Here is a 560,599-nt window from a genome sequence, read left to right on the forward strand (position 1 = left end):
AGACTCGGCTCGTTCAAAGGGAGTAAACTCAGGTTTAAAAATTTCGGTAGATCAAAACAAGGGTTGTCGATCTTGAATCGAATTATATCGATTCCATATCTAAGAAAAAAAATACCTACAACGAGCCGGCCCGCGGCATAACATACGCCGCTATTTAGTTGTTTCTAATTTTCAATAATTCATAATTTGTGAATTCGACAGTACCAACGCTGACACTGAAAATATATTTCTTTAAAACACTATAAGTAGCTCGTTAAGGACCATAACCCCCCCCCCTTCCTTCCCCCCCCCCCCCCCCCCCTACGTTTAAAATCGTTGGCTCTGCTTGTAAACATTTAGAGTGAACACAGCTCACTAAAACCATGTAGGGGTGGGGAGGTAGGGAGAGCGTTTGCAGCTTGTTTTCTAACGGCTCGAAGAGGAGAATTATATATATAGATATGTAAGAAATAGAATATTTAACTAGTTCTTAGAGTAGCTTCAACCCTAACTCCAAACATAAGACATTGCTGCGGTGTTTGGTGAAAAAAAACACGGTACATTGCAGAATGCTAGACTAAATCAAAATTAAAGGTTAAAATAAAAATAAAAAAAATTCTTGCTAAATCTGACCACCTCTTCCCCACCCCCACCAGCTAGGTTGTGACGAGCCACAGGACACACAGACAGACAGCGGTGACACAGCACTACCGAGCAGCGTCACAGCATCACAGGAAACATGCCCAAGAAAAATCCGGTTGAAGAAAAGGAGCCGATCTTAACCGAGGAGAAGAAGATCGCTTTCACGGCCATAGAACAACAGTTGGACGAGCTTAATAATATTGGTACACTTTCTGTTTCGTACACTTTCTATTTGGTACACTTTCTGTTTGGTACACTTTCTAGTTGGTACACTTTCTAGTTGGTACACTTTCTAGTTGGTACACTTTGGTACACTTTCTAGTTGGTACACTTTCTATTTGGTACACTTTCTAGTTGGTACACTTTCTAGTTGGTACACTTTCTATTTGGTACACTTTCTATTTGGTACACTTTCTATTTGGTACACTTTGGTACACTTTCTATTTGGTACACTTTCTATTTGGTACACTTTCTAGTTGGTACACTTTCTAGTTGGTACACTTTCTAGTTGGTACACTTTCTAGTTGGTACACTTTCTAGTTGGTACACTTTGGTACACTTTCTAGTTGGTACACTTTCTAGTTGGTACACTTTCTAGTTGGTACACTTTCTAGTTGGTACACTTTCTAGTTGGTACACTTTCTAGTTGGTACACTTTCTAGTTGGTACACTTTCTAGTTGGTACTGGTACACTTTCTAGTTGGTACATTTTCTAGTTGGTACACTCTCTATTTGGTACTTTTTTCTAGTTGGTACACATTCTGTTTGGTACACTTTCTATTTGGTACACTCGGTGGTTGATACGCTTTCTATTTGGTACACTTTGGTACACTTTCTAGTTGGTACACTTTCAATTTGGTACACTTTCTATTTGGTACACTATTGTCACTTTCTATTTGGTACACCTTCTAGTTGGTACACTTTGTAGTTGGTAAACTTTCTAGTTGGTACACTTTCTATTTGGTGCACTTTCTCTTTGGCACTCTTTTTAATTTATCGTCATCGTCTTTTGGGCCGGGACCCCAACTCGAGACTTTCGGGCTAGCAGATACTTTTCATTTGATATTCTTTTTATTTGATATTATTTTTATTTGGTATTTGAAAAATGTGGTCCTGGAGTCTTCCATCCTATGTTTTAGGCAAGGGGTAGACAGTAGAATAGTAAAACATTGGGCTGTATGAATGTAACGATAATGTAACGATAATGTAACGATAATGTAACGATAATGTAACGATGGCTTTTGTTGATTGCAGGAAAAGACATCTGGCGACAGCGGGAAAAGCCAGGAAAAGAATTCAAGTGTCACGATCGTATCGTCCGGTTCCTAAAGAGGAAAGGGTTCAAGGTCATTGAGAAATACAAAGGGTTCAAGTCGGCCTTCAGGTGAGGTGGTCACGAGTGCAGGATCTTGCATGATTGTGTTTGTAGCTGAGATGGATGGTCAGGTATGCAGGATCTTGTATGATTGTGTTTATAGCTGCAGTGGATGGTCAGGTGTTGTGTGATTGTGTTTATAGCTGCAGGGGATGGTCACGTGATTTTTCTATTTTAATCCTTGATGAATACTGAAGTTTGTGAAATCTGATTGTCTTATGTTGAACATGCTAGTTTTATATGTAATGCATTTACGTTTGATAGAAGATGGGATACATGGTATTCTGATGTTAAAAATGATAGTTTGATGTGGTACACGTTTGGTACATGACAATGTGCTATGAATTATAAAATTTTGTTTGACACATGATACACACCCTACACACTGCTGTGATGTAATACATTCCAGTTTGACGCGAAAGTTTCCAACCTTCTCCTGTTTCTATCCCAGAGCCGAGTTTGGGGAGGGTGAAGTAGGTGGAGTAGAGCACCCCAACATTGGCTTCCTGTGCCAGTACGATGCTGACGAGGCCACGGGTCACTCTCGAGGTCACAACCTGGTCACAGTGGTAGCACTGACCGCCGCTCTTGGACTCCAGACTGTCATCAAGTTCGCCACGGAACCGATAGGGATGGTACTGTCATTTTGTAGGGATGGTACTGTCATTTTGTAGGGATAGTACTTTGTAGGGATGGTACTGTCATTTTGTAGGGATGGTACTGTCATTTTTTATGGGATGGTACTGTCATTTTGTAGGGATGGTACTGTCATTTTGTAGGGATGGTACTGTCATTTTGTAGGGATGGTACTGTCATTTTGTAGGGATGGTACTCTCATTTTGTAGGGATGGTACTGTCATTTTGTAAGGATGGTACTGTCATTTTGTAGGGATGGTACTGTCATTTTGTAGGGATGGTACTTTGTAGGGATGGTACTGTCATTTTGTAGGGATGGTACTGTCATTTTGTAGGGATGGTACTTTGTAGGGATGGTACTGTCATTTTTTATGGGATGGTACTGTCATTTTGTAGGGATGGTACTTTCATTTTGTAGGGATGGTACTGTCATTTTGTAGGGATGGTACTGTCATTTTTTATGGGATGGTACTGTCATTTTGTAGGGATGGTACTGTCATTTTGTAGGGATGGTACTGTCATTTTGTAGGGATGGTACTGTCATTTTGTAGGGATGGTACTGTCATTTTGTAGGGATGGTACTGTCATTTTGTAGGGATGGTACTGTCATTTTGTAGGGATGGTACTTTGTAGGGATGGTACTGTCATTTTGTAGGGATGGTACTGTCATTTTGTAGGGATGGTACTGTCATTTTGTAGGGATGGTACTGTCATTTTGTAGGGATGGTACTGTCATTTTGTAGGGATGGTACTGTCATTTTGTAGGGATGGTACTGTCATTTTATAGGGATGGTACTGTCATTTTGTAGGGATGGTACTGTCATTTTGTAGGGATGGTACTGTCATTTTGTAGGGATGGTACTGCCATTTTGTAGGGATGGTACTTTGTAGGGATGGTACTGTCATTTTGTAGGGATGGTACTGTCATTTTGTAGGGATGGTACTGTCATTTTGTAGGGATGGTACTGTCATTTTGTAGCGATGGTACTGTCATTTTGTAGGGATGGTACTTTGTAGGGATGGTACTGTCATTTTGTAGGGATGGTACTGTCGATTTGTAGGGATGGTACTGCCATTTTGTAGGGATGGTACTGCCATTTTGTAGGGATGGTACTGCCATTTTGTAGGGATGGTACTGTCATTTTGTAGGGATGGTACTGTCATTTTGTAGGGATGGTACTGTCATTTTGTAGGGATGGTACTGTCATTTTGTAGGGATGGTACTGTCATTTTGTAGGGATGGTACTGTCATTTTGTAGGGATGGTACTGTCATTTTGTAGGGATGGTACTGTCATTTTGTAGGGATGGTACTTTGTAGGGATGGTACTGTCATTTTGTAGGGATGGTACTGTCATTTTGTAGGGATGGTACTGTCATTTTGTAGGGATGGTACTGTCATTTTGTAGGGATGGTACTGTCATTTTGTAGGGATGGTACTGTCATTTTGTAAGGATGGTACTGTCATTTTGTAGGGATGGTACTGTCATTTTGTAGGGATGGTACTGTCATTTTGTAGGGATGGTACTGTCATTTTATAGGGATGGTACTGTCATTTTGTAGGGATGGTACTGTCATTTTGTAGGGATGGTACTGTCATTTTGTAGGGATGGTATTGTCATTTTGTAGGGATGGTACTTTGTAGGGATGGTACTGTCATTTTGTAGGGATGGTACTGTCATTTTGTAGGGATGGTACTGTCATTTTGTAGGGATGGTACTGTCATTTTGTAGGGATGGTACTGTCATTTTGTAGGGATGGTACTTTCATTTTGTAGGGATGGTACTGTCATTTTGTAGGGATGGTACTGTCATTTTTTATGGGATGGTACTGTCATTTTGTAGGGATGGTACTGTCATTTTGTAGGGATGGTACTGTCATTTTGTAGGGATGGTACTGTCATTTTGTAGGGATGGTACTCTCATTTTGTAGGGATGGTACTGTCATTTTGTAAGGATGGTACTGTCATTTTGTAGGGATGGTACTGTCATTTTGTAGGGATGGTACTTTGTAGGGATGGTACTGTCATTTTGTAGGGATAGTACTGTCATTTTGTAGGGATGGTACTTTGTAGGGATGGTACTGTCATTTTTTATGGGATGGTACTGTCATTTTGTAGGGATGGTACTTTCATTTTGTAGGGATGGTACTGTCATTTTGTAGGGATGGTACTGTCATTTTTTATGGGATGGTACTGTCATTTTGTAGGGATGGTACTGTCATTTTGTAGGGATGGTACTGTCATTTTGTAGGGATGGTACTGTCATTTTGTAGGGATGGTACTGTCATTTTGTAGGGATGGTACTGTCATTTTGTAGGGATGGTACTGTCATTTTGTAGGGATGGTACTTTGTAGGGATGGTACTGTCATTTTGTAGGGATGGTACTGTCATTTTGTAGGGATGGTACTGTCATTTTGTAGGGATGGTACTGTCATTTTGTAGGGATGGTACTGTCATTTTATAGGGATGGTACTGTCATTTTATAGGGATGGTACTGTCATTTTGTAGGGATGGTACTGTCATTTTGTAGGGATGGTACTGTCATTTTGTAGGGATGGTACTGCCATTTTGTAGGGATGGTACTTTGTAGGGATGGTACTGTCATTTTGTAGGGATGGTACTGTCGATTTGTAGGGATGGTACTGCCATTTTGTAGGGATGGTACTGCCATTTTGTAGGGATGGTACTGCCATTTTGTAGGGATGGTACTGTCATTTTGTAGGGATGGTACTGTCATTTTGTAGGGATGGTACTGTCATTTTGTAGGGATGGTACTGTCATTTTGTAGGGATGGTACTGTCATTTTGTAGGGATGGTACTGTCATTTTATAGGGATGGTACTGTCATTTTGTAGGGATGGTACTGTCATTTTGTAGGGATGGTACTGTCATTTTGTAGGGATGGTACTGCCATTTTGTAGGGATGGTACTTTGTAGGGATGGTACTGTCATTTTGTAGGGATGGTACTGTCATTTTGTAGGGATGGTACTGTCATTTTGTAGGGATGGTACTGTCATTTTGTAGCGATGGTACTGTCATTTTGTAGGGATGGTACTTTGTAGGGATGGTACTGTCATTTTGTAGGGATGGTACTGTCGATTTGTAGGGATGGTACTGCCATTTTGTAGGGATGGTACTGCCATTTTGTAGGGATGGTACTGCCATTTTGTAGGGATGGTACTGTCATTTTGTAGGGATGGTACTGTCATTTTGTAGGGATGGTACTGTCATTTTGTAGGGATGGTACTGTCATTTTGTAGGGATGGTACTGTCATTTTGTAGGGATGGTACTGTCATTTTGTAGGGATGGTACTGTCATTTTGTAGGGATGGTACTGTCATTTTGTAGGGATGGTACTTTGTAGGGATGGTACTGTCATTTTGTAGGGATGGTACTGTCATTTTGTAGGGATGGTACTGTCATTTTGTAGGGATGGTACTGTCATTTTGTAGGGATGGTACTGTCATTTTGTAGGGATGGTACTGTCATTTTGTAAGGATGGTACTGTCATTTTGTAGGGATGGTACTGTCATTTTGTAGGGATGGTACTGTCATTTTGTAGGGATGGTACTGTCATTTTATAGGGATGGTACTGTCATTTTGTAGGGATGGTACTGTCATTTTGTAGGGATGGTACTGTCATTTTGTAGGGATGGTATTGTCATTTTGTAGGGATGGTACTTTGTAGGGATGGTACTGTCATTTTGTAGGGATGGTACTGTCATTTTGTAGGGATGGTACTGTCATTTTGTAGGGATGGTACTGTCATTTTGTAGGGATGGTACTCTCATTTTGTAGGGATGGTACTGTCATTTTGTAGGGATGGTACTTTCATTTTGTAGGGATGGTACTGTCATTTTGTAGGGATGGTACTGTCATTTTTTATGGGATGGTACTGTCATTTTGTAGGGATGGTACTGTCATTTTGTAGGGATGGTACTGTCATTTTGTAGGGATGGTACTGTCATTTTGTAGGGATGGTACTCTCATTTTGTAGGGATGGTACTGTCATTTTGTAAGGATGGTACTGTCATTTTGTAGGGATGGTACTGTCATTTTGTAGGGATGGTACTTTGTAGGGATGGTACTGTCATTTTGTAGGGATGGTACTGTCATTTTGTAGGGATGGTACTTTGTAGGGATGGTACTGTCATTTTTTATGGGATGGTACTGTCATTTTGTAGGGATGGTACTTTCATTTTGTAGGGATGGTACTGTCATTTTGTAGGGATGGTACTGTCATTTTTTATGGGATGGTACTGTCATTTTGTAGGGATGGTACTGTCATTTTGTAGGGATGGTACTGTCATTTTGTAGGGATGGTACTGTCATTTTGTAGGGATGGTACTGTCATTTTGTAGGGATGGTACTGTCATTTTGTAGGGATGGTACTTTGTAGGGATGGTACTGTCATTTTGTAGGGATGGTACTGTCATTTTGTAGGGATGGTACTGTCATTTTGTAGGGATGGTACTGTCATTTTGTAGGGATGGTACTGTCATTTTATAGGGATGGTACTGTCATTTTATAGGGATGGTACTGTCATTTTGTAGGGATGGTACTGTCATTTTGTAGGGATGGTACTGTCATTTTGTAGGGATGGTACTGTCATTTTGTAGGGATGGTACTGCCATTTTGTAGGGATGGTACTTTGTAGGGATGGTACTGTCATTTTGTAGGGATGGTACTGTCATTTTGTAGGGATGGTACTGTCATTTTGTAGGGATGGTACTGTCATTTTGTAGCGATGGTACTGTCATTTTGTAGGGATGGTACTTTGTAGGGATGGTACTGTCATTTTGTAGGGATGGTACTGTCGATTTGTAGGGATGGTACTGCCATTTTGTAGGGATGGTACTGCCATTTTGTAGGGATGGTACTGCCATTTTGTAGGGATGGTACTGTCATTTTGTAGGGATGGTACTGTCATTTTGTAGGGATGGTACTGTCATTTTGTAGGGATGGTACTGTCATTTTGTAGGGATGGTACTGTCATTTTGTAGGGATGGTACTGTCATTTTGTAGGGATGGTACTGTCATTTTGTAGGGATGGTACTGTCATTTTGTAGGGATGGTACTTTGTAGGGATGGTACTGTCATTTTGTAGGGATGGTACTGTCATTTTGTAGGGATGGTACTGTCATTTTGTAGGGATGGTACTGTCATTTTGTAGGGATGGTACTGTCATTTTGTAGGGATGGTACTGTCATTTTGTAAGGATGGTACTGTCATTTTGTAGGGATGGTACTGTCATTTTGTAGGGATGGTACTGTCATTTTGTAGGGATGGTACTGTCATTTTATAGGGATGGTACTGTCATTTTGTAGGGATGGTACTGTCATTTTGTAGGGATGGTACTGTCATTTTGTAGGGATGGTATTGTCATTTTGTAGGGATGGTACTTTGTAGGGATGGTACTGTCATTTTGTAGAGATGGTACTGTCATTTTGTAGGGATGGTACTGTCATTTTGTAGGGATGGTACTGTCATTTTGTAGGGATGGTACTGTCATTTTGTAGGGATGGTACTGTCATTTTGTAGGGATGGTACTGTCATTTTGTAGGGATGGTACTTTGTAGGGATGGTACTGTCATTTTGTAGGGATGGTACTGTCATTTTGTAGGGATGGTACTGTCATTTTGTAGGGATGGTACTGTCATTTTGTAGGGATGGTACTGTCATTTTGTAGGGATGGTACTGTCATTTTATAGGGATGGTACTGTCATTTTGTAGGGATGGTACTGTCATTTTGTAGGGATGGTACTGTCATTTTGTAGGGATGGTACTGCCATTTTGTAGGGATGGTACTTTGTAGGGATGGTACTGTCATTTTGTAGGGATGGTACTGTCATTTTGTAGGGATGGTACTGTCATTTTGTAGGGATGGTACTGTCATTTTGTAGCGATGGTACTGTCATTTTGTAGGGATGGTACTTTGTAGGGATGGTACTGTCATTTTGTAGGGATGGTACTGTCGATTTGTAGGGATGGTACTGCCATTTTGTAGGGATGGTACTGCCATTTTGTAGGGATGGTACTGCCATTTTGTAGGGATGGTACTGTCATTTTGTAGGGATGGTACTGTCATTTTGTAGGGATGGTACTGTCATTTTGTAGGGATGGTACTGTCATTTTGTAGGGATGGTACTGTCATTTTGTAGGGATGGTACTGTCATTTTGTAGGGATGGTACTGTCATTTTGTAGGGATGGTACTGTCATTTTGTAGGGATGGTACTTTGTAGGGATGGTACTGTCATTTTGTAGGGATGGTACTGTCATTTTGTAGGGATGGTACTGTCATTTTGTAGGGATGGTACTGTCATTTTGTAGGGATGGTACTGTCATTTTGTAGGGATGGTACTTTCATTTTGTAGGGATGGTACTGTCATTTTGTAGGGATGGTACTGTCATTTTGTAGGGATGGTACTGTCATTTTGTAGGGATGGTACTGTCATTTTGTAGGGATGGTACTGTCATTTTGTAGGGATGGTACTGTCATTTTGTAGGGATGGTACTGTCATTTTGTAGGGATGGTACTTTCATTTTGTAGGGATGGTACTGTCATTTTGTAGGGATGGTACTGTCATTTTGTAGGGATGGTACTGTCATTTTGTAGCGATGGTACTGTCATTTTGTAGGGATGGTACTTTGTAGGGATTGTGCTGTCATTTTGTAGGGATGGTACTCTCGTTTTGTAGGGATGGTACTGCCATTTTGTAGGGATGGTACTGCCATTTTGTAGGGATGGTACTGTCATTTTGTAGGGATGGTACTTTGTAGGGATGGTACTGTCATTTTGTAGGGATGGTACTGTCATTTTGTAGGGATGGTACTGTCATTTTGTAGGGATGGTACTGTCATTTTGTAGGGATGGTACTGTCATTTTGTAGGGATGGTACTGTCATTTTGTAGGGACGGTACTGTCATTTTGTAGGGATGGTACTGTCGTTTTGTAGGGATGGTAGTGTCATTTTGTAGGGACGGTAGTGTAATTTTGTAGGGATGGTAGTGTTATTTTGTAGGGATGGTACTGTCATTTTGTAGGGATGGTACTGTTATTTATAGGGATGGTACTGTCATTTTGTAGGGATGGTACTGTCATTTTATTAGAGATAGTACTGTCATTTTGTAGGGATGGTACTGTCATTTTGTAGGGATGGTACTGTCATTACTCTTTACAAAGATCGAACTGAAATAGCACACCCCTGTCGATAGCCAAAAAAATCATAATCAGACTAAACAACCTGTCCCTATCCTCTCCACACGAAAGTGATAATCAACACCCATTGAAAATAAACACTGCATTTTTTAATAGACCAGTAGCTCACCCCTACCCTCACATTACCCCCCCCCCCCCCCTTTGGGCAAACGGCATTCGGGCAAGTGTGTTTGGGGAAAACGTCCGGCTTTCCCCACTACCTACCCCTCCACAAAAGTTGTGTAAACATTTTTTAGCATAATCCATGTGAAGCTAAATGCAAAAGCTTAAGCATTCTGACAAGAGGTTAAAACATCACACTTTAATAAGCAATTTTATTAAACAAGTTGAAGTATGTTTCAAAACCTTATTTTTATGTTATTTAATTTTAAGTATCATTTTGTAACCTTGGTAAGCTTATCACATGTGCTAAAAAACCACCTATCCCCTCACCCCCCCATCACACCCCCCCCCCCCTTAGGTGACAGTGATTGGCTGTCCGGGCCACCCAGACAACACTGGGAAGATCGCCATGTTTGATGAGGGCTGTTTTAAAGGGATAGACTTCCTGCTGTCTGCCTACCCCAGTCATTACACCAACGTCAAGCCTCACTTTATCGGTGCTCAGATGTAAGTAGCCCGACTACCCCAGTCATTACACAGATGTTAGTAGCCCTCCTACCCCAGTCATTACACAGATGTAAGTAGCCCGCCTACCCCAGTCATTACACAGATGTTAGTAGCCCTCCTACCCCAGTCATTACACAGATGTAAGTAGCCCGCCTACCCCAGTCATTACACATATGTAAGTAATCCTCCTACCCCAGTCATTACACAGATGTAAGTAGCCCGCCTACTCCAGTCATTACACAGATGTAAGTAGCTCGCCTACCCCAGTCATTACACAGATGTAAGTAGCCCGTCTACCCATGTAACATCACACATGTAAGAGCTAGCAACTACCTACTCCCCCCCTACTGACACCCTGGTTTGTCTCCCACCCCAGGAAAAAAGTTGTATTCCGTGGGCGGAGTCGTGCAGAGGGTGACCGCCCATGGGAGGTGGCAAACCCCGTCAATGCGGCAGTGCTGGCTTATCAAAACGTGGCGGCCATACGACAACAGTTCAAGGACGACTGGATAGTCAAAGGTCAGTGTGGGGAGGGGGGGGGGTCATTGACCAGTAGCAGTAGAAGATATACTGCTTCATGGTCCTTTGGCTAGAAGTAGCAATATCTGACTTCCATATTACCAAGGTGTAACTGGTCAACTTGCATACTATCAGGTGTAATTGTTTCCTTAACGTATACCCAGGTGTAATTTGTCACCCTAATTACACCCTGGTTACTTTAAATAAACCCAGGTGTAAATGTTTACCTTACATACCCCCAGGTTTAATTGTTAACCTTACATACACCCAGGTGTAATCGCTTACCTTACATACCCCCATGTGTAATTGCCTACCTTACATACCCCAGGTGTAATTGCCTACCTTACATACCCCCAGGTGTAATTGTTTACCTTACATCAACAAAGGTGTAATTGCCTGCCTTACATACCCCCAGGTGTAATTGTTTACCTTACATCAACAAAGGTGTAATTGCCTGCCTTACATACCCCCAGGTGTAATTGCCTACCTTACATACCCCCATGTGTAATTGCCTACCTTACATACCCCCAGGTGTAATTGCCTACCTTACATACCCCCAGGTGTAATTGTTTACCTTACATCAACAAAGGTGTAATTGCCTACCTTACATACCCCCAGGTGTAATTGCCTACCTTACATACCCCCAGGTGTAATTGCCTACCTTGCATACCCCCAGGTGTAATTGCTTACCTTACATCAACAAAGGTGTAGTTGCCTACCTTACATACCCCCAGGTGTAATTGCCTACCTTACATACCCCCAGGTGTAATTGCCTACCTTGCATACCCCCAGGTGTAATTGCTTACCTTACATACCCCCAGGTGTAATTGTTTACCTTACATCAACAAAGGTGTAATTGCCTACCTTACATACCCCCATTTGTAATTACTAACCTTACATACCCCCAGGTGTAATTGTTTACCTTACATCAACAAAGGTGTAATTGCCTACCTTACATACCCCCAGGTGTAATTGCTTACCTTACATACCCCTAGGTGTAATTACTTACCTTACATACCCCAGGTGTAATCGCTTACCTTACATACCCCCAGGTGTGATCTCTGACGGTGGTACCAGAGCCGATGTAATGCCAGAGTACGCCTGTATGGAGTTCATGACGAAGGCGCCCAAACCTATAGAGATGAAGATAGTGGGGGAGATGATACAGCGATGTTTTGAGGCGGCTGCCATTGCCAGCGGCTGTCGGGTGGGTACTCACAGTGACGTCATCAGTCCAGACCCTCACGTAGTCACACAGCAACCTGTTGTAGCTGAGGCAGTGATGAGGGCAGGGTTAGAGAAGACACACGTGTCCAGGCCTAGATAGGTGTCGTTAGTTCACATTTTGAACTCTTAGGTTTGAGTTCAAATGAACTTCCACTGAATTAAAAAACTGGGGCTAAAATTTGAAATGCATTTTAGTTAGAAACGTTAAGTTTAAAACGGTTAGGCTAAAGGTTAAAATTGTCCCCAGTTTGAAACGGTTAGGCTATAGGTTAAAATTGTCCCCAATTCGAAACGGTTAGGTTAGGCTAAAGGTTAAAATTGTCCCCAGTTTGAAACGGTTAGGCTAAAGGTTAAAATTGTCCACAGTTTGAAACGGTTAGGCTATAGGTTAAAATTGTCTCCAATTCGAAACGGTTAGGTTAGGCTAAAGGTTAAAATTGTCCCCAGTTTGAAACGGTTAGGCTAAAGGTTAAAATTGTCCACAGTTTGAAACGGTTAGGCTATAGGTTAAAATTGTCCCCAATTCGAAACGGTTAGGTTAGGCTAAAGGTTAAAATTGTCCCCAGTTTGAAACGGTTAGGCTTAAGGTTAAAATTGTCCCCAATTCGAAACGGTTAGGCTAAAGGTTAAAATTGTCCCCAGTTTCAAACGGTTAGGCTAAAGGTTAAAATTGTCCCCAATTCGAAACGGTTAGGCTAAAGGTTAAAATTGTCCCCAGTTTGAGACCGAGGTGACAGTGAAAGAGTTCCTGTGTAACGTCACGTGCAACCGACTGGTGGAACTTTACAAACACAACGCCGCCCTCATGGGCTTCACGTTCCACAACAAGAGGAAAGCCATAGAGGTAGGCATGGGCTTTTCATGGCTTTCATGCCAAGTTTGTTTTGTACCATAAAAGTTTGGGAGACTAACTTGATTTCGCCTATTGTCTTGTTTGCAAACCCAGTTAGTTCTGTAAATAGAAAAGATTTTGTAGGCAGCCAGCACAATGCACTGGGTCAATATTTAAATAGTTCAATCAATGTGCTCAAGTGACTTCAGACTTTTGTGTCCGTCTTTCTCTCCCCCCCCCCCCCCCCCCAGAGTCCAGATGATATCGCCAACGTGAGCACGTCGATACCAACACTGAAGGTGTTCTACTACGCTGGTACATCCGTGGAGATTGGTACTGATGAGTTCAGCAGGTATGCAGGTGAGTTGTGCAGGTATGCAGGTGAGTTGTGCAGATATGCAGGTGAGTTGTGCAGGTATGCAGGTGAGTTGTGCAGATATGCAGGTGATTTGTGCAAGTATGCAGGTGAGTTGTGCAGGTATGCAGGTGAGTTGTGCAGGTATGCAGATGAGTTGTGCAGGTATGCAGGTGAGTTGTTCAGGTATTCAGGTGAGTTGTGCAGGTATGCAGGTGAGTTGTGCAGGTTTGTAGGTGAGTTGTGCAGGTGAGTTGTGCAGGTGAGTTGTGCAGGTGAGTTGTGCAGGTATGCAGGTGAGTTGTGCAGGTGAGTTGTGCAGGTGAGTTGTGCAGGTATGCAGGTGAGTTGTGCAGGTATGCAGGTGAGCTGTGCATGTATGCAGGTGAGTTGTGCAGGTATGCAGGTGAGTGTTGCAGGTATGCAGGTGAGTTGTGCAGGTATGCAGGTGAGTGTTGCAGGTATGCAGGTGAGTTGTGCAGGTATGCAGGTGAGTGTTGCAGGTATGCAGGTGAGTTGTGCAGGTATGCAGGTGAGTGTTGCATGTATGAAGGTGAGTTGTGCAGGTATGCAGGTGAGTTGTGCAGGTATGCAGGCGAGTTCTGCAGGTATGCAGGTGAGTTGTGCAGGTTTGTAGGTGAGTTGTGCAGGTATGCAGGTGAGTTGTGCAAATATGCAGGTGAGTTGTGCAGGTATGCAGGTGAGTTGTGCAGATATGCAGGTGAGTTGTGCAGGTATGCAGGTGAGTTGTGCAGGTATGCAGGTGAGTTGTTCAGGTATGCAGGTGAGTTGTGCAGGTATGCAGGTGAGTTGTGCAGGTTTGTAGGTGAGTTGTGCAGGTGAGTTGTGCAGGTATGCAGGTGAGTTGTGCAGGTATGCAGGTGAGCTGTGCATGTATGCAGGTGAGTTGTGCAGGTATGCAGGTGAGTGTTGCAGGTATGCAGGTGAGTTGTGCAGGTATGCAGGTGAGTGTTGCAGGTATGCAGGTGAGTTGTGCAGGTATGCAGGTGAGTGTTGCAGGTATGCAGGTGAGTTGTGCAGGTATGCAGGTGAGCTGTGCATGTATGCAGGTGAGTTGTGCAGGTATGCAGGTGAGTGTTGCAGGTATGCAGGTGAGTTGTGCAGGTATGCAGGCGAGTTGTGCAGGTATGCAGGTGAGTTGTGCAGGTTTGTAGGTGAGTTGTGCAGGTTTGTAGGTGAGTTGTGCAGGTATGCAGGTGAGTTGTGCAGGTTTGTAGATGAGTTGTGCAGGTATGCAGGTGAGTTGTGCAGGTATTCAGGTGAGTTGTGCAGGTTTGTAGGTGAGTTGTGCAGGTTTGTAGGTGAGTTGTGCAGGTTTGTAGGTGAGTTGTGCAGGTATGCAGGTGAGTTGTGCAGGTTTGTAGGTGAGTTGTGCAGGTATGCAGGTGAGTTGTACAGGTTTGTAGGTGAGTTGTGCAGGTATGCAGGTGAGTTGTGCAGGTTTGTAGGTGAGTTGTGCAGGTATGCAGGTGAGTCGTGCAGGTGAGTTATGCAGGTGTGCATTTGAGTTATGCAGGTATGCAGGTGAGTTGTGCAGGTGAGTTATGCTGGCGTGCAGGTGAGTTGTGCAGGTATGCAGGTAAGATGTGCAGGTTTGTAGGTGAGTTGTGCAGGTATGCAGGTGTGTTGTGCAGGTGAGTTGTGTAGGTATGCAGGTGAGTCGTGCAGGTGAGTTATGCAGGTGTGCAGGTGAGTTGTGCAGGTATGCAGATGAGTTGTGCAGGGGAGTTGTGCAGGTATGCAGCTGAGTTGTGCAGGTATGCAGGTGAGTTGTGCAGGTGAGTTATGCAGGTGTGCAGGTGAGTTGTGCAGGTATGCAGATGAGTTGTGCAGGTGAGTTGTGCAGGTATACAGCTGAGTTGTGCAGGTATGCAGGTGAGTTGTGCAGGTGAGTTATGCAGGTGTGCAGGTGAGTTGTGCAGGTGTGCAGGTGAGTTGTGCAGGTATGCAGGTGAGTTGTGCAGGTATGCAGGTGAGTTCAACAGATATGCAAAATCGCGAGATTAATAGAATCGTTACTTCACTGAATATAATATTTTTGTCGACATTGAATATACAACAGTCATTCGTTCTTATATGCATGATTTATATATTGATTATACAGACCAATGTCGCAAAACATCATTTTATACATTATTCAGATAATGTAGGCCTTGTCCTTTTCACTTAAATTTTGAAAGTTTTCAGACGATTTTTCTCAGTTGTTTTTATCTAGTTACATGTCTGTAACTGTATCTAGTTTTGTGGTCTCACAATAATATGTCTAAAACAGTTTTGTATGCGTACATTATCTCACGAGTACACCCCCCCATGCTGTGCCCACAGGGTCCAAAGAATGTGAGTTTATGAGCATCGTCCAGGGCAAGGCTCTGGCCATGATGGCCATTGATCTGATGATCTCCGAGGAGAACATGAAGGAGGTCTTTGAGGAGCACCAGGCGGAGCTGGTCAAGTTGTACGAGTCAGCCGGCATCATGACGGTAGAGGCCAGCCAGCAGTGACCTCAGCTAGAACTACACATTCAGCAATGACCTCAGCTAGAACTACACATTCAGCAATAAGCCAGCCATGACCTCAGCTAGAACTACCCATTCAGCAATAAGCCAGCAGTGACCTCAGCTAGAACTACACATTCAATAAGCCAGCCAGCAGTGACCTCAGCTAGAACTACACATTCAGCAATAAGCCAGCCATGACCTCAGCTAGAACTACCCATTCAGCAATGACCTCAGCTAGAACTACACATTCAACAATAAGCCAGCTATGACCTCAGCTAGAACTACACATTCAACAATAAGCCAGCCATGACCTCAGCTAGAACTACACATTCAGCTATAAGCCAGCCATGACCTCAGCTAGAACTACACATTCAATAAGCCAGCCAGCAGTGACCTCAGCTAGAACTACACATTCAGCAATAAGCCAGCCATGACCTCAGATAGAAGCTACCCATTCAGCAATAAGCCAGCCATGACCTCAGATAGAAGCTACCCATTCAGCAATAAGCCAGCCATGACCTCAGATAGAAGCTACCCATTCAGCAATAAGCCAGCCATGACCTCAGATAGAAGCTACCCATTCAACTATAAGAAAACGTTATTGTCAGTCCATTCCCCCTAGAACAGCAAAAACCTGCATTATTAGCCACCCTCCCCCTTCAACTACAAACAATTATCATAACTGTTATACACCCCCACCCATTTATCCCACCCTATCTGATACCAGCCATGCCACCTCCCCTCCCCATCCCACCCCTGTTGCTAGCCTAGTCTGATCATGTCTACAACGTGTCTACTAGCTACCATTCTCCAGCAATGTACCAATGTTTGACAATAGATGGAAAAAGTAAATAAACGAAAAAAAATCAAATATGCATAAAAATAGAACTAAGTAGTAAAACTATTAGCTAATAAATATTCCAAGTGTATAAGTCTAAGGAGTTTTTATTGAATCATTGTCGTCACTGTGTTGTCTATGTGTATGTGAGTAATTTATTATTAGTAACTTGAATTCGTAGCAGCCTGATGCATAGGAAGTGATGATCAGTGAAGTTGGAAAATTTATTTGTTTAAAGGGAAGTAATAATGAGAGTATATTTTTTAAATGAATAATCTCGATTATTCTTCTTGGATACAAAAACCTTTAATCAAACAAACTGAGTTTTAATATTTTGAGTTTGAGAAAAATTAGTAGAGCATACGATTAATATCAGAATTAAGATTTTAAAAAAAATCAAAATATAAGACCCTAAAAATTAGCCGAAGTGTATTTTCTTGTGTATGTAATATTTACGGCGATTATAATTATGTTGTTAATTATAAGTCAGGTATCCATGGGAAATTGAGTTGACCAACGCCCTTGACCTTAACATAGGAAAGATTGTTTCATCAGCACTATGCCAAGATAGCTTAACTGACCATGTAGGCAAGAATTAAGAACCGAACTGGAGCTATACTGTAAGTGGTCTTGTGTTCTACCACTCAACCACGACCGTTCCAATCTTCACTCTGCGATCTTTATATATTTACATATAAAATATTGAGCCTTGATAAACCCAAAAGTTAATATATTGGATTCGCGAGACACATCTTTAGCCTGTATGTATTTGGTGAGCATGGTTGCTATAATCATAGTCAATAACTGGCTCAGAGAGTAAAGCGGAGAAATACAACTGGGGTCCTAATGATCTCTTCTAATTTGCTCTCTACATCAGGGTCTAGAACCATCTTTAGCTGACCCCTACACGGGTCAACGCCTGCTGACGTGGCATCATTTACCAGACGACAGCCAGAATCTCCTGAAGTGAACTTCCGTGACCTTTAATAGATTGATCGTAAATTAGTTTCAAACGCCCAAGTAAACGTGTAATTTATGGCAGCGATCGTCTGCTAGCTCAGAGTGGCCTGACCCCACCGTTATCTCCCCTCAATGGAGGTGTTGAGGACTGAGGTATTCTAATAACGCCGGTGGAGGGTTAACCCCCGTCCGTCTTGGTGGGAACTAGGGGGTTAATTAAATATCACACAGTTTACAGCGTGGTGCTGTTCGCGGGGAACGGTAGGGGCTGGGGTCGGTACTGGTGGAGAGGGATGGGAACCTAGGCCCGGACTGGTTGTGATAATTAGTTTAATTAAGTACACATGCCTTGTGAATTTTTATAATTAAACACTTTAAAATCGTCAGTAAAACTGATTAAAAAAGACACACACACATACACATACACATACACACGCACACAAACACACACACACACACACACACACACACACACACACACACACACACACATATATATATATATATATGTATGTATATATATATATATATATATATATATATATATATATATATATATATATATATATATATATATATATATTTATATTCAAAAGCAAAAATCTAACTAGAAACTAGAAATGATCCATGTTATCTGTTGTATGTTGTCACCTTGTTACTCGCAGGATAAATTATAAAAACGGTAAGAATTAAGTAGGCCTACCGCCTTACAATAACTAGCGTTGATTTGACTAAAGAAAATAGAATGAAACTAGCCGTCCCGGCCAGGCCCTGCTCTGGCTTCGGTGAAAAACCTTTCTGTTAAAGACCATCACCTGTGTGTTTAGTAATCATCATAAACCCGGCATTGCCCACCCAAACCACAACCAACCAAAACAACAAAACGCAAACATAACGCTAACACAATTACAAATACAAACGAAAACAAAAACCTAACAACAAACCCAACCACAACCACAAACACCAATACGAACACAAAGAAAACAAACAAACGAAAAAGCAAACGAAAACAATCCAAATCCAAACGCAAAACCAATCACAAACACAAATACAAACACAAACCCAAAGAAAAAAACACAAACGAAAAAAGAAAGAACAAAAACGAACCAAATCAAAACGAAATCACTAACGCGAACATAAACGCAAAGAGCTCACAGTCTAGCCCGTTTCAGCTTAATAATCGACTATAGTACCCCAACTTATTCATAGTCTTTTGCACTCACTTAAACGAACGTAGGTGCCAAACAAAATGAACAATTATAATACTCCAAGCTTATTCGTAAAATACCTACAACATTTGCACTTGATCAATCCCCGCTAATTATGTAATTATTTTTTTTCCCAACACCAAAACAAAGTAATAAAAAGTAAATTCTTTTCCACTAATGCGATGTTTTATAAAGGAAAGTAATTGTGTTTTCCTAATTTATCAAAGGGAAGTAAGTGCTAAAGGACTAAATATAAATAATTTTCAGACATAATTAGAAATTTTGCTATTTTTTTAAAATTGTGTTTAATGAACATGCCGACAATTATTACTATCAGTTTGGAAAATGAAAATTATTTCCCAACACTTTCAATAGTAATTTTTTAACTCATAAATTTAGAGTATGAGCACGATAATAGTCTAACACTTAAATCCATCCAAGTATGTCAACGACAAATTTATTACATACAGACTTTGGCTTTATATATTAGATACTTATGTTGGATGTGTGTACAGTTGGGCAGGTTTTAGCAAGCGTGAGCTGCGTCAAAAGACCAATTACAAGATTTGAAGAAAATATCATAAAAAACGGTTTAATAACACGCTTTTATGTAATAATGCACTAAAATGTAAAAGAATAAATAATTTTCTTAAAAATTGTAGGTAAACACTACCGATATGACTGTTGACTGTCTTGCTTGTTTTTACACCTAAAATAAAAATAAAATTCACTTCGGGTATTTTCTTTGCTTTTGTAATGCACTACTATTTAAATGTCTATCAAGAAAAGCATGAAACTTTTGTTTGACGTTCTACAGCCGTCTGGTCCGGTAGATATTTGTGAAAGGGTTGTTTGATCAAGAAGTTTGGTCAGCTTGGTGCAGAAGATACGGTCTTGTGTTGCAGACAGTTCTGACAGTAAAGGGGTCAGAATTTAAATAGTAATCTTTCAATAAATTTAAAATCTTCAAACCTTTAGAGTCTTTATAAATGTACAAAAATATATTCTTTTTGGATATTTTCTTTTTGAATATTTTCTAAACCACAAATGAAAGAATAGTACATTTTTTATTTATTCTGCGGTATTGTGAAACACCGCTGACGTCACACGGGTAGCAGACGACCCAGTTGATAAGTTGCCGTCAGCCGTTGGCGGCTGTTAGCGCCGACAGGGGGAGGTAATCTGGAAATACATCTCGGAATTGTGTCCACTTCTTAATTGCTGTTACCCAGTTGATTTGCTCGCACTAAGGGAAGTAAGTTAGCGGAGTAATGGGGGAAAATTGCTTCGGGAAAAGATAACTCAAAGAATTTTAAAGCGAACTTCTGAGAAACTAATACGCCTTCAAATATAACGTCTACTGAAATATGGACAGTTATTTAGGCTGGGCAATTATTTTTAATGAGTAAAGAGACATTATATTAATTGTTTCTGTTAAATATTTTTAAAAGGATCACCTTCTTATAACAGACATTAAATTAAATTAAAATCAATTAGCATCAGGCCAATTTTTTTCGTTACCTAATTCAAAATTTCAACCACCCACATCTAAGGTTAGTCGCAGTCGTTCTTTGGTGGGTTATATAGATGGTAGTTCATGATCGTAGATATGGATGTGGTAGTGGTAATGTGCTTGGTGATTGTGAAGGTTTGTGGTTATGTTGTGTGGTGAAGGTTGGTTGTGATGGTGATGTTGTGTGGTGATGGTAGATGTTGTGTGGTGATCTTTTACCCACAATCACGTGACCTGAACCTAACCCTACAACCCCGTGATTTGAACCCCCAGTCATAACCATGTGACCTGAACCACCCCCCACCTTCACGTTACACGTCCCCCCCCTCCCCGACACTACTATACACGAGGAAAGACAACACGCACTTGCTAGCGGTGAACACAATCGAGATATTTCGCACGCGGTAATTAGCCGTTACACAAACGCGTCCCCCTCAGCCGATGATAAACACGGCATCGGAGCAAACAAGCCCTCAGATTACTGGGGTGATAACTAGCAAGACAATGGGTGCTTCTGGAACTGATACCCCCGGGCACCCTCGCACCCCTCGGGCGGTATGTAGGTAAACACACCCGAGATGACTGTTGACTGTCTTGCTTGTTTTTACACCTAAAATAAAAATAAAATTCACTTCGGGTATTTTCTTAGCTTTTCTGTTAATTATAATTGATAATACGAGAACAATGCAAAGCTGAGGCTAGACCTTGTCAAAACCACTTAAAGTTTTAAACTGTTGACATAGTTATCTTAGAGAACAGGACCTGAGGTTTCAGCATTATGGAATGTCTAGATGATCGTACTCCGGTACTTAAGGTCTTCGCGCTGTTCAAATTCGCGTGCGGTCTCCGGTGTTGCCACCTCTAAACTTGTGTCGGGTGTAAATCATAGAAACGAGGTGTTGACGGGATCTACGCGACGGAAGTCTTGGGTAGGCATGCGCACTTATTAGGTGCGGGACTTCCTGAAGGGAGAGACGCGCAAATAAAAGATTCGTTTTTAAGCCGGGCGACGAGGGCTTTCGTGCCTGGCCGAGTGATGCGGTAGAACAGGGGCCGCGGGCTGGAATGATGGGATGCCGAGATGGGTTTCGTTAGGGGTTCCAGGCCATTCTGGAATTTGGAAATATTGGTTTTAGCTTAAAGTCAAGGCTAGGTAGGGGCGGTAATTATGTAACGAATGTGGCTGGCGTTTAGTGAATTGGAGGGGGGGGGTGTAAAAAGAAATATGCGTAACGTCAAGCTCAGTCCTCGTATATTTCATGTACGAATCCTATTCAAGCTATGTCGTATATTGCATCTTTCACGAAACTCGTTATTGTAACGTTTATACAACCTGGTGGTAGAGATAACATACTAGACAATTAAAGTAAAAAAATTTAGCGGTAGAAACTATCCTGTTTAATTTTTTTTCTCACCACATAATTACATTTTTTATTGCTTATCTTTTTCCTATTTGTGCAACTGCATAAATCGACTTTGGTCATATGCTATTCCAAGTGTTTAAAACTTGGTCATATGCTATTCCATGTATTTAAAATTGGTCATATGCTATTCCAAGTCTTTAAAACTTGGTCATATGCTATTCCAAGTATTTAAAACTTAGTCATATGCTATTCCAAGTATTTAAAATTGGTCATATGCTATTCCAAGTCTTTAAAAATTAGTCATATGTTATTCCAAGTCTTTAAAACTTGGTCATATGTTATTCCCAGTCTTTAAAAATTAGTCATATGTTATTCCAAGTCTTTAAAAATTAGTCATATGCTATTCCAAGTCTTTAAAACTTTTTTCCCAGCGTTGAACAGCTTATGAAGGGAATACCTTAATCGCTGACATGTAATTTAAAGAACTTGAATCACATTTGACATAACACATACATGTTTTCTTTAATATATCGATTCCAAGTAAACTCTAGCGAGGTGTGGGTATGGGTTGGGTGTGTTGGGGGGGGGGGGGGGGTAAGACGAGAAATGAAATCTATTTTTAGATTTCTGTTGATATTTTACGACGTTCCTGTCTGCTGGGATGCAGGCCCAGAGAGTTGCACTCGCGGTCTCTCGGAGACGGCAGATTTTAATGATACCCCGTTAACGGCCGCTGGGGCTCAAAGACTCCCGGCTTCCGTTCTGCACGAGCTGTGACGTATGGGCTCATCAAAACTGTGCAGACGCAGGAAAACACCGCAAATCACCGAAATTAGCCCCCACTTGATGGCTTCATTCCCGGCAAGCGCCGCGGTTTATGACGTAGCGCGGGGTGATGGCGTGACGTAGCCTCGATCTAGAACCCGTTTGGGGTTCATGTGTTTGTGTTTCAAAGTTCAATCAAGGGGAGAGCATGCACACACAAACATGGGATGATATTTAACTAGAGGTGAAGACAGTTCAACAGTTTACAGACCGAGTTTTCCTGCTTCATGCCAATGAAAAACAAATCTAGAAATCGTTTTCATAATACACTGATACAATGGGAAATCTCAGGTCTGTTGAATGTGGGAGATGTATGTTAGGTGTGTATGTTGAAGGTGGGAGATGTATGTTAGGTGTGTATGTTGAAGGTGGGAGATGTTAGGTGTGTATGTTGAAGGTGGGAGATGTATGTTAGGTGTGTATGTTGAAGGTGGGAGATGTATGTTAGGTGTGTATGTTGAAGGTGGGAGATGTATGTTAGGTGTGTATGTTGAAGGTGGGAGATGAATGTTAGGTGTGTATGTTTATCATGGATACGACGCATTGTAAGTGACAATATAGTGATGCGTCTTGTTTTATTAATGACGTATCTACACACGTTTGTTACAAATTATTGCTCCAGGAAGTAACAAATAATTACATGATTACATGAGGAAGTAACACAATATTGAACTAACACATTATTAATTAATTGATGTTTCAAGCAACGTCTACTCTGAATTCTTTATTACGAACATCAGTTTAATTTTACACTCTCTAGTTTTATTTAAATATATCCAGCGATCTGTCATATAGATGTATCATCATCTTTTTCCGTTCGTGCCCAAGACACATAGGGACAGATGAATCAGAGCTCATCTGTTTTAGTGACCTCGACTTTCGAAGGGATAATGTGATCAGCGCTATGCCCAGCTGACTTTGTTTCCATAATGGGAGTCAGCTATCCATCAGAGCTGGGCGGACTCAGTGAAATTATAAAGACTCGAACACGGGATCCGAACTATCTCAGCCGTAAGCTCTACAATTCGACCACGCCTTAATCTGATCTATACTTAATGTTGTGTAAGTCCGTTCATGCTAGATCTATTGACTTATAGAGACCAGAGACTCAGGCATGTAATTAAAATTCAACAGATCACGTGACACAAACATTAGTCTGATTCTGATCTCAAGTCAACGTCCGTGTCATTCCGTCTAAAGCGCTGGGAAACGTCTGGAAACTTCTTCGGCTTTTGCGGAGTGCACACAATCATAGCCATGAAAGCATTTCTAAATTTAGAACTAGTGTTTAGGTAAATGATGAAAGTTGTGCAGGAGTAGACAGTCTCCAGGAACTCGCCGGAAAACACCAAGCCGAGCAGCACGTCTTTGTACTGGCCGTCTAGACGGAACTCGGGACTCAGCAGCGTGCAGACAAAGGACACGGTGCCAGGCGAGAAGCAGACGATAAAAGCCGTGGATACCAACGTCACCATCTTCGTCACGGTTCGATCTCTCGTCGATATCGATTGCGTCTGATTGGCCGGCGCGGATTTTTGGCGCCATTTTGACATCCGGTTGAGTTGAACGACCAGGACTGACGTGGCGAGGATGATGATCACGAACGTGACCAGTCCGTAGAAGCTGTTGAGTGCGTAAAGCAGGCTGGCCACGTGATCTCTGGAATCTTCGAACCTGAGACCCAGGATTGTGCGGTTTGTGAGGGGGGATGACCTCCACACGAATGACGTCACGGGGAAGATGGGAAGAACGCTGGCGATCATGAAGAGGTAAATGAACACGTTGACGCAGAACGTTCTGGAAGGGGTGAGGATGTGTTTGACTTGAAGTGGCAGGGCGATGCAGACGCAGCGCTCTATGGTGAAATAGGCTGTGACGAAACCGGTGACCCGGATGAAACAAATGCGAGGCCAACTTCCGGTGATGTTCTCGATCTCGCGAGAGTCGAACGGGAGGTCGGAGGTGAAGAACGGGGGGTAGTAGCAGAGCATCATCCACTGCAGGGTCAGCAGCGAGCCGATGTCTGAGACGGTCAGTGCCAGGAGGCTGATGTTGATGGCGTCACGGAACCCCAGCTTGCAGAAGACGATCAGGTTCAGGACGTTACCCACAATCCCCAGCGTACAGAACACGGTGAGGAGGAGAGAGTAGTTCTCGGGCAGGGTGAAGATCAGCACGTTGGAGGTTTGGTTCAACAAGGCGGCGTCTGTCACGCTTTCCAACAGCTCCGTCTGTCGTCTGTCACCCGTCGTGGTATCCCACATGTTTTCAATATTAATGTCGTCTGTCGTGTTATTGTAATCTTAAATCCGTGCTTCCAACATCACGTGACAGATATTTTTAGTTAGTCATGTGACCATCCCCCAATGCTGATGTTGCGATGTCTGGCTATGGGAGGATGGTGTACACACAGCGGACTCTAATGGACACAAAAACAATTTATTTCACCAAATGACAAAATGTTTTACTCGGCATTTTAGCTCTTGCTAATTCATGCGACACTGCTAAGTTTTGATGTCACCCCAACCATGCTCTGATGTCTACACAAACAACAGCAATAACGGTGTGTATTTCTGCAGCTATTTTATCAACATTTAAGCCACCAGGGAACAAAAAAAATTAGCTTAGATAATCAATCGCTCAATCGTCCAATTATATACTAATTACCAGTTAACTATCAGTTTACAATTAAAACCCAGAGAAACGAATAAGTACAGAGATTACAGGAAAAAAAGCCAAGTCAACGTGTAATTTATTCCAGAAATTCTTGATAACCACCCTAGTTTAGATGTGTAATTAAGAGAATCGATTTTAGCCGGTCGATAGACACAAATATATGGAGTAAATATCATAACATGTCAAGTATCGTTATTAAATGGTTGTGGTGGGTGGGTATATAATCACACAGCGATGTATTATTTGAACATCGACATGAAATTATTTTAAAATAATTTAATCTCAGCATTAACTACTGCGATTTCGTTCATTATAGAGTGTAGAACTTTTCACTGAAGTAAAATAACTAGTTGTATTATTCAGTCCATGAAAGAAAAAAAAAGCTGTCTTGTCGTTTATTTGTGTAAACTAATGTTTAGGAATCTTGAGTGTGCTTCTTTTCACAGTGATATGAAACGGATAGCTGCATGTTTTATAGTTACTTTATCCACGGGTTGAAAGAGGTGTTACCTGTTAGATTGATGGGCTATTTTATCGGCGATTTGAACAAGTTTGATGGGCGAATACATGAAGCAGATAGATTAAAGGATTTGAAGCAAGTAACTTTTATGACAACTATTTGAAGCGCAGTTCAACACGACGCACCAAACCAAACCTTTCAAGATGGCCTACTACACACTTAATATTTTGACACACAAAATGGCCACTTCTCTTAATTTTGCGACCAATTAGTTACACAGGACAACTAACCATGTCATTGACAGACCAAGTCACTATGTCACTGACAGACTCACTGTGTCACTGACAGACTCACTGTGTCACTGACAGACCAAGTCACTATGTCACAGACAGACTCACTGTGTCACTGACAGACTCACTGTGTCACTGACAGACTCACTATGTCACGGACAGATTCACTGACTATGTCACTGACAACTATGCACTAAACAAAACCTACTGCCGTAAGGACAACCCACACTAACCCCGATCAAACCATTACGCTATACTTATTACAGATGTTGCGCACATCTAGATCACAATACGGATTACATCGTGTAAGACTGTGTCCAAATATGTTTAGCCTTAAGTCATGTCTTTATACACCTGATCACGTGATCATTTGAATGCTGGAGTACATCTGCTGATCAAATACTTCAGTCTAATGTTTGTGAATATTTATTTTTATTTGTCATCATTCGAATGTTTGCGAACATCTATTGCCCATAATCGTTCAAAATTTGGTAAACATCTGTAGATACACGTCATCATTCAAATGTTCACGGACATCTATAAGTACACGTCATCATTCAAATGTTCATGGACATCTATAAGTACACGTCATCATTTAAATGTTTGCAAACATTGATTACCCGTTATTATATAAACAGAGAACATCTATAAGTCCACGTCATCATTCAAATGTTTGCAAACATCTAAAAGTACACGTCATCATTCAAATGTTCACGGACATCTATAAGTACACGTCGTCATTCAAATGTTTGCAAATATCTATAAGTACACGTCATCATTCAAATGTTTGCAAACATCTAAAAGTACACGTCATCATTCAAATGTTCACGGACATCTATAAGTACACGTCATCACTCAAATGTTTGCAAACAGCTGTAAGTACACGTCATCATTAAAATGTTTGCAAACATCTAAAAGTACACGTCATCATTCAAATGTTCACGGACATCTATAAGTACACGTCATCATTAAATATTCATGGACATCTATAAGTACACGTCATCATTCAAATATTTGCAAACAGCTGTAAGTACACGTCATCATTCAAATGTTCGCGAAAATTCTTTACACTCACAAAACATAGCTCTATAAAATTTATACCATAGATCATCCTCAGCGAATATTTAAAGACAATGCGTAGAAAAAAGAATATATATATATATACATATATATATATAATTCTCTACATGCGGGACACCACCACTTAAGCACGCCTCGCTTCCCCCTCCCTTGCTTTCCGGCGTATATATATATATATATATATATATATATATATATATATATATATATATATATATATATATATATATATATATATGTATATATATATATATATATGTGTGTATGCGTATATATATGTATATGTATGTTTATTTATTTATGTATGTAACGTATATGAATGTATGTTATCGTGAACCTTGAGCACATACTTCGTACAAACACAGCCACATCTCGTAGATTAGAATCGTTATGACTCATTGATCCCCCTAGTACTCCCATTAAAAAAAAATAACGGCCGTATATAAATGGTCAGACGTCTGCTAACGTGGTTGCCTGCTAGACTGTAACAGATCAAACACAATGGCTAACTTTGTGATGGTCGCCTTGATGGTAAGTTGAACCACTCATCTTTAAAGTGCTTTTGTGAGTTGTTGAGTTTTGATTTGCGTCGTATGTTGCAACATTTCAGGATATTTAATGTGAAGTTGATTGTAAGAGTGATCTTGGACTTAAACAAACTTGCAGATCTACTATTTCTGAAACGTATTGGATCTCATGTTCTCTGAATTGAACAATGTTGAAGTTACATATAGAGAGAGTAGGATGAATACTTGTTTCTATATTTTAAGTCCTTGTAGTTTTACGATCGAAGCTGTTAAATTACCAATAAAACTATACTAGCCATCGTTTGCCGTTACACGTAAATTATAGGCCTATATATTTTTAATATTCTTTCAAATTTTTTTATCCCAAATTAGCCAATTCTATAGCTAAGCAAACAAATATTTCTATAAAATAATTAAGGCTGAATTGTTTAATATAGAAATTTATTATTTGAATAGATTCTAGAGTAGATAAAGTCTAAATCTAGAATCTAGATCTAGATCTAGCGTCTGCGTCTAGTTTTTGCGTAGATCTAGAATTTAGATCTAGTCTAGATCTAGATCTAGAATTTAGAATCTCTAGATCTAGATCTAGAATCCAAATATATAATGTTAATGTTATAAGTTTAGGCCGAGAAAATTGTATTGTATAGATCTAGATTTCATAGCGTAGGCTTACGTTGATCTAGATCTAAATCAAAGTTGAATGAAATGGTTTCTTTCTTTATATTCTGAAATCGGAGGATGACGTCATTAGTTTCGTGCTCATCTCTAGTATAAACATTAAGTGACGTCATTGTTAAATTCGTTCTTGTCCCAACTATAAACATTTTTCCGATTCTAGTCGGAATAAGATACGCATGCGATACGCATGCGCAATGGAGAGAAACTACGACTTGCCTTAGCGGCGATGTTTTCGATGGTACTGCGCATGCGTGTGTTTACAACCGCAGCACCCTAATACCAACCCTAATCCTATCCTTAACCCTATCCCTAATCCTATCCCTAACCCTAGCCCTAATCCTAACCCTAACCCTAGCCCTAGCCCTAATCCTATCCCTAACCCTAGCCCTAATCCTATCCCTAACCCTATCCCTAATCCTACCCCTAACCCTCATTCTAGCCCTAACCCTAGCCATAGGTCACTGAGCATGCGCAGAACTATCTTTTGCCGAAACTTCTTATTCCGAGTAGACACTTCGTAATTAAAATTGTTTTTCTACTTTTGAATATGCCTTAATTTTTTATTTTCTTCTTTAAATAAAATTGTGTTTATACATTTAAAACATTTACCATATTATTTTCAATTTAAGTGCGTATCAAGTTCTTCATATATCGCTGCAGATTCTGATGTGATATCAGGCGAAAATATTTTGCGGACAGAGAGAGAAGTTCGCACATGGTCTTTTATATATTAAGATGATTTCAGTCTTGAAATGTTTTGTTCACACATCTTCTGTAAAAAAAAAAGAAACGATTCTGTAAGAATAGTCTTGAAATAAAATATTCATCTTATAAGCCATATTTAAAAATAAATTATGTTAGTTTTCATAGTCGATCTTCAGGATTTCACACTCACTCCCCTCCTCCTCCTTTTTGAAAAGAGATGTCCCCTCTTTATTCCTCCCACCGTTATATCAGCCCTACAATGGTTTTACCACGCACAAAAAAAGGGTTTCGTTGATTCACATTCCACAAGCCCAATCTATTTATTTTAGTAGCGGTAAGGATTACCACGTGACCACTGCTGATGTCCAGGCCTTGGAGCGAATGAGGTAAAGATACGACACACCTCTGCTCGGTTTTATTTGGTTGGAGCAGAAGTATATCATCAGACGATGAGAAAAGTTAGGTTTGAGATACGTATGTAAATAGAAAGGGATATTTTAACGCCCAGGGTAGACAGAGGTACAGAATATAGTCCGAGTAAAGACAGAGCAGTTTTAACCCAAACGGATCCGAACCTTCCAGGCATCAAGTCAGATGTGTAACCACCTCAGTCAATCAGCTCTAATGGAGCTTTCATGGCTGACCACTATCACAGCTTGAGCGCGGAAAACGCGGGCAGGCTTGAACTCTGACCCCGAAGGATACCAACTGACCGCTGGCCTCATAAACACAACACGGACTATTATTCGACCGCACACAGGACACACAAGTATAAGGAAGATGATACAGACAAATAGTAGCTTCCTTAAATGGGCATACACGTTTGAGATACGTGCACTTTTAAAAAATCTGTGATCAGATAATTTTCCCCTTGTAGATAAACGCTCACTTCACTCACTGGTGTGTTTCCTCTCGTCTCTAGCACCACCACGGTGGTTTTTTTTTTACTTTCTCGTATACAGTAGAGAAAGTATTGTTACTGTGAACACAAATCAAATGAGATTTTGACGGTTTATAACACCTCCCTGCTTAATCGTATACATAGTATATAGGACTAGTTGTTTTCCAAGAAAGCTAAATCGAGATTTTTATAAACCTCGACGTTTATACATCCCTGAGTCGGAAAAAAAATAATTTTGCAATCGTGTCCGTCTGTCATGTTAACATGATGTTTTATGTACAGTTTCAGTTATGTTGACGAAATTTCATATATAAGTATTGTAACAAATGTTTAGTTTACTATCAACTTATGAGCGCATTACGATAACCGATAATATACTCTACTTCTTGTATTTTGATAACGTGAGAAATGTTTAAGTTAGGTGGACGAAATTTCTTATAAAAGTATGCGCATGTTTCTATAAACTTTTGAACGATTTGCGTTCAGCTTACGTGATACTTTATTGTTTTAATTAGGTAGACGAAATTTCTTATATAAGTGTAAGATGTAAAAGTTGGATTTATGTTAATTTTTTTAGTGACTTCAGATATTATCATTCCTTGAGTTTTATTTCTGGTTTCTAAAATACGTATAACTAGAGTACAGTTTCACTTCTTATATATGTATAACATCTTATTCACTAGTTTCTTAAAAATGATTGATTTTCGTTGACTGGATGCAGGAATTTATGTTATTTCCCATTTATATTAAAAAATACAACAACATGAGAATTTTATATATAGTACATTTTAAAGTAGTATATTATAAGCACTCGAAAAACTATCAGTTTTGTCACACCCATATATACTTCTTTAGCTCAATTAACCCTTACTGTTGTATTAGAATATACGAGAAAGTCTAAGGGAGATCGCTCCCGCATTATTTTGGTATATATAAAATTTTGTGATTTTTATTGCTTTTTCGGTAAAGTATTCAAACTAGACAGTGGTCATTTAACATTTACAACAAACAAATGATAACGTGATTAAGCACTTACTTAAAAAATATTAAGCTGTACAGTGCAATTTGAACGTATTTCGCGGTTTTATGTATTTTCAGTGGTAAAAAAACCCCCAAAAAACTCAACATTTGAAGTTTTGAATTTATTCCAACAACGCCACAGTGAAAGATTAAAACAAGTAATTAAAAAAAGTCTAGTGACAATTTTAGCGCAATTTCCTTGTGTTATCTAAAAATAGCTCTGTCGTAGCGTAAATCAAGAGCAGGGTTAGTAAAACCACTGGTTAGTTATTAAAACGTTTTTTTACTTTCTCGTATATACGAAGTATAGAGAAAGTATTGTAATCGTGCACAAAAATCACTTGAAATTTTAACAATTTTCACCGTATTACACCTCAGTCCTTCATCACATCCGAAGTATAGAGGACTTATTTTAATCGGGCAAAAATTATCAATCCAGATTTATCAAAATTAAGAGGTTTTATGCGTAATCCAGTCTGAAAAACTGGGCTTTGCAATTCTGTCCGTATGTCTGTGTGTCTGTGTGTGTGTCCGTGTGTAAACACGATTACTTGAGTACCGTTATAGCTAGGTTGATGAAATTTCATATATAAGTATTTTATCAAAATCGTAGATCCGTATCAACTTTTGAGCGATTTCCGATAACCGGAAGTGGTACTTTTCCTACTTTGAATTTTTCAAAAGCCTATAACTTGAGTACTATTTCAGATAGATAAATGAAATTTCACATGTAAGTAAAAGATCTAATTCTCTACCTTCTGTTAAATTTTGAGTAATTTCCGTTGACCGGAAGTAGTAATTTACGCTACTTCCGATTTCTCAAAAAACTAATGTAAATTTTTAAAGTACTAATAATATTGCGCGCTATTGTGCACTTTTTTATTTGGCGTTCACTAGTTCACTTGGCGTGCAATTATTTTGTCTACGAGATTTTATTCTATTTTTAAAACTTTAAGTATTTAAAATGGATTAAAAATCATGTCAATAGCCCGAGTTCCCATCCCCTGTTGTTTTATATAAGAATATTCGAGAAAGTTTAGGGGAGATCACTCCCGGTTTATTATTAATTTTTTTTTCAGTATTTTACATGTTTTATTTACAATAGAGTAACATGACTAAAAACCATTGCGCGCCCAGCTACCGATCGTGACGTCGCAGCCATTGAACGTGATGGCGCAGCTATCGAACGTGATGACGCGTGTGGTGAGATTGCATAAAATGCCTACTAATTTGGTCCAAATTTTAATGGAGGCGAGCGAGTTGATGAGATTCCTTCCATAATGTTGTTGTCATGGAATAAAAACGTGTTTTTTTTTTAGATTTAGACCGTAAAAAAAAATAAAAAATAAAAACTTAAGCCTAAAATTAATTTAGAAATTTTATATTCTTAGAATAAATGCTATAAAAGTTGCAAATCCAGAGAACTTGAAAATAATTTGTTGAGTTTAAGGCTACATTTCTATTTATTTTCATCAAACCTAAGTTATAACCGGATGTTTCACTTTCGTAAGACAAATATTGATTGGCTGTACAGTAACTTAGTGATCGATAACTATTTGTTTACAAAACTTTGCAGATCAAGTTTTTAAATAACAATGCAAATTTAAAACCCCATGACCTAGTTTTCTATTTTTAGCTTACAATGTGTACAATAAAATCTATGGCAGCCTATCCAATAGCAGGATGCCATGTTTATGTCGCCATTACACGTGAAAACCAAATTGTTTTTGCTTTTTTTTTTAATTTTTATTTAGTTACCGAAAATATTATAAACATCAAATACATCCAATCTTTAGTAAAGTCCGAAAAAAACCAGACAGGCAGGATTTTATAACCATATTAATTGTAAATACGCTGTGCATGATTTTTAATGAATTTATACACCTCTCAAATACCTTTGAGACTTTTCTCGCTGGTGTCCATTAATTTAAAAAATTTTTTGTGACCAAACGAAAGGATATTTTTGAAAACTTTCTTCGGCAATATTGTTCTAAATTATGGCAGGAATCAATTGGTACATGTTTCAAGTCGCTAAGTGGTCTGGTTGCCGAGATATGGGCAAAAAACTGCATTTTTTCGAGTTTTTTTTTGGCTTTTCCGGGAAATCCATGAAAGAAACCCGGAATTTTTATAGCTTATGTTCATCCTCGTAACTTGCTTAACATAATTGCTTTTGGAACTAGTCCTCGATATTGCTTCGTTGAGGAGGAGATACGACTTAAAGCTGCGGACACACATACATCCATCCATCCATTCCCAGAAAAGACGAGTTAATAAACGCAATTCTCCAGAATGGAAATTGCGCTAAAAATACAAGGACTGAAAACAGTGTACACATTTACATGTCGACCTTGTTTTTTTTTAACAAAATGTTAACCCTTTATGACATGACATCAACCATATCTTTTAACAGATTATCCCAGTGGCTGCCCAAAATATGAACCCTATGGCTTCCCTAAACATGAACCCTATGGCTGCCCAGAACATGAACCCCATGTACGACCAGTCCTACCCCGGGCCGTGCTCGGACATCACGTGTAGGAGTGACCAGTGCTGTATCGAGACCCACAGGTCATCGACGTGTGTCGGTCTGTTGCTCAACGTCACCTCAGGACAAAGTAAGTAATAGAGGACAAAGTAAGGTCTACAGGACATAGTCAGTTCTTCAGGACAAAGTAAGTCCTACAGGACATAGTATTTTCTACAGGACAAGGTAAATCATAGAGGACAGAGTAAGTCCTACAGGACAAAGTAAGTCCTTAAGAATAAGTCCTACAAATCGAAGTAAGTCCAACAGTATAAAGTAAGCTCTTCACTACAAAATAATCCCTGGACTAAAAAATAAGTTGTACAGAACAAAGTTAGTTTCCCCATGTGAAAACCACCACGAGATAAATTCAGTTCGCCATCGGATGTAATGTCCAATCAACTAAATTACATGATTTAAATCCTGACCATCTATTTATAGAAATAAATAGCATTTAACTAATTTTGTAATCTCAGTATCAGGTATGTAAATATGTAATGGCTTATTTCGCTCAAATATCACAATTGTTACATCATATTTTATGTAGCAATCATCTATTGAATTTAGTCATTACAAACGTAGAAGTTCTGATGAACTTATGAAGCTTCTCTACCTACATGTCGGCAGGCTACTGTGTACGTCTAAAGAAGTGTAAGTCCAACGAGGACTGCCCCAAGGGCACCTGCTGTGTGTGGGCCATCGACACCACGGCCGGGCAGAGCTGCCCCAAACAAAACCTATACGACCCCTACAACCGCCAGTACAAAGGTCAAAACTACAACCAGGTCAGGCAGGTGGAGGGGTACTGTAAGGCTGGGGTTCTCAGCGGTTCGGGTACGTTGTACTTTCACTATATAGAACTAAAACGTCAGAAATTTGTCATTCTAAATGAAACTTTTTTTGTGGCATATTATTCCTTTTTTATTGTAATTAGTACTATAACATACGCAGATTTAAAAAAAAAAAGACAATTGACAAAGTGAACTTAATGTTTGTGTTATCAATAAGAACTTTTCTATAGACAGCCTTGATGGGCTCATTGTATGTAGGACAAAAAAGTTACCTAGGTCACAGTTTGGTGATTAGGTGCAGTGGCGTGCCTAGTTGGGGTATCACCCCATCCACCTCCAGCAATTTAGAACTTTCAATCGATTAAATATTATACGTATTTAGTAATGAGATATTTTGTCTGAGATCATTTGTCATGATATATTATGTCTGAGATATTTTGTCTGAGATATTTTGTCATCTCGTCCTCAATAAAAACAGTATCTAAGTTTCAACTGACAGACTTCATTCAAAATTAGTATTAATTAAAAACCAGTGATTGGCTTAACGTATGTTAGGTCTAGATGTTCAATAAAAACTAAAGCTGGACAGTATGACGGACACACAGACCACATTCAACCGATGTTTTACATCCCCTACGTCACTAGTCCAACACTTTGTGAACAGTGGACGCAGGTATTTTAACTGTGAACAAAATGCTGACAACACTGAACTTTTCACTGGACTGATTTCAGTCTAACCCCCCCCCCCCCCGGGCTTCATCCTCATCGGTATACACTAATGCGAAACGTATTCAACCCACCCATCTCGCTCACCCATCTCCCCCACCCATCTCCCCCACCCATCTTCCCCACCCATCTCCCCCACCCATCTCCCCGACCCATCTTCCCCACCCATCTCCCCCACCCATCCTCTACCAGTAACTCTGTCCCCAGCTTTCTACTTACCCATCCCACCCATCTCCCCGACCCATCTTCCCCACCCATCTCCCCCACCCATCTCCCCCACCCATCTCCCCCACCCATCTCCCCCACCCATCTCCCCCACCCATCTCCCCCACCCATCTCCCCCACCCATCTCCCCCACCCATCTCCCCTACCCATCCCCCCACCCATCTCCCCCACCAATCCCCACCCATCCCAACCATCTCCCCCGCCCATCCCACCCATCTCCCCCACCCATCTCCCCCACCCATCTCCCCCACCCATCCCACCCATCCCCCCAACCATCCCCCCCCACCCATCCTCTACCATTAACTATGTCCCCAGCTTGTTACGTGCCCATCCCAGGGATGAGCCGACCAGGGTGTCCGTGCCTCAACACAGCTGAGCGATGTGTGTCTGTCCTGGATCCGTTCCCAATCGGTAAGTGGTGTAACGCGGTAAGTGGTGTAACGCGGTAAGTGGTGTAATGCGGTACGTGGTGTAAAACGGTAAGTGGTGTAAAGCGGTAAGTGGTGTAACGCGGTAAGTGGTGTAACGCGGTAAGTGGTGTAACGCGTTAAGTGGTGTAAAGCGGTAAGTGGTGTAATGCGGTACGTGGTGTAAAACGGTAAGTGGTGTAAAGCGGTAAGTGGTGTAAAGCGGTAAGTGGTGTAATGCGGTACGTGGTGTAAAACGGTAAGTGGTGTAAAGCGGTAAGTGGTGTAACGCGGTAAGTGGTGTAAAGCGGTAAGTGGTGTAAAGCGGTAAGTGGTGTAAAGCGGTAAGTGGTGTAACGCGGTAAGTGGTGTAAAGCGGTAAGTGATGTAAAGCGGTAAGTGGTGTAAAGCGGTAAGTGGTGTAACGCGGTAAGTGGTGTAAAGCGGTAAGTGGTGTAAAGCGGTAAGTGGTGTAAAGCGGTAAGTGGTGTAACGCGGTAAGGGGTGTAAAGCGGTAAGTGGTGTAAAGCGGTAAGTGGTGTAAAGCGGTACGTCGTGTAAAGCGAGAATCTGGTTTGAATTTTTTTTATGCTATTTCAAATGATTTACGTAATTCTTTTTTCCAGAATATTTGAGGTCATCAATACTTAATATATTCTATTTAAAATATTTAGAACCAAATATATTATACTTATGATAAATAAAACTCAAGATATTCCAACATATCAAAATAGGAAAAAAACATGTAAGCTTCTATCAAACGCATTTATATTTTTAATTGCGTTTCTTTACAGGATTTAGTGCTACCTAATAAAATATTGAACAAGTTTTAAAATTTTCAATTACATTTATTATTTTTATTATATTATGTTATAACTTTAAACGTAATATCTAGATTCTACAACGGTATCTAAATTTTTCCTTTAAAAAATGTCTTTTTTTCTTTTTTGTTTGCTATAGTTCTAAATTATTTTGTTTCCTAATTAGCATCACTTGCAAGTATTGGAATCTTCTAAAATAAATAAAAAAATTATATGTACCAAAATTTATTTTAAAAAGACGCATTCATATATATAGAAATGCACTAACATAATATGTAACAATTACACGTACCAGTAGAATATTTTTTAGAAAAACTAGTCCCGATTTTCTTCCCTAGGGATTTGCCGAGCACCTCAACTCTAGAACTGCTGAAGGGAATGCTGAAGGGAATGTAGGGAATCGAACTCTCTGGTAGCGAAGTGGCTCAGTGCCAATGCTGTGGATCAATGAATAAAGTGTGTATTAAATAAAGATGGTTAAACCCGCATGAAAATGTTCAACTGTATTTACCGCATTGCTCACATGTGTTTAACTCTATTGCTGCTGATTGTGAGTGGTTAACTGTATCGCTGCTGTTTGTATGTGGTTAGCTGTATCGCTGCTGTTTGTATGTGGTTAGCTGTATCGCTGCTGTTTGTATGTGGTTAGCTGTATCGCTGCTGTTTGTATGTAGTAAGCTTTATCGCTGCTGTTTGTATGTGGTAAGCTGTATCGCTGCTGTTTGTATGTGGTTAGCTGTATCGCTGCTAACTGTTGGGGTGGTTAGCTGTATCGCTGCTAATGTTCATATGCCTTTAATAAGTTCCCTGTACCTAAGTTGGCTGTAAACATCTGTGTGTTCGACTCCAATGGTCACGCTGGTCTCACAAAATATTTTCAGAAGGGGCTTCTCACGTTCATTGCGCTCACCGACTTGCGGCGAAACGATGTGGTCATCTTAATACAAAGTTATTTTTATCTTGTTCGGCTTTGGTTTTTAGTGTCATCAGGATTTCATGTAAGTTAGTGACAGTGTAAAGATAATGTATTGAACCCTCTAGATCTACTCAGACAGCTCATAGTCGGAAAAATATGAACTCCCACCCCACATCCCCTGATAGATGCGTGACGTCAACTACTGACCAGTCCCTAATAATCCCCTATTTGTTGTGTGACCTTCCAGTGACCTTAACCTACGCAACATGTGTTTTAACTTGTATGACATGCTGTCACAAATATTTTAATCCGTTTGTTTTCTCCCAAGCCAACTTTACGAACAGCGGAAAATATCGCACACTTATAGACCACCGCCAGCTGTTTGTGACCGATCGTTGAGGACTTGAAACAAATTTTTCCGTGGATAAGTCGCAGACATCCTTTTGTTGTCCGTGCCGGTTAGCAAGGAGCTGACAGCAAGACCGGCTGCCGGCACCAAGGACAACCACTGCCGGATCTGTGCCGGCCTCCAGCCATAATGGATGATGCCGGCTGTCCGGCCAGACTTTTGATCTTGCCGATGCGGCTCCGTGATGCGTGTAATTTGTTTCTAGCGCCTCGTTATCAGTATGACCTTCACGGCACCGGCTTGACCTTCGGGGCAACGGCATGGAAGTCTTCACGGTACCGGCTGATAATAATAATCAAACGGCTTCAAATCTCTAACAGAGTTGATGGCTTCAGCTAGTTTCATAGATTTCGTATAAAGAAAAGCGATAATCTCTTTATATTTTTTTTTTAAACCAATAGTCTTGTACTACATTTGTAGATATAAGTCAAACAGCTAAATGCATAAGCAACTGAATATTTAATTCTTTTTTAGATTTTAAAATAATTAACTCTTTTTTTTAAATCAATATAAAAAAAAATCTTTCAATTTTTGTCAATCGGCATTCGGGGAAAATGCCATTCAGATAAACATGCCCTACAATTATTTACAAAAACTTTTCTAAGATACCAAAACTGGTAATTTAAGGATTTATGCTTGCTTTATAAAATAAAATAAAATAAAATAGCTTCAAAGTAATTTCTTTAAAACAAATTTTTTTATGTATGGACACAATCGTGGACGTGTCCGTAACATTGCGTTGGTTTAAAAAAAAATAAAATAATATATTTTTTTATCCCCTACGTAGATGTATTTTTTGTTCTTTGAGTCGAACATTTTTTAGCCAGTGAAACGTCAAGTTGTTACCAGCTGACAAACACCACGGGATGGTGAATGGTGTCTTGACAAGGTGGCGTGAGACGGATGGGAAGAACAAAGGGCTGAGTCGAGGTTTGAGCTGTCACGATTCTGCTGGCGGCTGTCATAGTTTGGTGCCTGACCTGACCAGCGCATGACCGATCGCCGCTGGACATGGGAACGTATTTCTTGGCTCCCCCCCCCCCCCCAGCACTAGGCATGAGAATGTTCTCGAATGCTTGTTTTATCAGCGCCTTTCGAAAGGCCGTTGATATATTTAAAAATCGTGTACTATGTTATTAAAATAAATAGTTAAAATAATTTGAACTTTTTGTGTTTTTTATTATTTTATTTTTTTATTTGATTTACTAAAGATTGGAAGTAATTGATTTTTTTAGTATTTTCGGTAAACAAAAAAAAAAAAAAACAACAAAAAAAAAAGAAAAAACAATTTGGTTGTTTACATTTTGTCACTAAAAATCAACATAAACATGGCGTAACTAGAGCATGCGGGTTTAAAATATAATTTTATCAAACAGTTTACTGGATGAGGGATGAGGGAGTTTCTAGTCAGCCAATCAATGTTTGTATTACGAAAGTGAAATTTCAGGTTATAATTTAGGCTTGATGAAAATAAATAGAAATGTAGCATTAAACACACAAATATTTTCAAGTTCTCTACAATTGACACTTTTCCATCAATTATTCTTAAAATATAAGATAAAAATAAAAGTTCTAGCTTAGCTTTTTTTAACGGCCCCCATGAAGACAAAATTGACAAAAACACAATTTTTACTATTGTCAACTCTGCTTTGATTTTAGACTAATTTTTTGCGTTTTTGTGTCGTTGCCTATAAAATCTGTAGTCGAATAAAATTAACGTTTTTATTTTCAATTTTCCGGAAATAATTTTTATTATAAATTTTTTACAATCTGGTATTGGACTCTTAAGGTTGATGATATCGTACACAAATGCGCTAGGTTTAAAGGTATTATCAAGAATTGTTGCAGTGCAGCATTGTGAAGACCCGCCCCTACTTAGTGCAGTATTGTGTAGACCCGCCACTACTGTAGTATTGTGTAGACCCGCCCCTACTTAGTGCAGTATTGTGTAGACCCACCCCTACTGCAGTATTGTGTAGACCCGCCCCTACTGTAGTATTGTGTAGACCCGCCCCTACTTAGTGCAGTATTGTGTAGACCCGCCCCTACTGTAGTATTGTGTAGAACCACCCCTACTTAGTGCAGTATTGTGTAGACCCGCCCCTACTGCAGTATTGTGTAGAACCACCCCTACTTAGTGCAGTATTGTGTAGACCCACCCCTACTGCAGTATTGTGTAGAACCACCCCTACTGCAGTATTGTGTAGAACCACCCCTACTTAGTGCAGTATTGTGAAGACCCACCCCTACTGCAGTATTGTGTAGAACCACCCCTACTGTAGTATTGTGTAGAACCACCCCTACTTAGTGCAGTATTGTGAAGACCCACCCCTACTGCAGTATTGTGTAGAACCACCCCTACTGTAGTATTGTGTAGAACCACCCCTACTTAGTGCAGTATTGTGAAGACCCACCCCTACTGCAGTATTGTGTAGAACCACCCCTACTGTAGTATTGTGTAGAACCACCCCTAATGCAGCATTGTGTAGACCCACCCCTAATGCAGCATTGTGTAGACCCACCCCTACTTAGTGCAGCATTGTGTAGACCCACCCCTACTGCAGTATTGTGTAGAACCACCCCTACTGTAGTATTGTGTAGAACCACCCCTACTTAGTGCAGTATTGTGAAGACCCACCCCTACTGCAGTATTGTGTAGAACCACCCCTAATGCAGCATTGTGTAGACCCACCCCTACTGCAGTATTGTGTAGAACCACCCCTACTGTAGTATTGTGTAGAACCACCCATAATGCAGCATTGTGTAGACCCACCCCTACTGCAGTATTGTGTAGAACCACCCCTACTGTAGTATTGTGTAGAACCACCCCTACTTAGTGCAGTATTGTGAAGACCCACCCCTACTGCAGTATTGTGTAGACCCACCCCTACTTAGTGCAGTATTGTGAAGACCCACCCCTAATGCAGCATTGTGTAGACCCACCCCTACTTAGTGCAGTATTGTGTAGACCCACCCCTACTGCAGTATTGTGTAGACCCGCCCCTACTGTAGTATTGTGTAGAACCACCCCTACTTAGTGCAGTATTGTGAAGACCCACCCCTAATGCAGCATTGTGTAGACCCACCCCTACTTAGTGCGGTATTGTGTAGACCCACCCCTAATGCAGCATTGTGTAGACCCACCCCTACTTAGTGCAGTATTGTGAAGACCCACCCCTAATGCAGCATTGTGTAGACCCACCCCTACTTAGTGCAGTATTGTGTAGACCCACCCCTACTTAGTGCGGTAGTGTGTAGACCCACCCCTACTTAGTGCGGTAGTGTGTAGACCCACCCCTACTTAGTGCGGTATTGTGTAGACCCACCCCTAATGCAGCATTGTGTAGACCCACCCTTACTTAGTGCGGTATTGTGTAGACCCACCCCTACTTACTGCAGCATTGTGTAGACCCACCCCTACTGCAGCATTGTGTAGACCCACCCCAACTTAGTGCGGTATTGTGTAGACCCACCCCTAATGCAGCATTGTGTAGACCCACCCCTACTTAGTGCAGTATTGTGTAGACCCACCCCTAATGCAGTATTGTGTAGACCCACCCCTACTTAGTGCAGTATTGTGTAGACCCACCTCTACTGCAGCATTGTGTAGACCCACCCCTACTTAGTGCAGTATCGTGTAGACCCACCCCTACTGCAGCATTGTGTAGACCCACCCCTACTGCAGTATTGTGTAGACCCACCCCTACTTAGTGCAGTATTGTGTGACCCACCCCTACTGCAGCATTGTGTAGACCCACCCCCACTGCAGTATTGTGTAGACCCATCCCTACTTAGTGCAGCATTGTGTAGACCCACCCCTACTTAACGCAGTATTGTGTAGACCCACCCCTACTTAGTGCAGCATTGTGTAGACCCACCCCTACTTAACGCAGTATTGTGTAGACCCACCCCTACTTAGTGCAGCATTGTGTAGACCCACCCCTACATAGTGCAGCATTGTGTAGACCCACCCCTACTGCAGTATTGTGTAGACCCACCCCTACTAAGTGCAGCATTGTGTAGACCCACCCCTACTGCAGCATTGTGTAGACCCACCCCTACTTAGTGCAGTATTGTGTAGACCCACCCCTACTTAGTGCAGTATTGTGTAGATCGCTGCCCGAGGATGGGAGAGATGGCATCTCTGGGGAGGGGGCGCTGCTCGTAGATTATGTTCCAAGAGCCGCCCGGCCGCCCACGGGCCGGTGCTAGCCGACCAGTCCCGGACAAATTGATGTAATTGGCATATCCCTGACGTTAATGGCTGCTAGTAGCGTGCCAGAGAGTTCGCCATTCCACAACCGGTATCACGTGATCATATCTAGAGGTGATCTGATCCATAGACTTTCTGGAACTTGCCTCTCTGTGTCTTTAGAAGTAAAGTGAGGTTCGCTTAAAGGCACACTCTAAGACTGTTACATGTTGGTACCGTTGTAACTGTTGTACAGGGTTCATCGACCTTCAGATGGTAACTGACATTTCAGAAGACAAGTTGAGAGTTAGACAGCTGCACATTTAAATAATAGCTTGATTGTTGTTTTTTATTGTTTTATTTTTTAAAACTAATATTAAAATAAAGCCTTGAGTTTCTGTGTAGGCATAAAAGCAGATTACATCATGTAATCGAGCAAAGTCAAAATGTCTTCTTTTCTCTGTGGCGTTGCTAGGCTTTGGTGTTTGTAAACAGTGGTCAGTGTGTGGGTGGGGTGGCGATTAAACAAAAAAAACAACAACGTTTTTTTCCCCTTTAATATGTTAGCATCTCGACGCTACTACAATAACCATCGCCCTTACATTAATGTGTGATAACCTGTAGAGGTTGGAGCACACATTTCTCATGTAATCTTGGAGCTGGACTAAACAACGAAAGGCTACCTGCTGCCAACAACGAAAGAAGTCGTGAAATCAGAAACAGCTTTGGTCAACTGGCGGCCATGTCTGTTTATCAGGTCCATGTCAATTAATCCTGACCTAATCCTAACACTAGTCCTCACCTCAATACAGAGCTAATCATTAGTTTTTGCAAGTGCTAGACAGCCAGACTAGAAGCATCAAATGCCAGCAGTTGCCGCTAGATGCCCTCAAACGGATGGGAGGGCGTGGTCAAAGAATAGATCGTATGGCTGCTAGCCCTAAAGTCTCGAGTCCGTTCTGGATTTGGACTGTAATACAGTTACACCCATGAGTCTATCCAGCTCTGATATGTACCTGACTTTGTTGGGGAAAGTAAAGGCGGCTAGGCATAGTGCTGACCACACTATCCGTTCATATACGACGTCAAGAGACATTAACTCTACTCCAACTGCCCAACGAATCACTAGGTCTAAAGGCAAAATTACTTTACCACCCTCTACCTGCATTGTACTTCTGTTCTCATCTTTTAAAACTGTGAAGATATTAAAATGAAAACGGATTATTCTTTCAATCATTTATAAATGAAGGTAATATCGTAGACTCGTCTAAAACTATTAACTGCCAAAAGCAGCCTTATTTAGATGTAATATTAAACGCCAGAGAGACACGTCAAGTGTGAGTATCACGTTTGGATACAAGTTGCGAAGGCCGTCGTGGTGCATTAATCAACTACTCTGGGAGCCGATTCTCTCTTTATACCAGACCCCCACCACTGTCCGCTTACAGCGTTACCCTAACAGCACGCCACGCCTACACGCTGTTAACCCTATCTCACCATTGGTTCCAGACTTCACGACGCTCCACCCCAACACCAGCTCTCATTGGTTATGCGAGGCTACCTGCTGCCAAGAAACTCCCGCCTCCTGCAGGATTCATCGACTTTCCGCGACTTCTGCGATTCCAGAAATCGCTTTTCCCTATTTACTATTTTTTCCCAAACCCAGAACATTTGAGTAGTCGGCCTTGGCTCAGCTCTCACGGATTACGCTCGAGCTTTATATGAGAGCTTCCAGAGCTTAAAGCTATTTCAACTTTGTGTGTGCAATTAATTCTGTTTAGCTCCCCTGCTAGGATTGTTTAACTCCCTGCCTGAGTTAAGCCAGCAAGTACTGAGATCACGGCGTCGGGTGAGCTTGTTTTGGTTTTCAATTTTTTTTTCCCCAGCCAACGAAAACGCAGGCGGGGAGGCGAGGCTGATTTGGCACCCGTGGGAGGAAAATTAAGTCAGGATCGTCTCTCATTAACTCGTGCTTCTCGCTGGCACTCGATTCCTGGCTTCACACGGACAGGGGCTCGGTGGAAGATTTTTGGTTCCTGCGTCTCGACGCGCTGGACCGTGACTTTGTTTGGACGTGGTGTACTCACGCTTAAAGCACGCAACATCAGCAACGTTACACACTACAGCAGCAAAGTTACTCACTACAGCAGCAAAGTTACACACTAAAGCAGCAAAGTTACACACTATAGCAGCAAGGTTACGCACTATAGCTACAGCAGCAACGTTACACACTATAGCTACAGCAGCAAGGTTACAGCATAGAATTATACCACCAAGGCTACATTCTGAGGCTACATATGCAATGCTATAAATCACAGTAACACCAACACGACTCTCAGCATCAATGTAGACGTCTACAGCTCTAGAATCACCAGCCAATACATTCTCAATCACGAGTTAAAAAAAAATTGTTTTGAAATCTCAACTCCAGAAAAAACAACAAGCTATCACAGAGGAGAATCTGATATCTCCACCGGTGGCCGAGAGTTGTCGTGGTTTATCGTTCTTGATGCCATCGAGAGATTCAATAAAGCTGGATTTATACGAATTCACTTTTCAATAAGGTGGGTTGAAAAAAAAATCAAAATCACTTTATACATTTTTTTAGTTCTCTGATAAATAAACTTTTTTAGGTAATTTAAGTAAAGAAAATAACTATATTTATATTTTTGCCAGTATTCTTATGTAGAAACTTTTAAAGTGTAAGCGAAATAATAATCGAAAATAAAATTACGTTTTTGACCACAGTATATAAATATAAATATATAAATAAATTTTAAAAAATAAAATAAATACATACATACATATATATATATATATATATATATATATATATATATATATATATATATATATATATATATATATATATATATATATATATATATATATATATATATATGCGTGTGTGTGTGTATTTTCTTCAAAAACGTCTTAAAATTCACTATGCCAAAATTTCACAAGAAACAGAAATCCCCGAAACACAAAATAACATTGTAATAAAATTATCACATTAAACTAATTAATTATACCTACGGTGTAAAAACTATAATATGAACTGAATAATTAGGTTAATCCAGCCAAACTCCGACAGCAGACGACACATATCGTCTGTTTACTCAGCAGCCGATTGAACGTTCAAGGACATCAGTTATCATATTTGACCACAACTTGGGCTACTAATTTAGAAAATATACTGGTCATGATATAAACTACCATAACACCACTGATCTATATAGGGGCACACAGGGAAGCTGTTACATTAGAAACTACATTAACCACTGTAGATTAACTATTTCTACAACTATTTTAGCTTCTTTTTACGGGACTTTTTTCGCTTTATTAATGCTATAAATTTTACCCACTATTTCTGTGACTATTTTAGCCAATATTTATGCGACTTTTTTAGACACTATTGATGCGACTATTTTCACCCTATCTTAAAGTTCTTCACACTTGACACCATACATTTTACTCCTTTCAATTCTTCTGGCGGTCGTCAAGACCAAAAGTTTCAAGAATTTTTTCTCCAGATACTTCAAGTTTTAAAAATTGTTTTAATGTGTTTTGTTAGGTTGTAAATTCAAACATCCGTAGTTCACATGTTGATTTTTGCTGGTTTTATTGCACATTCCACTCTTTTTATCACATCATTTGAGATGTAGATCGATAAAAGATCAATAAGCCCTTAGGGTCGTGATGTATGTATATGCAGATTAGCCTAAGATACAATATGTTATAAACAGATATATTATTGTATGGTAGTTTCAAATCGCAAAACGTCCTGAGGCTGGGTTAGCTGCAATATTTGATCCTAACTATTAAGACATACGTATGGTTTTAGAACATGTAATAAAACAGATTAAACACACTTCTAGTACATACGTGTAGTTTTAGACCATGTAATAAAACATATACACACTGCTAACACATACGTGTAGTTTTAGATCCTGTTATAAAACGTATACACACTTCTAGTACAAGCGCCTTTGAGTATATTATAATAGCTCTTGTGTTAGGGTTAGTATTAGAGTTTTCATTAGTATTTATTTTAATTACAGTTAAAATTGGATTTTTTAAAATGTTTATTAATGGAATCTGTATAAGCTAACAAAGTTAGAGACTTGATTTAGTTAGCATTAGAGGCTGTATTGAAGTTTGTATAAGATAATGGATTAGAGTGATGTCAATATATCACTGGCTAACTGGTTAATACGAAATGAACACTTCGGGAAATAAATTATTTTCAAAAGTATTTTTTTAAAAGAAAAGGAAAAAACTTTTTTAAAATAGTTTGTCAAGAACTCTTCAGGAAAGGGGTCAGGGAAATCCAGATAAAAATAACTGCTTCCGGCAGGATTAGAGTTGATGAGCAAACATCAGGCATACAACATGCCTGTGGCTTAACTACGGGCATCACGTGATTGGGGAGAGTAAAATGTCAGACATGGTCAGTTTAAGCAGAATTTAATCTCGTAAACTTAGGAGGCAACATTTGACAAGATGATCCAAACTTTAAAGATTGCAACACAGTTCAACGCATCTAAATTTAAATGTGTCACTATTAATTCAAATAAATAAAGGCAACAGAATCAATTTAAAATATACGAATGTAACCTACTATGCCCTCATAACTTTATATACAAAGGTATGCAACAAAATGAGTGTCGAATCGTCCACTGAGAAATTTTAGACAAACTTGCCCCAGGTACAGGAGATACTAAATTGGTGATGGGCGTTTTATTGTTATGTTGTATTGTATGTTAAAGTGGGTTGTAAAGAGACATCTAGAAAGCACAAGCTTTGATTTAATTTATTTGTAAAGTGTGTGTTTTGATAAATATGGTAAACAAAAAAAGCCAACATTTTTGCTAACACAATAAAGTAATAACAACTAATTTTAATGAATAAGTGTAGCAACCGATTTGTCCCTGATCTGATCTAATTGTCATACACATTAACTTTGTTAATTACCCAGTGCTTGGACTATCGAACTGTTTTGTCTTTGAAAAGGGGGGGGGGGATCTAAGAATATTATATAATATAGAAGTGATGGTGTATGAAAATATTATATAACAGTTCTTAGTTACTATACAACCACTCGCCTTAAGCCGATGATGTCCACCCCTCAATGTGATGTATTCACAATAACATCACTGCTTAAAGAAGTAATATCGAAGTACATTGTTAAACTAAGCTATATCAATCGCCTACAATCCCTACATGAACCGTGTTGGTACGCCATATACAATCTTTAGTTGTTTAAAAAAAAAAATTAAAACTCATGTCGCAAACTTTTGGTAAACACAACACAAAACACATTTAGTTTCTAACTTCTGTGTTCAATATTTAATATCATATCACCAAATTGTGCTAACCGTTGAACCACAGTTATGGGGTTTAGAATAAAAAGGATTGTAAAGCTCAAGATAGAATTAATTAATTATAATTAATTAATTCGGTTCTGTTGTACTAGTGTTTGTTTAAATAAATAAAACAACCAAACCTATAATGGTTATATGTGTGGACCAATTTCTTGTCCTACATGTCCTATCGTGTGGGCCCATTTCTTGTCCTACATGTCCTATCGTGTGGGCCCATTTCTTGTCCTACATGTCCTATCGTGTGGGCCCATTTCTTGTCCTACATGTCCTATCGTGTGGGCCCATTTCTTGTCCTACATGTCCTATCGTGTGGGCCCATTTCTTGTCTTTCAATCATACTGTTAAAAGGAAGATTTATTAAACAATAATTATCATGCTTTAAGTGTATGGTCATGATATAAATGTAGGCGTAAGATAAAACGGGTAATTTACATGTACAGGAGTTACAATTAGGATTTATCGTACCTAGTCGTTAGAGTTAAGATGGGGTTATGTTTGGGTTTAAGTCCAAGTTAGGTTTATGTTAGGTTTAAGATTGGCGATACTGATAATTGCTGATTTTAGAGCTATCGGGAGCTACCATTTATGTTACGGCTAACTCAGAAGTATCTGAAAACCTACCCTGCCTGGTGAGAAGATGTAATTAATAACCAGCTGTTAAACCGTTAAACTTTCTTTGTTAAACTTTATTGTTTAGATATTCAGGAGAGATAACACGCACATAAATCTATGTAAGCACGAGCACGGAATTATCATTTAAACCTAATAAATATTAATTCATTAATTTAATTAGCGCTTTAAAAATACAGCTTATATAAATCAACCTATGTAAATAACTTTTGTTATTGTAAACAAAACTACGTGAACTTAATACAAATAAACGTAAACAAAAATATATTGTTGATTTACTGGTCAAATAGACGTCACACATAATTAAAACAAATTTCTCATGGACGTCAAATGGACGTCACACGTACTTTACTCACAATTAACTAAAACGTCATACAGATGTTATACATACAGAAGACACACTTCATTAAGACGTCATTTACACGTTATACATAGTTAACACAAAACTCACTAAGAAGTTGTATACATGTCACATATATTTAACACACAATTCACTAAGACGTCACACAGACGTCATACATACTCAACACATATTCCACTCAGACTTCATACAGACGTCAATTAAAATCAACACATACTTCACTCATACGCCATATAGATGTCACATATTTTAAATAAACCGGGAGTGATCTCCCCTAAACTTTCTCGAATATTCTTATATAAAATAACAGGGGATGGGAACTCGGGCTATAGACATGATTTTTAATCCATTTTAAATACTTAAAGTTTTAAAAATAGAATAAAATCTCGTAGACAAATTAATTGCACACCAAGTGAAAGCCAAATAAAAAAGCGCATAATAGTGCGCAATATTATTAGTACTTTTAAAATTTACATTAGTTTTTTGAGAAATCGGAAGTAGCGTAAAGTACTACTTCCAGTCAACGGAAATTACTCAAACTTTAACAGAAGGTAGAGAATTAGATCTTTTACTTACATGTGAAATTTCATTTATCTATCTGAAATAGTACTCAAGTTATAGGCTTTTGAAAAATTCAAAGCAGGAAAAGTACCACTTTCGGTTATGGGAAATCGCTCAAAAGTTGATGCGGATCTACGATTTTGATAAAATACTTATATATGAAATTTCATCAAACTAGCTGTAACGGTACTCAAGTTATCGTGTTTACACACAGACACACAGACAGACACACAGACATACGGACAAGATTGCAAAATTATGTTTTTCCGTATCAGTGCGGTGTAAAACGTCGAGATTTGTAAAAATCTCGATTTTTTTTTTTGCACGATTACAAGACTTTCTCTATACTTCGTATATACGAGAAAGTGAAAAAGACATCACATCAAGTTCACACACTCTCCATAATTTTCACATAAAATTCACACAATAACCTTAACATTAACAATCTAAAACACATACTTCACAAAACATGTTGTAATAGGCCGACTCAGTTAACAACACAAAAAAGCGAAATCGTGACCAAAAAAAATCTGGCGGGGGTTGAGGCTAACAAGGAAATATTTTACTCACTGCTAGTGAATTTTTTTTTTCAAAACGTCACACGCTCAGTAGTAGCCTACTCAGCTATTTGATGTCATGCATTGGCCATCTAAATAATTTAGACCTATCTTTTACACACACAATTATATCGGCAATATTAGAATACTACAACAGCAAGATTATAGAAGGCTGGGTACACTAAGACTATAATTAATAAAAAATACAATCAACTTAGGTAAGTGGAAGAACTGTAGTAAATTAAAGTTTAGTAGCCTGATGTTTTTATAGAAGATTTGTGTTTTGACGGCATGTTCTGTAGTTGTAGACTAACAATGTTCTTTGATTGTAGACTAACAATGTTCTATGATTGTAGACTAACAATGTTCTATAGTTGTAGACTAACAATGTTCTATAGTTGTAGACTACCAATGTTCTATAGCTGTAGACTAACAATGTTCTATGATTGTAGACTAACAATGTTCTATAGTTGTAGACTAACAATGTTCTATAGTTGTAGACTAACAATGTTCTATAGTTGTAGACTAACAATGTTCTATAGTTGTAGACTAACAATGTTCTATAGTTGTAGACTAACAATGTTCTATAACTGTAGACTGACGATGTTCTATGATTGTAGACTAACAATGTTCTATGATTGTAGACTAACAATGTTCTATGATTGTAGACTAACAATGTTCTATGATTGTAGACTAACAATGTTCTATGATTGTAGACTAACAATGTTCTATAGCTGTAGACTAACAATGTTCTATAGCTGTAGACTAACAATGTTCTATGATTGTAGACTAACAACAAAGCACAAGTAATGGGTAGCGGCACCATAGTCAGCAAGATACAATGCTTATTTTAAACAGTAACTACACTAATTTAACAGTTTATACAATCAACATTTTTCGGTTAAGCCTAAATATTTGACGAGTTAAAAGCACATCGACCGGCAAAGACACAGGATCGAAACCTGCGAGAGATAAGTATCTAGCAATCACCCCTTCCACTATGCTCATCCGACAATCATCTTCCACACGTCCACACTGTGTGAGGCTATACTCATCCATCAATCACCCCTTCAACTATGCTCATCCGACAATCATCGTCCACGTTTTAAGGCTATACTCATCCAGCAATCACCCCTTCCACTCATGCAACAATCCTCCACACGTGTGTACTATTTTAGTGTATTGTCTCTTGGTGTTTATCTTCGACCCTCCGCCATTTACTCCCGCCCAATCTTCTAATGCGTCGTGACACGGACCACGTATCACGTGACCACGTATCACGTGACCATGTACCACGTGACCACGTATCACGTGACCATGTACCACGTGACCCACTACCTAGTGCACGAGTTGAATCAAAGAATTCTTTAAGACCCACCGTGCAAAAAATAAAAAACGATCTTTTTCTTCCTAGCGCATTATCTTCTGATGTCATACTTGCTTACACTGATGTAATATTAAGCGGAGGATTTTCATCTATCGCGCATGTCTCCTGCGCACGACGGTTCTGATACTTTAAACCCATAAGGGCAGACAAGCGAGTGATGAATTTCCTCAGTAATCCTCTTAATAATAGTTAAGGATAAGATACTATTTCATATTCGCGAGGGCTGCAGATAAAAACGAATGCTTTAGAAGTTCCGAACTTGTTTTTTTTAAAGATTAAGAATGAATTTAACGAAGAAGAAATGGAAAGGAGGGGTGGGGGTGTTTTAAAATGGAATCCGGAGGGATTAATCTGTAGATCTTAGTTTGTCAACACCTATCGCGATACTCACACCAACTCGGCCACACATCAAGGTGCGGTTAACCCCGAGTTGCACTAGCTATTGTGTGATTTGAACCCGGGCTGAATTGTTCTAGATATAACCACACGGCTATACTGTCGGCGTGTCCCTAATCAGATACCTCAACAACATCGCTGGGAGTTGGCGTGTTTGGTGGTGTCATTGTCTGTTGATAAAATGTTTGGTGGTGTCATTGTCTGTTGATAAAATGTTTGTTGTTGCTGCTTAATGTTGATAAAAATAGGCATGATGTCACAGCGGAAGATAAAGATTGTTGCAACTTCAGTTGTTGTAGAAAGTTTGGAGCTAAGTTGATAGATACAGTGCGTTTGTGGCAGCGCTTGTTGTTCGCGTGTTTGTAGTAGCCTTAGTTCATCATGTGGGTATTTAGAGAGGATGTTTTGGATTTACAATAAAATTGCACACCCGTGCTTCAATAATTATCTCTAGAATAAATATCCCTTGAGGTTTTAAAATGTGTTTTATCATTTATATCAGGGGTCTCCAAACTTTTTAGTCCGAGGGCCGCATTAACTATCAAATTTCAGTTCGGTGGCCAGTTTCTTACAGACATGTCTTTGATTTTTCTGGGCAAAGTTCCTCAGCCATCACCAACAAACGGTTTTTCCGTGGACAAAAAGATCTCCGCTGGCCGGATGATAGGACCTTGCGGGCCGCATACGGCCCGCGGGCCGTAGTTTGGAGACCCCTGATTTATATGATTATACAATGTTTGCCTACGTTAACAATGTAGCATACAACCCCTCCACCTACATAACCCTACAGAGATGCCGATATGTTTCTATGTTGTGAACTTGACCATAATGTTTTGTATTTTATTTATTTAAAACAATTTTTTTTAGTATTTGAATTTATTTCACACAATAATCAGCTGCTTGAATTTACTGAGCTTGAAGCTTGTGTATTTGGATTTTACTAACACAATGTTTTGTATTTGTTTTTAAAAAGTAAGAAAACTTTATAAAAAATGTTCTAATCATATTTTAGGTAAGACGTCTTGCGACTCACCCCATCGTCTGCTCAAGCGCTCATGATCTAATCTAAAAAGTAGGCGCGGCGTCTGCCTAGCCTTATCTCGATCTGCATCGGAGCGGCAAAAAGCGATCCGGAGCGGCAGTGATAGTAAAAAATCTGGGACCCGGAGAATGAGGTGTGATAAAGGTGGACTGGATTCACTATAAGCTGGTCTGGATAGGAAACATTAGAGCGGCATGAACTAGGCAAACACCCAGGGGTGAAGTTTGCGGTTGATGCAAGAAGCAGGCAAGAATGTGAGCAGTCAGCCGTGAACTGACATGCAAGAAACAAGGGGCGGACGGCTCTGAGAGAGATTAGAGACAGCAGAAGACAGTATTCAGGACAGCTGTTGTGTTTCGGGAGAAGAATACATCGATTCTAGTTCATATCGCCAGCAGGTTTCAAGATTTGTCGCCCCTGTATTGCCGTGACCCTGAGAGTTTGAAGACTTAGTGTGAAGGGCCATAACTCAGGCCGGTATCAAGATGATGATGATGGCTGATTATCGCAGCTGTCGCTACGAACACAACCCGGCGTCCATGTTTCCCGGGGGCACGTTCGCCCCCGGCGCACACGAGCTCCAGGACCCGCGTCAGATCATGGACATCTCCTACCCCCACCCCTCAGCGGGGCCGGGGCGCCAGGAGCTGTTGAGCCCCCACCACCAGGCCTACTCGCGGGCGGCCTTCTCCCGGCAGTACCCAGCAGATGTGTACAGCTACAGCGGATACACGTCACAGCACTTCTACCCCGACCCCCACCACCCCGCCACCTACCCCAACGGTCAAGCTGAATACCAACGTCGGGCGCGGGCAGTTTCTTCCAATCCAAGTTTTCCCTCGCCTAGCCCAGTCGCCGCGGACACGCCAAAACACTTCCTCGGGCCTAAAGAGGCCGATCGGCCTTGTACGTCCTCGCCTAAACCCAAAGACGAGGCGGAGAAATGCAGCAAGCGCCGGGAGAAGCCAGACGAGGAACTGGTCAAGCACAAGGTCATCTGCCCGTCCAAGGCCACCGTCAGTCTGGACACGGAGCCCTGCTCGCCGTCCATCGACGGTGACGGATGTGACGGCAAACTGGACGACAGCCGGTGCGGGAACGAGACCGGAAACAGCATGGACTCGTGTGACGATGACGACCCGGACGACCACATCCCGCACGTGCTGGCCCCGGGGTTCCACGGGCCCAACCGCCGCTGCCTGCTCTGGGCCTGCAAGGCGTGCAAGAGAAAGACCGTCACCATCGACCGCAGGAAAGCCGCCACGATGCGGGAACGGAGACGGCTCAAGCGAGTCAACGAGGCCTTCGAGACGCTGAAACGTCGGACCTGCCCGAACCCGAACCAGCGTCTGCCGAAGGTCGAGATCCTGAGGAACGCCATCGAGTACATCGAGAGCCTGGAGGAGCTGCTACACGGGAGCCGCATCAACCGCACCGAGGACATTTGTAACGACAACAACTCCTCCAACAGCGGCTCTGAGTATATGGTGAGTACACCGTCAACTCTCAAACACACATTTGCTCTGAGTATATGGTGAGTACACCGTCAACTCTCAAACACACATTTGCTCTGAGTATATGGTGAGTACACCGTCAACTCTCACACAAACATTTGCTCTGAGTATATGGTGAGTACACCGTCAACTCTCAAACACACATTTGCTCTGAGTATATGGTGAGTACACCGTCAACTCTCACACACACATTTGCTCTGAGTATATGGTGAGTACACCGTCAACTCTCAAACAAATTTTTAATACTACACTCATAATTAAATGATATACGATTACTTTAGATAATCATATTTAAACTAACACATTCCATGTTTTTTTGCGTAAGTTAATTCTTTTCAGTTACGTGAAACAGTCTAATAGAAACGTATGTAGGGGGGGGGGGGGGGGGGGGTTATCAGGTTTATAGTGCAAGGAAGCAGCGAGCGCACAAAAGGGATATTATATATATATATATATATATACATACATACATACATATATATATATATATATATATATATATATATATATATATATGTGTGTGTGTGTGTGTGTATGTATGTATGAAATCCTCTACACAGTGTGAAAAGTGAACACACAATGAAACAGTAGCACGGAATGATAGTTTAGAGTTTGAGATTAAGAATGTGTTGTTCATACAATATAATTCAATGTGTGTTTTATCTCAGTACTTGGTTAGCCAAATGTTAGTACAATATCACCTAAGTACTAAATACCAGCTCGTGCATGTTATGAAGTTTACAATAAAATAATTTTATATTGGGATGTTCCTATACAGTATTTTATAACAACCTGTATTTTGCACAAACTTGGATGAACATATTTCATTTCTTCTCTTCCGTCCAAGTTGGTGGCAATAGACTTACAACAGATTTCTGAGTAAATGTTTTGTGTGTAAACACAGGAATAATCGTTTTAGATGGCCGCTTCATGTCTGTTGTGGATCGCATCAACCACATGTTATTACCTTAGGTAACAATGAACAAGAGAGCAAACAAGGCAGCCTATGCTGTAAAAGTTAAATTGTTTTATTTTTAACACATCGTTTTCTTTCCATATAAAGTAGGCCCATCTTAATAATCTTACTTTTGTTTTCAAATCATAAAGGTAAAGTCACACTTTCTAAATCCCTCCTTCGTCACGCATCGTCACACAATTCCGAACCCTTCCCCTAGGGATATGACGTCATCCGAGTACGACCCCCCCCTATAGACCTATACGACTGGAATACTAATAGACCATTGGCAATTAAAAACTCACTGAACGGCGGTTTGACGATTTTGTTAATTAATTAAAACTGCTATATCCAATTATACCTACACTTCTAAATTTAGTCCGCAACTGCTAATTGTATATATTCAATTAGAGTCTACCTTTAATTATTAACATTCAGTGACAGTATCTTATATCTAGTTATAAATAGCATATGTGTAATTATAAATATCATATGATCAGTGTCTAAAACTAATCCTCAATACTACCTCATTAGAGAGCTCACCGAATCAAATTCTTCAAATAACTGATACTGATTCTCGTGTTCTTGTAATTAAAATATCTCGCTCACACTTTTATGCTACAAAAAAATCTAAAAACTTTCTTCGGTACCTCGTAAATAACCCACATAAATCCAGATTTTTCAATTAATTCACATTTCCAGCGTAAATTGGCATTCGTTTTTTTTTTTTTACCTGTTTATAACTTTGAGTTACCATGAAGTAGTTTATTCTGGCACAAATTGGTCCCTATTTTATAGGTCGTGTGCTGCAGGGGACGTAACAAGACGTCTTGAGTTGCCGGGTGGGTGGATGTTTGGCCTGTTAATCAGAAACCTGGCCACAGCCCGCCGCGCTAATATTCCCCTCGGCCTGTGATAAGTGATAAACTTGACTAGAATTACTCACATTTTTACACTCTTTACACGTGAAAAACACATCCACTACGGCGACTTGGCGAACAGAACGACGCCGTAAACTACTCCCACATTTTTTTTCTTCTTTCTTTAACCCACCAAGACCAGAAATAAAATTCACCCCCCCACCCCCGGGGCGCATGTCGTGGAGGAAAAGATGAAATAAGAATTATCTAAAAACGTTTTTTGTCAGCGGGCTGCTCCCCTTATCGGCTGAGCTAACTAGAGCTTATAAAATCTGGGAGCGCTGTTGGTCGCGGGTCACACCACGGAAGTGACGTAGGGTGTAAAAAAAAAGGTTCAAAAGCCTGGATGAATGTAAATGTCGTGCTGACTATGGGAAATGTTTGTTTACTTCCTGTAAAATGTTGCCTCCAACAAAATAAAAATTCTAGGGGAAGTGTTTGTTTACTTCGTGTAACAGGATTTAATTCAGAAAGGGCATTTAGAACACCTAGCCTCGTTAGTTAATGTAGTGGTGGGCCGCGGTGGGCCGGTGGGTCAGTGGATTGGTGGGCCGTTGGTGGGTCAGAACATAATATTGGTCAAAAGTTACGGTTGTGAAAAAATGAATTAAAATCTCCCAATGAATAATGGTCTTAAAACAAATATCTTCGTTTTGCTCTTTGCAACAGTTTAATATTATAGTATTCGGTATTTATATTCGTATTTTCCAATTCTCACAAAACTAAAATAAAACTTTATGTAAGCATCATTTACTATTTCATTGTTTGTAAGTTGAATGCCGATTGATACCGCAATTACTTCACGTACCACGCAATGTTAATTATTTAAACAATTTTAACAAATCATCAGGCGTATTAAAAATAATTTGCGTATGCGAACACGTCATCAAAATGTTAACCTACGCGTCCCCACCCCAACCCCGCTCCCTCTCTCGCCCCCACCCCATGTTTTGAGAGCGCAGCGGGGGTGCACGTAAATATTGTAATTAGTTTCTCCCTGTTCAGCCGACCCAGCTTTCACCCCCGATCTTCTAAGCTGCGGGCTTGGTGTTTAAGAACTGCTCAACTTTACAGCTCAAAGCCCGAGTCTAGCACCGCGGCTCAACCCCCCACCCCGGGCCTCCCCCCTCCCCCCCTCCGTCTCTCACACGCTCACATCTTCAAGCTTCTCAACGCTCAAAGCCAATTTTCAATGATTCTCATATCGGCTCTTCCCCATCGTCGGCCCTGACAGCATCGGCATTACCGTCGTCATTATTAACGTCATCGCATCAGAGAATAAACGCTCTAAGGTTTCCACGCGAAGACCGTTTTGTTCCGAGTGACTTCCCTTACCGGAAGGCGTCCTGAGCTCATTACAGTGAAGTCCAAGATGGCGGCGGCGTGGAATGAAGTGTTGGTCCCGCCTAATGGAATGATTGTATTTTTGGCAAAAAGCTTTTTTTTTTTCTCACCCTCTCCCGAACGTAATTAAAAACTAAACGATGGTGTTTATTTAATAGCGTGAGAACGGCCCGCGTCGCTGAGGGAAAGACACGCTACTTCAAATAAATTCGTTTTCAGGATTAGACCCTTTGAATGGATCTACAATTGCGAATTAGCATAGTTATTTTGGTCCTTGCTTGATTTTGATTGTTATAAAGTCAACAGAGTTTTACGGTGGTATACGCTGCGACCTTTATTGAAGGCAGTCTCCACACAGTCTACTAAACCTATCTAAACCTATCTACTAAACCTATCTACCGTCTTTCAATCTTTAAAACACTTTAAATTGAACTAAACTCGAGAAACTTTTAGAGATTAAACATTTAACGTGCCGAGACCTCATTGAGAAATCGCGATACAATAAAAGATGACGTAGGCCTACATTCTATCACTTGATGGAATTTTTGAAAATTACCTGTTTTCTTATATCCAGTCCATCTTTATCGCAATATTTTGCTTGATAGAGGTCAAAACCTCTTATAGAGGGTTGCGTTAATCTTTGACTAAACCACTATAGGAGGGTTGTACTAACCTTTAACCACACTTTTATTAAAGGGTAGCACTAACCTTTGACCAAACCACTATTGAAGGGTAGCACTAACCTTTGACCAAACCACTATTGAAGGGTAGCACTAACCTTTGACCAAACCACTATTGAAGGGTAGCACTAACCTTTGACCAAACCACTATTAAAGGGTAGCACTAACCTTTGACCAAACCACTATTGAAGGGTAGCACTAACCTTTGACCAAACCACTATTGAAGGGTAGCACTAACCTTTGACCAAACCACTATTGAAGGGTAGCACTAACCTTTGACCAAACCACTATTGAAGGGTAGCACTAACCTTTGACCAAACCACTATTGAAGGGTAGCACTAACCTTTGACCAAACCACTATTGAAGGGTAGCACTAACCTTTGACCAAACCACTATTGAAGGGTAGCACTAACCTTTGACCAAACCACTATTGAAGGGTAGCACTAACCTTTGACCAAACCACTATTGAAGGGTAGCACTAACCTTTGACCAAACCACTATTGAAGGGTAGCACTAACCTTTGACCAAACCACTATTGAAGGGTAGCACTAACCTTTGACCAAACCACTATTAAAGGGTAGCACTAACCTTTGACCAAACCACTATTGAAGGGTAGCACTAACCTTTGACCAAACCACTATTAAAGGGTAGCACTAACCTTTGACCAAACCACTATTGAAGGGTAGCACTAACCTTTAACCAAACCACTATTGAAGGGTAGCACTAACCTTTGACCAAACCACTATTGAAGGGTAGCACTAACCTTTGACCAAACCACTATTGAAGGGTAGCACTAACCTTTGACCAAACCACTATTGAAGGGTAGCACTAACCTTTGACCAAACCACTATTGAAGGGTAGCACTAACCTTTGACCAAACCACTATTGAAGGGTAGCACTAACCTTTAACCAAACCACTATTGAAGGGTAGCACTAACCTTTGACCAAACCACTATTGAAGGGTAGCACAAACCTTTGACCAAACCACTATTAAAGGGTAGCACTAACCTTTGACCAAACCACTATTGAAGGGTAGCACTAACCTTTAACCAAACCACTATTGAAGGGTAGCACTAACCTTTGACCAAACCACTATTGAAGGGTAGCACTAACCTTTGACCAAACCACTATTGAAGGGTAGCACTAACCTTTGACCAAACCACTATTGAAGGGTAGCACTAACCTTTAACCAAACCACTATTGAAGGGTAGCACTAACCTTTGACCAAACCACTATTAAAGGGTAGCACTAACCTTTGACCAAACCACTATTAAAGGGTAGCACTAACCTTTGACCAAACCACTATTGAAGGGTAGCACTAACCTTTGACCAAACCACTATTGAAGGGTAGCACTAACCTTTGACCAAACCACTATTGAAGGGTAGCACTAACCTTTGACCAAACCACTATTGAAGGGTAGCACTAACCTTTGACCAAACCACTATTAAAGGGTAGCACTAACCTTTGACCAAACCACTATTGAAGGGTAGCACTTACCTTTGACCAAACCACTATTGAAGGGTAGCACTAACCTTTGACCAAACCACTATTGAAGGGTAGCACTAACCTTTGACCAAACCACTATTGAAGGGTAGCACTAACCTTTGACCAAACCACTATTGAAGGGTAGCACTTACCTTTGACCAAACCACTATTGAAGGGTAGCACTAACCTTTGACCAAACCACTATTGAAGGGTAGCACTAACCTTTGACCAAACCACTATTGAAGGGTAGCACTAACCTTTGACCAAACCACTATTGAAGGGTAGCACTAACCTTTGACCAAACCACTATTGAAGGGTAGCACTAACCTTTGACCAAACCACTATTGAAGGGTAGCACTAACCTTTGACCAAACCACTATTGAAGGGTAGCACTAACCTTTGACCAAACCACTATTGAAGGGTAGCACTAACCTTTGACCAAACCACTATTGAAGGGTAGCACTAACCTTTGACCAAACCACTATTGAAGGGTAGCACTTACCTTTGACCAAACCACTATTGAAGGGTAGCACTAACCTTTGACCAAACCACTATTGAAGGGTAGCACTAACCTTTGACCAAACCACTATTGAAGGGTAGCACTAACCTTTGACCAAACCACTATTGAAGGGTAGCACTAACCTTTGACCAAACCACTATTAAAGGGTAGCACTAACCTTTGACCAAACCACTATTGAAGGGTAGCACTTACCTTTGACCAAACCACTATTGAAGGGTAGCACTAACCTTTGACCAAACCACTATTGAAGGGTAGCACTAACCTTTGACCAAACCACTATTGAAGGGTAGCACCAACCTTTGACCAAACCACTATTGAAGGGTAGCACTTACCTTTGACCAAACCACTATTGAAGGGTAGCACTAACCTTTGACCAAACCACTATTGAAGGGTAGCACTAACCTTTGACCAAACCACTATTGAAGGGTAGCACTAACCTTTGACCAAACCACTATTGAAGGGTAGCACTAACCTTTGACCAAACCACTATTGAAGGGTAGCACTTACCTTTGACCAAACCACTATTGAAGGGTAGCACTAACCTTTGACCAAACCACTATTGAAGGGTAGCACTAACCTTTGACCAAACCACTATTGAAGGGTAGCACTAACCTTTGACCAAACCACTATTGAAGGGTAGCACTTACCTTTGACCAAACCACTATTGAAGGGTAGCACTAACCTTTGACCAAACCACTATTGAAGGGTAGCACTAACCTTTGACCAAACCACTATTGAAGGGTAGCACTAACCTTTGACCAAACCACTATTGAAGGGTAGCACTAACCTTTGACCAAACCACTATTGAAGGGTAGCACTAACCTTTGACCAAACCACTATTGAAGGGTAGCACTAACCTTTGACCAAACCACTATTGAAGGGTAGCACTAACCTTTGACCAAACCACTATTGAAGGGTAGCACTAACCTTTGACCAAACCACTATTGAAGGGTAGCACTAACCTTTGACCAAACCACTATTGAAGGGTAGCACTAACCTTTGACCAAACCACTATTGAAGGGTAGCACTAACCTTTGACCAAACCACTATTGAAGGGTAGCACTAACCTTTGACCAAACCACTATTGAAGGGTAGCACTAACCTTTGACCAAACCACTATTGAAGGGTAGCACTAACCTTTGACCAAACCACTATTGAAGGGTAGCACTAACCTTTGACCAAACCACTATTGAAGGGTAGCACTAACCTTTGACCAAACCACTATTGAAGGGTAGCACTAACCTTTAACCAAACCACTATTGAAGGGTAGCACTAACCTTTGACCAAACCACTATTAAAGGGTAGCACTAACCTTTGACCAAACCACTATTGAAGGGTAGCACTAACCTTTAACCAAACCACTATTGAAGGGTAGCACTAACCTTTGACCAAACCACTATTAAAGGGTAGCACTAACCTTTGACCAAACCACTATTGAAGGGTAGCACTAACCTTTGACCAAACCACTATTGAAGGGTAGCACTAATCTTTGACCAAACCACTATTGAAGGGTAGCACTAACCTTTGACCAAACCACTATTGAAGGGTAGCACTAACCTTTGACCAAACCACTATTGAAGGGTAGCACTAACCTTTGACCAAACCACTATTGAAGGGTAGCACTAACCTTTGACCAAACCACTATTGAAGGGTAGCACTAACCTTTGACCAAACCACTATTGAAGGGTAGCACTAACCTTTGACCAAACCACTATTGAAGGGTAGCACTAACCTTTAACCAAACCACTATTGAAGGGTAGCACTAACCTTTGACCAAACCACTATTGAAGGGTAGCACTAACCTTTGACCAAACCACTATTGAAGGGTAGCACTAACCTTTGACCAAACCACTATTAAAGGGTAGCACTAACCTTTGACCAAACCACTATTGAAGGGTAGCACTAACCTTTGACCAAACCACTATTGAAGGGTAGCACTAACCTTTGACCAAACCACTATTGAAGGGTAGCACTAACCTTTGACCAAACCACTATTGAAGGGTAGCACTAACCTTTAACCAAACCACTATTGAAGGGTAGCACTAACCTTTGACCAAACCACTATTGAAGGGTAGCACTAACCTTTGACCAAACCACTATTGAAGGGTAGCACTAACCTTTAACCAAACCACTATTGAAGGGTAGCACTAACCTTTGACCAAACCACTATTGAAGGGTAGCACTAACCTTTGACCAAACCACTATTGAAGGGTAGCACTAACCTTTGACCAAACCACTATTGAAGGGTAGCACTAACCTTTGACCAAACCACTATTGAAGGGTAGCACTAACCTTTGACCAAACCACTATTGAAGGGTAGCACTAACCTTTGACCAAACCACTATTGAAGGGTAGCACTAACCTTTAACCAAACCACTATTGAAGGGTAGCACTAACCTTTGACCAAACCACTATTGAAGGGTAGCACTAACCTTTGACCAAACCACTATTGAAGGGTAGCACTAACCTTTGACCAAACCACAATTGAAGGGTAGCACTAACCTTTGACCAAACCACTATTGAAGGGTAGCACTAACCTTTGACCAAACCACTATTGAAGGGTTGCACTTATCTTTGACCAAACCACTATTGAAGGGTAGCACTAACCTTTGACCAAACCACTATTGAAGGGTAGCACTAACCTTTGACCAAACCACTATTGAAGGGTAGCACTAACCTTTGACCAAACCACTATTGAAGGGTAGCACTAACCTTTGACCAAACCACTATTGAAGGGTAGCACTAACCTTTGACCAAACCACTATTGAAGGGTAGCACTAACCTTTGACCAAACCACTATTGAAGGGTAGCACTAACCTTTGACCAAACCACTATTGAAGGGTAGCACTAACCTTTGACCAAACCACTATTGAAGGGTAGCACTAACCTTTGACCAAACCACTATTGAAGGGTAGCACTAACCTTTGACCAAACCACTATTGAAGGGTAGCACTAACCTTTGACCAAACCACTATTGAAGGGTAGCACTAACCTTTGACCAAACCACTATTGAAGGGTAGCACTAACCTTTGACCAAACCACTATTGAAGGGTAGCACTAACCTTTGACCAAACCACTATTGAAGGGTAGCACTAACCTTTGACCAAACCACTATTGAAGGGTAGCACTAACCTTTGACCAAACCACTATTGAAGGGTAGCACTAACCTTTGACCAAACCACTATTGAAGGGTAGCACTAACCTTTGACCAAACCACTATTGAAGGGTAGCACTAACCTTTGACCAAACCACTATTGAAGGGTAGCACTAACCTTTGACCAAACCACTATTGAAGGGTAGCACTAACCTTTGACCAAACCACTATTGAAGGGTAGCACTAACCTTTGACCAAACCACTATTGAAGGGTAGCACTAACCTTTGACCAAACCACTATTGAAGGGTAGCACTAACCTTTGACCAAACCACTATTGAAGGGTAGCACTAACCTTTGACCAAACCACTATTGAAGGGTAGCACTAACCTTTGACCAAACCACTATTGAAGGGTAGCACTAACCTTTAACCAAACCACTATTGAAGGGTAGCACTAACCTTTGACCAAACCACTATTAAAGGGTAGCACTAACCTTTGACCAAACCACTATTGAAGGGTAGCACTAACCTTTAACCAAACCACTATGTAAGGGTAGCACTAACCTTTGACCAAACCACTATTAAAGGGTAGCACTAACCTTTGACCAAACCACTATTGAAGGGTAGCACTAACCTTTGACCAAACCACTATTGAAGGGTAGCACGAATCTTTGACCAAACCACTATTGAAGGGTAGCACTAACCTTTGACCAAACCACTATTGAAGGGTAGCACTAACCTTTGACCAAACCACTATTGAAGGGTAGCACTAACCTTTGACCAAACCACTATTGAAGGGTAGCACTAACCTTTGACCAAACCACTATTGAAGGGTAGCACTAACCTTTGACCAAACCACTATTGAAGGGTAGCACTAACCTTTGACCAAACCACTATTGAAGGGTAGCACTAACCTTTGACCAAACCACTATTAAAGGGTAGCACTAACCTTTGACCAAACCACTATTGAAGGGTAGCACTAACCTTTGACCAAACCACTATTGAAGGGTAGCACTAACCTTTGACCAAACCACTATTGAAGGGTAGCACTAACCTTTGACCAAACCACTATTGAAGGGTAGCACTAACCTTTAACCAAACCACTATTGAAGGGTAGCACTAACCTTTGACCAAACCACTATTGAAGGGTAGCACTAACCTTTGACCAAACCACTATTGAAGGGTAGCACTAACCTTTAACCAAACCACTATTGAAGGGTAGCACTAACCTTTGACCAAACCACTATTGAAGGGTAGCACTAACCTTTGACCAAACCACTATTGAAGGGTAGCACTAACCTTTGACCAAACCACTATTGAAGGGTAGCACTAACTTTTGACCAAACCACTATTGAAGGGTAGCACTAACCTTTGACCAAACCACTATTGAAGGGTAGCACTAACCTTTGACCAAACCACTATTGAAGGGTAGCACTAACCTTTAACCAAACCACTATTGAAGGGTAGCACTAACCTTTGACCAAACCACTATTGAAGGGTAGCACTAACCTTTGACCAAACCACTATTGAAGGGTAGCACTAACCTTTGACCAAACCACTATTGAAGGGTAGCACTAACCTTTGACCAAACCACTATTGAAGGGTAGCACTAACCTTTGACCAAACCACTATTGAAGGGTAGCACTAACCTTTGACCAAACCACTATTGAAGGGTAGCACTAACCTTTGACCAAACCACTATTGAAGGGTAGCACTAACCTTTGACCAAACCACTATTGAAGGGTAGCACTAACCTTTGACCAAACCACTATTAAAGGGTAGCACTAACCTTTGACCAAACCACTATTGAAGGGTAGCACTTACCTTTGACCAAACCACTATTGAAGGGTAGCACTAACCTTTGACCAAACCACTATTGAAGGGTAGCACTAACCTTTGACCAAACCACTATTGAAGGGTAGCACTAACCTTTGACCAAACCACTATTGAAGGGTAGCACTAACCTTTGACCAAACCACTATTGAAGGGTAGCACTAACCTTTGACCAAACCACTATTGAAGGGTAGCACTAACCTTTGACCAAACCACTATTGAAGGGTAGCACTAACCTTTGACCAAACCACTATTGAAGGGTAGCACTAACCTTTGACCAAACCACTATTGAAGGGTAGCACTAACCTTTGACCAAACCACTATTGAAGGGTAGCACTAACCTTTGACCAAACCACTATTGAAGGGTAGCACTTACCTTTGACCAAACCACTATTGAAGGGTAGCACTAACCTTTGACCAAACCACTATTGAAGGGTAGCACTTACCTTTGACCAAACCACTATTGAAGGGTAGCACTAACCTTTGACCAAACCACTATTGAAGGGTAGCACTAACCTTTGACCAAACCACTATTGAAGGGTAGCACTAACCTTTGACCAAACCACTATTGAAGGGTAGCACTAATCTTTGACCAAACCACTATTAAAGGGTAGCACTAACCTTTGACCAAACCACTATTGAAGGGTAGCACTAACCTTTGACCAAACCACTATTGAAGGGTAGCACTAACCTTTGACCAAACCACTATTGAAGGGTAGCACTAACCTTTGACCAAACCACTATTGAAGGGTAGCACTAACCTTTGACTAAACCACTATTGAAGGGTTGCACTTATCTGACCTTAAACCCTAAGGTCAGCAAACGCCAGTGACCACGTCCTGTATGTTACAGCATATCAAACGAATGTCATTGTGTGCTATGTTTCATACCTTCACATACGATTTATATAGATAAAACTTGAGATTGAAGTCAAGTGAAAATGTTCTATCCTTGAAGGTGTTTCAATCGCGCAGATTTCTTGAAGCAGTTACCTTAGCACGAACGCTTGACGTCAGTTACGCTTAATGACCACATGTTCTGACCTTCTGTAGCCATTAAAAAATATATATAAAATGGTTCGGGTGGAATGGGGGAGGGGGAGAACCATCGTAAAATACTAATATATGTTGAAGAAAGTCCAGAAAAAAAACTGTTTGAATATCTAACATCTTAGCTCGTGTACACGCAGTTTCCATGGCAACGTTTGTCAGGAACGGCAACTCTTGTCCGCTCATCATGTCTCTCATCCCGCGCCGACAAGTTACACCGGTCCGGGAGAAAAGTTCCGGACGTTTTTCTTTGATCTCGCCCAAAACCAGTTTAAAAGTTGCTCTTGAGGCTCCAGCAGTAAGCGTTTCACTGAAGGGCCCGCTAATGGTGAGACTCTAGCAGTAAGCGTCTCACTGAAGGGCCCGCTAATGCGATCATTAAGTTTTAAACCCTCGCCTCGTGCCCGTGGTGACGTCATCAGTGGTATCGCCAGCATCTTTTGACTTCTGCTGACAGACGCCCGCCATTGTTGATGTTTCATTTGGTGTTGGGCTTTGATTAGTTTCCAGCAATTAACAAACAGCTTAATACGTCGCCTGAGATAAGGCGATACCGAGGTCTTCTTGTTTGAAAATAACGACAGAACCTTCTGATGCGCTAGTTTTCGGCGATGAAGTTCTGTCCATTTTTTACAACATTTTGGTCACGAGGTTTTTGTTTAGCATTATGTGGCTTAGATTATATTTTGTTGCAGTTACGTTTTGTTACATTTTGGGCTTGAGATTATGAAAACACGAATTGAAATTGATATTATAGGAGGAAATTGTCATCATATTGTTGATGGCTTGATTGGCTTGGTTTTTTTTATCACTATTATTATAAAACTTAATTTTTTTTTAATTTTAATAACTAAAATAGACTCTTCAAAAATGGCGTGACCCTATAAAACAAACTAATTATTTAGATGACGTGAACAAGCAAAGATATTTTGTAGAGATTTCAACATGCCTGTATTGTAAAATAACGTCAATATTAGACAAGAGAAAAGCCGTGTCAAACACAGTACACATGTAAACAAATCACACGGTTCAGTGATTTCTAGCTAGCTTCATTGTCAAGGTCGCGCGACTAATCAAAGATCTGGATGAAATATGAGTTATTTGGCCGATAGTTTACGTGTGATCAAATACTTTTTTTAGTTAAATCGTGGTCAGCCTATTAATATAAGTTCACACGCATTTCTTATTTCACTAGTCACACGAATATATACATTATGTATCGTATATCTGAGGGCTAATTAGCCGCAACCAGTGTACACAATGTAACAAATGTGCTCGTTAATTAGCCACAAGGATAAACAGAGCATAAAAGCTAAGCATGTATTCCCAGACATTTGATCAGCGTGAGTCATAATTCCAGAAGATTCCCCCGACATAATCCAGAGCCGCGGATCATTGCTAATTTGATAAAACCTTGTTAACAAATTAGCTAACCCAAACCTGAGCTTAACCCAATGCAACACAGATATTCCCATGTCGGGACCACTTAATTTGGTTTACTCTAACTACCCCGGCAACATCCCCTGTTTGTTTTCTATTGAATATAAATGATCCCTGAACATGCCGCTCCGTGAAGATCCTCACATCATCCGAACGCCCGGGGGTGGTGGAATTCTAGCGGGGGCCCCTCAAGCCGGAAAGGAATTCTCCCCGCATTGAGCACGGTGTAAGGTGAGTATTCGCCAGGCTGGCGTACCCACAATCCCAGCAAGCCATTTGTCTGTTTCCGCTGTCAGAACGAGGGTTAGTGTAGCTGAGCATGCGCAAGGAGCAGCTAGTAACACGAGACGGACGTTTCTTTTATATGTCGTCTCTGCTATAGCACTTAGGGCTGATAAATATTCGCATTTCGTAACCAAACAAACATCGGCACGTCGACAAGGTTTGAGATTAAAATGCTTGATAATGGCAATCTAGATTGTGTAAAATACAGCGTTTACACATCTAGCGCCGCGGATATACTTTGAAACATTGTTTTAAAATAAAAAATATTTTCATGTAACATCTAGTCTGGTATTACATTAGCAGACGATTCTGTTTATTGGCATGAGTCTTGAGTCACGCGTCAGTATACATCAAATTCCGATTTATGATTTTAAGCCCGAAGAAGGAATGGAATTAAGACTTCATAGTACACTCTTCGTTAGATTAGCGTAGCTCGGTGGTTTTCTTCATAAACAAGTTGTGCTTGGATGGCTGACATACAATACAAAGAATTACATATGGACACAGTCTTCTTCACCTGCACAAATAAAACTATATATATATATATATATATATATATATATATATATATATATATATATATATATATATATATATATATATATATATATATATATATATATATATATATATATATATATATATATGGTATTTGTAAAGAAAGCAAACATATTTCAAATTTGCTGATTCGACATAAATTCATTTTAAAAACATTATCTTTTTGTTTATTTTTCTTACTTTACAAGTCAAGTGGTGCATCATTTATAATTGTTTTGCAGTTGATGATGTTAATTACCAAATGAAAATACAAAGACGACCTTCTTACCTTCGAGAAACAATACGGTACTCACTCCGCTTGTGTTTCCTCAACTTTCGTTCTCATCAGATCGACTTCCGGTGACGTCATCTCTCATTAAACAATATTCCGGTTTTTGTGTTGCCGCCTGCGTCTATTAGTGAGGCGACTCAAGGGGCAATTATAAAAACAAACATTTTAACAACGGACGATAAAACACGTGCCTCGCGCTTGCCTCCAGACTAAATCGAATTAATTAATCATTAGCTTATCCACAATTTTTTGTTTACCGGAAGTGTTGTATTCGTTTAAAAAGATTTCGATTTTTTTTTGTTTACTCAAGGAAATAAAAATGCATTAATTGGAGGCGGAACTTGAGTTTTTCTATGCAAGTACAATTTATCGAAACTTTTTTAACCTTCTTTCTCCCGGGAAAACTTCATTTCATCATTAATTATTAGTTAATCAACTCTTTATTCACGAAAAGTTGTAAAAACAATCGAATACACTTTTTTCTGATGTTTGTTCCATTGTTTTACAGCCTAGGGCAAATAGCTCCCTCCCCCCCCCCCCCACCCACCAATTCTCCCCTCTCTATAATTTACAATCTGTTAATTAAATAAAGCTAAAATTTACCATTTAAATGTTCGTTTTCTCAACAGCTGAATTCAAAATTTTCTAATTTTCTAAACATTACCTTACTGGGCCAACCAAGAAAAACACAGTAGAACTCATGTGAGATGACGACAAACACGGGTTTGTGTCATTCCGGTGTTGACAGAAAAAAGATGCCCATAATTTAAATCAAGGAGTCGCGTGAATAATCATCTTTATGATTCATTACGCAATGCCAAGTGTCATTTTTACAATGGACTTGACAATAAATTAAAGCTTAAAAAACAGCCAGCAATGCTGGGCAGAAATGCCGGGCAGAAATACGCCAGGCTCTCGTCTGCTGAAACCGAACACTTCTGATGGCCTTGATGGCGTGCAGATGTGAGCGATTGGGTAACTCACGTGCTACACTTAACTGCTAAAGTCATTGGGTCGGTACACTGTGTCGGTGTCAGGGTTTATTTACTACGGGCGTCAGTGTTTCTAGTGTACCCACTCTGTTGCTAGTGTACCCACTCTGTTTGTAGTGTACCCACTCTGTAGTGTACCCACTCTATAGTGTACTCACTCTGTTTGTAGTGTACCCACTCTGTAGTGTACCCCCTCTGTTGCTAGTGTACCCACTCTATAGTGTACCCACTTTGTGTTTATAGTGTATCCACTCTGTTTGTAGTGTACCCACTCTGTTTATAGTGTACCCATTCTTTAGTGTACCCACTTTGTGTTTATAGTGTATCCACTCTGTTTGTAGTGTACCCACTCTGTTTATAGTGTACCCATTCTTTAGTGTACCCACTTTGTGTTTATAGTGTATCCACTCTGTTTGTAGTGTACCCACTCTGTTTGTAGTTTACCCACTCTCTATTTCTAGTTTTGCCTCACTGTCTCTAGATCTACACACTCACACACTAGATCTACACACTCACACACTAGATTTACACACTCACACACTAGATCTACACACTCCAAAACTAGATCTACACACTCACACACTGGATCTACGCACTCTCACACTAGATCTACACACTCACACACTGGATCTACACACTTCCACACTAGATCTACACACTCACACACTAGGTCTATACACTTACACAGGTCTACACACTCCCACGCTATACCTACACACTCACCCAATAGGTCTCAACTTTCCAAACTTTCTCACCACTAGCCCTTCATGTGCACTAGCACCTTTTAAAAACCCAATGTCTCATTTCACCAATAGGTCTCATCAAAAGGTCCCCACAAGAGGTTTTAACTCTCCAAAGGTCTCCATTCTTTGTCACATTTCGAAATTTTAACTCCTAATTCGGATGATTTTGAATTTTTTTCTGAATCTAGTCTTTGACGCGGGATTTCAAAACGGAGTTTCCAAAACTAGGTCTTGGCGCTGTTTCTAAAGTAGGTCTCAATAACAAAAACATTAGACGATCAGCCAAGTGTTGGAACAAAGCCAGGCACTCTCTGTAACTAATTGTTTCCAAAAATAATTTAATTGTACTAAAAGATCCCAACCGTCTCAAATATGTGCAAAAAAGCAAGATCTCATGCCATATATTTGATGCTAGAATGACCAAGCCATGCATCAACTGGCACCACATTTTTGGCTGTAGCACTCCGGGAGACAGAGGCTCCAATCGTCTGTCATCCCATTATGAACGCCCGGTATGCCGAGAAGTGCCGGGCTCACATTTCAGGCCATCCCGCCACCCCCTCTCACCACCCCCACCCCCTCTCACCACCCCACCCCCTCTCACCACCCCCACCCCCTCTCACCACCCCCACCCCCTCTCACCACCCCCACCCCCTCTCACCACCCCCACCCCCTCTCACCACCCCCACCCCCTCTCACCACCCCCACCCCCTCTCACCACACCCTCCCCCAGTGTCACGACGTTTCCAGAGGATTGCTCTCACTCACTCATCCGGAACACGATGCCACGGGCAGACCCCGGGGTCGGGGCGGATGTTGACACTTAATAGAGGCGAAGATTTACCGGCTGTGACCCGGCACTGACGTCGGCGCCACCCTGTGCCGGTTCTTTGGCCGGCCATGTAACCGGACTCGCTAGCCGGTCTATGGCCGTGCCTGCAAGTTGCATATAGAGACTGAGAACTGAACGTCCAAACTTTTAGGTGTGAGGAAGGGGGGACGGGACCTGGTGGGTGGGGGACGGGGGACGGGTTGAGGGTGGGGGCTCTGATAAAGTACTTTGATGACAACCCCTATCGTAGATCTCTTGAAACGGAGAAGTTTTGTTGACTTCATGAATTACTGTTTCTAATTTTTTATTATAAAAAAATACGGCTAAATGCTGTTGTGATTAGTTTTGTGAGTTGTTTCGCTGTGTGTGAAACATGAATCGAATTCAAGTAAATCTGTTGCTGTTTCGCCTATGACAGAGGTGATGTTGTATGGATGACATAGAGCTATGCTGATAGCAGATGTAATCGGTAATCTGCAAGTCTTGTGATTGCTAAAAATAGAATTTTAAAAATAGTTTTCAGATTTAGTTGAAAACAAAAACATCTTTCTATTTATTAAGTAAACTTTTTAATTGAATTCGAATGCGTTTTTCGTGGCTGTAGAATAATTATGAGTGTATATGTAGCTTAAATAAGGAATATTATAAATTATAGATGGTAAATATATTTTGTTTTTGAATATAAATAAGCCTTTTTGAAATAAAAGTCAGTGAAATTAAACTAAAAGTAACACTCATGACTCAAAGGGACTTCCAATTTCCTAACATTATAATAGCAAGACCATTTTTTTTTAAAGAAAAAAAAAATGCGACAAAACGATGATTTTATCAAGAACCTTAACTCACAAAAAGGGCGATAAGCTAAACTATTTTACCACTTATTTCATCGAGTTCATGCCCATGTGACGAGCCTGGAAACCGCGCTGAATTACCACGGTAACCCAAGATAATAGATTCGCTTCCAGAAATCTGCCGCTCAAATTGAGCATTTCAAAGTTTTGAAACGGCTGTGCGGGTTAGAGCGGGCTTCTTGTCGTCCTAGAATTTTCAGAGGTGCCATTCTGGAGTTCTTGAATGACAGCCTAATTTAAGCAATGAGTTATTATGCGGGTGGGTTCCACCCTCCCCCACCTCTACCACAGTGGCGAGAAGTACGTTTTAAATCATTTACTGGCTTGGAACTTCACTAGCAAGAAATTGAGGCGAAGGTTCGTTTAAGAATAGATTTATAAGAAGAAAAAAAAAACGCCAACTGGGTTTAGGCTTAGTAAGGTTAATTTGTATCTTTACCCCGTGAACTATTTTAAACCTCTTTGGAGATTTCGTTTCCCGTGTTTGTTTATTTATGCTTTTTAGTTTGCTTTCATTTGTAATGTGCAGTTAAGGTTTTTTATTAGCCGAGCCAAATTGTTAATGGTACATAACAGGGCGAGGATGAAAGACAACCAAGGGAAGCAACCTAAACTAAGACATTAGCTCCCTTGGAGAGAAGAAAAAACGTCTTGTCTGAAAGCAATTAAACGTATGTGTGTATCGGCGGTCTCGTATTTTTTTTTCTTCCTCGAGTCGTAGCCGGACCGTATTCTGGCATCCGGGGATTCCTGCAAATGGGGCGTGGAGCAGTCGCTATGGGAACCTTGTCACAGCCCGCCACAAGTTATGGCCCCTCGTCAGCAGGGCGCGTCAAGCGAGACAATGCTGATGGCTTTTAAACCGGTTTTTAACGTCTGCTTCGTCCCTGGGAGTCAGGCTGGTCGAGACGGTTCAACGCCAGATTAAAGACACGCCAGCACCGGATCCAACGACAGCAACATCAACGCCAGCACCGGATCCAACGACAGCAACATCAACGCCAGCACCGGATCCAACGACAGCAACACCAACGCCAGCACCGGATCCAGCGACAGCAACATGAACGCCAGACTAAAGACACGCCAGACCAAAGACACGCCAGCACCGGATTCAACGACAGCAACACCAACGCCCGACCAAAGACACGCCAGACTAAAGACACGCCAGACCAAAGACACGCCAGACTAAAGACACGCCAGACTAAAGACACGCCAGCACCGGATCCAACGACAGCAACATCAACGCCAGACTAAAGACACGCCAGCACAGGATTCAACGACAGCAACACCAACGCCAGACTAAAGACACGCCAGACTAAAGACACGCCAGACCAAAGACACGCCAGACTAAAGACACGCCAGACTAAAGACACGCCAGACTAAAGACACGCCAGACCAAAGACACGCCAGACCAAAGACACGCCAGACTAAAGACACGCCAGACTAAAGACACGCCAGCACCTGATTCAACAACAGCAACATCAGTAGAAACTGGGATCATACATTACACACTCATTCTTTATCTGACTCGATTTTGTTGCAGAAGTTTTATACAATCAAATTGCGTCAAGTTGCGTCGTGGTCCGGTGGACGATTACACGATCCCTAACCAGAAGGCTAGGGTTTGTATTTCTGTAGCTCCGGTTTACCAAAGGTCCCTGAGTTCACTCAGTTCTAATGGGTGCCAAACTCAAACAAAGACATTACGCCACCCTAATTATTCCTACAAATTCTGAGATCACAGAAAAGGACACAAACGGTTCTTTAATTTCTTTCACTAAAAAACGTTTGAATTATTCTGTCTAATTATTCCTGCATATCAGGCTCTTCGACATTTATTTTCTTGTGCATATTTCGCCAAGATAGCCTGCCAATCTAAATGTTCGTTGTTTTATTTGAAGGCAAAACTTCAAATAACGAGAAATATGGTTTGAAACGTTTAACTAAGACTAAGAGCAGCATTAAAGTACCGACGGTTTAGTAATGGATTAATTGCCAGGTTGGGATTAAAAGATCTAAAGAGCGTCAAGATGGTAAAATCGGTTAGACTGGGCTCATGCGGCCCCATGAGCCCGGATCGCCCTCCGTGTGGTGTATGCTCCCATCCCGGGGGTGGGCACTCAAGCGAACAGCTCCTCTTTTTTTTTGGAGCTTTTGATCGTCAGCTCACAAAGGTGGGAGCTAAGTGGATTAAAGGCGGCGCCGTGCGGTGAGCTCAAGTTTAATGAGAGCAAACCTCGTCGCCCCGGCCCGGGTATCACGTGATTCGAGTGGAGCCCCCTGGTGCTCGTGCTGGGAGTTTGATGTGGGGTCTGTATGGGCCCACGGGAAGTTACACAATATTGAACATGCGCACTCCGCCTGGTCGCGACCAGTCAGCGGTGACGTCATGCGGTGCAAGAAAAAAGCTACTTCCGGTTGGAGAATGTATGCTCGGGTTTGGGAAAGTTCTGGAACTTTGATTTTACAGACACCGTGGGTAATTAATTGTGGTAATTACCTTCCTGTAGGGAGTAGACATGATATTTTTGTATAATTACATCAGTTTTATAACGAAACTATTTACAATTTGTTATTGTATAGCATTGAATAATGTTGGCGGTCAAATAAGGAATGATTGGCGGCGAAAATAATAACACAATCCAATATTACCTCACAGAACTACGGACTGTATTGAGAACTTAGGTCACGGTGAAAACATCCATCAGACGTGGGTGTATACAACATCAGATGCTGTCAAATGTTTGTTCTAGTGTTGTCATACATCTAATGATATCACACTAACCGCTAAGCTGTCTTCGTATAACATGTGATGTCCGAACGTCTGTTATGTTGTGTTTTTACACGACTATATGATGCCGAGACATCGTTATATTGTGTACATACACCCCCATATAATGTCGAGACATTGTTATGGTGTGGTCATACACCCCTATATGATGTCAAGACACCATTATGGTGTGTACATTAGGTACCCAGCCATGTCCAGGTGTATAGTGTGTCAGACAGTGTGTTCGCCTACCTGACACCGGTTCCAGTAATTTGGGAGAATTATCGTTGGTAAAAAGAGATGAGGTAGAGAGGTACACCGGGCCCTCCCCCTCCTCCCCCCTCCCCTCCTCCTCTCGCCTGAAGAGGTTTGCACTCCGGACGATGCTCACACTTAACGCTCACTTAACCACCGCGCTACCAGGTCGCCAGGACAATTTTCTCGACATATTTCATTCATTTGCTTTGTAATTTTTAGCCTCGGACTCGCCCTAGAGGAGAACTTCAGTATTAGCTGTATTTTGTTTTGAATCTTTCTTGAACTTTTTAAAAAGTCTAGTGTTAATTTAAAAAAAAAAACTTGAATCGGTCCATGTCAAACGTTCTCGATCTTTGTACACGTTCAACCCTAGGCTTTAATGTACTCGTGCATGTGTATGTGTGTGAAAGGATGCTTGTTTGTGTACGTTCTTGTACGCCTGAGTATCTAGGTGGATTTCTTTTCTTGCTTCTTTGTATGCGTGTGTGTCTCTGTGTATATAAATATAAATGTCTACGTAAGTGTTGGCACCTGTATACATATGGACCCATATAACTGTGTACGTGTGTAATATATATATATATATATATATATATATATATATATATATATATATATATATATATATATATACATTTTGTCTGTGTGTCTAAGTATGCATGTGTATCTGTGTGTGTCTCTGGGTGTATCTATATGTACTTGTGTATGTGTGTCTCAGTTCAAATGAATATGTTTGTTTGTCTGTCTGTATGTATGTGAGCATGTTGTTGAGTATGTGCTGCTCCTTGTGAAAAAAAATGTCATTAATTAAACGAAGCGACCACTTCAGCGCCATTATATCTAGGGTGCCACATAACCCCTGCATGATATTCCCGTGTGATGGTGGCGCAATGTAGGTATCCCACACCAGCCCTGGTGTGTGAGTGTGTGTGTGTGTGTGTATGGGAGGGGGGGGGGTCAGGTTAAATAGCGTCATAGTCACACTTTAACTTAGGCGTCGTGTCCGTTACTTCCCAGCGCTAGGGGGTGGGGTGTTTGAGGCTTGAATCAAGGGAGACGATTCACTGCGGTGAGTGGGTTCTTATGACGAAAGCAGTTTGTGTTGATGTTCCTCGAGTGCCGACCTTTGAAGTGCTCGAATATTCGGCAATGTTTCATTTTGGCGTCCCAAGAATTTTAATTACAAAGGCGGTGGGATTCAACCTTACGTCAGACATCAAACGCGAGTCTCGTTGAACTAGGGGGGGGGGGGGGGGAACAAGATGTCCATACTCTAACCGAAAAGATGAAATTGATTCGAATTGGTCCATGTATTCGTGTTTCAGTTCTAATTGTTTTGGTTGATTCGTCCTATATTCTTGTCAACGTCTAGTCGTGTTAATGAAATTAAGTTTGCGCGAAACTGGCGATGTGTTAAAGATCAGCCTGTATGCTACTTCTCTTTCTTGTGGTGTAATGAGTTTCTAAATGTATATTTAATGTTTGTTGTATTGTGTTTCTTGGCCCAACTAATTTTGTGTATAAGAGTGATTAGATTAGGATGTCGTAAATGTTTGTGTCTTCCCCAATAATTAGTGTTTATGTGTTTATTCCATACTTTTTTCTCCGGTTGGGGGGGGGGGGGGGGAGGAGGATTCAATTGAAATTGTGTGTGTGTGAGCGGACACTGCGTAATATAAATTCCATTACGTTCGAGGGGGGGGGGGGGGAGAGATGCCTGGAAGAAACTCCGCCAATAATGTTTTAATTCATTGGAATGCTGTTAGCGTTTCTTTATAACAGCTACCGATGTCATTTCTTCCATTCTATGGTGTTGTGATGTTTAATTTTTAGAATGTTTATTTTCAACCCTGTGTAATATTGTGCTAATTGGGATAATGTGGTTCTATCCTAGTTCTATCTTGGTGTTTTAATTTGTTTTGTTTTAAGGTTTTGTGGCCAATGTTTCTAATTATGTTTATTTTAAAATAAATTCTCTAATCTGCTTGTTAGTTTAATAAATGAGTTAGGTTTTGTAGAGTTTGGCGCTACCTACGAAAATTACTTTTGGAATGATGTATCTGTTTATTAATGCAGCTCTGGCAAAGATGGTTGTATTACAGTATTGTTATGCTTCCCGATTGTGTTTTGTTTCATTGATCAGTATGGCCCCAGTGGGGAGATAAAGGACAACTTTGTCTATCTGATTTCTGTATGTGAAATATTCTTGTGTCAATTACCGTGTATTATTGTGTGCATTGTGATATATTATTTTGATCACTGTTTTAAAATAGGGTCTTCGGTTGTAAGCATCTATCGATTTCATTAACCATGTATGATCTACTCTATCAAAAGCTTTCTGTTGGTCGATGCTAGGAATTGCTAGTAGTGTGTCTGTCTTTCCTGCGTGCTATAAGGTATGCTGTCTCTGATTAAGTGCGCGTGGTTTTGTATGCTTCTACATGATATGCAATATTGCTGATCGGGGTGTAATAATTTATGGATGAAATGTTCGAGTTTCGTAACTCACGTTTATGTCAGTATTTTATAATCAAATGACGTCTTAAATATCAACTTACTTCGAGTCAAATGATAACCAAAATATAACTTATCTATCACACATCTCATTACACAGACAGGCAAACACACACACACACACTCACACACGCACATACACACACACACACGCACAAACACGCACAACACGCACACACTCACACACACAATCTCGCTAGTTAATCTAAAATTGGCTATGACAACCAGCTCTGGTTAAGCGGCGGGTTAGGGTTTAAATAAACGTGTGTGATTAAGTCGGCACCCTCGCCAGTCAAAACGTCACCTTTAGTGCCAGAGATCGTTTATAACGACACGACTATCTGACGGAACCCGGGGGGAGGTGTCGCTATGGTTTCAGCTCTCGTTAGCATCCGCTCGCGCTTTAGTCAGGGTCGGATTTATCTTCGGCCAGGGGTGAGGGTGCCGGTCGACAATGACGGGGGTGCCAGCTAACATTACAGGCAATATGACAGTACACGTGGTCTAGTCGTGGGAGGGCGGGGTTGGGTGGGTGGACCGTTTATATAGAAACATTCTAATTATATATATATATATATATATATATATATATATATATATATATATATATATATATATATATATATGTATATTTATGTGTGTGTGTGTGTGTGCGCGTTTGTGTATTTGTGTGTGTGTGTTTCGTACGTATATTAGTTCAAATTCGTGTATTTCTTCCATACTTAAACAGCTGTTACGTTTTTGCCTTAGACACAAGTGAAAACGTTTTGATTGATTAAATTTAATCCTTTTGTTTACTGTCGTCAGGGCATGCACAGTCCCCAGTACTTCACTGACAAGCTTCAACACAGAGCTCTGATCACAATGGCAATTACAGCAATTCTAATGGTGAGTACACGCTCCATTAACACCAACAGCCTACATAAATATATGTACAAATGTATGCAGTTTCTTCAGACATCGCTACCGTTTCTTCCTCACCCCCCTCCCCCCCCCCCCCCCCCCCCGCTCACACACACTTTTCGTGAACGAATTTGAAAAAAGTATTTTATAAAAAATATAGAAAAACCAGTTTCCGCTACCCCTAACTCCCACCCTCCCGTAGAAAGTTTTAAGTGCCGCTCCTTGGGGATAAATATCTAAAAGAAAAACTGGGTAGCCTATATGTAAAGAGGAGAGAGCTAAAAGTCACCAGAATTGCCCGTATAAAGTGTATTGATGGCTAGTATATAAATTAAAAAAAAAATGGAGGCTTAAATAAATATGTATATTTATATTTATTTATTTATTTAAATACATATGTATGGCCAATATATCTTAATTACCGAAAATGGCATGTGGGTTTGTTTTATCAAGATCACGTGATTTATATTTGTATGTGATTAAAAACATATATCAAGACTGTTTATCTCTCCAGCCGACATAATTGGTAACATACAAACAAGCAGTGATTACACTGAGGTGCAGAGTGTTCAAACACCCCCACACTCCCCAGAGTGTCGCGGGCACCCTGCAGCCTGCCAGATAAACCACCCCTGTCAGGGGGAGGGGTGGGCTCAAGTTTAGGGTGACAGGGGCCCGCCCCTGGAACCAACTTTCGCCGAATTAGACCCGGCTCGACCGTGTTGTCCCCTTATCTGGCCCTCCTCATAAACCGGAAGTTTTTATGGCGACCGGTTCATGCGCCGTGACCCAAACCGGCTGAAGGCTGTCGCCATTTTTGTTCTCTGGCCATAAAGTAGGGGTGTGTGGAGAGCGCGTGGGGAAACGTGATAGCCAATCAGATCAGACGCGCGCGCATGGCTCGTGGCTATCTTTAGCTCACTTAAGTGGATTGTTCCGTGCACCCAGGTTCACCTTTCAGTTTCTAGTTTTGAATATTCCGTGCCATTTTTATACCCGTCTTCGAAAGTTGAAAAAAAAAACCTACACTTTTTTTCCACTACATTTTTATCTATTACAGTTTTTAAAAAAATGCGTATTTCGATTAGCAAATAGTTCTTGTCTTAGCTTCTTTCTCCCCCCCCTCTAGTAATTAACGAAACACGGTCCTTCCCAAGATTCAACAAATCCCAGTACTTAGTGTATTAAGTAAGGCGCCATGTTTGTCAAAAATCCGGTTCTTTCAAGTCCCATCCTAAGATCCGTCATCCGCCTACCGGAAATAAGAACGAAAAAAAAATGCAGCTGATTTATGTTAAATGGGAGTTGTAGCTGTAGTGAGATGTGCAGTCAAAGTAAAGTTCCCAAACCTGATGGTCTATTGGGCAAGTGAAGTAGAGTTCCTCTGTGACCTCGGCATTTAAAGGAATAATGTGGTCAGCACTATGCCCAGCCGCTTTTACTTTCCCTAACGTAGTTAGGTACGCATCAGAGTTGGGTGGACTCAGGGACGGTCTACTGACTTAAACCCGGATTCGAACTCGAGACTTTCAGGTTAGCAGTCTAGCTCTCAGCCGCAAGTGAGATGTGTACAGATAGTAATAAAACAGGTAGTGTGGGTATCATCGATAATTACAGATAATCACAAGTACGCTGACGAAGACCTTGTGTCGAAACTTTCAGAGTACCTGAACTAGTCCTTACTCTCGCGAATATTTTAATCCAACTTTTTTTTCTTCTACCTCCGAGGATTAAATCAATAATCAAATTTTAGCGAAAGATAATTACAACTTCGTCTTAATTAACTTATCCTGGTCGTGTTCATAGAAGAATGTTTCGGCAATAGGTCTTCCTCGGTCTGGCGTTATCTGGCGTGAAGGCGGCCACGATCGGTATGGATTGTTCTAGATCACTTCTCTGGCGCGCTAAACTACTACGCCGCTCTCAACAAACACACCCAATTACCTCCCGGTTATTTGACATCCGCGAGGAAATAGAGTGCTTTAAATTTATTAATCAAGGTCTGGCGGAGGAATATGTCCAGCGGTGTTTAGACACCAAACACAAAGTAATGTGACACTCGGGGAGAACCAGCGTGTGAGGGGGGGAGGGAGGGGGGTGAGGGGGAGGGGAGTGTGGGAGGAGGGATGAACGAAGGTTATTTGAAACTTGGGGAAAGGTAGGGGGTGGAGGTAATTCTCTCGTAAATCAACCTGCTTCGTTTACCCTTCCCTCCCCCTCCCCCCCCACACCCACACCTACACAAGTGGTTGATTTATTTTATTCCCATACTCTGCTAACACCCCTACCCCCCCCCCCCCCCCCCCCCCCCCCGCCCCCTGCCATCCAACTTAAACCTGAAGTGCTGATCACATTTCTATATTTTAAAAAGTCGGTTTTATGCATTCAAGAACACACACACACACACACACACACAAACAAAACAAAAAACAACCTATCTAACAAACAAAAAATTGGAAATCCGTAATTTAAATAAAACAAACTCCGTATGAATCTTTCAATAGGACTTTTTAAAGTAGCAATATAGAGTCAACGATAGCTTTAAATACACTTATTTTCCCTTTGAAACTAGACCATTGTTTTTACAGTAAAATCAACAAAGTGTACTTTAAAAAAATCACGTGCTAGTTTAAAGATTGGGTGGCACCACAAGAGGCTTAGAGCTGAGGAGAAAGGAATAGCAGAGTTCCAGACTTTTACCTTGAGATGCCATTCATTAGGCTGCCACGTTTTGTCGCCCCTACCCCCGGGGTCCTGGTGTAATCCCCGGGGGTCCTAGTGTAATGAGACAGTTACGTCATTCACTTTTCATGTGTGTGGTCTCACCTTTATGCTAGTGAGACCGGCTTAAAGTGCTAGTCTATTATATATCCTAGTGAGACCCACTTAAAGTGCATGTCTCATATTTATTATTTTGAGACCGACTTATTAAAGTGCTGGTCCCACATTTATCCTACTTAAACAGTGCTGGTCTCACCTTTACTCTAGTGAGACCGACTTAAAGTGCTGGTCCCACATTTATCCTAGTGAGACCCACTTAAAGTGCTGGTGAAATGAACGAAATATAATTTGATTTTCGTTCGATCTCTCCAAGGTTGAGCTTTACACACCACCACCACCACACACACACACACCACGGTTGACACACTCTACGTGTTCAACACACACACAGACACACACACACACACAACATGGTTGAAGCAAAGGTAAACGGCTGGTTGGTTGGGGCGGAGGGGGGGGGGGTGTATTTTATCTTAAACTCATCAGTTAGTATATTAGTATATTACCTTAAGCGAAGACATTTTTCATCTCTCTATCAAGCCTGGCTATGTACCTGTAGCTATTGAACAACACACCAGCATGACGTGTTGTTGTTGTTTTGTTAGTATCTCTACATTAATCCTAATCCGATCCAAATCCAACGATCACACTGATACCAACAACAACATCGCGACTTATTCAGTACTGCAGTAAAGGCGTATGTTATGCTACAATGAATAATTTCGGTCGACCATTGGACAGACTGTTGACCATTGGTCAACCCACAAAAACGAATGACCCAATGTGTTGATCGATACTGTGTAGCTATTACACGCTGAGAATTTTTTATTACTTTAAAAGAAAACCCTGCTAATAGAAATGACGATCGAGGCACATAACAAATTATATTCCATTAGAACAGATGCTATTGGTACACAAGAATATCGATTAAGCTGGTATCTTGAAAACAGAAAACTAAACCTTAAATTTGAATTTTACCGTAAACCAAGAAACGATAATTGTACGTTATGCCATCGTTATTTAAGTTAATTAAAGTACAAATGAATTTTAAAAATGAGCAATGTTTCAACTCTCTATATCATCAGCCGCTTTATTTTAAAACTATCACGCAGTTAATTTTATTTTTTAACCCCCCCCCTCACCCCCCTCCCCCTCGACAGGGAGCGGGCCTGGCGCCACACCAGCATCTTCTAAATCTCATTATTTCAAGTCTGGTAAACTCATCAAGTCAACTTGACTTTGCTGCGTCCACCTCACCCTCCACCCTCACCCCTGCCCCACACTCACGCCATACACCAACGTGTGGATCTGTTATGTTTCCACCGTTAATGAAGATCTCTTCAGTGCTCTTGTAGCGGAGAAAATCTTTGGACGGCTTCATTACACCATGCATTATATATATATATATATATATATATATATATATATATATATATATATATATATATATATATATATATATATATATATATATATATATATATATATATATATATAATCGACAAAATAGCATTACCAAAAAAAAATGTAAATAAATAAGTAAATTAAAAAAACAACAACATCAAAACAACTCAGGATATTGACATGTGTGTAGCGTTGAATGAATTTTCTGATTTTCTGACATGTGATGGTTGGATCGAGCCAATCGCTGCAAGAGCAAGCGACCAATCAAACGACAGCCTACATTACCTGCGAGACCACAGACACAACAGATGAACCAACAAACACGCCGTGTTTTCACCCAGCCAAACATCTCTACAAGCAGACGACAACTTTTGACATGCGTAGAATGTAGATCGCCATGTGTCCACCAATAACAACAGCGCCGCTCGTGGTCAAGTACACCACGTGACTCCCGTATTCCCACGTGTGTAAAGGCCCCCGATGACACGCCAATGCGGCCAGAAGCCAGAGAAAACTGTGGCTATTTTCACAACTTTTTTTGGGTGCTAGAACAAGGGCGGTAAGCCATGGCTTCACCTCGCAGACGATCTTTGATTAATGTTGTTGTAGAGTTACCTTACGCGCGAGTTTGATTGGATTCTTCTAGATAGGTCTTCTTGTGGTCATCTTGGCAGGTCGTTTCTTGTGGTCATTTAGGTGTTCTATTTTGTCTACATTTTAGTAGTGGTCGGTTGTGTATTCAATTAATAATCAATTAAATAGTTCCGTTTAGGCCTATGCAGTATTTTTTTCCCCATTTTGTATTTTTTTCCCCATTTTGTTGTAGTTTAGTGCTGACTGTTTTAGGTTCAGAAATGGACGCTACCAACTACCAGAATACTTTAAACCTCGGTCTGGACGAAATCCTGGCTACGACATATGTTCTATGCCACGTTAGTTCTGTAGTGTTGTGTGTTGTGTTGTGTGTTGTGTGTTGTGTTGTGTGTTGTGTGTTGTGTGTTGTGTGTTGTGTTGTGTGTTGTGTTGGGTGTTGGGTTGGGTGTTGTGTTGTGTGTTGTGTTGTGTTGTGTTGTGTTGTGTTGTGTTGTGTGTTGTGTTGTGTGTTGTGTTGTGTGTAGTGTTGTATGTTGTGTTGGGTGTTCTGTTGTGTGTTGTGTTGGGTGTAGTGTTGTGTGTTGTGTTGCGTGTTGTGTTGTGTGTTGTGTTGGGTGACCGAATGTGACAGCAGTCACCCTTTCAGTCAGAACAATTCTACAGTAGTTTGTCAGTCCATTTGTCAATACTGCAAATAGAAGGGATGGCGTTAGCATTGGGAGAACTGAAGGACTGTTGCTTAGTGTACGACGGTGTCAACACTATAGGACATTACGACTAGTATGACAAGAACTCTTGTAGAACACTTGTAGGACATAGGCTAAATGCAGGATATTAGAGTCTTGTTTTAAAGAAAAGCCGATTGAACTATAGGCCTTTACACCAAGACCATAGGAAATCAGAGGTTATTTTTTTATTTTTTTTTAAAGAAGAGCAGATTAAACTATACACACGAAGCCATGAGGACAACGTTTTTTTACAAGATCCGACTAAGAACTGTTTTCAGGGTTTAAAATTGAAGATAAATGTTAAAGAACATCGCTGGGTATTTACTGGTTGTGCTTCACCTGAGGTGTCCATTCCATTTGACACTCATCGCATCGTGTGTCTGACACAGCCGGACACATGGCATCGTGTGTCTGACACAGACGGACACATCGCATCGTGTGTCTGACACAGCCGGACACATCGTATCGTGTGTCTGACACAGCCGGACACATCGTATCGTGTGTCTGACACAGCCGGACACATCGCATCTTGTGTCGGCCCGATGACGGAGACCTTGTTTTCAGTTAGTGTCAGCTCTGGCACTGTCTTGAACTTTCTGTGAGCATTTCTCGGCCCGTCCCTGACCTTGGTCGTTTATTAGAGAAACCGATGCTGGCAGTAGCCATTAAACCTGAGCTTTCGTAAAGCTACACCTAACTAGATCTGCTTTTTTACGCTTCAGTATATGTTTTCATTAGTGATTTTTTTTAAATGACGTGTGACTATCATAACAGTCATTTTCCTTTAAGATTTTTTTTCCGTGAGAATTATTTTTTTGTAAAACGTTAAAATCCTAATTTAACATTTTGATAAATATACCTTATCATCATACAACAGTAATAAATAGCATGGTTAGTTAAAAAACAATATTAGATAAAAAAACGACATTTCATGAAATTAGAAAAAAAAAATTCATAAAAAACGTTTTAATAACAAGCTTTTATGTAATGATGCACTAAAAAGTAGAAAATAAATTATACACTACTATTTAAATTACTATAAAGAAAAGCGTGGGTCTCTTCTCAAATATTAGTAAAGGTATCCAATAGGTACTAAAGTGACCCACGCTTTTCTTTATAGTAATTTAAATAGTAGTGTATAATTTATTTTCTACTTTTTAGTGCATCATTACATAAAAGCTTGTTATTAAAACGTTTTTTATGAATTTTTTTTCAGTACTTTACATGTTTTATTTACAATAGTGTTACATGACTAAAAACCATTGCGCGCCTACTGAACGTGATGGCGCAGCTATTAAACCTGATGGCGCAGCTATTGATAGTGATGACGCGTGTGGTGTGGTTGGATTGACATGCCTACTGATTCGGTCCAAATTTTAATTAATTCATAAAAAATTATGATTAATTAAATTAAATCAAATTTAGTTTCAGATTGCATTGTCTTCATGTCTTGACCCACGTGCCAAATGTGAATCGTATCGGTCAAGTACAACTGTCTGAATTTTCACTCCTGCGTTTCTATCTAGACTGACGACAGACTGACGACAGAGGAAGTGAGTTAAATAAAAGCTTGTAAAAAAAGTTCAGCGTTACTTAAATCAAAATATGCCTTAAAATGGCTATTAATTTTAGTTTACCCCCCCCCCCCCCCCCCCATCATTTATGATTTCCTCCTATCTTTTAACTGTTTAAGAAGTTGTTAGCAGACCTCGAATGTTGGCTGTCTTCAATGTTGTTGTCTTGGCGTCTCGCTTCATCCAGACTCCGCTGAAATATTTACCTCCATACTGAAAGATAAACCATTGGCAAGGGAGAGAGAACTCAGATTATTTTTTCCCCTTCACGACTAAAAATGTTAACATTAGTGGCCGTATTTTATTTTGGGTTTGAAAATATTTTGCAAATCTACAGGTACGGATTACATATTTTCACGAACGTTACGTTGTGAAATTTTTTTTTAAGCTGCGAGGTATTCTACAAATGTACATATATATGTATATTTTTATTTCACTCGGATGAAGGATATAAAGTATGTAAAAATGAAAGCCGAGTTTATTTTCATCAGCCAATTACAGGAAAAAAAGAGCAGGCAGGAAACATTAGCAATATAAATAAACTCAGCACTTTGCTCGTCTTCTAGGTAGGAGGGGAGGGAAAGGGGGGGGGGGGGGGGCAACTCAAACGTTTAAGGGAGAGAATTCACTAAAAAGTGAAAAGAGCGTCCTGGCTTTAGAACTCATTGAAGTAAACATTACCATATATATATATGTATATGTATATGTATATGTATATGTATATGTATATGTATATGTATATGTATATGTATATGTATATATATATATATATATATATATATATATATATATATATATATATATATATATATATATTTATATATATGTGTGTGTGTGTGTGTGTGTGTGTGTGTGTGTGTGTGTGTGTCTAAGTCGAGAAAGTATTTTTGAGGAGGAAATGCGGTACAAACTTGACTATCTTGAATTATCTACCCCCATCTACACGACCACCGTCCTTATTGTAGAAAGTCTCTAATGTAAGTCCAACAATTCTCACACTAATTTCTCAAAACAAGGGAAGTTAGCCGATGTAGGTGTGTATGTTGTTGTATTCACGTCGTTGTTGTCTGCCCACGTCACATTATGTTCAGGCCATTAACCTCTACCTTAGCCCACATTGGATCTGGGTTAATCTACAGCCCTGACCACTTTACACGCACATAACCATGTCAGTCACGTCAACTATTTCTTCTGTCCCCAGGGTACGAGCCGGCTGCCGGTAACGCTGCCTCCAGCCTCAACTGCCTCTCCCTCATCGTGGAGAGCATCTCCCCCAACAAGACTCCGGCTGTGCTGACCAGTATGACGTCATCTGACCGAACGTTGTGACCCACCCCGATACAATGAAGATGTGACATAATGTGTAACGTTGCACAGAGTGTGTTTGAGGTCAACGAATGTGTTAATTTATCTCTTAGTTTGAGGTCAGTGTGTTACCTGGACTATCTGAGTTTAGTGTGTTCCTTGAATTCTCTGAGGTCAGTGTTTTACCTGGAATCTCTAAAGGTCAAGCAACGTGTTGATGTACTTCTACGTTTCAAGTCGAATTTGATGTTGATTTAATTCCTAACTCGTGAAGAAAGATCTCATAAGCTGGTCACATGACCAAGTCATCCTACACATTAGCAGCCAATAAAAGGCGTTTTTATGACCCAGACTCACATACACAGAGGATAAACCGACCCGACCCCCAGGGGATGGTTTATGTAGCAACAAGAATAGCCTCCAATGTCCCACTCTAACGATCCCGCTAATCCCGCGACCAACGATACGAAACAGATTAAAAGATTTCTCTCATATCTGGGCGGCTCATCACCATTGGACAATGTCAGAAATCTCGATCAGGAGTGTACCACGTGACAATTTTGAAACCGGTTTTGACTGGTCAATCGTCCTTGATCCCTAGACTAGAACACGTCGCTAACAAGCAGCAGTATTTATAGATTTGCTACAACATCTTGTCTTCATTCAACATTCAACATACCAAGTTGTTTATCTACAATCTGATGTCGCGAAAATAAAACGAGATAACTTGATAGGTTATTTGCTAGTTTCATTGCGGTAAAACAAACTGACCATTGCCCCTTGAAGGTCAGCATGGCTCAATAGCTCCATGGAATGTGCAAGTTTCACTGTGTGCATGCATCGATTGACCTCACCCTTTGCACCATATGTTATGGTCTCTCAAAGTTTCACTCTTTTGAAAACAGTAGATCGTATGTAGTTTGAAATTTGACTCTTCATTCATGCGATTTTTAAGTTGCAAACATTCAAACACGAATTATCCTGAAGCTCCTGCAAACGGGTACTCTGTATTTGAAAGTAAAACCACAAACAGGTGGAAAAAAAACATGAAAATTTGAAAGTTAAACCAGACAAATGTGAAAAAAAAGTGAAAGTTAAACCACATACAGTTACAGAAAATGTGAAAGTTAAACCACATATAGTTACAGAAAATGTGAAAGTTAAACCACATATAGTTACAGAAAATGTGAAAGTTAAACCACATATAGTTACAGAAAATGTGAAAGTTAAACCACATATAGTTACAGAAAATGTGAAAGTTAAACCACATATAGTTACAGAAAATGTGAAAGTTAAACCACATATAGTTACAGAAAATGTGAAAGTTAAACCACATACAGTTACAGAAAATGTGAAAGTTAAACCACATACAGTTACAGAAAATGTGAAAGTTAAACCACATACAGTTACAGAAAATGTGAAAGTTAAACCACATACAGTTACAGAAAATGTGAAAGTTAAACCATTAAGACCTGGTGCTGAACATTGGTGGTCGAGCGTTAGCCTTGTTCTCTATCAATTCTAGAGCCACGTTTAAAAACTTTGTTTTTTTTTACATTCAACACACTTCAGTGCCTTTACCTAGTACCCAACCGTCCTGTGTTAAATATAATTACACACAACATGACCTTTTACTAAGTACACAACCGTCCTGTGTTAAATATAATTACACACAACATGACCTTTTACCTAGTACCTAACCGTCCTGTGTTAAATATAATTACACACTTCAGTGCATTTACCAAGTACCTAACCGTCCTGTGTTAAATATAATTACACACTTCAGTGCCTTTACTAAGTACCCAACCGTCCTGTGTTAAATATATCATTACACATTACATGAGCAGCTTTGTTAAGAGGTTTCTGGTGCAAGAATCTAAAGATGGAATCAAATGGAAGTAATAATATGTAGTTTACAATGGCATCAGTTTGCGGCGTGCAGTGTTGTGTGTGTGTGTGTGTGTGTGTGTGTGTGACGTGTGTGGTTAATGTGTGGGATTGACATGCGTAGTTTTTAATGTTTGGTTGATATGAGTGGTTGATATGTGAGCTGACGTGTTTGGTTGATATGTGTGGTTGATGTTGTATGATATGATAGTAAAGTGTGGTTAATACATTTCTCTGAAATGTCCTATGAACAGATGTACTCATATTTTTAGTGTTATTTTGTGTTTATTTCCTCGTGTAAACGAAGTGATTCATTGACGATTGTAACATTTTGATTTGTTTAATTTAAACCAAAGCAATTACCTGTATCCTGAGACTTTAATACCATAATTTCGCCCAAGTGCCTTCTTGTAATTTAGATACGATTATTTTTAATTGTGTTTAAATAATAGAAATTGTAAAAAAAATATTAATAGCTCAGAAACCGCATAATGTTGACATATTATGGATGTATTTTATTACCGTAGCAGTGAGTTTGTATAACCAACGGGTTTCATTCTCTTAACGATTGTGTACATTTTGTTTCTATCGTTTTTTAAAAAAAAAATGTATTTGGTTCTGCTCATGAAACTACCATTTTCCCACGCCTTATTCTACCCTTACTTGTGTTTGTTTGCATGAGTGCTGGTCAAATATTTGCCTTCAATTTCTCATACTTGCGTCATGGTGTGTGACATCTTTACATACACACGCCTGGATGTATTGTATGTGTTATTTTTATGTTACATTTGTTTTCGGTTATGTTTTAACTTGATTGGAATCTGTGCCTTATTGTTGTATTTTTATGGTACTGTTACCTTATCTGTTACGTCACGTATTACTGTTTGGGCTGTATTGCATTACTGATAGGTAGTGTTATGCACTGCTATATTTCTGTTAAATTTTGTGTTAAATTATGTGTTACTGTTGCATTACTTTCTAAAGTGTGTGCTACATCTTTACATACACATGTTTACAGCCCACGTTGTTTTTAGCCTTTAGGGCTCGTCCATAAATGACGTCACACTTTAAAAAAAAGATTCTCCCTGCTTACCCGTCGTCACAAAAAAAAATCAAACCTCATAAAATGACATCATGCTTCAATTTGATTTTTATTTAACCCAAAATATCTTTCAAAATGACTCTTTGGATGCAACGTCAATCATAGTTGATTTAATTTAAAAGTACGTAACAATTTCTGAACCCCATCCCCTCCATCGATATTCTACCTCACAAAATTCTGCCACCCCCCCCCCCTTCCTCTCCTCCCTAAAAGTATGACGTCATTATGACGACCCCTTCAATTGGCCAGTTGTGCCCTACCCACACTGCTGCTGTAACACACCACTGAATGAAGCTACTAACCCACCAATCAGCTGCCTTCTACCTTCCCGTGACCGCCATGTTGGTCAGTCGTGTGGTCACCAGCTCAACCAAATTTATTCTAATCCAGCTTTCTTCTGTACAGGTCAACTTTACCGAACTTCTTCTAATAAACATTGATGAAAATATTAAACTCGTTGCTTCAGTTTTATTTTTATTTAAAATAATATTTGCTTTTTAGTTGTACGTTCAGACAGATTTCGTCATAAAAACAGTGTTTGAGGAGTCATTTTTTTGGACTACCAACACGTACAGTTGTAAAACATTCTATAGAAACTCAAACACAAACACATTTTAAGTTGTAATCATAAAACCCCTCCCCCAACCCACACCGAAGCCACACATAAACCCACCAATACCTCCGTATACCACCTTTTGAATCATACCATAGCCAACACCACACAGAACACCACCATTACCAGCTCACGCCACCTTTTAAAACACAAACAAAACCACTCCCACGGGAGGCCCACCAATACCTACACTAAACTAACCCCAAAATATACGACCCTTTGATCCACACCAAATACATACATTCAACCCTCTTCAATTCATGCACACACCCCACACTCTACACCAATATTTTACGAACTTAACACAAAAAACAACAACCCAGTTAACTTTTAACTATAGCCAGACTTGCCTAGAATATAATTTCACCAGTCTTGCCGACACATTGCCTACAGCCAGCCCTGCAGACACATTGCCTACAGCCAGCCTTTCCAACACATTGCCTACATCCAGCCTTGCCTACACATTGCCTACAGTCAGCCCTGCCTACACATTGCCTACAGCCAGCCTTGCCTACACAATGCCTACAGCCAGCCCTGCCTACACTTTGCCTACAGCCAGACCTGCCTACACATTTCCTACAGCCAGCCTTGCCTACACATTGCCTACATCCAGCCCTGCCTACACATTGCCTACAGCCAGCCTTGCCTACACATTGCCTACATCCAGCCCTGCCTACACATTGCCTACAGCCAGCCTTGCCTACACATTGCCGAAGCCAGCCTTGCCTACACATTGCCTACATCCAGCCCTGCCTACACATTGCCTACAGCCAGCCTTGCCTACACATTGCCGAAGCCAGCCTTGCCTACACATTGCCTACAGCCAGCCCTGCCTACACTTTGCCTAAAGCAACCCCCTAAGTTTGTCCCCACCCAACACAAACTGGGAGCATGACAAACTATCACACTGTATCAGCCAAGTTTTCCACACTCAATCTATCTAGCCGCCATCTTGAGTGAGTTTCACCAATCAACAACGATTTATCACCCAGGAGGCCTCACATTCTACCCCCATCTCCCCCTACCAACCACACCCCACCCACACAAACACCTCAAGAAAAATAAGCGGAGTAACTGGAAATCAGAATATTATAATTGTTCTCTCCCCTTTTTTAAAGTTAGTTCCCCGGCAACTGGTTATATTTTATGAAATTTGAGAACGTACAGAGTTTTTTTTTTTAAAGAATGAAATAGTGCATGCTGGGAGAAAGATGGCGGGATTAGCAGACACCTGGGGAACACAGATAACCCAAATTGTTCAGACTGGAAATGTTCAAGAATTATGAATGGTCGGTGTTGAAGTGTACGGGATTTAGGAATGCTAAAAAGCTGATTGGGTAAAATTGGAGTCTCTGTGAACTTGAGACTGAGAGGTTTGTGAATGTTTGACCATGGGTGGTGTGAGGTGTGTGAGTGTAGCTGTGGATTGTGTTAGACGTGTATATATGTAAAATAAGGCAGGAAAAAAGGTAATAGAATCGTCGGAAGCATGTCTGAGTAGAGAAGGTAGAGTTTAGCAATAGCTGAATAGTCACTGGAGAAAAAAGTTTACCTCATAGCAAGTTTTAAAAAATACTCTAAATCTACCTATCATAAATATCACCTAACTCTACCTGTTATAAAATATCACCTAGCCTAGAACCTAAGTGTCATAATATATCACTTAGGTGGTACATCATTTGGTGGCTGATGTAAGCTGAGTAGCAACACCAACAACCACTTACATACATGGATGGTGTGAATGTAAGGAGGTGGTACATCATTTGGTGGCTGCTGTAAGATGAGGAACTACACCAACAACCACTTACATACATGTATGGTGTGAATGTAAGGAGGTGGTACATCATTTGGTAGCTGATGTAAGCTGAGGAACTACACCAACAACCACTTACATACATGGATGGTGTGAATGTAAGGAGGTGGTACATCATTTGGTGGCTGATGTAAGATGAGGAACTACACCAACAACCACTTACATACATGGATGGTGTGAATGTAAGGAGGTGGTACATCATATGGTGGACGGTGTAAGCTGAGGATCTACACCAACAACCACTTACATACATGGATGGTGTGAATGTAAGGAGGTGGTACATCATATGGTGGATGGTGTAAGCTGAGGAACTACACCAACAACCACTTACATACATGGATGGTGTGAATGTAAGGAGGTGGTACATCATTTGGTGGCTGATGTAAGTTGAGGAACTACACCAACAACCACTTACATACATGGATGGTGTGAATGTAAGGAGGTGGTACATCATTTGGTGGCTGATGTAAGGTGAGAAATTACAACAACATGTTATTCTGGATAAGGAAGCAAGAAAGAGAAGTCTTTCTGCCGTGGCGACCGGTTCATTCTCTTATCAAAGGCTCTTCCCCAAACACAATGGACAACATCACAGTTTTTGCGCGCGCGCTCTCTCACACACACACAAACACACACACACACACAAACACACACACACACACATAAACACACTCACACACACACACAAATACACTCACACACACACACGCACACTTTGTTGTCTTGTTACAGACACACGTGACGTCATGACACGTTTGTGTCATTACGACATCCTGTACAGCGGACAATTAGGAATTGAGAGGGGGGGGGAGGGAAAACCGTTTCTAGATGTATGTGGACTGCGTGTCTGTGGTAGGTGGGGTCCCGATCCATGAAAACGTCCACTCGATCTATTTTTAACATGGAAAATATATAGACCTATGCAAATTTAAATGGATGACCCCTCACAGAATTGGTGCTTGTCAACACAACCGTGTGTGGGGCACCAAGCCTAGCCCATGTTCCACGTTAGGACCCTCATTTATACATTCACTCTCATCAACAAGACGTCATCACATCTTCTGACCATCACGACTGACCATCATGACTGACCATCATGACTGACCATCTCGTTGACCCGAGATCTCGTGTCCAGTCAGATCTCGTTGACCCGAGATCTTGGCGAGATCACACCTGTCCTGACGTCTCACAGGTACAAGATAGGATAGGTGGAGCCTAGAAGGGGGGGGGGGGGGGGCTTGCTTTCATCTGGCTGTAGGTGCACTTTTTTTACCAGTTCGATGAAATCTTTTTTGATAACACGTCCACAATGGTCGACCCAGTGCGCAACACAGGGCATGGGGCGAAGGGGGTGGGTGCGCCCGTAGAGCCTAAGGCATCCCATTATCTTCTATTTTTTTTGAGCGCATAAGCAATAGAATGCTTGTGTTCGGCGGCAAGCGAAAGAAGACTACATTCTTGTGTTTATGAATATAGTTGCAAAAAACGTCAATAGTAAGAGATGATTTTTACTTTTTAAATTTATGTTGTATATCCATTGTACACGTGAGAATAAAAATAAACTTTACGATTAGCAATAGACCACTACCATTACTACATACTTTCGTTTATAATCCGAAAGTTCTTACAGTTTTCTAAAAAACTATTTTTGAAAATATTTTAACTTTCGGCTGTCTAAACCATGGCACTCTGTTAGATGTTAAGCAAATCGGATGAGAAATAAAACTATGTGAAGATTTGCAACCAGGATCTACGTGATATTATTTGCTAAACAACAACTGTTTTTGAAAATAAAATAGAGTCAATAAATATAAATTCTTCCGTTGAATCAAAGAAATCCCGATAAATCCCAAAGAACACACGATCTCTGATAAATTACGAGAAAATCCAGAAATATTTATTCGTAATAAAGGGGAGACAATAAGATCAAGAAAAAAAATTTGATTGTGGTAAACTGGGTGGTTTAGGGGGTGTTAACTCCACGAGGACAAAAAGATTTCACACTCGCGGAGGTTCTAAAAAATTTATCTTTGATCTACTTGAGCCGGGGTAAAAAAAAAAGATAAGTTCCGCGTTGATGTTACTCGGTTAGATTTATACTGGTTAGATGGCGGGGTCCTTGAGAACAGTAATGGCGTGAAATTATTGCCCTTTGTTTTTTAGGGGAGGTAACTACAGAAGTAATTCTTTGAGATGGCTATACAAATGTTATGAAAGGGTTTTGGAGCTGAATGTGTAAATGTTATGGGATGAGCTCATCACATTTGTTAACGACACCAAATTAACGGGGTTGAAACACACACGTTTTAGCAATAAAAATAGCAATGAGGTTATGGTTGAATAGAGTCAAATATTTGTCTCCCTTGACCTGCCTAAGTCACCAGGTCAAATTATTACCTCATGATACTCACTAGGTCAAATATGCAGCTCCCCCTGCATATTATAGTCACCGTGTCAAAGAATTACCCTCCCTACTAATACTATGGTGACTAGTTACCACTAAGTCAAATAGTTAGCTCCTCTATCATATTTAGTTATGTTGTCAGTTTGTCCTTGTGTTTCTGATGCTGTTGATGTTGTGGTCAGTTTGTCCATGTGTTTCTGATGCTGTTGATGTTGTGGTCAGTTTGTCCTTGTGTTTCTGATGCTGTTGGTGTTGTGGTCAGTTTGTCCTTGTGTTTCTGATGCTGTTGGTGTTGTGGTCAGTTTGTCCTTGTGTTTCTGATGCTGTTGGTGTTGTGGTCAGTTTGTCCTTGTGTTTCTGATGCTGTTGGTGTTGTGGTCAGTTTGTCCTTGTGTTTCTCATGCTGTTTATGTTGTGGTCAGTTTGTCCTTGTGTTTCTGATGCTGTTGGTGTTGTGGTCAGTTTGTCCTTGTGTTTCTGATATTGTTGATGTTGTGGTCAGTTTGTCCTTGTGTTTCTGATGCTGTTGATGTTGTGGTCAGTTTGTCCTTGTGTTTCTGATGCTGTTGGTGTTGTGGTCAGTTTGTCCTTGTGTTTCTGATGCTGTTGGTGTTGTGGTCAGTTTGTCCTTGTGTTTCTGATGCTGTTGGTGTTGTGGTCAGTTTGTCCTTGTGTTTCTGATGCTGTTGATGTTGTGGTCAGTTTGTCCTTGTGTTTCTGATGCTGTTGGTGTTGTGGTCAGTTTGTCCTTGTGTTTCTGATGCTGTTGGTGTTGTGGTCAGTTTGTCCTTGTGTTTCTGATGCTGTTGGTGTTGTGGTCAGTTTGTCCTTGTGTTTCTGATGCTGTTGATGTTGTGGTCAGTTTGTCCTTGTGTTTCTGATGCTGTTGATGTTGTGGTCAGTTTGTCCTTGTGTTTCTGATGCTGTTGATGTTGTGGTCAGTTTGTCCTTGTATGTCCTGATGATGTTGGTGTTGTGGCCATGACAGCTCGAGGCAGCACAAAATAATAATCTCAAAGTTTAGTGTTAACATTTATGTTTCCATGTTAACTAATAGTGAAAAACTAATTAAAAACATAATACACACACACACACACACATATATATATATATATATATATATATATATATATATATATATATATATATATATATATATATATATATATGTATGAAGTAAATTTTATAACCTATTTCACAATCCATCTTTAGAAACTAGACGTTGTTGAGTGCTATTCGGTATTCGTTTTACTATCAAAGATAAATAATCTATTATGGATATAGTTACAAATATTTTCATCGCAGACTTAATGCTGTCCTTCCGAATATAAGAACTGTCTTGGCAGTAATACAATTGGACAGTCTTGATCTAGTAGATGACGCGATACTCATTTTGTAACACTAGCCGAGGGGTAAGGATTTTAATCTCGTCAAAACATCCAAACAGATTAAGTTGTATTTAATATCCTGGAATTGTTCCCCAACCCCCACAGCGGGCACACAGCGAGCTGGCTACGCACCGTGCTAGCTAGGTTAAACAGCGGGAATTCCCAGTATCTCGGCGCACGATGTGGAGAAGAAAAAATAGCTCATCTTCCTTGGCGCTAATGTGGACCACACGCGAGGTAATCCAGGCTTAATCCAATCAGGCCGATCAGCCCAATCAAGTTGTGACAGTTCTAGAAGAGCCTGCGTCAAGATAGTGGAAGCGTTTTATGGGGAGGAATTGTTTTTTTTTTTTTTTTGCAGGAAGAAACAGTTCCCAGATGAATTTTCAAAAAGGCAGTTTCTGGCGTAGTTAATAAAGTAATTCTAGCGTATATTTATTCTAGGACATTCTGTTTTAACTTAGTTTTACTTTTACATTTGAAAAGGTTTCTAACGTCTTTACATTAAAATAAATTGTTTCTTTCGAAGGTTTCCGCTGAAAATGCTGTTTCTAACCTAGATTTAGGCAAGAATAATCTATATCTGAGAAGTACATTGATTTACTGATGTAGTCCATTGAGCGACGGTCGCTGGTCAGGAAAAATTGATGATACGTTGTAACCTTCAATGTTGGTATGGGATAATACAGTGCCGTGGTTTTAATGATGGTATGCTTTAGCACCATGGAAGGTGGTAAATGTAGGGCAGAGGCGTAGCGAGGGGGGGGCGGGGGGTGCGGACCGCACCGGGTGACACCATTTAGGGGGTGACACCAAGGCAAAAAATAGCAAAATATATAGAGAAAAACTTGAGGGGGGGGGGCAAATCGAAAGTTTGAGGGGGGGGGGGGGTGCAAATCGAAAACTTGAGGGGAGGGGGGTGACAACATTAAGTGCCGCACCGGGTGACACCCGACCTCGCTACGCCACTGATGTAGGGGATTATTGGTTGTAAGTGGTTACGGCAACCTTGTAGTTAATGGTGGTAGATTATTAATTGTGGTATTGGGTAAAATGTGAATATGGTGATTGGTGGTATGGTGTAAATGTTGGTATTGGATAAATAGCATACCTTGCATATCTGAAGCTACTTGCTAACACGGACCTTGGATATCTGATGCTATTTGCTATTGAGGACCATGGATATCTGAAGCTAATTGCTACCATGGATCAAGGATATCTGTAGCTACTTGCTACTGAGGAGCAAGGATAACTGTAGCTACTTGCTACAGTGGACCAAGGATATCTGAAGCTACTTGCTACTGAGGAGCAAGGATAACTGTAGCTACTTGCTACCATGGACCAAGGATAATTGTATCTACTTGCTACGGTAGCCCGTGAATGGAGAGCCTTGCACCCCATGACCTCACACCATCGTCGTATTGTCGGCGAGGTTTGTCCTCTTCCGGCCCTAGGGTGAAAAATGACATGGGCAGATAACTCCGGATAGCCCAGAGGTCAGAGCGTGTTCGCCTGAGTCTGGAATTAGAGAATGATGAATGGCCGTGGAATCCTGCAGGTATTAACGGCTGAAATTCTACATGGGGAGGCAGGGGGCGGGTATGTGTGCAGTTTTCTAATTTTCTGAGCTATTGTTTAAATGTAAGATTTTAATGAGATAGTGACGGTTGTTTATGAGAGAATCTTTTGTCACGTGATATACAAGACAAGTAAATAATAAAGTTTGTATTAAAAATATCTGCAAGCATTCACTGCGCCATGCACCAGCAGACAAGGACTATAGATGTTGGCCCTTGAGAACTTTACTCCACGTAATATTAGTTGGGAAAAGGGCGGCTTAGTTGAAAAACACTGTACAATGTGCCCATAATGTTGATCAAAGTGTAAAAAAAAAAGAAACGAGTTAGCGCCATCTGGCCGCTCGCGATTTAGCAAATCTGGTTACCTGACCAGTGCTCGCGATATTAAAAATCTACCAACTACCCCACCCCTCCCCCCAGCACGCGTATTTAGACAACCTCCTATTGCCCCCCCCCCCCTTTGTTATCACAACTTCTCCATTCTCTGGTGTAGCTACGTCACAGCGGGAGGCTGGCAGCGAGTGTGTTAACTAGCGAACCTAACCCGAACCTAACCCTAGCCTAACACGGGTCTTCGAACAAAACCCGAGGCTAGTTTTTGTTTTTCAGTCATTTTAGTTTTTGAAATACCACCAGCACAAAAAAGATGGATCTTAAGACTCAATTCATTTTGACGTCTGGGTGTAAACAAAGGACGAGAACTTGGCGAGATAAGGCGAGAGTTGAGGATTGGTTTACACGGGGCGGCTTAACAAAGGTCACGTGCTCTAAGTACTGCACCGTTTGTTTTGTAAAGTCATCAGGCTCACGTGACGTGATCTACAGGCTCACGTGACGTGATCTAGATGTCACGGTCTGAACTCAAGCGACCCAGGGGATGAAGGCATGTTTGAAGTGATGCTTGATACTGACAGGACAGATTGTTGTTGTATCTGTTTCTCCCAGCACAATAGTGTATAGATCATTTTTTTTACTCACTAACTTCAGTTACTTCAAGGTTAACTATAACTGATTAGATCATGTAAAGATTTTAGTTTAATCGACTGAATGTAAAAGTTTGTACCTGTATAATGTCAGCCATATATATCTAAGATTATACCAGCTAGCTGTCATTAAAAAAAAAGACATTTTAGTATTTATATGTAGTCTACATGTTTCTTTTATTGTTATTTTTTTAAGATTATATATTGTTAAGTATATTTATGTTCCGATTTAGCAAAAATAATATTTATTTATAAACTATTTCATGCCAGATCGAAAACAGCAATATAGTTAGTTCGAGATCACACCACAATTCAAAGCTCGCTTTTAAGGCGTGTGATGTCAAGTAAAAGCAACGATTCGCGACATCCATTTATCTTTAAACAAAAAAAAGGCTCTAAAATTAAAAAAAAAATGTTTTTTTAATAGTCGTAAGTCTTAGTTTACAAATTTTCAAACAAAATGTCTAAACTTAATTTCTAAACTTTTCAAATCTTTATTTTAACAGTTAACAGTTTTCAAATAGTATGGCTATTTTAAAGTAGAATGGACACAAACACATATGTTCGTCCTTGTCAACAATGATAGACGTGTCTTAGGCGTGTCTTAGGCGTGTCTTAGGCGTGTCTTAGACTGTCTTAGGCGTGTCTCAGAGCCAGAAGGATCACCATGAAATCAAACACACACACAATCATCCTACAACCGACTCCTACATTGAACCAACTCTTACAAGAACAAGGTAATGAACACGTTACAAGTTCGTACAAAAAAATGAGTAGGCTATCATTTTTTTCCGGAGTCCGCTTTTGGGCAATCTACTGCGACAAGAATGTTTGACAAAGCATTCTCGACAAAGCTCTCGTCCTATTCCACACCATTCTCGTGCGTCATAAATTGTTGTTGATTGGTCGAGTTTTGATGAATGCACGCGAGCGGAAAAGTGCGTGACGGTGCATCATTGTTCTTATCTGTTCCTGGTGCTAAACGGTGCTAAACGGTGCGCACCACGCGGGGGAATGCACGCAACTTTAATTGCAGATAAGGCACGCCGTCCGGGATGGTACAACAGATGCTAATTAATATGAAAAACGGTGTCGTTATCTCCCCTGGTGATATAACATCGTTTACTGAAGGGGAGATGACTCTAGCTTTCAAGAAACAGAACTCCCGCCTCACATCGAAGATTTAGACGGGGTCAAATTTTTATGTAATCTTTGTTTAACAGTTTTATACTATCTCGTTTTTTTTAAAGTTTAGATTTGTTAGCTATCCTAATATATTATCCTAATATTCCTAATATATAAAAGCCCATATGCGCACTTCTCTCTCTCTCTCTCTCTCTCTCTCTCTCTCTCTCTCTCTCTCTCTCTCTCTCCCTCTCTCTCTGTCTGCCGTGCTGGCCCCAACATATTTCCGAACTTTTGTTGAAAATAACATGTTGGATGTAAAAAAGTATAAACTAATTTTTATTTAAAGAAGCAAAATAAAAATAAATGCATATTCGAATGCATACGCACATTTTTAATTATGCAACTTGAAAAGTGTTTATTTGTTGTGACCAGAACGAAAAAAAAAATGACGTCAAATGTCACATGCTTAAATTATACAAAGAACACAACACTGATGGCGTCATCTTCCAATTTAAGAATATGAAGAAATGAACTATTCAATTCAATTTGATTTAGATCTATAGATCTACTTATCGAGACGTACGATATGAAATGTATAAAATTTTCTCGGCCAAAACTAATCCAAATTACTATTTAAAAAAACAACACCCTAAATACCATTGAACATCAGAGTTTTTAACGGAATCATTTAAGTATCTTAATCATTGTGAGCATTTAATAATTGTTGTGTTGACTAATAATGTATTTAGTTTGGTTTTAATTTTTCTAATAGGTATTGTCGGCCTATGTTATTTTAAATGTGTCGGATTTTTAGCAATTTAGTTATTTTTTTTTTTTTGCTTTGTCATTAATATCGTTCAACGTGTAGTAAAGCACATAGCGTTTTGACCAATAAATATTTTATGAATTATTTTTTTCCAAAAAGGTATAACATTAAAAATATGTAGGCCTACAATTTACATGAAACGGGGACCCGTGGTTAGTCAGGTACTAAGGAGATGAGGAATTTAACGCTACATCGTATGCTAGTGTGGCTATATTTACACCCTAATACCGATTTAACCATGACCCTAAACTAACCTTAACCTTGACCCTAACGCAACGAACCAATGATATACCTGCAATTTATTGTCGACTTTAAAAAAAAAATGATAACTTCATTTTCAAAGAATTCCATAAACCATTGAGTACATGTATGTGCATAACCAGTTATACTGTAACTCAAATGTTGTAACGGGGAACACATGTTAGCTAATGTTAACAAATTGTTGACAGTTGTAAAATGTTAACAAATTCTTGACAGATGCAGTCCTTCATCCATGGATAACATATTGTTAAATGGATGCGAAACACGTCACACAAGTACGGTTCAGGAATTTGACGGATAATTTCGGATATGTTTTCAACCCGTCATTATTTTCTACTCACCGAAAATTTCCTTATCTAGGGCGAGGCAATAAATTTATAAGGCCACAGCGGAACATGGCCAATTAGATAACAAAGATAATGAGTTCAGATGTTGATAATGTGTTGGGACGTTAACCTGGCATAATATTGTGTGTGTGTGTTTTAGTGTGACTGCATGTATGTGTTGTAAAGTGCGACTATGTGTGTGTTTGTTATGAAGTGCGAATGCGTGTGTGCGTGTGTGTTATAAAGTGAGACTGCATGTGTGTGTGTGTATTAGAGTGTGGCTGCGAGGGTGCGTGTATGCTTTCTGCGAGAATATGTGTGTGTGTGTGTGTGTGTGTGTGATTGACTACGCGTTTTCTTGGGGATGTGTGCGTCTTTGTCTCTTTGCACGCATGTGTATATGTGTAAGGAGGTGTCAAATTCTGTGGGTACATGTGTGCATGTGTTCATGCTTATGTGTGCGTGAATGTGTGTATGTGTATATGTGTATAATTATGTGTATGTATCTGCGGGTATGTCTACGTACGTGTGGGCGTTGACCATGAACATAATCAATGATTACAGCAACACCCGGAGTGATTGCTCCGACAAATTCCAGAATCTCTAATCTACAACAGAGATGTTGGGCTGTCCAGGTGCCAATGACGTCATGACTGATGATCACCGCTGGAAACGTTAGCCAGCGGCTATCTCCGGCACCGTGGAATCGCTGGACCGGTATCGGACGCCGGTCTGGCATCAGAGAGCCTGATAGTTCAGTGGGTGGAACCATCTACGGACGTACCATGGTGACATGCTGAAGTGGGAACATGATAAATGATTTGTGTGGGGTGGGGTGGGGGAGTGGGGGGGTCTGGGTGTTTGAGGGGAGGGAGTATCAAGAAGCTTTGTCTGATAAAAACCCGAGTTAATACGTGTCATTGGGTTTAATGGCACCCATACGATGACAGACTCACAGAGAGAATCAAAGAGACAGACAGTCTCACAGATCTACAGACAAACTCACAGACATATTCACAGACAGAACTACAGACAGACTCACAAAGTCACGGAGAGATAGGAGACTTACAGAAAGATAAGTGAGACGGGCACAGAGGGACGAGCATGTTTTAATAAGGCGTTTGACCACTGGTCAGCCAAATAAAAATTACAGACAGATGTTTTTTTCTATGCTGTGCGGCCGTGCAATAATTATGTAATTTACAAGTAACCTCTGCAACCTTGTATAAGACGTGATACACTTGACAAAGCTCCAGGTAAACAAAATAAATTAGTCACACAAGGTTTGGCTCGTTAGAAGGGATGTCTGGTACCCCAGGGGTGATGGTTTAATTAGCCAAAACCCCGAGTAGTCTTTGGTGGTCAGTAGTGATTAACTAATTAAAATGTTAATGCCCGATAAAGACTAAATAAACAATACTATTGATTAAGGAATTTAAAAAAGATTTGCCATTGAAGACTAATTGGTTGTTGTGTATTGTGAAGTTATGGAGTGGCGTTAAGCACTGTTTACATTAGGCACAATTGATGCTACTGGGTACAAATGTCCTACTGCTACATGACACAATGGTGCTACTGACACATAACACAGTGGTGCTACTGCTACATAACACAGTGGTGCTACTGCCACATAACACAGTGATGCTACTGCCACATGACACAATGGTGCTACTGCCACATTACACAATGGTGCTACTGCCACATGACGCTATGGTGCTACTGCCACATGACACAATGGTGCTACTGCCACATGACACTCTGGTGCTACTGCTACATGACACAATGGTGCTACTGCCACATAACACAGTGGTGCTACTGCCACATAACACAGTGGTGCTACTGCCACATAACACAGTGATGCTACTGCCACATGACACAATGGTGCTACTGCCACATTACACAATGATGCTACTGCCACATTACACAATGGTGCTACTGCCACATGACGCTATGGTGCTACTGCCACATGACGCTATGGTGCTACTGCCACATGACACGATGGTGCTACTGCCACATGACGCTATTGTGCTACTGCCACATGACACTATGGTGCTACTGCCACCAGACATTAATTTAAAAAACTGGTGGACACACGGTCACCTGCCAGATGTGAAATCACTGCTCACGATGTATTTTATGTTAAGTTTTACTGCTTATTCTCACATATTTCATCATCACCCTCCTTCAGTGACACATAGGGCAGCCACGGTAAGCTCTTTCCACTTTTACCGGCCTCTGACAATTTTTTTTTGCAGTTTCCCACGATAATGCGACTTTTCCACATATTTTCTATGTGAAAATGTTTTATAACTTTTGTGAAGTTGACCTTAACGTCGAATAGAATCTTAGCGAGCAAGTTTTAGCATATCTGACAGTAGCCCTATCTCCGCACGTCCGAACATTCTCCGAGCCAGCAAATTGTTGTCTGGTCAGCCTGACCTCCCCCAGGGACTGGTTGAGCTGGCGAGACGCTGGGATATGACGGACAGGGCATATGGTCAACTGAATTAGCAATTGACCGTGGAATTTAAATAGTCCCTTCAGGCTGTTGGAGTCTTTCATTTCACGTCCGTAGCCGCCATTAAAACCCGAAGTTGGTATGCCGGGCATTAACACGTGATAGCGGAGACTGGCGGAATGTAACGAGTTTTGCCGAAGTTCTCGTAAATTTTGAGACATTACGTCAAATTCCAAATGAAAGAAACGAAGACGGCTTGCCCAATTTTTGCTTAGATCTACGATAATGCAGAAAGTAAGAGTTCCGTATCTTACTTTATTCTTGATTCATAGTCCTTATATTGAATGTTCCATTAAGAAAACCACTAGAATAATTCGATGATAGTATCAACAAGATACATTCTGAACTTAACGCAGGTAATTCGAATATTGTTTTCATTAAAGAGTATTTGTGTGTGTTCGTGGATAGAAAAAGAAGTCATCAGAAATAAGTCACCAAAGTACAGTGACACTTTTTGCTAGAAAAAAACATCGTAGAACATTTGTCACAAAATAAAAACTCAACAGTTAAAAGGGTAAAGAAATAAAAATCACAGTAAATAATCACATAACGAGATACTCATTAAAATTTTAACATTTTGCACGTCAGTAATGGGTTAATTTGGGTGAATTATTTTAAATAATGAAATTATTAATTTACATATTTTATACCCACTTATAAATATTAACATATTAATACGATCTAATTATAAATATTAAGTTAATAATGGCATTAGTTAAATTTAATTACATGTAGCATTATTTTAGCATATTACTTCAACTGTTTAAGTATTCGTTGTGAAAATCTCTTAATTAAGGAACTTTTTCTCTAATTTAAAATTTTAATACCTCTTAAACCAATTGACTTCAAATATGTGCCTCTCCCCGAGTCATTCCTCCCCCACACCCACACCCACACACCCACACACATGAAGATCACACGGAATAAATCATAGATGTCCATATTTTCAATTTTTTGAGTTAGTGCCATATTCATGAAGTACTTTTGTTTATTTATCACATATAACAATATGAAAGCGTAAAACCACCTCGATATCCTCAATGTTTATGATTTTAAAATCATTCCACAATGGAACAGCAAAGGATCTCAAACATAAAATCTCAATTATCTCAAAAGTAGAAAACTGTAACTACTGTGGTTTATCCCATGTGGTGTTCAATTGCTTTATTTTATTTTATTTGAACAAATTGACAGTCTTTATATTTGGATTGTAAAGTAATATTTTTTTCTGATGTTTTTTATACAGGTAATAAACAATTTGTGTAGTTTATATTTGTAAAAAATGTGTGTAGTTTATATTTGTAAAAAAAAGTGTGGGTAGTTTATATTATAAAAAAAATGTGTGTGTAGTTTATGTTGGTAAAAAAAAAGATTTTATTTGACTTCATCTTATTTAAAAAATCGAAAGTTTAATGATCGCAGTTTTTCTTATCTAAACTCCCCATAATTCTTCACACCTCCCCTGCCCCCCTCACCTGACACTAGCCCCACTGACTGGATTCCTCTCCCCCCCCCCCCCCCCCCCCCCCCCCAAATGACTGGATTCCGTTGACTCTCACGAGTGCCTGAAACCCTTTCACCGAGTCTTTGATTCCCCCCAATCAAGATGGCAGCGTGCCCCAGCGGAGCGCGCGCTCAAGTGTGATGAAATGTGATGTGGCTCCCCCGGGGAACATCAGAGAAATAAATGAGCGTTAAAGTAGTCTGTAATGACTGGGATTTGATCTCGTGACTTCAGTATCATTAGCTTCCCTCCGCGTGTTTTCCAAAGTTTCTGGAGGGGGAGAGAGAGAGGGTTTAAAATCCGAACAAAGTGTCAACCTCACCTAGCTCTTACTGCCTTATTTTTTTAGATGTTTTAGTTTACAGTTTTAAAATTAAATTTAACGTAAATGGACTTCTCAGAAATATGAAATATGTATCTGGCCAACCCGAGTTATATCCCAATACATAATAGAACCTTGGATGGCCAGAAGGGCATATGCTAGCAGTTTAAATTAAGGGGATTTAAAATTGTTTAAGTCAACAGTTTAAAATTGAGGGATGAAATTTGAATTTTTTAGACTTTCTGTAAAACAATCAGAGAAAATCAAGTCGAATATTTTTACCTATTAATTCAAAACTTTAAAAAAATGCAGAAAAAAAGTGGTTACTAGTTTAAAAAAAAAAAAAACCTTTTGCCTTAAAAAAATATTTAAGTATCGAAAATTTACTTTTTATGGTAATACTAACATGCAAATAATAAAAAGATTAGTAATATGGTTTTTTTCTCTTTTTTTATTTTAAAAAAAATTGCAATTATGGATATTTCGAATTATTAGAAAATCGTTAATATATATTTTTAAAAATTATATGAGTATCTAAAATGTACACGATTTTTTTTGTACAAATAAGCAAGTGATTATAAATCAGTGATTGCGTTTTGCCAAAATAATGACTAGTTTTATGATGCGAGGTTTAATTAAGTGTTTCGTTTATAATTATAAACTACACATAAACATGGCATGCATTATCAAACAAATTGCTGCAGGCTATCAGTATATCAATTATTGTTAATCAGTGGCAGATAAAGTTTGAATTAGTGACCAACTCCAGGTAAAACCAGAACTGCAGCTTAAAATATAAACCAACCATCTTAAGCCGATTGTAAATATTGAAATGTTTTTCTAAAGTGAGTATATTTAAATATTTGTGGTTTCCCCGTAGGTTCGCACCGGCCTGCTCGCCAGCGCTAGGGTAGCTTAGAGTATCAACACAGCCCTGTCAAATCGCTTGTTTGGAGAGTAAGCGCGCGCACCTCCGCGTGAACAGGCCAGCAAAAACCGGCGAGCCCAGGAGCAGACGTCAGATTACCTCGAGGCAATGTTGTTGCACGTGAGAGGAAGCCGATTCTCAAGACGATTTTTTTTTCTGTTTTAACTGGATTATCTTTCTTTGATAAATAAAATCGTTTGAATGATTAAAAATCTGATGTCATATTTATAGAGTTAAAGTGTTGGGATTCTGAAAAAAAATATATAATAGATGGCCGTAAAATATAAATAAATAAACAAAAAAATAAATAAATACGCTATGTAAAAATCGAAGCGTTGTTTACGATAAGCATTGAAGTTATTACCAGTGATCATGCTTCATAGATTTTTAAAGTAAATATTTTAAAATCATCACTTTAATACATACTGCTAACCAGATATCGCTACTAAAGTTGATGACGTCATCGTAACAGTTCGGTGGTATACCGGCCACGGTTCGCTGGTTTCCGGTCATGCCTGGGTGAGTAGGGGGTCAGAGACGACACGGGACGGGCTCAGGAAAACACTCGGCCGTGCAGCAAGAGAAATAGACAAATATTTGTTCGTCATTCCCGCTCACAAGTCCCCGCACGTGGGGCAGTCAGGGGAGCGGGAGAAATCTGGGCACAGTGGCAACTCGTGCTATCTGCAGAACCTGGGGGTGGGGGAGGTGGATGGTGCCTGTTATGTGGATAGTGGCCACTTAAAAAAAATACGCTTTACCCACACTTTGCGTATAATCCACACTTTGGGTAGTATCCACTTTTTCCATTGAACCCTCTACTTCTAATAATAATCATTAAAAAACTTTTTAAAAACCCACGTTTTCTGATTGAACTAAAAAGTAGAAAAAAAATGCTATACATCACAATAATGCAAGCGATCACTCTACTATAAGCGATCAAAAAGACAACTCGTAAAAAGACAACTCGTAAAAAGACAACTCGTAAAAAGACAACTCGTAAAAAGACAACTCGTAAAAAACACGTTGTGTGAATACGTTACTGACTAGAACACATAGATTTGAACCCGTGTCGAGTGGGATAGCAATCGTGTGCCCAATCACTCGACCATATCGTCTCCCCCATACTGGCCACCAGTTGTTACGGTTGTTTGTACACAAATTACAGTTACTGGGTTATGTCCCTTTTCCCCCACGTTTTTACTACAACGAGCCGACCCGCGGCGTATCATACGCCGCTATTTAGTTGATTTATTTTCTACTTTCAGTAATTCATAATTTGTGAATTCGACAGTACCAATGCTGCCACTGAAAATATTTGCTTTAAAACACTAACCCCCCTCCTTTCCCCCAACTCCGACCCTAAGGAGGCGCTTTCAGCTTGTTTTCTAACGGCTCGCAGAGGAGAATTATATATACAGATTATATAGCGGTCTAAAATGCTCAATAAAATGTTTCCATGGATCAATTTAGTAATAATAACAATTGAATATTCTATTGTCATCCAAAACAAAGCTTCCCTGAAAATTTCAGCGCGCTAGCTAACTGGGAAGTGCCAGAAATTTCGATCGCAAGATTTGATTGGAAAGACAGAGACGAAAGCAAGTTAAAGAAAATGTGGGAAAAAGGACAATTCGTCGAAAATGGATGGGGGAAAATGTGAATGAAAATCCTGTTTTGAAGAAACCTACTATTTTTAAATACATTTTTATTTTGATGTTAATGCTGATGTTTCCATAAATCACCTTTAAAATACACATGCATATATAAAAACAATTTGGCCTGTGTAACGATATCTGTAGATGTTTTTAATAGACATGTTAAAGGACTTTGTCCAATCGGGTTTGAATGACAATGGCAGCTTGACGTGTCAAATAAATCATGATTGAATGTTGTTGACAGTGTCAAGAATGTTTAACCCCTGACCTGAAGCAAAGTATGAGCTGACCTGTAGGCTAACCTGACCATCTTAGGTCATCTCTACTTGGGATAGGTCTTTTGGTAAACATAAAATACGGTCATCACAACCACGTATAGGTCTATTGGTTAGCAGCAAGTAATTTGTTAGGTCATGGTATTAGTCATAGGTCTATTGGTTAGCAAATAATTAATTAGGTAATTACAACCAGAGATAAATCGTTTGGTAAACATATCGTTTCTAGAAATGTAAAAAAATTTTAGACCATGTATGCTAACAAACACATTAGATCCGAAATTTTCAAAAACTTCGTACTGAAAACTATTAAACTTTTTAAAAACAATTAACTTTGTATTTGGTTTATAATTATTCTCAAAAAATGGTTTAAAAAAAATTAATGAAAGTTTAATGCAGTGCCAGATAAGTGAGTTGTGCAGAGTTGTAGTAAAGTGGGAAGCCCCATCATTGACTGGAGTTGGTTAACGGATGCGGCGAGGTTTGTTGAGTCAGGTGATAGCAGCATGCAACCTGACACCCCTTTATTTCTCGAATAGGCTAATCTGGCTTCACCTCGAGGTCATCCAATCGCCTAGCACATCAGCCTAGCCAACCGTGGTAAATGTGTGTGGGGAGGGGGGAAGAGGGTACCGAGTTAGTTATCGAACCTCCCCCACCTTGGAACTAAAAAAAAGTTAATTAGAGAAGTTTGAAAAATGTGTGCACTAATGACAAGTGTGTCAAAAACTAGTTGACGTCATCGTGGGTGGTTGCAGCGTGTGTGCACGTGAGCTCATCAGGACGTGAGTAAATTGGCGTGTCGGTACTCAGGAACCACAGCTCAGGATTTGCAACCTGTCTAGAATTTTAGAGGGTTCCACTATCTGAAACATGACTATAAGTCTACACATCCTGCATGTAATTGTCTAGATTTTTTTAGAAGTTTCACTTTCAGCAGAGTGTCTAAATTTCTAAACGTTTCTCTTTCTGTAAATTGTTAAGACTTTTAGATGTTCCACGTCCAGAGAATTGTCTGGAGTCCTAGAAGTATCAATTTCAACAAATTGTCTAGAATTCTAAAACTTTGACTTTCAACAAATTGTCTAGAATGCTAAAACTTTGACTTTCAACAAATTGTCTAGAATTCTAATATTTCTCTTTCAGCTAGTTGCAGTAGCGTAGCGAGGGGGGGGGGGCGGGGTGGGGGACATATGTCCCCGGGCGCCGACCTTAGGGGGCGCCAAAATGGGTTGGAAAAATATATTGAAAGGTTGAGGGGGATGAAAATTGAAAGTTTGAGGGGGGGGGGTGCAAATGGAAATCTCGAGTGGGGGGGGGGGTGCAAATCGAAAGTTTGAGGGGGGGGGGGGGTGTGCAAATGGAAATCTCGAGGGGGGGGGGGGTGCAAATCGAAAAGTTTGTCCCCGGGAAGGGTCGTTGCGCCACTGGCTATTTGTCTAGAATTTGAAAACTTTCACTTTCAGCTAATTGTCTAGAATTCTAACAGTATGAATTTCAGCAAATCTTCTAGAATTCTTGACGTATGACTTTCAGCAAATGGTCTAGAATTCTAAAACTTTCAATTGCAGCAAATCGTCTAGTATTCTACAAGTTTGACTTTCTGGACCATGCCTATAGAGTCCACACAAAACAAACAACCCATGTATGTGCGTACATTCACACTGTACCGTACGGAACTACCAAACAACCCATGTATGTGCGTACATTCACACTGTACCGTACGGAACTACCAAACAACCCATGTATGTGCGTACATTCACACTGTACCGTACGGAACTACCAAACAACCCATGTATGTGCGTACATTCACACTGTACCGTACGGAACTACCAAAAAACCCATGTATGTGCGTACATTCACATTGTACCGCACGGAACTACCAAAAAAACTACCGTCACCGAAGAAACGAACCATCCCTCTCACAAAAAACTCACCATAAACCCCCAACAAACATCAGAGCTGAACTTAACCCCACCAAACCAAATAATAATCATTAAAAAAGTTTTAAAAACCCACGTTTTCTGATTGAACTAAAAAGTAGAAAATAAATGCTATAGGCCCTACATCACAATAATGCAAGCGATCACTCTACTATAAGCGATGAAAAACGTGGGGCGCCGAAGTAAAAGTTATATTACTATTGATTAGATAATACTATTGACTTTTATTAGGGAGCTTGTAGAGAGTCAACAGTATTAGAAACTGTAAGAAAATCACGGCGCCCCACGTTTTTGCTCGCTTATAGTAGAGTGATCGCTTGCATTATTGTGATGTAGGGCCTATAGCATTTATTTTCTACTTTTTAGTTCAATCAGAAAACGTGGGTTTTTAAAACTTTTTTAATGATTATTATTTTCTACTTTTTAGTCTTTGTCTGTTTGTTTGCATTAAAATCTTGCTATCGATTTTATCTTTTCACTTTTTTTGGGTAAACGAAGACAACTCGTAAAAAGACAACTCGTAAAAAGACAACTCGTAAAAAGACAACTCGTAAAAAGACAACTCGTAAAAAGACAACTCGTAAAAAACACGTTGTTTGAATACGTTACTGACTAGAACACATAGATTTGAACCCGTGTCGAGTGGGATAGCAATCGTGTGCCCAACCACTCGACCATATCGTCTCCCCCAAACTGGCCTACCTCCTGTAAGTTTAAACTCGGTTCAAGCTAAATTCTCTGCCCCTAAGCCTGTGGCGACATGTGATCGTTCGCTTCACTGCGCGCGAGGTACGCGTCGCTGGTTTTTTTTCTAATGGCTAGCAGAGGAGAATTATATATATAGATTATATAGCGGTCTAAAATGCTCAATAAAATGTTTCCATTGATCAATTTAGTAATAATAACAATTGAATATTCAATGGTCATCCAAAAGAAAGCTTCCCTGAAAATTTCAGCGCGCTAGCTAACTGGGAAGTGCCAGAAATTTCGATCGCAAGATTTGATTGGAAAGACAAACAAATAAACACACAGAGAAAGCAAGTTAAAGAAAACGTGGGAAAAATGATGAACCGTCAACAAAAAAGGGGAGGTAAGCGACAATCAGACAACTTATTAACGCCGACAAATAAAGCCGCCATTCGAATTTCCGGTCGTCTGGTCGGGGTTCCCTCCCCCCTCCCCTCCCCGGGACACGCTCAGCTTCGCAGGCAATTGACTGTGAATTTTATTGTGAGCGTGGGGCGGCCAACAGTTGCGGGGTGTCTTTGAAGCGGGTGTACGGTCGAGTCTCTCACGCCGAGTTGATGGGACAGTTTTCTTTACTAGCCCAGCATGCCGGGTAATTCAAGTGTACACACATTTCACAGGCGTACACAAACATACACATACATTCACACTCATTCAGACACTTTATATAGCCATACAAACATACCTTATATAATTATATATATATATATATATATATATATATATATATATATATATATATATATATATATATATATATATATATATATATATATATATATATATATATTTGTGTTTAGTTGATGTAGCCAAGTGGAAGCCCTGAGTCCAACAAGATAAGGACAACAGGGAACCCACCACGTCCATGCAAGTTATATCTTGTTCGCGTCAATTTTTTCAAACTAATACTGATGGTAGATCTATTTATTTTAAAGCAAGTAGTAGAAAGCATAATTGTGGTGAACGAAATATAAATGTTATACTGAAGTCACCGAACTAGTGGCAGGGGGAGGGGTGGCGGCTCCGGTTATGACATGAATGATGCTCAAACCATGGGCTTTAAGGTTACTCTGGATGGGTGTATGCAGAGTTTCTTCCAGGCATCTCTTCGGGGTAGGGGGGTCTTCCGAAATTTTTTTACCGCCCCCCCCCCCCGAACGGAATGAAATTTATATAATTCATATAGAAAATATATACTTTTAACAGTGTCCGCCCCCCCCCCCCCCCGAAGAAAGTTTACCCCCCCCCCCCCGAAAATTTCAAGTGCACCCCCGGAGAAAAAAGTCTGGAAGAAACACTGGGTGTATGCAGGGCCGGCATTTCTTATAAGGCGAACTAGGCAGTCGCCTAGGGCGCCAACCCTGCGGGGGGGGGGGGGCGTAAAAAGGTTTAATGGCTATTATCAAAAAGTACCTAATAATTAATAACTTTTATAAAGGAGTAGCTATCTATTTCTGCGCCCAGGAAGAACTGTCAATTTTTTCATCCCCACCCCAAAATTAGGTCTATATTATAGGCCTATACCTATTCGCGATGGTGAAAATGAAACCCCACCCCCTTAATTTTTGAAGGTCGGGGCGCTTTTTACGTCACTTTGCTTTTTTACTTTCTCGTATATACGAAGTATAGAGAAAGTCTTGTAACCGTGCAAAAAAAAATCTCGACGTTTTACACCTCCCTGAGTCGGAAAAAATAGTTTTGCAATCTTGTCCGTATGTCTGTGTGTGTGTGTGTGCGTGTGTCTGTCTGTCAACACGATAACTTGAGTACCGTTACAGCTAGGTTGATGAAATTTCATATATAAGTATTTTATCAAAATCGTAAATCCGTTTCAACTTCTGAGCGATTTCTGATAACCGGAAGTGGTACTTTTTCTACTTTCAATTTTTCAAAAGCCTATAACTTGAGTACTATTTCAGATAGATGAAATTTCACATATAAGTGAAACATCTAATTCTCTACCTTCTGACAAATTTTGAGTATTTCCGTTGATCGGAAGTAGTAATTTTCGCTATTTCCGATTTTCAAAAATCTAATGTAAATTTATAAAGTACTAACAATATTGCGCACTATTGTGCACATTTTATTTGGCGTTCACTTGGTGTGCGATTCTTTTTCCTACGAGATTTTATTTTATTTTTAAAAGTTTAAGTATTTAAAATGGATTAAAAATCATGTCTATATCCCGAGTTCCCATCCTCTGTTGTTTGAGATAAGAATATTCGAGAAAGTTTAGGTGAGATCACTCCCAGTTTATTATTTTGGTGTCACATAATTGATGTAGAAAACGATTAAATAAGTTAGTAATTTAAATTTCGAACATTTCAAACGGTTATCTTATTTTAAAAGGGCTTGTAAGTCTCGTTTTCTCTGACTTTGAATTAGAAATCTGTTCTGGTGTATAGAGTTTTGTAATGACGGGACGTTCAAAGTATTGCACTTGTTTGTTAAGTATTGATGAATCGTTTAGATTTGGGAGTAACGGCGGAAGGCTGTTGCTGATATGGTTTCGTAGGTATAAAGTATAGAAGTGTTAAAGTATCAAAATTTTTATTTGGCTGTTTTTGTAGTTGAAGGTATAGTGGAATCTGATTGATAACAGAGAAATGAGAATGCAGGCGATGAAGTATCTTAGTTCTGGAGTTCGGGAGTATTGATTCTTGTGGTATTAGGGTATCGAATTATATTGACTGTTAAAGTGTAGTAGTAGGTCCAGTGAAATCGTTGTTGATTGGGAGTACCATTTGTAGAGCCTGGTGAAGTTAAGCGAGGTAGTGTCGTAGTTCTGGAGCATCGAGTCTAGTTATGTTTAGGTATCGAAGTTTGATATGTGTTGTGAATGTAATCTAGAAGAGCATATCGAGTAGTCGAGTTTATCGAAAGTTAGATGATTTCAATTTAGTACGGAACACACTGCAAAGAAAGGTAGACGTTTTCTAGTTGAAAAATCTTTAGTTTTTTAGGAATCTATATTACCACTCTTAAAGTATTAATATATAATATTAAATAGGATGGAATGTATAACCAACCGTAAACTTTAGTTTTCCAAATTTATATTTTTTTCATATTTAATCAATAATTCCAGCAATGACTAAAACAACTACCCGTATTTTATTTTTTGAAATTCGTCCCTTTATTTAGGGGATCTAAAATTTTTATAAGGTTTGATTGCTGCTTACACAATTTAAAATATGTTATCTATGTTGAATAAAAGTATGTTATAATAAAGCTACTACTTTCGGATTTTCAAACAAAACCTACAGTTAAGTATTCAATAAGAAACATATTTTGTTTTTACAATGTTACATAGCTAATATAAAAGATTTGTTATAATTGTTACGTAATGAAATTTAGAACATTTTATTGTGCTTTTCAAGCATGTCTTAGTTACTCCTTGGTTAATTTAGCTATTCATGTTAAAGTTATTTCCCTTGATTAAATTTTGTTATTTGTATTTTCAAATGGGAGATAATTCGTTGCTTAACTTTACATTCATTTCAAATTCTTGCACCTTAGGTTGACTGCTTACATATAAATACAACTTTCAGTTATTATTTGCTATTGTAAAATTATATAGAGCAGAAGTTCTAAACAAAACAGTTTGGTAGGTTTTGTAGCATTACCAAGTTGAAAAACAAATACATCAATAGCCGTTGTATATTGCAATACTTAATGTTAGTAGACATACAGGCTTAATCGTAAATTAAACATCTAATTAATTGTCTTTTCATATTTTTCACCCTCTCCTAAAGGATTCATATTTAACAATTTTAACAGGTATGGTCCGTTTTGGAACTCACCTTGGGAGGACTGCAGAGAGCCCAACACACCAAGAACTTTTTTTAAGTAGGTTTTTTTCCAGACTTTTTTCTTCCAGTAAGTAAGGGAAGCACTTAAATTTTTTCTAAGGGGGGGGGGGGGGGGGCTATGTCGTAAAGTAGAAAGAGACTCGCGGACTTTGCGACAATTTCAATAGAATGTGATTAGGCTTGCAAACTGGAATTGAAGGAATGAGTACAAACTTTTGAGACGAAGGAGGCAAATAAAATTAGATTTTGATGTCTACTTATATCGTGAATGCAATTGATAATAAATTAACATATCACTTTTAATGAATTGTTTTCTTATACATATATTTTAGTAATTAATTTTTGTGAAAGGGGGCGTTTTAATAAGTTTTGCCTAGGGCGCTAAATAACCTGGCGCCGGCACTGGGTGTATGAACTGTATGGGACCTTTCGTGAGGAGTTCAAGTCCCGCGGCACACAGAGATATAGGGTGCTAGTGTTGGCTCTGGTGCTAGAGATATAGGGTGCTAGTGTTGGCTCTGGTGCTAGAGATATAGGGTGCTAGTGTTGGCTCTGGTGCTAGAGATATAGGGTGCTAGTGTTGGCTCTGGTGCTAGAGATATTGGGTGCTAGTGTTGGCTCTGGTGCTACAGATATAGGGTGCTAGTGTTGGCTCTGGTGCTAGAGATATTGGGTGCTAGTGTTGGCTCTGGTGCTAGAGATATTGGGTGCTAGTGTTGGCTCTGGTGCTAGAGATATAGGGTGCTAGCGTTGGCTCTGGTGCTAGAGATATAGGGTGCTAGTGTTGGCTCTGGTGCTAGAGATATAGGGTGCTAGTGTTGGCTCTGGTGCTAGAGATACTTGGAGCTGCCACTGCAAGAAGACGTCAACTCTACTGCCGGTGTTAATTTCGTCAAAAAGACGTCAACTCTACTGCCGGTGTTAATTTCGTCAAAAAGACGTCAACTCTACTGCCGGTATTAACTGCGTCAAAAAAGACGTCAACTCTACTGCCGATGTTAATTGCTTCAAAAAGACGTCAACTCTACTGCCGATGTTTGCTGCATAAAAAAGACGTCAACTCTACTGCCGGTGTTAATTTCGTCAAAAAGACGTCAACTCTACTGCCGGTATTAACTGCGTCAAAAAAGACGTCAACTCTACTGCCGGTATTAACTGCGTCAAAAAAGACGTCAACTCTACTGCCGGTGTTAATTTCGTCAAAAAGACGTCAACTCTACTGCCGGTATTAACTGCGTCAAAAAAGACGTCAACTCTACTGCCGGTATTAACTGCGTCAAAAAAGACGTCAACTCTACTGCCGGTGTTAATTTCGTCAAAAAGACGTCAACTCTACTGCCGGTATTAACTGCGTCAAAAAAGACGTCAACTCTACTGCCGGTATTAACTGCGTCAAAAAGACGTCAACTCTACTGCCGGTGTTAACTGCGTCAAAAAAGACGTCAACTCTACTGCCGGTGTTAACTGCGTCAAAAAGACGTCAACTCTACTGCCGGTGTTAACTGCGTCAAAAAAGACGTCAACTCAGTAGCGTAGCGAGGGGGGGGCGGGGGGGGACATATGTCCCCGGGCGCCGACCTTAGGGGGGGCGCCAAATTGAAAGTTTGAGGGGGGGGGGTGCAAATGAAAAGTTCGAGGGGGGGGTGCAAATCGAAAGTTTGAGGGGGGGGGGGGTGCAAATGAAAAGTTCGAGGGGGGATGCAAATCGAAAATTTGCTCCCAAGGGGGCGCCAAATTGAAAGTATGTCCCCGGGCGCCGGGAAGGGTCGCTACGCCTCTGCGTCAACTCTACTGCCGTTGTTAATTGCGTGGGTTCAAAGTCAGCTCCCACTTCCAAATTTTCTCGGCGCCAAATTTGCCACAAAGATGGTATCGTTAGACGGGGACGTGTAGCGCCAATGAAGCGTAAAATTATGAAAACAGTTTACTCGCGGGAGCACAAAGTCTGGCCAATGAGGTGTGACGGACTAGGGTACGGGGGTGTCAGGAAATCCCCGCCCGCGGGTCTACGGTAGGGAGGATGTGAAAGCTAATGAGGGGTGGCGAGGAGGAGGGAAGGGAGGGCTCGGCCATAAAGGACGACAGTATTTTAACCCTTTGAACGCTTCCCTCTCCCCAGGGGCGACAATGTTTTAACCCCATGATCGTGGTTCTCTGATGTAGTGAAGCGGGTAGAAGCGCTTTTTTTCTTCTTCGGAATAAAAGACACACACAAACGTATATAAATATAGGCCTACACTCATACACATATACACTATCAAATACAGCTTAAAATGTAGGAAACGTTTCTGTTTGTAACTTCAAATGAGCCTCCATTTTTTATATGTGAAGTGTAGACAATAAAATCTGAGAAAGGCCACAAGTTAGTGTAAAGATGATTTTTCTCGATTTAATCTAGGCTACTATGTTAAATGTATGGACTGGGTATAAGAATTAAGTTAGATCGACTACAATTAATTGTAGCATGTAGTATATATAGTGGTCCAAAAGCATGCAGAAGCATAGTACCAAAATAAAAATAATTAAAACACGCTTCTTTTAGTTTTAGCAATCGCACCTTGTAAGTAGGCCTACAAAAAGCGTTTTTTGAGTAGCCAGCGAAGCCGATCTCCACAAATTCATGAAACAAATATGTTTTGTATCATCACATTTTAGATACAAGTTTCACTATTAAAAAGAAAAAAAGCTCACACAGAAACTGTAAGTATTTTAATTGAACATAAATTGGGACTACAGTATGTCAGATGAAAACATTTTTGTTATAAAACATAACTACAATTTACCGGGACCTAATCCTAGCTACTTTAGATTAAGTTCGAACAATGTGAGTTTAACATTTATTTGCTGAAAATAATTACATTTTATTAATTGAGTAAAATATTTACGGTGCCGTCCGTAAATGACTTTACGTTTGCTTTGCCAAGTTTAGCCCAACCACCCTAACCCCTCCATCTTTCGCATTACCAATGTCCCATCATGCTAGGGGAAGTAACCAAATCAAAATAATTTTGCCGAAAGTATTAACAGAGTTCGTTCCCCTTGCAACAAAAAAAAAAAAAAAAAAAAAACCTAAATAATTAGCTAGCTAGGCTGATTATTACTGATTTAGCCGACAATATTACAATTACAGTTGCGCTCAGAAAATTAGAGCAAATTCTGGTTAATTTAAGTTTTGTCTATCAAATATATATATTTTTAAAAAAATAACACAAATAGTATGTTAAAAATGAAAAATAACTGTATGCCTTTAATAAATATATATTGCATAAATGCAACCCTTCATCACAAAAGTCCAGATTTCCCCCCCCCCCCCTCATGACAAAGGAGCGTGGCGTCATTTACGGACGACCTTTTAGAGAAGGTATCAATTTAAAAACAAGAAATATTAAACTATGATAAAACTGAACCAAAGCAATTACCTCCCTTAACACAAACATATATGTTATTTTAGTCATCTATTTTATGGTGCTATTCTTTGAATTTATTTTCACTATCCTTGCAATGTTTACAACAGGTCATGTACCATATACAACAATAGAAAAAACACGAAAAAACAACGAAACATGTTTGATCTGGAAACTTTCTAATGTCTAACACAACACACACCGACCCAGGAAAATGTACACACTGTGTCATCTCTCACACACACAAAATGTGGAATAATTTTAATTTATGAGGTAGACCTATGTTGACGTAATTGTCAAGGTAACAAAAAAAAAGGAAAATTAAAAAATTAAAAAAAAATAAAATAATAAAAAAGACAAATAAATTTTAAAAAATAAAAAAATAAATAAAAAACTGAATAAATAAAATAAAAAGAAATAACTTAATCTTATTGTTTAATTAAATAAAATTCACCAGTTTTTTTTTCTCTCTGGAAAATGACTATAGTGAGCTCGTATAACTTCTAATATAATAGATTCTAGTTACAGCCAGTTTAGTCACTCAACAAGTGGCTGATATTTACATCACATAATAAACAATTCTATGAACTAAATTAACAATGGTGGGATTTCTAGACCTGCAATACAAATTTAAGAAGGACTTAGAATATTTTCTTGAAAAAAAAACACAATCATCGACATAGATTAATAAATAAGTAATTTTTCAATTTTGAAGATAACTAGGATTTGTGCAAATGAAGTTTAGCAATAATTTAAAATGTTCTTGGTCATTTTTACTTTTCCGAATATTTTTTGGGCTATTATTTACGTTTTTCCCTCCCAACTAAATGAATGGGAGGTAACTGTAACATTTATCAGACAATTTCTTCAGTAAAAGTTGCTTCCCTTTAAAAATCAGAAAAAAAATATATTTTAAATCCAAAAAATGAAAAAACATTTTATATTTTCATTAATTCTGAGAGCATTTTCAGCGTTTAAACAAAAATTAAAAAAAATTATATGTAGAGAGGAATAGAGAGAGAGAAAGAGAGACAAGCAATAAATACCAAAAGGTGTTTGATATAATATGAAACAGATTCCCCATAAAGGTGACATACACTTTAAAGGTGATTTCAGATTCAATTCTTAAAGCCAGTTAAAAAAAATAAAATGTTTACTAAAAATCATTATATTATTTATATAAACTGTATGAAAATAAATTAAACATTTTAACTTGTAATTATCAAACTACTTAACTTTGATTGTCGACACAGTTTTATTAAAATCACAAGAATAAGCTAACATTTTAGAAAAAATTCCTTATTTTAAGCTTCTCCTTCTCACACCACTACAAGTAGACTATGAGAAATAAACTAAAGCTAACAATATGTTTGTCTGTAAATTAAAATAAAATTGAAACTGTACATCAACTGAGAATGACTAATAGTTAATAAAATATTTACATCTTGTCTTTATATTCAAGATCATCATTAAATCATATTTTCACTTGTTTCAAATATTTTCACAGGATCATTTCTCAATGAGGAAAATCCTGTTTTAGTTTACAGCCCACAGTGTTGCTCATCTTGTTTTGAGTTTCAATATACAAAAATAAATAATATCAACTAGTTCAATCACTCTGCCACTGGGGTACTGTGCCTCTTCAAGAAAGTATTTTTCACCACCACAACTCTCAAACCTCACTGGTGATTGTCACTGTTTACACAGAAGCTCTAGAGTTGATAAAACATCAGCACAACACTAAATGTTAAATTCATAAACACCATTTCACCATAAATCCTTGATTCATTTTGTTCATTGTTTCACAGTGTGATAATCATCAAGTTTCACAATGCCATTGAATCGCAGTTCAAATTTTCCAAGTTTTGCTCGACAGAAAACACCACAAGAAGGAAACTGACATGGTGATTTGATGCTGTAGTTCAATGTTTGCTAATAGCAATATACACAATTTCTCGTTTCAGATAAGAAATATTGATTTCTTTGACCAAAAAATATTTCCAAGGAAAATTGTTTCTGCCACATTTAAAATGAAGGTCATCACCTTGACCCACATCCAGGTATTGGCCTCCTGAAATTGGTTGACTGGTTCTACCCAAAATGTGAGAATCTGATTAAATTAATGGCCATAATTAATTAATAGCCACACAGTTTGCTGCTGGCCATCTTAGCGGGGTCAATGCCCATGACAGTGGCCAGGGTCTTGAGGAAGAAGTTGTTGACCTCCGTCATGGTTTCCCACCGGCACTTCGGACAGGAGCAATTACAGTGTGGCCAGGGGCATTCATCTATCAGGCGCCTTTGGCACCGTTTGACCACGGAGCGAGAGTTTCTGGTCACTGAGCCCCTGTCTAGAGAAAGTTTTATTCCGTTAGCTTACAGTACATATATAAAATAATTGGGTTCATTAGTTAAAACTGGGGTTACTTAAAGCAAATTTTTAAAAAAATGTGTTTATTTCAAATTTTATTAACTGCTACTTAATTTAAGAAACAGTTTAATGCCTTATTATTTAAAACTGTTAACTAATATTAAATTTAAAAAAATTTAGTTTAGGCCTAATTAAATTAAATTATATTAACTAATTAAATAGTAAGTTTAAAATTCAAATTATTTTAAATTCTGTAAACTACTACTAAATTTTTAAAAAATAATTTGTTTCCTTATTTTAAATTATGTTCAGTATATATTAAAATGTAAGAATAATTTGTTTCATTATTTTAAGGTTTGTTAGCTAGCATTATATTAAAGAAATAATTTGTTTTGCTGACTATTTTCTTTAAGTAAAATGTATAAAAAAATAAATCAACAATTGGATGCAAAATAGTAACCTTTTTTTTTTAGGTTAGCAATTGCGTGCCCTATCCCTCAACCACAGCATCTCATTTGACTGCGTTGGAATTTAAAAATTTTTCTTACCAAGTTTTCTATTTCTGTTGTTTTTTTTATTCTTCTTGCCTTTTTTCTTCTTTTTTCTTTTGTTAGTTCCCTTTGGTGGGGCATCAGCCAATGGTGTATCATTCTTCAACAAAACAGATTCAATGCTGAAATGGACAAAAACAAAACAGATTTAATGCTGAAATGGACAAAAACAAAACTGATTCAAGGTTGAAATTGGACAAAACAAAAATAATTCAAAGCTGAAATTGGACAAAAGCAAAACTAATTCAAAGCTGAAATTGGACAAAATCAAAACTAATTCAATGCTGAAATTGGACAAAATCAAAACTAATTCAATGCTGAAATTGGACAAAATCAAACCTGATTCAATGCTGATATTGGACAAAACAAAACTGATTCAATGCTGAAATTTGTTATTAAATTTCTTTGCTGGCTTAGATTGAAATGAAACTATATTAAACATTTTTTTTTAAATAATTAGAAGAATTGTACCTAGAGTTTTGACAAGATGGCATCTTAGTCCCACTTGTTTCCCAGCAGTAGATAGACTCTGGGAGTGACGTCCCTTGTATTCTCACTGTGTGCCACTCTCTGGGAAAAGAGGTTAAAAGTTACACACATATTGTTGTAACTACATTAGGTAAAGCCGTTAAGCCTAATGTTTTTACTAACAAATGTATAAATATGAATGTGCCAGATAAAATGACTTACGGTTGGATCAAAATCTCATGGGACACACAGGCCGGGGCAAAAACAGCTCTGTAAGTTAAAAAAAACATTTGGTTGTAATTTTTTCTTTTGGGAAATCTTTTTTTTTTAAAGAAAGCTTAACTCAAGTGAAAATATTGTTGATTCTGAGGACCTAAGGGATCTAAATGATTTTTCTAATGCCAGATAGGTTGTTTGGTATTGGTGTGGGTATTTCACATTGTGTGGTGTTGGTGTGGGTATTTTACATTGTGTGGTGTTGGTGTGGATATTTCACATTGTGGGGTGTTGGTGTGGGTATTTCACATTGTGTGGTGTTGGTGTGGGTATTTTACATTGTGTGGTGTTGATGTGTGGTGTTTCACATTGTGTGGTGTTGGTGTGGGTATTTTACATTGTGGGATGTTGGTGTGGGTATTTCACATTGTGTGGTGTTGATGTGTGGTGTTTCACATTGTGTGGTGTTGATGTGTGGTGTTTCACATTGTGGGGTGTTTAAATAAAATAGGACTTAGAATGATGTGGCCAGACATTGAGTTGTTAGAAAAACTGGACACCATGTTTTGGCCTGGGCTGGAACAACTCACGTGACATTCTGTAAGGACTGCTTGACCTCTTCCCCCAGGCTGAGCAGGTAGCGCCACTGGTCAGCTGAGAGCTCAGTCTTGGGGCGCTCCTCAAACACACTGCTCACTTTGATCTGGGCAGCATCGTACAGATTTTGTATGACATACACTGGAGCTGTAGACACAGGTTTTGTATTTTGATTAGATACAGAGTTTGTTGATCTCAATCCAACATTTTAACATTCAAATAAACTTTACCTAAATGTAAACAAATCTAAGGTAAGAAAATATGAGAGCATGAAGGGAGGTAACTTACATTTAATGGTTGGAAAAAACTCTGTGACCAAAGGGAGGTAACTTAGATTTAATGGTTGGGAAAACTCTGTGACCAAAGGGAGGTAACTTACATTTAATGGTTGGGAAAACTCTGTGACCAAAGAAACATCTCCACACCTCCGTGGGGTGCTGGGCAGTACATGCTTCTGGCAGCTTTGGAGACCACACTCTAGATGAAAATTTTTTTTTACATAAAACTTAACTTGAATGATAAAAACTTACATGAATAACAAAAACTTACTTGAATGATAAAACCTAAGTTTTAATGAAAGGTGTACAATTATTTAATACTAAAATTTAAGCAAGATGATCTGTTGTCTTAAGCCACAAGTATACATATTTAATTGGAATATTTTCCTAACCTGCGTGGAATTAAATTGTGCCAAAGATACTACAGTAAAGACTACTGTTAAAAGTGACTGTTAAATTACGTATTAGAGTACATATAAAAAATACCAATGTAAGGACTTATGTGAGCACTCACAAAGTAACAATGAAATTTTCAGAGAAATGTTCCCATAAAAATAACCATGGAAGTACCTCACTCTGTATGAAAGTTAAGAAAATCCCACTTACTGATAGCCCATCTAAGTTTCGAAAATCTCACTCACTGATAGCCCCTCTCTATGAAAGTTTAGAAAATCCCACTCACTGATAGCCCCTCTAAGTTTAGAAAATCCCACTCACTGATAGCCCCTCTGTATAAAAGTCTAGAAAATCCCACTCACTGATAGCCCATCTAAGTTTCGAAAATCTCACTCACTGATAGCCCCTCTCTATGAAAGTTTAGAAAATCCCACTCACTGATAGCCCCTCTAAGTTTAGAAAATCCCACTCACTGATAGCCCCTCTGTATAAAAGTCTAGAAAATCCCACTCACTGATAGCCCATCTAAGTTTAGAAAATCCCACTTACTGATAGCCCCTCTCTATAAAAGTCTAGAAAATCCCACTCAATGATAGCCCCGCTCTATAAAGTCTAGAAAATCCCACTCACTGATAGCCCCTCTGTATAAAAGTCTAGAAAATCCCACTCACTGATAGCCCCTCTAAGTTTAGAAAATACCACTCACTGATAGCCCCTCTGTATAAAAGTCTAGAAAATCCCACTTACTGATAGCCCCTCTGTATGCCTGCAACTGGAGAACATGTAAAAGCATCTCTGCAGGTCTTCACTTTAAATGGCTCGTTATCCAGAAACCATCCGGCATCCACCAGACCTTTGACCTCAATGCTGGGTTCCTTTGAGTGGATGAGGTCAGCGATTCTGTCGATGTTGATGAGCACCCCTGTACCTCCAGCGCTGTATAAATAGACAAATTATTTTTTTAAAGTTGTATCAATAGACAAATTATTTGTTTAAAGTTGTATCAATAGACAAATTATTTTTTTAAAGTTACACCAGTAGACAAATTATTTGTTTAAAGTTACATCAATAGACAAATTATTTGTTTAAAGTTGTATCAATAGACAAATTATTTATTTAAAGTTACACCAGTAGACAAATTATTTGTTTAAAGTTGTATCAATAGACAAATTATTTTTTTAAAGTTGTATCAATAGACAATTATTTGTTTAAAGTTGTATCAATAGACAAATTATTTATTTAAAGTTACACCAGTAGACAAATTATTTGTTTAAAGTTATACCAGTAGACAAATTATTTGTTTAAAGTTATATCAATAGACAAATTATTTTTTTAAAGTTGTATCAATAGACAATTATTTGTTTAAAGTTGTATCAATAGACAAATTATTTATTTAAAGTTACACCAGTAGACAAATTATTTGTTTAAAGTTATATCAATAGACAAATTATTTGTTTAAAGTTGTATCAATAGACAAATTATTTGTTTAAAGTTGTATCAATAGACAAATTATTTGTTTAAAGTTGTATCAATAGACAAATTATTTATTTAAAGTTACACCAGTAGACAAATTATTTGTTTAAAGTTACACCAGTAGACAAATTATTTATTCAAAGTTACATCAATAGACAAATTATTTGTTTAAAGTTGTATCAATAGACACATTATTTATTTAAAGTTACACCAGTAGACAAATTATTTGTTTAAAGTTATATCAATAGACAAATTATTTGTTTAAAGTTGTATCAATAGACACATTATTTATTTAAAGTTACACCAGTAGACAAATTATTTGTTTAAAGTTATATCAATAGACAAATTATTTGTTTAAAGTTGTATCAATAGACACATTATTTATTTAAAGTTACACCAGTAGACAAATTATTTGTTTAAAGCTATATCAATAGACAAATTATTTGTTTAAAGTTGTATCAATAGACAATTATTTGTTTAAAGTTACACCAGTAGACAAATTATTTGTTTAAAGTTATATCAATAGACAAATTATTTATTCAAAGTTACATCAATAGACAAATTATTTGTTTAAAGTTGTATCAATAGACACATTATTTATTTAAAGTTACACCAGTAGACAAATTATTTGTTTAAAGCTATATCAATAGACAAATTATTTGTTTAAAGTTGTATCAATAGACAATTATTTGTTTAAAGTTACACCAGTAGACAAATTATTTGTTTAAAGTTATATCAATAGACAAATTATTTGTTTAAAGTTGTATCAATAGACAATTATTTGTTTAAAGTTACACCAGTAGACAAATTATTTGTTTAAAGCTATATCAATAGACAAATTATTTGTTTAAAGTTGTATCAATAGACAATTATTTGTTTAAAGTTACACCAGTAGACAAATTATTTGTTTAAAGTTATATCAATAGACAAATTATTTGTTTAAAGTTGTATCAATAGACAATTATTTGTTTAAAGTTGTATCAATAGACAATTATTTGTTTATAGTTACACCAGTAGACAAATTATTTGTTTAAAGTTATATCAATAGACAAATTATTTGTTTAAAGTTGTATCAATAGACACATTATTTATTTAAAGTTACACCAGTTGACAAATTATTTGTTTAAAGCTATATCAATAGACAAATTATTTGTTTAAAGTTGTATCAATAGACAATTATTTGTTTAAAGTTACACCAGTAGACAAATTATTTGTTTAAAGTTATATCAATAGACAAATTATTTGTTTAAAGTTGTATCAATAGACAATTATTTGTTTAAAGTTACACCAGTAGACAAATTATTTGTTTAAAGCTATATCAATAGACAAATTATTTGTTTAAAGTTGTATCAATAGACAATTATTTGTTTAAAGTTACACCAGTAGACAAATTATTTGTTTAAAGTTATATCAATAGACAAATTATTTGTTTAAAGTTGTATCAATAGACAATTATTTGTTTAAAGTTGTATCAATAGACAATTATTTGTTTATAGTTACACCAGTAGACAAATTATTTGTTTAAAGTTATATCAATAGACAAATTATTTGTTTAAAGTTGTATCAATAGACAATTATTTGTTTAAAGTTACACCAGTAGACAAATTATTTGTTTAAAGTTATATCAATAGACAAATTATTTATTCAAAGTTATATCAATAGACAAATTATTTGTTTAAAGTTGTATAAATAGACAAATTATTTGTTTAAAATTATATCAATAGACAAATTATTTGTTTAAAGTTGTATCAATAGACAAATTATTTGTTTAAAGTTACACCAGTAGACAAATTATTTGTTTAAAGTTATATCAATAGACAAATTATTTATTCAAAGTTATATCAATAGACAAATTATTTGTTTAAAGTTGTATAAATAGACAAATTATTTGTTTAAAATTATATCAATAGACAAATTATTTGTTTAAAGTTATATCAATAGACAATTTATTTGTTTAAAGTTATATCAATAGACAAATTATTTATTTAAAGTTATATCAATAGACAAATTATTTATTTAAAGTTATATCAATAGACAAATTATTTGTTTAGAGTTATATCAATAGACTAATTATTTATTTTATATCAATAGACTAATTATTTATTTTATATCAATAGACAAATTATTTATTTAAAGTTATATCAATAGACAAATTATTTATTTAAAGTTATATCAATAGACAAATTATTTGTTTAAAGTTATATCAGTAGACAAATTATCAGATGATAACATTTTCAAGCTATACCAATAGAATTAATGTACAAACTAGTGACTAATGACAAGACTTTAGTAAATCAGGTAAACTAATTTTAGGACATGTAAATCTAGTGGGCTAAGAGTGGTAGCTGGTTGCCCTATTATTCCTACAATACAACTGTCATTGGAAGGTCCAATACAAACATTTTAAGAGTTCATTTCTCTCATAATATTGCATATGGGAACAACTTGAGGCTTAGGAAAAATTTTATTTAAATAAATAGCCTCTGTCAATTTTAAAGGACAAATTTATTTTTAAACCAACTGCAAACAGGGTTGGCTACAGTTAGGAGTAAAAAGTTGTTGTACAACATTCAAGCTAAAATAACTGTGTTCAACAAAACCTATGGTTAAATTATATTTTATCTAAAATTATAGCTACAGCGGGGCTAAAAATTTCTGTTTTTAAAGTAAAAGCAGCAATACCTGGTGCCGGCTAAGATGCCTGTCTTAAAATAAAAGCAGCAATACCTGGTGCCATCTAAGATGATTGTCTTAAAACAAAAGCAGCAATACCTGGTGCCGGCTAAGATGACTGTCTTAAAATAAAAGCAGCAATACCTGGTGCCAGCTAAGATGACTGTCTTGGCTTGCTTCATGCCTTTCTTCAACAGTTCATCAAACACTTCATCCAGTATCAGGGAACCCATGAAAGAAAAGTCCATGGCTGAAAACAAAAAGTTAACACTTCAATCATTAAATCTTGGCCAAAAATAAGATTCATAATAACAAAAAGTGAACACTTCACTCATTAAATCTTGTCTAAATATAAGATTCTATTTAAAAAGTCATCCTAATTATTTCAACCTGAAACTAGATTAACCTGAGATATCTAATGTTGTAATGGCATTCTGTTGTTAAAATGAGTTCAGACATCAGAAGTTTTTTTCTATAACACAGGTGACACTTTGTAAAATGTATTTTTACATCATTCATTGCAAAATTGCTCCTAAAATGTGACTTCTGAATAGAAAATCAGCAATAATTTTAATTGTTAATAATTAGACTTGGCCGATTAGTTGTCGAATATTTCAGTCTTTTAACTTTTAACTGTTCTGTATTAAACTTTAAACAATCTCCATACAGAAGTTCAGAGTTGATCTGGGTAAGTCTACGATTATACACACAGCATCCATGAGTCCACTCAACTCAGATGGGTAACTATCTATCAGTGGCGTAGCGAGGTCAGGTGTCACCCGGTGCGGCACTTAATGGTGTCACCCCCCAGAGGCGTAGTGACACAAACTTTCAAGTTTTCGATTTGCACCCCCCCCCCCTCAAACTATCGATTTGCACCCCCTTCAAGTTTTTCTATATATATTTTGCTATTTTTTCCCTTGGTGTCACCCCCCTAAATGGTGTCACCCGGTGCGTTCCGCACCCCCTGCCCCCCCCCTCGCTACGCCCCTGCTATCTATTATAAACTATGAAATAGATTTTAGTTTAGTAGACCTATCACAATCACTGAATCAGTCAAATGATTAATTAGGTAGATCAAGGTTTATAGGCCTTAATAATAAATATTTAAATATTTTTTCAAAATACAGAACGACAGCTGATGCAAAAATAAAGTAACACGTCATACAAAATAATGTGCCTAAGCCACTGATTAATTCTACTTTACTGGCCTTTATAACCAATGGTGCTCTATACTTTATATTTTCATACCAGTGTCGACTCACATTGAAAAAGTAAAAACAAAAATGAAAACTAACCTGATGTTTTATTTCTAGTGCCGCTCCAAGAATCACTTGAACAGTAAGGGACGTAACTGTGGAAAACAAAAATAAAAATATTTTACTGAGTTACCTATATTTGATTTTTGAGTACTGATTTGCGGGACGTTATGGTGTACTAGTGATGGTGTTTTAATTTAATATTCCGGCTGTTTAAATAAGAAACCATGCATGTACTGTCGCGAGAAAACTTACACAACATTTGAATGGAAGTAGTACGGATTTTCTTCCGGGTCCCATGAAAGTATTCCACTACCTGTGATACAAAATAGAGTATTTAAAACACGCAAAATAAAGAGTTGAAAAAGATTCACATTTCATTTCATGATAAGTGGGCCTAAACCCAAATAAGGAATGAATAGGATGTGCTACCCGGTTAAGTGGGGGTTCATAAATGTTCCAATTAGGAGTGTGTAATCGTTGGCGACATTAATGTTTGTTCGTTGTCAGCTACCCCCCCCCCCCCCACACACACACACACTAGACCTGGCTCTAGCAGACATGATCATTCCTGTAAAACAAGACCTACAGTAAGACTTAACCCCCCCCCCCCCTCCCCCCCCCCCAAAAAAAATTGACCCCGAGCAAAACATAATCCCCCAGCAATATATACCCCCCCCCCCTCCCAGAAAAACATGACCCCCAGTTTGGCATTAGTAAAACACGACCCGCCCCCCCCCCCCCCCCGCGCCGTAAGAAGACCCCCGGCTGTACACGACCCCCGATGACCCCGACCCCCGATGACCCCCGATGACCCCCGACGACCCCCCGACCCCCGATGACCCCCGCCCCCGATGACCCCCGATGACCCCCGATGACCCCTACCTGAGCGGAACTTGGTCCAGTACCTGGAGCTCATGTACTCTGGCATCACGCGACTCCTCTCTGAGCAGCTGACGTGGTCAAAGCAGTACCAGCCACCTGGCGAGCAGACGATCACACATTTAATGACACTTTGACAGCAGACGATAACAAATGTAGTGACACTTTGACAGCAGACGTAACAAATTTAATGAAACTTTGACAACATACGATAAAAATTTAATGACACTTTGACAAGGGAAGATAACAAATTTAATGACACTTTGACAGCAGACGTAACAAATAATTTAATGACACTTTGACAACGGATGATAACAAATTTAATGACAATTTGACAACAGACGATAACAAATTTAATGACACTGACAACAGACGATAACAAATAATTTAAGGACAATACACTGCAACATATTTTTCATTGCCGTACAATGATTTTTTTTTTATCACTAAAAGGTCAATTTAAAAATATGGTGAGCTTTCAGTAAAAGATTAAAAAGTCATCGCACATTGCATCAGCTGCACATGTAGCAGACGACCAACTGCACATGTAGCAGACGACCAACTGTACATGTAGCAGACGACCAACTGTACATGTAGCAGACGATACTCTGTGTTTGATGCAGGGGTACAAGACCAAAGGAAACTACAAAATGAAAGCTGTCTGTTGAAATAGGATTTTAAAAATTTAGAAAAAAAGGGTTTCTTTAAAGTGAAACTGATCAAACAAAATTGTGAAACTGATCAAACAAAATTATATCCCTTTGTCGAGCTCTTCTTTGTTGACGGGGAAAAGAAAACACAACTTTGAATTACCTTTTCACAACCTTAAAATATAGTTTTTCATTACTTTCTAAAACACAACTTTCAATTACCTTTTCATTACCTTCTAAAAAAACAGCATTGAATTACCTTATAAAACAAAACTTAGAATTACCTTCTAAATACGCAGTTTTGCATTTCCTTTCAAAAATAAATTTGAATTAACTTGTGAAAACAACGTTGAATTACCTTCTAAAAATAGAACTGAAAATTACCTTCTGAAAATAGAACTGTAAATTACCTTCTAAAAATGGAACTGTAAATTACCTTTTAAAAATAGAACTGTAAATTACCATCTAAAAATAGACCATTAATTTTATCCTCTAAAAATCGACCTGCAAAATACCTTCTAAAAATAGAACTGAAAATTACCTTCTGAAAATAGAACTGTAAATTACCTTCTAAAAATGGAACTGTAAATTACCTTCTATAAATAGACCTGAAAATTACCTTCTAAAAATAGACCTGCAAATTTCCTTCTAAAAATAGACCTGCAAATTACCTTCTAAAAATAGACCTGCAAGTTACCTTCTAAAAATAGACCTGCAAATTATCTTCTAAAAATAGACCTGCAAATTACCTTCTAAAAATAGACCTGCAAATTATCTTCTAAAAATAGACCTGTAAATTACCTTCTAAAAACAGACCTGTAAATTACCTTCTAAAAGAGACCTGCAAATTACCTTCTAAAAATAGACCTGCAAATTACCTTCTAAAAATAGACCTGCAAATTACCTTCTAAAAATAGACCTGCAAATTACCTTCTAAAAATAGAACTGTAAATTACCTTCTAAAAATAGAACTGTAAATTACCTTCTAAAAACACGATCCACTTTTGGCTTCCTCGCGCACGTCTGATGAAGTACCTAAAAAAAGGTTTATTCGATTAATGTGACTGATCAAGTGATCGATTATTTCAATGTGACTGATCAAGTGATCGATTATTTCAACGTTACTGATCAACTGATCTATTATTTCAATGTGACTGAGCAAGTGATCGATTATTTCAATGTGACTGATCAAGTGATCGATTATTTCAATGTGACTGATCAAGTGATCGATTATTTCATTGTGACTGATCAAGTGATCGATTATTTCAATGTGACTGATCAACTGATCGATTATTTCAATGTGACTGATCAAGTGATCGAGTATTTCAACGTGACTGATCAAGTGATCGATTATTTCAATGTGACTGATCAAGTTATCGATTATTTCAATGTGACTGATCAAGTGACCGATTATTTCAATGTGACTGATCAAGTGATCGATTATTTCAATGTGACTGATCAACTGATCGATTATTTCAATGTGACTGATCAAGTGATCGATTATTTCAATGTGACTGATCAAGTGATCGATTATTTCAATGTGACTGATCAAGTGATCGATTATTTCGATGTGACTGATCACGTGATTGTCTCAATCTGGACCGGGCGAGCTAATTAATTGTTATCTGTGAAAAGTGAGTTTTTTTGGGGTTTTTTAATGTGATATTTGTTGGATGTGAATTAAATAATAGCAGGGTGTTGTTAGTGCGAGTGGGATGATAACTATGATTTAACTGTGGAAATGTTGGGTTAACCGTCGATTGAGAGGGTTACTGATAAACTTTCAAAAGAGAGGGTTAAATGATATAACCGTCGATAGAGAGGGTTGGCTGTGATATAACGGTGTAGGCCTGTATAGGCATACATCATCAGCAGCAGTGAAGTATGAAAGGCAGCAACGAAGTTTAGAAATAGTTGAACTACTTTGAGTACAGTTCAATCTATGTTCAGTAAAACAAGGGGACACAATCGACGATGGCATGGGCGCTTCATATCTGGTCGTTCAGAATAAACTTGTATTTCGCTCTATTAACAGATCTTGGGTGTTTTTAAAAGTATTAGTAGTTCAGATCCTCTTCGATACTACGTTTAGACACTGCAAAGAACAACAATTAATATCCCCCCCCTTCTCCCAGGACTAGACGCCGCTATAGTGACTACTGTGAATATACGTGCTATGGGGAAACTAGCGGGGTACGATTAGACAAGTCTCATCCTAATACTTGACGAACTACGAAAGAAAAAAACTACAGACGGCAACTTCTGATTCGACTTCTAGTATCTCTAAGCTTCCCCCAACTGCAAAAGATAACTCTTCTTTAACAAAAAACAACAAAAACCAACCCCAAACCCCTCGAAATCATCCCCTAAACACATCCACAATCCCGGGCAAACACCGCCACACGCATCAAACGAAACTTTTGAAGCCGCCTTCACACGGTAATGTACTTGGCCTCAGGGTGACAATGGAACAAGGAAGTTTGTGTTTAGACGCTAAGGACGACGGCTTCAACTTGAAACAAACTTTTCTTTTTGTCGCCCCCCCCCCCCTCTCAGGCGACGGTCAAACTAAATTGCAAGAAAATATTCTTATAAAAACCGACAGGAAACGGCGTCACGTTTTGTTGACAGGGCGATAATCTAACGGCACGGTTTTTGTAACATTCCGGCATTTAAAATGTCCAGCATTTTCCGATTGTGTGACCACTCGATCAGGTAACATTACTCATCTCTCTGGCCAGTGGCATAGTCCAGGATCGTTTCAAGGAGGGGGGGGGGGGGGTTCCAATTTTTACCCGGGGACAAACTTTCGATTTGCACCCCCCCCCTCAAACTTTCGATTTGCACCTCCCTCATACTTATATATATATATATATATATATATATATATATATATATATATATATATATATATATATATATATATATATATATATATATATATATATATATATATATATATACCGAGGGGTCTATGGGGGGTTGTCACCCCCCCCCCCCTAACCCGTCCCCCCCTGCCTACGCCACTGTCTCTGGCAGATAATCTGATACTAATACTCTTCTATCTGGCAGATAATCTGATAAGAACGATCCTCACTCTCTAAAAGTAAATTAGCCTCACATACACTTCTATCCCAGTCAAGCAATTAAATAACACTAACATGAATTCCGCCGCTCATTTTCAACAAAGATTTAAAAAAATATAAATTGTTGTTTTAATTTTCTTAATAATTTCCGACACCAATTTAAACGTTGATTATCCCAGAGTAGAAACACGATGTCAGATTCTCTACATTTAAACCAGTAATTTGTAGGTCTTTAATCATGAGGTGCCACTCCCGTGCTAACCAGAACTATTCCAGTTCGGATTCCTCCCGGATTCTGAGTCTCCGGACGTACACGATCGAGGCGCAAATTATTAAGTGTTTCTTTCAGGCATCTCACCGAACGAAATGGAATTTATATAGAAAGTATATACTTTTAACAGCGTCCCCCCCCCCCCCCGTAAACTTTAGTCCGCCCCCCCCCCCCCCCATGGAGAAAAAAGTCTGGAAGAAACACTGACGGCAGCTGTCTGGCATCTTGTTGCCTGCTGACTCAAACCGTGTCTGTCGTGTAGTTTGTGTGGGCGGAGATGTGGGGGGACTCAATCCGTGAGATGTGGGACAATCATGTGTGTGGAGGTGTGGGACAGCTCACACACACTCATGTACTTTATGACATGCCTGCACAACGCATAGGTGGTCATTGGTGGCCATATTTTTCCTCACAATACCTGGATACGCTGACGTTGAAAAGTAAAACAAAAAAACTGAATTCTACTTAGTACTTTCAATACCGTACCTTGTGTTAAAAACCCTTCTTAGTTTTTTTCTCTTTTACAAAGGTTACATAACAATTATTTAAATGAATTTAGTGTTGTGGAGATTGAATTAGACAAGAGACAGTTACACTAACATGGAGCATAAAAACACCACCATGGTCCAGCTATCACACTTTAACCGGATTTCCCCCTCCCCCACAATCAAGTGACCCGGCTCTCTACAGCTCTCATTTATCAGCCGGTGCGACCAGGCAATTTTTCGGTCGTCAGGAATGGCCGAGTTTAAACCCCCCCCCCCTCCTCCCCCTCACCCCCAGGGGTAAGGTATGGGAGGAGTCCCTCTGATCTCACACCGGCGACTTCAAAGGCCGGAGCGACACTTAGGTTACCTTGAGAGGAGGCTCCTAGCTCCAATCTCTTTTTTTAAAACAGGACGATTGAAGAGTAAAATTCAGATCATTGTGTGTGTGTTGGGGGGGGGGTCTGTGAGGGTGGGGAATAAAGCCCGTGCGTGGGAGATCTATTTCCTTCAATGAAACGGCCGAGTAAATTTCGCAGCGATATTTTAGCCATCACTTAACGGTAGACACGTTTTAATGGGAAATAAGGGAGGTAATTTATCGCACGGGAGAAGATCAAGTGTGACGGGGAGAGGGTGGGGGTGGTGATGGGGGGGGGGGGGGGGGGGGTGGCAGGTTGTCTACGGCCGAACGCGTGTTTTTCATGTCGCCGGGATGCTGTTTGATGTCAACTCATCCAAACGGAAATGGCGACACGTCACACTACTGAAGAATGGAATGATGGGATACGGGGCGTTGTTTGGTCTAGGTTGGCATTGTCTGGAATTTCTGGGACAGGTCATCAACACAGCTGACCTCATAGGTCATCCACACAGATGACCTCACGGGTCATCCACTGAGCTGACCTCATGGGACATCCACATAACTGACCACATGGGACACGTCATCCACACAACTGACCTCATGGGACAGGTCAACCACACAGATGACCTCGTGGGTCAGGCCATCCACACAGATGACCTCACACATGAAAGAAACACGGTTCTCGCCGTACTGCGAATCTCGTTGCTAATTTGATGAAATCACTAGCATGAGACAGTATATCGGTAACCGTGATCGGGGAGTGTATCGATGACTATGATCGGGGAGTGTATCGATGACCGTGATCGGGGAGTGTATCGATGACCTTGATCAGAGAGTGTATCGATGTCCGTGATCGGGGAGTGTATCGATGACCATGATCGGGGAGTGTATCGATGACCATGATCGGGGAGTGTATCGATGACCGTGATCGGGGAGTGTATCGATGACCGTGATCGGGGAGTGTATCGATGACCGTGATCGGGGAGTGTATCGATGACCGTGATCGGGGAGTGTATCGATGACCATGATCGGGGAGTGTATCGATGACCATGATCGGGGAGTGTATCGATGACCGTGATCGGGGAGTGTATCGATGACCGTGATCGGGGAGTGTATCGATGACCGTGATCGGGGAGTGTATCGATGACCGTGATCGGGGAGTATATCGATGACCTTGATCGGGGAGTGTATCGATGACCGTGATCGGGGAGTGTATCGATGACCGTGATCGGGGAGTGTATCGATGACCGTGATCGGGGAGTGTATCGATGACCTTGATCGGGGAGTGTATCGATGACCGTGATCGGGGAGTGTAACGATGACCGTGATCGGGGAGTGTATCGATGACCGTGATCGGGGAGTGTATCGATGACAGTGATTAGGGAGTGTATCGATGACAGTGATCAGGGAGTGTATCGATGACCGTGATAGGGGAGTGTATCGATGACTATGTCCCAGACAGGTAGCTGAGGAGTGGGATAGGTGTACACGTATATGTGGGTTTGTTTGTTTAAGCATTAGAGAGATTGGGTTGGTGTGTTTACATTTAATATTACAGGTATAAGGTGGGATAGGTGAGCCTTAAGCCTTCTGGGAGTACTGGGAGAGTTAAACACTTACAGCTGCAGATATTTTAGTCACACTCACGAATGCTACTAATCAATGACAATCAGTGGCACTCCGGGTAAGTGAAAATCTGGATTCATTTCTCTAACATAAAAATGAGAGAGGAATGCCAGAATGACACATCTGCCTGTTTAGTGTGATAGACACCTACACATTCCCTAAGCGTTCAACACGATTTCATCAACCTGCATTGCATATTACGACCAGTAACTATACTCACTGTCCTCATACTCTATTAACATCACATACACATATTATCTGCCAGTAAAATCTAAAGTGCATCAGTAAATATAGTTATCAGTGATACGCATATTATCTTCCTGTAAAATCTATAGTGCATTGGTAAATATAGTTATTACACACACATATAGGCCTGTAAAATCTAAAGTGCATCAGTAAATATAGTTATCACTCATACGCATATTATCTTCCTGTAAAATCTATAGTGCATTAGTAAATATATTTATTACACATACATATAGGCCTATTATCTACCTGTAAAATCTCTAGAGCGTCAATAAATATAGTTACCACCTACAAGAGCTATAATCCACCTTTGATTAAGATGCCAGCGAGTGTGTGCATGAGATACTCCTGTCAACATGCAGATCTCTTTGTACCTTCTTAAGTTAATAAGCGCCTATTCCACCTGCACGATATTCTACTCACCTGTAAATCGTTGGCCCACCTGTAAATCGTTGGCCCACCTGTAAATATACCACCTGGCCATAGAGGCGATACATTCCGGCGAACGAACAATTTTTGCCCCCCCCCCCCTCCCGCCCCACCCCTTTTTTAAATAGTTATTCACATTGGAGGAAAAGAGCCCCCCTCCCTCCCTATTTTGTAATGTCTTTGGCGTTTACTACAAGCCACTGTCCCTTAACGGTTTTTATCTTGGAGTCATACAATTTATAAAGAAAACAGGTAAATGGGTCTGTAAAACCAAAAAGTATTTTTAACTTGGGCTGTGTAGTTTTCAATAACACAAATCAAAATGAGCTTTTTTAATTTTTATTTTAACCCTCTTTGCCCCCCTTCCTTGGATCTACCCCCCCCCCTTTCCTAGGATCTTCCCACCCCGTCTCTCCCCCCTAGCAACGCCTCTGGCATTAGATCACTTGTAAATGGGTTCTCCGCCCACGCACCCGTTAACCAGGTGTAAATCTATATGTGAGTAACGGCTTTACAAACACATCATAACAAACAATCACATCATTCTACAGTCGCTACTTCGTCGCTGCTTGTGACCCCCCCCCCCCCCCCCCCACGCTCATTCACCCACGGAATGAATCGTAACGGTCTCAAACTTTGAATACTCTTCAAACATGAGATGGCGTGGCTATGGTACCTTAACAAAAAAAAACAAAGGCAGGACTATAGGCAACATGTTTTTTTTTTCTACCGTTATGGTAGTTACAACAAGAGAACCAGACTCTGGTCAGGTTTAGTCTGGAGATACTGTTGACAGCTAGCCTGAACGCCCATTCAACATTTATTTCAGAGCTCCGACCAAATTAAAGAGCCCAAAATATCTATGGAAGATATAATTGAACACGTTTGTTGTATACTTTTTCTGTGGGTGTCGAGGTCTTTGTATGATATTTTCTGTGGGTGTCGAGGTCTTTGTGTGATATTTTCTGTGGGTGTCGAGGTCTTTGTATATTTTCTGTAGGTGTCGAGGTCTTTGTGTGATATTTTCTGTGGGTGTCGAGGTCTTTGTATATTTTCTGTAGGTGTCGAGGTCTTTGTGTGATATTTTCTGTGGGTGTCGAGGTCTGTATATTTTCTGTGGGTGTCGAGGTCTTTGTATATTTTCTGTAGGTGTCGAGGTCTTTGTGTGATATTTTCTGTGGGTGTCGAGGTCTTTGTATATTTTCTGTAGGTGTCGAGGTCTTTGTGTGATATTTTCTGTGGGTGTCGAGGTCTTTGTGTGATATTTTCTGTGGGTGTCGAGGTCTTTGTGTGATATTTTCTGTGGGTGTCGAGGTCTTTGTATATTTTCTGTAGGTGTCGAGGTCTTTGTGTGATATTTTCTGTGGGTGTCGAGGTCTTTGTGTGATATTTTCTGTGGGTGTCGAGGTCTTTGTATATTTTCTGTAGGTGTCGAGGTCTTTGTGTGATATTTTCTGTGGGTGTCGAGGTCTGTATATTTTCTGTGGGTGTCGAGGTCTTTGTGTGATATTTTCTGTGGGTGTCGAGGTCTGTATATTTTCTGTGGGTGTCGAGGTCTTTGTATGATTCTGTGATGTCAAATTCTCTGAGATGTCACGTTTCCTGTGATGTCAAACTCTCCGTGAGATGTCGTTTCATGTGATGTCAAATTTTATGAGATGTCAAGTTTCCTTTGATGTCAAATTCTCTGAGATGTCAAGTTTCCTGTGATGTCAAATTTCCGGTGAAATGTCAAGTTTCCTGTGATGTCAAATTTCCGGTGAAATGTCAAGTTTTCTGTGATGTCAAATTTCCGGTGAAATGTCAAGTTTCCTGTGATGTCAAATTTCCGGTGAAATGTCAAGTTTCCTGTGATGTCAAATTCTCTGTGATGTCAAATTCTCTGTGATATGTCAAGTTTCCTGTGATGTCAAATTCCCTGTGATGTCAATTTCTCTGAGATGACAAATTTCCTGTGATGTCAAATTCTCTGTGATATGTCAAGTTTCCTGTGATGTCAAATTCCCTGTGATGTCAATTTCTCTGAGATGACAAATTTCCTGTGATGTCAAATTCTCTGTGATATGTCAAGTTTCCTATGATGTCAAGTTTTCTTGTGGGACGTCAGAAAACAGCGAACCACCGTGGGACCTTCTTCTGAGACCTTTTGGTCGAGCCGCCGACTGGGTTCGAATGTGTTTACCCGACTATAGTCATGTGGGATCAAAGCTCCGACCCCCTCCACCCCTCCCCTTGATATGCCAAACAAATAGCTAGGCCTAAGCCCTTTGATTTCCTAACAGGCTGTGTACTCCTAAATCTTTGGCTGCTGATAGAGAACCGCTTTAATCTTTAATTAGCGCTGGATGCTGTTGAACACAAGCAGCACCCGAGCTGATGAAAACTCTTGGGACTTTTGTATATCGGATATTAGACTTTTGTATATCGGATATTAGACTTTTGTATAGCGGATATTAGACTTTTGTATATCGGATATTAGACTTTTGTATATCGGATATTAGACTTTTGTATATCGGATATTAGACTTTTGTATATCAGATTTTAGATTTTTGTATATAGGATATTAGACTTTTGTATATCGGATACTAGACTTTTGTATATCGGAAATTAGACTTTTGTATATCGGATATTAGACTTTTGTATATCGGATATTAGACTTTTGTATATCAGATTTTAGACTTTTGAATATCAGATATTAGACTTTTCTAAACCAGAAATTAGACTTTTTTTTTACTAAACCAGAAATAAGATTTAGTAAACCAGAAATTAGAATTTTCTATACCAGAAATTAGATTTTACTGTACCAGAAATTAGACTTTTGTATACCAGAAAAAAAGACTTGTATACCAGAAATTAGATTTTATTATACCAGAAATTAGACTTTTGTATACCAGAAATTAGACTTTTCTGACCAGAAATTAGATTTTACTATACTAGAAATTAGACTTTTGTATACCAGAAATTAGACTTTTGTATACCAGAAATTAGACTTTAGTTTGGACTTACTTGACAAGACTTCAATCACCTTTCCCGCAGTTCTCACACCCCACCCCCACCCCAGGTCCTTCCGTCAACAGAAGGATGAGATAACTGTCACACAATGAGTTGTCGCCCCTTGCATTTCCCCCCTTGCAGACGATAGGACTGGGCGACGCGCGAAAAACGTTTGATCTCATCAGGTGGTAGACACCTCGCGCGCTCGACCGGCGGGCAGCCGGAGAATGACAGGTATTCTTTGATCACGTCAAGCTACTGATGTCAAAATACTGCAGTCCTTCTACCGCTTTCATGCGGGCTTCTTCTTTTTACAAGTCCAAAATAAAACGATGCTCTTCACATTATTGAAAAGTCGTTACATTTACACATTTTAAAGGAAAAAAAATATTTTGGTCATTAAAAACCTTATTCTTTAAGTGAAAATTCGTTTATACGAAATCATTTGAGACCTTTTCAGGAATTTTGTATTGAAGAAATCTTATTTTAAATATACAATTATTTTCGAATCATTACATAATGATATTAATATTCTATTTTAACAACAACAAAAAACGAAGCCATGGGTGGATATTGGATTATGGATTTTAAATTATTTTTTTTACAATCAGCTAGGTGAAATTATTGAGTGAGAAATATAAAATCGTGTGGCACCATAAAATGGCACCACACCACACAACCACAAAATGGCACCAGACAACCGCTCCAGGCAATTACGACAAATTATTGTCTTTTAATTATCTACTTTCAATAACGTGTACGCCGAAACTGACAAAAATGTCTAATTTATCTTTTAAAGTGGCTAATGAGCCACATTTTATCGAGCATAAAAGATGTGCCGCAGAAGGAGAGATGGAGTACATCTTCTTTTGTTACTTCCAAGGACCCCCCCCCCCCTCCATGAACCTCATCTATAAATAAAACAGATTAGTAATTGACCGTGTTAGTATCCAGTTTAAAATTTTAGGGTATTGTTTAAAGATAACCTTAGATTTAAGCAAAATGAAAATTGGGAATGAATTTATTTTCTCGACATTGTATTACCCCCCCCCCCCGTACCACATTCTATGTCAGTCTTTTGTTATATGGTTTGTATGGTGTGTGGAACTAGTAGTTATGGCTAATAGTGCTATTCAGTCTCATATACACTTTCACATACACATTCACATACACTTTCAGTATGGTGTTGACCACTTTGTCACGTTAGATCACGTGTCTTGTGTGCCTCCACTCCTTGACATTATGGCCCTACACTAAAGAGCTTCTACACCACCAGCTCAATTCGACAATCTGGTAAGCAAAACCATCACACTAGCGGGTTGTTAGCAACCATCACACTAGAGGGTTGTTTGCAACCATTACACTAGAGGGTTGTCAACCATCTAACGGGTTGTTTGCAATCACTCACGGGTTGTTTGCAACCATTACACTCACGGCTCGAAACGAAAACGAGGCAACATGTTTTTATTTTCCCAACCAGTTCCGACATGCGCCGTGGACTACCACCAAGTGTTCGTCTGTGAATGAACCCCCCCCCCCCCCCAACCCAACCACCCGCCCCTCCATCACCTGGTATCCAGCCCCAACACCTGTATCCCACCCCGCCTCCCCAAACCCATTGTTTCTTTATCCCCCTCGGCCCGCCGACGTGTATACTAACTACAAAAACACCCTCCCCTCCCCCCTTTCTCCCCCCCCCCCCCCCTGACAACAAGGCGAATAATGACAGACCCTGAATAAGAAGGTTTACAGCATCCCGCGCGGCCTTTGATCTTCAACTCATGTGTCGTCTGCCTCTCAAAACATCAAACACGACGATTATCCAAAGCGAGGCTTCACCTCAACTCCGCCGGGGAATCGAGCCCGGTGAATTATCGATACCGCAGATACGAGACTGCAAGGTACTAAGGGAGTTCATTAGAAGTAATCGAGTACAGAGAATAGGCACGGGTAAGACGGAAAATAAACAGAAAAAGTCGGTTACAATGTCGGCCGTTTATTGTGTTGGTAAATACATTGGTTTGTTATTGAATTTATCAATTTAAAAAAAAATAATCAATTAAAAAAAAAAAACGATTTTTTTTTTACCTCAACCATGCTAAGATTTACTTATGAAACGTAAAGCGACGTTTAATGCTATAAATAAATTGACCAAAGTTATTGTTTTTAAAGTCAAGTGAACGAAGGCATCTGTCGCGAGCGACCTGATCTGTTTGTTGACATGGAGTCACGTGATTGTGGTAAAATTTCGTCTTTAAAGTGGATTTATAAAAATAAACAAACTTTAAGTTTTTTTTCCCTCCTTAGAAATGTAAAAGCTTAAAAAAATCGTGTTGTAAAACTTTACTTTGAGGATAGATATGTTTACATTGAAACCACATTTTCGTTTACTTTGAACACCCGACCTTGACCCTAAAAATATTTGTTCGTATCACCTTTGAAATGCTACTGAGAAAGATTTTTTAATCAAACTATAATCACTACTGAGGTCTGCTATTGCAGCGATAGGTTTTTTTTTAAAATGTTTTCATACAGAGTATTCAGGAAGTATTGTAATCATGCACACAAATTAAACGAGACAGCTTCGTGTCGTTTTACATCTACCAACTTTCTCGTATACGGAATATAAAGGGTGTATTGTAATCGTGCAAGATATCAAAATCAAGATTTTGAATAATCTCGACGTTTTACACTGCCCCCCCCCCCCCTCCCCACACCACCTAGTCGGAAAAACAGTTATGCTATTTGATCTGTGTCTGTAAACACAATAATTTGAGGTTCGTTTCAGTTAGGCTGACGAAATTTCATATAAATCAATCTGTAGTTTTCTATCAACTATTCGGAAAACAGATCGGGTACTTACACCACATCCGATTTCTCAAAAGTACCGTTTCAGTTAGGATGAGTAACCGGAAAGGGGTATTTCACTTTTGATTTCTCAAAAACCTTCAGAATTCGGTTATGTTAATATTATATTCTCATAAAGTATGTTCTAAGAACTGCTCGCATCATTGTATTTTCTCTCCAAACTTCTATCTCTCTCGCCTATTGCACCGAGTACCATCCCTACACTTACTATTGTAAAAGACAATACGAGAAAGTTTAAGGGAGCTCACTCCCGCTTTTTTTAAAATTTGTGGACTTTGAAATAGTTTGTTTTATATGTTTACTGTTTTGCGGAATTTCCCAAATCATTTTTTTTGCGTTTGTGTTTTTGTAACTAAGTTGACAAAAAAATCTATTTGTTTTTCTATTTGATATACACTTGCGACACGTATACTATACGTGTCTTGGAAACAAAATCTCTCAAGAAGTTAATGTTTTATGAATTTTTTTTCCCCCACGGAACATTTAAACTTACTTGTTGCGAGTTAATTCCTAGACATGTTGCAAATGTAAATGCGGTTTTAGGGGGCTTAAATTCATTAAAAAATTCTGTGACTTCATTGAAGGGCGAGCATCGTGATGCATTATCTAATCAATGTATTAAATTATAAAATTTCTAATGACTTCCCTTAATGACTTCCCTTAATGACTTCCATTAATGACTTCCATTAATGACTTCCATTAATGACTTCCCTTAATGACTTCCCTTAATGACTTCCCTTAATGACTTCCCTTAATGACTTCCCTTAATGACTTCCCTTAATGATTCCCTCAATGACTTCCCTTAATGGCTTCCCTAAATGACTTCCCTTAATGACTTCCCTTAATTACTTCCCTTAATGACTTCCCTTAATGACTTCCCTTAATGACTTCCCTTAATGACTTCCCTTAATGGCTTCCCTTAATGACTTCCATTAATGGCTTCCCTTAGTGACTTCCCTTAATGACTAGCCTTAATGACTTCCCTTAATGACTTCCCTTAATGACTTCCCTTAATGACTTCCCTTAAAGACTTCCCTTAATGACTTCCCTTAAAGACTTCCCTTAATGACTTCCCTTAATGACTTCCCTTAATGATTTCACTTAATGACTTCCCTTAATGACTTCCCTTAATGACTTCCCTTAATGACTTCCCTTAATGACTTCCCTTAATGACTTCCCTTAATGACTTCCCTTAATGACTTCCCTTAATGACTTCCATTAATGACTTCTCTTAATGACTTCCCTTAATGACTTCCATTAATGACTTCACTTAATGACTTCCCTTAATGACTTCCATTAATGACTTCCCTTAATGACTTCCCTTAATGACTTAATGACTTACCCGGCAGGCGAGCCGTCGTTGCACGTGACGTCCGTGTTACGCAGAAGTTTCTTCTTCATGTTTGACGTCTCCTTGACGCCGCAAGAGTGCATCATGATGTGACGCAACAGGTGCTGACTCCTGCTGCCCAGCTCGTGGAGTCGGCTGGAGCTGTAGGTGACGTCAGGGGAGGGGGTGGAGGGGGTGGTTGAGGGCGGGGACGGGGAGACGGAGGGGGTAGCGGCAACCACACACATCTGGAAGGTCCCGAGCAGGAGGATGAGAGACGGCATCGTTAGGCTGGAAGAGAAGAGAAACATGGTCAGTGCTGGGTAGGTGGAGTAGAGTTGAACTGTTTTGTCACGCCGGTGTAAGGATGGAATGAGTGGACAGAGTTTTGCCAGTCTCGGGTACTAACAGAGCTGGGTGTAGAACCACCGCCAGGTACCCATTAGGGCTGAATGAACAACTTGCACCATATACCCGTTAGGGTCTATAATGTAGAGAATACTGGACAATTTTTAGATTACAGGGTTGTTATTGTTTTAGTGACGGTCAAAGTTCAATGCTGCGTGGTGTTAGTTAAGTGCACAACAAATACAACCAAAGTTTATTTTAAAATTAGAAACAAAGGACAACTGTTTGGTCTATAAGCACGGTGCTAAATGTAACCTTGGTAGAGCTATTGTATGACCTTGGTAGATCTATTGTATGACCTTGGTAGATCTATTGTATGACCTTGGTAGAGCTATTGTATGACCTTGGTAGAGCCATTGTATGACACTGATAGATCTATTGTATGACTTTAATAGTGCTACTGTACGACCTTGTAGAGCCTTGTATGACCTTGGTAGAGCTATTATATGACCTTGGTAGAGCTATTATATGACCTTGGTAGAGCCTTGTATGACCTTGGTAGAGCTATTATATGACCTTGGTAGAGCTATTATATGACCTTGGTAGAGCCATTGTATGACACTGATAGATCTATTGTATGACTTTAATAGTGCTACTGTACGACCTTGTAGAGGCAGTTTGACATTAGTGGAATGCCCTTGGTAAATCACCTGTTTTTCACCAAATGGGCATTCTTGCCTATTTTATTGGCAAACTATTGTTAATTAGTTTAAACTTGAAGGCGCACGTTCATAAGCTGAGATTCCATACAATACTACTTGCTTTTACAGTCGTTTACTTCCCAGTCTGAATATTAAGAAGTGTCTGGTGTTACGGTGTGTACAAATATACATGAAGAAATACAAAACAAACTCGAGGCTCGATACAATGCCACGATTACATGCCCTTGTTGTCTTCAGACATTTATTATAGTTAACTGCACCTAAAAGACGGTGTGTAAATGTCGCTTGTTATGGGTTTCAACTCCACACAATAAAATCCTAATTAAAGCTTGTTTATCTGTGGTATTCATTAACCCCTCCCTGCCCCAGCCCTCCTGGCGTCCACCCCCCCCCCCCCCCCCCTGCCCCAGACACACCTGTACCGCGCGACGTCTTTAATTACGGGCCGCCGGAATATGTCCGAGCCTGTCGGAAAGTGAAGGTTTATCGTCGGGCTAAGTACGGACCAATTAAGGCAGGCCCGCTGTTCTCTGATCTCACAACTTCTCAAAGACATTCCAACAATAGCTCGGCCACTGGCTTAACGGTTCTCAAATTATTCTCAAGCTACGGGCTTCCTTGGACCATTTTTTTTCCTCCCAGGTATTCTCAGAAATTTAAATCGAGAAGTTTTATTCTTCCTCCAGTTCGGAGAAAATTCATATTTTTGACCGATACAAATGTTAACAAGATACAAATGCTAGCAACTTATTACATCTCGACAATAAAGACGTCACGCTAATTTGGATTTTAATGTCGTTTCTTAGAGTCACACGCCGTAAACCCCCCCCCCCCCCCCCCCCAATGACGCAACAGCCCCCTTCCTCTCCACTGCTAAATTAACTATTAACCATCATTTACGCTGGGCGACCAACCGAAGAGTTTATCTCTAAGTGTAGTTCATGTTGGCATTTAATATAATACATAGTATTATTTCTGATTAGCTTCCCTAGGAGCTCAGTTGACGTTCTGTTCTTCCAATGATATCTCTTGTAATGACATCCCTTTCCATGGACCCATCAAGATCCTACAGGGGTTCTAAAAATTAAATCTAAGTCAACGCGTTATGATCAAATCTTCGGTCTGAGTTTATGTTATAACTCGGACATTTGAGATGTCATTTGGTTTGATGCAAACAATATTAATGTCATATCTAAAAGAGACAAATGTCATATTTAATTAAACAAATTTAAGATCTAAAAGGGATACGTAATTTAAAACAACATGTTGTCATTTAAAGTAGACATATTAATTAAACTAGACAAATGCCGTTTTTTAAATAGACACATGTCTTTTTTTTAAGGTATACAAATTTTATATTAAAGTATACAAATGACATCTAAAGTATACAAATGCTATATCAAAGAGAGAAGAAACTCATGTAGACTACGTTTTTTCTTAAATAGAGGAAGTAACTCTGGCACATCTCACAGGTAGGTTATTGTTCTTGCTAGATGAAAGGCCAGGTTATCCCCCTTCCCTGATTAGAGCGGATTAAATATAACATTTTTTACAATACGCAAACGTCTCAAACAGAGGCTGGTTTTTTTAAAACTCATAATGAAATGTAAACTAACTTATCGCTAGACATTCCAGGCAAGCCAAACTAACAAAATTGTTTCCTTGATGCTGTTGTGTTTTTTTGTGTTTAGATTTGTACACAAATAGATGGATGCGCACGCTACGGGTTGTGTGATTTTTATGTCATTAAGCTAATTAAACGCCTTGTCTTTTACGCACAGAGAATGCGTTAAAAAAACATTCTTGTCGGTATTTTAATCGGAATGTTTGTTTTCTCTTGCACATACTGGGGAATGTTCTAACTCGGCCTTCTAAAAAATATCAAGTATTTTCAACCTGAGTATAAGAGGACTGGACGTAATGTCAATCAAGATGTTGGACGGGGTACATGCCATATAGCCAGCCCTAAAAGACAGCACTCGACTTTTGAGATGATTTCCTTGTGTTAAAAATAGCCTTAATAAAAAAAAAGTAAAGTACCCTTTCAAATCTTACAGTTCATGGGGCAGGTGAAGTAGAGTCCACCTGTTTCAGTAACCTCGGCATACGAAGGGATAGTTCGGTCAGGACTATGAACAGCACCCTCTAGTTTCCCTAGCGTGAAACGGGTACCCATCAGAGCTGGGTGGACTCAGTGAGTCGGGTACCCATCAGAGCTGGGTGGACTCAGTGAGTCGGGTACTCATCAGAGCTGGGTGGACTCAGTGAGTCGGGTACCCATCAGAGCTGGGTGGACTCAGAGATCCTAACTCGAGACTTTCGGACTAGTAGTAAAAATAAATACGGCCGTTTTAATGAAATGATTTCAATACCCTGCCCCCCTCCCCCCCATGGGAGGCAGCACAAGCAACATGTAAATCTAAGACTTACTGATCATAGTTTGGTTATTGTGTCGCTTGACTTGTAGCGTGGGATCGAATCCACGTCCAGGCGGAAGTGAGAAAAATTTTGTCCACTTCACACGAACCGAAATCACACAAAAGTGAATTGAAACCACACAAAGGTGAATTGAAACCACGTAAAAAAAAAACAACAATGTGAAATAAATCCAGAAGACGGAGATCAGGTAAAAAACGTGCGAATTACACCCACGGTGGGGCCGTAGGAGCAGTCTGATGCGTGAATGTGGCCCAGCGTAATTCAACTTCACCCCGGGCACGTAACGTTTTTAACCCTGCATTAAGCCCCGGGGTGGGGGAAGGCTCCCACCGGCCTTTGATGTTTATTTTGATATTTAAATCAAAAAAATAAATCACATTTAAACCCGATTGATACCCCGCGCTACAAGACGCCCCGACCACCTGATGAAAAACATCAATCTACAGGTGTTTTCTCTCGCGTGCTGGGCTGGGCCGGTAGGGGTGGGGGCCCGGGTGTGGGGGTGTAGGATACCGCTGCACTAGAGCGCCTCTGGTTTCCGTGAGTTCCAAAAAAAAAAAATTAGAAGTTTTACGGTATATAAGATAACGGAACTCTGCGAGAGGAAGCCTCGGCATTCCGTCTGATGAACATGCATTTTAAAGCCATCTCCGACTCTCGGTGTAATCTCGTTAGCCCGCGACATCGCGTTAACAGTACCCGGCACGAGAGCCAATCTTTTTATACAGGCGCTTGTTAGTGCGATTATTTATGATCCGCCGGGATGGAATTACCAGCTGTGGATGGGGGGCGGGGAGAAGGGGGGGGGGGGTGTACCGCGATGTGTCTATCATATCTAAGACCTGTACATTGAATTTCGATATTACACGTCCGTAGGTATGCGGATAAAATGGAGTGGGGAGGGGAGAGTACGATTAGAAAAAAAAAACGGCGTAGCATCTCTCGTTTGGTTTAAGTCCAGGTTTGTTCTGGCGAACGTCTATAAACTGATAATGTATCTCCAAAGGAAAGTTATCGTAGATTAGGCCCGCAATCAACAAACAGTAAACCTAGGGGGAAATAAAAAAAACAAAAACCCGACCCTGTTTCACCGGCTGGCGTACTCGGAGAGTAATTGGACCCCTAGTTACACTAACCGGGGGAAGATCCCCATCTTAATTATCCCGAATTTCGCCTTTGATGTGGCATGCCTATTTCTAGTTCAAAAATTAAAACGAAACTTTTACATACTCTGATACAATCGCGCTTGTTTCCAGCTTTTTGTGGATTTTTTTTTTTTTTTTTTTTTTTTTTGTTAGTCGGTCGATGAGGACTCGAATTTCTCCAGCCATCATATCGGCAATAAACTAGGCATCTTGCCGCATCCTCCTTCCTTTCATCTGTCAGTCTATTAAACTCGTCAGTTAGAAAAAGAAAGAGCGGAGGGCGGAAGTGACTGCAAGGTGCCGTAGTACATTGTTTACACTTGTAGCCGAGTGTAGAGGCAAGCCTTTGATGGCGCACGGAGGGGCGGCAGAGGAGGGGCGGCAGGTTAGGGCGGTTTAGGGGGCTCGTCTCGCTTTTACTGCGGGGAACTCTTTACCATGTCGGACACGGGGTCAGTCGGTGCTCGTCTGTGTGACTTCTGCTGGCTGGGATAACAAGAATGGCGGCCATGTTAGGATAACACAAATATAAAGGTGATGATAGGATAACACAAATATAAAGGTGATGATAGGATAACACAAATATAGAGGTGATGATAGGATAACACAAATAAAGAGGTGATGATAGGATAACAAGAATGGCGGCCGTGCTAGGATAACACAAATATAGAGGTGATGATAGGATAACACAACTATAGAGGTGATGATAGGATAACACAAATATAGAGGTGATGATAGGATAACACAAATATAGAGGTGATGATAGGATAACACAAATATAGAGGTGATGATAGGATAACACAAATATAAAGGTGATGATAGGATAACACAAATATAGAGGTGATGATAGGATAACACAAATATAGAGGTGATGATAGGATAACACAAATATAGAGGTGATGATAGGATAACACAAATATGGGAACAGGGCATTTCCCCCCTGTCAATTACCCCCCGGACATTTCCCCCCCGACATTACCCCCCAGAGTAATTACCCCCCCTGTCAATTACCCCCCTGTCAATAACCCCCCGCCCAGTAGGACATTACCCCCCCCCCCCCCCGGACAGGGTTAGGGTTAGGGTTAGGGCTAGGATTAGGGCTAGGATTAGGGCTAGGGCTAGGGTTAGGGCTAGGTTTAGGTTTAGGGTTAGGGTTAGGGTTAGGGTTAGGGCTAGGGCTAGGGTTAGGGTTAGGGCTAGGGTTAGGGTTAGGTTTTTGGGGCTAGGGCTAGGGTTAGGGTTAGGGCTAGGGTTAGGGTTAGGTTTTTGGGGCTAGGGCTAGGGTTAGGGTTAGGGTTAAGATTAGGGTTAGGGCTAGCGTTGTGTCTAGCGTTGGTTTTGGTTTTGTGTGAAGTTTTAGGCTAAGGTGGATGCTTAGGTTTTAGTGTTTTTCTTAAGGTTTGGATTAAAGTAGTATATAGGTATAGAATTCTAGTTAGAGTTAGGATTCTAACTTGAGAGAGGGGGGGGGGTAATTCCCCGGGGGGTAATTGACAGGGGGGTAATTGCTCCGGGGGGTAATTACGGGGGGGGGAAATGTCCGGGGGGGAATTTTCCAGGGGGGTAATGTCCTGTAGCCCACAAATATAGAGGTGATGATAGGATAACACAAATATAGAGGTGATGATAGGATAACATAGATAGTGCGGATGAGGGAATGTGTAGACAGCAAATGTTCTGTCTGCCCACTAGATGTTATGTCAGCCTGTCTGCCCACTACATTTTCTGTCTGCCCACTACATTTTCTGTCTGCCCACTAAATTTTCTGTCTGCCCACTACATTTTCTGTCTGCCCACTAAATGTTCTGTCTGCCCACTAAATGTTCTGTCTGCCCACTACATTTTCTGTCTGCCCACTAAATGTTCTGTCTGCCCACTACATTTTCTGTCTGCCCACTAAATGTTCTGTCTGCCCACTACATTTTCTGTCTGCCCACTAAATGTTCTGTCTGCCCACTAGATGTTCTGTCTGCTCACTAAATGTTCTGTCTGCCCAAACATTTTCAGTCTGCCCACTAAATTTTCTGTCTGCCCACTAAATTTTCTGTCTGCCCACTAAATTTTCTGTCTGCCCACTAGATGTTCTGTCTGCCCACTAAATGTTCTGTCTGCCCAAACATTTTCAGTCTGCCCACTACATTTTCTGTCTGCCCACTAAATGTTCTGTCTGCCCACTACATTTTCTGTCTGCCCACTAAATGTTCTGTCTGCCCACTAGATGTTCTGTCTGCTCACTAAATGTTCTGTCTGCCCACTAGATGTTCTGTCTGCCCACTAAATGTTCTGTCTGCCCAAACATTTTCAGTCTGCCCACTAAATTTTCTGTCTGCCCACTAAATGTTCTGTCTCCCCACTAAATGTTCTGTCTGCCCATACATTTTCTGTCTTCCCTTGTATAGCCTACCAGCTATCCTGTTTGCCTGTGTACACACATCACCTGTGTTAGCCAGCGCTACGTGTTGTTTAGAAAAACAAATGTAACCCGCCATGATGGTGTACCGGGGTGACTGGAAATGTCAGAACAACAGTGGATCCCGGGGCCAGGAAACAGACACAGGTTCGGATATTTTTTCTGGGATCGAACTCCTCCCAGGATGATACTCTGCTATTAGACGAAACCGGAAGCGATGATAGGAAAATAAACAAAGACTACCACTCACATATAAATGTTATTTTACGGCCACTTAAGGGTTAACAGTTTGGCCTAATGGTTGAGAGTTTAGGGTTAAAGGGTTAACAGCTCCTATCGTATCAAGCTTTCAGGTAATGTGAGAATTGAACCGCCCTTTTTTCTGGGTATTTTGTATTTGTTTCCTTAATTAACACTGACCCTATCTATAGCCCTAACCATCATGTTAAACTAAGTCCTAACCCTAAGGATAACAACTAAAATAATTCCAACCCGGACTGTAGCCCACTGGACCTCACTGAGTTCGCCCAGCTCTATTGGGTACCTCGCTAGTCTTGGGGAAATTAAAGACTAAATTCTGATCTGACAGTCGTTTTACTTTCTGCCTTGTAGAATACCTTAGCTCGGATTAAGCGAACAGATTATAGCGTATAATCCACATCAAAGCAAGTAAACGCATTGTGAAAAAAAAATGAACTTGGATTAACTTGGTACACAAATTAAACTTCCAATTTTCCATCTTCATATTATACGTAGAACATGACATATTTGTAAAGCCATATACCATAAACAAAATATCGTAACTTGGAAGACATCAAAACCCAACCAGACAGCATTGGAATGTGTCATGGAATATTTTATCACAGCCGACAAAGCTGGCGCGGATTTAATGTTGCATCGAATCGCTGTGCTCTATCTCTTTGGACTATCTCTTTGTTCCATTCCTTTGTTCTAGTTCTATCTCCGCTATCTTTATCTCTACTGTCTTTGCGTCTTTGCCCAATCTCTGCGATGCGCGTTTGATCCGGAAACCCATGATTTTGAAAAGCATTCTTCTCGGTAGAAGTTCATAAAAAACTTTTTCCCCGTACTAGATCTAACTCGTTTCAAAGATTCATAATTGTAGTTTTTAACATAAGTAGGATTTTTGTATAGCATACTACAAACCACCTATATGCTGGTGTAGTATTTACAAAGTAATCACATCCCTAACTTTTTTCATCGGTTGAGATATTTTAGACTTGAAATATTATAACTATCTCTATTCGATGAAAATATCTTGATATTTTGTCGTTGAGAAATCATTTTAACATTTTGTGAAAGATCGCGAGGTATTTTGTAATGCGAATTTTCATGATTTTACTTACGGTATACAAATTATTCTTGTGATGCTTTGGTTATATAACTCATGATATTTTGTACGAAAACTATATATCGTTCATATATCATGTTAATTTGTATGAGCTTTATTTTGTACGAGTTTTATCTTTTGGTTGCATAACACATGATATTTTGTAGGAATTTTATCTTTTGGTTATTTAACTCATGATATTTTGTATGAGCAGTCGTATTTTTTTTATAACACATGATATTTGGTACGAGTATTTTCTAGATGTTCAGGATGAAAACTTCGATTTGCTTTGAGCTCTAGAACTACAGCACTCATGTCTCCAGAACTCCCCGAGCACACGGTCACCAGCAGACGACCAATGACTCACCTGTCAGTTCCCTGGATGGAGGGGGGGATCATCTTTTGATGGAGCTCCGCATGGTGCTCAGGTACACACACGCTACACGGCTAGGTCGGGGATGTGTAGGACACACACACGCTAACCATCGTCTCGCTCGGAGGGTCCAGAACTTTCTAGAACAAAAGATTGGGGAAACTGTTAGTCATGCATCGTTAACACAAAATATGAGGCAATACATTCGTCATTACATCATAAAATTAGGCAATACATTAGTCTTTACATCGTAATATTAGGCAATACATTCGTTATTACATCATAAAATTAGGCAATACATTAGTCTTTACATCATAATATTAGGAAATACATTAGTCTTTACAGCGTAATATTAGGCAATACATTCGTCTTTACATCGTAATATTAGGCAATACATTAGTCTTTACATCATAATATTAGGCAATACATTAGTCTTTACAGCGTAATATTAGGCAATACATTAGTCTTTACATCGTAATATTAGGCAATACATTAGTCTTTACATCATAATATTAGGCAATACATTCGTCATCACATCGTAATATTAGGCAATACATTAGTCTTTACATCATAATATTAGGTAATACATTAGTCATTACATCATAATATTAGGCAATACATTAGTCATTACATCATAATGTTTAGAAATACATTAGTCATTACATAGTAACCAAAAATATGAAGCAATATATTAGTCATTACATCATAACCACAAAATATGAGGCAATATATGTGTGATTACAACCACAAAACGTTGGTGACTCTGTAGTTTATTTTATTATAAACACAAAATTCTAGGAAGTCTGTATCATAAACTAAACAGAATTAAAGCAACGGCTGATTATTTATGTGATAGCTTAACAACACTAATCCTAAGCCTAGCACATTGTAAATAAAATATACAAGGAAAAAAAATAAATATCATGCAATCTGTTTTTAGGTTTAGACTAAAATGAGGGATGCTTTAGAAGCAAGCACAATACAACAAAAGAAAACAAAGAAAACACAACACGGATTTGGAAGAGAAAAGTCGACCCAAAAATCTGATGCATATGTTATGCATAAATGTTATGCACATAAATGTCCCACGCGGACTATGAGTGAAAAGATAACAAATATGTTTAGACGCTCAAAGATCAAGAAGAAAAATGATCAAGTCAAAAAGCAGTTAAATATCAAACGTTGTTTTCTTACTGTTACACAGAGAAAACAAATCGCCCCCGTCCCATTCACATAAAACAACCCTTTCACACCCCGATATAGATAGCCCCCCCCCCACCCCAGCGGTGCCCGCCCAGGGTACAAAGCACCTCACCTCCCACACCAAGACAAACAAACAACCGCCTTTCCCCAGACACAAACAAACAAAAGTAAGTTATCAAAACCTAACCGGCGGTAGTCCGATTTAAACTAATACATGATTCATTACAGGGGAAGTATTTTGCAGCGAAGTCGAAGCATGTAGATTTCCTATTGTCTGGTAGTTCTAGCACTAGCAGATTTCCTATTGTCTGGTAGTTCTAGCACTAGTAGATTTCCTATTGTCTGGTAGTTCTAGCACTAGCAGATTTCCTATTGTCTGGTAGTTCTAGCACTAGTAGATTTCCTATTGTCTGGTAGTTCTAGCACTAGCAGATTTCCTATTGTCTGGTAGTTCTAGCACTAGTAGATTTCCTATTGTCTGGTAGTTCTAGCACTAGTAGATTTCCTATTGTCTGGTAGTTCTAGCACTAGTAGATTTCCTATTGTCTGGTAGTTCTAGCACTAGCAGATGTTCTATTGTCTGGTAGTTCTAGCACTAGCAGATTTCCTATTGTCTGGTAGTTCTAGCACTAGCAGATTTCCTATTGTCTGGTAGTTCTAGCACTAGTAGATTTCCTATTGTCTGGTAGTTCTAGCACTAGTAGATTTCCTATTGTCTGGTAGTTCTAGCACTAGAAGATTTCCTATTGTCTGGTAGTTCTAGCACTAGCAGATGTTCTATTGTCTGGTAGTTCTAGCACTAGTAGATTTCCTATTGTCTGGTAGTTCTAGCACTAGCAGATTTCCTATTGTCTGGTAGTTCTAGCACTAGAAGATTTCCTATTGTCTGGTAGTTCTAGCACTAGCTCTTGGAGCTGATGAAATGTGTAAGGAGGGAGAGATTATTTCAGTTATCTCTTTGTGGAGAGGGTGGGGAGGGATGGTGAGACGTCCAATTCCCCCCCCCCCCCCCCCCCTCCCTCAAACGAAATAGAAAATTACATCATTGAAATAGACAATAAATACTTGAACCTGTGTCCGCCCGCCCCCCCCCCCCCCCCGGACAGTTAAGTCCCTCCCCACCCCTTTAAAAATTTCAAGCCCCCTCCCCGAAGAAAATGTCTGAAAGAAATACTGGTCGTAAGTCTAATCTAATAACTGCAATACCTCGTTCGAAAGTCTAGAGAAATGTTTTTAAAATATATCAAACACCTTGTAAACATAACTAAAGTTTTATTTTTGTAATAGAAGAAAACGTGTCTATGATCTTAGTAATATATCCGTATCATCTTCACAAGTGAGCTTTGTTGGGTTTTGTGTGTGTGTGTGTGGATGGAAGGCAGGGAGGGGGGGGGGGGGGGGGGGGGGGGGGTATGTAAGTGCGTTTGTTTCAAAACCTGACAAAAAGCTAGCCCACCGTAGCTGGCGCTTACCTATGCTATACGCCGTTTGAACGTGTTCATAGAAAAATAGGGAAACAACTGGGTGAACTCCGTGAAATCAATCACTTCTCAGGTGTCGGAGATCGAATTTCTCCAATGTTCCAGGAACATCAAAGCCGTCCTGTTCTTGGCTCTGTGGCTCTATCAAGTCTGGCCCTGTGGCTCTACCAAGTCTGGCTCTACCAAGTCTGGCTCTACCAAGTCTGGCTCTGTGGCTCTAACAAGTCTGGCCCTGTGGCTCTACCAAGTGTGGCTCTACCAAGTCTGGCTCCGTGGCTCTACCAAGTCTGGCTCTGTGGCTCTAACAAGTCTGGCCCTGTGGCTCTACCAAGTCTGGCTCTGTGGCTCTAACAAGTCTGGCCCTGTGGCTCTACCAAGTCTGGCTCTGTGGCTCTAACAAGTCTGGCCCTGTGGCTCTACCAAGTGTGGCTCTACCAAGTCTGGCTCTGTGGCTTTACCAAGTGTGGCCCTGTGGCTCTACCAAGTCTGGCTCTACCAAGTCTGGCTCTGTGGCTCTACCAAGTCTGGCTCTACCAAGTCTGGCTCTACCAAGTCTGGCTCTGTGGCTTTACCAAGTGTGGCCCTGTGGCTCTACCAAGTCTGGCTCTACCAAGTCTGGCTCTGTGGCTCTAACAAGTCTGGCCCTGTGGCTCTACCAAGTCTGGCTCTGTAGCTCTAACAAGTTTGGCTCTACCAAGTCTGGCTCTACCAAGTCTGGCTCTACCAAGTCTGGCTCTACCAAGTCTGGCTCTACCAAGTCTGGCTCTACCAAGTCTGGCTCTGTGGCTTTACCAAGTGTGGCCCTGTGGCTCTACCAAGTCTGGCTCTGTAGCTCTAACAAGTTTGGCTCTACCAAGTCTGGCTCTACCAAGTCTGGCTCTACCAAGTCTGGCTCTACCAAGTCTGGCTCCGTGGCTCTACTAAGTCTGGTTCCGTGGCTCTACCAAGTTTGGCTCTGTGGCTCTACCAAGTCTGGCTCCGTGGCTCTATCAGGACGCCAAAACTTGTTTTTTGCTTTTGTCTGTGGGTTTCTAACTTTTATTTTGTGATTATAGTTTTGTTTGTTTTAATTTTTTTATTATAGTTTTGTTTGTTTTAATTTTTTTTGTATTATCTGAGTGAGATAGAAGAACGACCAGAGATCTTTAAAAATCTTTTTTCACATCGTGGTGGCTTTCCTAACATTCTTCTCTTTCGGGGAAGTGGGGAGGTGGGGAGGTGGGGAGGTGGGGAGATGGGGAGGTGGGATCTCAATTATATCGAAATCGGTGGTTATCTGGTTCTTTCTTTATGTGGTCCGTTGCATTGACACGTATCTCTAGATCTTAAATTGTTTAGACAAAAGAGTATAGTCTGATTATGGTTAGTAGAAACAGCTTTGTTTCATTATAGTTAGGCAAAACATAATGACTCTTATGGTTGGACGAAACAGAATTGCCACAAGATGGTTCGAAGAAAAAGGACCATAAAATAATAGAAACATAGTAGGTGTCCTTTGGTCAGTCTAATGTAGTAACTGTCCTTTGGTCAGTCTAATGTATTACCTGTCCTTTTGTCAGTCTAATGTAGTAACTGTCATTTGGTCAGTCTGATGTAGTAACTGTCCTTTGGTCAGTTTGATGTAACTGTCCTTTGGTCAGTCTAATGTAGTAACTGTCCTTTGGTCAGTCTAATGTATTACCTGTCCTTTTGTCAGTCTAATGTAGTAACTGTCCTTTTGTCAGTCTAATGTAGTAACTGTCCTTTGGACAGTCTGATGTAGTAACTGTCATTTGGTCAGTCTGATGTAGTAACTGTCCTTTGGTCAGTCTAATGTAACTGTCCTTTGGTCAGTCTGATTTATTCGGGGCCATTAATTCATCTAATTTCGATCACGTGTTGACAACTGTTGTAGTGACGTTTACCGTAGGTTACCTACACAACGACCAGAATTGTTGATACACCGGCATCTTACTGTACCTACTCTATGATCTGTTTGCTATGTCACTAATTGCTAATTATAATCACGGTCAACCTATCGCCGGCCATGCCCACCTTCACACTGAAGACTTCATTCTAGGAACCACCTGCATGCTCTTTAATCATGTTCATTAACCTTTTTGTTTGAACTTAATTAACCGGCCTCCAGGTTCAGATTGACAGACACAGTGAGATAACAACGACGTGAAACACGGCGAGGTAACGTGAAACACGGTGGAATAGCAGCAACGTGACACATGGTGAGGTAAAAACGTGACAATATGAAACGACAGCAACGCAGCAATAGACCACAGATGTATAAACGTGTTCACTTCGAGGTATTTCTAGACGTGATGTTTCAAAAGTGATGTTTAAAATTGTGTGCTTTTATGTTTACAAGAAAGATCTTTCTTGACATAATGTTTCTAGAGGCGGGTTGACAACGTGATGTTTCAAGATTTGATCATTAAAATGAGTAATTTTCTTAATGGATGGAAGTAATGTACAATGGTAAAAAACACTATCGAGAAACTAAAACAGCATAGAATCTATCTCTTACAGCTAAAAACACCATCGAAACCATTTACATAAATACATTAACAGAATGGAGTTAGCATCTCTCACTAATGTAAACACAACACCTACTTTTGATCAAAGTGACACAATAGAACATCTGATCAACATAGAGAACACCTCATTTAAATGATAACATCGATTGCACCTCCCACTCTCGCATCCCCTTCCCCCCATTCTCGCACTCCCCACTCTCGCACCCCCCCACTCTCGCACCCTCCCCCCTCTCTAACCCCCCTCACTATCACACCTCCCACTCTCGCACCCCCCACACCTCCCACTCTCGCACCTCCCACTCTCGCACCCCCCCACCTCCCACCCCCCTACCTCCCACTCTCGCACCCCCCATCTCCCACTCTCGCAACCCCCCTCCCCCATCTCCCACTCTCGCACCCCCCCACCTCCCACTCTCGCAACCCACACCTCCCACTCTCCCACCCCCACACCTCCCACTCTCGCACCTCCCACTCTCGCACCCCCCCTACCTCCCACTCTCGCACCCCCCATCTCCCACTCAAGCACCCCACCCACCTCCCACCCCCCAGCTCCCACTCTCGCAACCCCCCTCCCCCACCTCCCACTCTCGCACCCCCCACCTCCCACTCTCGCACCCCACACCTCCCACTCTCCCACCCCCACACCTCCCACTCTCGCACCCCCCCACTCTCGCACCCCCCACCTCCCACTCTCGCACCCCCCCTACCTCCCACTCTCGCACCCCCCATCTCCCACTCAAGCACCCCACCCACCTCCCACCCCCCAGCTCCCACTCTCGCAACCCCCTCCCCCACCTCCCACTCTCGCACCCCCCACCTCCCACTCTCGCACCCCACACCTCCCACTCTCCCACCCCCACACCTCCCACTCTCGCACCCCCACCACTCTCTCTACCCCCCCCCCCCCCCCCCCCACTATCGCACATCTCACTCTACCAGCACTAATAAATCCACCTCCCTCTGAATCTAAGAACATGGACTTTCACTTCCTACTAAATACTAAGGTTTACTATGGACCCCTTAGCGTAACCATATGAACCCCCACTCCCACTAACAGAATCACCAGGAACCCCCCCCCCCACACTAACAGTAACAACACGGACCCCACCCCCACTAACAGTATCCCTATGACCCCCCACCCCCACTAACAGTGTCCATATGATCCCACCCCACCCCCACAAACAGTAACAAAATGGACCCCGCCACACACACAAAGTAACAGCATAGACCCCTACCTACACACGTACAAACAAACAAACAAACAAACAAACAAACAAACAGTACCAACATGGACCCCACCTACACACAAACAAACAAACAAACAAACAGTACCAACATGAACACCACCTACACACAAACAAACAAACAAACAAACAAACAAACAAACAGTACCAACATGGACCCCACCTGTTGAGAGTTAACCCTCTGATCCCGTCAGGGCAGAAGATCCGTGCCGTCACAGGTGTAACAACTCCGCCAGAGAAGGGTTAACCGACGTTCTTTCACCCTGCCCTTGTTACTCCTGTCTGCTCCGCCCTGATTCCAACACTTAGCTCCCTTGCTTATTTAGCTCACTTCTAGAGTTACACAACTTCAAAGACGTTTTTTTCCAGATCCCACTGATGGAAAACTGAGTGGTTTTTTCCCCCAGAAATTGAGTGCGTTTGTTTTTTTTCTCTCCAAAAACAACAAAAAAATAATTTTCTTTTACGACACTTCACTGTTTACCAATGTTAAGAATAATAAAGTCCAAACGTCAAGTTATTGTCCCCGCAGGTTAGATGTAGGAATAAATCTCCTCAAAGACTTGATCTTGTTATAAATCTGAACTAAACTGAATTGAAAAAAAAAACTACTGCTATTAGTTTTATTTGCAGGTTATAAAAATAATTAAAATTATTTAAAAAAAAAACGATCAGTTTATAAACATTATTTCTTAGGTTAAAAAAACGTAAAAAAAAATATTTTAAAAATTCAACAAATTGTTTACGCTTTTTAAAAAAAAAAACACCAATATATTATTTATATTAAAATATATTTATAATAATACGTGTTATAAAATAGATCTAAGCCTATTCGGCCGAGTCGAACAGCACTCAATAATTGATCCCCAGCAAACTATTAAAGAACACAACAATTCACTCGCGCGTCAAGCTCTGAACGTAAGCAACTCAGGAAACTTACGGCCGCTCCGCCAGCCATGAAACGGTAATCACGTGGTCCAGCGGTTTGGTAGAGCTCAATAGTTCTCACCTGACCCTACCTGTCACAAGCCGCTGGCGCCTAACAAGCATCAAACGGTTCAGAACTTCCCAACATTTTCCGCCACTGATTCGATGAAAAAGGAATTGACGCCTGGCGTAGTTTTTAAAAAATCCACCTAATTATTCATCCAGCTTTTCATCGACTTCAAACTTCAATTAAAATGAAATTAAGAAATATTTTTTTTCTTCTCACAGATAACCCAGCGAGACCGCCCCTAGCCCGGCACACACTCTTAATGCACACAATAGTCATCCTGGGGACGGAGCCCGCCTCCCCCCTCCCCCACGTCACGTGATCTCTGTGATCTCAACCAGGCCGCCAACATCAAAGCCAGTGCGCCGCCGCTGCGCTAGAAGCACTTTGATAGACCCAAAACCCCCGGCCGTAAAGGACTCTTCACACCTGAGGCACGGGGGAAAGGCTTCTTCACACCTGAGTCGGTGGGGAGGGGACTCTCGAGTCAGTAGCGCTCATCATCGGAGTCAGTGGGTAAATGCCATATCACATCGGAGTCAGTGGGTAAATGACATCTCACATCGGAGTTAGTTGGTAAATGCCATCTCACACACATTGGGTAAATGACATCTCACATCGGAGTTAGTTGGTAAATGCCATCTCACACACGAGTCAGTAGGTAAATGCAATCTCACACAGTGGGTAAATGCCATCTCACATACGTGTCAGTGAAATCAATTTTACCTTCTTTCTTTTTACTTACTAAAGAAAAGAAAACAACAATATCACAGAATAATTTGTTAGAACCAACCCCCTCCTCTCCCTCCCCAACTTCTCCGTCCGGTGTATTTTTCTATTAGTACGACCGCCCCCCCCCCCCCTCGACCTAATTAATCCTTGCCAGGTAATTACATGTTACTTCAGCCAAACCAGTGGTTCTTAAAACCTGGATTCGATCGAATCCTGGGTCAGTCTCAAAGGTTCGGCGGAGGTCAAGACACACACCCCACTCTTATGATTCACGATCTAATTTTGTCAGTGCGGACGATAGGACTATAAGAAGGGTTCGGCAATTGCCCATGGTGGGGCTGGGTACCTCCAAAAAGATTAGAACCACTGTGATAAACACAACAGTACGGTCAGCAGGTCTGAGTTGTTTTATTTGCTAATGGACATTAGCTGGAATAGTCTCAAGTGTGTTTGAAAGGCCCATTAAATATTTTAAAAGTCATGCATCGTGTAATTAATATTAGTATGGTTATAAAATCCTGACTGGTTTTTTTTTCGGACTTTATGAAAACATGGATGTATTTGACGTTTTAGTATTATCGGTAATTAAACACAATTTATAAAAAAGATAAAAACAATTTGGTTTTCACGAGGTAATGGCGACATAAACAACGACTTCCTGTTATTCGATAGTCTATCATAAATTTTATTATACAAAATGTAAAGAAAAAATTGTATAACTAGGCCATGTGGTTTAAAAATAGCATTATGTCATTTAAAAACTTTATCTGCAAAGTTTTGTAAACAAATAACTATCGATCACGGAGTCCCTTTACAGCCAATCAATCTTAAACTCAAAAAAATATTTTCGAGTTCTCTGAATTTCCAACTTTTATAACATTGATTCTAAAAATATTTAATTTCTGAACTATTTTAGGCTTAAGTTTTTTTTTTTCGGCCGCTATGAAGTCAAAATATAATTTTTTTTTTAAAATCCATTTCAACAATATGATGGAAAGATCCTCGTCAACTAGGTGGGCCTCCACTCTCTCTAATCACGAAAACATGGGATTTTATAAAAAATTTACGTGTAATTTTGTTGTACATAGTTACATAGACTTACATGTGTGAATTAGTGCATCCGTTAGTAAGCATTACATCAACCACATGCATCATAGCTGCAAGAATAAATAGAACACATACAACAAATAAAAAGCAGACATCACACCTTCAAGAATATATATCTCACAACAATATACTTCACACCTACAAAAATATTCATCACGCCTACAAAAATATAAATCACACCTACAAAAATATACATCACAACAACAATACACATCATACCTAATACAGTATATGCCTACATCACACCTACAACCACATAGATCACACATACATCAACATACATCACACCAACAAGAATACACTCTACATCAGTACATCGCAATAACGAAAAAAACACACGAGACAAATAAACCGGGAGTGATCTCCCCTAAACTTTCTCTAATTTTCTTATATGAAACAACAGGGAATGGCAACTCGGGATATAGACATGACTTTTAATCCATTTTAAATACTTAAACTTTTTAAAATAGAAAAAAGAATTGCACACCAAGTGAACGTCATATAAAATGTGCTAAATAGTGCGGAATATTATTAGTACTTTATAAATTCACATGCGTTTTTTGAGAAATCGGAAATAGCGAAAATTATTACTCCCGGTCAACGGAAATTACTCAAAATTTGATAGAAGGCAAAAAATTAGATCTTTTACTTACATGTGATATTTCATTTATCCATCTGAAATAGTATTCAAGTTATAGGCTTTTGAAAAATTCAAAGTAGAAAAAGTTCCACTTCCAGTTATCGGAAATCGCTCAAAAGTTGATAGGGATCTACGATTTCGATATAATACTTATATATGAAATTGCATCAACCTAGCTGTAACGGTACTCAAGTTATCGTGTTTACACACACACACACACACACACACACACACACACACACACACACACACACACACACACACACACACACAGACAAACGGACAGAATAGGATAATCCAGTTTTTCCGACTCCATTACGCATAAAACGCCAAAATTTTGATATATCTGGATTTATAATTTTTGCTCGATTAAAATAAGTCCTCTACATCCCGGATGTGATGAAAGACTGAGAAGTAAAATGGTGAAAACTGTCCAAGTTTTATGTGATTTTTGTGCACGATTATAAGGCTTTCTCTATACGTCGTATATACGAGAAAGTAATAACTGTTCACACCACAAATGTTTTTTTTTTTTTTTAAATTACGAAAACGTGCAATTTCATACAAGTTTCATACATCATTTGCTAGCAATTTTGTTATTGATGACTATGTATTGATGACTTTTTATATTTATGACTTTGTTTATTGGTGACTGTGATTTGGTGACATTTAATTGGTGACATCGTTTACTGTAGACATCTATACTGGTGTTACTGGTAAAACAGTCGGTATAACTGATGACATAAATGACATAGTAGACAGAGTCATTATAGCTGATGACAACATCAAATGTGACATTTCTACAGATCCGTTGTTATCGCTATATTTGATGTATAACAGCAAACATTATAATCGTTATATTTGATGTATAACAGCAAACATTATAATCGTTATATTTGATGTATAACAGCAAACATTATAATCGTTATATTTGATGTATAACAGCAAACATTATAATCGTTATATTTGATGTATAACAGCAAACATTATAATCGTTATATTTGATGTATAACAGCAAACATTATAAACGTTGTATTTGATGTATAACAGCAAACATTATAATCGTTGTATTTGATGTATCTGATGCGGGGACCAGACAACTAGAATAACGGTGACCGCCGAGTTCGATGAGTACACCGTTATTGTTGCTATGGATAAAAAACGTGTTTTTGTTTTCACTTCGCCATCATATCGACCAAAAATATTAAGCCTGAAAATTTTATAAGTTTAAGGCCACGTTTCTATTTATTTTCATCATGTATAAACTATAACTTGAAGTTTCACTTTTGTAAGGCAAGCATTGATTGGCTGTACAGGAACTCCGTAATCGATATTCTGAAAACCCCACGTTCTAGTAATTTGTACTCAATACTTAGCCGATTAAATGTTTAAAATAAAATTATTAAATTAAAAAAAAACCCACATGATATAGTTCAGGCATGTTTATTTACATTTTCAGTGATAGAATGAAAACAAATTGTTTTTGGCTTTTATCGTAAATTTTCTTTAGTAACTAAAAATACTAAAATCATTAAATACGTTCAATCTTTAGTAAAGTTCGATAAAAACTTCACCATAAAGTTTTTATAGCAACATTATTTTAATAACATCGCTCCCGATTTTTAAAATATTTATTAAACTAGTCGAAAGTATGCACGGCTGAGTCCATTGTATTCAGCCCCACTGAAAAATAAACCGGGAGTGATCTCCCCTAAACTTTCTCGAATATTCTTATAAAACTTGGAATATAGACATGATTTTTAATTACTTAAACTTTTAAAAATAGAATAGAATCTCATAGAAAAAAGAATTGCGCACCAAGCGAACGCCAAAACAAAATGTGCATAATAGTGCGCAATATTATTAGTACTTATAAATTTACATGCGTTTTTTGAGAAATCGGAAATAGCGTAAATTAGTACTTCCGGTCAACGGAAATTACTCAAAATCTGACAGAAGGTAGAGAAGTAGATCTTGTACTTACATGTGAAATTTCAATGATCTATCTGAAACAGTACTCAAGTTATAGGCTTTTGAAAAATTCAAAGTAGAAAAAGTACCACTTCCGGTTATCGGAAATCGCTCAAAAGCTGATCAGGTCTACGATTTTGATAAAATACTTATATATGAAATTTCATCAACCTAGCTGTAATGGTACTCAAGTTATCGTGTTTACACACAGACAGACACACAGACAGACACACAGACATACGGACAAGATTGCAAAATTATGTTTTTCCGTATCAGTGAGGTGTAAAACGTCGAGATTTGTATATACGAGAAAGTAAAAAGCAATTTTTGTGTTTTTGACAAACGATAGCGTGAGTAACATGCGGTAAGTTGCTAACACACGACTGATTTGTGTTCAATATTTTGTGAACACTCACAGCCTCTCGTATACAAAACAATCAAATTCATAAAACTCCATCTAAAATAAATTAACATCTATTTTCCACGAGACATTTTTTTTTCTCACTATCATTAAAGCCAGTTTGGCCTTCTTAATGCTTTTAAACCAACTCACAGACATACACAAATAAACACACACACACACACACATTTACCTACATACACATCACCTACACACACACACACACTTATATTCTGGCATCAACTATTATTGACAGTTAAAGAAAAAAAATCGACACATCTTAGAGATCTCTTTGATTCCTCTCCAGAGCCCGTGATGTGAAAGAGAGGGTGTGGGCTACAGCGCCACCTTCTGGTTCGATAGTGATCGAGCTTTTAATCAGCTCCAAAATAGAAACTTTTTCTTTCATTAGCCAGGGGAGGTAACAGCGGCGTCACTGCTTTGATGGTTGTTTTTTTTTCAGCCCCTGAGTTCTCGCTTTTGACTTTTTCTTTGTGGTAGTTTCGTCAACAAATCAAAGTATATTTTAGGTTCACTTTCGTACATCAATGAAAGTTTATTTTGGGTTACTTTCGTATGTCAATAATTTTACGGTTACTTTCGTAAATAAGTTAAAGTATATTTGGTTTCATTTTCGTACACGAATGATTTTATGGTTACTTTCGTACACAAGTTAAAGTATATATTTTCTCGTACATAAATGAAGTTTATTTTAGGGTTACTTACGTACACAAATGAAAGTATACCTTAGGTTTACTTTCGTACATATGTCAGTATAGTTTAGGACTAGACTAATATAAGAACAATTCATTTCGAACACAAACGGCAATCTTTTTTAAATTGGAATATTTTAATGTTAAGGTACACATAAGTAATTTTATAGACTTTTTTCTTTTTATCAGTATATTTTATTGTAAGCCTGTTGGTTAATGGTTAAATCTTCTAACTTTAGTCAGTAATTTTGGAGTCTGTGTCTTTGAAAATTGTTAGTTAAGTACATCAACAGTGGCGAGAGACAAAACAAATTTAAGATTTAAAAATATTGAAAACGGAATAACCGAATTCTGTATTAATTTCTGTGTGTATTTGTTTGTTTGTTTGTTAAACGAAACTTCATTTTTAAATATCAGATGTTATGCAGGTCTCTTTCAACTTTTAAAGGATTTCCGCTAGACGGAAGTTGTATTTTATGAAAAACTTTAATAAAGTGATGATTTTTATATCATATTCTAATAAAGCAGGGATTCTAAAAATTTCTACAAAAAAAAAAAAAAAAAAAAAAAAAAAAAAAAAAAAAAAAAAAAAAAAAAATTACGGCCTTTGTCCACAACTTACCAACTATTTCTATTGACCAGTTCCATCGGATCAGCCATCCCATTTCTTTCTGTTAGGTACGAACAATGGTGAAAGCTTTGTGGAGGGGAGTGGGGGGGGGGTAATTATCGCTTTATTAATCGCGTTACACATTGATTAATTCATTAATATTCGTTTATTTTACAGGCTGCCAGAACAGTAGGTGAGATCACCAGGTAAAGTTTCCCTTTCAAACCTGACGGTCTATGGGGCAAGTGAAGTAGAGTTCACTTGTTTCTGTGACCTCGGCATATGAAGAGATAGTGTTGTCAGCACTATGCCCAGCCGCCTTTACTTTCCCTAACGCGAGTTAGATACCCATCAGAGGTGGGTGGACTCAGGGACGGTCTACTGATTTGAACCCGGATTCGAACTCGAGACTTACGGGTTAGCAGTCCAGCTAAGTTAGATCACCAGGTAGTAGCTATCATCGTTTGCTGGCGTTCACAAACTCGCTCTCTTCACAACTTCCAGAAGAATTCAGGTAAAAGATGTACCTATCGCAAGGTGCGAATATTTTAAGTCAATGGTCGACTCCGATGAATAAACCTCATAATGGAAAGATTTAAGTCGCCATGATGTTAGTTCTTTCTAAAACATAAATACAGAATTAGTAGGAGTAGTTTACAGTTCCTAGACACCAGTATAAAGAAATAAAACACGTACAACTATATTTTTACAAGATTTTATTTAACTTGATTTGTCTATGTGTCTGTATGTCGCACTTGCTTTTGTCTGTCGTAATTCGACATGGGTCGAAACGGTCCAATTTCTTTCAAAAATTCTAACGGACCAATTTCTTTCAAAAATTTTAACGGACCAATTTCTTTCAAGTATCTTATCCATGTCTTATTTGTATTAACTTTGTGCTCATGAAGGCCCTATATTTCAGTTTTTTAAATAATTTATTTTTCATCATATTGATAGAAAATGAAATTCTTTGCATATCGATCTTTTGTGTATGTCTAAAATTTAAATTTCTTTTACTGAGGATTAGTTCTGTACAAAGATCGAGCTATTATATATGTCTTCCGAAAAAAAATTAACTTTGGTTGCTCGAATTTATTGGCTCCAGGACATTTCCCTTTCGTCATAACTTCAGCTCACTCCCCTTTCATTACCTCATATATCAATTACCCCATACCCCTAATAATTATCTTACCTTTATTAATCCCTCCCCACCACACAAACACACCTACATATATACCAAGCCTTACCGTCTTCCTTAACTATAACCCCTAAAGGTTATGTGGCTGGGCACATTATCCCTTCCTTAGTCGATGTCGTCGCAGCAACAGACAATCTTTATCCGACATATGTAGCGTCAAGTTCGAAAAGGTAACTTAAGACACTTGTAATAAGATCGAATACGTAGCGATGATTTATCTTTAGCACATATATATTTTGAAATAACTGATTATCCGTCATTGTCTCTCTCCAGAGTTCTCATTCCTGCTGGAGTATGGGCCACCAACTACAGCTCTCCAGAGTTCTCTGTCCTGCTGGAGTATGGGCCACCAACTCCAGCTCTCCAGAGTTCTCTGTCCTGCTGGAGTATGGGCCACCAACTACAGCTCTCCAGAGTTCTCTGTCCTGCTGGAGTATGGGCCACCAACTCCAGCTCTCCAGAGTTCTCTGTCCTGCTGGAGTATGGGCCACCAACTCCAGCTCTCCAGAGTTCTCTGTCCTGCTGGAGTATGGGCTACCAACTACAGCTCTCCAGAGTTCTCTGTCCTGCTGGAGTATGGGCCACCAACTACTGGTCTCCAGAGTTCTCTGTCCTGCTGGAGTATGGGCCACCAACTACAGCTCTCCAGAGTTCTCTGTCCTGCTGGAGTATGGGCTACCAACTACAGCTCTCCAGAGTTCTCTGTCCTGCTGGAGTATGGGCCACCAACTACAGGTCTCCAGAGTTCTCTGTCCTGCTGGAGTATGGGCCACCAACTACAGCTCTCCAGAGTTCTCTGTCCTGCTGGAGTATGGGCCACCAACTCCAGCTCTCCAGAGTTCTCTGTCCTGCTGGAGTATGGGCCTCCAACTACAGCTCTCCAGAGTTCTCTGTCCTGCTGGAGTATGGACCACCAACTCCAGCTCTCCAGAGTTCTCTGTCCTGCTGGAGTATGGGCCACCAACTACAGCTCTCCAGAGTTCTCTGTCCTGCTGGAGTATGGGCCACCAACTACAGCTCTCCAGAGTTCTCTGTCCTGCTGGAGTATGGGCCACCAACTACAGCTCTCCAGAGTTCTCTGTCCTGCTGGAGTATGGGCTACCAACTACAGCTCTCCAGAGTTCTCTGTCCTGCTGGAGTATGGGCCACCAACTACAGCTCTCCAGAGTTCTCTGTCCTGCTGGAGTATGGGCCACCAACTACAGCTCTCCAGAGTTCTCTGTCCTGCTGGAGTATGGGCCACCAACTACAGCTCTCCAGAGTTCTCTGTCCTGCTGGAGTATGGGCCACCAACTACAGCTTTTAATCGTCAATTGTCCTAGACCTTTCAAGCCAGTTAGTTCTACCTGTGACCCTACTTTAAGATATTCGCCTCAATCGAGTCAGCGCCATATACTCTCCTTCCAAAACATCTTTCTACTCTTGGACTCATGTTACAGTCAGACTTCTTCTTCTTCTTCGTTCTCAATTTTTAGTGTTGGGAGGGATCGAGCCTTATCTGCCAGAGGGTTTGAACTCGAGACTTTTTTTCGAATTTATCAACCATTAGCTTTGCCATCACAATTAAGGATTAGGTGTCAACTGGTTATGCGCCATTGAGGCCATTGACTCCGATTTCAGCCTGCTTTTCTTTTTGGATTTGCATCCATAGCCTTTGTCCAACCAAGAAAAAACTACAAGGCAGCAGTTGTTTGATTTTGGAGTTGTCTCTCCTAGAAGAGTGGCTGTCCCCAGCTAACGGGCCTCATCTGCCATAAGCTTTACCGACTCGACCACGCCGACCCCTACAGTCAGGCAAATTTCGATTTAAAAAGTATGAAGAGTAAAATGTCTCAAATATGTCATCACAAACACATAATTCATCAAAAGAAAACCGCTAGTTGAAGTTTGAACGTCCGTGTTGGTAAAGTAAGCAGGGATAAATCCCACCTTTCGCGAGACAACTAAAATAAAAAGCGTGGACAAAAGGTTTGAAATTTGTCAAGTTAAAACCCACCTGTATAAAAGTTGGGTGGGATAAAACTCACCTGTATAAAAATTGGGTGGGATAAAACCCACCTGTATAAAAATTGGGTGGGATAAAACCCACCTGTTAAAAATGGGAGGGGTAAGGCCCACCTGTACAAAATACGGAAGGGATTAAGCCACAAAGACCTGTATTTATTCCATCTCAATCACAAACTGACCTTCACATCCAACACTCCATGCTGTTAAACTGTTTTGACAGTTTGCTTGTAGTAAATGCGCTTACAACTTTGTATCCCCTTTACAGAGCAATGAGTAATCGCCCCTATGTAAAATATACAACGATATTAGTTCATCTAATTAATTAATAACTAATTTTCCGATGTCGTGGAATTTACGGAAACGAAATTTAATGAGTTCTCTTAGCCGTAGTTCCTCCTAAGATCACATTCTTCACTCAATGTTTATTTCTTTGTACCGTAAACCTTCCGATGTTAAATACAGCTTGTCAGAAAAATAGGTTAACCGTCTGATACAGGTAGCTCTAACTAGAGGGTATTATTTAGGCCTGCCACCGATACTTTTACCTATATTGTATCGTTATTTGGTTGGTATCGATATCTTGCCTATTGTTTAAGACTGGCAGTAATTTCATTATCCCGACATAATTACTTTAAGAGTCTCACCGATACTTATACCTCAGTGGTATCGTTCTCATCCTTACACCGATACCTTTTTCCGGGCAGTATCGTTCTGAACCTGGCACCGATATCCTGGCAGTATCGCCTGTAAGATGACGAGCCTTTGAAGCGGGCTAAAGCGATCCCTTTGATCTTAGATTACGAGAAACCCACTTTGTCTCTCCCTAGCGCTTGCCGTAGGCCTTTGATTCCGTATTGCTAGCTCCTTATCATTATGATAAATAATAAGTGGGCGTGGCCAGGCCAGCGCGTATTAGCACCTGTTAAACCGCACAGCCCGTTAAACCGTTTAACCTGTTATACCGTATAACAAGGGTTTTGCTAAACTCGAGAACCTTTTCATCCTTTCTATTTTCTCTCTCCTCACCCTCCACGTCCAGCTTCAAGGTTCTATTCATTCTGCTTGTTTTCATCCCCGTCCCCCCATCTATCCCAACCCAGCCAGAAACACCCCCCCTCCCGACCAATACACTACACCCCTCTCCCGGCCCGTACACCCCCACTACTCCATCTCCTCTCTAGCAAGTTAGAATGTGATAATCCTGAGACACTGGTCTGTTTGATTTTCTGGCGGCTTTAGATACTCAGGTGCACCAGTATTATTTCAAATATACACCCATACATATTTTTCTGCTTTGAACTACGAGTGATATATATATATATATATATATATATATATATATATATATATATATATATATATATATATATATATATATATATATATATATATATATATATATATATAATTGAGTCTTTTACTAACAGATCAAACGTTTTAGGAACATTTGAATAATGATCCCGTAGATTTTTAATTAAAACTCGAAAGAAGTAATAATGGACTACCAAAGAGTTAAAAATTTATTTTTAGAACTAAAAAAGGAGATAGTAAGTTAACACATAATTGTGGATTGAGATACTGTGATGTAACATTGTTTTTGATATTTTAAATACATTTTGTATTAAAGCTACTGGTATTAAACTCTGTTGTATGATTTAATAGACATGGCCTGCTTTCACTTTCTGATATTTAACAGTTTTCGACTCCATTGAAAGTACAGTTAACAACATTCTGTATGTTAATGTGATTTAAGGAGGTCGGCGTGATCGAGTCGGTAAAGCTTATGTTTGCTATGAGGGTTAGTGGTATATTAAAATGTTATATAGTGGCTCATGTAGAAATATGTATGTATGTATGTATGTCTGTGTGTGTAAGTGTAAGTGAAAAAGTTGTATTGGATTAGCACGGTGATGACTGAATGAAAACAAATCTAGTTCAAACATTGAAAATAAAAACTGAAATCTTTGAATTTTCTTCCTTTGATGTTGAATTACAAAAGGGAAGTAATTTCTTCTTAAAGAAATGTATATTTCATCAAAGGGAGGCAACAAGTAGAAAGTGACGAAGATATCTAAGGCAAACAGGTTTGTTGTAAAGTCAAGACTTGAGATCATTTCATACGTAGAGATCACCTCACACTAAAATCACCGCACAATAAGATCTTACATACTTACTCCTCATCACTCCCTGTGGAGTATAGGGCAGCAACAAATCTTCGCCATTCCACTCTGTCTTGGGCGAGCCACTTTAGTTCATGCCAGGTCTTGCCAGTAGCCTGCACTTCTTCTTCCATCTCTCTAGTCCATGTTCCTCTCTTCCTCTCTTTCGCTTTCCAGGACAATAAGATCACCTTACCCTAAGATCCCCACACACTAAGATCCCCACACACTAAAATCCCCACACTCTGAGACAAACATACACAGATCACCACACACTAAGATCCCCACACATTCAAGTCACCATACTCTGAGACAAACATACACAGATCACCACACACTAAGATCCCCACACACTAAAATCCCCACACTCTGAGACAAACATACACAGATCACCACACACTAAGATCCCCACACATTCAAGTCACCATACTCTGAGACAAACATACACAGATCACCACACACTAAGATCCCCACACACTAAAATCCCCATACTCTGAGACAAACATACACAGATCACCACACACTTAAAAAATCCCCACACACTCAAATCCCCATACTCTGAGACAAACATACACAGACCACCAGTCACCACACAAATACCACCACACCAGTCACCACACAAATACCACCACACCAGTCACCACACAAATACCACCACACCAGCATCACACAAATACCACCACACCAGTCACCACACAAATACCACCACACCAGTCACCACACAAATACCACCACACCAGTCACCACACAAATACCACCACACCAGTCACCACACAAATACCACCACACCAGCACCATGGTCCACTGTCTGCCAATGACCAGCTCACGAAACAAATGGCACCAAAAACAAAGCCATAACTTGTGCTTGTGTACCGATCTCAACAGTTAACACAGTGAGCTGGGTCAGGCTGCTCCTACCTCTAGCATGGGGTGAAGTTATCCATCTCCTACACCAACAACCTTCCATTCCTTACACTCTAGTTCAAACTGACCGTGATATTCCGTGACCTCCGACCCCTATCATCTCTACCCCGCAAGGTCCCAGCTGTTGTAGTTTTCAGTTACATAAGTATCAGTCCAAACTTACTTCCAATCCCAGATACTCCAGGCCAGATTTTTTAGTCGCTAATTGATTACAATAATAAAGAACAAGTGGACGTGGCAAGGCCGGGCAAGACCAGTGTTTCTTCCAGACTTTTTCCCCGGGGGGGGGGGGGGGGGGGGGGCACTAGATATTTTCGGGGGGGGGGGGGCGGACACTGGTAAAGTATCTTTTCTATATAAATTACATTTCGTACTGTGCACCCTCCCCGCAGTGATGCCTGGAAGAAACTCTGTAAAAATTGTAAAAATTGTAAACATTGTAAAAATTTTAAACTTTGCACAAATTGTAAAAATAAAAATTAGTGTAAGACTGTATAATGGTAGAAAGTGAAAATTGTAAAAACTGTAAAAATTGTAAGATTGCATAAACTGTAAAAATTGCATAAATTGTAAAAATTCCAACCGCAACAATTTCCTTTCTTGTAGTCTAAACCTCAAAAGCCAAAACCTAACTGAACCTATTCTACGAGCCCAAAACCTAACCGAGCGAACCCCAATTGACCCCACCCTAATTGACCCAGGCGAGACTATCACACCTGTAACCCGACCCCCTTTGATGTCCAATCTCCCCGTGTCTGGCTAATCACTGGTCCAGATAACCTGACCCCAGCCCAGCCTTATGGCCCGGGGGTGAGCGCTCAATCAACGCACGTGTGTGTACACGCTTGGCCAGACTTTCTCATTCAATTGTGTACACGTTGGCCAAACTTTCTCATTCAAACTTGTGTGTACACTCTCTGGCCAGACTTTCTCCTTCAAACTTGTGTGTACACTCTCTGGCCATACTTTCTCCTTCAAACTTGTGTGTACACTCTCTGGCCATACTTTCTCCTTCAATTGTGTACACGTTGGCCAGACTTTCTCATTCAAACTTGTGTGTACACGCTTGGCCAGACTTTCTCCTTCAAGTGTGTACACGCTGTGGCCAGACTTTCTCCTTCAATTGTGTACACGCTTGGCCAGACTTTCTCATTCAAGTGTGTACACGCTCTGACCAGACTTTCTCCTTCAAACTTGTGTGTACACGCTTGGCCATACTTTCTCCTTCAATTGTGTACACGTTGGCCAAACTTTCTCATTCAAACTTGTGTACACGCTCTGACCAGACTTTCTCCTTCAAACTTGTGTGTACACGCTTGGCCAGACTTTCTCCTTCAATTGTGTACACGTTGGCCAAACTTTCTCATTCAAACTTGTGTACACGCTCTGACCAGACTTTCTCCTTCAAACTTGTGTGTACACGCTTGGCCAGACTTTCTCCTTCAAGTGTGTACACGCTCTGACCAGACTTTCTCCTTCAAACTTGTGTGTACACGCTCTGGCCATACTTTCTCCTTCAAACTTGTGTGTACACGCTGTGGCCAGACTTTCTCCTTCAATTGTGTACACTTTGGCCAAACTTTCTCATTGAAAGTTGTGTGTACAAGCTTTGCCAGACTTTTCTCAACTTTCTCCTTCAAGTGTGTACACGCTCTGACCAGACTTTCTCAACTTTCTCCGTCAAACTGGTGTGTACAAGCTTGGCCAGACTTTCTCCATTAAGTGTGTACACGATGTGGCCAGACTTTCTCCTTTAAGTGTGTACACGATGTGGCCAGACTTTCTCCTTCAAACTTGTGTGTACACGCTCTGGCCAGACTTTCTCAACTTTCTCCTTCAAACTTGTGTGTACACGCTTGGCCAGACTTTCTCCTTTAAGTGTGTACACGCTCTGGCCAGACTTTCTCTTGCGTTTTCGTTTGTTATTTTTTTGCGTTTGCATTTATGTTTGCGTTGTGTTTGTGTTTGATTTTGTTTTTTCTTTTGTGTTTGTGTTTTCGTTTGTGTTATATATATATATATATATATATATATATACATATATATATATATATATATATATATATATATATATATATATATATATATATATATATATATATATATACATATATATATACATATATATATATATATATATATATATATATATATATATATATATATATATATATATATATATATATATATATATACATATATATATATATATATATATATATATATATATATATATATATATATATATATATATATATATATATATATATATATAAACAGTAGTGCATCATTTTATTTTTTAAAATTTCCTACCTTTCTGAACATAAATGAAAGCCTATCATTGTTATCGTTTTGTATGTTTACTATATTTATACTTGATATAACTGCATTTTATATTTTGCATCTAATGTCACAACTTGTTATATTTATACTTCTTGTAACCACCTGTTATATTTTATAGCTGCTGTCACCACCTGTTATATTTATACCTGCATTCACAACTTGTTATATTTTATATCTGCAGTCACAACCTTTTATATTTTATACCGGATGTCACCACCTGTTATATTTTATACCTGATGTCACCACCTGTTATATTTTATACCTGATGTCACCACCTGTTATATTTTATACCGGATGTCACCACCTGTTATATTCCATACCTGATGTCACCACCTGTTATATTCTATACCGGATGTCACCACCTGTTATATTTTATACCGGATGTCACCACCTGTTATATTCTATACCTGACGGCACCACCTGTTATATTTTATACCTGATGTCACCACCTGTTATATTTTATACCGGATGTCACCACCTGTTATATTCTATACCTGACGACACCACCTGTTATATTTTATACCTGATGTCACCACCTGTTATATTTTATACCTGATGTCACCACCTGTTAAATTTTATACCTGATGTCACCACCTGTTATATTTTATACCTGATGTCACCCCCTGTTATATTTTATACCGGATGTCACCACCTGTTATATTTTATATCTGATGTCCCCCACCTGTTATATTTTATACCTGATGTCACCACCTGTTATATTTTATACCGGATGTCACCACCTGTTATATTCTATACCTGACGGCACCACCTGTTATATTCTATACCTGACGGCACCACCTGTTATATTTTATACCTGATGTCACCACCTGTTATATTTTATACCGGATGTCACCACCTGTTATATTTTATACCTGCAGTCACCACCTGTTATATTTCCTGCTCCGCCAGCTAATTAACGACTGCAACAACCCAGCTGTTTCAGCGCCAGGATCAGAGAGTATCGTAGAGAATCCGCTCACGGCACGTGCACACAACAACATGCAACGCTCACGCGCACATTGGGATTACCGTAAACTGATTCTTAGAACGGGGCGCAGTAAACCCCCACAACATTTGTCGCTACCAAAACACGTGCTAAACACGCGGGCAATAAATTAACAGGTGTTCAACACAAAACACATCGTCGGAATTCTTTTATTTCTACCCCGCCACGACGGTAGCTTTACAAAATATAAAGTCGACGCATTCGTTAAAAAAATATTTGAAACAATAAATTAAACGTTCTTCTAAGTTTTAAAACAAAACAAAAACACCTTTTCATAGTTTCTGTTGTAGGCAGAAAATCTGATGCTATTTATACAGCGGGAAATACCGATAATTTGTTAATAGTACCGCGATTTGTCTGCATTCAAATACCATTGGTTAACTGTAATAGTGCTTCATCGTCTATAATATTCGTATTTAATTAAGTAACTAGGAGAGTTTACAGACGAACAGTTTGTAGACTAGAAAAAATAATGGTGGTACACTTTGTCACTATAGCAGATCGACATTATAAAATTGAGAGGTCACCCCCTCCTCCATCCCTCCTAAATGATTTTGTGTTTTAAAAATCAATGTCTTTCTAATATGATTTGAGCTGTTCCATTAAAAATAACCAATTAATATAGAAACAGCACACCTGCCATTAATTGTTTGATAGCTCAATAAACCGAAAACATTCTATAAAACATTTTGACGTCTTTTATGCATGACGCTCTAATGGCCTCTCCTGATATCTACTTTAATTTGTTTTTATGATATGTTTCTTTAAAAAAAACCGCACTAATGACAAAATAACGACTTGTACGTGTGGGAGGTACTTCCCCTTATCTGCATTTTAACGCAAACTTGTGTACGTACGTATGTGTGTGTGGGGGGGGGGGGGGGGGGAGGGCTGATCGTAGACATATCACCTTGGTAATTAGACGGTTGGCTGGGCCCGTCATTACACCCGTCGTCTCACCGTGCGCCACCACGGCGTCCGTTTCTGTTCACGGTCACGTGACCTCCACTGACAGCCATGCACATCTGTCAGGGTACCAGATCAAAGGGGAGGGGGGGAGGGGGGGCGTGTCCCTGACCTGAGACCCCTGATGACATGACGTGACCCGGATGAGACTTGGCGGGGGGGGGGGGGGGGGGTGGCACCTTGCCGTCATTTATCCTCGTGTGATGGGTAAGGTAAGGTGGAGGGGGGGATAATGGACATGATGGCATTCTAAAAACTATGGAAAATTTATATCCAGTGGATAAAATATCCCATATAAGTTATAATCAGGGAAATAAAAGCAAGCGAGTTTTTGTAACCAGTGGATATGTCTCTCAATCCAACAACGGATCTAGACGACGGATTTACCCTTATAAGGGCATCTACCGCGGGTACCCTTTATCAAGTACAGGAAAGTGGGCATGGTAGAAAACTAAAACGAATTGGTCATTTGTATCTAGTTTAATTACATTGGTCATTTGTATCTAGTTTAATTACATTGGTCATTTGTATCTAGATTAATCATATTAATCATTTGTATCTAGTTTAATTATATTGGTCATAATGTTTCTAGTTTAATCATGTTTAAAACTGGTCATTAATCCTTCATTGAATCATTGTACAAGCTGGTCATCTGAAGATAGTTAAGAAGACCGAGTCCGATCAAATTCATAGTCAACAACAAGATGGAAGATGTTTAAAACTGTATCTGTTACAGAGACGTATTAGAGAAACCATGACATTATTAATAGATTAACCCAACCAAATTGCAAGTGTTACAATAAATGCTGACTATTCAACAGTCAGAGTCAGTAAATTAGTGTTTAAAAAAACATATTTAACGATAATTAGCGCATTAATTTTCATCCATTTGTCCACTAGTAAAATATGAAAACAAATTGCAATTATTTTTTCCTGTCCTCAATCTAGCCGTAAAAAACAATATTTACGTTAGAAAGTTCGGAGAAAGCTAAAAAGTGAAGGTAAAAAAAAGGTATTCAAAGGCCGGCCTGATTGGTGTAGTGGGGACAAAGGTGGGCGAGGAGGGCTGAAATTGTTTGAGGCACGGCCATTGTCTCTGGGCGGCGTTTGATTAGAGAGATCAAAGACTTTTATAGCAGGAGTAGTACGGGCTCCCAAAGATTGGTCGGGGCTATGAAACACAACATCAGAGAAGTTTCTCGAAACCCACGGGAAAATGGTCTTCAAATGAGTGGGGGGGGGGGGGGGGGGAGAAATCTGGGGAATTCATTTTGAGGTTAGTTTATCAAATAAGACGTTTAGTTTGATATAGGTGGGGAATCTAGTTGGGGGTGAAGGTCTAGTTGGGGGTGAAGGTTCGTGAATTTCACAAGTCATGAGTGAAACACAGTCAAGTGTGGGAGTTAGCTATTAATAAATCCTCTAGCAGAAGAGAAGAAAGTAATTAGACAAACTATCGAAATTTAACTATTCCAATGTGGTTGTTGACCAAAGGCCTAGATGAGTTAGAGCATCAATTGTTCCTCTCATTTTTCTATTTGCAGTCATTATTTGAAAGAAGAAAAAAGACACTACTAAAACTTTAAAAAAAATGACTTGAAATATTACCCCCCCCCCCCCCTCCCACTAGTTGTGAAAGGGCACCCTGGGTCCTCCGAGCACCTGCCTGACTAACCCCCTCCCCCATGTTACCTGTAAAATAAAATTATAAATCAACAAACAAAATGTATTTTCTTTTTGTATTCCTTCTTTAAAAAAAAAAAATAAAACCGGCGACGAATTCACCTTCATCTTTTTTCTTTCCCATCCATTCCTTCAGCCTCTTCTTCCCTCAGTACACTCTATCCCCCCCCCCCCCCACCCCACATCCTCACCCCCTCCTGCTTTAATTTTCTCAGGGAGACGGTTGTTAAAAGCTGGGCGTGAAGCCCGTGTAGGATTTCAAACAATAACACTTTGATCTTTCCGACAGTTCAAAGTAGTTCAAAGGGAAGAACAAGGCGAAAAATCAGAACTGCTAAGGGAGACAATTATTATTAAAAGAAAAAGAGCTGTAGAGAAAAAAATAGAGTTAAGCCCCCTAGCAACAACAGAGGATGGTGGTTGAGTCAAGAATAAATTTGTCGAAAGTGGTTTGTGTTGGGTGTTGGTGAGTATTTAAAGAGATATCTCAGGCGTAGGTTACAACTAGGTTTTGATATCTGGGGTGGTTGTTGAACGTCATAAAAGTTCGTCCATTAAATAATCCAAGTGATTCTGTCTGCAGAGGCGTAGCGACCCTTCCCGGCGCCCGGGACAAACTTTACGATTTGCACCCCCCCCCCCTCAAGATTTCGATTTGTACCCCCCACCCCTCAAACTTTCGATTTGCATCCCCTCATCCTTTCAATTTATTTTTCCAACCCCATTTTGGCACCCCCTATGGTCGGCGCCCGGGGACATATGTCCCCCCCCCCCCCCCCCCCTCGCTACGCTACTGCCTGTCAGCCATCTCTACCGTATCATGCACCCCAGGCTGAAAGATAAATAAAGACAAACGCCAACCCCCGGAGAAAAATGCCTGAAAGAAACCTCGCTTCTCCCTCCCCCAACCTAAATAGCATCCTGTCACAGCAGTCTGGGCCGCCCCTCCCCACCCTCGACGTATGTGACGTTATTTATTGATGCCCCCCCCCCCCCTCCCCTTGGGTTAAGAAAATGTGAGAACCTTTTGTTGAGATGATTAGAGGACAAGACAGTCGTCTGTTAGGGCAGGACTACGAGTTGAGTTATGAATGGGGGGGGGGGGGGTAAGGTTTGGGTTGAGGGGGGGGTAAGGTTTGGGTTGAGGGGGGGGGGGGTAAGGTTTGGGTTGAGGGGGGGGGGGTGTAAGGTTTGGGTTGAGATCACTAACACCCAATACAAAAGATATGTGACGTCATTCGTGGTCTACAGTAGCGGGCTTGATGGCATCATGTGGCGATCAAGGTACAGTAATTAAAAAAATAATAATTAGAAAATAAATTGTAGTACTACGAAAATTCGTGTTGTGACGTCACCCGGCAGTTAATTAATCTGTATAATCATTGTCATCATCATACTAATTATAATTTTCGTTGAGAAAAGGTTGCGAGTTAAATTAGGGTACTAAATATTTCGAGACATGTATGTAGTCTAACTACAAATTACTACATAGTGTTTACGTCATCATTCGAGAAACCATTCAGACACTCCGGCCCTGCGTATATGGTCGACCCCAGGCCTCACCACCGACCGTCGATCCCCGGCCCCAGTGTTTCTCTCCGACATTTTTCTATGGGTGACGAGGGGGGGGGGGGGGTACACTTGAAACTTTCGGGAGTGTCTTTTTGAAGGGGGACAATGGTTACATTGGATGTTTTCCGTGTAAATTATATATTTCTTATTTCATCGGACTGAAGGGGTTTTGGAAGGGGGGGGGGGGGGGGGGGGATGAAACGGCACTCCGCGAAATAGGGCCTGAAAGAGACTGCTTCAAACGCGCCTCTCTGCTGTACACTTGAGTCTTTAAATGTCGGTAGATCAGATCAGTCTCTCGCCGTGAACAACATTTAAACTCTGAACTTTAACCTCGCCTTCCCTTGAGTAGCTGACGCGACTCAACACGCGGAAGGTCCCATTTAAGCACTCGTGTACAGTGTACTCAAAGAGATTATACACCTTCTTTTGTTCGCAATTTACTTTACAACCCACACAGTGGTGAAGTGGAATCGATTTATTTGCCAGGAGCAGAGCACTCGTGTAAGATATTAGGGCAAACAATTTATTTCCGGGTTACCGCCCTTTGGTACAAAATGGTACTAATGTTGGGGTGAATCACATTTTTATCCAATATTTCTAAATAAAATCAAGTACACCAATTAATCTTCTTCTTCGTTCTTAATTATAGTGTTGGAAAAGATTTCAACACAATTAAGTATTACTTTTGAAATTGTTAAGCGCCATATAGGCATTTGACTCCGATTTCGGCCTGCTTTATTTTTTTTTCGATTTGCTTCCATAGCTTTTCCATAGCCTATGCCAAACCAAGAACAAACTACACAAGTTTTTTTTATACCCTGTGCCCCCAAACCTCCCAATTCGACAAATTAAAAAAGTCTAGCGCCCCCACAAACTTACCTCCCCCATTCACTACACACATAGACACACACATACTTTTCCAGTATTTTTGTGTATATATGCATATTTTATACCCCCCCTTCTCCATAAACGAAATATATTTATATTGAAAATTATATTCTTTTACCAGTGTCCCCCTCCCCCCCGAGTAATTTAAAGTGCCCCTCTCCCCTCTCCCCCCCCCCCCCAGAGACAAAAGGCTCGGTAAAAAAACACTTGTGTCTGGACCCTACATCCGTAATGTAGACCCGTTTCCTACTTTTGGACTATAAACATTAATCAGGCAGATTGTTTCTTTTAGACTTTTTTCTCCGGGGAGGGGGGGGGGGGACACTGGTTAAAGTATATAATTTCTACATACATTATATTTCCTTCTGGGGGGGGGGGGGGCGGCGTGGTCTAACGGTAGAGAGCTAGGCTGCTAACCCGAGAGTCTCGAGTTTGAATCCGGGTTCCAAATCAGGCGGCTGGGCATAGTGTTGACCACACTAACAGTTCGTCTGTCCCATGCAGTGACATCAACATTGTTTACCTAATTTCACTGTTCAGGCATCGACGGAAACCGAAAGTTTTTACAACCGTTCATAATTGAATATATACATGAACTAAAGGGAGGCCTAGTCGCATACAAGTGAAAAGACAAAGGAGTAGTAGGCAATGTTTATTTTAACAAGTTGTTTGAAGGTTTTTGTTTTCACAAAGCTAAGAATTAGTAGTTTATTATTGTCAATATTTTGACAATTATAAACTTAAATTTAAAGATATGACAAGCCTCTTATAGCGTTTATAATCAACTTATTTATTGTAAGATCAAATAATCCTCTTTATTATAATTTTATTTATAACTCAAATGCTAGGAAATTTAACAAAATCTCTCGAAGATAGCCTTAGCTTATGTCCCTTATTAATTATCAAGTTAAAAATGGGAGGTAATTGACAAAAATGTGTTACGAATGCAAATCAATCTTAGCTTTATATTATGTAGTCAAGGAGGACCGCGTCTAGTTAAACCTAATCCATATCGACCATGCTGGTCAGTCTTAGGGATCTTAAGCGGGCAGACGATGTTGGAGTCTGGTTAAATGACTTAGAGAATACATGGGTGAGCACCCTTATCATCCAGTCCCTCTGTTACCCGTGTTGCAAGAATCTCAGGGTACGGAGGGCCTAGACTAACATTTCCAAAAAACTCACTTTCAGTTACAGTTAGAAGGAGAATTCATTTAAACTCTAAGATGTCTTCACAGTACATTGTTAGTGAAAACTAAATATACCTACTGTATTAATCTGTTATGTTGGAATCAGTATCATTATTTGTAAAAAAATGTTTTGTCAAGTTTACAATTCTGCTTTTATGATGAACTAAAGATTTGTAGTATAATATTTGTGTTGATATTTTTATTATGAATTCTACCCTGAATCGACGCCCATCACAAAACTCGCGAAAATGACTGTCAGTCCTTCTGGGGAGAGTTTGTATGTGGAAACACAATTTGCCCTTTCTTCTTCTTCTTCTTCTTCGTTCTTAATTATTAGTGTGGAAGGGGATCGAGATTTATCTGCCAGTGCGTTTGAACTCGAGACTTTGTTCGAATTTATCAACCATGAGCTTTTTGCCGACTCGACCACGCCTCCGACACAATTAAGCATTACGTGTCAACTGGTTATGCGCCATTGAGGCCATTGACTCCGATTTCAGCCTGCTTTTCTTTTTGGATTTGCTTCCATAGCCTTTGTCCAACCAAGAACAAACTACAAGGCAGCAGTTGTTTGATTTTGGAGTTGTCTCTCCTAGAAGAGTGGCTGTCCCCAGCTAACGAGCCTCATCTGCCCGAGGGTTCGAACTCGAGACTTTTCGGTTTAGCAACCATGATCTTTGCCGACTCGACCACGCCGACCCCTGTAGCCCTTTCGAACCCGGCTGTCTATTGCGCAGGTGACGTAGAGTTCACATATTTCAGTTATCTTAGGATGTTGAGGGATAGTGTGGCCAGCGGTGCCCTGTCAAAACGGCCCGGGACAAATCAACCCCGTCAAAACGGCCCCGTTAATATGACCCTGTCATATCGACCCCCGACAAAACGACCCAGTCAAACTAGCCCCGTCAAAAGGGCCCCGGCTTATTGGCTCCCGTCAAATGGGCTCCCGTTATATTTGACTCGCGACATATAGGCTCCCGACAAATGAGCTCCCGACATTTTGGATCCCGACAAATGGACTCTCGACATATTGGCTCCCGACAAATAGGCTCAGGACATACTGGCTCCCGACAAAGTGGCTTCCGACATATTGGCTCCCGACATAAGGGCTCACAACAAATGGGCTCCCGACAAATGGGCTTATTAAAAGTAACCATTTTGTCCTACCTCCACTACTACTATAACCTCTTTTTAATGCCTGAATGAAATTGTTTTTCATGAACCAACATCAATTCACAAACAAATCAAGCCCTTAACAGCTAAAATCTACCAATTCTAAACTTTTGATAATGTTTAATTTAGAACAGTAAAGGTATGTTGCATAAAAGCGAGCACAGAAGTGAAAATGTACGATATACACATGATGTTTACAGGATAACGACATTTTGTTTTGATAACCTACAAGCATAATGGAGGTAGGAAGGTACAGCGTGGACCCTTCTCCCCACACACTGAGTTGGAACAGCCTATAACCGACTCAATTATGGAAGTCATAGATAGAAGATCCTTAAATTAAAACATACTATATTTTATAATAGATAAACTAATATAAAAATAAGGCCAGCCGAACAAGAGATGCATACGTTGTATTACTTAAGAGTGTTGGATAGGCTAACTCTAAAGAATATTGTTAAAGGGGTCCCACTGGCAGGTCTCATATTCAATGAGACCGTTCTGCCGGGAGACTTAGTCTCTACAGAAACGGTATTGTCAGTGGTCCTTTTGTCTGGAGCCAAATTGACAGGAGCCTTTTTGTCGTGAGCCAAAATGACGCTAGCCTATTTGTCGGGCGTCGTGATGACGGGGGCCGTTTTGTGGAAAAAACTAAATGACGGGAGCCTATATGTCGGGAGCCAAAATTTGTCTGGAGCCCTTTTGTCGGGAGCCTATATAACGGGACCCTATTTGTCGGGAGCCTAAATGACGGGAGCCTATTTATCGGGAGCCTTTATGACGGGGTCCATATGTCGCTGGCCATTTTGACGGGGTCAATTTGACGGGGCTCTTATGTCGGGGCCGATTTGTCGGGGTCGTTTTGACGGGGCCGTTTTGTCATTGGCCGTTTTGACACCGCACGGTGGCTAGCATAATGCCCACCCGCCTTTACTTTCCCTAACGTAAGTCAGGTACTTATCAGAGCTGGTTGGACTCATACATATTATAAATAAATAAATAAATAAATAAATAAATAAATAAATAAATAAATAAATAAATAAATAAATAAGTAAATAAATAAATAAATAAATAAATATATATATATATATATATATATATATATATATATATATATATATATATATATATATATATATATATATATATATATATATATATATATATATATATCGAAACTGACGAGCGAAATGTCTATGCCGTGTTTTGAATATCTAAATGTATGTATACTAGAATTTAAAAGCGACCCACGCTTTTCTTTATGGTTATTTAAATAGTGGTGCATTATTATATATTATTTATTAATGAACATTATTTTCTTCTTTTTAGGGCAGGGGTCGGCAACATGCGGCTCGCGAGCCGCATGCGGCTCTTTTGATATCAAGATGCGGCTCTCCAGCTCCTTGAACAAATACTAATAATTTTAATAAAAAAATTAAATATTTGAAATAAAAAAATATGTTAGTGGCTCTTTAAAACCAGGGAAATTTTGAAAATTGTAACTTTTGGCTCTTCCGCTTCAAAAGGTTGCCGACCCCTGTTTTAGGGCATACTTCTATAAAAGCTTGATATGAAAACGTAAACGTTTTATTATTTTTAAAATTTAATAATGGTTGTTTATAAACTGAGCAATATTATACACATTACTTAAATATGTAGGTTGTTAGCAAGTTTTTAGTACAGTACTGTTTTAGTCATTAAAAACACACCCGCTATACTACCTTTTAACAAGAGCGCAGTGTACCTGGGAATGCGGGGAAAAAAAATCAGTGCAACAGATTGGGTCGACACCGGTGTCGCCGTGTTTTCATTCAAACTGTGCCGGCGTGTTACACGCGACACGGTGTTGACACATCCGCGGTGACACACAAAACGTAGCCTCAACACAAAACGTTCCACAGTTCACGGATATTGTGGGCCTACAAGACCATTGAATGAAAATATTGTGAGTTCTATTTTTGTGCTTTTGATTTTATATTGGTGTTTATAAATAGAAGGTAGGAGGCGGGAAGCTTGACCAGGTAGTCGACAGGGGTTTAACCGTCAACAGGTGGCAGGTGTTAACGCGTTATCTGTTTCACTTCTGCTAGCGGCCCCACTTAGGTTTTTTTTTTTTACGTTAGTTCTGTCAGGCTAATTGAAGTGAAGTCACATTATGTTATTTTTGTTTAGTGGTGGTCTCGATATTTAGTATGATTTACAGTATTAGGCCCCTATTTCTGATCTTGTTCGGCCGTTACCCCACCCCTCTCACCCCTCCCACACACACGAATGAATGGGCCACCGTTGCATAAGCAAACTTGACCCTATCGGCCTGACGCGCGTCTGTTGGCTCTAGCCTTAGGTAGTGTGTGTAAGTCCTGTGGATTTTGACCTTCCCAGTTTTAGCCTTGCAGGTTTTCACAGGCAGGGCTCCGATTTGCTTTCAATTTTCAGATAAAGTTTAAGTCAAAGAATAAGTCAAAGTTTAAGTCAAAGTTTAAATCTTAAGGCAAAGGTATTCTGGGGAACGATTACGTATTTGAGAATTAACCGTTTTTTTGGCAGTTTGATAATATGGTCCTTATTGAAGCAACACTTCACCGTAAAATATAGAGAGGTACACCTAGCCTTCCATTGGATGACTGCTAACAATTCTACTGCATAAAGCGATATTTTCTTACAAAAATAAATAAATGGTCCTCTGTGAAACACTGTCGAGACACCCTCCCCTACATATAACAGTTACATATAACCAAATTACGGAAACTTTGTTCAATTGTTTAAAAACTCATTATATAGTTATCAATCAACATTCACACCGAAATAACAAATAAGCCTTTAACTCGAACCTAACGTTTACCATTTCATCGTATTGATTCTATAAACAGATCATGGCCAGGGGCGGAACTACAGTGCCGCCAGACCCCGCAATGCGGGGGGGGACCCACGCTATTTAGGGGGCCCACAGCCGACCATAATCAATTTTTTTATAATTAAAAAACTTAATTTTCTTTTATTTTTGACTTGATGGTTGTTTTGTAACAAGAATACTATAGCTGCAGTTGGATTGTCTTTATTCTATAGACACCATTCCACGCTCTTGTATATTCTTTTTCCCTTTGCTTTTAAATCATTGTGAAAGAATGGCAAACGGTTTCACCACTTCCATGACTTATTTCCCTTTTTTAAATAGTCAAATAGGGGTGCTCATAAGCTCCTTTTAATAGATTTGTACTAAACAAATTATAAAAGCAATTACTTCTCTTAACTATTATTTTTCAAAAAATACATACTAAAGAATAACATAGTATAAAAAGGAAATGTATTTAAAATTAATAATATAAATACAAAAAGACATTGAAATAAACATAACACGAGAAACCATTATACATACAAAGCTTTGATGTTTCATATTCTTTCGACCGTCATGATAGTTTATTATAGTTTATAAGAATACGGCAAAAATTAAATGAAACAGTTTTTCGAAACAGACTAAGCACTCACACACATGAGAAGTTGTTGTAATTTGATTTAATTGAAAAAAAAAAGCCTTTCTTTCTTCAAAACCCGATCAGGCCAGAAATGAGTATCCTATGTTCATATATTTTGTTTGGTTGTATATATATATATATATATATATATATATATATATATATATATATATATATATATATATATATATATATATATATATGGAGGGGCCCAAAATTTGTTTTTGCGGGGTGGCCCTTTTTTTCTAGTTCCGCCACTGATCATGGCAGAGGAATTCGTTTTAAATTAGTAGTTTGGCCAAACATCACACGTTCGAAGTAGATTTTTCTCTGAGTTATAGAAAAGTCACAAATAGAAGTTAGAACCTGATACTTCGGGAGATGATAATTTTTAGCTTGATTCGCCCATCCGGGATTTCCCGGTTGCAGAAAAAAAATGCCAACAGAACGTTTTTCTCGCACACCGAAAACATCAGATTAGCATAATATACAAGGAAGTAGCTCCCGTCTATCTTGTCCTCTAAAAATCTAAAACTCGTATAAGTCTGAACACTTTTCTTAAATACCTGCTGGTCCAGCTTGTCAATCACTTAAATGAAACACGCCAATAATTATACAACAGTACTCGTGACACAGGCAGGATTAACTTCCACAATGCGCTTCCAAACTCGGCCTAACTGTATTTATAACACGTCGGCTACTCAACGTCAATCCTACGTTTACTGTAGGCTTATAACAGTCACTGTAGTTGTTATATGCAGCAAGACAACACCATAGGTGGAGCCTGCCTAATATAGCGCTAAAGGTGGTAGATAACACCATAGGTGTCACTCTATCGCAGCTCTAACGGTGGTAGCGAAACACCTTAGTCATGACATCAGTCTAATACAGCACTAAAGTTGAACGCTTAAAATCACCTAAGGTACACAATAGCAAAATATATAAGTAAAATAGATGTTTTATTTGGGTCGACGACATTTACCTAAAAATTGTCGCATTCTGGCCTAGGACCCATAGGGAAAACGGCCTTTGGGCAAACGACATTCAGGTCAGTGTCGTTCGGGCTAAAGCCCCCCCCCCCCTCCCCCCCCCCCCCCCTCCCCCCACCCATTTTCTTGATGTCTTGACTGTCAGACGTCCTTCATGTGTTTGTATTTCTGTTTGATGTTGTCAGTAACGCTAATGAGCTGATGCTAGTGAAACACGCGGGAATATTTGTGTGGATGTGATTGGCTGACCACTGCACGTGACCTAAGGATTTAGCTGACCGGCATGTTTAGCTCGAGGAGGAGCGGGGCCGGGAGTGGGAGCTCTAGCCTCGGTTCCAGCGTGGACCTGGACGACAGCCTCAACTTCCACCAACGGATTAGGGACGCGGCAGGTAAGCTTGTCTTTAACTTTTTGCTCCGGTGCTTCAACAGGTAGCCCAGCTGGTATCTCTATTGGTACCTCCACATGTACCTACATGTACCCACTACCACCTCCATTGGTACCTACAGGTACCCCTGCTGGTATCTCTATTGGTACATCCACATGTACCTACAAGTACCCACTGCCACCTCCACAGGTACCTACAGGTACCCATTACCACCCCCACAGGTACCTACAGGTACCACTACCACCTTCACAGGTACACACTACCACCTCCATTGGTACCCACAGGTACCCACTACCACCTCCACTGGTACCCACTACCACCTCGACTGCTCCATTCACAGATACCATCTGGTACATCATTGGTACCCACTTGTACCCCTACTGGTACCTCCACAGTTACCCACAGGTACCCACTATCACCTGTACTGGTACATCTACAAGTTCCGTCTGGTACCTTCGCAGGAAATCACTGGTACTTTAACACCGGTACCTCCACCTGTATCTTCTCTGGTACCTCCACCGGTACCTCCATCAATATCTCCACCAATACCTCCACCGATACCTCCACCTGTATCTTCTCTGGTACCTCCACCGGTACCTCCACCGGTACCTCCACCGGTACATCAACCTGTATCTTCTTTGGTACCTCCACCGATACCTCCACCGATACCTCCACCGATACCTTCACCGATACCTTCACCACACCACCACGTGAAGGTACTTTAAGTGACGTCTCAAGCCCCAATCTTAACCCCACTAACCTTTAATACAGCATGTTTAACGGGACATGCATAAATGATCAGAGATCGATATATTACCTATTGATACTGTTTTCCCCGTTCCCACGGCGTAATATTCACCTTTACACATCAATGAGCATTACGCACGTTAAGTTTTATCAAACATTTAATCTCTTTTCTGAAGACACTGTTGTTATTTGCACATGAAGAAGAATAAAAATCAGAACATATTATTTTGTCTTTACAAACTACGGGGTCAGTAGCAATCATCTCGCAGTTCTCGAAAAGATTGAATAACGACCCATACCATATAGTGGAATGACCAGTGACCATCCCTACTGCCAGCTAACATAAATCGCTTTTTTCCTAGCTTGTACCAATTACAAAGAAAATTGTCTTCCAAAAGTTTGCAAAGTTGTGAGTGCATGCACTGTACCCAGAGTTTCTACCAAGCATCTCTTGGGGGGGGGGGGGGGGCGGCGAAGAAAGTCTACCGCCACCCCCCCCCCCCCCCCCGAACGAAATGAAAATTATATAGAAAATATATACTTTTAACAGTGTCCGCCCCCCCCCCCCCGAAAATTTCAAGTGTCCCCCCCCCCCGCGGGGAAAAAAGTCTGGAAGAAACACTGACTGTACCTCTGTTCACCTTGTACTTCCCTCACGTTAACTATCTATCTATATTTTATTTACTGCTTACCGGTACCTAAAACATGTACAAAAGTAAAATTAATACAACTTTAATAACCCATACCCCATAATAACAATCCTCTCTAGTTTAACCTGTATAAACTATTACATTTTATTTACAGTTAGGAATTTAAAAATTAAAAAAAAAAGCCCTCCCCGTCGCCCATGTACATTCCTTCCTTCTCCTAACCATGGCTTCAGCACACAGATAACTCTTCTCAATGATAAATGGGATTCTCTCCCCTAGGGATGAATGTCAACAGGAAACACAGGCACCAACCCCCGAGCAACTGAGAAAAAAACCCGTTTCAACAATATATCAGAAACATGCATTTAAGCGAGTTATCTCTCCCGTGCGTGGAGTTACCTGACTTAACTCCCTTAGCTATCTCTTAATGGCTGGCACACACACACACCCACAGAGGCACACACGCACGCACGTGTCCCCCACCCCTCCTCACCCTGATCCACCAAGTCGTACCTGTCTAAGCTCAGTCCTCTGTAACTTTTCGTGCTGGATTACCTGCTTGAACTGTTCCGTCCATTTTTCGAAATTCTGAATCGGAAGTACCGGACATTACGGTTGTTTATATTTGTGTGAAGTGTTATTAAGTTATATCACTAGGTATATATATATATATATATATATATATATATATATATATATATATATATATATATATATATATATATATATATATATATATATATATATATATATATATATATATATATATATATATATATAGTTGTCTACGTCAAGCGTGTGGTTCAGTATTGCTGCCGGTATGTGGTGTGTTCCTTCACGTTGCTGTAAGTGTAGGGAGTACAGCGACCTTTAAGCTTTAAACCAAGCCACGAGTCGCTATGGGGATTTAGGAATGTCTTGTAAGCTACAGCCAGCACCAACGGGAGTAACACTTACCCGGCAGGTGCGCATTACCGTCCCTCAATACAACCTCACTGGTTTACTGTTTGATGTAGATGCTTCTGTTGACTTGTTATTACCGTTTATACAATGTAGTAATTATTATTTTTTTCTACATATAATGCTATAATAGTCAATATTTTAAATTGAAAGAAATATTTTTCGGTGTATTGAAATATTGCTAATTTATTTCTCGCGATAGAATAAAAGTAACGTATCGAGTTCTGCTAGTTTGACCTGTGTCATCATGTCTCACACATCATTGTGCCCATGTGTGTCCTCCACCCACAATTTAGGGTGCCACCCACACTTCATTGTGCCCCTGTCTTTCTTCCACCCACACTTCAGGGCATCAATATGCGTCCACCACCCATACTTTAAGGTGCCCCTGTGTCACCACCACCCACACCTCACGGTGCTCCTGTGTCACCACCACCCACACCTCACGGTGCTCCTGTGTCACCACCACCCACACCTCACGGTACCCCTGTGTCACCACCACCCACACTTTAAGGTGCCTATGTGTCACCACCACCCACACATCACGGTGCTCCTGTGTAACCATCATCCACACCTCATTGTGCCCCTGTGTCACCACCACCCACACTTTAAGGTGCCCCTGTGTCTCCACCACCCTCACCTCATTGTGCCCGTGTCACCACCACCCACAGTTTAAGGTGCCCCTGTGTCACCACCACCCACACCTCATTGTGCCCCTGTGTCACCACCACCCACACCTCACGGCGCCCCTGTGTCACCACCACCCACACCTCATTGTGCCCCTGTGTCACCACCACCCTCACTTTAAGGTGCCCCTGTGTCACCACCACCCACACCTCATTGTGCCCCTGTGTCACCACCACCCACACTTTAGCATGCCCCTGTGTCACCACCACCCACACCTCACGGTGCCCCTGTGTCTCCACCACCCTCACTTTAGGGTGCCCCTGTGTCACCACCACCCTCACTTGAGGGTGCCCCTGCGTCACCACCACCCACACCTCACGTTACCCCTGTGTCTCCACCTCTACACCTCTCTCAAACGCACCCCTGAGCTTCCTGACTCCCCCCTTGTAAACTTCCTACTGATTTCCCCCAGCTGTTACATCTACATTTGCCAAATCTTTCTACCTGACTTCTGACCGGCAGTTCCTGACATTATTCTTGTTGATTTGGTCTTTCCTGACATTATTCTTGTTGATTTGGTCTTTCCTGACATTATTCTTGTTGATTTGGTCTTTCCTGACATTATTCTTGTTGATTTGGTCTTTCCTGACATTATTCTTGTTGATTTGGTCTTTAATGACATTATTCTTGTTGATTAGGTCTTTCCTGACATTATTCTTGTTGATTTGGTCTTTCCTGTCATTGTTCTTGTTGATTTGGTCTTTCCTGTCATTATTCCTGTTGACTAGTTTATTTCTGACATTATTCTTGTTGATTTGGTCTTTCCTGTCATTATTCTTGTTGATTTGGTCTTTCCTGTCATTATTCTTGTTGATTTGGTCTTTCCTATCATTATTCTTGTTGATTTGGTCTTTCCTGTCATTATTCCTGTTGACTAGTTTATTTCTGACATTATTCTTGTTGATTTGGTCTTTCCTGTCATTATTCTTGTTGATTTGGTCTTTCCTGTCATTATTCTTGTTGATTTGGTCTTTCCTATCATTATTCTTGTTGATTTGGTCTTTCCTGTCATTATTCTTGTTGATTTGGTATTTCCTGTCATTATTCTTGTTGACTTTGTCTTTCCTGTCATTATTCTTCTTGATTTGGTCTTTCCTGTCATTATTTCTGTTAGTTTGGTCTTTCCTGTCATTATTCTTGTTGATTTGGTCTTTCCTGTCATTATTCCTGTTGACTAGTTTATTTCTGACATTATTCTTGTTGATTTGGTCTTTCCTGTCATTATTCTTGTTGATTTGGTCTTTCCTGTCATTATTCTTGTTGATTTGGTCTTTCCTATCATTATTCTTGTTGATTTGGTCTTTCCTGTCATTATTCTTGTTGATTTGGTCTTTCCTGTCATTATTCTTGTTGACTTTGTCTTTCCTGACATTATTCTTGTTGATTACCTATTTGTATGTGCGTGGTAAATGCAGCATTTCCTATAATAACTGTCTAATGCTGTAACATACACATTTTTTCAGAGGCTTACAAAGTTTGTTTTACATAAGGTCTGTCAAATTATTAATTTTTTTGTAAAGATGATCGATATGGAATTTTTTCAAAATTTATTATTCTTATTTTTAAAGATTTTAATTTCAATTTTTTTTTGCGAGTGGTTATTAGCCCTATGAATGAATAAAAATAAATGCCTCCATTATTTTTGTAAGTTAAGTTTTTATTGTCTTCAAAACAGAAAAATAATGCATCTGTAACAGTAGTTAACATATATAATCTTCCAATGCATTTTTTTCTTCCGCCTAAAAAAAACCCAACGAAAACGTTTATGTGACCCCCCACTCCCCGCCTCACCCCCACCCTAGCCCAGCCCAAATGTTTACACAAGGTTCTAGGGCACCTCTTCAATGTTTAGCTTTAGACAGTTCTAAACAAAAAAATTCTTTGAATCACCGGCTTAAGGTTTTGGCTTGGTTTAAAAGATTGCGTTAGAGATCTGGCCTTGTCTTGCCGTCTTAGTCACACCACGGGGCTACAGGTACTGGGACCAGAGGCGTAGCGAGGAGGGGGGGGGGTGCGTACCGGACCGGGTGACACCATTTACGGGGGGGGGGGGGGTGACACCAAGGCAAAAATAGCAATATATAAAGAGAAAAATGACAATTCCACTTAATTTAGTGATTAATTCGAGTGTTGATAGTGTTTTAAGAGGTGCGAATCGAAAGTTTGAGGTGGGGGGTGGGTGCAAATCAAAAGTTTGATGGGGGGGGGGGGGGGTTGCAAATCGAAAATTGAAAGTTTGTCCCCAGGAAGGGTCGCTACTTCTCTGGGGGGTGACACCATTAAGTGCCGCAGCGGGTGACATCCGACCTCGCTACGCCACTGATTGGGACCGTTCAACTTTAACGGCTTTTACCTCAGTCTTGCTGGTGACTTTAACGGCTTTTAGTCTTGCTGGTGACTTTAACGGCTTTTAGTCTTGCTGGTGACTTTAACGGTTTTTACCTCAGTCTTGCTGGTGACTAACGGTTTTTACCTCAGTCTTGCTGGTGACTTTAACGGTTTTTACCTCAGTCTTGCTGGTAACTTTAACGGCTTTTAGTCTTGCTGGTGACTTTCACGGTTTTTACCTCAGTCTTGCTGGTGACTTTAACGGTTTTTACCTCAGTCTTGCTGGTGACTTTAACGGTTTTTACCTCAGTCTTGCTGGTGACTTTAACGGTTTTTAACTCAGTCGTGCTGGTGACTTTAACGGTTTTTACCTCAGTCTTGCTGGTGACTTTAACGGTTTTTACCTCAGTCTTGCTGGTGACTTTAACGGTTTTTACCTCAGTCTTGCTGGTGACTTTAACGGTTTTTACCTCAGTCTTGCTGGTGACTTTAACGGTTTTTACCTCAGTCTTGCTGGTGACTTTAACGGCTTTACCTCAGTCTTGCTGGTGACTCTAACGGCTTTTACCTCAGTCTTGCTGGTGACAGCTCCAATACAAAAGTCCCGTCGACGTTGATCTTCTTCACATTTTGTTTTTTTGCCCTTGTGGCTTTGGGTTGTTAATTTTACATAATTTATTCTCCTGGCATGGTTTACATAAAGTAAATTAGTTTTATGTAAGGTGATTGATTGTTACTTCACATGACCAGTTAATTAGCTTAATGAAACAATACATTTGTACCATGTACAAATTAATGAAAAAAAGGTTAAATGTATTCTATACTAACATTCATTTATTAAGCCTAGTCTAGTCTTCAGATTTTATTTTGTGTCAGTTCATGACACCGTGATACACATTGTTTCTCTTGCTGAACCTTGTTTGACGCTTACTTTAACAACAGTGTACCTGGAGTACTCAACTACCACAACTTAGAAAAATAACAACTTTAAAGTATACCTCTGACATGTTTAACGTTGACAATTGTTTGAAATTTTAAAAAGTAGTTTGAAAACACATTTTACTATTCTGTTAAGCGTTTCATTGAAGTGTTTAGAGAATTGAACCCACGAGCTTCTTGTATACTAGCAGTGGGCTATCTGTTTGGTGAGTGCTCGGGTTCTTATCGTGGTCAACTGGTCGTCATTGAGTCTATCCTGCAGCGATGGGCACCTAATTGTCATAAAGTTTCAGGGGGCTGGACATTACATTGGTCTTGTCATCACTGTGTACGTCATGAATATTTTGACAAACCAAATATATCATTAACAATGTCTTTAAAACAGACCAAATATTTTACTTCACCATCATTATGTATGATATGACCATTGAAACATACCAAATCTATCATTCACATTGTCATCACATCTGTATGCCATAAATATTTAAACAAACCAAATTTTTTATCTTCTCATCACTATGTATGCTACGACCATTGAAGCCGACCAAATCTATCTACACCCATTGACAATGAGGCTCAGGGTGGTAGATCACGCTTCAACACGTATTATCAAATAATCCTAATCCTCTAACACTAAAACGCTCTAAATTAAATAATCCTAATCCTCTAACACTAATACGCTCTAACACACATGGTTTCAGACAGATCTATCGGGTAGTTACTTTATTTTTGCTCCCCAAAAGAGCGATTGTGAAAACAAACTGCGCCCATTTGTTTAGACAAGAAAATATCCCATGATCCAGGCTGTTTGAGGTATTGCCCACCTGAGGTTCGCTTGTGTACGCGAATGTTACAGCTCAGTGTTTAATGTCTACTGAGATAACGGCCGCATCTGTCCACAAACTCGCCTAATGAGGCTCAAGTTAACAGCTTGCTTTCATCTACTGATCGGCTGCCTGTACGGTTTGTTTGTTGTTTTTTGTTTGCTTTTTAGGGGTTTGGGGAGGGGGCGCTTGCATTAGACAGACAACAGAATACTTAAAGGCCAATAACTCCTCTAAATATTTAATGCCGTGTAACTACGCGATGGTTACCTGCCTCCATGGTTTGTACGATTGGCCCAAAGCAGACCTGACATACAAGGCTGGTTCTGTCCACTTGAGAACCCCTGACATACGAGGCTTGTTCTGTCTACGCTAGAACCCTTGACATTCGAAACTGGCATGTCTACGTGAGAACCCCTGACATAAGAAGCTGACTGTATTTGTATCCCAATGTTTACATTGTGCGTGAATCGCCGGTAGGTGTTTCTACAAAGCCGGGCCCTACAGCACCATTATGAGATCCACTGCTGCATTCTAGAGTGCCGGATTTATTTTCTTTTTGACAAACTGTAAGCTAGCTGAGGTACAGTCAGCATTGACTTATGTCAGCTGATGTACAGTCATCATTGACTTATGTAAGCTAGCTGATGTAAGTCATCATTGACTGTATGCAAGCTAGCTGATGTACTGTCATCATTGACTTATGTAAGCTAGCTGATGTAGAATATCACTAGCTGTATGTTAGCTAGCCACTGTAGGACATCACTGTCTGTATGTAATCTAGCTGATATAGAGTATTTCTGGCTGTATGTAAGCTAGCTGATGTAGAGCAGTACAAGCTGTATGTAATCTAGCTGATATAATGGTATCACTGGCTGTATGTAATCTAGCTGATATAATGGTATCACTGGCTGTATGTAAGCTAGCTGATGTAGAGACATCACTGGCTGTATGTAAGCTAGCTGATGTAGAACATTACCAGCTGTATGTAAGCGAGCTGATATAGAGACATCACTGGCTGTCTTTAAGCTAGCTGATATAAAGGTATCACTGGCTGTATGTAAGCTAGCTGATCAAGAGACATCACGAGCTGTATGTAAGCTAGCTGATGTTTGACGACATCTTACCGACGTGTATATTGTAAAGACTTGTTAGAAAACCCTCACCCCTAATTCACCACGTTACTCAGAGCTAATGACCAGGAAATGATGACGTCAAGTTTTCTTGTGTGCTGGTTCAGAGAACACACGTTATGAATGATTGGAAGACATCAGGTTGTATTTACAGCCAGGGAGGAAATGTTTGTTGCGTGTTAGTGTCAAAAGGTGAGGGCATTCCTCACATAACGGGAATAAGCTGGGGTGTGTATTTGGCAGGTCGGCACTTTTTTTATCTGGCAAGATAGAGGGTCAGTAGGTTGATGGTCTGATACGAGATGTAACTGTATGGGTTCGCAGGTTCAGGGAGTGCCTGCTGGGTCAGGCGTATGGGGATTAGACAGTGTATACTGAGATTCTAACTGGGAAACAGGGAAATTGATTTGTTTAGTGAGATTTTACTGGCCTAATGGGATATGGAGGAATATAGTGAGCAGTGTTTCTTCCAGACTTTTTTCTCCGGGGGGGCACTTGAAATTTTCGGGGGGGGCGGTAGACTTTCTTCGGGGGGGCGGACACTGTTAAAAGTATATATTTTCTATATAAATTATATAAATTTCATTTCGTTCGGGGGGGCGGTAAAAATTTTTCGGGGGGGCTTCGCCCCCCCGAAGAGATGCCTGGAAGAAACTCTGATAGTGAGTCTCATACAGGCATTTTGGGAAATAGATTTTATTGATATTTTTTTTTTGCCGAAATTGGATTAGGATTTCTAAAGTGAGACACAGACATATAAGGATAACGTGATACATAGTGATATATAGTAATATGGAGTTGCGTAGGGCGAATTAAAATAGATTGAGTTACCAAAAGTGCGGTTGTTTTGTGAGATGGTTGTTCTTTGGCGAGATCCTTGTTGTAGGCAAGAGTAAATTACGAGAGTCAGACTCATGCGGGCAAGTGGGGATCTAAAATTACTGTAGTGAGACGGTACTTTGGTGAGAATTTCAAACGAGTGGGTACATAGTTTTAGTGCATGCAGATGTGTGCATAAGTTAGACGTACGGAGCTGGGATGTGAGTAACGCACGAAGAGACCCCTGCACAACAATGTGAAACCCGCTGATTACACGGTGCAGTAGCACAGCTAAAAATAGATAATCCCTGGGTAAAAACACTCTGGAACTCACGGGATCTCTCATTGTCGCAGAGTGGAATCTCCATTAAGATTAAATGCCACCGAAATAGACTCGTGCGTGCTACCTAGAGACCCAGCCTTGATTCTAAGATGGTGGGTAGGTTGGGGGGGGGGGGGGGTCAGTTTGTATTGTTTTGTATTGGCCTTTGTGAGTGGAGTTTGGGGTTTTGTTTTTACCTGTCTAGAAGATTGATGGAAGGTATTCACCTGTAACTGAAGGGCAGACGACTCGGTATTCTCCCGCCCTAGAGGGCAGACAATTCTGTTTCTGGTTTCTTCAGCCACCACAGGGCCAGCATTAGCACGAGACCAAGACCACTTGACGTCGTTGTCAGTGTTTCTTTCAGACTTTTTTCTCCGGGAGGGCACTTGAAATTTTCGGGGGAGGGGGGGGGCGGTAGACTTTCTTCGGGGGGAGGGGGGGGGGGGGCGGACACTGTAAAAAGTATATATTTTCTATATAAATTATATAAATTTCATTTCATTCGGGGGGCGGTAGAATTTTTTCGGGGGGGGGGGGGGGGGGGGGGGAGTTGCTTCGCCGAAGAGATGCCTGGAAGAAACTCTGGTCGTTGTGAGTGACAGATTAAGGCTTACAGTGGAAAAACTTCTTTTTCATTGACATTAGTTTTATCTACGGTACATGAAGAGTCCCTTCCTAGAAAATTGGTATGGTTCAATTCGTTTAGCTGTATCGTCGATAGCGATTTTAATTATTGATTCAAGTCTATTTGGTTTAGGGTTAGTTGCAATTTGAATATGAGTCTGCTGTCGGTAATATGCAGCTCACAATGTCTATCTGAATTTTTAAAATTCTTATTAAGTAAAATGTAAAAAAAAAATTAAAAAAAAATACAACAACTGTATAGCAATAAATGAGTATGTACTGTCTCGCTTTAAATAAAATATCTAAATACATTTAGGGCCAACCATCGTTTTGAAGAAAATACCGTGCTAAGATGAGCTGAGTTCAGATGAGATAAACTTTGAAGAAAACAGGAGCTAACATAATCGTCAACGTAATTTAAAGCGACACTTTGAAAAACCAATTAAAATAAAAGGAAAATATTTTACTTCTGCTTTGTTTCTGTAGCTCTTAGAATTTTCTGTTGATAAGACACTTACGTCACGTCAAGTATTATGTCTACAGATAAAGAGGTTAAACTATTTGAGGAAGTAGGAAAGGTTTTCTTTGGTTGTGCTTATGAGTAAATATATTAATAGATAATTAAGAACTTTTTCTGTGAGCTATTTTAGAAGATACTTTGTGTAGACTGAGCGGCAGTTCTGTAATTTGTTTTGGTTTACTTTGAGCTTTTTGTGTGTTTCAAATGAAAGAGCTCCTCACTTAGTTAACTCTTTATCCATACTACAACTTTTAGTAGTCGCTTTTGTAACTATGAGGAAAAGAATAAGATGTTTAACTTTGAGTATCAGAACTAGATGTTTACTTCAATTATGAGGAATATAATTCCGCGTTATTTTTACTTTGGGGAGCATAGTTAGACTATATTGTAACTATGGAAAGTCTAGCTAGCTGATATTGTAACTATGGGGAGTCTAGCTAGCTGACATTGTAACAATGGGGAGTCTAGCTAGTTGATATTGTAACTTTGTAATAAGTCTAGCTAGTATATATATTGTAACTATTGAGAGTCTAGCTAGCATATATTGAAACTATGTGGAGTCTAGCTAGTTGATATTGTAACTTTGTAATAAGTCTAGCTAGTATATATATTGTAACTATTGAGAGTCTAGCTAGCATATATTGAAACTATGTGGAGTCTAGCTAGCTGATATTGTAACTTTGGGGAGTCTAGCTAGCTGATATTTTAACTATGGGGAGTCTAGCTAGCTGATATTGTAACTATGGGGAGTCTAGCTAGCTGATATTGTAACTATGGGGAGTCTAGCTAGCTGATATTGTAACTTTGAGAAACAGGGGAGGGCATGTGTCAAACCGTCAAGGCTAGGTGCGTGTTTGTAAAGGTCATGTCTAAAAAAAGCTTGTTTGTTTGGGGGGTCATGGCCGAGCGATCTGTCCCGTTGGCGCCAAACCCATTGGCCACAAAGACAACTGCTAACAATTATTTTGGTCCGCGTGAGAACCGTTCCACTATCTTGTTCTGGCAAGTACACATTGGCTAGTTAGTCAAGCTAAAAACTTGATTCTTTAACTGTTAATTAGGTTTCTAATTAGTCACTCCACTTAATCTACATCACGCCCAGAAAAATTGCAATGCATTTTAGAAAATATTTGTTTCAGCAACTCGCCAAAATAATTTTTTTTTCTAAATCACGTGCTTTATGTAGTTTTTGGCAATGTGTGTTAGTTCAAAACAAAATATGTAAAAATGACTTGCAAAAGTCATTGTTGTGTTTACTTGAGTAAATTTCTTTATGAAGTTTGGAATTTGTCATCCACCAGTTTTTAATGGTTTACATACATACACACGAATTCTCTGTTTATGAAGCCAAGCACCAAACGACCACTTCACCAAACACCTTTAAACAGAACACCAAAACGACTACTTCACCAATCACCTTCAAACAGAAGACCAAACGACCACTTCACCAAACACCTTCAAACAGAACACCAAACGACCCCTTCACCAAACACCTTCAAACAGAACACCAAACGACCACTTCACCAAACACCTTCTAGCAGAAAACCAATCGACCCCTTCAGCAAACACCTTCAAACAGAACACCAAACGACCACTTCACCAAACACCTTCTAGCAGAACACCAATCGACCCCTTCAGCAAACACCTTCAAACAGAAAGCCGAACGACCACTTCACCAAACACCTTCAAGCAGAACACCGAACGACCCCTTCACCAAACACCTTCAAGCAGAACACCAAACGACCCCTTCACCAAACACCTTCAAGCAGAACACCAAACGACCACTTCACCAAACACCTTCAAACAGAAAACCAAACGACCACTTCACCAAACACCTTCAAACAGAACACCAAACGACAACTTCACCAAACACCTTCAAACAGAACACCAAACGACCACTTCACCAAACACCTTCAAACAGAACACCAAACGACCACTTCACCAAACACTTTCAAACAGAAACCAAACGACCACTTCACCAAACACCTTCAAACAGAAAGCCAAGCGACCCCTTCACAAAACACCTTCAAGCAGAACACCTAACGGCCACTTCACCAAACACCTTCAAACAGAACACCAAACGACCCCTTCAACAAACACCTTCAAACAGAAGGCCAAACGACCACTTCACCAAACACCTTCTAGAAAAACACCAAACGACCACTTCACCAAACACCTTCAAACAGAAAGCCAAACGACCACTTCACCAAACACCTTCAAACAGACCAAACGACCACTTCACCAAACACCTTCAAACAGAACACCAAAACGACCACTTCACCAAACACCTTCAAACAGAACACCAAAACGACCACTTCACCCAACAACTTCAAACAAACCAAACGACCACTTCACCAAACATCTTCAAACAGACCAAACGACCACTTCACCAAACACCTTCAAACAGAACACCAAAACGACCACTTCACCAAACGCCTTCAAACAAACCAAATGACCACTTCACCAAACACCTTCAAACAGAACACCAAACGACCACTTCACCAAACACCTTCAAACAGAACACCAAAACGACCACTTCACCAAACACCTTCAAACAGAACACCAAACGACCACTTCACCAAACACCTTCAAACAGACCAAACGACCACTTCACCAAACACCTTCAAACAGAACACCAAAACGACCACTTCACCAAACACCTTCAAACAGAACACCAAAACGACCACTTCACCAAACGCCTTCAAACAAACCAAATGACCACTTCACCAAACACCTTCAAACAGAACACCAAACGACCACTTCACCAAACACCTTCAAACAGAACACCAAAACGACCACTTCACCAAACACCTTCAAACAGAACACCAAACGACCACTTCACCAAACACCTTCAAACAAACCAAACGACCACTTCACCAAACACCTTCAAACAAACCAAACGACCACTTCACCAAACACCTTCAAACAGAACACCAAAACGACCACTTCACCAAACACCTTTAAACAGAACACCTAACGACCACTTCACCAAACACCTTCAAGCAGAACACCAAACACCTTCAAACAGAACACCAAACGACAACTTCACCAAACACCTTCAAACAGAACACCAAACGACAACTTAACCAAACACCTTCAAGCAGAACACCAAACGACAACTTCACCAAACACCTTCAAACAGAACACCAAACGACAACTTAACCAAACACCTTCAAGCAGAACACCAAACGACCATTTCACCAAACACCTTCAAACAGAACACCAAACGACCGCTTCACCAAACACCTTCAACCAGAACACCAAACGACCGCTTCACCAAACACCTTCAACCAGAACACCAAACGACCGCTTCACCAAACACCTTCAACCAGAACACCAAACGACCGCTTCACCAAACACCTTCAACCAGAACACCAAACGACCGCTTCACCAAACACCTTCAACCAGAACACCAAACGACCGCTTCACCAAACACCTTCAACCAGAACACCAAACGACCGCTTCACCAAACACCTTCAACCAGAACACCAAACGACCGCTTCACCAAACACCTTCAACCAGAACACCAAACGACCGCTTCACCAAACACCTTCAAACAGAAAACAAACGACCCCTTCACCAAACACCTTCAAGCAGAACACCAAACGACCCCTTCACCAAACACCTTCAAGCAGAACACCAAACGACCACTTCACCAAACACCTTCAAACAGAAGACCATACGACCACTTCATCAAACACCTTCAAGCAGAACACCATACGACCACTTCATCAAACACCTTCAAACAGAACACCAAACGACCACTTCATCAAACACCTTCAAACAGAACACCAAACGACCACTTCATCAAACACCTTCAAACAGAAGACCATACGACCCCTTCACCAAACACCTTTAAACAAAAACCAAACGACCCCTTCACCAAGCACCTTCAAACAGAACACCAAACGACCACTTCACCAAACACCTTCAAACAGAACACCAAACGACCACTTCATCAAACACCTTCAAACAGAACACCAAACGACCACTTCATCAAACACCTTCAAACAGAACACCAAACGACCACTTCATCAAACACCTTCAAACAGAAGACCATACGACCACTTCACCAAACACCTTCAACCAGAACACCTAACGACCACTTCACCAAACACCTTCAAGCAGAACACCAAACGACCACTTCACCAAACACCAACAGGCACCAACAGCAGACACCTTCACCCCATTATTCCAGACACTCATCTGCTCTCTCCTGCACTTTTTATTAAGCTCTTGTATAAATACATTTTAATTGCCTTCTTATCTTTTCTAGATTTCAAATAATTAGCGCTAATTAAATCGACTTGTTAACTGGAGTGCTAATTAAAACTCCACTTGTGGGCTTTCAAATTTAGCTTGAGCTCACTGTTAAGTCTGAAGTTTTCACTAGCCCGAAGCAGAAGTTCTGTCGTTATGTAAGTTACAGGATTCAAGGTTCTTACGTTATGTAAGGGGTCAGTCATAAATAACGTCATGCTTTTTGAACGATTGTTACCTACAAAACGCCACCCCCCACCCCTTCACCCCCCCCCCCTAAAATGACGCCACACCTCATCAAAACTGCTGTTGAATTGTTCTTAATACACCGATTTTTTTGTGCTAAAATCCTGTCTCGGCTCCATCAAAATTGAGTATTTCAAACAACTTCTATTACAATTTATTAAAACTAAAAACATTTTCTAAAACGCGAAATAATTTTTTTTTTTAAATGCAACAGTGTGATGACACACTATCTGAACACCACCCCCCCCCCCCCTCCCCTTCATCACACAAAGTCACAAAATTACGGATCCCCCTCCCCCTACAAGTGTGATGTCATTTATGGACGACCCATAAGTTACTGGAATCTATTTCCTATTACGTTGTGTAATTCCTATCCTGTCTGCTTTTTTTTTCGAAACTGTTCTGACATTGTCTATTGAATTGTGAGTGGTCTGTCGACTTTAATACAATTGTACTTAATTAAAAATGTTAGATATTTCTTGAGTTGTTTTAATTCTCTCTAAGGAAAATCTGTAAGTTTAAAATTTCATATGGAAATAATGTAGTTCCGACTGTATTTACGAGTAGTTCCTGGTCTTTCTAAATGGTTTATTGAGTTTCTGGGTTTTCTTAACGAATTTGTGTACTTCTGAGTCTTTCTTAACGAACTAGTGTAGTTCCAGGTCTTATATTAAAGGAACTAATGCAGTTCCTTACTTTCTAGGGTAACTAATATAGTTCCGCATCTTTCTAAGGGAACTAATGTAGTTGTTCCAGGACATCCTCAGGAACTACTGTTGCTCCCTACGATCTAGTCAAGGAAAAAGTCCGTGTCTGCAAGCATATTGGTTCGACTTTGAACTATCGTAGCTTTTAATTAAACACGCCATAAAACTCCCGAACTAGGCAAAAAAAAAAGTATGCCTGTAAACTTTATCAAGAGCAAGTTATGAATGTGTTTCGTTGGTGTTCTGCTCAAATGTGTTTGGTTCGTGTTCTGCTCAAATGTGTTTCGTTCGTGTTCTGCTCAAATGTGTTTCGTTCGTGCTCTGCTCAAATGTGTCAAAGTTCATCATCACGAATTCATCTTTTCATTTGTGTGACTAAGACACTTGGGGCCATATTTACTAGTTAAGATATTTTAAAAATTCTTTTTGGATATCTGATTGTAGAATAGTAAGATTTATTCTTGAAATTATTGTGTTATTTCATAAATGCAATGTATGTAAAATGCCTTTTTGAAATGTATACGTTCAAAGTATTAAAATATTTCGGTGTTGTATTTCTACTGATAGGTGGTGTATTTATACTGATAAGTGGTGTATTATACTGATATATGCTGTATTTATAATGATAAGTGGTGTATTTATACTGATAAGTGGTGTATTTATACTGATAGTGGTACTTTGATGAGGCTGGGTGTTGTATAATGGCACTTGGACACAAAACAAATGATTTTAATTGAATGAATCGCATTGTCGGCCATAGATGGGTAAAATAGGCATTTAGTTTTTTTTTTAATATGAGGCTGGGTTGTGCCTTAGTTTATCGTTACACTAGGTTGGTGGGTTAAAATACGTCACATAAAGTAAATGCTTTACTCTAGACATGGCAGAGTTAAAATACATCAAATAAATTAAGGGCTTTACTCTAGACATGGCAGAGTTAAAATACATCAAATAAATTAAGGGCTTTACACTAGGCATGGCAGAGATAAAATACATCAAATGAATTAAGGGCTTTACTCTAGACATGGCAGAGTTAAAATACATCAAATAAATTAAGGGCTTTACTCTAGACATGGCAGAGTTAAAATACATGAAATAAATTAAGGGCTTTACACTAGACGAACAGGGTTAAAACTCATCCCGTAATTGAAAGCCTTCAACCGGTGTAAATAAGAACTGTGAGGTAAATACCTGCCCAACGTGTCTACGGAAACCTGGGTTACCTGAAACACCTGGAGAAGGTAGTTTTTTAATGGCGGCTCGGGGAGAGTTTGTTGTGGGGATTGTTGTGTTCAGGATTCGGTGGCTGGACGTTCAGAATTGGTTTTCTGTGAAGTGAAGTGATGGTTTCCTGTGAGGTAAAATATGGTTTTACATGAGGTTAAAAATGGTTTTCTGTGAAGTGATGGTTTTCTGTGAGGTAAAATATGGTTTTACATGAGGTTAAAAATGGTTTTCTGTGAAGTTAAAAGATGGTTTTCTGAGACTTAAAATGTCAGGGTAGAAATGGGTTTCTGGGTAGGTTGAAATATGGTTTTCTGTGAGGTGTAAAGATGGTTTTCTGTGAGGTGTAAAGATGGTTTTCTGTGAGGTGTAAAGATGGTATTGTGTGAGGTTTAAAGATGGTTTTCTGTGAGGTTTTAAGATGGTTTTCTGTGAGGTTTAAAGATGGTTTTCTGTCAGACTAAAAGATAGTTTTTGTGTGGGTTAAACTATGATCTTCTGTGGGGTCGAAAGATGGTTTTCTGAGCGGGATAAATGATAGTTTTCTCTGAGAGTAAATGATGTTCTGATGCGCAAGAAGTGTGAATGTTAAATTCAGTTTTGTCTTAAGATGGTATAGGCCCGGCACTTTAAGTTGACGTAAACAATCGTGCTACACACGTGTTTAATCAACTTGTCTCTGTGCAATCAATTAATTTTTCACAGTTTTAAGCTGCAGTCACTTGAAATAAATTCATCCAATAATTAAGCTGTAACTACAGTAACCCAGGCACCGCTGCCCCCCCCCCCCCCCCCGGTCACTGACACCACGACCAGCCGTTTTGGTGCAGCACGATGTGATTGAACCACACCACCACCAAACCAAAAACTCCACCAGCAACATTGCTCAGCGCGCCATCCTCTCACGTCTGCTATTTTGTGTTGCACCGGATGTTTTCCTCACTTTTGTGTTCAACTGTTTAAAAAACGGTTGAAGCCGGGTTTAAAAAAAATAACAAAACACCTTTAAATCACGTGACGTCCTGTAATAACAACGTGCTCACCTTGAGAAAGGTATGAGCACAAAAATGTGCAATCACCGCTCGTCTAGCGGAAGTTATGTGCTGCAGGTATGTGGTTGAGGCGTTTCACACTTCCACACAGCTCCATACATACACTTATATACACCTCTACACACCCAAACACACCTCCGCACACCTCTACACACCCACACACACCTCCACACACCTGCACATACCCACACATCCACACATCTCAACACAACCACACACACCTCTACACACCCACACACACCTCCACACACCTGCACATACCCACACATCCACACATCTCAACACAACCACACACACCTCTACACACCCACACACACCTCCACACTCCGGCACACACCCACACATCCACACACCTAAACGCAACCACACACAACTCCACACACCTGCACACAACTCCACACATCCACACACACCTAAATACAACCACACACCCACACAAGCCCACACCTTCACATCTTTACATATCGACACACCCACACATACACACAAAGTGTGTGTGTGTGTGCGGAACCAAAGTGCAGACACTGCACTATCTGACTTGAAGCTGTTCAAATCATCAGCGGCTCTGTGTTACCTCAGTGTATGGCCCGTAGACATGCTAATCCACATTTCTTTCTCTCTGTGTTGCCTTAGTGTGTGGCCCGTAGACATGCAGATCCAAATTTCTTTCTCTCTGTGTTGCCTTAGTGTGTGGCCCGTAGACATGCAGATCCAAATTTCTTTCTCTCTGTGTTGCCTTAGTGTGTGGCCCGTAGACATGCAGATCCAAATTTCTTTCAGTCTCTGTGTTGCCTTAGTGTGTGGCCCGTAGACATGCAGATCCAAATTTCTTTGACTCTACTTCAGTTGAACAAAAACAACAACAAAGTTTTACTTTTGATCGTGTGTGTTTGAACACATGTTCACAGCTCCTTATATCAGCTTAGTTTCTCTAAAACCACACAAAAAGTAATCGTTGAAAGCGTTTCAATTTTAAACAGTTTCTTCCTTCATCCATATTAGACGTGATTAGAAATTAATTATTACTAGATAGACTCGAATATTTGTTTCCTCTGCAGGTCTGTTTGTGGGGTTTTCACAATTTATTTTTGTACAACGTCTTTGGGTAGTCTATGCTGAAATCTCAGAACTCTTTAATCAATTTCGGCTTGGGAGATTACCTCCAAAAGGTACAGACTACATTGGATGATAACGAAAGATTATCTTTTCTATGTTTTTTAATTATATATTAGTCATTACAATTAATCTGAAGATAGGATATTCAAATGAAAACGCAAGTAGCGAATTCTCAATTAGTCGGATGAGCTGTGTTTTACGGGTGCTGTTTTCCTTTGTATGCATTTAAAGGCGTGTTATTGTAAGAATATATTTATTTATTTATTTTTAATTTACGTTTACTTTGGCTACTGTTTACAATATCTTTTAAAACGTGTTGGGTAGATTTTAGTTAAGTGTTAACGGTAATGCTATAGTTATCGAAGTTACAGTTTTAATATTTAGCGACTCTGTTTTATGTATGAAATATCTAGCATTTGTAAATAAGAAGATAGCATTTCTGTATCAAGTGCTACCGTGTGTAAATGCGATTTTATATGTTATTTAAACAACCAACAGGCAATGGATGTGTTTATTACATAGTTTTACAGACGTTTCTCACATAGCATAAAGTCAGTTCTCTTGTAAGCATTTGTGAGGCTCGCTTGAATTCGGCTGACAGTCGGGCACTTATCGTGTGAATAAATTGTACCATTGCAGACTGGTCTGTTTATCGTGTTGGTGTCTTGTTATAAAATAGTATTTTATATTCTCTGTAGGACTTTTAGCCAGGGACGATGGATGTGATTTTTTGTTCGGTTTTCGAAGATTAAAATTAAAATTGAACTTTGTTAAACAAATATGGAGGACAGTGTAGAGAGGTCAATAGCTGACCTTGACCTCAACACGGGCGGCATGAGCGAGTCTAGTGATAACATTGCTCGGGGTAGCCTAGGTGAGTCTAGTGACCTCAACATTGATAGTGGCCAAAGTGATTTAGCTGACCACAACATTGATAGTGGCCAAAGTGATTTAGCTGACCACAACTCATCAGGTGAGCAAAGTGAAACATTGAACCGAAAAGTAAACGGTAGCGAAAGTGAGACCACTGATCACAAAACAGCATGTGGCCAAAGTGAATCCACTGACCACACCACGGCAGATGAACAAAGTGAACCCAGTAACTGCGGTAGCTCTGACGCCCCTCTGTTGACCGCTGTAGACCCACATCCAGACCCTCATCTCTCGGCATCAGATGTGGACCTCGTCTCTAACCAGTCTGACCACCCTCCTACCACAGCTGCTTCTCCTCAACCAACTTCTGCAGCTCAGGGAGAAAGTGCAGCAGATTCCACACGCCCTGACACACACGTCAGCAGCAACACGGTCTCAGCCAGCACTCCAGAAAATTTGGCACCACAAGAAACAGCTCTAACACAGAGTCCAGAATGTCAACACACTACATCAGAGCCTGAGTCTCAGCCCAACATCTCCTGTTCTGTAACTGAAGCAGTTCAATGTGTCTCTCGCGTCCATCACGTGACAGACACATCCCCGGTAACAAACACAGAGCTGCCACAGACTCCTTGTCTGGACAACTATCTGAACGAAGACGAGGCTGTGATGGAACTGACCGGCACCAACGCCCAGCTACACCGTGAACACAGAGCACCCAAGCGGTTCTGTGGTTCTGCGGACGGGGGTCTGGTGGAGGCTGCTGACATCGAGGACGACCGCGTCTTGCTGTACGCCGGACACATGATAGACAGCGGCATCACCATCACGTCCGACGCCGTGACCACACCGTCGGAAGACGAAGACTTCACAGTAGGCGATGAGAACTTGTCGGACGACTTCGTTGAGCAAGACCCGGGCAAAACGTACAAAAACCTCCCGGTGTACCCGGGCGAGTCAGTTCAGTATGAGGACAACTTCTCTCAGTTACCAGAACCTTCTGTCAGCCAGAGCTCTGTCATCATCCGCTACCCCAGCACAGACTCCCCACGGGTCGACCAGCGACTCATCTCCTGTGATGACGACTTTGATAGCCCCTTGTTCTCTCCCCTAGCCTTCACGCCCTTAGCTTTCGACGACGTGGTATTTTTCCCGACAAACACGTCACAAACCAAACGGTCAGCATACCTGGAGTACATGGCCTCCAACGAGCAGGTGCTGAAGGCCCTAGAGGTGGCGCGTCAGGTCGACAAGTTTGACGCCCTGCCGGCTGTGGAACTAGCGGAAGCGGCGGAGGCCTTCAGGCAGACCTTCAGAAGCGAGACCTCGGAAAGCTGTCTGCTGGAGACGGATTTCGCTGCCGGAATAAAAACCGGCCACTCCAGTTCCGTCAGCCGGAACGATGACGTCATACATTTTGAAGGGACGCACGTGACAGCAGGCGCCAGACCGAAGGAGCGTCTGCCGCTCACCCCGCACGTGTCGGAGAGCGGTCTCGTGTCCGGCCTGAAACTGCCGTCAAGGTCAAACCTGCTGCCGTCAGCAGGCGACACGCTACTCTCTCCCAGCATTGAGGACCCTTTCGACGACAGTTTCCGGTGAGTCACTTTTAAAATGCCATAAATAAAACGTCCCTTTACAATTTTAAAATAATGTATCTATATACCGACGTAGGAAAAAAAAAATCTGCTTTGTAAATATTTTTGTGTTAAATGACGACTTTGAGCTACCGTAGTTTGTATCCTGTAAAGTATACACTAACAGGAAAACCCAGAGCAGCCATACTCCCACATTTTAATTAACCCAAACGTATTGCTCGTATTTTGTTTACATTTCCAAACTCCCGAGATGAAAGCTACAGGCAGACGTCAACTCATCGCCAGGGTTTGTTTGGGTTGACTCACAACGAGTTTCATTTCTCTCTCCCCCTCCCCACTCTCTGTCTCTCTTCGTTCTTAGCTGAGAGAGAGAGAGAGAGAGACAGAGAGAGCAACACCCTACTTCTCAAAATGTATTTCCACCCTTTTCCCTCTTTAAATTACGCGGAGTTAAATGCTAATGACGTAAAAGAAAAGTAAGCGGCGTAAACCACTGATAATAATTTTATCAGTTGCTTCCCTTGGCACGTTTTCAAGCCAACTTTACTGATAATATATTTTTCATTCTCCTCAGGCATTTGCTGTAGATTAAAAATTTTAATTTAAAGATTAATATATAAATGGTATTTAAATAATCTAAAAAATTATTAACCTAGCGGCTGTTAATGATGAAAACCGATAAAAATTAGTGGCAAAAAATAATGACGAAATAACTTATTTTAAGATAGTGAAATATTTAATCACTGGTTACTAATACTATTTATCCATGTGAGTCTGAGTAACCATGGTTACCAATGCCAGGTAGTATTTTATTTCTGTGGACAAATTTGATGTGTCATGACATAAATACTTTTTTCCTTCTGTCGTGTGTCAGACTGGACACCACAGGGGACGACACCGATGTGTTCCTGGACGATGACCTTGACATTGATGGAGAGGGTGAGTGACGCATGACCCCCCCCCCCCCCTCAACTCATGCATGACGTTGTCCTGTGTGTAGTTAACGTGCACGGCATGACGAGTGCATGACGTAATACGAATTTGGCTTGAACACAGAGATGTGTGTACTACACACTAGCTTTGTTGTGGGTGTGTGTACTACACACTAGCTGTGTCATGGATGTGTATACTGTACACCAGATGTGTCAGACACACGAAGTACTACGCCCTAGGTAGGTTAGACAAGACGAGCGCTATACCATTGCTGTGTCAGTATTCATTACATAATCAAGGTGGTAGATCTTTGGCGAACTAAACAATGAGAGTGAGACGTGCACTCTTAAGGTAGCTACCATTAAAGTGGTATTCATGTTGGTGTAGCATCAAAGTGGTGTTCATGTTGGTGTAGTACCAAAGTGGTGTTCATGTTGGTGTAGTATCAAAGTGGTGTTCATGTTGGTGTAGCATCAAGGTGGTGTTTATGTTGGTGTAGCATCAAACTGGTGTTCATGTTGGTGTAGCATCAAGGTGGTGTTTATGTTGGTGTAGCATCAAACTGGTGTTCATGTTGGTGTAGTATCAAAGTGGTGTTCAAGTTGGTGTAGCATCAAAGTGGTGTTCATGTTGGTGTAGCATCAAGGTGGTGTTTATGTTGGTGTAGCATCAAACTGGTGTTCATGTTGGTGTAGCATCAAAGTGGTGTTCGTGTTGGTGTAGTATCAAAGGGGTGTTCATGTTGGTGTAGCATCAAACTGGTGTTCATGTTGGTGTAGCATCAAGGTGGTGTTTATGTTGGTGTAGTATCAAAGTGGTGTTCATGTTGGTGTAGCATCAAGGTGGTGTTTATGTTGGTGTAGCATCAAAGTGGTGTTCGTGTTGGTGTAGCATCAAACTGGTGTTCATGTTGGTGTAGCATCAAGGTGGTGTTTATGTTGGTGTAGCATCAAACTGGTGTTCATGTTGGTGTAGCATCGAAGTGATGTTTACACCAGTGTATTCACAAAGTGATGATGTTTATATCTGTGGAGCAATGAAGTGATACCTTCATATTGTAGTGACATTTAATGGCATGCATGTTTTATTAAAACTGACCACGAAGTGACCACGTAACAACGCCTGAATCTGATGGTTAAAAGTTGAACTGAAAACGGAGTCTCCTTGTAAGCCAACCAAAAGTCTATAAAACCAACTTAGTATGCCTGTTTAGAAACCTATCCCCAGTTCTAGAGTTTTAAAACGGTGCCACCTGATACGCTTGGATGGTTCCACACAAAATCTGACTTGACAGTTTCAACTGACAATCTAACACCCCAGATTGTGTTGATGTGTTCATTACCACACGTTGTGAGGGTATTTGTGTGTTTTGTTTGCTACATTTTGTTTGTACGAACCGTCAGTTTCTCTTGTTACACGTTTCATACAAGGTGAGAAACAAGATTAAACTGTAAACAAAAATTCAAGGGAGGTAATGCGTGAATATATTCGCCACCAATATTTTAATGCAAGAAAACTGTATGACGTATAAAAAACTGTTACAATAATTAAGATTTATTGCAAAAAATTGTGCATACATTTACACTACATTTTGGTATTGTTACTTAAGCACATAATTTTTACAATTACACTTCAAACATTTTTAAAACCTAATCTATTACAAAGGTAAGAGAATCATTATCAGCTAAATTAGATAATTAAAGCCTGATCAGATTCTGTATCTCTTGAGTTCTAACACCTAATGACTACATTGTACTCCCCATAGAAGCCATCATTACTCTGACAATACTTTGAGTTCTAGAGATCACATGCCTCGGTTCTAGAACCTCTGGTACTGTTGCAGTTAGTCATCGTCTGGTTTCACGCGGTGCACAGGATGGCATTTCTCTGATGGTAAGGCTAAAATGTCAGCCTTTAATTAAGTCTCATCTCCCGTCCACGGACCCACCCACCCCACCCACCCTGCCCGACCCCCGCGCAAACAACGTGTCAGTGATACATGTCGGTGCACGGGGATAATTGTAGCAGCAGGGTGGTGTCCACCGGAAGTCATGGGTGGGCGTGTCCCACGTGATAGGTCATCTTGTCTGGTGTGGTACAGCAACTCATCCAACACATGACATGATGGGCGGCGTTGAAACTACATACACTATATAGCAACTCATCCAATACATGACATGATGATAGGCGCCGTTGAAACTACATACACTATACAACAACTCATCCAACACATGACATCATGGGCGGCGTTGAAACTACATACACTATATACAGTGGCGTAGCGAGGTCGGGTGTCACCCGGTGCGGCACTTAATGGTGTCACCCCCCAGAGGCGTAGCGACCCTTCCCGGGGACAGACTTTCAAATTTTCGATTTACACCCCCCCCCCCCCTCAAACTTTCGATTTACACCTCCCACTCAAACTTTCGATTTGCAACCCCCTCTCAAGTTTTTCTATATATATATTGCTATTTTTTTGCCTTGGTGTCACTAGGTGCAGTCCGCACCCCCGCCCCCCCCCCCCCTCGCTACGCCTCTGACTATATAGCAACTCATCCAAAACATTACATGATAATCAACGTTGAAACTACATACACTATATAACAACTCATCCTGTAAAAACAACAGAAACTGAACTACGAATCTACGAATTACAGTAGAGAATATATCTACAATGTTCACGTATTCGATACTCACTTCATAATTTACAACATTTGACAAAATACCTGCAGTTATATTTCCTTAGTTTTCAATTATCAACACTATCTGAATGTGCACAACTATCAAGAGTATCTGAATGTGCATGTTTTACTTGATGTGTGTTTTAAATCTCAATTAATTACTTTGATAACTAACACTTATGCTAGCACGCCTTCCGTTTGTGCTACGAACTTCAACTTTTAAGGCACACTTCAATTAAAAAACAACACCTCAAAATTAAACAGTCAGGAACATGTTTTAGGTTGTTTTTTTTTAAGTTGTTTTTTTTTTTCTAAATTTATCCCAGATCTTATTCTACCCATAGTTTTAATACAACATTTAGGAGGGAAGGAAATTTGTAAAACTCTCTGTTGTAATAATGTAATGCAGTATAATTTTTTTTTTATCTGTTTCCATTTTTACCTGATTCGTATATCGTACCCGCTGTATATAAATTTCTAATTTGTAAAAAAAAAAACACCACAAAACGCTTTTAACCCATCAATCACCGATTATCAAGCAGCGTTGTGTAGCGCTGTACACAGTCGCATTAGGTCTCTACGTTACACCTGGGTGACTCTTTAGGTTAAGGGGGAGAGATAATCCACTAAATCATTTTACCAGTTGACCGATTTGCCGCAGTAATCAGGTAATGTGATATCATTTGCTTGATACGGCTGATCAAATGTTGGCGTGGGTTGGGTTAGGGGGTTGGTTGAGTTATGGGTTTGGTTGGATTTTATGGGGGCTGGTTCTACATAGCTTGATATATCTAAGGGGGGGGGGGGTGTTTGTGTATTGCTAGCTTCATTTTAGACGAGTTGGTTGTGTCATTTGAGGTACGTTGTATTGCGAGGGTTGGTAGTATCATGGGGTTGTTGGTTGTAGATTATTATTGTGGGTTGGTTGAAGGTCTATCTAGTTGGTGAATGGAATTATTGAAGGACTGGCTAAAGTATCGGCACCTCGTTGAAATTGGCGGGGGGGGGGGGGGGGGGGGTTAAGGTGTGATTATTGGGGGGGGGGGGGTTTATTGTCTGTTTATATTGGGTGGTTATATTGTTGGTTGAAATTACGGGAAATGACGGGAGTTGATTGCTTTAAATAGGTTGAAACAGCTGCAGGTTGATTAAAATGAGTCACGTGGACATTGTTTTGTTTACAGTTTTCTTGATGTGTTACAACCGCCGCTTAAAGCTCCGAGAATTTTTTTACAGCCAAGGTTTAAAATGCTATCGCTATAATTCGAATGTTAGCGACAATCTTCTACATCGTTCACCTTTGACCTTATGAGCATCATCGTCTTTTGCTTGCACGTGCTGGTCATCGATCTCTTGCTGGAAGATTTATCGATCTGTTGATTGACGCATTCCACCCCACCCCCCACCACTCACAAGATGATGTTCTAGACTTGTCGTAGATCTACTCACCATGTATGTATCTGTGTGTCTTCTCACATAGAATTTTACAGCTTGCAGGCACATTGTTAAGTTTTACTAGAATGTAATAGTTTCACTCGGTTTTAGAATGTAGCACTAGAGGTATAGTAGCACTAACGTTATATCTACATGCAGTTTACATTGTATAAAATTATCAGTAACCTTAGAATTGTAGCACTAGTGCTATAGCTAAATGCGGTACATATTCTATACCAAACATTGTATAAAATTATCAGTAACCTTAGAATTGTAGCACGAATGCTACAGCTACACGTGGTACATATTCTATACACTTACCCGTAACTTTAGAAATGTAGCAGAAGTACTATAGCTAGATTCAGTCCATATTGTATACACTTACCCGTAACTTTAGAATTGTAGTAGCAGTACTATAGCTAGATTCAGTCCATATTGTATACACTTACCCGTAACTTTAGAATTGTAGTAGCAGTACTATAGCTAGATTCAGTCCATATTGTATACACTTACCCGTAACTTTAGAATTGTAGCAGCAGTACTATAACTAGATTCAGTCCATATTGTATACACTTACCCGTAACTTTAGAATTGTAGCAGCAGTACTATAGCTAGATTCAGTCCATATTGTATACACTTACCCGTAACTTTAGAATTGTAGCAGCAGTACTATAGCTAGATTCAGTCCATATTGTATACACTTACCCGTAACTTTAGAATTGTAGCAGCAGTACTATAGCTAGATTCAGTCCATATTGTATACACTTACCCGTAACTTTAGAATTGTAGCAGCAGTACTATAACTAGATTCAGGCCATATTGTATACAATTACCCGTAACTTTAGCAGCAGTACTGTAGGGCCTAGCTAGATTCAGTCCATATTGCCCACAATCGTCCACACCGTCACGCTTGAGTCAACACGTGATGACCAACGGTTTAATTAGACCATCCGTCAGAAGCTGCACACGGCTTAAATTTACCAGACGTCAACGTGATGTAAGGCTAAACTTGTTGACAACCAGGCTAGCCTCGGGTTGACAGGTTGGGTTGTGGTTGGGAAACATGGCGATGTTATTTTAAATTTTAATGTTTTGTAAAAAATTACGACAGGTGTATAAAGTATTACAATCTCACTCCTTTTTAAATTACTTTTTGGTATAGCAATAAGGGTAAATTAGGGCTAGCTTAGTACTAGGGCTATGTTTAGTATTAGGACTAACGTTAGTATTAGGGCTATGTTTAGTATTAGGACTAACGTTAGTATTAGGGCTATGTTTAGTATTAGGACTAACGTTAGTATTAGGACTAACGTTAGTATTAGGGCTATGTTTAGTATTAGGACTATGGTTAGGGTCATGGTTAGGATGGAGGCTATAGTTACCATCTGCCCTTTAGTTTATAGTTTGCAATAGTTAGTCTACTGTTATGGATTACTTTAGGGTTTAGAATTAACGACTGGATTACTTTAGGGTTTAGAATTAACGACTGGATTACTTTAGGGCTTAGAATTAACGTCTGCAACCAGACCACGTGACAGTATCCACATGACAAGTAGGGTACGGCCAACACAACAGTGCTGCGAGGTTTGTTTACCTGTAACACCCACCTGTAAACCAATCTTCCCTCCCTGGTATTCTGGTATTTTGTTTTGTTTTGTCCACAACATTCCGTTCTGTTGTTATTTTTTTATCTCGTGGTTCATCACCATCAACCTTTAGTCCTTACCCCCCCCACCTCTAAGTTATCTCCCATCAGTAAATCTTCTCGCCTGTGACGTTGTATGCTTCAGTAGACCCACACTATTATCACAAGAGGCACTCGACTCCGCCCCGTAAGAAGATCCCCACATTTTTTTTCCTACAAATATTTTACGATTATTGTATCCCCCCCCCCCACCCCCCACCGACAGACCGAGGCGAGACAGACCGTAGCTCGAGCGTTCTCCCGACGGACGGGCCAGTGTCACGAGTGTCGTCTGCTGTTTCCATTCTTGCCGCGCGGAATATCCAAATGTTTCCACCGCTACTTACGACATTTTTGTGTACACAATTTGAGAAATTTCGCCTTGAGTCGTGACCTATTTCCCTGTGGATTATCGCAAACCCCGCATGTATTTCGTTTATCTTCACTAGCAGTATTAAATGGAATCAATTTGTGTGTATTTTCTTCCTGCAGGAAAGACTTGACCCATTTTGTTTTCTGCTCCACTGGTTTTTAGTGTTGATAAATAGACTGAGTCTTCGCATGTGTTGACATTCATAGCTTGCTCGTGGCGGGATATTTTTATTTCGACCTGCATGGTGTTTTGGTTTAGTTGTGTTCAGAAACCGTCGCTGTAAATGTGAATTTGATTGTTTTTTATGTGGTCTTGTGGCTCGTTCGTTACAGGTAAATCGGGAGTTATCGATCAGAAAGGAAAATCGGTACTCGTAACACATCGATTTTATAGTATCGATTATCGAAACTTCGTTTTGCTAATATCGGTAACTGAATACTAAACCTTTGCCTAACGCTATCCTTATATCAAGAAGCAGACATGCAAGCTAATACGGAAAATATCCCTGATTCTAGCCCTCATTCTAATCCTGGGATGTGACGACGATACCATATAAAAATAAAGCGATACGATACCCTGCTTTACTGTGTATTTAAAGGTACCAAAAACATTCACCATCTGTTGCCATTTCTAGTGGGTGAAATTAAAATACTTTCCTAATGTATATCGCCTAAAACGTTTGAGCTATTTTTAACTTTTCTCGAGATGTCTTGATGTGTTAGTGTTTTATCTTGCCAAGTTCCGTGAAATGTTTTCGGTGTGGTAATTTTCTAGTTTGTCTAATTTTTTTCTACACGTCAACTTCAACTTTAGTGAACCACCTTTTTCTAACTAAAGTATACATACATCCGCTTCAGTTCTTGTCGCGTGGGATACGACGTTATTATCTAGCAGGTGTAGCTTAAGTCACGGTCCACTGGTTGTCTGAGATAGAATACAGAGGTGATCTTGTGGTGGCGGCGTTCTTTGGTGGTGTACTTGTACACGCTTGTATCCTTGCTGTTTGTACACACAGCTACCGTTGATGTATACAGGGCAGTCGTACAGAGGCAACGTGCGTACACGTGTATTCCGCAGCTCGTGTACACAATGTTGTCGCGAGTATCATGGTGGTGTTGATGTGGTGGCATGGGCGTACACACTTTACATGTTGTTGCTTGTACACACTGTTGATGCTGTGTGTACACAGTGTGATGTGAGGTAGTAAGCGTGTACACACTTATTCTGCAGCTCTGCACCAAGAGTAATTATGTAATAAGAAAAATAATTTGTACGTGGTTTAATTAGCGTTCGCCATAATCCTATTCAAAGCCTACTTTAAACTATTCATCTAGTTAATCCCATTCAACATAAGTTCAATGTTCAGTAAATAAATTTACAATAGTCATATATTAAGACCACGGCGTACTCGGGTGTTTTAATGGTCAGCCCGATGTCCGTTCTTCCATTTTCGTTAAATGACTTGCATCCTTTATAATTCAGCCGATTGTGACCTTGTAAGTCGCGGTGTGACCTAGTGAGGAGAGATGAATGAAAACACCAATAAACCTTTTTATTTTTAGGCTAATTGACGTCATAATGAATGTGTGCTTAGTATTTTTGTTTTCCTTTCTTGTTACTGCTCTATAAATAACTTCGGAAATTTCCGTTTCTATTTCAGTGTAGATAAAATCTCGAGTTCTCATTTAACAACAAACTTGGTTTTTAGTTATCTCCCTGCTGTGTTTACGTTCTTGCTTATGCAAATAACAAAGCATTGCCGAACTTGGAATGTAGAAAGATTAAAGCCAATTTATTTCTATATAGATCGAATTACGCGACATATGGCTAGTTATGGTGGTATGCGCATGTAAACTAGTCTCACACGTACAACAGATATAACACGTCTGTGTTGTTTGTGTACACCAGCCCCCCCCCCCCCCCACACATACTACTAACTGTGTCTTCTGCGTACCAGCGCCCACACCACAAGTGCCTGCGCTGCATGTGCGCCAGCCCCCCACACATAAACACATACACCACTTGTGTTGTGTGTGCGCCACTCCCCCACACATACACCACTTGTGTTGTGTGTGCGCCACTCCCCCACACATACACCACTTGTGTTGTGTGTGCGCCACTCCCCCACACATACACCACTTGTGTTGTGTGTGCGCCACTCCCCCACACATACACCACTTGTGTTGTGTGTGCGCCACTCCCCCACACATACACCACTTGTGTTGTGTGTGCGCCACTCCCCCACACATACACCACTTGTGTTGTGTGTGCGCCACTCCCCCACACATACACCACTTGTGTTGTGTGTGCGCCACTCCCCCACACATACACCACTTGTGTTGTGTGTGCGCCACTCCCCCACACATACACCACTTGTGTTGTGTGTGCGCCACTCCCCCACACATACACCACTTGTGTTGTGTGTGCGCCAGTGCCCGCACATACAGCACCTGTGTTGTGTGTGCGCCACCCACCTTTCACACACACACACACAACAACAACCTGTGTCATAAACATGTGTTGTGTGTGCACCCCTTCCCCTCCCCACAGAAACATACAACAACCTTTACTATATGTGCACCAACCCCCACCAACACCAACCACTGACACAGCGAGGCCTGTAAACAACCTGTACCGTTCTGCCCCCAGTTATCGATCGGACACGGATCAATGATTTATGTGACACGTCGCCAGTGTGTCAGGTCAAGGCCACCTTAGCTATGTGGTGACCTTGGCCTTCGTTTTATCACTTCCATTCATTCCCCCAGGTAAAGATGTCCATACAGAGAGGGGAGGGGTGGGAATTCCTTCACCTAATGAGGCTGATGTAATGCATTCGTTAATAAAGGTTGTTGTACTGACCTATGTAGCTTTGACTTGGATGTTTTCTTGTGATCATAGCTTGTCAATGTTTTGTTAACAATTTCAATCCCCGAATTTTCTACCCCTTTTTAGCGTTACTCCCTCAACGGTATATCAGTTAAAATTAAATTAAAATAATTCCCTTCATTTACAAACAATCAGTTTTGGTTATACTTTCAATGAGTTGTTTCATATCCGAATGTCAATAATTGACGCATGTCCTTATTTCCGTCGTTATCTTAACCAATGGTTTAATCACTCACAGTGTAATACAATACTTTGTTCACCACGAGTGACATATGCATAATGCAATTAACTCCGTTGATCAAGTTTTTAATAATCGAGGAACTAATTAAACTCGTGAAATTAAATTAAGCTCATCAAACTCCTAACATAGGAAATATTCTGTTTAATTTGTTTTCGTGAATCATACAGTATGTGTAGTAGTAAGCTTGATGTGATGACTAAGAGAAGAAGAGAAATGTAATAACATCTCCTATTGATTCAGTAAGGTCGGCCCCTGGCTAGTTGAGTACCTCGACATCTGCTGTACGGCGCTCTAATCCTTTTGTTGAGCTCAACTAGCTGGGCGGAGGTATTTTTAGCTCTGACTGGCGAGAATTGGTTGTAACTCAGGCTACGTTGGTGGTTGTAAGTTGTTGAACACGCAAATTTGGTGGTTGCACATGAAACACAGATTTGGTAGTTGCACCTGAAGCACAAACTTTGTGGTTGTACAAAGTTGGTGGTTGTACCAGAAACACAAATTTGGTGGTTGTACAAAGTTGGTGGTTGGACCTAAAACAAAGTTGGTGGTTGTACAAAGTCGGTGGTTGGACCTAAAACAAAAATTAGGCGGTTGTACAAAGTTGGTGGTTGTACAAAGTTGGTGGTTGTACAAAGTTGGTGGTTGTACAAAGTTGGTGGTTGGACCTAAAACACAAATTTGGTGGTTGTACAAAGTTGGTGGTTGTACAAAGTTGGTGGTTGTACAAAGTTGGTGGTTGGACCTAAAACACAAATTTGGTGGTTGTACAAAGTTGGTGATTGTACAAAGTTGGTGGTTGTACAAAGTTGGTGGTTGTACAAAGTTGGTGGTTGTACAAAGTTGGTGGTTGGACCTAAAACAAAAATTAGGCGGTTGTACAAAGTTGGTGGTTGTACAAATTTGGTGGTTGTACAAAGTTGGTGGTTGGACCTAAAACAAAGTTGGTGGTTGTAAAAAGTTGGTGGTTGTACAAAGTTGGTGGTTGTTGAAAGTTGGTGGTTGTACAAAGTTGGTGGTTGGACCTAAAACAAAAATTAGGCGGTTGTACAAAGTTGGTGGTTGTACAAATTTGGTGGTTGTACAAAGTTGGTGGTTGGACCTAAAACACAAATTTGGTGGTTGTACAAAGTTGGTGGTTGTACAAAGTTGGTGCTTGTACAAAGTTGGTGGTTGTACAAAGTTGGTGGTTGTACAAAGTTGGTGGTTGTACAAAGTTGGTGGTTGTACAAAGTTGGTGGTTGTACAAAGTTGGTGGTTGGACCTAAAACAAAAATTTGGCGGCTGCACCTGAGGCACTAATTTTGTCAGTTGTTGAAATGTACTGTTGTATACAGAAGTTATAGCATCTTTATGTCAAAGTCATGGGTTCGAAACCTTGCATATACCCATATTTTCTAATATATTAAAAAAAATTGTTTTGATTAAAGTTGTAATTTACTCGCCCTTTCTTAAACCACGAATTCAAATTTTGTCAATATTTTGATTAAATTGGTTCTGCACTACTGGAGTATTAAGTTCAATAACGTGGATCAAATAATGTTTACATTAATTATACAAGCAACAAAGGGTTGCTAACCACTTGATCAAAGAATGTTTACAAAAATTATACAAGCAACAAAGGGTTGCTAACCACTTGATCAAAGAATGTTTACATTAATTATACAAGCAACAAAGGGAGGCTAACCACTGGGCCAGATGTGGCTGTATACGACATCCATTTCTTTCGTTCCGTCTGACATTCACAATCACACAGGGGAAGCTACTTGTTCTTCTTATCGCTGCTAGGTTTTGATGTAGCGTGTATACCTACACGTCCATGTCCGATTACTCTCCCTAAATAACCACACAACATGACCGACTGACTGACATTCGACACGGCCGCATTTCAAAATCGGGGACAAACTTTCTCGGTTAGGTTAATTTCTCCCGAGTTACTGCCCCTGTCGCCTGTCTACTACTACTACAACATTCTTGACGGACGTTTCTTCAAAAAAGAAACTTCAGAGTTGTCCCCACTGACCTCTACGTCGATGACGTCATTGACCAAAGAACAGTCGTACGGCAGTGTATTATTTTTATTTACGGCACACGACCGTCGGCACGTAGGTATGCCGCGGCATGGCGCTTGCAGATTTCTCTCAAGGTGTCACCCTTTTAATTGCCGTACAAGACAACAGCGGTCGAGACGGCCACAGGACGGCTGCAAGCTAGCCGGATAATCGGCAAATCACAGCTGTCGCCTGTAGCAAAATGCTGGCTACACAGTTACCGTGGCTATTTATAGATTGTGTAGTGCTGTGTCTGCTCTTATGCCCATATTTAGAATCACGTGTTTGCTACGTAAACAAAATATTGAACGGAAATGTATGGTGTAAAAATATTTAGACTCACTTTCAAACAATTTCTGGTACAAAAATAATTAATAATTTGAACGCGGCTAATGGAAAACGAAAGTAGCCCCAAGAGCTATTTCGTCACACGGTTCGTAGATGTCCCGTAGAGCCAATTGTAAAGATACCGGGTTGGTCTTTTACCTGACTAGAGTAGGACTAGTTCCGCCTTGACGGAATTCACATAGACCTACTTATCAGACCAGTAGGTTATTTATAGAACATAGCTCTCGTTATGACGTCACTTTCGGACAGATTTCCGGACACATTTTTTTGGACAGTTACCTTAACCCTCGTACTAATCTTTTTTTTTCTGTGAATCAATAAAAAAAGACAATAAACCAGAATAGTGTAGGTAATAAGCTGTCATAACCTGGTCATTTCCCTGATATAGGGCATGCTGTCATCGCCTGCTCTGTAACAGATTTACCTGTACCGGCTAACGTTCAAATGTTCGCGATTTATTTCCATTTTCGTCCTCAGCCATGATCACCGCCTTGCGGGTCCTCTCTGCTTTCTTTTCTACAGGTATGCATTTCTACCGTTATTTACCTGCTTATTTCTACAGGTATGCATTTCTACTGTTATTTACCTGCTTATTTCTACAAGTATGCATTTCTACTGTTATTTACCTGCTTGTTTCTACAGGTATGCATTTCTACCGTTATTTACCTGCTTATTTCTACAGGTATGCATTTCTACTGTTATTTACCTGCTTATTTCTACAAGTATGCATTTCTACCGTTATTTACCTGCTTGTTTCTACAGGTATGCATTTCTACCGTTATTTACCTGCTTATTTCTACAGGTATGCATTTCTACTGTTATTTACCTGCTTATTTCTACAAGTATGCATTTCTACTGTTATTTACCTGCTTGTTTCTACAGGTATGCATTTCTACCGTTATTTACCTGCTTATTTCTACAGGTATGCATTTCTACCGTTATTTACCTGCTTATTTCTACAGATATGCATTTCTACCGTTATTTACATGCTTATTTCGTGAATTTTATTTGCTAGTTGACACCGGTTTAACACTAAATGCTTTTTTTTTTATGATTATTCATAACCACTGTTTAAAGTTGTAAACGTGAACCTTTAATACACCGATTGTACTGTAGCTATTGCTACTATAGTATAGCATACTACAATACACTATTGTGATGTAGGTTGACTCTACATCATTCGACTGATATCACATTGACGAACAGTGGAATACAATTCAACAATGACTCACCTAGAGAGTGTAGTGTAGCTATTGCTACTATAGTATAGCATACTACAATACATTATGGTAGTGTAGATCGTCTCTACATCATTCGACTGATATCACTTTGATGAACAGTGGAATACAATTAAATAATGACTCACCAAGCGAGTCTATGTTCAACATGTTTCATCCTTAATTAACATAAATTTGACTCTATAAGACCGTGTTGTTTTTCCCGTGTAATCCACTCGCGTGTTGCCTATTGTACACAGTAGCACGTAAACCGTAGTGTGTTGTTTGATTGCGACACAGTAACAGACATGTGGATATTCGGATAGTCTCGCAAACTGTGTAGTGACATTGTGTTACAACGTGAAGTATTGCATGTGTAGTTCTTTATGTTAAGTTGGAAATTCGTTGCATATATTTGGACTTTATGTAAAGGTGGATATTCGTTACGTGAACCTGGATATAATTTATTTGATCTGGAACATTCGTTGTGTAGTATTGGACATTTGTTTTGTGAACATGGACATATAGTATGGCTTTATCGAGCGGCTGGTTACACACTGATGTTTAGCATGTGATGGTGGTCTTAGTATAAGCACGGTGGTCTCAGTATAATCACGTGTTATGGTGGTTTAGGTATAAACACTAGGTCACTTAGCCTTCCATCTGTAGTGTACATGTTTAGCAGCGGCTCAAGTATAAAATACTAGTGGTAGTAATTTAAAAAAATCAATTTAGAATAAATGTTTTGAATAGAAACAGACAGAAAAATCAACATTTAATACATTATATGTTTCTTTTTGCTAACCTGTCTTGTCATGTACTATTCTATGGTAAATTCGTTGTGTTGATGCGGTATTGTTAACTCTTGTTGGTTCGTTTTTAAGCCGAGAACAGTTTTTCGGTAGCGTTTTTGTGTTTTGTTTTATAAAGTGTAAAGTATACACTAATTGACGGGTATCGTGCACATAAATTATGTTCACTTGACCCCGCTGACATATATCGTAAATCTCACACCCTTTCCGGTTTACAAATGATTTGACCTACTTAAGTACTAGCAGTTAACCCCGTGTTGGGTAACGGGTACAGATTTAACACAAACGGCGAGCGAGAGCGTGGCCAAGCCCCCTCGTGTTATCAGCTGTCAATTGGATTCCTTCGTCGTCCTGACCTCAGCCAACAACACACAAGTGGCTGTTCAACAAAGCTCAAACTTCATGCTTTTAAGCCTCTATGGAATTTTAGCCATGTCGGTAGATAACAGAATGTATTCACGTGCCATTTCAGAATTCTTGATCCGTGTGATAATATAATGAGAGTACTGATGTGTAATTATATACATGTTTATAATATATATATATATATATATATATATATATATATATATATATATATATATATATATATATATATATATATATATATATATATATATATATATATATATATATATATATATATATATATATATATATATATATATATATATATATATATTATCTTCATGGGGACCATATGAGACACCACGCAGCTTAGCCATCCCTACCCCGCTTTCTAGGCATATCGCTACCACTGTCAGGTGAGCTATGGTTGACCCCGAATGTTTACAATAGTAGAGCTGGTTCGAATAAGTCGCCGCTATTAGGGGAGATAATAAGTTCTGCTTGATATTTTTATTGTCGTCTGTAAACGGCTGCTTTCGCTGGGTGAGGTGGGGGGGGGGGGGGGGGGGTGGGATGAGTGAGTGGGGGGGGGGGGGGCAGGGGGGTGGGGTAGTGTAGTGTCGAATTCACAAATTATGAATTGTTGATAAGTAGAAAATAAAACAACTAAATAGCGGATCAGCTCGTATATATATATATATATATATATATATATATATATATATATATATATATATATATATATATATAATGTATATATATAATGTGGTGTGTGAATGTGTGTGATTCTATAATACGTCGAATCTAAGCCATCAAATATTGTCTGGTTAAACAAAAGATTGCGGAAGCGAATGTTCTCCCCTTGCTCAGAATACCGGAAGTGTAGACGCAATCAATTTTCTTTAATAAGACAAGATTATGCAGAACAAAGGCTTTAATGAGGGGGAGATAAGCGTTGATATGACAAAATTTCCAAGCTGTAGCCTGCCTGTCATGTCTAGACAAGCAGACATGACGGAGAGGATTTTTAGCTGGCCACTTACAGCCCAAAAGTTTATTGAAGTTTTGAATGTCAATTTAAAAAAAAAATATAAGCAAGCTGTCTTGATGTAGGTGAATCTTTACAGTAGTGTTTGAAATCGTTATCAGATGGCACGTTTTATTAGATTGGGGGGAGGGGGTGTGTGCTGTTGTTTGACTAGACTGGAGATAGTGACTTAAAGGAGACTACAGTGTGGAAATTTCATGCATCACGGTCTGACGTCATAACGAGACTGCACGTACATTCATCGCTGTGAGCTTTTGATGTAGCGCGTAGTGGTACACGTATGTTTTGATAAGGATACGTGGACTACCGTCACTAGAATAAAAAACAAGTGAGGAAAATGACATCAAATGAACACCTGACACATCAGCAGAATAGCTGACATCTGAATCAAATGATAGCATAATAACAGACATCCAAGTCGATATCAATATCACGACTTCCCAGAACAACTGACAAACAGATATAAGTGAAAGCACAAGAATGAGAATCGCGTTAAGGCGATCGCATCAACGTAAAAGTCAAGTATAAACAAACAGACTAGCAAGCTTATCAACGTTCCAACATAATTATCAACAGACGGTCGTACAATCACATCAAACCATAAATAAGTGACCTTACAATCACCAGAACTATACAACTGTAATGAAAGACCTTACAATGATAGAACTGTAATCAAAGACCTTACAATGATAGAACTGTAGTTAAAGACCTTACAATAATAGAACTGTAATGAAAGACCTTACAATGATAAAACTGTAATGAAAGACCTTACAATGATAAAACTGTAATGAAAGACCTTACAATGATAGAAATGTAATGAAAGACCTTACAATGATAAAACTGTAATGAAAGACCTTACAATCAATCTTGGCCAATACTTCTCTCATAAGTTACCGTCGCTGTAGGGGTAGGGAAAATAAATGGGGGAGGGGGAGGATGGTTAAGGAAATAGGGTAATGAAACCAAACAGGACAAATAATCAAATGATTGGGGTCAAGAAACTATTCTATTATACCTTCTAGCCTAGAATAGAACTCGGCTAACCTCTCTAGTTTTACCCATCTAGCCTGGAATAGAACTTGGCTAACCTCTCTAGTTTTACCCATCTAGCCTAGAATAGAACTCGGCTAACCTCTCTAGTTTTACCCATCTAGCCTGGAATAGAACTTGGCTAACCTCTCTAGTTTTACCCATCTAGCCTAGAATAGAACTCGGCTAACCTCTCTAGTTTTACCCATCTAGCCTGGCATAGAACTCGGCTAACCTCTCTAGTTTTACCCATCTAGCCTGGAATAGAACTTGGCTAACCTCTCTAGTTTTACCCATCTAGCCTAGAATAGAACTCGGCTAACCTCTCTAGTTTTACCCATCTAGCCTGGAATAGAACTTGGCTAACCTCTCTAGTTTTACCCATCTAGCCTGGAATAGAACTTAGCTAACCTCTCTAGTTTTACCCATCTAGCCTGGAATAGAACTTGGCTAACCTCTCTAGTTTTACCCATCTAGCCTGGAATAGAACTCAGCTAACCTCTCTAGTTTTACCCATCTAGCCTGGAATAGAACTCAGCTAACCTCTCTAGTTTTACCCATCTAGCCTGGAATAGAACTCAGCTAACCTCTCTAGTTTTACCCATCTAGCCTGGAATAGAACTTGGCTAACCTCTCTAGTTTTACCCATCTAGCCTGGAATAGAACTCAGCTAACCTCTCTAGTTTTCCCCATCTAGCCTGGAATAGAACTTGGCTAACCTCTCTAGTTTTACCCATCTAGCCTGGAATAGAACTCAGCTAACCTCTCTAGTTTTCCCCATCTAGACTAGAATAGAACTTGGCTAACCTCTCTAGTTTTCCCCATCTAGACTAGAATAGAACTTGGCTAACCTCTCTAGTTTTACCCATCTAGCCTGGAATAGAACTTGGCTAACCTCTCTAGTTTTACCCATCTAGCCTGGAATAGAACTTGGCTAACCTCTCTAGTTTTACCCATCTAGCCTGGAATAGAACTCGGCTAACCTCTCTAGTTTTACCCATCTAGCCTGGAATAGAACTTGGCTAACCTCTCTAGTTTTACCCATCTAGCCTGGAATAGAACTTGGCTAACCTCTCTAGTTTTACCCATCTAGCCTGGAATAGAACTTGGTTAACCTCTCTAGTTTTCCCCATGGTCTTCAATGCCATTCTGTTCTAGTAGAAGATTGTTTCCTTTCGTCCTGGACGTCAAGTGGGCTGAAGTGTCCTTAAGTTTGTATTCAGTTAGATTAGTCTGGCGAAGGCTGGACAGCTGACATTTACGGTCTGTCCAGAATTGTCAACATCCGGTAGTATCGATATTTAAATTTACGTCATTGATCTCGTGACGTTTTTACTTAATCTAGTGTCAGACATGGCTCGTATTTTTATACACTGTGAATACGTCTTGTAGATGTAACTGTATCGATCTATTAAAATTGATTTCATTAAGTAATTAAGCATATGGTCTTCTTGAGTAATCGGGAAATCGCATTTAATTTAAACAAAAAATTAATGTTAAATAATTAAGTTTTTAGTAGTGGGCTTTAATATAAGATTATGGGCTTAAAGTGAGTGTTTAGTTAATGGCTTAGTGTTGTAGTACCGGACTTGGGCTTATAGCTAATGGCTTATTGTTTGTGTTTATTCTAAACCAAACTCGTGCGCATCTACTGGTAGATTGTCTGAGCCCGTCACGTGCACCGTTCTCGCAGTCTACGGCCACTGACCAGTGTCTCAGCACATATGTTCAAACAACAACCGTTGTTGACCGCTGGTCTGTTGCACCGGCCCGCTCCACGCAGCTTGACCAGGCGACGGGACGCGTGGAACTTTGGCCGAGTTGTAGCCAGAGTGGCATCACCAGGGGTCACGGAGTGCGGGTCCCATGCTCGGCATTGTGTGGGCAATTAGCGGCGATTAGCGCGGCCTTGTAGTGTGTGGGGAAGTGTGGGGGGAGTGAGGGGTTGGTGGGAGAGTGAGAGGGTCTGGTGGGGGAGTGAGGGGGTGCGTTAGGTTGGCGGGCGTCTCGTGGGAATACAGTCTGTAATTGGTTGGAATTAAAAACTTAATGAAGAGATTAGAATTAACAAGGGCTGTAACAGGCCGATGTTGTTGGTGTGTGTGTGTTGGTAACTAATGGACCGACTGATCGATGAAAAACGATAACATCCTCCATAAGGCTACACTAAAAACTACAGCAATAACCACATTGGTATCGCTACCATAGTGACAACCACCATGTCAACCACACAAGCAGCAACGCCACCACACCAACATGTACCCCATCATCCAAACAACTTCATCAACTACACACTATGAATGTAAAGAATAATGACAATAATTAGCCCGCCATTAACCAAACCGGAAGTGTCCTCACGATGTTAGCTCCGGGTCTCCCAACATCCGAGAGATGGCTTTAACACAGGCTTTTGTTGAAGGGTCCCCGCATCAAGGGACTTAACTATCAATTCAAAATGTTCCTAACGAGTGATTGTTTCCCTTGAGTAGTGCCGCGACCTAAAATCTCGGTCTTACCTTGTCGGATTAGAATACAACAAAGCTCTGGTCATTTTGTCCGTTATTTTTCAAATGACCATTACGGCTTTGTCAGATGTCAAGTTTTTAAATTAGGACACAGCTTAAGACTTCTGGAAGTTGTATCAAATAGAAAGAAAGTGAGTTATTGAATTAACCACTGTCAGACTCTCCAGTTGACTAGCTGTGTTTACCACAATACCCTGAACAAATGGCTCAGTGAGATGTTTCAGCTAATCTCACTAGGAGTTTCAGTTGTGGTGAAACTATGAATGTTAAATTAGTACAAAATAATGAATGTTAATTTTGTAATAAATAACTAGGCTACATAGGCTCAGTAAATTTCACATACATAAAGTGCAAGTTGCTTGTATTTTATATCGATATATATTTACAACGATGAAGGTTATGGTAAAAAAAAATTCTTCACAGAAATGTAGTTGCCGTTTACGTTTGACAAATTTCTTAAATTATTTGGATACAGCGTAGTTTATTTGTGACTGATCAAAACTTTGAAAAGTTAAATGTTTGAATTGCTGCTATCTGTCCTTAAACAAATAAAAAAGCGTTATGTTTTAATAATGTAATTTTGTGTTAGAAGTATCGTCTCCACAGTAATGCTATCATCATCTGCCTACTGTAGTGCAATATTTTATCGTTGTATGTAATGTATGTCTAAATTATCATTACCACCAGCGTAATGTCGCCTCTCGTATGTGTTAGTTAGGCCGAGGCAAGTTCCCATTCGCCAGTTTGACGGTACGAGCTCAAATTGCCGTGCATACTGGCATCAAGCAGGACAAAAGGCAAGTGCTTTATTGTGTTTCATAGAGTTCCCTTCCCTCATTCGACAGGGTTGCCGTCCTTGTTCCGAGGAATAAAATAATTCGTGCCTCTGTCTCAAATTTGTGGGATCACTTTCGTTTTGGACCCCTGCTGAGCGTTAAATTCTTGCTGGTGAATTAGGTGTATTTGACGTGTGTGACTCACTTCTGAGATGGATATTTCATTCAATACTAAGTGTAGTTTTTTTTAAATAATTTAAAGTGTGTGTCATTTTTTTTGAAGGTGTGAAAAACATTGATACAAGAACCTTATGAATAGTTTTACAATAGAATAGATCTTGTAATATAGGTGGTATATCTAGTAAACAGTTGACTGCCGTAAAGAAAAAAAAAATGTAGATAGAGAGCCACCTGTTATAGTTTGTGTTTATATCGACATATTGAGGGCACATTTATTTTTCCATCTGGAGCGACATCTATTTATTATTATTGTTTAATTAATTTTAATTTTAATTAACTATCATGATTTAATTTTGTAAAATCTTGGCGTCATTCAAAAGTTATTGTAGTCATGGGATTACTTTCTTGAAGATCGATAACATTCCGTTGTGTAAATGAAGCTTTAGTGGAATCACTTTCTTGATGATCGATATTGAACGATCTAATTTTCTTTCTTCGCATTCTGTAATAATAGCATATGATGTAAACACTGTTTAATTAAAGCATAGTTTCTAGATTGGTAGGTCTTTAGTAGACTCCAGTATTGTCTGGTAAAGAGACACATATTTTTACCCTGTTCATCACGTGACTGTGGTGTTGTTGTTTACCTGTTGTAGGTAGTCTCGCGCCATTAAGTTGAAATTAAATTAGCCCCAGCTGTCGTGAGACGGTTTAAATTAGTCGCCGCGTGGCGCGTGGCATTAGGTGAGTTCATAAATATGCACGCAGGTCTGACTCACGTGTGTGATGTTCGAGTAGTTTTGTAGTACTCAGCTGTTGCCTGTTGCTTCTTCTCACGCGTATCGTTACAAACGGTTTCATTACGTCACGCTAGAAGGTACAAACTGTTTCATTACATCACGCTAGAAGGTAGTGTGTATACTGGTACACATTGTATGTCCTACACCTTTTTAACGGCTTTAGTTTTTCTTTGGCGATCCACAAACAGCTTTGTTTATTTCGTATTTATTGACAGATACTAGACCAGTACACTATAGTTTAAGTAGCTAATGTATAGTATACAGCTACTGTCCCCTAGACTATCTAGGCTTTTACACTATGGCTCACTATTGTCCATTGACTAGCAAACACGGCCACAAAGTTATCGCACTAGACCACTTGGCTTCTAGACTATATCGGTAGGCCACTAGACCATGCCAAAGACTATGCCACTACACTATACTTAACCAACCCACTAGTCACTAGACTATAGACCATTATTCACATATTCCATTCTACTCCATCTTTCCCCCATACCTCCTATATGACGGAACAATCAGCTCTTGAGCTAATTAGCCCACAAACCCAGCAATTGGCACACAAACATCCACCACTAATGGTCATCTTTCAGTGTCAGTTTCGTTTGACCTAGCCTCGGACACATAACGAGCTGTCGTATGCTGAGCGAGGGTCAAGCTGACCTCTTCCTCTTGGCTTGTTGCGCTTGTCAACAACACCCCCCTCCCCTCTCCATTCCCCATTGAACGACGTAACGACTTAATTAATCAGTGTAGCTGATGAACTTATAAAATAATAACCACCTCCCGCTAACGAGAACATCGCCAACATAAGGTTAAAATATACCGGCTATTAATTGCCCTGACACCGTGTAGCTCCCTACTTTATCCGTCCTCCAGATTTCGTCACATCTAGCAGGGGAAGTCATCTAACAGGGGAGGTCATCTAACAAGGGAGGCAACACATCACAAGCCGCTAGTCGACACGGTGATCAACCGAGCGTGGAGACTCGTGTGCCATCACCCGGCTAACCCAAACAGGTGTCACAATGCAACACGTGTGTCGTACACACCGCACCGTGTGCCGCATCAACACAATCGCTCACCGCACACAAGCGACAACACGGGCGTCGTGTACAGTAATTTCATCATCACATGAAAGGAGCGTTTATGTGCAGCGCTACGGTAATCAATCGCGCTAACGGCTTTGATATTTCTGCATCCATCCGATCGTTTGATTGGGCGAAATCTTGTGATAACTTTTCAATCGTATCAATATTAAAGGCAGACAACACTGGCATACATCCGGTGATAATCTTTCCATGATCAGCGCGGGCATTGATCAATAGGATCTTATCGATCTATTCTCATCTTTTGTAACGGTCCTCTCCCCCCCCCCTTCTTGTGTCTGGTCGAACAACTACCGTACCCTGCAGGCGGCCTCACTGACCCCCCCCCCCCCCCACTACAACCTGATGATGGCTGTAATTGATTCCGTTCCTGTAATCATCTCCCCCTCCCTCTCTCCCCACCCTTATTCTTATTTCACTTCAGAGAAAAAAAATGTATGCGTATATCCTAGCACGCACACATACACTACACAAATAAACATATGGCCAACATATAGACACACTTAATACACGCCCGTATACCCAATTACATATACACTACACAAATAAACATATGGCCAACATATAGACACACTAAATACACGCCCGTATACCCAATTACGCATACACCACACAAATAAACATATGGCCAACATATAGACACACTAAATACACCCTCGTATACCCAATCACACATACACTACACACTACACAAATAAACATATGGCCAACATATAGACACACTGAATACACGCCCGTATACCCAATTACACATACACTACACAAATAAACATATGGCCAACATATAGACACACTTAAAACACGCCCGTATACTCAATTACACTACACACTACACAAATAAACATATGGCCAACATATAGACACACTGAATACACGCCCGTATACCCAATTACACATACACTACACAAATAAACATATGGCCAACATATAGACACACTTAAAACACGCCCGTATACTCAATTACACATACACTACACAAATAAACATATGGCCAACATATAGACACTTAATACACGCTCGTATACCCAATCACACATACACTACACAAATAAACATAAGGCCATTACATAGGCACACCGAATACACGCACACATCCCCAACCACACCTACACACACGACACAAACATATGGGCCAACTTATTCACTCCCACACATCACACAAATAAACATACGGCGAGCATATAGACACCCCCCCCCCCCCACACACACCACAACAAACACATATCACATCTTTTGTATTCCCTTCTCTCTGCCTATCGACCTGGAGCTAAGCTTTGTACTTTTCAAACATAATTACAATCTTAATGAAAGCCGTCTGTCGTGGTTGATTACTGGCCCTTACATGACCCACATCCATTAGCCAGTTAGCTCAATTACTACATTCAAATGTTGGCATATGTAATACAAACATATCAGCTTTCTTACAGATGCCATGTAATGTGATCTCTTAGGATTTTATATTATGAAATAGTTCAGTCTACTTTGTCAGGGATCTATAACTCAGGTATCTATAACTGGAGGTTTTGCTATTAGTCACTCATATATATATATATATATATATATATATATATATATATATATATATATATATATATATATATATAGTATCACATAATACTCCCTATTCGACATAGTGCGTGTCACGTGATGTAATCGCGTGTTGTTGACCACTAGCGCACATGCGGAACTGCGCCGTGAGTAGCCGTTACAGTCGTGTGCTCACACGCACATGACGTGTGCTGACCGTGCTAGGCATGTCCGAAGTGGTTTGCTCTACTCGTGACTGACCGTGACGACGTGAGACCACCTGCAGACCTCTAGTAGCATAAGGCTGACCTCGCATGGTGCATATAGCTTGTCTTGTACTGGTCTGTGTCGCTAGGAGTTGTTAGTTGTTGATATAGTGCTTCAGTTCATGGACAATTTGTTGATATAGTGCTTCGGTTCATGGACAGTTAGTTGTTGATATAGTGCTTCATTTCATGGACAGTTAGTTGTTGATATAGTGCTTCAGTTCATGGACAATTAGTTGTTGATATAGCGCTTCAGTTCATGGACAATTAGTTGTTGATATAGTGCTTCAGTTCATGGAGTTAGTTGTTGATATTGTGCTTCAGTTCATGGACAGTTAGTTGTTTATATAGTGCTTCAGTTCATGGACAATTAGTTGTTGATATAGTGCTTCATTTCATGGACAATTAGTTGTTTATATAGTGCTTCAGTTCATGGACAATAAATGGTTGATATAGTGCTTCAGTTCATGGACAATTAGTTGTTGATGTAGTGCTTCAGTTCATGGACAATTAGTTGTTGATAAAGTGCTTCAGTTCAAGGCAAATTCATTGTTGATATGTTATTTCCATTGCATTAGACATTAGACATTAGACATCTAACATGTAATATACGCTCATCTATTGTATTATAACTTTATTTATACCAATACAATAATCTATTTCAAGTACAGTTTGTTGTTTACACATGCGATGACTAAGATTGTAATTTGTATCAGCTTTACAAAGCTACTTTTTCACGCTCGGTAGATCTAATTAATCCGATGGTGTTTAACAAAGTTACTTAAATAACGTATGTGGTGTTACGTTTAATGCCATACTAGGATGTAATATCAGCTGTAGATAACATAATACCGCCACCAACTATGTTTATTTGGGGCTAGAGGTTTAAGGAAAATATCGTTAATTATTTCAACTCTGAAGGGCAAGGTCGACGGAAGACATGATTTAAATATTTTGTTGTTGACAAAACGAAGCAAGTGTTGTCTGGTTTTTAGTTTCGTGTTTTAGCTTTGTATCCCTGTTTGTTGATCTGATCACCCCCCACCCCCACCGTGTTTACTATATCATCCAGTGGCGTAGCGAGGTCGGGTGTCACCCGGTGCGGCACTTAATGGTGTCACCCCCCAGAGGCGTAGCGACCCTTCCCGGGGACAAACTTTCAAATTTTCGATTTGCACCCCCCCCCTTCAAGTTTTCGATTTGCACCCCCTTCCCTCAAACTTTCGATTTGCACCCCCCCCCTCATATCTATATATTATATATTTTGCTATTTTTTGCCTTGGTGTCACCCCCCTAAATGGTGTTACCCGGTACGGTCCGCACCCCCCGCCCCCCCCCCCTCGCTACGCCTCTGATACCATTTGTAGTACGGCTAATACTAGTTTGATCACCCCCCCCACCCCCACCTCCGTGTGTACTATACCATCTGTAGTACGGCTAGTTTTATTTTGATCACCCCCCCCCCTCCCCATGTGTACTATACCATCTATAGTTCGGCTAATATTATTTTGATCACCCCCCCCCCACCCCCACCTCCGTGTGTACTATACCATCTGTAGAACGGCTAGTTTTATTTTGATCACCCCCCCTCCCCATGTGTACTATACCATCTATAGTTCGGCTAATACTATTTTGATCACCCCCCCCCCCCCACCCCCACCTCCGTGTGTACTATACCATCTGTAGTACGGCTAGTTTTATTTTGATCACCCCCCCCTCCCCATGTGTACTATACCATCTATAGTTCGGCTAATACTAGTTTGATCACCCCCCCCCCTCCCTCCACCGTGTGTACTATACCATCTGTAGCACGGCTAGTTTTATTTCATCCCCCGTGTGTACTATACCATCTGTAGTTCTAGAGCTTGTTGAGTAGAACTTGCATTCGCTGATTGACACTGGATTACTAACCTACACCATTGACACAATGTGGGATGTCGCTCAATTAACTAATTAACCCCATCTGTTGATTAATCGTGCAATGCATGACCTGTGGATGTAATGATGGAGTTTGATTACAATTACACGCTTGACCCCACCACCATCAAGTTTCACAGAGGAAAAGGTTTGTTTCGTTTTATTTTACACTTTGTGAGTTTTATATTAAATTATATAATGCGTTTTTTTATTTTTTATTTTATGCATTTTGTGTTGTCTACTTGATGCATTTAGTGCTGTTTACTTGATCCATTTAGTACTGTTTATTTGATGCATTTAATATTTTTTACTTGATGCATTTAGTGCTGTTATGGGATGCATTGTGTGCTGTTGTGTGATGTATTGTGCGCTTTGACTATATTCAACGCTTTTGTTTTGCCTTTAAAAAATAAATGTGTACCGATTAAGTTGATTGTTACTGCAGTGCTGAATGTAAGATCTATTATTGTTAGCATAGTGAGGCGAAGATACTTTCAAACAATAGCTGGGTAGCCTATTTAGACTTATGCTACCTGCAAGCGACAACACGATAGCTCAATTAATCAAGTGCTACTTCCTAAACGGTAGCAATCTGAATTCAATTCTAGCTGCAAGTTACGTCATATATCTCTCCATCCATACCTCAGTATAAATTGTAATTTACGTCATATATCTCTCCAACAATACCTCAGTATAAATTGTAAGTTACGTCATATATTTCTCCATCCATACCTCAGTATAAATTGTAATTTATGTCATATATCTCTCCATCCATACCGCAGAATAAATTGTAGGTTACGTCATATTTCTCTCCATCCATACCTCAGTATAAATTGTAATTTACGTCATATATCTCTCCAACCATACCTCAGTATAAATTTATGACGTATCGCCAGTTGCTAACAAACCTATTTTTATCCCCAGTTTTAGCTGACTAATCAGTTTTTACTTTTTATAAATTGAAAGCTGGCACTCTATAAACTACATATTAATTTTTGTTAACTTACTTGTCTTGGTCAAGTATTAAGGTAGCTTGGTTGTTTTGTGGTCGTTTTCTGTGTAATACAGGTTAAAAAAAAACGACAAACAAACCACAATACAGACCTACTGTTTGTTGAACTCACACATGTTAACACAAGTTTCGAAACAAATCGTTCAGCAACATTTAAAACAACATTTTCCGTGTATGTAGAGACGATAATATTATCTTCTGTGTGTCTGTGTATGTGTTGCCGGAAATAACATTGTCTATGCATTGTCTGCCGGAAATGACATTGTATATAGTCGGCAATAATATTGTGTGTAATGCCGATAAAAACAATGTGTGTATTGCCGTCAATAACAGTGTCTTTGTATTGCCGTCAATAACTTTGTCTGTGTATTGCCGACAACGTTCCCAGTGGCCCTTGTAGCAGACGTCGTGGCTTCAAGTGTGGCTAATTATGGAAGCCTTTCTACGGCTTCAGATGACACCGGAAGTTGATTGGCTGACGACTGGGTTAGCGCAACACACATCACTAGGGCATGATGTCGATGATGTTTTGTGATGTGAACTGTTGATGATGTCAGATGTTATGTCAGATGTCATGTCAGATGTCATGTCAGATGTCATGTCAGATGTCATGACAGATGTCATATCAGATGTCATGTCAAATGTAATGTCGGATGTTATGTCAGATGTCATGTCTGATGTCATGTCAGATGTCATGTCAGATGGTAACATACATGATTTTAGTGAGCTAGTCTTGAATTACCTGTGTAATTATGTAATAATGTAATAATGTCAGAGCTAGTAATAAATCCTCCAGTATAATGGCTAGCCTCTGGTGTCAACACGACAATTTATGTATTGTTAGTGTTTCTAAAGTAGGTTCGTCCTCCTCGCCTAATTCTGAATGTTTACTTAAATTGAGCAAAATAATTTCTACAACCCCATCTATTAGAAGAGACCATATTTAGTAAATATGTAATGTCGGATGTTATGTCAGATGTCATGTCTGATGTCATGTCAGATGTCATGTCAGATGGTAACATACATGATTTTAGTGAGCTAGTCTTGAAACGAAACCCCAGCTACCTGTGTAATTATGTAATAATGTAATAATGTCAGAGCTAGTAATAAATCCTCCAGTATAATGGCTAGCCTCTGGTGTCAACACGACAATTTATGTATTGTTAGTGTTTCTAAAGTAGGTTCGTCCTCCTCGCCTAATTCTGAATGTTTACTTAAATTGAGCAAAATAATTTCTACAACCCCATCTATTAGAAGAGACCATATTTAGTAAATAATGTATACGAGTAGTTCAAGCCGTAGTTGCTCCACGTTACACTGCGTTAAAGTTTTTACATTTTTAGTAGCCTCTACGTTTTGACTTGATGATTAGGCAAGCAGAAGAATAAAATATATATATATATATTTTTAGACCTTTTGTTAAGAACCGAATTTCTTTAAAAAAAATAGGGACCGTATCCCTATTGTAAAAAACACATTTTCTAAATTCTGGAGATGTAGGGCAGGGAGGCCAGGAATTTAATGAAGCCCCCCCCCCCCCCTCCTCCTGTCACCCAGGTGTCTGTCCTGAGCCCGGTGTTAATTTCAACGTTACTCGGCTATTTCAAGAATTTTTCTGCCGTGGCGACATTTTTGGTCGCTGTAGTAGGACAGGGGGTGTGTTGCTATATAAACATTCAACATTCTGGGCGTGTCGACCTAGTGTCTGTATCAGTATCGAACACTGATGGCGTATTATAATCAGGTAGATGTGAGCTAAGTACATCAGTCCAACATTCTGTAATTGGCTATTGCTAACAGTAATTTCTAAACTAGCGACATGACACATTAATCATTGAAAATAAAGATCTCAAGCAGATCTCATTTTTTGTGTGGTCAGGTACTGTTCAAGTTGTGGGCCAATCCTGAGATTGTTCACCATCTTATGGTATGTGTCAACACTGAATGGTCACCCTGCGTCCACCGTCTTATTATCACATTATGGTATGTGTCACCAGTGAACGGTCACCTTTTGATAGCATTAAAGCATTGAATAGTCACCACTTACCGGTCACCATTATAGCCACTTTATGGTCACACCTCTACGCTTACATTATGCTCATGTTGTATCACCACCTTAAGTTCATTATAGAGCTAGCAAAAACATGTATCTCACATGAATGCTGTGGCTAGAATACCTGAACCTGTACTCACGTGGTGGCGTCCATCTTGTGGCCAGGGACTGGTCGATGCTTGTATTACTCTGTTTGACCTGTGACCTATGAGATCAGCCTTACATTTAGAACTACTTTTTTTTCTGGATATAAAATCGACTCAACGGTCGGGTAATGGATTATCTCAGCCGTGTGGGGGATAGGGGGGTCGGGTGAGTCTAGACAGGTGGGGATGTGCACGGGTCTAAGGGGAGATGGTTCTAGAACTTTCACTGGCCCAGACAACCATTATCACTAACGAGGTCATACAAAATACAAAAATAAAAGATGTATGTCTCTACAGAGAGGTGCTAAACACAAGGTCATTAACCTTTCGCCAGCCCGCTGATTGGTTGAAGTTAATCGACCTTGAACTTGTAGGTTAGTGTTAGCGTTGTGTTAGGTTGGGGTTGTGTTAGGTTGGGGTTGTGTTAGGTTTGGGTTGGGTTAGGTTGGGGTTGTGTTTGGTTGGGGTTGTGTTAGGTTTGGGTTTGGTTAGATTGGGGTTGTTTTAGGTTGGGATTGTGTTAGGTTGGGACTGTGTTAGGTTGGGGTTGTGTTAGGTTGGGGTTGTGTTAAGTTGGGGTTGTGTTAGGTTTGGGCTGTGTTAGGTTTGGGTTGGGTTAGATTGGGGTTGTTTTAGGTTGGGATTGTGTTAGGTTGGGGTTGTGTTAGGTTGGGGTTTTGTTAGGTTGGGGTTGTGTTAGGTTGGGGTTGTGTTAGGTTTGGGCTGTGTTAGGTTGGGGTTGGGTTAGGTTCGGTTCGGTTAGGTTGGGGTTGGGTTAGGTTGGGGTTGGGTTAGGTTGGGGTTGGGTTAGGTTAGGGTTGGGTTAGGTTGGGGTTGTGTTGGGTTGGGGTTGGGTTAGGTTGGGGTTGTGTTAGGTTTGGGTTGGGTTAGGTTGCGGTTGTTTTAGGTTGGGATTGTGTTAGGTTGGGGTTGTGTTAGGTTGGGGTTGTGTTAGGTTGGGGTTGTGTTAGGTTGGGGTTGGGTTAGGTTGGGGTTGTGTTAGGTTGGGGTTGTGTTAGGTTGGGGTTGTGTTAGGTTGGGGTTGTGTTAGGTTGGGGTTGTGTTAGGTTGGGGTTGTGTTAGGTTGGGGTTGTGTTAGATTGGGGTTGGGTTAGGTTCGGTTAGGTTGGGGTTGGGTTAGGTTGGGGTTGGGTTAGGTTGGGGTTGTGTTAGGTTGAGGTTGTGTTGGGTTGGGGTTGTGTTGGGTTGGGGTTGTGTTGGGTTGGGGTTGGGTTAGATTGGGTTGGGTTATATTGGGGTTGTGTTAGATTGGGGTTGTGTTAGGTTGGGGTTGTGTTGGGTTGGGGTTGTGTTGGGTTGGGGTTGGGTTAGATTGGGGTTGGGTTATATTGGGGTTGTGTTAGATTGGGGTTGTGTTAGGTTGGGGTTGTGTTAAGTTGGGGTTGTGTTAGATTGGGGTTTTGTTAGATTGGGGTTGTGTTGGGTTGGGGCTGTGTTAGATTGGGGTTGTGTTAGGTTGGGGTTGACGTATGAGATGCCGACTTACACACTACCAACATGATACTCACCATGTCCCTTACACCTTCTTAAAGTATACCTGAATGTACCGACCGTTCTTGTATCAAACATTGGCGTTTAAAAAAAAAACGCTCAACAGCTATTTTGGTCTTCGTTACTTTAATAAATCAGGTGTCGTTATTTAACGACCCGAGGCCTACACGAACATATTATTAGCCAATGGTATGAAGAGCACAAACGTTTAATTCTCAAAGACTTTAACAAAGACAGATAGAACCATAGATCTAATTATGTTCAAAGACTTTAACAAAGACAGACAAAACCATAGATCTAATTATGTTCAAAGACTTTAACAAAGACAGATAGAACCATAGATCTAGTTATGTTCAAAGATTTTAACAAAGACAGATGAACCTTTGATCTAATTATATTCAAAGACTTTAACAAAGACAGATGAACCTTTGATCTAATTATATTCAAAGACTTTAACAAAGACAGATAGAACCATAGATCTAGATATCTTCGCACTGTATTTTGACGATCAAAACGTGATTAGTTTATTCTGCCAGTTTTTCTCTTACATTTTGTAATTTAATTAAAGAAAAAAAAAACAGAACATGAAACTCGCAATTACCAGGCGCAGCCATGCAGAACATGGTTAAAAAAACCAGTGTGTAATTACAATTCACGTTTCTAAGTGTTTAAGTGAAACAACTGAAGAATCAGTCATGCGTAACGCGGACCCAACCAACGGTTTTAATTGGAGTGTATTAACTGAAATCCGCGACCTTAAGCGCTCGGATTAAAACTGTAGGCTTCGCTATCCTCATAACCTGCGGGGAGTAGATGGCGCTCGGCGGCGGTTGATAGGGTCTGAAGAGTAGATGACGCTCAGCGGAGATTGTTAGCGTCTCTATAGTAGATGACGCTCAGCGGAGATTGTTAGCGTCTCTATAGTAGATGACGCTCGGCGGCGGTTGATAGGGTCTGTAGAGTCGATGGCGCTCGGCAGAGATTGTTAGCGTGTGTAGAGTTGATGACGCTCAGCGGAGATTGTTAGCGTCTCTATAGTAGATGACGCTCGGCGGCGGTTGATAGGGTCTGTAGAGTAGATGGCGCTCGGCGGAGATTGTTAACGTCTCTATAGTAGATGACGCTCAGCGGAGATTGTTAGCGTCTGTAGTGTCGATGGCGCTCGGCGGAGATTGTTAGCGTCTGTAGTGTCGATGGCGCTCGGCGGAGATTGTTAGCGTCTGTAGTGTCGATGGCGCTCGGCGGAGATTGTTAGCGTCTGTACTAAACTTATTAAAACGCCCCCTTTCACACAAATTAATTACTAAAACATATGTATAAGAAAACAATTTATTAAAAGTGACATTAATTTATTATCAATTGCATACATGCTATAAGCAGACATCAAAATCAAATTTTACTTGCCTCCTTCGTCTCATACATTTGTACTCATTCCTTTAATTCCAGTTTGCAAGCGGAATCATATTTTATTGAAATTTTTGCTAAGTCCACGAGTCTACTTTGTACTTAACGACATAGCTTCCCCCCTCCCTCACCTTAGAAAATTTAAAGTGCTTCTCCCCCCACCCCTCCCGTGAGAAAAAAGTCTGGAAAAAAAACCACTAAATACAAAAAAGTTCTTATCGTGTTGGGCTCCATGCAGTCCTCCCAAGGTGAGTTCCAAAACGGAACTTACCTGTTTTAAGCTTGACTGTCTGTAGTTAGAATTGTAAAATGTCTATATTGTGTGATTATATAACGATTTTTTGGTTTTTGAAAAATAAAAGGTTTTAAATAATATAGATTCCAGCCTAAAATTGCTATATATGAATCCATAGGAGGGGGTGAAAATATGTAATTAGATATTAATTAGATGTTTAATTTACGATTAAGACTGTATGTCTACTAACATTAAGTATTGCAATCTATAACTGCTACTGATGTATTTGTTTTTCTACTTGATAATGCTAAAAAACACCTACTGAACTATTTTGTTTAGAGCTTAAGCTCTATATAATTGTTACAATAGCAAATAATAACTTAAAGTTGTATTTATAAGTAAGCGTTCAACCTAACATGCAGGAATTTGAAATGAATGTAGAGTTAAGCAACGAATTATCTCCCATGTTAAAATCCAAATACCACAATTTAATTCAAGGGAAATAACTTTCACAAGAATAGTTCAATTTACCAAGTGTAGCTAAGACATGCTTGAAAAAAAACAATAAAACGATCTAAATTTCATTATTTAATAATTATAACAATTTATTTTATATTACCTATGTGACGTTGTGAAAACAATATATTTTACTTATTGAATACTTAACTGTAGGTTTTGATTGAAAGTCTAAAACCGGTAGCTTTATTATAGCATACTTCTATTCAATTGCGATGACATACTTAAAATTGTTAATTTCTCAACAAATAGTAGTTACATAAAATTTTGGATCCCCTAAATAAAGGGACACTTTAAAAAATAGAAAAAACTACGCCTCTAACTTTAAGTAAAATCAAACACTGGTAACTGTTTTAGACATTGCTAGGATCATTGATTAAATTAAAAAAAAAAAGATGTTGTTATAAATTCCATCCTATTTAATATTATATACCAATACTTTAAGAGTGGCAATATAGATTTCAAAAACTAAAGATTTTTCAACTAGAGAACGCCTACCTTTCTTTGTAGTGTGTTCCGTACTGAATTAAAATTAATGAAATCATCTAACTTACCATAAACTCGACTACTCGATATACTCTACTACATTCATAACATATCAAAGTTCAATACCTAAACAGAACTAGACTCAATGCTCCAGAACTACGACACCAACTCGTTTAACTTCACCAAGCTCTACAAACGGTACTCCCAATCAACAACGATTCCACTGGACCTACTACTACAATTTAATAGTCAATATAATTCGATACCTTAATACAAGAATCAATACTCCCAAACTCCAAAACTACGATACTTTATCACCTGCATTCTCATTTCTCTATTACCAACCAGATTCTACTAGACCTTCAACTACAAAACAGCCGAATAAAAGTTATGACACTTTTACACTTCGATACTTTATACCTACGAAACCATATCAGCAATAGCCTTCCGCTGTTACTCCCAAATCTAAACGATTCATCAAAACTTACCAAACAAGTACAATACTTTGAACACCCCGTCATTACAAAACTCTATACACCAGGACAGATTTCTAATTCAAAGTCAGAGAAAACGAGACTTACAAGCCCTATTAAAAATCAATTAACCTTTTCATTAACGAACTTATTTAATCGTTTTCTACATCAATTATGTGACACCAAACTAAAAAGGCAAAGTGACTGGTAAAAAGCGCCCAGACTTATCCAAATTAGTGATGTGGTGTTGCATTTTCACCATCGCGAAAAAATATAGGCCTATATAGATCTAGTTTTGAAGTGGGCGTGCAAAATTGATAGTTCGTCCATGATGCCGAAATAGATCATTACTCTTTTATAGTTATTAATTATTAGGCACTTTTTGATAATAGCGATTAAACCTTTTGCTCCCCCCCCCCCCCCTTAGGGATGGCGCCCTAGATGATCGCCTAGTTCGCCTTATAGGTAGCGCCGGCCCTGAATACAAGTAATTAACGTATACTTCTCGCACAAAAAATTATAACAATAAAGTACACTTAGATATACGTGTAAGTTTTTGCTTTAATTGTTTTCATGCGCATATTCTGTTGTAAGTTGTATTATAGAAACAGTAAAATGTTTTTTAGTATTAGTTTAATTATTTAAATAATTTAAAAATAAAAAGTTAATTGAAGGAAACAACATCGCTGATCACTTAAACAGCTGTTTCCGGTTGCTCCCACAAAGCCAACCGATCCTCGCCAGAACGAGACAGACGCACCGAGCACAAGTGGGGGGACTCTATCTGGGAAAATGTCTGGCAGAAAATGATTTGTTCTAACGGGGTTCCAGAGCGCGAACACCTGTCCTGACAGGTGGGAGAGAAAACGTTTGAACTGATGACGTCATTAATGGGCGGATCCACGTCACGGTAGACATCGCAGAGTCACACGTCGCGTCACTTCCGGTGTTTGCCTGATGTCGTGTTTTTAAAACGTCAACAACATTGTTTTACTTCCGATGTCATACTTGATTCTACCACAACCTTCTTTTTTGTTCTAATTCAAAGACATTCTGATAAATACTATAATGTGTATGTCGATCATGTAAATAATTCCTCTACCCTTTTAAATTATTCACATAACGATCCCATGAATGCACCTCCGCACTTTTAAGAGCTAGAACTAATAGAAACCATGCTATCCAGTAGAACTACGACAAACCCCACTTTTAAGCAGAGCTACCACAAACTTCACATTAAAGTATAACTACCACAAACCCCACTTCTAAATAAAACTACCACGAACCTCACTTTTAAGTAGAACTACCACAAACCCCACTTTTTAAGTAGAACTACCACAAACCCTACTTTTAAGTAGAACTACTACAAACCCCACTTTAAAGTAGAACTACCACAAACTCCACTTTTAAGCAGAGCTACTACAAACTTCACTTTTAAGTAGAACTACCACAAACTCCACTTTAAAGTAGAACTACTACATACCACTCTTTTAAGACATAAATATTACTAAACCGCAGGGCTCTTTACACGTTAACAATTACACTGCATCTAACACTACAAGAACTAAAATACATCGTCTGTTAAGATCAGTGTTTCTTTCAGACATTTTTCTCCATGAAGGAAGTGGGTGGGAGGGGCAGACACTGGTTGAAGTATATTTTCTCTATATAAAATCTATTTTGGTTGAATAAAAGACACCCAAAAGAAACAGTTTGACCTGACACAGCAAGACCTAAACCCCGTGTTGTGTTTTTAAAGTGTTGCACTGTGTCACACACATACAGACAACAAAACTAACTGAACCCTGCTACTAAATGTGTTTAAACACCCTTTTAATGTTTGTCAGACCCAGTAGATCCATGTCATACACGTGACACAAGATGCTGGAAAAGTCAGTCTTTTGTTGATTGTCATGCCTGAGTTTTACACAACTGATCCGGTTTTTTTTCTTTTTTTCCCCAGATGAACGAGAGGACATACAGAAAAAGACATTCACCAAGTGGATTAACTCTCAGCTGTCTAAGGTTAGCTCCCCTTTGTTTACATGTTAATACATACCCCAGTAGGATACTAAACAGATTAGCCAACAGGTAAATAGTCTTTGTTGGTATCAACAAACTCGCCGGCAGTGCTTTTGTCCAACGTAAGTGTGACATTTTACCCGGCATTCAATTGTTCGTTTCCAATAAAAAAAAAAATAGACGGGTTGGATCGATGTGATACATCACATTCGCCATAAACGTAGCAGGTTATGTTGTATTTTACATGCAGCTGTCTTAGACTCAAATCAGTTTTAAAATTGATGCCATTAACTTGTGCTATAATAGTCAGCCTATTAGTCTTGACGTTTTTAAAGTGCCACTTTTTAAAGATGATCATGTCTATATCTTTCGCCAGTCCAAGAGAGTGACCATCACTGACCTCTTCACTGACCTCAGGGATGGAGAACGTTTGCTTTCGTTACTGGAGGTCTTGGGTGGCCTCAGTCTTGTAAGTAATGGACCTGGGTGGCCCAAGTCTTGTAATGTTGTCCTGGGTGGCCCCAGTCTTGTTAGTAATGTTGTCCTGGGTGGCCCCAGTCTTGTAATGTTGTCCTGGGTGGCCACAGTCTTGTAAGTAATGTTGTCCTGGGTGGCCTCAGTCTTGTAAGTAATGTTGTCCTGGGTGGCCCAAGTCTTGTAATGTTGTCCTGGGTGGCCCAAGTCTTGTAATGTTGTCCTGGGTGGCCCCAGTCTTGTAATGTTGCCCTGGGTGGCCTCAGTCTTGTGAGTAATGTTGTCCTGGGTGGCCCCAGTCTTGTAAGTAATGTTGTCCTGGGTGGCCTCAGTCTTGTAATGTTGTCCTGGGTGGCCCCAGTCTTGTAATGTTGTCCTGGGTGGCCCCAGTCTTGTTAGTAATGTTGTCCTGGGTGGCCTCAGTCTTGTAATGTTGTCCTGGGTGGCCTCAGTCTTGTGAGTAATGTTGTCCTGGGTGGCCCAAGTCTTGTAATGTTGTCCTGGGTGGCCTCAGTCTTGTAATGTTGTCCTGGGTGGCCTCAGTCTTGTGAGTAATGTTGTCCTGGGTGGCCCAAGTCTTGTAATGTTGTCCTGGGTGGCCCCAGTCTTGTAATGTTGGCCTGGGTGGCCTCAGTCTTGTAATGTTGTCCTGGGTGGCCCCAGTCTTGTAATGTTGTCCTGGGTGGCCTCAGTCTTGTAATGTTGTCCTGGGTGGCCCCAGTCTTGTAATGTTGTCCTGGGTGGCCTCAGTCTTGTAAGTAATGTTGTCCTGGGTTGCCCCAGTACTGTAATGTTGTCCTGGGTGGCCTCAGTCTTGTAAGTAATGTTGTCCTGGGTGGCCCCAGTATTGTAAGTAATGTTGTCCTGGGTGGCCCCAGTCTTGTAAGTAATGTTGTCCTGGGTGGCCCCAGTACTGTAATGTTGTCCTGGGTGGCCCCAGTCTTGTAATGTTGTCCTGGGTGGCCCCAGTCTTGTAATATTGTCCTGGGTGGCCCCAGTACTGTAATGTTGTCTTGGATGGCCCCAGTATTGTAAGTAATATTGTCCTGGGTGGCCCCAGTCTTGTAAGTAATGTTGCCCTGGGTGGCCCCAGTCTTGTAAGTAATGTTGTCCTGGGTGGCCTCAGTCTTGTAATGTTGTCCTGGGTGGCCTCAGTCTTGTAATGTTGTCCTGGGTGGCCTCAGTCTTGTAATGTTGTCCTGGGTGGCCCAAGTCTTGTAATGTTGTCCTGGGTGGCCTCAGTCTTGTAATGTTGTCCTGGGTGGCCTCAGTCTTGTAATGTTGTCCTGGGTGGCCTCAGTCTTGTAAGTAATGTTGTCATGGGTGGCCCCAGTCTTGTAAGTAATGTTGTCCTGGGTGGCCTCAGTCTTGTAATGTTGTCCTGGGTGGCCCAAGTCTTGTAATGTTGTCCTGGGTGGCCCCAGTCTTGTAAGTAATGTTGTCCTGGGTGGCCTCAGTCTTGTAATGTTGCCCTGGGTGGCCTCAGTCTTGTAATGTTGTCCTGGGTGGCCCCAGTCTAGTAATGTTGTCCTGGGTGGCCTCAGTCTTGTAAGTAATGTTGTCCTGGGTGGCCTCAGTCTTGTAATGTTGTCCTAGGTGGCCCCAGTCTTGTTATGTTGTCCTAGGTGGCCTCAGTCTTGTAATGTTGTCGTGGGTGGCCTCAGTCTTGTAATGTTGTCCTGGGTGGCCCCAGTACTTTAAAGTTGTCCTAGGTGGCCCCAGTCTTGTAATGTTTTCCTGGGTGGCCCCAGTCTTGTAAGTAATGTTGTCCTGGGTGGCCCCAGTCTTGTAATGTTGTCCTGGGTTGCCTCAGTCTTGTAATGTTGTCCTGGGTGGCCTCAGTCTTGTAAGTAATGTTGTCATGGGTGGCCCAAGTCTTGTAAGTAATGTTGTCATGGGTGGCCCAAGTCTTGTAATGTTGTCCTGGGTGGCCCCAGTCTTGTAATGTTGTCCTGGGTGGCCCCAGTCTTGTAATGTTGTCCTGGGTGGCCTCAGTCTTGTAATGTTGTCCTGGGTGGCCCAAGTCTTGTAAGTAATGTTGTCCTGGGTGGCCCCAGTCTCCTAATGTTGTCCTGGGTGGCCTCAGTCTTGTAATGTTGTCCTGGGTGGCCCCAGTCTTGTAATGTTGCCCTGGGTGGCCCAAGTCTTGTAAGTAATGTTGTCCTAGGTGGCCCCAGTCTTGTAAGTAATGTTGTCTTGGGTGGCCTCAGTCTTGTAAGTAATGTTGTCCTGGGTGGCCTCAGTCTTGTAATGTTGTCCTGGGTGGCCCCAGTCTTGTAAGTAATGTTGTCCTAGGTGGCCCCAGTCTTGTAAGTAATGTTGTCCTGGGTGGCCCCAGTCTTGTAATGTTGTCCTGGGTGGCCTCAGTCTTGTAATGTTGTCCTGGGTGGCCCCAGTCTTGTAAGTAATGTTGTCCTGGGTGGCCTCAGTCTTGTAAGTAATGTTGTCATGGGTGGCCCCAGTCTTGTAAGTAATGTTGTCCTGGGTGGCCTCTGTCTTGTAATGTTGTCCTGGGTGGCCTCAGTCTTGTAATGTTGTCCTGGGTGGCCCCAGTCTTGTGAGTAATGTTGTCCTGGGTGGCCTCAGTCTTGTAAGTAATGTTGTCCTGGGTGGCCCCAGTCTTGTAAGTAATGTTGTCCTGGGTGGCCTCAGTCTTGTAATGTTGTCCTGGGTGGCCTCAGTCTTGTAATGTTGTCCTGGGTGGCCTCAGTCTTGTAATGTTGTCCTGTGTGGCCCCAGTCTTGTAAGTAATGGGACTTGGTGGCCCCAGTCTTGTAATGTTGTCCTGGGTGGCCCCAGTCTTGTGAGTAATGTTGTCCTGGGTGGCCCCAGTCTTGTAATGTTGTCCTGGGTGGCCTCAGTCTTGTAATGTTGTCCTGGGTGGCCCCAGTCTTGTAAGTAATGTTGTCATGGGTGGCCTCAGTCTTGTAATGTTGTCCTGGGTGGCCCCAGTCTTGTAAGTAATGTTGTCCTGGGTGGCCCCAGTCTTGTAATGTTGTCCTGGGTGGCCTCAGTCTTGTGAGTAATGTTGTCCTGGGTGGCCTCAGTCTTGTAATGTTGTCCTGGGTGGCCCCAGTCTTGTAATGTTGTCCTGGGTGGCCTCAGTCTTGTGAGTAATGTTGTCCTGGGTGGCCCCAGTCTTGTAATGTTGTCCTGGGTGGCCCCAGTCTTGTAAGTAATGTTGTCCTGGGTGGCCTCAGTCTTGTAATGTTGTCCTGGGTGGCCTCAGTCTTGTAATGTTGTCCTGGGTGGCCTCAGTCTTGTAATGTTGTCCTGGGTGGCCTCAGTCTTGTAATGTTGTCCTGGGTGGCCCCAGTCTTGTAAGTAATGTTGTCCTGGGTGGCCCCAGTCTTGTAAGTAATGTTGTCCTGGGTGGCCCCAGTCTTGTAATGTTGTCCTGGGTGGCTTCAGTCTTGTGAGTAATGTTGTCCTGGGTGGCCCCAGTACTGTAATGTTGTCTTGTAAGTAATGTTGTCCTGGGTGGCCCCAGTCTTGTAATGTTGTCCTGGGTGGCCTCAGTCTTGTAATGTTGTCCTAGGTGGCCCCAGTCTTGTTATGTTGTCCTAGGTGGCCTCAGTCTTGTAATGTTGTCCTGGGTGGCCTCAGTCTTGTAATGTTGTCCTGGGTGGCCCCAGTACTTTAAAGTTGTCCTAGGTGGCCCCAGTCTTGTAATGTTGTCCTGGGTGGCCTCAGTCTTGTAATTTTGTCCTGGGTGGCCCAAGTCTTGTAAGTAATGTTGTCCTGGGTGGCCCCAGTCTTGTAAGTAATGTTGTCATGGGTGGCCCAAGTCTTGTAATGTTGTCCTGGTTGGCCTCAGTCTTGTAATGTTGTCTTGGGTGGCCTCAGTCTTGTAATGTTGTCCTGGGTGGCCCCAGTCTTGTAATGTTGTCCTAGGTGGCCCCAGTCTTGTAAGTAATGTTGTCCTGGGTGGCCCCAGTCTTGTAAGTAATGTTGTCCTGGGTGGCCCCAGTCTTGTAAGTAATGGGACTTGGTGGCCCCAGTCTTGTAATGTTGTCCTGGGTGGCCCCAGTCTTGTAAGTAATGTTGTCCTGGGTGGCCTCAGTCTTGTAAGTAATGTTGTCCTGGGTGGCCCCAGTCTTGTAAGTAATGTTGTCCTGGGTGGCCTCAGTCTTGTAATGTTGTCCTGGGTGGCCTCAGTCTTGTAATGTTGTCCTGGGTGGCCTCAGTCTTGTAATGTTGTCCTGTGTGGCCCCAGTCTTGTAAGTAATGTTGTCCTGGGTGGCCCCAGTCTCCGAATGTTGTCCTGGGTGGCCCCAGTCTTGTAAGTAATGTTGTCCTGGGTGGCCCCAGTCTTGTAAGTAATGTTGTCCTGGGTGGCCCCAGTCTTGTAAGTAATGTTGTCCTGGGTGGCCCCAGTCTTGTAATGTTGTCCTGGGTGGCCTCAGTCTTGTGAGTAATGTTGTCCTGGGTGGCCCCAGTACTGTAATGTTGTCTTGTAAGTAATGTTGTCCTGGGTGGCCTCAGTCTTGTAATGTTGCCCTGGGTGGCCTCAGTCTTGTAATGTTGTCCTGGGTGGCCCCAGTCTAGTAATGTTGTCCTGGGTGGCCTCAGTCTTGTAAGTAATGTTGTCCTGGGTGGCCTCAGTCTTGTAATGTTGTCCTAGGTGGCCCCAGTCTTGTTATGTTGTCCTAGGTGGCCTCAGTCTTGTAATGTTGTCCTGGGTGGCCTCAGTCTTGTAATGTTGTCCTGGGTGGCCCCAGTACTTTAAAGTTGTCCTAGGTGGCCCCAGTCTTGTAATGTTTTCCTGGGTGGCCCCAGTCTTGTAAGTAATGTTGTCCTGGGTGGCCCCAGTCTTGTAATGTTGTCCTGGGTTGCCTCAGTCTTGTAATGTTGTCCTGGGTGGCCTCAGTCTTGTAAGTAATGTTGTCATGGGTGGCCCAAGTCTTGTAAGTAATGTTGTCATGGGTGGCCCAAGTCTTGTAATGTTGTCCTGGGTGGCCCCAGTCTTGTAATGTTGTCCTGGGTGGCCCCAGTCTTGTAATGTTGTCCTGGGTGGCCTCAGTCTTGTAATGTTGTCCTGGGTGGCCCAAGTCTTGTAAGTAATGTTGTCCTGGGTGGCCCCAGTCTCCTAATGTTGTCCTGGGTGGCCTCAGTCTTGTAATGTTGTCCTGAGTGGCCCCAGTCTTGTAATGTTGCCCTGGGTGGCCCAAGTCTTGTAAGTAATGTTGTCCTAGGTGGCCCCAGTCTTGTAAATAATGTTGTCCTGGGTGGCCTCAGTCTTGTAAGTAATGTTGTCCTGGGTGGCCTCAGTCTTGTAATGTTGTCCTGGGTGGCCCCAGTCTTGTAAGTAATGTTGTCCTAGGTGGCCCCAGTCTTGTAAGTAATGTTGTCCTGGGTGGCCCCAGTCTTGTAATGTTGTCCTGGGTGGCCTCAGTCTTGTAATGTTGTCCTGGGTGGCCCCAGTCTTGTAAGTAATGTTGTCCTGGGTGGCCTCAGTCTTGTAAGTAATGTTGTCATGGGTGGCCCCAGTCTTGTAAGTAATGTTGTCCTGGGTGGCCTCTGTCTTGTAATGTTGTCCTGGGTGGCCTCAGTCTTGTAATGTTGTCCTGGGTGGCCCCAGTCTTGTGAGTAATGTTGTCCTGGGTGGCCTCAGTCTTGTAAGTAATGTTGTCCTGGGTGGCCCCAGTCTTGTAAGTAATGTTGTCCTGGGTGGCCTCAGTCTTGTAATGTTGTCCTGGGTGGCCTCAGTCTTGTAATGTTGTCCTGGGTGGCCTCAGTCTTGTAATGTTGTCCTGTGTGGCCCCAGTCTTGTAAGTAATGGGACTTGGTGGCCCCAGTCTTGTAATGTTGTCCTGGGTGGCCCCAGTCTTGTGAGTAATGTTGTCCTGGGTGGCCCCAGTCTTGTAATGTTGTCCTGGGTGGCCTCAGTCTTGTAATGTTGTCCTGGGTGGCCCCAGTCTTGTAAGTAATGTTGTCATGGGTGGCCTCAGTCTTGTAATGTTGTCCTGGGTGGCCCCAGTCTTGTAAGTAATGTTGTCCTGGGTGGCCCCAGTCTTGTAATGTTGTCCTGGGTGGCCTCAGTCTTGTGAGTAATGTTGTCCTGGGTGGCCTCAGTCTTGTAATGTTGTCCTGGGTGGCCCCAGTCTTGTAATGTTGTCCTGGGTGGCCTCAGTCTTGTGAGTAATGTTGTCCTGGGTGGCCCCAGTCTTGTAATGTTGTCCTGGGTGGCCCCAGTCTTGTAAGTAATGTTGTCCTGGGTGGCCTCAGTCTTGTAATGTTGTCCTGGGTGGCCTCAGTCTTGTAATGTTGTCCTGGGTGGCCTCAGTCTTGTAATGTTGTCCTGGGTGGCCTCAGTCTTGTAATGTTGTCCTGGGTGGCCCCAGTCTTGTAAGTAATGTTGTCCTGGGTGGCCCCAGTCTTGTAAGTAATGTTGTCCTGGGTGGCCCCAGTCTTGTAATGTTGTCCTGGGTGGCCTCAGTCTTGTGAGTAATGTTGTCCTGGGTGGCCCCAGTACTGTAATGTTGTCTTGTAAGTAATGTTGTCCTGGGTGGCCCCAGTCTTGTAATGTTGTCCTGGGTGGCCTCAGTCTTGTAATGTTGTCCTAGGTGGCCCCAGTCTTGTTATGTTGTCCTAGGTGGCCTCAGTCTTGTAATGTTGTCCTGGGTGGCCTCAGTCTTGTAATGTTGTCCTGGGTGGCCCCAGTACTTTAAAGTTGTCCTAGGTGGCCCCAGTCTTGTAATGTTGTCCTGGGTGGCCTCAGTCTTGTAATTTTGTCCTGGGTGGCCCAAGTCTTGTAAGTAATGTTGTCCTGGGTGGCCCCAGTCTTGTAAGTAATGTTGTCATGGGTGGCCCAAGTCTTGTAATGTTGTCCTGGTTGGCCTCAGTCTTGTAATGTTGTCTTGGGTGGCCTCAGTCTTGTAATGTTGTCCTGGGTGGCCCCAGTCTTGTAATGTTGTCCTAGGTGGCCCCAGTCTTGTAAGTAATGTTGTCCTGGGTGGCCCCAGTCTTGTAAGTAATGTTGTCCTGGGTGGCCCCAGTCTTGTAAGTAATGGGACTTGGTGGCCCCAGTCTTGTAATGTTGTCCTGGGTGGCCCCAGTCTTGTAAGTAATGTTGTCCTGGGTGGCCTCAGTCTTGTAAGTAATGTTGTCCTGGGTGGCCCCAGTCTTGTAAGTAATGTTGTCCTGGGTGGCCTCAGTCTTGTAATGTTGTCCTGGGTGGCCTCAGTCTTGTAATGTTGTCCTGGGTGGCCTCAGTCTTGTAATGTTGTCCTGTGTGGCCCCAGTCTTGTAAGTAATGTTGTCCTGGGTGGCCCCAGTCTCCGAATGTTGTCCTGGGTGGCCCCAGTCTTGTAAGTAATGTTGTCCTGGGTGGCCTCAGTCTTGTAATGTTGTCCTGGGTGGCCCCAGTCTTGTAAGTAATGTTGTCCTGGGTGGCCCCAGTCTTGTAAGTAATGTTGTCCTGGGTGGCCCCAGTCTTGTAATGTTGTCCTGGGTGGCCTCAGTCTTGTGAGTAATGTTGTCCTGGGTGGCCCCAGTACTGTAATGTTGTCTTGTAAGTAATGTTGTCCTGGGTGGCCCCAGTCTTGTAATGTTGTCCTGGGTGGCCTCAGTCTTGTAAAGTTGTCCTAGGTGGCCCCAGTCTTGTTATGTTGTCCTAGGTGGCCTCAGTCTTGTAATGTTGTCCTGGGTGGCCTCAGTCTTGTAATGTTGTCCTGGGTGGCCCCAGTACTTTAAAGTTGTCCTAGGTGGCCCCAGTCTTGTAATGTTGTCCTGGGTGGCCTCAGTCTTGTAATTTTGTCCTGGGTGGCCCAAGTCTTGTAAGTAATGTTGTCCTGGGTGGCCCCAGTCTTGTAAGTAATGTTGTCATGGGTGGCCCAAGTCTTGTAAGTAATGTTGTCATGGGTGGCCTCAGTCTTGTAATGTTGTCCTGGGTGGCCCCAGTCTTGTAATGTTGTCCTGGGTGGCCTCAGTCTTGTAATGTTGTCCTGGGTGGCCTCAGTCTTGTAAGTAATGTTGTCCTGGGTGGCCCCAGTCTTGTAATGTTGTCCTGGGTGGCCCCAGTCTTGTAAGTAATGTTGTCCTGGGTGGCCCCAGTCTTGTAAGTAATGTTGTCCTGGGTGGCCCCAGTCTTGTAATGTTGGCCTGGTTGGCCTCAGTCTTGTGAGTAATGTTGTCCTGGGTGGCCCAAGTCTTGTAATGTTGTCCTGGGTGGCCCCAGTCTTGTAATGTTGTCCTGGGTGGCCTTAGTCTTGTAATGTTGTCCTGGGTGGCCTCAGTCTTGTGAGTAATGTTGTCCTGGGTGGCCCCAGTCTTGTAAGTAATGTTGTCCTGGGTGGCCCCAGTCTTGTAATGTTGGCCTGTGTGGCCTCAGTCTTGTGAGTAATGTTGTCCTGGGTGGCCCCAGTACTGTAATGTTGTCTTGTAAGTAATGTTGTCCTGGGTGGCCCCAGTCTTGTAATGTTGTCCTGGGTGGCCTCAGTCTTGTAATGTTGTCCTGGGTGGCCTCAGTCTTGTGAGTAATGTTGTCCTGGGTGGCCCCAGTCTTGTAATGTTGTCCTGGGTGGCCTCAGTCTTGTAATGTTGTCCTGGGTGGCCCCAGTCTTGTAAGTAATGTTGTCCTGGGTGGCCCCAGTCTTGTAATGTTGTCCTGGGTGGCCTCAGTCTTGTAATGTTGTCCTGGGTGGCCTCAGTCTTGTGAGTAATGTTGTCCTGGGTGGCCCCAGTCTTGTAAGTAATGTTGTCCTGGGTGGCCCCAGTCTTGTAATGTTGGCCTGGGTGGCCTCAGTCTTGTGAGTAATGTTGTCCTGGGTGGCCCCAGTCTTGTAATGTTGTCCTGGGTGGCCTCAGTCTTGTAATGTTGTCCTGGGTGGCCCCAGTCTTGTAAGTAATGTTGTCCTGGGTGGCCCCAGTCTTGTAATGTTGTCCTGGGTGGCCTCAGTCTTGTAATGTTGTCCTGGGTGGCCTCAGTCTTGTGAGTAATGTTGTCCTGGGTGGCCCCAGTCTTGTAAGTAATGTTGTCCTGGGTGGCCCCAGTCTTGTAATGTTGTCCTGGGTGGCCTCAGTCTTGTGAGTAATGTTGTCCTGGGTGGCCTCAGTCTTGTGAGTAATGTTGTCCTGGGTGGCCCCAGTACTGTAATGTTGTCCTGGGTGGCCTCAGTCTTGTAATGTTGTCCTGGGTGGCCCAAGTCTTGTTATGTTGTCCTGGGTGGCCTCAGTCTTGTAATGTTGTCCTGGGTGGCCTCAGTCTTGTAAGTAATGTTGTCCTGGGTGGCCCCAGTATTGTGAGTAATGTTGTCCTGGGTGGCCCCAGTATTGTGAGTAATGTTGTCCTGGGTGGCCTCAGTCTTGTAAGTAATGTTGTCCTGGGTGGCCTCAGTCTTGTAAGTAATGTTGTCCTGGGTGGCCCCAGTATTGTGAGTAATGTTGTCATGTTTTGATCTTGTATTGAAGTAGCTTATTTTTAAGTTTAAAGACATGTTTTAGAATTCAATCTACTCTTTTCATGGATATCTATATACAATCAGTGACGTTGTCAGTATTATTCTATGCATACGAAATAGTAAAATTACTATGATGTAGCTATTTACACCGGGCTGCTATAAATTCTATGATATTAAAATCGCAATGATGTAGCTATTACTAAGAGTTGGATGACTTGACCAAATGGAGAGCCGAAGTCCCATTGTTAAGTTATCGATTTCTCGAGGCCAGTAATGTCTACCACCTTGTCCGGATGGTCAGTCCATTAGATGGACTTAACTTAATCAGGTCCTAAATCACTTTAGGTTTTTATAGGCCTTGACCTTTGCCAACACGTACGTTGGGCGACTGTGGATAATAAATAGAATTAGTGGCGCGCGACTTCACGTGGTACAGAACTGTCCAATGGAGTTACGCGTGGTTTGGACCAGCTGTTGCCCAGGTCTCAGCCCTACCCCGTCGTCTCCCACCCCTACCCCCCTCCATGTCCTAACCCCATCCATGTCCTACCCCTACCCTCGTCCTTGCCCCACCACTATTCCCGTCCATGTCCCAACCCTACCCCCGGCCATGTCCCACCCCTACCCCCGTCCATGTCCCCCCTACCCCGTCCATGTCCCACCCCTACCCTCGTCCATGTCCCACCATACCCCCGTCCATGTCCCACCCTACCCCTGTCCATGTCCCACCCCTACCCCTGTCCATGTCCCACCCCTACCCCTATATGCCAAGCTCAAGAAACATGTGAACTCTACTTCATCTGCCCAGGGGATCGCTATCTAAAGAGGAATCTTGATGTACTTTAATACCAGAGAAGCTGAATAACAGAATTCACACGGAAAAACGAAAATGAAAATTATTGGAAAGAGTTGTTGAGAAAAGGAGACAATAACCAAGGAGATAAAATATGTGTTGTAGATAACCTATGCTGAGTTGGGAGTTGAAGAAAAGCAGTACTCATCATCTAACCAAATAATCCAACCGCCATAACTATTTTAAAGACTTTTTTAAACAACACACTTGAATTTATTTACCTTGGCATCTATTTGTAGCCTAAAAGACATGAAAACCGCATTCAAATATTTAACCGCTAGGACTTGAGATTAAAAACCATACTTTTTGTTTTTTCAGTACAGCCTTTAATTTTTGTTACAATTTTTCCACTATGCGTTTTATGTTTTGTTTCATCAAAACTTTTTGACCAATATTATCTAATCGTTACTTTAAAATCCTATCACGACTTACAGGGGGTTCAATACTGGTAATGCTGTCTACAATACCTGTAATGGCTAGTGTTTACCTGCTTACACAGGTAGACACGTGAAATAGAACATATCAGCAGTTGATTGACGTGTGAAATACAACATGATTTAAAGAGTTGGTAGACATGTGAAATACAACATGACATCAACAGTTGGAAGATGTGTGAAATACAACATGATATCAACAGTTTGTACACATGCGAAATGCAGCACTGTATTGAAGCCCCTGTAGAAAAAAATACTGTGATATGTGATCTAGATGCAACTCAATTGTTGTAGATGATCTTTTGTTCTGTCTCCAGAAACCTGAGAAAGGGAAACTCCGCGTCCACCACATCAATAACCTGAACAGGGCCATAGAGATTCTAGAGAACAACTACAGTGTAAGTTTTTGGATGGGTTAGGTGGGGGGTTTGGTGGGTATGTGGGGGGGGGGGGGTGGGACGGTGGTGGAATGTGTTGTTGATTGTGGGTGTTGGTGGGGTGTTTTGTTGATTGTGGGTGTTGGTGGGGTGTTTTGTTGATAGTGGGCATTGGTGGGTGGGGTGTTTGGTTGTGGGTGTTGGTGGGCTGTGTTGTTGATTGTGGGTGTTGGTGGCGTGTTTTGTTGATTGTGGGTGTTGTGGTGTGTTTTGTTGATTGTGTGTGTTGGTGGGGTGTTTTGTTGATTGTGGGTGTTGGTGGGGTGTTTTGTTGATTGTGGGTGTTGGTGGGGTGTTTTGTTGATTGTGGGTGTTGGTGGGGTGTTTTGTTGATTGTGTGTGTTGGTGGGGTGTTTTTTGATTGTGGGTGTTGGTGGGGTGTTTTGTTGATTGTGGGTGTTGGTGGGGTGTTTTGTTGATTGTGGGTGTTGGTGGGGTGTTTTGTTGATTGTGTGTGTTGGTGGGGTGTTTTGTTGATTGTGTGTGTTGGTGGGGTGTTTTGTTGATTGTGGGTGTTGGTGGGGTGTTTTGTTGATTGTGTGTGTTGGTGGGGTGTTTTGTTGATTGTGGGTGTTGGTGGGGTGTTTTGTTGATTGTGGGTGTTGGTGGGGTGTTTTGTTGATTGTGGGTATTGGTGGGTGGGGTGTTTGGTTGTGGGTGTTGGTGGGGTGTTTTGTTGATTGTGGGTGTTGGTGGGGTGTTTTGTTGATTGTGGGTATTGGTGGGTGGGGTGTTTGGTTGTGGGTGTTGGTGGGGTATATTGTTGATTGTGGGTGTTGTTGGTTGTGGGTGTTGGTGGGTGGGGTGTTTGGTTGGTGGGTAGTTCTTGATCGCTTGTACGATGTGGGGTGTTATTATTCTATCATCCATTTTGTATTTATGATGTTCGTTATGCTCAACCCTAGTGTATATTTATATGACCCAATTGAAATGTAAAATGTGCCATATCTCACGGGTACCGTATGCCAAAGTTTGAGAGCCTCTGTTGTTTTTATCTCTAACGGCATCTATTTTCCACATCTACAAGCGTACGTTCATTTAGCGTCAAATTCAAATCAGTTGCCATAGTAACGCGTCAGATAAACGTGACGTAATCGGTTTGGGCGGTCACGTGGAGATAAGACACTAAAGGATTATCCAAAGGTTTATCTCTTGAAGATGTTGAACATTCTTTTGTTGTCTTAACTTTTCTAGCGTAAAACATTTTTGTTGCTGGCTGTAAACACAAGCTGTTCAACTGCTTTGTGTTCAGTTGCTGCTTTGTGTTCAGTTGCTGCTTTGTGTTCAGTTGCTGCTTTGTGTTCAGTTGCTGCTTTGTGTTCAGTTGAACACACGAAACCTTGACGTTTATCACAAAGCTCTTAAAGACATGATGCATCTAACAAAGGTTCAGCTGTGAATGAGTTTGTTCACTTCTCGGTTGTTGTTGTTGTTGCTGTTGTTGCTGTTGTTGTTGTTGTTGTTGTTGTTTTGTTCCTCCTAAAGATGAAAAGCGAGAAATCAGCCGTGGGAAAAGTACCTTCTTTGCAGGTGTGAGTAGATACCTGACTAGATACCTGGGTAGATACCTGGGTAGATACTTCAGTAGATACCTGCTGTGTTACACCTTGATAGAACATAAAATAAAAATTTACCCAAGTCAATATTTAAATATGAAATAATGAAAGTTGTAGATTTAAAAAAACAACTTTGAGGTACAGCAGCAGTAAGGAAATCTTTGTTTCCTACCTGAAGATGAGGTTTGTAAACCTAGTGGCATGTTTTCGTTATCCGTCTATGATAGGGGAGGTAACTCCACAACATGCAGTTCAACCGATTGGAACCTTCTCCCACGAGCAGGATATGGGATCCATTTCCTCCCCTTTAGCCCGCGTCTTGTACAGAGAGCCGTCTATTGTGATGTAAGCGTCTACAGACGGTGCTGGTCTTAGATCCAGGAGCTTGTTTTCTTTCGTTATGCAACTTTCTTTTTTTTGGATTTTTGTTTTCGGATTTAAAAGAACTGCGTAAGTTTTTTGATAATCCGTGAATCGGTGTGATTGTGGTGTAGGCTATAACATAATGCAATATATTAATATCAATATATAGACGTGGTCGGTAGATAGGATTCATTCATGGACTAGAATACACTTTTTTTTAAGCATGTGATGACGTCATGCATGCTGACGTCATATTTGAAAATACCATCTTGATTTTATACAAACTGGTGCATTATATTCGCGTTGTATTGGTATTCACACTTTTTATGCACTATTTAAAAATTGATTTATAGGGACTATCGTAAATTTAAAATGGTCATTTTAGAATGTTTTGAATTTTATTTTTCGGTAAATGGACAGTGCCACGCCTTATTACTACCAGTTAGGTTTTCAAAGATATTTACTTCACTCACTCTATGTGAGAGGAAATATTATTTGATAAAAATAGATTTATCAAACTTTTGTCATAAATCCCGATAGTGGTTTTTTATTTTTTTTTGCTTTAAAACGATAATTGAGTAGATGAGAGTAGAAATACGAGTGTTATTATGGCGCGATAACGATCGCGTGGCTTACACTACAGCGGTCGTCTGCTGAAGTACGGGACGTCACGTTGCGAAACTCATAGGTGTGTTGTTCAACCATGACGTCATGGTGAGAGCATGAAAGAATTTGTTGATGGTGGGTGCCCGTTGAATAGGTGTAGGATATCTGACGTGATGTTTTTTTCGGGTACATTTATTCTGTAGACACCGCCTAATAATGTGACGTCGTACAAAGGAAAGTTCCTTAACTAGGGCCGATCAGATTTCTGGAAAATATTTTTTTTTTCTAAAATTCCGGGGATTCCCGATCTTCGTGAACAATGTGTTTATTTACAAACAGACGAGACCTAATTAGTGGTGGGATTTATGGGGTGGGAGTTTATAGGGTGGGATTTTTTTTGGGTTAGGATTGAAATAAATACCGTGGTACTTTTTGTCTTCATACAGTCGTGCTCACTCAGGTCAAGGCCACATCGGTGCGTGTCACGCGAGTTTATTTTGGCAGACATCAGTAGGGTGAGGGGTGGGGGGTGTTTTTGGATCATTTCTTGACGGTCTTGATATTGTCTTCGTTTTACTAAACATGACCAGATCTATTTGGTTAGGGTTAGGGACAGCCACATCCGTTGAACTAGGATAGAATATGGTGCACATTTTAAGCATAACCGAAATCCAATTTAAAAAGGTAAAATAAGCTCTTAATTCACTTACAAAACACTACATCATCCATTTCAACATCGATATAGTGTCGAACAGTAACGTCACACACATAACGTCACACATTCACATAACGTCACACATCCACATAACGTCACAAACAAAACACCACACATTTACATAACGTCACACATTCAAATAACGTCACAAACAAAACACCACATTCACATAACGTCACACATTCACAAAACGTCACACATTCAAATATCGTCACACATTCACATAACGTCACACATTCACATAACGTCACACATTCAAATAAAATCACACATTCACATAACGTCACACATTCAAATAAAGTCACACATTCAAATAACGTCACACATTCCCATATTGTCACACCCACACATAACCCCACGCCCACACATAACCCCACACATAACCCCACACATAACCCCACACCCACACATAACCCCACACATAACCCCACACATAACCCCACACATAACCCCACACATAACCCCACACATAACCCCACACATAACCCCACACATAACCCCACACCCACACATAACCCCACGCCCACACATAACCCCACACCCACACATAACCCCACACATAACCCCACACCCACACATAATCCCACACATAACCCCACACCCACACATAACCCCACACATAACCCCACACATAACCCCACACCCACACATAACCCCACGCCCACACATAACCCCACACCCACACATAACCCCACACATAACCCCACACCCTCACATAATCCCACACATAACCCCACACATAACCCCACACCCACACATAACCCCACACATAACCCCACACCCACACATAACCCCACACATAACCCCACACATAACCCCACACCCTCACATAACCCCACACCCTCACATAACCCCACACCCTCACATAATCCCACACTCTCACATAACCCCACACATAACCCCACACATAACCCCTCACATAACCCCACACCCTCACATAACCCCACACATAACCCCTCACATAACCCCACACCATCACATAACCCCACACATAACCCCACACCCACACATAACCCCACACATAACCCCACACCCTCACATAACCCCACACATAACCCCACACATAACCCCACACCCACACATAACCCCACACATAACCCCACACCCTCACATAACCCCACACATAACCCCACACCCACACATAACCCCACACATAACCCCACACATAACCCCTCACATAACCCCACACCCTCACATAATCCCACACCCTCACATAACCCCACACCCTCACATAACCCCACACATAACCCCACACCCTCACATAATCCCATACCCTCACACAACCCCACACCCTCACATAACCCCACACATAACCCCACACTCACACATAACCCCACGCCCACACATAACCCCACACCCTCACATAATCCCACACCCTCACATAACCCACGCCCACACATAACCCCACACATAACCCCACACATAACCCCACACATAACCCCACATCATCACATAATCCCACACCCTCACACAACCCCACACCCTCACATAACCCCACACCCTCACATAACCCCACACATAACCCCACACCCTCGCATAACCCACGCCCACACATAACCCCTCACATAACCCCACACATAACCCCACACATAACCCCACACATAACCCCACACATAACCCCACATCATCACATAATCCCACACCCTCACACAACCCCACACCCGCACATAACCACTCCCACCTCCTACACCAAACAACCCCTCTATGAGGCTGTGAAAACTTAGCCGTTAACTCAACAACACCTGTCGTCTTACCTGCTGGATGATAGGTAAACAATGTGTTTGTCGGTCAGACATAGGTGGGTGTCTGTCAGTCAGACATAGCTGGATGTCTGTCGGTCAGACATAGGTGGTTGTCTGTCTGTCAGACATAGCCCGGTGTCTGTCTGTCAGACATATGCGTGTGTCTGTCAGTTAGACATACCCTGGTGTCAGTCAGACATTGCAGGGTGTCAGAAAAACCTAGCCGTCTGTCAGTCAGACAGAAGATAACCAGTCAGATAAAGACACAAAACAGAATGCATTGATTGCTTTAGAAGAATGTAGCCTGGCATGCTCTAATAGATACCGACGATAATTTTTATGTCAATACAGGGGTGGGGGGGGGGGGGAGGTGAAAAGAACATGGCGTCTAAGAGTCAAAGGAATATTTGATGTATCGTCTGCAAAATGGAATTTCACTTTTAATGGCTTTCATTTACTTGTTTAAAAAAAAAGTTCTGTGAATTTTTGTTTAAGCTAAACAAAAATTGTCAGGTAAAAGATTTTGTATTTTAGCTAGGCGTGTCTTATGCTGGAGAAATAAACATTGTCAGACTTGGGTTCCAGAACATTCAGACACCTCGTTCTTGTGGGATGAATTCTGTTCTAGATTTTCTAGACTACTTCATGTGGCAATATCTCGTTCTAGACCTCTAGTTCATGTGGTAAATATCTTGTTCTAGACCTCTAGTTCATGTGGTGGATATCTCGTTCTAGAACTCTAGACTAGTTCATGTGGTGGATATCTCGTTCTAGACCTTTAGTTTGTGTGGTGGATATCTCGTTCTAGAACTCTAGTTGATGTGGTGGGTATCTCGTTCTAGAACTCTAGTTCATGTGGATCTCTCGTTCTAAACCTCTAGACTAGTTCATGTGTTGGATATCTCGTTCTAGACCTCTAGACTAGTTCATGTGGTGGATATCTCTTTCTAGACATCTAGTTCATGTGGATATCTCGTTCTAGACCTCTAGACTAGTTTATGTTGTGGATATCTCGTTTAAGAACTCTAGTTCCATTGGTGGATATCTCGTTCTAGACTTCTAGACTAGTTCATGTGGTGGATATCTCGTTCTAGACCTCTAGACTAGTTCATGTGGTGGATATCTCTTTCTAGACATCTAGTTCATGTGGATATCTCGTTCTAGACCTCTAGACTAGTTTATGTTGTGGATATCTCGTTTAAGAACTCTAGTTCCATTGGTGGATATCTCGTTCTAGACCTCTAGACTAGTTCCATTGGTGGATATCTCGTTCTAGACACACATATTAGGGTCTCTATATGTTAAGTGAGTACCCGCAGCTAGATTTGTAACATACACTATAAGATTATGGGGGGGGGGTGGTGTATTGTTTTCACACGTGCATTTTTCAACAATATTGTGTCGAATTTGGGAGTATTGATGATATGTTGGGGCAAGGACTAGTCGTATTGAGGCAGTTAAGGTAGTGGAGTCTGTACAGGTAGTGTTGGGTCGGTACAGGTAGTGTTGGGTCGGTACATGTAGTGTTGGGTCGGTAGAGGTAGTGTTGGGTCGGTACAGGTAGTGTTGGGTCGGTAAAGGTAGTGTTGGGTCGGTAAAGGTAGTGTTGGGTCGGTACTCGGTACAGGTAGTGTTGGGTCAGTACAGGTAGTGTTGGGTCGGTACATGTAGTGTTAGGTTGGTACTCGGTACAGGTAGTGTTGGGTCGGTAAAGGTAGTGTTGGGTCGGTACAGGTAGTGTTGGGTCGGTACAGGTAGTGTTGGGTCGGTGAAGGTAGTGTTGGGTCGGTAAAGGTAGTGTTGGGTCGGTACAGGTAGTGTTGGGTCGGTACAGGTAGTGTTGGGTCGGTACAGGTAGTGTTGGGTCGGTACAGGTAGTGTTGGGTCGGTAAAGGTAGTGTTGGGTCGGTACAGGTAGTGTTGGGTCGGTACAGGTAGTGTTGGGTCGGTACAGGTAGTGTTGGGTCGGTACAGGTAGTGTTGGGTCGGTAAAGGTAGTGTTGGGTCGGTACAGGTAGTGTTGGGTTGGTACTCGGTACAGGTAGTGTTGGGTCGGTAAAGGTAGTGTTGGGTCGGTACAGTTAGTGTTGGGTCGGTAAAGGTAGTGTTGGGTCGGTAAAGGTAGTGTTGGGTCGGTAGAGGTAGTGTTGGGTCGGTACAGGTAGTGTTGGGTCGGTAAAGGTAGTGTTGGGTCGGTACAGGTAGTGTTGGGTCGGTACAGGTAGTGTTGGGTCGGTACTCGGTAAAGGTAGTGTTGGGTCGGTAAAGGTAGTGTTGGGTCGGTACAGGTAGTGTTGGGTCGGTACTCGGTACAGGTAGTGTTGGGTCGGTACAGGTAGTGTTGGGTCGGTACTCGGTAAAGGTAGTGTTGGGTCGGTAAAGGTAGTGTTGGGTCGGTACAGGTAGTGTTGGGTCGGTACTCGGTACAGGTAGTGTTGGGTCAGTACAGGTAGTGTTGGGTCGGTACAGGTAGTGTTGGGTCGGTGAAGGTAGTGTTGGGTCAGTACAGGTAGTGTTGGGTCGGTACAGGTAGTGTTGGGTCGGTACAGGTAGTGTTGGGTCGGTACTGGTAGTGTTGGGTCGGTACAGGTAGTGTTGGGTCGGTACAGGTAGTGTTGGGTCGGTGAAGGTAGTGTTGGGTCGGTAAAGGTAGTGTTGGGTCGGTACAGTTAGTGTTGGGTCGGTACAGGTAGTGTTGGGTCGGTACAGGTAGTGTTGGGTCGGTACTGGTAGTGTTGGGTCGGTACAGGTAGTGTTGGGTCGGTACAGGTAGTGTTGGGTCGGTACAGGTAGTGTTGGGTCGGTACAGGTAGTGTTGGGTCGGTACAGGTAGTGTTGGGTTGGTACAGGTAGTGTTGGGTTGGTAAAGGTAGTGTTGGGTCGGTACAGGTAGTGTTGGGTCGGTAAAGGTAGTGTTGGGTCGGTACAGGTAGTGTTGGGTTGGTACTCGGTACAGGTAGTGTTGGGTCGGTAAAGGTAGTGTTGGGTCGGTACAGGTAGTGTTGGGTTGGTACTCGGTACAGTTAGTGTTGGGTCGGTAAAGATAGTGTTGGGTCGGTACAGTTAGTGTTGGGTCGGTAAAGGTAGTGTTGGGTCGGTAAAGGTAGTGTTGGGTCGGTAGAGGTAGTGTTGGGTCGGTACAGGTAGTGTTGGGTCGGTAACGGTAGTGTTGGGTCGGTAAAGGTAGTGTTGGGTCGGTAAAGGTAGTGTTGGGTCGGTACTCGGTACAGGTAGTGTTGGGTCAGTACAGGTAGTGTTGGGTCGGTACATGTAGTGTTAGGTTGGTACTCGGTACAGGTAGTGTTGGGTCGGTAAAGGTAGTGTTGGGTCAGTAAAGGTAGTGTTGGGTCGGTACAGGTAGTGTTGGGTCGGTACAGGTAGTGTTGGGTCGGTAAAGGTAGTGTTGGGTCGGTAAAGGTAGTGTTGGGTCGGTACTCGGTACAGGTAGTGTTGGGTCAGTACAGGTAGTGTTGGGTCGGTACATGTAGTGTTAGGTTGGTACTCGGTACAGGTAGTGTTGGGTCGGTAAAGGTAGTGTTGGGTCGGTACAGGTAGTGTTGGGTCGGTACAGGTAGTGTTGGGTCGGTGAAGGTAGTGTTGGGTCGGTACAGGTAGTGTTGGGTCGGTACAGGTAGTGTTGGGTTGGTACTCGGTACAGGTAGTGTTGGGTCGGTAAAGGTAGTGTTGGGTCGGTACAGTTAGTGTTGGGTTGGTACAGGTAGTGTTGGGTCGGTACTCGGTACAGGTAGTGTTGGGTCGGTACAGGTAGTGTTGGGTTGGTACAGGTAGTGTTGGGTCGGTAAAGGTAGTGTTGGGTCGGTACATGTAGTGTTGGGTCGGTAGAGGTAGTGTTGGGTCGGTAAAGGTAGTGTTGGGTCGGTACTCGGTACAGGTAGTGTTGGGTCAGTACAGGTAGTGTTGGGTCGGTAGAGGTAGTGTTGGGTCGGTATAGGTAGTGTTGGGTCGGTAAAGGTAGTGTTGGGTCGGTACTGGTAGTGTTGGGTCGGTACAGGTAGTGTTGGGTCGGTACAGGTAGTGTTGGGTCGGTAAAGGTAGTGTTGGGTCGGTACAGGTAGTGTTGGGTCGGTACAGGTAGTGTTGGGTCGGTACAGGTAGTGTTGGGTCGGTAAAGGTAGCGTTGGGTCGGTACAGGTAGTGTTGGGCAGGTAAAATTAGAGTTAGGCAGATAGTGTTGAGTACTTACAGCCAGACTATTCAGATACAGGTAGTGTTGGGTAGGTAAAGCTAGAATGGGCAGGTACAGGTTTGTTTGTGTGGGTGTTACCTGCCTAGTGAACTCTGGGAGATGGGTAGATCAAGTGGGTACAATATTTACAAACTTGAGACAACAGATTTTGTTTCACGCTGTGATGGTGCAGAATTAGGTCAAAAGTTAAGTAGGACATGGGCTAGAATGTAGGTGTAGTGAGCGGGTTAAGTAGGGATACAGGTAGTTGGTCTCGTGATACAGGTAGTTGGTTGGTGTGATACAGGTAGTTGGTATTGTGATACAGGTAGTTGGTCTCATGATACAGGTAGTTGGTCTCATGATACAGGTAGTTGATCTCATGATACAGGTAGTTGGTTGGTTTGATACAGGTAGTTGGTCTCGTGATAAAGGTAGTTGGTTGGTGTGATACAGGTAGTTGGTCTCATGATACAGGTAGTTGGTCTCGTGATACAGGTAGTTGGTCTCGTGATACAGGTAGTTGGTTGGTGTGATACAAGTGCTTGGTTAGCCTTATAACATCAGGATACAATGGGTGTAACGTTTTTATACAATTGGATGGTTAGCCTTATTATACAAGAGGTTCGCACGAAGATACAAGTTGTTTAACCCATATATACAGGTGTTACGTAAGCCATGATAGAAGTCGTTCAACCTAATGATACAAGAGGATAGTTATCCTCATGATACAAAAGGATAGTTATCCTCATAATACAAGAGGATACTTATCCTCATGATACAAGTGGGTATTTATCCTTATGATACAAGTGTCTGTTTAGCCTGGTGTGTGTGTGTGGTTTATGAAAACGAGTCAGGTGGTTGTGTCGACAACGTCTTAACGTTTGAGCAGGTTGTCTGGTTCAAATCCTGTCATGTTGGTGGTTAGCTGGGTGAGACATTTCATCTAGGGCTCGGCTGTTGTGTTATTCTAAGGCTGGATAACAATCCATCTAGTGCTCGGCTGTTGTGGTATTCTAAGGCTGGATAACAATCATTCTAGTGCTCGGATGTTGTGCTATTCTAAGGCTGGATAACAATCCATATAGCGCTCGGCTGTGCTATTTTAAGGCTGGATAACAATCCATCTAGTGCTCCGCTGTTGTGCTATTGTAAGGCTGGATAACAATCCATCTAGTGCTATGCTATTGTGCTATTCTAAGGCTGGATAACAATCCAACTAGTGCTATGCTGTTGTGCTATTCTAAGGCTGGATAACAATCCATGTAGTGCTATGCTGTTGTGCTACTCTAAGGCTGGATAACAATCCATCTAGTGCTATGCTGTTGTGCTATTCTAGGGCTGGATAACATTACATCTAGTGCTATGCTTTTGTGCTATTCTAAGGCTGGATAACAATCCATCTAGTGCTATGCTGTTGTGCTACTCTAAGGCTGGATAACAATCCATCTAGTGCTATGCTGTTGTGCTATTCTAGGGCTGGATAACATTACATCTAGTGCTCGGCTGTTGTGCTATTCTAAGGCTGGATAATAATCTAATGGTTTCCTAAGACTGGATTACAACCCAACTGATTTTCTTACACTGGATATTATAACAACCTAATGATAGCACAAGAATGGATAACAACCTAAATGATTTTGGTGATGGATAGCAACCATCTGGTTTTCGTACACTGGATAACAGCCTGCTTTTCGTACATTGGATAACAACCTGCTTTTCGTACACTGGATAACAACCTGCTTTTCGTACACTGGATAACAACCTGCTTTTCGTACACTGGATAACAACCTGCTTTTCGTACACTGGATAACAACCTGCTTTTCGTACACTGACAGCTGTGTGGATACTGTCGTAGGATATATTTAGGTTTTTTGCTCCAGTCCGTGTGGTTATTCTCGAATATAAATAATTTTCTTGATAACCTTTGTATTTTAGTGGCTAGTTGTTTGCCTCTAGTGGTGTGTACATGTGTGTAGCGAGTGTGTGGTTTGATGCATTCGTTCGTCCAAATGTGTGTGAATACAGACCGTGTGTGTGTGTCTTTAATACATGACAGTTGTTTGAATATAAACAGTTGGGGGGTGTGTTTGGTCTGTCTTTAATATACTGTGTGAAATGTTTGGTAGAGGGTGGACCATTGGAAGTTGCTTCACACCTACACGAGCTGGCTGTCAGTGACTTGACATGACCGCTAAGCTGGGTTCGAACCCCGTATGTTTAATGTTGTACCGGTCGATATGTGACGGCGCTAACTGATCGACCAGTTCGCTCCACACCTTGCTATTGTTGTAATGTGTAACTGTAGTAAACCAAAAATGGATGTTAAATTAGCTAACATTTGAAATTAATTAATTGATTTTTTAAATTAATTAATGAATTAATTTTTAAAATTTCAGATCAAGCTTGTCAACATCAGCAGCAATGATATAGCAGACGGCAACCCAAAGTTGACATTGGGACTTGTGTGGAGTATCATTTTACACTGGCAGGTGGGTGGATGACATTTGATGTCACTTTAGTTGTGACATTTGATCTACACTTTTAGTTGTGACATTTGATCTACACTTTAAAGTGTGACATTTGATCTACACTTTAGTTGTGACATTTGATCTACACTTTAGTTGTGACATTTGATCTACACTTTAAAGTGTGACATTTGATCTACACTTTAGTTGTGACATTTGATCTACACTTTAGTTGTGACATTTGATCTACACTTTAGTTGTGACATTTGATCTACACTTTAGTTGTGACATTTGATCTACCTGCTAACTTAGTGAACAAAAAAGATAGCCATTGCAAAAATAAATCTTCTAACATGTTGAATGAAGAATTCACTCCATTCATAAAACTGATCATCCCTCTAACATTGTACCATACATTCCCCCAAAACCTTCCCTAAATCAAATACCCCCCCCACACACACACACACATACACATAACAATATTTGGTAGTAGAGAGTCGCACACAACTTCACATCACAGATTTCCACATAGCTGAAGAGAATTTATTGGGAAATTTCCAGACGTACAATACACGATCCTGAAAATACCACCTTAATCATGCAAACTTAATCATAATATCTTAATCATGTTTACAATCGCGTGTTACCGAAAATCTGATCTACCACAAGGTGGTAATGAAGGAGTCAAATATCACCTGGGTCTTACGTATTTGTAACCAGATCCCCACCTCCCCCCCCCCCCCACACACACAAACATACACTAGACCTGACTTCTTTCTTTTATTATGTTTTTTTCATTCGGTAAAGCAGCGAATGTAGTAGTAGACTAGATGATGTACAACCTAGGCTTGAGTCTCACGTGATCATGCCACATTAGATCGCTGTCTCTAAAAATTGCACTGGGTAAATCCGATCCTGCCTTCCTTCGGCTTATTTACAAGACGACTTCCGGTGTCTTTTCTTGAGTTGTCTTTACTTTTATTCTCTCTCTCTCTCTCTCTCTCTCTCTCTCTCTCTCTCTCTCTCTCTCTCTCTCTCTCTCTCTCCCTCCAATTCTGCAAAAGATTATATTCCCCCAGTTTATAAATATAGAAATCAATCCCAGTAGACATGTGTACTTCATGCAACTGTATTTATAACACAAGCTGCACATTTGTGTTAAATATCTACGTTTTGTTCACACTTTAGTGTGAATAGTTTACGTGGTGTTCATACTTGATGTACAAATTAACTCCTTTCTAATTTAAAAAACAAGTTAATAAAAAGTCTAGTGACAATTTAAGCGCAATTTCCTTATGTTATTTGCGCTAAAAAAAAAGACAACTATATTAACCTATATCAACAGAAATAGTTTTATTTTAACGAGTAGGCCTACACGATGCTCAGTTTAAAAAAAAAGTAGAAAATATCATCCTAGGCCTACACGATGCTCAGTTTAAAAAAGTAGTAAATATTTTTTTGTGACCGAACGAAAGGATATTTTTGAAAACTTTCTTCGGCAATATTGTTCTAAATTATGGCAGGAATCGATTGGTAAATGTTTCAAGTCGCTAAGTGGTCTGGTTGCCAAGATATGGGCCAAAAACTGCATTTTGTCGAGTTGTTTTGGCTTTTCCGGGAAATCCAGGAAGGAAACCCGGGAATTTTTTTGGCCCACAATCATCCTTGGAACTTGCTTAACATATTTGCTTTTGGAACTAGTCCTCGATATTGCTTCGTTGAGGAGGAGATACGACTTAAAGCTGCGGACACACATCCATCCATCCATCCATCCAGAAACGACGAGTTAATAATCGCAATTCCTGTAAGGAAATTGCGCTAAATAATTAGAACGGAAGACCTATTGATAAATATGTCGGTCAAGCAAGTGTCCAGATGTATGTTGACCACCGGGTTACCTGTGTATGCTGACCTCCACGTTACCTGTGTATGTTGACCACCGTTACCTGTGTATGTTGACCACCGTTACCTGTGTATGTTGACCACCGTTACCTGTGTATGTTGACCACCGTTACCTGTGTATGTTGACCACCGTTACCTGTGTATGTTGACCACCGTTACCTGTGTATGTTGACCACCGTTACCTGTGTATGTTGACCACCGTTACCTGTGTATGTTGACCTTCACGTTACCTGTGTATGTTGACCTTCACGTTACCTGTGTATGTTGACCACCGTTACCTGTGTATGTTGACCACCGTTACCTGTGTATGTTGACCTTCACGTTTTCCTCAGTATGTTGACCACCGTTACCTGTGTATGTTGACCACCGTTACCTGTGTATGTTGACCACCGTTACCTGTGTATGTTGACCACCGTTACCTGTGTATGTTGACCACCGTTACCTGTGTATGTTGACCACCGTTACCTGTGTATGTTGACCACCGTTACCTGTGTATGTTGACCACCGTTACCTGTGTATGTTGACCACCGTTACCTGTGTATGTTGACCTTCACGTTACCTGTGTATGTTGACCACCGTTACCTGTGTATGTTGACCACCGTTACCTGTGTATGTTGACCTTCACGTTACCTGTGTATGTTGACCTTCACGTTACCTGTGTATGTTGACCACCGTTACCTCAGTATGTTGACCACCGTTACCTGTGTATGTTGACCACCGTTACCTGTGTATGTTGACCACCGTTACCTGTGTATGTTGACCACCGTTACCTGTGTATGTTGACCACCGTTACCTGTGTATGTTGACCACCGTTACCTGTGTATGTTGACCTTCACGTTACCGGTGTATGTTGACCACCGTTACCTGTGTATGTTGACCACCGTTACCTGTGTATGTTGACCACCGTTACCTGTGTATGTTGACCACCGTTACCTGTGTATGTTGACCTTCACGTTACCTGTGTATGTTGACCACCGTTACCTGTGTATGTTGACCACCGTTACCTGTGTATGTTGACCACCGTTACCTGTGTATGTTGACCTTCACGTTACCTGTGTATGTTGACCACCGTTACCTGTGTATGTTGACCACCGTTACCTGTGTATGTTGACCTTCACGTTACCTGTGTATGTTGACCTTCACGTTACCTGTGTATGTTGACCACCGTTACCTGTGTATGTTGACCACCGTTACCTGTGTATGTTGACCTTCACGTTTTCCTCAGTATGTTGACCACCGTTACCTGTGTATGTTGACCACCGTTACCTGTGTATGTTGACCACCGTTACCTGTGTATGTTGACCACCGTTACCTGTGTATGTTGACCACCGTTACCTGTGTATGTTGACCACCGTTACCTGTGTATGTTGACCACCGTTACCTGTGTATGTTGACCACCGTTACCTGTGTATGTTGACCACCGTTACCTGTGTATGTTGACCACCGTTACCTGTGTATGTTGACCACCGTTACCTGTGTATGTTGACCACCGTTACCTGTGTATGTTGACCACCGTTACCTGTGTATGTTGACCACCGTTACCTGTGTATGTTGACCACCGTTACCTGTGTATGTTGACCTTCACGTTACCTGTGTATGTTGACCACCGTTACCTGTGTATGTTGACCACCGTTACCTGTGTATGTTGACCTTCACGTTACCTGTGTATGTTGACCTTCACGTTACCTGTGTATGTTGACCACCGTTACCTGTGTATGTTGACCTTCACGTTTTCCTCAGTATGTTGACCACCGTTACCTGTGTATGTTGACCACCGTTACCTGTGTATGTTGACCACCGTTACCTGTGTATGTTGACCACCGTTACCTGTGTATGTTGACCTTCACGTTACCTGTGTATGTTGACCACCGTTACCTGTGTATGTTGACCACCGTTACCTGTGTATGTTGACCACCGTTACCTGTGTATGTTGACCACCGTTACCTGTGTATGTTGACCTTCACGTTACCGGTGTATGTTGACCACCGTTACCTGTGTATGTTGACCACCGTTACCTGTGTATGTTGACCACCGTTACCTGTGTATGTTGACCTTCACGTTACCGGTGTATGTTGACCACCATTACCTGTGTATGTTGACCACCGTTACCTGTGTATGTTGACCTTCACGTTACCTGTGTATGTTGACCACCGTTACCTGTGTATGTTGACCACCGGGTTACCTGTGTATGTTGACTACCGGGTTACCTGTGTATGTTGACCACCGTTACCTGTGTATGTTGACCACCGTTACCTGTGTATGTTGACCACCGTTACCTGTGTATGTTGACCTTCACGTTACCGGTGTATGTTGACCACCGTTACCTGTGTATGTTGACCACCGTTACCTGTGTATGTTGACCACCGGGTTACCTGTGTATGTTGACCTTTACGTTACCGGTGTATGTTGACCACCGTTACCTGTGTATGTTGACCACCGTTACCTGTGTATGTTGACCTTCACGTTACCTGTGTATGTTGACCACCGTTACCTGTGTATGTTGACCTTCACGTTACCTGTGTATGTTGACCACCGTTACCTGTGTATGTTGACCACCGTTACCTCAGTATGTTGACCACCGTTACCTGTGTATGTTGAGCACCGGGTTACCTGTGTATGTTGACCATCACGTTACCTGTGTATGTTGACCACCGTTACCTGTGTATGTTGACCACCGTTACCTGTGTATGTTGACCACCGTTACCTGTGTATGTTGACCACCGTTACCTGTGTATGTTGACCACCGTTACCTGTGTATGTTGACCACCGTTACCTGTGTATGTTGACCATTAGGTTACCTGTGTATGTTGACCATCACGTTACCTGTGTATGTTGACCACCGTTACCTGTGTATGTTGACCACCGTTACCTGTGTATGTTGACCATCACGTTACCTGTGTATGTTGACCTTCACGTTACCTGTGTATGTTGACCACCGTTACCTGTGTATGTTGCAGGTGAAGGATGTCATGAAGAACGTCATGGAAGATCTGGGTCAGACCAACCTGGAGAGGACGTTGTTAAGTTGGTGCCAGCTCTCTACACAAGGGTGAGTGTGTGGGGACGTGTTTGTGGGGGGGGGGGAGTCTCCACACAAGGGTGAGTGTGTAGGTACTTGTGTGGGGGGGAGTTTCTACACAAGGGTGAGTGTGTGGGGGTGTGGGGGGAGTTTCTACACAAGGGTGAGTGTGTGGGTAGTTGTGTGTGTGGGGGTGTATGGCAGCTTTCTACACAAGTGTGAGTGTGTGGGTAGTTGTGTGTGTGGGGGTGTATGGCAGCTCTCTACACAAGGGTGAGTGTGTGGGTTGTTGTGTGTGGGGGGGTGTATGGCAGCTCTCTACACAAGGGTGAGTGTGTGGGTGCGTGTTTGTGGGGGGGGGGGGGTCTCCTACACAAGTGTGAGTGTGTGGGTAGTTGTGTGTGTGGGGGGCGGGAGTTCCTACACAAGGGTGAGTGTGTGGGTAGTTGTGTGTGGGGGGGTTTATGGCAGCTCTCTACACATTGGTGAGTGTGTGGGTACTTGTATGTGTGTGTGTATGGCAGCTCTCTACACAAGGGTGAGTATGTGGGTACTTGTGTGTGGGGTGGGGGGTCTCCTACACAAGTGTGAGTGTGTGGGTAGTTGTGTGTGGGGGGGGGGCGGGAGTTCCTACACAAGGGTGAGTGTGTGGGTACGTGTGTGTGGGGGAAGTGCCTTTACAAGGGTGAGTGTGTGGGTACGTGTGTGGGGGGGAGTCTCCACACAAGGGTGTGTGTGGGTACATGTGTGTCGGAGGGGGAGTTCCTACACAAGGGTTAGTGTGTGGGTAGTTGTGTGTGGGGGGGGGGGGCAAGTCTCCACACAAGGGTGAGTGTGTGGGTACTTGTGTGGGGGGAAGTTTATACACAAGGGTGAGTGTGTGGGTACTTGTGTGTATATATATATATATATATGTGTTAACTCTTCTCACATGAGTATGTGTATCCGAACACAGCACACCAATTGTATACCATTGATGTGTGCCCCAACACAGCAACAAAAAATGTCTTCCCATGTTGTAGGTGTGTTAATGCTCTAAGTCCCCCGCCCACATGTTAAAGCTATCAAACTAAACAATTTGTTTCCATCCCACCCACCACCCTACCCGCAGGTAAATAGGTAGATGTTCGATTCTTTTTGTGGTCCCTATGTTCTGCGGTCCTTCTATTTCTAACGGTGGTCCCACAGGATCGTGATGTGGATCCTTAGATTTTACTAAGGCCCCCCGGATTCTTGATGTTACCCCCCCCCCCCCCTTTCCAGGATATTCGATAGGGTCCCCCATTATCTGCCGTACTCTGAGTTCTCTATTGTTGCTGTGTCGACCCCCCCCCCCCTCCCACCACTTCCAGGCTATTTGCTGTGGTCTCCCAGGTTCTTGATGTGATACCTGCTCTAGCAGATAAAATACATGCCAGTAGACTAGCACCCAGACTCCATAGCCAGGCACATATTGAATTCTTTAGCTAGTCTAAGAATGTTGGAGAAAGGGGGAAATCGAGCCATAAAATTTTTATATGTCTTATGTAGCGTCGTTTTTGTGAAGGAAATAGTTTGGCACGAGACAAGTTAGGTAACTCTGTTGAAGCTATTTAAAGTTCTAAGGGGAGGTCACTCGCATCTGGCCCTGTACGGGATGAACCGTGCATGTTTAAAGTGTTTGGCACATGATTATGGCTCTACTGGAACCCAACCTGGCACATCATGTGTTTACCACGTGGTATCAAATGTGGCCACATGTTTTTTCATGCTGTGGCTAAAAAAAATTATAGTGTTTTTACAATTTTTAGGCGTTTATATTCATTCGTTTTCTGCACTTCTAAATTTCTATTTTCGCGTGAAATATTTTTCTATTTGGCGGATGAATTTGAAAAGAATTTACCTTGATTCTTTCCAGGTACGAAAAGGTTGATATTGTAAACTTCACATCCAGTTGGAAAGATGGTCTGGCTTTTAATGCCCTGATCCACCACTACAGGTAAACGGATTATTACCTGGCTTTAATTACATTGGTTTTTTAATTAATTAACTGAAACATTCTAAGTGTGAGATCAGAGTTCGATTAAGGTTACAATAAAAGTTATGTTTGCAGGTTAGTTGATGTTTTTGTATTTTAAAAAATATAAAAGCTACTTGCTTCAATCTACGGTTATTCCAATGAACTTCTAAATCAAATGTAACATTAATCCAAGGTTATTCCAATGAACTTTTAAATTAAACTGAACATTAACGTTATTCCAATGAACTTATAAATCAAACTAAAAGATCACTGGCTTTTAGTTTCTTTTGAGTTGTAATATTTTAACTCTATATACCATTTAACATTGATAAAGAAAAATTCTTTTGATTTTTATCCCATGTGTAGGCCTATAATGTTGTATCTATTTCACAAGACCTCCATATCCCATTTCACAAATTAAAGAAATAAATAATTACCTTATCTTTTTTAAAGACCTGACCTCTTCAACTACAAGCATCTGCTAGGGAAAGACAACCTGCACAATCTTAACCATGCCTTTAACATAGCCAGTGATAAACTGGGCATTGACAAGCTCTTGGATGCAGAAGGTATGTCATTCTATAACTTAAGACTTGGATTAACATACTACTTTTTTATAGTCATAACATTGAAGAAGGATTAATTTAATGTTGTCTTTTATAATGTTGTAACTTTGGAGCAATAAAACATAGACGTTTTTTTTTCACAAAGTTGCAATTTGTTTCTTTTATTGTCAATGAAGTTACACAACTCCGTTAATATAATTATTCTGATTTATTAATAAAGTAGTCTCCCCTGTTCTACTCATAACCAACGTGTATAATAAAAACAACGGTTTATAAAAATACGTTTTTATAATTTTTAAATAATATCCTTTTACCATTTTCTTAGAAAGTTGTTATCTAATTTGTCTATCGTATTATTTGTTTTAAATTTTTTTCCCGTTAGTTTTTTTTACAGTAAACCATACATTTTTCTTTGCTAGTTTTTGTTTTCAAATAATTCTAAATGATCGCTTGTCTCCCTTTATCTGATGGTGTCGATCAACCCTCCACAGACATGAATGTAGATACCCCAGACAAGAAGTCAGTGATGACGTATCTCATGTGTTTATTCCAAGTGTTACCACACTCTATTGTTGCTGCTCGCAACAACAACAATAACGGAGTATCTGACGCAGTTATTTCCCCTTCTTCAAAACGGATTACCGCTGAAGTGGATATTGGTCAAGTCAACATACGAGAAAAAGGCATGGATATTTCGGAAGTGAGTACAACTCTAGTACACCATCTCTACATGCTTGAATTAGTTTAACACGCTCTGTGTCATTTGGGACCTAACGGTGAATAGGACAGATGGAGTAGAGTTCACTAATGTTTTTTTTTTAAATTTTCTTTTAAAATATCATCTCTTGAAATATGTGCTCAGTACCATGCCCCACCACCTTTACTTTCCCGAACACAATGCTAGGTGTGGTGTGGTCAGGTGGTTAGAGTACACACTATCTCCTAAGTCTTGAGATTGATTTACTGGCTAAAGTCTAAAGGCAACAGTAGAGCATCTATGTTTGGTACCTAAATATCACATACGTCAAGGAAATGCAGATTGGCATAGCGCTGGTCACACTATCCTTTGATATGCCAATGTCAGAGAAACACATGGACTCTACTTCGCCTGTCCCATGATCTGGCCTGTGTAAAAGACTTGACCATGCCCTACCTCCTTTACTTTCCTCAAGTACAATGCCAATACGAGCTGGGTGGACATTAAGGGCTTCAGCTTTGTCAGCTAACACAAGTCTTGTGGGTTAGATGCCTAAACTCTACCTCCCTACCTCACTGCCTCACCCTAACATCACTTTATGGCATGCAATCATGCCTCCGTTAATGTTGATAATTAGCACCATCCATGTTGTAAGGCATTAATAAGTCATTAAATACCTTGTGGTAGCTGTATCCCTACCTTCTGGTTTACTAAATTAACACCTATCTGCTTGCTCTCTCCTTGATGTCTCTATGTACTCTCTCCTTGGTGTCTGTTATTTATGTGTACTGTCTGCTTTGTGTCTGCATGTACATTATGTGCGTTATCTGTGTGTAATATGTGTACTATCTGCTTGTTATTTCTATGTTGTCTGTGTATGGTTTGTCTGTAATTTCTGTGTGTCGTGTGAATATAATTCCTGTGTTAACTGTATGCTTCATGCCTGTGTATTGAGTGTGTGTACTTCATGTGTTCTGTGTGTTTTATACCTTCTGTCTTTTGTGTGTGTGTGTATATATATATTCTGTCTGTTGTCTGTATCTATGTGTGATGTATATGTGATGTGTATGTACTTTCAGTCTGTTGTCTGTGTTTACTCACTGTATGTTGTCTGTCTTCTGTCTGTGTTTACTCACCGTATATTGTCTTTTTCTGTCTGTGTTTACTCACCGTATGTTGTCTGTTTTCTGTCTGTGTTTACTCGCCGTATGTTGTCTGTTTTCTGTCTGTGTTTACTCACTGTATGTTGTCTGTCTGAACTGTCTGTGGACACGACACTTCTAACTTCGTGTCAACGACCTCCAATTTCCATTACCTATTGGTTTACACTAAACCTTACAATTCTATTTCTGTCCACCTCAAGTGGTCAGATCCATGAATTAGCATACATGCAGGTAACTTATCCTTCCACAAACTGTGAATCACCTGCATACTCTGATGACTTCAAACTACTTTTCATTTTAATAAATTTCAAATTTATTTATAACTTTTCAAACAAAACTCATCAAAAACATTATCAATACACGTTATGGTTTTATTAATGTAAACTTTTAAATCCCAAAAGAATGCTCTAAACCATATGCCATTAAAAAAAAAATCTGTAGACTTAGTAGGCCTACATGTATTTTACTACTTATTGTTGTATAAGTTGGTGTACGCTGACTTGCGTGTATTGATTCAAAATGTTAAATTTCTCGCGGATAAATAATCCTAATCATCACACATTCTTACCTAAAATTTGGCTGTGATAGTTATGTCCTGTCCTACGCCAGGGATACTACAGTTAGCCCACTGCTTATGGTAATTCTAAACACAACACATTCCTACCCAAAACTTTGTTCTGATAGTAAACGTGTCTGTCATACTCCAGGGATACTACAGTTAGCCCAATGCTTATGATAATTCTAAACACAACGTATTTCCTACCTAAAACTTTGCTGTTAAAGTTCATATGTCTTGTCCTACACCAGGGATACTATAGTTAGCCCACTACGTCATGTGCCCGTAGTTTTCACTTCCCACTACGTCATGTGCCGGTAGTTTTCACTTAACATTCCTTCTAGTTATCTGGCACTACAGAAATTAATTATTTCAAGCAACGTGCCGACGTCATAAACTTTACGTCTAGGTTGTGTAGCTTGTTAGAACTGACTTCACCCTTCACCCCATTGTCCAGTGTTACGAGATGGTTTATAGACATACGCTACTAAAGTTGTTTTCAATGTAATCATGGTCCAACTATAGAGGTATAGGCCCTATACTATAGGGGCATTCGGTCCTTCTTGGGTGGCATTGTCACTGGTGTTATAACTATAGATTTATAGATGCGGCTAAATGGAGAGTAGGTCTACGCCCCTGACTTGACAAGTCAAGCCATGGTTCTACTACTACATTACTATTCTTGTTACTATGACTTAGCCTACTTCTATCCGCAACATCTACTATTCCTGTTCTCGGTATGATCTAGATTAGCTGACATATATGTATGCCATACAAGAATTAAACGGATCAGGCAAAGAATTTTATTTTAAAATCATCGATCTTTTCAAATTGGTTTAACAATTCCTTCCTGCCGTCTTTTGAGCCTCCTGCCTCTTCCCGCTTCAAAGTTAGCAGGACAGGGAACTTCCGTACCACCCCCCCCCCCCAACACACACACCCGTTACCTCATCTTCCTACCTCACCTTTATCTCCACTTCCTCCCCCTCCTCCACCCCGATTGTAGGAAAAAAAGTCACAGGAAAAAAAAAACACAGGAAAAAAAAACACAGAAAAAAAGTCACAGGAAAAAAAGTCACAGGAAAAAAAGTCACAGGAAAAAAAGTCACAAATATATATTTGCATGATATTTGATAATACTTTTATGTATTAAATATTTAGAGAGTGCAAATTAACTTAGGATTAATTAAATGTAATGTAATGTGTGTAGGCTGTATACGCATAGTAATTTTTATTATTAATCTAAAAATATTTATTATGAAGTATGTAGATTGTAATTATTTTAAACTTAAGATTAGTAGCATTTAATATAATGCTCCAAAGTTTACGTTTTTTATCGTGTTTTTTTTAAATACAAACATTAAATTACCGTGAAATGGTAAGTTCATCTGACTTGCTGCCCTCAACTCATGGCAACAATAGTTATGTTTAGTTCAACCACCTTTACTGCCCACATTTATCACGCTCATTACATAACAAAACTTAGGATCAAAACAGAAAGCCGACAAGGTTCAAAGGCTGTCATTGACGCATAACGTCAACAAAACAAAATATGTTCGGACAATGCCTACTGAGGAGAGGCCAACCAATGAATAGCCTACGGCAAAATGTGCCTAAATTTCTTTTATAATTAACTTTTCTACCGCGTAATTAACTAAATACGTAACAAAAGTCTAGATTGTTGTGTTAGTTATCTTAGAGTATTTTTACTTACAATTGTTATAAATCATAATACTTTTAACGTCTATAAATAATTTATGCTATTAAAAAATACAGCCCACAACAATAAACATACAAAATTTTACAATTCTTAACAAATTAATAAAAATATTTCTAAAAAGATTTTTGTGACTTTTTTTCTGTGACTTTATTTCTGTGACTTTATTTCTGTGACTTTTTTTCCGATAAAATTTTTCCACTGTGACTTTTTTTCTGTGATTTTTTTTCCTAGCAAAAACTGTGACTTTTTTTCTGTGTTTTTTTTTCCTGTGACTTTTTTTCCGTTTACCCTCCACCCCACCCCTTCCACTTCCAGCTGCTCAAAGCGTAAGTACTTTCCAATGTTCTTGAGGGAAAGAAAAAAAAAATTATGCTTTCGTGAATGCCGTATTAGTCCTAAAATCCGCCCGTAATAAATACATCTAACATTATATAACGGCATTGTTTCGTTTATGTTCAGCGAAACACGTCTTCATTTTTAACATGGAGGTTTGACAATGATTGTTTTTTTTTTTTTTTTAAAAGCTATTTAAACGCAAGTCAATTTTTTTACCCCCCATCAATTATAATCTGACGTCAATTTAACGCAGACGATCATGAGCTGTCGTGTTTTGAGCTGATTGTCTGATCCATTCAACTTTACCGTAGCCGTGGTTCGTTGTTTGTAACCCGTGCAGATTCGTGCCATTTTTTTTAGAGTGTGCGTGAAGGCTTTACATGTAAACAAGTTGTGAAAGGCTAATGCAGTCTACTCTTTGTGTAGGTGATGCTTGTAGCGAGCCATCTGAATAACGTAAATACTTTAAAGGCTCATTCATCTAAATATAAAAATAATGTATTAGTTGACAGTTCATTTCCTTCCTCCTCCTTATTCCCCTCCCCCCCCCCCCTCCCTATGCTTATTGTCAACGTGCATTTAACTGAAGAGTTACGGTAATATCAATTTAAACAGAGGGGAAAAAAGGCAGAGCCTGCAACGGGGCCAATACAAGCAGACGATAACAGACACAGACCAATCGTCTCGTGCCACCCCCACCCCCCCCCCCCCCCCCCTCCCCCTTCCCTACCGGCGTGTAGATTACCCCAGGGCCCCGCGTGTCTGGAGTAACGGAACGCTAAAATTTTTGTTGTGTGTAGCACGAGCATGGCGGACAGCGTGTGAACGAAATTCTGGACTACACGCCTGTTGTTTAGCTGTTAGATCTAGGTCTCCGTGTGATGAGTTGTGTACAGCTGGGCCGGCTAAGGAAAGGATTGCTCGATATTTCTCAGTTTATTTGGAGTTTTTCTCTCTTGCAAAACAAAGGTGATTTCGGTTTTTATTTCTGTATGATGAGCTAGATGAATGACGAATATTATAAGGCTATAAGGTTATCTTTCTACTCTTGAACTTACAAAGTTACACCTGCGATAGGAAGAGGTGTTGGCCTATCTCGGCACTCTTAAACTTTACCCTCATAGGCCCTTATCCCGTATCTATCTACCGTACACTACAGGTTCATAGCAGTGGTTCTACTCGACTAACCTACCCTACACGGCCTATACGTAGGCCCCTACTATATCTACATGTACATACACATAGTTACATACGTTACATAGGCTACTATATGTGTAATACATCTGACTTTTCAACACTGACTACAACAAATGTATAGGCCTACACATTTCAAACGCACGTGTAAAAAATACAAATCTTGCAACATTAAAATTCAAATTAGCTAGGCCTACATAGTCATACATCATAACCCACTTAAGCCACAACATATTAACATGTTACTGATGTATTTTGTATGATAAACTTAACCCTGTCTATTGACTTATAAGAGCACACTAACCTCACGTAATTTTGTATCGTCTTCGTCATGCTTCTACACTTTCAAAACAGGAGTGTTCCTCAGAGGCGTAGCGACCCTTCCCGGCGCCCGGGGACAAACATTCCATTTGCACCCCCCTCGAACTTTTTGATTTGCACCCCCCCCCCTCCCTCGAACTTTTCATTTGCACCCCCCCCCCCCCTCAAACTTTCAATTTGTTTTTCCAACCCATTTTGGCGCCCCCCTAAGGTCGGCGCCCGTGGACATATGTCGCCCGCCCCCCCCCCCCCCCCCCCACCCACCCCCCACCCCTCGTTACGCCTCTGGTGTTCCTAAATCTAAAAGTTTTCTTCTTTTAACTGGGTGCCGGTTATAAATTTTCATTGGTTTAAGACGAAGTTTAAGTCCATAGTAATTATAAGTAATTTACTAAGCTTAGTGTATTTTACTTAATTAGCACCACCTATTGGTATTGTTATGCTGTAAATCAAGAGAAAACCATGCAGTATGTTAGTGTTAGTTCTCTGAACCCATGTAGAAAGGAAGGGTCTAGTGCAGTGACTAAGGCAGGGTTCGGCTTATTTGTCAGAGTCGCCAATATCAAACGATGTTTGTGTTGTGACTATATGGGAGGGATTGTCAGTGATAACCTTACCCCCCCCCCCCCCCCCCCCCCCCACACACACGCACATAATCTCCCTCCATACACATACTCCTTATTCTAATGACACAATACTACGCTTTTGTTTTATATGTAAGGTAGGCGTCGGAGTAATGGGCAACTGCGGGTGGCATCAAAAGTAATTACAGTAAAAGGATTCACTTGTATTCAGTAGACTTGGTTTAACAAGCAGGCTAGATTAAGCCGTTATCTACTGCTTTAATTTAGAAGTGTTAACGACACATTTGTTATACACCCACTAGATGTGTGTGGTGGTAGAGGTGTTAACGACGTGTAGACAATACATGCATTAGATAAAATGGGATCAGGTTTTTTATAGTGCCTCCATACCACACGATGATGTAATGTACCGGGTGCTATCTTTTAATGTCTAGACGCCTGCGTGTGGTAATTATATCAGACGCCGGTTATTCATATTATGATGTATAAATAATTAGCTTAATTAATGTCGCCCTGGTTTGTGGTTGTGTAATTTTTAAATATTTAATTAGTGTCCACAAAGCTCATGTAAAGTTTTAAAAAACATGTAACTAATATTTATCAACCCGGTAACGTAACGACCCCCGCGGTGTACAATCTTACATTTATAACGACCCGGTGTATACAAAGTGTAATCGTTTGACTAAACTGTAAGGTCGCATCATACTGTTTCAACTGTAAAGGCTAACAATAAACTGTTTTAGGCTATGAACACCTGGTGTGTGGCTAAATGACCTCTGTAAGGATAGACCTTCTAAAGCTAAATGACCTCTGCAAGGATAGACCTTCTAAAGCTAAATGACCTCTGCAAGGATAGACCTTCTAAAGCTAAATGACCTCTGTAAGGATAGACCTTCTAAAGCTAAATGACATATGTAAGGGCAACCACAGTTGGATGAAGAAATGACAAATTAATTAAAGACAGTCTTTAATATAATTAAATGCCATCTGTAGGACTAGCCGGTTAAAAATTTACACGGCATTGTGGCCGGTTATGTTGACCGGTTACCTGTAGTCACTCGGTCAGTGTGTCATCGTCCCCCCGTCCCCCCCGTAGACCGTGACTGACCATACCGTCCCCAACCCAGTCAGGTCCCTGTAATGTGGACCGTGTCTGTCCTGGCATCTGTTGACCATGTGCCCCCCCTCCCCACCTCCTAAATGTTTGACCTTCTCACCCTAGGCATCGAAAGAAACTCGCCCTCTCCACCCCCCCCCCCCTCCATGCTACCATTAAATTAATCACCGTTCATGATATGTGGGTCTGTTTGCCCATACATTCACTGAGGCTGACCACACCCTCCTCCCCCCCCCCCCTCTATTAATGACAGGTCCTGTCTAGACGTTTATCGAGACAGACGCACTACCACCCCTCACCTCCCCTGTTATAATGACTAGTCCTGTCTGTATACCCACCACTACTGACCACACACAGATCACCCCTGTACTCTGGTTAGCTTTAAGACTACCCATGACGTGATATTGGCGAGGGTAGCTATTTACACATTTTTATAGTAATGTAAGTATTGTTAGCTTATGTATAACCAGCCCTGGGTAAGGCAAGGAAACCTTTTTTTTTTTTAAATTTACTTTCTGTGTCCCTGCAGATGAAATTATTATTATCATGAAAAACAAATACCCAATGGGTTCTCACTTTATGGCTACCTATCCCTGTTCACGGGGGATTTTCTGGGCGAGAGACCAAGTTGTAATGTTGTAGAAAAGTTGGTTAATTCAACAACATATAAACCCAACATATACCCGAGATTCTCATAACATAAACGTTGGTGCCAAAGTTGTATACTTGATATGAATTTGTTGAGACGTCTTTTTATAGTTGTGTGCACGTTTGTGTATTCATGTATAAACAGCTAAATAAAACAATACAATTTTTTTACGTTCAACGTTACACCCAAAAGTCAGGTTTCAAAGACATCCAAAAGGTTTTAAATTCAGGAGATTTAAAACTAAAAGCTGGTAGTGTTTTAGGTAGGTCCACACAACTGCATGACCCATGTATACCAAACAACTACACCCATGACCCAGACACCCACACACCACCAATGACCCAGACACGCCCACACTACATCAATGACCCAGACACCCACACACAACACCAATGACCCAGACCCCCACACAACACCAATGACCCAGACACCCACACAACACCAATGACCCAGACACCCACACAGCACCAATGACCCAGACACCCACACAACACCAATGACCCAGACACCCACACAACACCCACCAATGACCCAGACACCCACACAACACCAATGACCCAGACACCCACACAACACCCACCAATGACCCAGACACCCACACAACACCCACCAATGACCCAGACACCCACACAACACCCACCAATGACCCAGACACCCACACAACACCCACCAATGACCCAGACACCAACACAACACCCACCAATGACCCAGACACCCACACAACACCAATGACCCAGACACCCACACAACACCCACCAATGACCCAGACACCCACACAACACCAATGACCCAGACACCCACACAACACCCACCAATGACTCAGACACCCACACAGCACCAATGACCCAGACACCCACACAACACCCACCAATGACTCAGACACCCACACAACACCCACCAATGACCCAGACACCCACACAACACCCATGACCCAGACACCCACACAACACCCACCAATGACCCAGACACCCACACAGCACCAATGACCCAGACACCCACACACCACCAATGACCCAGACACCCACACAACACCCACCAATGACCCAGACACCCACACAGCACCAATGACCCAGACACCCACACACCACCAATGACCCAGACACCCACACAACACCAATGACCCAGACACCCACACAACACCAATGACCCAGACACACCCACACAACACCAATGACCCAGACACACACACGCCGTGATGTTTTTTGTATAAATTGTATTTATCCCTGCATACATCTTTATTTGTTCGATTGCCATCCGCCTGTTGAAATGGTGTGAGGTGAGGTGTGTGTGGTGTGTGTGTGGGGGGGGGGGATCACGAGAAGCTCTACACAGAGACCTCAGTGATGATCGCACCGCTGGGACTTGCTGGTTCGGATCTTCCCGATCTCTACATCTGATGTAATGTTTACGTAGATCTCTTCTAAGGTTGTGTTAAAGTTTCTATTTTATATATTTGATCGTGCACCCAGCTCATATTCGAGGTAGATATTTCTTGTATTAACGTATAACAACACTCATAAAGTCGTCAAGTGTTCATGTGTTGTGACGGTGTACTATAGGCACTACCAGCACATTAACTGTGCAGTGGTACGAAGCTTATACCTACAATATAATTTTTTGTTAGATCAAACAAAAGTTTTCGTCACAGTGGACTATCCCGTGTGTTATTTGACTGTAGGACAAATGTAAATCGTTGAGTAGAGTGGGCTTATTTTAATGTGTTAGTTGACTAACTCGGCAACTGAATGCCAAAAAGTGTGGAGCAACCGCACTTACCTGTGGAGCAACTGCACTTACCTGTGGAGCCGACGCCGTCTGCCTACGTCACAGCACGTACATTCATTCATTAAGTCAGGATAAGCGAAGGTACTGGAGTAAATGACAGAGTTTGCGCCAGGCCTGCAAATGTCTCTATTCGGTGGACTAGAATGTCTTGGTGAGTTTTCTGTGGAGACTTTAAGTGTTTTTACCTTTCACTTTTTTGTCTCTGGTTTCTCGCCTGTATTGTTAGTTCCTCTAGTTTTGTTTTGAAAGGCTTTTATTTTTTTAACGGAGAGTTAAGTGGTTTTACTTTTTTGTTTTGTCTTTCTGTGACGACCGTGTTAGTACTTTTTATTTCTAGCTATTTCTTGTAGACCCTCGGGTTTTTATGAGTGGTGTTACTTTCTGTGAAAAAAGTTCATATTTACTTCATCTTTAAAGTCGTTTGTTTCAGTTGTTATGTGAGTTATGCCGTGTGTTCTTACAAGCAAAGTCCAAATAGTTATACATCAAACATTTGATACATACACAGAGGTCCTCACACATACTCATAGTTCATCACACACACACGCATATAGGTCTTATCACACTCGCAAAGAGGTCTTCACACACACAAAGAGGTCCTCACACACACAAAGAGGACCTCACACATACACGTATACACACACGCAACGAAGTCCTCATTTATACAAAGAGGTCCTCACAAACAGGTACTCACACACACAAAGATGTCCTCACACACACAGGATCTCATACACACACAAAGGTCCTCACACACACAAGATGTCCTGCCACCACCCCTTGATGACCAGGCCAGCTGTGTAATGAGATCTTTGTTTACATGTAGCACCATGGCGCCCATCTCACCTGACGAATCTGTTTGAGCCTCACCTGGTGGCTCCAGAGGCAGCCAGCACACGAGCGCTCCCAGCCCTCGTGAGTGTGGGTGCCTTTCACATGGGTAGCAGTTTAAACTGGTCGACTAGTCCTTACAAAACTAGTGCAATGTTAACACTTCTAGAAACATCTCTAACCAATTGATTTGGAGTAATTAATGTGGTTTAGTCTTTAGTTGGCAATTTTTAAACTTTGTAATGAACAATCTTTAAGTAAACTTAAAACTGATGGTGAATTCTAATCACCCTAGGTCACCCATATAAACTATTCTGGTAGCTGTCATTTGATTCTGCTAACGTAAACCACGTAAAATGGATGTCCTTTAATGACGGCTAGTTCAGCTGGTTACATCATTGCCTGGTCTGGTGACTCCACTGTCTTGTTACTTAGATACTGGCATTGGTCAGTGACCGACCCCTCCCCTTAGATCAGGGGTTCCCAACCCCGTGCCCGCGGGCGCCAAGGCGCCCGCCGAACGATTCGTATGTGCCCGCCTCTCACTATTCGACAGAGACAGAATTTTTTTCATAAACATTATTGGAAGGTTGAAGGGGATGGAAATCGAAAGTTTGAGGGGGGGGGGGGGCTGCAAATCCAAAATTTGAGGGGGGGGGGGTGCAAATCGAAAATTTGAGGGGCGGTGCAAATCGAAAGTTTGAGGGGGGGGGGGTGCAAATCGAAAGTTTTGTTCCCGGGTGACGGGAAGGGTTGCTACGCCTCTGGAAGGAGTTTGTCGATTTAAAATAGGTGGTGCCCGCCACCTTACCGATATTTTAGAATGTGCTCTAGAATAAAAAAAGGTTGGGAACCCCTGCCTTAGATACTTGTATTGGTCAGTGACCCACCCCCTCCGCATCTTAATTGTTTCTCACTTTTGCGGTTGTGCTCATCATACCTGGATTAAGTGACGCCACTACCTGGTTACCCTCGAGTAACGACGCCACTTACCTGGGTCCGCAAACTCTCTGTACTTGACTGGTGACGCCACATAAAAATTTAACACTTTTGTACCAAGGCGTTCCCATAGAAAAACACTACAATATTTATCAGACTCATTCTTACACCCTCGTATAATTTTTCTCTATATGTATCATACCTCTATAAATATATTTATCCCTCTGTATCTATATTTATCCCACTGACTTCTACACTATCCCACTAATCCCTACACTACCCCACCAATTCCTACACTATTCCACTAAACCCTACACTATCCCACTTATCCCTACACTATCCCATTAATCCATACACTATCCCACTAATCCCTTTACTATCCCACCTCTCCGTTCTACCATTCCTTTACTCACTCTACTGCTCGCGTCTCCCTTAATTTACTCACCTACACCTGACCTTGTTGCTCCCTCCCCTCTAAACACACTGCACCCACTGATAGGCTCACGACACAAGACACGCCTATCTTTATTTATGCATCCTAATTAGAAGAGGGTCGTCCTTTCTTCTAATTAAATGACATTTGACATGTCATAATGCCATGGCACAAGTTATACTATCAACACATGTCACAGTATAGCTTAAAACATTTCTTTGATGTTTGGTAATTACATTGATTTATTTCAATCAGGTTCTGCACTATATTACACGTGTGTAAGTTATCTAATGTTATCGCTGCTTACATGTAGTTGTCCCATGTGGTTATAAAAGTTGTTCGATGTCATTTCAAATTTTAAGTTGGTCGATGTCTTTACATGTCATTTACTACAACCTCATAAATCGATGGCCCAAGTGCACTACCTATAATCACTACATATTATATAACTACCCATTATAAAATCATCCATTATATAACTTCCTATAAGATCACTACCCATTATATAACTATCCATTAAATAACTGCCCTTTCAGTAACTGCATCGATAAGTTTTTTTGTCTCTAACCTATACCCGGTGCAGCAGCATATGCAACTGTACACACTGTTGTGTACTAGACCACCAAGCTAGCGTGATACATTCAACTTTCCCGACACAAAAACTGCTGTTAAAATTTTTTTTACAGTTTTTAATTTTGACAAACATAAATGTACACGATATTTTTTAACGTTAAAATAGACCCACAGCATGCCGCTCCAGGCTACCCTCACAAAAAGGTGGAGGAACACACATGGCAACCTCTAACACCCCCCCCCCCCCCCCCCACCCACCTAGCCCCTGCATGGCGCCCCAGTTGTTACCGTGGACCTAGTAACAAGGGCGCCATTTGATACATTCATTTAACTGTCAGCGCAGGTTGGCACTGGGAACTTTTTCTACTCGCACATACAATTTTAATTGGTAACATAACACCTTAAGTATGCCTGAGTCATTTTCTCGGAGAATGTTTGGATTAAATTTTTTTAACGCTTTGTTTGAAGATTTTCACACAACCTTCGCTTCCTGAAATGACGCGAACAATTTTTTTCCTCAGGAAACATGACTTCCCTCCTCTTTCTCTCTCTCCCCCTTCCCCTCTTAATACTCATAAATGAATAGTTCGGGTGATTTATAAAGGTGAGTTGTCTCACCTGTCCTGGTCTAATGAGTAACTTGTTGGTGCTAATTGGCCAGCGTTCATAAAGTCTGTCTAGCAACTGCTGAACCTGCTCAACACACTGGTAAATAATTAGTTAACAGCAGTTGGTGATTTCACATCACCCTGTTGTTTTATTACAGTTGTGGTTTATATTCAACCCCTACCCATCAACTCTAAGACCACCCATCCCCGCTCTTAGACTCCACCCATCCCCACTCTTAGACTCCACCCATCCCCACTCTTAGACTCCACCCATCCCCACTCTTAGCCTCCACCCATCCCCAGTCTTAGACTCGACACATCCCCACTCTTTTGATTTCACCTACTCTGTAAAAACTCGCACCCTCACACACCCAAACAATGATTATAAAGATAATTGTGTGTGGCAATAAAAGCGTTGATCTCTCCAAATCTTTCTATAACTAAGAGAATGGTCAAAAGTGAGTTATAAATTTTGACCACCAACCCAACCCCCGTCAGCCACAGACTGGCGACTTAAATGTTTTTAAATGTTAAAAAAATGAGATTTATTTTTTTTAAATTCGGGTTTGAAAGACCCAATCTATTTTGACGTGTAGTACATTTAAATTTATACAGAGAGAGGAAATGTTTTAAAGGACAGGAAGTAACGGAACCTGTCAGGGACCCAGTTCCACGTCTGTCGACCTCCCGCTCAAGGTCATGGGGGTGGGTAGCAATGCTAGAGTTCATGCCCTTATCTTATCGATATTCGAACCATATGGACCTAAATTGAACGCCATTTTATGCTGGAAACAGGATAAACACTAGACATACCAGTTTTGTTTTTGTCTTTTATCTTTGCTAGCTGTATTTAACCTGCGTGTTCAATAACCGTTAGATCGATGTATAACTCATCCCGTTATGTTGTTCCCACTGTTAACTACAGTAAGAAAAAACAAAACATTCGTTTGTAGTTTCCGTGTTGAAAACGGACTGTTAAAAAGTGTAGGGTAGAACATCAATAAAAGTTCCAAGAGAAATGGATGTTCTGGGATAGATGTACACCGCTTGTATGATCTGATCGATGGGGTATGTTGTAAAGTTGACGATGGGGTGTGTTGTAAAGTTGGCGATGGGGTGTGTTGTAAAGTTGACAATGGGGTGTGTTGTAAAGTTGACGATGGGGTGTGTTGTAAAGTTGACGATAGGGTGTGTTGTAATTTGAACACGATGATGGGGTGTGTTGTAAAGTTGACGATGGGGTGTGTTGTAAAGTTGACGATGGGGTGTGTTGTAAAGTTGAACACGATGGGGTGTGTTGTAAAGTTGAACACTATGGGGTGTGTTGTAAAGTTGACGATGGGGTGTGTTGTAAAGTTGACGATGGGGTGTGTTGTAAAGTTGAACACGATGATGGGGTGTGTTGTAAAGTTGACGATGGGGTGTGTTGTAAAGTTGACGATGGGGTGTGTTGTAAAGTTGAACACGATGATGGGGTGTGTTGTAAAGTTGAACACGATGATGGGGTGTGTTGTAAAGTTGACGATGGGGCGTGTTGTAAAGTTGAACACGATGATGGGGTGTGTTGTAAAGTTGAACACGATGATGGGGTGTGTTGTAAAGTTGACGATGGGGCGTGTTGTAAAGTTGACGATGGGGTGTGTTGTAAAGTTGACGATGGGGTGTGTTGTAAAGTTGACGATTGGGTGTGTTGTAAAGTTGACGATGGGGTGTGTTGTAAAGTTAAACACGATGATGGGGTGTGTTGTAAAGTTGACGATGGGGCGTGTTGTAAAGTTGACGATGGGGTGTGTTGTAAAGTTGACGATGGGGTGTGTTGTAAAGTTAAACACGATGATGGGGTGTGTTGTAAAGTTGAACACGATGATGGGGTGTGTTGTAAAGTTGACGATGGGGCGTGTTGTAAAGTTGACGATGGGGTGTGTTGTAAAGTTGAACACGATGATGGGGTGTGTTGTAAAGTTGACGATGGGGTGTGTTGTAAAGTTAAACACGATGATGGGGTGTGTTGTAAAGTTGAACACGATGATGGGGTGTGTTGTAAAGTTGACGATGGGGCGTGTTGTAAAGTTGACGATGGGGTGTGTTGTAAAGTTGAACACGATGATGGGGTGTGTTGTAAAGTTGACGATGGGGTGTGTTGTAAAGTTAAACACGATGATGGGGTGTGTTGTAAAGTTAAATACGATGATGGGGTGTGTTGTAAAGTTGACGATGGGGCGTGTTGTAAAGTTGAACACGTTGATGGGGTGTGTTGTAAAGTTGACGATGGGGTGTGTTGTAAAGTTGACGATGGGGTGTGTTGTAAAGTTGACGATGGGGTGTGTTGTAAAGTTGTCGATGGGGTGTGTTGTAAAGTTGACAACGATGATGTGGTGTGTTGTAAAGTTGACGATGGGGTGTGTTGTAAAGTTGACGATGGGGTGTGTTGTAAAGTTGAACACGATGATGGGGTGTGTTGTAAAGTTGACGATGGGGTGTGTTGTAAAGTTGACGATGGGGTGTGTTGTAAAGTTGAACACGATGATGGGGTGTGTTGTAAAGTTGACGATGGGGTGTGTTGTAAAGTTGAACACGATGATGGGGTGTGTTGTAAAGTTGAACACGATGATGGGGTGTGTTGTAAAGTTGACGATGGGGTGTGTTGTAAAGTTGACGATGGGGTGTGTTGTAAAGTTGTCGATGGGGTGTGTTGTAAAGTTGACAACGATGATGTGGTGTGTTGTAAAGTTGACGATGGGGTGTGTTGTAAAGTTGACGATGGGGTGTGTTGTAAAGTTGACGATGGGGTGTGTTGTAAAGTTGACGATGGGGTGTGTTGTAAAGTTGACGATGGGGTGTGTTGTAAAGTTGACGATGGGGTGTGTTGTAAAGTTGACGATTGGGTGTGTTGTAAAGTTGAATACGATGATGGTGTGTGTTGTAAAGTTGAACACTGATGATGGGGTGTGTTGTAAAGTTGAACACGATGATGGGGTGTGTTGTAAAGAACACGATGATGGGGTGTGTTGTAAAGTTAAACACGATAATGGGGTGTGTTGTAAAGTTGACGATGGGGTGTGTTGTAAAGTTGACGATGGGGTGTGTTGTAAAGTTGATGATGGGGTGTGTTGTAAAGTTGACGATGGGGTGTGTTGTAAAGTTGACGATGGGTTGTGTTGTAAAGTTGACAATGGGGTGTGTTGTAAAGTTGAACACGATGATGGGGTGTGTTGTAAAGTTGACGATGGGGCGTGTTGTAAAGTTAAACACGATGGAGTGTGTTGTAAATTTGACCACGATGGGGTGTGTTGTTAAAGTTGAAGACGACGAGGTGTGTTGTAAAGTTGAACACGAGCAATAATTTCTTCATATGTGACTGTGAAGGTTCGGTTATAGTGCCTGCTTGTTTGATTTTATCCATTAGGTCAACTCTAATTTTTATCTTGTGTGGTTGTTTCTTGATCTCTTCTACACATACTGCTGGTGTTTGTCTTATCTACCAGATTGTGCATATTTGTATTTTTAAAATTTGGTCTTTATTGTATAAAAATGTTCAAAAATTGTGCGCCATAAAGTTATTCACATAATTCAAATGTATATGTTAAACTGGTGATATAGCTTTAAACAAATCTAATTTCTCATTTGGTGATAGGAACTTGATTATATAATTCTAAGCATTTAGTTTAGGTATCATTAATGTTTAAAAATAAGATTGTTTAAAAAGTTGGCAAGGAAAAATGTAAGGGAAAAAATATAAACTTACGTATGTATTTCTCTTATAATTTTACAATGTGTGTCGTTGAGTAATTTGGTTCTTTCAACCAAGTTCTGCAAGATAAATTACATTGTGAAAATCAAAGGCGTTATTTATGTACAAGTGCATGTTTGTAAAGGATAAAGTCTTATTTAGGTCAGTCAGGTGCAATCTATATAATTAGGTCAGTCGTATGTAGTCATAACTATAACAGTCACATAACATGTGAGATATCATTACCTTAGTTCCTCATGTGGGACTTGTGGATATTGAGTTACCTTGACCTGGCCTTGACCTTTGGGACAGTGATGTAAGGACGAAAGAATGAGTGACAAGTCGGCCAAAGAAAGGGGCGGGGAAAACTGAGGGTGGGGGACAATCGAGGAACAAGTGCCCTCTATTGCTAAGTTAAGAGACGGGTGGGGGGTGGGGGTTGCACGATTTTTTAAATAGCAGTGTAAGTGTAAAAGCTCTATATTTTTATACACATGTACACAGCAATGACAAATCAATACAGCTATAAAAATGATAGCCGTAGGCATCCTACTAATTAAATAGAAGCCGTAGGTTTCCTACTAATTAAATGAACTACTACACATCAGTAAAGGGGCGGTTAATGCAGTGGACTGTATGCAGTTTTGTCTTTCGTTAAAACGTTGATATGAAGGCCTATTGTTTTGTTTTGTCTTTCATTAAATAAAGCATTGATATAAACGACTACTGATGCATCTAAAAACTAAGTTAGCGATCTAGAAGTTCGCTTCTTTGATTGAACGGAATCGTTCCTCTCACATGATATTTTTTCTAATGTCTGTTCTCTAATATCTGGTGTAATGGCTTTTGGTTACTTCCTCTGTTGCTGGGCAGGTAAGTGTTATGCTTTAATTAAGTGCCGAGTTGGGTGTTGAAACTTCCTATAATCAGGTCATATATCATCAGGTCATATATCATCAGGTCATATATCATCAGGTCATATATCATCAGGTCATATATCATCAGGTCATATATCAATCATGTCTTGTTGACCGACAGGCTACTTCAGTTATGATCTCAGATATACGTAGGATAATCTTAGGTCATGTATCAATCATGTCGTATTGACCCATCGTCTGCCCCAGTTACACGTCTGCTGCAGTTGTAATCTCACGTCTGCTGTAGTTGTAATCTAACGTCTGCTGTAGTTGTAATCTCACGTCTACTGTACTTGTAATCTCACGTCTGCTGTAATCTCACGTCTGATGTAGTTGTAATCTCACGTCTGCTGTAGCTGTAATCTCACGTCTGTTGTAGTTGTAATCTCACGTCTGCTGTAGTTGTAATCTCACGCCTGCTGTAGTTGAAATCTCACGTCTGATGTAGTTGTAATCTCACGTCTGATGTAGTTGTAATCTCACGTCTGTTGTAATCTCACGTCTGTTGTAATCTCACGTCTGCTGTAGTTGTAATCTCACGTCTGCTGTAGTTGTAATCTCACGTCTGCTGTAATCTCACGTCTGCTGTAATCTCACGTCTGCTGTAATCTCACGTCTGCTGTAGTTGTAATCTCATCTTAACCATCTCCCTCACATTGTTCAGTGCGAGTACAATTGATACAATCAATACCGTTGACTAGGATTATATTTAAGACTTATTTTTAAAAATATTTCATACTAAAAATACAAACATAGACATACACTCAGAGATAATTCGTATTCCTACTGACTTGATTTCTAATTCACATGCCAACACTTTCCAATCGGAGGCTATTTTTAACTGCTAGCTGAACTATTTATAGCTTTGTCTATTTTAACTAACGAAATGAAAACATGAGGCGTCGCGGCCCAATGCACGGGGTAGAATCGGTGCATTCATAGCAGGCTGGCGGTGCAACGTGCGCATCAGTGCTAGAGGAAATACGCGCAGAAAGTGTGCAACAACAACTTCGATGTAAGCTTGGGTGTGTTTTATCTACATGAGAAATCAAATTTAGCCTGGAGGTGTCGTTTGATAAACTAATTGCCGGTCACGTGACTCTCTACATCTGGCAGACGGCCAGTGATATCCTGTTGTTAAAACTCCCTCATGTCCGTTGATTCAGTTGTAATACAGCCAGGTCTAGGAGCAAAACAGAGAGACAATAAGACAGGTTAGCTGACATCATTTGACAGTGACCAGCTCACATAGGCTGTGACAAGTTTGTTATATAAATATGTTATTTACACACACGTGTATACACATGGATGATCATAGACTCGAATACACACAAACACGCACAATGCCGCCCGCACGTATGGCTTACACACATGTCACACACATATGTCACACACACACATGTCACACACATATGTCACACACACACATGTCACACACACACATGTCACACACACACATGTCACACACACATGTCACACACACATGCTTTCCCAACACACGTACCACACACATTTACCGCTATAATACACAATGCTTGCTCATATACTCACATTTACATGTCCACTCACAAATGCCTACACATTTGCTTATATATATATACACACACACACACACGATCATATGTGCACTCTTTTTCACTCGCATGTTCATGTAGTCATACACATACGTACTCACACATGCAGAAGCGCAGTCACACACACCCACACACACATACACACGCTCACACACTAACACTCACAATCACACACGCATGTTCATACAATCATACACATACGTACTCACACACACATACAAAAGCGCACTCACACCCACCCACACATACATACACACGCTCACACACATGCCCACACACACACGCTCATACACTAACACTCACAATCACACACGCATGTTCATACAATCATACACATACGTACTCACACATGCAAAAGCGCAGTCACACACACCCACACATACATACACTCGCTCACACACATGCCCACACACACACGCTCATACACTCACACATTCACACACACACACGCATGCAAAAAAACAAACGAAAGTACGCATCCTTGTGCCCCCCCCCCCCCCCTCCCCCCGATTTAAAGAAGAAAATAAGAGCCGTTCAATTCCCCGCGGCCGGGAGAGTCCAAGTGTTTGAAATCGACGGCCTCATTTCTCTCCGCCTTTTGTCTTGGCCCCTGCCAGTGAGCGTAAGGTCAGAGGTCACCCCTGTTGTTGGGGGGATTCATTCATGGTCGCTGTGTGTTACCCTCTACTTCTATCACCGTGTTGTTTGTTCTACACGATGTTCGTGTGTTTGTGTGCTGTGATGACGTGTAAGTACACATTTTTTGTTTCTGTTAAAACCAGCTGATTAAAGATCTAGATGCCAGTCGGTGTCCCTGTTTTTAGTTTTCATCTGTTGGTGTTTTATCGCAGACCTCATTCTGACCTTGAACTTGGCCGTATCCTGTTTCCGTCTTTGTCTTTTAAATTAAGCCATTCTTGTGCTGACTTAACGGCGATTGTTCTTTTATTTTTTAAATTAACATAAAGTAGTGTTTAGAAAAAAAGCTAGCTTCATCATTTTGAATACATATAAAGTTTTGCAAATATATTTCTTTTAAATAACATTAGTTAACAGTACTAGCAGTAAAATAATAAATTACTTTAAAATATAATAAAAACATCCGTTAACTTCAACTCAGGATAATTCTTTTTACACAATTTTAATATAACTTTTTTTTATGACGACTAGTTCTATGTACAAGTTCGATGAGTCCAGTGGTTAGAGAGGTCGTATTTGGCACCCCTTAAGGCCAGACCCCAGCCGTAAAACTGACGTAGACACATCTTCCACGTACCTGCACGTCTACCGTCGCTCCCAGCACCGATGCTGAGTTTATCCCATTTAGATCCCAGAGCTATCCCATCAACCACTTGCTACAAGATGGACGCCTGCCAAACGACATTGAAGTTGCCGCCTATCACCTTTATTTTATTTTCCCTGTCTTTTTTTTTAGTTGGGGGTGGGGGGGGGGGGGCGTACGGCAGGGGTACGGGGTAGGGTACGGCAGGGGAGTGGGTAGAGGCCTGGTGTTTTGTTCTGCACATACTTCCAGGGTTCTCAAAGGGAGAAACTTTAATCTGGTGGCGTAATTTCTGATACTGAAAAATGTCATAGATATTGCATAAACCAGGTGTGGGAGATGGTGTTGTTTGGTACTGTCGAGTGACCATCAGACACCACCATTCACACACTCTATTTCAAACACACACACACAATTACACTTCCAATTGTGTGTATTTATATACACCATACCTTATATATATAACATTACTAGACTTGTTAGTTTAGTGATATTTGAATCTGTCAAAATAATAACCGAAGATAAAAAATGAAAATAAAAAATTTCCAATTTTATTTGGTTTCGTATTTTGAAATAGTAATTAATTTTTTAATGGATAACCTCGTTTCCGTGTTAGATGTTGACTACTAATTTTATTTGTTGTCGTTTTTTTTTATATTGATAAAAAATGGGTCAAGAATGTGTACTCTGGTGTTTAAATAGACTCACCTTTTAGGCATAGATTGGGGATGGCATGTGCATCCTGAAAAAAAAAATACCCAGCGTGCACCCTTCACCTGTCAAGTGCACACCACGTGACTTTACCAGACTCGACCAGATGCAAGCGCACAGCTTTTGACTGTTTAGACGCGAGGGGAGATCATTCATGACGCAATCTTACTTCCCTTGTTTTCTATAACGTAGCGGTCAGAAGCTAATTTGTTCCTTTTTAACTACTATTAACCCTTGAAACTTCTAACAAAACTCAAGTAGACCCAATGGTTTGAACCAATAAACTGTAAACATGTAGGAATTATCAACTTCTCCAAGTCTAAAGAACGGTATCATTACAGATAAGTAATATGCTCATAGGGTACTTAAAATTCCTGAATGTTCGACTGTTGCTAGTCTTTAATTTTGTCTTTTCATACAAGCAATGTATGTACCATTGTGTCACGTCACACAACAAATGTATAAACCAGTGTGTCACGTCACACAACAAATGTATGTACCATTGTGTCACGTCACACAAGCAAATATATGTACCAGTGAGTAACGTCACACAACAAATGTATGTACCAGTGTGTCACGTCACACAACAAATGTATGTACCATTGTGTCACGTCACACAATGTATGTACCATTGTGTTACGTCACACAACAAATGTATGTACCAATGTGTCACGTCACACAACAAATGTATGTACCAATGTGTCACGTCACACAATGTATGTACCATTGTGTTACGTCACACAACAAATGTATGTACCATTGTGTCACGTCATATAATTACTTAAATAGTGTCACGTCACACAAGTACCTACCTGTGTGATACTAGTCACTGTATCGTCCTTTGTATACACACACACACACACACACACATATATATATATATATATATATATATATATATATATATATATATATATATATATATATATATATATATATATATATATTCTCCTCTACCTGACTCCAAGATACAGGCCGCGTTTTGTCTACTTGATGAATGCCCTTGTGTGTAGCAACGGTGATTTATTTTTCTCGTGAGCCCAGTGGAATGTGCTAGTTAATTGCTTAAATTATTCTGGGAAAAAGTGGGTGAATTTTAAACAGAGAAAAAAAAACTGTAAACATACGAGTAACATGTCTCATCTGTAAAGGTTGGTTACATTCTCGGTTCGAGGGTTTGGGGAAAATACGGAAAAGATATTTCTATTAATTCATAATGATGATATGATCAACTATCTAATTAAATTAATTGTGACGGTTAAATATTATCTCTTTCATATTTACTCTCATTCATACCACGGCCACTTCATTTTCTTTATGTAGTTATTAAAAATTTTTTTTTTTAAAAACGTAGATATTTGTCCTTTACATTTGGCCATGTATCAACAATTTGATCTGGCTACAATAGCTCTGTCGGAAATATCTCTACGGCAATCGTTTGAGTCTGTCTAGTGTAAATATATATCATTTTTTTTCGCTCTATCGTGGGTAGGAACGTCACATCCTGGGAATACTAAATCGATTGGACAGAGAAATCGCGTTGCACCAATAATTTGGCACAATCGTACATGCCTAGTTATTTTTTAAAAAAAAATGGGTTTTCTAATTACCGTGTTTTATCAAAACTTGCCGGCGTAGCGCTAATGACGTATATCCCGTCCCGCCCCTACCCTGAAGCCAACAGACCGTCCCTGGACGTGTGGCGGTTGTTGTGCGTTTTGTGTTACGTCAGGCTGATGTTTTCAGTTGGAGGTGAGCGGTGTATCGCGTAGGTTAGGTGAGGGTGTATCGCGTAGGTTAGGTGAGCGGTGTATCGCGTGGGTTAGGTGAGCGGTGTATCGCGTGGGTTAGGTGAGCGGTGTATCGCGTAGGTTATCTCCCGACACGCTGGTTACGTTTTAGATTAAGGTTAAAGGCGCGAGTACAGAATGAAACGGATGTGTTAGTGATGACGTGTCGCTGACAAGGTCAGTCATGACGTGTTCATCAAACAACAATGACGTACTGCTTGCTGTAATAGATTAAACTTACCTCGCTCCGAGTTTGGCTGAGTTCTTTTGTTCATGAAGAGGTTCCGCGTATAAGGCTACATGTGGGGTTAATTTCTGTAACAACCATTAATTATATACGATTGGATAAGAATACTTCTAAATGCACTGCAGTTGACTTCTGCTTGGGACAGATGATAAAAGCTAGGATTAGGGCTTTGACGCCTTGTTATGGCTTGGGCATTTGTCATTGCGCTAGGATTAGGGCTTTGGCCACGGGGCTAAAATTTTGACCACATGATTTAGACTAAGGCCACTGTGTTATGGTCAGGGTTAGTGCTTTGGCCACTGGGTTAGACCCAATAAAATCTGTATTGGCCTGACCCGTGTTTTGGGCACAACTGACCCATGTACTGCTAGTGTTTCAATATTGCCTGACCCGTGTTTATAGGACAACTGACTTATGTACTGCTAGTGTTTAAATATCTTATGACCCGTGTTTATGGGACAACTGACCCATGTACTGCTAGTGTTTCAATATTGCCTGACCCGTGTTTATAGGACAACTGACCCATGTACTGCTAGTGTTTCCATATTGACTGACCCGTGTTTATGGGACACCTGACCCATGTACTGCTAGTGTTTCCATATCTTATGACCCGTGTTTATGGGACAACTGACCCATGTACCGCTACTGTTTCCATATCGCCGACCGAACGCGCTGTTTGAAGAATGGGCCCGATTCAACACCGAATGGTGCGAAGGCAAGCAAACATTGCGTGTGACTTGCTTCGGAAATTCCCGATAACCCCACGCCCGTGTCAACGCAACAAGAAAGAAAAAAAAACTTAAATTATTGACGTCCATCTTGTTTAAATCATTTCAACAGCTTAAACGTGAAATGTTTATTGAGCGTCAGTACACCAGATTTCTGAAAATTATAAATCCTGTATAAAGTTTCTCGATCAGCTCGCCATTTTCGTTTGTTCACATTTTTCTTGTTTACACTGACACGTCAAGCTGAAGGAAAACATTTCCTGGAGGATAAAAATGGAATAATAAAATAATTGTCTCCCCTAGATGAATGCAATGGGCGAGCATTCTGTTCACAATTAACTCATTGTCTGCTGGTTTAGGCGTGTTTTATTTTCATGCGGGTACCTCAGATCTGGTTTTAAATAGAGGTGGGGAGGGAAAGGGGAGGGGAGCTAAATTTAGATGTTTTTCTAATTTGGAGGCTGGAATTATTTGGATGTTTTGGAGCTTCTATTTATACCCTAATCACTTAACCAATATCAACTTTTTCTCGAATAATTTCAACTTTTTCTAACTTGAATAATATCAACTTTTTCTCACTTGAATAATTTCAACTTTTTCTCCCTTGAAAAATTTCAACTTTTTCTCACTTGAAAAATTTCAACTTTTTCTCACTTGAATAATTTCAACTTTTTCTCACTTGAAAAATTTCAACTTTTTCTCACTTGAAAAATTTCAACTTTTTCTCACTTGAAAAATTTCAACTTTTTCTCACTTGAAAAATTTCAACTTTTTCTCACTTGAATAATTTCAACTTTTTCTCACTTGACCAATATCAACTTCATACATAAATAATAGCGTTTTATTATTGTCAATTTTAGAGACTTAAATTTCTGGTATGGCTAATTAAAAAGGCCCTAAAGACAATATGTTCATTTAGTGGTCGTATAAAGAGGACATGTGAATTTGAGTCAACACAAAGTTCGGGTGTGTTGTAAAATTTACAAACTAGACATTCATCTGTCTTAAAAGCAGCCAGTAAAAAAAAACAATTTTTAACACATTCTGATATAAATAAATGAAGAAATATGTAATTTACAATAGTAAAATACGTATACAACTTCTTTTCATGAAAATAAAACATTTTAAACGTATTAAAAACGTGTTTAAACAATGATGGTCGGCATCCGGTATAGACGTGTGATTCTATTGGACCAGGGAAACCACGTGATATCCTGTATCCCAGACTTCCCCGAGCAAAGTGCCCAACATCAAAGAACTGGATTGGGTGCAACACGGTTCTCTCCCTTGCGGCCCTTCTACCTAATTTCTTACTCTTGTCTGTGAAAACCTTGTATAAAATTATTTCCTACATCCGGCGATGGTCGCGTGGTTTAGTTTTACAGTACACCTAGAACGACCGGACTGCACTTACAGTAAATTTAATTACACCGTCTCTAGCAATTATCTCTTAATTGTCTCGCAATTTACCCTGTCCAACACCGCTAGCTGTTAATAATCGCGAAATACACTTTCAACTTGACAACCTAATTAAGGAATGGTTTATATACACATAGTTACCACATATTTAACTCTTCCCGAAAAATATCATCATCTAGTTTCAGTTTGAAGACAACTCAATACCGCCTTTTAACCAATAATGATATTCAATGTTGTTAATGTAAAGAAAGTGGACTATCCAAAACGGTGTATTTTGTAGAGCTAACTTGTCGTAGTGTTTAAACTTTAAACCAGGTGCTATGTACACCTGGAGATTTGGTACCGTGGCGAGAGGTGGGCTTGGATCCTGTCTTAATCTGTTCTGTCTTCACTAGCACTAATGTCTGTACCTGTGGCTACCTTTGGCGTAGAAATAAAAATGTATGTCAATATTGCTATATCAGTAACAACATCGGCCTCCAACCCCTCTATACATTTTCTTGTTATAATCTGCCTAAGCTCGTCTTTATCTGATGTCCCACTCTGTAATCTGCCCTAAGTTAACCCTTTACGTATAGTTTCCGATTGCCGGAAGTTCCTCTTGTTGCAGTATGAGTAAAATTAAATTATTTCTGTCTTGTTAACTTTGTTATTCGCGTGTTCCAGACTGCCGAACATACATAGCACCATCTAGTATCCCATTTACTCTCTTCTTCCACCCAAAATTAACCCTTTATGTCTTGTTCGTTAGCCTATAATTAGCCCTTTACCCTCTTGTTCCATACTGCCTAAAGTTAACCCTTTACTATCTCGTTTCATTCTGCCCAGAATTAACCCTTTACCCTTTTATTCCACTTTGATCATAGTTAACCCTTTAACCACTTAAGTCTGCCGAAAATTAACCCTCTAACCACTCGTTGAAGTCTGCCGTGATGTAACCCTTTAACCACTCGCTCAAATCTGCCCAGATGTAAACCCTCTAACCTCTCGTATAAGTCTGCCCACTGTTAACCATCTAACCTCTCGATCAAATCCGTCCAAAGTTAACCATCTAACCTCTCGTTGAAGTCTGCCCAGATGTAACCCTCTAACCTCTCGTTGAAGTCTGCCCAGATGTAACCCTTTACTCACTTGTTGAATTCTGCCCAGATGTAACCCTTTACTTTCTACTTCCAGTCGGCCATGTCCATGAGCAGTTCTGAGTCCCGACACAGCACAATGAGCACCGTGTCAGTGGACCTGATGTCCTACCAGGACGCCCTGGAGAATGTCCTCACTTGGTTGTTGGACGCTGAGGAAGTTATAGAAAAACAGGAGCCAATCGCTAGTGAGGTCAACAAGGTCAAGGAACAGTTCAACCAACATGAGGTAACTTTGTGTAGGCCAGTTGATTCCATCACTGTGCCTGCTTACTTGTTTACTGTTGGCTTATGTTCTGGGCGACGATCTATATGGTGTGGTGTTTTGTCCGTTTTGTCTTGTGGGTATTTCACTACAGCGTTTTGTTTTACACTGTGTTCTATGTGGTAGATAGTGTCTGATGATGTACGTTGTATTCCCTGATGTATCTTGTTTCACGTTGTGTTATGATTCACCTATAGTGTATTTTAATGTCCTGTTGTTTGGTTCCATTGACAGGAATTCATGGTGGAACTGACCAGACACCAGGACAGTATAGGCGGGGTCTTGAAGGAAGGGAATGACCTTCTTGCTGATGGGAAGGTCACGGCCGAGGAGGACAAGGAGATTCGAACACAGATGAGCCTCTTAAACAACCGTTGGGAGGAACTGAGAGTCAAGGCTTTGGATAGACAGTCTAGGTGAGTACTTGGGTGGGAGGGTCAAGGCTTTGGATAGACAGTCTAGGTGAGTACTTGGGTGGCAGGGGTCAAGGCTTTGGATAGACAGTCTAGGTGAGTACTTGGGTGGAAGGGGCTAAGGGTCAAGGTTTTGGATAGACAGTCTAGGTGAGTACGTAGATGTTAAGCGTTTTGGGGGGGGGGGGGGTCAAAAGTTCAGACTTTCATAATAGTGAGTACATCAGATCTACTCTAGTTGGTGCTGCATGCAGGATGTTTAAGTCCCATGTCCATCATTTGCTGTTGTTTGTGCGTTGTCTGTACCGAGTGTGATGCACACAAACACAAACAAACACTTTTCATATGGTTGCCTTAAACAAACGTTTGTCACAACACAAACATCTCAAAATTCTTCTTTTATTCCAATTAAGTTCTCGAGTTACTTCCTCTATTTCCATTAGGTATATTATAAATTACCTATACTCCTGTTTTATGTTGTATGTTATTGTGTTTGTTTGCCGTCAAGGTTAGTTTACATTACACAACTGACAACAATCAAATTAAAAGCATTTAAAACATACAAATAGGAATACATTTAGTTGTGCCATAAAGAATAAACCATCACAATACTACCCACATTTTTATAGACGTTGCTTAATTTTCTTTTTGGCACCATCGTCCCATCTCCCTCCCATCTAATGAACGAGTCGAGCCCCCGTATCCCAGACTCACCAAATATGATCTCTGGGCTTTAGACAATGGGCCCATAATTGTCTTCGTCTTATCTATCTGTCTCGACCTAATGGTTTCTCTGTCTGCGGCAATCATAGTCAGTGCTGGGGTAATACGTAGGGCAGTTACACTAAGTCCTATCTGACCGTTACACTAAGTCCTATCTGACCGTTACACCAAGTCCTATCTGACCGTTACACTAAGTCCTATCTGACCGTTACACTAAGTCCTATCTGACCGTTACACTAAGTCCTATCTGACCGTTACACTAAGTCCTATCTGACCGTTACACTAAGTCCTATCTGACCGTTACACCAAGTCCTATCTGACCGTTACACTAAGTCCTATCTGACCGTTACACTAAGTCCTATCTGACCGTTACACTAAGTCCTATCTGACCGTTACACTAAGTCCTATCTGACCGTTACACTAAGTCCTATCTGACCGTTACACTAAGTCCTACCTGACCGTTACACTAAGTCCTACCTGGCCGTTACACCAAGTCCTATCTGACCGTTACACCAAGTCCTATCTGACCGTTACACTAAGTCCTATCTGACCCTTACACTAAGTCCTATCTGACCGTTACACTAAGTCCTATCTGACCGTTACACTAAGTCCTATCTGACCGTTACACTAAGTCATATCTGACCGTTACACTAAGTCCTATCTGACCGTTACACTAAGTCCTATCTGACCGTTACACTAAGTCCTATCTGACCGTTACACTAAGTCCTATCTGACCGTTACACTAAGTCCTATCTGACCGTTACACTAAGTCCTATCTGGCCGTTACACCAAGTCCTATCTGTTACACTAAGTCCTATCTGGCCGTTACACCAAGTCCTATCTGTTACACTAAGTCCTATCTGACCGTTACACTAAGTCCTACCTGACCGTTACACTAAATCCTATCTGGGCTTTCGTCGTGATCTCATGTTTACATATCTACCGTTCTAGTTCTATTGACGGTTACATATCTACCGTTCTAGTTATATTATCGACCATTTCCTAACTCCAAGCTAACGGGGTTTAAAATCGGCCCAGTCGTTGTCTAGCGTAGAATTGTGTTGTCTATTTTACACATTTCTAGCACATATTCAGTTAACTAACCCTTTCCTTAACACCACGACCGTTTTCCCCTCTTCCCACCTTTGCTATTTCCAGATGGTATTACGACGACTGATAAGATAAACTTAACAATGAGGCATCTCTCCACTCCCCTTCCCATCACTGGTGGTCCTGTTGTCTAATGTTGTATCACATCCCGAGCCTGCGACTTGCGCGGCCCTAACCTATCTCTGGTCAACGGGTTTTCCCACTAGAGAGAGAGAGAACAAAAATGTGGCTTACTTTCATGCAGCAATAATGGGTTAACAATAGGTATGATAGCATCTTCTGGCTGGCGTCTTATAACTTGGTGGAGGGTGTGTGCGTCTGTTGTTAGCACTGTGTTGGTGTGGTCTGCATCACGTGACTCAACGGCCGATAACACAAGTGCTGTGTTAGCAGACCCCATCGAATAGTAAGTTTTAATTAGGTTAATTAAGATTGAGCTCACGCAATGTGTTTGATCTCACCTACAACAGGCTGGTATTTCTATTTACACCCCCCCCCCTAGGCTGGCATTTCTATTTACACCCCCACCCCAGGCTGGTATTTACGACATTCGACTAAACATTACTAAATGTATGCAGGGCCGGCGCTACCTATAAGGCGGTAGTCTAGGGCGCCATCCCTAGTGGGGGCGCAAAAAGATTTAATTGCTACTCGACTTACCCGTCATCCTTTGGATAACTGTGGGTTTTGGGGGGGGGGGGAGGTCATCCATAAAAAACATCACGTCTGTCACTTATCGTCACAAAAAACCAGACCCCACATTCAAAAAGACGGTTTTTTCCCTTTAAACCTTTAAAAAACCGATTTCGGCTGAGCATGGGTTTGACCACACTATCCCTTCATATACGGACGTCACAAGTGACCTACTCAACTCTACTTCACCTGCCCAGTGCCCCTCAAGTCACAGAAGACATGTTTTTATCGTTTTAAAAAACGATTCCGTCCGAGCATGTCTCTGCCCCGACTGTCCCTTTATATGCTGAGGACAAAGAAACAGGCGAACTCTACTTGACCTGCCCTGATGTGTCTCGAACCCATACCACCCGCACAATAGCCATTCCACTATCATCTTAGCTATAGCATCACTGACTAACCAGAGTAAAATTAGTCCTATACTGTACTGCAAATTAAGAAACCAGTTACGCGAATAGGTCCTAATATTTTAAATTTAATAAGGGGCCTAGATCTATATCCCAAATTCCATAGCTAAACAAGCAAAGATTTATATAAAATAATTACGACCTGAAATAGATTCTAGATGTAGAACTTATATTAAGTCTAGATCTAGAATTTACGTTAAGTCTAGTGACCTAGATCTAGATTCATAACTTTTTTTCCCTTCGACAGCTGATCTGTAGATCTAGAGAAATGTATTGTATAATAAAATAAAAAGAAATGTTAAAACATTGATAATAGTGCTGAAACGTAATAAAAAAAAGCAAACGGACGTATCATAAAAGCTATAGCCGACAGAAAATTAGCTTTAGAACGCGTTAAACATTGGAATGGGAACACAATCTTCGATGCAAGCCGCCATTGTTTATGTAAAAAAGTAAACAAATCATGTGACGTCACTATTCGCTCAAAGTAAAGTCGTTTTTCTAAACTTTTAAAATTAATGTGGTTAATCTACCTATGAATAAATCAATAAATTAATTAACGTCTTTAAATAAATGTGTGATCAACAGTCTGTCTGAAAAGAAAAATTGTTCTCTACCTACATACTATTTTACAGCTCTACACATAGTGCAGATTCTCTCCAGTAGCAAATCAGACAAATAAATAAATATTCAAACGTGTAAACAAAGTTGAGTGTTAGTAGTATTTAGAAAAGATTATCAAAAAGTGTCTAATCTTTTATAAAGGAGTAGCGATCTATTTCGGTACCCAGGATCGACTTTGCGCCCCCACCCCAAAATTAGGTCTATATAGGCCTATATTTATTCGCGATGGTGAAAATGCAACCCCCACCTCCCTAATTTGGAAAGATCGGGGCGCTTTTTACTAGTCACTTTGCCTTTTTAATTTGGTGTCACATAATTGATGTAGTAAACGATTAAATAAGTTCGTAATTTAAATTTCAAACATTTTAAACGGTTATCTAATTTTATTAAGGCTTGTAAGTCTCGTTTTCTCTGACTTTGAATTGGAAATCTGTCCTGGTGTATAGAGTTTTGTAATGACGGGGTGTTCAAAGTATTGTACTTGTTTGGTAAGCTTCGATGAATCGTTTAGATTTGAGAGTAACGGCGTAAGGCTGTTGCTGATATGGTTTCGTAGGTATAAAGTATTGAAGTGTTAAAGTGTCATAATTTTTATTCGGCTGTTTTGTAGTTGAAGGTCTAGTGGAATCTGATTGATAACAGAGAAATGAGAATACAGGTGATGAAGTATCGTAGTTCTGGAGTTCGGGAGTATTGATTCTTGTGGTATTAAGGTATCGAATTATATTGACTGTTAAAGTGTAGTAGTAGGTCCAGTGAAATCGTTGTTGATTGGGAGTACCGTTTGTAGAGCTTGGTGAAGTAAACGAGTTGGTGTCGTGGTTCTGGAGCATCGAGTCTAGTTATGTTTAGGTATCGAAGTTTGATATGTGTTGTGAATGTAGTAAAGTATATCGAGTAGTCGAGTTTATCGTAAGTTAGATGATTTCAATTCGATACGAAACACACTACACAGAAAGGTAGGCGTTCTCTAGTTGAAAAATCTTTAGTTTTTTAGGAATCTATATTTACATTCTTAATGTATTAATATATAATATTAAATAGGATGGAATGTATAACCTACCGTAAACATTTTTTTTTAAATTATTTTTTTTATATTTAATAATTCTAGCAATTTCTGAAACAGTTACATGTGTTTGATTTTTTTAAAGACGTCCCTTTATTTAGGGGATCCAAAATTTTATCAAAGTAGCTATTGCCGTGCAACCGAAACTCAAATAAGTGCATGTCATCAAATTTGAATAGAAGTATGTTATAATAATGGTACCACTTTTAGACTTTCAAATAAAACCTACAGTTAAGTATTCAGTAGGTAAAATATACTGTTTTTACAGGTTACATAGCTAATATAAAAGCTTTGTTATAATTGTAAGGAAATTTATAGCGTTTTATTGTGTTTTTAAACGTCTTAGTTACACTTGGTTAGTTTAGCTCTTCTTGTGAAAGTTATTTCCCTTGAATAAAATTTTGGTAATTGGATTTTCAAATGGGAGATACTTCGTTGCTTAACTTTATATTCATTTAAAATTCCTGGACCTTAGGTTGACCTCGTACATATAAATACAACTTTAAGTTATTATTTGCAATTGTTCTAATTAAGTTCTAAACAAAATAGTTTGTTAGTTGTTTTTTTTTAGCATTAGTACATTTCATTAGTAGCCGTTGTAGATTGGAATTCTTAATGTTAGTAGACATACAGTCTTAGTCGTAAATTAAACATTCAATCAATTCTCTTTTCATATTTTTCACCCTCTCCTAAAGGATTCATATATAACAATTTAAGGCTGGATTCTATAACATTTATAACCTTTTATTTTTCAAAAACAAAAAAAAATCGTTAAATAGTCACACAGTATAGACATTTTACAATTATAACTAAAGACAGTCAAGCTTAAAACAGGTAAGGTCCATTCTGGAGCTCACCTCGGGAGATCCCAAATCTACAAGAACTTTTTTTTTCCAATTCCAATGTTTTTTTTTTTCCAGATTTTTCCCGGGAGAGTGGGGGAGCACTTAAAATTTTCTAAGTGGGGGGGGGGGGGGGGGGGAGTCGTAAAGTACAAAGTAGACTCGTGGACAATTTCAATAAAATATGAATACGCTTGCAAACGATAAATAAAATTTGATTTTGATATATCCTTATAATTGATAATAAATTAATATTATGTCACTTTTAATGAATTGTTTTCTTATACATATGTTTTAGTAATTAATCCGTGAGAAAGGGGGCGTTTTAAGTTTTGTCTAGGGCGCTAAATAACCTGGCGCCGGCACTGAATTTATGTATACTGTCACACATTGGCATGTGTATGTTGAGACCATCACACACGTGCAAGTGTATTTTAGACCATCACACACGAGAATGTGTAGTTTAGACCAACACACGTGAATGTGTAGTTTAGACCAACACACGTGAATGGGTATTTTAGACCAACACACGTGAATGTGTATTTTAGACCATCGCACACGTGAATGTGTATTTTAGACCATCACACACATGCAAGTGTATTTTAGATCATCGCACAAGTGCGACAATCGCACATGAACTGTGAGTACACAACACGTGCACACACAGTTGTTTACAAAATAATATTTTTTAAAACTCTGGTGTTGACGTCTTTTATGAACTCATTAACCTCTCGCTGATGGTTTGTTTGATTTTTCAACCTAATTAACTTCAGCGTCTAAACCTTCTTCAAGTGATGTTTTTTTGCTTCTTTACAGCTAAAAGCGTAAAAACAATTTAATATTTTAAAAAATGTTTACCCATACATGTACTTAAGTATTTTATATTTATGAAGTGAAAAAAACCGGACTAAATCAAATGCATAGATCGTTGTCTTTAAACTGTAAAGATGGTGATGTATCGGGTGTGTGAGACCTGTGGGTGACTTAAACTTAAAGTGTAACTAAAGCTGAATACACGATCACTCTTTCTCGAACCTTTTAGGGTTTACTAGCTTTTTTAGTGCCAACACAAGGGGAGTAATCGAAGGCTATGTTTCCATTATTGTACACTTAGTTATTTCCCCCTTATGCCATTATATTTGGGAATGTTACGTAGGTGTATTTGCAGACGAATACGTCGCCCATAGGATTGCTGGTTTGAGAGAGTTGGTCTTTTAGTTTTAAATAACTATCCCAGAGCGATTAAAGTAAAATAATTGTGATTTGATTTTACTCTTGTACCTTTTTTTTTTCATTTTTTTTTAAACTAATTATTCTTTTGGATGGCAGCCAAAGCCAACATTCTTCGGCTAAATACGGCAGTCTCCGGCTGTAGTTGGTAGACTTGGCCCACATGTATACGGCAGTCTCCGGCTGTAGTTGGTAGAACATGACTTGGCTCAGATGTATACGGCAGTCTCCGGCTGTAGTTGGTAGAACTTGACTTGGCTCAGATGTATACGGCAGTCTCCGACTGTAGTTGGTAGAACTTGACTTGGCTCAGATGTATACGGCAGTCTCCGGCTGTAGTTGGTAGAACTTGACTTGGCCCAGATGTATACGGCAGTCTCCGGTTGTAGTTGGTAGAACTTGACTTGGCCCATATGTATACGGCAGACTCCGACTGTAGTTGGTAGAACTTGACTTGGCCCAGATGTATACGGCAGTCTCCGGCTGTAGTTGGTAGAACTTGACTTGGCCCACATGTATACGGCAGTCTCCGGCTGTAGTTGGTAGAACTTGACTTGGCCCAGATGTATACGGCAGTCTCCGGCTGTAGTTGGTAGAATATGACTTGGCCCAGATGTATACGGCAGTCTCCGGCTGTAGTTGGTAGAATATGGCTCAGATGTATACGGCAGTCTCCGACTGTAGTTGGTAGAACTTGACTTGGCCCAAATGTATACGGCAGTCTCCGGCTGTAGTTGGTAGAACTTGACTTGGCCCAAATGTATACGGCAGTCTCCGGCTGTAGTTGGTAGAACTTGACTTGGCCCAGATGTATACGGCAGTCTCCGGCTGTAGTTGGTAGAACTTGACTTGGCCCAAATGTATACGGCAGTCTCCGACTGTAGTTGGTAGAACATGACTTGGCCCAGATGTATACGGCAGTCTCCGGCTGTAGTTGGTAGAACTTGACTTGGCCCAAATGTATACGGCAGTCTCCGGCTGTAGTTGGAAGAACATGACCCAGGTGTATACGGAAGTCTTCGGCTGTAGTTGGTAGAACTTGACGGCCTAAATGTAACCAAACATGTGAGGTGCTGATCATACAATTCTGACGGACGTGGCTTGTTTTATACTTCTACTATTACCAACTGTGTTCTTTGCTATCACTAAGTTTAAAACAAAAGAAGTTTATTTTTCCTACGGAGGTCAATAGTACAGAAAAAGTAGAGTTAACCTATTTCTGTGATCTCGGCTTATGAAACATTATTGCTCAGCCGCCTTTAAGATAGTCTTGATATTGTAATGTAACCACCCCTATACAATTACTTAAAATTCTCAGCCACTTCTTGCTCTACAAACATATCTATCAACATGGCTTAACTCACTGGGCAATGAAAATAACGTACCAATTTGGTAAGCCTACAGTTACTAAATTCGCCTTTTTTTCTAACATCAGAGAATGACAGTTATGCCCTATTTTAGACAGGTATGTTCAAATATTGAACTTGTCCATTTGTAGTTTTTAAATAGACTGGGGTTAATGCTAGTGAGGGCACCTAACGAAGTTTTTATGTCAGTCTCATTCAACAAGGTAAGTGTAGAGTAGCTTCCCTTTAGTGTAGAGTAGCTTCCCTTTAGTTTGATTACATTTGATTTACGTAGCGAACACACTAATCATTGCACATTTGTCTAGCAGCATAGTTTGCGATAATTTCGAATAGTTAATGCGATTCATTTTTAGACAAACATATCTTATTTTAACGAAAGAAAACACGAGTTTACTGTTATGTTTTTATTTTTTGCTTATATTACGGTATACTGGTTTAAGTTTCATTCTTGAAATTCTGCCTTTTTAACTAACCATCCTCTCATATTCACTGTCACACAATGACATATACAGTATCATGTCATACTACCCCATAATGACAAAGTAGTATAGTGTCATACATTTCTCCCTATCACACATATACATAGACGTTCAGATTTATATTGAACTCAGTCTCACTAAATAGTTTTTCACTTAACACTAAAGTAACGTTTTGATAAAGTAACGCAACTCTACTGAATACAACAGCGAAAGTTTTTTTAAAGGGTGAGTAAACCGGGTGTGTGTCTTGTGATGTCAGTCACATGACAGGGTGTCAGCACGTGCAGGTGTCAGCACGTGCAGGGTCAAGGTCACTGGTGGAATGCTGGGATATGTTTGTGTCTCTGTTCATGGGTGCAGACTCGTGATATCCAGCAGAAAGGGTTCAGCCACTGGTCAGTTAAGGTGATTGGTGGTGTAGGATTCATTGGTCAGCTTTAACAAGTTCATGGATGGTGTTGTATCAGCTGTATGGTAGTGTGGACTAAGTCGTTGTGGATTAAGTCAGCAATGGATTAAAGTCAGCTGTGGATTAAGTCACTGTAGATTAAGTCAGCAATCGATTAAGGCAGTTGTCTGATGTTGTGGATTGAGTCCGCTGCAGATAAAGTCAGCTGTTAGAGTCAACTGTGGATTACATGAGATGTTTGGTGTTGTGGATTAAGTCTGCTTTGGATTAAGTAAACTGGATTAAGTAAGATGTGGATTATGTCAGCAATGGATTAAGTCAGCAATGGATTAAGTCAGCTGTGGATTAAGTCAGGCATACATGTGGATTTAACTTTGACCTAAATGTGTTGGTACAGTGAAACATTTCTGCCTAGATTATGGAGGAAAAGGTCAAGGTCAGACATTGGTATTCATTCCTTGACATTGTTCTGGCATCTGTTGAGCCTGACTTGCAGCTATTAAGATTCTAAACACTGGTCTGCGTATCAGTATCATTCGCAAGCTACTTTCTAATAAAACTAACACAATCGCTAACTAACAATTGTATAACACACTGGTCACATTTTTCTTCTGCCTAAGGTATAGATGTGCTAAGTTGCTAAAAATCTGGACACTATTTGATAAGTTTTATTTAACTGTTGTACATAACAGGCTTTCTACCTGTGCCATACTTATGTTAGTTAACTCATCCAGTTGTTCCTTGAGTAGGATGATCCAGTCTCTATCTTACCTAGGCCTATAGCTCCACTTTATATGAGGGCATATTAGATCACCTGTATTTCACCTGACTAGTGTGAGTTGTTCTCTAGTTGTGTATTAGATCCTACTCAAGTCAAACAACCTGACCTGAGGCACCTAGAGCAGAATGTAAACACACAGGGATATCTATGTCAAGCCCTGGGGCGGGGGGGCTCAAGTGAAATGTCATAGATGGGGGGAGGGCAGTGACCTTAAAGAACCAAACCACTGGTTGTCATGATGCCTCCCTGTTATAAAAATACAATTATTTTTAATGTTGAACATCAACACATCTTCAGAGATTCTTACAGAAATATGTGTTCAATTCTATTCTAAATAAAACACAACTTCACACTACAAACAGCAATCTTAGTCTTCAGATCAGTTTATACAACATTTTTGTATAGAACAAATATTTATCTAATGTATCTGCATGGCTGTGCCAAGCAGCTAAACATATATTCTAATGTAGTGTAGACAATAGTTGAACTGTAAATGTCCCTTAGAAAAACCTAATGCTTGTTAACGTTCTAAAGTAAATACAATGTTTAACTGGTGAAATAAACAGCACTGGGTGGCTTTGATATCAACACATTTTGAACTGTCACTTGTTTCTCCAGGCTTCAGAAGGTGTTGATGGACCTTCAGCAGAAGCAGCTGGATGATCTTGGTGACTGGCTGACTGTCATGGAGGAAAGAATTGTCAAACAGCACATGATTGGTGCCGACCTGGATGCCATCAAGTCTCAAGTTGAAGAGCACAAAGTCAGTTCTTTTCTAATGTTGTTCACTCAATTTTAATGACACTTTTGTTGCCACAATTTTAATGACACATTTATTACATATTTCTTGTTAACAAAATTTAGTATAATGACAAAATTCTTATTTCTAAAAGCCCAGCATTTTGGTAAATGGCTAGACGCTTTTAAAAAACCACCTTTTTTTGTTAAAAGCACTCTATACGCTGAAAGATCCATAGGTGTTAGATTATATTTAAACCCTGACTTAGCCATATCACCAAATGAACATTATATTTAAATGCTGACTCAGCCAAATCAAACTAAAATATTTTGTGTCCTCCACAGGAGATACAGAAAAGTCTGGAGGAGGAACAAAAGAAGGTGGACAGTCTACAGAACATGGTGGTGGTGGTGGACGACAACAACACTGAGTCAGGTCTGTTGGTTGTAGGGCTGTGTGTGGTTGATGGTGTGGGTTAGAGTTGTATGTGAGTCAGGTCAGTTGGTTATAAGGCTGTGGTGTGGTTGATGGTGTGGGTCAGGTCTGTTGGTTGTAGGGCTGTGTGTGGTTGATGGTGTGGGTTAGAGTTGTATGTGAGTCAGGTCTGTTGGTTGTAGGGCTGTGTGTGGTTGATGGTGTGGGTTAGAGTTGTAATGTGAGTCAGGTCTGTTGTTGTAGGGCTGTGTGTGGTTGATGGTGTGGGTTAGAGTTGTAATGTGAGTCAGGTCTGTTGTTGTAGGGCGTGGTGTGGTTGATGGTGTGGGTTAGAGTTGTATGTGAGTCAGGTCTGTTGGTCGTTGGGCTGTGGTGTGGTTGATGGTGTGGGTTAGAGTTGTATGTGAGTCAGGTCAGTTGGTTGTAGGGCTGTGTGTGGTTGATGGTGTGGGTTAGAGTTGTATGTGAGTCAGATCTGTTGTTGTAGGGCGTGGTGTGGTTGATGGTGTGGGTTAGAGTTGTATGTGAGTCAGGTCTGTTGGTCGTTGGGCTGTGGTGTGGTTGATGGTGTGGGTTAGAGTTGTAATGTGAGTCAGGTCAGTTAGTTGTAGGGCTGTGGTGTGGTTGATGGTGTGGGTTAGAGTTGTATGTGAGTCAGGTCAGTATGAGTTGGTTGTAGGGCTGTGGTGTGGTTGATGGTGTGGGTTAGAGTTGTATGTGAGTCAGGTCTGTTGTTGTAGGGCTGTGGTGTGGTTGATGGTGTGGGTTAGAGTTGTAATGTGAGTCAGGTCAGTTGGTTGTAGGGCTGTGTGTGGTTGATGGTGTGGGTTAGAGTTGTATGTGAGTCAGGTCTGTTGTTGTAGGGCGTGGTGTGGTTGATGGTGTGGGTTAGAGTTGTATGTGAGTCAGGTCTGTTGGTCGTTGGGCTGTGGTGTGGTTGATGGTGTGGGTTAGAGTTGTATGTGAGTCAGGTCAGTTGGTTGTAGGGCTGTGGTGTGGTCGATGGTGTGGGTTAGAGTTGTATGTGAGTCAGGTCTGTTGTTGTAGGGCTGTGGTGTGGTTGATGGTGTGGGTTAGAGTTGTATGTGAGTCAGGTCTGTTGTTGTAGGGCTTGGTGTGGTTGATGGTGTGGGTTAGAATTGTGAGTCAGGTCAGTTGATTGTAGGGCTGTGGTGTGGTTGATGGTGTGGGTTAGAGTTGTATGTGAGTCAGGTCTGTTGTTGTAGGGCTGTGGTGTGGTTGATGGTGTGGGTTAGAGTTGTATGTGAGTCAGGTCTGTTGTTGTAGGGCTTGGTGTGGTTGATGGTGTGGGTTAGAATTGTGAGTCAGGTCAGTTGATTGTAGGGCTGTGGTGTGGTTGATGGTGTGGGTTAGAGTTGTATGTGAGTCAGGTCAGTTAGTTGTAGGGCTGTGGTGTGGTTGATGGTGTGGGTTAGAATTGTGAGTCAGGTCAGTTGATTGTAGGGCTGTGGTGTGGTTGATGGTGTGGGTTAGAGTTGTATGTGAGTCAGGTCAGTTAGTTGTAGGGCTGTGGTGTGGTTGATGGTGTGGGTTAGAGTTGTATGTGAGTCAGGTCTGTTGGTTGTTGGGCTGTGGTGTGGTTGATGGTGTGGGTTAGAGTTGTAATGTGAGTCAGGTCTGTTGGTTGTTGGGCTGTGGTGTGGTTGATGGTGTGGGTTAGAGTTGTAATGTGAGTCAGGTCTGTTGGTTGTAGGGCTGTGGTGTGGTTGATGGTGTGGGTTAGAGTTGTATGTGAGTCAGGTCAGTTGGTTGTAGGGCTGTGGTGTGGTTGATGGTGTGGGTTAGAGTTGTATGTGAGTCAGGTCAGTTAGTTGTAGGGCTGTGGTGTGGTTGATGGTGTGGGTTAGAGTTGTATGTGAGTCAGGTCAGTTGGTTGTAGGGCTGTGGTGTGGTTGATGGTGTGGGTTAGAGTTGTATGTGAGTCAGGTCAGTTGGTTGTAGGGCTGTGGTGTGGTTGATGGTGTGGGTTAGAGTTGTATGTGAGTCAGGTCAGTTGGTTGTAGGGCTGTGGTGTGGTTGATGGTGTGGGTTAGAGTTGTAATGTGAGTCAGGTCAGTTGATTGTAGGGCTGTTGTGTGGATGATGCTGTTGTGGCCCAGATATAATTGGGTTCCTAGCGTGGGTTAATTTTTTAAATATTGGTTACTGGTTGTATTAAGTTGATGTGTGTATATGGTTGAGTCCTTGGCTAGGGTTAAAACTAATGAGAATCTGTTTGGAATTTTTTTTAGTATGGTTATCCATATTGAAGTCATAATGACAAATGTAATGTAGGGAGTTTTCAGTTACTGATAACAAAGCAAGCCAAAATTAAGAATAATTGGTTAAAAACTATAATTTGGGATTAGATACAAAGTAAAACAATTTAAATTATATTGAATATTTTATCAGATTAGAAGCAAAACAAATTATTTTCTAAAAGTTCTAATATTGTAATATATTTGTGATACCTCCTTTACATATTTTAGCTTGCGCTGCCATGGAGCAAACTTTAGAATCCCTGGGCAGAAGATGGGCACAGATCTGCCGCTGGACAGAGGAACAATGGCTGCTGTTGCAGGAGCTTCTTATGAGGTGGCAGCAGTTTTCTGACGAGCAGGACAAGTTCAATGATTGGCTGACAGAGAAGGAAGGAATTCTCCAGGAAATGAAAGCCACAGAACTGACAACAGCAGACCAGGTCATACACCAGGTCAAGTCATTGAAGGTAAAAAAATATTTCTTGAGGATAACATAATTTCTTCTGTGGTAGAGGGGTTTATTTTCTTCAAGTTTAGATACATAAGATTAAGTAGTTTCTTTTAAATGGAGGGATTTATTGTCTTCAAGTTTAGACTCGTAAGATTTAACTTCAAGCAAGAAATTTAAATCAGTGTCCTGAATGGAACATGTGTGTAAACTTAACACAAAAGTTATTTTTGTTTTTGTAAACTTTTTTCTACTTCTATACAATCACTATTATAATTTATATTATTGAGTTGAATAAATATGTTGTGTTGGTTTATATTTTTTATATAATTGACCACTATGTGATGTAGCCATATATTTGTTGTATAATTGACCACTATGTGATGTAGCCCTATGTTTGTTGTATAATTGACCACTATGTGATGTAGCCATATATTTGTTGTATAATTGACCACCATGTGATGTAGCCATATATTTGTTGTATAATTGACCACTATGTGATGTAGCCATGTATTTGTTGTATAATTGACCACTATGTGATGTAGCCATATATTTGTTGTATAATTGACCACTAAGTGATGTAGCCATATATGTGTTGTATAATTGACCACTATGTGATGTAGTCATATATTTGTTGTATAATTGACCACTATGTGATGTTGCCATATTGTTTTGCCCCAGGCCATAGAGAACGACATGGTGGAGCAGGTGCGGAGGTTTGACGCCTTGAATGAGTGTGGTCAGCAGATTGTGGCTGTGGTAGACAACCAGGAAGCCATCACTAAAATCTCAGCGCTCTTGGAGGAGTTCCAGGAAAGGTGGGAGAAACTGGTCCAAGACATGGAGTCCCAGAGTAAAGAGGTCAGTCATTTTATTTTTTACTTTAGCTTAATTTCTTTGTTTTTGTTCTAAATTACCAATAGTATTAGCAGTTAAAAATTTATTTGTTTACTGATATTCATACATCCTATGTTGGTGAAAATAATCATCCAAACCCAAAACTACTCTAAATTCTCACATAGACCCAAATCCTAATACTGAGAAGTAAATTACCATTATCTTTACCAAAACTTAACCCTAAGGTTTAAATTAGCATTTATACTATTTACTGTAGGCCTGTATAGCTAATGAATAAACCCCAAATGTCCTTCCCCCCACCCCCCTGTGTGTACCCCAGATTGCCAACTCGGGTGTTGAGCTGTCGAAGGTGTCTGAGTACTACGATGAAGAGGTGATTGAAGCGGAGACTGCTGCCACCACATCCTCCGCCGTCAAGTCCAAGAAACGCAGGCTGGAGTCTGCTACCAGGTCAGAGTTTGATGTGGAGCTCAAGAACCTTCTAGACTGGATGGACAGGACAGAATCCACGCTACACCTACTGGTCTCTGAGAACCCACAAGAGCCTTTTACTGTAGAGGAGCAGAGAGTTTTGATTCTGGTAAACATTCTATAGAAATAAAGCCTAAAGTCATGTTTTGTTTTTTCTAAAGTATTATAGCAGCTAAGTAATATTTATTTAAGTGAAAATTTTTAGCAATTGTGATTTCATAATGAGATAAAACTTAAAATTACCTGCAGGACCAATTTAATATATAATTTTATTCTTAACCAGGACACAGAGAACTCTGTAAGAAGTAAACAAATAGATGTACAACGGTTACTTACCCTTGGCAAGACTATCATTACAGAACTAAAGATTGGTAAAAATAATTTTTAACATTATTTAAGTATAATTTACATTTGGCTAGATTTTTATTTTGTTTATTGGCCTTGCTTTTGAGTAGCAAGTTGCATATTCATATTCTGTACAAATTAGTACGATGTAATAGCTATTCACTTAAAGTTACGAAGTATATCAAATTCTCTGCCATTGTCACAATATAAATGATTTTTAGCGCAATTTCCATTCTGGAGAATTGCGTTTATGAACTCGTCATTTCTGGGAATGGATGGATGAATGAATGAATGTATGGATGAATGTGTGTCCGGGCTTTAAGTCGTATCTCCTCCTCAACGAAGCAATATTGATGACTAGTTCCAAAAGCAATTATGTTAAGCAAGTTACGAGAATGAGCATAGGCCATAAAAATTCCGGGTTTCTTTCATGTATTTCCCGAAAAAGCCAAAAAACCTCGAAAAAATGCAGTTTTTGGCCCATATCTCGGCAACCAGACCACTTAGCGACTTGAAACATGTACCAATCGATTCCTGCCATAATTTAGAACAATATTGCCGAAGAAAGTTTTCAAAAATATCCTCTCGTTCGGTCACAAATTTTAAAATTACATAAACACCTACAAACCGATCGTTCTTCTAGCTTGAACGCACCCAGCATTATACGTCAGAGCTATTTTTAGATAACATAAGGAAATTGCGCATAAATGTCACTAGACTTTTTTAATTAACTTGTTTTCTGTTCCCCAGCTGGTGAGCCTTATGACACAATGACAATTGTCATCCAAGGCCTAGAAGAAAGATGGCAGAACCTCAATGAGAAATTGGCTGACACACAAACCAAGGTAAGACACAGTTTATTACAACAATTACAGTATCATTTTGTTAAGTAAGCAAATTTTTGTTTTTCACTAATTTTTTTTTAAATCTGAATTTAACAATAATTATTTTTCTTAGTTTACACACATTTTTAAAGGTATTAGATTTTCGTTGCTGTTTAGATATTTTTGTCTTAGGTTTCTTATATTTTTATAGGGCTCAGCTTCTCATTGTTTAATTTTTTTTTGTCTTTGATTTTCTAATCCTTACGCCTTTCTATAATATTTTCTATAAATATAATCCAGGTTGAACTAAACAACGAAATGAAAAAGTTTTACGATGAGCTGACAGTTCTACAAGACCTGATGGCCACGTATGAGAAGTGGATCAAATCAGCTGACAACATAGCTGATGAGGCCCCAGAGATTATTCGACAACTAGACCAATGCAAAGTGAGTTTTCTTATGTTCCTGATACATTTATAACATTTAAAGTAATAAACAATGTTAGATTAAAATAGTTTTTTGGTTTTTAAAAAGTTTTGTTTACAAAAATTACATTACATTGAAAATTAGTGGACCATACAGTTTTGATAAATACTTATGTGTTTACAGCAGCTATCAACAGCATACAGATTAAAGTGTAGTTCCTTTTTTTCAGCCCTTTTTTAAGTAGTTTAAAAAAAATATGTTATCTGTTGACACCATTTGAAAAATGAGCTCTTTCATTCTTTTTTTTATGAACATAATTCTGGATAAAACTGGTCTTATGATATGAGTCATCCCATTCATATTCTCAAGGTTAAGGTCAAGGCCATGCAGGCCCACCAAGAGCGCATAGAGAGACTGCGAGTACACGGTGAGCAGATAGTCCGGCAGTACGACACGGCTCAAGCCATCAAGGCAGATCTTGACCAGTTCACGCAAAAATGGCACGACGCCTTTTCTAAACTGGGTAAATATTTCATTCTTTCAAATATTCTGGGAAAATATTTATTGCTGCTAAACTTTTACAACTTTCTGTGGATGCAAAGTACTTTTGCATTATGGTTTATTTTATTTAATATAAGAGGTTATGGTTTAATTTAATTATAATATGATATGCAGGGTGTGGTTTATTTTGCATGTTGTTGGAGGTGGTTTTTACATTCAAATTTTTTATTGTCAACCAATCCCCTTTAATTTACCTGTTTAAAAAATCATGCCATTTTAAATATGCTTAAAATTAATAAAAATGTACATCATTTTTTACAGAGGTACAAAAACTATTCCTATAAACTGTAAAAAAAAAAGTTTCAATTTTTAAAAAAGGTTTTATGGAAATATTTATCTCATGTTTGGCTTAAATTAAAGACATTTTTTTCCTCGTTTATCAAAAAGTATATATTTTAGTCAAAACATGTATAAGATTTCAGTATTGATTTCAACTACAAAATAACAATTTAAAAAAATTATTTCTTTTTTTTTTCATTGAACACTTTCATGTCCTGTTCTGTTTTTCATGAATTCATTCATTCTGCTTTCTTGTGTATTCACTCATTCATCCCACCATGCATCCACTAACCATTGGAGTATGTTGCAGATGGTCAGGATTGTAAGTAACCCATTGCAGCACTGAGTGTTATTTTCTTTCACCCAAACTTTAAGCCATGTGCAGCTAAATCTGGGCACTTCTGATCATCATCATTCTAATTTAGTTTGGCCTTTTTTTAAATCACCAAATTGTTGATAAAATATTCTCATTTACACTTTGATCTACCATCAAATTAAATGTTATAAGATTTCATTAGATGTCAAATTCACATTTTATATAGAGCTCTTTTGGAACTAATTCTTGTCATCAAATGTGTCCATGTCTTACCTGTTGTTGTTCAATAGACATTGTGTCATATTCAGATAAATAAAATGTTGTCAAATGTTTGCTTTTCACATGAATGTGCTTTGTGTTTGTTGATAGATTAATATGGAATCAATTAAAATGTAAGAATAAACACTATTATTTTAATTTTTAGTTTTCCTTTTTTTTTTTTAGTTTACACAATATAGACCCATCTAACTTTTATTTTATTTTTATTCTTTAATTTGAAAGTAACTTGACTTTATAGTGATTTATTTTTGTTGCTTATTAATGTGTATGTTAAACATGTGTAACACTGATACACTTAGTGAAACAATTTTAAATGTTTGTAGGTTGTTTTTTTTTTTTTAATCCTAGCATGGGATTGTATTAAAGGGAGGTCACTGTATTATTGCTACATTCAAACAAATTCCAGACTAGTTTAACTTAATGACTCCTATTGTAGCATGGCTTTAGTTATTGTAGCACCACCAGGTGAAATCAATTTGCCTTTCAACTGCTCATTTGTAACATCTTTACTGATTTCCTACTTTAATTTCAGACCAAAGACAGAAGCAATTAATGGAGGCACTGGACAAAGTCCCACCTCGCACCTATTTAGACGCCATGTCTGTCTTCAGAAAATGGGTGCAAGACATACATGCAGTGATCAAGACTGAGAAAATCCAAGTGTCTTCACTAGCTTCAATGACCAAACAATTAGAAAGTTATAAGGCAAGTTTTAAGGCGTAGTTGAATTATACCTCATCTTCATTATTCAAATTTCAATTAGCATAGACCAAATATATTTCCATCTTGCTGGTTAGGTGAATCAATGTTTGTCATTATTTATACTGAGCAATCACGTAGCATAAAAGCCTGTTGAACACTAGCATGATGCCAAAAAGCTGGAGGAACCAAGAAAAAAATATTAATTTATCAAAATGTGATAGTTTTTGTACAAATTATTTAAAATTACATTTATTTTAAGAATTTGAGCAAATTTAATAATAATTTATAAAATAAATTTGATTTTATCTCAATGGTTTTTAAGGCTTAAATAATAAGATTTAATAACATTAACAATTGTTAAAAAAAAAGTAATTGTTTTTTTCTCAATTGTCATTCAGGATTTAAACAAAGAAATTGAGGACCACAGCCAAAATCTGGAGTACATCAACAAAACAGGGAGGGATTTGATCCTTAAGTCATTCAGTGAGAGAGCTGAGGCTCTGCAGGCTGACCTGAATGACCTGAACTCTGAGTGGACAACCGTCTCCTCCACCATTGACCAGAGACTGGCGGAGCTAGAGAAATATGTGGCCATGTTGAAAGAATTTCAGGTAGGCCAATGCTACAGTTGATTCAGTTTCAAGTAGATAAGTGTAGCAGAAGGTCATATTTGAGGTGGGTTCATCTCACCTCTAGGTCCATGTCTGGAAATCAGTTTGACGAAACATTGAGATATAATTCTTACAAAAGTTGGTGACAAATAAGTGGAACATTATAAAAAATAATGTACATTAAGGAAGTGTTTAACAGAAAAAAATGTATTGAATGTCTAGGACCAGATGGACGGACTGGTGAAGTGGATGAATGAGATGGATGTCTTCCTTCATGCTCCAGATCCTTCTGATGGTGATGTCACAGCTCTACAGGCCCAGCTGCAGGAAAGCAATGTGTGTAAAAAGTTTAACTTAATAAGCTTATAATGAATCAAATTTACATTTAAATATATTGGTGTGCAAAATCTTAATCTTAATAACAAACTTAATTTTTTTAAATCTATAAAGTCATTGTCCAAAAATTAATTACATTTCAAATATATCTTTGTAAATGTGCAACTCAACAAATGGAATCTATTTTGTTTTAAATACAGAGTTGTTAGTGTATGAAGTTTAATTTAATAACAAATTAAACATATTTAAAAAATGTTATATAGTTCAGATGTGGCAAAAGCTTAACTAAATAGCATAACAATATAAATAGTAAAATTCCAGTCAAATAACAATGTTGTAATACATTACCAAATGTATTATTTAATGCTAAATCAAATTATTTTCATTATGTCTATTTTTACTAGGGTGTGGAAGAGGACATCAAGACTCTACAGACCAATGTCAAGAACATCAACTCCATGTGGAAGAGCCTGGTCTCTGAAGCTGAACCTGGCTACAGAACACAGGTAGAGAAGGAGGTCAATGACCTCAACAACCGCTGGGAACAAGTAGCCTCCCTTGCCTCAGAACAGAACAAACGCCTGACTGAGGCGCTGAGCAAAAGCCAGACCATCTATGAGAGGGTGGAGGCCCTGAACATCTGGCTGACTGAGGTCAAGGTCAGCCTCAGTAACAAAGATTATTCTGTGGAGAACGCGAATGATTTACTGGTCAAGACCAAAAAATTCAAGGTAAACAAAAAAATGTTTTGTTTGTTTTAGAAATTATTTACAGAGAAATAAGCACACTTTCTGGTTCAGATCAACAGATTTAGTAAAGTAGCATACTTTTTATTTACAAATGCTTATGTTGTACTACAAATGTAATTTTCCTGCCTACTTTCATCTGTTTATTGCTTGATCTTGGTTCACTTGTTCAGTTGTTGATCCATTTTTTTTATTTCTAACCAAAGTCTAACACTGTTTTATAACTTAGAATGTTGTTTTCAGAGCCTAAAATCTGAAATTGATGGCAAGAAAGCTGAAGTGAATGAGGTTTCAGAAGAAGCAAAAGCCATGATTTCAGATGGCCCATCAGGCTCTCTTCAAGTAAGACACACCAAACCTTCTGACTTGTATTAGCGCTGACTTTAATTCAGCATAACTGAATTGAATATTTGTTTAACTGAATAAAATATTTCTGGAACTAAATAGAATATTTGTGTAACTTTGGTTACATTTTTTTAAAACCTACCTCCCAGGACCTTGCAAGGTTGTTGATGAGACTGACGGCCCTCTGGGATGATGTCTACAACCGTGTTGACCTTTACTTTAAACTTTACCAAACAGCAGACGCCAAGTGGCATGAGATCAGGAAGTTGTTTGATGTAAGTCATTCTTTTATTTTAAAACGTTGTACTTTGCTAGCTTAATTATTTTTTTAAATTATAAAAATGGCCATTTAATTTTCCATAACATGAAATTATCAGGAAGAATAACCTTTGCCCGTTGTGAAATATATAGCTACTAATTTTCAATAATTTTTTTAAAATGTTCAAATTGATGTAATGTAACTCTGGCATCTGTACAGATTGAGAGAGATTACCTACAATCTCTGGAGAAAAAAGTTAGAAAATCATCAGCTGCCAGCTCTGATGCTGAAGACATTTCTGATGAATTGAATGTAAGTTTTATTTAACACATTTTTAGCAACTTACACATATTTTAAGGAGAAAAATGTAAACATTACAATATTGTTTTAAATTTGTATACAGGATGTGGAGAATTTCCTAGCCAATCATTCAACTGAAAACAAAAGACACATTCAAGAACTGGCCAATCACCTGATAGATAACTCCATAATGGTAGACACAGTGAGAAAAGAGCTGGAGGAATTCCTCAGGAAATATGACAAGCTGGAGAGTGATGTAAGTGAACAGTTATAAAACTTGTGTAAATACTTAAAAGTGAACAGTTCACTATGAATGTTGTGTTAATGCTAAAAAGTGAACAGTTCGCTTGGAAACTTGTGTTAATACTGAAAAGTGATCAGTTTCACTATAAAACTTGTGTAAACACTTAAAAGTGAAAAGTCTCACTTTGGAACCTGTGTTTTAAAATTAATCTTTAAGACGCATTAAGTTATCATACCTTTACAAGTTGGAGAGTGATGTTAGAGAAACATCTCACTTCTAAACTTGTATGTCAGGATTCATTTTTAAAACAACTAAGTTTACATATATTTTATACAGTTTGCTATATATGACTTTATTTTGGTAATATATATTGTTTATATATGTATTGTAAGACAAACTATAGAATTTGTGTATGTAGAACCACCTCACTAATCAGCTGGATTGTACTAACATATCTTGTTAAAACACCAGGCAAGGAGCAAGATCCAGGTGCTAGAGAAATCCATCCAGAGAGCTCAGACTATTGAGCGGCAGATGCTAGAGATGACCCAGTGGATGGGGGATGTCTCTCAGCTCTTACAGAACAGGTTGGATGCCGACATGTTGGCTGGAGATGTGCCCAATGAAAATGAGGTCAATACATTTCAGTTAGCGTTCTCTCCAAAATATTTTCGTTTCCTTTACTTTATCGTTGTGAAAATTTATATTATTTAGTGAATGTAATCTTATTTACACAGGGCTTATTGAATTATAATTATCTCATGACATTTTTTTAAAATAACGAAAATTTTAAAAAGGAAGTTTAACTTTAAATAAATTCTCCATACAGCTAGGTCTGGAAGTATTGTAGTGTCATGAAGGGTTGATATTTACAAAAATTTAAGAATTGGATGTCAGTATTATTGAGACAAGATGGCAGTATTATAGAGACATGATGGCAGTATTATTGAGACATGATGGATTCTGTTTGTATTGTCTTCCAGACGTTGCAGCTGGAGTTTAAACAACAAGAGGAGCTGCTAGAGGAGCTGGAGAGAAGTGTTCAGGAGTACAAGCAGCAGGGCAAGATGGAGGCGTCTGCTAGACTAGAGCAGCAGACGCAGCTGCTCAAGGTTTGTGTTACGTCATACAGTTGGTCAGTGTGCAGGTTGATGGTAAGGAGGCTCATGGGCTCCTGGCTCATGGGCTCCTGGCTCAATGGGCTCCTGGCTCAATGGGCTCCTGGCTCATGGGCTCCTAGCTCAATGGGCTCCTGGCTCATGGGCTCCTGGCTCGTGGGCTCCTGGCTCAATGGGCTCCTGGCTCAATGGGCTCCTGGCTCATGGGCTCCTGGTTCAATGGGCTCCTGCACATGGGCTCCTGGCTCATGGGCTCCTGGCTCATGGGCTCCTGGCTCAATGGGCTCCTGGCTCATGGGCTCCTGGCTCAATGGGCTCCTGGCTCATGGGCTCCTAGCTCAATGGGCTCCTGGCTCATGGGCTCCTAGCTTAATGGGCTCCTGGCTCATGGGCTCCTAGCTTAATGGACTCCTGGCTCATGGGCTTCTGGCTCATGGGCTCCTGGCTCATGGGCTCCTAGCTTAATGGACTCCTGGCTCATGGGCTCCTAGCTTAATGGACTCCTGGCTCATGGGCTCCTGGCTCATGGGCTCCTGGCTTAATGGACTCCTGGCTCATGGGCTCCTGGCTCATGGGCTCCTAGCTTAATGGACTCCTGGCTCATGGGCTCCTGGCTCATGGGCTCCTAGCTCATGGGCTCCTGGCTCATGGGCTCCTAGCTTAATGGACTCCTGGCTCATGGGCTCCTAGCTTAATGGACTCCTGGCTCATGGGCTCCTGGCTCATGGGCTCCTAGCTTAATGGACTCCTGGCTCATGGGCTCCTGGCTCATGGGCTCCTAGCTTAATGGACTCCTGGCTCATGGGCTCCTGGCTCATGGGCTCCTAGCTCATGGGCTCCTAGCTTAATGGACTCCTGGCTCATGGGCTCCTGGCTCATGGGCTCCTGGCTCATGGGCTCATGGCTCAATGGGCTCATGGCTCAATGGGCTCCTGTCTCAATGGGCTCCTGTCTCAATAGGCTCCTGTCTCAATGGGCTCCTGGCTCAATGGGCTCCTGGTTCAATGGGCTCCTGGCTCAATGGGCTCCTGGCTCAATGGGCTCCTGGCTCATGGGCTCCTGGCTCAATGGGTTCCTGGCTCAATGGGCTCCTGGCTCAATGGGCTCCTGTCTCAATAGGCTCCTGTCTCAATGGGCTCCTGGCTCAATGGGCTCCTGGCTCAATGGGCTCCTGGCTCATGGGCTCCTGGCTCAATGGGCTCCTGGCTCAATGGGCTCCTGGCTCAATGGGCTCCTGGCTCAATGGGCTCCTGGCTCAATGGGCTCCTGGCTCAATGGGCTCCTGGCTCAATGGGCTCCTGGCTCAATGGTCTCCTGGTTCTTGGGCTCCTGTCTCAATGGGCTCCTGGCTGACTAGATTTTACTCCACTACATCAATGTTTTCTAGATACAACCAATTAGTCACAGTGTAATTTCCTATTTTATTAGAAATCCCAATATTTACCTTAGAAGATTAATTATATTAAAAATAATTTTTAAAATATTAATTTTTATTAATGAGGGTTCCTTAAAATTTCTAATTCCTCATGGAAAATCCTGGAAAACTTACTTAAAGTGTTTGGGGAAACATGATTAAATGGCCATATTCTAGCACATCTTCCATAGTTTTAGGCCATCAGTTACATTTCTGTAGAGTTAGTGGAGCATTAAAAGTATTCTTAAAACACTATGTTGTGTTGCTGTATACTTCATTCCCTGCTCTCCTCAGTTCTCATTGTTCAGGCAATGGAGATAGTCAAACTGTTAACCCACTGGGAGTTGTCTTTCAGTGATTGTCCATCAAAGGATTGTCTGTGATCTCTTCACAGAAACACTTTTCTGAAGTGATGGTCAAGTTCCGCAAGTTCCAGCGTCCAGCAGACTTTGAGCCAAAGATGACCCACGTCTGGCGAGAGCTTGGGGCCATCCAAGGCACCGTCCACCTGCTGGAGGTGCCCAGTGATGACCTGGATGCCATCCAGTCCAGACATGAAAACTGTATGGTAAGTGTCTGCTCTCTCAACTCATGAGTTTTGTTTGAGTATGGTCAGTGTGCTGGTCAGTAGCTCTGGTCAGCTGAGTCAGCGTACTGGTCAGCTGAGTCAGCGTACTGGTCAGCTGAGTCAGCGTACTGGTCAGCTGAGTCAGCGTACTGGTCAGCTGAGTCAGCGTACTGGTCAGCTGAGTCAGCGTACTGGTCAGCTGAGTCAGCGTACTGGTCAGCTGAGTCTGTGTACTGGTCAGCTAAGTCAGTATGCTGGTCAGCTGAGTCGGCGTGCTGGTCAGCTAAGTCAGTTGCTGGTCAGCTGAGTCTGTGTACTGGTCAGCTAAGTCAGTTGCTGGTCAGCTAAGTCAGTGTGCTGGTCAGCTAAGTCAGTTGCTGGTCAGCTGAGTCTGTGTACTGGTCAGCTAAGTCAGTTGCTGGTCAGCTGAGTCTGTGTACTGGTCAGCTAAGTCAGTTGCTGGTCAGCTGAGTCAGTGTGCTGGTCAGCTAAGTCAGTTGCTGGTCAGCTGAGTCTGTGTACTGGTCAGCTAAGTCAGTTGCTGGTCAGCTAAGTCAGTGTTCTGGTCAGCTGATTTGGCGTGCTGGTCAGCTGAGTCAGTGTGCTGGTCAGCTGAGTCGGTGTGCTGGTCAGCATTACCAGTTTGCGTACAATAGCACTAGTCAACAAGACAAATGTTGTGTTCCTTCAGTTGAACCAGTTCATGAGTTCAATGTAATCTACAAATAGCCTCACATACCTATTTATTTACTCAAATATTCCTTCACAGTCAAGATACTAAACTAGTATGACTCCTAAATAGCAGTTGTTTTTATTATATTGTTGAGTGTTTGTGTTTAGAAAGTAATATTTATCCTTAATGTTGAAGTACAATAATAGATGTAGGCCCTACAATAATGTAGGAAAATAAGTTGACAGTTTTTATTTCTGGTGCATGTTTTGATAGTTTCAATACAATATTGGCTCTGCGCATGTTGGCACAGCTTCTCATACTTCTAAAGAAAGCATTTCTCAAACTATTTCACCTCTTCTGCCTTCAAACTTGACTGTGCCTCACCTCACAATTGCCACGACATATAAACGTTTACACTAGTTAATTGTTTCATATTGTCCCAGAAATATTTCATGTTTTAATTGTTTCATATTGTTCTATAAGTGTTGATATTGTTCTGTTAATGTTTTTCATTCTCCTGTATGTTGAAATCTTGTACCATAAATATTGGTGATTTGTCTTTAAACCTTGGCAGTCCTTGACCAACATATTGTATTGTATATACACATAGTATTAAGAGCTATTAATATCCACTTGGCTTTACTAATTCAGAAATAGCAGAATACTTTTTAAATTTTAAACCTTTGCCAAAGGTTAAAAAAATAAATTAAACTCATCAGCTATTTTAAGATGTTTACTACATATTTATATTTAAAATCTTTAAATATTGACTTTACATTTCAACTTTATTCAGATAACAAAAATTTATAAAAATACTACAATGTTTACTATATCTTAAATATCTGTTTCATTTCCATTAAATCTATATTAAATGGATTGTATATACTACTAAAACAAGATCTTCATGTATCAACATAACACAGCCTCCCTTCCTTTCACAGTGGGGGAGATCAAATATTCATTAACAAATGTAACATCAGAACTCTCCATGTTAATCTTGTGTCCCTTGTCTCTCTCTGTAACCCCCCGACCCCCTACGTCATTCTCTGAACAGAAATTCTACAAAACCATGAGTGAGCTCAAGCCGGAGGTTGAAACGGTTCTAAAAACCGGGCGTCAGATTGTGGAGCGCAAGCAGGTTGACTTTCCAGACTCCCTGAGCAAACAGTTGGACGCAATCAAGCAACTTTATAACGAGCTTGGGGCGCAGGTACTGCTACACCATCTTGCTGCAGGGCCACTGGTTGGCTGAATGGCCTGGCATTCTTCCCCTTTTTAGTTTGTTCATAAATGTTGGTTGTTGTTCTCTTTGAGTGTGACATTCGTGTCCCTACTGCCCTAAAGCTTTGATAATTTTGATTACAACAGTTTTATCAACTGGTGCATGTTGGCTGCTTATAATAATCAACATTATTCAAAGAGTTCCTGTGTGTAAAAATGCACTAACATACTCTTAATATGTAAATTGTTATAGTTTTAAAAAATGTGATTTTAAAAATAATTACTACTTTAATTAATTAAGATTCAAATCTAATACAAGATAATTTTAAATTTAAATTTTGGTAAGCAAAAAAAACGTTTTCCTTAAATACATGGATAATTAATTATTTTTTATATTCTTATTAAACATAAAACACTTATTATTTTGTAAAAACATTGCTCTCAATATGTTAAGAAAATCATCGGTTAAGGCATGAATTTCTAGGATAAGTTTATACTTAATTGATATGCTCATAGCATGATGCATGATACTGTATCCTTCTCCAATAACATGCTGCATCACACTTTTTGAACTGTCAGTCAGTATGTACTCAAGATGAACTTTAACCCCTGTTCCCTGTTTAACTGTTGTAAACCTGTCTAAACTTTTAAACTGCCTATTTTACTGTTGTAAGCCTGTTTCACTGTTTTACTGTTGTAAGCCTATTTCACTTTTTTACTGTTGTAAGCCTACGACAATTTGTGTACACTTCAAGGGCTTGGTGTGTTTAGATATAGAACCCAATCTTGTATGAAGGCTTTTTTTAAGTCAAATTCTGTTTTAATTTATTGCCCACTTTAAAGTTTACCAGTTGTTCTTTAATATACCCTAATGAAATGGCCAAATATAAATGAGCAGTAAAGTAGTAAAATGAAGGCAGATGAAGCAATATGAGTAAACAAACTCTATTAGAGCTTTTCATTGCAAGAAATATGTTCATTTTTTTTTTCAAAATAATTTGACTTCAATAAATAGGTTATTTTACGATTTCTGAAAATAATTAGAAAATTTTGATTCTAGATGTAAAAATGTTTGTGTTAATTCTCATAAATTTATAACAGACAATTTTTTAATGAACAATTTTAGGCTACTACGGAACAAATATTTATAAGCTGAAGAATACTTAAGATGAGCCTTTAATGAACTTGTTCTAATTAAAAATGTTCTAATTGACATACATTTAATTACATATGTATTGATTTTTTTAACTGTTTTAAAATAGTTTGTGTTTTTTATGCAAAGTGTATTTACTGGTAACAAAAAATATATTTAAATGAAATAACTATTTAAGTCATAGTTTTCTGTGTCATATTGTAACTTTTATAAAGGGAAAAAAAACAGAAATGATTTGTAAATTTTAGATCAAACAGAGCAAGGCTGACTTGGAGAGGTCTTTAAAACTGACCAAAACTTTGAAAAAAGAGCTTTCATTGGTCACTGAATTCATCACTTCAACCAATCAAACACTGGATGAGAGGGAAGACAGCACCAAAAAGAACTTGGAGGAGGAGCTAAATTTTACTGTTGTAAGTTTATCCTGGGATACTTTAGTTATATATATGTGGGATTGGCTGACTGTAGGTGGGTGGATCCTGGGATAATATAGTTAAATGTAGGTGGGAGTGGCTGGCTAAAGGTGGGTGGATCCTGGGATAATATAGTTAAATGTAGGTGGGATCGGCTGGCTAAAGGTGGGTGGATCCTGGGATAATATAGTTAAATGTAGGTGGGAGTGGCTGGCTAAAGGTGGGTGGATCCTGGGATACTATAGTTAAATGTAGGTGGGAGTGGCTGGCTAAAGGTGGGTGGATCCTGGGATACTATAGTTAAATGTAGGTGAGAGTGGCTGGCTAAAGGTGGGTGGATCCTGGGATAATATAGTTAAATGTAGGTGAGAGTGGCTGGCTAAAGGTGGGTGGATCCTGGGATACTATAGTTAAATGTAGGTGAGAGTGGCTGGCTAAAGGTGGGTGGATCCTGGGATACTATAGTTAAATGTAGGTGAGAGTGGCTGGCTAAAGGTGGGTGGATCCTGGGATACTGTAGTTAAATGTAGGTGGGAGTGGCTGGCTAAAGGTGGGTGGATCCTGGGATACTGTAGTTAAATGTAGGTGGGAGTGGCTGGCTAAAGGTGGGTGGATCCTGGGATACTATAGTTAAATGTAGGTGGGAGTGGCTGGCTAAAGGTGGGTGGATCCTGGGATACTATAGTTAAATGTAGGTGGGAGTGGCTGGCTAAAGGTGGGTGGATCCTGGGATACTGTAGTTAAATGTAGGTGGGATTGGCTTGATGAAATTTTCACTGCAGCTGTTTTACATTTGGTTTTTTTTTTCTGGCTTTTGTTTACATAAAAGTTTCACTTAAACTGAAATAGTGATTTGTTTCAACACTGACTTGCAGGCCATGGAAGTTGAAATTCTGCAGAAGGAACCAATGCTGACCTCCATCCATGACCTGATTAACCAACTCCAGGACCTTTCTGATGAGGTGGATGTCTCAGACTCCAGAGGTCAGGCCAACAAGGCATCCGCTGACATGCAGGAATTGTCCCAAAGACTGACCAGGAAGAAGGCACATCTACAGGTCAAGTTATTTACTGACAAAACATTTTAAATATTTAATATGTGCTGTATAGGCCTCAGGTGTTATTTCTATAAAAAAAGATTACATAAAAGAAAGCAAAGCTTCAAAAATGGCACTCAAACCTGAATTCAATTTTTTTTTAAAATCCATATTAAAAAGTAGCATACTTACCCCAAATATTGTAGACTGATATGGTTGCCATTGCTTCAAAACTAAATATTTGAGAACTAAAAGTTCTTCATATAGGAATACTTAAAAACACTTTGACTATCTAAATAAATGCACCAATGATTTACATATTTTTATACCAGAATTGCATTGTTTAACCTGGCTTTGTTGTTGCAGGAAGAAATCCTGAATATGGAGACCCAATTTGTTGACTTCCTTCTTAATATTGCAGGAAGAAATCCTGAATATGGAGACCCAATTTGTTGACTTCCAGACCCAGATCCTGAAGATCAAAGAGTGGTTGGGGAGGGCGGAGACCATCATTGGCTCCCACAGTCGTCTGTCAGAACAGCAGCAGAAGTTGACCCCACATAGAGAGACCCTGAAGGTGAGTTGATCAAGGGATGCTGGGGGTAAATATAGGTGGGAGGGGCTATTTGAAGCTTAACCCTAACCTTGTAGGTCTATTTTGTGTTGTATGATTTAGATAAATAACATGTTTATTGTGTTGTATGATGTATATAACTTATACATTTATTGTGTTGTATTATGTAGATAAGTTGTACATTTATAGTGTTGTATGATGTAGATAACTTATGCATTTATTGTGTTGTATATTATGAATAAGTTATATGTATATTGTGTTGTATGATGTAGATAACTTATGCATTTATTGTGTTGTATATTATGAATAAGTTATATGTATATTGTGTTGTATGATGTAGATAAGTTACACATGTATTGTATGTTATATGTATATCATGTTGTATGAATTAGACCATGCAGAAACAGATGAGTGACCTGCGGAGTCAGGTGGATGAGATCAGGGACCAGGCCATTGAGCTGATGAGTAAAAGTGACCGCTACAGTAGGATGGTGGAGCCAGAGTTATCTCACATCAACCAGCGCTGGGAGGAGTTGGCCATCCGAATTAGGGTCAGTTGTTGTTTGTTTTTTTTTGTTTTTTTTTTTGTGATCATTAGAATTAGGGAATAATGTTTTTTGTTTATTGGCCTTCGGAATTGTAGTAGTTTTTCTTTATTGGCCATCAGAATTAGGCTAATGAATTTTATGTGGCCAAAAAAATAGTTGGCCTACCTATTTTATTTTAAATTAAAATCAATACATTTTGATTGTCCTAGAAATGACCTTTTTAATACATTGTCAGTGTTTTATTTTACATTTATACTCAAAGAAAGCTATGGCCTATGGACCATTACATAATCCATTATTTTGATACATTGTCACAGTGTTTATTTTACAGTTATACACAGAAATAGCTATCTTCTATGGACAATTACATAATCCACTATTTTATTTTGTTGTAGTAATCCCTAGATTCCTTTATATTAATGAAGAAATGGTTGACACGTGTCAATAAATGTCTTTACCCCAGGAGAGACAGGCCAGCGTCCCACCTGAGGGTCCAACTGTTGTAGAGACCAGGAACGTCTCCCCCTTAAGCTCCGCCTCACCTGGCAGCCCCACCAGGCCTAAGGTGGAGGGTGGGGAGGAGTTCAACAAACTCTACGATGACCTCAATAACAAGATGGACGAGTTTGAGGCCCGGGTGTCCACTGGGGGCCGTGTCACCCCCACAGACTACGCCAAGGGACTGAATGACACTCTAGAGGTAGGTTCACGCTACGGTTACCTGGGAAATTTTTTTAAATTTAACTAAGACCTAATTACCTGTCTTCTTATAGGTTATAAGTATTCTTTAATACAACTGAAACAATAATTAAACTATCAAATCATCAAATTTTAGGCCTTGATAGAAAAGCTAACTAGGGTCACATATGCACTGATTAGTTGCCTGCATCTTATTAATTATACTAATTAATTTGTTTTGCCTGAATAGAAGATGGAAGAGGAAAAAATCAATCTGCTAGTGGACATTCAAGCTGTAACCAGCCAAGGGGAAAAACTCTTGATAGCAGCAGAGACCAGTCGAGATCCGCTCACACACGCCCGAGTCAGTAACAAGTTACAGGAACTCAAGGTACATAACTCTTTACAAACATGATACTTTACATTTTCATGTATTCAAGTCCACAAATGTTAGGATACAACAATGCATGTACCTAAACATATTGCTGGATATCTCATTAATTGTATATGTAGATTATTCTAAAATAGTCTTGTTTGATTATTAGAAAATCGAAGTAAATTTTTTCTTAATACTTTTTTAAACGCCACAATTTGATTAATCTATAAATTTTGGTCATCTCCCCTGCTCAGATCCGCTGGCTGGCTATCCAGCGAGACACAGAGAGCAAGCGCCATGAAGTGACCACTGTCCTGCCCGTCTACCAACAGTTCTCTCAGGACAAGTCCCAGCTGGAGGTGTGGCTGGCTGAGACGGAGAAACTTCTGGAAGAAACCATTCAAGAAGAGGACAGGAAGGTCAGTCCCCATTACATTATCACCTTTGACCTAAAGCTCTATTCTTATTACTGCAAGGCTGAACATCCTGGTCTTTTGATCCTATTTGTTACTATCATAACTTAAAGCTTTCCATATCAACTGTTTTACTGACTCTAGAGCCCCACTTTTGGTTGGATATTAAAGACGAAGCAACCATCTGTTATTGATCTAATGATCAGGTTTATTTAGATGCATACATTGTATTCTGCTGAATTATGTACATCTTCAATGCTGATCTATGTAAATTGTTATGCATACATTAACTACTGAACTACTCTAGTTTTTTTTTTTTAAATACCTGATTGGAATGTAAAAGAAATGTGTAAGACATAACGGCAGTAGATATTACCCCGGGACGTGGCTCTGAAATAGAGTAAAGGTGAATAGAATCTATTTTGGGCTATTGTATGTCAGACATTAATGGCCGTTGATATTACCCTGGGATGTCTGTCTGAGAGACTGATAGCCTCCCCCCCCCCACCTGCTCTTATATTACCACACGCCACATCAAACGAAAGACAAGAAGATGGGAGGGGGTGGGGGGAGACATTGTGGAAACGGTGGCCTGACATTTTTTTTTCACACCTGTAAAATGTTCTAATGCCAGACATGTACAGGAATTGGTTTTTGTTTACTGGGAGTCTCGTGCAATTTAAATTCCACTCTTCGTTTCTCCCGTCCCTAGATATCTCTTTCTGAGGCTCGATTTTGATTCTCTGAAAGTTACATCTTATTGTGTTAATACATTTTAAATGTGAAGGGCCCATACTGTAGTATTATCTGATGTGAAGGGCCCATAATGTATTATGATCTGGTGTGAAAGACCCTTATCTCTGATTGTAGCAAACATTTCGTATTAAACGTCTAAAAAAACATGGAACCCAGCCTGTTAGTTACATAATTATTTATAAGTCTAAAATTGATGTTATTAATCTTTAGATTTATATACAACTTCTTATGTTCACATCTTGTCAAGATAAACTCTATCAAAAATACGTCTAAATCTTTGGCCAGGATTCCCTTCCTGCCCGCCAGCATTGTGTAAACAGTCGCGCTGTTGTTGATGGTGTTGTGACAAACATGATGAGTTTGTTGTTTGGTGCCGGTTTGGCTCGCACCTGGTGTTAATATATAGCTCAACCTATCAGCATGTATAGATGGGAGGGGTTGGCATGGGAGGGGTGTGGGGGGTTCCCAGCACCTAATGAATGATGCCACAAGCAGTTACTGATAGTTTAAACTCTGACGTACCGGCACGCGACCTCGAGACCACGTGCATGTATATTTTCATCCGCCATCTTCATTTTCCCGGTGCTAGGGGAAGATAAATATATCCGTGGTCCCTGCAAGCAGTGCTTCAAAGTGAGCGCTGCTTGCTTTAGCTCTGCTCCGATTCCTAATCCGCGTGTGACCTTTCAAAACAAACACCCCGTCTGACGCTGCACTTGACCAATGACAACGCTTGTTGATCTTTTGGCCAAATGTCGTCTGGAACCTTGGTCGTCTGCTGATGTTGAAGTCTAGAATTATTCAGTGTGAAAATACTCTCGGTCGCCATCCGTTGGAGTTTGAGGATCGGATGAAATAAATTATAAAAATTGACTTAAAATTGGCTCCATCGACTGACTCCCGTATAGCGGTACCATTCCATCACGTGACTCCCGTATAGCGGTACCATTCCATCACGTGACTCCCGTAGTGCGGTACCATTCCATCACGTGACTCCCGTATAGCGGTACCATTCCATCGACTTCCGTATAGCGGTACCATCACGTGACTCCCGTATAGCGGTACCATTCCATCACGTGACTCCCGTATAGCGGTACCATTCCATCACGTGACTCCCGTAGTGCGGTACCATTTCATCCATCGACTTCCGTATAGCGGTACCATTCCATCACGTGACTCCCGTATAGCGGTACCATTCCATCACGTGACTCCCGTATAGCGGTACCATTCCATCGACTGACTCACGTACAGCGGTACCATTCCATCACGTGACTCCCGTATAGCGGTACCATTCCATCACGTGACTCCCGTATAGCGGTACCATTCCATCACGTGACTCCCGTATAGCGGTACCATCACGTGACTCCCGTATAGCGGTACTATTCCATCACGTGACTCCCGTATAGCGGTACCATCACGTGACTCCCGTATAGCGGTACCATTACATCACGTGACTCCCGTATAGCGGTACCATTCCATCACGTGACTCCCGTATAGCGGTACCATTCCATCACGTGACTCACGTATAGCGGTACCATTTCATCACGTGACACCCGTATAGCGGTACCATTACATCACGTGACTCCCGTATAGCGGTACCATCACGTGACTCCCGTATAACGGTACCATTTCATCGGCTGACTCACGTATAGCGGTACCATTTCATCGATTTACTCCCGTATAGCGGTACCATTCCATCGACTGACTCCCGTATAGCGGTACCATCCCATCACGTGACTCCCGTATAGCGGTACCATTCCATCACGTGACTCCCGTATAGCGGTACCATTCCATCACGTGACTCCCGTATAGCGGTACCATTCCATCACGTGACTCCCGTATAGCGGTACCATTCCATCAAGTGACTCACGTATAGCGGTGCCATTCCATCACGTGACTCCCGTATAGCGGTACCATTTCATCGGCTGACTCACGTATAGCGGTACCATTTCATCACGTGACTCCCGTATAACGGTACCATTCCATCGACTGACGTAGCTCCCGTCTTAATGTAAACTGACATTCGCTGCTTCACCGAGCGGTGCATCGTTGGACGCAGCCCATGAGGTGCATCAGCGCTGGCACTAGCTCTGTTATTGTATGTGTCTGCCCGCTGCGCCAGCCGTAAAGAGATGCTTGATTGCTGTGAAAATAGCAAGAGACTGTAAGACTATAGGCCCTGTACAAACTCTGGCTTCAGAATAAATGCAACGACTCCTACGTGTACTGGCTCAATGTTATCTAAACAGTTTTTTTAAAAGTATTTTTAAACGTTTGTTAGTAGCTAACCTATTTACTACTGACGAGTCGACTTTAAAATTCAGTTTGTTTGTAGACGGGGGGGGGGGGGGGGGGGGGGGGTTATTGTTATTGTGTACATAACATAATAGATCGATAACAGTTACTAGAACAAGGAACTATGCATTTTAAAAATACACACTGCACCAGTTTAAAAAAAAATGCGCAAAGACAATACTCTCACATAATAGAGCACTTACGTAAACATGTGCCACAGTCAAATCTTCATCAAAAACTGCGCACAGGAATTTATTTTACGCATAGTTTCTTCTAGGCTTCTCTTCGGGGAGCGCTGACACCCCCCCCCCCCCTCACCCCGAAGAAAGTCTACCGACCCCACTCCCCCCTCCCGAACAAAATGGAACCTATATAGAAAATATATATACTTTTACCAGTGTCTACACCCACCCGGAAAATGTAGTCCGCGTCCGCCCCCCACCCCGAAAGTATAAAGTGCCGCCCCCCCCCCCCCCCCCCCCCCTCGGAGAAAAAAAGTCTGGAAGAAACACTGATGGGTGTTGAATATAATCAGCTTTCTTTTTTTGTCTCTATGTAAAACGTTGTCAATCGTGAAGTGCTTTAAAAACCTGAAATGTAATAGCTTTTTTAGTTATTATTTATTTGAAATGTTGTTTGTCTTTGTTAGAATTAGTGGTCTTTCGTCCTAAAATCGACTGTGAATGCTAACATAGTGGGTTTTTTTTTCTAAAATGAAACAAATTTACCCACATTATCTTAACTTAATTATTTAATTTAAAAGTTTTTTGTTTTTTTTTAAAGACAACATTTCTAAGTCAATTAATAAAATGGATTACTTTGTATATATTTTCTGTGAGATATCCGGTTGAATTATCTACCCTTCCAACCCCTCGACTCTCGAGAACGAGTTTCACTTGAGATGTTTATTTTTGTACGTCGAACTGAGTAGGAGATAACTCCAGCGTAGCATCGCCATACACAACTCCCCGGCTTTCGCGGCTAATTATTAGTTGCACGTTCCTCACTGGGAATACCCGGTCTAGGGTGACTCCCGTGTTTTCATAGAGTCAGAGCATCTTGTCTCGACGCTTCATGTCTAGATACAATAACAAACTTGTTTCCGGGTCTAGTGTTACCCCCCCCCCTCCCTCAACTACTTATCTTGTTGCTGTTTATCTTGTTCGATTGATTTTTGTTTCTGGAAATTCCCGTATTTTTTTCTCTTGGAAATCCCCGTAAGATATTCTTATGAATGTTAGTGTGCTTTGTTCATTGTTTTTGTAATAGCTCAGATCGTGTCTACTGTAGCCAAATATGACCATGGTCAGATTGGTGCTGAACACACACTTTAGTAAAGTAGTACTGTTGACTTTTCTGTCCTGTTGTACTAAGAATACGATGACAGTATAGAGAGATAAAAACCCTCTATGTAATGTATTGATTTTTTGTGAAGGGTCCATAATGTATTATGATCTGGTGTGAAGGGCCCATAATGTATTTTGCTCTGGTGTGAAAGACCCTTATCTCTGATTGTAACAAACATTGCGTATTAAACGTCTAAAAAACATGGAACCCAGCCAGGAAATATCTCTCCACGAAACAAATCAGAAGCGGAAATCTCGTGGTCATGTCTGGCTTTGAAGTGCCGAGATCACACGTGACCTTAGCCGTTGATTATCCCCGGAACCTTTTGGCTGGAGCATCCCCGTTAACGATCTCCGTCTAACGGTCTAATTTCTTTGGTCCGCACCCACATGTTTGTCATCTTGATTAACCTTTGACCTTCGCACCAGATTTTCGCTGTCTCCGACAGCCTAGTTTTCCATCTTAAACAAGCGCTACAAATCAAAACCGGAGTGTATGTTGGCTGTAATGTGAAGCTAAACCTGTCAGTTCCTAAAGCGTTAGTCTCAAACAAAAACATTGTCAGTTCCTAAAGTGTTAGTCTCAAACAAAAACAATTTCAGTTCCTAAAGCGTTAGTCTCAAACAAAAACATTGTCAGTTCCTAAAGCGTTAGTCTCAAACAAACACAATGTCAGTTCCTAAAGCGTTAGTCTCAAACAAAAACAATGTCAGTTTCTAAAGCGTTAAACAAAAACAATGACAGTTCCTAAAGCGTTAAACAAAAACAATGTCAGTTCCTAAAGCGTTAAACAAAAACAATGTCAGTTCCTAAAGCGTTAGTCTCAAACAAAAAACAATGTCAGTTTCTAAAGCGTTAAACAAAAACAATGACAGTTCCTAAAGCGTTAAACAAAAACAATGTCAGTTCCTAAAGCGTTAAACAAAAACAATGTCAGTTCCTAAAGCGTTAGTCTCAAACAAAAAACAATGTCAGTTTCTAAAGCGTTAAACAAAAACAATGACAGTTCCTAAAGCGTTAAACAAAAACAATGTCAGTTCCTAAAGCGTTAAACAAAAACAATGTCAGTTCCTAAAGCGTTAGTCTCAAACACAAACAATGTCAATACATAAAGTGTTGGTCTAAAAAAAACAAATGTCAGTTCCTAAAGCGTTAGTCTCAAACAAAAACTCAAGTTTTAATTACAAACTGGCAGGTCTTTGAGCCGGGAAAATTTACCGCAGTCCAACTTCTGCTGAAACCGGAAGTATCACTTGACATGGAGGGGGTGTGGAGGGAGAAGGGGGGGGGGTAGGTATTGAACTATGCTGCATGATGGATGGGCGAATTCCTTTGTTGAATTACTTCCCTTGCTAGGTGTTGTTCGTTAACCTTGTCAAGTTCTGAAGTGATCTCCATTGTTTGTATAACCACTCCTTCAAGAGATCCTGATTGTTTGTATAACTACCACTTCACAGTGATCTTGATTGTTTGTATTACCACTACTTCACGTGATCCCCATTGTTTGTATCACCACCACTTAACGTGATCTCCATTGTTTGTGTCACCACTACTTTACGTGATCTCCATTGTTTGTGTCACCACTACTTCACGTGATCTCCATTGTTTGTGTCACCACTACTTTACGTGATCTCCATTGTTTGTGTCACCACTACTTCACGTGATCTCCATTGTTTGTGTCACCACTACTTCACGTGATCTCCATTGTTTGTGTCACCACTACTTTACGTGATCTCCATTGTTTGTATCACCACTACTTCACGCGATCCTCATTGTTTGTGTCTCAACCACTTATAAATTTCGGTTGAATTTCAAAACTTAATTGCTGGTTGTTTTTTTTTGAATTGCAATAGCTTAAATATACTAAAAATTATAGTCGTGTAAACCACGTTGTGGAATCTACGACTAAGTGCACTATTAGTAACTTAGCGACTTTTACTAACTGGCTTCGGTGGGTAAGTGACTTAAAACGCACCCGATGAGCAGTTTTTACTGCAGTAGTTAGGTATTGTCCAATAACATTGTCTAGCAAATACCAGTCCAGTTGTTCATTTCCCAGTGACTGTGTACTGTACTTAGTGTACTGTATCCACTCAAACCACGAGCAGTATACACTGATGTACAGCTCGCTGACCACTCTATGGCTGACCGGTACCATTCACATCAAATGCCAAGCAGGGTACACTAGCTCCCAGACCACTGACCTTTCACCTCTACCATGACCTTTAGACTGAGATAACAGCCTAATTATTTTCCCCTATGTGTACTATACGAGTAGCCACAATATCGTTGTTTTGTTGTTGTTTTTTTTTTTGGGGTTTTTTTTTTTTTTTTTTTTTTTTTTTTGTTGTTTTTTTTTGTTTTGTTTTTTGTCGCAGTACTTTTTACGTTTTTGGAAAAGTTTAGTTTTTTTTACTCTAAATTTTGTATGTTTGAAATCTCATTATATGATGTCCTGTAGCAGAAGTGAGCGATCGTCTGCAAACACCTGTGGTCCAGTTTAATTGGAACATATTAAAACTCGCAGTTGTGACAGGAATTCAATAATAGTTCTAGTCCTGTAGCGTTGCTTAATACTTTTAGTCAAGTACGATGTTTGATATATCCGCGCAAGTGTTTATAGTTAATTATTTTTGTTAGAAAGCTAAAATGATTGGGTTTTTTTTTTTTGCTTATGATGCAAATATTGGAACTGACGTCACCTAAAACACCATTCATATATCGAACACAACACCTGTAGGGCTCATGTAGGCCAGGTACCAAAAATTGTAATGATCTAGGCCACGGGTTCCCAACCTGGGGGTCGCGACCCCCCTGGGGGTCGCGAAGGTCTTTCTAGGGGGTCGCCAACTGGTATACTAAACCTTAGTAATTTGAAACACAACATAAATATTTAGAAGAATTTTTGAAATTCGGCTTCATTAACATCACTGGAAATGTAATAGAGAAGAAACAAAGCGCACTGTACAAAGTTGTTCTCAGTCACGAATCTATGAAATCTTCAAAACTAAAACGTCATTTGAGACAAGTCATTCGGAACACACCAGAAATATATGGAGTTCTTTCGTCGGTAAGAAGCTAGTTGCAGACGCCAGAGACTTGATCGAACAGGATGTTTTCACCAGCATTAGTGCAAGCATCAAATGAAGTCGCGATAGAAAAAAGCCAAGCAAAAAAAAAAAAAAATAGCAGAAAATCTCACCAAACGCTTCATGTCCGTAAATGTTAAATAACACATTTTTATTGAAATTAAGCTTTCACCATTGTTTGCTTTTCAAGTTGATAAATCAACAGACGTGAGTTCGTGTTCGCAGTTGCTGGTCTGTGTCTATATTCATGCGGATGATAGCAAAGAAGAGTTGCTCTTTTGTGAAGATAACATGGAGAAAATAAATACCTTTTTTGAAACTGGATGATTAAAATGGGTTAGAACGGCTGTGGGGGTTTGTACGGATGGCGCGCCATCTATGTTTAGCTCAAAATCGGGCTTTCAGAAAACAGAAAAGATTTAGCTCCCTAACCACTGCCCTAACCAATTGACATCAAGAGTTCATTGCTAGTATAAGGCGTAAATTATATAAAATCTGGAGCCTTCAAAGAACTGAGAAAAAACATTAATATAGATCACGAGGTTCTACTCTTCTACACTACAGTACGCTGGCTGTCAAACGAAATGTTGTAAATTGTGTTTTTGAATTGAAATCTGAAATCAAATTGTTCTTGGAAGTGCAAAGGAAACATGACTTTTTGGTATACTTAAAACGACATAGAGTGGTGGTTGGAGAGAGTACCATGCCTAGCAGATGTGTTCAAACATCAAGATAAGCTTAACCTGAAGCTTCAGGTAAGATGAACGGATATTATAACTTTCCATGATAATCTCGGGGCACTTTTATCAAAACTGCAAAATCGGCGAAGAAAATAAATCTTGGAAATATTGTAAATTTGAGTTTTTTAAAATTTCGAAAGAAGCGATTTCTGGGCATCTTGAATCTCTTGAAAACGGACTTCATCGCTATTTCTCTGAGCTGAAAAAAAGAAGAATCTGCATTTACGCATTACCTATTCTCTTCTTCCCTTGATGTTTCCAGCATTCCCGTTGAATTACAAGATGAGTTCTTTTATTTGCAGAATGATTCCGAGTAAGATGAAAAACTGCAGACACAATTTTGGTGTAGTATTCACCATTCGTAACCAAACATAAGATTGATTGACTTTTCGAGAATACATTTTCAACACTATTCTTCGATTAAAAACAAAATTAAGATAATTATAATGACATAGGTTGGCGTTAACAAAAAAAAATGTAATTAAAAAGTTAACCACGAAGGTTTAGTGAATAGTATGCAATTTTACTCATGCTATTAAAACAGTTATCAAGAGTAGTTCATATTGAAAGTCTACTAGAACATCTTATTTTAGTGCTTATTAATTTCCATACTAATTTCGGCTTTTTAATTCTATGGGGGTCGCGGGTCACTTACTTTTTATAAAAGGGGGTCGCCACTCGAAAAAGGTTGGGAACCACTGATCTAGGCCGTCGTGATCAAAGTCTGAGATGAAATAATGGCAGTTATCAAAATATCAGCATGACGAGCTGTTCAGGGCGGGGCGGGTTAGCTCCCCTCCATCACGTGTGCCAATGACAAGCTGACGAGATCTCGGTGCAGACAACGAGACCCACGAGAGGGAAATGTCACCGAGATTAGGCGAGGGCTGGTGTTGTGATGGTCTCAGTTAGCGGGGTCGTAGAGATCAACCTTGATTTCCGTAACATTGCCGCCATTTTTTGTTACAGAAACGACCATTTGCAAAGCAAAACTGAATCTAATTTCTAAACGCGTGGGGAGGGGGAGGGGTAGTGTTTTGCTTACAAAGTTGTGACCTATATAGTAGCGCCGTTAAAATAGCTTTATCTCTGACGTCATATCATGCTTGTAGTGCAACTGCTCATTAGTTGCTCATTATCAGGGGGAAAAAACGTCTTCGTTGTATGTTATCTTCAATACCTCTCGGGGGCCCAGCGTTGGTTTACTTGTGTTTTTGGGACTTTGCCTTGACGGGTAAAACAAAATATCCCACGTGTAGAGTTTACTTGTCACACCGCTGTAGTACTTCCGGCAATCCGGAATATTTCCGTTATGCACTTCCACATTCCACAGCAATTGGCGTCCGATAATCCGGCATATTTCCTTCATACACCCGCACACGTCAAGACAAGCGTCGTCCGATAATCCGGCACATTCCCGTCATGTAGTCCGACATGCCAAGTGTGTATCAATACCCCATCAGCCTATGAGCTGTGACGATCGATCGTAAATGTACGACCCCCGCTCCTAACCTAACCCCTGATTGGTAATTGTATGACCCCCGCTTCTAACCTAACCCTTGAATGGTAATTGTATGACCCCCGATTCTAACCTAACCCTTGAATAGTAAATGTACAACCCCCGCTCCTAACCTAACCCTTGAATGATAAATGTATGACCCCTCTCCTAACCCCTGGGTGTCACTGTAAGTGTACGACCCCCGCTCCTAACCTAACCCTTGAATGGTAAATGTACGACCCCCGCTCCTAACCTAACCCTTGAATGGTAAATGTACGACCCCCGCTTCTAACCTAACCCCTGAATGATAAGTGTACAACCCCTCTCCTAACCCCTGGGTGTAGATGAGACACTTGAGTTGCCCAGCAAACGATGCACCCACTGAGCTAGACGTTCAGCAGACGTGAAGACCCGCCAGTCGCGCCTTATCACTGAATTCATCATTCTTTCAGCAGACGTTCTCGGTGGAGTTTCCTTACTTATCTATCAATTTACGCCGGCATTTTTTAACAGTCAAAAAATTTGGTTTCCGGAAATACATTTCGTGGTCGGTGCTTTGTTTTGTAGAACTATCAAAAAATCTGCCCGACGAGTACAATTTGTTACGGCACCCAAAAAAATAAAACCCTCGCCAAATCCTCGCGACTTGACGTAAGTAGTTCGTTAGACTAAGAAAATCCAATAATGTTCAACTCACGCAACGTTCACAAGATCTAAAAATAGATGCCCTCTGACCTATTTTTTAAACAGCGTGTTTCACTGTTTATGGACATGTTTTTATACACAACTTTTTTTTGTGTGGGGATTATTTTTTTTTTTTTGTCTCTGCCCTCGCGCATAGCAAGCTGTCAGAGGCAGCTGACTGCTCGTGCTGTGCTGTAGCTCTTCTATCCCGGGGGTAGAAAGGTCACAGGCGCAGGTACCTGGAGAAACACCTGTCCCGAGGCTCAGATGCCTGTTAATTAAATGTGTTCATGGTCGTCGAGGAAAGAAATTGGCCGTCAAAATAAGTTGGTCTTTTCGACGAATTGTTTGGCCAAAACAAACAGACCCGTTTTATTATTTGGCTGACCTGTTTAATTTTCGTTTAACATTTTTATGGCTCGCATTTATCTGGCAATAAGCCGCCAAAAATAGTGTACAACAACAATAACAAAGCACTTCATCGCTTGCCATCAGATACACTGTCAGTAATAATTGACACGACTTTTCCCTTTAGGCATACCAAAATATTCATTCAATTAGAATCTTGCAAAACCAAAAGGTATTTATTTCCTTACGCCCAACACAAATACCACCATCGAAGTGTCAGAACCTGATGAATTATCCCCATGAATCATGTATTAACTTGATGAATCATGTATAATCCAAGATCCATCTTTGGACTTTTTTTTAGCTAGAAGACTTGACTTACCTACATCAGATGCTGTCTAGCCAGTTACCTTAAGACCTGACTTACCTACTGTCTAGCAAGTTACCTTAAGATCTGACTTACATACTGTCTAGCAAGTTACCTTAAGATCTGACTTACCTACTGTCTAGCAAGTTACCTTGTCAATTCATCACGTAAAGGTAACTACTGCTGACGTCACAATTTCCAAGCTCCCGTGGGATCGTCTGCTAGAGCGTGACCCAGGCATCCACCAAAATGCCGGGTAAACTTGCCGCTCAGACTAATGAGCCCTTTAGGGGGTGAGCAGACAACGGATGTGGGTACTGGATTGACAATGGCGGCACTGTTTTGCTTGAGAACTTGGTCAGCTTTCCCTGGGGGGGGGGGGGGGGGGGGGGGCGTGTGGGGGTGTGGGTGGAGGCGGTTAATGTCAGACGTTTCTCTCGCACGTCTTAAGCTGCTCACGAGATTAGGGTGCTGGTGGATTTTACCTGAATATCCAAATCTACTACATCACCTTTGGACGCTCAATTGAATTACTTTAAATCTGTCGGATTACGTTTTCAATTGTTTCTAGAATGAGTATAGTTTGTCCTTTTTATCAATGTAGATTTTACCAGAAGTTACAATCTGTTGTGTCCATCTTATCTCGTATAGTATGAAACCCACCTTTATCAGTGGTCAGTGTAAAACCCACTTTTATCTGTGGTCAGTTTAAAACTAATTTTATCAGTGGTCAGTATGTAACCCACTTTTATCCGTGGTCAGTATAAAACCCACTTTTATCGGTTGTCAGTATAAAACCCACTTTTATCCGTGGTCAATATGTAACCCACGTTTATCCGGGGTCAGTATAAAACCCACTTTTATCGGTGATCAGTATGAAACCCACTTTTATCGGTGATCAGTATGAAACCCACTTTTATCGGTGATCAGTATGAAACCCACTTTTATCAGTGGTCAGTATGAAACCCACTTTTATCAGTGGTCAGTATGAAACCCACTTTTATCAGTGGTCAGTATGAAACCCACTTTTATCCGCTGTACTAGAAGGACGTACCCAACTACACCAATAAAGCACACAGAAAAAACGTGCTGTGTGTTTAGACTGGCTTTACTGCTGAAACCTACCCCCACCTCCCAAAAAAAATTGTCTCCGCTATCTATGTGGGCTACTTGCTGTCTGATAAATGCTGACATTAAAATATTCCTTTGCATGTCGTAAAAAACTGACATAAGTTAGCAAATAACAACTTGGCGAAGGTGTGGGGAAAGTTGACCGGCCGTTTTGAGATAATTTTGTTCAGACAGCAACGTGACCTCCCCTTTCTTAGAACTTGTCTGGCATGTTGCGATCCACTCTACTGCATTACCTATATGCAATCCCTTCTGCTGCGATACCTATCTGCGATCCCTTCTGCTGCGATACCTATCTGCGATACCTTCTATTACGATACATATCTGCAATAATTTCTATTGTGATCCCTTCCACCTATTACCTACTGCCGATACCTACCAAGCTGCGATCCTCTGTTGACGATACCTGTCGCTGGTCCCTTTCACGTTTTTGTTTTGTACTAATTCTTTTACTCGGCTTTTTCTAACCAGCGTTTAGCGAGCCCTTCCATGGGGTACCTGCTCCTTCCATGGGGTACCCGTTTAGCGAGACTTTCCATGGGGTACCTGCCCCTTCTACGGGGTACCTGTTTAGCGAGCCCTTCCATTGGGTACCCGTTTAGCGAGCCCTTCCATGGGGTACCTGCCCCTTCTACGGGGTACCTGTTTAGCGAGCCCTTCCATGGGGTACCTGCCCCTTCCATTGGGGTACCTGTTTAGCGAGCCCTTTCATGGGGTACCCATTTAGCGAGCCCTTCTACGGGGTACCCGTTTAGCGAGCCCTTCCATGGGGTACCTGCCCCTGCCATGGGGTACCTGCCCACGATGTCTGGCCTACCTGCGGCACGTGCACGTTAAGCGTGAGTACAGACACTAAACATACCTCGTCTCCCCTAGCTCGCAACCTCGACCACTTGCGTGCCTTCCCTCGCTCCCGCCTCCGTCTCTCCATCCTGCTCGCTCATTACTTCACTCCCCGTCATTGACAAGTTTCGAACGTGCAACTGATGACTCTGTGTTTACAACGGCAACACAACACTAGTCCCAAGATTTACGACATCAAAAAAAAGTTTTGCGTATTTCACTAGTTCTATGCTTTTCCTCGGAAAGTAAATAGATCATTTTTGTAAAGGTTTTTTTTTCCAAATCGGCCGGAGTAAATTTTGAGGTAGATTTGGTTTCGTTATCTGCAGTTTAGAGGAACATTTTTTTTAAAGAATGTTTGTGTAAGAACCAGAAGGTATGGTATATGAATCTAGTGTGAGTGTTTTTTTTCCTACTCGTAAATATTTGTCTAAGGTTCGATGCTAAATCGGGTAAGGGAGTTAACCGGTGTCTCTGCTAGAGTTGTCCTAGTCGAGACTTTGAGCGAGGTGTGTGCCCGGTGAGGTATTTGCTCCGAGAGACGAAGAGCAACAACCGATCAAGTGAAGATCTGCCGCTCTAGTGGCGCCCATTATCCGAGGATTAGCTCATTCTGGATTTGGTGTAGCTTTAACCTTTGACCTTTGCGCTTGTGTTAATAAACTTATCAGTCAGTGTTTACAGACGTAATCGGTGCTGTTTATAGATTTATCCCATGTTTTTTTTTTTTAAGACGTCGGATTTTCATGATATTGATTGAAGGAGTATCGACGTGCTTTTGTGGTGATTTCATAAGATACTTGTGAAAAGCTATTACGGTTACGAATAATGATGTGTCTTTTCTGTTGGATTGTTGTGGAAGAAGCAGTGGTTAGACGGAATTAAGCGTCAGCATGTTCTAGCACTGTGTTAGTTAGTCAGGATTACAAGTCTGCATCTTTAGAGTGCGTTCCCTTTGTTAACATCAACACATTTTATTACCGCATCTTCTACTTTTACTTTCGGTTTTTCCCCTCCGCTGCCCCAACTTGCACTGAACCATCACAGCTACAAACAGATTCTGATCATAACGATGATGTAACAGTAACCATTATTATTTGCTGACAAAGCAATACACACTCAACAGTATCAGTAGTCAACTATGCTTTGTCTCCGTACCCCCACAAACCGAATAGCTGTAATAAAGCAGATTTCGTGTATATTTAGTGCATGAATTAGTTTTCCAAACATAGCTTCGATGTGGTGCAAAGTTCACGGTGTGAAATCACTATGGTGGATTGGCTGTGAAGGCTCGCTACACTTTGTATTGCTCTCATCTGAGGTCTGTCGTCTTCACGATACTTTTCAATGTGCAGACCACCATCCACAGGCTCATGCATAATTGTGTATTGCGCTATAGAAGTCACTAAATGCAGGAAAGGCGTTTTTTTTTTACTGCTTTAATCTACTCTGTATAGTTGTTAAGTTAAACAATTTTTACAAGTATCGGTTTTTTATCTGACCCAATGTACATCAGGGGCGGGTATTTGAATGGACCTTGTGTAGTTAGAATTCGTATATTTGGGTTTGATTAACTTCCTTAAGGCTCATATATATTTTTATCTAATCACATTATCTCGTCTATTTGAGTTGACCTAATCTTCTTAAGTCTTGTGTATTGTTAGATCAGTTGACCAAATCTCATTTAGTCTCGTCTGTTTGAGTTAACCTAACTCTCCTTAAGACTTGTGTATTTTTAGATCAGTTGACTAAATCTTAAGTCTCGTGAATTAAAGTTACGTATTTCGGTAGTTGATTATAAATCTGTCTAGTCTATCACCGCACACTCCACCCCCCCCTCCCACACCTCTGAGCACAGGTGTGCTAAGAACTCACGCACCCAGTTAGTGAAAGATCTCTCCTACCCATAAAACGTACACCACACCGCCCCTTATCATTTCTCCAATAAATGTTTGATTTAATACCCAGTTTTCGCATCGTGTGCAAGCGTGCACCCAGTTTTCGCATCGTGTGCAAGCGTGCACCCAGTTTTCGCATCGTGTGCAAGCGTGCACCGAGTTTTCGCATCGTGTGCAAGCGTGCACCGAGTTTTCGCATCGTGTGCAAGCGTGCACCGAGTTTTCGCATCGTGTGCAAGCGTGCACCGAGTTTTCGCATCGTGTGCAAGCGTGCACCCAGTTTGTCCCGCACTTTGGTGCGCCAGTGAAGAACGGCAGATTGCGTTATGGTTCATCTCGCGCAGTGACGCGCTGGGAACCCGTTGTACCGGAGCTATTTTCAGACGCTTCAGTCGGGGGGTAACTGTAAACCTGACCAACCTAAGGTCGGCAATATGCTGGATGTGAACCGGAATCAAAATGATCGGCAGTCAAACGATCGCATCGATAGAGAATGAGGTCGCGTCAGATTCTGACACTTTGTCTAATCTATTTTTACTTCCATTTCTCGATAATTTGTTATTTTGGTGAACGCACTTTTAAAAAAAAATGTTTTGACGTGTTGTCATCAAAAGGCAGGGGGTAACAAGGAGCAAGCCAGATTTCACATCCCTTGTTAAAACCATTGACAAAAACAAGTTACCAAGTAACAATGTTTATTCGACTGGCTCGGATGTTTTCACCTTTCTTGATTAATTAACCAAACTCGTTTTTTGACGTCACAGTTGTCAAGTCTTGCAGGATTGAATTGCTTGTTGTCGTGGCCATTGTGACTCCCAAGATGGCTCAGATATTTCTCTATGTTGGCGTGGTCGTCCAGTCTCTTGTCATCTCACTTTATGTTCATACGGTCATTGTACGCTTGTATCCTTATCGGTGTTTATTCAGTTTCATGTAACATAAACAGGCACGATAATAATTCTTATTATAATCATTCACTGAGAAAGGTTCAAGGAAATCGCTCAAAGATGTGAGTGGTTTAGAACTGTTTTGATCTTAGCGTTTTAACACTTTTTCCGTTAATGTTCTCTGCATTGGAACCCAAAGCATTGAATTTATTATATCCAAAGTATTATCTGATCGTTTGGCGCTCCATAGTTTTATCCACTTGATATATACGTCCTATTATCTGATCGTTTGGCGCTCCATAAGTTTATCCACTTGATATGTACGTCCTATTATATGATCGTTTGGCGCTCCATAGTTTTATCCACTTGATATGTACGTCCTATTATATGATCGTTTGGCGTTCCATAGTTTTATCCACTTGATATGTACGTCCTGTTATATGATCGTTTGGCGCTCCATAGTTTTATTCACTTGATATGTACGTCCTGAGGCAAGTGAGAAAGTGTACTAGGAAGCTACAGCCTGTGTATTTACCTTATGAAAGCCATCCATCTGTGTGTTTACACAGGCCGAGTACTTGCGAGCTTCAAAACTCTCGGTATTTGTCTTCACACCTCCTCGTTCAAGTGTGAAGGTGGACCTCACGCTCGTCTGCCTGCTCAGCAACGGTTTTTGAGTCGAGTTGTCGACAATATTTTCATAACTAATTGTTTTGTCGTTTTCAATTATCTCCTCCCCCCCCCACACACACACACACACCACGCTCTCTGTACTAATCTTTTCTCGAAAGTTTAATTTTTGGCTCATCGTTTTCAACTTTGGCCAATATTGTCACCTGGTTCAATTTCGTTGATTTTTATTTTGAAAATTTTACATTGGAAAGGTTTTCTATATTTTTCTGTTCTGTGTTGTTGTTTGTTTCTTTTTTTTTTTTGTTAATTTAGGGAAGATTAAAATAAAATAACTGACACTTTCTTAAAATAATTTGGTATTTTATCTACAATGACGCTGGTATGTAACAGTTGTACCATTAGGCTGGTGTGATGCCGTCGTACCATTATATTGGTGTGATGCTGTCGTACCATTATATTGGTGTGATGCCGTCGTGCCATTATGCTGGTTTTCCTGTTGCTGTTCAGTTTTAATGTACCCCAGTCATTGTGTGAGTAGAACCTGCTCCCACCATTGTGTCAGTGAGCAGGTTATGTCTGACGTGAGTACACATTCCGTGATACTTTTCAAGATGTTTTCTCACTCACGCACATCTCCAATGCACTCAGCACATTTTTTTTATCAGTCTCGCTAGGTGAATTCCGGTAATTTTTGTGTCTGTTTATTTTTACACGTAACTAATGTGTATTTTATATTGTGCTACTACGCTGATCCAAGTACACGATAAGAATTAAAAGCAATGTTAAAAAAAAATTAGACTGATGATATCTTGATAATGTGAGAATTGGCGTGAAGGATTCAGCAGTTGTTACACAAAGCTACTCTGTAGATGCAGCGTAAAGTACCCACGAAATCAGCGTCTTTTATTTGTTACCTTTCTTTTTACGATTTGATTTTATAGAGCTACATCAACAAAAGTAGTCATAGTGCCTTTGAATATTTTCTTTATGGTTGTGTTAGCTAAATAAAGTGGAGGAGGTGGGGAGATGGGTTATTTTTTATGTTTTATGTGCTTTACCTGTCAACTCTCGTTTATTCCAATCCTGAAATAAAAATGATCTGTTTTTAACTGCTGAATTTTCAGCATGGCCGAGCTTGAATGTTTTTTTAAGCTCTCCCCTCAAAATTTCACCTACCTTAGCCACCGGTGTACACACAGATTTGGTGCCCTGTCAAAATAGTCCGTGCTTCCTTTATGTGCCGCTCCTATTGCAGTTTTTGTTCTTCGGATTCTAAGTGGTCCCATTAATATCACGAGCCCATTTCTGACTTAAGATCTTGGTGGTTTCTCTACAATACATATACCCCGTGTTATTGTGTTAGACACGTGATAGATGTGCTCTTCAGCATCACGTGATAAATGTATTCTGTAACATGTTTACATGTTCTGTTAGATTTCCTGAGACCACACACGGTACACGCCAGGTTGGGGTGTACGTCAAACTTGTGTTTGCTCTGGAAGTGTGTTTGTGTTGTGTTTAGCTAAGTTTGTGTTGTGTTAATCTGTGTGTTGTGTTTAGCTATGTTTGTGTTCTGTTAATCAGTGTTTGTGTTGTGTTAAGCCCGCAATAAACAGTGAGAAACACGGATGTGGGTATTGGTGTTAAGGCTTGGAATCATAAGACATGGTACAATATCTAGCTGGCATGGTGTGGTTGGACCCACACAGCTCCACGTGTGGCTAGACCCACGGGGCACCACATGTGGCATTACGTGTGGTATCAGCGAGCATGCTCACATCGAACAGGTGCTAATGTCTGTCACTGCATCTTTTAACTCACCTACCTGTGACGCACCTACCTGTGACGCTCTTTCTTTCTCCCAGCAGTCTCGGGATTTTACGTCACTCCCCGTCACGTTTTTGTGTATTAAGCCTGGAATGTTAGACAGCATTTCATTTTGATTTACACAAAATTTAATTTACACACGTTCTTAAAATATAAAATAATGCTCTTTATCCTGTTACTGTTCAGTTGAAGTCGAAATTAAAAAAAAAAGTAACGTTCTCTGTAGTGTTTTGGTATCGTGTCGCAAAAATTCTAGTTACACGTACAAGTTCTATTCTACTAGTGCTTGTTGTTAAATTATTGCGTTGACTACTGTTATTCTTTATTGTGACGGTAATTTAGTTTCAACTAATGGTAATGGTAGTGAAATATTGTGATTGTGAGGATGTTTTTAAATGCAAAATGTCGAAGCTAACATTTTACTCTGGTGCTTTTTTTTAAAGACATTGTAGAAAGTTTTTGGTTATAATTTATGAAGGTGCTGATAGTATGTGATATGTGATTCCGAAGATAGTTTAGAATTTTTGATGGCTTAGAAAGTGTTTGTTTATAATACTTAATCGCGCAGATAGAATTATATTGTAATTTATGATGGTGTGTGTTCACTAGAGTTGTGATTGATTCTTGGAGCAAAAGAAAAATAAACGCAAAAGTTCTCTAGTTTCCGCGAAGAGTTTGTTTTAATTCCACGCCAAGTTCGGCAACTGATGGAGCTCGGCTGTACTCCCGGCAGAATAAATCCTGCGGATAAGGATTTGGGAATGCGCAGCCCTGCCCCCCTGTGTGGCGAGCCTGTGGGGTATCGGTTACTATGATCTCAGCTAGGATTGTCTCCCTGTTCGGATTACTCGCGCTGACCTGGTGGGAATCGACGAGCAGCTCTCGCGTGCAAGGTCCGAGCAAGCCGGCGAGGATGGGGGACGACCTCATGCAGGTGGTGATGACCCTCACCGCCCTCATGTCCTTGGCCTTTCTTTGCTTCATCGCCTGCATCATGGTCTTCGGGATCTGGATGTTGAAGAACGTAAGTCCCAATTGGCATGTAGCTGTCTTTTGTAATATTGTTGCCCTAAAACTCAACAGCCACTCGTTATGTCCTAGTCCATGTGAACTACCTGTTTCGTTGTGTTCTGGGCCTGCCCTCCTATACCCTTATGTTCTTCACCTATTTGCTCGTGATCTTCCCTCCCATGCCCTTGTATTCTTGACATATCGCCTCGTGACCCTGACCCCTTTCATCTTGACCTTGAGTTATTCCCCTCCTTGCCCTTTAAATCAATTTTCCCATGCTCTTAGACTTTTCTAGTTGACCACTTGACCGAATCTTTGAACGGGCGTTCTTTGCGTACATTTCTCAGCGCGCCCACCCTAATTTCACCGTGAACCTACACATTGCTCACCCTGTTAGAGCTATATTCATTGTGTCCGATTAGCTCTTGTAAACCAGTAAAGGCCCGTCAATCAGCGTGGGCGTGTGTTGATGATACAGTTAACTAGAGAACCTGCACCTGATGACATGCAGGCCCTGCTCAGGTACCTGTCTCTCCTCACCTGCAGGCACCTGTCTCTCCTCACCTGCAGACACCTGTTGTCCGGTGCTGATACATTGACTGGACACGCCGCATAAATTGCTGTTTGTCAGACCGCTACAGGCATTAGTGTTGTGTGCTTGCATCTCTTAGAAAAAATTCTTGTTTTTTATTTCACTTAATGTCTAGGCAACTTAGAGGCCGAGTTCAGGCAAGTAATTAGCATTTAAGTCCACCTAATTAACTATATTGGCTGCACAATGTGTATCATTACCTTTATTGTGTGTGTTTACGACAAAAATTCGGGCAAATAAAGAAATCTCGACAAATCGTTGTTATTGCCTAGGTTTTCTATAGAAAGAGCAGCACTTTTCTATGTGAAGCGTGAAACGTTGATTATAGAGAGACTTTTAATTACAAGATATATAGAAGTTGACGAAGGAATATGTTTACAATACATAATGTTTTAATGTTATAAATGTTATAAAACTAAAAAAATGTCTAAAAAGTAAAAAAGAAACAAATTCAACTTGATCCAGACGGTAATTTAATTTGAGGTTTAGGACTAGGTATATTTTATGCTCAAGGTTTGACCGAAGTTACCGAGTGTGAGTCCTGTAAGCTACTCGTTGCTTTATTTGGGAAACTGGCAGCCATTCTGTATTGGGTTTCCGAAGGACTGCATGCTTCTTAGTGTGGTTTTGAGCGAGCTACCCACTGCGCCACTCGTTATGTTCAGTATTTCTTGTGTTGGTAAACCGTTGATGTACCACTGTAGGTGTCATATGGCTGAATTTTCTTGATGCTGTAATTTGATTCTCTTCTACACATTGCCGTGTCATCTACTGGGTATTTGATAGTATGCCTAAGGAAAGTACGTCATACGCTTTGTGTGAGGGGGTGGACAGACGGATAAACGTAGGTAGGCTTTATTGGGTACGCGTAGCACGTTCTAAGGCGTTTATTCTTGAGCTAAATGAAAGTGTTGGTTCATTTTACGAGCCAATAAATCAATCGATACATCGAATCCCATCTGAAACTACTCCCTGTCACCTGGATAAATTGAGAACACCTGATTCCCCTGTCGGCAGGTAGATTGGCTTTTATTACCATCCCCATCTCCGGATATCCCCGTGAGCTCAGCTCATGGAAGCCAGGCTCTAAGACAAAGTTACGTCAAGGGTGAGCGCGCCAAGACACGTGGGGTCCATTAAGCCAATCAGAAGAGTCGGCCTAACGGTAGCGACAACTGCTGGATGTAATGTATTGAAATATCGCAGCACTACGGCTTTCGGAAATAGCTTTTTCCCTTGTGTTGGTCTGTGTTTGTTTTTGTATCTCTCTAGACATTTCTTCCGATTAGTTTATTGGTCTTTGTTGGCTGTTCTATACGGGTTATTTTTTACGTTGTTCAGACCATCTTTGAAAACGTTCGTCACAAAAATGGTTCGTTGAATTAATGGGCAGACCGCACTAGATGGACCTCATACGACATTTGCAGACCGCACTAGATTGACCACATATGACATTTGCAGACCGCACTAGATGAACCAGAAACGACATTTACAGACCACACTAGGTGGACCAGAAACGACATTTGCAGACCGCACTAAATGGACCAGAAACGACATTTGCAGACTGCACCGACAGCAGGAGCTACTGAAGTTTAAACTGAACAACAGAATGGGCAGCAGATGGCTAGGTGAAAGACAATTATTTATCCTGTACGGCTGTACACCTTGTTCGTACACCGTGTTCGTACACCGTGTTCGTACACCGTGTTCGTACACCTTGTTTGTACACCTTGTTCGTACACCTTATTCTTGCCGTGACGTCATCCGGATAAAACTTGGTAGAAAGTTTTTTTTTTCTTCTTACATTTAGTTTTAGTGAGTGCATTATACGTGAGTAAAGTTCTCGGGTTTTAAAGTGAATACCTTGACAATCCAACATTTTCTTAAAATCACTTTAAAAAGTGGGTCTTATCAACATATACCAATCGTATTCTCTCATCAGATTTGACAACAGCGTGTTTGGTTGATCTTCTAATCTATCGTATGAGTTGTGCTCAAAGTCTTCACAAATGTGTTGTAGCCTCTGATTGAAAGGGGATGGGGGTGGGGGGGGGGGGGCTATGGTTGAAAGGGTAGGGAGAAGTAGCCTATAATTAAAAAGGTGCATTGATTTAATTATTGTTCCTAGAGAGTTGTAGAGATTGTTGCACCCCTTCGTTTTGTGGATGACGTAGTCCTTATCATACAAGTAAAGCAACCGGTTCCCGTCAACAGGGTATCCACCAGGGTTTGATTCAGCAAAAACTTAGCTTTTTTTTGTTTGAATGAATGATGTCCATACGTTCAGCATTCTCTACACCAGGGGTCTCCAAACTTTTCAGTCCGAGGGCCGCATTAACTATCAAATTTCAGTTCGGGGGCCAGTTCCTTCCAGGCTTGTCTTTGATTTTTCTGGGCAAAGCTCCTCAGCTATCACCAACAAACGTTTTTCTGTGGACAAAAATATCTCCGCGGGCCGGATGAGAGGACATTGCGGGCCGCATCCGGCCCGCGGGCCGTAGTTTGGAGACCCCTGCTCTACACCAACCAAGACATGGAAATAGCACAATATTTTCTTTATTTGTTTGTCTGACGTCATTGTGGGGGAGATAACTCCCGTTCAGCTCCATGTACCCAGCTTTCTTTATTTATGTTTATCTCCCCTTGCTAATGGTCACACGCTTCTACTCACACATCCGGTTGTCGTCGCAGTTGGTTTCTACAGTTCAAAAAAACCAAAGTAAAAACAAACAACTCAAACACAGCTTTGAACGTTTTCTTATCGTTAAAGAAAAACATTTTGAATTAGCCGCAGATTATTTCTGATTGGCCAATATTTTAGCGTTGTAAATACGAGATAAACGTTCGACGCTAAACGAGTTGCCGAGGGCTAATGTGGAGTCGTGTAGACGTGTAGCTGGTCTGGGCTGGATACGTCACAGGGTGGTGCTGAAGTTGTAGCACGGTCTCAGTGATCCCGCTCGGCTAGGTGGAACTTTGTTGGGGGGGGGGGGGTGGAGGGTGATGCTCTTCAGTATTGGTGGGGAAGTTACGTTAAAAGCTTTGGATCTGCGTAGATTATTCGCTGTACGAACGGTAGATTAAAGGAATGCAAGGTTTTCTGCTATATAGGTGGGTGATGAACTAGGGGTGTGAATGGAGAGATTGGGGGTGGGGGTCTTATAATCTAATGGTTCTGACAGCTGTTGGTGGATTACATTAAAGGTGCGTGAAGCAAAGCTACTGGATAACCGTTTCTACGGTGTTGTACAAATTCTGATACACCTTTCACCTAGCCATCCCCCTTCCCAATATCTTCATCATGTAATCGCCACCCTCACCCTCCATGACATCATCTTGAAATAACCCCCTCCCCTCTCCCAATGTGACCACACCGTCCTCCATCTTGACTAAAGACTATGCCGACGTCACCCACGTTAGGTGTGTTAGTGTGTGACGGACGACAGATGTTAGTGTGTGACGGACGACAGATGTTAGTGTGTGACGGACGACAGACTCCGCTTGTTAGTGTGTGACGGACGACAGATGCCGCTTGTGTGTGACGGACGACAGACGCCGCTTGTTGGTGTGTGACGGACGACAGATGTTGGTGTGTGACGGACGACAGATGCCGCTTGTTGGTGTGTGACGGACGACAGACGCCGCTTGTTGGTGTATGACGGACGACAGACGCCGCTTGTTGGTGTGTGACTGACGACAGATGCCGCTTGTTGGTGTGTGACGGACGACAGACGCCGCTTGTTGGTGTGTGACTGACGACAGACGCCGCTTGTTGGTGTGACGGACGACAGATGCCGCTTGTTGGTGTGTGACGGACGACAGATGCCGCATGTTGGTGTGTGACGGACGACAGATGCCGCTTGTTGGTGTGACGGACGGCAGTTGCCTCTTGTTAGTGTGTGACTGACGACAGATGCCGCTTGTTGGTGTGTGACTGACGACAGATGCCGCATGTTAGTGTGTGACGGACGACAGATGCCGCATGTTAGTGTGTGACGGACGACAGACGCCTCTTGTTGGTGTGTGACGGACGACAGATCACGCTTGTTGGTGTGTGACTGACGACAGACGCCGCTTGTTGGTGTGACGGACGACAGATGCCGCTTGTTGGTGTGTGACGGACGACAGATGCCGCATGTTGGTGTGTGACGGACGACAGATGCCGCTTGTTGGTGTGACGGACGGCAGTTGCCTCTTGTTAGTGTGTGACTGACGACAGATGCCGCTTGTTGGTGTGTGACTGACGACAGATGCCGCATGTTAGTGTGTGACGGACGACAGATGCCGCATGTTAGTGTGTGACGGACGACAGACGCCTCTTGTTGGTGTGTGACGGACGACAGATCACGCTTGTTAGTGTGTGACGGACGACAGATGCCGCTTGTTGGTGTGTGACGGACGACAGATGCCGACAGAGAATTAAAACACCGATGTAATCAGCCCTATCTTAACGCCTACCCCCGTCTTGTTATCTGGTAGACGGGGCCGCTGCGTGAGTACAGGACGTGATTGGTTTACTTAGTCCAGAGTGTGAGCAGTCACATCTGGTAATTACACGTGCACCTTCTTGGGTCGGTTTAATCACCCGGGGGGAGGTGATAATGGGGGGGGGGGGGGAAGAAGGGACGTAGTAAGTAAATAGTGATACACTGTAGTAGTGGATGGTGGGTTTGTATTCGGATGTAGTGGATGAAAGGGTTGATGTAGGTAGGTGGTAGATGGTGGGGTTGATGTAGGTAGATAGTCTTAATGTGGAAAGCTGATTGTCTTATAAAGACAGGTGTTAATGAAGTTGTCTTATAAAAACAGGTGTTAACGAAGTTGTCTTATAAAGACAGGTGTTGATGAAGTTGTTTTAAAAAGCCAACCAGCTGTTTGAGAACCCTTATATTACCCTAGGCACTGGTCCTGTTCTAAGATAAATCATACAGGATCCTATCCTCTCTTCCTTACCCACCTCAATTAAAATCCTTTGATATCAAACATTTTTAAGTAAGGCAACAAGAAGATATCTTTTAATCAAAACTTAATCATTACAATAGAGCCAATTAGTTATCCTTTAGATAAGAATGTTGAATTTAATTGTGTGTTGTACATCTTGCTAACACGCTCGATGAAGTTGAGTTATATCATGCGTTGCCACCTCGTTCAACCGGTTCAATTATATGGCATGTTGTTGCTACAGCCACGCCTACCGTATACTTTCTGGTTAGTATAACCACCTCGCTCAACCACCTTGCTCAACCACCTCGCTCAACCACCTCGTTTAACCAGTTAAATTATATGGCATGTGGTTGCTACATCCACACGTACCATATACTTTCTGGTTAGTATAACCACCTCGCTAAACCACCTCGTTCAACCACCTCGCTCAACCACCTCTACTCTATACATACTAAACGTTATATATCACTACCTTTTTGGACCTACCCTAGTATTGTAGACGTGCTGTTTACAAACACGGAAACAGAAACATGACATTATTGACTCCTATCTTAGGCAAATTAACGTTTGCTTGTGTTAACGTGTCTCCACCCGTTCAACTCGTTATGGTGTGTGTGCTCTGAAAGTTGCTGAGTTATTTCTGCCATTTAGTTCATTTTGCTGCAGTAGATGCTGTAATGCTACTGTTGTCTATAGTTAAAACATTGTTGTATTGTTTCTGTATATTATCGTGATGTTCATATTATAGTATTGTTCATTTTGCTGAGATGTTTTTGTAAAACCAATTATCGCAATATGTGGACTGTGAGGATACTCTTCTTAATACCTTATTTTTCATATTTCTCTAATTATTATATTGCCAAATTATTCATATTGCCGTTACGTAAATATTGCCGTATTGTTCATAGTACTGTAAAGCTAAAATTGCCTAAATATTGCCGTGATGTCCATATAGCCATAAAGTTAATATTGCCTAAATATTGCCGTCATGTTAATATTGCCGTAATATTCCTACTGCCGCCACTCCATCATTTGATCTCCACTATCCCAACTATCTGGTGTAATCACCTCCCCTGGTTCTGCCCCCCCCCCCCCACACACGAACTAGACGTGTCCTACCCCTCCCATCGCCTCACCTGGCTCCAATCAAACCTCATTTACCTCACCTCTTTCACTGCAGGTGAGGAAGTGACCTTGAAAACTGGGAATCTTATTCCACTTTTTTGTCACACTCCGGAGTCTTTGATTTCTTGCTTGAAGAGGTATATCTCAGCGCTAGGAGAGGTATATCTCAGCGCTAGAAGAGGTATATCTCAGCGCTACTGAAGTTAGACTTGTTGTTTGTGCTGTGTAGTGTCTTTAGGCTTTTGTCTTAACACCAGTACTTTCCTGAAATTTGGCTTTTGTCTTAACACCAGTACTTACCTGAAATTTGCCATCATTTGCATTGCCGGCTGCTAAAAGCTGTTTTATTATTTTTTTTATTAATTATTTCTTGTATATGTCAAACATGTAACAAACATCGACCGACACGAAAAAAATCAAGCTTTTTGTTTACACATGTGAAAATCAAACTAATTATGCAATGTGTTTGTGTTTACCTGTACTTTTCACATGTTAAACAAATTTAAAATTACATTCGTTTGGAAAGTTGTTTTTTTTCTATTCGTGTTAACATTGTACACAGCGTCCTGAAAATATAACTGCTGACATTATCTGACATCAACTGACATTAACTGATATCAACTGACATCACCTGACATCAACTGACATCAACTGACATTACCTGACATCAGCTGACATTACCTGACATCATCCAACTATTTGACCAACACTACCTTTAGTCTAACTCTTTGAAGCGAAATAAACCGGCAACATTTTTCACCATCTAAAGCTAGATTTAATTAACCTAGACTTTTAAATATAAATATTCATTTTTCTCTATTATAAAATAAATAAATCTTTACGTTGTGTCTGAACCAACGGTTATCACGTGGCTCCCATATGGCTGACCGGAAATCTTCAAGATGGTTGAAGTCAGACATTAAATCTAGAATCAAATATAATTGGCGCGCTTTCTGCGGTGCGAGGAGACGATTGGTATCTATATTTCTGTAACGGTTATAGAATACTGAATTCTAACAACGCCTATCTTCAAGCCTGAAATTGAACATCATTGAAACATCAATTAAATAAACGAACTCAGGACAAATTAATTACCTGTGGTAGATTTGAGTGAATTTCTAACAGCGCAGTACTTTGATATCAATTGTGTTGATCACGGCGAATAATATTTAAACATTATCAGGTATAGCGCTATACTAATTCACGTGAACATTATCAAGTATAACATTATACAAAGTCACGTGAATAGTATCAAGTTGATCTGTATATTAAGTAACATAACAACATTCTCAAACATTACAATCTAATTCACATAAATATAGTAAAAATCTGAAATTTATAATCTATCTATCTATCTATCTATATATACTACTAAAAGTCAAGTTTGTTTACATGTTTGAATATTTATTTGTTTTTTTGTTTGTTTGTTTGTTTGCCTGATTGACTATCTCGCATGGTTGCACTCATCGTGGAAAGCTGTAAAATAGTGTGTAGGTAGAGAAAAATTTTTGTTTTAAGACAGACTATTAATCACACATTTATTTAAAGACGTTAATTAATTTATTGATTTATTCATACGCAGAGTAACCAATTTTTTTTAAAAAGTTTAGAACGACCACTACACTCGGCGGGACCGTGACGTCACAGTTTTTTGTTTACTCTTTAGTACAATAAAATGGCGGCGTCTATCGAAGAAAATTGTGTTCCCATTCAAAAGTTTAACGCGTTCTAAATCTAATTTTCTGTCGGTCATAACTTTAACAATACGTCCGTTTGCTGTATTTATTACGTTCCAACACTTATATCAATTTTAAACTGTCTTTTTTCATTTAGTTTTACAATAAATTTCTCTAGATCTAAAGATCAGCTGTCGAAGGAAAGTTATGAATCTAGCCTAGATCTAGATCTAGCCTAGATCTAGGTCACTAGACTCAATGTAAATTCTAGATCTAGACTTAATGTAAATTCTACATCTAGAATCTATTTCAGGCCTTAATACATCTAGAATCTATTTCAGGCCTTAATTATTTTATATAAATCTTTGTTTGGCTAATTTAAGATAAAATTTAATTTGAAAGTTACTAGATTCTACTACTAGACTTAGATCTAGATCTATGCGCGGAGACTCAAAAGTATAGTATAAAAATTCAATTGTGACGTCACGAGTAAATAGCTAAGTTTGTAGCGTAGTCCACTCTCATGCGGGTGGTACAGGTTCTAGACCAATATGTCAATGACATTTTTTTTCAATTTTTTTTTTTTAGATGTGAATGATAAAGTTGCCTATCTGAACTTGGCAGGATACAGGGCAGGTGAAGTAGAGTTCATCGGTTTCTTTGTCCTAAGCATATGAAAGGATAGTGTGGTCAGAGACAAGCTCGGCTGGAATCGTTTTTTAAACGATAAAAACATGTTGTCTGAGACTTGGCGGGACACTGGGCAGGTGAAGTAGAGTTGAGTAGGTCACATGTGACGTCAGTATATGAAGGGATAGTCCGAAATCGGTGTTTTTAAAAGATAAGAAACATATTTTTGAATGTGGGGTCTGTTTTTGTGACGATAAGTGACACTGCAGTAGCGTAGCGAGGAGGGGGGGGGGGGGCGGGAGGGGAGGCGGGGGGGGGGGAGGGGAGGCGGGGGGAGGGGGGTAGGGGAGGCGGGGGGGGAGGTGGAGGGGGGGCGGGGGGACATATGTTGGGGCGCCAAAATGGTTTGGAAAAATAAATTGAAAGGTTGAGGGGGGTTCAAATCGAAAGTTTGAGTGGGGGGGGGTGCACATCAAAAGTTTGAGGGGGGGGGGTTGAAAATCGAAATCTTGGGGGGGGTTCAAATCGAAAACTTTGTCCCCGGGCGCCGGGAAGGCTCGCTATGCCTCTGAGTGACAGACGTGATGTTTTTTGATGGATGACCCCCGAAACCCACAGTTATCCAACGGATGACGGGTATTCTAGTATACTACTAAAAGTCAAGTTTGTTTACATGTTTGAATATTTATTTGTTTTTTTGTTTGTTTGCCTGATTGACTATTGCTCATGGTTGCACTCATCGTGGAAAGCTGTAAAATAGTATGTCGGTAGAGAACAATTTTTGTTTTAAGACAGACTGTTAATCACAAATTTATTTAAAGACGGTAATTAATTTATTGATTTATTCATTGTTAAATTAACCGTATTTTTTTAAAAATGTTAATACTTTGAATAAACTTTGGGGGGATAGTGACGTCCCTTGATGTGTTTACGTTTTTGGTACAATAAAAATGGCGGACTCCATCATAGACTTTGTGGCCCATTCAAAAGTTTAACGCGTTACAAAGCTAATTTTCTGCCGGCTATAACTTAAAAAATACGTCCGTTTGCTGTATTTATGACGTTCCAACACTTATATCAATTTTCAACTGTCTTTTTCATTTAGTTTTACGATAAATTTCTCTAGATCTAAAGATCAGCTGTCGAAGGAAAGTTATGAAGCTAGCCTAGATCTAGATCTATCTAGATCTAGCCTAGATGTAGGTCACTAGACTCAACGTAAATTCTAGATCTAGACTTAATGTAAATTCTACATCTAGAATCTATTTCAGGCCTTAATTATTTTATATAAATCTTTGTTTGGCTAATTTAAGATACAATTTAATTTGAAAGTTACTACTACTAGACTTAGATCTAGATCTATGCGCGGAGACTCAAAAGTATAGTATAAAAATTCACTAGTGACGTCACGAGTAAATAGCTAAGGTGGTAGCGTAGTCGGCTCTCATGCAGGTGGCACGGGTTCTAGACCAATATGTCGATGAAATTTTTTTTTTCAATTTTTTTTTTTTAGATGTGAATGATAAAGTTGCCTATCTGAACTTGGCAAGATACAGGGCAGGTGAAGTAGAGTTCATCTGTTTCTTTGTCCTAAGCATATGAAAGGATAGTGTGGTCAGAGACATGCTCGGCTGGAATCGTTTTTTAAACGATAAATACATGTTGTCTGAGACTTGGCGGGACGCTGGGCAGGTGAAGTAGAGTTGAGTAGGTCACATGTGACGTCAGTATATGAAGGGATAGTCCGAAATCGGTGTTTTCGGTGTTTTTAAAAGATAAAAAACATATTTTTGAATGTGGGGTCTGTTTTTTGTGACGATAAGTGACACTGCAGTAGCGTAGCGAGGAGGGGGGGGGGACGGTAGGGGAGGGGAGGCGGGGGGGGGAGGGGGAGGCGGGGGGAGGTGGATGGGGGAAGGGGGGAGGCGGGGGGGGGGGACATATGTTGGGGCGCCAAAATGGTTTGGAAAAATAAATTGAAAGGTTGAGGGGGGTTCAAATCGAAAGTTTGAGTGGGGGGGGGTGCACATCAAAAGTTTGAGGGGGGGTTTCAAATCGAAATCTTGCGGGGGGGGGGGGGTTCAAATCGAAAACTTTGTCCCCGGGCGCCGGGAAGGGTCGCTCTGCCTCTGAGTGACAGACGTAATGTTTTTTGATTGATGACCCCCGAAACCCACAGTTATCCAACGGATGACGGGTATTCTAGTTTACATTAAAATAGTGAAAATCTAAATTTTAATTTAGTTTACATCAATGTAATGAAAATTTGAAATTTAATTTAATTCACATTGAAATATTGAAAATCTGAAATTTAATTTAAATTCACATTAATATAGTGAAAATCTGAAATGTATTAACTAAATTAAGCGTAAATCGAAACCATTTTCAAGAAACGGTACATATACCTTCGAGTTTTAATGAGCAAACAGAAATAAAATACGTCCCTGATTCTTCAATTAACATTTAAAGCTTGTTTCGTTTAATTAGTATTTCCCGTTTTTGCGATCTTGCCGTATTTTTAATGTTTTAAAAAGGCGTTAAACATAAACGAATAGTTTTGAAATGCGATAATTATATTCCATTTTGTGTGCCGTTTGAACGTAACTTTATATTTTGTCTTCATCGTTTCTAAAAAAAAAAAAAAAACGTAATTCATAATCTTCTAAATTAAATTTTATCTTTTTTTTTCTGTGGCGACATGAAGTCTCATCCTACTGAGATTTCGCTAATTAGCGATTTTAATTAGAGCTTATTGCTGCCAGGTGGGCGTGTACAGCTCCCGTGTACAGCTCTCATGTAAATTTTCTTTGCCGCACAACTTCAATAGATAGAAAATTCTAGGAAGTTTAGATTTTTTATTTATCCTAATTTAATATGCTAAAACCCCGCCTATCCAATAAAAAAAAACTTTAAACGCTGCTTATCAAAATTAAAAATGTGGTCTTAAGTCACCTGCCTAATTTATTCTATACCCATCGATCGTTCTAAATATTTTCCACTCCCCAATCAATTAACAAAGTTTGCTTGCAATGTATTAACTCGAACAGCCAATCATAAGCTCCATATTATTAGCGTCCACGTCTACTTTAGAATTTATAAACATCATTCTTGAACACCAGACCATTTTATTTCTAATTAGTTATTCCCTTTTGTTAATTTATGTCTTAATTTATGTCTTCATCTTTTAATCAAACTTTTATGACTAATTTAAAATCGAATTCAATAGAAATAGAAATTCGTGCATTGTCATCGGAAATGCACTTATATATATATGTGCGCGGTTTTAAAGAAATGGATATATTTTTAAAAAGAGAGTTAAAAGGTTAGACCACAATCCAATAGAGAAATACCAGTGATTGTAGCTTTGGAATGTTTTTCAAGTCTAAAGTAGTTTCTTCTTTCTTTTGTTTTAAGCCTAAAAATGTAAGCCCAGATTTTTACTCGCTCCCGTGAAAGTGGCGTCATGAAGGAATTGTTTTGTCCTGGTGTAGCTTTTTTTTTTTTTGTTAGAACATAGCAAGAGGCGTCCATCCGTCTCTCCATAATGGGATGGTACTGAACTAGGAGAGAAGTGAACATCACCACCATACACACATCATTATTTACACACTAGACATCATCGACATAGCAAACATCTTCCACACACAAAGATCATCAACGAAAATAGCATCACCAATCATCATGATTAGGTCCGCATTCGTTTACCTGAAGTCGCCCATCAGCATACGACTTGTGTTTAAGTCAACTATCATTAGATTCTCCTCAATCTACACCATCACACACCCTCACATCCCCTCACCCACCCTCACATCCCATCACCCACCCTCACACACCCTCACACCTCCTCACATCGGACATATCAAACCATCACCCACATATCAAACATCACCCACATATCAAAACATCACCCACATATCAAAACATCACCCACATATCAAAACATCACCCACCTATCAAAACTCAGTCCATCTGTCAAGGCCATTTACTTTTTAAAACCTTAAATTTTAGTGCTACCACCGAGCTATGAAAACACATCTCCCCTCAAGTCCAAACAAATCACAGCAGCCATCACTCCTTACGTCACAGCCATTTAACAACGTCAAAAACATCAAAACCACTCGGGTACATTGACAAATTTTGATTCTGGTTGCCTGGCAACGTTATTCTCCTCTAGAAAACGTATGACCTCATCCCTTAGCACCAAGTCCCATCCCACTCTCAGCATAGGCTTTATTACTCTTACATAGACACCATTCCTTCTCTACTTGACTCCACCCTCTCTACATAGACGGGGTACCTCTTCTCTATACCAAACCCCATTCCGCTCTTTCTCTCTCTCTCTCTCTCTCTTTACACAAACCCCACCTCACTACATAAACCCCACCTCTCTCCACACAAACCCCACCTCTCTCCATACAAACCCCACCTCTCTCCATACAAACCCCACCTCTCTCCACACAAACCCCACCTCTCTCCACACAAACCCCAACTCTCTCCACACAAACCCCACCTCTCCACACAAACCCCACCTCTCTCCACACAAACCCCACCTCTCTCCACACAAACCCCAACTCTCTCCACACAAACCCCACCTCTCCACACAAACCCCACCTCTCTCCACACAAACCCCACCTCTCTCCACACAAACCCAAACTCTCTCCACACAAACCCCACCTCTCTCCACACAAACCCCACCTCTCTCCACACAAACCCAAACTCTCTCCACACAAACCCCACCTCTCTCCACACAAACCCCACCTCTCTCCACACAAACCCCACCTCTCCCTACACAAACCCCACCTCCCTCCACACAAACCCCACCTCCCTCCACACAAACCCCACCTCTATCTACACAAACCCCACCTCCCTCCACACAAACCCCACCTCACACCACAAATCCCACCCCTTGTCTGCCCAGCGTTTATTCCTACACCACCTCCATCATAACTTATCACAGTTTTATCTCCACCGTACAATACGTTTTTTCATGCTGCCTCTACCCTTCGTGCTTGATGCCCTGCCATTTTTTGTCCGGTTTGTCTGCCCCATGGAACTTGTATCTTCTGGATGCACAATCGGCGCTTATTTCTGTTATTTTTAGCTACCTGTTTATTTACATCGCTTATTTATTTTGACAATTACAGGACGCGTCTTTGATGGTAAACAAAAAACAGAGCTGTTAAACGTGATGGTTTAAAATAGCTCCGGGAAAAATGTACACGCGTACAGGAAAATTTCCCCGTTTATTTATGTGGGGAATTTATTAATGCAAGACTTATTTCGCGAAACGAGCGAGAATGAATACATTCGTTTATCAGATTAGCCAATCTAGAGCACGTTTATATTTCAGTTTTTGCTGTAAAATTGGTTTATTTTGGACTTTACTGTAAATCGAGTTGCTGCGCCTAAGAGAAAGGCTCGGAATCTAATTTCTAGAGAGTTGCATGTGTTTGGGCGTTAGTCACTCACCAATAGTCATGTATATCTTTCTTCTATCCCCATTGTTGCCCTCTAAAACAATGAATCGCCTTTGTTTCTCTATCTCGTATACACTAAATTTTTTTTAAAAAGCTCTGGAACCGGATATCACGTGATCGCCAACAAGATAAATAGTAAATTGTTTCGTTTTTTTTTTTAAGCCGGGAGGAACGTTTTCAATAAACAGGTCTGAGTGTTGATCTTCTGTAACGGCACCGGGTGCTTGCTTGCTTAGACGTCAGTGTTTATTTGTACGAGCTCTGGCCGGGCATTAGCCTGTTCTGTGATCTCATGACTAGATCATCGGCCTCCAAGCTAACCGGCCAACAAGTATACTGTCAATGGAATCATCCCTAGGCTACTCGCCGGCCAACAAGTATACTGTCAATGGAATCATCCCTAGGCTACTCGCCGGCCAACAAGTATACTGTCAATGGAATCATCCCTAGGCTACTCGCCGGCCAACAAGTATACTGTCAATGGAATCATCCCTAGGCTACTCGCCGGCCAACAAGTATACTGTCAATGGAATCATCCCTAGGCTACTCGCCGGCCAACAAGTATACTGTCAATGGAATCATCCCTAGGCTACTCGCCGGCCAACAAGTATACTGTTAATGCAATGGAATCATCCCTAGGCTACTCGTCAGCCAACAAGTATACTGTCAATGGAATCATCCCTAGGCTACTCGCCGGCCAACAAGTATACTGTCAATGGAATCATCCCTAGGCTACTCGTCAGCCAACAAGTATACTGTCAATAGAATCATCCCTAGGCTACTCGCCGGCCAACAAGTATACTGTCAATGGAATCATCCCTAGGCTACTCGTCAGCCAACAAGTATACTGTCAATGGAATCATCCCTAGGCTACTCGTCAGCCAACAAGTATACTGTCAATGGAATCATCCCTAGGCTACTCGTCAGCCAACAAGTATACTGTTAATGGAATCATCCCTAGGCTACTCGCCGGCCAACAAGTATACTGTCAATGGAATCTTCCCTAGGCTACTTCGGTTGTTCTGGTGGGGTTTTTTTTGCTTTGAGTTCTGTTGAGCGTCCAAAACTATTTTCAGATTCTGTCAACAAGACCTATGGATGTAGCCTAAACAATGGCGTTCGTGGAATATTTATTGGGGAAGGCAACCGCAATTTGTAGCCTTGTTGAAAAGTTTAGATAATTAGTTTGTACAAACTAGAGGACTCGCTTTACAAAGTGGTTTAGTTCTTCATAAGTGATGATTAAATGAAATCGTTTTGTTTAAACTTTTCCTCGGTACTAATTAGCAGTTTTGTAGTTTGAACAAAATGGGAGGGCCGTCTTATGAGCGTCCAACACAGCGTGTGGCGCCCTTGTAACCAAGGTACCACCCCCACATCGTGTGGCCCCCTTGTATCTAAGGTACCCCCCACCGTGTGGCGCCCTTGTGTCCTAGTTACCCGACCCCCATCGTGTGGCGCCCTTGTGTCCTAGGTACCACCCCACCGTGTGGCGCCCTTGTGTCCAAGATACCCCCCCCCCCCAACGTGTGGCGCCCATGTGTCCATCGTGTTGCCTTCTATATCCCACCCGACTTCACCCTCCCACTCTGCTATTGTACAATTTGCCCCGTGAAAATATACCTGGACAGTCTGACCTAATGAGAGAGAAAAATGTTTAGCTTGCTCAAAGAAAACTGTTTGATGTTTCACTTACTGCATAATATAATACGTGTTCTAACACACCTGACAAATATACACGCCTGTCATCTATACAGCACATCTGACATCCATATAACACACATGACATCTATACAACACACCTGACAACTACACAAATCTCATTTGACATCTCAACAAAACCCGCTTTACATCTTTACACAATACGTTTGACATCTGTATTTCCTGTAGAACGTAATGCCACAAAGCGCTGTATTTGTTGCAGATTTGTCTGGGTAAAAAAAAAAGCCCATCTTAATGATCCCAACACAATTCATACTAATATTCATACATATGTACATCCTTCCATCCATCCATCCATCCATCCAAACGCAGAACGCGAATAAGTTAAGGTGAATAGCGTAAAGCTGTTGTTATTACCCCAGGTATCAAGTGTATATCTTTAGCTGAACTCTGAGTAAACTGGTGTACGAATCTTGCTCACTCGGTGCACATGCGTGTTTCTGTGATAGCACGAGCAAGTTTTTAGACACCAAATCTGTGTCATAGCTTTACGTGTCGCGTGTGTTTAAACCTCTGCCTATTACCTGTGGCCCAGCCCACTACTGACGACCGGTGGCCCGGCCGACTGCCTTTGGCCTGGCCCACTGCCGACCACATATGGCCCGGCCCACTGCCGACCACATGTGGCCCGGCCCACTACTGACGACCGGTGGCCCGGCCGACTGACTGTGGCCCGGCCCACTACTGACCACCTGTGGCCCGGTCCACTACTGACCACCTGTGGCCTGGCCCACTACTGACCACCTGTGGCCCGGCCCACTACTGACCACCTGTGGCCCGGTCCACTACTGACCACCTGTGGCCTGGCCCACTACTGACCACCTGTGGCCTGGCCCACTACTGACCACCTGTGGCCTGGCCCACTACTGACTGCCTGTGGCCTGGCCCACTACTGACCACCTGTGGCCTGGCCCACTACTGACCACCTGTGGCCTGGCCCACTACTGACCACCTGTGGCCTGGCCCACTACTGACAGCCTGTGGCCTGGCCCACTGCCAATTGCCTTTAGCGTTGTTGAGGGTGAAGCGTCGTTTTCTCTGATTTATCGTCTTCTTTATATCGTTCAGGGACGGTAATCTAACTAATGGGAGATAATTAAGCTGGCTCGAGACTCCTCACACTTGCCGCACAAACTGGGTTATCCTTTCCTTTTAGTAGCGAGACTACGGTGATCTCCCTGTCTCCCATTGGTACTAGGAATGTTTACACCTGTATGTCTGGCATATGGTGTCTTCTATCATTGGTACTAGGGGTCTTAAAGACTTGGGTCTAGATTAGGGGTCTTCTATCATTGGTACTAGGGGTCTTAAAGACGTGGGTCTTGTGATGGGGTCATCTATCATTGGTACTAGGGGTCTTTAAGACTTCGGTCTTGTGTTGGGGTCTTCTATCATTGGTACTAGGGGTCTTATAGACTTCGGTGTTGTGTTGGGGTCTTCTATCATTGGTACTAGGGGTCTTTAAGACTTCGGTCTTGTGTTGGGGTCTTCTATCATTGGTACTAGGGGTCTTAAAGACTTCGGTGTTGTGTTGGGGTCTTCTCACTGTTACAAAAGGTAGGACTGTGTAGAAGGGGTCCCCCACCCTCACACAAATATAAACGACCAGACCTGTAGAAGGGGTCCCCCACCCTACCAGACTGTGGGAGGGGTCGCCATTGACGACACGTGGTAGATGCCAGACTAATCCTGTGGTGCCTGCGCACAGTTCTGAGAGCGACAGGCGCATTGTACAGCTGCCTGAAAGGTATAAATACAATTACAACTAATGCCCTGGGGCTGTAGATAAATCCTGTCCCCCATCGTCTTAAGTACGTTCTGTGACGGGGGTGGGGGGGGGGGGTATTGTTAGTTGGGAAAAAGGTGGAAGGTGATGATGTACCTAGATAAGATGTGGGTTAATAATGTTGCCGGGTTTCATACCGTCTTAAAATGTGATGTTTGGTGTTGGAATAATGCACGGGTGCGCGGGTTAATTGGTTGTGATTCAAACATGCATCAGTGTTAGTTACCCCACGGGGTATCTGACGTGATCTATGACGGGCGGGAGTTTGAGATGCGATTACATGGGGCGTCCCTGGTTGCACGGGTTGGCGTGTGGTTGTAGAGAAATTTGCTTGTGCCGCTCCTGGTTGTGTTTAGGGTTGGCGTGTGGTTCTAGAAAAATTTGTGATGTGAGATACCTTCGCAAGTTTATGTGTAATGTGAACAAGTCAACTTTTGAATTATTGGTCCCAAATGAACAAGTCAACTTTTGAATTATTGGTCCCAAACGAACAAGTCAACTTTTGAATTATTGGTCCCAAATGAACAAGGGAAAACTTTTGCATTATCTCTGCAAGATTAACAAGTCAACTTTGTCGTTATCGGTGCAAGATGAACGAGTCAACTATTGCATTATCTGTGCAAGTAAACATTAGCCAAAGAACAATGAACTGTCCTTATACCTTGTAACGGCAACGTAGCTCAGCTGTAGCGGAGTGCGTAGAAATAATGTTCTGTCAAATCTCTATCGCACGTCACCGCACCCATACATTCCATTGTTCTCCCAGAATTACAGAATGAGATAGGTTATTAAACGAGATAGCACAAAAAAATAGCGCCCTGTATTACTACGCTGCCTGTATCCTTACATCTGTAATCGTACCTTCTAAATGACGTAACGACGTGTCCCGTGATTTAGGACATTTTTGTTGCCGGCACTTTATTACCTTGACTGCGCGTCTTATAGATGTGCAAATGTGTGTTCGCACGGTGCGTGCGCAGTGATGACGGTACTAGAGCCTCAATCTAATCTACAACCGACGATCCTGTTTTTATTGTACGTTTCTTATACCGCTTGTGTGGGGAGAAACGGGGTAATCTCCTCCTGATTCTCCAAGGGAAATCACTAGGATAACTACATTAGAAATAAATACCTTGTTAGCGAGCGGGTAATGAATTTTCCTTTTATCGGCGGTCATAAGAACCTTATCTTCCTATTTTTAAGATTCGGATGGCAATTTCCCGGGTTTTTTTCTTTTTCGTTAAAACGATATCTTGCAGTGAATGTCACATATTTATCATTAACTTTCTCAAATTTGCAGACCCAGATTTGCAAGGTACATAACCGCGGGCCATCGCTGGTCTATATTGTAAAATTTTGGACTGGGTTTATTCCCCTTGCGTTATAGACATAAAGTAAAAAAAGTTAATAAAAACACAAAAAGACTTGAGTCTGTGTGGAAAGTCTGATCGCTTGAATGATGGGAGACATTTCCCCCATACAACAAGTCTTTGCCGCAGTTTGACGGTAGACATTTCCCTTATCAAACATGTTTCTGCTGCTTTTTCATGACATTTGCCTTATACAACAAGTCTTAGCCACTGTTTGATGCAAGACATCCCTTCCCCCCCCCCATACAAGTCACCGAGACTGTTTGATGCAAGAGGCCTGCCCTGCTCCCGACGCTTGTGATTATTTTTGCATCCCGGCAGTTTGAACCATTCGCATGCTCCATTTCACGTATGTTTGTGAGTGGGGTCTGGAAAAAAAGCCGTGTTTACCGGCTGATTGCCGGCTTGATTTGTTTATGAGGCAAAGAGCATGCGCCCGATGTCCTTTGATGTCGATGGACCTACATCCACGAGTCTCACCTTATCAAATCTCCCCCCCCCCCCCCGTTCGAATCTCCTCTATTCGTATATATCGAGATGAGCGTCTATAAAACGTGAGTACTGATGCGCGTGTTTGGTGAGCTGCAGTAGTGTACGTTTATTGGCAGAGAAGTGTACACGTCATACCAACGTTTGTTCACTTAGCTGGAGGTCGGAAAGGTCAGGGAGAGAAAAAAAAAAGTTTGTATTTGTGAGCCGTATTGCGTCATCCACGGTATGGGAGATCACTCTATCTGTATTGTTTGATGGCGAGATGACGTGTTTACGTGCAGGCTACAGCGTATAGGGGGAGTCTTGAGTCGCTGAGTCGAGTTATCTACCCTTCGCCTCTTGTGGTCATTGCGTTGTTCAGGGGAAGCAACCAACAAGGGGGAAATAAATTTCTTATAAAACACATGCAAAGAGTACAACATAGTATTGTATTACTGCCCCTGCTTCATTGTTAAGGTCAGGACAATGGTATGAGATAGGAATAGCTGGGTTATCTGGCCATGAATTAAATCTGTAGACAGTGTCAGAGGAGACGGTTCATAGAGTGGCTCTGACACGGCAATACAGTAGATGTCTTTTACTTTACTGCCGGGCTTCTGTCAGGGTCAAGGTCAGGGGTGAGCTCCCCCTCGGGTACCCCATGTCATCCCCCCTCCGTTATTGCCCTTCCACCCACACACACACACCACCACAAAAAAAGACTAGTCGAACATAACCCCTGTCATTTAGAAATAGATAAGGAAAATAGATAAGTTAATGATAAGTTAGGTAGAGGTTTTAAGATAAGGATAGGGAGAAGCATAGTGATAGATTTAGTTATATAAGAGGAGTGGGGTAATTTAACCGGGAGGGGGGTGGTAATGACCTAGATCCAGACCGGGAATAGCATTAGGGTTAGGTTAGGGTATCAATACTGACAACAGCAACGACAACCACAACAACAACAACGAACACGACTGCCACCCCTTGACTTAGCACCACTTAGGCTGCCACTACCCCCCCCCCCCCCCCTCAGTACCCCACACACCGAGGGGTGAGTCTCTCAGACCACGTGACTTGATAACTTGTGACAGTTTAAAAATAGTCATCTGCTCCATCTTGTGACGTCATCCGCCTGCGGTACACACTTGTCTTCGAGAGTAAATGTTTGGGGGTTTGTTAGTGTAAATACCTACAGCTTGACAGTGCATTCCAACAGTTCGTCATCCTAAACTTCACATTCCAATAGTTCGTCATCTAAACTTCACATTCCAACAGTTCGTCACCCTAAACTTCACATTCCAACAGTTCGTCATTTTAAACAATATATTCCAACAGTTCGCCATCCTAAACTTCACATTCCAACAGTTCGTCATTTTAAACAATATATTCCAACAGTTCGCCATCCTAAACTTCACATTCCAACAGTTCGTCATTTTAAACAATATATTCCAACAGTTCGTCATCCTAAACTTTACATTCCAACAGTTCGTCATTTTTAAACAATATATTTCAAATGTTCATCCAAACATTACATTCCAAATGTTTATACAAAACATTACATTCCAAATATTCACCCCAAACATTACATTCCTAATGTTCGCCCTAAACTTTACATTCCTAATGTTCACCCAAAACATTACATTCCAAATGTTCATCCAAAACATTACATTCCAAATGTTCATCTAAAACATTACATTCCAAATGTTGGCTCTAAACATTACAATCTAGCAATGCCATGAGACTGCCCCTATAATAATTGTTGTATGTAATGAACCTCATTAACTTTCTGTACATCGTCACACGGTGTACGTGCCTTCATGTATGTAGACAGACTCGGTGGAATAATTAGCTTGCGTTAAGATAAAGCTTTGATCATTGAAATTAGATGCTCTATTTATAGCGCAGTACGATGTTGAGAAAGACTAAAATGCGGGTTTAGTTTCCGACATAGTTAACGTTAGGTTTTACTTAGTGTTAAATCTATCCGCTGTGAACTGGCAGATTGTTAAATTTATCAGCACTATGGTGGCAGATTGTTAAATTTATCAACACTATGGTGGCAGATTGTTCCAGGCATCGCTTCATCGTTTGTCTAGGTGAGCACATCAGCTGCTGTGATTTCAGCTGTTGTTGAAACGTCAACGAAGATCGTTGTCTACCCTTTGTTTATGATCGTATCCAGGTGTAGCAGCCCCATAAATGACGCCACAGGTCGGGAATAGATGTGTGTGTCCCTCGCTCTCGTTAGACTGTGTCCCTCGGTCTTGTCAGATTATGTGTCCTTCCGCCGTCAGATTGTGTCCCTCTCTCGTCAGGCAGTGTGCCTCGCTCGTGATCCATCTTTATTCATAGTGTTTCTTTTAGACTTTTTTCTCTGTGGGTGGGGGTCGGACACTGGTAAAATTAAATATTTTCTTTACAAATTCCACTTCGTTCGGGTTGGGGGCGGTAGAGATGCCTGAAAGAAACACTGTGTTACTTCAACTTAGAGTTATTCCCATCACACTGCTAAATGAAAAGAGTGCATGAACATTACTGTGTAAAGTCACATTACGTTATACAGTAATATTTTGGTAATGTTGTTGGTAATGTTGGTAAATCTAAAAGTTGCTAATACATATCGATTTTCACGTGTGACTAACATACATGGTTGCGAGGACTTGTTCTAAGGCAAACTATATGAATGGGTCCCATTTACTTTAAACACGCAAAATACTAATGATTTTTATTTTTTAATTTTATTTTTATTTTTTTATTTTTTTTTGGGGGGGGGGGGGGGGGGGAGTACTGCAACTCGTCTGTAAGAAATTGGACTTGAACTGAACTGTTACCTGAGCATCGCCCCACCCATGCCATAACTCATGTTTCCATCTCCGTCCCCAGGTGCTAGAAGATGAAGTCAAGCGACGCGGCAAAGACCTGACCGCCCTCAAATCACAGAGTCACAGCCTGCCAGACAGCAGCAAGGCGGGCGCCTCCACAGACCTCGCGCCCCTCGATGAAAGATTCCGCGCCCTCACCACTCGGCTGGCCAGCACCCCTCCGCCCTCGCCCATCCTGACGCCCCTGACGAAGGAGACGACCGTGACGACAGCGGCGTCGACCAACGGCCACGCGTCACCCTCGGACAGCGTCATCAGCCGGACCACGTACAATGTGGTCTCCACCAGCGTCACCAGGACCACCACACTGGCCCACACGCCGGCCCAGTACCTGCAGGCCCTCCGGCGGCTCACGGCCCAGATGTGCGAGCTGCGGTCAAGCATGGAGCTGGACGACGCCGTGGTGGTGGAGGAGACGGGCAGACTGGCCTATGACGTCAAGATGAAGGTGAGAGGTCAATAGGTCACTGGGGCAACTAATAACTGTACCCGACCCTTGGTACCCTGTACTTGTCCTACCACAGGTCACATGACATGAGATTTGAACTCTTCAGTATTCTAAATTCTAATCAATATATCTTTACGTGTACTAAAACAACAGAAAGAGATACCTATTAGAGCTGTAGCCTATACATTAGCCTGGTTGAAAAAAAAACGAACTGGCAGGGTGTATTTTACTTACCTTTTAATCTTAAAAACAATTAAATGGTCTTAGTTTCAATGCCAAAACTATCCATCCCCCCCCCCCCCCCGTCCACTTAATCTTAAGAGTTTGTTCATTTTTCAGCCAAACCCTAATGATAGTGAATTCAGTTAATTTACGTCTTTGGTGAATTTCCTGCTTGTGATTTGACCGTGATCAACCTCATAGATTGGTGTAATAAATTAAATCTGCAAAGATAAACCTACAACAATAAATCTACAACAAAAAACCTACAATAATAAACTTACCAAAATAAACTTACACTAATAAACCAACACTAATAAACCTACACTAATAAACCTACACTAATAAACCTACACTAATAAACCTACACTAATAAACCTACACTAATAAACCTACCATAATTAACCTACCATAATAAGTCTACAATATTAAGTCTACAATATTAAGCCTACAATTATAAACAGACCGTTATAAATCTGCTATATTAAACCTACAACTATAAACCTACAAAAATAAACCTACCGTCATAAACCTACTATATCAAACCTACGATTGTTCCAGGGCATGGAGCAGAAGGTTTGGGATGTCCAGGAGAACCTGACCGAGATGGAGTCCCAGAAAGATGACGTCATGCTGCAGGCCAACCAAGAGGAGGCGGCTGGCATCAGATCCCAGATGGAGCAGCTACTGCAGGAGTGGTCCAGACTCAGCGACACACACTCCACCCGCACTAAGTGAGTTGTTCTATCTCTCTACCACACTCCACCCGCACTAAGTGAGTTGTTCTATCTCTCTACCACACTCCACCCGCACTAAGTGAGTTGTTCTATCTCTCTACCACACTCCACCCGCACTAAGTGAGTTGTTCTATCTCTCTACCACACTCCACCCGCACTAAGTGAGTTGTTCTATCTCTCTACCACACTCCACCCGCACTAAGTGAGTTGTTCTCTCTACCACACTCCACCCGCACTAAGTTAGTTGTTCTATATACCTCACTCCACCCGCACTGAGTTCTTGGGTTTCTTCTCTCTACTCCACTGTCTACCTCTATCCCCACCTAGTCTCCCTTCCTTTCTCCATATTTCTCTATACATCTTGATCCCTGTCTTCTTGCTCTCCCTCCCATCGTCCCTTATGGAACAACCCATGTATCTCTATCGAACCTGTGTGCCTCAAACATAATTTAACTACATAACACGAGGGGTGAGGGGGGGGATACTCATCAACTGGGCGATTGGTAAGTGGGAGATGACCTACTCGGTGATCACCAACTGTCAGATCACCACCTGTGAGATAACCTACTCGGTGATCACCAACTGTGAGGTCACCAACTGGACGACCCAACAGACGTTCGATGTGTTTAATTCACTAACAATATTCTGAGATGACAACGGTTACCAATCTAGACAACGTTTACCAATCTAGACAACGTTTTCCAAAGTAGACAACGTTTACCAATCTAGACAACGTTTTCCAAAGTAGACAACATTTACCAACCTACAACTGAAATCCGTCTTCTACCTCTACAACCAACATGATGGCAGAAGATTGAGCAGCTGCTCATGAGAAGATATATGGAGACGATGTGCTACTCACGCTTAAAATAACTGTTGCTTTAAAAAAATAACACGTTTAAAGTAAAGTTAAAAAACGTGTTTCGCGAATACACAACAGTCTTGTTAGTAATTCTTGTTTGTGAAAGGTGATGTCGGTTGTTTTTTGTTGTTGGTTTATACCTGGAACCAACCATAGAACCTGTTGTTTCCATGGTTACCCTTTTAACTAGTTTCTATGAAGACAACTAGATATACCTTTTGTTTGATGATATCACGATCAAAGGTGAATTGATGTAGCCTTAATTAAATGTCGTATTTGTGAAAAATAGTATATGAATGGTAAATTCGATCAAGCGTCTGATTTGTGCAAATAGCATACGGTAAATTAAATCGAGTGTGCTATTTGTGCAAATAGTATACGGTAAATTGAAACCTGCGTGTTGCGTGATGTTGTCAGGAACTTGGATAAAATAACATAAAGCTGAGTGTACAGAAGCTATTCACCCGTTTTATTGTGTCAATAGCAGCATGATCTTTGTAATGTGCCAATAGCAGCATGATCTTTGTAATGTGCCAATAGCAGCATGATCTTTATAATGTGCTAACGTGCTTATACTCCCGTGTATTTGGTAATTTGTCTGCTTCGAGCTAAAAGATTTGAATACGTTCTAACAATTAAAAGTTAAACGTCCCATTGTCATAGATTTTTAGAAGCTACTACTATGTATGTTTTGTTTTTAAGTTGAAGTAATCTCTGTTAGTTTCAAGCCGTTCACCAGCCACAATAGGCCAAAACAAGCCACTAGCAACCACTTAAAGCCACGACTCCACACAAACCCTCCAACGATTCCTGGAATGTCTGCCCTAACTCCCCCTCGACCTTGACCTTGCCGGTCGTGTGGGACGTGTTACGTCATCACCTGATGCCTGTAGAGATGGCCTGATCCCATCACTACAGCAACATGTTCAGATCCCATCACTACAACAACATGTTCAGATGGTTTATCTGCCCCGCCCCGCTGATTTACGGGCGTGCATTCCTCAGTCGCAGGTACCTGTCACCACCGTGGTGATACATCTGTTCATATCGCATACTGTTGCAGAAGATGAACATATAGTTCAAGTCTACAACGGTTCATATCGCATATTGTCAAAAGACAACTAGATCAAGAAGATAAATTACCAGTGCGAAATGTAAGACCTTGTTGATGTCAATTGTAATTTGTAGACGTGGCTTAGGGGTTGGAGAATAATGGCGTCACTGACTTAAGGTCGGAAATTTACGGACCCCAGGAGTCTTGTACAAGTTTTTTTTTCTGCTTGCCTTCACTGGGCTTTCTGCTTGCCTCTACTTGACTTTCTGCTTGCCTCTACTTGAATTTCTGGTTGCCTCTGACTCTCTGCTTGCCTCTACTTGACTTTCTGCTTGCCTCTACTTGACTTTCTGCTTGCCTCTACTTGACTTTCTGCTTGTCTCCGATCAGCCTCCAGTAAATCATGTGTTATTTATTTTTTAACGGTTTCATTATCTATCTTTACAAAAGTGAAAATATATAATTTGTAAACAGATACAATGATTCCTGTAAAGACAGCCAAACTTGAAGTGCCGAATAATTTTCTTTACTCGGCAAACAATGATTATTTCCTTTCTGTAGACTAGCTCCACTACACAAACGTTACTTTCCACCTTGGTTGTCCCCCCCCCCTCAACTCAAACAACGCCAACATCTGCCATAACTCCCATCATAAAATGGCGCGCTATTCCTAAACAAATCGGTCAAATCAGAAATTAAAATATGACACGATTTATAGCAGCTGTAAACAAAAGATTAAAAACCATTCAAACAAAACGAAACTACCCCCCTTTTACTAATGTCAGAAGCACCTGTCCATTATGTTCCTACTTATGCTTGTATTAATGGAGCATGTTTTTATGAAACTTTGTTTGTAAACAATATGTTAAGCCGCTTTTAAAACGTACAACGGATATGAAATAAACGAGTACTACTAAACCAAACCCGTTCGGCTCTTGTCGATGTAATTAAATTCCTCCGCTGTGAGACACCGCCCACTTCCCCTCAATAGCCTTGCTGTTCATCTAATTGTACCTAAGACCATCCATCTAGTGTTCGTAGTTTGGTGCGTAGAAAATTAAACTGATTGAGTTGGCTTGGTCAAATTTTGTATAGAAATAATTTCTGCCACTTGTGCAGATCTAATGTTGCCAGATTCGTTGATATGTTGAGCTAATCGATGACGTGATTGTCTTAAGTGGTCACAAACTGGCTGCAATAGATCTAGGAATTGTTCCTCAACATCAGACATCCATTGCTTACACACACAAATAAACAGAAAGGGCAGAGGCAGGTGATCTAATGCTGATAACTCAAGTGGAACTTTCGCGTTTGATTACAGCAAGTAGAGTAGAAGCTAATCGAATTTTTTTTCGAGCCAAATTCGCTAAAAATTTGGCTTCTTTTATCCAAGCTAACACATAGTGACCCGGCCAAAAAAACTGAGTCATTAAATCTATTTTTAGATGCAATCTCGTGCTAAAACGTTTTATCAATTTTTAACAAGTTACCATGGCGTGCGTAAATTGTTTTCTCACGTTTTCTTAAAAACTATTGTTGAGACGTCGCTGTTTTATTTTTACCTGCACGTGAGTGGTAGAGGCACAGTGCACTTTGGCGGTACAAGTACATTGGTTTCTATACTTGGACATCCTAGTTATTGGCTAGGGTTATGGTACTGTGCCATCTTAAGGAAGATCTTTTGTCACGGCTAGAGTTTATGGTAATGTTCTGTCTTAGGGGTTAGGGGCAGCTCTTTTGTCTTTGTTAGGGGTTATGCGGTCTGACGAGGCTTGTAAATTAACTTCAAATTAAAATTGTGCTAATGAAAGCAGGTGGAGTCGAGCACCGAATGCCCGCATGTTCCAGCACACCTGTGTCCTGTCACTGTTCCAGATTTTATACACGTCCGACCTGCACTTAATTGGCTGGAGTTAATTGAATGTTCATTAGAATGTATTCTGGTTGTAAATGCCGGAAGATTTGTTTCAGTACTTGTGTATTTAATTACTATACAGGTGCTCCATGTTATGTAAGGAAATCATCATTTTTACTTTCTCGCATATACGAAGTATAGAGAAAGTCTTGTAATCGTTTTACACCTCACTGATACGGAAAAACATAATTTTGCAAATCTTGTCCGTATGTCTGTGTGTGTGTGTATGTGTGTCTGTCTGTCTGTGTTTGTGTAAACTCGATAACTTGAGTACCGTTACAGCTAGGTTGATGAGATTTTATATATAAGTATTTATCAAAATCGTAGATCCGTATCAACTTTTGAGCGATTTCCGATAACCGGAAGTGGTACTTTTTCTACTTTAAATTTTTAAAAGCCTATAAGTTGAGTACTATTTCAGATAGATAAATGAAATTTCACATGTACGTAAAAGATCTATATCTCTACCTTCTGTCAAATTTTGAGTAATTTCCGTTGACCGGAAGTACTAATTTACACTATTTCCGATTTCTCAAAAAACGCATGTAAATTTATAAAGTACTAATAATATAGCGCACTATTATGAACATCTTTATTTGGCGTTCGCTTGGTGCGCAATTCTTTTTTCTATGAGATTCTATTCTATTTTAAAAAGTTTAAGTATTTAAAATGGATTAAAAATCATAACTATGTCCCGAGTTCCCATCCCCTGTTGTTTTATATAAGAATATTCGAGAAAGTTTAGGGGAGATCACTCCCGGTTTATTTTCCTTAGTATTTAGTTACATCAAATCTGTTGCATTTAATTTACAAGGAGATTATTACATCTGTTGTAATTTTTCTACTACAAGATTATCAAATCGGCCTTGATCATTAGACTACGAGATTAACAATTAGAATTATGTGACTGCATTCACCAGCACGATATAATACATCAGACAACGTCACTTGATTCAATTACCAAATAAAAAGCTAGCATGTGCCTAATTACACTTTGCCTGTTTTACTAATCAACGGTACGGTGGAGATGTCGCGTTGAGTTTCAATTTTTGCACCAGTAGGTCTACATCTTGTTCCATCACAAGTAGGTCTATATCTTGTTACGTCACAAGTAGATCTAGATCTTTCTTCAGTGAGCAGCGAAGGGGAATGCTGAGGAGACAAATGTCCTTCCTATTGTGGGTCAAATGGTCATTTCTCACAGCCTCGACAGAAAGGAAAATCATAAAGAAATATGTTTTATCACTAAATGTGCGTTGACTACTCGTGTCATTTTCTTGAAACAAACGGCATTTACGTTTCGCCTTAGACATTTCAGTTAGTTCGGCGTGGTCGAGTCGGTAAAGCTCATGGTTGCTAAACCGAAAAGTCTCGAGTTCGAACCCTCGGGCAGATGAGGCTCGTTAGCTGGGGACAGCCACTCTTCCAAAATTAAACAACTGCTGCCTTGTAGTTTGTTCTTGGTTGGACAAAGGCTATAGAAGCAAATCCAAAAAGAAAAGCAGGCTGAAATCGGAGTCAATGGCCTCAATGGCGCATAACCAGTTGACACGTAACGCTTAATTGTGTTGGAGGCGTGGTCGAGTCGGCAAAAAGCTCATAATTGATACATTCGAACAAAGTCTCGAGTTCAGACCCACTGGCAGATAAATCTCGATCCCCTTCAACACTAATAATTAAGAACGAAGAAGAAGTTAGTTAAACTTTGATTCGGATTTGTATTAGCCTTCTCTCCAATTGCACCTCCTATTCCCCCCCCCCCCCTCCTACAAATGTTGAGCGATTCAGCCAGAGTTCCGTGGGCCGGATGTCGCGCCCACCACGAAAAGCGAAACTGCCTGTTAATATCGATTACATCCCTTCGTCTGACGCGCCGAGAGAGGTCACGGGCTGTTTGGTATTTAGGGGTGGGGGGGGGGGGGGGGGGGTCATGGACAATTACGTCACTGGCTCGGTCTGATGCCGGTCATAACGGTCATTACCGGGCTTTTCACCAGCAGGGCCCTAAACTGGGCGATGACGTCATGTGTGCTATATCGCGTTGTGTCGGCGCCACACTTGATTGGGATTTAGTGAAAACAGGAAAACTCGCTGTGTTTTCATAGTGTGGGGATTTAGTGAAAACAGGAAAACTCGCTGTGTTTTCATAGTGTGGGGATTTAGTGAAAACAGGAAAACTCGCTGTGTTTTCATAGTGTGGGGATTTAGTGAAAACAGGACAACTCGCTGTGTTTTCATAGTGTGGGATATTCTGTGGTGTGGCTGTATTCATAGTGTGGGTAACCCCGTGGCGTGGCTATACAACCACATGTGGATTCGGATATTCTTTGTTTATCTCGTGTGTGTGTGTGTGTGATTTCAATTGTTAACAGTGACAGCCGCGGCCTAATCAATTATCTTAGCGCTAATTAGCTGTGTTATAAAGCAGACGAATCAATTATTTTAGCATTAATTATGTTATAAAGCAGACGAATTATTCATATTAGCGTTAGTTATATGTGTTGTAAAGCAGACTAATCAATTTTTTAGCGTTAATCAGCTGTGTTATAAAGCATGTATGATTTAGTACTATCAGGAAAAAAAAACAAGACGATATATGCTTTATTTTATAAACAGATTAGCGATAGTTGTTTACGTATATATTAGAACGGACGATATGCATCCATTCATAGAAATACACATGTTATTAGTCTACTTTACTTTGTATATAAACAGAGTGATCTTAAAATAAGAGGTGTAGAAATGTGTAGATAGCAAATATACTAATAGACCTAGTTGCCGGTATACATATATACATATACTTATATCGATTACATGAGAGATGTAGATGGAGACATAAATATAGGTATCAAATATACAAGTAACGAATCTAAAATCTATTTTAAAAGCTCCCCCACCATCTGAGTTGCACCGAATCCTCGGGTCGATACTTGATTGTATCCAACCAATGTCACGCGGACACCCAAGACCCCGGCTGTTTATAAAGGCTTGTATATCCCTAATCGCCCCCCGCTGTCCGATCGATTCCATCTTGGCACCACATCATATTCTCGTCTGTACTCGAATCTAAAGGTTCCAAAAATTATCTCCATCCGTGGGTCTCTGTATCACGTGACTACCGTATAGCTGGGGGAGGGGGAGGTTTTGTTGCTAGACGTTAAAACAATTTTACTAACATTATGTTTGTATCTGTGGTTTATGGCTGGAGGTGTGTGTTGAAGACACCATTATGTTAGTATGTGGTTTATGGCTGTAGCTGTGTATTGAAGACACAATCATGTTTCTATCTATGGTTTATGGCTGGAGATGTGTATTGAAGAGAAGTTGTGTTGGTTAGAAGTGGCAAGTTTGACTTGGCGAGTCTTCTTTTATTTGGGTGGTAAAGGTTGTGTTGGCAGTGTAGATCTAAGGGGTGGTGCGTCTGAACTTACAAGGGTAGATAACTCTACACACTCATGGGCAGATAACTTTACACACTCCTAGGCAGATAATTCTACACACTCCACTTTACACACTCCTAGGCAGATAATTCTACACACTCCTGGGCAGATAATTCTACACACTCCTGGGCAGATAATTCTACACACTCCTGGGCAGATAATTCTACACACTCCTGGGCAGATAATTCTACACACTCCTGGGCAGATAATTCTACACACTCCTGGGCAGATAATTCTACACACTCCTGGGCAGATAATTCTACACACTTCTGAGCAGATAATTCTATACACTCCTGGTCAGATAACTCTACACTTTCCTGGGCAGATAACTACATATTCAGACCACGCTGCACAAACATGGGCAGATAACTGTGTACACTCACGGGCAGATAACTCTATACACTCATTGAGAGAAAGCTCTTCACAATTAAAAACTTGCCCAACACGCAGTGCTTGCGTCTTTACGCTCTAATGTAAACCATTTACAACCCGTTCGTTATTGTTTGCATATCTATTGCAATTGTCTGGAGCTCAAGAAAAAATAAACCTATTTCCTAGTCCATCGAAAATGGGTCTCACCACCACCCCCCCCCCCCCCCCCCACCCCCTCACTCACAATCTGACCGCTCCGTGTAGCGGCATAGGCTATCCTAGTCATGAATGATTCATTGTTATTCTTTGAGCTGTTTATCGTGTTTCTGTGCTGGTGCCTTTCTGTTGACCAGAAGTAATCGATAATTTTGTGTGCCGAGTGCCGGATCAAAAAGGAATTTTGTATGTCCAGCGGAAAGACCAAAGCATGTTCTTATGTAATGTTATCACATTCTCTTTTGTAATGTTATCACATTCTCTAATGTAACGTTATCACATTCTCTAATGTAATGTTATCACATTCTCTTATGCAATGTTATCACATTCTCTTATGTAATGTTATCACATTCTTTAATGTAACGTTATCACATTCTCTAATGTAACGTTATCACATTCTCTAATGTAACGATATCACATTCTCTAATGTAATGTTATCACATACACGAGGAACTATAAATGGAGTGTGGCCGAAGCGAGTTCTTACGTCTTGTATAGCTCAGTCACTCTTGCAAGCGGCAATACTGTAAGACTTCAAATGTAAACATCTCATTAAATCCAAGGGTCCAGGTCATATGTTGTGGACTGTCACGTTCACCAATTTTTACTCACTCTTTACTCAAACCCTCACTGGTCCCTCACTGTGTACGATCGGTAACAAATCCGCTTTGATGTTCGTTCGGTGCCGCCTGTATATCCAACTCCGTGCGTGTGATATTTTGTGATGTATGGCTTTAAAAACTTTGAGCAAAGTTACATTGTGTTCTAAATACACGTAGCTTAAATCATATGCAGCTGGATTTTCTTTGTATTTGATCGGTTTTCTTGAACATAATCCAAGACAGGTTTTAAATATACTTCACAATTTTTGTTGATTTCAAGTGTGCGGTTTGTTTGTTTTTGTTTTTATTGAATGCCGTGGCTCGAATATCTCGTGTACTCACCGATATAACGCGAGATCTGCCCACGCGCAAGATTTGACGTTAGCTGCATCTATTCTTATATCTTTACCTTGCCTAGTGTTATCGTATGGAAATTCCCGTTTTTTTTAGCTTTGCTACGTTGCTATTCTATTTGAAACTAATTTGAAATTTGGTTGGTTGTTTTTTTCCCCTCTTTTTCTTTGTTCTTTTCCTTATTATTTTAAATCGACTGCTTACTTATACTAACTTAAACGTAAGAATCTCGTTTTAAATTATTTTAATTGTCGTTGTTGTATGTTAATTATGACCGAATACGTTGTGTTGCCGTGTCCTGGTCATGGTAATTTTCAACGGATTAGGGACGGAAAGTGGGGTCGAATGTTCGAGAGAGGTCTCTAGATGGCCTTATTTTGTAATGAGATGGCCAGGTAATAGATCCAAGGTGGCCTTGTTATGCCATCCGATGGCCGCAAGTAAAGAGCGGAGGTCAGGATGAAATGACTTGCAGATCCCGCCATATTTGCTCCCAGTTTTGTCTGATCTCCGTCCTGCTTGTTCTACGTGACCAACCCGACGCTTGCAGGATACGGTTGGCCCACGGCCCACATACGGCTGGCCCACGGCCCACAGACCGATGGCCCCCCGTCCCACATACCGCGGCTATGTGTGAAGATTTGGTCACAAAGGTTACCGTACGGTGTCCCGTTACAAAATACAACCATGAAAAAAATATCCCGAGTGGCAGAACCCCAGGCCCTCCCTAAAGACCTTGTCATATTAAATACATACCTCCATCATGTCTAGTAACAACTGAGACCGCCGTAGAGCATACGAGTGTATTTTTTAAGCTAAGAATTCCTGTCGAACGCAAACGGTTTTAGGAGCTGTCATATTGTTTGATTCTCATATTCACAGCGTGTCATGCCATATTGTTTAATTCTCATATTCAAAGCGTGTCGTTCTCTAAAGCGTTATATTCAGTATCGAGTTACCTCCCTGCTTGTTCTTCTGAACGGTGCAAGCTTTGTTGTGTTGTGAGGTGTGTCGTGGGGTTTTGTGGCAATTTTTCAACAAAGTCAGGCCAAGGATAATACGCCACCATATTGGGATGTGTCAGTGTAGCTTTGTGTCAGTGGACTATTGTGTCAGGCTTTTAACATAGTTAGGCCAAGGATAATACGCCAGAATAGCCGTTTGTGTGTGTGTGTGTCGGGACTGGAGCTAGATCACGTGATTTGTATTATTAAATGAACCCGTTAGGTTTTATATCCGCGAGCAGTTTGTGTATCTATAATTTATATGTGAAGTTTTCTTCCATAATAACTTCAATACATTAACCTATAAGTAATTCATACAGTGCATTTATTCATTCGCTAACAGATGTGCCTAGCAGGGGTAACGAGAAGAATTAGCATAGACTATTCTCACAATTTGTTTGAGCTATCTCTATCTTAACTAAAATGATACATCCAAAGTGTACTGTATTCTCGGTCATCTACACAATCGCATGCAGTAGTAAGGTGGAATGATGCACCTCACATTGTTACAAGAGTCATTATTATCATTCTACTGAGCTTGGATTTAAACAGCCTTTTTCAAAATGTGAAGTGGTGAAATTTCGCATGAATTGTAACCATGGATATATCAACTAACAAACTGGTTACCTAGGATACCGCATTTGGAATAACCACTAACCTTAGTCAAAACGTTACATTGGAAAACACGTTCAGCTTTACTTTGGATACTTATACTAGTGGTCGTTGCCTTGGATACGGTTGTTTGGGCTTGTTCATTTGGATTCCTTTGCCGGTGCTCGTAACCTTGGATACCGTTGCCAGGACTCGTTACCTTGGTTACCGTTGCCAAGGCTCGTTACCTTGGTTACCGTTGCCAAGGCTCGTAACCTTGGTTACCGTTGCCAGGACTCGTTACCTTGGATACTTGATTGAAGTGTGACTCTAACAGGATGAGGATGGCGGTGTCCCTTCATGCGTGTATAACGATTCCTGGCAATGAAGATTTTATACAGTAAGTTGTCGTCCACCCCCTCCCCCTTCCCCCTGTTGGCAATGAAGATTTTATACAGTAAGTTTGTCGTCGTCCCCCTCCCCCTTCCCCCCTGTTGGCATTGAAGATTTTATACAGTAAGTTTGTCGTCCACCCCCTCCCCCTTCCCCCCCCCCCCCTGTTTGCATTGAAGATTTTATAGCGAGTTCTTGCCCCGCTAGATACAAATGTTGAGTCCGGACAACTGGGTTAAAAGTTACTGATACGAAATGAGACGTGTGTTCCATTTTATGATACGCCACATTATGATACACCACGTCAAACATCAGTCTCCCCTGCTGTCTGTACCACTTACATTTTATTATTGTCCTGGCTTAGTCAATTTGTTTTGTCGTAACCGCATCATCGAATCATATTTCTTTTCTTTGTTATATACATATTTTAAGGTCAATGAAAACTTAAGCAATTTTTTTTTGAGAAACTGATTGCTCATTTATCGTTTGTTTTAAAAGATTTTTTTTACCCTTTCTAAACTGTGTGTGAATGTATCAGTTGTTTAAAAAAAAAATCACTTTGCTACTCACTCCAACAGGAAATGTATCCGTTGTTTTAAAATAAAATATCACTTTGCTACTCACTCCAACAGGAAATGTTTAATTAAAAAAAAATATCACTTTGCTACTCACTCCAACAGGAAATGTATCAGTTGTTAAAAAAATATCACTTTGCTACTCACTCCCACAGGAAATGGCACAAGGCCATGGAACAATGGCGGACACTGGACTCTGGCACCAAGGAGGTCACCACGTGGCTGGAGAAGGCCGAGACCAAACTTCACACAGCCAGGAACACCCTCAGTCCTGATGAGGCTGACCTCTTGTACAAGGTGAGTGGCTGATTGTGTGTGGGTGAGTGGCTGATTGTGTGAGGGTGAGTGGCTGAGTGTGTAAGGTTCATTGGATGGTGTTGTACTGGTGTTGGTGACTGGACACCACTGGTGTTGGTGACTGGACACCACCAGTATTAGCTGGTGAACTGCGTTTCCTATGCCAAACTAGACAATCTTTGTTAAGTAAATTTAGTCAAATTTCTCCATCAGTTTTCCCCTAAATAAATCGGTACAGTAGGAAACGTGTTAATTTTTAAATTGCTAGACCAAGGGAAGCAACTTGTTTAATCGTTGATGTTTTCTTGGTTATCTTTCTTTACATGAAAAAAAAAATCAGGAAAAATTTCCTTACATTCCAAATTCTCATCTAATTAGCGACTTTGTTTTTGTCATCAATTGTGGGTTGTTGTTGTTTTTTTTTTGTTGTTGCTAACAAAATAATTTTTAATTGGGAATGAAAAATATCTCACTCTGACTTTAGCTTTCAGTAAATTATTCTTATTGCACGTTACAAAAAAATTGCTATTTTTTATTTTCATAATATTAAGTTTGATCACCAGTGAAGATCAACTATAACTAGGATAAATTCTGGATAAACACCGACTATAAATAGTAACACAAGTCAGCAATAGAGTGTGTATACCCTGGTTGTTTATTGATTGAGAATTACAGCTTGCACGTGTCAACAATATAGCAATGGGCTCCGAAACTATTGCTAACCCAACCTATTGTACAACCTACTGCTAACCCAACCTATTGTACTGCACCTACCAAACCTGTCACTTCCCCCTATTGTGCATGTCACGGAAATTGGCTCGGGCAGATGGAGGCTCGTTAGCTGGGGACAGCCACTCTTCTAGGAGAGACAACTCCAAAAATAAACAACTGCTGCCTAGTAGCTATTCTTGGTTGGACAAAGGCTATAGAAGCAGGGGCGTAGCGCGGGGGGGGGGGGGGGGGGGGGGGGAAGCGGACCGCACCGGGTGACACCAAGGCAAAAAATAGCAAAATATATAGAGAAAAACTTGAGTGGGGGGGTGCAAATCGAAAACTTGAGTGGGGGGTGCAATTCGAAAGTTTGAGGGGGGGGGTGCAAATCGAAAGTTTGAGGGGGGGGGGGGGTGCAAATCGAAAATTTGAAAGTTTGTCCCCGGGAAGGGTCGCTACGCCTCTGGGTTGGGGGGGGGATGACACCATTAAGTGCCGCACCGGGTGACACCCGACCTCGCTACGCCACTGTATGGAAGCAAATCCAAAAAGAAAAGCAGGCTGAAATCGGAGTCAATGGCCTCAACGGCGCATAACCAGTTTACACGTAAATCTTAATTGTGTTGGAAAGGGGTAAAAAGCTCCTGGTTGCTAAACCAAAGTCTCAGGTTCGATCCCTTCCAACACTAAAAATTAAGAACGAAGAAGAAGAAGAAGACTGAACTTGGTTCACATTGTTTGCATTTCACAGAAAAGAAACAGACTTGACTATAGTTTGAGGATAATAAATATAACAAAAGGTGTCGCTACTCTAAACCTATTTCAAAAAATCGCAACACGGTTGTGTGAAGAATTCATCTAGATATGCTGTTTAGCAGACAATGTTTAAAAATAAAATTTAGTATAAATAACATCAAAAGGAGTATTATAAAGTACTTCTACACTCTACACCATATTATACAAAATCAGAAGCAATGCTATCCTCTTCATGTTAAAATTATTATCATCAAGGTGTAATGTTAGTATTTACAAAAGGTTGAATAGGCATATGGAAGAGAGGTTTGATAATAATAGGGGTAAAAATATAAAAGAAATACAATATTTTTAAAAAATGTGTTTGTAAATATTTTAAACAACAAAATATTCAAGAAAGAAAAAAGAGGGACTCATACTTAACCTAAGGATAGGATTACAAATTACAGCTAGGATAAGGTTTAAGGTAAGAGTTAGGATTTGTGTTAAATCGGTGGAACCGATTCGACTGCTTTCTTGAAATAATCACGTTTAACCTGGCTTTGGCATTCTATAGAATGCCTTGGTAAAATAGAAATAAGATGTACATTATTACTTTGCCGACCAAGTTCAGTCAATGTATGAAAAGCCGGGTTTTTACAGTGGCGTAGCTAGGTCGGGTCTCTAAATATAAATACATACGGTGTATGTTGGAACATTTTTGAACCAGTTCTCTACATATGAATACATACCATGTATGTTGGGATATTCTTGAACCAGTTCTCTAAATATGAATACATAACCTTTCTCTAAATATGAATACATACCATGTATGTGTGGTACATACCATGTATGTTGGGATGTTCTTGAACTAGTTCTCTAAATATAAATACATACCGTGTATGTTGTAACATTTTTGAACCAGTTCTCCACAGGTATGGTGGGTTCAAGCATACCTTAGACTTTATGTAATCCCCCTGTTTTTATAGCGCTGTTGTTATTTTCGTGGCGTCTCTTTGTGTGTTTGAACAATGATTTAAAAGATAGAAAAATGTTTTCGGCAAGATCAGTTTGTGTAAAAATATTACAGACAGTTAAATCGGACCAGTTAGCTTTATTACATGTAGTGTTGTTTATTAAATATAATTGTATGTAAGGATAAGAGTGGGGATGATTGCATGTGACTGAATTAGGCTGAAACTGATATCGAATTGAAATAATAGGAACGGCCCATCATGCTAAGCGGAACTCGCCATATTGTTATTTTTTTTTATTCCATATCCCTCTAGCCACCGCCCCCACTGCTAGACATTGTTTACATAAGATATGTCGTTGTCGTTCGGGATCTACACTAGACGGGGCTTTCTGAACTTTTATTGCATCTACACCTGCCCATTCATCATATTCCATCCCCTTGTATTGAATTTGTCTCCCTTGACAAAAACACCTATGATTATCTCCCGTGTTCCCGCGATAACAACAGCCGAGAACTCGGGCCTATTTTACGTCGTCGTAATCCGAAAGTTTGATTTGGGTGCACATCTGTGCTGGTTCCCACCATCTTCACACATCAGCAGCTTTCATCATCTTCATGTGCTCTACTGGCCTGATTCATTATGAACTTGTTTACTCGGTGCTGCTTTGTTTGTAAACACAGTCCGTCCAAGCGAGGCAACTCTTAATTGTAGGTTATAATGATTTCCTGTTATCGTTCTTGGCAGATATGTAAGTGGAAAAAATTACCTAAATCGTTAAGTATATATATATATATATATATATATATATATATATATATATATATATATATATATATATATATATGTATGTATATATATATATGTATATATATATATATATATGTATATATATATATATGTATATATATATATGTATATATATATATATAATCACATTTACCGCATATAGCCTACCTACCTGTGACTGGAAGAAAGTAAACATGCTAGCAGTCAACATTTGTGTTCATAAATTGAACTATCCAGCTGTTTAGCCTCACAGGTATCAACTTACCGTGAGTGCATATCGTTATAAATTGCGTCACTGCTCTTACACACGTGCGCTCCTGTTCGATGACGTCAGCACATCCGGCTATTTTGTTTGGGTACCCATCGCGTGAATTATATTTTTTTTAGCCCTGGACTTGATAGGCTAGTAATCGTTGATGTTGTTGAATCCTCTGTTTTATAATGTGTTTCGGTGGGGGATAGAGTTGGAAGATTTGCATCGGTGTGTTACAGTAGCACCACGTGAGCGTAGAGTCGCGCGCATGTGACGGGAGTAACGTGATCTACTTGTGCTAGACACGCATGTTTTGCTAGGATATCAAATTTTGAAGCCAGTTTCAGGGCGCCTAGAGACGTCCGTAATTTGGTTCGGCGAATTGATTGGTTATTGGATTACAATCGATATTAGATAGCTGTTAATTCGTCTTCCCATTTTATGCTCGGGTCGGTTTCGGTACAGGTTCTCGTGGGTAGGTTGTGGATAGGTTTCGTGTAGGTTGTGGTTTCATGTAGGTTGTGGTTTGGTTTCGTGTAGGTTGTGGTTTCATGTAGGTTGTGGATAGGTTGTGGTGTTGTTTCATGTAGGTTGTGGATAGGTTGTGGTGTGGTTTCATGTAGGTTGTGGATAGGTTGTGGTGTTGTTTCATGTAGGTTGTGGATAGGTTGTGGTGTGGTTTCATGTAGGTTGTGGATAGGTTGTTGTGTGGTTTCATGTAGGTTGTGGATAGGTTGTGGTGTGGTTTCATGTAGGTTGTGGATAGGTTGTGGTTTGGTTTCATGTAGGTTGTGGTTTGGTTTCGTGTAGGTTGTGGATAGGTTTCGTGTAGGTTGTTGATAGGTTTTGGATAGGTTGCCTGTAGGTTGTAGATATGTTGTGAGTAGGACGTTGGTATGTTGTGATTAGATTGATGATAGGTTTCGTGTAGGTTGTGGGTAGACTGTGAATAGGTTTCGAATAGTGGATAGTGTGTAGGTGGTAAATGTGGTGTGGGTGTTATCGTTATGGTGTGGTAGGTTTCATCTAGGTAGGTTTCATCTAGGTAGGTTTCATCTAGGTAGGTTTCGACTAGGATGTAGCTTGGTTGTTGTTTTTAATCTCCAGACGTAATTGATTACTCAATTAAACTTTAGGCAGGTGTGTGTGGAAGTGGGCGGGGGGGGGGGGGGGGTGGTTTACTTACCTGGCGTTGTTCATGATGTGCATGAGATTTAACATTCCCTGGTCAGGTTAGTGTCCGGCACTCGGTGTCTTGTGAATTTTTTGCCATACACACTAACATGACGTCGGTCATATAACCTTAACACATGTCATACAACATTACGTGACAACCACTAAACACCCGTAACATGACATCTTACATGGCATCTGACGTCTTACATGACATCTGACATCTTACATGACATCTGACATCTTACATGGCATCTGACATTTTACATGATTTTTCACACAACTTCGCATAGTTGGCATATTTGAAATATTTGTCACATCTGTCTGAGAGACCCTACTTTGACATTCATTACACAGATTTAACTAGACATCTATCCCAAAAATTGAACCTGACATCTGTCACAAACATTGAACGTGACATTTATCCCACACATTGAACCTGACATTTATCCCACACATTGAACCTGACATCTATCCCAAACATTGAATCTGACATCTGTCACAAAAATTGAACCTGACATCTGTCACAAAAATTGAACCTGACATCGGTCCCCTACATTAAACTTGTCATGTGATAGCATCTTTAAACCAACAACCCAACCAGGTGACATATCATTAAACCAACAACCCAACCAGGTGACATATCATTAAACCAACAACCCGACCACGTGACATTATCTTTAAACCAACAACCCAACCTTCACATTGATACAACATGCGCGCTCTCACAGATGATGGAAAGAAATGTCATTTTTTGGACACAAGTTTATATCTATAAAGTTGATTCTAGATTATGTGGTTTTAGATTTGAAAACAATTTAAAAACTTTGTTATAAAAATGTGATGATTTGGATTTTTAATATTTCTCAATTACGGATTTAAAAAACCCCATTAAAAACAGAAGTATGTGATGTTGGATAATCATGGACACATTTCACGTTTACCAAGCTGGCAAATCAAGTCCAACCCAAATGTAATTGGTGTGTAAACCTGGCCACATCCATTACAAGTGCCTGTGGTGACATCTACTGGTGAAGAATTACCGTAATTAAAAGAAAAAATACCCGATAACCCGGACAGTTTGATCGTCCCCTTACATCCATCCCACTCTCCCAATCAATAATCCTGGTGACCTTTGACCTTCGCGTTGGGTTCAGACGACAGTACCCATTTCTCCGACTCAAAACAGATTCTCAGCGTCTTGTGTGCTCATTCTGGTCGCGCACTGTGCAACGGGGGAGGAGGGGTTGTGGTCGGGGAGGGGGCGGGGGTTGTCATTGAGTAACTTCAACCCACGTGTGTCATGGCTATAAATAGCTTAAGGAACATTCCGATCAATCGTACCGCCTCCTACATGTAAGTATCGACATGTTTTTTATCTGTTTGTTTCGTTTATCTCTGGGATTAGTTTTTTTTAAATTTTGTTTTACTTAGCGAGGCAAGTATAGTGTTTTTATATATATCAGATGTCAAAAGCTAGTCAGTGGCGGTTGGAATGTGGATTCTATGCCATCTTCTACAACTACTTCTGTTTGTTTGGGGTAAAGGCTGTTGTGATTGATGGAGTAGCTTATGGCCTTCACTGTGTTCTTTGGTGGGTTTCATTGATGGTGAAAAAAATCATGTAGATGAAAAAAACCTTAAGATCAAAATACCAAACAGCCCTTTGATGATAATATGAAACATAATTTAGCTGAAAATATAAAACATTATTTAGCTTAAAATAAGTAGCCATAAGCTGAAAATAACTAGTAGCATTTGGCCAAAAAATAACAGAAAGCCTATGTTTGAAAATAATTAAAAAAAAAACCCCAGCCTTTAGCTGAAAATAACAAACAGCCTTATGTTGAATTAATAAACAGGCTTTAGATATATTTTTTTTTAATAGCGAACCTTTCTTAGATAAAAAAAATAACCGAGTTTTTCTGAAACACTAAGGTCACCTTGATGATATCGAACGTTTAGATGTTTTTCTTGCTTGACCAATGCTTGTTGACCATTTGTTAGATCTTACACATTATGATGTTTTCAATTATCCAACAATAATCAAGATGTATCGCAATAAAATAGGAGTCGACTACTGTCATCAAAAACTGTGCAAATTGACGTTCATTCACTTGGTGAGTTTTGTTCATTCACTTGGTGAGTTTTGTTCATTCAAATCTTTGAACGTGGAAACAAAATGTGCTTTTTGTCCGCACGATTCGTCAAATCGATTATTTATAGCTAACGGTAATCAATCGATTTTTTGGCTTGAAGTGCTGACCAACATGAAAAGAGATTTCGCCCACCGACACAATGCACGATTTAACACAGCTTTGTTTGATGTCTGTCGACCAGCAAAATATAAACTAACTGGGGTAGAGGCGAATTTTATAACTGGTTGAGTATATCACCAGTGGATGTGGTTAAAAGTTGAATGTACCACTGTCTTTAATCATTGAAGGGTTGTTTTATGTAACTCGTTCGATGAAATTTAAATCTTGCTTTCTCCATCGTCAAGAAAAACAGGTTTAAAGTGGAATCTCCAAGTTTTAGTACGTTACTTTCAATAAATCGCCAGCCTTGAAAGAGTTTTAAAAAAGGAACTGTTAAAATTGTATTTAAGAAAAACGTAAAATGTTATTTACGTTATAAATAAACTTTAATCGGCACGATTTGTTAAGTGTTTAAAGTTTAAATCAACCAATTATCAGACATGAATTATGGGATAATACCTAACCTAAACCTAACCCCACGTAACACAAATGTTAGTTTCTCCCAGATGTAGGCCTACCATAAAGGACCCTAATGTGTCAGTCGGTCTAGTGGTCACATAAGGTTGACCACAGGTAAAAAAAACAACTTGTCCTAGGATTTAAAAGCTCGCTCCACACCTCTACCAGGTGTAAAAACTCCGTCATCTATTTTGTATTGGCTGAGGTTGGCCTCGAGATCCCATGTTTTAATTAATGAAGGCGCATTAATTAGTTTCATCTTGTAGCCTGCTGTGGACGGTACGCTTGACTGGGTTCAATTCAAGCGTGATGGTCTCGCTGTGCTGAACGGGTGTGTTGATGGTTGACATGTGTAATTACCAGAGATGTGTTGATAAATGTCATGTGTCATCACCAGAGATGTGTTGATAAATGTCATGTGTCATCACCAGAGATGTGTTGATAAATGTCATGTGTCATCACCAGAGATGTGTTGATAAATGTCATGTGTCATCACCAGTGGTGTGTTGATAAATGTCATTTGTTATCACCAGAGATGTGTTGATGAATGTCATGTGTCATCACCAGTGGTATGTTGATAAATGTCATGTGTCATTACCAGGGGTGTGTTGATGTCATGTGTCATTACCAGGGGTGTGTTGATGGTTGACGTGTGTCATTACCAGGGGTGTGTTGATGAATGATTTGTGTCATCACCAGTAATGTGTTGATGATTGACATGTGTCGGATGTGTCATTTGCCGTGTGTTGTGTTCAACTGATGTTTTGTGATGTGTTGAGTGGCTCAATCTGGTTAATGACAGACAGTGATAGAGCATTTGATTTTAATTAGTTTTTAAACGAAACCACTTGTGTGTTCTCACTACAAGATCGGCTCAGAAGAGAAATATGAATTATAACAATATGAAGAAGTATGAATGAGAAGTATATGAACTCGTACTATGAGGATAAGTATGAATGACAACAATATGAACGCATACACTATTTAGAAGTATGAATGATAACAGTATGAATACATACAATATGGAGAAGTATGAATGATGACGATATCGGGGGTGGGATTGTGTAGAACAATATTGGATCTGATAAAAATATTAATGGCTGGGGTGGGGGTGGGGTAGGCTGAACTCACCTGAGGTACTCCCACGCTTGGCATTGTGCCACAATCGACATTTGTTACAGTTTGTAGCAGTTGGTTCGTACACCCAGGGGTGGCTGGTCTTTAGGGCCTACTGTCAGCACTGTACCATGTAGTGGTCAAGTGGTCAACTTTGTAGCAGTTGGTTCGTACACCCAGGGGCGGCTCGTCTTTAGGGCCTACTGTCAGCACTGTACCATGTAGTGGTCAAGTGGTCAACTTTGTAGCAGTTGGTTGACCACTCATGGGAGGCTCGTCTTTAGGGCCTACTGTGAGCACTGTACCATGTCTAGTGCAAGTCTTAAGCTGTCGCTAACAAACCATGTATAACTGGAGATGTAGCCTATGACATTACTGGGGATGTAGCCTATGACATAACTGGGGGTGTAGCCTATGACATAACTGGGGGTGTAGCCTATGACATAACTGGGGGTGTATCCTATGACATTACTGGGGATGTAGCCTATGACATTACTAGGTATGTAGCCTATGACATAACTGGGGGTGTAGCCTATGACATAACTGGGGGTGTAGCCTATGACATTACTGGGGATGTAGCCTATGACATTACTAGGTATGTAGCCTATGACATAACTGGGGGTGTAGCCTATGACATTACTGGGGATGTAGCCTATGACATAACTGGGGGTGTAGCCTATGACATTACTGGGAAAGTACCGTATAAACCTTGTTATTGGTAGTGGTGTAGCAGCCCATCCTGCGCCCAACGCGAGTTGTCAACTTGGCGCCCCCGCCCGCCATTTGTATAGCTATTCACGTTGGCGATAAAGCGCCCCTTCCCAATTTTTGTCTGTGTCTCTTAACAATGCTTTTTTTTTCACGCAAATGATGTAGAAAACAGCGAAATAAGACCGTAAAGTCAAGTAACATTTGTTTAATTTCGACTGTGTGTAATTTAGTAATGCAGTTAAAAATGAGTTTTTTTATACACCGTTTGGCGCCTCCCCAACCCCCCCCCCCCCTGAGGTCGGCGCCCGGGGTGGCCGCTCCCCCCTCCCTCTCCTCGTTTCGCCTTTGGACTATATTAAGTAAGAGAGAGAAATGTGTATACAAGGCGGGACTATAAGAACTACGCTGTCTAGCAGAATATTATCAGCTGCCATTACTACACTTTCGTTAAATATTGTTGGCTAGTAAAAGTCTAACTTTAAATGGGTCACGTGTGATTTGAACCCGCCAATTTTAGATCTAAAGTACAAGTATTTGCTGATAACAAACGTAGGCCTTATTATTTTACTCAATATTGCTTTTGTTTCTTATTTTATTTGAGAATCAAAATACCGAAATCGGTACTCCTTGTGATGTTTCTATTCTAAGAGACCCATTTTTCCTATTTGTTGTTGTTGTTTTTTTTGTCAAAATCGTCATGGGACTTTTCGAACGTCACTGATCTATATATAGCACAGCAAGGATTGCGTCATCTTACTTTTAAATAATTATTTTTAACATTACGTCATTTTAAACATATATTTTTTCTACTGAAATATTGCTATTAATTTTAGAATTAAATTTCAAGCAATTAAAGTTTAAATTTCAAGCAATTAACTCTTAATTAGTAATTTAAGCATTTGAAAAAACATCAGACCTATTTTAAAACGGCCTAGTTTTGTTATTGCAGATTCTGCAGCCTATGCTTAGTGTAGTTTGTTTAGAAGTTGGTGTGCTGTGTGTTACCTGGATTAACATATTTTTATAACTCACAGCTTTGTCTACATCTCATGCTATACGATTTTAAATCAAAACTAGCGGTGTTTAAATGGAAATAGGTTTCGCTTTAACCAAGTGTACAAAAATGGCAGTTAAATATCTAGGTGGACATTTGGTCCATGGTCTGTGGGCTGTGGTCTTATAGTGGGCCCTGGTCTCACTGTGGGCTGTGGTCTCACTGTGGGCCATGGTCTCACTGTGGGCCATGGTCTCACTGTGGGCTGTGGTCTCACTGTGGGCGATGGTCTCACTGTGGGCCATGGTCTAACTGTGGGCCATGGTCTCACTGTGGGCGATGGTCTCACTGTGGGCCATGGTCTCACTGTGGGCGATGGTCTCACTGTGGGCTGTGGTCTCACTGTGGGCCATGGTCTAACTGTGGGCCATGGTCTCACTGTGGGCGATGGTCTCACTGTGGGCCATGGTCTCACTGTGGGCGATGGTCTCACTGTGGGCCGTGGTCTCACTGTGGGCCGTGGTCTCACTGTGGGCCGTGGTCTCACTGTGGGCCGTGGTCTCACTGTGGGCCGTGGTCTCACTGTGGGCCGTGGTCTCATTGTGGGCCGTGGTCTCACTGTGGGCCATGGTCTCACTGTGGGCTGTGGTCTAACTGTGGGCTGTGGGCCATGGTCTCTCTGTGGGCGATGGTCTCACTGTGGGCCGTGGTCTCACTGTGGGCCATGGTCTCTCTGTGGGCCATGGTCTCACTGTGGGCCGTGGTCTCATTGTGGGCCGTGGTCTCACTGTGGGCCATGGTCTCTCTGTGGGCGATGGTCTCACTGTGGGCCGTGGTCTCATTGTGGGCCGTGGTCTCACTGTGGGCCATGGTCTCACTGTGGGCTGTGGTCTAACTGTGGGCTGTGGGCCATGGTCTCTCTGTGGGCGATGGTCTCACTGTGGGCCGTGGTCTCATTGTGGGCCGTGGTCTCACTGTGGGCCATGGTCTCTCTGTGGGCCATGGTCTCACTGTGGGCCGTGGTCTCATTGTGGGCCGTGGTCTCACTGTGGGCCGTGGTCTCACTGTGGGCCGTGGTCTCACTGTGGGCTGTGGTCTCACTGTGGGCCGTGGTCTCACTGTGGGCCGTGGTCTCATTGTGGGCCGTGGTCTCACTGTGAGCCATGGTCTCACTGTGGGCCGTGGTCTCACTGTGGGCTGTGGTCTCACTGTGGGCCGTGGTCTCACTGTGTGTCGTGGTCTCACTGTGGGCCGTGGTCTCATTGTGGGCCGTGGTCTCACTGTGGGCCGTGGTCTCGCTGTGGTCTCACTGTGGGCCATGGTCTCACTGTGGGCGATGGTCTCACTGTGGGCCGTGGTCTCACTGTGGGCCGTGGTCTCACTGTGGGCCGTGGTCTCACTGTGGGCCGTGGTCTCACTGTGGGCCGTGGTCTCACTGTGGGCCATGGTCTCTCTGTGGGCGATGGTCTCACTGTGGGCCGTGGTCTCACTGTGGGCCGTGGTCTCACTGTGGGCCGTGGTCTCACTGTGGGCCGTGGTCTCACTGTGGGCCGTGGTCTCACTGTGGGCCGTGGTCTCTCTGTGGGCGATGGTCTCACTGTGGGCCGTGGTCTCACTGTGGGCCGTGGTCTCACTGTGGGCCGTGGTTTCACTGTGGGCCGTGGTCTCACTGTGGGCCGTGGTCTCTCTGTGGGCGATGGTCTCACTGTGGGCCGTGGTCTCACTGTGGGCCGTGGTCTCACTGTGGGCCGTGGTCTCACTGTGGGCCGTGGTCTCACTGTGGGCCGTGGTCTCACTGTGGGCCGTGGTCTCACTGTGGGCCATGGTCTCTCTGTGGGCGATGGTCTCACTGTGGGCCGTGGTCTCACTGTGGGCCGTGGTCTCACTGTGGGCCGTGGTCTCTCTGTGGGCCGTGGTCTCACTGTGGGCCGTGGTCTCACTGTGGGCCGTGGTCTCACTGTGGGCCATGGTCTCTCTGTGGGCGATGGTCTCACTGTGGGCCGTGGTCTCACTGTGGGCCGTGGTCTCACTGTGGGCCGTGGTCTCACTGTGGGCCGTGGTCTCACTGTGGGCCGTGGTCTCACTGTGGGCCGTGGTCTCACTGTGGGCCGTGGTCTCACTGTGGGCCGTGGTCTCACTGTGGGCCGTGGTCTCACTGTGGGCCGTGGTCTCTCTGTGGGCGGTGGTCTCACTGTGGGCCGTGGTCTCACTGTGGGCCGTGGTCTCACTGTGGGCCGTGGTCTCACTGTGGGCCGTGGTCTCACTGTGGGCCGTGGTCTCACTGTGGGCCGTGGTCTCACTGTGGGCCGTGGTCTCACTGTGGGCCGTGGTCTCTCTGTGGGCGGTGGTCTCACTGTGGGCCGTGGTCTCACTGTGGGCCGTGGTCTCACTGTGGGCCGTGGTCTCACTGTGGGCCGTGGTCTCACTGTGGGCCGTGGTCTCACTGTGGGCCGTGGTCTCACTGTGGGCCGTGGTCTCACTGTGGGCCGTGGTCTCACTGTGGGCCGTGGTCTCACTGTGGGCCGTGGTCTCACTGTGGGCCGTGGTCTCACTGTGGGCCGTGGTCTCACTGTGGGCCGTGGTCTCACTGTGGGCCGTGGTCTCACTGTGGGCCGTGGTCTCACTGTGGGCCGTGGTCTCTCTGTGGGCGGTGGTCTCACTGTGGGCCGTGGTCTCACTGTGGGCCGTGGTCTCACTGTGGGCCGTGGTCTCACTGTGGGCCGTGGTCTCACTGGTCCAATCGTGTCCTTTTATCACCAACCGCCACTGTGCACACACACACATACAAGCACTCACACGCAAGGCATACACACATATAAGCACACACACACACATAGGCCTACAAGCACTCACATACAAGCACACACACACATATACAAGCACTCACACGTAACGTGCACACACACACGCAAGGCACACACACACACACACACAAGCCCACAGAATACCTCAGCAGATGCATTGAATGTCGTTAATTAAAACCTTGTGAAATGCTGCACGGAGATGGTGGTGCAAATTGTATGGCGGTAAATGCGTTCAATAATGTCAGCGAGGTCAAACTTTCTGCATGACTGCACACAATCAGCTCCAGCCAAATGGAACAGTTGATAATGTTAGAAATTGTTGGCGTTGTTTTTTAAACTAACCTGAAGTCACAGACCTAAATGTTCCACCATTTTCTTTTAAATCATTCAAAAAATCATTGTTCCAAGCATATCTTGTGATCGTCTATGCTGACCAATGTGTAGTGACCACCACCTAGATGACCTCAGTAGACACACTTTACTCGGTGCAGTCCTTCCTGTTGTATACTGGCTGCATCCAGTGTTAAATAAACTAATAATTAAATACCTAATTATCATGCTAGATAAATTTTATAGCCTGATATTCTCCAACCAGTTTTCCAAATTCCACTGAATAAGAAAACTGTTCTGATGTTGAGTACAGTTAAGCTATCAGTTCAGGAACCACAACTCTCTTCTCCAGCCTCCACCTGATTTATCAGCAGGCTCTACCTCCTTGATATGTTTGTTGAAGATTTTTAGTTGACTGTCTGCCTCTACCAATCTTAAGTATATTAGCTCTTGACTAGAGATAAGTAAGTTTGATGAAGATAATTGGCTTCTGTTGGATAGAAAAGAGATGAATCTACTTGTTTACCAACACTAGACTGACCATTCAAAACATTTATTCATACTTAGGCCTATACAATTGAAACACAAGTTTGTATTTTACAAAAGCATGTAAAAATAGTAGGAAATACTATTTTATTCACTGTAGTTAAAAGATGCAGTTATGCAATCCATTGTTAAATGCAACCCCTGTTTCTAAATGTGACCCCTGTTTCTAAACGTGACCCCTGTTTCTGAATATGATCTGGCTAAATGTGACCCCTGTTTCTAAATGTGACCCCTGTTTCTAAATGTGACCCCTGTTTCTAAATGTGGCCTTTGTTTCTAAATGTAACCCCTGTTTCTAAATGTGACCCCTGTTTCTAAATGTGACCCCTGCTTCTAAACATGACCCCTGTTTCCCAACCCCCCAACCTGACCCCTGTTTCCCAACCCCCCACCTGACCAGCGATGTGCTTGAATCCCCAGGAGCTGGAGGTGAGCTTGAGGCAGCACCAGAACAATGTGACCAGGATGAACTCGGCTGGAGATGAGATCCTCCACGGAGCCTCCGCCCTCAACGCTGACCAGCTGCGGCAGAAACTGGAGATGATCAATGAAAGGTGGAAGGTGCTGTGTTCAGAGGTGCTGGCCAGGCAGAAGAGGTGAGGGATGATTATCTTAATCCTTGGACTTATCTTAATGCCTTGAATCAAGCTGGACTTATCTTAATCTCTTGAATCAAACTAGACTTATCTTAATCAAAGCTGGACGTATCTTAATCCCTTAAATCAACCTGGACTAATCTTAATCCATTCAATCAAGCTGGATGTATCTTAATCCCTTGAATCAAACTGGACTTAACTTAATCACTTGAATCAAGCTGGACTTAATCTTAATCCCTTGAATCAAGCTGGACTAATCTTAATCCCTTGAATCAAGCTGGACTAATCTTAATCCCTTGAATCAAACTGGACTTAACTTAATCACTTGAATCAAGCTGGACTAATCTTAATCCCTTGAATCAAGCTGGACTAATCTTAATCATTTGAATCAAGCTGGACTTATCTTAATCATTTGAATCAAGCTGGACTAATCTTAATCATTTGAATCAAGCTGGACTTATCTTAATCATTTGAATCAAGCTGGACTAATCTTAATCATTTGAATCAAGCTGGACTTATCTTAATCATTTGAATCAAGCTGGACTTATCTTAATCATTTGAATCAAGCTGGACTTATCTTAATCATTTGAATCAAGCTGGACTTATCTTAATCATTTGAATCAAGCTGGACTTATCTTAATCATTTGAATCAAGCTGGACTTATCTTAATCATTTGAATCAAGCTGGACTTATCTTAATCATTTGAATCAAGCTGGACTTATCTTAATCATTTGAATCAAGCTGGACTTATCTTAATCATTTGAATCAAGCTGGACTTATCTTAATCATTTGAATCAAGCTGGACTTATCTTAATCATTTGAATCAAGCTGGACTTATCTTAATCATTTGAATCAAGCTGGACTTATCTTAATCATTTGAATCAAGCTGGATTTAATCCCTTGATCCATGCTGGTCAGATCTTAATCCCTTGACCAATGCTGGCAAGATTTTAATCTCTTGACACATTCTAGTCAAGAAACGAGCATTGAAATCTTGATCAACCCCCATTATAATACTCAATAGAAAATAAGTAACTGGTATAATTTTCGTTGAGTTTTTTCTTTCAATTTTATTTATTTTGTTTTTGAAAAAAAGTTCTGAGATTTTTATTAAGTCTAATTCAATATAACAGCAATCTGTTGCCTATCAACTTAAAAAGGTGTTGAATTTTTAAAAAAATTCTGGCAACAGTTCAACTGGCAACTCTTGTGTACATGATTTAAAAACAAAAAACCTGGCAATAGTTCAACTGGCAACTCTTGTGTACATGATTTTAAAAAAACCTGGCAATAGCTCAACTGGCAACTCTTGTGTACATGATTTTAAAAAAAACCTGGCAATAGTTCAACTGGCAACTCTTGTGTACATGATTAAAAAAAATTCTGGCAATAGTTCAACTGGCAACTCTTGTGTACATGACTTTAAAAAAAAATTCTGGCAATAGTTCAACTGGCAACTCTTGTGTACATGATTTTAAAAAAAATTCTGGCAATAGTTCAACTGGCAACTCTTGTGTAGATAACTTTAAAAAAAATTCTGGCAATAGTTCAACTGGCAACTCTTGTTTACATGATTAAAAAAAAAATTCTGGCAATAGCTCAACTGGCAACTCTACAGGTCAAAGGAGAGCAGTGTGGAGCCTGCGGAGTTCACGTATGAGATGGACGACCTCTTCTCCTGGATAGATGAGACGGAGAACATCATTGGCTCCTCACTCAGGCCGGACATTGTTTATCTGGAGGCCCTGTTGGAGAAGGTCAAGGTAAGTCAGTTATACCAACTTGCCAAGGTCAAAGTAAGTCAGTTAGACCAACTTCCCAAAGTCAAAGTAAGTTAGACCAACTTACCAAGGTCAAGGTGAGTCAGTTATACCAACTTGCCAAGGTCAAAGTAAGTCAGTTAGACCAACTTCCCAAAGTCAAAGTAAGTTAGACCAACTTACCAAGGTCAAGGTAAGTCAGTTATACCAACTTGCCAAGGTCAAAGTAAGTCAGACCAACTTGCCAAGGTAAGTCAGACCAACTTCCCAAAGTCAAAGTAAGTTAGACCAACTTACCAAGGTCAAGGTAAGTCAGTTATACCAACTTGCCAAGGTCAAAGTAAGTCAGACCAACTTGCCAAGGTAAGTCAGACCAACTTCCCAAAGTCAAAGTAAGTTAGACCAACTTACCAAGGTCAAGGTAAGTCAGTTATACCAACTTGCCAAGGTCAAAGTAAGTCAGACCAACTTGCCAAGGTCAAAGTAAGTCAGACCAACTTGCCAAGGTCAAAGTAAGTCAGACCAACTTGCCAAGGTCAAAGTAAGTCAGACCAACTTGCCAAGGTCAAAGTAAGTCAGACCAACTAGCCAAGGTCAAGTTAAGTCAGACCAACTAGCCATGGTCAAGTAAATCAGCTGGACTAACTTGCCAAGTTCACTACAACTGTTAACCATAAAAAATTCCACAAAATTTAGTAGTGATTATTTTTTTTAATGATTTTGTATCTGATAGTAATAAAAAATTTTAGTTCTAGTTTGGCACTGTTCTCTAAGACTCTTGTGATTCCATTAGGACAGAGAAGACGAGATTGCGCCCAGACAGGCCAACCTCTTCTCCATAAACAGCAGTGGCGCTGCTCTCATGCAGTCCCCCAAGCTGACCGATGAAGACCGCAGCAACATACAGAGAGATATTGACCACTTGAATGAAGGATGGAAAAAGGTTAATTACAACAATGAATTTTAATTAAATTATTTAAATTTTAAATAGGAATTGGGGATTATCCATTATTTATGGATACATTTGTTTTTTTACTTTGTGGAAACTTTAAACAATAGTCAACAAATATCTAGGATAGGTGGTCCCATCATTAATGGTGGTGTTATTATGTGATAATTCTTTAACAGTGTTTACACTTGCAACATGTATAGGCCTACTAAACACATCTATAAAAAAAAGCTTCCCATTGAATACCCCCCTTCCCCACCATACATGTTGTAATAAAATTAACATGTGGCAAATTTTTTTTTCCTATACCTGTATAGTCTACATGTCGCTAGAGTAAACGCTGTGTAACAAACTTTAGAGAAAACGGAACTTAATTAAATTACAGCTTGGTACATCTATTGATGACCAAATAAAAATATTGACCTTTCAAATGTTTTTGTGGCAGGTCACATCAGAGGTGCCAGAAAAAATTGTGCAGATCCAAGAGGAGATCAAGAGGGTCACAGGATTCCATGAGGATCTTGACGCCATGCAGAAGTGGATTGTGGACACCAGGAGTGTGCTGGAGACACAGACAGAGCCGGTCAAGTCTCTGACTGACATGGGTCAGACTGACAGTGTCATAGTGGACCAACAGGTGAGTTGATGGTCAGACTGACAGCGTCATAGTGGACCAACAGGTGAGTTGGTGGGTCAGACTGACAGTGTCATAGTGGACCAACAGGTGAGTTGGTGGGTCAGACTGACAGTGTCATAGTGGACCAACAGGTGAGTTGGTGGGTCAGACTGACAGTGTCATAGTGGACCAACAGGTGAGTTGATGGTCAGACCTACAGTGTCATAGTGGACCAACAGGTGAGTTGATGGTCAGACCTACAGTGTCATAGTGGACCAGACTGACACTGTCATAGTGGACCAGACTGACAGTGTCATAGTGGACTAGACTGACACTGTCATAGTGGGTCAGACTGACAGTGTCATAGTGGGTCAGACTGACAGTGTCATAGTGGGTCAGACTGACAGTGTCATAGTGGACCAACAGGTGAGTTGATGGTCAGACTGACAGTGTCATAGTGGACCAGACTGACAGCGTCATAGGGGGTCAGAGTTGATTAGCAGGTACATTTTTGCTCTGTAGAGGTTTAAGCCTTTTACTGACCATTTGAAAGAGGTGTTAGCTTCTGGCAATTATCTGAAATAGGGTTTGTATCAAGAGCCTTCAGCAAGGGGTAGCAATAAACTTGCACTTAGTCTTGTTGGGAGTTCCCAAAATAACCACAGTTGTAATCAATAAATCCAGTTCTAAAAAATAAAGTATAGAATGAATTAAATGGATTAGTTAAATCTAGTGTAGTTCTCTGTACGTTAAACAGTGACAGTACATCTTGTTTGTAATCAAACAGTGTAAGGTGTGCACATCTTTTTTGGACATATTTTTATTTCTCAAGTGAAGCTAACATAAAATTATGTCTGTGGTACACTTGTATCAAATATATTTTTCTGAACAACTATTTCAAATCTTTACTGAAGTAATACAATGCTATGTGTTTCCCTGACCTGCAGACCACAGCTGATGCCATAGAGGCCCAGCAAGCCAAGATTAGCCAGATGAACGCCACCTACAGCAGACATGTGGAGGCCTGCTCAGAGCAGGGCGTGGTCCCACCCGAGGGCCTCAAGGAGAAAATCAACAAACTCAACGCTGACTTTGAGGAGGTGAAGCAGTTGTCTAAAAATATCAACAAAAGGACGGAGCCACAGATTACTGAAGTCATGGAGCAAGGTTTGACACTTTCTCTTTCTACATTAGCTTGATCCAACTGGAGAGGTTCTGACTAGTTAGCGCTACAGGAATATTGAAATTGTAACAGAAATTTACGCAATTTGTAGATTTTACATTAAGCTTACTCTTTTGTATATGATTGAGATTTAGCCTTGAAGATTTATTTTTGTAATAAACACTAGTGTATTTTATTATTAATGTGTGAGTACTAGTCTACAAGATCATCCACGTTATCCAAAAATAAATCTGTTGTGATAGAAAAGCACACTAAGTAACTCCCCTTTACACACCTTGTACAACACACCTGTAGGAAAGTTTTATTGTTGGCCCCTAGCAGTTAGTTCACTCTGTTTAATCCCACTTGGTATGTCATAACAAGAGAGAGGGGGGGGGGGGGGGGGGGGTTTATACTATCTTGTTCTTCTGTTATGTAGTCTATGTTGGCCATTATAGTCTTCCTCTATTCCACATTATCTTCTACCACTTGTAGTATCATTCCCAGTCACAAACTCCTTCCATTCTCTGATCTTGTCTTTCATCTATTGTCTGCCTCGTTTTCATTTGTCTGGAACTGTTCCTCGTAAGAATGTCAAGTATTAGATTTTATGTCAAACGTTTTCAAACCATTACAACAGGCTAACCCTAACAACCCTGACAACCCTACTAACCCTGACAACCCTACTAACCCTGACAACCCTACTAACCCTGACAACCCTACTAACACTGACAACCCTAACAACCCTAACAACACTGACAACCCTACTAACCCTAACAACCCTACTAACACTGACAACCCTACTAACCCTAACAACCCTACTAACACTGACAACCCTACTAACCCTAACAACCCTACTAACACTGACAACCCTAACAACCTTAACAATCCTGACCCTGGTGTTGTCCACAGTGAAGCAGGTGCACGTGCAGGTAGAACACAAGCAGACGTCGGTCACCTCGTCCACCTCCTGGCTGGAGTTTGACAAGTCCATCACGGAGCTGCGTAACTGGCTGACCCTGCTGGAGCAGATGCTCACCTCACAGAAGGTCACAGTGGGAGAGGTCAAGGACATTGAGCACATGATACAAAAACAGAAGGTATGTGTATGGCCTGATACATCTACAGTGGGAGATTTTTTTTTTTTTCAGTTTATTTCTTGCATGACATTCTCAACAATTAACGCAGGATAAAGTAGTTTTGTATGAAATGGGCACAGTCAACTAACAGGCATGACAAACTAAGGATATGACTTAGGGCTAACTTCATCACTCTCTTACTTGCTTGTTGCTTAACTGGCAAATTCCACTTTCTTGGATGCCAGATGTTTTTAAATTCCAAATTTTAATAATTTTTAAAATGCTTAACTATACTCAAAAAGTTGAACGGAAAAGTTTAAAGTTATGATTCAGAAGAAGATTAAAATAATACCATATTTCAGCAGTCACTAGTTTACAAACTTTAAAATAGAACTGTCCTCTTCAAACTTGACATAGGACAAGCTTAGCTGGCAACAAGTGGCTTTACAGCTATGGCTTTTTTTTTGTTATTTCAAAAAGAGATAACTAGAAAATCCTGGATGCTGATCTCTACTTTGTAAACCTAATAAACCTTTTCATTAGATGTTGCATACAAAAAAAAGTGTTTGCTTTTTTTTAAAAAACATATTTCCTCACTGATCAGTCCACAATTAGCAAATTAAAAAATAGTTCAAATTCTTTTTTCTGAGTGGCCAAATCTACCTGGTTTTATCTGGCATGATTTAAGTGTTTGTTTTTAATGAAATAAAATTGTAACTATAACTTGTATAGAATGCTGAACTAACTCAGATTGCTCCACCAATGCAGTATGCTGAACTAATAGAGAATATTTGACATATTATTATCTAGAATGCTGAACTAATTTAGAATATTTGACATATCTAGAATGCTGAACTAATACAGTATGTTGAACTAATGAACTAATGCAGTATGTTGAACTAATGCAGTATGTTGAACTAATGCAGTATGTTGAACTAATGCAGTATGTTGAACTAATGCAGTATGTTGACCTAATGCAGTATGTTGACCTAATGCAGTATGTTGACCTAATGCAGTATGTTGACCTAATGCACTATGTTGACCTAATGTTGCCATTTACAGTTGTGGCCTGCACCTAATGTTGACCTGCCCCTCACTGTTTTATTCCAGCATGAAGTGACCAGTCCTCTGGTCAGTGCTAATGAGTTTGACCTGAATGAGTTTGTAGACGGCAGCCCCCTGCTGTGTCTGTCAGACCATGACCTGGGCTCTCTCCAGGCTCAGGTGGCTGACATCACCAGCTACCTCAGGCAGCTGGAGGTGCGTGCTTGTGTTGTGCTGGCACCCACCCTCGGGCATGTGTTGTGGCACCCACCCTCGGGCATGTGTTGTGGCACCCTCGGGCATGTGTTGTGGCACCCACCCTCGGGCATGTGTTGTGGCACCCACCCTCGGGCATGTGTTGTGGCACCCTCGGGCATGTGTTGTGGCACCCACCCTCGGGCATGTGTTGTGGCACCCACCCTCGGGCATGTGTTGTGGCACCCACCCTCGGGCATGTGTTGTGGCACCCACCCTCGGGCATGTGTTGTGGCACCCACCCTCGGGCATGTGTTGTGGCACCCACCCTCGGGCATGTGTTATGGCACCCACCCTCGGGCATGTGTTGTGGCACCCACCCTCGGGCATGTGTTGTGGCACCCACCCTCGGGCATGTGTTGTGGCACCCTCGAGCATGTGTTGTGGCACCCTCGAGCATGTGTTGTGGCACCCTCCTGTTAAATGTAGCATGGCACACTGCATGACAAATTTTTGAAAGATTGGTGTGTTGGTTGTTTTTTCAGCAAAGGGAAGCAATTGTTGTAATTAAATGGAAGCAACTTAAGTGTGCTCTATATGTTTCACTCTGTTTTGTGTTGCTCGAACATTCCAGCCAGTAGGAAGATATAGCACCTTGGAGGAAGAAATGATGTTGATGTTGTATGTTTTTTTCAGTGTTCTGCTTACTGTGGTCCCAGTGATTTTTTTTTACCTTTATTTTTCAAGTATAACAATTATAACCGTCATTACTCCTACTCCTTTCTTAAAATATTTAGAAAAATTATTTCGGCAATTTAGTAATTAAAAAATGTTCTGGTCATAATATTTTTATTTTATTTGAATAAGCGGTGCAGCATAGTCAGCTTACAGCTTTACAAAGTTTTTTTTTTCTTATTGTTTGTATTTTTTTAAAGGGGAACAATCACTGTTATTTAAAGAGAATTTGTGTTACACGTTATAGTTTCCCTTAATTTTTTATTATTGTCTGGTATTCACTGTGCAGATGTGTAATACTATTTTAGCATGAAATCTTGAAAATGAAACAGGTTGATTACCCGTTAAATTAATTTTCAAATACACGCATAATAAGCTTGTAATCACTTTTACAAACCATAGCTTTAAATATTTTACGTAGCAGTTAAATGTTATTCTTATCTACTGTAATTAGTATCAATTCTGTTGATATGTCTCGTAATACAACAATATTTTTTCTGGATTGAATAAGTGGTGATGAGTTTAGTCAACAGTTGCAACTAATGATAAGTGGTAATGAGATTAGCCAAATGTTGCAACTAATGATGAGTAGTGATAAGATTAACCAAATGTTGCAACTAATGATGAGTGGTGATGAGATTAACCAAATGTCGCAACTAATGATGAGTGGTGATGAGATTAACCAAATGTTGCAACTAATGATGAGTGGTGATGAGATTAGCCAAATGTTGCAGTATGATGATGACGTTAGCCAAATGTTGCAGTACGTTTTTCTGTGATCTCCAGAAGCACCTGAGTGAGATGGAGAGTAAAAAGTCCCAGCTGGACTCTGTGATGACCACATCGTCCAAGCTACAGAAGTCCATGGACAACTTCAGTGAGAGACAGGCCCTCAAGGAAAGAAGTGAGCTCAGTTGCTGCTTTAGAATACTTTGTTTTCTTTAGCTTGTTGTCCATAACATTGATTTAGATTAATCATTGTTTAGTTATATCAGATTCTAGGGAGTGGTCAGGCTATTGTCTCAATGAACACATTGAGTGTGGGAATCAAATTGAGTGTGGGAATCAAATCGAGTGTGGGAATCAAATTCAGTGTGGGAATCAAATTCAGTGTGGGAATCAAATTGAGTGTGGGAATCAAATTCAGTGTGGGAATCAAATTGACTGTACACCACAAATTGACTGTACACCACAAATTGACTGTACACCACAAATTGACTACTGTAAACCACAAATTGACTGTACACATCAAATTGACTGTACACGTCAAATTGACTGTACACATCAAATTGACTGTGCGCATCAAATTAACTGTATGCATCAAATTGACTGTACACATCAAATTGACTGTACACATCAAATTGACTGTACACATCAAATTGACTGTACACATCAAATTGACTGTACACATCAAATTGACTGTACACATCAAATTGACTGTACACATCAAATTGACTGTGGACGATAAATTGTTTTCTACCATGATAACTGACAATTTTAACCCTCTGAGCAGCTGAAAGACTGAGGATCGACTGGGAGCAGACAGTCCACCACGTGAACAGACGCAAGAACCAGCTGGACAACATGCTGGGAGAGTGTAAGACGTTTGACCAGTCCTATGCTCAGATGGAGGACTGGCTCTCTCAGACAGAGAGTCAACTGGACAAGATGGAGGCTCAGGCTGGTGGCAACGAGGCCATCACCAGTCATGAGGTGAGAACCATTGATTTCTGTCTTTAGGGTCATCGCTAGCCATCAAGTGAGAACCCCTGTTTTCTAGCTGTGAGGCCATCACTAGTCATGTGATGAGAATCTTTGATATTTTTTGTAAAAGGTTAAAATTGTGTCCTATGTGCTTGCAAATATGGTGAAACTTAATGCAACATTCTCAGCCTACACTGAACCCCTACACTGTCCCTCCCTACACTGTCCCCCCTTCACTAACCCCCCCCTACACTGTCCCCCCTTCACTGACCCCCCCCCCCTACACTGTCCCCCCTTCACTGACCCCCCCCCCCCCTACACTGACCCACCTAACTGTCCCCCTGTCTATGCTACAGAAGCTTCAGGAAGACTTCAACAAACACAAGGACACAGTGGACGTGTTGAAGGGTCAAGCTGAGCAGCTGATCCAGGACCACGTCAACGATGACACCCACCACATCAAGCGTCAGCTGGAGAGGCTGACCAACAGATGGTCCATCCTTCTCAACAGGTCAGTGCTTTCTTCTCAATAGGTCAGTGCTTTCTTCTCAACAGGTGAGGGGTTTCTTCTCAACATGTCAGTGCTTTCTTCTCAATAGGTCAGTGCTTTCTTCTCAACTGGTCAGTGCTTTCTTCTCAATAGGTCAGTGCTTTCTTCTCAATAGGTCAGTGCTTTCTTCTCAATAGGTCAGTGCTTTCTTCTCAACAGGTGAGGGGTTTCTTCTCCTGCCAATCTTCTGCTGGTTCTACCTGAAACACATTACCTGCTCATTGAAGTTTCTGGAATTCTTGTTTGAATTCTTCATAATTTACAATTAGAATCAATGTTTATATCTACCTTATTGATTATTTTCAACGTTATTTTTTCATTCATCACTACTTTCTAAAAGAAATTTCAGAATTAATATTCCCTTTTAATATTTGATCTTTCAGTGAAATTATTTGATATTTAATGGTGTGTAAGAACATTGATATTATTCTTTCACATACATATATTTGTTTCATTTATGAGCATGTATAGCATCCTTATGACTTAACTGAAGCATCTAACCAGCTCCCTCCGTCAACATCCTTATGACTTAACTGTGGCGACTAACCAGCTCCCTCCATCAACATCCTTATGACTTAACTGAGGCGACTAACCAGCTCCCTCCATCAACATCCTTATGACTTAACTGTGGCGACTAACCAGCTCCCTCCGTCAACATCCTTATGACTTAACTGAGGCGACTAACCAGCTCCCTCCGTCAACATCCTTATGACTTAACTGAGGCGACTAACCAGCTCCCTCCATCAACATCCTTATGACTTAACTGAGGCGACTAACCAGCTCCCTCCATCAACATCCTTATGACTTAACTGAGGCGACTAACCAGCTCCCTCCATCAACATCCTTATGACTTAACTGTGGCGACTAACTAGCTCCCTCCGTCAACATCCTTATGACTTAACTGTGGTGACTAACTAGCTCCCTCTATCAACATCCTTATGACTTAACTGTGGCGACTAACTAGCTCCCTACATCAACATCCTTATGACTTAACTGTGGCGACTAACCAGCTCCCTCCATCAACATCCTTATGACTTAACTGTGGCGACTAACCAGCTCCCTCCATCAACATCCTTATGACTTAACTGTGGCGACTAACCAGCTCCCTCCATCAACATCCTTATGACTTAACTGAGGCGACTAACCAGCTCCCTCCGTCAACATCCTTATGACTTAACTGTGGCGACTAACCAGCTCCCTCCATCAACATCCTTATGACTTAACTGAGGCGACTAACCAGCTCCCTCCGTCAACATCCTTATGACTTAACTGAGGCGACTAACCAGCTCCCTCCATCAACATCCTTATGACTTAACTGAGGCGACTAACCAGCTCCCTCCATCAACATCCTTATGACTTAACTGTGGCGACTAACCAGCTCCCTCCATCAACATCCTTATGACTTAACTGAGGCGACTAACCAGCTCCCTCCATCAACATCCTTATGACTTAACTGAGGCGACTAACCAGCTCCCTCCATCAACATCCTTATGACTTAACTGTGGCGACTAACCAGCTCCCTCCATCAACATCCTTATGACTTAACTGAAGCATCTAACCAGCTCCCTCCATCAACATCCTTATGACTTAACTGAGGCGACTAACCAGCTCCCTCCATCAACATCCTTATGACTTAACTGAGGCGACTAACCAGCTCCCTCCATCAACATCCTTATGACTTAACTGAGGCGACTAACCAGCTCCCTCCATCAACATCCTTATGACTTAACTGAGGCGACTAACCAGCTCCCTCCGTCAACATCCTTATGACTTAACTGTGGCGACTAACCAGCTCCCTCCATCAACATCCTTATGACTTAACTGAGGCGACTAACCAGCTCCCTCCATCAACATCCTTATGACTTAACTGAGGCGACTAACCAGCTCCCTCCATCAACATCCTTATGACTTAACTGAGGCGACTAACCAGCTCCCTCCATCAACATCCTTATGACTTAACTGTGGCGACTAACCAGCTCCCTCCATCAACATCCTTATGACTTAACTGAGGCGACTAACCAGCTCCCTCCATCAACATCCTTATGACTTAACTGCGGCGACTAACCAGCTCCCTCCATCAACATCCTTATGACTTAACTGAGGCGACTAACCAGCTCCCTCCATCAACATCCTTATGACTTAACTGTGGCGACTAACCAGCTCCCTCCATCAACATCCTTATGACTTAACTGAGGCGACTAACCAGCTCCCTCCGTCAACATCCTTATGACTTAACTGAGGCGACTAACCAGCTCCCTCCATCAACATCCTTATGACTTAACTGTGGCGACTAACCAGCTCCCTCCATCAACATCCTTATGACTTAACTGAGGCGACTAACCAGCTCCCTCCATCAACATCCTTATGACTTAACTGTGGCGACTAACCAGCTCCCTCCATCAACATCCTTATGACTTAACTGAGGCGACTAACCAGCTCCCTCCATCAACATCCTTATGACTTAACTGTGGCGACTAACCAGCTCCCTCCATCAACATCCTTATGACTTAACTGTGGCGACTAACCAGCTCCCTCCATCAACATCCTTATGACTTAACTGAGGCGACTAACCAGCTCCCTCCATCAACATCCTTATGACTTAACTGTGGCGACTAACCAGCTCCCTCCATCAACATCCTTATGACTTAACTGAGGCGACTAACCAGCTCCCTCCATCAACATCCTTATGACTTAACTGTGGCGACTAACCAGCTCCCTCCATCAACATCCTTATGACTTAACTGTGGCGACTAACCAGCTCCCTCCATCAACATCCTTATGACTTAACTGAGGCGACTAACCAGCTCCCTCCATCAACATCCTTATGACTTAACTGTGGCGACTAACCAGCTCCCTCCATCAACATCCTTATGACTTAACTGAGGCGACTAACCAGCTCCCTCCATCAACATCCTTATGACTTAACTGTGGCGACTAACCAGCTCCCTCCATCAACATCCTTATGACTTAACTGAGGCGACTAACCAGCTCCCTCCATCAACATCCTTATGACTTAACTGTGGCGACTAACCAGCTCCCTCCATCAACATCCTTATGACTTAACTGAGGCGACTAACCAGCTCCCTCCATCAACATCCTTATGACTTAACTGAGGCGACTAACCAGCTCCCTCCGTCAACATCCTTATGACTTAACTGAGGCGACTAACCAGCTCCCTCCATCAACATCCTTATGACTTAACTGAGGCGACTAACCAGCTCCCTCCATCAACATCCTTATGACTTAACTGAGGCGACTAACCAGCTCCCTCCATCAACATCCTTATGACTTAACTGTGGCGACTAACCAGCTCCCTCCATCAACATCCTTATGACTTAACTGTGGCGACTAACCAGCTCCTTCCATCAACATCCTTATGACTTAACTGAGGCGACTAACCAGCTCCCTCCATCAACATCCTTATGACTTAACTGTGGCGACTAACCAGCTCCCTCCATCAACATCCTTATGACTTAACTGAGGCGACTAACCAGCTCCCTCCATCAACATCCTTATGACTTAACTGTGGCGACTAACCAGCTCCCTCCATCAACATCCTTATGACTTAACTGAGGCGACTAACCAGCTCCCTCCATCAACATCCTTATGACTTAACTGAGGCGACTAACCAGCTCCCTCCGTCAACATCCTTATGACTTAACTGAGGCGACTAACCAGCTCCCTCCATCAACATCCTTATGACTTAACTGAGGCGACTAACCAGCTCCCTCCATCAACATCCTTATGACTTAACTGTGGCGACTAACCAGCTCCCTCCATCAACATCCTTATGACTTAACTGTGGCGACTAACCAGCTCCCTCCATCAACATCCTTATGACTTAACTGTGGCGACTAACCAGCTCCCTCCATCAACATCCTTATGACTTAACTGAGGCGACTAACCAGCTCCCTCCATCAACATCCTTATGACTTAACTGAGGCGACTAACCAGCTCCCTCCATCAACATCCTTATGACTTAACTGAGGCGACTAACCAGCTCCCTCCATCAACATCCTTATGACTTAACTGAGGCGACTAACCAGCTCCCTCCATCAACATCCTTATGACTTAACTGTGGCGACTAACCAGCTCCCTCCATCAACATCCTTATGACTTAACTGTGGCGACTAACCAGCTCCCTCCATCAACATCCTTATGACTTAACTGTGGCGACTAACCAGCTCCCTCCATCAACATCCTTATGACTTAACTGAGGCGACTAACCAGCTCCCTCCATCAACATCCTTATGACTTAACTGAGGCGACTAACCAGCTCCCTCCATCAACACCCTTATGACTTAACTGAGGCGACTAACCAGCTCCCTCCATCAACATGACTTAACTGAGGCGACTAACTATCTCCCTCCATCAACATGACTTAACTGAGGCGACTAACTATCTCCCTCCATCAACATGACTTAACTGAGGCGACTAACCAGCTCCCTCCATCAACATGACTTAACTGAGGCGACTAACCAGCTCCCTCCATCAACATGACTTAACTGAGGCGACTAACCAGCTCCCTCCATCAACATGACTTAACTGAGGCGACTAACCAGCTCCCTCCATCAACATTCTTATGTCTTTACTGAAGAATCTAACTAGCTCCCTCCACCAACAGACTGACCAGCCACTGGAAGGCCCTCCAGACCACACGAGACAGTGGTCAGCAGTTCGAACCCTCCCTGGAGGAGTTCATGGCCTGGCTAGAGAGCACCGAGTCCTCCTTCAACTCTCTGGCCAACCAGACGGCCAACCAGGACCTGAGGAACAACCAGGAGCTGGCTGAGGAGTTTCTGGAACAGTTCAGGGTGAGTCGTCTCTTACACAACCTTCACCTTTCATCTCCTATTACCTCTGAACTTTCACCTCAACTTTCACTTTTCCCCTCAACCTTCACCTTTCCCCTCAACCTTCACCTTTCAACTCAACCTCTTTCCCCTCAACCTTCACCTTTCAACTCAACCTTCACCTTTCACCTCAACCTTCACCTTTCACCTAAACTTTCACTTTTCAACCTAAACTTCACCTCTCACCTCAACCTTCACCTTTCACCTCAACCTTCACCTTTCAACCCAAACTTCACCTTTCACATCTGATGTACCTCTGTGTAACAAAATAATGCACAGCTTTGTATCCATCTCCCACTACATAAAACGTAATGTAAGACTTCACTAGATAACCACACCTCATCTTATAGGCCCTTTTAGTACCTCCCTCCCCCCCCCCCCCACCACACCACCACCACCAGCACACACAGTTCGGTGTGAGTTGCGCCTTGAACCACTAACTTGCCTTTTACTTATAACAGTTCGAATGGCCTATCAATATCATCACCATCTTTACTTTCTTGTAATGGTTATTTATCGTATTTGATTGCGTGCGTGCGTTACTGCGCACTGTGACCTATAGAATACTGAAAATGTTAGACCTTGTGTTGTATGACAAGTAAGTATGACAGACAGTAGAAGCATCAGAACAACAACAACGAATGTACCAGTTTCTTGAGTTGCTCATCTGTACTCGCGTGATGCCACTACATCCGTGTGAGACAACGTGTAGTTTCCCTCGTGTGAGTGTTGTAGAATCAGCCCCACCCATGTCCTCCCTCATCCTGACCATGGACTTAGTCACGTGTTAATGTTTAACTCATCTGTCGTGGAACATGGTCATCCATAATGCGATACGTTTAATAATTGATGACGGACTATTCGCGCGCCAATTCGATTGGTTGGTTTCCTGACAACATAGGGCTAGCTGACGGAAAGGGGAAAAGTTAAATACATTTTTTAACCCGGAAGTCGGTTGTTCACCGGGTGGGAAGGGGAGAGGAGGGGGGTGAGTACTGGTCGTGATGTTCAGAGGTTTTATCTAGTGTTGTGAGAGAGGATATCTTGGCTGGGGGTGGTGGGGAGGGGAGAGAGACAAACACCAGGTGTCCAGACGAATTCTTTTTTTTTTTGTATCAGCCAATAAACTGTCTGGGTCTTGGTAATTGGCGTGGTGTTTTAGAGCTGGCCAGTGGCCCCAGACTTGCCCGCCACTAGTAGCTTAGACATGGCCCTTTGTATCTAGACCCACATCAACTACAGATGGCCAGTGGCCCCAGACTTGCCCGCCACTAGTAGCTTAGACATGGCCCTTTGTATCTTAGACATGGCCCTTTGTATCTAGGCCCGCATCAACTAGAGCTGGCCAGTGGCCCCAGACTTGCCCGCCACTAGTAGCTTAGACATGGCCCTTTATATCTAGACCCACCTGACGTACTCTGGGCCACTGGCCTCCATGTACCTCAGCATGGTACCTCTTGCAGCTACACACTCTAGTGTCAATATTTTCCACGTCCGTTTTTTATGCTAGTTCATTCCACTTTAGTGTTTAATAAAATTTAAAATTAAAACATGTATGTTGATCTTATTGTTTTAAGCCTGATTATATGCTGGTCAATTACCTAATGTTGTACAAGAGCGTGTGCAGGTATTGTCATCCCACTACTTCCACCTCGGGATTTCTTTAATAAATGTAACCTGAAGCTACCAGAACCTTCTAAATCTACCCCCCCCCCCCTTTCCTGCGGGTGTATTTTCTACTATTCATCAGCTGAATGTTTTAGATTAAGGTCAATTCTATGAGTAGACAGTGGTCGCGGGGGCTTGGGTGGTTGACTGACCTACTTTAGGCGGAGCTGATGACGTACTTCCTGTCGTCTCAATCAAGAGACAAGACGTCTAATGGCCGCCACTCTGCTGCCCGCCTCGCGAAAGTTATTCCTGGAACTAGCAGAGTGCTTGGACCATTCTACCCCGTTAAGTTCCATCTGATCACCAGATTATGTTTTAACTCGAATTTGATTCACTCCCCCCCCCCCCCCCCCTCTACACCGCAGTGGTTGAGGAAACCATGCCGTTAATTTTCCACCTGGTCGATACCGATCAAACGTATCCTACCAAAATTGTATATCTTTACCTCTTCATTAAACAGAACCCCCACCATAAATCCCAATCCAGTCACTTACTCTCACACATAATACGGCCCCCCCCCCATCTCAATCCACCGCCCCTTTCATCCCCTCTCCACCCCCCTACCCCCAGTTTGTCCAATCCTCTCGGCGACCTATCACCTCCAACCCAAACCATCTTATCCCCCTGATCCCATCCCCACCCCCCCCCCAACCTACTAATCTAGCTCTGACCTCCCTCCCTCCCCCAACCTAATAATCTAGGTCTAACCTCCCTACACCCAACCTACTAATCTAGGTCTGACCTCCCTCCCTCCCCCCCCCCCCAACCTACTAATCCAGGTCTGACCTTCCCCCAACCTACTAATCCAGGTCTGACCTACCCCCCAACCTACTTATCTAGGTCTGACCTACCCCCAACCTACTAATCTAGGTCTGACCTCCCTCCCTCCCCCCCCCCAACCTACTAATCTAGGTCTGACCTTCCCCCAACCTACTAATCCAGGTCTGACCTACCCCCCAACCTACTTATCTAGGTCTGACCTACCCCCAACCTACTAATCTAGGTCTGACCTCCCTCCCTCCCCCCCAACCTACTAATCTAGGTCTGACCTACCCCCAACCTACTAATCTAGGTCTGACCTACCCCCAACCTACTAATCTAGGTCTGACCTCCCTCCCCCTCCCAACCTACTAATCTAGGTCTGACCTACCCCCAACCTACTAATCTAGTTCTGACCTACACCCAACCTACTAATCTAGGTCTGACCTCCCTCCCTCCCCCCCCCCCCAACCTACTAATCCAGGTCTGACCTTCCCCCAACCTACTAATCCAGGTCTGACCTACCCCCCAACCTACTTATCTAGGTCTGACCTACCCCCAACCTACTAATCTAGGTCTGACCTCCCTCCCTCCCCCCCCCCCAACCTACTAATCTAGGTCTGACCTTCCCCCAACCTACTAATCCAGGTCTGACCTACCCCCCAACCTACTTATCTAGGTCTGACCTACCCCCAACCTACTAATCTAGGTCTGACCTCCCTCCCTCCCCCCCAACCTACTAATCTAGGTCTGACCTACCCCCAACCTACTAATCTAGGTCTGACCTACCCCCAACCTACTAATCTAGGTCTGACCTCCCTCCCCCTCCCAACCTACTAATCTAGGTCTGACCTACCCCCAACCTACTAATCTAGTTCTGACCTACCCCCAACCTACTAATCTAGGTCAGACCTCCCTCCCTTCCCCCCCCCCCAACCTACTAATCTAGGTCTGACCTACCCCCAACCTACTAATCTAGGTCTGACCTACCCACAACCTACTAATCTAGGTCTGACCTTCCCCCAACCTACTAATCTAGGTCTGACCTACCCCCCCCCCCCCCCAACCTACTAATCTAGGTCTGACCTACACCCCCAACCTACTAATCTAGGTCTGCTCCTCTCATCCATTTTGTCATTTGATTAGAAAAAAAAAACGGTTTGTTTCGTTTCCCCCCTCGCTCCACAGCCCCTATCTATTGATTTTTACCACTCGCCAGTCGGGCGACTAAAGGACAGAGGACTCGTGGCTTCTCGCCCTCCCCTCCTCTTGTACCTCCGTAGAAAATTACCTACCAGCTGATACATTTTTAAATGCCTTCTTTAAACTTTCTTTGTTTGTTTGTTGGTAGTATTTTTGTTTGTTTTGTTTTCCTTTGGGACACGGGTAACAAACAAGTCCTTCCGATAAACAGAAAATTACGAATCGTTTAAAAACTTGGCTACTAAATTGGAAATTTTACGTTACAAATGTTCGTTTTTGTTTTGTTCTTTTTATTTTTATTGATTTATTTTTTTATTATGCAAAAGAAAAATTCATGTTTTCAAATGGCCATTTGGTGCTTTTAGCTCTTAAATTGTCCCTTTATTCAATGACAATCAATATTTGTGCGGCTGGTCTAAGCTTAAAAAGGCACATCTAATTTAAGCGTCTTTATTCTATATGCTCAGAATGGCAGGCCTAGTCTAAATGCCGCTATACTGGTCTAGTCTAAACGCCGCTATACTCGTCTAGTCTAAACGCCGCTAGGTCTAGTCTAAACGCCGCTATACTGGCCTAGTCTAAATGCCGCTATACTGGTCTAGTCTAAATGCCGCTAGGTCTAGTCTAAATGCCGCTATACTGGTCTAGTCTAAATGCTGCTAGGTCTAGTCTAAATGCCGCTATACTGGTCTAGTCTAAATGCCGCTAGGTCTAGTCTAAATGCCGCTATACTGGTCTAGTCTAAATGCTGCTAGGTCTAGTCTAAATGCCGCTAGGTCTAGTCTAAATGCCGCTAGGTCTAGTCTAAATGCCGCTATACTGGTCTAGTCTAAACGCCGCTATACTAGTCTAGTCTAAACGCCGCTATCCTGGTCTAGTCTAAATGCCGCTATACTGGTCTAGTCTAAACGCCGATATACTGGTCTAGTCTAAACGCCGCTATACTGGTCTAGCCAAAACGCCGCTATACTAGTCTAGTCTAAACGCCGCTATCCTGGTCTAGTCTAAATGCCGCTATACTGGTCTAGTCTAAACGCCGATATACTGGTCTAGTCTAAACGCCGCTATACTGGTCTAGCCAAAACGCCGCTATACTAGTCTAGTCTAAACGCCGCTATCCTGGTCTAGTCTAAATGCCGCTATACTGGTCTAGTCTAAACTCCGATATACTGGTCTAGTCTAAACATCGATATACTGGTCTAGGTGCTGTCTAACTTCGGAGTGAAAAGACCAATAGTGACTCGTCTGCTCCAGGAAGTGACTCATCTGCTCCAGGAAGTGACTCGTCTGGTCCAGGAAGTGACCCTAATCAAAATGGCGTAGGTAATTGTCGTGGTTAGATGCCGCAAACATCAGGGCTCGTAACTTTTTTTTTTCTGGCTTTTGTTTCATTTAGAAAGTGGTTGTCATGGTGATGAACATGTAGTGGTAGGTGGGTCGATGTTTGTGGTGTGGGGTGTGGGGTGTGGTTGAACAATGAACAATAATGAGTTGTGGAGACTTGTCCAGGTGTCCTGTTTTAATTGACAAAAACAGGGACAAATCTCGAGAGTGCTAGATGTCTCGATATTTTTAGTGACGCTTCCATTTGCTGTTAAATAGTTGACTTCCTCTCGCCGAATAGCAAGAATGTGGTTATTTTATGTTTATTTTCACTCACTTGATAGACAATTGGCCTATAATTAGCCTTTCGTGTTTTTGTAAGGCCCTTAACTCCTCACTTCCGCTAGCTCCGGGGTAGGTTAATCCAACTATAGGTATGGTTCCGGTATCAGGCGAGATGTACCCTCCCCTAGGTCGATGGTGGGTGGGGGGGGGGTGGTGTTTGTTGTCTTAGTGTGCCAGAGGCGGGGTGTCCTCTCCCCCATGTCGATTGAGGGGAAGGGGGGGGGGGGGCAGTTTGTTTTCTTAGTGTGTCCGAGGCAGGGTGTCCTCTCCCTAGGTCGATGGTGGGGGGGGGGGGGGTGTTTGTTGTCTTAGTGTGCCAGAGGCGGGGTGTCCTCTCCCCCATGTCGATGGTGAGTGGGGGTGGTGGGGGGTTTGTTTTCTTAGTGTGTCCGAGGCGGGGTGTCCTCTCCCCTAGGTCGATGGTGGTGGGGGGAGGGGGGGTGTTTGTTTTCTTAGTGTGCCAGACCAGATCGAATCAGCGAGTCCAGCTCGTGACGTAAGTCCAGCCTCCCCTGCCCGCTGGTCAATGACCTGGTGACCGAGATGGACCAATGGAAACATCTGCTCAACTGTTCTAAAATAAGCACTGACCCCACAGATATGCATAGCTAGATTTGAAAGATCCCTTAGACCGGAATAAATTAGCCTTTACGCTCATTTAACAGACTAATCAATAGAGACGAATTCAGGAAACTTTCCGCTCGCTAGGATACTTTTACCCATCCCTCCTACTCCATCTTCCCCATCCCCCTCCTACCCCCACCTTCCCCATCCCCTCCTACTCCACCCGGCCTACTCCACCCCACCCCACCTTCCCTACTCTTATAGCTGAAATAACGGGAAGACGGGCTGATCATGCGTGAATTATGACGTCATGTGTATACCTTCTAGCGACGGTCTAGAAATTTAGACCCAAATGTCGTTTTAGACATCACGGTTTCTTGTCTTAGTCTAGTGCCATTAGGTTATTTGGACTAAGATCCAAAGCTACACACCACTATTGCTACCATCTTTAAATATGTAGTAATGGTGTTGTAAGCTACTATGTCAGTATTACTGGGTTTCCCATCTTTTTACAATTAGTGCTACAACATATTTGTTTTTTATTAAAAAGCTGATTGGTACATAATTGAAATTCAAGGACTTTCTATTATGATCTAACAAAAATTAACTTATTTACAGAAGCCATAGCCTCCCAGCACTAATCCTTTTGTGTGCGCGGTTTTTCCAGCTTCTTCCGGGGTTTTTTTCACTTTGCTCGATGATAATAAACTGTTTTTATTTCTTTTTTTTTTATTTCTATTTTTTTTTTTTGGTGGACAAGATCTATAATAAATCTTCATACCGCCTGGGTCATATGTCCAGTTTTCTTTCCCTCTGACCTCTGTTATTTCTTTACCCACACACTCAACTCTGACCAGACACCCGTCATTTGGGAGGCACCCCCCTCCCCTCCCCTACTCATCCTGCATGGCAGCACACGTCAAAAGCATTGAAAGGGTGGCGAGGAGGGGGTGGGGAGGATATTCCAACTGACAGCAAGGTGGGTTTTTTCATCACCGAGACGTCCGGGCGGTATCGATTCTCTCTATGGCTTTTTGAATTACATAGAAAATAATTTATTTCGCGTCTAGTTATTTATGTTTTTAACCTTAAGTCAAATATAAGGAAGCTAAGTAATCAGAAAGTGGTAAAAGACAGAATAAATTCTGCTGGGTAGTGACCGGTTGTTTGACACTAGTCAGTCATGTCCAGATGTTTGACACTAGTCAGTAATGTCCAGATATGTGACACTGGTCAGTCATGTCCAGGTATGTGACACTGGTCAGTCATGTCCAGATATGTGACATTGGTCAGTCATGTCCAGATATGTGACACTGGTCAGTCTCATCCAGATATGTGACATTGGTCAGTCATGTCCAGATATGTGACACTGGTCAGTCATGTCCAGATATGTGACACTGGTCAGTCATGTCCAGGTATGTGACACTGGTCAGTAATGTCCAGATATGTGACACTGGTCAGTCATGTCCAGATATGTGACACTGGTCAGTCATGTCCAGATATGTGACATTGGTCAGTCATGTCCAGATATGTGACACTGGTCAGTCATGTCCAGATATGTGACACTGGTCAGTCATGTCCAGATATGTGACACTGGTCAGTCATGTCCAGGTATGTGACACTGGTCAGTCATGTCCAGATATGTGACACTGGTCAGTCATGTCCAGATATGTGACACTGGTCAGTCATGTCCAGATATGTGACACTGGTCAGTCATGTTCAGATATGTGACACTGGTCAGTCATGTTCAGATATATTACTAAAGTCTGTGACGTCCAACTGACACGATTGGTATGTGACTTGAGTCTATTATCTCAAGGCTAGAAATGACTTAACCACCCTAATTTTCCATATGACATCACGTTTACACTCGACAAACACAGATGTACCATATACCTGACATATGACATCACTCTAACGCTCGGCAAAACGGATGTACCTGACATATGACATCACACTAACACTCATCACACACGGCTGTACCTTGATATAATATTTCCCACTTTGCTACCTTTTCTATAACTCCAATGGATTAAAGAAAACAACCCTAGGGTTGGCCTTAAACCTTTGTGTTAACTTCCAAATATTAGAAACAAATTTCCCAGTCTTTTGAATAGTGAGTGGCATTTGTTGTATAGCACTTGACGCTATAACTTACTCAATTAATGAATGAGATTAAATGTAAGTGTACTTTATAGCACCTGAATGTAATAACTTAGTCAATCAATTAATGTGATTAAATGTAAGTGTATTTTCCCACCATCGTTGAGTGAAGCGGTAATCACTTCATATACCGCGCAGTGCCGATAAACGATATTCTCCTGGAACTTGCCGCTGGACGCGTGTCTGATCGATTTTGTTAATGGAGTCTACTGAAAATTGTCGCTAGATTCTGCTAAAACATGTTGCTGGAACTTGTTGCTGGAACTTGTCTTTGGAACTTGTTGCTAGAACATGTTGCTGGGACTTGTTGCTAGAGCATGTTGCTGGAACTTGTCGCTGGAACTTGTCGCTGATAGATTTGTCTCGAGCAGATCGATACCGATCCCCAGGTCTCGTCGTCTGGTCCTCACGAGCCGCGCGCGCCCCGCTCGTGCCTGGGTTGGGGACAGCGCCAGATATAGCATGAGTGTCGTCTGCCGGTATTTTGTAAGAGTGTCTTTCGTCTGCTCCACGCGTTTACTCGTGTGTCGGTGCTTTTGTAAATAATTTCTTCTCCTCGATGAACGATGTGTTTCAGTTTGTGATTTTATGAAGATTGTGTGTGTGTGATTTCTTTTACCCTAGTTTGTCATTCATTGAGTGCCGGGTGCAGTTGTGTTTAACCTAACGTGGTTGTGTTTAACCTGACCTGGTTGTGTTTAACCTGACGTGGTTATGTTTAACCTGATCTGGTTGTGTTTAACCTAACGTGGTTGTGTTTAACCTAACGTGGTTATGACCGGGTTAGCACCAGGTTCATAGAGTGAGTACTGTAGACCCGGCTCTGCTGATCAATGGGAGATTAGTGCTAATTCATGTCAGCGAGTTCTGATCTTTATTCTAACGGATCGTCTGGGTTATTGGTGCGGCAGTTTGTGGTGGGTATTTATGTGATGTTGGTTCAATCTTCTCTGTCTGGAGTAAGGCATTTAACTCGCAGATTGTGATGTTCTAGGAAAACGTTATTGTTTCGCTCTATTTGCACTAATTGTAGTTTTTTTTATTTTAATAATCCTATATTACTATATATGTATATATATATATATATATATATATATATATATATATATATATATATATATATATATATATATATATATATATATATATATATATATATATATATATATATATATATGCTAGTCGTTGTACCAGTTCATCAAACCAAATAACGTCCTATTCTCCCTACTAAAACACAATCGGGCAAGTGACCAGATCATTTTCGCCTTTGTCTGCCAAAATTTCTCCCGCTCTCTTGTTGACGTTTAGATTTCGTCGTTTCTGGCATCGATTTCCTATGGCATCAATTATTAATCTAACAACACCCTCCCAGTTTTCCTGCCGCCACCTACCCCCATCACGTGATAACATCCTTCTAATGCATAATTCGCCGGCTGTCTTGCCCGTCATCTGGTAAATGTTCTTCCGTATCCGGCCTTTTCGTCAAGAAATAATTACCGCCCTTACAAATTGTCTGAGATCATCCGTTTGGATTTACGTATATATATATATATATATATATATATATATATATATATATATATATATATATATATATATATATATATATATATATATATATATATATATATATATATATATATATATATATATATATATATATATATATATACTGTTTAATCAGGCACTTAATAACATTTCTCTTTTACCGTTGAATCATAGTTCCATTTGGTCGGAAGCCGTGTATTATAAAAATCGCCACAAATACATCAGAAAAATCGATACCGTTCTTCTACCTTCACTCGCTATATCGGTCCTACCCTGCGACTCAATATTTCCTTCCTGGGCATAAAAACGTATTCGTCCCTGTAGCAAGTATCGATATTTCAGCTGAACCTTGAAATACTAATGAGAAAGGTGACCATCGATTAGCATTAACGAAATGCCCACCTTACACGACAGATGAATGCGGTAAATGTGGATACAAGTCTGAAGATATTGTAAAAGCCAGCGATGGATTATTGTATGTTTCATTTTACATAGGAAACTCGAATACAAAACGCCCATATAAAATTCTCATACAAACATTTTTAAAGAACGGAATATGTTTGGGGTTTTTTTATTTATTTAGCGCTAGACGGAGTTTGTAATTGGAAAATGAATAATTTATTCCACATTGTTGTTTAGAAAATTGCCCCTTTTTTAAAACGGATGTTTGTTTTTAAAAAAACTAGTAATTATATACCGTATACACAATGTACTTTCTCGTGATGCTATCGACTTTTTATCTGAATCAGAATCACCTACTAAAATAAGTAAAAACATTTCTGTTTGTCTGTTTTGTATTTTGATTTTTTATAATCGGCCTACTTTTTTGAACAGTACTTTGTTCTGTGTTGACTTTCTTTCCGTAATTTTTTTGTTTTCCGTGTAGCCGCATTCAAACTCTGAATAGTCTTGTAAAATCCGTTGCATTACATCAGATACTGTACTAATGGCGCCATGTTTGATTTACTTGTGTGTAGTTCCCGGTGTGATCATTACAAAATGCTCCTCCAGCCGCATGAGTAAAAATTACAAAGTGGGGGGGGGGGGGGGGGAGGATATTTTCTGCGCGAAAGGTGTAATTATAAAAAAAAAAACCTAGCCTTGAGCTAGTAATGAGCGTAAATATAGATAGCCCTGACAGGATCGATTCTCCATTGTTTTAGCGGATCGATTCGCCATTTTAGTTCCCTTTTTTTTGACACCGTTTTGTTAGTGATTCATCACCACAACTTTTACATAGTGGGGAATTAGGAAGTAAAGGGGAACAATCGATAACCTTTTCATTCATTAATCCTCTACGCTACACCGTGAGCAGTCTCTGGATTTGTGGCCTTTGGGTGAGTCGAGTTACCCCCCACCCCCCCCCCCCCCCCACCCCCCCCCCCCCCCCCCCCCCCCCCCCCGTAGGGCCTTGACTCCAGATACTCCCGCCTTTCATAGCATGCCCTGAAGCGTCGCGTCTATCGTCATAATGTAGGGTATTGAAGTTTATGCCAAGAGTCACAAACCTAGTGCCTAGAGTCACAAATATATTGCCTAAAGTCACCAATATATTGCCTAGTTTCAAATCCATTGCTTAGAGTCTGCTAGAGTCTCTAATCTATAGCCTAGAGTCGCTAATCTATTGCCTAGAGTCTCTAATCTATTGCCTAGTCTCAAATCTATTGCCTAGAGTCTCTAATCTATTTCCTAGTCTCAAATCTATTGCCTAGAGTCTGTAATCTATTGCCTAGTCTCAAATCTATTGCCTGAGTCTCTAATCTATTGCCTAGTCTCAAATCTATTGCCTAGAGTCGCTAATCTATTGCCCAGAGTCGCCACTATCCTGCTCTGAGTCTATGTCGCAAGTCTGTCGTCCTCCTATAGAGACTGTCAGCATCCTACCCTCCCCCCCCCCCACCACACCCCTACCCCCTGGTGTCTGGTCGTCCCATAATACAATCAACTTTCACTGTTTAAAAAAAAAATCAATAAACATGTCTACCATTGGAGTTCATGGGACTTTTGTCTTGTCCCTAATGTCTTTATCTGGTGGTGTATGTCAAGTCAACTGTCAGAACATTTGATGTACAGGCGTCTATAGGGACGTCCACTTGGCTACATGTATCTAATGTAGGTATGTCTGTCTGAAACATACCATTAAAACACCCCCCCCCCTTCCTCCATTCCTTTTTAAAAATATAAAGCTTGTAAGGGCCATTGTTGTGTACATAAGTAAACGGGGATTACACTGGGCTCTCTCTACTTGTTTTCGTTCCCACTCTCTATATCTCTTTCTCTCTCTCTCTCTCTCTCTCTCTCTCTCTCTCTCTCTCTCTCTCTCCCTTCCTCTGACATACACAGAGAGACATACACACAGAGAGACAAAAAAACTCCCAGACAGACACACATACAGACACACACACATACAGACACACACACAGACACACATACAGATACACATACGTGTCAAGTTCTCATTCCCCAGCAATCACCAGCCCATCCCACTGGGAAAACAATCTTCAATCTCTGATTCTGATCTATCATTTCGATATCCACATTCGATCTGAATTTTGGCCCCTTCGCTCTCGCTTCTAAACTGGCCGTCTGAACGCGATTTCTGCCCGTAATGTGCCCGCCGACCTAGATCAGTCGGCTCGGGCCCAGATCTTGCAAGCATGCGTTCAACAGGTTAACGCACCCACTGGAAAACAATTGGAAGGACGCGTGCGCATCTTGGTGCGAAGCTGAGGTTTAGCCCGAGTTCAGGGAGAGTGATAGAAGGTGTGATTACATGGGGAGGGTGAGGGGGGTGAACTGACGTATTGATTGTGTGAGGGCAAGTTGTGGGGTAGAAATGACGTTGTGTGAGTGAATACTGAGGCTTTCCGATGGTGAGGGGTGGGTGGGGGGCTTGTTAATGGCTGGTGATGGCTGAATTCAATTTTCGAAAGGAGAGAAAAAACCGTGGGGTCAGAGTTCATAGTTTGAGATGATGGTGACGCCGCTATCTTGTGAAAAGGTCATCTCTTTCGGTTGCGGTGACGATATGCGTGTAAAATCACGTGATGTCTGAAGTATAAATAGAGTAATGCCATAGATTTTTCTGTCAAGAATCATGTATTGTTGGTAGTTAGTGGATACTAGTTAAGCCAATCATTTCATGATCAATTGTGAAAGAAAGAGTGTAGCAATGGCTAGCTTTAATAGTTGTCATTAACTGTAGCGGTGACTAGCTGTAGCAGTGACTAGCTGTAGACTAGCTGTAGCCGTGGCTAGCAGCTGTATTGGTTAGGCTATTGAATCCGTCCAGCTCACGACTTTCGTGTGATTCCTGTGTTTCCTGAGTACCTCTTTGATCTGTTTCCTGACTGACTTGAAAGTCTTGCCGTTGGTACAGGTGATTCATCATTTGCGGGGGTGGTAGGACAACGGCACGTGTTTCTTGTTGTGTCGGTGTGGTGGGTGGTGGATCATACATCTGTGGATGTTGTGGTGTGTGGTGGGTGGATGCTACACCTGTGGATGTTGTGGTGGTGGTGGTGGATAGTAGGCCTAGACCTTTTTGTTTTGGGTGGTAATACCTGTGGGTAGTGGTTCGCACTGCTTATCGTAGTAGGTGTCTGTATAGCACACCTGTAGTTGTGGGGTAGTAGATTGTATACCTGTAGTTGTGGGGGGGGGGGGGGGTAGTAGATTGTATACCTGTAGTTGTGGGGTAGTAGATTGTATACCTGTAGTTGTGGGGGGGTAGTAGATTGTATACCTGTAGTTGTGGGGGGGGGGGGGGGTAGTAGATTGTATACCTGTAGTTGTGGGGTAGTAGATTGTATACCTGTAGTTGTGGGGTAGTAGATTGTATACCTGTAGTTGTGGGGGGTTGTAGATTGTATACCTGTATTTGTGGGGGGGTTGTAGATTGTATACCTGTAGTTGTGGGGAGTTGTAGATTGTATACCTGTAGTTGTGGGGGGGGGGGGTAGTAGATTGTATACCTGTAGTTGTGGGGGGTAGTAGATTGTATACCTGTAGTTGTGGGGTAGTAGATTGTATACCTGTAGTTGTGGGGGGGGGGGGTAGTAGATTGTATACCTGTAGTTGTGGGGTAGTAGATTGTATACCTGTAGTTGTGGGGGGGGGGGTAGTAGATTGTATACCTGTAGTTGTGGGGGGGTAGTAGATTGTATACCTGTAGTTGTGGGGGGGGGGGTAGTAGATTGTATACCTGTAGTTGTGGGGTAGTAGATTGTATACCTGTAGTTGTGGGGGGTTGTAGATTGTATACCTGTAGTTGTGGGGGGTTGTAGATTGTATACCTGTAGTTGTGGGGAGTTGTAGATTGTATACCTGTAGTTGTGGGGGGGGGGTAGTAGATTGTATACCTGTAGTTGTGGGGAGTTGTAGATTGTATACCTGTAGTTGTGGGGGGGGGGTAGTAGATTGTATACCTGTAGTTGTGGGGAGTTGTAGATTGTATACCTGTAGTTGTGGGGGGGGGAGTTGTAGATTGTATACCTGTAGTTGTGGGGGGTTGTAGATTGTATACCTGTAGTTGTGGGGGGTTGTAGATTGTATACCTGTAGTTGTGGGGGGTTGTAGATTATATACCTGTAGTTGTGGGGGGGGGTAGTAGATTGTATACCTGTAGTTGTGGGAGGTTGTAGATTGTATACCTGTAGTTGTGGGGGGGGGGGGGGGGTTGTAAATTGTATACCTGTAGTTGTGGCGGGGGGGTGGTAGTAGATTGTATGGCTTTTAGACTGTCTAGCCGTGAGTGGTGTATAGTACACGTTACTGTAGTTAAGGTTAGTAGATGGTGAAGTTGTGCTTGTTGTGCGTTAAAAGTGATCTATTATACAATTTGTATTGAATATGCTCATATAGAAAAGATTGTATGATACATCCTTGAAGATATTAGACGGCTGTATACGCTAAGGTAACCATACCCGTACTCTAGCATCTGTGCTTGAGATCCCTATAGCTGGTATTCTAGCTGTGAGCATATCACGGCTGTAGCTGGTTTTCTCCGAACTCTGAACCACGTGACGTCTGCTGTGGTCGGCCATCTGTTGTGACCTGGTTCCAGATCGCCCGCAGATAACCGACAGATCTGTGAGTAAATGTCATCGCTCGTCACGTCACACGGGAGGTAAAGCCTAGAGCGCACGTGCGAACCAACAAGAGCACACAACTCACTGCCACTCACCTTCTCAAACAACCCCCGTGAGCAGATATAGGGTGACCCCAGACACCAGATAAAGGGTGACCCCAGACACCAGATATAGGGTGACCCCAGACACCAGATAAAGGGTGACCCCAGACACCAGATATAGGGTGACCCCAGACACCAGATATAGGGTGACCCCAGACACCAGATATAGGGTGACCCCAGACACCAGATATAGGGTGACCCCAGACACCAGATATAGGGTGACCCCAGACACCAGATATAGGGTGACCCCAGACACCAGATATAGGGTGACCCCAGACACCAGATATAGGGTGACCCCAGACACCAGATATAGGGTGACCCCAGACACCAGATAAAGGGTGACCCCAGACACCAGATATAGGGTGACCCCAGACACCAGATATAGGGTGACTCCAGACATCAGATATAGGGTGACACCAGATATAGGGTGACACCAGATATAGGGTGACACCAGATATAGGGTGACCCCAGACCACAGACATAGGGTGACCCAAGACACCAGATATAGGGTGACATCACATTCTTGACATCGGATTAAAAGCCTTTTCTTTGAAATCAATGGCGTTTAACCAAAACTTCTCTATGATATTAAAATATCAATACATTCTAAACTAAAGATTGAGAAAGTTATTCCAGCACTTTCAGCTCTTTAAAAAAAAAAAAAAAACTTACATGCGATCACACTCCAAACGTGTACTTAACTCTTAATACCTCATCACACTTGAGAATTGTATCTAACCCTTTATGTACCGTCACACCCTAGTCGTGTATTTAACCCTTATTGTACCATCAGACCACAATTTCTACACCCGCCCATCATCGCTGACCACTTGGTGCACGCCCCCCCCCCCTCCATAAAACCGCACAAACCCCTGCTATCTGACAATGAGAGTCACAGGGTACCCTTCACACGGCGGCAGCCATTTTATCGTAGCAATCAATTTCCGCGAATACTTTGAAGACAAATCTCGCCCGCTCAATACGCTTTCCATCGCGCATGTGTGCGGGTCGTGTGTGTGTGCTGAGTGTGTGTGGGGGTCCTTAATGTGGTCATGTGGGGGAGCGGGACTTGATCAGGGGTTGTGGGGGCGTTGGTGTCGCCAGAGGATAATAATAGCGTTATTTCCTGGCAAGTCAGCCTATGCTCGTGGCTAGCCAGATTTCACGTGCACAAATCTGGCAAAGCGAAAGTTTTATTTGAACTCACGAGCAGGCGTACGTATCAGAGAACCCGCGAACGCTGGGGCACTCGATGGGGTTGTGTTTGCTTGTTGACGCTGCGCGATTATTTATTCAGCTTCGGGAATATCCATTCTCAACGTAGCTTCGGGCATTCTAAGCACGGGTTTTCCCCCAATGTTGTCAGTTTACTTGTGAGTTTTGAACCCTAATTTCTGAAAATCTTAATAAAAACTTCATGGCATGGGGAGTTGTTAGGTCTACTCTGGCTCTATTTTTTGTTTTGGATAAATAGAACTGACAAAAGAGCATAACCAGAGTTTCTTCCAGGCATCTTTTCGGGGGGGCTTTGCCCCCCCGAAAAATTTTTACCGCCCCCCCCCCCCGAACGATATGAAATTTATATAATTTATATAGAAAATATATACTTTTAACAGTGTCCGCCCCCCCGAAGAAAGTTTACCGCCCCCCCGAAGATTTCAAGTGCCCCCCCGGAGAAAAAGTCTGGAAGAAACACTGAGCATAACCCATTGAAATCAATAAGCATTCGGAGTTGGTTCCTTTGAGTTGGTATTATAAAGATCTTTCTTTCTCTTGATCTGGCTCCCATTGAAATAATGCGAATCAATGTATCAATGAAAATTTGAAGTAACTTGTATTGAGCTTCTGTGGATTGATTGGAAAGGAGGGGGGGGGGGATTAACACGGCGGTCGCAGATTGCATGCATGTAGACGAGTACTCAACGGTCACATTTTTTTAAAAATCGGTCACGTGATTTGTTTCGTGTAAAGCAAATGAACCGTGGTTGATCCGTTGAAATCCAGCATCAAATGTCGTGTTTGATCCGTTGTAATCCAACATCAAATGTCGTGGATGATCCGTTGAAATCCAGCATCAAATGCCGTGCTTGATGTCGTGTTTGTATCCATCTACTGAACGAATTTATGTGGCCGTCTTGTGTGGTTTATCACTGACCGGCACGTCTTCTCACCTGGAGTTTGTAATTTTGCCGGCTGACCGGTTCTTTAGTCTGGTGAAACGGGGACATATGCCTATAAACTAGCCCGCGAACCGTTTATTCACTCTGGTAATTTAAAACCGAAAGTATATTGGTAGTCAGACGCACCATCCTGTTAACTCCTCTTTTATGTCAGACACGCCTCCCCAGCAGTGAAGACACGCCTCACTATCTGTCAACTGGCTTTCACCTACACATTTTATTTCTCCTTAAATAAATGTCAGTCATTGAACTTCCAACTGCCGGCAGCTTGATCTAGCAGACATAGGGCGTACACCTCACACCTACCTGTGAGGGCGTACACCCCACACCTACCTGTGAGGGCGTACACCCCACACCTACCTGTGAGGGCGTACACCTCATACCTACATATGAGGGCGTACACCCCACACTTACCTGTGAGGGCGTACACCCCACACCTACCTGTGAGGGCGTACACCTCATACCTACATATGAGGGCGTACACCCCACACCTACCTGTGAGGGCGTACACCCCACACCTACCTGTGAGGGCGTACACCTCATACCTACATATGAGGGCGTACACCCCACACCTACCTGTGAGGGCGTACACCTCATACCTACATATGAGGGCGTACACCCCACACCTACCTGTGAGGGCGTACACCCCACACCTACCTGTGAGGGCGTACACCCCACACCTACCTGTGAGGGCGTACACCCCACACCTACCTGTGAGGGCGTACACCTCATACCTACATATGAGGGCGTACACCCCACACCTACCTGTGAGGGCGTACACCCCACACCTACCTGTGAGGGCGTACACCCCACACCTACCTGTGAGGGCGTACACCTCATACCTACATATGAGGGCGTACACCCCACACCTACCTGTGAGGGCGTACACCCCACACCTACCTGTGAGGGCGTACACCCCACACCTACCTGTGAGGGCGTACACCCCACACCTACCTGTGAGGGCGTACACCCCACACCTACCTGTGAGGGCGTACACCCCACACCTACCTGTGAGGGCGTACACCCCCACACCTACCTGTGAGGGCGTACACCCCCACACCTACCTGTGAGGGCGTACACCCCCACACCTACCTGTGAGGGCGTACACCCCACACCTACCTGTGAGGGCGTACACCCCACACCTACCTGTGAGGGCGTACACCCCACACCTACCTGTGAGGGCGTACACCCCACACCTACCTGTGAGGGCGTACACCCCACACCTACCTGTGAGGGCGTACACCCCACACCTACCTGTGAGGGCGTACACCCCACACCTACCTGTGAGGGCGTACACCCCACACCTACCTGTGAGGGCGTACACCCCACACCTACCTGTGAGGGCGTACACCCCACACCTACCTGTGAGGGCGTACACCCCACACCTACCTGTGAGGGCGTACACCCCACACCTACCTGTGAGGGCGACACACCCCACACCTACCTGTGAGGGCGACACACCCCACACCTACGTGTATCTGGTACTCACGTGTCTACTTCCTGCCTCTGGTACCACTGTCACACACTGGTCAGTTAACCACACTGGTCAGTGGACCACACTGGTCGGTGGACCACACTGGTCGGTGGACCACACTGGTCGGTGGACCACACTGGTCGGTGGACCACACTGGTCAGTTCACCACAATGGTCAGTGGACCACACTGGTCGGTGGACCACACTGGTCGGTGGACCACACTGGTCGGTGGACCACACTGGTCAGTGTCAGTGGACCACACTGGTCAGTGTCAGTGGACCACACTGGTCAGTGGACCACACTGGTCAGTGGACCACACGTGTCAGTGTACCCCACACTAGGCAGTGGACCACTCAGGTCATTGGACCACACTCGTCGGTGGACCACAGTGACCAATGGACCACAGTGGTCATTAGCAAACAACCCTCACTGGTCAGTGTATCCAACTTGCCCCAGGTTATATTGATCAGTGAAAACAGCACCCCCCACACACACACACGCGCGCGCGCGCCCACTGGTCAGTTTATTTTATGGTCAGTGGGCTTGCCGCCTCCTGCTGTATCAATAGACAGGTCATTGAACTTGAGTTTGCTTCGCTTGTCCGTCCATCTGGCTGGTCAACTTACATTGACCGGTAAATGTCACGACTAACATTTGCTTTCACCCAAATCTGCATGAATCCATTTCTCGATGTAGCCGTCCCTACCCTACATATCATAGCTGCAGGAACATTCTAACCCTAAACGTTTTACAGTAAACTTAACACCATGTATCCCTAGACTTTTTTCAGGAAGTTTATTACGTTATATATTTAGAAGTTTTACAGTAAATGTATCACAAGTTATCCTAGAAGTTTTACAGTAAATTTTTCATATTGTACCCCAGAAGTGTTACAGTAAATGTATCACAATATATCTCTAAGTGTTATAGTAAATGTATCACAATATATTTCTAAGTGTAACAGTAAATGTATCACAATATAAATATCTCTAAGTGTTACATTAAATGTACAACAATATGTCCCAAAGTGTAACAGTAAATGTATCACAATATATCTCTAAGTGTTACAGTGAATGTAGCACAATATATCCCTAAGTGTTACAGTAAACGTACCACAATATATCCCTAAAAGTTTGAAAGCACCCAACCTCCGCCGTGTGACCGGCTACACGACTAAGCCGGCAGACACCGCTGAGAATACGGTTAGCTGTCCACCATTAGTAGAATGAGTCCTGGTGGCTTCTGTCGTCTGCCTTATCTTCGCGCCGCCATTTTCTCTCCTTCAACGACTTAACTCGTAATGATGGTGACTTTAATCTGCACATTAAGATTTTTTTAAATGGTCCTGAAAAAACATGTCCTGCTAAAAGAAAAATTGACAAAATTGAACACCAGTTGCCGTGGGTAACGTTACATATTCGCGGCGTCAACAAGTGGTTGTACTGGTCAACTGTTTATCTCACACTTCGTGATGTGAATCTAATTAAATGAGTTTAATTATCACGTGCATGGCTAATTCCATGCCCGCAGCAACCACTTCCAGCAATAGATCTACACCTACTATAAAAGGAAAATCTTCGTTGAAATGTTACCAGATCTGTGTAGTATGTTCTGATTGTGATTCTATTAGGGCTCTGATCTCTGTTAGTTTAGAGTTGGATTCGTGGTGTTTTGTGGAGTTGGTCAAGATTTCATTAACTCATTGTATTAATGGGTGTTAAGGTGAAGGAGGTACTGACCTTTGATGCCGCGTGACTTTGTGTGTGAGTTGTGTGTGGGTCGCCAATGTTTGACCTGCGCCTGAAGGAAGACGTCGGTTCGTTGTCCAGTGGACCAGGGCGTGTCCCGTCCCAACAGATGGCGGACATTTAGCCATGTGGTCACGTGATAGGTACTGATCACGTGAGTGGATGAGGTGACGAACACTCGTTCATGATCTGTGCCATGGCCGACGGATTTTTCGGAGAGGATTGTCTGGGGCGAGGGGTGCCGGCACTGCAGAACAACTTCCGGCAGTTCAATGCACGGGCAGCTATAGCTGCTGCCCACCACAGGGCATATATACAGGTGAGTTGGTAGGTGTTGTGTGTTGTCGTCCTACCCACCACAGGGCATATATACAGGTGAGTTGGTTGGTGTTGTGTGTTGTCGTCCTGCCCACCACAGGGCATATATACAGGTGAGTTGGTAGGTGTTGTGTGTTGTCGTCCTGCCCACCACAGGGCATATATACAGGTGAGTTGGTTGGTGTAGTGTGTTGTCGTCCTGCCCACCACAGGGCATATATACAGGTGAGTTGGTTGGTGTTGTGTGTTGTATGACCCCAGGGTCTATTGATACAGGTGAGTTGGTTGGTGTTGTGTTATTTGTTGTTGGTGCGTGTGGTTGATGGAAGGTGGACTAGGTTGACTAGAGGGAGCTGAAGGTTGACTAGAGGGAGCTAAAGGTTGACTAGAGGGAGCTAAAGGTTGACTAGAGGGAGCTAAAGGTTGACTACAGGGAGCTGAAGGTTGACTAGAGGGAGCTAAAGGTTGACTAGAGGAAGCTAAAGGTTGACTAGAGGGAGCTAAAGGTTGACTAGAGGGAGCTAAAGGTTGACTAGAGGGAGCTAAAGGTTGACTAGAGGGAGCTAAACTCAAACCAAATGTGGCTATCCGGATAACAAGGCAATCTAGTGGGACATTGGACCAGTTGTCGGACATTCTGCTGGTTTGCTTGAACTTTAGGAGCAGACATTGGGATCTGGGACGGAAATTGAACAACTCCCAACGTCACTGTTTAGAGGTTATACGGACATTGGGTGGATTTTTTTTTCGTAATAGGTGGGTTTTTTTTTTTTTTTTTTTTTTTTTTTTTTTTTTGTGGAATTGTTTTTTGTTTGTTTTTTTTTTAATATTAGGTGGTTTGTTATTATGAGTTTTCTATTTATACTGAGTAGATATATTTGAATATTTAGAGACCTTTTTGTTTTTTATATTTAGGTTTTTTTTTTTTTTTTTTGGATAGTCGGTGGATTTATTTTATGTTTTTAGAGGGTTTATTTTATATATTTGGGTGAATTATTCATTATTGAGCTAGATTTGCTGACCCTAGGTGGGGGTACATTGGAAGTATAAGATAATGGCGTTGTTTGGTGAAATTATTTGGCTGTTTGACGGAATTTTTGCTACCTAAGCGAATTTTACGTAGACATTGAGCCAAGCTATATCTATCTACATGCTTGTAACTAATGAGAAACAAAACCAAAAATGGCTGCTGCTTGAATGCTTGTGTGAACCCTTGCAACAGCTGATGAAGTCTGTAATTATTTTAACTCTAATAATGAGGGCTGATCAAGTCGACGCTCAAGTTTCGTCAATATCAGAAACGTGAGAAATTATCTCAATTAACAATGTCGATTGACGACCGTCTGCTGACGTCACCATGGCAACCGGTGAACACATGGTGTCCGTCCCTGCCCCACACACCACCCCCCACACACCATTCCCCACACACCAGCCCCCCACACAAACTCCCTAACCTTATCTTCAGCAGTATACAACTTTAAAAAAAAAAAAACGTGAACAAGCTGGCGTTGGGCTTGAAGCTTGTCAATTAAAAAAGAATGAGGAAACGAATGGGGGAAGGGAGGGAGTGGAAATTGAATCGTTTCTTTGATCCGTAGGTTTATTTTTGTGTTGACTCGATTGCCCTCTGGTGAAAGGGCCCTCGCCATTCCTGTGACTCGGGTTGTTTTTTGTTTGTTTCTTTCATTTCTACCCTGTCAATTAGACGTCGTTAATTACTGGCCCAGTTAATGAAGACTGGCAATAATTAAATTATGTTAAAAAACAAGGTGTGTGAGGTGGACAAATTGATGTCGTTGAGTGAATGAGTGATGCGTGAACAGGTGAGTGAATGAAGCTTGCATGAGTGATTAAATTATTGAGTGAATGACCGGTGCTTGAGTGATTAAATTATTGAGTGAATGGCCGTTGCATGAGTGATTAAATTATTAAGGGAAAGTAGGATGTATGAGTGATTCGGTTATTGAGAGACTGAATGAATGCATGATTCATATTTAAAGTGAATGAGTTAAAGACAAGTGATTGAATGAATGAGTGATGCTTGATGCAGATGGTCACTCAGTGAGATAGTGAGTGAATTAGTGAGTGAGTGAGTGAGTGAGACCTGCTTTAATCCTGAGCTGAACTAGCCGCTAATCTCCCTCCATCAGATACCCCCATGTCCGGCAGACTCTCAGCCAATCGATCCAGGATCGAGACCCGACCAGAAAATTGTCGCGATAAGCCAGCCGTTGGCTAGGGTCTACAGTTTCACACAAACTGATATTAGCGATATGCTGGCGGAGGTCTAATTAAGACTTTATCACTCAGGCGGGGGGGGGGGGTTTCTGCTATTGATTTTGTTCTATACTTATTAGTTGTGAGGTAGGGGGTGTAAAATCGAATGAACGCCCGGGGCGCTGAAATGAGTAGCGACGCCACTGCTTATTGGTATTGTGTTTGTTATTGTACTTGCCATAGTTCGTGAAAAGGGCGGGTGGGTGGGGTATGATTACATCCCTTGAAGACTGTGAGTAGTCTCCCTTGTGTTGCTATGGACGGCGTCTGTTAGTTTCTGTTTCCTGTTGCTCCGTGCTCGCGTCTGTTATTTCTCCAGTGACTGGTGTGGGTGGACTGGCCGAGTGTGTTCGTGTGGAACACCACAGTACTGTGATCCATGTGTTTGATGATTCTTAGACCGTTACTTGTGCTCTGCTCGTGAGATGTGAACAGTGTTGTGGATAGAAAGGGTACAAAATTGTTATAAAATTTTAAAAGCGTATTGGTGGACTTGTAAGGCTATAATTTGCTTAGCTGTATACCACTTGCCATTTTTTGTATGGCTATATTTTCCATATTTTATATTGCTACATTTACTGTGTGTTTGTATAGCTATATTTTCCATGTAAATGTAATCCTTCTATCTTTGGGAATAAATACCGAACTTATCCCTCACTATTTTAAAAGTTCAAACTTTACAAGCATCATAACGATATCAAGGTATCATAACGATATCAAGGTATCATAACGATACCAAGGTATCATAACGATATCAAGGTATCATAACGATATCAAGGTATCGATACAAAACAGGAAGTTACCTACATTCGCAGCCACGTGTTAGCAACATCTAGCTAATAAGAATCGTCTGTTGTTTTCTTACCTTCATATGTGTGTGGTACACTTAGGCTTGCTATGTTTATTTACATTTCCCGAGTGTTTGAAAGGCGTCTTAAAAAACACTTCTCTCTGATGGTATCGAAGATTTATATATCTGGCATGGTAACGATACACAGTAATCGTAGGTCTGACATTCTTACGATGTACTTGACATACAAATCTTTGGCCAGAATTCGGAGCCAGCTTTTTTTATCTGGCTAGCTCAAGAAATTCTTTTCTTTCGTTACATTTTTTTTTTTGTAAACACCACTCTTCTATCATGAAACATCGGAAACTCCCGATTTATGACGGTGTGATTCATCATGGCATGCAACTCTGTGTGTTGTTCCGAGGAGTTGTTGTTCTTTAATTAGTTATTTCCTATTGTTTTCTTTGGAATAAAACTTAGGAGAGTAGTTGGATTACGTTACAAAACAAATGATTACGTTTGTTTGTTAGTTCTTTATCACGTTGGTTGGCCCGCCCAAGCCGAATGTGTTGTGTTTAAGATAAAATTAGTACTTTTTTTTTTACTTTTCTCGGGAGGGGGGGGGGCACATTTTCCGGGGTGGTGGCTAACGTTAATTAAAAAATATATCCAATACATAAATTATTTTCTTTCTATTTCATCATCGGGTCAGTGGGGGGGGGGGGTCGCCTCAGACGTAATTTTCCACGTCAGTTAACCTTGCCATGTTCGCTTTAGTATTACAGTTTTCATCATAGGCTTATGAGGACTGATACAGATTTACGATAGTAATACTTCTTTCTGACATGTACTTTTATTCATTTGAGATAGTTTACTAATACATAATATAAAACGTATAATTACAATTTTACTTTTAAACCTGAAAATGCAAATGTGTTATTATTTATTTATTTTTTAATTTAAAAAAGGGAAAAAAAAGAGTATTGGTTTTCGGTGGGGTCGGTTGAGGGGTTATGGGCTTATAATTAGAGCTAAATAGATTTAGGATTAAAGAAGTGGTGGTCTACCATCTAGTAATATTGATCACTCAAATCAGCCTGTTAATGAATGTATGAAGGTTCAGTAGTTGTAAAGCGGTGGCACTATCACACATAGGCGACAGTTTTATAGGAATACAACCATATGATGCTTAAATCGTTAAGTCTTCATCAGATTTTTTTTTAGTTATAAAAAAATTAACGTATGCTTTCTCTGTCGATGAGTAAGGAGCTTATTAATGCGAGTTACTTTCGGACTCAGATATAAGTGTCAGTTGTTCCCCCTTGAAGGATATTTAAAAAGCTTACATGCACTGAATATGAGTTAATTCCCCTTAAGCTTGTTCTTACACAAGAGCAGTTCCTGTCGCTTGTCGTTGGCTTGATGGAGGTTTGATACAGTTCAGATTCGGTCTTTACACACTTGATACAGGCTAGATTCAGATTGATACAGATTTGATACAGGCTAGATTCAGATTTATACAGATTTGATACAGGCTAGGCTAGATTTAGATTTATACAGATTTGATACGGGCTAGATTTAGATTTATATTTATACAGATTTGATACTGGCTAGACTTAGATTTATACAGATTTGATACTGGCTAGATTCAGATTTATACAGATTTGATACAGGCTAGATTCAGATTTATACAGATTTGATACAGGCTAGATTCAGATTTATACAGATTTGATACAGGCTAGATTCAGATTTATACAGATTTGATACAGGCTAGATTCAGATTTATACAGATTTGATACAGGCTAGATTTAGATTTATACAGATTTGATACAGGCTAGATTCAGATTGATACAGATTTGATACAGGCTAGATTCAGATTTATACAGATTTGATACAGGCTAGATTTAGATTTATACAGATTTGATACAGGCTAGATTCAGATTTATACAGATTTGATACAGGCTAGATTCAGATTTATACAGATTTGATACAGGCTAGATTTAGATTTATACAGATTTGATACAGGCTAGATTCAGATTGATACAGATTTGATACAGGCTAGATTCAGATTTATACAGATTTGATACAGGCTAGATTTAGATTTATACAGATTTGATACAGGCTAGATTCAGATTTATACAGATTTTAGACAGGCTAGATTCAGATTTATACAGATTTGATACAGGCTAGATTCAGATTTATACAGATTTGATACAGGCTAGATTCAGATTTATACAGATTTGATACAGGCTAAATTTGGACTTGTACAGACAATACAGGCTAGATTCGGACTAACACCACTCCATATACCGTATTGGTTTTTCAACATAACGATTTGTAAGGGCTCTGTTGAATAAGTTAGTAAATTGCATAACACAATTCCTATTTTTACGCATTTATGTAAGTGCTAGGATGAAAATAAAACCGAGCCTTTAGCTTAAGTCTTACATTCGGCTGAAATTTCCGAAATCGTTCAACTTTCGTTGGGGAAAAAAAACATTTTAGTGATACATTTTAATAAGATTTAGTGATTAATTTTCCATCGTTTATTGATTTCCTACTAGTTATTAAAAATGTAGACCAGTATCTTATCTACAAAATTAGGAAATTCATTAATTCTAATTTAAGCTTCAAAAATCAGCGGGAATTATGGCAGGAAATGTCAGTTGACGACCAAAACCAGAACAGAAATTCCCCCAAGGGAAAAAAAAAAACCCGCGGGTTGATCCGCTTTGAAAGCGCCTTGGGGAAAGTCGGGTGGTTTATTTTTAGAACGTGCGGCTCACGTGCCTAACGCGCGTTGACGTACGGCCTGTCACTCGTGTGTTGGTTTACAAGTGGTTCAGTCTATAAATAGCCGCGCTCCTATTGGTGGATGTTTGGCTATATCTCAGGTAGAAATGGGTACAAACAAATCATATTGTCGTATGTTAAAACATGGATTAAGCTTTTGTAAACTGTTTTAACTTTTTTTCATTCACTCTAACATCGAGGGAAAAAAAATAAGAGTATCAACCTTTCTCAATTTTTTCTATCCTATTATAATAAGGTATAAAGTACCGCGGCAGTCTGGAGGTAGGGTAAAGGTTTTAGTTACAGAAAATATTTACAAGCGTGTCGTGGTCGTTGAAGGGTTTGTTTTCTATTCAGCTGGCGGGCAGGCCCAGGCTATACATCTCGCGGTCCATCGCACATTGCAAGTTTATCTTATCGGTATCAATAATATTTAGAGAAAGGGGAAGTAATTCCCGTGTGACAAGAGTTATCCGCGCAACATCTGAAGTATTGCGGTACTCTGCCTTCTAGGTGTATATCGTTTAGCTTCCACACCTGTCGCGGTTTTACTTGTTCTCTCTCGTTTTGTGGATCTCCCACTCTCTCTCACTTTCTCTCTCGCTCTCTCAGAAAGAAGAAAGGAGAGTGAGTTGCCTAGTTTTTCTACCCTGATATATTTACTCACACAGGCCAGGCGTAGTCTGGCGCACGTGTAGAAACCTTGAACAGATCGCACACAGATCGATAGATCATACCATATGTTAACACAAGTAGACAGGGGTGGTGGAGGGGGGGTGTTTAATCAAATGCTTTATGCCCAGACGATGTTATTACCTGTGTTGTGGTGACGTGTTCAGGTGAAAGAACTAGTGTGTTATTTCGGTCGTGAGTACGCTGTGTGTACTTGCTGGAGCTTTTCGACTCACGTGGGATTTTTACATGTCGTGGACTTTTGTTTTCGTTTAAGTGGCATTATTAAATTACTACACACAACACTCTAGTGTGCTGTAAAACCCGACAACTGTGTATCCGGTGTGTTGTGTGCTGTGCTGTACAACACACATATACATGTGTGTGTAGTGTCAACACACAACACGATGGTGTGCCGAGCGTGTTGTTGTGTTGGTAAACAAGTGATATTTATTTGTGTGGATAAAGCTGTTGAAGGATCTACGCGTTATTTCACTGTTGTTTTATGATGATGTTCGCAAACGTAGGGAAAAAACTACGTTAAGGAGGGTGTATACGTTCATAATGATTTGATCACAGTGCTGGTCTCTAAGTTGAGCTCTTGCTTTGTTGCTTTGTTAAACAGACGACCAGCGTCCCACATCATCAGCTGGAGACACCACCCGCACGTAGACAATCTGTGATAGTCTCCACACTTGGTCAAGGTGCTGTTGAAGTTGTCCAATTAAGAAATCTATTTCCGGTTTTATTTTCGTACCTTTGTCGGCCATAGACAATCTGTGATAGTCTCCACACTTGGTCAAGGTGCTGTTGAAGTTGTCCAATTAAGAAATCTGTTTCCGGTTTTATTTTCGTACCTTTGTCGGCCAGGAAAAGCGGCTTTAACTTCCGGTTCACTGGGTGCAAGCTGGACAAAAAACGCTGGCTAGTTCTCTGGACTTTAGCCCCTCCATGATCCAACTGACCGTCACTCTTAAGATTCTCCTCCGTCATTTCGAACACGTGAGTACACAGTGGCCGCTCCACTGACTGATCCACTGACCACTTCACTGACCAGTAGACTGACTTCTAACTTACAGGTAGAGAAAGATAGGTAACATACAGGTAGAGACAGACAGGTAACATACAGGTAGAGACAGACAGGTAACATACAGGTAGAGACAGGCATTTTACATACAGGTAGAGACGGGCATTGAACATACAGGTAGAGATAATTTTAACAGATAGGCATAGATAGACAGGTAGCATACAGGTATAGGCACACAGTCAATTTACAGATACAGTCATATTATTCTATGGACATGTAGGCGGACTTTTGTCATTACTGGCCGGTGATTATCGCTCATTAATGAGTGGCCATCATTACCCACGTAGCATCTCAATGTATCGGTAGTGCCTGATTAAAATCACAGAGTTTGAGTGTTGGGGTTAATGTTTTAGTTAGCACGTGAAATACGTTGGTTGCACTAACGAGCATGATTCACCACCAAGTCACTCCATTCATTAAAACACAGCTCTCCACGTCTAGCCAATCACCTGTTGCCTACCTCCAGCACGCGATACGTGTGTCTGTAACACAACACATTTAATCGCGTGCTGGGAATCTGGTTTTTTATTTACATAATAAACCATTTTAATGGCAACAGTTGTGCGGTAATTTGAACAGAATATGCCTAAGACAGCGAAACTTTCAAATTTCAGGTCTCGTCCGCTGTGTTTTCTACTTATACAACACTCTCTGGCTGTTTAATTTTCGTAAACGTTTCTTAATAGTTTTGCCATAAAGATTTGTCGTTGTTACTGTTTTTTATGTTGGGTGTAGAATCAAACCTTTATGACTATTGTAAACAGATATCGTTACCAATGAAATCATTAACGCGATATTTGGTACGCCTTTGTGCCTACCATGCCTAGGACAATACGTCTGGTCAATTACCCTCATGGTAATCCCCCCCCCCCTTTCGAAAAAAACCCACCTCTCAAGATCAGGTATTATACATTTGTTTTAATCAATACAACGAGAGAACCTGGGCATTTGATAAAATTACTAGAGATTTTATACAAGGCCTAAAATTGTCTCGCGGTGTGAAAATACAAATCACATTTCGTAATTGTGCTAAGCATTAGCTAACTTAAACCCTAAGCCACTTTCCGATAATGGTTTTAGGCCTACGTTGAATGTTAGGATTAAGTTCAGAGTCAATCTGTAATGGACAGGAGGCGATGTCCTACTGCAAGTTCCCACTACAAAGTCTTTCTCCCATGTTGCTTAGCGTTCATTAATATTTGAGGTCACTTTTGTAGTAAGCTGGCACAGATTCTATTATTAGAAGGCACTTTTGTAGTAGGCTGGCACAGATTCTATTAATAGAAGGTACTTTTGTTGTAGACTGGCACAGATTCTATTATTAGAATGCACTTTTGTAGTAGGCTGGCACAGATTCTATTATTAATAGAAGGCACTTTTGTAGTAGGCTGGCACAGATTCTATTAATAAAAGGTACTTTTGTTGTAGACTGGCACAGATTCTATTATTAGAAGGTACTTTTGTAGTAGGCTGGCACAGATTCTATTATTAGAAGGTATTTTTGTAGTAGGCTGGCACAGATTCTATTACTAGAAGGTACTTTTGTAGTAGGCTGGCACAGATTCTATTATTAGAAGGTACTTTTGTTGTAGGCTGGCACAGATTCTATTATTAGAAGGTATTTTTGTAATGTCTTTAAAGCGTTTAAGGGCTTGTCTACGTCCACATCATGATGTAAAGAAACCTGCACATCATGATGTGTAGGATCATCCACATCACATTGTAAAGAAATGTTCACATTTTGATATAAATAGTCGTGCATATGACGATGTGAAGAAATGTTCACATTTTGATATAAATAGTCGTGCATATGACGATGTGAAGAAATGTTCACATTTTGATATAAATAGTCGTGCATATGACGATGTGAAGAAATGTTCACATTTTGATATAAATAGTCGTGCATATGACGATGTGAAGAAATGTTCACATTTTGATATAAATAGTTGTGCACATGACGATGTGAAGAAACGTTCACATATGATAAAGAAATGTCCCCAGGACGATATTGTAAAAAAAAAATGTCCCCAGAACCGTGTAATTTAAAAATGTCCCATTTAGACTTGCTATAAAACCCCGCACCACACTGCTAAGATTCCCACGATCGATCAGGCTCTTGTCACAACCATTAAGACTTTGGGCAAATCTCAGCTCACCTCAAATTTGTGGCTGAAAGTCGGGCGAATATTTGTCCGTCTGCGACCCATTATTTGTCCGTCTGTGTCCCATTAGTCCTTCCTTAATGCCCGCACTACTCGTAAAGCTAACCGTAAATGTTGATGTCGACAAACGGACAGACTTTACAGACAGTATTTTAAAAGCTTGAATCCACACGTTTTTTTAATCACACTCTAAAGAGAGTTCTTATGCTGATCTAAAAGCCTGGTTTTGTTAGGCGAGAGAAAAGCTGAGTCCCAGACTCCATTGTCAAAGAATCGGTTGGGTTTTTATGGGAAGAATTTTACAACGCTTTGCACAAACTAATAATTAAGACACACCAAAAACTAATAATTAAGACACACCAAAAACTAATAATTAAGACACATTAAGGCACAAGGGCGGATAATTCCAGAGTTTTCTAGACACACCGATTCCATTTTTACCACTCTATCATTTTTTTCCACCCTTAAATTGAAAGGGTTTCCCAGATTTTTTTTATTTTTGTTTAAATTGCCGCAACATCCGAAATTTTATTTGGCTCTGAAACAGCGGATGGAAGGCTTTGAAAGGTTGGTCTTGTTTGAACGTGCGACTTGCAATAAATGTTCCCACTTGGCCTCCACGGCAGCAGATGGCGGTACCAGCTTGTTTGGAAACTCTTTCAACTTATGGGTCCAGCCGCTAGCTGGATTTTAATTAGCTTTTTTTCTTTATGGTAACTTTTAACAAATCGATATCACACGTTTTAATATAGAGACAGTTGTATTGGCCAACTTTAAAGCAACTTGCACATGATAAAATAGACAAGAGGTATTGGGCGGTACTCACACGTGTATAGGATCGAGGTAGAATCCATCCAGGTGTTTTTGGTGAGCCTGTTCACGTCTTACCTGTGGGGAGCTGTTACCTGGGTTACCTTGTAGGGTAAGCTACAACACCACCCCCTGTCTCGACTTACTGTATGGCTTGTTTCAGGTGGGGCTTGTCTACTGTCTGGTGTCTGCCGGGTGCCCTGTCAAAACGGCCCGGGACAAATCGGCCCCGTCAAAACGGCCCCGTTAATACGACCCCGTCAAATCGACTCCCGACAAACCGACCCCGTCAAAATAGCCCCGTCAAAAGGGCCCCGACTTATTGGCTCCCGTCAAATGGGCTCCCGTCATATTGACTTGCGACATATAGGCTCCCGACAAATAGGCTCCCGACATTTAGGCTCCCGACAAATGGACTCCCGACATATTAACCCCTGACAAATAGGCTCAGGACATATTGGCTCCCGACAAAGCGGCTCCCGACATATTGGCTCCCGACATAAGGGCTCAAGACAAATGGGCTCCCGGCAAATGGGCTCACGACATTTTGGCTACCGACAAATGGGCTCCCGACATATTGGCTCCCGGCAATTGGGCTCCCGACATATTGGCTTTTGACAAAATGACTCCCGACATATTGGCTCCGGAAAAATGAATGATATGACCACTATTGGCATAAAAGTAACCGTTGTGTCCTACCTCCAATACCACCATAACCTCTTTTTAATGCCCGAATGAAATTATTTTTTCATGAACCAACATTAATTCACAAACAAATCGAGCCCTTAACAGCTAAATTCCACCAATTCTAAAGTTTTGATAATGTTTAATTTACAACAGAAAATATCTGTTGCTTAAAAGCGAGCACAGAAGTGTAAATGTATGATATACATGATGTTAACATGATAACAGCATTTTGTTTTGATAACCTACAAGCACAGTGGCGTAGCGAGGTCGGGTGTCACCCGGTGCGGCACTTAATGGTGTCACCCCCCCCCCCCCCCCCAGAGGCGTTGCGACCCTTCCCGGGGACAAACTTTCAAGTTTTCGATTTGCACCCCCCCCCCCCCCAACTTTTTCTTTATATATTTTGCTATTTTTTGCCTTTGTGTCACCCCCCTAAATGGTGTCACCCGGTGCGGTCCGCACCCCCCGCCCCTCCCCTCGCTACGCCCCTGTACAAGCATATTGCAGTTAGGAAGGTACAGCGTGGACCCTTCTCCCCACACAATGAGTTGGAACAGCCTATAACCGACTCAATTATGGATGTCATAGATAGATGACCCTTAAATTAAAACATACTATATTTTATAATAGATAAACTAATATAAAAATAAGGCCTGCCGAACAAGAGATGCATACGTTGTATTACATAAGAGTGTTGGATAAGCTAACTCTAAAGAATATTGATGAAGGGGTCCCACTGGCAGATGTCATATTCAATGAGACCGCTTTGCCGGGAGACTTAGTCTCTACAGAAACGGTATTGTCAGTGCAGTGGCGTAGCTAGGATTTTTGTGCCCCTATGCAAAAATTATCAGTGGGCCCCTTCGTCAGCCGTTAGGCCAGTGGCGTCGCTAGGTCGGGTCTCACCCGGTGCGGCACTTCGTATTGTCACCCCCTCCCAGGAAACAAAGCATATATATATATATATATATATATATATATATATATATATATATATATATATATATATATATATATATATATATATATATATATATATATATATATATATACATATATATATATATATATATATATATATATATATATATATATATATATATATACATATATATATATATATATATATATATATATATATATATATATATATATATATATATATATATATATATATATATATATATATATATATATATATGACGCCACTGGCCTAACGGCTGACGAAGGGACCCACTGATATTTTTTGCATAGGGGCCCAAAAATCCTAGCTACGCCACTGCACTGACAATACCGTTTCTGTAGAGACTAAGTCTCCCGGCAAAGCGGTCTCATATATATATATATATATATATATATATATATATATATATATATATATATCTTTATATATATATATATATATATATATATATATATATATATATATATATATATATATATATGCTTTGTTTCCTGGGAGGGGGTGACAATAGTTTACGTTTACGTCGTGGTGTCACACCCCCCCCCCCTCTTGATATAATTTTCGATTTGTACTTAGAAGACTATTTAACTTTAACTAATGGATCTGGAAAATGGCATTTCATTCTATAAATTTTACATTTTTTTGCCTTTGGTGTCACCCCCCCCCTAAATGGTGTCACCCGTTGCGGTCCGCACCCCCCGCCTCGCCTTCACTACGCCTCTGCGTTAGGCTACAGAGGAGTTAAACGAAGAGATCAACTTCTACTTACGATGGATATTTTTTAATATATAAATATTCCGAAGGCAACATTTTGTATTTTATATGTCCTGATTTTGTATTTATACTATATTATTATGCTTGCCTACTACTGCTAAAAAGTTTATTTATAGGCTGATTCTCTCAATGTCTTGCACGACAAAGTTATATAGCCTGTAGTGTTATTATAACGATTGGGCTCTGTTTGACACACAAACACTGAATCCCACTGCCGAAACGGTGGGAGGGGGGGGGGGGCTTTTTGGAACTTTTAACCTTTTTCTTTTTTAAAATTATTTATATGTAACAAATATTAAAATTCCATTGTAAAAGTTTTAATTTTTATGAGGGAAAAGGGCCCCTATGTGCCTTGGGCCCCCATGCCTTGCTTACGCTAGCTTTACGGTAGCTACGCCACTGTGTCAGTGGTCCTTTTGTCTGGAGCCAAATTGACAGGAGCCTTTTTGTCGGGAGCCAAAATGACGCTAGCCTATTTGTCGGGAGTCGTAATGACGGGGGCCGTTTTGTGGAGAAACTAAATGGCGGGAGCCTATTTGTCGGGAGTCGTAATGACGGGGGCCGTTTTGTGGAAAAAACTAAATGACGGGAGACTATATGTCGGGAGCCAAAATGACGGGAGCCTATTTGTCAGGAGCCTTATTGACTGGAGCCCTTTTGTCGGGAGCCTATATAACGGGAGCCTATTTGTCGGTAGCCTAAATGACGGGAGCCTATTTGTCGGGAGCCTATATGACGGGGTCCATATGTCGCTGGCCCTTTTGACGGGGCCGATTTGACGGGGTCGTTTTGACGGGGTCGTTTTGTCGGGGTCGTTTTGACGGGGCCGTTTCGTCATTGGCCGAATTGACGCCGCACGGTCTGCCGTGGCTGTCTCTCGCTGTTTACGGTGTGTCTGATATCTGTTTTCCAAGACATTGGTAGTATTGCGTCTGTCTGTCACTACACTAAACTACAGACATTGATATCCTGTATCCACCTAGCTACAAACCCACCCTGACATTTGGACGAAATAAAAACGAACTATTTTATCCGTATGTTTGTCTGAGCCATTAGAATATTTTAAATTAAGAGCCCGTGGTATTTTGTCAGGCCATTTGGCCTTTAGCCGCTAGTCAAGATACAACTGGTTGTGTGGGTGGTGTGGGTAAAGTCTTCACTGGTTGTGTGGGTGGTGTGGGTAAAGTCTTCACTGGTGGTTGTTGGTGTGGGTAAAGTCTTCACTGGTTGTGTGGGTGGTGTGGGTAAAGTCTTCACTGGTTGTGTGGGTGGTGTGGGTAAAGTCTTCACTGGTTGTGTGGGTGGTGTGGGTAAAGTCTTCACTGGTTGTGTGGGTGGTGTGGTTAGTCCTCACTGGTTGTGTGGGTGGTGTGGGTAAAGTCTTCACTGGTGGTTGTTGGTGTGGGTAAAGTCTTCACTGGTTGTGTGGGTGGTGTGGGTAAAGTCTTCACTGGTGGTTGTTGGTGTGGGTAAAGTCTTCACTGGTTGTGTGGGTGGTGTGGGTAAAGTCTTCACTGGTTGTGTGGGTGGTGTGGGTATAGTCTTCACTGGTTGTGTGGGTGGTGTGGTTAGTCCTTACTGGTTGTGTGGGTGGTGTGGGTAAAGTCTTCACTGGTGGTTGTTGGTGTGGGTAAAGTCTTCACTGGTTGTGTGGGTGGTGTGGGTAAAGTCTTCACTGATTGTGTGGGTGGTGTGGGTAAAGTCTTCACTGGTTGTGTGGGTGGTGTGGTGACTGTATGGCAAGACACACTCTAGAACCTCACTAGTGACAAAATGAATGGTGATACAGTTGAACTTTACTGGTGTTGTGGTGATCAGATGGTGACACACCAATGGCATGTTGACTGATTGGTGAAACCTGACAGCACTGTGAAAACGTTGTGTCAGCTGTTCTTGAAAGTTTTTGTTGCCTTCTCCATCTGGACTTGTGATCTTCAAGTTTCTCTCAACAAAACTGTCATTCTACACATTTACAATGCCTGACGTTTTCTGTTTGTTGGACTTAACAAAATTGTTTTCATTTTGTTGAAATCGAAACCTTGCCCAAAATATGGCCAGCTAAGTAAAGAGGGTTGATAGTGTAAAATTAAACTTGACTTAGTGATGTGAAAGAAATTAGAGCATCCGGTCCTCACAGAGTGTGATAGATAGGGGGGTCACCGATCAATGGGGGTCATCCATCAATCTCCAGCCAGTTAGTTGGCCAGTCATCAGATGCGTGGCCCAGGCCAATAACAAAATGGCAACTTCAACTGATGGCCCTGCGGATGCTGTTTTTAGCTTTAATTTAGCGGAAGTGGCTCTAAACTGACAGCCTGTTTGTTTTGCTTTCCTGCATTTTTTAGGGTTTGGGGAGATGATTTATGATAGAATTTGATCTAGTTTTAGACCTGTGTGGCCCTGTGTTGTTGATATTTCGTCGAATTTGCCTGGAGAATTTAAAGATTGAGCTATGTGCTTTATTGATCAAATATTGATAGCACATTTTTCTCCACGCAGCAAGTGTAAATGAATTTCTTATACTCTATTTTAGCCAGGCTTAAAGCCGTGTTACAGCGTTTTCCATTTGCTTTATTGTATATATAAGTATATAAATAATGGAAAACTATTTATATATATATATATATATATATATATATATATATATATATATATATATATATATATATATATATATATATATATATATATATATATATATATATATATATCGAGAGAGAGAAATATACAAAGATACAAAATGATAGTTGGTAATACAATACATTATACTGCCCCTCATCACTTGGACACCAGAAAAGACTTGACTGTATTCTATTCTACTGTCAACCTGTTAGTTGTCATCACATTTTATTACTTTCGTCACATACATTTTTAAAAATAATTTGTATACCCCATTGCATATAGATTTCATAATTTGTTACTTTGTAATTCAAGTTTTTAGTTTCATGATGTGTGCTAAGATACCAGTTGTGCTGTTTACCTCTCTGTTATGGTGCCAATGTTGTATTGTTTACCTCTGTGTTATAATGCCAATGTTGCGCTGTTTACCCCTGTGTTATAATGCCAATGTTCATTGTTGTATTGTTTACCTCTGTGTTATAAAGCCATTGTTGTGCTGTGTGTTATGATGCCAATTTTGCTCACCTTGCAGGACCTCCAAGCTGAAGTTGATTCCCACCAGAGCACCTTTGAGAGCTTGAACCACACAGGGAGTCAAGTCATGCGGACCATGGTGACCTCAGACTCCCACAAGCTGCAGGCTAGGCTGGAGGAGATGAACAAACGCTGGCTACACCTCATGGAGAAGTCCATGGAGATCAGGTCTGTTTTACTTGGTTCAGTCTCTTTGTTGCTTGATTCAGTCCCTTTGTTTCTTGATTCAGTCCCTTTGTTTCTTGGTTCAGTCCCTTTGTCTCGTGATTCAGTCCCTTTCAGTCCTAACTTTCCACTGACCTAACTTTCCACTGACCTAACTTTCCACTGACCTAACTTTCCACTGACCTAACTTTCCACTGACCTAACTTTCCACTGACCTAACTTTCCACTGACCTTACTTTGCTACCTGTACTGTCTCCTAACTTTCCACTGACCTAACTTTCCACTGACCTGTTCTAACTGTACTGTCCAGGGGTCGGCTAGAGAGTAATGCAGAGCAGTGGTCGCGCCTTGTGAAGACCCTCCAGAGCCTGGTGGCCTGGGTGCTGGCCAGACAGACAGAGCTACAGCAGCAACATCCCATTGGTGGGGATCTGGCCAGTGTCCAGCGACAACTGCTGGAGAACCAGGTATGGCACGCTGGAGGGAGGGGGGTATATGGGAGGGGAGTGTGATGGATGGGTGGGGTTAGCCGAGGGGAGGGAAGTATGGTGGGGGGTAGCAGAGGGGAGGGGAGTATGGTGGGGGGTAGCAGGGGGGAGGGGAGTATGGTGGGGGGGGGGGGGTGTTGGAAATGGGAGGTAAGTGTTGTGGGGAGGGGGTATTTGTGTTTTTAGGATGTAATTACTTCTTCATTTATCAAAACTTTCTTTTTCCACTTTTTATTATTTTTTTTATTTTAATAATTCCCACCAAGGGGAAAAAACTGATCAGAGAAAGATTTGATTTCATATTAAAATCTTCTTACCCCAAAAAATGTGCCAGCTTCATCTAAACTATGATTCATGGGAATTATTTTTTTCTTTTACTTTATTTTATCATAGATAAGAGATTTTATAAGTTAGCAGATTTTTAAAAATGAATTTACAGCATTTTTTTTTAAATGGCTTTTCTTGTGAATATCTTGGAGTTTCTAAAAAAAAAAACATCAGTCTAATTTCACAAGCGAAACCATTTTTTTTTAAAGCTGTTAAAATGTAATTCCCCTAATGCCATGTTTTGATGTATGTATTGATAGCGCCTACAGAACCAACTAGAGTTGAAGCGCCCTCTGATAGAACAGAGCCTGGAGGCTGGGAGGTTCTACCTGAGGGAGGAGGGGGAGGATGCACGCTATGATAGTGGGGGAGACAGTGCAGGTACCTGCTAATTACCTTCATTCTGTTGTGGGTTGTTTTTTTTTTGTTTTTGTTTTTTTGTTAGGAAGTGAAAGTTTTGATTCACAAAAACCGTTCCATGTTTTTAACAGTGTGTCCTAGATTTCTGTACAGCTTCTAACATAAACTATGACATCCGGGGGAGACATTTAAAGCAACATAAACAAGATATAAATTGACAAAAAATTATTTTCCACCAAAAAGCTGCAGGGTAGAAATCTTCCCTGTGACCTTTAGGACTTCCTTCTCATTTCCTTCCAAAAATTCTAGTTTTGTAGCTTCACTTTTTTAAGAGGAATTTATTCATTTTAAATTATTTTTTTACTGACTTAGATGATGGCAAAAACAAGCAAAAAAAAATTGTATTTAGCTGGATGTGATTGTAAACTGAACTAGAACTGATACTAAAAAATTATTTTCTTTAATGTAAAAAGACAACTAAAAAATTCTTCTAATAAGGAAATGCCAGCGTGAAGTAGAATATTTAGCCTCTAATCTGAAGCAGACGTGAAGTTTATCAGTGGGACCTCATGCTGGTGCTAGGTGGTGACTCTAGTGCTGATGGCTCAATCCTGCTGATCCCTCCCTACTTGGTCAGACACTGGCTCAAATTGAACATTGATTTTTTTTCATGCCTTAATATAGTACTCTGGTATATTTCGATGCATTTTAGATGGGAGAGTTCTGTCTTGTTCTCTTGCAATGGGAGAGTTGATGTTTTATAATAGGAGAGTTGATGTTTATTTTATAGCTGGAGAGTTGATGTTTTTTTTTTATATTTAGAGAGTTGTTTTTATAGTCAGAGAGTTGTTTTTATAGTTAGAGAGTCGTTTTTTTTTTATAGTTGGAGAGTTGATGTTTTTGTTATAGTTAGAGAGTTGTTTTTATAGTTAGAGAGTTGTTTTTATAGTTAGAGAGTTGTTTTTTTTATAGTTGGAGAGTTGATGTTTTTGTTATAGTTAGAGAGTTGTTTTTATAGTTAGAGAGTTGTTTTTATAGTCAGAGAGTTGTTTTTTTATAGTTGGAGAGTTGATGTTTTTGATATAGTTGGAGAGTTGTTTTTATAGTTAGAGAGTTGTTTTTAATAGTCAGAGGGTTGACTTTGTTTTGTAGTTGGAGAATGATGTTTTGGTTATAGTTAGAGAGTTGTTTTTTTTCCTTGGTTTAAATTGGAACAGAAGTTGACCTCTGTCCTCTATTCCAGCTATTTAAAATAATGTGAGTGACCTCCCCTCAGTAGGAACTGCAGAGGGGTGGCTTGAAATATTTCTGATAGAGATCGTTAATAAAAGATGACATTTAAAGACTGAACTATCTCAGTTGATCGATCATATTTTTTTTCTCTCAGTGTAAAAATTGATGTGGCTTTATCAGAGATTTTAAAAAATTATTGCAAAGAATTATTTTTCTAAGGTGCAATTGGTTGTATGTGTGTGTGAGCTCTGAGAATATAAATTAGAAAAATTTTTGCCTTCCATTCAGTAGAAGATTTTCGTTACTTACTTTAAAAGTCATTTTTGTTACATGGACAATGGTTTTTTTTTCTGTTTATCTTATCTATTTGTATTTCAGATCTAGAATTTAATTTTTTTTAACAAACATTAAAAGTGTTGATTGTAATTTAAAGCATTCTTTATTCATGTCCTATGGTTTTTTTTTTAATTTTTTTTTCTTATCTCATTGTATTTCAATTCTAGAGCTCATTAGTGATTGGTAGCTTTCAGTATCTGTATCATGATTTAATTACAACTGTGTGTGACTAGTGTGTATACGTATGTGTACCACTAGTGTGTACATTTGTGTTTGTACACCAAGCACCATTTGACTGAAGCTTTTCTGCAATCCACAGATGACAGTGGACCGGATGGCACCCCGGAGAAAGACGCACGCCACTTAATCCGCAAGATCAGGCACCAGGTGAAACTGTTGAACAAAAAATGGCAGGAGTGTAAGCAGGGCACCCTCAGCTGGCAGATCAAGCTGGACGAGGTTGTCGAGGTGGGTGAGGCTTAGACTGTGGTACTGCACAGTACCACATGGGGTACTACATGTGGTTCATCTGGTACAATATTAATCTAGTGAAACATTCATATGGTACAACATTATTCTAGTGAAACATTCATCTGGTACAACATTAACCTAGTGAAGTATTCATCTGGTACAACATTAATCTAGTGAAACATTCTTCTGGTACAACATTAATCTAGTGAAACATTCATATGGTACAACATTAACCTAGTGAAACATTCATCTGGTATAACACAATTCATGTATGTGCTGCAACTATCTATATGGATCTGGTAAAACACATGCCATTATTACTGGTACAACTTATGCATCCAATACAACACATGTAATACTTTGCATTTTTTTAAGCGTTAAAAGTTTACATTAAAGAATATCAAAATCATTATTATAATTGAAAATAAGATCAAATTTACTGCACACATATCAAGTTCTTTATTGTCATTTACATACAATAAGCCGCTGTCTGTGATAATATTTTGAAATAAAAGTTATCTCCCCTGCTCACAGAGAATGGGTATCTTCCATGAATCTATGGACAACCTCCATGACAGGCTCGTAGCTGCAGAAAGGGAGATAAAAGACTGGCCTAATGTAGGGGACATAATCATTGGAGAGTTGCAAGCTGAAATAGATAGGACTAAGGTGAGTGTCAGTGTGGTAATGGGATGTCAAACAGCTTGATGTAGTTGTCTAATGTAGCCCTCTACACACATGTGTTCTGTGGTCTCTGATAGGAACTGTGTTGTGATCCCCAACACATGTGTAATAGGTCAGCTACTGTGTTGCTCTGTGTTTCCATGTTGTCTGTGATTAAAACCATGATGTACCTTTGTATGTGGTTTGTAATTAAAACTGATGTCTGATGTTCCCTGTACACATGTCTATGTGGTCTGTGATTAAAAAAACTTTCTCTGTGGTTCCAGTCCTTCCAGCTCAAGTACCCCCTGTGTACATGTCTATGTGGTCTGTGATTAAAAAAACTTTCTCTGTGGTTCCAGTCCTTCCAGCTCAAGTACCCCCTGTGTACATGTCTATGTGGTCTGTGATTAAAAAAACTTTCTCTGTGGTTCCAGTCCTTCCAGCTCAAGTACCCCCTGTGTACATGTCTATGTGGTCTGTGATTAAAAAAACTTTCTCTGTGGTTCCAGTCCTTCCAGCTCAAGTACCCCCTCCAAGGTCAGGTGGATGACGTCACTGACCAGGCCAACAGACTACAGGAAGCTGACGTCATTCTCTCTCATCACAACGTACATCGACTGGAGGACTTCACCCAGAGGTCAGTAGGTCACTTGCTGACCAATATTTAAATAACGCTTCTAACTGAGCTGTCTCTTGTTCTAGAGATTCAGCTCTTCTTATTGCACATTTACTCCATAGAATACCAACTTTCATACACACACCAACGCTTTAACATAAGCCTCTAGTAGAATTTTCACCTGTAAAATGTATCCTTAATCAACTCAGATAATACCTCTTGTCAAGCAGTCTAAGTGATAAAACCAACCATGGGAAGAGTTAAGGTTTAAATTTGACTTAGATGATTGTCTAGATTTCCTAAAGTCAAGTTCACTATGTCTCTTTATTAGGATGGACATAGACCTACTTTCACATAAATAACATTTAAATGCCAACTTAAGATGTGTAAAATTCACATACATTTGACACATTAGAAGATGACCATATGTCTGGCATATTAGAAGATGCCACATGTCTGACACATTAGAAGATGCCCATGTCTGACACTTAGTAGATGCCACATGTCTGACACATTAGAAGGTGCCACATGTCTGCCACATTAGAAGATGCCCATGTCTGACACTTAGTAGACGCCACATGTCAGACACATGTCTGACACATAAGAAGATGTCACATGTCTGACTCCTTATCCTTGAATCACCAGGTGGGACGCCTTAAATCAAATGTTACAAGACCGACTTCAGCATTTACAAGATGCCCTTAATGCTTATGGTCCAAATTCACAGCATTTCTTAACAGGTGAGTCACACGCCAGATGTATATTGTCTCACCTGGGCTCTAATCTGGAACTCTAATACGTGTACCGTATGCTAGACTGTACTGTTAGCATGTGGTACAGTACTCAATGTAAACAATATGTGATACACTGCAAGTATGTAGTGCATGACATACTGTTGTTGAGCTGTGTAGTGTGTAATAAGGACATAATGCTGTTGAACTGTGTTGTTGTAATATACATTTCTATAAAGAAGATAACTGTAGATTGCAGTCAGGTGCAATACCCACCTAACTTGATCAGATTTGAAATTACCTGATCTTCTATCATGGTAAAATCAAACTTTGCTTGTTATAATCCTCCATCCTTTGATGTCTAAGAAGGATTATCCTTTATGTTGTGTTGTCGGACAGAAATTATCCTATGTTTAGTTTTCTGAGAAGGACTATCCAGTATGTTTACTGTCTATATTGTGATCAGAGTTTCTTCCAGGCATCTCTTCGGGGGGGCGAAGCCCCCCCGAAAAATTTTTACCGCCCCCCCGAACGAAATGAAATTTATATAATTTATATAGAAAATATATACTTTTAACAGTGTCCGCCCCCCCGAAGAAAGTTTACCGCCCCCCCCGAAGATTTCAAGTGCCCCCCCGGAAAAAAAAGTCTGGAAGAAACACTGATTGTGATATTGCAGGCAATAGCCGCGTTTCCCGTTATAGCCTAGTAGACAACAGTATCTCTAACTTTTATTGCATGAAGTTTCCCAGAAAAAAAGCCTCTTCTCCAAACGTCAATTTATCTTTCATTTGCAACTTCTGTGCAGGAGAGTGACTCTATTCTCTGTAGGTTATCTACCTTGTTCCTTACAAAGGTTTCTATGACAACACTCAATTCTATAAATTAACCATTTAATTTGGTGCTCGTAGACAATTTCTTAACCCTTTTCCCCTTTTATGTAGCCAGAGGAATAACTCAATTTTACCCATAAATAAATGCAATTGTCTCTCTTTTTTGTTTGTTGATTTGATTCTCTTTTTGTGCTGAACAATTCTATTACTAGTTTAAATTAAGTAGAAAATATGATAAAAATATTTTTTGTTTCACATTCGTATCTGTGTGTATAAGTGTATGTATATATGTGTATCTGTGTGTATTTATGTATTTATCAATATCTATATCATACATATACATATATTTGTATATATATATATATATATATATATATATATATATATATATATATATATATATATATATATATATATATATGTGTGTGTGTGTGTGTGTATTTATATGTGTATATAATGTATAAATATATATATATATATATATATATATATATATATATATATATATATATATATATATATATATATATATATATATGTATGTATGTATGTATGTATATATATGGCCTATAGGCCTATATAAAAGCGTAAAGATATGTAAACAATAAGCAAATAGTTGTCGAGAATTGTTCCGTGTATGTGAGAGTCAACATGCATGAAATAACCGCTACACCAGAGTAAAAAAATGTCTCGTCTGTTTTGTAGCCGTGGCTGCTCAACACGGCCGTCGTCATAGCAACGTCTCTAAGATAAAATGAATGAAATCGAAATTACAAAATAGATTTTATCTTTCCGCGTCCCATTTATGCAAATCATTACCTCCCTCCTTACCTCCCTTCTTCCCTCCAGTTTTACTCCCTCCCCCTGTGTTCGTCCATCTTTGTCGGTCACACATTTGATATTTTCCTCCATTAAATCACCTCCATTACTGCTCTGTCGTCTGCTAGACAAACAACCAAACGGTGACACACAAAAATTGTGAGTCGCTAACCAAGTCCCAATTCCGAAATATTTTGTCTGTATTTGCTTTTAAAAAAAAAATTTAGCCGTTGCTTTAAAATTTTGTCCGCTTTTGCTTAAATATTTTGTCCGTGTTTTCCATCTGTAAGGAAAAAAATCGAATACACAATTTTAATTACATCTTCTGGAATATTTTTTTACCGCGAGTTACCCCCCTGGAGTGCGTACGTCAGCAAGGCTAATTCAATCGTCCAACTCACAGGAAACAAATTTGTGTCTGGTGAAGACCGTAAAAATACCGCCACTTTGCTCTTGTGGGTACCCACTTACTTTAAAACCTCGGTTCCACACAAATTTCACTAGTGGGGATATTCAACGAAATAGCGACTTTTGTTTCATACTCTTGGTCGATATTTAACATTGAATAATTTAAAGATGTTTACTACTACATACAAAGGTTTTTAAAACAAATGTATAGAGTAATGTTTTACATTCATGTTTAGTTCCAATGTTTTGTGAGTGCTATATTTTTTTTTACAACGGTTTCAACGGTCCGACTTTACGTTTATAAAAAAGTGTTCATACAATTTATATTTATCATTTAAAGCAGGGGTCTCCAAACTTTTCAGTCCGAGGGCCGGATTAACTATCAAATTTCAGTTCGGGGGCCATTTTCTTCCAGGCATGTCTTTGATTTTTCTGGGCAAAGTCCCTCAGCCATCACCAACAAACGATTTTTCCTTAGACAAAAAGATCTCTGCGGGCCGGATGAGAGGACTTCGCGGGCCGCTTCCGGCCCGCGGGCCGTAGTTTGGAGACCCCTGATTTAAAGGGAAGTAATATATTTTTATTCTCATTATTAAATGATGATAATAGTTAACCGGTTATTTCATATAAGGGCGATAATGTTTGGGTTCATTCCCTCCATTCATTTCAGAACGATCATATTTGGGTTCATTCCCTCCATTAATATAAGGGCGATAATATTCATCCATTCCCTCCATTAATATAAGGGCAATAATACTTAGTGCGATAATATTCATCTATTCTCTCCACCCCGCTAGTGACACTCCATACACACCGTGTCCCACTCCCTACACACCGTGTCCCACTCCCTACACACCGTGTCCCACTCCCTACACACCGTGTCCCACTCCCTACACACCGTGTCCCACTCCCTACACACCGTGTCCCACTCCCTACACACCGTGTCCCACTCCCTACACACCGTGTCCCACTCCCTACACACCGTGTCCCACTCCCTACACACCTTGTCCCACTCCCTACACACCGTGTCCCACTCCCTACACACCTTGTCCCACTCCCTACACACCGTGTCCCACTCCCTACACACCGTGTCCCACTCCCTACACACCTTGTCCCACTCCCTACACACCGTGTCCCACTCCCTACACACCTTGTCGCACTCCCTACACACCGTGTCCCACTCCCTACACACCGTGTCCCACTCCCTACACACCGTGTCCCACTCCCTACACACCGTGTCCCACTCCCTACACACCGTGTCCCACTCCCTACACCACACCGTGACCCACTCCCTACACACCGTGTCCCACTCCCTACACACCGTGTCCCACTCCCTACACCACACCGTGACCCACTCCCTACACACCGTGTCCCACTCACTACACACCTTATCCCACTCCCTACACACCGTGTCCCACTCCCTACACACCTTGTCCCACTCCCTACACACCGTGTCCCACTCCCTACACACCGTGTCCCACTCCCTACACACCGTGTCCCACTCCCTACACACCGTGTCCCACTCCCTACACACCTTGTCCCACTCAGTGATCTATTTAACTCCCCTTTTAACAGAGTCCTTGCCTCCCTTGATGTATTGTTTCTGTGTGTTATTTCCCCTGAGAGCCTACCGTTAGAGATGGGGTTATTAAAATTTGGCCACAGTGTCGAGCAAACCACCATCCATCAACGGATGGCCAGACTAGAGCATGGCCACGCCATGTTTGGTGGGTTGGGGGGAGGGGGGGAATAAAAACCATCTTTATGGAACAGTTGGTTAAACATTTCCAGTGCTGAGTACTCCTACAGTCACGTGTTGTTTTTTTTGTTTCATGAGGGATATTTTTATGTTGGCCTGGGTACTTGTAAGTTGTCCTGTGAGGTATCGTATCGGAAAAGAAAAGTTGTATTGTTATGGCTAGAATTATTCTATCGATACCGAGGGGAAAAGTAACTTCGATACCGCCCTCCCGAAGAAGATAAAAATACCTTTACCTTTCGCAGTGAACCCTGTCATGGATGGGCTATAATGTGTTATGTCCCCTGTTCTATTGAGCCATAGTTGGGTGATAAACTAAGTGTGGATGGAGGATGATGGATGTGGATAATCATGACAATATGTCGCCGGCATATTTTTACCCACTGTGTTAGCAAGCATGTATTATAAGGGGTGGGGTGGCCCGCCAGTCAAGCGGGGTAATACCAGGTGGGCCCCCAGAAATAAATGTCGGTGGGCCCCCAGAGATAATCCCCGGTCATTGGTGTGCTTGTCTATGAGACCCAGGGGAGAGGTTGGGCAACCGTTTTGTTGTAGATCCAGCACACGTGACACGGTGCCGCCTGCGTTAGACCTGGTGAAGTTTTCAAAATCATTCGCTATTTTGACACAATAAATCACCATTCACAGCCCATGTTTGCCTGTTGGTTAAAGTGATCCACGTGAACTGACCAATCAAAGCCGTGCTACCACCGTCCAGTTTTGCCCGTTTGACCGCTATTAGCATTTCCTTCCATTGTTAGCTAATCTTCCACCTATAAAACCCTATAGCCTTGTGTTGCTATTTTAGAAATTAATTATTGAATTTACTTTCGAGGTAAATATCACAGCAGCCTGGTGAGTTCAATCCCTCTACCCCCATAATTTAGTTGTTAGCATCAAATCTGGATGAGTTTATTTTCTGATTTTTTCCTTCGTTTTCGTTAGCTGTGTGGACTTTCTACTTAATTTTGACGATCCCATCAGTATTAAGTTGACCATTAGTACCACTACCTATGTTAGTGGACTGTCTTAAGTTGACCATTAGTACCACCACCTCTGCTAGTTGACTGTCTTCTCTAACACAGACTGGACTTCTGACTTTAAACTGATCGTCTACACTGGCTATAAGAATCCACCTTATTTATCCAGGAACAATTCCCATTAACGGCTCATGTTCCCTAACTGGACGTAATGTCCAAGGACTTGCTCTAACTAAAACGTTACCCCTCAATCACCCCCCCCCCCCCCCCAACCATTTTCACCAAACCATGCTCGACCATTGGGTTTTGAGATCCCCCTTTCACTGTTCGAATCTGCCGAGTTGGCTTAACTTAATTGGATGGAAACGCGGAGGTTAAAACGACAAGTCTCATGTCACAGCGATCAATACTTATTCGCCAGTGGGAGAGGGGGGAGGCCATTTTTAAAAAGAGAGGACCGGGGGAGGGGGTGGGGACGAGCAAGCTATCGTCCTCTGTAGCTAATCTTCTAGATGCGTTGTAAGCCTCTCCTCTTGTAATGTTCTGACGTCACCCGAATCAATTCCTGATCAATTCCCCCCCGCTTTTACTCTGTCCCCGGGGGTGATAAATTTCAAACGGCAGAAGTGTCCGCGACATTCCCGCGACGTGCCTGGCTTCTGCTCGTTGTGCCAGACTCCAGTCACAACAGTGGCGAGTCATGTCGCCTCCATATTGACGTCTGCTTGTTGAGTTGACCTTCGTCTGCTCGTGCATTCCTCGACTTTCCTGGGCAGTTTTCTGTTGGTTTTCTTGTTTTTTGGGGCGGATTTTCAAACTCTCGTCTGACTGCTAGTGTTGTGTTTTGTTGCGTTTTTGCAACACCTTTTAAAATATCAGTGTGTAGTTGTGCAGGATTAGATTCCAATTCTCACACTGCTGGCTACAGTCTGGACCTGACCGTGTCAATGCTTGCGTACTACGTCATACACACTCAAGTACTCGTTGACCCTCGGCTGTTACGGTGTTGTTACTTGCACGGATTTTACTCCTAACTTGTGGCTAGCATGTGGTGAACTTGTGTTTAAAGATCCTCAGTGAAATAATTGGGATTGACTTTTGAGGAACAGCTTGTAGCCAATCATGACGCGTGTGGCTGCGGAATCTGGGCCTAAGGTTATAAATGCATTCCGTGTTTCTATTGGTGGGTATTTTCTAGTGGACTGTCTATATTTCCCTAAAGTCTATAGTTGTAACTACACATGGTGTTTGGCATGGGTTCGAATCTTAGGTACATACTGAGTCGTGAAACCACATAGGCTACAACTTTTGTTGCAGATCTGACTGGTCACATACAACATTTGTTGTAGATCTGGCTGGCCATTTAACTGGCCACATACAACATTTGTTGTAGATCTGGCTAGCCATTTAACTGGCCACATACAACATTTGTTGTAGATCTGACTGGCCACATACAACATTTGTTGTAGATCTGGCTGGCCACATACAACATTTGTTGTAGATCTGGCTGGCCACATACAACATTTGTTGTAGATCTGGCTGGCCACATACAACATTTGTTGTAGATCTGGCTGGCCACATACAACATTTGTTGTAGATTCGGCTGGCCATTTAACTGGCCACATACAACATTTGTTGTAGATCTGGCTGGCCATTTAACTGGCCACATACAACATTTGTTGTAGATCTGGCTGGCCATTTAACTGGCCACATACAACATTTGTTGTAGATCTGACTGGCCATTTAACTGGCCACATACAGCATTTGTTGTAGATCTGGCTAGCCATTTAACTGGCCACATACATTTGTTGTAGATCTGGCTGGCCACTTAACTGGCCACATACAACATTTGTTGTAGATCTGGCTGGCCACATACAACATTTGTTGTAGATCTGGCTGGCCACTTAACTGGCCACATACAACATTTGTTGTAGATCTGACTGGCCACATACAACATTTGTTGTAGATCTGACTGGCCATTTAACTGGCCACATACAACATTTGTTGTAGATTCACATACACCATTTGTTGTAGATTCACATCCAACATTTGTTGAAGATTCACATACAACATTCAATGTAGATGTTGCCGGAAGAGGCTTGGCCCAGTGGAGACAACTTTTTCAAATGTTTGTGTGAATCACATTTGTCTGAGTCATGTAGCTCGCCAAACTTCGCTTTGATGAATCACGTGATGATTAGCGCGTGCAATCTAGAAAAAAACAGTTTAATTGACTTGTGCTGTATTTAAACATCACGCAGCATCAGACTCTACTTTTTTCTTCTCTCAGCTAAAAAGTTTTATCAGCAAGTCTGTGATTCCTTTAACTGTGTTTAAATAAAACAGCATCAGCTGACGCTTGGTTATGTTACAACACTCCTACCTACCCAAATCGAACGACTTAAGTTACATCCCTTTACACCATCAGTTAGAGTTCCCTTCTCTTGTGCTGAGAGAAACCATCAGCCGTTGTCAGTGAAGTTATGTGTCGTGGTGAGAGGTTCAAGGTTCAAAGTTCACCTTCCTGTGACCGTCCTAACACGCCCCTGGCTACGAATGTTGAAACAAAAACAAAATAATAGAGATCTGCCTTGTATTTTCTTGAAGACACAGACGTCTAAATATAGATTCAGTAAAACGTCTTCAGACAACTCATGGGGGGGGGGGGGGGGCTTGATGGTGTAATTTAGAAATCTTTTTTTTTTATATCTACAGGAGCACGTGTCAGACCCAACCTATATATATATATATATATATATATATATATATATATATATATATATATATATATATATATATATATATATATATATATATATATATATATATATATACATATATATATATATATATATATATAAAGTATTATTAAGAGAGAGAGAGAGAGAGAAAGAAAATAGAGATACTATGTTGCCTAAATCAGCAAATGAGTAGCATCCAATGTTTAACATTGCCCGATCGACAAAACTGCGGTATAGAAAATGTCCGATGACTCAACGTATCACAATCAAGTAATTATTTATGTACCGTCTTTGTTATGCCTGGCTGATCAATATATTTAACAAAGGAACATTTTCCAATAGTATGGCCGCAAGATGGATGAATTACGTTGCCTAGCTCCTACTGATCTAATATAGATTCAGGCCACAGGCTTGCCTCCCCTTATGATTACAATACAAGCCTATCATGATGACCCGTAGACTTACACTAGTAAATTTTATTCAATACGATTCGTTTTTGTTTTTAACCGCGAGACTAGCGCACGACATCGATCTGGGTCAAACTTGGGTTTTCATTATTTTAAAAATAAAATATTTTGAGTTTAACTTTTTTTGTTAATAGGCAAGTTCAGTCCAACACATGCTTCTTGAATTTGGCAATGCTATGCATTATTGTTGTAATTTAATTTCTCAACGATTTCTTGTTTGTTTATTAAAATGTTTTCAGATGCATGTAAATTAATTGTAAATCATCTAATTTTCTAACTCCTTAGTTAGCCTTATTAACTTTTTAGTATTAAGTACGTTGAAGATCAGGCAACTAACTAAATTACTAAACTTTCTAGACTCTAGTTACTAAGATAAGATTATTCAGTTAATCAACTTAGACTCTTAGACCTAGATCTATATCTAAAATTTAGTACTTTAGTCAACCTAAAGGGAAGTAATTGGATGGAAAGAAATACATTACAAATATCTAAACGACATTAAATAATGATTAGAGTAAAATACTCTCAATTTAAACCAGGTTTCCTTATTTAGGGCTGTTAGTTAGAAAATCAGCAACTTTTGCAATGTGTCAATAATCTGGCTAGTGCAGGCTTGCCACGCAGGAAAATTATAATCTCATTGAAATATTTTTTCTATTCTCTTGACTTCACTTGTCTTATCTATTCTATACCTCCCTCCTCTGACCCATGAACCTTACAGGTACAGTAAGGTTTTATTCAATAAACAGCATCAACATGTAATTAGCAATATGTCAACTGCAGGAATTATCAATAGTTAATTTTTTTCAGACTCTGTCGACGGTTCTTGGGAAAGGGCAGTCGCAGGGAACAAGGTGCCTTATTATATCAAGTAAGTCATTTTTTTTTTAAAACCTGAGCAAAAGTTGCCTTATTATATCAAGTAAGTCATTTTTTTTTTTAAACCTGAGCAAAGGTGATTGGAAGTATTGATTTAAGTATTGATTTTTGTGACCTTTGACCAGAGTTTCTTCCAGGCATCTCTTCGGGGGGGCTTTGCCCCCCCGAAAATTTTTTACCGCCCCCCCGAACGAAATGAAATTTATATAATTTATATAGAAAATATATACTTTTAACAGTGTCCGCCCCCCCCCCCGAAGAAAGTCTACCGCCCCCCCCGAAAATTTCAAGTGCCCCCCCGGAGAAAAAAGTCTGGAAGAAACACTGCCTTTGACTATGTTCTAGTTTAATCATTAGAAAAAAGCAGCTAGTCTTGAGATGAAATTAAGGGAAGCCACTCTATAATATATATTTTTTTCTTCTCAGTCATGCAACAGAAACAACTCAGTGGGACCACCCTCAACTAACTATTCTCATGGACGCATTGAGTAGGAATTATTTTTTATTTGTCCAGACCTTTTATTTTCTCTAGTTCTAGATTCTGACATTATTAAATAGTTTATTTCTTTTAAAAGTCATCGACAAACTGTCACATCTGAACTGTATGTATGATTTGTTTCAGTGGAGTTGAACAAAATTCGCTTTGCTGCGTACCGAACAGGCATGAAATTAAGAATGTTACAGAAAAAACTATGCTGTAAGTATAATGCTACTGTGTTGACATTAGATTATTGTACCAAAATCTGACTAAACAAACTTTAATCACAACTTGAAAATCTAAACTCTAAACTTGTTTCGCTAAACCAAGTGAAGATATTTTTTTATTGACAAACATCTGTTGTTTTTCTCATGGAGCTTATTCTACAAAATGGAATAATTCAAGCACAATATTTACTTTTTTTTTTAAATGTATAATATATCCGAGCAAAAAGATATCCTATTAATTACTCCTAAATAAATAAATATTTTACACTAATTAATAAGTATCTCCAATGTAGATAGAAGTAAAAAAAAAGGGGTCTATAATTCTTTGAGTGCCACATTACCTTTAATGTTTGTTGTTCCAGTGGATATGGTGTCCTTACAAATGCCACATTACCTCTAATGTTTGTTGTTCCAGTGGATATGGTGTCCTTACAAATGGCAGTCGAAGCTTTTGACAGCCATGGATTAAGGGGACGTAATGACAAGTTAATAGATGTAGGGGAGATGATTGAGTGCTTGTCTACAATTTTCGAGACAGCAGCTAAAGAGCATCCACAGATTGTCAATGTGCCTCTATCCATAGACCTCACTTTAAACTGGATATTGGACATTTATGACAGGTGATTAGTGTCAAACTCTCTTTCTTTTTTTTCCTTTTTGTTTTGTATTGGTCATGTTAGTTGATTTGTTTTGTATTTGTTGTTTTTGTTTTTGTATTTATTCTGTTGTACATAAACTTCAAATATTCCCACAATTATTTAGAATAACAGCTTGCTTAATAAAATTCTTAGAATTGCTTTTTTATCAGAGTTGTTAAACAAATTAATTTTTGACCATTTTTTTTAATGTGTGTTGAACTAGTGTTTGTAAATGTTATTTCTGTTTAATGTAATATCCTTTTTTTCTGACATACATTTTTCTCTACATTGAATGCCGTCTTTAATTATTTTTGACATTTATTCCTGTCAGTGTGAGAAGTGGCAAGGTACGAGTACTGTCCTTCAAGATTGGCCTTGTCTTGTTATGTCAAGCTCAGCTAGAAGACAAATACAGATGTAAGTCACGTATAATAAACTTTATTTGATCTAAGTCACGTATAACATACAAAACTTAATGTGTTTTATCTTGTGGGATAGTCTGGGTGGGGATGGAGAAAGATTTTTCTGAATACTTCACATGTGAACAAGTTTACCTCTAAGCTACGGATTAAATCAGTCAATACCAGGCTATTTTTGATTCATTTTTATTATGCTGTTTAAAACATGAAAAAAATATTATCTAAATGTGTCCTCTTTTCCAGATATTTTCAGACTAATCGCAGACACTAATGCCTTTGCTGACCAGAGGAAGCTCGGACTGCTGTTGCACGACTGCATGCAGATTCCAAGACAGCTTGGTGAGATCGCATCCTTTGGTGGCAGTAACATTGAACCCAGTGTCCGCAGTTGTTTTGAAAAAGTGAGATTTTCTTACAGAACTAATAAGTGTAAGAACTAATACCTAAAGAAGTAGAATGAGGGTATTCTGTAGTAAAATTAGCATATAAATGTTTTAAAAGATATAAATTATCTAAATATTTTTTTATTTCTAAAATTAAATTCTTACTTTGTCGTGCAATAGATAGGTGTGTATTTAAACCTTTTCTACTTATGTATCTTGTTTAAAAAAGCAATGTTTATTGGAAGTGAGTACCAGTTAACACGTGTGTTTTGCTTGAATTAGGCCAATGGAAGACCAGAAATAGAAGCCAGCCACTTCTTGGAATGGCTGAAGCTAGAACCCCAGTCACTGGTCTGGCTGCCAGTACTACATCGCCTTGCTGCCGCTGAGACAGCCAAGCACCAAGCTAAATGTAATGTTTGCAAGGAATTCCCTATTGTTGGTTTCAGGTAGGGACTTGTTTTTTTTTCTTGAGATTTTTATCAGGAAATAAATAGTAAGATGGTCACTCTATTTTATAAACCATGATTGTGCATTCATGGTTTCTAATGGCATAAACATTTTTTTAAAATATTCTTTCTTCTAAGTTTTAATGGCAAAGATTTTATCCTCAACCCCTCTACAAATGTATCAGTTGCTCTTAATAAGTGTGATAATTTCTACCATTGCGACACTACGTAATGGTGCCAATAGTTGCGACACTAAGTAATGGTGCCAATAGTTGCGACACTAAGTAATGGTGCCAATAATTGCGACACTACGTAATGGTGCCAATAGTTGCGACACTAAGTAATGGTGCCAATAATTGCGACACTAAGTAATGGTGCCAATAGTTGCGACACTAAGTAATGGTGCCAATAATTGCGACACTACGTAATGGTGCCAATAGTTGCGACACTAAGTAATGGTGCCAATAATTGCGACACTAAGTAATGGTGCCAATAGTTGCGACACTAAGTAATGGTGCCAATAATTGCGACACTACGTAATGGTGCCAATAGTTGCGACACTAAGTAATGGTGCCAATAATTGCGACACTACGTAATGGTGCCAATAGTTGCGACACTAAGTAATGGTACCAATAATTGCGACACTAAGTAATGGTGCCAATAATTGCGACACTAAGTAATGGTGCCAATAATTGTGACACTAAGTAATGGTGCCGATAATTGCGACACTAAGTAATGGTGCCAATAATTGCGACACTAAGTTATGGTGCCAATAATTGTGACACTAAGTAATGAGGCCAATAATTGCGACACTAAGTTATGGTGCCAATAATTGTGACACTAAGTAATGAGGCCAATAATTGCGACACTAAGTTATGGTGCCAATAATTGTGACACTAAGTAATGAGGCCAATAATTGTGACACTAAGTTATGGTGCCAATAATTGTGACACTAAGTAATGAGGCCAATAATTGTGACCTTTTCTAATGGTGTATGAATTTCTTCTGTTTTCTCCAGATACCGCTGCCTGAAATGTTTCAATTTTGATGTTTGTCAAAATTGTTTCTTCTCTGGTCGTACAGCAAAAAGCCACAAGTTGACCCATCCCATGCAGGAGTACTGCACGACTGTAAGTGTCTCTACGCACACAAATCTTGCTCTACACTATACTTGTCTGTTTGGTTCAAATAACTTCTTGCTATAACTGGTCTACATTAAATACAATATTAATCTCAGTGCCAAAAATGATGTTATTGTTAAATTATCTACTAGAAACTGAGCTATTAGCCATGCCTACCCTATTTTCTGGAGTATAAGGCTACTTTTTAATCCAGGAAAATCATCTTAAAAATCTAGGGTTGTTTTATACTACTCATATTATAAGACTGATATTGATACATTCCAAACTATCTTTTCAACTGGAACAGTTGAGGGTCGTCTTATAGGGGTCCAGTCCGTATATAAGTCAGAATATCCTGTTGTTTAAAGGAATCAGTTTAGAATTTTTCTAATGCTATGAGTTTAAGCTTGTGTATAGAGGAATCAGTTTAAAATTTTTCTAACGCTATGAGTTTAACTTGTGTATAGAGGAATCAGTTTAGAATTTTTCTAACGCTATGAGTTTAAGCTTGTGTATAGAGGAATCAGTTTAGAATTTTTCTAACGCTATGAGTTTAAGCTTGTGTATAGAGCTGTACTAGTCTGCATGTAATAACTCTCCTGTGTTCACAGACCACCTCTGGTGAAGATGTGAGAGACTTCTCCAAAGTGTTCAAGAATAAATTCAAGTCTAAACGACACTTTAAGAAACACCCACGTCGAGGCTATCTTCCAGTAGACTCTCATTTAGAAGGTGACAGTTTAGAGAGGTGAGTAGGTCTGAACTTTCTGCTTCAGGTGTGCATGGGTTTATTGTGTCTATCAGTTGGGTTAGTGTGTCTTAAGTGTTGTCTGTCTACCTGTTGGTTTTGTGTAGGTAAAACTACCAATTTATATATAAAACAAAATTTTTTGGTCAGATATAGATTAATGAGAATTTTGATGACAAGCTTCTTCAAGAATTAGTCTTTAAATGTTTTCTCATAGTATAGTACAAAATAGTTCTATAGATATCCCTTGTGATGTTTTTGTCATAGAATAATTAACTTATCATCCCTGGTTGTGTTGCATTTAAAGCTGTTTCAGTCTCTCAGTGATTCAACATGTGTGTATTTATATATATAAGTATATATATATATATATATATATATATATATATATATATATATACTTATATATATATATATATATATATATATATATATATATATATATATATATATATATATATATATATATATATATATATATATATATATATATATATACTTATATATATATATACATACATACATGTTTTTCATAGCTTGCTGTAATATATGTATTATGTTGTATTAGTGTTTGTAATGTCTGTTGTGTCGAATGTATGTGTTTGTCTCTTCTGTTGTATGTATATGTTTGTTGTATGTATGTTTGTCCAACGTGTATGTCTTGGCCTGCTGGACTACAAGTCTCCTCTGTTGTTTCAGCCCCAACCCATCACCTCAGCACAGCATTTCCCAGGACATGCATTCCAGACTTGAGATGATGTCTAGCAGGTCAGCACCTACATTTACCTGTTACTGTTCTACTGCACCTACATTTACCTGTTGTTCTACTGCACCTACATTTACCTGTCATTGTTCTACTGCACCTACAATTACCTGTCATTGTTCTACTGCACCTACAATTACCTGTCATTGTTCTACTGCACCTACATTTACCTGTCATTGTTCTACTGCACCTACATTTACCTGTTGTTGTTCTACTGCACCTACATTTACCTGTCTAAGTTCTACTGCACCTACATTTACCTGTCATAATTCAAACTAAAACACCTACATTAACCTATCATCCCTTAAACTACAGCTTTAACATTCTAAAGTTTATTTACCTCAATCAACCATAGCTAAACACATGAACACTGAGCTGAAAACTTCATTCATTCCATCACCTATGTCCTTTCTATTGCTTGAGATATTTTTTCCTTTGTTCTCCCAGGATTGCTGAAGTGGAGCAAAGACAGGGGGCGCCATCAGACATGTAAGTTTTCTTCACATCAGTCTCCCTTGTGTCTGCTAAACATTTTGATTCAACGCTGGTTCAGTAGCAGTTCCAACTTGTTTTTAACAACAACCAGCTTTGAATCAAACATGTAATACCATGCATCTTGCCCCCCCCCCCCCCCCCACCCTACAGTTACCACTAAACTTCACTTACTCCAGCCCTAAGCATGTTATTTTTTGTGTGTTGTAGTCTATTTTTAGTGTTCTCCTCAGCTGGGATATTTAAAAATTGCAAATGTTAAGATAAAACTTGTTTGGACTAAGCCCTAATAAGTAGACAGAAAAACACTGTATACTTTAGGGCAGGGCTTCTCAAATATGCTCCACCCTTGGCCCTTTTCATCTAAGCAAACTTCTCTGTGTCTTGATATAATGAAAGTAATTTTTATAACTTTCTAATGGAAATTAGAATACTGATAACACTTAAGTGACTAACATTTTGAGAAGCCCTGTCTTTATTTAAAATGTATTTATATTCTGTGCACACATGTTTAAACAATAGCCAAAGTATTATCCCATGTATTTATCACAAAGTATCTATCAAGTATATCAGTGTTTCTGTGTTATGATACTAATGCTTGCCTGATGAAGAGTTGTGTGTGTTATAACTCATAGATTACTTCCCATCTCTTGAATTGATAGGATTTTATTCTTTTTTTTATTTCGGTCTATTCAACTATTTGTTACCAAATTTTATTTTATGATTTTTTTTTTCTTGTACCAGCCATAACACAACACAAAAAATTATTCTTATAACAGTCACAAATTATACTGACACACAACAAGTATTTAAAAAATAGTTACTGGAACAAATATAAAATGACAGCAGTCATAAACTTAAACTGCTACACTGAAAGTTTCTTGTGTAGCAAAAAGCTAATGTAGATTAAATCCCCCAACATTTCAGACATGATGAGCACAAATTGATAGCACAGGCCTCTCAAAAACTGAGCACCACCAGGTACAGACCACCAGCATTTTATTCTCTTCACACTCAATTGTTTCCTTTCTAATTCTGTTCCTGTTTTTAAAAATCTCACATAATAAACTTAATACTTTTTTTAATGGGTTAGTTGTAAAGAAGAAATGGTTCAGCTTTTGTTTGTAAGGAAGAAATGATAGAGGTTTATGCTAACCTACAGCAAGCACACTGTGTATTGTTGTGTTTCTCTCTTCCAGGACTGAAGAAATAAAGAAACCTTCAGACCTTTACCCTTCTGATAGTATTAAACAAACTAGTGAGAGTCACACCAGGTAGTGGTTTCTTTCTTTCACTGGCTTTAGTTGCTAGTTCATTTGTGGAGATTGATGGATTGTTTAAAGATAGGCAATACTCATCGTCATTCAGATATAACTTACCACTCACTGTTGATGGGGTTTTATCATTCACTGTTCATCAGTTAACATCATTCTCCATTATGCGACTTCACAATTCACTGTTCTCTGAACATCACAATTCATTATCCATTTAATATCACCATTCATGATCCACTTGATATCACCATTCATGGTCCACTTGATATCACCATTCACTATCCAACCACTCATGCATTAAACACAGATAGACATGACAGAAGCCCCTCCATACCAAGCCCACTCAGACTAAAGCCCTACGACCTGCGCATGTTTGACTTGGCTTAGGGTGCAGACTAGTTTTGGCTTGGTCATGACTGCAAATAACTTATACCTAGCATTTATTTTAGAATCAGTGATTGGACATCAACATCAATTGTAGAAAATTAATTAAATGATTAAACTTCAACAAACCAAATTAGTTCAATTATGTAGTTAATTTTAATTTCATTATAAAGTATTTTGACCCCAGAACTGCAAAGTATTTTGACAACGAATTGTTTCATTGCATGATTTTATTTTTTACTTTTATTGATTGCATGTTCACTTTCTTGCACAGCGAGGCTGATGAGCATTTGCTAATTAAATCCCACTCAGCCAGTCTCATTAAATCAAAGTACATTATCAAGAGGTGCTTACATTTTATTTTCTCTTTTCACTTGTTTTATTGCATGCCATCTGAAATTGTTGAGCTTTATAAGAAATATCACTAACTAAAACAATATGAAAACACCTGCGTTACTGTAGAAATGCACATGTAATTAATTAGGTTTTTAAGTCTATTTGCTAATTTTAATTTCACATTAGGCTATAAACACATTAGTAGGCTATAAACACATTAGTATGCTATAAACACATTAGTAGGCTATAAACACATTAGTAGGTTATAAACACATTAGTAGGCTATAAACACATTAGTAGGTTATAAACACATTAGTAGGCTATAAACACATTAGTAGGCTATAAACACATTAGTAGGCTATAAACACATTAGTAGGCTATAAACACATTAGTAGGCTATCAACACATTAGTAGGCTATCAACACATTAGTAGGCTATCAACACATTAGTAGGCTATCAACACATTAGTAGGCTATCAACACATTAGTAGGCTATCAACACATTAGTAGGCTATAAACACATTAGTAGGCTATAAACACATTAGTAGGCTACACACTTGACTCAAAAATGAGCTATATGCTCTTTTATTTTCTATTTTCAGAACCTATGTTAAATCCAGGTACTCAGTCATAAGACCATTTGTTTGTTTTTTTAATTTAGGATTGATCTAACTTGCATACAGAAAGATTTTAAAATACACCATACTGTAGATTAAAATAAGTATCTGTCTTTATTTTTATCAAAGAAATTTTAAAAACTACACACAAAAGTGATGCAAATAGTTACCTTTCAGTTTTTAAAGTTTAGTTGCAATTTTTAAACCTTTACAAATGAATACAGGTACTTTAACACTTGGTTGTTGTTTGGTTGTTTTTAAATTCTAACCTAGAAAAACTTTTTTCATGTTTTTAATTTCATCTTTTGTGTCATTTTTTTATTCTCCAAATACTCTGGTACGGTGTCAATAATTAAAACGTCATATCCAGTATCTGTCCCTGGGTGACAACCTAAACTGTTGTTTATTTTAACAAATGTCATGACCCTTGGCCTTTTAAACCATTCAAAACATTTGTTTTCTTATTTCCCTTTTCATTATAGTTGTATTACCATTCTGATTTAAATGTCATAAATTTTTTTTTCCAAGACTGAAATAGCAATTGAAAAAAAAATTATTTTTTAGATTCAGAAATATTTTTATCATTAAACTTGGGGGGGAAAGGTTGAGGAAAAAATTATGACAAAGCACATGTGTAACTGCTATCAAATGTTTTAATCGCTGGTGAATTCTTATAGTCTCCCTTTACTCTGAACTTTACTTCATTGCTTATTTCATGTTGTACCCAAGTTAATAACTCTTAACAGGTTTTAGGAAATCAAGAACAGTCACTCTCCTTAAAGCATTTTTTTTAATACATCATCCTCTATTAGTTTTGCTATAGTGGTTTTTAGCTTTAAAAATGTATGTTATCATAACCCAGCAGTTTCTCTTTGTATTTTATTTAAACAAGATTTTTACTAAAAAATTTGTTGCTATCTTGGCAGAATGTTTTCTTGCATTATCCCACTATACGCTTTCAGGTTTAGGTTTATAAATTTTTAAGCACATCACTACATTATGTAATTATTATATGTACATGATCTATTTCCAGCTTAAAGTATATTAAAACTGTTGAAAATTTGGGAAGAATCATGAATAATTTCAATGTTTTATTCTATTTGATGCAATTGTTCAGATATTTAATGAATCTTATCATTGTTAAAAAAAATATTAACTGTGTGTTTTTAATGTACTTTACTTGTGTGAAACTCTTCTTTGTCTCAGTTTAAAAACTTTTTCTGCTCTCTTTCCTTAGAGAGGACGAGCACCACCTTATAGCCCAGTACTGCTCCAGCCTCAATGGTGACCCCTCCTCTCATGCTGTAAGTCAGAGCAACTTTCTAACACATTTAGTTCTAGCGCTGCTTTAAGTCTCTCAGTTGCAGCAGCTGTTTCATCAATTGTTTCTTGACTTCAGTTAAAAAGTCCCATGCAGATTATGATGGCTGTCGATGCTGAGCAGAGGCATGAATTGGAGCACATGATTAGAGATCTTGAAGAAGAAAACAAGTAAGTTTGACTTGTCTTTACAATACTTTACCTACAAGTAGGCTCTACTTTATTTTAATAATTTATATACAAGTAGGTTTTTATGTTTATATAGAAGTAGGTTTTTTAATTCTTTACACATACATGTACAGAATTAGATTTCCTATTTTATTTAGTTTGAAAATTTAATATAGAAATGGATTGAATAAGAAAAATTAAACTTATTTACTTTTAAGGGTTATCTAAATAAAATTGAAGCAGAATTTGATTAATTTAAAATTATTTATTGAACATCGCAAGAGAGTGTAATCTATTTATATAACTACTATAACAGAACATTGCAAGCTGAGTACGATCGACTACGTCAAGCATCCCAACAGAGGTCTGGAAGCTCCCCCAGGCTATACGGGGAGGAAGAAGGCTTGAACGGCAGCAATAACAGGGATGAGGAGATGCTGGCTGAAGCCAAACTGCTGCGGCACCACAAGGGGAGGCTGGAGGCCAGGATGAGGGTGCTGGAGGATCACAATCATCAGCTGGAGGCGCAGCTGGGTCGTCTCAAGCAGTTGTTGGATCAGGTAGTAGGTTTTGTAGGTTTTTGTTGGGTTAGGTAGTAGGTTTAGTAGGTTTTTGTTTGATCAGGTAGGGTAGTAGGTTTAGTAGGTTTTTGTTAGATCAGGTAGGGTAGTAGGTTTAGTAGGTTTTTCTTAGATTAGGTAGGGTAGTAGGTTTAGTAGGTTTTTCTTAGGTTAGATAGGGTAGTAGGTTTAGTAGGTTTTTCTTAGATTAGGTAGGGTAGTAGGTTTAGTAGGTGTTTGTTAGGTTAGGTGGGGTAGTAGGTTTAGTAGGTTATTGTTGGGTTAGGTAGGGTAGTAGGTTTTTCTTAGATTAGGTAGAGTAGTAGGTTTTTGTGAAATTAGGTATGTTAGTAGGTTTTAGTAGATCAGATAGGGTAGTAGGTTTAATAGGTTTTTTGTTGGACCAGGTAGTGTAATAGTTTTTTTTTTAGATCAGCAGGTGTTAACTTAAACAGATTAGCTAGGCAAGTGTTAACTTAAACAGATTAGCTAGGCCAGGGGTTCCCAACCTTTTTTTACTCTAGAGCACATTCTAAAATATCGGTAGGGTGGCGGGCACCACCTATTTTAAGTCGACAAACTCCTCCCAGAGGCGTAGCAACCGTTCCCGTCACCCGGGGACAAAACTTTCGATTTGCACCCCACCCCCCCACCCCCCCCACCCCCCCCCCCCCCCCACCCCCTCAAGCTTTTGATTTCCATCCCCTTCAACTTTTCAATAATGTTTATGAAAAAAATTCTGTCTCTGTCGAATAGTGAGAGGCACATACGAATCGTTCGACGGGCGCCATGGCGCCCGCGGGCACGGGGTTGGGAACCCCTGAGCGAGGCAGATGTTAACTTAAACAGATTAGCTAGGCAGGTGTGGACTTACCAGGCAGTAGATGGGACACAGGATAAAAAGATGTATTTTCCCTTTTGTAAAAACATGCACATTACCTGATGTTGTAAAAACATGCACATTACCTGATGTTGTAAAAACATGCACATCACCTGATTTGTAAAAACATAAACATCACCTGATGTTGTAAAAACATGCACATCACCTGATGTTGTAAAAACATGAACATCACCTCATGTTGTAAAAACATGCACATCACCTGATGTTGTAAAAACATGAACATCACCTGATGTTGTAAAAACATGAACATCACCTGATGTTGTAAAAACATGAACATCACCTGATGTTGTAAAAACATGCACATCACCTGATGTTGTAAAAACATGCACATCACCTGATGTTGTAAAAACATGCACATCACCTGATGTTGTAAAAACATGAACATCACCTGATGTTGTAAAAACATGAACATCACCTGATGTTGTAAAAACATGAACATCACCTGATGTTGTAAAAACATGAACATCACCTGATGTTGCTGATTGTTTTCTTTCAGCCACAGGCAGACAAAAGTTTCCTCTCTATTGACTCATCATCTAGGACAACACCCATGACGACACCATCCTCCTCAGTCAGCTCCCTCCACACGGGTCAGCCACGCTACCGCCTTGCTCCACAGCTTGAGTCAACACCCCACACCAACGGCCATTTAGGTCATTTGTTTTTCTTTTTCCATCATTGTTTTTTTTTTACACTGTTATACTTAATCTATAAAATACAAGAATATGTATTTTTATAAAAATGTTGGATTATCCGTTGTATAACGAAGGTGATGTATATTTCTATCCAGGTTTAGATGATCCTGACATCAGTGGTATCCTAGCAGATGTAAACAGTCCACCACACTACAGCGCCATCAAAGCTAGAGGTCTGTAGATGTTCGTGTCCATGTATTGTTCACATTGTGTTCATCTTGTGTCCATGTATTGTTCACATTGTGTTCATCTTGTGTCCATGTATTGTTCACATTGTGTTCATGTGGTGTCCACATTATGCCCAGGTTGTGTTCATATTGTGTCCATGTTGTGTCCATGTTGTGTTCATATTGTGCCCATGTTGTGTTCATATTGTGTCCATGTTGTGTCCATATTGTGTTCATATTGTGTCCATGTTGTGTTCATATTGTGTCCACATTGTGTCCATGTTGTGTTCATATTGTGTCCATGCTGTGCTCATATTGTGTCCATGTTGTGTTCATATTGTGTCCATTTTGTGTTCATATTGTGTCCACATTGTGTCCACGTTGTGTTCATATTGTGTCCATGCTGTGCTGGCATTGTGTCCATGTTGTGCTCATATTGTGTCCATATTGTGTTCATATTGTGTCCATGTTGTGTTCATATTGTGTCCATGTTGTGTTCATATTGTGTCCATGTTGTGTTCATATTGTGTCCACATTGTGTCCATGTTGTGTTCATATTGTGTCCATGTTGTGTTCATATTGTGTCCATGTTGTGTTCATATTGTGTCCATGTTGTGTTCATATTGTGTCCATTTTGTGTTCATATTGTGTCCATGTTGTGTTCATATTGTGTCCACGTTGTGTTCATATTGTGTCCATGTTGTGCTGGCATTGTGTCCATGTTGTGTTCATATTGTGTCCACGTTGTGTTCATATTGTGTCCATGTTGTGTTCATATTGTGTCCACGTTGTGTTCATATTGTGTCCATGTTGTGCTGGCATTGTGTCCATGTTGTGTTCATATTGTGTCTATGTTGTGCTCATATTGTGTCCATGTTGTGCTCATATTGTGTCCATGTTGTGCTCATATTGTGTCCACGTTGTGTTCATATTGTGTCCATGTTGTGCTGGCATTGTGTCCATGTTGTGTTCATATTGTGTCCATATTGTGTTCATATTGTGTCCATGCTGTGTTCATATTGTGTCCATGCTGTGCTCATATTGTGTCCATGTTGTGTTCATATTGTGTCCATGCTGTGTTCATATTGTGTCCATGTTGTGCTGGCATTGTGTCCATGTTGTGTTCATATTGTGTCCACGTTGTGTTCATATTGTGTCCATGTTGTGTTCATATTGTGTCCACGTTGTGTTCATATTGTGTCCATGTTGTGCTGGCATTGTGTCCATGTTGTGTTCATATTGTGTCCATGTTGTGTTCATGTTGTGTCCATGTTGTGTTCATATTGTGTCCATGTTGTGTTCATGTTGTGCTCATATTGTGTCCATTTTGTGTTCATATTGTGTCCACGTTGTGTTCATATTGTGTCCACGTTGTGTTCATATTGTGTCCATGTTGTGTTCATATTGTGTCCACACTGTATTATTTTTAACAATGTGCCACTTGCATCTCTCAATAAAACTACCAGGAGAAATATGACCAAGATACTTTCTGCTTCAGGTGGTGCCAACGTTGGAGATCTGTTTCACATAGCTGGTGAAGTGGGCCAAGCTGTCGGCTCACTAGTGACTGTCATGACAGACGAGGACGCAGCAATAAATGGCAGTGAAACCGAGGGCATCAAGCACACAGAGAGGCTGTAGAAATGGCCTGGCTTCAAGTTGTAACTAATTCCACTCATGTATTTTAAATGTGATGTTATGTATAAACTATATGCTCGTACGGTCTGGTTCTTAGTTAGCCCTGTGGTGTCATTTGAAGGATGTCATTTTTATAAATATTATATATAATATATATATATATATACCTGAATCAGGAAATAGAAATATATGCTAAATAGTCAAAGTATATTTCTTTGCATAATGTTTAAACTACAATTGTATTCTCTAATTTGAATTTGTGTAGACAACTTGTAGGAATATTGTGAGTAGAGTCTTTCAGATTCAGTTGAATCTGGGAGGCTTTTAGATGTAGCAGCTCTTGTTACTGATAGCCCTAGCGCAGTTGATTTCATGTGAAAACAGTTTGCTATTTGTTACTTATCTATTCCCTGATTTAGATGTTGTTCAGTTGTTTGTTTTTTTTCTGTTCTTCATGAGACGTGAATACTGAGAAAGTGAAAGTACAGAATCTGGTGGAAATGATTGTTTTGGATGGTGACATTTGCTAAAATAAATTCAAATAGTTTTTTATATCCATCCTTGTTAGCTGACCAGTACAAATGCTCATATCCATCAAGCATACATCAATTTTCTAAAAATAATTTTAAAGTGCCTGTTTTTTGTTTTTTTAATCTTGACATAGGCAAGGTGGTTGATTCATTCCTTAAGGGAAAATTTTTTAAATCTCTTCGTGTTTCAATGATAATGTGCTTGAAATCAATTTTTGTGATCTTTTACCAGCAAAATTTGGTGGGGCTGGTGAAAGTATTTGTATAGCATCATTGAGATGGAGGCAGCATGCAACAATCTGTGACTTGATGTGACTATCCTGTAATGTTTCCTTACTCTCTCACTTGTATCTACACAAGTTGCCTTAACCTTTGACCTGGGGTGAAATTGTTTTGGTTGGATTAGACATGTATTCAACTGTTACTATTATTTAAATTTATGCTGAAGATCCAGTTCTTCACAAAAGTGACAGATTTTCAAGCTGTTCCTTCCTCCCCCCTCCTCTTCCATGTTAAATCCCTGTATAGTTCAGTTGAATTATACTTTTTTGTTTGTGCTGCAGATACAAAAATGTCACTTGTATTTTTTTTATTTGCACTAATCTATAGTTTTTTTGAAATAACATCTACTATTTGATCCACATTTTTCTTAATTTTACTGCCACATTAGGGATATTATGGTGTGCACAAAAATGTTCTCAATTGTTTATATTAACAATAATTTCAGTAGAATGAATTTATTTGAGGCTTCAAGACAATGTATTTCTTGTTTAATTTTGTATTATTCATAGAATATTTTGACCAGATCCCTTTGATTTCTGCTAGCAACCGAATGTGAATGTACTACACTGGCAGTTCTCTCCCCTGTAGATCTTCAAGAATCTGATGGTACATGTTTAATATTACAGGCATAATGCCAGAAGCAAATATTCAGCCCAAGCAATAGCAGTGATGGAATTAATTATAGCAAATATTTGTAGGTGGTTGTATGTCTGTTCAATTGTATGATTGGTTGGTTTAATTTGCAAGCAGTTTAACAATTCTACTTTTGTTTTAAATATATTATCCAAAGAATAAAATACTGATCAACAAAAAAATGTTCTGGAATGTTGATCACATTACTAAATTAGCTTCCACTGATAGCTGTTTTTTTTTTTGTTACTTCATTTCAGAACAGAACTTTGTCCTTTGCACTTTAAAATTATATGAGTTGGTAATTTTGTGTTCTGAATTATTTAGACAAAAACGTATATTGGTTATCAAACATAAACTTACATAATATCTATGTATTTATCTGGCATAACAAAGTGACAAAATTGTAATTGTTCAAAACGTTATCAACAAATATATAAACAGGTTATTTTTATTTACTGGATATACTTGTGTAAAATAATAAAGTTTATAAGTATTCTTATGGTGTCTTCACTTCATATTTTTATCATAGCAGAATGTTATAGGTGTAATTGTTCTAGGGGGGGGGGGGTGTCTGCCTTGCTAAGTGGGGGTGTTCTAGTCTGTTAGTGGATGAGGAGGGACTGACAAACCAATAGAAAAGTTTTAGTTGATTGAATAATGGTTCAGAGAATTACATTCATGTAGGCCTATTGATGAAAACACATTTCAATTATTTTAATCTATTTATTAGAAAACTCCATTGACATACAAATTGAATTTTTAAAAAAAACCATTTAGAATTGATGAGTTTACAGATGTCTTGATTGTCAAAAAAACACATTTTTTAAAATAACATTTATAATATGTTAAAAATGTAAAGACGACAGCCCAGTTAACAAGAAAATAGTTTGACAGCAATAAAACATTCATGTAGTAAATATTAAGTTACGCTGACTTAAAGAATCACAAATAGGGACATGATAGTTGTCTGAAAAAAGACAACACTAGATACTAAATGTTTAGTTACCACATTAAGTATTAAGATTACATTTAATACTTCATAATATTTTAGGAACAGTTTGCATTTATTAATATAATTAATATACACTTCATGTTAATGACTAAAATAAAAAATTTAAAAACCCTTATAAAATTGGGTACTTAAAAAAATAAGTTAAAAGCTGAATATTGTCATTAAGTGTTTATTATTTTTGACAAATTATCATATAGGAATAATACAGGCATCTAAAAGAAAATTTTAATCACACAAAAAGATACATTTGTAGCTCAGGTAATAAATATTATATTTAGTTTAATTAAAATGTTACGATAACATGTAATTTTTTATTATTTCTTAAACTAGTTCACAAATGGATCAATTTGAAAACACTCAAAGAAATTGACAGAAAAATAATAAAACACAAGAATAGGTTTGCTCTACATTATACAGTAATAAATATTACATTAAGCTTTTTTTAAACTTCAAGGCAAAAAGCAGAAATGGCTGGATTATTTATTATATCCTACCAAAATATTCAAAATACACAAACCATAAATATTAAATATTATAACTGTCATGAAATTTCTAAAACATCAATACATTTCTTTGAAAATTTGTAGTATATAAAGAGAAAATGCAATTGATTTTCTCTATGATATAGACTAAAAATACATTTTCTCTAGGCCTATCTATAATATTTGATACAGTATATCACAACATACTTCTATTAAAGCCTTTACATTATTAACAATTAGGCAACTTTTTCGCACATTATTATTCTAGGGCGATTTTAAACACCTAAAACTAAACCGATAGATTACCTAATAGGCTACATCACAATATAGCTCCTCAAGTTCGTTTACATGTTTGAATATTTTTTTTTAATTATTTTTTTTTGTTTGTCTGATTGGGTAATGGAGAGAATCTGCTCTATGTGGAGAGCTGTAAAATAGTATGTAGGTAAAGAACAATTTTTGTTTTCAGACAGACTGTTAATCACAAATTTATTTAAAGACGTTAATTAATTAATTGATTGGTAGATTAACCACATTAATTTTAAAAGTTTAGAAAAACGACTTTACTTTGAGTGAATAGTGACGTCACAGGATTTGTTTACTTTTTAGTACAATAAATGGCGGCTCCAATACAAGATTTCTTATCTTATTCAGATCTTTAACGCGTTATAAAGCTAATTTTCTGTCGGCTATAACTTTAACAATACGTCAGTTTGCTGTTTTTATTACGTTCCTTATTATTACTTATATCAATTTTCAACTGTCTTTTTCATTTAGTTTTACAATAAATTTCTCTAGCTCTACAATCTGTCCAAAAAAGTTATTTATAGATCTAGATCTAGAATCTATGTCAAACCAAAGATTAATTAGTTAAATATACAATCCATTTTAAAATCATAATACATTTTTGAGTTTCTTTATTAAACTACTTTAGTCCTTAAATACTTTATATAAATCTTTGTGATTTATCTATCTAGATCTAGAATAGGTCTAATCTAGATCTAGCAAGAGCTACGCAAAAACTAGACTTAAGACTTAAGCAAACCAGTCGTAGAATATAGATAATTCTATCTAGATTTAGATAATTGTAATAGATTGAAATAATCGTGAGGTCAAGGGAACTCACTCTCTGTATTAGTATTATATTTATATTGTTATCTTGAGTGATGTCCCTTACATGTTGTTATCTATATATAGTGGTCTCTGGTCACTTCTCTCTCTCTCTTTGCATCATGGCGTCTGTACATAATAAAGACTGTTAATAACCAACGCGGCTTCTCGTCAGTCATTACAATCCACGTCATTTGGCGACGAAGGATAAACATCTACTAGAAAGAGCACCTACTTACGCAAAAAAGAGGTTTGCTAGAGCTTATTAGCTAATTATTTCTAGAATTATGGCGCTGTATGGCCAAATAAAAGAATTTGATGCGAATGATGAAATCATTCAAGATTACCTAGAGAGGTTAAGCTTTTACCTAGAAGCTAACGACGTGACAATAGAAGCCAAAAAGAGAGCTGTTTTGTTAACAGTCATAGGGCCTCAACAATTCAGGCTACTAAAGGACTTATGCGCACCAGCTAGTCCAGATACCAAGAGCTTTAACGAGCTGAGCAAATTGCTAACAGACCACCATGCGCCTACCCCATCAAAGTTTCTATGTAGAGCTAGATTTGACAGTAGGACTCGTCAACCAAACGAGTCGATATCAGAATATGTTGCTGCTTTACGTCATTTAAGTAGATTCTGTGAATTTGGAGAAACGCTGTCTGACAGATTATGTGAAAAGTTTGTGACAGGTGTAAACAGCCCTGATATTCAAAGAAAGTTGCTGCTCGAGTCAGATCTAACATTGGAAAAAGCAATACAACTTGCAACTTCACTCCAGCAGTCATCAGATGCGGCGAAATCTCTAACGCCTTCAGGGATCCATGCAGTAAACAGCAGGTTAGTCAACAAACACCAACCCCATCAGAGCATTCCAACTTATGCTAAACAGCCTGCTCGTTCAAATCCTAGATCTAAATCTAGTAATAATTATCAAAAATGTCATCGATGCAAAGGTCCCCATGCATCTCATCGGTGCAAGTTCAAGTCTGCAACTTGTTATAAGTGCAGTAAGCAAGGTCACATTGCCAAGGCCTGCTTTGCAAAGTCTTCGTCTGTTGCTAAATCTAGCCAGTCAAGACAGTACCGCAACCAAAAGCAGCACTATGTTAACTCTCACCAAGACTACCTAACCCAACCAATGAACCACTCTACCTGTGAAAATGCTCAAATTGATTTGCAGCCGGATTTCAACCTGTTCTCTGTTAAATCAATAAGTCATGCTCCCATCAATGTACAAGTTAATATCAACGGTAAGAGCATCAGCTTCCAACTTGACACTGGAGCATCTCTAACAGTCATAACAAAGAAAGATTTTGACGCTGTCACTGGAGGATCAGTGTCTCTACAGCCGTGTCACAAGTGTCTAACAACATACACTGGTGACAATGTTCCGGTAATAGGAGAGTGTATGGTTCATGTAAGTTATAATGGTCAAAGTGTTAAACTTCCTCTTCTTGTGGTTGAAGGAAATGGACCGCCATTACTAGGTAGGAACTGGTTAAGTGATCTTAAGTTAAATTGGGAGAGTATTTGTTCATTGAAGAATGTAAAAGAATCTAGTCTTACTTCACTAGATAAAGTTATATCTGAAAATAAATGTGTTTTTGGTAATTCAGGATTACTAAATGATAGAACAGTGAAGTTAAGCATTAAAGACACAAATCCAAGATACTGCAAAGCTAGAGTTCCACCTTATGCAATGAGGAATAAAATTGAAAATGAGCTAAGTAGATTGGAATCTAATGGCATCATAAAGAAGGTAGACTATTCTGATTGGGCGACACCCATTGTGCCAGTGTTAAAGAAGGATGGTTCTATAAGAATTTGTGGAGATTATAAAACTACACTGAATAAGCAAATAGAGCTAAATAGGTACCCTATACCTAACATTGAGGAAATTTCTTTGAATTTGGCAGGAGGAGACAAATTCACTGAATTAGACTTTAGTCATGCTTACACTCAACTAGAACTGCATCCAGATTCAAAAGTCTATACGACAATAAACACACATAAAGGACTCTACCAATATGAAAGACTATGTTTTGGCATATCATCCAGCCCTGGAATTTTCCAAGCTGTCATGGACAGTATTTTTAAGGACATTCCAAATGTTTGTGTGTACTTTGACAATGTGTACATAACTGGTAAGAATGACACTGAACATCTTAAAACACTTGATAAAGTATTAAAAATTGTTGGTGAAAAAGGTTTAAAGATAAACAAAGATAAATGTCAATTCATGTTGACAGAAATTAGTTTTCTTGGTTATATATTAAGCAAGCAAGGTATCAGACCTCAACCTGAGAAAACAAAAGCCATTAAAGAAGCACCCAAACCTGAAAATACCCAACAACTAAGAGCTTTTTTGGGCTTAATAAATTACTATGCAAAGTTCATAGGAAATCTGTCTGGTAAACTATCACCACTGTACAAGCTGCTACAGAAAAATGCAACTTGGCACTGGGGTAAACAACAAGAAGCTGCTTTTAATACAGCAAAAGAGGCTTTGTCTGCTGACACCTTACTAACTCACTATGACCCAGGGAAAAGACTTATATTAACATGTGATGCTTCACCAGATGGTGTAGGAGCAGTCTTGTCCCACATGGATGAGAAGGGTGACAGACCTATTGCTTTTGCCAGTAGATCTTTGAACCAGGCTGAGAAAAATTATTCTCAGTTAGATAGGGGAGGCTTAGGCATCATTTTTGGTGTTAAGAAATTTCATAAGTTTCTGTTTGGTAGGAAGTTCACCATCTTTACAGATCATAAACCATTGCTAGGTTTATTTGGAGAAAACAAAACCCTACCTGAGCATGCCTCACCAAGAATTCAAAGATGGGCTATCACACTAACTGCATACAATTATGAATTGAAATACAAACCTGGATCTGAGAATAGTGCAGATAGTCTTAGTAGATTACCTTTAAAAAACCAAAGCCTGAGCTATGTACCAGAAGATGTATTTGTTCTCTTCACTATCATGGATAACTCCAATATAAATGTGAATGATATTAAAAGAGAAACACAAAAAGATGAGTGCTTAATAAAAGTATATGAGTACTGTAAGAATGGTTGGCCTGAAGAGTCTGTGAATGATGACTAAAAGCCATATAAAATAAGAAATAAAAACCTTTGTGAAGATAATATAAAAGATGGAGAAGATGTAGTCCATTATCAGTCAGAATTGCCTAAACAAAGTACTTGTAACCTAATAAATGATTATGGTGATATGGCAATTTCAAATGTTTTAAAGAGAATACATTAGTAAGAAGGAATGTGATCATCAAACAACTTTGCTAACATCATTAGCACTTACAGAAACTAAAAGGGTAACATCAAAAAAAAAGAGAAAAAGATTTTTGCCATTTAATACTTTCAGATGCCAATTCAAAAATAGTTCCATTAAATCATGACAACACATACATTGAAAGAGAATGTGGTGTTAATAAGAATGTGTATCTAAGAAATTATGGGAGAAAGGAAAAATGGATACCAGGTCAAATTGTTCAATCTACAGGACCTGTGCCTTATAAAGTTAAAAATAACTTGTGCAGATAATAAGTGTGAATCTGTCAATCCCACCAAATCTGAACAGTTCACACCAACTCAGTTTGTTCCACAACCAAGTTCTGTTGATATGAGTGAACCAAGTTGTCTGGAGTCAGAAAATGTAAATTCTGGAGTTAATGATTTAAATCCTAGACCTCCTGAGATAGAGAATCCAGATGGTCAGAATCTTGAGTCACCAAATCAGAAGCCACTGAGAAGGTCAAGCAGGACAATCAAAGTCCCAAATAAATTAGACCTATGATTCTAAGGGTCAAAAGGACTTTGACATCATTGTTTTGTGTCTTGATTATGTTGTAGCATATTGTGCATTGTTTGCAAGAATGTAATCTACCATAGTGTTCATGTTACAATATAATTGGTGATTTTAGGATACTATCAATTGTTCTATTGAGAGATGTGTTATTGTGTTCTAAGGGTAAAGGGATGTAATAGATTGAAATAATCGTGAGGTCAAGGGAACTCACTCTCTGTATTAGTATTATATTTATATTGTTATCTTGAGTGATGTCCCTTACATGTTGTTATCTATATATAGTGGTCTCTGGCCACTTCTCTCTCTCTCTTTGCATCATGGCGTCTGTACATAATAAAGACTGTTAATAACCAACGCGGCTTCTCGTCAGTCATTACAATCCACGTCAATAATAATGAGTTTCTATATACTAAACTATTTCAGACCTTCATTATTTTATATAATCTTTGTTTGTTTAGCTATGGAATTGGTTAATTTAAGATAAATTTAATTTGAAAGTTACTAGACTTAGATCTAGATAGGGCCTATGCGCGTAAATCAAGTTGCATAAGGAGACTCAACGTATTACTATGTAGCACAAAAAAAAGTGACGTCACGAGTCAAGAAAGCTAAGTTGTTAGTGTAATAGGCTTCATGCGGGTGGCACGGGTTCTAGACACATCACGTCAATGTTAAAAAAAAAGATTTTCAATTTGTTTGTTTTTTTAGATGTGAATGATCAAGTTGCCTATCTGAACTTGGCGGGATACAGGGCAGGTGAAGTAGAGTTCATCTGTTTCTTTGTCCTAAGCATATGAAGGGATAGTGTCAGAGACATGGTAGGTCGGAATCGTTTTTTTAAACGATAAAAACATGTTGTCTGAGACTTGGCGGAACACTGGGCAGGTGAAGTAGAGTTGAGTAGGTCACCTGTGACGTCAGTATATGAAGGGATAGTGTGGTCAGACCTATGCTCAGCCAAAATTGGTGTTTTTAAAAGATAAAAAACGTCTTTTTGAATGTGGGGTCTGGTTATTTTGTGATGATAAGTGACAGACGTGATGTCATATATGGATGACCCCCGAAACCCACAGTTATCCAAGGGATGACCGGGTAAATCTAGTTTATATTAAAGCCTTAACAATGACGCAACTTTTTTCACATTACTAGCCTCGTCCGATTTTACGCACCTGCAACCAGACAACCATAGATTACCAGTAGATCTAGATCTATATTCTACTTTAATAAGTAGGCTTACCTCTGCAGTTTTATTTACGACACGAATTCTTCAGAATCTGAAACTGGCTATACAGCTTTGGTAAAGAATATATAGCTGGGTTCAAGGCCGAGTTCAGGGGTAAAACAAGCACAGCTGTCCAAGTGTAGACGCCTTTGTCCAGTTTAACGCCGGCCAGTGCCAGAGTACCGATCACCTGCACCGGAACCCAGGCCAGAAAATTGCTCAAGGCCACAAGAGACAGTTGCCTAGCAACGATAGCATCCTGCATACGTCTCGTGGTATTTACGTTTGTGAAAGTAGAAATAGATCTTCTGGCTGAGAGAGAACGAAAGATAAAAATCTGTCCGACTATGATGGCCAAAAACAAGATAAAATTCAACCCTAAGAAAAGTGCAACAGAGTAATAACGTCCGCCACTTAAATTAGTGTCTAGAGGAAAGGCCAAGCCCATGGAGTTGGATGTGAATACCCTCCACTCAGGGAAGAGAACTGGCACCAATGCTAAAGAGAATCCAATGAGCCAGGACATTATGATGGATGCACGTTTTGTCCTCGTGGTGAACCGGTACTTGCCAGTTTGGAACCTGAGTGTCAGAAATCTGTCCAGTGTTATCAGACAGATAAAGAACGTCGTGACCTCGCTGGAGAGGGTTGACAGAAACCCGGCCATTTGGCAGACAACCCCATATTGCCATTCTTCTCCACGAGCAAAATATGTGTCCCGATACACCTCATCAGCCACGCCAATTATGATGAGATAAAAGCCCATGATCATGTCTGAGATACAGAGGTTGGACACAAACTGCCCGTACACTGTCAGCAAAACTTTTCTATCCCAAATCACCCTATATGCTAGAGCTAGCAAATTCCCCACAACAGCCAGAAGACCTATCGCCCACAGGAGAGTTCTCTGGCTAACATCACCGACTAGATCTAAACACGAAGAAATGGAAAGCTGATCAGAAAAACATCTTTCAACAGGGATGTTCTTGCCTAGCGCTTGTTGACAGCACAGTCTGTAATTAGATGTTCTAATCACGGTATTAATTGTAATATTTTTGAAGTAATTCGAGCCTATATTCTTCATGTGTGTTTCTCTGATATCAAAAATGTTCAGGGTATAATCGCGTGGTAGAAAATTTAATTTTGTTATTTTAGTTCCAGCTAAATTCAGAAATCTGAGGTCAAACATTTGATGGAAAATTCGACCACTAAAACTTGCAATACGCGTGTAAGACAAATCTAAACTCTCTAGAAACCTGAAAGACAAACTAAATTTCCTTAGTAGTGTGTTGTGCGACAGGTCTAGTGTTTTAAGTTTTTTCAGTTTAGAAAAACTTCCAGTTGATGTAATTTTTGTAAACAGGTTGTTTCTAAAGTTAGCATACAATATTGTATTGTTTTCATGAAGTGCTAGAAAAGTGAATTCGTCTGATTTTATTTTCATGGATTGACAATGTATTTCAATTAATTTAGAAAACCCACTGCCAGTGTAATTGGTGGTGACAGTAATATCAGAATATAAATCAGACATAGTCGCCGTCCCTGCAACACAAATCACCCCTTTAGGACATTCAACGTGACAATTGATTTCATCGTCACCCCCAGGACAGTCACTGAAACCATCGCAAACATTCTTTGAGAACACACGCTGAGGTGTATTGAAACACTTAAACATCTGTGCTTCATCGTCTCCGTGTGGGCAATCCTGTGTCCCGTCTTGGACGTAAGTCTCTGGGATACAATAAGACAGTGGACATTTAGAGTAACCAGATGGACATTTGTATGTCCTACAGTTCTGTAGGTGGGTTATGTCATGGCAACCTATGACATCACCTTCACTTGATTTAACATACAAGCAATTAGGTGCCATATCACACGTCATAGTCTGGTTAGATCCAGCGCGAGCAGGACCGTTACTGCAGGCCACAATGTCAGGCCAGAGAAATGGCACTGTACCTGACACAGACCCTGACACGTCTGCTGTACCTTTGCTCCATGTCTGCTCTGTCTGTTGGGTACACATGTCACTGAGATTAAAACTGGGTTGGTTGACAAACGTGTTAGCCTGACTTGTAATGATGTTAGCTGATGTTTTACTTGTAATGATGTTAGCTGGTGTTTTACTTGTATTGATGTTAGCTGGTGTTTTACTTGTATTTGTGTTAGCTGATGTTATAACACTGCGTGGAGTAGTGCTAGCAAACGGATGATGCTCTGCTACGTCAACCTGTACCGTACAAATAGCTTCGTCTCTACAATTTAAACAATCACATTGTTTGTCACAAACATAAGAATAAGCTATAGATTTAGACCTTCCATCGTCACAGGTGAACCGTTCAATTTCCAAAAGACCTTCCTCGGCCAGATACCATCTGTAGAATTCGTCATCAACAAAATTGGCGGCTACAGAAACTATGTCCTATTTATACTTTACAAATTCTGACTTCATGTTTATATGGTCTGTGGTCTCGTAATTGAACATTTCCCTCTCGCAAATGACAACATATCGATCTCTAGCATTACAATCAACTTGACGCCAGACTTCAGTGTGGCCAGTGTCATCACGTGATAAAACCCACGTGACACAATATCCAGTATCTTCAATACTTGATGACCACAGCGGAGAAATGACAAGAGGTCGACCTTGACCCCACCTAAAATGTCTCCCATGTCGAGTTAGGTTCAAGGCCAGACACAAACTGTTATTTTGTTGTCTACACCAAGTCTCTGGACCTGAGACATCCAGTGTTTTCTTTAGAAGGTCTTGTACAAACTCAAATTCTGCTTCTGTTTCTATGGAAACCAGGTTTGCCTTCATATTATCACAGAGTTGGCCGGCATCTCCCATGTTGGCGTCTGTGTTATTCACAAGCAGATCCGCAACAAAATAACAGGAAGAAACTGAATTTGTCCTGGGATCTAGAAATGGCGTCCAGCCTAGTCTACAGTCTGCGCAGATCAACGTGTAAGGTGGGAGTGTGGATGACCTCCAGTCTATCCAAGTGACCCCTTGAACCACGTAAGGTAAATCATTAGCGGACATACCGGATAGGATGAATGTATGCTTTGAGAGCAGAACTATTTGGGTTAAATCATCTTTAATAATCGCTTCTGTGCCTATTAAGACAGAGACTGGTTGTTTTTCTTGAAGAGTATCTCTCAACTGATGAGAAGTTATATGTCCGTTGCTTGTATTATTGTGTGGTTTTTCAGTAAACACTTGGTCAGAGCAAGGAAGTACGAACTCACAAAGATCTGACACATAATCATAATCTTCTGCGTCGATAGCCATTAGACAATCACTTCCATTGTGTACATTTAACAAAAATTTTAAACTAGCTAGGACGTTGCATACGTTTTTTAAACTGAAATCTTGATAAAAATAGAACTCCATAGAAGATACAACAACTAATAAATGTTGCGGTTCTGTGTTGCAGTTGGTTATAAATACACCTGAAATGGAAGAGATAGAAACTTTTGAAAGCTTCATTTCGAGGTTGCTTTTTTTTTATTTCAACTAGCATGCTATTATTAGTATTATATTGTTATATATATATATATATATATATATATATATATATATATATATATGTGTGTGTGTGTGTATGTGTATATATGTGTGTATTTCTGGATGCCAGCGTGTGGGTGTGAGCGTGTATGATGGCATGTGTGTGTATGCGTGTGTGTATGTGTGTGAGTGTGTGTTTCTGGATGCCAGTGTGTGTGCGCGCGTGGGTGTGAGCGTGTATGCCGGCTTGTGTGAATGAAATTATCAGCTTTTAATATTTTGTTCTACCAGGTGATAGTTCTAGACTAACAAACTGAGTCACTTTCTATTGCAAAAGTTTTTATTTTAAAAGTTGTGAGCCAATTCATGACAAATGCCAGGAGAACAATGGGCTAGGAGGTTGTTCATATAAGAAGTCACACTCCTGGGGGGGGGGGAGGACGGGGGGGGGACAGAGAGAAATGTGATAAGGAGAGGGGTTCAGGAAATTGGACGACACACATTAGCATTTAAAAAGTAATGCTAGCTACTGAGGTTTAGCTTTTACTAGAAATTGATCAGTATGATTCATGTTGACATAGGCAATGTTTAATTATTTTTTAACACTTTTAAAACACAAAGTTAGCAATGTTGAGTGGGGTGTGATAAGGTGTGACATCATTCTAGGGGAAGAAATATGTGGCGAAAGGGGCGTAGGGTCTATCAGAACTAGGTGGATAAGGTTTTTACGTCTTGATCTTTACATACCAATACTTTCGATAAGTACAATGTTTTAGTATTGTTAAAATCTACCTCTTAATGTGAATCTTTTATTTGTGATTATATAAATAACGGTGAATTATTAGGCATAGATATTTTTAAAAAAAACATACATTAAAACTTGTTACTGTAATCTACTTTCTTTATAATTTTTTTAAAAGTCTGTCATCGGACAAACTTTGCCGCAAGCATGAAAGAAAAGAAAATATTTTTTTTTATAATCTGTTCCTCTTGCTTCTCGTACCAGCATACACTTATTATTTATTATTATATTAATATAAAACGCATTCTACTTGACAATACACAAAAATACTTTTACAAATTAATGTCTACATACTTTTGCTTGTCTTGACAGCAAGAAGAAAATACAGCAATAAAGTCTTAAAGGACATGGTTGGAATGTTTATGCCCGTTATCAAAAGTTGAACAGTCTAGGACCGCCAAGAAATACGATCATCAGATTTCTAATGTTATAAATTATAAAGTTAATGTCCTTCAAGAAATACGATCATCAGATTCCTAATGTTGAAACGCTTATAGGCATCACTAAACACTATCAAATATTACAAATGTTGAAAAGTTTATGTCGGCCACCAAATGTTGAAAAATATATGATTGTCACCCAATATTGAAAAAATATGTGTTTGTCACCAAATGTTAAAAAGTTTATGTCCAAACACCAAATGTTGAAAAGTTTATGTCCAAACACCAAATGTTGAAAAGTTTATGTCCAAACACCAAATGTTGAAAAGTTTATGTCCAAACACCAAATGTTGAAAAGTTTATGTCCAAACACCAAATGTTGAAAAGTTTATGTCCAAACACCAAATGTTGAAAAGTTTATGTCCAAATACCAAATGTTGAAAAGTTGATGTCCAAACACCAAATGTTGAAAAGTTTATGTCCAAACACCAAATGTTGAAAAGTTTATGTCCAAACACCAAATGTTGAAAAGTTTATGTCCAAACACGACCAACAGACCCCAGAATTATTGATACAAATGTGAGATGGGACTTGTAGCTAGACAAATTGTGTCGACCGTGGGTCAGAGTGACCTGACTGCTAATGAAATTTGTTGACGCCCTGATGTTGACATATGAGAAAACGGTTACGCCTCATAAATATTTTAGCCCAAAATCTTTCCTAATATTTCCAGGCAACGGCGGCCATTTAAAAAAAAAGCCTTTTGTTTTGATCTCTTTTGATTTCTGTTCCAGTGGGGATCAAGCCCCTTAAGACTTTATACTTTTCTCAAAAAGTTTCTTAAGGCGAGTGGAGGGCTTTCACCCCCCCCCCCTCCCCCAACGTCAAAGCACACACGTCCAATGTACTCGTTGTCTGGGACTGACCACACGTCCTTATAGTTTGAACCCACACGATATCACCAGCAACTTTATTTTGTTTGAGCGATTTGCTACCGTATAGAGTTGTTAGTTAAAAAATCTGATCTGTTTTTTAACCTAGCGTCCCATGCCATAGCCTGGAAATTTGCTTTTAATAAATGAAATGTCAAAAATGTATTGTTAATTAATTAACGTACTGATATTTAGCGGTGATAATGGTAGCTCACATTTCTGGTTAATTATTTTATGAGGAGCGACTTTTAAGGTTTTACTCATATCGAACGCAGTTTGTTTATCTTTTTTGGGAGAAAAATGTACATTTTGGAGGTGGTAAAATTTGAAACGATTGAATTTATTTTACACCTGATTGCCTTGTCACCAGTTCCTATCTTTTGTTCAGTAATAACCAAACGCCCCGGGTATTTTGCGAACCTCTGCATTGTTTGGTCTTCTCACCGTTTTCCAGAAATTGAAAAATGTTTCTGATATTTTCGTAACAGAGAAGACAGATATATTTTTTTTGGAGATATTTTTGTTGTGCTTGACAAAAATGTATTCGACCACACGAGGGGGGTTTGCTGATCCACCCCTCCCATTTACTCCGCATCTTGCAAATCTTAGTTTTGTTTTGTAAATGACGACTGAAAGTGCAACCGTTCGCATCCATTATGAACAGAACTCACACATATGTAAGACTGAAGTGGGGATTGTTTTTAGATCATCCTAAGTCTATGAACTTGTCCGTCTTCTGAAAGCAGATTCTCTAAATTCTATTGATTTTATGGCAACACGTGTGTGTATGTTGGCCTACTACAACCAGAGGCGTAGCGAGGGGGGGGGGGCGTGGGGGGGGGGGACATATGTCCTTAGGGGGCGCCGAATTGAAAGTTTGAGGGGGGGGTGCAAATGAAAAGTTCGAGGGGGGTGCAAATCGAAAGTTTGAGGGGGGGGGGGTGCAAATGAAAAGTTCGAGGGGGGGGTGCAAATCGAAAATTTGATTTGCTCCCGAGGGGGGCGCCAAATTGAAAGTATGTCCCCGGGCGCCGGGAAGGGTCGCTACGCCTCTGACTACAACACAAAAAGTTTATAAATTTAATTTACAAAAAGACCAAAAATAAGATGATAGGCCTGTAAAAACAAGTTGAAACTAGTCTAATCACAAAAAGGAATAGTTATAATAAGTACCACTTGTACTTTTTGGTCGCTATTTGTATGTGACAAAGTGCGACAAAACAAAACGTTTTTTTTTATTACTGAAGTCGAATATTTGGTTAGTAGCTTTCATTATTTAGGTGCTGAGGGAGTAGGGTGTTCCTTTTCCCCCAATATCCCAAAACCTACTCTACTGGTGTACACTACGCCAATAAGTATAACTCCTCTACCCCCCCCCCCTCCCCCCACAAACAGACACTATTAAAATTTTAATTTGAACACCTCCCTAGCGCAATTCTGTGGGAAAAAATGGGTGCACTTCCCCCTAGTGACCAGTAAAGCCGCGATGGATGGGTCGTTTATCGCAGTGGTCACACGAAGACACGGGTGCAGCTACGTCATTACCAGTCTGCCTGATTCTGTTGACAGGCTTTATTGATGGCGGGGGAGGGGGGGGGGGGTCACAGTTCAGGGACTAAAGAGTGGCAGATTTGGCCCGTAAATGCCTCTAGATACTCCTGCTTGTTTTGTTGATATTTGTTTAGCCTTTATGTAGACTCTATACTTTAAATGTGCTCCCCGAATACCCCCCCCCACACACACACACACTTTATCTATAAACCTGTAACCCTACTGGGGCGAATCGACTTCAAATATAAAATGACTATTAAGTAGTTTTGAACATTGGTGAATGGTTTAAAAGGGTGTGTGTGTCATGACTCTTAGTGTTTAAACTTGCAGGAATTTCATAAAATCACGTGATAAGATGTCTCTCTGTATCGACAACACGTTTTCAATCAATAGAAGCTAATACGTGTGCACAATAAACAAAGCAATTTTTTTAATGTATTCAAAATCTAAACTCAATAATAAAAGGGGAGATAGCACAGTTAACTGTTTGTCACGGCTGCTTGATTTCTTGCTAGAGAGTCGACGGAGGATTAAGGACAGTTTCTTCCAAACATCTCTTCGGAGGGCTCCGACCCCCCCCCCCCCCCCGAACGAAATGGAATTTATATAGAAAATATATACTTTTAACATTTCAAGACCCCCCCCCCCCCCCGGAGAAAAAAGTCTGGAAGAAACTGAGTAAGGAGCAGCTCATTTTCTTTTGTGGATTACAAGCTTATCCGGTTTAAAGCAACTTTTTTTTTAGTCGTAGCCTATATGGTGTTAATCTCACTTAAAACGAATGGCCAAAATGTGGAAAATAAGACTAATATAAATAGGCCTACATTTACAATAAGAAGTTTTTAAATGCACTGAAGAAAATAAAAAACAAACTTGAACAATAAAAGAGCTTTGGTCGCGTAAATATGTATGTAAGAGATATAGGCCTACTATGGAAAGTATTTTATTGTTTTCAGTGCATTATTATGAAAAAATTATTATGGGCCTAAAAATTTTCATATTTGTTTTATTCAATGCAAGTCAAAGTAATAGAAAGGAGTTCAACCATTCATCCTAATTAATTAGGTAGTGTCCCCTTGTACTAAAATATTTCCTCTACTATAATTTTTACAAGTGAAAGAAAGTTTTTTAAAGCTGTTTCAGTTGATTGTAACGATTTCATAAAATTAATTTCAATGTATAAATAGAATAGATCTTTAGCCTGAAGAATAATTAATAATGGTTTTACTTAATTTCTTCTTCTTTTTCTTAATTTTAAATTTAAAATTGTTTTGTTTAGTTTGAATTTTTAAATTTAAGGATCGCCCTTCCCATAACCCCCCTTGATAATAACAATTTGCAAGAAAAAAATATGGTGGTTTGTTTGTTCTGCGTGTTTGCAGACCACCAACATTAAACAAACTTGTCCGATGAAATGTTATCTCGTAAGTAATTTGATTCATTTGGTTTTTATTTATCAAGGTCATAGATTTTATACTATATCTATATGTAGGCTATAGGAAGTATATTTTAATATTAAAATTAACACAAAGGTTTAGGCCTAAAAAAATTTGATTTTCTACTCTTCTTACTTACTTCTTCAATCAAAATTCAAAATCAAGTTCAGCTAGCAGCTAGTTTAAGTCCTAAGTCACTTAGTGAACTAGAATCTAAGTCCAGACTGGATCTAGAGTATTTCATCTAATTTAGAATTTGGATCAGTAATCTAGTAGATCTAAATTTGATCTAGAATCTAGATCTAGATCTTGATCTAAAATCTAGAGTAAAGTTCCGCGTGTGGTCAAAACCACGGTGTAGTCACATTCATGTTTATGGCTTCGTATAATATTTGTTTGGATGTTTTATACGAAACTACCAATATCTGCTAGGCATTCCGACTTCCGCTGTTTCGATTCGGTATTCAACATCCGGACTTTTTGATGCAGACTTTATAAAAACTCGCCCTTTTCCGAAGAATGCCGAATCTCACTGTTGGAATCGAGTTTTTAGAAATATTCGATATAGATATTCTAGTGTAGTCGTATTATATGTTTCAATTAGAAAATTACCGCCATTATGACAATCTTAAAGCCGAAATCGATCGCACGATTCTAATGAGTTTATCTCGCGAACATGTCCCGTACGGTGCTGTCACATTTTAAATAAGTTTACGTATTAAACACATTATAAGTGTCTTGCCATTAGTTGTAAGTGTCCATTAAATAAACAAATATTATTATAATAACGGTTTTATGGCACTTACTACTTCTGTTTACGAGTTATCATACATGTCAAATCCCCGAGCTAGCGCTTCGGCCTTGACAACGCCATGGCGTCCGTTTAGCACCGCATTACCTATTATCGATAAAATACGCGCACTAATGCCAATGACGTAGTTTTCGAAGTTGGAAAGAATTTAAATTGTGGGTGGCACTGTTAAAACTAGATAAAATACATTGATCAAGTTATCTATTAAAAACGACAGGCAAGAAGCTTAGGCTTACATTAACTAGTGTCAAGCATTTCACACATAGTATGAAGTACTTAGTACTTAGATTTAAGGCTTATACTTAATTAAGTTAATACTAAATTATACTTTATACTAGAACTAGGCTATATTTATAAATAATAAATAAGTTATAGGCCTATTTCTTAGTATAACTAATGCTATATGTAATATGTATCGATTGATAAAGTAAGTCTGGGCCTATTATTGGTTATGATAAGTAAAGAAGCTGGGTGATAAACTTGATTAATTATTTGTGATAATTATGCCTATGACATTAGTAAATAGTAGATCTAAATAATAAACAAAAGGCGCAGCAATTGACATGTGGGGGGGGGGGGGAGGGGATACTATTAATTAATAAGGCAGTGAATTTAGAATGACATGAAAAAGGCATGATAATTATTATTCATAATAATTTAGGATACAATTTTTACATTTAATAATAAGTAACAAAAAACAAATACAACAAACATTACGTATTTAAATCACAGCATATTGCCAATATATTCATATAAGCAGATAGACAGGGAAGCTGTAACTTCTGATGTGGTACAACTTACTTAACATTTAATAAACTTTTACAAGAATTTAAGGTTTTTCTATTGATTAGTTGTACCAAAATAATAATATCAATAGGGCCTGATAAAGACCCTAGTATATTAAAGTAGTTTCCCTTTTGGACCTGTCAATCCATCATCCATAGAGCAGCTGAAGTAGAGTTTATCTGTTTCTTGACCACTGAGCATGAAGTGATGGTGTGGTTAGCTCTCTGCCAAGCTATCTTTACTTTCCCTTGTGTCAGGTACTCATCTGAGCTAGGTGGATGCTGCGCGCTGCACAGACAGACTTGTCTGAGATCTGAGCTTAAGACTTGCATGTTAGTAGTTGAGTGCTTTACCACACCATCCCTAGTTTTATTTTTCAGCATTCTTCTTATTACATGCTTCAGTATCAATCACCAAATTTATCCTATCTGTTATAGTAGCATTCTGGACATACGTCTGTTGCAGTCACTATAATTACTATAAAAGGGTGCAACACCCTTTCATAGGACTTTTTAATTATATGCGGTCATACTTAATCTAATTTTTTTTCTATATTTCTATTACCCCCACCCTCTAGCAAAGTTTCAATTTTAATATTTTAAAAAAAAAACATAGACTTTCAGTCTGCATATTGACCTAGATCTATATAGAACAGCACCCCTCACTTTAATTTGACCTGATTAGTTCTAATTATCCTTCATCAAATTTTGATTTTACTTTCATATTTCTATTGCCCACACTCTCTAGCACTAATATGAAAAGTTTTATAATTTTATCTCAAATAGCAGCAGTGGTATGCAAGCCTAAAGCCAATCACACAATTAAATCCGATGTTACAGTGATATATAACAAGTTTAATACATAACTTTAAAAATTCATATAAAAAAAACTATTAGGCCTAGAATGATAAATTTGCTATTTTTATCAATGGGGTATATTATAGGATTAATCTGTGTACATTTTATCATTCTATGATAATTAGGAAAAATATCCCAACATTCCTAATATCTGCTGTAAACATGTCCATTTCTAAATATATCCAGGTCAAATTCTTTTGTTTCCCTCCTTCTGAACGACGAGTTTTTAAATTTTCAAGTTTCGAGGTATGACGTCGTAGGCGATTCTAGTTCCCCCGTATGAAAAGCACTAGGTCCCGGATGAGATGAATAAAACCAACCAATCAAAGCTTTTTATAACTAGGTTAACTATAAATAGTAAATAGCTTCTATTTATGTGCGGGACACTGAAAATACTGTAGTTAAGGCTATTAAAAGAATCTTAGTGGTGAAATGGGGGTGATCACAGCTGGGGTAACGATTTTTGTGTTTTACCCTCGCTGTGGTCACCAATGACTTGAGCTAGACTAGCCTAGATCTAGATGCTCTATATTTCAAGCTAAGTCTAGAACCTATATAATTTCTATTTTTTTCTGTTGTTTTAAATTATTTTAATCATCTACTTCTTCTAAATCTAGTTTGTGTCTCTACATACAATCCAATCGAAGCAAATGTTACGTTTTGTCTTGTTAGTGATTGTTACGTCCCTTTGTTATGATTATAATAGTTGCGTCCCTTGAGTCATCACTGGGTCATCCGTAATTTGTAGTTAATTAGTTAATAAATTTAATTAACGTGTTATTATTTGGTTTTGCAAATCTATTAATTAATTATACAATCATCAACACGTTTAAATGAGTAAAATGTTTATTTCAATTATTAAAATTGGATCAAAACGTAAAAAATACGCTATTGATCACAAGCAGGGACAGGTGACCACAGGCAAAAAAAAAGGGGGGAAAAGTTGATCACAAGGAGGTTCGTCACTAAAACATGAATATCTCAAATACTATGCGTATGAATACAAAATAACTCATGCATATTAGAGTAGAATGGCAGTGGAGTAATAAAGTACTTTCGGTTTGTTTCTGTGTGAAACGGTTACAAAATAGCGCCCGATGAAAATCGGGAGTTCGGAATTTTTCGCTATGTGTGACCACACGCGGAACTTTACTCTAGTAACAAGTCTAGATTACTAGATTAAATCTGGGGGGGGGGGGGGGGATTTTCATACCAGTAAAAATGATCAATAGGCTAATCAATTTATTAGGCCCAATCAATAGTCAATAGGCCTAATGCTAATCATAATTCATAATAGAGTGTAACTCCATTTTAGAGTATTTTATTCCCTGCTTCGCTTTAACCTCCTTATAATATAATAAACACAAACAAAACGCAAAAACGTTAAGAAGTAACTGCTGTAGCCAGATGACAGCCTTTTAAAGGTATCATCAACTCAGTGTTGGCTGAAGGTGAAACATCTAAAATAAGTACTGTTGCAAAAGCTACAAAAGCATTATTTTCTTTAATGAGGCTTACAATACAACTTACAATATTATCAATTGAGCCTAATAGGTCTAGCCTAATACTTGTAAATTCATTACTAAGGTTATTGATAAATTTAGCTTTTAATTAGCTTAATGATTTCACTTTTAATTGCTTGCTGTCATGAAATGAGTCATTCAGTTTTTTATTAACTGAACTATTTCAGGCCGCAAATCGTTTTGTTTTGTTATCTCATAGATGTAGGCCAACTTTGCAAGCTAAACTATATGAATTGAAGTTAATAATAACAATCTGTTCTTATGTTTTTGTGGGTTTTTTTTTTCAATTTTCAAATCTTTTTTGTGATTCAGGCTTTATTTTGCCCATAGTCAGTAAGGTCGAATGCCTTTTAGCGTCAGCTTGACGACGTTTAAATGGTACGCCCATGGCAAATCGGCGACACCACATACCTCGAGACAGATATCACAGAGAATACGACTCACACAGCAGTGATTCTGATATCTCTGACACTGATGATCGTAAGAAGACTTGCATAAAGAAATCTAGGTAACTTGGTCTTTAATTAAAAACTAATAATGACTTAATATATTTTAATTCTGTATTTAAAAAATGTAACTAATGTTTAAAATTTTATACTGCTGAATTACTACTTCATTAAAAAATTTAATTTGGAACATAAAATTGGATGGCAGTTTCTTATTAATACATCTTTATTAAAATGTAAAAAGTAAAAGTAAATTTCTTGTATGGCGCTGAGAAGTCAGTCTTGTTAATGCTGTCAACACCCTCTGATTTCATTACAGTTTTAAAACTATTGGCAAAACTTGTCTTCCTACCAAATCACTTCATGGTGAAAGGAGTACCAGGTAGTGTTGCCTTAAATTCAATTGTTAAAGCAAGTCTGGTCCAATTAAGCAAAAGTTTGTGTCAGTAAGATTGGCAACACTCATTCTGAAGTGATTTCCTGTTAAGACAACAATAAGGAACCTTCTGATTACCATTATGATTAATCTTAACAAGTCGTTTTATTAATTTGAGCAGTCAATTTAATTGTTTTCATTTATTTTTTTTCTAGCTCTCTTGGTCCCACTCGTTCCAAACCTTGTCTTGTAAATCGTACTCGGTCTCAAAGTTTTGATAATACAAGCAGCAACGAAGATTGCCCTTCATGTGAACTGCGTGCCAGTTCTAGCATGTATTCAAAGTCTCGGCCTCAAAATCTAGAAATTCCACATCAGCTTCAACATCACAAATGTAAGTTGTTTATTATAACAACAGCTGTTTTAAAAAAAATTTTAGTTTCTTATTAGAAGCTTTGTATTAAATTTGAGAATTTTTGTTCTATTAATATATTAATAAAAGCTCTTTGTTTTGTTGTGTTTGATAGTGTCAGACTATCAAACAGAAGGTGCCATGGCCATGTCGATGCAGTCATCTCCAAAACTTGGTTGTAGTAGCCCACGCCCATCAGAACGTCTTACCCTGGTAGTAGATGAGACCAGATTTGTCGTGGACCCTGAGCTGTTTCGCCAGCGTCCAGAGACAATGTTGGGCAGGTAATAAAACTCACTTTGATTTAGAGTTAAAATTGCTTAAACAGTTAAAGTTGCTTAAATCAGGCTGTCTAGTGTTCTCATAAGTCCTTTATTGACATTTGATAAAGTTTTAATATTGTTCCTTTTATCTAAAGGATGTTTACATCTTCTTTGGAAAACAACTTTACCAGGCCTAATGAAAGAGGCGAGTTTGAAGTAGCAGATGGCATATCTGCTTCTGTTTTTAGAGCTATACTGGTAAGTTTGAGTACCATAGGTAACAATAGTATAGAAAGTATCAATCATAAGAGTTCATAAGAACTTGACCATTTGAATTTAACTTACATTTCAATTAACTAAAAGCCTGGAGGGAACCCACAGGTCCAGAAACGGGCACGATGGATGAGAGAAATGTTAGATTCCTCATCCATCTGAAGTCTGCCTGACTGGTGGATGAGAGAAATGTTAGATTCCTCATCCATCTGAAGTCTGCCTGACTAATGAGCATTACCTGGAGCCTGTATAAGAGAAACAAATCTTAATTGTTTTCTCCCCTTAGGACTACTATAAAACAGGAGTTGTAAGATGTCCTCCTTCTGTACCTGTTCATGAACTGAGAGAAGCATGTGACTACTTACTTGTGCCGTTTGACGCATCAACAATCCGGTGCCAAAACTTGCGTAGGTTTGCCTTGGATAACATTAGCAGGATTAGCTTGCCAGTTAAGACAAATAGCAATCTCATTTTTCTTCTCTGATGTGTACTTCAAAATTATTCTTCTGTTGATTAGTTTGCTTTGTGTACATTCTAATGCCAGTAATGTGTACATGTAGCCATCATTCTAATGCCTGTAATGTGTACATGTAGCCATCATTCTAATGCCTGTAATGTGTACATGTAGCCATCATTCTAATGCCTGTAATGTGTACATGTAGCCATCATTCTAATGCCTGTAATGTGTACATGTAGCCATCATTCTAATGCCTGTAATGTGTACATGTAGCCATCATTCTAATGCCTGTAATGTGTACATGTAGCCATCATTCTAATGCCTGTAATGTGTACATGTAGCCATCATTCTAATGCCAGTAATGTGTACATGTAGCCATCAATGCCTGTAATGTGTACATGAACTGTTTCCTGCCTACTCTGCAGGTGGCTTATTGCATGAACTCTCCAATGAAGGAGCCCGTAAACAGTTTTTAGAATACCTTGAGGACTTGTTGTTGCCTCAGATGGTACTTTGTGCCCAGGTTTGTTTATCCCTCAAATTCTTTGAATACATGTTGATGCTTTACAGTTTGATTTTTTATAATAAGCCACGCATAAGGTTTGTGTTAGTATTTCCTTATAACATGCTGGAATAAACAGATATGTATTCTAAAAGTGGTTTTTGTCTCCCTAGCAGAGAGGAGATAGAGAATGCCACATAGTTGTACTAACAGATGATGATATCATTGACTGGGATGAGGACTATCCACCACAAATGGGAGAGGAATATTCACAAAGTAAGTTTATTTAAAGTCTAAATTTGGCCAACCTAAAACCTTTTTTTGTCCTCCAGAATCTTTTTGCTACTAAAGAGACATGATGCGGCCACCATTACTGTCTTATTACCTATTGTGTTTTACTGCATTAGTATCTCACTAAAAACTCATCTTTTCATGCTTACTAAATAATTGACAACAAGACACAATGTTTTTTTTCTCAAAAAATTATGGCAGTTTATTTTTTTATTATTTTATGAGGAGTTTCCGATTAATTTTGGGCTTGTTTTTTGGGTAAACTGTCGCTTGTGCAAGATTGTAATTTTGAACTTATTTTAGAGAATAAGATAATTGAATAGATTCTATATTAACTTTGATAATTAGTCTAACGGAATTAGCAAAATATTAGTAATATTACTGCGGTACACTTAGGGAGAAAAAAAATGTCTTTGCTTTTAATAAAGGATGTAAAATCTCTAGAGCTAACATGGACTGGTTTTTTTCTTATTCTACAGTTGTAAACAGTACCTGTTTGTACAGATTCTTCCGCTATATTGAAAATAGGGATGTAGCTAAGCAGGTACTGAGGGACCGAGGTTTGAAGAAAATTCGCCTTGGCATTGAAGGATATCCAACTTACAAGGAGAAAGTTAAGAAAAGACCTGGTGGTAGAGCTGAAGGTAATTTTTTTCTTCACAACAGTTTCAGAAATACACCATTTTTGTTGTGTTTAATCTTCTTTCTTCTTCTTCGTTCTTAATTATTAGTGTTGAAGGGGATTGAGATTTATCTGGGTTTGAACTCGAGACTTTGTTCGAATTTATCAACCATGAGCTTTTGCCGACTCGAGCACACCTCCAACACAATTAAGCGTTACGTGTCAACTGGTTATGCGCCATTGAGGCCATTGACTCCGATTTCAGCCTGCTTTTCTTTTTGGATTTGCTTCCATAGCCTTTGTCCAACCAAGAACAAACTACAAGGCAGCAGTTGTTTAATTTTGGAGTTGTCTCTCCTAGAAGAGTGGCTGTCCCCAGCTAACGAGCCTCATCTGCCCGAGGGTTCGAACTCGAGACTTTTCGGTTTAGCAACCATGAGCTTTACCGACTCGACCACGCTGACCCCTGTTGTGTTTAATGAAAAAATGTACTAAGGCAGGAACATCTGTTTATATTGGATTAAACATTTCTCTTATAATTTTATTGAGGCATTATTTTTTTCTCTTATTAGGTCTATTTTATTTAAAGTTTGCAAAACTTTCAATTTTTTTAGAGGAATTTTAAGTATTTAGTGTTATAAACATTAAGCATCAGGGATATAAATTTTATAGTTTAAACCTAAATTTAGGATTTATAAAGAAAAATGCAGACAAAATTTGAAAGAATCTACATCTTTGTGCATAGTTTTGGGATCATGACACAACTAGGGGGAAGGGTGTGGTGGCATAGGCTCAAACATTTTGTGGGTAAAGATCTGCACTGGTTGCAAATGCAAAAGAATATTTAGAATCAAGTAATGTGAAAATGCATGAAATATAAGAAATTTATGTTGGTAAAATGGTCACCACTAATTTTTCTTGCAGTCATCTACAACTATGTGCAGAGACCCTTCATCCGCATGTCTTGGGAGAAAGAAGAAAACAAAAGCAGACATGTGGATTTCCAGTGTGTCAAGTCAAAATCCATCACTAATCTGGCAGCTGCCGCTGATGAAGCTGCTATGCACCACCATGACCAGGGTATGGTCCAGCAGGCACAGGATGGCACCATCAATGTTATCCCTCCTCAGCCTTCACCTTCAGAGCCTTACCCTGATGTGCAGCTACCCCCGGAAGCTCTGGATTAGCATGGATTAACATCTACCCAGGATTAGCTAACCTTCTCAAGTATGATGATTGTGTTGAGATTTATTGAGTACACAATTTTAACTATGGCTTAAAGAAGTTGATAGCATAGCTGGGTAGAGAAGATGTTAATTTGGTTTAAAGCAAATGAGTTTCCTGCTAAAAAAAATTATGTTAATGTGATGACTTCTACTAAGTTAAGTTTTTAATTAAGCCAGATTTAAGGACAGGTTTTTGCTAAATCATACATAATTCTTGTGCAGTGTGAACAATATTCCGATTGCATAATAAGAAAAATAATTAAACAGCTCCTTGCCTAATTTGCAATTATCATTTAATCTGCTTTTTGTTTAAAACTGTTTCCTGTGTGCTGTGTGGTGCACATATTGCTTTTATCATTAACAGTGCGCCTCGATGCATTTTTTTAAAGGACAGTGAAAATTGTATTTTTATTTAATGGAGTTGGTCTTTTAACTTTTGAGTTGAATTATGCAAGAAAAATAAGTTGTGGGTATAAATGGCGTGTTGTGTCTGATTGGCCAGAATTGGTTCGTTGTTTAAGCATTATTTCAATGGTTTTTTAAGAGTGACGTGCAATATGTCTAATCATGAATGGACAGTATTTTTTCACTCATGTTGTCATCTGTCAACAAAAGTAACTTTCTTGTTAAAAAATGGGTATTTCCTATTTTAACCAACACCCTGGCCTGGTTGGTGTCTATGAAACAAAATGTAAATAATAAATTTAGTCAACTGGCTCAGTAGTGTTTTCATTTACCTAGATTTGTGTCGTACATAGGTTTTAGGCCAGTATGGTCAATTTGTAGCCAGTTTTATGGCTGAAATGCCTTAATGATACATACTTTACTGCTATGTGATGTGTTATAGTAAATGGTGATTGGCCAACTGCAGACATGAACTGTCCTAGATGGCATGCATGTGTGTACTGGAAACCTCCATTCTTGAAGGAGAATGGCCACTCTTAATGTGCCTAGAAAGTAGCCCACGGCATATTTACTTTTACACTGTCTTGTTCTTGCATCAGAAAAATAAGATAATTTTGTTTTAATCCCAGCCCTTTGTATCAATTCAGTTTCAGAACTAACAATCCTCTTAATATCAGTCTTTTTTTTTTCATTAATTGCTGAATATGCTTTAAAATAAAATATTAAAGATTTTGGTGGCAATAAATAAGGAAAAAAGTGGGGGGGGGGGGGGGGTTTAAAGAAAAATTAAATGTTATGTATCATATAGTGAATAAAAAGTATGGTTTAGAAAATTTAGCAAGAACAAGCAGTGATGTTTTTGGTTCTGTTCAATTTTACTGTCTTGTACTTGTATATATAAATTATTTTACTTTTTAACCTGAATTATAAAGAAATTAACGTTTCTAGTAAACTGTTCATTCACTATCAAGTTAATCCACATTCCTTTTTTTTTTGTAATATCATTTGGATTAATTGGCATTTTACAACAGAAATTTAGTTTGCATTCAGACCAGTGTTTCTATACTTGTAAAATATTATACCTAAATATTATTTTAAAAATTTAAATGTATTTTGTAGTCTTAATAATTTAATAACTATATATAAAGTTATATATAATAACAGTGTTATTCTTCAATACTAATTTCAGTGTTTGCCATTATTAAAATTTCTGATACAGTTTTATGAATTTAAGAAGTAATATTCAGTATTTTGTTAATCATTACGGCTATAGTTATTTTTAAAAAAGTTTTTTTTTGTGCATGGAATGCAGTATCACAAGCCTTAACAAATGTTTGCAAAATAAATTTGAGATCTGCGTAAATGTTTCAATGCATGCTCCCATGAAATCCTAAGTGACTGACTTCATTTGAAAAACCACTTTGAATTCCAGTACTGAGAGTTTGGATAATTTGGCAAATTGACATTGCATTGTTCTTCAAGCAAAATGTCTTGAGGTGGGCTAATTTTGCAGTACTTGTTTTTGGCAGCACTGTATATCCCAAAGGCTTCTGTTGTATATATAGCTTACGGGTACTCTTGTACATACTACTAAGAAAACTGGTGAGTGTCACCTACACTTTGTGCATGTGTTGGCTATACTGTAGTGTTTTTGCTGCCTGCAGAACTAGAACATAATAAAATGGGAGTGAAATAGGGGTATAGTTCTAGTAAATCTTTAGCTAAAAATTGATGTAAAATAGTTTTCAACTGGTATAGAAAAATGTTTGTTTCTGTTTCTTGAAATGTTCAAACTCAAATGTTTAATTTTCATTAAACTCTATCAATGTAAACTGCTAAATTTCTAGAGAAGAAACCAATCTACTGCTGTATGTAATCTTTTTTTTTAACTTGAAACTTTTGTTGTACATTAGGATAACCACACAGCTTTTTTCCCCCCACTTTCTTTAAAGTAAAATGAAAACTGCATTCCTTTTACTGTGATTGTTTGAGATCTGTGCTTGTATAATATATCTACACTTGTAAATACATCAGATTTTCTTACAGATAACACTAGTCATAAATCAATTTTTTTGTCCTCATTTCAAACAGCAGTAGAAGCAGCCTTTAGCATTATTTAGGGATATTTAAACTACTGATGTGTCTCACTGAAAATGACCAGTGCTGGCCTGTAGTTGGCAAGCAGGTTGACTAACAGTTTTTATGCCATGTACTATGTACTGGACATGCCCCTGTAACTGGAGTTTCTTATATAAATAAAGTGACAACCAAATTTTAATTGTTTTGTTTTTTAATATCAGGACAAAGTGTACTTCAACTTAAGTTTTCCTATGGATAGATTTATTACGATTCCTCTGTCATCATTGGGGTGTTTCCTGTACACAATTTTCCCCTCCAAGCTTGATCCTGAAACAGTGGATGCAGGAATTAGAAGAATACATGATGTATAAATGAGAAAAAAATATTTGAAAATCAATCTTTCTTTCACCTTTTTTAACTGCTATTGGAGTTGGCAACAACATAACTGCCTGTTCCCAATGTGTAGGTGTAGCTTGTGGACCTGTGCTAAAGCTGATCTAAAAATTGAATTCTTTATTTATTTAATAATTCAATATATTATGAACAACTTCAAAACAGTCTACTAGAGTACTATTTTTTTTTTGCATGCCATTTCATAATGAAGGAAATGATTGTTAACTTATTTCTTATAAAAATAAATAAAATATCTAGCTGTGAGCATATTAAAACTAAGATTCAACCAAAATGATGAGGCAAGAAAGACCTTATTGTGACAGCCTGCATCAAACTGAGTGTCAAAGTAACCAACAAGGGCAGTAAGTTCACTATCTGAGTTGACATGCAGATTAAACTCAGAGCTAAAGTTGAGGTCTGACACAGAGCATTTCATTACATCAATTTTCTGTAAGGCAAAAAAAATTTGTTTAACTATAATATATTTAAATGGTATTGCCCAAATGTATTGAAAATGTAATACATTTAACTTCCAGCAGCAGGAATATTAACATTAAAAACTGTTGAAATAATTAGTCATTAAAAGAAGCAACCACTTTTTGTTAACTCTTTACTTGGATACTTTTAAGAGTAACATAAAATATGTTGAGACCAAGCAGTTCAAAACATTCTTTTCTATCTGATAACATGGCACCTGGCTGTATATAATGTAATAAACTAATTTTCAACAAAAATTTTGCTAGTAGGTTTCAAGAGTATACCTTAATGACTGCAGGTTCTGTGATCATTGTTTCTTCCTTGACGAGTCGAACATGAACTTCATCAGTAACGGAAGATTTCATACAAGACATTTTAAAACCATAAACATCGTCCCAGAATGCTATTTTGGAATTGTAAAGATCTTTATCGCTCACACCAACAATCAACATGGAGAATACATCAGGGTACACTGGAATTAAAAACATTTTTTTTACATTCAAACCAATGCTGAACATTAACTTTTACAAAACTGATTTAAGAAAAAGATGAATTACTGGAAAAATAGTAAGGTTTGAGAGTGCTAATAAAAATAAAAGCCTTTGATTTACCTTGCCCAATTTTTAAAAGTTAAACAAAAATGTTAGTTTTAAAAAATAAAGTTAAACAATGATTTGTTCGTTGAATGAAAATCAAGGTAAAAATTAAAGGCTCACCACAACCGTCAACTTTAAGATATCTGTCCCTGGCCCATAGAACAGAATCAAACATAGCCTCAAACAGCAAAAAGTAGCCCATCCACTCAGATATAATCACATCAAACTGAAAATAGTTGCAAATCAAAATAATCAGAACATGAATCACTTTTATAGCATCTATGAATTTAGCAGATTTTCCTGTAATATAATCTTCAATCCAAAGTTTACTAGGTTAGGATACTTTCCAAAAGTGAGGTTTTACTTTAATTAAATCTGGGATAACTCTGAGATCAGTCAGAACAGCAACAAAATATTTGAAACAATATAGGATAGCAGTGATATCTTCAATTGGAAGTAACTTATTATATAGCAAAATCACATAAGATTACCTTTTTAATAGGAAGGTCAACATCTTCAAGTTTGCCTTTCACAAATGTGATACTTTCATGCACATTGTTTTCCCTGCAATCAATAATGTATCTCTTTACTAAAATATATTTTAAAACATATGAACTATTTTTAAATCGACCTAATTTATAACAACTTGTGGAAATGTTTGAAATTGTACCAAGTGTATGCCTAGTGTTTTCATGTTTTCAAGAGCAAAACATATTTTAAAATATTACATTGTTACATCCTATAGAATGTCCAGCTAAGCTATTCAATAGAATGCCAAAATCTCTTCAAGGCTAAGTGTGGGATATGGAGATAAGTTTAGTCAAATGTGTACAAAGTAAAGAAATCTTGTACAAAACAAACTATATGCTTTGTAAAAGTTTTTTAACTAAAAAAAAACGTACACAAAATACAACTTGAACCTACATCTAACTTTAACCCTAGCACTGAATCTAACTGATTGGTAAGGTTGGTAATGTTTGGTTTAAGTTAGATTTAGAATTAGTGTTGAGGTAAGAAAACTCTGTATGTGTACATGTATCATTGCTTTCCTTCTGATACTTTAATCATTTAACCTGTGTTTTACTTAACATTGTATTCTTGTTGGCATGTTGTGCATGCTAACACAAAGGTATGCTTCAGTCTACTAATTATTTTGTACAGCTCAATTCAGGCAATCTATAGAATACTGAGTTTTGAACTTTGCTGCTAACATGTATATTTTTTTTTTAAATTATTTGATCCACACCAATAGAAGTTTAGAGGAAAATTCAGAATGTCCTAACCTGGCAATGTCCATGGCTTGGTATATAATGTTGGACTGGTCCACAGCAACCACATGTTTGGCCCCTGCCTTCACAGCAAACATGGACAAAATTCCAGTGCCACAGCCCACATCTAGCACCAGCTTATCCTCAAACAAATGGGGGTTTTTAAACATGAAATCTCTGTAACTCTCTGTCCTTACTGTATCCTGTGGTAAGATTTTTATACATGAGCAAGCAAGGTATCAAAAACAATTAAAACACATGTAACTATTAAACATATTTTATGGTATTGTCCCTGGCACAGAACAAATGGAAGTTCAATCTTTTTATTGACTTTTATATATAAAGAACTGTGCATCAACATCGTGATGATGTGCCATGAATTACCTTTAGCATGGTCATGTGGATATCATGGTGGCTGTATGAAGCGAAGTAGCCATCTTCTTCTTCTAGGGAGATACCATTTGGTACCCTGTTGACTTTATCACTGGATTCTGTTAACAAATTTTGACCTGAAATTCTGAAACAACACAATAGTTGTGAAAATATAGAAATGAACTTAATTAAGAAACTTTAAAACACAAAAGGTCTGTATTTCTTTCATCCAGTTGAAGGATAAATGTTGATATCTGTTTTTTACTTGTTAAAGGCACTGAACTTACCTGAGTTTGTTAATGTCCTCTAGAGCCCTGTCCAGTTCTGCTCTCAACAAATCCCTTTGCTCCTCAGCTTTTTTCACCCTGTCTATCAAGGCATGAATGGCTTCACTGTCAGAAAATTGATTTTCACAAGCAGCTCCTCCAGACTTATCTCCCTGCGATAAAGTTTGCTGTGAGCCTGTGTAATGACTGATCGCCCATTCAATATCTTAAATAAAACATTTGGAAAATTCATACACAGTATATGTAATATAAATTAAAAATGCGATTTACTATTAAAAAGTTGTTATAAATTTGTACTCATTTTGAATTCACTGACATTTTATAAAAATCTGTAATTCCAATAAATCATCTTTGATAACACGTCACAAAAAAATTAACATTTAATCATATCAACTTATAAGCATGGCAATACTAACACATCTTTTATTATATACGAGAATATTTCCAGCAACTTTTTGGTAGCACCCCAGCTTGGTCTGTCTTAAGTTAGCCTGACCATAACCAATAAGAAAAGCCAATAAACTAAGACTTACCCATCTGAAGCATGAGATCTAGCACCTCATGCTTGGTCTGTCTTAAGAAAGCCCAACCATAACCAATAAGAAAAGCCAATAAACTAACACTTACCCATCTGAAGCATGAGATCTAGCACCTCATGCTTGGTCTGTCTTAAGTAAGCCCGACCATAACCAATAAGAAAAGCCAATAAACTAACACTTACCCATCTGAAGTATGAGATCTAGCATCCCATGCTTGGTCTGTCTTATGTAAGCCAGACCATAACCATTAAGAAAAGCCAATAAACTAAGACTTACCCATCTGAAGCATGAGATCTAGCACCCCAGCTTGGTCTGTCTTAAGTAAGCCCAACCATAACCAATAAGAAAAGCCAATAAACAAACACTTACCCATCTGAAGCATGAGATCTGTTGGTTCTGTAGGGGCCATGAAGTCATCACTCAGCCACGGTGGTTTGTGAGATGACAGACATCTTAGAACATCATCACTGCTAGGTTGCTGTTCAATATTCAAACAGTCATATAGGCAACTTATAAATGAACCTATAATATTATTTACTTTAAAAGAATGTTTCACAATTATCCTTTGAGAAATGGTTATAAATGTAATTTTTAACTCACTTATTACACTGCACAAAACTCAAGTCTGTTTTAACTAGCCACAAATGTATTTATTTAAAACATTAGGTGCTGATTGATTTATCAAAAACTTTTATTCATAGAGCTGGTATCAGAGGTACTTTATTCTCAAATCTTATGCTATTACATAAAATCATCATCAGGGATTCCAATAAAATATATTTATGTTCATCCTGCTAATAAATAGGCACCAATTATTTTAATTAAGTGATGAGATACCATTTTTCTTATGTAGTTAATCATTTTGATGTAGCTAATGCAGTCTGTAGACCACTTCCTGCAGTTGTCAATGATGTTAAAGTTGTGTTGTTTGTTGCAGTGGGCGAGCAGTAAATCTACTGAAGATTCAACAACTGGGCAAAATAAGCAAATCACATTGCCTGTCAACATATTCATTTCTTCCTCACTGTCATCATCGTTCCATTCATTTTCTTCGTCTTCTTTATCATACTCCTGATCGCTGTCTGAAACTAACTCTGGCACTCCATCGTGATCATCTACAGATTTATAGGGAGAGCAGGTATTTATTAGTTAAAAAGTAGGAAGCCTCCTATCTCTATGCATTATGCTAAATATATATTACATTGGGGGATTTTTTCTACCAGTGTCTGATAATAGAATCTTATTAAAAAGGGGGTCTAAGGTTACCGGTAGTTATCTAAAATACACACATGGCTTGATAATGTCAATGCTAACCCTATCCCTAACCCTAGCCATACCATATGCCTAACCCTAATTTAATTTCTAACCATAATACTAGTGACTACTCGAGATTTCAAAACCAAACAGTCAAACACACCTGTTTTGGAAGAGTTTATTATCGGCCATCAGTATTTTCAATTAAGCAAAGTAACGTAAAGTGAGTAAGCTAACAAGTTAGATATAGATCTAGATCTACTTACTACTATAACTAGAATCTAAAAAATCTAGATCTAGTAACACTTGTACAGTACAACAGTACATACATACTGATGAAGGCTTGTAACTTAAACTTGTAATTGTTGAAAGTGAAAGTGGTAAAATTGTAACTTTGTTCATTCACTGTTGTTTGTAACATACATACATACTACTACATACAATAAATGTCCAAACAGTAAGTAATGACAGTATGTAACAGTAAACTGAGGGGAGAATGTTTACACCGGTGCAGAGGCGTAGCGACCCCTCCCGGCGCCCGGGGCGAACTTTCAGTTTGGCGCCCCCCATTTTTATATATATATATATATATATATATATATATATATATATATATATATATATATATACATATATGCGTGTGTGTTTGTGTGTGCGACAGTCTGGAAAAAATTAACAATTACGCTGATTGTCGTTCACTAAAACTTCACTGGACGCCAATTAAATTCCCCTTTAAGTTAAGATGCCGAAACGAATAAACAGTAGAAAATTAAAAGAGCTTAGAACAGTGGGCTCCATCGAACCCGAGAGGTTCGGTAATTCAGTCTCAGGGCTTCCGCGGAGGTCAAGACACACACCCGACTCATTTGATTCACGAACGATTATCGTAAGAATCGTACAAAGAAGTAGTCGCGTTATTATTTAGCAACACTGGGTAGTGAAATCGTACATTAAGTGTTAATACAATTGATTTCTTTTCTAAGTGTTAAAAGAGTTATCTAGTCACCGATCCAGTTCAAATCCTGCGATTTTTGTTAGTGAAAAAGAGCCCCACCATCTTGGACAAAAATGGTAGAGCGGATTTAAAACGTCACTAACTCTTTTTTATGTTACACAATCGTAAAATACGCTTTAGTTCAATGGGTTTCTTTTCTGAGTGATATCGGTTATTTATTCTTTAATCCGGTGTGAATTTTTCCGACTTTAGTCTTCGAAAAAGCGCCCCCCCCCCATCTAGGAAAGCTGGAAAGCAGTTTTTCCGGTCATTGTTTCTTAAAGATATAGTTTTACAGTTACACAATCAAGGTAGAAAACAGTTAAATTAGTATGCAAAGGCTCTCAGCCGTTAAATTTCTTTACTTTGACTGTTTATAACTCAAATCTGCAGCTTGAAATGAGTTTTTAATTATTTTTTTCTACCCCTTTTGGCGCCCCCCTAGGGTCGGCGCCCGGGGCGGCCGCCCTCCCCGCCCTCCCCTAGCTACGCCTCTGCACCGGTGTCCAATAATGGAATCTTCTTTAAAAAAGGGGTGTTAAAGTACTGGTAGTTAACTAAATACACACATGGCTGGCTAATGTCAATGCTAACCCAGTCCCTAACCCTAACCCCAACCCTGGTCCTACCATACGCCTAACCCTAATTTATAACCATAAAGCCATAAAATTAGTCGAGATTACAATACTACTAACAACTCAATGAGTCAACACCCTTTTTAAATGAAGATTCCATTATCGGGCACTGGTATGTAGGCCTATATATATATTAGTATTTCTCTCTAACTTGGATGCGTGGTCGGTTGCTAACAACAATATGGCGCCCGGACCGGACGTCTGATTTCCGGTGATTTTTTGGCCAAATTCCAGAGACCTTCAACTAATTACATTTAAAAATGTTTACCACGCGCAAAATGGCGGGATTTCCGTGTCATAACAACAAACCATAAGTGGCAGGGTTAGATATGCCAGAAAAGCATTTTAAAATTTGGTTTGGAGAACGGAGGCTAAATTCAAAAGTTGGTTTCATTAAAATTAATAGAATTTAAAAAATATCAACAGTGTAGGTACAGAAATGAGCGAGAACGTAAAGCATTATTAGTTTTATCAGTCTATGAAAAAAGAAATCAAATATTGTGAGCTGTTTTTTTATAAGACCGGCGTCCGTATCACAACCAATTTATTTTTATTTTTTAAAAACCACGTGACCGCTATTTGGTGATCACTAGTGAGGAACTCTTGTGCATGGAGTCTAACCTGATTTGTGGTTTTCTTTAGCTTCAAGCTTAAGAAGAGTTGTCATGGAGAGATGTGTTGGACATGGTAGTGATTGACAACAAATATTAAATTAACTAATTTAGTTCAAAACGAACTAAAAACTCCAAAGTTAGTGCCTAATGGATTAAATATGGATGTCTATTATTCAGTGGTCATGTTTAAATTGATAATTGCGTAAATTCTAGATTTAGTGAGAAAAACTAATATATATTATATAATCATCCTCAATGTTCAAGAGTGACATTACGATTACTCTGATTACTCATTGAGTCATTATTTTAATATTACTTTATTATTACTTTACTACAGTAAAGTGTTACAGTACTCAGTACACAGTCCTTGAAAAGACAAAAATGTCACAAAAGACAAACAAAAAGTGTGTTAAAGTACTAAAGTAAACGTAGTTTTTTAAAGTAGTAGTCAGTAGTCACCGTAGTGACAGTAGTAGTAGTAGACAGCACAGTAGTAGTGTAGTAGTAGTTAAGTAGTAGTGAGTGAGTGGTCACTTTTACTTTTTCTTAACCCTTCTGCTTCTCAGTTCTGTGTTCTATACCCCTAATCACAACTAGATCTAGATTAGATCTAGTAGATCTAGACTCTAGTCACAGATAGCAGACCCGGCTATGTGTGAAGTCGTTATCCTTAAATATAAAAATTCACAAAAGTATAGGCCTAGGCCTAGATCTATATTTATTTCAAATTATTTTAATGCCTTGAAACAAACTTACCACACATAGTCGCCATGTCGAAAATAAAAATTAGAGTGACATCCCTTTAGTCTACTTTTGTAAACTTTTTTTAACATTAGGCCTATATTTATTTATATGATTGCCTTACTGGATTATCGTTCTTTTTCTTTTTTGCCACAAATGACATCACGTCTGTCACTTATCACAAAATACCAGACCCCCACATTCAAAAAGACGTTTTTTTTATCTTTAAAAAACCGAATTCGGCTAAGCATGGGTCTGACCACACGATCCCTTAATATACTGACGTCACAGGTGACCTAATCAACTCTACTTCACCTGCCCAGTGTCCCGCCAAGTTTCAGACATGTTTTTATCTTTTAAAAAAACTATTCCGGCCGAGCATGTCTCTGACCACACTATCCCTTCATATGCTGAGGACAAAGAAACATGTGAACTCTACTTCGCCTGACTGTGTCCCGCGAGGTCCCGATAGGCAACTTCGTCATTCACGTTTTAAAAAAATCGAAAAAGAAAATTAACATTGTCGTGATGTGTCTCGAACCCGTACAACCAGCATGGTAGCCATTACACAACCATCTTAGTTATGCGGACACTGGCTAACCAATATAGACTAATTAGTCCTATAATGTACTGCAAAGTAAGAAACCAGTTAAGCTAATAGGTCCTATTATTTTAAATTCAATTAGGGGCCTATATCCTAAATTAGCCATTCCATAGCTAAACAAAGATTTATCTATATATATAATTCTCTTCTGGGAGACGCTAGGAAACAGGCTGTAAGCGCGCTCCCTACCACCCCACCCCTACATGGTCTGGTGAGCTGTGGTTCACGCTAAATGTTTACAATCGTAGAGCCGGGTCTAGTGACCACTATTAGGGGAAGATAATTTAATTTGAAACGATTTTAAACTTAGGGGAGGTAACTAAGTGGAGGCTGCTTTCACAGGGGGGGGGTAGGGTTGGGGTTGGGGGAAAGGAGGGTAGGGGTAGTATCGTTCTTAACGACCTACTGATAGTGTTTTAAAGCAAATATTTTCAGTGGCAGCATTGGTACTGTCGAATTCACAAATTATGAATTACTGAAAAGTGAAAATAAAACAATTAAATAGCGGCGTATGATATGCCGCGGGTCGGCTCGTAATTTATAATTAAAGCTTAAGCTTTGCGTTAAGTGATATAATGGGACATAACCTACGTTGTTTACCAAGCGGAATTAAAATATCTTATTTCCCTTGAATCGCTATTAGCTGGAATCTCTTTCGACCAACGCTTTTTAATTTGGTAGGCTAATCATTTTCTTCTATTGGTGCACAATTATATGAAGACGTATTAATATTTATGTTTTGTACGTTTATTATTATTCTTTAGTATTATTAGTATTAATTACTTTATATGTTACATCGTTCGATTGTCCCTGGGTGTGTGAGTGGGGGAGTGGGGGGGGGGGGGGGGGTGTAGATAAGCAGAGGATCAAATCTCTTTCACATTCTGCGTAGGAGTACATCAATGATGGAAACATAGTCCGGGAACGCCCTACCCCCCCCCCCCCCCCCCCCCCCAGAAGAAATGCTTGCAAGAAACTCTGCAGCCATTACTAGACCTGTCAGTTGAACTTGTCGCATATTTCATTGTTTGCGAACATTTAGCCCATGGCTTTACACAGTTTTTCTAAGGGAATCTCTGTCTCAGTACATTTTTAAAAGGAATCTCTTGTCTCAGTACATTTTTTAAGGAAATCTCTGTATCAGTTTGTCGATCGGATGTATCGTACATTTTTTAAGGGAATCTCTGTATCAGTTTGTTGATCGGATGTATAGTACATTTTTTAAGGGAATCTTTGTATCAGTTTGTTGATCGGATGTATCGTACATTTTTAAGGGAATCTCTGTATCAGTTTGTCGATCGGATGTATCGTACATTTTTTAAGGGAATCTCTGTATCAGTTTGTTGATCGGATGTATCGTACATTTTTTAAGGGAATCTCTGTATCAGTTTGTTGATCGGATGTATAGTACATTTTTTAAGGGAATCTTTGTATCAGTTTGTTGATCGGATGTATCGTACATTTTTTTAGTCCTCGGTGGTGGGGATATGAGAAGCATGTTATAAAAACCTTTGAATTAACACTTTTAAATGCTCTAAAAAAATAATAATTAGATATATTTTTTAGCCATAAATGCGAACACATGGGAAAGACAAGACAGAGACACCAATATGGCGGTCCACGAGCTGTCTGAGACTGCAAGCAATATGGCGGACAGCTCAATGACGATGAAATGGTTGAAAGCAGAATTTCTTTTAGATATCTCTTCGAGGGGGGGGGGGGAGATATGATACCCCTACCTGACGGAAGGACAAGAAGACATAAGAAATATAATTCATACAGGAGATTATATACTATAACCAGTGTCCGCCCTCTTCCGTTGAAAACTGTGTGCGTCCCCTCACTTGAATGTGTGAGGGATGAACATCTAGAACTCGAGGCTAAGAAAAATCCCACCGTCGCACCCTTGCTACGGGCGTGTGGTCTGCTGAGAGACGAGACTACAACATTACCGAATAAGGACAAAAATTGTGTTTCAGATCTCTTCGTTCGCCCACCAGAAACGGTTGTCTGTTTTCTGGCCACAATGTCTCACCTGGTGCCCCACCCCACTCCCGTGTTACGCACGTGATGACGACATCATACGGGCGTGGTTCATGTGACCAGTGGAGTGTGACCAACGGTATTTGTTCTCTGGCTGGTGGATTTTACTCCCATACTTCTAGACTTCTCAGGTCACTCGCATATAGGTTTTAAGTGTTACGGTGTGTAAAAAAAAGTTTTTCGCAAATTTTAAACACCTGTCTCACGTGTGATCTTTATACGTCTGCAGTCACGTGGAACAGCCCAGGAAGTCATTACCTGCAGGTACGGCGGTCATGTGACACGGATGTTGAGAACAGTTTCCCCAACTTTCTGGGTTGTTTTTTTTTTAAACTTTTGTAGTGCTAACCGAGGTCATTTAAACAGATTAACTTCATCCGACCATGTGTCTTGGGCACGAAAGATGAAAAGTGATGATGATGAATGCAAATGTACGAGTTAATTGAGCATAATTCCGAAATGAAATTTTATGTAATAATCTATGGATTGTAAAAAAAAATTTTTTAAATAATTCCCCATCTCCGCTGGTGCAAATCAGGTACATGAACAATACAAATGATGATGTCGATTAACATTAGTCCAGGTACGTGTACAATACAAATGATGATGTCGATTAACATTAGTCCAGGTACGTGTACAATACAAATGATGATGTCGAAGTCCAGGTATGTGTACAATACAAATGATGATGTCGATTAACATTAGTCCAGGTACGTGTACAATACAAATGATGATGTCGATTAACATTAGTCCAGGTACGTGTACAATACAAATGATGATGTCGACTAACATTAGTCCAGGTACGTGTACAATACAAATGATGATGTCGAAGTCCAGGTACGTGTACAATACAAATGATGTTGTCGATTAACATTAGTCCAGGTACGTGTACAATACAAATGATGATGTCGATTAACATTAGTCCAGGTACGTGTACAATACAAATGATGATGTCGAAGTCCAGGTATGTGTACAATACAAATGATGATGTCGAAGTCCAGGTATGTGTACAATACAAATGATGATGTCGATTAACATTAGTCCAGGTACGTGTACAATACAAATGATGATGTCGAAGTCCAGGTATGTGTACAATACAAATGATGATGTCGATTAACATTAGTCCAGGTACGTGTACAATACAAATGATGATGTCGAAGTCCAGGTATGTGTACAATACAAATGATGATGTCGATTAACATTAGTCCAGGTACGTGTACAATACAAATGATGATGTCGATTAACATTAGTCCAGGTACGTGTACAATACAAATGATGATGTCGACTAACATTAGTCCAGGTACGTGTACAATACAAATGATGATGTCGGTTAACATTAGTCCAGGTACGTGTACAATACAAATGATGATGTCGGTTAACATTAGTCCAGGTACGTGTACTATACAAATGATGATGTCGAAGTCCAGGTACGTGTACAATACAAATGATGATGTCTATAAACATCAGTTCAAGTACCATGTCGTGAGGTGCATTCATCCCAGCGGCTCCATCATTGTATTCTAGTCCAGTCACCCCGCTGATTAGATCGATATCGATTTGATCGATCAACGCGCTGAGTCATGCGGTGTGACAGAAGCTGCACGCATACCGATGCAATTTTTCTGCTCCACAGTCGGCTAATGACAAACACAATTTCACCCACACTGCGCATGCGCGGGGGGTTTAGAGATTAGATGACGTGAGCGAAATGAGATTGTTTACATTTTTTCCCTTATAGTGTGGCCTTTAGTGTGAAATTGTGTCATCTTAATTAGCGGGCGCCAACGCTACTGCGACAGTTCCAGCAGTACAAAAACTCGCAGAAACTGCGCGAGAACTCTCGCGTGGACAAAAATAGCGCGGGAAACACCAGTAAGGAGATATCACAGCAATCTGCGTAGGTTAACGAGATTTTTCCAAAACACGATATTTTTTTTTCCATACCCGCTGGGCTTTCATTTTTTTTTTGGAAGGTTTTGAGTTTGCGTAAAAAAAAAAACGTTTTAAAAATATTTATCACATAATATTTACGAAGCATCGTTCGTTAGCTTCGAAATGAAAAGAAAATATTTAGAACATGCTCGAAGCTAGAGGAAACAATACTGTGTTGTAATAAAACAAACCTTGTTTTCTGAGTTTAATCAGCTTTACGTGAGTACTTTTCCAATGCTGCTTGTCGCCGATAATTTTGATCACAAAAGATCGAACTTAAGTATATGCATATTTTAAAATGTGGACATACAGATTAAGACTAGGACTTGGTTGTCGTGTTACGGAGTGGTCTAGCGGTAGAGAGCTGGACTGCTAACCCGTAAGTCTCGAGTTCGAATCAGGATTCAAGTTAGTAGACCGTCCCTGAGTCCACCCAACTCTGATGGGTACCTAACTCACGTTAGGGAAAGTAAAGGCGGCTGGGCATAGTGCTGACCATACTATCTCTTCATATGCGGAGGTCACAGAAACAAGTGAACTTTTTAAAGTTAGTTTAAGCATAGAACCTTACTTCGTTAAGTAAGAGAGAGGGAGTTTGTGTGTGTGTGTGTGTGGGGGGGGGGGGGGGGTTAGTCAGAGGTTTTTCTATGGTTAGTGTGAGCATTGAACATGTTTGATGGTAAGATACTATGAAGTATTGTTACTGACGTTGTTACTGCAGTAAGATACTATGAAATATTGTTACTGCTGTAAGAAGAAATGTTAGTGCTGCTGTCATTGATACAGTAATAATAAGCAATGTCATAGAGAATTGGTTGTACAAGATGTGACATGTGTGATGTGTTCGTCTCTATTAAAATTATCTAATTATCTTCCCAGACGGCAGATAATAGCTTGACTTGGAACATAGGCGGTTCTCAAACCTTAAGCAAGCAGCACCTTGATTTTAAGTTTTGTTTTTGCGAGTACCTTGTTTATCCCCGCCCCTCCCACCAGAGTTCTTTCAGGCATCGCTTCACCCCCACCCCCGACACTCGTTTATAGACTTGCACTTACACACAATTACATGCTGCCAGTTGTACACTTACACACAATTACATACTGCCAGTAGTGCACTTACACACAATTACATTCTGTCAGTATTGCACTTACACACAATTACATACTGCCAGTAGTGCACTTACACACAATTACATACTGTCAGTATTGCACTTACACACAATTACATACTGTCAGTATTGCACTTACACACAATTACATACTGCCAGTAGTGCACTTACACACAATTACATACTGCCAGTAGTGCACTTACACAGAATTACATACTGCCAGTAGTGCACTTACACACAATTACATACTGCCAGAGGTGCACTTACACACAACTACATTCAGTATTGCACAACCACACAATTCCATGTTTACATTATTGCTCTAACACAATTACATGCTTACAGTATTGATCAAACACAATTGCATGCACTAACACAACCTTTTATGACTCATGTCCATTAGCTAACAAAGATCAATATGCTTACCTGACAAAATACAGATGGTAATTATTTTTTCTTCAAAATTTACCCGGCTTTTCCCCGAACTAAATATTCTCTTGTATTATAGATCGTATTACTCATATATAGGACGCCTTTCTGTAATTTTTTGCATGCTTGAAAATGAGATCAAAGGCCCTGAACTTGACATAACTAATTTTAAAAATAACCCAAGAAATTCCAAGGGAAATCCCCGCAGTTAATGGCCCTTTAAAAAAGAGTGTACTTTGTGATAGTGGAAAGCTATTGTCTAAAGATAACCTACAGTGTTGTGTTACGGTTTTTTTTAACATACTTATCTATGTAGACAAGACTATCTTGGTGTGTAGTTTGCATAATGTATGTATAGTTTATGTGTGTCAAGTCTGGATGCTTTATGACAATCTGTTTTTGTATGTATATAGTGTATGTGATGTGTGAGTTATGTGTCTAATCTGCGTGTAGCATATAACTTGTATATTGTGAGTTTACGCTTTGTGTTGTATGTATATGTTGAATGTATAGTCTATGTTTTGTGAGTATATGAAAGGTATTATATGTATAATAGGTTTGTTAGTTTTTATATATAATGTATATCTTACAAATGTAATATTTGTGCTGTGTTGTGTATATAATCTGTGTATTATGTGTGTAATCTCTAATTTAGTAAGTGTAACCTGTGTTTATATTTATACTCTGTGTTTATATGTATAATCTGTATATTGTGTATTTAAGCCTTGTTACATGTATACTTTATTGAGTTCTGATATATGTGGTCTATGTATTGATTGTTCAAACTGTATGTTGTTTTGTATTTATAGTCTGTGTGTTGCAAGAATAGTATTAAGCTGCGTTAGTTGTTGATGTGCATATAGTGTATGTGTTATATGTAGAATCTGTATGTTGTTGCGTACTTACAGCATGAGTGTTGACATCGCTGATCCTGGTGCCACATATAAACACTACATGCAATGTTTACCCACCATGTTTGCTGTATATCTCTATCCTCCCTCCCCCTTTCGTTAACTCTGTGTTTACAAACATAGGTTCTTGTTGACTCCCTACAATGTTACACGAGCTTGTAAATCAATTATCCTGAACAATACCCCTCCCCTCCCCTTCCCACCCCACCCAACCTTTCTCTATTCACCGCACCACCAACTACCCCACCCCCTACCCCCACCCCACCCTCTGGCAATGTCATTCGATGGTTCAATTTATCCCTGAGATTGCAATTATCGGGTATTCCCAATAATAAAAATAACTGCTTGATCAGGCGATAGGGCGTGGCTACGATATAGTTTATTAAAAATGTTTTTTGGGTGTGTAAACGAAGTAAAAACCGCGTTGATAGTTGATAGAAAACGTGTACATTGATTGAATTTAGGGTCCCGGTAGAGTGCACGGCAAGTGAAAATATATTTTTTACTGCTATCACATGTGCGATTGTTGGTGTATATAATATAGGGAGGGAGGGGAGATTGGGGTTTGATAGCGTGTGAAAATGTCGCGGGTATATGGGCCTTATATTCGTGGACAAGGCACTGATCTAATACTAGCTAGACCGGTTTGAGATGGGCTTTTTAATTAAGCACTGTATAGCCGGTTAGAGCTATGATAAATAACCGGCTTGGCCAAACATAACCGGTTAGAGCTATGATAAATAACCGGCTTGGCCAAACATAACCGGTTAGTACTAGGATAAATAACCGGACTTACCACAACATAGCCGGTTAGAGCTATGATAAATAACCGGCCTGACTACAACGTTACCGGTTAGAGCTATGATAAACATCCGAGCTAACTACACATTGCAAGTGATATATTACTAAAGATGTTTTGGATCACCATGTTGCTGGCGCTGGCTGAAGCGATGTGGTGATGATGTGACTGGGGGCAAGACTTAACGTGCGAAGCCTCTTTTTACATAAAAAAAACAAACAGATAGGATTACCACGAACTGAAGTTTTTCTCTAACTGCGTGTGGGGGCTATACATATTCTTCCTTTACCACACCGGCCATATCGCTATACACACCCTTTGTTTACATCTGAAACCAAACCTTCTGAGTGGGTTATTTTGGTTTCACAAACAAATCGTCACTTTTACGTTTTAAAAAAACTTGATCTAATCACATCTGTAGGCCTATATCCATCAATCAAAAAATAAATCACAATTTCATACTAAAAAGTATCCTGGGCGTAACTATCAAACCTACCCTATACTATCAAACCTACCCTATACTATCAAACCTACCCTATACTATCAAACCTACCCTATATTATGAAACCTACCCTATACTGTCAAACCTACCCTATATTATCAAACCTACCCTATATTGTCAAACCTACCCTATATTAGTAGTATATTAGGTCACTTTTGGGTCGTATTTGGGTGGCGCAAAGGTTATATAGCAAAATACTCCCCCAGCCTGGGACAATGACATATAGCAAAATACTCCCTAGGGTGGCGCAAAGGATATATAGGAAAATACTCGGATGCGGATGGACAATGAGATATAGCAAAATACTCCCTAGGGTGGCGCAAAGGTTATATAGTAAAATACTCGGGAGGAGCGGATGTGGAAGGCGCAGCCTGGTACAATGACATATAGCAAAATACTCCCAGCCTGGCGCATCGGGATGTGGAGGAGCGAAGGGTGAAGGCGCAAAGACATATAGTAAAATACTCGCAGGGTGAAGGGTGAGTCACCTTTTGGTCACCTTGTGACGTAATCATTGACCTTGTGACGTCATTAGTGACCTAGTTACGTAATTTTAATGTGTTTTTTAATGAGTTTTAATGAGTTTTTTTAAATTTTTAATTAAGTTTTATTGACTAGTTACGTAATGTGATTTTAATTATTTTTATTTTTAAATTTTTATTGACCTAGTTACGTAATTTTAATGCGTATTTAATGAGTTTGAATTTAATTTTGTAATTTTAATTAATTTTTTATTAACGAATTACGTAATTTGATTATTTGTTTACTTTTTTAATTGTTTAATTTGTTTGTTTACTTGTTGTTTAATTTAATTACTTTGTTTATATTGTGTAATTTTTATTAACGAGTTACGTAATTTGATTATTTGTTTACTTTTTAATTATTTTTATTAACGAGTTACGTAATTTGATTATTTTTTTACTTTTTAATTATTTTTATTTTGTTTATTTTTAATTTTATTTTATTTTATAATTAGTTAAATTATTATTAACTAGTTACGTAATTTGATTTTAATTACTTTGTTTAATTTAATTACTTTGATATATTTCTTTTCTTTGTTGTTTAATTTGTTGGTTTGTTTGAATGTATGTATGTTTTAAATAAAAGACTAACACTAGCCGTGTACTTTGTGAATAACATCCATTAAAGATAACGATCAGCCACAGCTGTTACGTATCGACCCGCCCGCGAAGTTTTCTCACCGCTGCCCGTTTTAATGGGAATGTATTGATCGCACCCACGGGCCATCACACCTAATTAATTTGGTCACGCCTCGTGGGTTTATGTGTTGTTCACTAAAGCGAACACAGCAGGGGGTATGGTAATTAATTGAAAGAGCTAAGTGTCTCTCCGTGAAGCCAGCGTTAAGTGTGCGAACACCTGTTACCACGTTAATCGATTTTTCCCCGCTCGGTTACTAGAGTGGGAAGCCATCACGTAACAGCTGGTGCTGTAATTACCCTGAGTAAGGACATTGGTTGTAACTATTCGCTTATAGCGAGGGTCAGCGAAAACAAAATATATTTAAGGGTTGGAATTTTCTTTCAACCACCGTTAAGTCAGGTTTGAGACGAAACAAAGTCTCGGTAGGTTCGTGTTTTTTTAATTGGCGACAGGGCGACTTGGTGCGTTGGTACGTGAGGTATGCGGGTAGACATGTTTTTTTTTTTTTTTTTTTTACAAGTCTGGAAAAGTAATTACGTTTTTTGTATGACCGTTCCGATTTTCTTTTGATCTAACCACCATTTGACCACACTGAGTCAGATAAATTTAACAAATGTTCAATACATAGTCGCTTATAATAACATGGGTGAGGGGTGTAAGCAGGCGGGTGGTGGTAAGGTGGTGGTGGTAAGGTGGTAGTGGTAAGGTGGTGGTAAGGTGGTGGTAAGGTGGTGGTAAGGTGGTGGTAAGGTGGTGGTAAGGTGGTGGTGGTAAGGTGGTGGTAAGGTGGTGGTAAGGTGGTGGTAAGGTGGTGGTAAGGTGGTGGTGGTGGTGGTGGTGGTGGTGGTGGTGGTAAGGCGGTGGTAAGGTGGTGCTAAATTTGTTTGGAGTAAAGGATATATAGTAAAAGATTCCACCACCTAAGTGAGGTGGATTTTAATTTTAATTTTTTTATTTTATTTTTTTTCATCATCTGTTAACTTTAAGGTTCTATAACTCTATATATTTTAATACGTTTTTTGATTCAAATGAGTTTACCCCCCCTAACGTAAGTACATGTAAAGAGGGATTTCCTATAGATCTGTAATGAATTAGGCCTTTTTGACTATGACTTGTTGCCCAGGTGTTGACATGATACACTTTTTTGAGATACATGTACACACACACACACACACACACACACACATACACACGTACACACACACACACACACACACACACACATACGCGCGCGCGCGCGAAATTCATACTAGGTCGATAAAGGCGGAGAGAACTTATAGGTATACATTATCATGGTGACAACAAAAGCGATCCTTATTTTATTTACATGAAAGCGTGTTTTCCAAAAAGTGTCGCCATGCCGTTGTCATTTTCGCAGCGGGATTTATTTTAAGTGCACCCAGTGCACAGTTGTTTACATTTTAAAAGAAGTATCACGTGTCTTCCCCATAGGTCTTCCCTAATAGAGAAACGAGAGGAAAGACAACTGTTCTAAAATTAGAACAGCCTTGTCTACAGACACGAGTATCGTCCCTTGTGAAAAAATTCGCGTCAGAATCCTTAACTAAACAGTCAATTTCTTTAACAAGTTAAAAAATAATTTAGGAAGACAAGGGTTAACAACATTAGACGCTACCGTTTTTGTTTCCTGTGACGACAAGGCACAATACACTTTTTTATTTTATGTCTCAAGTAGAGGGGTGGGAAATTTTTTCTTTGTAAGTGTGTTGTAAACAATGGGTAGAGGAAGCGATTACTAGGTAAGAGGGGAGAGAATGTGACGTCAATCGCGATATTTGAAAACATGGCGATGTTTAATCTCAACCAAAAAAGGCAATGAACCTAGAAGGAAGACGAATATATATATATATCTTAGTCTTGCAGCAGATTGCCTTCCCATGTTCGCTTTAGTATTACAGTTTTCATCAAACTTCTTTTTGACTTGAACTTCTTTAATTTTTAAGAAAGTTTACTTATACATAATACATTACGTCTAATGACAATTTTTTATTTTTACCACTCAATGTATTTTGTTTTTCTATATCTTACATTGTCATCTGAATTTTTGATCACCTTAGTAAAAATTTGCTTAAGATTATAAACGTCAAGTTTTAAAAAACAACAACGTTGTAGTGCGTCGTGTCAAATGACACACCGTTTAAAATGTCTACATTTAAAGTTCACCAAAATAATGACGTAAAAACTAAATATGATATGACGTTAGCATACATATCATTCAATCTAATCATTCTAAAGTACAAATCAATAATTTTTATTGATTAAGGGGCTGGGTGAGTTATTTTTATCACTATTCGCCCTTCCCCTTCCCTTTGTCCGCAAACCCTTTCCCCTTCTCCCATCCCTAACCTCAATACCAACCGTACCACTACCCATTCTATACCATTAAAGAGACAAAGGATGTATGACAATCCTACATTTATCTACACTCAACTAACATCACAACTCCTAGACACTACTTCAACAGACTGCGATATGTAACTTGTAGACACCACTCCGTAATGAATACCACAGGCGCCCTACCTACATCGACAACTTTGTCCGCCGCCCTCACCCCATCCCTAAACAACCGATAGATAAACACATCGTACCACTACCCACACTATTCCCTTGGACAGACAAAGGACAAAGTAACAGACAAACATTTATCACCCTTCGTTTACTGTCACAAGTGACAACGTTCCCATCCAACGCCAAAACATCCATGGCCGAATTTCGAAACCAGCCTCGTTGAATACTCCCCTGACCCTAGTTTAACTTTGCCTCACCATTTCCAAAAAACAGTAATGTACCAAACATCCATGTACCAATTTTGTTGAAAACAAAGACCGTCCCACTCTAGTGTAAACTCTACCCCGACCAACTCCGAAACAGGGATGGGCCACGTTTGAAATCTGCCTCGGTGAAAACAAAACCATCCCACAGTAGTATAGACTCGGCCCCTATCACTTCCAAAACATGCATGTAGTAACTTTGAAACCACCCTCGGTGAAAATTTCATCGACCCTAGTATGAACACAGCCCCTGTCCATTCCTAAACATGCATGTACCAACTCTGAAACTCCCCCGACCCTAGTATGAACTCGGCTACCAACAATTCCTAAACATGCATGTCCCAATTTTGTAACCTGCCTCGGTGAAAACTTCACCGACTCTAGTATGAGCTCTACACCTACCGATTCCAAAACATACATGTTCCGAGTTCAAAACCAATCTTCACCGACACTAGTATGAACTCGGCTACCAACAATTCCTAAACATGCATATACCAACTTTGTAACCTGCCTCAGTGTTAACAAACCTCCCCGACCCTAGTATGAACTCGACTGCCAACAATTCCTAAACATACATCTCCCAACTTTGTAACCTGCCTCGGTGAAAACTTCACCAACCCTAGTATGAACTCGACTGCCAACAATTCCTAAACATACATCTCCCAACTTTGTAACCTGCCTCGGTGAAAACTTCACCGACCCTAGTATGGACTCTACACCTACCGATTCCAAAACATGCATGTTCCGAGTTCGAAAGCACTCTCGGTGAAAACTTCACCGACCCTAGTATGAACACGGCCCCTAACAATGCCAATGACGCATGTACGAACTTTGAAACCACCCTCGGTGTAACCAAAACACATCCGTCCCTAGTGTAAACTCTACCGCATCCAACTCCTAAACATGCATGGTCCGAGTTCAAAACCCAACCTTCACCGACACTAGTATGAACTCGGCTACCAACAATTCTAAAACATCCATGTATCAACATCACTCTGTGTTAACAAAACTCCCCCGACCCTATTATAGACTGGACCCCTAACAATTCTAAAACATACATGGACTAGCCTCGAACCCTGGCTCGGTGAAAACGTCACCGACTCGTGTATAAAATCTGTCCCAACCAACTCCAAGCCTTCCCTGCGCACCCGGATAAAAATAACTCACCCAGCCCCTTAATCAATAAAAATTATTGATTTGTACTTTAGAATGATTAGATTGAATGATATGTATGCTAACGTCATATCATATTTAGTTTTTACGTCATTATTTTGGTGAACTTTAAATGTAGACATTTTAAACGGTGTGTCATTTGACACGACGCACTACAACGTTGTTGTTTTTTAAAACTTGACGTTTATAATCTTAAGCAAATTTTTACTAAGGTGATCAAAAATTCAGATGACAATGTAAGATATAGAAAAACAAAATACATTGAGTGGTAAAAATAAAAAATTGTCATTAGACGTAATGTATTATGTATAAGTAAACTTTCTTAAAAATTAAAGAAGTTCAAGTCAAAAAGAAGTTTGATGAAAACTGTAATACTAAAGCGAACATGGGAAGGCAATCTGCTGCAAGACTAAGATATATATATATATTCGTCTTCCTTCTAGGTTCATTGCCTTTTTTGGTTGAGATTAAACATCGCCATGTTTTCAAATATCGCGATTGACGTCACATTCTCTCCCCTCTTACCTAGTAATCGCTTCCTCTACCCATTGTTTACAACACACTTACAAAGAAAAAATTTCCCACCCCTCTACTTGAGACATAAAATAAAAAAGTGTATTGTGCCTTGTCGTCACAGGAAACAAAAACGGTAGCGTCTAATGTTGTTAACCCTTGTCTTCCTAAATTATTTTTTAACTTGTTAAAGAAATTGACTGTTTAGTTAAGGATTCTGACGCGAATTTTTTCACAAGGGACGATACTCGTGTCTGTAGACAAGGCTGTTCTAATTTTAGAACAGTTGTCTTTCCTCTCGTTTCTCTATTAGGGAAGACCTATGGGGAAGACACGTGATACTTCTTTTAAAATGTAAACAACTGTGCACTGGGTGCACTTAAAATAAATCCCGCTGCGAAAATGACAACGGCATGGCGACACTTTTTGGAAAACACGCTTTCATGTAAATAAAATAAGGATCGCTTTTGTTGTTACCATGATAATGTATACCTATAAGTTCTCTCCGCCTTTATCGACCTAGTATGAATTTCGCGCGCGCGCGCGTATGTGTGTGTGTGTGTGTGTGTGTGTGTGTGTGTACGTGTGTATGTGTGTGTGTGTGTGTGTGTACATGTATCTCAAAAAAGTGTATCATGTCAACACCTGGGCAACAAGTCATAGTCAAAAAGGCCTAATTCATTACAGATCTATAGGAAATCCCTCTTTACATGTACTTACGTTAGGGGGGGTAAACTCATTTGAATCAAAAAACGTATTAAAATATATAGAGTTATAGAACCTTAAAGTTAACAGATGATGAAAAAAAATAAAATAAAAAAATTAAAATTAAAATCCACCTCACTTAGGTGGTGGAATCTTTTACTATATATCCTTTACTCCAAACAAATTTAGCACCACCTTACCACCGCCTTACCACCACCACCACCACCACCACCACCACCACCACCTTACCACCACCTTACCACCACCTTACCACCACCTTACCACCACCACCTTACCACCACCTTACCACCACCTTACCACCACCTTACCACCACCTTACCACCACCTTACCACTACCACCTTACCACCACCACCTTACCACCACCCGCCTGCTTACACCCCTCACCCATGTTATTATAAGCGACTATGTATTGAACATTTGTTAAATTTATCTGACTCAGTGTGGTCAAATTGTGGTTAGATCAAAAGAAAATCGGAACGGTCATACAAAAAACGTAATTACTTTTCCAGACTTGTAAAAAAAAAAAAAAAAAAACATGTCTACCCGCATACCTCACGTACCAACGCACCAAGTCGCCCTGTCGCCAATTAAAAAAACACGAACCTACCGAGACTTTGTTTCGTCTCAAACCTGACTTAACGGTGGTTGAAAGAAAATTCCAACCCTTAAATATATTTTGTTTTCGCTGACCCTCGCTATAAGCGAATAGTTACAACCAATGTCCTTACTCAGGGTAATTACAGCACCAGCTGTTACGTGATGGCTTCCCACTCTAGTAACCGAGCGGGGAAAAATCGATTAACGTGGTAACAGGTGTTCGCACACTTAACGCTGGCTTCACGGAGAGACACTTAGCTCTTTCAATTAATTACCATACCCCCTGCTGTGTTCGCTTTAGTGAACAACACATAAACCCACGAGGCGTGACCAAATTAATTAGGTGTGATGGCCCGTGGGTGCGATCAATACATTCCCATTAAAACGGGCAGCGGTGAGAAAACTTCGCGGGCGGGTCGATACGTAACAGCTGTGGCTGATCGTTATCTTTAATGGATGTTATTCACAAAGTACACGGCTAGTGTTAGTCTTTTATTTAAAACATACATACATTCAAACAAACCAACAAATTAAACAACAAAGAAAAGAAATATATCAAAGTAATTAAATTAAACAAAGTAATTAAAATCAAATTACGTAACTAGTTAATAATAATTTAACTAATTATAAAATAAAATAAAATTAAAAATAAACAAAATAAAAATAATTAAAAAGTAAACAAATAATCAAATTACGTAACTCGTTAATAAAAATAATTAAAAAGTAAACAAATAATCAAATTACGTAACTCGTTAATAAAAATTACACAATATAAACAAAGTAATTAAATTAAACAACAAGTAAACAAACAAATTAAACAATTAAAAAAGTAAACAAATAATCAAATTACGTAACTCGTTAATAAAAATTAATTAAAATTACAAAATTAAATTCAAACTCATTAAATACGCATTAAAATTACGTAACTAGGTCAATAAAAATTTAAAAATAAAAATAATTAAAATCACATTACGTAACTAGTCAATAAAACTTAATTAAAAATTTAAAAAAACTCATTAAAACTCATTAAAAAACACATTAAAATTACGTAACTAGGTCACTAATGACGTCACAAGGTCAATGATTACGTCACAAGGTGACCAAAAGGTGACTCACCCTTCACCCTGCGAGTATTTTACTATATGTCTTTGCGCCTTCACCCTTCGCTCCTCCACATCCCGATGCGCCAGGCTGGGAGTATTTTGCTATATGTCATTGTACCAGGCTGCGCCTTCCACATCCGCTCCTCCCGAGTATTTTACTATATAACCTTTGCGCCACCCTAGGGAGTATTTTGCTATATCTCATTGTCCATCCACATCCGAGTATTTTCCTATATATCCTTTGCGCCACCCTAGGGAGTATTTTGCTATATGTCATTGTCCCAGGCTGGGGGAGTATTTTGCTATATAACCTTTGCGCCACCCAAATACGACCCAAAAGTGACCTAATATACTACTTATATTGTCAAACCTACCCTATACTGTCAAACCTACCCTATATTGTCAAACCTACCTTATATTATCGAACCTACCCTATATTGTCAAACCTACCCTATATTGTCAAACCTACCCTATACTGTCAAACCTACCCTATATTGTCAAACCTACCCTATATTATCAAACCTACCCTATATTGTCAAACCTACCCTATACTGTCAAACCTACCCTATATTGTCAAACCTACCCTATATCATCAAAGCTACCCTGTATTGTCAAACCTACCCTATATTTTCAAACCTACCCTATATTGTCAAACCTACCCTATATTGTCAAACCTACAATATATTGTCAAACCTACCCTAAATTGTCAAACCTACCCTATACTGTCAAACCTACCCTATATTGTCAAACCTACCCTATATTATCAAACCTACCCTATACTGTCAAACCTACCCTATATTGTCAAACCTACCCTATATTATCAAACCTACCCTATACTGTTAAACCTACCCTATATTATCAACCTATCCTATACTATCAAACCTACCCTATACTATCAAACCTACCCTATACTATCAAACCTACCCTATATTATCAACCTATCCTATACTATCAAAACCTACCCTATACTATCAAACCTACCCTATATTATCAACCTATCCTATACTATCAAACCAGTGGCGGAACTAGAAAAAAAAGGCCCCCCCCCCCCGCAGAATTTTTTTTTGGGCCCCTATATATATATATATATATATATATATATATATATATATATATATATATATATATATATATATATATATATATATATATATATATATATATATATATATATATGGGTCTACGACAAATTCCCGAAAGACACTTGCCCGAATGCCGTTTGCCCGAAGGCCGAATTCCCGAATGGACACTTGCCCGAATGCGACAAATGCCCGAATGGACACTTGCCCGAATGCGACAAATTCCCGAATGGACACTTGCCCGAATGCGACAAATGCCCGAATGGACACTTGCCCGAATGCGACAAATGCCCGAATGGACACTTGCCCGAATGCGACAAATGCCCGAATGCCACTTGCCCGAAGACCGTTTGCCCGAAAAATGTTATCAATAAAATATTACCAAATAGTCATTCGTGATCAATTTAAATTTGAAATTTTGATAAACAATACATATATTTACAAAAATAAAGGGAAAATATTTAATATCATATATATTAACACGAAGATATTATTAATTAATTTGTATTTAAATAGAGATCAAACATAAAAGACTAACATTAGTTTTTTTAATTCGCCGCCTAGGCCCCTCCCCATTCTTTTGTTGACTGATCACCTCACAACTTAACAAGAAAAATCAAACAAACGCGCCTCTGTTCAATGTTGCGAAACGCCGCGCCGCCTACACCGTGTCATAAACGCTATAAACCACCGCAACACGTCGGCTACACAAGGTGGTCAAAACTTACACATCAAAAGAATGTTAAGATACCGCCGCCGACATCACCTTACATTTATTGAAGAATAAAGAATTTTTTTTACGGCGATTTCTCATATTAAAAAAAAAATAATAATAAAAGCTAAATTTTAAAAATATAAGCACATTTGTTTTTATGCTTAAAACTGTGTTGATTATCAAAATTTCAAACTTGAATTGATTATGAATGTCTATTTGGTTATATAATTTTTTATTCAATTTTTACATTTTTCGGGCAAACGGCCTTCGGGCAAGTGGCATTCGGGCATTTGTCGCATTCGGGCAAGTGTCCATTCGGGCATTTGTCGCATTCGGGCAAGTGTCCATTCGGGCATTTGTCGCATTCGGGCAAGTGTCCATTCGGGAATTCGGCCTTCGGGCAAACGGCTTTCGGGCAAGTGTCTTTCGGGAAAACGTCCGGCTCCCATATATATATATATATATATATATATATATATATATATATATATATATATATATATATATATATATATATATATATATATATATATATATATATATATATATATATATATATGGAAAACAAAGGTCGCACTAAATTAAAAAAAAAATGTATCCGGTACCCGAATAAATCAGAGGTTTTCCAACACACGAGCTGGCCCCATTCAGTTTTCCATGTGAGAAGCACGGACTCTCTAAATCTAGTCCAACACTCCAAACTGACGCCGGTTTTTATGAGGCTTTCATCAAAACGTTACCAACCGTGTGCCCTGTTTTCCAGAAGTTGAATTAAATGTTAACAATGTCGGCAGTTCATTTCTTGGATCTTAGGGCTCGGGTTTGTCCACACTACCAACTAGACACGCCAAGGCATGCTGTAAGTCCCTCGGCGACGGCCCAGGTGTCAGGGGAGTCACGGGGCTCTTTGAGCTACCGGTTACATTACTGCACGGGTGATGGGTGCAACACATTGTTTCTTCCGGCAGAGCTCCCCCTCCCCCACCCCTCCTCCGAAAACAGTCTACCCAGGAAGAAACATTGGTGCGACACCTAATTAGATTTAGTCATCGAGTGTTGTAGCGAGACTTATTCCTAGTGTTGTGGGAACTTTTAAACGACTGTCTGTGGGGGGCCAACTTGCTCATATGTGATGCGCTCAGGATGACACTGCCGCCGGTTGTATTCAATTAGTAACCTCATCCGCTTATGCAGGATCTTCGGGCGTTAAATCACATATTTCCGTTAGGCGTCCCCACTCAAATATGTACAAATGTTAGGCCTATGACAGAAACTTTTGCGGGGCTGTACTCAACAGCTTCCCAAGTTTTCATGGCGATTGGGTGAATGATGCAGTAATGCAAAATAGACAGAAAAATGTTTTTCACATGTACAACTGTATGTGGCAGGTCACGCGTTGGATAACCTTCTGATTTAGGGGAGGGGGGGGGGACTAACAAAAAGCCAGACCCTCACACACCCCCACCTCAATGACGTCATTTATAAATAGTAATTGACTATTAATAATGTTCAATTAATTCTAAACGTTATTAATTTCTAAATAATTATATAAAAATAATCTTACCTGCCCTGTTTTGTGAATTAGATGTGCCTAATACTATGAAAGTAAATTATTATCTGTTGACTAGATCTAGTGCTGTCTAGTGTCTGACAAAATGTGCTGAAGTGTTGAATCGTACGGTTAGGAAGTAGTTCATAAACGATACATTTATCTCCTCGATACTTGTGAGGTTGAGAAAGAGGGGTGGGATAGGGGGCGGCTCGGGAAAAAAACTTGAAAGCGACAACAAAACGCCTTGATCTATGTACGTCAGCATCGCCCATTGTAAAACTTACTCAGGGGAGATTATTCCAAGTATAGACTTTAAAAGTTTACTATGATATTTCTCGTAAAAGCAAAAACAAGTAACCGTATATAAAACTGAAGTTTCTAGTATAGTATTATATTATTTTTTTTATTATTTGTAGGATGCAAGATACAAATTCAACCACTATCACAAACACATTAACATTGAAAAATGTACAATGGATTTCGGGTCCCTTACCAATGCCGCAAAGACGAAAGCCCACTTCATATGTAGCGGCTTTTCGTGCTATGGACTTTGTTGTTTTTTTAAAAGAATTTTGCCGACGACAGCGTGTGTTTGATTGTAGGGAAATAGAACTCGGCCTTGACAATGGTTAAAAAATACAACTATAAATAACTGTTTAAAATATGTAAAAAAAATTCGACAATTTTTGAACCCCCTTTTTGGTCCCCATCTCCTACCTAATCCGCGACAGTACACTTTGGAGGATCGGTCAAACAGTTACGTGTCCTCTATTTAGCTATTAAAGAGGTGGGGGGCAACGAGTCAAAGAAGTCATTCAAATTTGAAGAGTTGCCTATATTTTACACTGTAGTTTGTGTAATGGATTTTATCTGTTGCGGAAGAGCGTGGTATAGTGACTGTAAAATAAAGATAATCGTACCGCAGCTAGTGTTTTTCTTTTACAAACCAAATATTAAGGCAAAAATGCACGAAAATTAAATTCAAAATTTAAAAAAATATTAATTTTGGTCAGCCGTGGGTGGGCCCCTAAACGGCCTGCCCCCCCCCCCCCCCCCCGCGCATTGCGGGGACTGCCGGGACTGTAGTTCCGCCCCTGTTCATCAGGTAAATGAACAACTACTGACTAGTGTCTTTAACAAAATGTGCAGAAGTGGTCAGTTTACAGTTCAGTAGTTCATAGACGGTTCGTTAATCTATGCATTACATCTTATTGTAAGATTAAGGGTGTGGTGAGGGGTAGAGGTGAGGGGTAGGGGTGAGAGGGGGCAGGGGAGAGAGTTGGGAAGGTTCATTGGAAGGGGACAAGAAAGCGCCGATGAACATCTACATCAATAGTGCCGACTTTTTCCGGTCGTCTAGAAGACCAGGATAGTCGCCGCAACATTTCCCCAGCCCGATTTCAAAGTGTACCGGCACAGTCAAATTTCAGATGCTTCGCTGAAGGGAGATAACTTAAACTTTTACAAGTTTATTGATACAGTTGTTAAAGTAAAAATGAACGCAATTATAAATGTACGAGATCGAAATAAATAATTATATTTTTTGTAGAATTCAGGCCAGTAGTTTAAACACACAATCATAGATATGTATTTTAATAATATAAACAATATAACAATGCTTTTTTGTTCTCCTAATCGACGCCACTAAAAAGAACAGTAGGCTGCGTCTTTGAAGTTGACTTTATGTCTGGCGGTCTCTCGAGCTATATAGTCTGTGCATTTTTATCAAAGACGTTTGCCGACTATCGTGTTTGTTTGTAACTGTAGAAGAAAGATAACTCGACCTCCACCTAATTTTTATTTTTTATTTTATTTTTTTAAATAATTTAGCCAGGATTTTTGGGCCCCCAATCGGTCTGGGCCCCCCCCCCCGCATTGCGGGGTCTGGCGGCACTGTAGTTCCGCCCCTGTATCAAACCTACCCTATACTATCAAACCTACCCTATACTATCAAACCTACCCTATATTATCAACCTATCCTATACTATCAAAACCTACCCTATACTATCAAACCTACCCTATATTATCAACCTATCCTATACTATCAAACCTACCCTATACTATCAAACCTACCCTAGCCTGTCAACCCTACCCTGAAAGTTAAAACATACCAGAACTTTAAAACCTACCAGAATTTTAAAACTTAACATAAACTTGACTATGAATTAAAACCTAAAATTAACATGCCATTAAAACCCCAACCTGCACCTAATCAAGCGGAGTGATCTGTTTATCCCAGTCCTGTAACATTCTTTACCCCCCCCCCCCCTTCTCACAACACACCTCCGCGTGACGCCGTTTTACCTAGGTAGGCTGGGCAACAAACAAAGTGTTTTCACCACGGCCGCCACCAACACGACGGGTGATGAAACAAACGTCAGCCCAATCAATGTTCCAAGAATTCAGGATCTTTCGTTAGGACACGTCAACACGGATCCGGTGTGACGACACTCAGACATGCGCAGTAAGGGGTGCGCACACGACAAGAGCAATATCATCCGTCAACATTTTTTTAAAAAAATTTCCTCAAAAAGTTGATAAGGAAATTTCGAAACGTACGCCACGTTCCAAACTTAAGAGTAAGCAGGGTTGGACTCGGTTCTGCTTTGACACTTCAAAACAATTATTTATCTCAAGAACATACGAGCATCTCTCCGGGTGGAAGTGGGGGGGGGGGACACGAAGCACGCCCACCGTCCCCCGTCCCCCACCCCAAAAAATAATGTTTAAAACAATATATTTTATATAAAAAAATATTTTTTAAATCAGAGTCAGTCTCACACCTCGGAAGTTTTAAGAACCCCTTCCTTCCAAATACTTAAAACGTTGGTCAAAAGACATTAGGCTACATTGTATTTTATCGCAGTTGTCACGTGATTTTTGTGTTGTAAACAACGTTGACTCGACACCGAGACAAGCATGTCGACGGACAGGTGGGCATGGCTTCAGGACAGGCAGTGACTCACTCACCCCACCCCCCCCCCCCCCTGACAATCAGGATGTTTGTGACACGTCACATATCACCCTCTACAGGTGAGATAATGACAGGTGAGATAATGACCCACCTAGTGTCACCAGCAGGAGGAAGGTCAACATCTGACTGATTGGGCTGTTTAATTATCTCAGTCACATGACTGCTGTGTCACAGTTCACACCCACTCCCTCCCCCTCGGTAAACGGAAAAAAAGTCACAGGAAAAAAAAACACAGAAAAAAAGTCACAGTTTTTGCTAGGAAAAAAAGTCACAGAAAAAAAGTCACAGTGGAAAAATTTTATCGGAAAAAAGTCACATAAATAAAGTCACAGAAAAAAGTCACAAAAATCTTTTTAGAAATATTTTGATTTTTTTTGTTAGGAATTGTAAAATTGTGTATGTTTATTGTTGTGGGTTGTATTTTTGATAGCATAAATTATTTATAGACGTTAAAAGAATTATGGTTTATAACAATTGTAAGTAAAAAAATACTCTAAGATAATTTACACAACAATCTAAACTTTTGCTACGTATTTAGTTAAATACGCGGTAGAAAAGTTTATAAAAGAAATTTAGGCACATTTTGCCGTAGGCTATTCTCTGGTCGGCCTCACCTCAGTAGGCATTGTCCGAACATATTTTGTGTTGTTGACGTTATGCGTCAATGACAGCCTTTGAACCTTGTCGGCTTTCTGTTTGATCTAAGTTTTGTTATGTAATGAGTGTGATAAATGTGGACAGTAAAGGTGGTTGAACTAAACATAACTATTGTTGCCATGAGTTGAGGACAGCAAGTCAGATGAACTTACCATTTCATGGTAATTTAATGTTAGTATTAAAAAAAACACGATGAAAACCGTGGACTTTGGAGCATTCTATTAAATGCTACTAATCTTAAGTTTAAAATAATTACAATCTACATACTTCTTACTAAATATTTTTAGATGAATTATAAAAATTACTATGCGTATACAGCCTACACACATTACATTAAATTTAATTAATCCTAAGTTAATTTGCACTCTCTAAATATTTAATACATAAAAGTATTACCAAATATCAAGCAAATATATATTTGTGACTTTTTTTCCTGTGACTTTTTTTCCTGTGACTTTTTTTCCTGTGACTTTTTTTCTGTGTTTTTTTTCCTGTGTTTTTTTTTTCCTGTGACTTTTTTTCCTACAATCTCCCCCTCCCACCCCCACCCCACCCACTCGACCAAGTCATCGAACAGTCATCGTTTTAACAGTTCAATCGGAAGTTTAATTTTGGAATAATTGTAGCTATCGTTCACGTAGAAGCAAAAGGAAATAAACCAAGCCTTTAATCTTCCTAGGGTCCAAGTGAAAAAAAATAAGTTCCTTCAAAGTGTCCTTTTAGAGAAGATTAAAAAACAACAACGTATTGAGAGTTTTGAAGAACAAAAACCAATACAGTAATCAGACGTGGGCGTACGTCTTTGTGTACTGTGTACATGAAAGTAGACCTACGTCAGACGATGATGAGATTGGCAGATTAGATGAGATGTTTACCAAGGTCTTTGGATGGTTAATCTCCGCAATCGACAAGTTCTACTCACATCTCTAGGGCGTTGAGGATTTGGGCTGACGAGGGGTTAGCGTTATTGTGTGATGATACATTAGGCAAGGAATTCATCTGTAAATTCTAATCATAAATAGGAAATAAAATTTAAATTAAAAAAAGGGTCATCTTCTTTGTTCTTTTTCATTCTGAATCCCATAGACCAGGGGTCTCCAAACTTTTCAGTCCGCGGGCTGCATTAACTATCAAATTTCAGTTCGGGGGCCAGTTTCTTCCAGGCATGTCTTTGATTTTTCTGGACAAAGTTCCTCAGCCATCACCAACAAACGTTTTTTTCCGTGGACAAAAAGATCTCCGCGGGCCGGTTGAGAGGACATCGCGGGCCGCATCCGGCCCGCGAGCCGTAGTTTGGAGACCCCTGCTATAGACTTTTCGATTTGTCAATCATGAGCTTACTGACTCGACCACGCCGACACATAGAAAAGTCACATCTATCTTCTTAAAAAATAACCATAATTCTAACGTTGTAACAACAATAACTGTACAGAGGCAATACAAAAATAATGTTACGTCACATTTCTTGAACCCCCCCCCCCCTCTCTTCTCCCCGTCCTAACAATATATGCAATGATCATCGGAGAAGTCTGAATATAGGTTCGAATAATTTAAAGATACCTTCTGCACACAACAATACATTCATAACGAAACAGCTTCGTCATTTTTGACAAGCTACGGCTCTTTGGGTGAATATTTACTTCAATTTTTTTTTCAATTTTAATCTCAGCAACATACTTCTTTAAACATGAGATTTACAATAGCTTTCCCAAATAAAACATGATTTAATTTTATTATACAATCGTCTTTTAAAAGCTTTTTTACAATTATGGTTAAAAAATTTTTTTTTGTCGCTGAAATGTTTATGTAAAACAAAAACTTAACCATGAATTTCGTTTTGGGTATTAAAGCAGAGAGATGGTTGGGTTATTACGTCACTTTGTGAGCAGATAAATTGATTGGCTAACTACGTCACGAGGTGAGAGCCAGATAAATTGATTGGCTGACTACGTCACGAGGTGAGTAATTGAAAATTTCCCAATCGAGCGGCATCGAGTGACGGAATCCAGAGCCGAGTTAACGATTATCTGAGATCAGTGCCATCTCTGTTGGATATCCTCCCAGCATGCAACTGAAAAAACCCAACACGTGCGTTGTAATTTGGTGAAATTATGCATTGCGGGCAGTGACTAATCGGGATTAAGCACGTGCACTGGAGGACCGGCTTAGGCACAGCTGGTCCAGGTGACATTTAATATATCTGTAGACAGTGGCGTGGGCAGGTGGTGTTAGGTGGACTTAGACACCCCCCACCGTTAAATATATATATATATATATATATATATATATATATATATATATATATATATATATATATATATATATATATATATTATAGCCTATATATATATATATATATATATATATATATATATATATATATATATATATATATATATATATATATATATATATATATATATATATATATATATATATATATATATATATATATATATATATATATATATATATATATATATATATATATATATATATATATATATATATGGGGGAAACAATCCCCTCCCATTGGTAAATTCTGCCAACGCCACTGCCACTAGATGTTGTCACAGTTGTGCTGGTATAAACTTAATTAACTATTTTATTACCTATTGTAAAAGACGGAGAATAACGAAATTGGTTGGCTAGAAATGTGGTGAATCATGCAGCACAGCGGTTCTTAGTCCTGAGTAGTCCGTACCCCGCTGTCCATAGAATGTATTTTTTCTACTGTATGTATCATGGCTCACAACCCTTTACAAGACTCACTCTAGACTATAGGGCCGAGTCTATTGATATGGCTCTGGTATTCAAGGAAGTGCTATCATTGTAAAGACAAGCAGGCTTTCATCCTTACTCCAAATAATGTCGGGTATCCATATCGGCTCGACGGGGCTCATGGATTTCAAGTATTCGAATTCAGAACCCTTGTGTTTGTGTTGTTTTACGCGACCTCATTATTTTACACGACCCCACAAGTGGCGTAACAAGGTGGAGCCAGGGGAGGTCCGCCCCGCGCGTCAATATATTCTCTGTAAAATGTTAGTAAGGGCTGACAAAATGGCACGCAGTACTGTTGATTTGTAACTGAAAAAAACTCTAGCCGCCAAACGGTCACACAGGTCACCCATACAAAAGGTAAACACAACAAGCAGTTGGAGCCCTTTTTGTTTGGTTTTAAATTCGTACATTTTATAACAGTTATAATAACATGTATGCAGTGTAATCATTTGGTTATTAAAAATACATGCGAACCTTTTATAGGACAACCAGATTTCTGGCACTCTGTCCATAGGACTGGTTGGTGTTTGTGTCTACTTTGGACGACCCTTGGAATTAGATTGAACACGTGTACATGACACCCCTCACCCCACATGACACCCCCACCCCCACACACCCTACCCGCTGCCACCCCCTGACTGTATCTGACAAAAGGCTGATATTTCAATTATCGTCACCGACTGATCGATTTAAAATCCCTGTAATCTAATCGATATCAGTTCAATATCTCGTGTGGTTCGATCTGGGAGAGTAGGGCATTGGCTTTTGTTGGAGACCGAGTCAGACGTTTATCTATACGGGGCCTACTTGTGGCGGGGCGGATCTTTAGGAATGTCTGGTGGTGGTGGGGAGGTGGGGGTATGAAAACATCCCGTTTGATAATAAACATACATCGGCCTTAAATGAATGTAGGCCTATAGATAAAACTAACGTATCGGCCTTAAATCAATGGGTGCCACTGAAACAAACAGATCGGCCTTATGTCATTGTGTGTAGCTAAAAGAAAGAAATCGGCCTAACATAAAGGTTATCTCTAAAACAAACAGATCGGCGTGACATAGGGTGGCACTAAAAACCAACATTAATATGTATTCAGCCAAAACGCACTTTTCTGTGTTAATTTATTGACTTTCATTCTCACTATAAGGCTACATATATCTGACATTTCTTTCTATTTGTCCCCTGAATTAGTAAATACGAATAATCATGAACTACGCATATTTTAGATTGCCTGTAAACGAGGGATATAAAAAAGTTTATATCATCCAATTAACAGATCTACCCAATTCATCCAATTAAAAAAAATCTATCCAATTCATCCAATTAACAGATCTATCTAATTCATCCAATTAACAGATCTATCTAATGCATCCAATTAACAGATCTATCCATCTCATCAAATCATCCAATCAACACATATATCCAACTAATTAACTCTAAAATACTCCCCCCCCCCAGATTTTCAAATGAAGCGGTCAATGACCTACCCGTCCAGTGGTCAGTACTTCAACATCAGCACGTTCTAATCAGCCGCTCCTCTCTCACCCCATCCCTTAGGTAACACCCCCCACCCCCACCACCACCCCCACCCCCCAGGCGACCTCAGTCAACAACATCGCTGACCTTATTCCCAGTATAGAACCCTTACACAATTCAGTCCATGACATTTTGGGGGTGAGTAAATATGTTTGCTCTATCATTACAGCCATGCAGCCAAAAATAGAAAGTTGGTCTTAGTACATTTGTCAGCAGAAGACAAGGATCGATATAGATCGATGTCAGATTTATTACTGTTTCAACTCCTTGTTGTTTTTTTTCTTAAACAACATCAACGATTACCTAGTTGTCGTCCTTATTTAGTATCTATTTAACACCCCCCCCCCCCCACACACACACTGTACTACTGCCAATAGTCCCTCTTATTCAATAATCCTACATATTTTAATTTTATAGTATTTACTTTATCTTTCTTAGCAACCTCCCCCCTCCTCTCTCTGTTAGTTAGTAGTCGCCCTTATTTAATCTAAATTTATCTCCCCTGTCTTTAAAGGCCCATCATCCTGGTACTCCTTATAGAATCTATATTCGTTCCCTTTGAACCCTAAACACCATCACTCTGCTAGCATTACGGCCATCTCGTGCCACGCCCACGCAGTAAGAAAACGGTCGCTGCTCAATAGGTCTATCTATGGTCTATGGTACCACCGATATACCACCCCCCCTTTATTTTTTATTCAAACAACTTGACGTATTCGTCTCGACTATATTTCTGATAAGAACTAAAATGTATTGACGGCCAGGAATAAAAAGCTTTGCCGGAAATAGCACTGGTCTAGACATGCGTAAACAAGTTTTTTGACTGACCATTGGGCGTAACATTTGGAGGGGGGGGGCAGACTTGCGACCGGTGGATGGGGTAGGGTCGTCGGTATTTGTCGGGTGGTTGCCATGGTAACGGCAAGCATTGACTGGGCTTTGTCTTTGATGATGTAGCTATGACAAAAATGGTTACAGATATTACGGAGGGTTTAAAATGTTGAGCATTTCCAGTAGAAATGTCCCGAAGTAGAAATGTGCTACGTCTTAGCAGAGTTGGGCCGTAGGGAATGTTCGTTAGATGTTGACCAAACGACAGTGCCATTAACAGGCGGTATGGTCGATGATGTTTTGACCTTGCAGTTTGGACAGGTGTAAGGTCGAGCAGGTGGCAGAATTAGGAGGGTTATATGACGTACCACGGATACGTCGGGTTACTGATCTCATGACTTTCACGTGAGTTATCGCCTGCTCTACCACTGAACCACGCCATTACATCGTGAGGTTACTGTCTCCATTTTTCGGTTGTTGTTTTTTAAATCAATTTTAAAATAAAAAATGTAGCTACAAGGTATAAACTATAATGCATTTCATGAGTTCCTAATTAACAGTAATTAATCTATAATGCAAGAGGTGGCTCCAGCCGAGTTCAAGAATTCATCAAGTCTTCTGGTAGCGCGGTCCTAATTGACTGGCTTTGACACGTTCGTTAAATTAAAATTATAGTGCAGGTAATGTAGGTCTACAGGTAATTAAAAGTAGAGCAACGACCGGCGTTGGTACACTGTCAGGAATGTAATGCCTTTTAAGTATGGGGGATATTTGTAGGGCGGGTTAATTAATTTTAACGTGCTGGTTATTTTTTTTTTACGTTGACTTAATACTGTAAAATATTTTTTTTCATTCACGCAAAATACGAAAATTAATTCAATTTTTGTGTGGTGGGCAATTTATTGTTCATGTGCTTGTTTTCATAAGTTGTCCTTGTCCCATTACTGTAAATAACTGTTTTATTGCACGCAAAATATAATAAATAACTGTATATTTATGACAAGAAAATTATTTTTATGTTGTTTTTTTATCCTTTACACTATTACAGCGAAACATTGTTTTAATGTCGCGACCGGTGGTTGCTAAAAATTAGTTAATTAAATTGGCAGTTTAGTTAATACCCGGAGTACTGTATCACTATAGACACATCGCCCTCATGTATTTGAGGCGGCGAGCATGAAAGCCTTGAGTTCGGGTCCCGAATTTTAGTCCGAAGGACGTCCCTGAGTCCACCCAGCTCTGTTTAGTACCTGACTTACGTTAGGGAAAGTAAAGGCGGCTGGGCATTGTGCTGACCACATCACCACATTACATATTGCGGTCACAGACTCTATGTTATTAAACCTATGAACCACCAAGTCCGAAAGGTAACTTAATTTGACTAAGAATATTCTAATTACAGACAAGAAGCATTAGGAAAAAAACTCGTGACAATAGTTACATGCATTGTCCCAGCGTTGTAAATGTAAATTTATTGGTCGTGCTACATCCCAACGAATGGTGTGTTGATAGAATGGATACATAATGTCGACGTCACTAAATCTCTGATCTCCCCCCCCCCCCCTTCTTCCCTCACCACATATTGTAAACATACTCAATCTATAAATATATCCTCTCGCATCCATAATTGTGTCTGTGATTAAAAAGTCAACAACTTTGATCATGTCTTAAACAACTGGAAATAGCAGATTTGTATAAGTATCAGCTTTTTTTTATTTGGTCATCACTTTTAGATGACGTCAACCGGTACATCCCCCCCCCCCCCCCCCCCGCCCCGCCTTGTGTAACTATTGCTTTCCTTTTTGTACGTGCTACTGGCAACAGAAAGACATGTTTTCTATCATCATCCAACTCGCTCTAACCCACTCCAACTATCTTGAGATAAAAAGGTGTAACAAAGAACAAGCAGATCGAACCCATTAGACACGTCTACACCAGTTAAATTCCGCCAACTGGAAGAGACAGCCAAGGTGAAGGTCGAGTCGGACGTCCTTGTGACGTCAGAGGGAGATGAAAGGACGGTTTCCAGCCGCCTGCCAATTGCCGTAGATTTCCCCCCCCCCCCCCCCCCCCCCCGGCCGGTGGCCGGACAAAGGACGGCAACGGGCGATCAAACGTCCAATGACGTCATCACGCGCGCCAACGATACTTTGATGGGGGTAATGACGTAAGCGGAAGCGGGGCGGGGGTGGTGGAGTGATAGGGATAATTGGTTGGATTTGTTAGGTAATTTCGGTTCGGCCGGACCAGGTGGCAGCTCAAAGCAGACGACCGCTTTCGCTTGCGGTTGCCGGGGCGGTGAATGCGCGGTCACGGGAACAAAGAGAGGAACCGAAGAGGGCGGGGCTTAAATTTGGCGCAGCAAGGATTAAAGTTGTGTACACTTAGTTTACCATTGTTGCGGTAAGATTACACCACACCAGAGGCGTAGCGACCCTTCCCGGCGCCCCGGGGTCAAACTTTCAATTTGCACCCCCTCAAGATTTTGATTTGCACCTCCCCCCCCCCCTTCAAATTTTCGATTTGCACCCCCCTCAAACTTTCAATTTATTTTTCCAACCCATTTTGGCGCCCCCTAAGGTCGGCGCCCGGAGACATATGTCCCCCACGCCCCCCCCCCTCCCCCTCGCTACGCTTCTGCACCACACCACCATTTCGGTGGTTCAACTTTTGTAAATAAGGCATGACCACATCAGATTACACTACCATTTCGGTGGTCCGAAATCTTATGTGTGCTATCAAGCATGACCACATTACAAATTCGGTGGTTCAACTGATCAGCACCACAACCAACCTTAGTTTCCACAACAGCCAGGCCGACAGGACCTCTCAAAACCTTTCAATGAATAAAAAGTACTTTCAGATTCATGCACTTATTTTCTAGAGAGCTTTATACTTTTAACGCAATAGAAAGGAATATTTATCTTAGTATCAAGGCTGGACACACATGGTTGGCCAAGCATGTCTGTACTTAATTAGACTATTTCTGGACCATGTTTTGGTATAGACAAATAGTGTGACACCCTATATCTGGTTATACTGTCACCCTATAGCTGGGCGTGTTGACACGCAATATATGGCCGGTGTGACACAATATAGTTGGGCGGTGTGACACCCAATATATGGGCGGTGTGACACAATATAGTTGGGCGGTGTGACACCCTATAGCTGGGCGGTGTGACACCCTATAGCTTGGCGGTGTGACACTCTATATATGGGCGGTGTGACACCCTATAGCTGGGCTATGTGACGCCCTATATATGGGCTGAGTGACACCCTATATATGGGCTGTGTGACACCCTATATATGGGCGGTGTGACATCCTATATATTGGCAGTGTGGCACCCTATATATGGGCGGTGTGACACATAGCTGTACCGTGTGACAGTACGCCGTAGATTGTCAGTGTGACACCCTATAGCTGGGCTGTGTGACACCCTATAGCTGGGCGGTGTGACACCCTATTGCTGGGCGATGTGACACCCTATACATGGGCTGTGTGACACCCTATAGCTTGGCGGTGTGACACCCTATATATGGGCTGTGTGACACCCTATAGCTGGGCGGTGTGACACCCTATTGCTGGGCGATGTGACACCCTATACATGGGCTGTGTGACACCCTATGTGAGCGGTGTGACACCCTATATATGGGCTGTGTGACACCCTATAGCTGGGCGGTGTGACCCCCTATATATGGGCTGTGTGACACCCTATATATGGGATGTGTGACACCCTATAGCTGGGCGGTGTGACCCCCTATATATGGGCTGTGTGACACCCTATATATGGGATGTGTGACACCCTATAGCTGGGCGGTGTGACATCCTATATATGGGCAGTGTGGCACCCTATATATGGGCGGTGTGACACATAGCTGTACCGTGTGACAGTACGCCGTAGATTGTCAGTGTGACACCCTATAGCTGGGCTGTGTGACACCATATAGCTGGGCTGTGTGACACCCTATATATGGGCTGTGTGACACCCTATAGCTGGGCGGCGTGACACCCTATATATGGGCTGTGTGACACCCTATATATGGGCTGTGTGACACCCTATAGCTGGGCGGCGTGACACCCTATATATGGGCTGTGTGACACCCTATAGCTGGGCGGTGTGACACCCTATAGCTGGGCGGTGCCGCACGACTGAACTCGCCGTCACAGACCAGATAACCCAGTGACAAGTCGCACGGCACCGTGACCGAGGACATCCTGGCACCATTATGGAACCTGAACCGACGCCCTACATGCGGATCTAAAAATAAAATAACCGGTTTCGTCTGGATTTGAAAGGACGATTCTCAAATTTCAAAACAAAGTTATGCATCGTTGTGGTGCTCCGAATACGTTAGTTCATGTGTTACTGTGCGGTATCTCCCCCCTCCCAAAGCATACAGTCGCAATTGAATATTAAACTACCACCTGTGTGTGCAGTTCCAACATTGTTTCTTTCAGGCATTTATCAGGGAATTGGGGGGGGGGGGGGGGGGGGGGGGGGGTGTTGCACTGCCCCTCTGTAGTACTTAATACATTATGAAATTAATTGAAAACATTTCCTTTAACCATTCACGTGATCCCCCCCCCCCTATTCCAAACCGATGTAAAACGTCTAAAAGAAACTCTGACACACCTATCCTCAAAACCAAGCTTGTTAAAGCCTATTGTTTTAAATAAAAACAAGCACACAAAACATACATGTAAGGGTGGATCCACATTTCAAACACGTGAGTTAACGGTAGATAGGTTCATACAGGTCAGTTGAGGGTGGATCCAAGTTTCATACAGGTCAGTTGAGGGTGGATCAAGGTTTTATACAGGTCAGTTGAGGGTGGATCCAAGTTTCATACAGGTGAGTTGAGGGTGGATCCAAGTTTCATACAGGTGAGTTGAGGGTGGATCAAGGTTTTATACAGGTGAGTTGAGGGTGGATCCAAGTTTCATACAGGTGAGTTGAGGGTGGATCCAGGTTTTATACAGGTGAGTTGAGGGTGGATCAAGGTTTTATACAGGTGAGTTGAGGGTGGATCAAGGTTTTATACAGGTGAGTTGAGGGTGGATCAAGGTTTTATACAGGTCAGTTGAGGGTGGATCAAGGTTTTATACAGGTGAGTTGAGGGTGGATCAAGGTTTTATACAGGTGAGTTGAGGGTGGATCAAGGTTTTATACAGGTGAGTTGAGGGTGGATCAAGGTTTTATACAGGTCAGTTGAGGGTGGATCAAGGTTTTATACAGGTGAGTTGAGGGTGGATCCAGGTTTTATACAGGTCAGCTGAGGGTGGATCCAAGTTTCATACAGGTGAGTTGAGGGTGGATCCAAGTTTCATACAGGTCAGCTGAGGGTGGATCAAGGTTTTATACAGGTGAGGTGAGGGTGGATAAAGGTTTTATACAGGTGAGTTGAGGGTGGATCCAGGTTTTATACAGGTCAGTTGAGGGTGGATCAAGGTTTTATACAGGTCAGCTGAGGGTGGATCCAAGTTTCATACAGGTGAGTTGAGGGTGGATCCAGGTTTTATACAGGTGAGTTGAGGGTGGATCAAGGTTTTATACAGGTCAGTTGAGGGTGGATCCAGGTTTTATACAGGTGAGGTGAGGGTTGATCCAAGTTTTATACAGGTCAGTTGAGGGTGGATCCAGGTATTATACAGGTGAGGTGAGGCAGGAACACAACAGTTGACACAAACAACATTAGGGGAACACATCACGTGACCAGTGTGAAATAGACGAGACAGAAGTCAAAACGCTGAAAAACTCGGGGATAAATTGGCCTTTAATTCAATCAACAGGTCTCGGGAGATGACATTAATTGCTTTCATGCTTCCTGCTCGTTTACTCTTCAATGTGGAGTATGATTGGTTTTATAGTTCCCACGGTGGAGCATATGTTTTATAGTTTCCCACGGTGGAGCATATGTTTTATAGTTCCCACGGTGGAGCATATGTTTTATAGTTCCCACGGAGGAGGATAGGTGTTATACTATAATAACCGCGAAAATCATGATCAATTCTAGCTTTATCGTTGGTATTTTTTTTCTTGTTTTTTTTCCTTGTTTTTTCCCCCTCATATATCTAATTTACAGCGTCAGTTTGCCTTGCCATGTTCCCTTAAGTATAACAATTTTCATAATCGGCTTGTGAGGACTAATACAGATTTACTAAAGAAATAATTCTCTCTGACATGTACTTTCATTCATTTGAGTGGGTTTATTTATACTTACTACAAAACGTCTTTTATCAGTTTGATTTTTAAACTGCTGTATTCAGTTCTGTTTTAAAGAATGTCTTGTAAACTTTTGTATGGCCTACATCAATATTACAAACATTTTGCACATCGATATCACAAAGCTTTAGCACAACAATATCACAAACATTTAGTACATCGATAATACAAGCATTGTGTACTTCAAAATGCACGCATTGTGTACATCGCTAATACAAGCATTGTGTACAAAATAATACAAGCATTGTGTACATCATAATACAATCATTGTGTACAACATAATACAAGCATTGTGTACATCATAATACAATCATTGTGTACATCATAATACAAGCATTGTGTACATCATAATACAAGCATTGTGTACATCATAATGCAAGCACTGTGTACATCATAATACAAGCATTGTGTACATCATAATACAAGCATTGTGTACATCATAATACAAGCATTGTGTACATCGTAATACAAGCATTGTGTACATCATAATGCAAGCACTATGTACATCATAATACAAGCATTGTGTACATCATAATACTACTAAGTTTAATCTTCGTGACAAACAGCGGTTTCAACTCGGGACTCCATGGCAGAAGATAACGAAATGGAAATTACAGTTTTATAAAAAGTGAATTGCATTTCCATAAATTAGGACTACACAGGAAAAAATATTTTTGATCAAACAAAAACATACAGATTAGTATCTAACCTTCAGCGTTAAATTTGTGTGAAGTATGGGCCCTTTGAAAACAGATGACGCCACTATAGCCAGGCTGTAATAAAATGATCCATAACAATAAAACATAGACGACGCCCCTGGGGACATAGCTGCATATCCCGCCAGGCTTAAGGTGGATTGGAATAAAATTGAATTAAATAGCCTAATTTAAAAAAACGTTCCGGGCCATCGAGCTCAGCTCGGTATTAAAGTTTGGTAAACAACGACACGTGACAGGATGTTCACAAAATGGCGGGAAATTCTTGTCTGCCTTTCCTGAGTAAATGTTCAAGAAATGTTTAAAATGCCCTCGCGGGGAGTACAATTTAATTGCTGTTGACGGTGAAATATTTTCTTAAATGCTAGAAATAGAAAAAAAATCGAATTTTAATTCGACAAAAACGTAGGATTGGAGTAGGTTTTTTAATAGCTTTTTTTGCGAGTGGGTCAAGGTCGTGGTTTTGTATCACCTGCTATTTAAATTCAAATCCACACGTCAACACTGAATAAAAATTCAAAATGGCCGATTTAAAGGTGCATTTTATGTCCAATAGAAAAAAACCTTCCCCCCAAAAAGAGAATTTTAGTGAGGAATTCGACTTAACGCGTGAAAATTCAAATATATAAATAGATGCAAGAGAAATATGTCTTTTGAATGGGAGTTTGTGATGTATAGGTGTGTTCTACCCGTGTTCTTTCATGTCATCCTTTACACCGACAATTATTGCAACCACTCCCCCACCCCCCATACGTCCCTAACACAGTATTTGTATAAGTGTTTACAATGCACCAGTATATTAGTGCCCCCCCCCCCCACACACAAATATATAGTAAAACCACGTTGTATCCACCACTCCCCCACACAAATAGATACTGTAAGCCACAATTGTACCTCTCCCCCCAGCTACATATTGTTATTGTACATCAGGGTCTACTATATACCAACAACTGGGGAGCCCTTCACCGTCACACAAACACATTACACTGTTGCTATACACATAATGTTTGCATTACACCTACATTGGTGAACCCCCTACACCCCCCCCCCTAATCTCACACGAACACACATACAACAATACACTAACAAATTTAATAACCCACTTGCCCTTCCCTCCCCCACCCTTTCGTTTACAATGTCGCACATAGATAGTTCTTTTTTTTTAAATTGTCAAAACACCAATATTTATTATTACACGTCGTTACACCACACACACACTCACACACACATACACACACACAGACCCATGCTCGCACGTCGTAGTTCTTGTATACTATATCAACAATGCACCAACAATCTGGTGACACCCCCCACCCCCACACACACATAGTCGTTGCACACCATAATTACAATACACCAAGTGTTTGGTGACCCCCCCCCCCCACCCCCACTCACACATAGTCCTCTGCCCACCATAATTACAATACACCAAGTGTTTGGTGACCCCCCCCACACACACACACTTACACATAGTCTCTGCCCACCATTGTTACAATACACCAAGTTTTTGGTGACCCCCCCCCCCCCCCACCCCACCCCCTCATACATAGTCGTTGCGAACCAAGGTAACGATACAACTAGTTTTTGGTGACCCCCCCCCCCCCCCCCATACTCACAACATAGTCGTTGCCTACCATGGCAACAAGTTTTTGGTGACCCCCCCCCCCCCATACACATAGTCGTTGCCTACCATGGCAACAAGTTTTTGGTAACCCGCCCCCCCGACCCCCCCCCCCCCATACTCACACATAGTCGTTGCCTACCATGGCAACAAGTTTTTTGGTAAACCCGCCCCCCCCCCCCCCATACTCACACATAGTCGTTGCCTACCATGGCAACAAGTTTTTGGTAACCCGCCCCCCCCCCCCCCATACTCACACATAGTCGTTGCCTACCATGGCAACAAGTTTTTGGTGACCCCCGACCCCCCCCCCATACTCACATAGTCGTTGCCTACCATGGCAACAAGTTTTTGGTGACCCGCCCCCCCCCCCATACCACATAGTCGTTGCCTACCATGGCAACAAGTTTTTGGTGACCCCGCCCCCCCCCCCCCATACTCACACATAGTCGTTGCCTACCATGGCAACAAGTTTTTGGTGACGCCCCCCCCCCCCCATACTCACACATAGTCGTTGCCTACCATGGCAACAAAGTTTTGGTGACCCCCCCCCCCCCCATACACACATAGTCGTTGCCTACCATGGCAACAAGTTTTTTGGTGACCCCCCCCCCATACACATAGTCGTTGCCTACCCATGGCAACCAAGTTTTTGGTGCCCCGCCCTCCCCCCCCCCCCCACACACACACACATACTCACACATAGTCTCTGCCTACCATGGCAAACAAGTTTTTGGTGACTCCGCCAACTTAGCTCTACATGACCCAGCTTTCTCCAAAACAATGGTCGCAGCCCATGGTGCACAAACGTGATTAGCAAATCAGCGGTTCACAAATCGTTTTGGTTTACAGACCCTCAAATATTAAGCAGTGAGATCAATGATTCTCAAAACGTGGTAGGTGCTTGGACCTATTATATTAAATGTTATATTTAATATGATATCAGCAGTGTTTAAAACTTCTAATTACGAAAAAATCATACCAGACATATGTACAATTTCTTATAACGTGAGCATACATATACCTCACTTAATTTTAACTCAAAATCAAGGTTTCCCCACATTCAATGATTCAACTTTGACCATTAAAAAAACCATTAGTGATTTAAATACTTGTACATTTAAGTGCTTATTTTTTTTCTTAAAAAGTAATCCTGTTTCCCCAACCCACATACAAGATAATCAAATCAGCAGCTTACATTCTTATTGTTAGATAAATTATTACAAAACATTAATATAAATTTTATTTTCAACTGTAGCTGAACATCATATTCCCCAAGAGAAATGTAAACTCGTTTGAGAACCTTATATAAGCTGTTGACAACCGATGAAAGAAATAAGTGGAAGGGTGGGTGAGAAAGGGTTAAGCGCGGATTAAAAATACATAATAAAATCATTAGGGAAGGGGGGGGAGGCGGAATTTTGTTATTTAAAAAAAACCCCTCCACCCTACGTTAATGTCATTATATAGACAGAAATATTGATTGTTTTGTCTGCCCCTAGCTTTTCTGTTTTCCCACGGTGCTAGGGCTTAGCAGTCTACAGCAAGAACTATATAGTTTTTATATATTTTTAAAAAATGGCCTACTTTTTTTTTTTAAAAAGCAATCACCTGACAACACTAGGCTGACGTTATTTATAGACCCCAATGAGTCACCGCCATGTGACCCGCGCCACTCATTACTTATTCGTATGACCGCCACGTCACGGGTTTTTTGTGTATCAATACGCGGCGGGAAATCCGCCGCGGCTGTACCGCCACGTCACAATCTCGCGTGACA

The 560,599-nt window shown here is 40.3% G+C and overlaps 8 protein-coding genes across 35 annotated transcripts in view; 5 read left to right on the forward strand and 3 right to left on the reverse strand.

Annotated features, from left to right (window-relative positions):
* The window catches only part of LOC131941886 (peptidase M20 domain-containing protein 2), a 17,596-nt gene extending 751 nt beyond the window's left edge, over window positions 1–16,845 (forward strand). The window contains exons 2-11 of one of the 4 annotated variants that reach the window (XM_059301455.1): window positions 636–824; window positions 1,876–2,005; window positions 2,448–2,631; window positions 10,313–10,461; window positions 10,838–10,980; window positions 12,033–12,187; window positions 12,926–13,051; window positions 13,291–13,399; window positions 15,741–15,917; window positions 15,948–16,845. In XM_059301455.1, the coding sequence (XP_059157438.1) occupies window positions 719–824; window positions 1,876–2,005; window positions 2,448–2,631; window positions 10,313–10,461; window positions 10,838–10,980; window positions 12,033–12,187; window positions 12,926–13,051; window positions 13,291–13,399; window positions 15,741–15,916 (1,278 nt within the window). In that variant the 5' untranslated portion in view covers window positions 636–718 and the 3' untranslated portion in view covers window position 15,917; window positions 15,948–16,845. Of the gene's footprint in view, window positions 1–635; window positions 825–1,875; window positions 2,006–2,447; window positions 2,632–10,312; window positions 10,462–10,837; window positions 10,981–12,032; window positions 12,188–12,925; window positions 13,052–13,290; window positions 13,400–15,740; window positions 15,918–15,947 lie in introns of those variants that run through there. The other 3 variants (XM_059301456.1, XM_059301457.1, XM_059301458.1) reach the window with 3 other exon arrangements.
* A 6,927-nt stretch (window positions 16,846–23,772) lies between these two features.
* Window positions 23,773–24,885, reverse strand: LOC131941884 (neuromedin-U receptor 2-like). Its single transcript, XM_059301453.1, has one exon. The coding sequence runs from the start codon at window positions 24,883–24,885 to the stop codon at window positions 23,773–23,775; it is 1,113 nt and encodes a 370-aa protein (XP_059157436.1).
* Window positions 24,886–27,561: 2,676 nt separating this feature from the next.
* LOC131941889 (uncharacterized) lies at window positions 27,562–36,903 on the forward strand. Its single transcript, XM_059301460.1, has 5 exons — window positions 27,562–27,658; window positions 33,375–33,579; window positions 34,116–34,322; window positions 35,546–35,641; window positions 36,797–36,903. Exons 1-5 carry the CDS (start codon window positions 27,629–27,631, stop codon window positions 36,820–36,822), a joined length of 564 nt encoding a protein of 187 aa, XP_059157443.1. The 5' UTR covers window positions 27,562–27,628; the 3' UTR covers window positions 36,823–36,903.
* A 7,268-nt stretch (window positions 36,904–44,171) lies between these two features.
* LOC131941909 (myogenic factor 5-like) lies at window positions 44,172–86,575 on the forward strand. The gene is given in 5 exon segments (XM_059301513.1): window positions 44,172–44,539; window positions 52,264–53,780; window positions 78,009–78,048; window positions 78,051–78,089; window positions 86,387–86,575. Coding segments are annotated over 4 exon segments (1,209 nt in total). The 5' UTR covers window positions 44,172–44,539; window positions 52,264–52,778; the 3' UTR covers window positions 86,515–86,575.
* Window positions 86,576–120,045: 33,470 nt separating this feature from the next.
* LOC131941885 (palmitoleoyl-protein carboxylesterase notum1) lies at window positions 120,046–143,706 on the reverse strand. The gene is made up of 13 exons (XM_059301454.1): window positions 143,435–143,706; window positions 130,706–130,758; window positions 129,077–129,172; window positions 128,447–128,507; window positions 128,231–128,286; window positions 127,077–127,182; window positions 123,534–123,722; window positions 122,492–122,589; window positions 122,106–122,259; window positions 121,522–121,569; window positions 121,303–121,401; window positions 120,829–120,953; window positions 120,046–120,260 (listed from the first exon to the last, which is right to left on the reverse strand). The coding sequence occupies exons 1-13, from the start codon at window positions 143,704–143,706 to the stop codon at window positions 120,046–120,048; spliced, it is 1,572 nt and encodes a 523-aa protein (XP_059157437.1).
* Window positions 143,707–184,779: 41,073 nt separating this feature from the next.
* On the forward strand, window positions 184,780–486,470 carry LOC131941899 (dystrophin). Of its 21 annotated transcripts, none has more exons than XM_059301490.1 (82): window positions 184,780–184,890; window positions 187,593–187,799; window positions 245,411–245,472; window positions 245,846–245,938; window positions 256,949–257,029; window positions 268,636–268,728; window positions 273,564–273,655; window positions 275,523–275,603; window positions 276,078–276,193; window positions 276,682–276,890; window positions 303,268–303,459; window positions 303,730–303,911; window positions 314,258–314,402; window positions 314,723–314,813; window positions 317,303–317,541; window positions 318,204–318,383; window positions 318,700–318,960; window positions 319,135–319,222; window positions 319,947–320,041; window positions 320,321–320,467; window positions 320,816–320,969; window positions 322,414–322,586; window positions 322,982–323,194; window positions 323,417–323,530; window positions 323,935–324,261; window positions 324,520–324,618; window positions 324,771–324,896; window positions 325,100–325,192; window positions 325,284–325,436; window positions 325,896–326,057; window positions 326,408–326,536; window positions 328,351–328,524; window positions 330,252–330,407; window positions 331,820–331,984; window positions 332,860–333,042; window positions 333,443–333,598; window positions 333,988–334,146; window positions 334,607–334,843; window positions 335,072–335,212; window positions 335,452–335,616; window positions 377,644–378,090; window positions 378,871–379,043; window positions 390,580–390,721; window positions 404,992–405,167; window positions 406,786–406,930; window positions 407,721–407,870; window positions 408,322–408,513; window positions 409,440–409,659; window positions 410,567–410,754; window positions 411,844–411,993; window positions 413,494–413,611; window positions 414,221–414,420; window positions 414,768–414,922; window positions 419,586–419,775; window positions 456,469–456,638; window positions 456,946–457,102; window positions 457,711–457,831; window positions 459,699–459,847; window positions 460,385–460,519; window positions 461,026–461,153; window positions 461,778–461,872; window positions 470,681–470,741; window positions 471,176–471,237; window positions 471,372–471,446; window positions 471,870–472,074; window positions 472,424–472,509; window positions 472,755–472,912; window positions 473,177–473,343; window positions 474,362–474,473; window positions 475,076–475,212; window positions 475,912–475,980; window positions 476,423–476,464; window positions 477,395–477,448; window positions 477,667–477,741; window positions 478,400–478,471; window positions 479,063–479,080; window positions 480,315–480,381; window positions 480,477–480,568; window positions 480,882–481,125; window positions 482,523–482,679; window positions 482,817–482,894; window positions 484,387–486,470. In XM_059301490.1, the coding sequence occupies exons 2-82, from the start codon at window positions 187,691–187,693 to the stop codon at window positions 484,527–484,529; spliced, it is 11,610 nt and encodes a 3,869-aa protein (XP_059157473.1). In that variant the 5' UTR covers window positions 184,780–184,890; window positions 187,593–187,690; the 3' UTR covers window positions 484,530–486,470. The 21 variants fall into 21 exon arrangements, with proteins under 21 accessions (XP_059157473.1, XP_059157463.1, XP_059157464.1 ...); XM_059301480.1 differs by lacking the exons at window positions 184,780–184,890; window positions 187,593–187,799 and adding exons at window positions 208,010–209,428; window positions 210,303–210,367; XM_059301492.1 differs by lacking the exons at window positions 184,780–184,890; window positions 187,593–187,799 and adding exons at window positions 216,435–216,631; window positions 235,550–235,758.
* Window positions 486,471–502,127: 15,657 nt separating this feature from the next.
* Window positions 502,128–512,240, forward strand: LOC131941892 (BTB/POZ domain-containing protein 10). Of its 5 annotated transcripts, none has more exons than XM_059301464.1 (11): window positions 502,128–502,221; window positions 506,523–506,718; window positions 506,976–507,038; window positions 507,248–507,426; window positions 507,560–507,728; window positions 507,863–507,965; window positions 508,267–508,387; window positions 508,863–508,960; window positions 509,113–509,215; window positions 509,710–509,874; window positions 510,777–512,240. In XM_059301464.1, exons 2-11 carry the CDS (start codon window positions 506,597–506,599, stop codon window positions 511,037–511,039), a joined length of 1,386 nt encoding a protein of 461 aa, XP_059157447.1. In that variant the 5' UTR covers window positions 502,128–502,221; window positions 506,523–506,596; the 3' UTR covers window positions 511,040–512,240. The 5 variants fall into 5 exon arrangements, with proteins under 5 accessions (XP_059157447.1, XP_059157449.1, XP_059157448.1 ...); XM_059301466.1 differs by having other exon boundaries at window positions 509,116–509,215; XM_059301465.1 differs by having other exon boundaries at window positions 506,541–506,718.
* A 1,505-nt stretch (window positions 512,241–513,745) lies between these two features.
* LOC131941891 (protein arginine N-methyltransferase 3) lies at window positions 513,746–521,826 on the reverse strand. Its single transcript, XM_059301463.1, has 12 exons — window positions 521,748–521,826; window positions 518,332–518,609; window positions 517,864–517,972; window positions 516,956–517,160; window positions 516,681–516,813; window positions 516,312–516,499; window positions 515,520–515,592; window positions 515,149–515,254; window positions 514,717–514,904; window positions 514,266–514,403; window positions 513,972–514,059; window positions 513,746–513,889 (listed from the first exon to the last, which is right to left on the reverse strand). Exons 1-12 carry the CDS (start codon window positions 521,761–521,763, stop codon window positions 513,780–513,782), a joined length of 1,632 nt encoding a protein of 543 aa, XP_059157446.1. The 5' UTR covers window positions 521,764–521,826; the 3' UTR covers window positions 513,746–513,779.
* Between the last annotated feature and the right edge of the window lie 38,773 nt (window positions 521,827–560,599).

This window comes from Physella acuta, unplaced genomic scaffold (assembly GCF_028476545.2).
Source record: "Physella acuta isolate Inbredline_101_S28 unplaced genomic scaffold, ASM2847654v3 ptg000376l, whole genome shotgun sequence".
Lineage (NCBI taxonomy): Eukaryota > Metazoa > Mollusca > Gastropoda > Physidae > Physella > Physella acuta.

Bases quoted from the DNA above. Each gene is read 5' to 3' on its own strand.
- LOC131941899 (XM_059301480.1), top strand. From the start codon at position 208,500: ATGGAACTGACCGGCACCAACGCCCAGCTACACCGTGAACACAGAGCA. The intron at 406,931-407,720 runs GTAAGTCAGTTA...TGATTCCATTAG, and splicing joins CCCTGTTGGAGAAGGTCAAG to GACAGAGAAGACGAGATTGC. The intron at 470,742-471,175 runs GTAAGTCATTTT...TTTTCTTCTCAG, and splicing joins AAGGTGCCTTATTATATCAA to TCATGCAACAGAAACAACTC.
- LOC131941885 (XM_059301454.1), bottom strand. From the start codon at position 143,706: ATGCCGTCTCTCATCCTCCTGCTCGGGACCTTCCAGATGTGTGTGGTT. The intron at 127,183-128,230 runs GTTAGTTTTCAT...TTTTGTTTTCAG, and splicing joins CACTAGAAATAAAACATCAG to CCATGGACTTTTCTTTCATG. The intron at 121,402-121,521 runs GTAAGTCATTTT...CTCTTTTCCCAG, and splicing joins CATGAGATTTTGATCCAACC to AGAGTGGCACACAGTGAGAA.
- LOC131941889 (XM_059301460.1), top strand. From the start codon at position 27,629: ATGGCTAACTTTGTGATGGTCGCCTTGATG. The intron at 27,659-33,374 runs GTAAGTTGAACC...ATCTTTTAACAG, and splicing joins TTGTGATGGTCGCCTTGATG to ATTATCCCAGTGGCTGCCCA. The intron at 34,323-35,545 runs GTACGTTGTACT...CTATGTCCCCAG, and splicing joins TGGGGTTCTCAGCGGTTCGG to CTTGTTACGTGCCCATCCCA.
- LOC131941884 (XM_059301453.1), bottom strand. From the start codon at position 24,885: ATGTGGGATACCACGACGGGTGACAGACGACAGACGGAGCTGTTGGAA.
- LOC131941891 (XM_059301463.1), bottom strand. The intron at 517,973-518,331 runs GTATCTCATCAC...AATATTGAACAG, and splicing joins TTAACTACATAAGAAAAATG to CAACCTAGCAGTGATGATGT. The intron at 514,905-515,148 runs GTGAGCCTTTAA...TTTTAATTCCAG, and splicing joins TCTTAAAGTTGACGGTTGTG to TGTACCCTGATGTATTCTCC.
- LOC131941892 (XM_059301464.1), top strand. From the start codon at position 506,597: ATGGCAAATCGGCGACACCACATACCTCGAGACAGATATCACAGAGAA. The intron at 507,427-507,559 runs GTAAGTTGTTTA...TGTGTTTGATAG, and splicing joins TCAGCTTCAACATCACAAAT to TGTCAGACTATCAAACAGAA. The intron at 507,729-507,862 runs GTAATAAAACTC...TTTTATCTAAAG, and splicing joins CCAGAGACAATGTTGGGCAG to GATGTTTACATCTTCTTTGG.